The sequence below is a fragment of the Epinephelus lanceolatus genome, chromosome 17 (assembly GCF_041903045.1).
Source record: "Epinephelus lanceolatus isolate andai-2023 chromosome 17, ASM4190304v1, whole genome shotgun sequence".
NCBI classification, from domain to species: Eukaryota; Metazoa; Chordata; class Actinopteri; order Perciformes; family Serranidae; genus Epinephelus; species Epinephelus lanceolatus.
Genome location: NC_135750.1, coordinates 23,073,355 through 23,642,021, shown reverse-complemented (window position 1 = coordinate 23,642,021; position 568,667 = coordinate 23,073,355). Strand labels below are relative to the sequence as shown.

At 40.2% G+C, this 568,667-nt stretch overlaps 45 protein-coding genes across 79 annotated transcripts in view; 20 read left to right on the top strand and 25 right to left on the bottom strand.

Annotated features, from left to right (window-relative positions):
- Positions 1–43,976, bottom strand: part of mlip (muscular LMNA-interacting protein) — a 46,046-nt gene extending 2,070 nt beyond the window's left edge. The window contains exons 1-12 of one of the 3 annotated variants that reach the window (XM_033613981.2): positions 43,748–43,976; positions 33,611–33,736; positions 23,309–23,446; positions 21,346–22,959; positions 20,543–20,614; positions 18,830–18,925; positions 18,668–18,751; positions 18,516–18,572; positions 16,392–16,436; positions 15,770–15,832; positions 15,521–15,640; positions 1–447 (exon numbers count right to left, since the gene is read on the bottom strand). The exon at positions 1–447 is cut by the window's left edge and continues 2,070 nt beyond it. In XM_033613981.2, coding sequence (XP_033469872.2) covers positions 229–447; positions 15,521–15,640; positions 15,770–15,832; positions 16,392–16,436; positions 18,516–18,572; positions 18,668–18,751; positions 18,830–18,925; positions 20,543–20,614; positions 21,346–22,959; positions 23,309–23,446; positions 33,611–33,736; positions 43,748–43,777 — 2,664 coding nt within the window. In that variant the 5' untranslated portion in view covers positions 43,778–43,976 and the 3' untranslated portion in view covers positions 1–228. The remainder of the gene's footprint in view (positions 448–15,520; positions 15,641–15,769; positions 15,833–16,391; positions 16,437–18,515; positions 18,573–18,667; positions 18,752–18,829; positions 18,926–20,542; positions 20,615–21,345; positions 22,960–23,308; positions 23,447–33,610; positions 33,737–43,747) is intronic. The other 2 variants (XM_033613982.2, XM_033613983.2) reach the window with 2 other exon arrangements.
- A 3,736-nt stretch (positions 43,977–47,712) lies between these two features.
- LOC117248135 (uncharacterized) lies at positions 47,713–55,482 on the bottom strand. Its single transcript, XM_033612875.2, has 7 exons — positions 53,333–55,482; positions 51,408–51,644; positions 51,145–51,234; positions 50,907–50,984; positions 50,172–50,450; positions 49,937–50,035; positions 47,713–48,577 (listed from the first exon to the last, which is right to left on the bottom strand). Exons 1-7 carry the CDS (start codon positions 53,594–53,596, stop codon positions 48,431–48,433), a joined length of 1,194 nt encoding a protein of 397 aa, XP_033468766.1. The 5' UTR covers positions 53,597–55,482; the 3' UTR covers positions 47,713–48,430.
- Positions 55,483–55,607: 125 nt separating this feature from the next.
- lrrc1 (leucine rich repeat containing 1) lies at positions 55,608–81,559 on the bottom strand. Its single transcript, XM_033614088.2, has 14 exons — positions 80,951–81,559; positions 72,606–72,723; positions 71,874–71,952; positions 69,565–69,654; positions 66,713–66,769; positions 66,466–66,529; positions 65,440–65,514; positions 64,885–65,029; positions 64,577–64,695; positions 64,016–64,099; positions 61,602–61,717; positions 60,263–60,435; positions 59,049–59,188; positions 55,608–57,052 (listed from the first exon to the last, which is right to left on the bottom strand). Exons 1-14 carry the CDS (start codon positions 81,107–81,109, stop codon positions 56,894–56,896), a joined length of 1,578 nt encoding a protein of 525 aa, XP_033469979.1. The 5' UTR covers positions 81,110–81,559; the 3' UTR covers positions 55,608–56,893.
- A 5,155-nt stretch (positions 81,560–86,714) lies between these two features.
- On the bottom strand, positions 86,715–130,070 carry eloal (elongin A, like). Of its 2 annotated transcripts, XM_033613910.2 has the most exons (11): positions 92,095–92,246; positions 91,193–91,249; positions 90,980–91,092; positions 89,983–90,889; positions 89,791–89,896; positions 89,542–89,709; positions 89,357–89,454; positions 88,011–88,191; positions 87,718–87,829; positions 87,122–87,222; positions 86,715–86,948 (listed from the first exon to the last, which is right to left on the bottom strand). In XM_033613910.2, the coding sequence occupies exons 1-11, from the start codon at positions 92,170–92,172 to the stop codon at positions 86,887–86,889; spliced, it is 1,983 nt and encodes a 660-aa protein (XP_033469801.1). In that variant the 5' UTR covers positions 92,173–92,246; the 3' UTR covers positions 86,715–86,886. The 2 variants fall into 2 exon arrangements, with proteins under 2 accessions (XP_033469801.1, XP_078032314.1); XM_078176188.1 differs by lacking the exons at positions 90,980–91,092; positions 91,193–91,249; positions 92,095–92,246 and adding an exon at positions 129,826–130,070.
- On the top strand, positions 93,567–97,611 carry klhl31 (kelch-like family member 31). 2 transcript variants are annotated; one of them, XM_033613963.2, is made up of 3 exons: positions 93,567–93,693; positions 94,645–95,851; positions 95,947–97,611. In XM_033613963.2, the coding sequence occupies exons 2-3, from the start codon at positions 94,677–94,679 to the stop codon at positions 96,677–96,679; spliced, it is 1,908 nt and encodes a 635-aa protein (XP_033469854.1). In that variant the 5' UTR covers positions 93,567–93,693; positions 94,645–94,676; the 3' UTR covers positions 96,680–97,611. The 2 variants fall into 2 exon arrangements, with proteins under 2 accessions (XP_033469854.1, XP_078017088.1); XM_078160962.1 differs by having other exon boundaries at positions 93,581–93,693; positions 94,649–95,851.
- gclc (glutamate-cysteine ligase, catalytic subunit) lies at positions 101,908–115,302 on the top strand. Its single transcript, XM_033613611.2, has 16 exons — positions 101,908–102,375; positions 103,731–103,843; positions 106,927–107,109; positions 108,020–108,133; positions 108,897–108,955; positions 109,172–109,308; positions 109,473–109,547; positions 109,755–109,871; positions 111,266–111,404; positions 111,537–111,649; positions 111,762–111,854; positions 111,975–112,079; positions 112,201–112,282; positions 112,369–112,478; positions 114,322–114,442; positions 114,541–115,302. The coding sequence occupies exons 1-16, from the start codon at positions 102,226–102,228 to the stop codon at positions 114,720–114,722; spliced, it is 1,893 nt and encodes a 630-aa protein (XP_033469502.1). The 5' UTR covers positions 101,908–102,225; the 3' UTR covers positions 114,723–115,302.
- Positions 120,970–141,417, top strand: elovl5 (ELOVL fatty acid elongase 5). Its single transcript, XM_033613644.2, has 8 exons — positions 120,970–121,154; positions 125,901–125,965; positions 126,341–126,528; positions 132,982–133,059; positions 133,716–133,887; positions 134,454–134,578; positions 136,112–136,246; positions 137,801–141,417. Exons 2-8 carry the CDS (start codon positions 125,908–125,910, stop codon positions 137,927–137,929), a joined length of 885 nt encoding a protein of 294 aa, XP_033469535.1. The 5' UTR covers positions 120,970–121,154; positions 125,901–125,907; the 3' UTR covers positions 137,930–141,417.
- Positions 141,418–146,063: 4,646 nt separating this feature from the next.
- fbxo9 (F-box protein 9) lies at positions 146,064–161,672 on the bottom strand. Of its 4 annotated transcripts, none has more exons than XM_033613363.2 (13): positions 161,568–161,672; positions 153,473–153,544; positions 152,897–153,028; positions 152,732–152,789; positions 152,312–152,411; positions 151,164–151,291; positions 150,948–151,062; positions 150,628–150,746; positions 148,657–148,747; positions 148,479–148,574; positions 148,276–148,369; positions 146,571–146,725; positions 146,064–146,490 (listed from the first exon to the last, which is right to left on the bottom strand). In XM_033613363.2, the coding sequence occupies exons 1-13, from the start codon at positions 161,655–161,657 to the stop codon at positions 146,382–146,384; spliced, it is 1,359 nt and encodes a 452-aa protein (XP_033469254.1). In that variant the 5' UTR covers positions 161,658–161,672; the 3' UTR covers positions 146,064–146,381. The 4 variants fall into 4 exon arrangements, with proteins under 4 accessions (XP_033469254.1, XP_033469255.1, XP_033469256.1 ...); XM_033613364.2 differs by having other exon boundaries at positions 152,897–153,025; XM_033613365.2 differs by lacking the exon at positions 161,568–161,672 and adding an exon at positions 155,951–156,108.
- A 1,950-nt stretch (positions 161,673–163,622) lies between these two features.
- On the top strand, positions 163,623–178,505 carry LOC117248354 (serine/threonine-protein kinase ICK-like). 2 transcript variants are annotated; one of them, XM_033613361.2, is made up of 14 exons: positions 163,623–163,796; positions 165,752–166,017; positions 166,125–166,179; positions 168,667–168,788; positions 168,899–168,978; positions 169,069–169,201; positions 169,275–169,446; positions 170,833–171,000; positions 171,094–171,480; positions 173,461–173,669; positions 173,773–173,915; positions 177,246–177,362; positions 177,460–177,567; positions 177,686–178,505. In XM_033613361.2, the coding sequence occupies exons 2-14, from the start codon at positions 165,917–165,919 to the stop codon at positions 177,835–177,837; spliced, it is 1,947 nt and encodes a 648-aa protein (XP_033469252.1). In that variant the 5' UTR covers positions 163,623–163,796; positions 165,752–165,916; the 3' UTR covers positions 177,838–178,505. The 2 variants fall into 2 exon arrangements, with proteins under 2 accessions (XP_033469252.1, XP_033469253.1); XM_033613362.2 differs by lacking the exon at positions 163,623–163,796 and adding an exon at positions 168,113–168,145 and having other exon boundaries at positions 165,956–166,017.
- Positions 178,506–180,208: 1,703 nt separating this feature from the next.
- On the top strand, positions 180,209–182,105 carry LOC117248013 (glutathione S-transferase A1-like). The gene is made up of 7 exons (XM_033612725.2): positions 180,209–180,309; positions 180,398–180,522; positions 180,628–180,679; positions 180,933–181,065; positions 181,167–181,302; positions 181,416–181,541; positions 181,716–182,105. The coding sequence occupies exons 2-7, from the start codon at positions 180,436–180,438 to the stop codon at positions 181,851–181,853; spliced, it is 672 nt and encodes a 223-aa protein (XP_033468616.2). The 5' UTR covers positions 180,209–180,309; positions 180,398–180,435; the 3' UTR covers positions 181,854–182,105.
- A 2,956-nt stretch (positions 182,106–185,061) lies between these two features.
- On the top strand, positions 185,062–187,035 carry LOC117248028 (glutathione S-transferase A1-like). Its single transcript, XM_033612745.2, has 7 exons — positions 185,062–185,181; positions 185,266–185,388; positions 185,498–185,549; positions 185,797–185,929; positions 186,029–186,164; positions 186,277–186,402; positions 186,520–187,035. Exons 2-7 carry the CDS (start codon positions 185,302–185,304, stop codon positions 186,655–186,657), a joined length of 672 nt encoding a protein of 223 aa, XP_033468636.2. The 5' UTR covers positions 185,062–185,181; positions 185,266–185,301; the 3' UTR covers positions 186,658–187,035.
- Positions 187,036–190,916: 3,881 nt separating this feature from the next.
- On the top strand, positions 190,917–192,753 carry LOC117248774 (glutathione S-transferase 3-like). Its single transcript, XM_033614031.2, has 7 exons — positions 190,917–191,044; positions 191,135–191,255; positions 191,364–191,415; positions 191,655–191,787; positions 191,889–192,024; positions 192,138–192,263; positions 192,381–192,753. The coding sequence occupies exons 2-7, from the start codon at positions 191,169–191,171 to the stop codon at positions 192,516–192,518; spliced, it is 672 nt and encodes a 223-aa protein (XP_033469922.1). The 5' UTR covers positions 190,917–191,044; positions 191,135–191,168; the 3' UTR covers positions 192,519–192,753.
- A 75-nt stretch (positions 192,754–192,828) lies between these two features.
- Positions 192,829–195,460, bottom strand: tmem14a (transmembrane protein 14A). The gene is made up of 5 exons (XM_033614032.2): positions 195,364–195,460; positions 194,857–194,939; positions 193,700–193,801; positions 193,516–193,603; positions 192,829–193,404 (listed from the first exon to the last, which is right to left on the bottom strand). Exons 2-5 carry the CDS (start codon positions 194,930–194,932, stop codon positions 193,362–193,364), a joined length of 309 nt encoding a protein of 102 aa, XP_033469923.1. The 5' UTR covers positions 194,933–194,939; positions 195,364–195,460; the 3' UTR covers positions 192,829–193,361.
- Positions 195,461–197,378: 1,918 nt separating this feature from the next.
- agpat5 (1-acylglycerol-3-phosphate O-acyltransferase 5 (lysophosphatidic acid acyltransferase, epsilon)) lies at positions 197,379–212,806 on the bottom strand. 3 transcript variants are annotated; one of them, XM_033613811.2, is made up of 9 exons: positions 212,573–212,806; positions 211,965–212,202; positions 210,618–210,687; positions 210,416–210,531; positions 210,217–210,306; positions 208,344–208,434; positions 207,053–207,214; positions 201,810–201,933; positions 197,379–199,488 (listed from the first exon to the last, which is right to left on the bottom strand). In XM_033613811.2, the coding sequence occupies exons 2-9, from the start codon at positions 212,181–212,183 to the stop codon at positions 199,263–199,265; spliced, it is 1,098 nt and encodes a 365-aa protein (XP_033469702.1). In that variant the 5' UTR covers positions 212,184–212,202; positions 212,573–212,806; the 3' UTR covers positions 197,379–199,262. The 3 variants fall into 3 exon arrangements, with proteins under 3 accessions (XP_033469702.1, XP_033469703.1, XP_033469701.1); XM_033613812.2 differs by having other exon boundaries at positions 212,642–212,805; XM_033613810.2 differs by having other exon boundaries at positions 211,965–212,805.
- Positions 212,807–215,824: 3,018 nt separating this feature from the next.
- mcph1 (microcephalin 1) lies at positions 215,825–253,412 on the bottom strand. 3 transcript variants are annotated; one of them, XM_033613973.2, is made up of 15 exons: positions 253,322–253,412; positions 251,288–251,340; positions 251,102–251,193; positions 250,890–251,008; positions 250,650–250,734; positions 249,560–249,671; positions 249,345–249,476; positions 249,172–249,252; positions 247,321–248,454; positions 245,951–246,069; positions 242,033–242,070; positions 241,743–241,905; positions 241,571–241,648; positions 216,466–216,703; positions 215,825–216,369 (listed from the first exon to the last, which is right to left on the bottom strand). In XM_033613973.2, exons 2-15 carry the CDS (start codon positions 251,319–251,321, stop codon positions 216,308–216,310), a joined length of 2,487 nt encoding a protein of 828 aa, XP_033469864.2. In that variant the 5' UTR covers positions 251,322–251,340; positions 253,322–253,412; the 3' UTR covers positions 215,825–216,307. The 3 variants fall into 3 exon arrangements, with proteins under 3 accessions (XP_033469864.2, XP_033469865.2, XP_078016741.1); XM_033613974.2 differs by having other exon boundaries at positions 215,825–216,365; XM_078160615.1 differs by having other exon boundaries at positions 253,318–253,383.
- angpt2a (angiopoietin 2a) lies at positions 223,371–238,651 on the top strand. Its single transcript, XM_033613975.2, has 9 exons — positions 223,371–223,864; positions 227,840–227,995; positions 231,043–231,164; positions 231,285–231,523; positions 231,903–232,030; positions 232,401–232,502; positions 233,255–233,421; positions 234,892–235,022; positions 237,369–238,651. The coding sequence occupies exons 1-9, from the start codon at positions 223,595–223,597 to the stop codon at positions 237,539–237,541; spliced, it is 1,488 nt and encodes a 495-aa protein (XP_033469866.1). The 5' UTR covers positions 223,371–223,594; the 3' UTR covers positions 237,542–238,651.
- Positions 253,413–254,445: 1,033 nt separating the features above from the next.
- LOC117248669 (neuropeptide Y receptor type 4-2-like) lies at positions 254,446–261,319 on the bottom strand. Its single transcript, XM_033613880.2, has 2 exons — positions 261,095–261,319; positions 254,446–256,639 (listed from the first exon to the last, which is right to left on the bottom strand). The coding sequence occupies exon 2, from the start codon at positions 256,567–256,569 to the stop codon at positions 255,217–255,219; it is 1,353 nt and encodes a 450-aa protein (XP_033469771.1). The 5' UTR covers positions 256,570–256,639; positions 261,095–261,319; the 3' UTR covers positions 254,446–255,216.
- An 89-nt stretch (positions 261,320–261,408) lies between these two features.
- On the bottom strand, positions 261,409–264,560 carry LOC117248747 (beta-microseminoprotein). The gene is made up of 4 exons (XM_033613992.2): positions 264,481–264,560; positions 263,512–263,617; positions 263,294–263,396; positions 261,409–261,727 (listed from the first exon to the last, which is right to left on the bottom strand). Exons 1-4 carry the CDS (start codon positions 264,481–264,483, stop codon positions 261,607–261,609), a joined length of 333 nt encoding a protein of 110 aa, XP_033469883.1. The 5' UTR covers positions 264,484–264,560; the 3' UTR covers positions 261,409–261,606.
- Positions 264,561–264,767: 207 nt separating this feature from the next.
- On the bottom strand, positions 264,768–274,575 carry LOC117247866 (sphingomyelin synthase-related protein 1-like). 3 transcript variants are annotated; one of them, XM_033612463.2, is made up of 6 exons: positions 274,463–274,575; positions 269,437–270,066; positions 269,238–269,333; positions 268,977–269,094; positions 268,637–268,787; positions 264,768–266,978 (listed from the first exon to the last, which is right to left on the bottom strand). In XM_033612463.2, the coding sequence occupies exons 2-6, from the start codon at positions 270,060–270,062 to the stop codon at positions 266,674–266,676; spliced, it is 1,296 nt and encodes a 431-aa protein (XP_033468354.1). In that variant the 5' UTR covers positions 270,063–270,066; positions 274,463–274,575; the 3' UTR covers positions 264,768–266,673. The 3 variants fall into 3 exon arrangements, with proteins under 3 accessions (XP_033468354.1, XP_033468353.1, XP_033468355.1); XM_033612462.2 differs by lacking the exon at positions 274,463–274,575 and adding an exon at positions 273,984–274,266; XM_033612464.2 differs by lacking the exon at positions 274,463–274,575 and adding an exon at positions 272,498–272,671.
- Positions 274,576–275,948: 1,373 nt separating this feature from the next.
- Positions 275,949–276,925, top strand: LOC117248000 (dual specificity protein phosphatase 13A-like). The gene is made up of 3 exons (XM_033612710.2): positions 275,949–276,347; positions 276,422–276,636; positions 276,717–276,925. Exons 1-3 carry the CDS (start codon positions 276,112–276,114, stop codon positions 276,923–276,925), a joined length of 660 nt encoding a protein of 219 aa, XP_033468601.1. The 5' UTR covers positions 275,949–276,111.
- Positions 276,926–277,353: 428 nt separating this feature from the next.
- LOC117248001 (dual specificity protein phosphatase 13A) lies at positions 277,354–279,817 on the top strand. The gene is made up of 3 exons (XM_033612711.2): positions 277,354–277,489; positions 277,679–277,896; positions 278,939–279,817. The coding sequence occupies exons 1-3, from the start codon at positions 277,365–277,367 to the stop codon at positions 279,148–279,150; spliced, it is 555 nt and encodes a 184-aa protein (XP_033468602.1). The 5' UTR covers positions 277,354–277,364; the 3' UTR covers positions 279,151–279,817.
- A 341-nt stretch (positions 279,818–280,158) lies between these two features.
- Positions 280,159–285,282, top strand: dusp13a (dual specificity phosphatase 13a). Of its 4 annotated transcripts, none has more exons than XM_078176171.1 (7): positions 280,159–280,245; positions 280,476–280,601; positions 280,690–280,925; positions 282,378–282,594; positions 282,684–282,800; positions 282,874–282,962; positions 284,701–285,260. In XM_078176171.1, the coding sequence occupies exons 1-7, from the start codon at positions 280,178–280,180 to the stop codon at positions 284,928–284,930; spliced, it is 1,083 nt and encodes a 360-aa protein (XP_078032297.1). In that variant the 5' UTR covers positions 280,159–280,177; the 3' UTR covers positions 284,931–285,260. The 4 variants fall into 4 exon arrangements, with proteins under 4 accessions (XP_078032297.1, XP_033469155.2, XP_033469156.1 ...); XM_033613264.2 differs by having other exon boundaries at positions 280,160–280,245; positions 282,874–283,091; positions 284,701–285,282; XM_033613265.2 differs by having other exon boundaries at positions 280,205–280,280; positions 282,874–283,091; positions 284,701–285,270.
- A 163-nt stretch (positions 285,283–285,445) lies between these two features.
- Positions 285,446–289,208, top strand: LOC117248304 (dual specificity phosphatase 29). Of its 2 annotated transcripts, none has more exons than XM_033613267.2 (4): positions 285,446–285,607; positions 287,041–287,230; positions 287,307–287,530; positions 287,640–289,208. In XM_033613267.2, exons 2-4 carry the CDS (start codon positions 287,052–287,054, stop codon positions 287,861–287,863), a joined length of 627 nt encoding a protein of 208 aa, XP_033469158.1. In that variant the 5' UTR covers positions 285,446–285,607; positions 287,041–287,051; the 3' UTR covers positions 287,864–289,208. The 2 variants fall into 2 exon arrangements, with proteins under 2 accessions (XP_033469158.1, XP_033469157.1); XM_033613266.2 differs by having other exon boundaries at positions 285,458–285,607; positions 287,044–287,230.
- Positions 289,209–290,440: 1,232 nt separating this feature from the next.
- adka (adenosine kinase a) lies at positions 290,441–303,312 on the bottom strand. Of its 4 annotated transcripts, none has more exons than XM_033613260.2 (12): positions 303,142–303,312; positions 300,231–300,305; positions 298,971–299,024; positions 296,722–296,800; positions 296,432–296,604; positions 296,293–296,322; positions 295,568–295,676; positions 292,830–293,000; positions 292,668–292,703; positions 292,453–292,567; positions 292,282–292,368; positions 290,441–292,175 (listed from the first exon to the last, which is right to left on the bottom strand). In XM_033613260.2, the coding sequence occupies exons 1-12, from the start codon at positions 303,231–303,233 to the stop codon at positions 292,048–292,050; spliced, it is 1,149 nt and encodes a 382-aa protein (XP_033469151.1). In that variant the 5' UTR covers positions 303,234–303,312; the 3' UTR covers positions 290,441–292,047. The 4 variants fall into 4 exon arrangements, with proteins under 4 accessions (XP_033469151.1, XP_033469153.1, XP_033469152.1 ...); XM_033613262.2 differs by lacking the exon at positions 303,142–303,312 and adding an exon at positions 302,090–302,247; XM_033613261.2 differs by lacking the exon at positions 296,293–296,322 and having other exon boundaries at positions 303,142–303,311.
- Positions 303,313–304,012: 700 nt separating this feature from the next.
- On the top strand, positions 304,013–310,944 carry ap3m1 (adaptor related protein complex 3 subunit mu 1). Of its 2 annotated transcripts, none has more exons than XM_033612593.2 (9): positions 304,013–304,276; positions 304,607–304,884; positions 306,758–306,929; positions 307,075–307,212; positions 307,352–307,437; positions 307,538–307,671; positions 307,931–308,138; positions 309,527–309,671; positions 309,769–310,944. In XM_033612593.2, exons 2-9 carry the CDS (start codon positions 304,612–304,614, stop codon positions 309,867–309,869), a joined length of 1,257 nt encoding a protein of 418 aa, XP_033468484.1. In that variant the 5' UTR covers positions 304,013–304,276; positions 304,607–304,611; the 3' UTR covers positions 309,870–310,944. The 2 variants fall into 2 exon arrangements, with proteins under 2 accessions (XP_033468484.1, XP_033468485.1); XM_033612594.2 differs by having other exon boundaries at positions 304,584–304,884.
- Positions 310,945–314,897: 3,953 nt separating this feature from the next.
- LOC117248434 (vinculin-like) lies at positions 314,898–347,998 on the bottom strand. Of its 4 annotated transcripts, XM_033613513.2 has the most exons (23): positions 347,632–347,998; positions 338,704–338,774; positions 337,432–337,582; positions 336,658–336,766; positions 334,756–334,878; positions 331,967–332,127; positions 329,026–329,116; positions 328,798–328,945; positions 328,541–328,694; positions 328,085–328,260; positions 326,266–326,456; positions 325,815–325,841; positions 325,341–325,540; positions 323,701–323,829; positions 323,469–323,618; positions 323,248–323,356; positions 322,760–323,062; positions 322,557–322,681; positions 319,686–319,871; positions 318,408–318,584; positions 317,289–317,492; positions 317,106–317,210; positions 314,898–315,787 (listed from the first exon to the last, which is right to left on the bottom strand). In XM_033613513.2, the coding sequence occupies exons 1-23, from the start codon at positions 347,797–347,799 to the stop codon at positions 315,641–315,643; spliced, it is 3,405 nt and encodes a 1,134-aa protein (XP_033469404.1). In that variant the 5' UTR covers positions 347,800–347,998; the 3' UTR covers positions 314,898–315,640. The 4 variants fall into 4 exon arrangements, with proteins under 4 accessions (XP_033469404.1, XP_033469407.1, XP_078032328.1 ...); XM_033613516.2 differs by lacking the exon at positions 325,815–325,841; XM_078176202.1 differs by lacking the exon at positions 318,408–318,584 and having other exon boundaries at positions 315,504–315,787.
- A 4,260-nt stretch (positions 347,999–352,258) lies between these two features.
- On the bottom strand, positions 352,259–361,367 carry plaua (plasminogen activator, urokinase a). The gene is made up of 12 exons (XM_033613928.2): positions 361,180–361,367; positions 355,921–356,109; positions 355,180–355,284; positions 355,009–355,063; positions 354,548–354,686; positions 354,384–354,466; positions 354,251–354,298; positions 353,973–354,153; positions 353,695–353,840; positions 353,460–353,600; positions 353,225–353,373; positions 352,259–352,768 (listed from the first exon to the last, which is right to left on the bottom strand). The coding sequence occupies exons 3-12, from the start codon at positions 355,234–355,236 to the stop codon at positions 352,574–352,576; spliced, it is 1,194 nt and encodes a 397-aa protein (XP_033469819.1). The 5' UTR covers positions 355,237–355,284; positions 355,921–356,109; positions 361,180–361,367; the 3' UTR covers positions 352,259–352,573.
- Positions 361,368–362,705: 1,338 nt separating this feature from the next.
- On the top strand, positions 362,706–372,690 carry LOC117247863 (inhibitor of nuclear factor kappa-B kinase subunit alpha-like). 5 transcript variants are annotated; one of them, XM_078160588.1, is made up of 22 exons: positions 362,706–362,983; positions 363,636–363,759; positions 364,394–364,488; positions 364,600–364,717; positions 364,805–364,874; positions 364,962–365,050; positions 365,162–365,251; positions 365,355–365,479; positions 365,733–365,840; positions 365,934–366,069; positions 366,172–366,372; positions 367,050–367,152; positions 367,459–367,582; positions 367,658–367,809; positions 367,903–367,964; positions 368,051–368,160; positions 369,624–369,673; positions 369,976–370,084; positions 370,204–370,351; positions 370,456–370,505; positions 371,934–372,033; positions 372,321–372,690. In XM_078160588.1, exons 2-22 carry the CDS (start codon positions 363,655–363,657, stop codon positions 372,378–372,380), a joined length of 2,205 nt encoding a protein of 734 aa, XP_078016714.1. In that variant the 5' UTR covers positions 362,706–362,983; positions 363,636–363,654; the 3' UTR covers positions 372,381–372,690. The 5 variants fall into 5 exon arrangements, with proteins under 5 accessions (XP_078016714.1, XP_078016715.1, XP_078016713.1 ...); XM_078160589.1 differs by having other exon boundaries at positions 363,633–363,759; XM_078160587.1 differs by having other exon boundaries at positions 363,615–363,759.
- Positions 372,691–372,857: 167 nt separating this feature from the next.
- On the top strand, positions 372,858–388,332 carry erlin1 (ER lipid raft associated 1). 3 transcript variants are annotated; one of them, XM_033613495.2, is made up of 12 exons: positions 372,858–372,876; positions 377,953–378,081; positions 378,961–379,042; positions 380,333–380,379; positions 380,471–380,532; positions 380,640–380,765; positions 380,919–380,992; positions 382,868–382,926; positions 383,071–383,162; positions 383,320–383,409; positions 383,523–383,602; positions 385,176–388,332. In XM_033613495.2, exons 2-12 carry the CDS (start codon positions 377,969–377,971, stop codon positions 385,365–385,367), a joined length of 1,017 nt encoding a protein of 338 aa, XP_033469386.1. In that variant the 5' UTR covers positions 372,858–372,876; positions 377,953–377,968; the 3' UTR covers positions 385,368–388,332. The 3 variants fall into 3 exon arrangements, with proteins under 3 accessions (XP_033469386.1, XP_033469384.1, XP_033469385.1); XM_033613493.2 differs by lacking the exon at positions 372,858–372,876 and adding an exon at positions 376,431–376,576; XM_033613494.2 differs by lacking the exon at positions 372,858–372,876 and adding an exon at positions 376,508–376,652.
- A 4,644-nt stretch (positions 388,333–392,976) lies between these two features.
- spef1 (sperm flagellar 1) lies at positions 392,977–399,941 on the bottom strand. Its single transcript, XM_033613951.2, has 7 exons — positions 399,746–399,941; positions 399,433–399,544; positions 396,002–396,149; positions 395,805–395,850; positions 394,295–394,379; positions 394,097–394,202; positions 392,977–393,614 (listed from the first exon to the last, which is right to left on the bottom strand). The coding sequence occupies exons 1-7, from the start codon at positions 399,852–399,854 to the stop codon at positions 393,501–393,503; spliced, it is 720 nt and encodes a 239-aa protein (XP_033469842.1). The 5' UTR covers positions 399,855–399,941; the 3' UTR covers positions 392,977–393,500.
- Positions 399,942–400,189: 248 nt separating this feature from the next.
- Positions 400,190–412,559, bottom strand: adam8a (ADAM metallopeptidase domain 8a). The gene is made up of 25 exons (XM_033612772.2): positions 412,422–412,559; positions 412,208–412,317; positions 412,015–412,088; positions 411,812–411,890; positions 409,518–409,594; positions 408,861–409,092; positions 407,247–407,324; positions 407,038–407,106; positions 406,177–406,346; positions 405,991–406,072; positions 405,748–405,890; positions 405,480–405,657; positions 405,287–405,376; positions 404,921–405,116; positions 404,740–404,821; positions 404,461–404,641; positions 404,268–404,354; positions 403,915–403,999; positions 403,481–403,595; positions 403,157–403,355; positions 402,343–402,390; positions 402,175–402,225; positions 402,025–402,075; positions 401,844–401,924; positions 400,190–401,566 (listed from the first exon to the last, which is right to left on the bottom strand). The coding sequence occupies exons 1-25, from the start codon at positions 412,465–412,467 to the stop codon at positions 401,522–401,524; spliced, it is 2,649 nt and encodes an 882-aa protein (XP_033468663.1). The 5' UTR covers positions 412,468–412,559; the 3' UTR covers positions 400,190–401,521.
- A 2,338-nt stretch (positions 412,560–414,897) lies between these two features.
- On the top strand, positions 414,898–420,624 carry znf511 (zinc finger protein 511). Its single transcript, XM_033612768.2, has 6 exons — positions 414,898–415,175; positions 415,264–415,337; positions 419,106–419,307; positions 419,422–419,546; positions 419,962–420,231; positions 420,492–420,624. Exons 1-6 carry the CDS (start codon positions 414,996–414,998, stop codon positions 420,562–420,564), a joined length of 924 nt encoding a protein of 307 aa, XP_033468659.1. The 5' UTR covers positions 414,898–414,995; the 3' UTR covers positions 420,565–420,624.
- Positions 420,625–422,007: 1,383 nt separating this feature from the next.
- On the bottom strand, positions 422,008–423,456 carry msx3 (muscle segment homeobox 3). The gene is made up of 2 exons (XM_033612770.2): positions 422,954–423,456; positions 422,008–422,551 (listed from the first exon to the last, which is right to left on the bottom strand). Exons 1-2 carry the CDS (start codon positions 423,312–423,314, stop codon positions 422,145–422,147), a joined length of 768 nt encoding a protein of 255 aa, XP_033468661.1. The 5' UTR covers positions 423,315–423,456; the 3' UTR covers positions 422,008–422,144.
- A 32,751-nt stretch (positions 423,457–456,207) lies between these two features.
- Positions 456,208–458,280, top strand: LOC117248010 (uncharacterized). The gene is made up of 4 exons (XM_033612723.2): positions 456,208–456,316; positions 456,493–456,556; positions 456,683–456,720; positions 456,813–458,280. Exons 1-4 carry the CDS (start codon positions 456,297–456,299, stop codon positions 457,534–457,536), a joined length of 846 nt encoding a protein of 281 aa, XP_033468614.1. The 5' UTR covers positions 456,208–456,296; the 3' UTR covers positions 457,537–458,280.
- On the bottom strand, positions 458,091–460,691 carry fuom (fucose mutarotase). The gene is made up of 6 exons (XM_033613772.2): positions 460,417–460,691; positions 460,133–460,201; positions 459,984–460,054; positions 459,791–459,889; positions 459,637–459,710; positions 458,091–459,114 (listed from the first exon to the last, which is right to left on the bottom strand). Exons 1-6 carry the CDS (start codon positions 460,499–460,501, stop codon positions 459,048–459,050), a joined length of 465 nt encoding a protein of 154 aa, XP_033469663.1. The 5' UTR covers positions 460,502–460,691; the 3' UTR covers positions 458,091–459,047.
- Positions 460,692–465,802: 5,111 nt separating this feature from the next.
- On the bottom strand, positions 465,803–472,025 carry echs1 (enoyl CoA hydratase, short chain, 1, mitochondrial). Its single transcript, XM_033612661.2, has 8 exons — positions 471,852–472,025; positions 468,417–468,614; positions 468,207–468,334; positions 467,963–468,062; positions 467,745–467,849; positions 466,560–466,679; positions 466,393–466,460; positions 465,803–466,296 (listed from the first exon to the last, which is right to left on the bottom strand). The coding sequence occupies exons 1-8, from the start codon at positions 471,940–471,942 to the stop codon at positions 466,231–466,233; spliced, it is 876 nt and encodes a 291-aa protein (XP_033468552.2). The 5' UTR covers positions 471,943–472,025; the 3' UTR covers positions 465,803–466,230.
- A 1,990-nt stretch (positions 472,026–474,015) lies between these two features.
- Positions 474,016–476,433, top strand: sprn (shadow of prion protein). Its single transcript, XM_033612385.2, has 2 exons — positions 474,016–474,117; positions 474,869–476,433. The coding sequence occupies exon 2, from the start codon at positions 474,869–474,871 to the stop codon at positions 475,334–475,336; it is 468 nt and encodes a 155-aa protein (XP_033468276.1). The 5' UTR covers positions 474,016–474,117; the 3' UTR covers positions 475,337–476,433.
- Positions 476,434–476,491: 58 nt separating this feature from the next.
- On the bottom strand, positions 476,492–483,304 carry mtg1 (mitochondrial ribosome-associated GTPase 1). The gene is made up of 11 exons (XM_033612384.2): positions 483,067–483,304; positions 482,864–482,928; positions 481,448–481,552; positions 481,098–481,184; positions 480,922–480,978; positions 479,274–479,364; positions 479,128–479,189; positions 478,934–479,030; positions 478,748–478,829; positions 478,519–478,631; positions 476,492–476,774 (listed from the first exon to the last, which is right to left on the bottom strand). The coding sequence occupies exons 1-11, from the start codon at positions 483,167–483,169 to the stop codon at positions 476,677–476,679; spliced, it is 960 nt and encodes a 319-aa protein (XP_033468275.1). The 5' UTR covers positions 483,170–483,304; the 3' UTR covers positions 476,492–476,676.
- Positions 483,305–483,865: 561 nt separating this feature from the next.
- On the bottom strand, positions 483,866–489,745 carry LOC117248216 (peroxisomal N(1)-acetyl-spermine/spermidine oxidase-like). The gene is made up of 10 exons (XM_033613039.2): positions 489,511–489,745; positions 488,862–489,038; positions 488,302–488,432; positions 487,954–488,141; positions 486,425–486,606; positions 485,649–485,818; positions 485,192–485,277; positions 484,969–485,081; positions 484,660–484,814; positions 483,866–484,563 (listed from the first exon to the last, which is right to left on the bottom strand). The coding sequence occupies exons 1-10, from the start codon at positions 489,662–489,664 to the stop codon at positions 484,411–484,413; spliced, it is 1,509 nt and encodes a 502-aa protein (XP_033468930.1). The 5' UTR covers positions 489,665–489,745; the 3' UTR covers positions 483,866–484,410.
- Positions 489,746–490,893: 1,148 nt separating this feature from the next.
- On the bottom strand, positions 490,894–505,634 carry LOC117248218 (peroxisomal N(1)-acetyl-spermine/spermidine oxidase-like). The gene is made up of 10 exons (XM_033613041.2): positions 505,430–505,634; positions 496,455–496,631; positions 495,854–495,978; positions 495,508–495,695; positions 495,149–495,330; positions 493,649–493,818; positions 492,591–492,676; positions 492,367–492,479; positions 492,081–492,226; positions 490,894–491,205 (listed from the first exon to the last, which is right to left on the bottom strand). Exons 1-10 carry the CDS (start codon positions 505,581–505,583, stop codon positions 491,065–491,067), a joined length of 1,482 nt encoding a protein of 493 aa, XP_033468932.1. The 5' UTR covers positions 505,584–505,634; the 3' UTR covers positions 490,894–491,064.
- Positions 505,635–507,707: 2,073 nt separating this feature from the next.
- LOC117248217 (peroxisomal N(1)-acetyl-spermine/spermidine oxidase-like) lies at positions 507,708–520,530 on the bottom strand. Of its 3 annotated transcripts, XR_004500881.2 has the most exons (11): positions 520,074–520,530; positions 518,194–518,370; positions 517,884–518,014; positions 517,596–517,783; positions 516,215–516,396; positions 515,575–515,744; positions 513,494–513,573; positions 513,247–513,353; positions 510,921–511,075; positions 510,465–510,813; positions 507,708–509,015 (listed from the first exon to the last, which is right to left on the bottom strand). XR_004500881.2 is itself a non-coding variant. In XM_033613040.2 (10 exons), the coding sequence occupies exons 1-10, from the start codon at positions 520,225–520,227 to the stop codon at positions 510,685–510,687; spliced, it is 1,473 nt and encodes a 490-aa protein (XP_033468931.1). In that variant the 5' UTR covers positions 520,228–520,524; the 3' UTR covers positions 510,387–510,684. The 3 variants fall into 3 exon arrangements, 1 of the variants encoding a protein (XP_033468931.1); XM_033613040.2 differs by lacking the exon at positions 507,708–509,015 and having other exon boundaries at positions 510,387–510,813; positions 520,074–520,524; XR_004500882.2 differs by lacking the exon at positions 507,708–509,015 and having other exon boundaries at positions 510,677–510,813; positions 513,287–513,353; positions 520,074–520,524.
- A 3,311-nt stretch (positions 520,531–523,841) lies between these two features.
- rassf4a (Ras association domain family member 4a) lies at positions 523,842–557,904 on the bottom strand. 2 transcript variants are annotated; one of them, XM_033613558.2, is made up of 11 exons: positions 557,810–557,904; positions 549,830–549,898; positions 549,609–549,684; positions 535,457–535,563; positions 533,488–533,567; positions 531,836–532,005; positions 531,353–531,454; positions 531,227–531,278; positions 531,017–531,138; positions 527,631–527,728; positions 523,842–524,815 (listed from the first exon to the last, which is right to left on the bottom strand). In XM_033613558.2, exons 2-11 carry the CDS (start codon positions 549,880–549,882, stop codon positions 524,746–524,748), a joined length of 930 nt encoding a protein of 309 aa, XP_033469449.1. In that variant the 5' UTR covers positions 549,883–549,898; positions 557,810–557,904; the 3' UTR covers positions 523,842–524,745. The 2 variants fall into 2 exon arrangements, with proteins under 2 accessions (XP_033469449.1, XP_078016674.1); XM_078160548.1 differs by lacking the exon at positions 557,810–557,904 and adding an exon at positions 557,077–557,179.
- On the top strand, positions 538,871–540,124 carry LOC144458341 (uncharacterized). Its single transcript, XM_078160549.1, has 2 exons — positions 538,871–539,027; positions 539,439–540,124. Exons 1-2 carry the CDS (start codon positions 538,999–539,001, stop codon positions 539,842–539,844), a joined length of 435 nt encoding a protein of 144 aa, XP_078016675.1. The 5' UTR covers positions 538,871–538,998; the 3' UTR covers positions 539,845–540,124.
- On the top strand, positions 550,546–552,873 carry LOC117248453 (uncharacterized). Its single transcript, XM_033613561.2, has 4 exons — positions 550,546–550,704; positions 550,882–551,011; positions 551,103–551,186; positions 552,300–552,873. Exons 1-4 carry the CDS (start codon positions 550,575–550,577, stop codon positions 552,433–552,435), a joined length of 480 nt encoding a protein of 159 aa, XP_033469452.2. The 5' UTR covers positions 550,546–550,574; the 3' UTR covers positions 552,436–552,873.
- Positions 557,905–560,079: 2,175 nt separating the features above from the next.
- On the bottom strand, positions 560,080–566,833 carry tmem72 (transmembrane protein 72). The gene is made up of 5 exons (XM_033614030.2): positions 566,577–566,833; positions 563,628–563,694; positions 562,799–562,870; positions 562,151–562,290; positions 560,080–561,396 (listed from the first exon to the last, which is right to left on the bottom strand). The coding sequence occupies exons 1-5, from the start codon at positions 566,650–566,652 to the stop codon at positions 560,957–560,959; spliced, it is 795 nt and encodes a 264-aa protein (XP_033469921.2). The 5' UTR covers positions 566,653–566,833; the 3' UTR covers positions 560,080–560,956.
- Positions 566,834–568,667: the final 1,834 nt, after the last annotated feature.

Genomic DNA, 568,667 nt, shown 5'->3' with positions numbered 1-568,667 from the left:
GGAACTATCTGTTGCTTCCATTTTTATTATTTCTGTAAGGCTTATCGAACCTTTGTTGTCAGCTGCTGTTAACTGTTGCACATTTGGTTATAAACTCATTCACTAATTCAGGCAAGGTGCAATTAACTTGTCATTGCTTCTTTAACTGTGTAGTGGTGTTTAGTGCTGATTGTGCCTTAGCAGATAATTGTTTTAATAAAAAACAAAAGAGGGTTGAGGGTAAATGTTTTAAATATGAGTCTCAAAAGCTTCCCTCCGCCGCTGCGTTGGACCGAAACATGTTGAGGCATCTTTCACTGTGGGACTCGTCTGGTCTCCAGGTTCTGTTATCTGAAGGTCACATACTGTGAATGGACCTCGTCTTTCAGGCTTCTTCTCTTCTCTCCGTGCTTGGCCTTTTGAACTGTAAAAATCCTTGCCGACATCTTCGAGACTCTTGCTTTCCACCTGAAACAGGAACAGACACAGAGGTTTTTAGGTCCATGCATTTTCAGATAAAGACAGAGAGGAGAAAGGGACAGCAGCAGCAATTTCCAAACCATTTTACTTGGTTTTTATTTAGACTTTCTAGTTCAACTCATTTCAGCCCACAGTGAAATTGCTTGAAATTAGTTGCCCCCTGTGGCAGCTTGAGGTTTACACTGGGGTGAATATTCACTGTGCATTTATAATTGACAATTATCTTCCTGGATTGAATGCTGACTTCAGTCACCTGCTCTATGTTTACTCCTTTTATTATAACAATTTTGGTATGGCTTTTCAGCTTATCAAAGTAATTTTGATGCTTCAGGCCAATGTGTTGTCTGCTGTATTGGCTGATTTGTCAAGGACGAAAACTCTGGTCTTTAAAGGGGCCCTATGTGTGATTCAGATCCTATTATGAGACTGTCCCGATACAAGCAAGAACCACCACGGCAATGAGCTAGCCAGTGGGATAAACACATGCTATAACATGCAGGCATGGCTGAACCGACTTACCAAAACAAACCACAGAGAAGGCTAATTCTCTGCTCAGGACACCATTACTCCACCATATGTTCACATACATGCTATGTTAATGCTCTGAGTGTCATCCGGCGACCCTTTAATATCAAATATTGCATATGCCACATCCAAAATACAAATTTCTGCAGACTGTGTTGGTTCATACCAGTCAGTCTCATGTTATACTCGTTATAATGGCTCACAGCCATGAGGTGAACATCACAGGGATCGTCACACAAACACCCCAGTAGTTAACAATTATCCATAAATGATTATCCATCTTCCATAAAGTGGTCTGCTGGGGCAACAGCGTTTCCTCTGCTGACAGGAAGAGACTTAATAGACTTGTCAAGAAGGCTGCTTTATCCTGGGAGAAGGTGCTGTGACAGCTGTGGCAGATGTGGCAGCAGAATATTGTCTACTTTCAAGTAAATTTGAGAAACATGTATGCTGGTGAGGCTCTTCCTTCTGGACAAGATTAAAGCTAAAGACAGGATTTGTACAAACGTGGGGGCGGCACATAGTTTAGTTACACACAGCATTTGGGCAGCATAGAAACCTGTCTTTAAGTTGAAACTTATTTTTATTGCATGAGATGCTACAGAGCAGCACTCAGAGAAACAAGCACACTGCAGCATAGAGGCGGATCAGGATACTGGTGTCGCATACAATCACCATGATCAAGCGCAGAGCAATGTTTCTCTTCTTTTGTGTCACTATGCTTTGTTTTGTTCTGTTTTGAGGCTTAACACAACTCTGCCAAGGAAGGCTGAGCCAGCACCTCTGAAACATCTGCTCGAGCTTGCTGTGTTTATTTCTTTAATGTTAAAGGTGCCCAATGGAATTGAATTGAAAACAAACGAAAGATATATTTTAACTCACCCAAATATAGAGTGTGTGTCCTTTCCCTCCTCATGACACATCTGCAAAGCTCATTTATAAAAGTAATTCAATCCTTTGCATTCGTGTCGTCTTCCTCCCTGCATTTATTTGGTGAATTAATGCAACCTGCCAATCAGTTGAATAGTGTGAAACTACTGTTTGTGCTCACATAAAACAAAACAGAGAACCACTTAAAAAAAAAGCTCTATAGTGCTACTAGTGGTCAGAACTCCTCAGGGTAAGGATTACTTACAATGAAGAATACTATCATCTTAAATACCAGTCATTTAACATGACAAATACAGCTGAATAATTTTCCAGACGATGCTTTACAAGTGACATCATGATGTCTTTTCCACTTCCCAAAACTTCACTTTGCTCTGCAAGTGTCTGTCTCCAACCTGGTTTGACAACGGAGAGGCAAGTGACGGCTTATTATAGCTTGACTAAAAAAAAATTCTCGGCCAGCTGTGCTTGCTGAAATCTGTCCTCCTACGCTTCTAGGGTCACCCAGTGGCAGCATCTGATGTCTCTGCATCAAGTTAACCATCACTCGCATCTTCATGGTCAAACCAGCTGCTGCCAGACTGGGATTGCCCCGGTATCTGACGATTAAAATAAGGTGTATGTAAGATGTGGATTATACTCAAAGGAAGTATAAAACAAATTATTGAAGTCCCTAATAAATTAAGAGATCACATTCAATTTTGGGGGAAGTTGCTTTATTTTTTAAGTTGGGTTGCTAGAAAAAAATTATCCTGACAATGAGCGTTATTGTTGAACCCTGCAGTGATGTTGAAGAGACCCTATGAGACGCTAAGTCAGGGGGAGACAACCTCTGGCTCTTTAGACCCTCTCCTTTGGCTTATATGAATAACGTTGTTTGTTTTTTTTACATTCAGATTTTCATTTGCCATTGTTGCAGGCCTAGAGTGATTATTGCATTCTACAGTTGTAAAAATGTGCAGCCTAACATTTCATCAACTAAAATGTGCCTCATAGGTCTTTGACCTAGTGCCTTGTTCTCTAAGTTTTGCTGAATTTCGGTAGCAAGCTATGAATATTATGGACAATATTGCCCCCATGAAGGTCAAAGTTGTCTCTGGTAAGAAAAAACCACCATGGAGGAACACCACACAGGTAAAAGTTCAAAAAAGAGAATGTAGAAAAGCAGAACGCAGGTGGCGAAAAACCAAACTCCAGGTTCATTATGACATCTAAAAATAAACAACAATGCACGGACTTTATTTACTGTTGTTGACAGACTGACAAACCCATCAGCGTCAGTCCCTCCTGAACTGCTATCCACCAAGGCATGCAATGACTTTGCTTCTTTTTTCACAGACAAGATTTTAAAGATAAGACAGAAAGTCTGTAACTCCAACACAGTGGCTATTTCACCTGTGCCTCATGAGACTACTCCAGTTAATTTGGCACTTTTTCACCCATTAAATTATGCTACTTTGACAGACATAGTTAGAAACCTTAGGTCCACTACCTGCTGCCTTGACACTCTGCCTACAAGCTTTTTTAAAGATGTTTTTAACTGCATAGCATCAGATATACTACAGATAGTCAACTATTCTCTTCAGTCAGGCCTTTTTCCAACGGCCCTGAAGACTGCAGTCATTAAACCTCTCTTAAAAAAGCCTAATCTGGATGCCTCAGTAATAAATAACTACAGGCCCATATCAAACCTACCATTTTTAGGAAAGATCATTGAAAAGGTTGTTTTTCAGCAACTTAACACCTTCTTGGAGCAAAACAATATCTTTGATGCCTTTCAGTCTGGATTTCAAGCACATCACAGCACTGAGACTGCACTTGTAAAAGTTTTAAATGACATTCATCTGAGCAGTGATGCATCAAAGATTTCGGTTCTGGTATTACTGGACCTCAGTGCTGCATTCGACACAGTTGACCATAAGATACTGCTCAACAGACTAGAAAAGTTTGTGGGACTTTCTGGCACTGTGCTAAATTGGTTTAAATCTTATTTACAAGACAGGGATTTCTTTGTGTCACTTGGCATTTATGAATCTGTGCGAACAAAGATTACATGTGGAGTTCCTCAAGGGTCCATTCTTAGACCTCTTCTGTTCAATCTATATGCTCCCTCTTGCTCAGATTATGGAATATCATAACATCTCCTACCATACTTATGCAGATGACACACAACTTTACATAACAGTGTCACCAGATGACTACAGTCCCCTACATCTTCTAAATAAGTGCATTGACGAAATCAATACGTAGATGTGCCAGAATTTTCTACAACTAAACACAGAAAAAACTGAGATAGTTGTTTTTGGCCCCAAAGAACAAAGATCAGTAGTCAGTGCTCACCTTGACGCCATGACACTAAAACCTACAAATCAAGCCAGAAATCTTGGTGTAGTTCTGGACTCAGACCTAAATTTCAATAATCACATTAAGACAATTACTAAATCAGCCTACTACCACCTTAAAAACATAGCAAGAATAAAAGAATTTCTGTCTAAACCAGATACAGAAAAACTTGTTCATGCTTTCATTTTCAGCAGGCTGGACTATTGTAACGGTGTCTTTACAGGCCTGAGTAAAAAATCAATCAGACAACTGCAGCTCGTCCAGAACGCTGCTGCCAGAGTCCTCACCAACACCAAGAGAGTGGAGCACATTACACCAGTGCTTAAATCACTGCACTGGCTTCCTGTGTGTCAAAGGATAGACTTTAAAATCTTGTTACTTGTCTATAAAGCACTAAATGGTCTCGGGCCTAAATACATCTCTGATATACTTGTACGTTATGAAGCATCCAGACCCCTCAGATCATCTGGAACAGGTTTACTCAGTGTTCCCAGGATCAAAACCAAACAAGGTGAAGCAGCCTTTAGTTTCTATGCTCCCTGCCTGTGGAACAAACTTCCAGAATATCTGAGGTCGGCTGAAACCGTCAGCTCATTTAAATCAGGGCTTAAAACATTACTATTTACTGCAGCTTACCAGTGAACTAGATATGTAACTTATTGTTAGGATAATCTGTAGCTATTGTTTTTATATTTGTCTGCTGTTGCTTTTGCTTTATGTTTGCTTTTTTTAAATGCATTTTCTGCACTGTTTTTCTTGCTTTTAGCTTTTGTTTTTAATGATCTGTTGTTCCTTTAATGTTTTATCTTAACGTATTTCCCTTGTAAAGCACATTGAATTGCCTTGTGTATGAATGGTGCTATATAAATAAAATTGCCTTGCCTTGCCTTGCCTAGCAGTGGCCTGGAGTCTCTCTAACAAGGCCAGCTATGGAAGTCATATCCGAAAAAGGGAAAGCCTTGGAGGAAAATAAAGGATTTAATAATGTCTGGACAATTCATTTGCTTTCACCACCAACATTCCAAACTTAGAGTACTAAAAAAAAATTTAATAACCAACTGCAGAGTAGCCAACTTGCAGTAAATCATATTAATGAATGCTCACTAAGACCTATTTGTGATGTTGATGGGCTAACGGCAACATTTAGAGCAGAGCAATGGCAACATTTAGAGCAGAGCAATGTGAAGCTCAGATGTGAAACACTTTATTTTACAAAACGATGAAATGTTTTGTTTTATAACTGTATGAAAACTTTTTTAAAAGTGCAATGTTGTGTTACATCCAAATAATTTTCTTATTAAACTGTTGAAATTGTATCAATCCATCACATGATTAGACACTCTTTTCCTCATGACAAAATGTGCTTGAGCTGTAAAACACAGAATTCAGATCACTTTAAATGGAAAGCACAGAATTATGAATTAATTATGAAATTTTGGATTTGTCAAATTTGACCAACAAGAGGAATATAAAACAAAGCAAACGCTGTTGTGCAAAGTGAAAAGAAAGAAATAAAAAGTATAGTTAGCTGCAAAGTTCCTTTCAGGTACTTCTTTCCTAATTAATTTTTACATATCTATGTGGAGCTTATGTGTTTTGTGTCTCTCTCAAATTAACTGACTGATCCTATCTGCTTTTCTTCCCTTCAACAGCTCTTGTCAAATAATACTCACAGTGAATTTTATTCTTTACCTCTCTATAACTGACACATATTCTTTAGAGATACAGGAATATAGACAGAGATATTATATTACATCTTTTGTATTTTCAATCTGCCACTTGTAATTATGGTGATCTAAGGCTGTGGCTCTTAAGTCTTTTACTCACTGAAATGAAAAACTAAATAAAAAAATAGAAAGTGTAATTGTTGTTGTCAAAACAAATCAAACAGAAATATTTATACCATTTTTCTTGTATTTTACACTTGTGGTGAAGTTAAATCAAAGCCAGAAAAGATCTGCGGGGAGCATAATGAAGCAGCTCCACAGGATCTAAACCCAGCAGATACATATGACTCAGATATAAAATCACACATTCACTGTGAAGAGGGGTGAGATGCCGGCACAATTAGGATTAGGAGAGAAACAGAGCGGGAAAGAGGCAGGGGCGGCAGAGAGAGACATCAGCCTCACCGGTGACGACAGCAACAGGCCTGAACGGACAGCAGAGCGAGTGTGTGGGCTGTCACATTATGCAGATTGCATAATCAATAATTTCTTGGAACAGTACTGTGTTTGTATGTCAGCTGACAGTGATCACATTCAGACACTACAGCATGTCCATAAGGAGCGTGTCTCAGCTGCACACACACGACCAATACCCATGTTTGTTGTCATTAATATTAATCATTGATGAATTTGTGCTCACAAGTTAACAATTTACAGCATCTCGTCTGCTGACAGGAAGAAACGTAACAGACTGGTTAATAGGAAGGTCAGCTCTGTCCTGGGAGATAGGAGAATGATGGCTAAGCTATCATCCCCCATGTAGGACACTCTGACAGCACTGAGCAGCTCCTTTAGTGACAGGCTGCGTCACCTGCAGTGTGTGACAGAGAGATACAGGTCCTCCCTGCTGTCAGACTTCACAACCAACAGCAACATCACAACAACTTCCAGTTGTCTGCACATACCAATGGAGATAATAATCACTCATTGATACTTAACTGTGCAATATCAGCACTTCCTACCTGCCATAATGTGAATTCAGCCATCCAGTCTGTTGTTATTATATTTTGCTTTTTTGACTGTTTACTCATTTAATTAAGTTTCCTTTCTCTATCTTATCTTAAAGGTCATAATGCTCATTTTCAGATTCATACTTGTATTTTGTGTTTCTACTAGAACATGTTTACATACATTAATGTTCAGAAATATTTTTTTTTACCAACACTGTCTGCCTGAATTTATTTGTATTCACCCTCTGGCCAAAAACACTCTGTTTTAGCGCCTGTCTATTCAGGTCCCCCTCCCAAAAAAGTCCAGTCTGCTCTGAATGGTTAGCATTTCTGACTTTAATGGCACTGTTCCACTGTCACTGTCACTTATATTGCTGGACAACAGCTTTGGTCAGTGTTTACTTCCTGTTAGTTAATGTCAGTAAAATACACTGCGAAACATTTCAACAGGACATGCAGAGGTACCCATTTAGAATATTAAAGTTTCAAGCGTGAAACGGTCTGTATAGCACAACTTCGACATAAAAAAAAATCTCAAAAAAATCCTGACAGCTCGTCTAAAGGCACAGTTTCTGAATATGGACTGTGTGCACTGAGGGTTTTCATACTTTCAAAGTATTTATATAGCACCTACTGTATGTTTGCTTGATACTAAAAAAAAGACACGCAAATCTGACTTTTCCAATATGGGACCTTTAAATCAACTAGTCTCATTCCAGTTATCTAACACCAACGCTTGGGCAGTGACTTCTGTGTCAGACACCAATGAAAAAGACGTCCTTTCATGTCAGTATATGTGGCTGGGCGCAGACGGCGTCAGGGGGAAACTCAGTTGGACAATGATTTAAGTTAAGGGGGCAAAAAGTCAGAGTAGAATGGTCAGGAGGGGTGGTGGATGGATCCAACAATCACTAACTTTCACCCGAGAGGCTGGTGTTTGCTTCCCGTATGAATGTAAAGCTGAACCCTGTGATTTTTTTTCTAAACCTAACCACATTCTCTAACTGTAGCCATGTGCGTTTGTTGAAAGAGAAAAACATCAATTTGCGGTGTTGTACGTACATACGTAGTGTGTTTATTTTGACAGAGACTGTAAGTAAACTGTACATTTCCTGTGAAAACAGAAGTGTATTTTGAAGAAGCTGACTCGGCGTCATAGATTGTCAGTTTTGGTCAAATGCACCCAGGGTACCTTGCACGTCATATGTCAGTGTAGAAAGCTTATGACCAAGCTACGATATGCAAGGTCGGAGTGAGAATGTGTTGTTTAAATAGGTGTTCTCATGCTGCTAATTATAGCCACACAATTTATTTCTACCAAAGACTAGTAAAAACACCCAGCCTACATTTATTATACTGCTGGATTATTTTTAAATAACTGTGGAGTTCAGCTGATAAACGCCTCTGGAGTCAAAAGAGAGGACATTACTTTCTGGTTATGACAAGAATAAGAACAAGTGTCAGTGGCTACGGTTACATGACGGCTTCTCATTCGGAATGAAATAAATCTGAATGAAATCTTTCGGAATTAAAGTTTTTCCAGGTAGTTTACATGAGAAATATTCACTCCGAATGAGGGTTTACATGGGAAATCAGTTTAATCGCCTTTATTCAGGTCTGCGCAAGGTTTGGGGCAGGGAAGGTTTCTGATTGGATAGGGGGCGGGGCGGGGCGGATGTTACGTGTTTACATTTACCGGAAGAAAACACTGTAGTCCTCGCTCCGGATAACAAGATGCTTGACGACGCCTTTCTTAGTGCCTTTTTCGGGCGTGTTTTGCCTATATTCTTGAAGCAGCAGTATAACAACAACCTTGTTCTGCTAATGCTTCATCTGTTGAGGAGGAGAAGGGAGGTAGAAGACCGTGCTGTGGTGAATGGAAACCGGTGAGTGCAACGAGTCTGACTGCTCTGTCTCAGCCCGTTGCTATGCAGCCTGTTGCTATGCGCGCTATATATGTCATCGCACCAGAAGGGCAAGGAAACGAGCATGTGCAGAAAGACCGGAATGAACTTAAAGAGGAATGAGTGTATACATGCACACAAAATTCTTTCATTCGGAATGACAAACGGAATAAACCACCCCCTTTAATCGGATTTAATTTTCAATCGGAATGACCATTTACATGACCACTTTTAATCGGAATGGCCTTTCATTCCGATTAAAAGTGGAATTAAACTGTCCCTGTAAACGTACTGAGTGATTAGATTATACTGTATGTAGAGGTAAACAAATGACTGTAGTAAAGGAATGTTTTTGACAAACTCACATCACTTAAAGGTAGAAATCCAATAAATTGCAGTAAATTCCATTTTTTTTGGGTACAAACACAGACTTAATCAGCATATCTTTGAAAGATGCTAAAATCACATTACACTATGTGACTACCTCTAGACTGGCCATGGTCACTTCCTGGAGTGGCTACTGGCTGTCTGAACGTCTGTCAATATCAATGTGTTCATTTTGCACTTCAGTTTGTGCTCCAATTAAACTAACAGGGTTAAGTGTGATGAGCTTCAGAGGTGCTGGTAGGTGGATTTGTTTCTGGCAGACAGAACCAGACTAGCTGTTTCCTTCTGTTTCCAGTCTTTATGGATATGAATAGCACAGGAGCTCCACAGGGGACTGTTCTGGCTCCTTTCCTTTTCAACTTGTACACCACAGACTTTCAGTATGACTCTGGGTCATGCCACCTGCAGAAGTTCTCTGACGACTCTGCAGTGGTTGGATGTATAAGTGATGGACGGGAGGAGGAGTACAGAGCACTGGTGGATGATTTTGTGGAGTGGGTTGGAAGATATCACCTGTTGCTGAACATGGCCAAGACCAGGGAGATGGTGATCGACTTCAGAAGGAAGAGGACGGCTTCTCAACCCCTGTGCATATGGGGAGAGGACATCATCATGGTCGAGGACTACAACTACCTAGGTATTCACTTAGGCAACAGACTGAACTGGAAGGCCAACGCCGATGCTGTGTACAAGAAGGGGATGAGGAGACTCTATTTTCTGAGGAAGCTGACATCTTTCAGTGTATGCAGCAAGATGTTGGAGATCTTCTATCAGTCTGTTGTGGCCAATGTGCACTTTACTTTGCCCGATGCTGCTCCCCCAAGCAGCATCGGAGCCGGTGAGACTAATAGACTGAGTAAACTTATTAGGAAAGCTGGCTCTGTGATTGGCTGCAAACTGGACTCATTTGAAGCGGTGGTGGAAAGGAGGACATTGAACAAACTGTTATCAATCATTGATAATCCTGACCACCCTCTTCACCACATACTGGAGAGCTCTTTTTCCAACAGACTGATAACAGCTTCGCCACTACAAGGACCAATACAGGAAATCATTCCTCCCCCAAGCCACGGCATAACATAACACCTCACCTTTGTCTGACAGAGAGCACTCAGAGCTCTCTTCAGCCTCTCCTCTACAGCTTAACCATCTGGTTGCACTGCACTTAATTAACTGGAGCTAAAATATGTTAATGATTACCTCACTGCATAATGTTAGCTGCAATGATTCAAAAACCTGAGCTTAAACGGCAGCAGCAGGATAAACCACGCACAGTCGGCTGTGCCAAGGTAGGAAGCAAGTTTCATCACACTGAATATCAATGTTACAGCCCATGAATCCTCCACTTATTTTGTACACACCAATACAAACCATTCACAAAGCTACAAGATAGCCTTGGAAATGAGCTAGCAACGGTCTGTGCATCTCAAACAGTACTATTGTTTGTCTTTCTGAAGATAAATGGCAGCCTTTCAGAGAGAGAACAGTGTTTTTAGCATCAAACATGGCGGGAGCCTTGACGTGTTAAAAATGTCTTTAAGTGTGGAAGATTGTTAAAAGCGTGTACTTAGTGACAGGGTTATGGTTTAAGTGTTTACAGTTTCATCAGTTCATTGTACATGGAATCTTGATGACCGTGACATTTGACACCATATATTCAACAAATGTACAAGGTTCAGCCTGTATTTTTACATACAGCTCAGTATTACACAAGAAGCTTATTGAAGGAGCTTTTTACTGCCATGGTATTTCTCAGGATGTCAACACATTTCTGGTTTTTAATCATTTCACTTCCTGTCACTGTGGCTGCAAAGAAGCTGAGGAATGAAATCTGTCATGATAAAGAATTTTGTATTACAGTCCATGTCAGAGATCAGAGGTGCAGACTACGAATGACTTAGACTCAGCTCATACTCGAGGCACAAGTTTGATGACTTTAGACTTGACTTGACAAAATAAAATAAAAATTGCAATTGTGGGGCTTTAGTGCAAAGACTTGCAGACTAACTTGTTGCTTACAAAACAACGACTTAGTCCCAATCTCTGGTAAATGTCCATTACAATATTAGTGTGGAACAATAACAATACAACTCTTGCACTAGGTGCTGCAGGAAGCTGTCATTTATTCAGTGGTTCCCGCACTGCACCACTTAGTTTAAAAACATGAATCCCTTTGTACTTTTCCTGCAGTTTATATGACAAAAGAGTCGGCTGACAAACTGCCACACTTTATCTGTCCCGCTGATAGTTCTTGAAAACTATTTTCCTTTATCAGCGGTTACTGAAAGAAGCAGAGCGAAGACTATTAACCCGAGGAGTGAAGTTGTTTTATGTTATTTAAGGGTTAGGTCTTTTATTTAAAGGTCCACTGTGTAAGGTTTAGGGGGATTTAATGGCTTCTAGTAGTGAGGATTGCAGATTGCAACCAAGCAGCAACCTTCAGAGATGAAAAATGAAGCCAGTTCTTTGAACAGTTACTTGAGACTGGCTCCAGAAGCAAGTCAGTCCCCATAGACCCGTTTTGGTCTCTAACGGTAATTTCCCCCTTCATGACAACTGTACAGGGGGGGGGGGGATTTTTTCTATAACTCACCCGTTTACTTTTTATTAAGGCTTTAAGTTACGCATAATTAAGGCGGGCCACTTTGAGTGACAGGCTGTCTGCTGATAGTATCCTCAGCTTCTAGGTTCGATCAGCCCCTCATTCCTCCACAGCACCAGCCTCATGCCCAAATATGGTCACTTTTGGCTCCAAAAAGTCAAGATGGCGACGGCTGAAATGCCAAACTCGAGGCTTCATAACAGGAGTCTACAAACCAAGGGGTGACATATAGGTACATCCATTATTTTTACAGTCTATGATTGCAACCAGCTGAAACTTCTCCCTGTTTGGATTCTTTCGGTGTTCATTGTTCATGAGGTTTTTACCAGGACCTGAAGTATCCACAGAGGTCCCTTCCTCTCCAAACAAGTAGACCTGGTGATACAATCAGGTAAAAATGCTGAGTAAAGCTGTTTCACATTTAAAAAAAAAGGTGTTTTCCAACGCTGCTTGTTGTGTAGGGGTTGCTGGCTACGGTTGCTGACACAGTATGTAGAGCCAGTGCCATTTCCTGCTGTAGACTGAGTGACTAATAGACAGCTACTTGACAGAGACAGCAAACAAGCTCTAAGACATGGCTAAACACAAGTATGATGCCAAATGTATTAAACTGTGTGGACCTTGAACTAATGACTAAGACGAAATCTGGACCCCGTGGCTGCACCAGTTGGAAACCACTGCATTTAAGGAACAATGTGTCGGATTTAGTGGCATCTGTTGGCAAGGATTGCAGATTGCAAGCAGCTGAAACTCCTTCTAGGTAGATTTCCTCCAGTGTTCATCATTCAGGTGGTTTTTACTGGGAGCCAAATTATCTGCAGAGGTCTCTCTGTTTTCTATTTCTGCTAATATATCCCCCTAACTCCTACACACTAAATCTTTAAGGCTTTAAAAATTATAACTTACCTAACTTTTTAAAGGCTGCCTAGTTAAAGTAGTCTGACAAGAAGAAGTTTGGAAAGACGCCTCAACTGTGACAGCCTGTGAAGCTAAAGGACTCTGAGGAGGATTTGACGAGGCTGACTGACAAGGCTGTCTGACAAGATGGGTGAAACGTTACACTCTTCTACACTACTTTAAAAGGTCTTCCAACAAGATGGAAAGCTGGACAGAAGCAACTTTCTTAAACTCCCCAGTTAAAGTAGTTGACAAGAAGAGGTTTGGAAGCCTCACTGACAAGTTGTGAAGCCAAAGGAATCGTCCTCTCAGAGGATTTGAAGAGGCTGAGTGGCGAGACAGGCGATGTGGTGAAAAATCGACCAAGACGAGAAGAGACAACGAGGCTACATTGGATAGCTGTAGGCCACAATATAAAAGGTATCCCATTTCTTTTATTTGAAATGAAAGTAAGAGTCTAGCCCCTGAAAACATGCTGTTGATTTGATGTGACTTCAGTTAAAGAGATGGATGGTGGGAGACAGTCCACATTTTCCTGACATCACATTAATCATTTTATTGAGGACTTTATTTGTTAACAGAGGCACCAAACAGTATAATCAGTTTTATACTGAAGTGTATTGCCCAATCTGTAATTTATGATGAGAACTTTGTTGTAAGTGTTGAAGCCCCTATAAGATTTGTACATTTTGAACATTGGGCTCAAAATGAATATGACCCCAGGATAAACAAAAAGTATGCCTTGAAAAACAAATCTGAGACACTGTAAAATTAACTTGCCAGGGACTTTGAAGTTGGAAATGACCTAAGTCATTAATATTCAACAAAACTTAAATTAATTAATGTGAGAGAGTTCATAGAAGGTATGTTTTATGAAAGTTTACCAAATGATGAATCGTTTATTTAAAAAGTAATGTATCATAATCACCTAAAATGTAAAGCCTGAGATGTGCAGTTAGTAATTTTAAAAAAAAAGTTCAATTTCAAATCTTGTATTAAAACACCAATTTGAGACTGATAGAGGGTTTAATACTGTTCTCTGAAAATAACTTATTTGCTTGTATTTGGATCACAGAATTAAATGATTTAATGAGATGTTCAGAGCACACATACACACAAACACACAATGCACAAACAAAGACTCACATGGAAGTGTGAGAGGTTTAAGAGCAGGATATGTGTGGAGAGACATGATTTTGCAGTCTCGCTGTTACCTAAAATATGAGTCTAATTTTAATCCTTAAACAAGTGTGGCAATTTGGTAAAATATACATCAGTACCTTAGTGGAAAAAAAGGATAAAGGTTGGATAAAGGAAACTGATCTTAGAACTTTGCATTAATGCTCAAACGCCTTTTTTGACCTTCCAACACTGAGTTCTAACATACAAAAATAACAAAGACAGAAGGTCCATTTTTACAGTATGTTTGTAGTCACATGGATGCAGTTGCCAGGAGAAATGTTGGCATTGTACATTTTTGCAAACCACATTACAGTTTTACATGTTATTTGTATTGTATCGATGTTTCTACAGTTATTTAGTAAATGAGCTGACTTTGTCATCTGGAAGTGGAGAGGATAGTAGTGTTGCACCAAAACCTTCATTTATTTATTAATTTTAAGCAGGTCATCACTGCATCTGCCGGCAGCTTTTTGGCCACCAAATGTGGGTCTTTTTTAGTGACCCTTGGCTGTGTGTCCTGTCGGGATAATGCCACCAAAGGTGTCTGTTTTCTACCAAGACATCGTCATGTTAACTGCTGCGATACTGCCAGGACAGCAGTTGTTTTTTTTGCCAAGACATCGCTGCCATTTAACCCTTTGAAACCTGAGCGAACTGGCTTGATGTCTTTTAAAAACATGGGAAGAAGACAGTGAGTAGCGAAAGAAGAAAATGACTAAAAATGATCAAGAAATTAGTGAAAAGAGGAAATCAAAAACAAGAAAAAATAAAAATAAAAAATTTAAAAGACAGAAAGAAAGCTAAAAAACTGCTGGCATGCAGCTGGGGGCCACAGGCTGGAACTGAACCCGGGCCGCTACAGCAACAGCCTTGTACTGTACATGGGGCACCTGCTCCATCCACTAAGCCACCGACGCCTCGCCTATTATCTTTTTTTTTTTTAACATTTCTTACCTAGTTGCTCAATGCCCTTTTTCACATGTTTTTGGAAAGAAATCACACCTATTAGCTCAGGGTTCAAAGGTTTAAATACTTGCGAAAGGTGTCTGAAAGCAGCACAAGATAAGGGATGTCGCTCCAGGTTTCAAAGTGTTAAGCGGCTTTTTAGCCACCAACACTGGGTATTTTCAGCCAAAACATGACCTTTTCCAACCACAACCCAGCAGGTATTTGGCTAGACCTACCACATGTTAACCACAAAGTTGTTGAAAGATAGTTTCAACGTAAAGTTTCAAAGTATCTACTATATAATAATGTACAAATGTAACATATCTGTGGTTTGCAGAAATGTCAACAACATATTATCTTGTGAAGAAACTGGCGAGTTTAACCATATTACTAGTCCTTCTTCAGTAGGTGGAACTGGCTCAGTTATCATCATGTGAATATGCAGTATTCAGACATACAATCTTTGGAACAAACCACACATATACGGATGGACAGCAGAGAAGTGGACAATAGTTTGAGAAGTGTCTTTAGTCACTTGGACCTTTTCTCTGCTGTTGAAACTTGTCAAAGTTGGAATCCAGTTGTTTTTTAATTTAAGCTCATGAGCAGCGTGGGTGCTATCCCTTAAAATAAAAATAAAACTACTGCGTGTCACTATGTGGGTTTAAAACAAACACACTGTTATATGAGCTGATGCCACCAGCTTACCTTTCTACTGTCAGTCTGCTTGACGACAACCTGTCTAAATGGGTTAGAATGAAATTCTTCCTTGTCCTCAACTGTCAGCCTTGGAATGGCCGTCATGGGGCGAATAACCCCGGGCTTTGTCTGGAAGGGAGAATTCAGAGTTTGACAGCAGAGATGAATTCATTCCTGCTTTACAAAACAACATATGTCATCAGTTTTGAAGCACTTGGTAAAGTGGTAAACGTGATCAAATGATTATTGAGTACCAACCTTTTTAGGATTCATAAGCTTCCTTTCCACACCGGTAGATGGGTGCAAGCTGCATACAGATGCCTGAAGAAACAATGTAAGAGAAAACAGGGCAAATAAACACAAACGCTGCAGTGGTCAAACTACTATCTGAACGCACCTCCAAAGTAAGTAGTGAGCTTTTTTAGAAGCTGGTAGACTTATTCTTAAACTTTAGAGGGGCCAGGGTAGTTGTTCCCCCCTGTTTCTAGTCTTTATGCTAAGCTAGGCTAATATTATCTCATCTGACTCGCTTAAAAACAAAATATATTTTGTGCATTTTTCTCGTAATGTTGAGCTATTCCTTTAATGTTGCAGTTCTGTCTTTTCCCTCCAGAGAGCCTGTTAATGCAGGCTGTACCAAATCTGTGTAAAGACGTTTGAAGCTGTAAAATTCCTGATGGAAAATGCTCTCTTTAGGGCCCTCTGCAGCTCAAAACACAATGAAACGTTGACTTGTCACAACAGCTCAGCTCTAAAATTGAAAGTTAAATTTGTGAAACTGTCGCTGGTGGGTTGTCACTTTTTCTTATGTGGGTGGAAAAATGTTGAGAAAAATATTTTCCTTTAATTGTACAGACAAAACGATCTGACTCTCACTCACATATTTGGTTTCACGTCCCAAGGATTTTGTAAATGACGAGTCCTGCTGAAAGTAAAAGAGAAAGAAAGAAACATCTGAAACAGAACAGAAGAGTCACAAAAGCCTCATCTGTTGGGGAAAATGGAAAACTTTTAATTTGTATGTTTCTTTTGGAAATGATGAGCAGATCTCCCCTTTGATGAATAATGAACAGATGCCTTTTCATTTCATGTGCAGATTATTATACAGTCAGAATTCACTTTTATCTCACTTCCAGTTTGTATCTCCATAAAGCACTGGGCAGAGCATTCATTTCTGTGGCCTCAAGGTTGCAGTTTTACTTTTCCTATTTTTCTATTTTATCTTAATTCAATGACTTATTGTATAAGTTCTAATTTCAATTTAGCTGTTTCATGACGTTCTGCAGGCTGTTGGTGAGAGATGTTAAATTATACAAGCTGTTGTGTACTGAAGCAAGAAAATCATAATCATGTGAGCTGGCTCAGTCTAAATCAATGTGAACTACAGTACAAAGCTAACATTTACATACTATTGAAATGTATCGGCCAATTAGCTATATTATTATTGTTCCAAGTGTACAGACGTTCTTGTGAGCCACGATTAATTCTTTTTTTACTCTTCAAGAAACTCTGACACTCTGTCTACCTCAAAAACCACCAACAAAGGTGCAGAGGGTGAGGCAGGGTTTCCTACAATTAAAACATCAGCTGCCACGTTTTGATTTTCTGTTTTTGGAGCTGGACTGTTTATTATGAGTGCTGTTTGAATATGTATGCCATTATTCATTGCGGAGTGTACTCTGGGCATAGGCGGAGCAGCAAAATGTCAGAAGCAGTAAAAGTGAAATGTAATCGTGCCGGGTCTAAATGTTTGCTTTCACTCACAAACAGCTGCTCCTCTCATCCATCATCTGACTGATCTGCTCTGATTGGACTGATCAATTATCCACCCTGCAACTGAAATCTCTGCAAAATACTGCTGAGGAAAATAAAAAGATTTACACCTGCGCTGTGTCCTACAAAAACCTCCAAATTAAGAAAGGGGACAAGAATGACACGAAGACCCACACAAAGAAAATGTAAATGGAACATTTACATTTTAAAAATGCCCAAATTTAACTGTTGATATGACCACCGTTCTCTGCAGTTTCCGCAGTAAGGAGTTATTGTACCATCAGAGTACTGCAAGCCTGACTATGACCTCAATGCAAAGCATTTAGCAGCGAACCCTGAGGTAGTATAGCCTGTGATGCCTAGCAGCTAGCCTTGTCAACCTACACTTGAGACACACAGACACAAATTGAATAAGTCTACCTGTCTACCACAGCCCGTCTGATTTTCATCACAGCAACAATATGTGTTTGCCAATTCATGTCTCTTGTTATGTTATGTTATGTTATGTTATGTTATGTTATTTTATGTTATGTTATGTCATGCTTTGTACGGTGACCTTGGGTGTTTTGAAAGGTGCCTTTTTAAATATAAATGTCTTCTTCTTCTTATTATTATTATTACTATTATTAATAATAATAATAATAATAATAATAATAAAATCCGGCTTCACTATTACACGTGTTGTAATTTCCCCCTCTATACTGCTATTGATTTAGATTGATTAATCACAGAGCATGTCATTAATTTACTAATTTACTTTTTTTAATCGCCTGACAGCCCGACAGAAGAGGTGTGTATTTCAGCTTTAAGACAGTTTCTAATTTTCCTTATGTTAACCATATTTAGTATTTCAGAATTGTGATACCCTAGTTATAGGACAGTTAATTGCTTTTCTTTTTGACTTTGAACTTTTTTTTATGTGACATTGCATTTCTGTGGTGACAGATTTTATTACACCCGGTGTCATCTTTAAAAACTCATGCTGTGTGAACAAGCGTTGGTCAAACTTTTCTCTAAATCTCGTACCTGATATGTCAGGCTAAATTCCAGGTGAATGATACAGATCTGATGGGACTGAAGCAACTCTCATATCTGAGAGTGGTATTAATCCTCTCAACTATCAGCGAATGAGCCTATTTTCCAAAGATGTCAGACTATTTCTTTAAGAAACTTGAAGGAGAAATCAAGAGTTAGTGAGTGTGCCACATGCTGTTAAAGAAACACACTGTACCTGTAGACCAGCATTGGTCGATGACCTGTCGGACTGCTGTGAGCGGGATGTTTTGCTCTTAAAAGTTGCAAGAATAAACCCATTAAATCACTTTTGATGTCATAGGTCAACATTTTCACACATTTTATTCAATTGAAATGAACTGAACTCACTTCTGGAATGGAATTTGCCAATATCTCATCAATAACTGCATAAAGTTCCTCTGACTGCTGCCGGAGCTCAGCGGGCGAGCACATCTGTAGAAAACATTTGATGTTATCGGACTGTTGTAGAAAGTGTGCGGTGAAAACCAGCAGTGATGTGTGCACTGATACCTCAGCGTGGGTGTCTGCAACACTTCTGTCCAACGTATCACCTCTTTCCAACCTGTCACATGGACTCTCTTCCCTCTCTACCTGCTCGTCTATTGCCTGTGAATGCAAAGCAGAGTGGACAGATTGAACTCCCTGCCAGGACTGCTGCTTACTCTGAGTGATTGCACAGTAGGTTTAGACAACATTCCAACATCTCCAACAGATAATTTATATTCAGCCACTCTGTATTCCTCTCAGTCAGCTCTCCCTCCTGCAGCTCTAAATATACCATACTGCAGTGATCATAGGACAGTAATATGCCATGTTTTTACATCTCGTTTGGTCTGATTTGACATTTAAAAAAGGTTTTAAGACTGACATCTTACTTAGCTTTTGAATCCTTGTGAAATTAGTTTTCTGTCAAGTTTTATCTCAAAAATCCTCTATAAAACCTGATGAGTGGAGGCTTTGTTTTAGGGATGGGAATCAAGAACCAGTTCTAGTTGAGAACTGGTTCCAAACTGTCAGATTCATTTGCCTCCAAGTTTATGACAGAGGGATGTCATCTGCTGTAAAGCCCTCTGAGGCAAACTGATTTGTGATATTTGGCTTTATGAATAAAACTGAATTGAATTCATTTTACTGAAGGAGATGGTTTCAGACAGTTGCACAATGCACCACGGTGATGTCAATCTCACATCTATGCTGCTGGTAACGTGCAAAGTGATGGCAGAGAGGAAGAAATGGTCCAAAGCGTGGCTTCGTTTCACAAATAAGCTGACAACAGTGATGCTTTTCACTTCTGTAAAATAATCTCAAGTAAGGGGGTAACACCACTAATGTGCTGAAACATCTGTCTACGCAACATGAGCTTAAATTTCAGGAATGCCATGTATTTGACACTCTACGCACAAGTGCCACGGCTTTCAAGCTAAGCAACATGTCAGTTACCGAGTGTAATTATCCTGTGTCATAACAGCATTAGCTCCATGCATACGAAAACCTACATGAAGATGAATGCTGTACAAATATTCTTTCGTTTCATCGGCACACTGACTCAGAGGTAAGAAAACGATACTGAAAAACCTGTGAAGGCCTTTTTCCACACATAAAATTGATCAAGACAAATAAGCAGAATCGCTAATTGCACTGGTGTCACCAAAACCTTACCAGTTCCCATCCCTACTTACTATGGCTCTGCCCCATAAACAGCCATGACCAGAGGCAGTGTGTTTTGAGGTGGTCTGTCCGCCTGTCCCATTCTTGGGCATGCGATATCTCAGCAACGCCTCGGCGGACTCACTGATGAACTGAGTAGATTTTGGTGGAAAAGGTCACTGTGACCTTATAAAGCACATTTTTGAACATAACTCAAGAATTCATTGGCTAACTATGACAACATTTCACTCAAATGTCTCGCAGGATAAAACGATTAAGTGATGACATTTCATATCCAAAAGGTCAAAGGTCAACTCAACGTCATGAGTCAGAAACAGAGGGGGAGACATTTGGTCAGGTACTGAGTTGGTGACGCTAATTTTGGGAAACTGTGGTGATTGTATAGATTTTGTGGAAGTAATTCTAGTTAAAACAAACTTCATGAGTTTATTCCCATTTCACAATCTTCACATGATGCTCCACATAGCAATAATCACTAGAGGGCTTCATATCACTGGATGTTTAACAGGATAACAAGATGAGTTAGTGGGATTAGAGTCAATTGAGGAAGCTCACCTGCTGGTCCAACAGGAGGGTGTTTGTGGGAATTGCAGCGAGCGATTTGTAGCTTGACTTAATCTTGTGTGTCTGGAGTTCATAGAGAGCGAAAAGAAGACCATGAATATAAATTAATTCAAATGTCTGCATTTCACTAAAGATAAACTTTGTATAAATGTCTCGTGGAAGCTTGTCTTAAGTGTTTTACATGTCTTTAGGCATGCTTTATCTCACACCGCCGCAGGCTACTAATCATGCAAAACAGCCATGCTCCAGACACCCGATGGCAACAACAATACTGAAGTGTGTTTGTTTGCTCTTTTGACTGGCTGTAAATGTCAGCAAAAAGTTCAGCTACAAACAACTTTTTCAAACTGACAGGCAAGTCCCACATCGGCTGAATAAATTCAATTCTTGATGGTTAATACTCTGAATTTTATACTACTTGCGTTACATAACTTAAAGCATGTATGTCTGGCCTAGAAACCTGAGTTCAAAAAAGCTGCTGTATCGATTTGGTGATGTTGGTTTTCCTCTTGCTTCAACATATGACATTTCAGATGTGTCAGTCATTACAATCCAGCAAACAGAATGTTTGAAAACTCTGAGACGCAAGGATCTATAACAACATTAATAAATGATGTGGCAAACACAAACAGAAATCTACAAACAGCTCCACGCAGAGAACAGCACTTGATATCCTGCTATCAAATGAGCGAAATCTGTTTTTAACTACATAGCGTGGGAGAACAGTATGTCACACGGAGCATATTAAATAATAATCTCAGTTTAAACATGCATATGGCAAGCAGAGCAGCTACCTTTCTTTTTTTACCCTCCCTGTCACTGCAGTCTGATATTCCACTCCCCGGCCTTGGGGAGGGCGTGGAGCGCATGGAGAGAGAAGGGGACGGGGTGAAGTCTCTGATTGGTGGAGCAGGAGAGGGCGTAGGTGTGGGGGAGCTGGTGGGCGACGGCCATCCGGGAAAAGCAATGGGTGTGTAGCGGGAAGGAGACAGACAGTGAGCTATGTGAGCTGATGTTGTGGCACTTTTGGAATCAGGACAGCTCCTCCCTGACTCACACCTCTCTGTGGTGTTTTGTACAGGTGGTGATGCTGTGTTACGCATGATTGTGACACCCGGTAAGTGTGACTGAGAAGGCTGAAGCCGAGGAGGGCAGACAGGTGGAGATCTCAGTTGCTGAGAAAGCAATTGAAGCCTTGAGAGAGATGAATTTTCTGGGCGACCCCATTTCTGGGGCATGGAGGTTTCTTGCTCATTAGTAACTTTGGGGGACGAGGAGATGAGTTTTTTATGGTTGTTATCTGCAGGGCCCTTGAGGTGTATGCCAGTGTTGATGGGCTTCAACTCAGGGGACTTGGAGGTGGACATGTGTGTGTGTTGCAGCTTCTTGGAAGTTGCACAACAGTCTATTACTTCATGTTTTAATGGAGAAACAGAATTGAAGTTTGAGCAGAATAGAGGTGGAGCTCGGGGGAGTGTGCTGCTCTTCCTTGCCAAGGGTGAAATAACCTGCTCCCATCTAGGCACATTGCCTGAGCTAATTTGCTCCGAGCAGCTTTGCACTTGAGTTTGTGGGCTTCTACTGCTGAGCTTGTTCGACTGCACAGGTGGAGGAGATGTGACGTATTTATGAGGCTCCCTGTAAATGTGGCTCTGACTATCTATAGATGCTGATGAGGAGAACTGGGAGGAAAACTCGAGGGGGATGGAGGCCACACTGGAGGCTGCTGAGCATGCGTTACAGAAGGACAGGGTCACGGGGCTAACAGGCCAGCAGGGGGTGTAAGGCCTCTGCACAGCAGCAGACAGGACAGGGAGACGGCCTTTTCTCAAGATGGCAGTGAGGAGTGAGAGTCGGGTGAGAGGAGGCCGGTGCCGGGTAGGAGGAGGAGGGGACTGGGGACAGCCAGAGGAGGACAGGCTCTCACAGGATGAGAAACAAGGGGTTTGAACTAGACTAGAGCCAGGAGCCAGAAAGTGCCTCTTGATCTGGACGACAGAGGGAGAGAAGACGCCAGAGCGGACTGATGAGCAGGGAGAGACAGTGCGGCTGAGAGAAGTGGGAGAGGTGACAGAGCAAAGCTGCACAGCTGACCAGCCCTTCTCTCTGTCCGAGCCCTCTGAGAGGATGGACTCTCTGGATGATGCCGGGGTGGGGAACAGGTCTGCCGAGTTTGTGGGGCTTATTCTGTCTTCTGACACAGACGCCCTATTTACAAAGTAACCCGAGCTAACCTCAGTAAGTCCAGAGGTATCGTGACACTGCCGCTGGGAAATGCCCCTGTGTTTATCAACAGCTGTTTCCATAGAGGCCGTGCCGGCAGCGACGTGGTTGGGGGTATTTTCAGACTGAACACTGACTGAGGGAGACGCTTTGGTGTGAGAGAGGCTCACGTGATCCAGTGAAGGCTGAAAAACAGAAAAGTTTTTATTAAATTGAAACTAAAGTGTGATTGTTTTGTTTTCTGTGCTTGACTATAAACTCTTAAAAGCCAGCATGACCAAAATATATGCAGAGAAGAAGAAAGTCCTTTCATGCAGGCACTATCTGACACTCACACAATAAACCCATTACAAAGAAGAAACTATAAAAACTTGTGGGAATATCTGCATATTAACTTATTACAAGATTCTAATTAAACTGTCCGATTTGAAAGGCAATAAATGTCCAGCTCGGACTGTCACGTCCATTGATTTTATCTCCTGACAATGCCAAAGCTTTCTGTCATAGTTTCCACATGACTTGTGTTGTACTTACGTGACGCTTTGTCCCTGGCTGGGTTGCGTTTCCTGCTCCTCCCTCCACAGGGTCTTTGATAAAGACTTTCTCCGCTTTGAAAATCTCCTTCTCTGACATGGTCTCCCCGGTTGTCTTCTCATGGGACGCAGATAAGTTCTGACAGGAGAAAATGAGGCAAATGTTTAGGAGTAACTGAGAGAGTGAAACCTGAGAAAACCCAGCAAGTCGCTCTGAGCTCAGGGGGTGTGCTTCATTTCACCACACCACATGCCCCACACATATAATTCACATGTACCCACACATGTCCCTCTGACGTCGTGTGGAGTAAAAGCCCCATGTGCAGAGCTGAGCAACTGAGGAGAGGCTCGCCAATACACGCTAATTTAACCTTTGATCCTCCTGCTCCCAAAATAATTCAATTAAATCAAACATGGGTGAGCGTTCTCTGTGTCGCAAAACCAATAAAACAAGAGGGATTAAAGCTTGAAAGCATAATTTTCTGCCAGATTAGAGGTGCTTGAGATGGTGTTTGAACTACAAGTTAAGATATTAAGTTGTTAAGACAAACATTATTGTTGTGGAAACGGAAAATGTCCTTGACTGACCAGGGAACATCCCTAATAATTTGTCATGTACTGCCTCTAAAATATAGTGGAGTAGAGTAAGGTAGTTCAATACTTGAGGAAATATTTAACTAGTTACTTTTGACTTCTGATAACTAGGCACTGAAAAATTATGTCAGCATGTGGTAAACTAAAATTAAAGGAAAATAAATCTTTAGATTAAGTATATCTTCTTTTGTGTTCACTAATATTTTGGTACCAAAAGCATGTTAAACTGTATGAATGTAAAATCTAAAGGAAGAGTTTTAATTTTTGGGAAATAAGCCTTTCCACTGTCCTTCAGAGAGTTAGATGAGAAGATTGATACCACACTTTATACTTGTGTGATAAACATTAAACAACAGCCAACAGCTGGTTAGCTTAGCATAAAGACTTGGATCGGGGGAAAGTTTTTTAAAAAAAAAGCACTTGGCACAACTTGATCTCATCCCCATCCCTCCCTCCCAGAAGCCCCTGGCATTATTATAATGACGTCAGGGGCAGCCTTTTGCATTGTAGCTTGAAGCAATAGGGGTCAGCACTGTGTCATGCACCTTTCACAGAAAGAATTCACAAAGTGCTTTACAGTAAAATTAGAAAACAGTAGGACACATAGTATAAAACAAAGAGACATAACCACAAACATATAAGTGGCCTCATGGACTAATAGAATAGAACAGAATATATCTTTATCGTCCACCATTGGTGGAAATTTGTCTTTGGCTCACCAAACACAAAAGACAACAAAAGATAACTGTGGTTTAAAACTCATCAGTCACTTTGCTGAGTTAAGGATACTGGGATGAAGGACTTCTAAAACGTCTAAACTTCTAAAATACATTTCTGGTTGCCAAAGGGACTCCAGCACCTCCTGGAGCTCAAGAGCTGAAACTGGCCGAAGAGAGGATGGGCGCTATCTGCTAAGATACGCCTCGCTTTCTTCCTTGTCTCCTCTGTTAAGAGTTGGATCAAGGGCTTTTGAGACTAAGAAGGGTTGATGGTCAGGTTAGGGAAACAAAACCACTTGCTTGGTTAGGAAAAGATCTTGGTCAACACAATTAATGACTCAAGGGACTAACTAAGAGACTAACAACTCAGGTGAGAAAATGACTCAATGTTGACTTTTAGTTTCGCACATACAAACACTGGTCTAATGGGTGAAAGTCCTGTGCTTGTTGGACCCATCCACCTCCCCTTTACTCACTCTAAGAGGACTTTCACCCTCTGTATACAGCGTCCATTGCCCTGACCGTCTGATAATAACACAGATGGATTTACATTGAAGTTTGTTGAAAGCCCAGTGCATCTCATACAGATGCTAAAGGTGATGATGAAACTGCCTAAATAGCATATTTTGACACCCTGGTAGTGAGACCAGGCTGCTCACTGATTATCATGTTGTATCTCATTTGTTGAAACTGTGAAACCAACGGGAACCTACAGCCAGGCGCTGTTTCCAGTCTTTGTGGTAAGATAATTGTCTGCTACCTCTAACTGTAGTATGTGAATATAACAGTAGATTGTAGTTGGATTACATGGATTTTGCAAAGTTAACAAAATGTACTTTCACTCACACAAAACAAACATCTTATTGACCACGACATAAATTCAGTCTACTCTGACTCACAGGGTTGTGATTTCTTGTGCATGAACTCGAGTTAAAGAAATATTCTACAATAATATATGTGACATTTGAGTGGAACTAAAAAGGGTAACTGCTTATGACATGCATCATTACTAACATGAACTCCCACATTTATGGTAATTATGATCCTAAAAATATACACATATTTGACACCACACGATAATGACGCCCTTTAGGCTTTTTAATTAATCCACTAATTCTCTCAGCGCTGGTCTGTATCTTTACTGCAGATAAGCAGTAATCACACAAATGAAAGGCTGATAGGATGACACTTATTCCTGGGACTGGGTTTAACGTAAATGGCAGCTCATGTCAAAAATATCATCCATATTATGTGTCCAAAGCAGTTATATTTAGAGCTGAAATCAAATGCATGGAGAGTCGCTGGGAGTTTTTCATATATATATCCACTGACGTGTCTCAGGACTGCATGCATGATGAAATTATAACGACTGGGACGACAGGCTGGTGTTAAAGTTTTTAAAAACACATTAAACTGTAAATGTTTCCATAAAAACTTTCTATTAGAGTCTTGTAAATGCAAAGTGCAGCCATGCAAAAGTGATCAATTCCAGCTATTTTGGCTTGAATTCATTATTTTTACTATTTAATCACATTTGGTGCAGTTCTGGCCTCAGGCAAAGTTCTTGCTTCATCTATTCTGGTTGCTTCTCATTAGATGAACTTCTGGCATGAAACTGAACAAAATGCGTCAAAATAGTTCTATCAGGTATCTAAGAAAGGATAAAGGAAATGTATGCTGCCATTTCAGCTAAATTAGACTGAAGATCTGTGGTGCACAATAGGTTAAGTGGGAATAGAAAAGAAAACCCTCTCATATGGAGCAAGAAGATAATTAGGTAGGGAAGCTGGAGTATTGTGTTGCAGTACCTCATATTTCAAATCAATGGTCCACTCAGAATGCAAACTGATAATGACCACTTGAGGTTATACTTGTAATTTGAAATACCGCAAAGAGACACAAGTGTCATTCCTTTCTTTTGAATTTGAGATTTTTTTAGTGGGGCAGGCTGCTCTGAATCACAGTGGTAGATTAATGAGCCGCCGACCTTCTCACAGGTAGCTAATCCTTTGCATTCTGCTCTCTGGCTTCTAAATATGGAAACCGTCGCACCGCAGGGAGTATCACTAATCTCTCATGCAGTAAAACAAAAAATGTCACTCAATCTACACTGCACATAGCTGTTAACTATAACAGATTTTTTTTTTGGATTACTGTCAAATCAATTTCTTGCCATCCTGACAAACATTTAACAGAACGCCCCACAACATTAGAGCGTGTGTGCAAAATAAGACGCAGGAGTGGGAAAGCAAAAAAGAAATTGTCCTTAACTGCCACAACTCAAACTCCACATGAGTGCATCAAAGGAGAAACAGGTTTCTGTGTCGCCCAACTGCAGCAACTGAAATAAGGTTCACAAACAGATTCTGTGCAGTGTTTGTGATGTTCACAAATAGACTAACAGTGTTCTCACCTGGCTTGACTTCCTCAGAGTAAACTCAGATGAATGTCAGGCTGCTTTGTTTGCTTGTTACAAGGTAAAAAAAAGCCTTGCAAATTACATACGTAAGTACTGCAGGTGGAATAATGTGATTTACTTTACAGTGTGCAGTTCCCAGAACCTAAAGAGACTTTATCAACACGCTCCAGCATTCATACCAGCACAAAGTAACAGAGAGGTCTCACATCTGATGATGCTGAATGTATTTTCATATAAAGCAAAGAGCTCTGAAGTTGGGTATGAAATTTTAAGGATAAATAGTGTTTTAAAAGACAGTTCAACATATCAGAAAACACATTTTTTTGCTTCCTAGCTGAGAGTTAAATGAGAAGAACAATATCACTTCCATATCTGTGCAGTAGCCTACTGAATATAAAGCTGGAGCCAGAAGGCAGTTAGCTTAGAAGAGAGTCTGAAAAAAGGAGGACTTTTTTGGTACACATTTGGTAGACGACTTATCATTTGATACAGCCAGGCTAGCTGTTTCACCCTGTTTCCAGTCATTATGCCAAGCTCAGCTAGGCAACTGCTTCCCATTTATTCTACAGATGTGGGAGTGGTATCAAGCGTTACCCTGGAAATCCAGACTCAAATCTAGAAAGATTTTGAGTCTGGCCCTCACCAATACACCATTCCTACCCAAGGGGCGGCACTAACTGAGGCATTTCAAATGCCGCTGCACACAATTGGATAGCAGATAGCCAATCAGAGCAAAAAACAAGGTGACGTATTCATTGCAGTTAGCCCCATTGGTTTGCCGACCAGTGGGGCTAACTGATATATTGTGCTTTTGCCGTATCCCATTGGCAAAACGGCAAAAACATCCTTCCTGGGAGCGAAGGCTTCTAGGGCAGTCTTCTCTTCCTCTCTCAAGGAAAAAAAAAGTGTAGTTGGCTTAGCATTTCTTCCAAGGCTAAATTGAATGGACACGGTCCTTTGGCAGCTGCCATCTTGGCTGTTTACTTTTCGACCCCTACGGCACAGCGCTGTCCGCATCATGTTACGTCCACCCAGAGCCCGCCTCTGTCAGATAGACTGATCTGATTGGTCCGATGGCAATTCAGCGGGCATCTGGATTTCCAGGTTAATCAAGCGTCTTATCTAACTCTCATCAAAATTTAAATGTTTAATTCAAACAGTTTAACATGCTTAGCAACAAAATACCTGACCAAAGAGCACAAGACAGAATTTGCACAAGGTTTGTTCTTTTTCTCACATGACGACATAATTTAGTCAAGCAGCAAAAAGTAACTCAACTTTAACATTTACTAAACTACTGTATTTAAGGGAAACTGGCTATTTGCAATTAGCTCTGTATCATCGCAGTGTGTGTAGATGAACATTGTTCAGTGCTTCCTCCTGTACCGCATTTCACTTCACCTGGTGGACCTCTGCTGCTGGAAGTTGGTGAAGTTCCAGGGAAATGGGGCAAACCCCATGAAGCCATGGTGCTGAAAAAGACCTTTTCCCATGGACTTAGCAGATTTTTTATTTATTCATTTATTTATTAGCTGCATCAAATTCCCAGTACAATCACCTAAGTAACCCAGAGTCTTTAAATCAGTATGTCCTAAAAGTTGTAAAATGCACTAATAGACAAATCCAGATTTAATGTGAACTGTCATTCATGTGGAGGAGCCCAAAACCAAGCAGCTGGGAGGCGGGTTGAAGGAAACGCTGGTACGCTTGCTCTATGGGCCCATGGATGCTGAAAATCTACCCAGGAATTAAACATTTTTGGCTTTGTGCACCACTGAGCAACTTTCATAGGAATGAACGGCCCTGTATCCAGTCCTCTTTAAGCCCAGTTTAGACCAAAGATTTGCGACGAGATGAAACAGCCAGATAGCGTTTTCACCTGCTGCAACAGGTGCTCCATCTCTCCTCTGTTTCCGTCTTCATGTGTGCCAGCGTCAGATGCTGGGTTGCTACTGCTGCTGGCTGTATGTGCTTATGCCTACCTCACACAAACACATTCTCATTGACTGATTAATTGACGCTGGTTATTTATATTATTGTGGCGTGTTCATTATGAATACAGTCCATCTGATGCTAGTTTTGTTTCTGTTTTTTGCCGTTTCATCACCACAAATGTAACTGTGGCCAGTAGTTCACTATCACTACCCCTATTCATATTTCAAGAAGCTACAGATTATATTCAGCCACAAAATAAGCCTGAAAAGCTGGAAATCAGAACAGAGGTAAAAAAAAAACTTGTTGCATAGAGATGATATACCATCTCATCTAGTTGCATTGGTGTGAACTGGCAGGTTTTTAGAACATTGCAGACTGGCACATTGCAAGTAGTTGCATGTTTCAACTCGTCTCATCATGAATCTTTGGTCTGAAATGGGCTTTACACACCCTCGATACAGGGGGAAGCCAAGCACCCTTCATCTGCACACACTGCACACACTGTGATGACAACGAGCTGGTTGAAAATCTGCAACGTTTCCCTTTAAGTATTATAATTGTGAGGTGCTATTGGCCTACATTACTTAAGTATTTCTGCTTTATGCTACTGTATATTTCTACTCCCCTACATTACAGAGGGGAATATTGTACCTTTTACTTTACTTAACAGTGAGCCTATTGATACGAGTTACTTTACAGATTACATTTTTTCACATAATACATCATCATGTCATAAAATATGACACATGGTTATAGATAAAAAATGTCAATTGGTATATATTGTTCAATAATAATAATACACTATTATAATATAGTAGTATAAACCTCTAAATTGTGGTATTTCTTGCACAACAATGTAAAGCAATTTGTAACTTTGTCTTGAAGGTTTATCATAATTATTATTAAGTAAAGAATTTAAGTGTCTCTTTCTCCCAATGCTATTTCCAAAATAGCGAAATATGTCACCAAAACCAAATGTTTCTTTTGAAGTCTCTGGCACTGCTCTTTGGTAAATAAGAAAAAAAAAAACTCTCAGAGCAACAATATGAAAGAAAGATGGAGGTAGGAGTATAGATGGACAGACAACTAATATAGTGGAAATGAAGTTCAAATGAACATGACAGACAGAGATGATGCATGTATGAAAAAAATAACACATATGCTAAAACATGGGTTTACTCAGCACTTTGAGTTATGGCTCATAACATGAAGGGCTGCCACTCCTCTTGGTAATAGAGTTGAAGTGCTGACGTGATGTTGATGCTGCATGAACATCCAAAAACACATTAACCCCTTTAGCAATCAACACTGGGGGTCCAGGATGGTTGCTTTCAATAACTCCCGTTTGAACATTTGTAATTTGGGTGCACTAAAGTGGGTCCTCAATAAAGTTGAGCCCAAGAGTAGAAGAGGAAAATAGAAAGTATCTTTCAAAAGGAAAATATCGTAAATAAATATTAATGCTGTGTGTGTTTTCTGTTGGTGTTTGCCTTCTAATCAATTATTTGAATCTTTTCATGCAGTGTAAAAACACATCTTCCTCTATATAATGCACTCTGATAATGATGAACTGAGATCCTATTCACATCACAATTACTTATGAGCATCTGGTATCACTGACTGAAAATAGTATGTAAGACAGGGAACATCTGATTCGATCCCTGAGGCTGTTCAGGCATATGTTTGATATTGATATAGACGTCTTGAAATGTGATGCACTGATGTGTGCTGTGTCTGTGTGTGTCAGGCGTCTGGAATAGAAAATCATTTTGATGATGTCAATGATACTCATTTCCTTCTTTTACACTTTTAGAGGGAAAGACATGACAAGATTTCACATTGAAGGCTTCAAGCATATAATGTTAATTTTAATTGTTGCATATATATGTTCTAAAACTGAGGAATATTTACAGCTTGTGAATCTTTTTTGCCTATTTCTCCCTGAGGATGAGTCACGCTGACAAAAGGTAAACCATCTGAGAAAGACGTTGTGGTGTATTTGCTAAAATGTCGCAGGTAAGAGTGAGACTGAGTCTTCCTCAGAAGCAAAGATGCTCTTAACACCTGGTATTAACATGCGTCTCGGTGACTGAATCACAAGGGGACAGCTAAGTGCAGGCGTGAATTCCCCCTAATGTGTTCTAAATGCGTTTGGAGATCTGATCACTCAGACCACATTTGGAGGTTATCTGGGCCACAGATGGCGACATTTTATAGCAGTGTTTTAGCAGCTTATCTTACTTAAACTGTTGGTTTCTGCTGTTACACGGCGGGTTAGACAAGGTGCTTAAGGACCATATCTGAAGCCACTCTCCTCCGAGGCTGGCAAATGGTCAGTTCAACAATCCCAACAAACTCACACCAACACCAAACAATAATTGATAACCATTAGGTTACATTAGCCATGTGATGTTAATAGGTAACCCTCTTACTGTGTGTGTACAGGGAGCCCGGTCTCACTCCGAAATTGTCGAAATCCGACGCTTGGGCAATGACTTGTGGTGACAGAAACCAACAAAAAAGGCATCCTTTAACGTCAGCATGATACGCAGGTGGTTGCCGTTATAGTTAAACAGTGCACGGCGGCATCAGGGGGAAACGTGTTGGGACAAGTACAAAAGTTAAGCTGGTGAAAGTCCAAATGGGGTGGGTGGGAGTGGTGGTGTATGGGTCAAACAAACACCAACTTTCACCCAAGAGAGCGGTGTTTGTGTCCCATAAGACTCCAAACCCTGTTCTTTTTTCCTAAACCTAATCATGTGTTTTCGTTGCCTAAACCCAACCACGTGTGTTTGTTGTTGAAGTGAAAAAATAAAATAAAAAAAGGTCAATTTGTGGTGTTGTACCAACATAGTGTGTTTATTTCGAAAGAGACTGCATGTAAATGTTAAATTTCCTGTGCAAACAGAAGCGTATCTTGAAAGAAGACAATGCATGTTAACAGGCAGAACATGTTCCCAGAACATCAACAACCAAGACACCCAGGGCACCTTGCACGCTGTATGTGGACGTCATGACCAAGCGTCAATATGTGACGAGGCCAGAGTGAGAATGGGTTGATACAGGCGAACTTTCACCAACTGTTCCCAGTGCAGAGCTCACACTCCCACTGCAGGAGTTTCCGAGCGCCAGTAGGGCAGCAGGAGTGCGGGGTGCGCTTATCTCATGATAAACAGTGAGAAAGAAGGGCAGGGAGGGGCAGAGTGAAACTATGCACTACGTGCAGCTCTGCAACTACATACGATTTTAGCAATTTTAAATATTTATAGCTGTAAGTGTACAGATGGCATAAAAATCTCCCGCAGATCCAGACAACACATTTGGTCAGTGGAAATGATACATGTTTCTTTGCACATAGAGCGGGGAAGAGAGATCCAATCATTTGTGGTCACTTGAGACACATGTAGAAACTCATTCTAATGCCAGGTGTAAACAGACAGACATAAAGCTGTGCTCCTCTGTGAGCCGATCACCCAGGACACATGTTAACACTGCGTGTGCTTTAATCCTCATACTACTGACATGATGAAGCAGCCTTCTTCCATCTTAGAAACATCGCCCGCCTCCATGTGTCCATCAGCTGCAGAGACTCTCATTCATGCATTCATCACCTCCAGACTTGATCACTGCAATACTCTCCTCTAAGGCTCATCATCCAGAGCTCTCCTGAAACTACAATATATCCAGAATACAGCTGCTTGTCTTTTCACACGCTCTCACACCTGTGACCACATCAGCCTTGTCCTTCATAACCTCCACTGGCTCCTACCACCTCTACAACCTCTAAAAAAATGTTATCTTCTTCTTTCTCTCTGCATAGTTTCCCTTCTTATTGATTATTTCATTTGTTTGTTTTCTTTCTTTTGTTTTGTCATTCTTGTCCTCTGTAAAGCCTCTTTGAGTATCCAGAAAAGTACTATACGAATCCAGTGTATTATTATTATCACTAGAAACTGAGTCATTTATTTCAAACAACTATTTTCACTATTCAAAATTTGTTGCGATTCAGACAAATCTCATGCTCATGATGTTGCCCATTATTGTTATTAAGAGTTCTCTGCACACTCACACACAGATTTTGCAAGTTATTTTGGCTTTACTGTTGAAAGTGTTCAAATAAATACAGTTAGAAGTGGAATTTTTGAAGACGTGCTTTGCAAAAACAAGTATTGTAAATCAGGACTTAAAAGTTTGAAGTGTGGAACAGAGTGGCGTGTTTGACAAATACAAGAAGAAAGTGGGCAAGGTCATATGCCGCCATCATTATTAAACAGGCACAGAGCATTATAACTGGTAGCACGCAGCACGAGGCTGCGGGCTCAAAAACAAGATTACATCAATTCATGGAATAAACTGGCTGAAGATTAGTGAGGAGTCAGGCAGGCTAAGCAAGCTCATTTTCAACGTTAGAGAGTTCTCCCCAAAGTATAAAATATGAGCAAGTTGGTCCATCTGAGCACCAAGTGACCAATTAGCTAAATTAGCTACATTAATAACACAAATAAAGTCAGTATGTGTGTTCTGATTAACACATTGTCATCAAAGCAGTAAATGAAAACCAGTTGGTGATAATATCACTTTTTAATCTCCCGGGTGTGAGCTGCTGCTGCTGCTGCTGCTGCTGCTGCTGTTGTACCTTATTTGGTTTTCCTGTCAGAGCTCCAGATCTCTCCTCCTCCGTAACAATGCTTTCAATTGGTAATTTCTGCACCACTGGCACAAATGTGAAAATAGAGGGCTTAGATGGCACTCCTATTGAAATCTGTAAAAAAGAGAGGAGAGGAGCAGATCATCCACATTACAAGCTCTTCATAATCATTCCCCAGTGATCCCTCTGCAGAGCAAAAAATGCCTGTTTACTCACAGTGACTGATGAGTCAAGCATAATGAAACTTCTCCTCGATTAAAGTTTACGGCATTGTGTCAAGCTCTCAATAAAATCCATGTTTCAGCCACTCACCAATTGTCACACACTGAATTTCAGATTTAGAATATCGTATTTCTTTCTGCCTGGCAGGGCTGAGTAACTATACCCCACCACTAATGAGCCATCATCACACACAGATCAGGCAATTTAGCACCCTGCAGCTCAAAGCCTCAACACCCAGACTCAATGAGGAGTAATGAGCTGCAATTAAGTCGGCTCTGCATAAGGCACCAAACACAAGTCTTTTTATTTGTGCTGTGTTGTTAGTTTTGGTGAGAAATGTCAAATATTATTCAGAAACTCCATAAAAACAAGCCAAAGGTTTTTTTGTGTTAAACTGTTAAGGTGACTAAAACCTGAGCATCTTTAATATCTACTGGCTTTTACCACTGCAGGAACCAGACAACCTGCCCAATGTCAGCACCATGGTGATACTAAAAGTTCCAGTGATGTCACAGCATGGAAAGAAATAGCCCAGCACAACCCTCGATAAAACAATATAATGATATAAAGCATTAATTAGTGAGCTTTAGAGGTGCTGTCCGCCTCTATTTCTAGTTTTTACACCAAGATAACCAGATGCTAGTTGTAGCCAAATGGACAGAGATAAGAGAAGTATTGATCATCTGTGTCACGGGAAGAAGACGAATACGTGTGTTTACTAAAATGTTGATTTTCTTTAAGTATCTTTCATGTAAAGTTTTACATTGTACACTGATTTTACCCTACTGTTTGATTACTGCAATGAATGCAGAACTTTAACTTCTGCCTGTATAGTGTGGCATCTTGCTTCATGGCTTTGTGTGATGTGAGCTCATCATTCTGTTTCGCTCTCATTATCAGTCTGGGCACTGTGCCACCCCAAACTCTTTCAGTGGTACTCACTATGACAGACAAACTCCTTCAGTCAATCAGCATAACAAAAGACAGGGGAACATGTTCATCGCTGACGAAGCCAGTTGGAAACAAGTTTTTGTGGAATATAGACAGAAGAATGGTGAAAACTTCTTTTCCTCTGAGAAACTCTGTAAGTGCATACTCTTGTTCTTGACTCTATTTCTGCGATAATTTTACTTACCCCACCCACATTTAAGAGTACTGGTAGCAGTGGAAAAGCTAGTGCCTAGGTACCATGTCTGAAGGGTTACTTTTGGTTCCAAAGGTACCATACTGAAAGAGTTTGGTGAAAACGGGGCTTTACCTCAGCAACTGCAACGCAGTCCCTGACTGGCTGCTTTACTATAAAGTGCTTTTTTCAAAATAGCACTTTCACTGCCAAATAATTATTGGTGTCCTCTGTGAAAATGAAAAGGCTTATTTAAATCCACTTTGGTGTTGACATTATAAAACTAGAGCCCATCTTGTGCTGGGATCACACCAGCCGCAATACAGTGATCCAGGGGCGTAAGGTTGGGGGGCCTGTGGCGCCCTCCCTACTTCCTACTGCCCTACTTGCCCACCTTGCTTGGACTTCACCCATCTTTGAACTTGGCCTTCATTTTGATCTCTCTTGATCACGACGTCATCACATTTACAAAAGACAGACAGACATATAAACACCTGGCAAAATACTCAAAATGGCTTCTGTGGTAGTTCCTGCTACAGTTGGTGTCGCATGAACCACGTTGATGACACACTCTCTCAGACTCATGAGGTGAAGACAATACCAGCTGTTGCTACATTGTCACAGCTTGTCACAACCTCTGGGACAAGCAGGTCCATACTGTGAAACCACTGTTCTGTCTGCAGAGGTGACCTGTTGCATCCGGCTCTCAGCTTTTCTTAGCTGCATAGCTCAGTGGGTACAGGGCAACGTTCACGCCATCAGCAATAATGGGTCGACTTTCACTGGGGCCCCTCATGCTGGTGGAGCTGCACCACATAGAAAACACCACAACATCTCTCTGTACTGATTATCTTGAAATAATTAGAGCTGTAAAAATCTAAATTCAAGGGGAACATCTATGTTTCCAGTTATTAAGCTTACAAGTTTACTAATGTTAAATGCACTTGGGGAAAAATGCTCTGTGTTTCTGAATTAATGAAATTATTATCTCAAAATTACAAGAAAAAAACATATACAAAAAATTCTGCTCTTGTGTTTCTGAAATAACAACATAATAATCTTGCAAATTCTTGTTTTTCTGAATGAATGAAATTATTATTTTGTTAATTCAGAAAATCAGTGGATTTTTTTTTTTTTTTTTCATAAAAACGTTTCTTTCTCAGTGAACGCACACTTTGGTAGTTGAGCCACTCTATATGCTGTCCATAAATGTGAGCAGGGCTTCAATTACTAAGGTGGCAACACAATGCCCAGTGCTGTTTGTGTTCAATGAAATTTCATAGTCTGGACATGTGAAAACGTTTCCTATTTATTCTCACTACGGCAATCAAAACACACTCCTCAAAAGTACTGCGCCTGATGCTGCTTACTAATCACGCTCCCTCTCTCCACAGTGTCGACAGGTCATCTGTAAAATGTAAACTGAAGGAAAAGGGCACTGAGATTTTCTACACTAATCAGTGGCAGTTATTGTAGCACATACTTGAGATTCTATTAAAAATAGATCACACAACCCCCGCTGGTTGACGTAGATGCAGTCAAAGAATTAGTTTACTTTTCACCTTTCATCTCACAGTTTCACTGCGGTTCCACCAGCTTGCCTGGTTCTTATATAATAATATTTGGTGGGTCGAACATTTGAAGAAGATGAAAGCTCCGAGACAAAATGATCACCAAGATGTTAACAAAGCTAGATTTCACAGAGCTTCATTTTAAAATGTAAAATTGTGTGTATTGTTTGGATGACATGTTGTGGCTCCTGCTGTGACTATTTTTTAAGTTCTTACTTTGTGCATCATGTCTGATAATTACATGCTGGACTTCAAGAACGACTTGACTGCACTTGAAGGCAACTTCTGTTTCCAAAATGAGTGCTGGTATTTGCCTTACATGAGGAGAAAAAAATGTTTTATATGATTTCCTCTGTAGTCTGTGTAGCCTCATGGTTGGGTGTAAAAAAATTCTGTCACATAAACTTTTTAAAGAAAACAAAACATTAATGCCTTTAACAGCTTTTGAATCTGATTGAATGATTAGTGTTTTTTCTATGCATTATTACATACATCAAAGCCATTCATTCATTCATTCATTTTCTATAACTGCTTATCCTTTTGGGGGTCATGGGGGGGCTGGAGCATATCCCAGCTGACATTGGGTGAGAGGCAGGGTACACCTGGACAGGTTGCCAGACTATCACTGGGCTGACACATAGAAACAGACAACCATTCACACTCACATTCACACTTACGGACAATTTAGAGCCACCAGTTAACTTGCATGTCTTTGGACTGTGGGAGGAAGCTGGAGTACCGGCAGCAAACCCAAGCTAACACGGGAAGAACATGCAAACTCCACACAGCAGGGCTCCCCCATCCTTAGGTTCAAACCCACCACCCTGGGTTTGCACAATAACCCTCTTGCTGTTAGGTAACAATGCTAACCACTGCACCACTGCAGCCAGTGATTCTCAAATGGTGTGCCGTGATGCCAATCCAAGTGTGCCGTGGAATTCTGTGATAACCACACATTAATATTGCAGTATTCAACTTCCTATCCCACTTCCTGATAAAGAGCCAATCTTAGCTTTAATTTTAAAAACCTTCACAGGGAACCTATTTTTCGCAGTTAGTGCATGGGAATTACAAGTGTGCGACACATTAAAAGCCGTGATTGGCAGCCAGTTTATTTTTTGGAGCAAATTACAACAAAGCACCAGCGAAGCACCCTACCAGCGAAAGAAAAGAGACAAAATGTGCCTTGAGATTTTGGCATGCCCTATGGTGTGCTATACTTTTAAATGTCGAGAAGGACTGTGGCCATTGGAAGTTTTGAAAGCATGGCTATTCAACAAGTTCACCAGCACCTCTGCTGCCCTTCAGCTCAATTTGAACAGGCCTTTTTCATTATAACACCCAACACATCAAGATAAAAACACTGATCTCCGAGTCATTATGTATAATTTACCGAGGCATATTAGTGGGTGAGGGTTTGTTTTTGACATATTTAACATGTTCAGATAAAGTAAATGCATCAGCTACATAAATATCAGTGGAAATGTAAAATAATGCTGAGGTTCTATCTGCTGAATAAAAAGCTCACCTATTGTAGCGAGGTGCAAGCTCGCCAGTCAACATCAAAGAAAAGAGAGGAGAGAAAAGCTGCGCACTTTGATGTAACGCTGATGCAATCTTTTTGTTTAATTCTAAACATCAAGGTTTGGGCACATCGCAACCTCCTCAGGATTCATCCAACGTACATACAATAGAGGTGCTGTTATTCAACATGAGTGCCATGAGTCCATAGGGAGTTACTTTAATGGCAAGAAAAGCCTCTGAAATAAACATGTCCACATGTTGAAGAACTGGCAAAGACGAAAAAAAAACCCCATCTGAATTCAAATGAAGCAATGAGGAAAATTCGTATTTGCTGTCAAAACAACCTTTCCATTAGCCTCCAGTCTCAAATATACTGGTCTTATCTGTGTGTCCAGATGTAGCATTGAAATAACTGCAGGATCATAATGTCACTTCTGTCATAAAGATGACATTTATTCAAACCAAATATGAGGCTTTTTGAGTTCATTCAGGGTTGTTGGCCTCTCTGGGTCATTTAATTTTCCAGAGGAAGCAGAAGACAGAAACAGCTGAGAACTAACATATGCATTTACACTTTGTATCAAAGAGTTCGTACAGACAGACAGAGATATCTCGTCGTCCTGTTCAGCCTAAATGGGCTTGTATTGTTTTGCTGTCTAAATTCCTCGGCAATTTCTAGCCAATCGGCATGGATGGGCAGGTAGACAGGTAGTTGTCATCCAAGCCCTCTTTCTTTGAGGCCAATTTAGTGGTGGGGCTGGTGTCTTCTGGTGGTGGTATCGCCCTCGTGTGTGCTGTGCTCACCTGTCCACCCTCATCTTCATCATTCATGCATGTGTGTGCATGTGTGACATGGGGTGTATGGCAAGCCATTTTAACATTTAATAGCTAGACTGGATATGCATTACTGATATCTGCAACATAATTTTGCCTAGTCAAAACTCTTACTCAAAATATCTGTAATTAGATTTTGCCTAGTCAAAACTCTAATTACAGATATCTGTAATTCAGTTTTAACTAGTAAGATTCAAACTATTTTTGCCATTCATGTGTATGGGGTTTGTCATTGTAGATATCTCCAACGTAGTTGCGGATATCTGCAACTGAATTGTAGATATCTGTAATTCCAGTTTCAGATATCTATAACGTCATTTTGACTAGTCATAATTCAAGTTCAAGATATCTTTAATTATCATCAATTGAAGATATCTACATGGTCCTTTCTAGATATCTTGAATTAAGTTTCAGATAGTCAGAATGACGTTGTAGATATCTCAAACTGAATTACAGATATCTCCAATTCACATTGGAGACTACATTGGAGATATCTATAATGACAAACCTCATACACATTAATGGCAAAAATAGTTTGAATGTTACTAGTCAAAACTGAATTACAGATATCTGTAACTGTAGTTTTGACTAGTCAGAATGACGTTATAGATATCTTCAATTAAAATGCATACTAGTCACAATGACATTACGACTAGTCAAAATGATGTTGTTGATATCTATAATGGTAATTCCGGATAGTCAAACTTAGCAATTAAATGTTAAAACGGCTTGCCATATGGGGTGACTCCCATTTGGGCTACCATCCTCCCTTATTGGCCCACCTCTCCACTGGTAAACCTCAGCTTCAGTCAATTCCCCTTGCCTGTCCCCACTGAGTGTTTGAATGTGTGTTGACTGTCCCTTTTACTCATATTGCTTTTTTTATGATTAATCATTTTAAGAGATTGCTAATTAAGAATTATTGTTGGATGGATGTACATCTCCTGCCTCGTAGTATAACGGACCTGAGTGCCTTCTGAGTTATTTAAAGTAATATGAGTCCTCAGGTGAAATTCCTAGGGTGGTGTGTCAGCTCCTCATCTTTCTAGTGAGTGCCCTTAAAATCACCACCACCCTGCCACAGTACAGATTCGTTAATGGAGCAAACACAAGTTACCAAGGCCTAAAATTAACTTACTATTAATTAACTGGTTAGTATTATTAAGGTGTTTGATTGCGAAAGGACAAAAAAAAGCAGGAAAATATACAGAGCACAGCGCCACAATTAGTCAGCTTTTTGGGTTGGAAATTCTGTCACGGGGGACTCCTAATTTTACCGGCCTCCTTTCATCCACTAAAATGATATCCAATTTATCATCTACCATCTCCTTGATTCCATGTGACCACAGCATAACTCATACGATCTCAGAAGCACTCAGAGTTTCTATAAATCTTCCTTGTTGGTATAATGTGTGTACAAAATTGAAAGGGAATGGTACATGGACCTGCACTTGTATAGCGCCTCTCTAGTCTTCCAACCACTCAAAGTGCTTTTTACACTGCCAGTCACATTCACCCATCCACACACATAATTCACCGAGGCCACCGCATATGATGCCACCTGCTACTCAATTTTTAATACACTCACACACTGATGGAACAGCTATTAGGAGCAATCTTGGATTCAGTATCTTGCTCAAGGATACTTCGACACATGGACTGGAGGAGCCGGGGATCGAGCTACTGATCTTTCAATAAATGGACAGCCCGCTCTTCCTTCTGAGCCACAATTTACAAATAATTTCTACACATTTACAAACTTGCATCTCTCCAGCAGAGTTTTCGACAGGTTCAAGGGATGATGTCCGAGCACGCACTTACTGATCATCATTTGAAAAGCTAAAATCTCAGCAAGTGACACCATAAATAAAAAATCTGAGACAACTAGATATGTGCCCAAAAACATATAATAATGATTAGCCACATTTCACTGTCTCAGTACCTGTACTCTGTGCAATAACACACCAAGCCATCGGTGCGCATTTGACGGGTCCATGTCATTGGTTCGACAGCCCATTGGTTCGACATCCTATTAGTCCGACTGTCCGCGGTGCTGAACTCATAAGCCGTGAGCCTGCTCCGCCTCAAGCTGGTCACTGCGCACCATACGCCCGCCGCGACCGGCTTGAGGCGGAGCAGGCTCACGGCTTATGAGTTTGTCACTTTCTTTTTCATTTTAACCCACACCATGATCTTTTCCTGACCCTAACCAAGTGGTTTTTGTGCCTAAACCTAACCAGACCTTAACCACAGGGCATCATGATGATTTCGGAACGGACTTCGGAACAATGAGTTTAATATGGTTGGAACAATGGGATGTCGAACCAATGGGCTGTCGAACCAATGGGCAGTTCCCCATTTGACACCCTAGTCAGTGCGGTGTGTCCCGCACTGTTGCCTCTCATCAGCCCCTGTTGGCTTTTTTTGAGCTGATTCAGCATATTGAATTGTGATTGCGATGGCGGAGTGTGTCGGTGAATGAAACCACTCTGATTGGCAGTTCAGCTCAGTGCACGAGAAGAGAAACCAAAATGAGGAAAGTAAACGAAGAGCAAATGTCTAGAGGGAGTGAGACCAAAACAAAATTGTTACATAAGGTACGATTGTTCTGAGCTCTTTAGCAGAAAAGTATCATGATGGTTTGTGTTGTTGTTAACTGGCACACAGTAAATATAGTCTGCTCTTTCAACACTGGATTGTATTGCTAATGTGCTCACTGGCTAACTAGCGTTGAAACGGTCTTCTGGTTTCCCATTTTGAGTGATGAATAAAGACCGCCGCTGCCTGCTGGTATGAGAGAATTATTTCCTGGCAGGCACAGAATGTTCGTTCTAGTTGGCCGTCAGCTGTGGTCATAGCAGTGTGTTCTTGTGCAACTTTTTGGCTCAGATACAGGCAACATGAGGTCACTTAGCAGTCGACTGTCATTGCTGCTTGCTCTCTGAAGTTGGTTTGGTGTGTTTGGGCCTTAACACTGACTGGCCATTCTGCCTGTATGATAAATAGTTTTAGTTTCAATACTTTAAGTATATTTTGTTAATAATACTTATGCACTTTTAGTTAACATTTTGAATGCAGGACCTTAACTTGTAATGGAGTATTTTTACATTGTGCATCACTTATGTCAACGACCTGGGTACCTCTTCCCCCACTTTCCTTTAACCCATGCCACCCATGTTCTTTGTGACATGACACCTAGTTCCTGAGCCCGAGCAGGTTCACATACACTTCAGACAGCCAAGATATTTATCTCAGCGACACCAGTGTATCCATGATCAGCTATAAATAAAGAAACGGAACAAATGCCTCGGCTAAAGTAATCATGTGCCATCTCATGAACTTGTTTATCATGTTCTTATGTAACCTCCTTGTTTGCATGTCCTCTGTAGTCAAAGCAGAGTAAGTTTATACTGTGAAAGGTCAAACCGTGCATTTCCTACTTGCCCATCGGAGCCCTCTTGAATGTTTAATAGCTTTGAGTGTTGCCAAGGTCACACCGTCCCCATAGATCACATTTCCAGCCGCCACTGGCTCACTGTGCTACATGTTGCCTCACTGCATGCGTGCTCTCGCTCAGTTATTTCTTGTGGCATGTCGGATGCATCCCAATGACAGAATAAAAGCAGCACTAAATCATTTTCTGAAGCAGACCACCCTGTGGAGACCTTTAAAGGGGACAGTCGTAAACAGTGCACAGCCAGAAAGTGACAAACATACTTAAAGAAAACAAGGGATGTTATTTCTAATGCTTCCTCTGCAGAAGCTCAACTTTAAGGAGCACTCTATACGCTCCATAAGCTTTGCATTCATTATCCACATATTCATTCATATTGCGTTCAATGATGCTCAGTTGGGTGCCACATTGTGAGCTATTCCTCTTCAGAGCAAAAGCACAATTGCTGCTGAAAATGCTGCACTCCACAGATGTTAAAAATGCATATCTGTAGTGGCTCACGTTGTGCCACAGTAAACACATAAACAGTTGGGCGTGTCACTAAGTAAAGAGTTTAATTACAGACAAACACACCGCCCCTCCCTCCGGAGTAGATAGGGTGTGCAAATATAGCCCACTGCCAGCTGCTACTGAGAACACTGGGTTATCTTTCTCACATAATAAACAATTTTTATGACTCCAAGTCTTATACGCAAGGACAAAAACAACAAGAGAATGCACATATTTCAATCAATGCCTGTAATTTTAAAAAGCAGCATACAAAGGAAGAAAATGCCATTGGGGTTGAGTAAAGACTTCTTTTGAAAGAAGTCTCAGAATTTCTCACATACTTTAAATTTTTCTATGATGATTTTATTCATTATAACGGCATCTATATGACCTTCAGATGCTTTGTAGAAGTTAAAAAACATTATAGAAGTGAAGCATGTACTCGCATAAATGCAATTTTCACCACATATTAACACTGACAAGATGCATTTACATTTATTCTTGTGATTCTTAGTGTGGTTGGTACTTTTTTAAATTCACCCATAAGCAGTTCGGTAACTGTTTTTCATCCTTGTTTGACAGGACATAACAGGATAAGTATCAAGTAGCAGCGTCTGAGTGTATACTGTGTCTGTGTTTATGTGTGAAAGCCTGGAAGGTGGCAGTGGGTGGTAAAGGGCACAATGCTGGGGTTAATAGTGCTGATGGATTAAATCTAAAATCATCTCAAAGAGTCATTTAAAGCCAGAACATTATAGCTACAAAGGTTAGTGGAAACTAAAGGCAGGTCAGTGATATTACTCCAACCTTACAGCAAAATCCCCAAGAAGAGGTTTTTTATCTGGTACAAATGTGTTAGAAGAAGAACAATCATTCCAAACAAAACAAAAATGTTCAAACCCTCTTACCTTCCCCAGACTCTTAATCAGACCGTCCATTTCTGCTTCAAATGCCTCTCCATCCACAAGTAGTGCTGCTCATGTCCGTGCTTCAGGAAAACTTCTCTCAGCACTTAAATTGTTGATCAAAGCGGATACGGGAAGCAAGATGCACACTTTTCAGCCCGCCTCGCAAAGTTCAAAGTGTATTACTGTCGGTGCGTGTATCGCCCCACAGATTTCCTTTTATAGACACATAATAGCCACAAATAGCTTGCAGACAGCAGTCAGCCTGCTGGGCACCAGTAACCCACACTCGGAGCTTCGAACAACACAGCTCTGTTGTCCCTGGAGAGTTTTTCATGTTCAATGTCAACACCTTTTTTTTTTTAAATAAACTCTCTTTTATTGCCATGAATGAGTCAAAGTTGTGTATACCTGCCCAGCGTGGGCTTTTTTGGTGTTATATACTGCCATATTATGATGCTCAAAGCATGACAGGTATCTTGGCAGACTGAGCTTAGATCATGAATAAGCGCGGTGGAGATGACTGTATTGACTGGACAATAACAAACGACCTGTGTGTCGCCTTGGAGAACAAACTGAAGTCAAACATTTGTCTTAGTTTTCTCATGATTGTCATATTAAACATTCATGACAGATTTTTTTAGCTCAGGTCTGCTGTGGAGAGATCACACTGAAGCTGCTGAATAGAAACTGAATGAAGCCTTTTGTGTCTGAACTGGCATGTCTGACAGTTAATGTGTTTTTAATACCGAACACTACTTTTAAAATCATACCAACAATAAAACCCTTCAGATAATTTAAACTCCTACCAGCCAGCAGACTGATGTGACAAAAGTGTCTCGGCATGTTTCCAATAATGACTTATCAGGGGGGCTTGAAACAAATTCATTTACTTGCTTGTTTCGGGCTGCACTGACTTCTCTGTTCCCTTATCAGTGAGTGAAAGCAGACCTCTGGAGTGGATGCTAATCCCCTAAGTACACTACATTCTTCATTCCTGTCACAGCTGCTCTTGTCTGTTTCCATGCGGTCTCCCATGCCCCTGTGTCTCTGTGGCAGCCGCAGACACAGAAAATCACAATACGCCATGCAATGACACTGCCACATTACCTCTCTGGAGTTTTGTGATATTCCCTCAGAGAGGCTCAGGGGGACAAAAAGCATGTGACAGTGTAAATATGTAAACGCTTTTGAACATCTGATTTTAAGCAGTTTTGATAGCAGCCAAATCTTAAATTATAGCCATGAACCATTTCATGATTTTCACATAATCCTGTTGCCTCTAATTAATATTCAGTATCTGTGGAGAAAGCAGAAAGTCACATCTATTTGCTTTGATTTCTGGCATAACATGTGACTCTTAGTATTAGCTTTGAGCCTCAAGGTAATTCTCTGATACTGGAACACTAACTTTATCCATTTAGCGAACACCAGCAGCAGAGATAGCTCTAATTAGGGCAGAAATAAATTGTTAAATCACTTCATTTATATTGCTGGAGTCTAAATGTGCAGTGTTGATCATTATCATCATAATGAGATACTTGCCAAATATTAAAAGAAATCCCCCACAGAGAAACCAAACAAATTATGTAAAGTGATTTTAGATGGTCTGAGAGTGTTGCAGATAGACAATGAACACGTGGATCTACCATGGCGTGAAATAGAGTGATTCATTCGGATCAGTTAACTTAATATCAACAAATTTTCATGACTGATCTTTTAACTTTTGTCCACTGGTTGTGCATGGTATAATATTCTACACTAGATGAAGTATGGAAATGGATTTTAAGTTTATGAAAGTGTGAAGTAACTGAGACAAAAAAAGTAAGGCAATCAAAAAGTATGGGTCATCAAACACTTCTGAACTTTTCCTGTGTGTGACAGTGGCAAAGGAGGCTACAGTCTGACGGTAGCACACTTACAGAGTCCGCAAACCGACTCTTAAGGTTTGGTACACAGCAAAAGTTTGCAAATGTTAGCTGACAGATCAGTTAAAGCTGTAACTATGAGGCCAAGTATATTGAGCTGACAGTTTGCTCGCCCTGCCCCTGTTAGTTACTGTTCCTGTATGTTGGTGAAGACTCGCAGTCACCCAGGTCATGGTAATCTTAAGTGCTATATCGTAGGCAACTGGACTTGCTTGAGTTTCTTGAAGACGTTTCACCTCTCATCCAAGAGGCTTCGCTAGTGTGTCAAGAAACTCAAGCAAGTCCAGTTGCCTACGATATAACACTCAAGTTCACTGTTGCTGTGGGTGTTCAGGTCTCACACAGCACAGCAGTTTACAAATGATACCTGTGGCAGATCTCAATGTTCCTTTATCTCAGACAGAGGAATACATTCAGTTGATTCTGATGGATTCTGTTTGGCTGTGTTTCTATCGTTCATCAAACCGCTCTGAAGATGATCCCAGTGCCATTGCTTGCCAGTGTCTTTGTCACTACTGTTGTGCCATCCTCTCCATTTGTTGTTGTTGTTCTTGGTTCTTAGCTGATGTGTTCTGCAAACATAACAGAGGCTGGGGATGTTTGTGTGTGCAATGTTGAACTCAGAAGTAAGACGAATTCAAACAGCCTCCATGATCACCTTCCACTCAGTGGGGAACTCAGTGGATGTACCGGTCAGAAACAAATTGGCAGATGCTCTTAGCACCCTGGTGTCTGTAGCCAACAATGGCATTTGCACTCATGGTGTATATTCCTGGGCATTCTAGCAACGCTGAAATGGTTTTATTAAAGTATTCTGCTAAAGGTTATGTGCCCAGTGTGCATTCGGCAGCTTTATACAAAAACTGATAATAACAAGGCAGCTGAGTCTAAAAATAAAAAGCCAAGGTTGACTCACAGAGGACACAAAGCCCCGTCCTCTGTGTGATCGCCCTGTACGCAGCCCACTCACCCACCACATCTTGGTGCCCCCATGGTGCGTTTTATTCTATATTATCTGACTTTCTGGTGGTACATTTGTGAGGTTTGTCTTATAAATTTACATTTTTATTTCAGAGAATTTCAAAGATTGGCTACTGGCCCAAACCATGACCTCTTTAACGTAATTTCTAAGTGCCTGCAACCTTCACCAGTGGCATAAGGTAAATGGCCCCCCGTGCGTGCTATTATGATTAGCCTTAGTGCATGGAATTGTTCACATATCGTCTTGTCACGTGATCAAACAGAGACTCAACAGTGGACAGCATCAACATATGTATCACCCAGCAATCATCACTGCATCTGTATGTGACAAAACATACCAACAAGCATAAGAAATTATCCATTTAATTTAATCCGTTTATAGTTTATTTATAGCTTATGTAGAATAAGCATATAATTTTGTTTTTGATGCTACTGACCATTAAAAAAACGTGATACAGATGGGTTTGCCTTTTTCAATGGTATACATAGCAAAGTGAACTTTCATTTTTTATAAGTGGACTATCATTCCTAATTTTAAGCTGCCAAGACTTATGTGATATAAACACATTTATATCACACATACACATACAAGACTAAAGCTAAATTCGACTGTCATCATTAAAATCTATGCTTGGCCTCCTCAGGTCCAACTTTACATGAACACCTCTTGAGACTCGAGCCTCACAACATGAGCTCCACCAGCCAGTAATTGAGTCTGGATTGAATCTCACACACTGAATGTGTTTTCCAATAAAGTGTGTCCCCAGATTATTATCACCCTGCAGACAGTCATCACTGCGGAGCATCACTGATAAAAACAAGTCAGTGTCGATGTGGTCAAGAGCAGACATACAGCGGGATGGACACAATAACAAGAACTCTTGCAATATGCTGCAATCCAGCACAGCACCACAACAAATTACAACCTTGAATATCTGCCACCTCTCTTATGGAAGTGAGACATTTTGCAGGGCTCTTTAACTGAATTGTAGGTGTTCATGCCAGTGCACATGTCAGCATGGATTTGTCTACAAGTCAAAGAAAAGTAAAGACACTTGGAACAATATATTTGTACTTTAATGAGAAAATGAACACTGAACAATAAACTGTTTCTAATGCGAGAATGTAAAAGCTGTGAAATAAGACAAAGCAGGTGTTGACAAGCAAAATGACAGTTCTCTTTTTCTGCTCAGAAAGCAGAGTGCCTAACTCACCATCCTGAATTTAGCTTGTACAGGAGGCGTGGGACGATGTTCAGTTCAGTCTGGATCAGGACGCTGCAGGATTCAGACTCCCTGATGTGTTCCCTGTTCACTCTGCGTGACATTTTATCTCAGTACAGACTATAAAAGTTTGAGGGCTTCACATTTTCATGGGAAGAGACACTATTTACCAGCACATCCATAATTTACAGCACAGTGGTGTGAAGTAGAGGTAGCCAGCAGCGTTCGTCCTTTATTGACTGTGTTTAATATAATGACATGTAGTTCATTTGGACATCAGAGAGCCGTCTGTTCATGCTTTTACAGTCTATTTTCAATGTCGTAGCACAGTTCAACTCCGTGGTTTTTAGTAATAAAAATAAAGTTTTAAAATTCATTCTTGCAAATGACTTTAATATCACTAAATACTATTAGCAGCAATTGAATCTGACAGACAAAAAGCTTAAAAAACACATTCCAACAGTTTGTTTTACACTAATCCACCTCAGTAACATGAAAAAAAGAGCTGGGTAATAACAGTCTGTGTCCTTCATGTTTGTACCCCTACGCTGTGGTCAAGGTGGGTAGAAAGCACTGTCAAAACAGTGCATGTGTCTGTCAGGAATGTCAGAGTCATGTACCGGCTCTCTGCTGGGGATCTGTGTCAAGAACTCCACATCTTCATCTGAGGTAGAGGGATGAGTGAGGATGATCCGCGGGATCTGTCATGATGATTACCAGAGAGGGGGACAGGATTAGGAAGGAAAATAAGCTGTTGATGTGATAGAGAGTGTGTACATGATGAAATGGCAGAACAGTCACGTCATTTACTTCTCTTATGTTTGTTTCTGCAGGGAGAGGCTGAAAATCAGGTGATTTCAGAGTAAGGGTCCTGCCACACCAAACCAACACATTGCACTTGGTCAATGTCTGGCTGGTGAGCATCTATCGCCTTAGTTTTTACAACCCGGTCTCATTCTGAAGTCGTCGAAATCCACCACTTGGGCAGTCACTTGCAGCATTAGACAGCCGTCCTTTACGTCGGCATGATACGCGGCTGGTTGCCGTTATAGTTTAACAGCACTCAGTAGCGTCAGGGGGAAACACAGCTGGACAAGAACAAAAAGTCCGAGTAGGGTGGGTGGGAGTTCACGTCCCGTATGATTATAAAGCTGAACCCTGTTCTTTTTTCCTAAACCCAACCACGTGTTTTAGCGTTTTTGCGTTAGTTGTTTGAGGGGAAAAAAACATCAATTCGCAGTGTTGTACTGATGTAGTGCGTTTATTTTGAAAGAGACTTCATGTAAGCTGTTAATTTCCTGTGAAAACGGAAGTGTATTTTGAAAGGAGACAATGCATGTAACAGGCAGAACTTGACACGGTGTGCCAGAACATCAACAACCAACACACCCAGGGTCGTATCTGGACGTAGAAGGTCCATGAACAAACGTTGATATGTGACGAGGTCAGAGTGAGAATGTGTTGGTTTTTACGGTGTGTCCTGCACTGTTGGTACTAGTTGGCCCTTGACGCCTGTTTTTTGGACGATTCAGCATGTCGAATCGGCGCTGGAGATAGCAGAGCCCAGCCCTGAGTGAAATCAATTGGATTAACAGTACAGCTCTGTGCATGGGACCGAAATGGTAATGAGGAAGGCAAACAAACGGCCAGGGTCAAGAGGAAGTGAGATCAAAACAAACTTGTTATATTAAGTAAGATTATTTTTTTAGCTGAGCTCTTTATCAGAAAAAGTTTTATAATTATTTGCAGCATTTTCCACTAAAAATCATTTGTTCTCTCAACATCTGGTTGTGTTATTGATGTGCTACCTGGCTAACTTGAATCCGTCAGTCTCTGAATTTCACTTTCAGAATGACAGATACAGCCTACCGCAACCTGCTGGTATGGAGAGTTATTTCCTCTCACGAAGGCTCAGAACTTAGGTGCTCGTTGGCTGCTGGCTGTAGACTTTGCAGTGTGTTCAAGTTGGCAGCCTTGGTAGCCACTAGTTCTTTGATGATGGTTTGGTGTGTCTGGATGATACAGTAGGTGGTGTATATCCTATAGAAGGAAGTGCTTACTGTCATTGTCTGTTTTCCCCCTTGAAGTGAGTCATTTTTTATCAAGGCCTGCGCCTCCATTTGAGACAAGGTCCTGTTCAGGTCGCTCTCCAAATCAGACTGAAACACAAAAAGACAAAGAGGAAAGAAAGGCATCAGAACATTGTGGAGGCGAAATCCACATGTGACTTGAAGCACACCAATGGTGACATTTAAAAAGTATATTCTGTCTGTGCTGTGATGTGAAACCACCCACAACGCCGTTGCCGTTGCAGACAACCGCCTCAATCTTCTTGGACAAACAGTCTTCCACGCTCTCCATCTTGGGCTGTTTGTCTCTCTGGCCTCCACCGTCCTGGCTGCACAACTGTCGCCCCGTCATGTTTTGAGGATCCTGAGGGTCTTCGGGGTCACACGCCTGTCCTCGGGGTAGCAGCCTCTCTCTGAGTACTTTCATCTTGATGCAGCTCCCAGCATTCCTGAGGGCACTGACTGCCTCGTGGTGGGTCGCTGCTTGCATGTTGAGGCCATTGACCTGAAAGGGCCGAGGTCGCATTACACTTTTAGGGTCAGTGAAAGTAGGAGCAGGAGTCGGATGTGACACACAGCATAGATCATCTAAAAATAGCATGTCTCTTCGGACTACAGACACTGATGAGGATTTTCTAATCACATTTGAATCATTAAAGTATGAATTTAAAAACTGATTTTGGATTTTATGTTGCCTGTTTTCTATTTGTGAGCATCACACTGGCTTTATGGTTGAGGGAAGTCCCAGCTGAGTGTCCTCTGCTGGTCTTATGATGCCCTCCATTGGTCACAAGAGGAACACCAGCAGGAAGCACTGACATTGTGTAACGATATTCCTATAGCCAGTTTAAAGTACAGTTTAGTCAACACATTTCACACACTGGGTGGTTTATTTGATAGTTTGTAAATAGGAAATTATGAGCAGATGTTACAAACATGAGAAATATTATTCTCAGCCTACCTCCAGCAATCTATCTCCAACATGGACCCCTGCCTTTTCTGATGCGCCCCCTTTATTTACTCTGGAAATAAAAATGCCCTGAAAGGAAACAGACACATTAGCCTTACTTAAAATTGTAATTACATTGTGCTCAAAGCTTTTTCTGTTGTTAAATTTGAACGTGTATGCTGCTGCTTCTCATTATCTTCAGCCAAACAAGCACGTGTTGCAAGAGATGGAGCACTGCGGGCTCACTAACCTCATCATGGTCCTTGTAAGGCAGAGAGCCTTTCCCACCAGCAATGCTGATTCCCAAACTACCCCTCCGGCCAGACACTTTGATCTGTAACTAAGAGGAAATTGTTAGCTGGAATCTATATACAATTTAGGCCTGAGTGAAGCAACACAAACAGTAGTAGTAAAGTAGCAATAATTTGCCACAATCACTACAGTTTCCTGCAGCACACAGTGAAACCCCACAGAGATAATTAAACATTTAAGAAAGATGCAGCGTGCAGTTACTCTTAATGGCACTTGGGAGACGAAAGATTCTTGAGGGGGGGTCTTCTCTGTCCCCGAAGGAGATTTCAGCTGCCCTTTGATGGAGACCTTTATGTTGGGGACGGGGTCTCCATGGAGACTGGACCCTGCATTAAGAGCTCTGTGATGCTGAGCTTTCCTCCCGTCTTGGATTTCACCTCTCTGATGGCGAAACCGTCGTGGTAAGTTATCACTCTCTGGCAGCTGGCCTGCACCGTCCTGGTGATAAGAAATAATTTGATGCTTTTATGCTGTCTGTCTGCGAGACACATTAGTGGAGCCTCAAATTTTTCACTTTGAATTCACTCACGAGACGTTAGCAAATTGAGAGATTGTAAATGGATGACGCATTCAAGGGGAGACACTGCAGGTGGAAACTAACGTCCTCTTTTAGACTAGTGGAAAGAACACATCCAAAACACACATTTAGGTTTATTCTAGTTAAAATTTCTGCTATAGAAATGTATGCAAAAAAGTCCATATTTAATTAGATAATGCCTAATTTGCATATTTATTTATTTACCACATAAAATTTCAGAAAACTACAAAAAATACTATCTAAAATTATGTTTACTTTAGTTTCTCAAAAATCTGAAAATAAGAATTGTTCTGTTTGCATCTACATAGGGAGAGGGTCTCTGTCTATGGAGTCCACCAAGTTGAACCACCTAGTTTCTGCAGTCGCCCAAAATGATTAAACTAAACATTGGCTCTAGATAGGGCCATTTTCGTTTTTGCAGATTCACATCAGTCACCATAATTAGCAGCCACTCCATGACAAGAGTGTTGGAAACACTGATTTGTAACATGAAACTGTTTTATTTAGTGTTTTCCCCAGTGTAAATCACCGGGTCTGTTTGTTTTGGAGAGGGAGAGACCTCTGCTCCCTCCTAAATGATGAACACTGGAGGAAATCTACCCAGAAGAAGTTTCAGCTCGTTGCAATCTGCAATCCTCGCCACTAGATGTTACGAAATCCCCCTAAATCTTACACACCGTTCCTTTAATGTAAGTAATCAGCTGGGGAGGTGTCATAGTGACATAACATTATATAGTTATGAATATTTACCCTAATTTATACCTAAGTATTAATATAAACATATATGTATATAGTTAAAAGTTTTACCCTATTCACCTGTAGTGTTTTGAAGAGTAAAATTTAACAATACATATCTTTAAATACCATTTTCTCAAAATGAGTTTTTCCTCTCCTCATACATCTCAAAAATCTAAACAGCAGCACAGACTTTCCAATTTCATTCCTATCTTTGCTCATGTAGCATTCAAAACCTGATTTATCGAGTTTTATACCTAGAGCTCCTGGATTTCTGCAGGAATGTTTAAAAGGAGATTAAACAGTTGTTGGGTCTAAACTTTAGTTTAGATCTAGCACATTTTATACAGGGTGTACCTCCTGGTAATATGATAGATGTTTTTTTATGAGAATTCTGCTTTTAGTAGAACAAGTTTCCTGGGTGAATTCACAGCCCACCAGCATAAGCACTGGAGAGATGGGGTAAAAAAAACAAAAGTATTATTATCATGGAGAGAAGCACAGCATGATTACAGTGGAGAACAGATAGGCTTGATGAAAGATGGGCATCATTAATATAGGCGATGTATTCTCTCTTTTCATATTATTTCTATCTAATTGTATATATTTTCTTTCTTATTTTTTTCCTGTTACACTTGTTTGTTTGTTTGTGTAGTGTCTCCCCTTAGACAATCTTCTCAGATAGAGTTTATTGACATAAACATAATAACGAATATAGAATAATTGGAAATCTGCAGCAAAACTCCAGCTGAAGAATACCTGCTATGGAAGCAGCTGATAAATGTGTACATCCGCATATCATGAGCAGTCAGGGTAAAGAAACATGAGGTGATACCTAAACTGGAAAACAGACCTCCTCAGGTTGCTCAATTTCCTCCGCCTCCTTCTCTGCGCTGGAGCAGCGACCACACACACTGTCGCTGGCCGGGAACAGTTGAGGTCTCTCCTGCTTTGCCACCCAGCTCAAGCCTGGGATGGCCCAGTTTTGGCAACTGGTCCTGAGGGACGGGTTAGTATGAGGCTTTCTACACTCCTGGAGATAGTCAGAAGACACCAGCCGATGCTGAAAATTTAATTTCAATGTAATATCTTGAAGGAAATGAGTAGTGACAGTCATGGATCAGTGGTGAGAATGTCTGATGAGAACATGTCCCTCATGTTGAAGTGGCAGGATTGATTAAGAGCAGCATGATTTCTCTCAGCTGATCCATGGAGGAATCTCATGCTCTCCAGTTATGCAGCTCATGATCAATGTTCCTAAGGCACTAATAAAATTCATAATGCATGCCTGTGTTGTGCACCAGGGGGCACCAAAACAGTCATTACTGCAGAGTGTAAGTGCACCACTCTCACTAGTACAACTGTTTGGAGGAGCTAAAGAGCAGCCAAGATAAAAGCTGCAACTCCAAAACTTTATCTGTTTCTCTGCCTTTTCCCCAAAATTAGTCTTCTAATGCATCCTGAGGAGGAGGCAAAGAAAGAGAGAGAGAGAAGTATGTCAGGCTTGAAATGTATTGTAGTGTCACTGAAGAAGCCTCCACTTAAAGGGACATTTCACTTCAAAATATAAAACAAATATTATCTGTAGTGCTACTTATCAGTCTAGACCAGGGGTGTCAAACATGTGGCCCGTAGGCCGGAACCGGCCCGCCAAAGGGTCCAATCTGGCCCACTAGATGACTAGACTTCGAGGTGCCAGGTTTCAGAGCAAGCTAAACAATGCGTTTAATGACCAGGATAAAGTTCTGTGATATAACATGAATACTTACTGTGACCTTGTTTAAAGATACTGAACATTGTGCAAAATATTGTTAATCAGCAGCTTCAGTTCAAAAGAGTCTGTATCAGGAAATGTGCGGATAAATGCACATGTAATGACAGTGAGAGGCAGACTGAAACTGAGACATACTGCTGAAACTGAACTTATTTTTCTCAAGACATCTCAGGCTGTTCATCTGTTTTGTAAAAGGATGAATGTCTACAGAATGTACCTGTAATTCTTTACACAAGAAAAGGGAAAATATTGGAGCTGATGTTACTTATAGGTTTTAGTGCAATGGTTTTATTGGTCCAGCCCATCTGATATCAAATTGGGCTGCATGTGGCCCACAAACTAAAATGAGTTTGACACCCTGATCTAGACTGTTTTGGTGTGAGTTGCTGGGTCTTTGAGATGTCTGCCTTCTCTCTGATATAATGAAACCAGATGCCAGTCAGATTGTGGTGCTCAAAGTGCCAAAAAAAACTCAATATCTTGAGCAAGCAGGTCATGATTTCTGAAAAGAGACATTGCTGGTATTTTTTTTTTAATTCATTTATTTATTTGCTTGTGGTGCTTTGAGCAGCACAAGCCAAGAACCATCTAGTTCTATTATATTAGAGAGAAGGCAGACATCTCTACGGCCTCATGTCCAACATTCAGACATGCACCAAAACTAAATTAATAAATAGCACTAGAGGCAAGAGGAAAATATGTATTTTTGATTTTGGGGTGAACTGTTCCTGAAAGAAACTTCGGGGGCATATAAAGCACCACTACATGAGTACAAACAGTTCAGTGCCTGAAACTAAACACCACAGTTACTGATACTTCCAGCCAGTTATCAGTTTTTATGTTTTTTGAACCAGCTGATAATTCACTGGAGAGTAGCTGTAATAGTTTTAATTCAACATCAAAGACAGTATTGTCATACTCAAATGGTTATTAAAGAATGTACACCGAGATTCAAATAAATGTGAACTTGCCATTAACATTAAAATATGAACATTCATCCTCTGATATACTCAAAGCATGCCAGCGTCAGTACAACATGCAGCACGTGCGGGGTGGACGAGTCAAATATGGCACATGCTGGCAGAGCGTTACAGAAACACCATGCGCTGTTGGACAGACAAAACAAGCAATGGAGGGGTCAGGAAATGGAATATTTGGTTTGTTGCCTCAAAGCAAGCCAGTTTAAGTCAGAGATTACTTTGTCGATATATTATTTTTGGATATGGATACTAAGAAAGACCACACCAAAGCTTGTAGTTTGTTTTTAAATCTGACATTTTAAAGTCCAACTCGACTGAGACTGTCTTTGTTATTCTCTCTAAACTGAGTAAAATTAAAAGGAATAAGAAACATGTTTAGTGTTGCACTCTTTTTATTGATCAGTGGTTAAAGTCATCCAAATCTCTGGGCACAGTGCCCGCGTGAGATCCGTGTTGTGCAGTTTGATCAGAAAATAATTAAAAACAATAAAAACCAACACTTGAACCAATTTTCTCTGGTCCACTTTTTGCAATCAATTTTAAAAACAAAATAAAACAACTTATCATGTACCATGTCAAAGAGTTTGAGAAATGTTGAGAAGTGCATTAAAGTGGAACTTCTAACAACTGGATGCCATCCTCACGGTACGAACCTCACTCTCACCAAACCTCAGATGATTAATCTATACAGTACTCTTTGTTAAAGGGAAAGGAAAACTTGCTTTAAAAATATACAACTGTTTTTGGCATCTATCTGAAGAACATTGCAAAGCAGTGAAGCACAGCACATATAAATAAGACAGCATTGTTACTTCTGCATAATTAAGCTGCAGATGAGTAATTAGAGTTTGATGTGCGGTACTTAAATCCAAACTTGATTAATCTATTTATCATCCAAAAATAAATCTAGATGTTTTACATGAACAAAAAGAGGATTCAAGGCCATCCACTCACCCAATGACAATTATATGGATTGAATAAGACATCAGTGACTGCGTTTTATTTATTTCTTTGATTTTTTTATAAAAGAAAAAAGTACCAAGTTTGAAAAAGAGAGAAAAAAAAAAAAAGTTTAAAAATCTGCAACTGATTAAGAAATTTGCTATACATTTTATTTACATCTGAGCTGCCAAAAAGTATAAAAGTATCAATATTCACAAGAGACTATACAATAATCCTTAATCAGTAGGTCCAAAAACTCCTGCTCTTATGTTTGCCCAAAATGTAAAAAGTATTCACCCAGTGTTTTAAAAATAGATATAGAACAAATATATATAATACACTTAAGACGGTTTGACCATATTATAAAGACTTAAAATAGTGCAACTACCTAATGTATGTTTTTAAAAAGAGGCATTTAAAAAAGGTAATAAATCTTTAAAATATCTTTTTAAAAAGGAGCGTCTCTGTGCAGATTATTGCTGTGGACATTAATTAAAAAGAGGAAGGCACAGCGGCCCTGGTCGACTGAGTCAAACACGTTTTACACAGGACTGGAGATGGAGTAAGGTTACAGGCGTCCCAGGGTTTAGTCACAGGAGGGGTAGGCCACACTGGGGTTCGTAGGTAGAAGAAGAAAAAAAAGAGGGGGGGGGGCTGCGGGGTTGTGCAGGACAACACTGCGAGACACAGGAGGTAAAAAACATTTCTGAGGTAAAGGTCACACAGACGTGGTCACTCTGTCTGCAGCGTTATTGACCTCGTTTTTGTTGGAGTCCAGGCCTTTGGCAGCGTTCAGGTCGTTGCGGAGGTTCTCGGCTGCTTTCTTCATCGTCTTCAGCTCGCCAGGGTGAGGCGTGGCCCGTCGAAGTAGTGTTCCCTGTGTGAGGCAGAGAGCTTTAAATTAGTGGTACACTTATATTGGTCAGATGTGTTGTAAGTGGTGAGCTTAGAACAGTTCAAGGACAAGGTAGTTAAAGGGTAACTAGTATTTTTCAATCTGGACTCTAGTTCTTGTGTCTAAGTGTCTAATGGAAACACCAAGTTTAGAAATTGGTCCAGTAGAGAGGGAGAGTACTGAAGCTGGCAGCAGCCGAACAGGCTGCAATTCAACCACTCTGGGCACTCTGGCCATCAATTAATGTCCACTAAAGTGCTTGTTTTGCATCTGACAGGCTCAGATTGTTATTTCTAAGTGTCAGACAACATCATGAAATGGATCCCTACAGATAGATATAGACCTTTCTGTTAAAAAGTAAGATCCTTTTTGTTTAACTAGAAACAACCCTAAAATCACAATCGCCAAACCCACCAGACTCCATTTAAACAAAGTAATGTTATCCTGTATAGAGCCTGCATATCTTCCCACCTAACTGGGTGAATTAAAGGTTCATTTCAGTGTTATTTCATTGACGAAAACTATGACGAAAATTATTACAACCTTTTTTCTGTGACCAAAAGAAATTCAGGCTTGAATTATTTTCTGCTTCTTAACAGTGAGGTCGATAAGTCGGAGTTTACAATGAACCTGGGTTCAAATCCTAGTTACCTCAGATAGGTTATTTGTGGTGTCAATGTTTTTCAGACAATAAATAGAGAGATGTTGAGAGCTTTTCAAATGATGATCAGTAAGTGTGTGATCATAATCATCACCCCTTGAACCTGTCAAAAACTGCTGGAGATAGTTTGGAAGTGTGTAGAAACTACTTGTAGTTGTAGAAAAAGATCTCAAAATGAAATTTTTATACAACCTGTCACCTTGACTATAATTTCTGACAAATGGATTAAAGATTAACAAAAACATACAGAAAACACAATGACTAAAAGTTCACTAAAATGTCAGGAATTTTCATCTTCTAAAACTAGACTAAAACTATTGAGGATAAAAATGACTAAACTGTAACTAAAACTGATAGGCATCTTGTCTCAAGACTAAGACTGAGATCTAAATATAAAACAGCTGTCAAAATAAACACTGGTTCATTTCAACCAAACCAGAGCTGAAGATTTTTGGAACAGTGAAAATACGATAAAAGACAGCTTTTAAAAATTATTTGTTTCTGTCGACTGTAGATGAAGAGCGGTTTATGATGATGAAATTAGTGTTTATTCAAATGGAGTCTGGTGGTTTTTGGGTTGGTCATTTCAGGGATGTTTTTGGTTAGATTTAAAGGATCTAACAAAAGGTTTATCTCCGTTAGGATCCCTTCCATACTTTAAACACTTAAAATAACAATCTGAGCCTGTCAGTGACAAAAACAAGAACTTCTAGTGGACGGAAATTGACGATGCCACCATGCTCAGACTGTTTCGCCGCTGCAGCACTCTTGCTCAGTACTGGACCAATTTAAAAAATGTTGTCTCCATTAGTGACTTAGATATGAGAATATTGGAAAATAGCGTCCAGGTAGAAAATTACAGTAGTGAGTGACTCTTTAAACGTTGCCTCATAACCGAGCATCACTACAAAATTACTTCATGCAAATGTCATTTTTCTTGCAAGTAGCAAAATGCAACACAGAAATGTTAAATAAGCTTTTTTTTGCAACAAGCTGATGTTGATGTGCTGCTGATTTTATGGCAGTTTAACTTTTTAGGGGAAACAAAAGCGTATACAGTTTCTAGCTATGCTTGTGGGGAGGCTCTCTATCAGCCTATTGCTGTGGTCCCAACTAAAATATCTCAAAAACTATAAAATACATTTCAATTAAATTCTGTGCAGACACTTATGGTCTCCAGAGGATTGAGCCCACTGACTTTGATCCCGACATTTCCTTTAGTACCACCAGCAGGTTAATATCTGTGGTCTGGAGTGAAATATCACCAACTACTGGATGGACTGCTGTAAAATTTGGCCTCGAGCTTGCTGGTCTCACCTTATCATCATCGTCCTCCTCATCATCATCCAGAAAGTGAATGGCACTGATCCTGTTCACGGCTTTGTTGTCCCACGTGTCATCTGCCATCTCATTCACCAGGCTCTCCAGGGCTCCACAGCGTGCGAGATTATCAGAGCCTGGTTTTCACAATAGACAACACAATTTGTGTTACTTTAATTCATGCACACATCAGAGTTAGAGAGCACGAGCTGAAGTGAATATTTCAGCAGATTAAAATCAATATGGTTGTTACCGATTGCTTATTCACAATCTGCCAACTCAAGAAATGAAAGCTGTCACAGCCCAGCACTCATAAGAGAGAGCCTGAAACTGCCAGATCACAGTTTCAAATCCCGGCTTAGTCACAGGCTTACAGCAACACAATCTTCCCTGCCCCCAACCTCAGGCTCAGCCTCACTTATCTACCCTCCACCAGTCTTATCTACATCTCTCACACAACAGAAAGACAGCACATCACAAAAATGAATGAAAACATTTCTTTTTGAGGGGGGAACAAACATCTTTGTCAGTGCATAATGCACGAATGAGACATTTGCAGTGAATCCCGGAAGATTTAGGTGCAAAACTGTGAATGACAGCAATGGGAAATTACAATAAACTGTTGTATCAGGCGGAGATAGGGCCGGCCCTCAGCCGCATCTCTACACCCAGTGGGCGAGCTTTTAATGGCAGCAGGCCAGTCGCTGCTAAGCCTCTTTAGCTGTCCAATCCACCGCATTTCTGAAAAACATAACCAAGGAGGGCCTCAAGGGACTGGAGAGGCCCTGATCTGTCATAGGCTGTGATCCCTTACAGGACTTCATAATCAACAGATACTGCAGGGAAGGATCAGAGGACGCAGAACACACTGTGCTTCCCCGAGCACATCATGTGATAATGTCATCAAAACCGCGGGGCACTAAATACTTGGTGACAATGCAAGAACTGATGAGGAATATAACTCAAACGTCAGAATGGTGCCACCAACTCATTTCACTCTAGAAGAGCCCGACACTTAAAGAGCATGGAGACACTGATCTACTTGGATGTATACATGTACAAACAGTGAACATGGAAAGAAACACTGTTCATGAACACATTAAATCCAGTATAAGAAACAGTTCAAAACTGCCTCTAATAATACCAGCGATTCATGAAGGTTGTTCAAAACCTCAGGATTATTAAGGCTTCCACTTGATGAAAAACGTTACCTTTATTGTCCGGTTCACATGGCTGTTGAGGCAGCAGCACACAGGTGAGCACCTTCTCGCCCGTGTCAGGATCCTCGTCGGTCTGAAAGGTGAGGAGAGGCTGCGACTGGTTCTCTGACAACCATAGGGCCTTGAGTCGTAGCGTGGTCAGTGACAGCGGTAAGTGGGTGAGCCTGAAAAACAAACAGGATATAAATCACCAACTGGCTCATATCACAGAGGACATAAAGAAACCATAACACACCTGCAGGGTTACAGTTGTTTTGACAATGTGGGGGAGGGAAAACACTCTCCAGACACAGAGGTGAACGTATGTGACTAAACCAGCAGGCATTGCTGCAGCTTTCTCTGAAGACAAAGCTTTGGCTAAAACAGGCAGCGGCAGAGAAACGAAGACAAAACAACCTCTGACTGACGATGAGTAATATGGTGAAAACGTTAAGATAATCTTCGGGCATCAGAAAGTTGAAAACATATTTATCAAGTAAGATTAAAAAAATAATAATAAAAAAAAAGAAAATCATGTTTCAGTATGTGCTATACTTTTTTCCATCATTATTATTCAATCACAAAGTCTTCCAATTAGGGCTGAGGGATATTTTTTGTGTGTGTTTCTCTGTGATGATTTTATGTCACTCCTCTGAATTTGGAAGTGTGATCATCACACTCAAGACTCCCTTTCGATCAGTTTTTGGTCGGATATCAATCAGAGCTGCTCAGATCAGATCAATGGATTAGACCAGCAGCTGCTACAGAAGCGAGTGAAAGCAAACTTTCTGTTGCTGCCATTACACAGGTTGGACCTAGAATCAGACTGCAGTGCGTGGTTTCCATTGGAACGCAGCAAGTTTCATCCAAAGTAGGTTGGAAAAACGATAGACAACACTATAACTGTATGGATTAACGAATGGTTTAGTTTCACTTTCACTGCACTTAGCACTCTGCTGCTCCGTCTATGCCCAGAGTACGCTTTGCCACAAGAGAGTGAGAGAAAGAGCAAGAGAGAGACACAGCTACAAAACTACCAAACACTGAATGCTGATACTGTGGTGGTGGGCCACAAGTAAATGAATGTGTGGGAAACCCTGTGAATATAATGACTAAGTGTGTTAAAGGCACATAAAAGAACAGCTGGGACAGTATGGTAAGTTAAAAAAATTACATTATTTTACTGTAATGCAGCCCTTAAAACCAGGACAACACTTACATCATACTAAGATAACCAAACTCTAAGATGGTATCGAGTCTCATTTCACAGTAATGATAAAATGTAGACATATTACCCAGCCCTATTTCAAATCACTTGAAAAAGAAGATGTGAACATGCTGTTGAACGTACCTATTTCCAGAGACGTCAAGCACGTGCAGTTCTGTGGCTTGTGACAGCTCTGACGGTATCCTTGTCAATCTGTTTTCCCGTACGCAGAAGACATTCAGACCGTTGCAGCCGCCAATCTAAGTAAGAGAAGAGAGAACACGATTAGGCTGTATGTCAGTCACAGTACAGGTGTCCTGTGTGGCATAAAAAAATTAGGCATACATACAGGTTTTAGTTGCTGTTTTTCCCTTGCTAGTAAAAAAAATGCACATGTATAAATCTGCCTTTTAAATAAAGCCAGGACAAAAGAAACCAGAGTAAATCTGTTGTCAGCGTTTGTGCACTTTGTTCCAGAATTAGTGATCTCAATGGCAGAGCAGTTAAATGTCAATGGGATGTGGCAGAGGGAACTAAAATTAGGAACAATTAGGCCTATGTAGCCAGACAAAGCAGAGACTTGATAGGCCAGCTAGGCTGCAGCTGTAATCCATTAATCTGCTCAGACACAGACCTGAGCAGGATGCAAGTACTGTAACAGAGATTCATCATGTTAAAAAGAGCAGGTTAAGCTTCTACACAAGGTAATATGATTATTGCATTCATAGAGTCATCAGTAAACAAAGCGTAAGGAACAAACAACATATCAAACGCATCATTACATCTGCTTCCATATAAGCACGAACAAATTTCAGCCAGGAAAATGTGTTATGAGCAACCAATCAGCAATCAATGGAATCCATAAAACTGGGCCAATGGTCAAGTAGCTCTCAGAAAAGCACAAATCAATACCAATACCGGGCCATGGTTACACTGTGATTGTTAGAGATGTCATGCAACGCTGGTTTGAGAAAACGGTGACGCCATCGATTCATTATCTAGGCCAACTGTTATTTTTCTCCAAACACTGCACTCTTTGCATCATTAAAACACAGGGGCATTGTACTACGTCTGAAGAAGCCTTTCAGATGAAGCTTTAAACCAGGCGGGTCTTCACTTAAACAGACAAGAGGTTTAGAGAAGAATGTCACATAGAAACACAATGGAGACACTCAGACACAGAGCTGAGCAAACCGGAGGACTGAGCAGCAAACGTGAAACGAGAGAGCTCGACAAGTATGAGCATTGTTGATCCAAACGTGAATGAACTTTAGACGGTGTGAGCCAATGAAAATCTCAACAGCTGCATTAAACAATTACATAACAACAAACACAGTCTAATTTAACAGCATTACATCAGTGTACTCAAACAGATTAAATCTGATTAAAGGAGAAAATCACAGGTTTGGATTTAAATGTTACAATGCAGGTCAGAACTGAAGTTTCAGACCAAACTGCGCCCCCTGTTGGCCTTAAACTAACTTTAGTGACTGTTTAGATCTGAGAATATTAAACATGTCCATGTGTGCCATTTACAGGCAAACAAAGCAACGGCTTCTGCAAATTTGACCATACGGCTTACACCACAGACTGTATAAAAATCAACGCAGCCACAGTAACATCACCCTTTGATTAATAGACTTCCATTTTGAAGCCTCAAATTTGGCATTTTGCCCATTTCTATCCTGGATTTTTGGAGCTAGCAGTGACCAAATTTGGAGAAGAGGGTGGAGCTGTGGAGGAGCGAGGGGTGGATTTGATTCATGGACTGTGGTGACACTCAAAGTATCTCGCCCTTAATTATGAGTAACTTCAAGCTTTAACAAAATTTAAACAAGTGAGTTATATAAATATTCTCCTCCTGTACAGTTGTCTTGAACTGGAAGACTAACTACAGAGATCAAAACTGTTTTTTGTACCAGTCTGTTAACATATTTATTTCTGCTGTAAAGTTGGGCATTTTAACACTGGGCGTCTATGAGGACTGACTCGTTTCTGGAACCAGCCTCTAGTGGCCATTAAAGGAACTGCAGTTTTTGGCATTTCCATGTTAGTTTCATGTTCAGCCTCTGAGGTTGTCACTTGGCTTAAACGTACACCTGCAGGCAAAGAGTGTTACAACTTTATTTATTTTCAAGAATCCTCCTTATGGTAAATATGTAATTTTTAGATTTTTCATTTAATATTCTAAACCTGCAAGTTGACTTTCTAACCTGCACAAGTTTTGTAAATTGTTTTATAGATACAAACTGAATTTATTTTCTGCTTTAGTTCATTTTATCCCAGTCCTTTTTTTAGAAGGTCCTCTCTCTGCCTTGAGTCTGCGCTGGACTGGTTAGCTATCAATCTTACATTTTTAAAAACTCACATAATACTTACAACTTTTCCTTTTTTAGTTTAAGGTCATCAGTTGCCTCTCAGCATACTTTAACTTTTAGTGAAATTTTGTTTTGTTCCCAGAGGACACCCTTGAAAACCAGACAGTGTGTCTCGAGGGGTTTATCCTCAAATTAAGTTTGATTGAATATATGATACTGGTTGATATATAAAAAGCTTACCTCCTTAGGTAATGACGTTAGCTGGTTTCTGTCACAGTTGAAGTTGGAAAGTCGCTTTAATTTCCCAACGCTCCTTGGCAAACTCTGGAATTAAATCAATCAAAACAATTAGGAAGAACATAATGAGTTTTTAAATACACTAGAAACTTAATAACCACAAAAGCACAATAAGAGTATTTCGTTATCTCATTTGTCTCAATGTATTCCTGTCACATTCCAGATGTTTTAAAGGTAAGCGTTTGATTATGAGGCTGTGCTAATGTGTTCAATCAGCTCAGAAGCATAGCATAACTGGCTTATTGTATGCTTTGAGGGTTAGTGGTATAGCTTGGTATAAGGCACAAACAAATCTACACATCTATAACAATTTGATATAACTTAAGAGAATGAAAGCTATATCCTTTCATGACACCAAAGCCATTATGCCTTCTGCTGCTGTTTTCATACTGACCGTGTTTATGTATCTACACAGACACAGGTAATGAAAATGAACTGGTACTGAGCTGATGGTGTTTTCTTTAAATTTTAAAAGACTTAACAGTAATACAGTTGCAAACACACCTGTAGCTGGTTCTCTGTGAGCACAAGTTCAGTCAGGCTTTCACAGCTGCCGATGTTCTCTGGAAGATAAGTTAGCCTGTTCTGATCGGCTTTCAATATAGAAAGTTTCCTTAGTTTTCCTTTGGAGAGAAAAACAAAAAACAAAATAATTATTCAGGCACTGATTAGCAGACTGATGAAGCAGCTGCTGTGAAACTGTGGTAAATGTACGCATCCATCTTGTAAAAGTATGTCAAAACATACCCAATGCAAGGTCTACAGATAGCATGTTCATGCTAATGAAGAGCTAGGAGGGTTCACATGCTTACCAATGCTTTCTGGGAGCGCATCAATGAGGTTCTGAGACACCATCAGGTCAGTGAGCGACACCAGGCCTCCTAACTCCTCCGGAAGTCGCTCCAATTTGTTTTCTGACACATCCAGACACAACAGGCTTTTCATACTGCCCATCTCCTAAAGTTGTGAGCAGAAACTCAGGGTAAGCAAACATGTAGTGTAGGCTACAATCATATGGAGGCAAAGACAGTCTAAGAGAACAGAGTAGAATCAATGTTATCCATGCATTTACTACATTAACTGTCAGGACTCAGGCCATGACAGACATATGTGGCATCTCTATAATGTTTTCAAGAAGAGATATGTCTTACCTAGGGGTAGTTAATACAAAAGCTCATGTTCAAAATTGTATTTTCTGATTGTATTTGAACACTTACTAAGGTGTGTTGTTCAAAGCCAAATGTGTACACAGTAGTGAAAATACATTGAAATACATTTCATATGAATGTGAAATTAATGGTGGAACTCTAATTAATGCAGAGACAATAACAGACTCTTAAATACAAGAAACAAATTGATTAGCTTACCGAGGGGATTTCGACCAACTGGTTTCCGTCCAGCCACAAGTCCTTTAAGCTGACAAGACAGCCTATTGACTCTGGCTATGTGGGAGGAAGAAATATGGAGATTATGAGAGTGAGAGCCAGGAAAACAGAAGAGAAACAGACAATTGTTTGTGATAATGTACTCATTTTCCTTTAATCTAAATTACAAACACAATGCACACACTGCAAAGTGCACCGAAGCACTAAAAGTCAATTGAAATTATTGCACTTTGACTATAGTAACAATGTATTGAGTTACATTCTGTCTGTAGGCTCTATTTCATCTGATGATACGTGCCACTCTGTTAACTCTCTGGCCAATCAGACAAAGCCCTCGTCATTAGGTAATGTCTGGTTGGTCAGAATCCGCACACATGCGAGCGAGGTTTATTGGAGTAGTGCTGTCGTACTACTCAGCATTGTTGAGGGATGGTAGTGAAGACGAAGGTGCAAATGCCAGAGAGGAAGTGTTGCCTCAGAAAAAACAGCACGTCAGCCATCTGGTAATATTTTGGATACAGGAGAGACGACGTGGCACAAACACGGATACTGTGCAAGTCTGAGTCCAGATCTGAGAACACTTAGTAGCTGCTTATTTATTGCAAGTAATATCGTTATCATGATATTCCACTACATTATTGTAAATCGCATATTTTCCTTACACCCTTCTGCCCCATTTAAATGTATACACCACTGAGGAATAAATTAGAAATAAAATAAAACCCTTAAGGAGCCATTTCTTGACAGCCTGACTTTGCTTCATCTGTCAGTAAATCATTCACCCTCAGAGCCCGACCGCTCGCATAAGATTACAACTTAAAACCAAAGCTCAAAGCAGATGGCCATCCTCCCATCTGGGTGATAAGAGGTGAAAGCTATTCTCGAGGGATGCTAATCTACTTGGACGTGACAAGAAGATGGGAAAAGTTTAGTTCTGCTCTTTTTGTAAGCCATGTGGCGTTCTCCTGAGTAAACAAGGTCCCCTGAAAATAGAAAATAAGAACTTACCAAACTGTACAGTTCATTATTTCCTAGGTCAAGCTCTTCAAGTCTGTGGAGCATAGATAGTGACCTGTGGATGACACATGCAAGAGAGGTCAAAATAAAAATGCAGAGGCTTGCCGCATGTTCTATAACTCATTAACCTCTGTTAACAAGGGAACGTGGCTCATGTCCATGATGCGCACCGTTAGAAAATACAACAACATACATATAGAGATATCAACATAGTCATTGCAGTTGGCTGAACACTTACTCTGGTAGGAATGTCAGCAGATTTTCTCTGAGTTCTAGTGATACCAAATTGGAAAGGCTGAAATGGCAAAGAGAGAGATGATTATACGTTTCTGAAAATACCATGAAAACATGAACTGCAGTGTCTATACATCCTGGGAAAACATTATACATGATGCTCTGGGTGTTATAAAACAAAGAGATTGTTAATCGAAGCTAAAAATGGTTGTAAAATGTCTCCTTGCGATCAGATATCTGAGAACAGGAAGTACTTGGGAGGTGCGTCAGTCTTATCAGGGCCGTGAAATTGCGGTGGCATAAACAACCGCTGCAGACTTAAAATGAAGAGCAAGATGTCTAAATGGCTGTCACAGGCCAAAGTACAGGGTTATCTCCTTGCGGCGCTGCTTGCGTACGTCTCAGTACTGTACATGTACCCAATTAATGGAGAGTTTTATGACAACAAACAAGTACAGTACAAAGTCCATCTTGTTGATCAGAGCCCAGACTAAATAACACAGCCATGGCATGGTATTAGAGATGGGCCGAGGAGTCCACGAAAAGCCTTTCCATTCATAATGTGAGCAAATAAATGTTTTACTGAGCCAAAGGGATTAACAGAATCTAATAGGTATGTTTGAGCTGGTTCTCACAGGCTGACCCTCAAATGTGACAACATAAAACACAACAGCTACTTTCCCTTAATCTTGTTTTTTTCATTCACCACAGCAGCAGCAGCAGCAGCAGCAGACCGCCGAGCTAGAGATTAAAGACAGACAGCAGCGATGATGAAAACAACCGCCAAACTGCATCAAGTGTCTCAGGTTTCTGTGAAAGCTTCTTTTTTTTTGGCAGAAATCTTTCCCATCTCAGGAGATAAACCACTGATGTCATTTAACCCCTTCAACGTTAATCTTAACCACTTCTAAAAACCCACACCGTGTTTTCATTACCCTTCTTCCCTTGACAGTGAGCAGGCCTTAAGTCACTGCGTTATGTAAGACAGATATGGGACATATGTGGGGCACATGCCGTACCATGAGGAAAAGGGTGTTAGGAGATCTCTTGAACTCAAGCTGACTTTGTTGGAAGGAAAAGGTAACCCCGAGAGACTGAGTGCAAAATCTGTCATATATACAGATTCGTATTGTTGCTACCCTTGTCAATGTACAGCTGTTTCCATGGTTTAATAAAAAAAAAAAACATAAAAAAGAAAAGGAGAAATAGCTGTTTTAGCCAACTAGGTAGTCTACAAAATGTAGATTTCTGAAAGGGGGAGTCATTTTTTTAAGATAAATCTTTTGGTGGAGACGTCAGAATAACTTCTGTGCATGAAAAACACAGTGTTGCTAGGTAGCACATGGTTTGCAAGAGGGCAGACCACATATCAAAAGTATTACTTAAAACATTTCCAATGTAACATTTAGTTCAAGGCGGGCAATATTTTAATCCTCACTGACTTTGACTTACTGTTTTTAGGTTTGATTTAACATTTTGCAGAATATGTTACAACTACAGAACCTAACGATCACACAACACAATCACAACGGCTTTAGCCCATGCATTTATAATCCATTAACAGCATAGATCTTCATCATAAAACCCATCTAGTGGTCTGTGTCTTCCATGAAATCTAATTTAGGTCTAACAGTAGGGCTACACACTGGATGTATAGAAAAAACAGATTAACATTAAGCCTGAAAAGCCCATCTATAAGCAGCATAGTATTATATCTAAGTCTACAATCCTGACTTATAATCACTAAAGGAGCAAAAGGAATCCTTTCTTGAATCAAATTCAGGCTATCGTCCGCCAGCCATGCATCATCCCCCAGAGGTTAAGCAGCAATCCTTAATTTATAGCACCGTGGCAAGCCAAGACAAATCTCTGTTTAGTTTAGCTCCAACTGTTTCAGCAGTTGTCTAATGTTTAAAATATGCCAACCTGAGCACTGCCAATAATTATTTAAAGTGTAGTACTGGACAACATCAGCATGAGTTTCACTGTAGGTCAACGTCAGAAGAAGTGCCTTTAAAGAACATGGGTTTACTGACATCTACTTTTTTAATTCTGTCCTAAAAATACATACAAAAATAGTGTCTGACTTTTTCCAGCAGTTACATCCTAGCACTTTCAACATCAGTCAAATGTTAAGATATTATCAATGTTTCTGTAGTGATTTCATCCCTTAAAATCTACCCGTGTAAGGGTTTAAATTCATTTTCCCTAAATTCCAAACTTGCACTAAAAACATCCCTTGTGGCATTTTGACCTAAAAGCACATAGTTCTGTTATTAAATCCAATTATAACTGATCTCAACAAGAAAGGAGACCTCATAGGAATAAGAATGTTGGCCAGACATGCCGCTTCACTACAGCGGATTATTCTCACAACAAGCCCTTTGCTTTTTATGAGCAAAGACAATGCGGCGAAGAAGAGCACACTGACTGATGTGTGTGTGTGTGTGTTGGTGTGTTTTCCCCAGTGCAGTGAGATTTTAAAAGAATTTATTACAATCAGGGGAGAGACAATAGAAATCCGAGCACTCTGAAAATGTCTCTGCTCATGTTTAGTGGTTTGCGTTTTCAAAACAACTGAATATGGATCACTATTTAATAGTATCTATTGAATGCTATTAATTTAAAGGTAAAATTTATGACCATCCTAGCGAGACCATAGAAGCTAAGGCAAAGTGTGGGACAAGGAAGTGCAGACAGAGACAGGTGGGACGTGACAAAAGTGCCTTGAAGGTATCATAACTATATATGCACCTCACTCAGGCTGCCATAAAACACTGTGTGGAAATACTGAACTGGCAGAGGCTTGATTACACTCAATATGTCAAAACAAATATGAGGAGGGCATTTACTTACTTTCCAATGTTATCTGGAAGAACTTGCAATGAAATATCATTGATGGAAAGGCATGTTAGATTCCGTAGCTCTGGAAAGCTTTCAGGTAATCTGGAAAAAAAAGACAGGCAGCAAAGTGAGATGCTGGCAGAAAAGGAACGCACGCACACAAATATCTGACATTAACTTGTGGATAAATATTGGACTGGCATTTCACATCTGGCAAGAGAAGAGGATTCTAATTGGATGTTGTACTGTAAGTTAAGCAAGAGTTCACTACACTCCAGCCATAAACTCTTGATAAGTTGATATAGTTTATCTGTGCTTGTTGCTATTCATCTTTGCCCTCTGCCGTGACCTTTCCATGAAAAAAAAAACAGCTTCATAATCAAACATTTTAACTTGTATATGAACTTCAAAAAAGGAACAAAGGGAGTGAACTTCAGGATGTAAGGCTGCGATTACACGGGACAACTTGCTGAAAGCTCCTGGACAGTTTTCAGTAATAGTTTAGTTATACAACTGCTACACAAACAGTGATATCAGCAGTATGTAGGACACGGCAATAAAAGTCGCCCTCTTGAAAAAAGGATAGTGAGTGCCCGTATTTTCATTGTCTAAATGGACTCATTAGGTGTTTGTTCAAGACAAGCAGGCAACTTGCAGACTTTCTTTTGTCAAGTTTTTACTTTAAAAACCATTATCCTCTTTAATATTGCAGGCCGGCCAGATGGGACTACTTAGATGCTAGCTGTGGTCACACTTTGATCAATAGCAGCAACAACAAAATAATGCCTCTCCATTTTGGTGGCAGCTGTAAGTGTATTTTTAATTGTCTCTGAGCATCCAACATAAACGTGGGCTGGTGAGACAAATAAGGCCACTTCTGCTCAAATATTCTCCAAATCCATTATTCAGAGTAAATAGAAGCCAAATCCTATTAGATTATACTAATTTACAATGTCTGGAGATGCAGCAGGTATTGTATGTTTTTTCAGGAAGCAATCAACAACATTTGCACAACTGAAAATCAGCCTAGAACCTGCCATCAATCCCACAGTGACAAGTTCTTTAACAACAGAGCTCAGATAGATGACTAAATCATAGCTATTCATATTTTCTGATGCTGTAAAGACACAATTTTGTCAATATTTTCACTTATGATGAGTTAAAAAGCACATAAAATGCTTATTTTCCATTAAACATCATATGTGAGTACACCCATAGTTGTAACTGCACCTTTACTATCAAACTGTTAAAGACGGACTGACGAAAGAGTGGGAAATTAGGTTACTACTGTGGAAAAACAGCGTTTCTGTCCACACACTTGTGTGCACTTTAAAAGTATTGAACACCACTGCCTTTGTAATACTATTCACCGTTGCCTCCTAAACTATATACGGCAAAGCAATGTGGGTTTGCCCCTGCTGAGGTGCAAATTAGACTTTGTCTCACCCACACAATGAAAAGCATAATATGCACAATCTGTCAAGGAGAGTGTGTGGATATTCACAACAGCAGGGAATCTGCAAAAAAACTATCATGCAAATGTGCAAAGCAAACAACGGAAATAGAATCTCCTCTCCACAAGACAGATAAATCTGGATAAATTGGTCTGTTTATTAAGGGGAAGATCAATAACTATCAAGTATAAAAATCAATATGAAATGTGACATGTACGGCTTTGGCAATGTTACAATCCGTGACTGCTGAACATTTTAGGAAAGACCAATATGTCAGGGAATGCTTCATCCCCTAAATGATCATTTGCTTTTCAATTACTCACCCTGTGTTACTCTGTTTCTCGCATGCCTCCACAGTGAGAGAAGAATCCATAAACAGAGAAAATTCTTGATGAAGTCATAGAGGGTTGTGTTTAACAGTAACACTGTATCAAAACATTGGTTTACACACTTTAACACAGCTTGTGCAGTATAATCAAAGTCTCGTATTCAGCTGTATGCTGCTCAGTACTTCCCAAACACATGCATTTTTGCTAAAACCTTACTATTCAAAACACTTACACGTAAACTGAGCATATGACTGGATAAATGGGACTTGGATTATACTGCATGGGTTGTGTGAGAGTTTGTAAGCTGATGTTCTGATGTAGTTTTGCTGTTCCCCGTTTCCTCTGTTTTCTGATTCTTTGTTCACCATGGGGGCAGGCGGGACTAAAGTTTCTTCCTGAATTCAACGCAACACAGGTTGAGTAATTGATGTGCAAACTATCATTTGGGGAGTAACGTTATTCCTTTAACTATTAAATATTTCTGGTGGGTTTTTCTTTTCTTTCTGCAAAGTAATAACAACATAATCTGGGGGACTACCTTGTTAATGGATTTCCACTGAAATCTGCCACTTGGAGGGCTTTGCAGTACGAAATGCTCTCTGGAATTTCCATAATATCTGAGAAAAAAAAACAAAAAGACAATAGTTACCACACATCAAAATCAAAAATAAATATATGATAAAATCAGCAGTAATTAACACGTTAAAAAATATATATATTGTAAAGATTTGTGGCTTTAAGTGTAAGTAATAAATGACAAAAACATGAAATGGTAAATCTAATTGAGGATAAACCTGATTGTGCAATAGTTGTGTTACTCAAGTCTCACTCTTAATTACAATGCATTCAATTTTGACCAAAGCAAAAAAAATGTACTATGGTATGGTTAAAACATCTCCAATTAATTAGGACTCAACACAAACAGCACTGTGTGTTAAATGTCTGTTTGTACTTTGCTTTAACTTCTGAATTTGGTTTTGCTCTGCAGCCACAACTGTGAACAGCCCGCTCTGCTGCAGGAGAAACCGCACCAGTGTATCTAAAGAAATATGTTCGAGTTGGGAGATTCAGGCTTAATGCAAACCATGCTTTATTTTTATGTGTGTTTGTTGCATCAGCTTCACTGACGAGGAGTAAATCTGTCAATGTGATTCATTCGCTGAATTTAGTGCCGTCTTGCTCAACTGTAAACAAGTATGCTCGCACATATGAAGAAAATGTGCTATAATATTCTAGTTTACTTCAGTACATCAGCGTTTTCCCTTCTCACCATTTCGAGAGACGTCCAGTTCTACCAGCTGCATGAAGTTGGCTATTTCTGGTGGAAGTCTCTGGATCTCGTTGTCACTCAGGCCAAGTTTTCTTAGTTTCACCAGCTGGAAAAATGGCTGAAAGGTGAAATGAAACACATGTTCAGTAGAGAGCTCAAAATGGTTTCACAGTTTAGCAATGCTGGTGCATCCTGGACTGATTATATAGTTAGACTTTTGTTGAGCCAGCAACAATGCCTGGTAATTATTGTTCACCTGATGTACCAGTATCATCTCTAAAAAATTTTGATCAGCAAAAACACAATCTCATATCTTTTATGTTGGGCGAAGAACATTACTTTTGCTAAGGGTGCTTCAGTAACTCAGTCTGATAGATTACATTCTATGCAATAAATGTATTACATTTATACTCAACAAAATATGACTGTCTGTTTGGTGGCACACATGATAAACTTATAAACTTATGATCAGCATCTTAATAGTTAAGCTGTTATCCCAGTACTGATCTCATAAATCCTCAATAGAAACATCCAGTCCTCATCTGTGTGTCTTGACATTAGACATGCTATGTTATGGTAACTGCATGGCTGCTCTTAACAGATGAATAGCTGCTTGTCGCAGATGACATTTTGACATGTTAGAGCAGGAAAAGCACAAGCGTGAATAATACGACAAATGATGGCTTACTGTCACAGAGTTGAGGCTTACTGGGTCACTTTAATAGAACAGAGCCATTGTTATGATGTTGGTAAAACCTTTGTTTTTCCAGTCAAAATGTATGCTTGGTGGTTGTGATGCATCAACTTCATTTGTATTTGAATCGCAAGCAGGCTACAGCAATGACTAGTCACTGACACAATGATTGTCAGTGACTTGAGGTTTGATTGAAACCAAAAGCCAGACAGAGAGTGAGGTTTCATAGTCATAACAGATACAATGATGAGGGCCACTCTGCAACCTCAACGTGTTTTTCTTTTTCTTCCATCAGCTAACAGACAATAAAGACTTTTCATTATCCCTTTATCCCCACAAGACAAGGGGAGTACCTTGCACATGAAACTTTTTGTTGACTTTGGCTGTTATTTCCCCCCTGCACTTTCAATTCTTTGCTACATTTGTACAACCTTTGCAAACATGTCTGGTGGCCTATTGACAAAACACTTCCTGTTTCAGTGATAAGCCACTTTTTGAAGGATTACAATTAACAGGACGAGTGCCTCACTGTGAGATATTTTGATTCTTATTCAGCAGGCTTTACCGTGGATGGCTGACAACAAGGTTTTACTTTTTGAAGTCTTAGTTCTCCTACAGACCCCTCTCCTCTCTACTGTGCTCTTCTAACACTAACACACATCAACTCAATGCCGAGCCTCAGATACAACCCGTGAAATTGTCTGAAGAGGTCCCGGTCACAGGTTGCTACTGAGCAGTAGAGATCATCTTTGTTGTCAGCTTGTATGAAAGAAAGATCCACTTGGCACACTTATTTAATGAACAGAAGCAATTATCACAAGCACATACTTGACGCCCAAAACAAGAGCGGGCAGAACCTCGCCTGTGTGGTGGTAAAGCAGGTAGCTCACAATACTGCTTCAGGTTCTCTGGATCTTTTGGTATGAACAGAAAACCACCAGACTTGTGAACTTCCCCTCTGGCCTTTGTATTTCCTTGCTATTGCACGTCAGCTGGCCATTAGTGCTCCTCAATGAATAGAGCTACTAAATACATACAATTCTCATTCAATGATTCACTTTAGTGGACTATTAAATATGCTTTGTACTCTTTGATGTCAGACGCAAATTTTTAAGTGTGGCTAAATAAACAAGGTTGTTCTCTATTCTTTTGCACAGGCCTGTTGCACTTGTTGCACAAGAAATGCAGCAGTACAGCACAATGACTGTATATTCTGAGCAGACATGATTACAAAGTTGCAGGTTTCTGTTTTTCCTATAATCTTGGTATACTCTTTTATGCTGCAAAATGTGTCACCATTGGCATCCTTTGTAACCAACATAAAGTCAAGGTGCAACAGCTTTTTACAACCACCTGTTCAACCCTTAAAATGTTTTAGGTAGCATATGCTGTGGCTTTTGACACTATTAGGGGCTTTAGGAAAAATGTGTCTTCATTTTCAAGACGAAACTAGACCAGTGTTCCTCTTTGGTTCCCGTTTAGCTTGCTGTCCTGGTTTGTTGTCCGCTCAGGTAAACTTATTATCCACAGGTTGCTGGATCTCAACATGCTATGATAAACTGATGCTGTTATAAAGATTTATAATATCAGTACGGCTGGTGCAAAGACGACCCATGCAGCTCATTACTGTAAAATTAGCCTCACTTTTTCGACCAGCCTTAATGACTTCTGATGAATTCTTTATGATTGTGCCACTTCCGAACATATTTAACTCTACCTCCCTCTAACTACAGAAACCAGTGCTCAGTTTCTGCATGTTTAATGTGGGCAAGGAAGAGAAAAGCATAAAAGCTATAATCACCTGCACATCTGATCCTGGCTAATGTCAGCTAGGTGTGAATGCAGTCTGTAAGATGTGAGAATAAGAACTCATGATCAGGCTGCTCATAATATTCACACCACATCCAGATACAGATCACATTTTAATAATGTGTGCACAATAAATAAGGCCCAAGAGTCCAAAAGTCAAACTCCACCCTATTACAAATGCACGTTGTTCCAAGGTCTTAAGACAGTTCACACAGTCTCTAATCCATCATTTCAAAGCAAACAAACCTGTATTCTTACAAGGAATTAATGTCTGTATGTGTGCTTTTGCATCCTAACCACCTTAATCTCACTTTCACTTACAAAACACACTGTGGGTGCACTCTCTGTCTGCTAAGTCTCCTGATCTCAAGTGCACAACTCAAAGATGTGTCTTTTGATATCATCAAGGGAGACTTGGCTTGAACAGACTTGTTCATTTCCAGAAAATTAACCCTAACTGTAGCAGATCAGGATAATAATACATAATAATAATTTTCTATAGTTGACTACGGACATGTTTACTAGCCACTCCTTTGTGACACCGCAATCACAGCTGGAAGCAAACGCAGGTGCTCTGAATCCGTCAGTATCAAGTATTCAAAACTTTCAGCTTAAGAGAAAACAAAGGTGGCTTTGTTTTGTCCCATTACAATCCTCTTCATAACAAGAAAGACAACCAGAGGAGTAACAAAGAGCCACACATAATTATGTCTGTATCATAAGACTAGGTGCAGGTTTACTTTGAGTCTTGCATTAGCATACTGACAGCAAACCTGTTCTCCCTGTTGGTGTCATTCAGCACCACGCCTCAAACAATCACCCATGTGTGAAACACAAAAACCAAAACAGGCTGAGTCAAGAATACGTTAAACATTCTCTCAACTCCCGAGTCAATGTTTGAATCTTCAGTTTCACCTTCAGCACTGTTTGTTAAGGAACAAGAACAAACCTGAAGGTGGTTTGTGGGAAGGAAGTATGTGGATTACTGCACTGCAAGGTATCAGCAAAGTCCCTTAAATTACTAATAACAGACAAGACAGATGTTTAGCAACAAAATTCTTACATAACCTAACCAAAAAGTTAGAAAATCAGCATTAAATAGTGAGAGGCTTTTTGCAAAGCCTCAACCCTACAGCCATAAAAACAACAAGTAAAATACATGAGTACTGAGTGCTTACCGGAGTCTCAGTTACATGTAGGTTACATGTGCATATGCACACAGTATTATATGTCACAGCAAAGGTCAGAGTTTAAAGTCTCTAGACCACAACCTCATGTCAGACTCGACAACTGCTGCACCTTTATGATGCTTTATCTTTGCAAGAACATCCTCTTGTAGATCATACTGAGAGTTAGTAAGTCAGTTTAACCCCCCCAGCTTCCTGCTCTGGGATTCATGACACCGCTTCATTTACCACTTCACACATATCATAAACCCTACTGCTTCCTGTCTCAGAGTAGTTTCTTCTCTCCATCACTGCCACCACTGTGTGTGAAAGGCCTAAGCAGTCCCCAAAAAGCTACTCATGCCTGAACTAGGTGATTGTTTTGTCCAACTATGAGAACCTAAAACCCAAAGATATTCAGTATGATTTCATATAAGATTAACAAAACCAGCAAATATTCATATTTAAGTAGCTGGAAGCAATACATTTTGGGCATCTTTGCTTAAAAAAATGTCAGAAAATAGTTCCCGTTAGACGCCCAAGATGTATTTAGATCACTTGTTTTATTCAACCAATAGTCCAAACCCTAAATAAAGTCCTGCAACGGGTCAGGTACTCCAAGTTTCCTGGCAGGTAACCCCCAAAAAAGTGATTTGCAGGTGGTATTTTGTCTAAATTCTATTTCCAGGTTCGGCAAAAAATATTCTACTAAATTGTATCCTGAATTACCTTTGTTTTGAAATGTAATATCTTACTTTAACATGCATAAAAAAGACCCCAAATGATCACTTTAAATACCGAATTACCTATCTGAACAGTGCATAAGTATGTAGGATTTGCGCTTTTCAGTCAGTCCGCAGATCTTGTGTTGGGTTGCAGGACTAATTGATTATACGTGCAGGTGGCAGGGCTGGTGCAGTATCACAGTTCCAGTTCGAGAGCGGGTCTCGAAAATCAGACCCTTGCAGGACCCTGTGCTTAATATATGTAGTTTACTATCAAAGAAAAGCATCACATCCTTTCACAGAGGAAGCTGCAACAAAAGGATGCTTAGCATTTTTGCCTGAGAGATGATGATTGCATTAGTATACACCTTGCAGACAGTCAGGCCATTCAAAGCTCTTTGACACAGCCACCCACCCACACCTCTGTCTTTCAGTTTCACTGAAACTGGGAACAGTGGAAACTGTATTCATTTTTAAACTGGACAAAAAGGCAAGAGCATTTCCAGTGAGTCTCACATTCCTATTCTCCTTCTTCTCAGTTAGTTTCTTAGTCTGAAGGCTGTTTAGTAAGCTAACAGCTACTGTTTACAGACCCGAAGGATGGTATGTATCCTGAGGATCAGCTGCCGAAGGGAAACTTTGGAGAAACAAGTTACTGTTTGCTAATTTGGTCCACTGCCTTAGCACAAACAATACATAAAACAATCAAAGAGACAAAAATGTGCCGAGAGAAATGGGGCCTATCCATACACAGCAGATTTTTCTTTGTAAAACTATTGAAACTAGCTCAAGATCAACTTGCCTCATCTTGTTACTGTAGAAACACACCTTTGCTGTTTCATCTCACCATTAAGACTGCTTGTGCATGTTTTCATCTGCCTGCTGGTTCAAATGATTGACTTGAAACATGTTACTGTGTCTCTGTTACATCATTGTCACTTCAGTCATAAGTGGTCAGCGTTTATTCATTCAGCCACCTCGGAGGCAAATGTGATGAGGCCACACAGCGAGCACTGAACTGGACTGATACAAAGGTTTATCCAGTTGGACGTTTCTTGAGTTCACTCAGCAAGCATTGATGACATTAGCTACATGCCAAAGAGCGCAATAAACTCTTCCTCTTGTCGCCACCCCTCTACCCTCTAAACATACTCAGAATATTTCATAACTGAGCACAGAGATGCCTACACTGTCACGTAGTTGTGTCTGCTGTCACAATGTCGGAACACCTGCGATGAAAGGCGAAGGTGAGAGGGTTTGCTTTTCCAGTATCTAGTTTGTCAGGTGTATTGTCTACCATGGGTGTCGGTTTATGGTTTTATTGGACTGTACTTAGCAATTTAGGTCAATGATTCATTATGTCTTCATTAGAAAACACTAACACATACAAATGCATGACTGGGGCAACAACAAAACACATAATGCCATCTTTGTTTTCAGTCAGAATACCTGTTCCTGTGCTTTTCTCCAATGGACAAAGTAAGCAGTGTGACACAGCCATGGGAGGTTGCTCACATTATCTCTGTTCCATCACATTTCTATGGACATGCCAAGCCCAAAAATATACTCTCAACACTCTTTTCTTTCCTCTATGGGTCCTATGAAGTGTAGACAAAATCACTACTGAGATGAAAGCTAAATCAACAAAGCTAATTAAACTACAAAAAAGGCTGAAGAGCTACTAGTCTTATTCATGGTTCAGGATTAAGGGACGTATTCTTTAAACTACGCATTTGTGAGTGTAATAAAGACACGCCAAAGGCCAATCAGCTTTACATCTGACCCACCGTGACTTCAGTTATATGAGGTCTCCAACCTTATACCATAATCTGCCCGCTTGTCACAAACAGCTGTAAACCCAATATATTACCAAATGCACTCCCTGCGTTTGAAGGTTACATTGGGAACGCAATTTTCTCAGGCTTAAAATACACTCTCCAGAGTGGAACTGAGAGCACCTTCAACAATAAAACCGGTTTGGCTGCAAAAGTTAAAGGGAAAATGCAACAAAACCACAAAAGTCACTCATCCTTTCACTGACTGTAGCAGCTCCAAGCTGTACGTCAGGAAGACGCCACAGGTTACACTCTGGGATCTTCAGTTTCGAGCCCCGATGCAGGGAAACACTGCATGAAGCATTTGTGCCCATGGGAAAAAAAAACTGCAAATCCTTTAGCTAGTATCCCACTTAATCCAGAACACTAGGGTCACAAGTAAGAAGGCTGGGCTTGTGTATCCCCACCTCACCAAGCATGTCAGTAATTCACACAGAGTAGCCCCTGCAGTCCTCCTACACAGATTCCATCAAGGAAAAATAGAGCGGTGATTACTTCAATCATCATATGATTCACAATGTGTGCGTCTGTCTGTGAGGGGTTTTAGTCCAAGTTCTGCTTGTTGTGACTGACTTGAAAGATGACTTCATGTACCTATGAATACAGTTCCACGGTGGATAGACGGTGTTTCATTGAATACTTGGAGTCGTTTGAGTCATTGATGAAGTAAAAATACCACGTACTTGCTGGTTACAGCTTGTCCAGTGTCAGGATTTTGCTGCTTATGTCAGAATGAATTGCATATTGTTGGGTTTTAAATGGTTGGTCTGGACTAGAATTTGTTGGGCCACATCTCATGGCCTTCATCAGCTGACAGCATTTGTTTGATTTGTAGTGAAAAAAATAATTCCAGGATCAATGATGAACTTTCAACCTTTACATTACCCTTGAGTCAAACAGCTGTCTTATTTGAACAATGAATGCCTCAATCTACTTTAAAATCATTCCCACATTACTAATATTTCTCTTAATATATATCCAGAGGTGGAAGAAGTATTCAGATCATTTACTGAACTAATAGTACTCATAATACGCTGCAAAAATACTGCACTACAACTAAAGGTTCTGCATTATCCTTACTTGAGTAAAGTATTATCATCAAAATGTGCTTAAAATATGAAAAGTACAAGTAATTATTGTACAGTAAAATGCTCCCTATCACAGTTTATAATTATTATTACTGTTGCATTCATGCATATGTTGCATGTTACTGCTGAATATGTTTAAAGTTGTGCTAATTTTAACTCCTTTATATCGTGTTGGGTAGTTTAACCGGCAGCAATTCATCATATACTGTAGGATCATCATCATGGTAATCTGAAAAGGCTGTCAGAAAAAATGTAGAGGAATAAAATTATATTTGACTCTGAGGTGTGGTGGAGTAGAGGTAGGCTATATATTCGCATCAAACTAAAAACAATTAAGTAAAGTACAAGTAACTTATATTTGTATTTAAGTACAGTTCTTGAGTAAATATACTTTCCTTTCACCACGGTTCATTTACCCACCTCCACCATGGAGTAAATATTGTACTAGAGCACCATTAGTCATGCCTCTTAATGTTTATCAGGGCAGTGAGTCATAAAGATTGTGATCTTACATTTTATCAATACTGTTTAACTCCCTGAAAGAATGGGGTGTTAAATGTTCTCTGCATGCAGTCATGGCTGTGTGTCATGCAGAAAGCATCAGGGTTTAGAGACAAAGGGTCATGGGTACTTCTGGCCTCAGCACGGGATTACCTGCCCTAACAGGTTTGACATATCAAACACAATGTCAGGGCTTTGCAGCAGCCATGAATGCAGCAGGCACCTGGGGCTGAAATAAAAATGTTTTATGATCAAACCCCAGACTGTGACACATGCGTGTAGTTAACCTGTAGTGCGGGGGAAATTTCCACCTACACAGGGTGCCTGCCTTGCTGATCTTGCGTAATTATTGTCCCCAGGTCCCACCAGACTCTCACGGGATGCCTGATCATCAGCTCAGTTAGCAGCTCTGTGTCACAACCACTTTAACCGGAGGGACGCATTTCATGTTGCCAAAAATAAGCTAACGTTACCCTGCCCTTGAACCTGCCATTAACATTAGTGAGCGGAAGCGGTTTTCTGCTTACCTTGGGCAAGTCTCGGAGTTGGTTGGCATCCAGCAGCAGCTCCTCCAAACTCCGTCCGTAGCGGTAAATCTCATCGGGCACATACAACAGGGAGCAGTGGCGTTTATCGATCATCTCAACATGACGGTTGCACCGCCACAGGGGTATACAGTGAAACATCACGGGGGAGGTTAAATCTCAGACCCGTGCGATAAACAAACAGCGGGGAGGACAGGGGGATGCAACAGATTGCTTCGGCGGGACCGTCCTGGACTAAATACACCGTCAAACACAAGTGAAGCGGAACTCACAGGCAGGTAAACACCGAAACTCCAACTGAAAGTGAGTCGCGTTTCACCGAGCTAACGTTTGGCAGCTCGCGACGAACATGGGAATTATTCTCCGTCGTTGTCTCACTTTGGTTAGTTTGTAGGCACCTGTTTTTTTCTCCGCTCGGTTCCTCGTCACACGTCGACCTCCGCCGCTTCAAAACGCCCTCTTTTTACCGTATATAACCCAGGCTACATCTCCGAGTGGAAGAGGGTGGCATTCTCGGTTTTTCGTCTCGTCCCGGAGTTAATTTCCTCTCCCGTCCAGTTTCTGACCCGGAACATTCACTCCCTCATTCCAATCCTACGTCATCAGTCCTGGCTGCTCCTCCCTCCGGTCCCTCCTCTGGATAGTCCCGTCCCGCACAGGGCCGCTCTGACGGGACACAGAGGACCGGCAATAGCCCCGAGGGCCCCCCCACGGGTTGAGGGGGAGGACACCCAGATTAAAAAATGAATAAAAAAAATCTGCACCTCAAGTGTATTAAAATATTTGAAGCACAGCTGTAGTAAAATCTACTTTATAAACTTTATCTAACCCTTTTATCCAATTATTTCTACCTCAGTCAAGAGTTTTTCCTGAGTGTTTTTATTCCTCTTTAAACATGAAAAAAGATTTTTGAAGTTCATTTTTTTTAAACATACATTTTCAAGGAGTTTTTCCACATGTCTGCCCAGGTGGACAGCTTGCATTTAAGTTTTCAACCTAAGAAATATTATGCACTGACAAAACTGTTTTCACAACAGATGCTCAAATTACAGTGCAAAAACAGTTCCCAAAATGTGTCAGGTTTTCATTTGTGCATTATTATAAAAAGTTAAAGTAAAAGGACAAAGATATGTATCCAAAAACAGAAGACAGGGGAGAGAAAAAACCCACACACATACACAAAGAAAAAAATATTTAAATTAAACATAATGATACTATTCCTTAAATATATACAATGAGGATGAACTTAAACTAAATCTTAGGACATTTTTACATACAAACATATATTAATAAATTCACAAATTGATTATTTAAATGTGTTTTAATGCTGTTAAACAGTGTGTTCGCATGATTTAGTATATTCTAATACTGGTCTGTTCAGTGTAATGCAAAAGCATTTAATCTTGCTCCTGACTCCTCAGCTTCTCCCCTCTGTCTTTCCAATCCTCCCTCCTAGCCCCTCCTGAAATAAAATATTATTTCTGTTACAAAAAAAATGTAAATTACATTCTATTAACATTAATAAATTGATTTACAGCCCAAAAAAAGTCACTGAAGATGAAGTGTTTTCATGAACATCAAAGTTGCAGTAATTAAAGTTAATTGTATTTGAAATATAGCCAGCTATGCATGATGTCGACTTTAGTGGACAGATGATTCATCGCAATTTCCTCCCACAATAAAATCATTACTTGGACATTGTAACAACTGTATGATGTTACCTGATTTTACCAGATTTTGTTAACCTGCAAGAGTCTCCTATTGTAGAAGGACTGGCAAGATATTCTTGAGCTGCACATTTCTTGCAATCATGTCAGCCATCTTGATTTTAAGAGATTTGTGTTGCACTTACAAGACCTGGCCAGTAGGTGGCACTGTATAGCATGGTGCACTGGGGTTTATTGTAGTGGCTCAAATGCAGCTATAGCATCAAAATTCATTCATATACAAGAAAATGGCTTTTAAACAGCTGTCCACTGTAATGACCACTATGCGTTAGAGGGTTATGATCCAGTGGCACCAGGGTCTTCAACAATTGGTTTGCAACCCCTAGGGGGTCCTCAGCGTTACTGCAGGGAGGCCACCAAATTACTGCTTGATGACTTGTTTATGTTTTTATTCTATTTATTTTTTAACATTAAAATGTCTCAGAAAATACACATTAACATGAATCCAACACATTATTAGCAAAGATAAAGACCCATTTAATTTACAGTACACAATATTGATTATAGGCTTTCTGTTTACCATGAATGCCGGTGAAATAATTTAAGATAGCTGTGCAGCACTTTTTTATTTCCACCTTGCACTACCTATCCATCACGGCAACATGAGCTATTTAGCTAAAAGTTACATACTACTGAAACATATTGGCCAATATAGCTGTGTACGGACATGCTTGTGAGCCACCATGGAATGTTTTGTACCTTTGAGACTGACACACCGTCTACCTCAGAAACCAAAAGGTAAAGTGCAGAGGGTGAGGCTAACCCACATAGCCATGCTACAACTGTTGCTGACTCATCAGCTATGGGTGAGGGCAAACAAGAGAGGAAAATATGCAGAGATGTGCAACCCAGTTTTGTACAATACATTTAGTAGGGGGTCCCCCGCTCCATTTCTCTTTCAGCTAACAGGTACATGGCCTCAAAAACATTGAAGACCAGTGCAGTAGCACATTTGAAACTGAACACGGGGAAGACCAGGTTTGTTGCCACAGCTATCTTCTGGTCCTTAGAAGGTCACATAAACACCTGCACTCATCTACTATGGTAAAACATCCGAATGTCACTAACTTTTTTTGGTTAGGGGGACTTTTCTGTTTTATAGCAAAAATGCACAACATGACTCCGCAAAATACATAATTTTAGAAAACATCTGTTTACATTACAACATATTTATTTGAGACCATAACCGTTCATTTGCTGCTGGTTAACATAACATCAGACAAATAAAAACCAATGAGAATCTAAACTTATAATAGTGTGAGTTAAAATCAGGGATAAAATATAACATAGAATACAGAGTAAGAAATATAAATCAGACAGTCATTGCAGTAATAAACAGAACGTAAAGAGGAATGTAGTAAATGTGAATATGCATAGGTCAGTGATGAATATAAATATATGCAGCCCATACACAGGCAAGGGAAGACAAATTTGTTTATATAGCATATTTCATTTTATTTATTTTATTTATGTGATTCAAAACCATGATTACATGGTGCAGATAACATAACATAACACACAAGATTATCAATACGCTGGCACACAGCATGGCTAAAATACAACAAATGTTCCTTAAACAAAGACAGTATATCCTTCAAAAAAGCACCTAGTTTACAAATAACTTATGGCAGATCCAAGGGAACAAAACATGCTTTATGGATTACACAGGTAAAAGCACAAGAAACCTATGATGAAAACAAGCAAAAGCACACCAAATAAAACAAACAAATTCAGTGATTTATGGACAAGTAATACAATTTTGCATAGTCTTTTTTGTCCTCGTTATATCATTCTGGATCAGCTGAAGTTGTTTGACTGCTGCCTTAAACAGACCTGTGAACACCTACTGCAGTAGTCCAGCCTGCTGGAGATGAGAGTTTCTTTAGATCATGTTTTGACATCAAGTCTGAGATGTGTATTGATTTAATGTGACAATATAAAGGTGTAAACAGTTTGTAAAACAGTATAAAAGTGTCAAGTGTTGAGTACAGGAGCTTTTGTGACCTGCAGGATGAAGCTGTCCCTGAGCCTGGTGGTGCAGGGCCGGATGCGGCGGCACTGTCTGCCAGACGGCAGCAGGCCGAACAGTTTGTGGCCGGGGTGACTGAGGTCTTGATAAGCCTTGTGGCTTTCTTCAGTCTCCACTGGGTGTAGAGGTCTTCCACTGATGGCAGCTCTGTCCTGATGTGCTGGCCATTTTCACCCCCCTCAGTAGAGCCTTATGGTTGAGGGCAGTGCAACTGTCATACCAGGTGGTGATGCAGCCGGTCAGGATCTAATTTTACTACACCTGAGTATTAAGTACATCTTGCTGATAATACGTCAGTACTTTTATTTCAGATTTTGAATGCAGAACTTGTAATTGAGTATTTCTATATTGTGTACTGCTATAACATCTCAATATTTCTTCCATCACTGGAAAGTGTGTTATTTATTTACTGTAGCCCTGATCTGTGGTTAATTATTACATGGCCCTGGGTAATATGATTAAGCTCACACTAATTTAAGAATATGCACCATGTAAACACAATGTCAGCTGACATAAAGCTACATTTGGACACAAGGACCTTCTTTAAGATAGGATCTCAGATCAGGTACTAAAGCAGGACCCACATTAAATCCCTCACCATGCCTGTTGATACTGATCTAAAGTAATGTTGTGTATTCCTGAACAAAATTCAATTAAAGATATATGGTATACCACAAACCAGCTGCTGCACAGTGAACCTGAGGCTTGTGGGGCCCCTGGGTATTTGCGACAGTTTGCTCAGTTGGTAATTTATCCCTGCTAACATGAATGCCTGTAAGCCCTCAGTAGCTTTGTGTCCAATATGTGATCAGTAAAGTGTGAGTGAGTGTGAAAGTCTCTCTACATTGTCACAACACATCCTGTATGAGTCATAATTCAGCCTTCTACACACAGAGCATGACAGATGTTGCCTTCATTTAAGTTCATAAATGAAAATAAACACCATCCTCTTGTGATCCTGTCACATCCTTGATGGTGTTTTCCTCTTTCCTCTTTTCTAGGTCAGAGGTGAAGGTCAGCTCCAGCCCTCTGGTCTGAGGTCCCCTTGTGGTCAGATAGCATCACTGACCATCACCACTGACTTAGAGGGGCTTCAGCTTGGATGTAAGCCAATACCCCTCCATCTCTTTTAGACATTTAGAGTTTTAGTAACTGATAAAATTATAGTTTTTAAATTCCCAATCTGTTTTTTAAAGATTAATAAGTATGTATCTTTGTTGCCCTGTATGAACAGGTTCAAGAGAAGAGACTCTCACAACCGTCAGATCCTTTTTTTTTACCTTCAGTGCCTTCAAAAAGTCACCATTTTAAAACATATAAGCAATAAGAGACATTCACAAGCCCCTGAAAAACAGCAGCTCACCTCAAGCCAATGAATTACATGAGGATGGATTACTGATGCAATCTTAGCAGGCTGCCACAGGTGGTGCTGAAGGCTGCAGCAGTTTCTCCGCCTTCTGTCCAATATCTCAAACAGTTGTTGTCCAAAAGAACAAAAATAGACAAGGAAGGGTCCTTGAGAAGCAGCAGCCAGCAGATGCCTTCCCCCAGGAAAGACAACAACATCACAGGGATAGAGAACTGCTTTCTTTTCATTATGTGGAACAATTTGTTGACGTTTTCAGGATTGTTTGGCTCAAAAGAAGGTGGATGAGAACAAAATGTCCGTAAATGTTTTCATTTAAAAAATTCTCTTGCGAGGATGAATGTTATCAGTCGTAGCACTTACAATATTTTCATTGCTTCACTTTGATTCTTTTCAATCTACTGTTAAAAGATGTACGAGGAATATTATCAAAAATACACTGATACTAATTGAACCTGAAATTGTAGGTGTAGTAAAGAGTTTGTAGACAAATTCAAAACAGAAAAAATAAATTTCTCTATACATCCTCTAGAGGGAGCCATACCCCATTAAATAACCCACCGAAAGACATTGTTATGCTCCAACAGGCTAAAAAGACAAAACATCAAATGATATAAATTTGCTCTTTTCATCCTCCATTTAATAGTGAAGACAAGTCACAGTTACAGAGAAAAAAATATGCCTGTATATTTAGAAAAACAACGCAGACTAATCAAAGGTGAACAAAGTTAATGAATGACAGAGTGCACTTTCCCCACATCCACACACTGTAAATATCAAGATCATATAAGAGCATTCATCTGCGTCCCAGCTGCTTCTTAAACGCCTTTAAGGACTTTGCCATCATCGGAGCGACTCCTGTGTGAACAAGAGGGGGGAAAATAGGTGTATGGTGAAATAAAATGTCAGACATCAGGATAATATAAGTTAGAGCTGACTGGATAAAAAATAAATCAGGAAAAAACCCTAGGAATTATCTGAACAGGCCAGTTCGACAACATTTAATCTCTAATATTCTTTCATCAGCTCACTTGTTTTTTTGCGAGGGTCTTGTGTATTGCTCGAACTGGTGCTGCTGGACCTGCTGGGCTCATTACAACTGGGCCTCGGTCTGTTGTCCTGAACCTTGACACTGATGATTGTAAAGATAAAAGCACAGTGCATAATTCAATCAACAGAATGCATGCAAAATTAGAAAATGAATCAGTCTACATCCAGATGTCAGTGTTTTACAAGTCAGCATAACACCTCTATGTTGCAAAAGATAACAGAAGGAACTAAGGCCGTCTCTAACCGGAATAAAACCAGTTTATCCAGCATGTGGCTCCAATTCTTCTTTAGCAGGAAAAGCATGACATCTGCGGTTATCTCATGAGTGTCTGACAGGTTATGACCCTGCTAAGCTGCCGTCGTTAAGTGATCACTTTGTAGTTAAGGGTTTTTATGTGGAAGAGGAGCAGAGCACAAGGCTGACCAGTTGTTCGTGTTTTACCAAAAGCAAATGTGCAACAATGCCGCAGTATGGCTCTTATAATCTTTGGTTCTAATCTAAAACAGAAGCTCACAAGTCCTCACACATCACAAAACCAGTGTAGACATTTGTGTATATTCAGGATGCTGAACCCACCTGCACCTGAGCTGAGGCTGCTGAACAGCAGTTCCGTGAATTTCCTGCTGAATTCGCACATCTCTCGGTGGCTTGGCAACAGTGTGAATAAATGCCATCTTCACCTGCCGACCTAAAAAAAACAAAAAAAAACAAAAGGTGTCACAGTGTACAGAACATTAGGACTAAACTGTTTTTTTTTCTACAGTATAAAATGTATATAAAACATTCACTTAGCATGTTCAACTCTTCTAATAAGGATTTTGATTAGACAGTGATCAAGATTAATCTCTTACAGTCTCTACAGCACACACCTTGGGGTTTTCTAGAATGTGCCGAGACAATGCTTTTTGTGAGACTCTTGAGTTTCATTTCCCTCTCCTCAGACAGCCTGATGTACATCTCTTTCCATGATTCATACTCCTGAAGTTTGGAGTCTTTAAAGTCCCTCTGACAATGTTTCCCCCATAAGTGGTCTGTCTCTCCAATGTAGATCTGTGGAAGCAAACAACAACCATAATAACTCCTCTAATCTTTACCCAAGATCTACAAAGTCTGCAAAGCATGTAAAAAATGTATCTCAGGATAAAGTTACACACACTGAGTGGCCACTGGAGAAAAACCTGCTGATTGAAGCCATTAAAGGGTAACTGGTATTTCTCAACATGGACCTATGTCAGGTTGGGAGCCACATTTTTTAAAAACTGGTCCAGTGTTGAGCCACAGGGCTGCAGCGTAACCACTCAGCACAATAGGCATCGTCAGTGTACGTCCACTAAAGTGTTTATTTGCCACTGACAGGCTCAGATTTTTATCCTAAGTGTCAGACAACATTATGGAAAGAATCTCTACAGAGACTGGCCTTTTTGTTGAACAGTAAGATCCTTTTTTAACTGGAAACAGCCACAAAATTGCAAATGCTAAACCCACCAGACTCCATTTAAATAAACAGTGATTTTAGCTTGTACAGAGCCGGCATATTTTCACATCTAACTGAGTGAATGAAGGCAATATTTCAATGAAACCAGAGTTGGTGATTGTTGGAACAGTGGGAAGACGAAACAAAGCTGCTTTTGTGAGTTTTATTTTGTTTCTGTCGATTTTAAATGAAGTGTGTTTTACGATGATAAAATTACTGTTATTTTAAATGGAATCTGGTGGTTATGGTGATAGCAACTTCAGGACTGTTTTTGGTTAAAACAAAAAGGATCTTACTCTTTAGCAAAAAGGTTGACCACTGTAGGGATTCTTCCGTAATGTTGTCAGACACTAAGAGTAACAATCTGAGCCTGTCAGTGGCAAAAAAAAAAATTAACAGAGTTGCACTTTAACGGCCTTCAAATTTGGCACATCTCAGCATATAAAGTGTGGCAATGTTGTCGAAGGTTAATGTTCAACTAAACATTATTATAAAAGATTTGCCATTGACATTTTCCAACTTTGCACACAAGATATCTAAAAGGAAAATTTACTGATTACATTCATGCTCCCAGGGGGCTACACCCTGTAGATTTAACAACCTAATGGCTTTTCCTTTGAATGAAAATATAGTTGTAACATTGACAAACGGAGGATCAAATGCAGTGCCAGACAGGTGTACCTGATAAAGTGACCACTGAGAATGTGTCCGTGCTCAATCTATTCATATTCACATTCTTACTGGGTTGAATTCTTCAATGCGCAGCAGCTGCTCCGGTGTACACCTCTCCAACACCGGCTCGAGGATTTCAAACGGGACTCCGCCAGTTTCATAAAGCACTGAGGAAAGATCCCTGCAACCTAAATATGAATCCAACAAACTGACGGACTGATCAGCAAAAAGCTGCCCTGGGGGGCTTTACTCACAGTTAATGTTATTCTGGAGGGTGCGGATACACTGTTGGTGCAAGCTCATCATGGTTGGGAGGAAGACGGTCTTGGCTCCAGAGTACACTTGCATCTTTTTGTTCAGTCGTTGACCAGTGAAGACTCCAAAGTCCTCAGAGACGTCACAGAAATCAGACTCTTTCTCAACTATAAGACAAAAGGAGAAGATTGGCTTTTTTTAAGAATGAAAAAGCAATCTGAAAACACAGCTGTATGTGTTATAAATACCTTTCCTCTCAAAGTAGTCCACACTGAATGGTGAGTCAAATTCAGGCAGAGCAGCAGGTAAAGGGATGGTAAATGGAATCAGGTCCATTACAGACTGCTTGAACTTCTGAATATGAAGGATTGTTGGTTAACATTAATCGATCATGAGCTGCACTCTGAAAGCTAAACTTTTAAGATTATTGTCAAGCATACCTTTGTTGGAGAGGTAACATTTATAGACCTCACGGGGGATCTGAAAGGTTTAACGCCATGATCTTTTGTTGCTTCCTCTTTTACAGTCTTGATTGTTTTGGGAGGTTTCCTCACTGCAGATCTTTCTTTTCTCTTGACAACATTCACGTCATAGTTCAAGTACGATTCAAAAGACAAGGAGGGCCCCTCGGAGTCACTTTGTACATCTGTGTGCTTTATTTTGGCCTTTTTGTTTTTTGGATGCCCGTCTTTTTCAGATTCCTCTTTGTATTTTTGAGTGCCGTGCTTCTCTTTACTTGATTTTTTCCTTTTTTTGTTTTCGGCTTCTGAGCTCCTTTCTGAAGATCTGTCATCTCTGACACCTGCAAGCTTTGATGTCTCAGAGTGTTTGTCACAGGACTCAAATGAAAACGATTCTTTTGGTTTCTTATGAGACCCTTTTTCTGACACAAATCCTCCACTATCAGAGCTGCCTTTCAGTGTTTCCTTGGAGTCAGAGCTGGATTTCTGATGAGTGTCCTCTGAGTTTTTGTTTCCAAGCAAAATATGTCCTGATTTTCTGTTACTCTCATCACTTTTCTTTTTCTTGGAGACAAATGAATTGTCCGTTTGATCATCTTGGATGTGAATGTTCTTTTTCCAGATGTCATCCTGGTTTTCTTGGCAACTTTTGTCTTGATTTTCATTCTGGTGCTTGTGTCTTTTCTCTTCCTCACATTGTTTCTCTGAACCGGCTTTCCTAATCCCGGTTTTGAAGAGAGCCTCGTCTGAACAATTCTGACTCTTAGATGTCAAGCAATTATTGTTTGAATCCTCCGCTGTCAAACTTCCATTATTAGGACAGTTTTGGCCGTCCAGTTTGTCTTTAACAGACAAACTCTCTGATGTATCCCCATCCTCTGTGTGGCTGCATCAAGGAAAAAATCAAAATTAAGATGTGAACACATAACAATTACTGCACACTGTTTAAAAAACAAAAATGCCACATTTACATCACCTTGTGGATTCCTTGGGGACCAGTCTTTTCCAACCCCTAACTAGCGACTTTGCCAATTCTCCAGCCTGTTCATGTTTGCGCAAGGAGTTAACCGTTTTGCCAATTCCAGTTTCCTAATTTATATGCAGATGCATGTCAGCACAGTCAAAAAAATAAAACTTAATCAAACTCCATATGCAAATATATCAACACAAAATCTCAACAGAGACTCACAGCAAGAATGTCTAATGTGATATCCAGATCCTTGAGTTTCTGCAAAATCTTTACAACCTGGAAACAGAGCAATAAACACATTATTGTAACAGTACTGAAACATGATTTTAATGCATGTTTAGGACACAAATGTGAAGTAAACTGAGGAAAAACCTGACATGCCAAATATGGTCATCCTAGTTTGGGATCACCACAGTTGCTGATTGTGCATTCAGAGCAGGAGCTATGTATGGGAACCACACACCCACTTAGGCTGCTCCGTTTACCGTGGACTATAAATGGATGAAAGCTGCTGGCTGTTGTAAAGTCTCCCTATATAACTGAATCGTTTGTCATGTTGTGCTTGAACATTTTAATTTGATTTGAATGCATTTAAACTTAAATCTAATTTAAACATCGGGCAATTTCTAGTCAATCTATGCGTAAAAGCGACTCTTCGCCTGAAGAGGTGATGGACAGCAGCCATAAGTTGAACAACTGGAGAAGGTGCCAATTTTAGCAGCAAAGCGCCTCCCATTTAAACAACCTGACCCCACAAAGGACTGCTTAAAATGCAGCGTGGTGGGAGCGCACATGTCACTGACTGAGACAGCTCTCAATCAGCCGGTTTCCACACATTAACGCGGACACAAGACGAGCGTAAAGACGCAGGGAATATTTTACAGCTGACAGATCTGACATTGTGCATTTAGCATCATTCAATTTGTTTGTTTAGCCAATACAAATCTAAAAGTAAAAGAATTTCTTAAAAACTAATGAAACTGCAGTAATGTTCCTGGAACAATTATTGGCTGTATCACCACATAGCTACACACCGGAAACGGGAAAATACTACAAACAATTTAGCCCTGCTCTGTTTATTGTGCGCGCTCTTGCCAGAAATAAATAAAGATTGTATCTACCGAGGTAGACTCTGCTGTGTCTGCCAGCTGAAGTTTGAACCGCATGACTTTCTTCACCACATCAGAGCTGCTGGCCATCACGGTGACTCACGTGCAACCGTCTACACACACCGGGCAGCGTGCGCCCATTGATGACACTATTATAATGGGCGGAACCGATGGCAGAGATGATGTTGTTCTACGGTGTAGAAACAATTAAGCATGTGTCAATAAATATATATTATGACAGAATATATTGTGACAAAATAGGTAAAATTAAAGTAATTAAGAAAGTAAATTACCTTTCTGAAATTTCCCCCACAAGCCTTCTTGGCACATGCTGGCCCCTTTTTGGCAACTACTGTCCATTTGAAAGGACATATTGGACTGATAAAAGACATGTAAGGTGTAGTTGAGGGTATACCCACTTATTTTTCGGGGCATTTACAGTATACCCACCTATCAGCGAAAAAGCCACTGGAATAAATAGAAACCCCCACCCACTTTCTCCTCTGTATCCTACTCATCTACCACCACACCACTGGTTTAACTAAACATATATATGATTTATGATCATGACTCTTAGGACTCTGCTGATGGCATATTTCAGAATTTGTACACCTTTTCAGGTTTGAGCCAAGAAACCAATCACACAATATGAGCCGGACACAGATGGTGGGGTCACTCTTGTGTGTCTGAGCTTTTGTCCTCTGCACCAAGGCTGTAACTTTGGTTTGAGAAGTGAAGGGGGCACCATAAAACAGAGGGTCTCGGGGTCCTCCCCCACAAAAAAATGTAGTTTGAATCCCCTTTTTCTGCATTGTTACATACATGTATGGACTACAGTATCCACTACAAAATCTGGGAAATTGTTGAGTGGCTCATTAGGCTAAATTCTGCCAGAATGGTTCTAGATATGATAAATACGCTACTCCTCTGTGGCATTTTTTGGAGCATATCGGAGCAAAATCAGCAGCTTAATTCACATTCTCAGTCAGAAACTGATGGCTGGCCAAGCAGTAGCCTTTGATTTCTTTTGTGGTTGAAAAAATAAATGCGTTTTTTTTCAAACTGGAGGGCCACAAACGGGATCCCCAGTAGGAACTACAACTCACCTCACCTTTTAGCAAACACATTATTAAATGTGTTGATAATGAAGTGGTGCTCAAGTCTTGTAAGCATCGTCTGGACATCTTAGTTTCTATTTTCTGCTGATTTCCATTAGTTTTACTACAGTATTGTGGGAGTAAGATATCTATTAAAGTACTTATTCCTTGATATTAAAATAACTGCTCTTTACACCACTGAGTGCTAATGATTTTTCTAAACAATGGCCAAATGAAACTCTCTGACATCTCATCGAGAATATAGGTCAATCCCCGCAGTATGTTGACATCAACTGATTGGAGGCTATTGTGGGACACTGTATGTTGGGGGGGGGGTTGCATGGTACCTCTCCTCTGCCACATGCATTGCACAATACTTGATTGGCACTCACACCCCAAGAGGAGGAGTTAACTGCATGTCTCTTTCAGCTGGGGTGACTGCTGTTCTCTCTCTCCTGCTCCAGTAACTGGAGGCACAAGTTCCTTCTTCACCAGCCTCAACTTCATTTCTCAGGTAAGTGGAGCTTTGCTATGTTTGATCGTTTGCCATTTCAGCAATGAAGAGGCAGTTTGGTGCAGTTAATGCTTCAGTGTGTGTCACGAACTTTAAGATTGGAAAATGTGCTTTTTTTTTACTTACATGAGATTCAAAAGCAGATAAATTGCCTAGAGCTGTTGCTTTCTCTGTAACATTAGTTTTTACGCCACCATGGTGACAGTAAGCTTCAGGCTTTCAAGGATTGTGGGTGACTAACGTGATTGGTGGCTTTCTAGGGAACTTTTTTGTCTTGTAGATTGTGTAAATTGCACATGTACTCAGGACAGGCCTACAACAATTTAATAAAATAAAGAAAAGAGACAAAAAAAAATAAATGTTTGCCCTAATTTGAACTTAAACAGCCAGAGGACATGAGGCCTGCTGCTCATGTCTCAAAGTCTATAAAAGGAACGTCATGGGTGAGCCGTCCAGCGTTGCTATTCCTGGACGTACTGCTGATAAAATGTGACAGATGCAGAGAGGGACATGTTGACGCACTCACTCGCTCCAGCATCACCTGGTAGCACATGTTTTGAAAGGTGTCGGTGTCTGGTGGAGTCTAAATAAATTCTACTAACTCTGAAACCTAACGAAACTTTTCTATTTAGATACAAGAAGCTGCTATGTACAAGGATTTGGCATTATTGCTTAGCGTAGGACACAGAAAACAGCACATGGGCATGACACAAGGGCAACAAGATACACATGAAGCCATTACAAATTTAATGTTTCAGCTTTCAGTCTTGTGAATTCAGTCACTAGTCACTAATACTTTGATAAGCAGGCCAGATTAAATCTAAGCTAACTCTTTGCCGGCATAAGTTTTAACTGTCACAAGTTGCATTTGTCATAATTTATCTATTTATGACTTCTGTGCATCTTCTTGCACTTTCTGATTAAATCTAACATGTTTAATGTGTGTTTCAGGAAGGTCTGGGCTGTGTTCTGCTGCTACAGCCATGGCACCCAAAAAGAACAAGGCGACCAAAAAGAGCAAAGGGGACATAAATGAAATGACCATAATGGTGGAGGACAGCCCCATCAACAAGATCAATGGGCTCAACACCCTGTTGGAAGGAGGAAACGGCTTCAACTGCATTTCCACTGAAGTTACAGATTCAGTTTATGCCCCAAACCTTCTGGAGGGTTTGAGCACCATGAGGCAGGACAGCTTCCTCTGCGATCTAACAGTCACCACCAAGTCAAAGTCATTTGATGTCCACAAGGTTGTCATGGCCTCCTGCAGCGAGTACATTCGAAACATCTTGAAGAAGGATTCAGCCCTCCAGAAGATCGACCTTAACGACCTCTCGCCGGTCGGCCTTGCCACAGCAATTACATATGCATACTCTGGAAAGCTGACCCTGTCGTTGTACAGCATCGGTAGCACTATCGCTGCGGCCATGCTGCTGCAGATCGGCACCTTAGTGAAGATGTGCAGTGATTTCCTCATGCAGGAGCTCAGTGTGGAGAACTGCATGTATGTGGCCAACATTGCCGACGCCTACGACCTCAAAGAAACCAAGGAGGCAGCTCAGAAGTTCATGCGGGAGAACTTCATCGAGTTTTCTGAGATGGAGCAGTTCCTGAAGCTCACCTATGAGCAGATTAGCGATTTCCTCTCAGATGATTCCCTGCAGCTTCCCTCCGAGGTCACGGCCTTCCAGATTGCTATGAAGTGGCTGGACTTTGATGAGAAGAGGTTGAAGTACGCAGCAGATCTCCTGACGCTCATCCGCTTCGGCACTATCTCTGCCCAAGACCTGGTGAATCATGTCCAGAGCGCGCCCAGGATGATGCAAGACCCCGAGTGCCACCGTCTCCTTGTTGATGCCATGAATTACCATCTGCTGCCCTACCAGCAGAACATCCTCCAGTCACGCAGGACAAAGGTGCGTGGTGGCCTCAAGGTGATACTGACAGTCGGCGGGCGCCCTGCCTTGACAGAGAAATCTCTCAGCAAAGACGTTCTCTACAGAGATGTAGATAACGTGTGGAATAAGTTGACAGAAATGCCAGCAAAGAGCTTCAATCAGTGTGTGGCAGTGTTGGACGGCTTCCTGTATGTGGCAGGTGGCGAGGACCAGAATGACGCAAGGAACCAGGCGAAACATGCTGTCAGTAACTTCTGCAGGTAAGAACTGATCCTCATGTTTGATTTTTAATTATCATTGCATTTGTTTGGGTAGAGTTAGAAAATAACTGTACATCCCTGTCCCACTTTTTTAGATATGATCCCCGCTTCAACAATTGGATTCACTTGAGCAACATGATCCAGCGCCGCACACACTTCAGCCTGAACATCTTCAATGGCCTCCTGTTCGCCATCGGTGGGCGAAACAGCGATGGGGTTCAGGCCTCTGTGGAGTGCTATGTGCCTTCCTCCAACCAGTGGCAGATGAAAGCTCCCATGGAGGTGCCCCGCTGCTGTCACGCCAGCTCCCTCATCGATGGCAAGATCCTTGTATCTGGAGGTTACATCAACAATGCCTATTCCAGGGCAGTGTGTGCGTACGACCCCTCCACCGACACCTGGCAGGATAAGAGCAGTCTGAGCACACCTCGAGGCTGGCACTGTGCTGCCACCGTGGGAGACCGAGCCTACGTCATCGGTGGCAGTCAGCTGGGAGGTCGTGGGGAGAGGGTGGACGTCCTCGCTGTCGAGTCTTACAACCCCCAGAGTGGGCAGTGGAGCTACTGCACGCCTCTCCACACAGGAGTGAGCACGGCGGGCATTTCCATTTTGAACAACAAGATCTATCTCCTCGGAGGCTGGAACGAGGGCGAGAAGAAGTACAAGAAATGCATTCAGGTTTTCAACCCTGACCTCAATGAATGGACTGAGGACGATGAGTTGCCGGAAGCTACTGTCGGCATTTCATGCTGTGTCGTCACCATACCCACACGGAAAACACGAGAGTCCAGAGCCAGTTCAGTGTCTTCTGCACCAGTCAGTATATAAAGGTTTAGATGGTTATAATGTAGTTTACATGTCAAAAGGTCTCCAGCTTTTTCTGTTGCATAAATATTGGTTCTAAACTCTACCAGTAGGGGTGAAGACGATAAGGTAAATTATCAACTTTTGCTAATTTGGGAACATGTTCTTCTAGGATTTTTTTAAAACTCCATTCAGTAGAAGCAAATTGAAGCCTTTAAATGTATTTTCAGTGTTTTTAGTTTAATAATTTGTATAATTGGCATGATTAAAGTCAGAAAATGTTTATGACAGAGAGCCATAACCATTTTTTTTAAATCATTTTTAGACAGAAATTTACCTTTGGGGCCAATTCAGTTGGGATAATTTCACTAGCCCTTTTCTATAGCAAATATACTGTTAATAAAAAGTCAAATGAAAGGTATAAAATGCAAAATCACTGCTGTTGTTGAGATTAATCTGTAACATGATTGTCTTTTTTTACCCGGAGCCATAAATTGATCAACATTGTGTTGTTTGCAACACATATTTTGTGACAGTCCTGTTCATGTCAACCATAGCTACTGTGATTCTCAGATACTTGACCAGAATAACGAGCTGGAGGTGAAACAAATGTTGGTATCACCTACCAGGCGTAGGTGCTTGTGCTGAGTGTTTAAACACACTGCACAGTCAGGCTGCAGTTTCTCTACATGCGTCTCATGTGCAGCGCTCAGTGGTCTTGTGTCATAAACACTATCAGTGCAAAGAAATGGATCCTGTTGGGGAAATGTTGGAGTGGTGAGGGTTGAATGGGTTTAGGTGTGAGAACAATAAACTGTTTTGTAAGAAAAAAGACAAAGAAAAATGGAAGTTGGGAATGATGATGTCAGCCTGAGCTTTTCTGGGAGTCGTGATTTCCCTGACTGCTCATGTCTTTTCTTTCTTTTTTTGTTTTTAAATTAAAGAGATGAAATGAAGTTACTCTGAGCTACGGTCATTTATTCATAGTAGATTTCATGCAACGTTTTTATATTGTATGTTCAGTTTGTTCGTCTTTAAAGGGATGTATTTGCATGACATAAAATTGGTTCAGCTTTGGCTTTGATCACCATAAATCAACAAGTCTACATGTACACAGAATAATTTTTTGCCTTTCAACTTCCATTCTTACATATTTGCCCTTTTTAGTAGTGTATTTTTGAATTATTGAAAAGGCCAAGGTGCAGTTAATATTGAAAACAACAATATAAAGATTTAGTTTCACTAGATTTGTGTTTATTGCAGCCCTTTTTGAGCTTGAATCATGAGCATTTTTGTTTTCACATCTTTAATCCTACATCCCTGGTGTCATATGGTTGTGATTCTGTATCAGCCAAGACTCATAACTCATAAATGTGTGTTTTATCTTTACACATTTGTTAGTATTTACATAAAGACAAGTAGATAGTAGGTTAGTGTTTGTACACCAGTGCCAAATCCTGAAATCTGAAACTGTTGATACCCTGAAGCTCAGTGGCATCAAGTGATCTACCTGTAGCTCTTAAATATGATCTCACCTTTGTTGTTAAACATGATAACTGTAAAACCACAAAGACTTCAACTCTTGCTCATTTACTCTGCACTTTACGCTGTCAGAGTGAGCAAACAGGGCCTCGGGCATGTAACATGAGCCAACTGAATACATAAAAGTGCTGTAATATTATGCTGAATGTATTTAGGTGTACTCCCTCTGCAAGTTCATTGATCCCAAAGAGTGACGCATCTCACACTTCGGTTTCATCTCACACGTAACAGTCAACGTCATTCTGTCAAACATGTAGCATGTGTGAAATTTAGGCAGAGTCCTTACAGCCTTAACTGCGAAGTAGACATAAAATCAATGTTAAAGGACCCCAAATAACTATTTCTCAATCAGCTTCTTACTGTGACTGATGTGATCCTATTTGAGCACCAAATTTTCTCCTCAGGTGTGAACAGTTACTTGTTTTCACATGTATGTTTTAGTACATGCTGTTCAACTTCAAAAAGATTCCCAACAAACAGAATGGTATAACAGTAAGCCAGAAAAAAAACAAAGGAAATGAGGTGTGGTGAGAGTTAAACCACATCCTTATTTGGGGCAGATGTTAGTGCAGTTTAGTGGCATCTAATCTGTTTCATCCACCCTTGCATGTACAAAACACACACCCCATAAAAGAATGACACAGAGTGCTGTGTCATTATTACAATCACTCTTTGCCCTCTATGATGTTGCGTTTAGGTGCTTCTGATAAGCTGGTACTTCCCATGCTTTAGTTATAAACGTGACTCAGTAACTTTAAAACTGAGATTTGGAAATGATCAGACAGAGGATTAAGTGAGTAAACAGCTTTGTGATGGTAGTAAAGACAGAACTGCTTTGTGCTGACTCATCAGGAATGTTTTAAATTTTATCTTTCAGAACAGACACTGACAAGAAGTCAACTTGCCAAAAGAAACAAAACAAAAAAGAAAAAGAAGGGAAACAAATCAGCAGGATTAAACAAACTAAACTATTAACATCTTTCACACCGTGTCCTAAATAAATGAAATTGCCTTATGTTAGGAGTAGGGTTTTTTTTCACATTAGGAAATAACAGAATTTTGTAGAGTGTTGAGTGTCGTTTGTCTTTTATTGTTATTTATTATTATCCAATTTTCAACCGGGTCTGAGAGGATTATGTGCGTCACAAGAGCTGTTACAATTAGTTGATTAATTGATTGATCAGTGGACAGACAATTATGGCTGATTAAGAAAAAGCAACTTATTAAGCAAAAATGTTGAACAGTATTCAGTCTCTTAACCAGGTATTTGGTGCTGTTCTCTTTCCTTTATTAAGGTGAACTGAATTACCGGGAGCTGAACCAAGGGTAATTTTATCCAGAATTAAAAAGGAAAAGAGAAAATTAATATTATAGATCTGTCTTATAATATAGGTCTGAACTATCCAGAATAATCAGGCCATAATTGAACAAATGAAAAGGGTAAACTGAAAAACTAAGTTGGATAGAAGAAGAAGAAGAAGAAGAAGAAGACTTTATTGTCATTGTGCATTGCACAACGAAATTACGTGTAGTACCCTCGGCAAGATAACAGCACAATAAAAAAGGACAGACAGTATATAAATAGGCTATTAATATAAAAAGACGTCAGTAAGGTATAAAAACAATAAAGTGTGTGAGAGATATAGCAGCAGTATAAAAACTTCGATAAAAGAGGCAGCAGGCAGTGTAAAAACAGCAGCAAGGTGAGGTAAAGTGCAACAGTGCAGTTCAAAGTACAAAGGTCAGTTCCTCAGTTTGGGGCTGGTGTGTATGTGAGTGCAGGGGGGTTGATGGAGGCCACAGCCCTGGGGAAAAAGCTGTTCCTCAGTCTATTTGTCCTTGCTTTGAGGGCCCTGTACCTCCGTCCTGAGGGCAGGGGAGAGAACAGTCTGTGACCCGGGTGGGTGGGATCTGTGGCGATGCTGCTGGCCTTCCTCTGGAGGCGGCCAGCGTACACCGAGTCCAGGTCTGGGAGAGGACTTCCCACAATCCTCTGGGCTGTTCTTACCACCCGGGCCAAGTCCTTTCTGTCTTGTGCCATGCAGCTGCTGTACCAAACAGTCATGCCAAGACAGAGGATGCTCTCGATGGTGCTTCTGTAAAAGTTTGTCATTAGCCTGGAGGGGAGTCCGGCCTTCCTGAGCTTCCTCAGAAAGAAGAGTCTTTGCTGAGCCTTCTTTACTAAGTGTGTGGTGTTCAGAGCCCAGGTGAGGTCAGCTGTGATGTGGATTCCCAGGAACTTGATGTTGTCCACACGCTCCACTACCTCCCCCTGTATGAGTAGTGGAGCGTGTGCTGTTCTTCTGGTCGTCCTGTAGTCTACAATGACCTCTTTTGTCTTGGCGGTGTTCAGGGCCAGGTTGTTGTCTGAGCACCACCGGGCCAGGTGGTGGATCTCCTCTCTGTAGTGAGTCTCATTATTGTCTGATTTGAGGCCCACTACAGTGGTGTCGTCGGCGAATTTGACAAAGGTGTTGGAGGCATGGATGGGGGTGCAGTCGTGTGTGAAGATGGTGAAAAGGGCACACAGCCCTGCGGCGCACCTGTGTTAAGGACGAGTGTGGATGATGTATGAGCTCCTATTCTCACCGCTTGCAGCCTGTTGGTGAGAAAGTCATGGATCCATGAACACAGTGGGGTGGGCAGGCCCAGATTGCGAAGTTTGAATACCAGTTTATGGGGGATGAGTGTATTGAAGGCGGAACTGAAATCAATAAATATCATCCTAACATATGTGTTTGGCTGCTCCAGGTGAGAGATGGCTGTGTGGAGTGCTATGGAGACTGACATGACAAATTAATATTGTGAAATGGCAATATGAAAATTAAAAAATAAATGAACTTTTAAGACCTGAAATAGAAAGTAGAAAAGATCAAATTTAAATGCTAAAATTTAAAGTTTCAATTTTAGATTTGAATGTGAAATTTTAAAAAAGAGAAAAAACCTATATAATAAACCTATATAAGAAAACTGGAAAGAGAAAATGAACTATTAAGATGTGCAATTTTCTCTCTTTTAACCCCCATATTCTCCTCTTCCTTTTGCGTTTAGATAGATAGATAGATAGATAGATAGATAGATAGATAGATAGACTTTATTGATCCCAAATTGGGAAATTATTTTCCTACAGCAACAGATTATAATTGAGAGCAGTACATACACAGTAATACACATAGCACTAAAGAGAAAAATATATATCAATAGAAAAAATAAAAACCCATACTATACTACTTTATAGCTATAGAATATCTATAGAATACACAATGTGAGACTAAACTATATTACACTCTAAATATACTAAAATACAAATACTAAAATAAAACAAAAAAATCCATATTACCAAAAGTAGTGTTAAACATAAAACAAATGTGCAAATTTGTTCAAGTTATAGTTTTAAGTTTCCATTTGGCTTTCAGAATAAAGGACACAGGGGCAGTATGGTATCTGGGGAAAACATTAGCAAAAAATATTACTACTTTATGTTTATGGCAGAAATGTCTCACATTCTCTGGTGTTTTCTGCCTTGCTCTCTGTTGTCATTTCCGGTGGCCCTTGAATGTATCATCACTGCCTGCTCTGATTGACAGGGTGGTGGGAGGAGCCGAGCGGCGAAGAATGCTGAGTCATAGTGATGTCACTCCGCTCCGCCTGACGACATCACGTGTGTGAAGCCAGGAGGGTGTACATATGTGCAACACAGCGCTAACTCTGAGCAGCCGCATTATCAGCTCTCCGGTGTGCTTCACCGAGCTAACCAGACATTAGCAAGTGATGAGCAGGGGCCTGCCTCTTCTGCATGCCCTGCTAAGGTTACTGACAGGGCACGCCGCGTAACAGCACCCAGAGCCTCAGCCTCAGCCTCTCACCTCTCTGACAGCACCCTGAGGACCCGGGCTCCGCCGCTTTTGTCTGGACCGGGACTTCATGCTAGCTCCGCGCGACACACTAGCTAGCTAGCTAACGCTCAGCGTGCAAGTTCACAGAAGCCCCCGGCCGTCAGCTCACACCTCCTCCAGCCTGTCTGTGCGATGGGTTTACTGTCACAGGGGTCTCCGCTCAACTGGGAAGAAACCAAGAAGTATGCGGACCACATCAGGAAGCACGGCATCATCCAGTTCCTCAACATCTACAACAAGGTGAAGGAGAGGCAGAAAGATGTGCTTAAGTGGGGCGATGAGGTAAGACACCACCTTTTTAATGTTGATGCGTGTAACCTCTCAGTCGTGGTGGCTGTGCATGATGCAATACTGGCCTTATATTGATATAGAAAATAAATTCACTGTCTTTTACTGCAGAAAAAACAACATTTAACTCAGATACACCTGCAGCTCTCTGTATTGTGTCAGGTCCTGAGAATATTTGCATGCTCATGTGGTGCTATCATGGACATTTCCCTATTACACAGCACCTCATAGTGTCTATATATATAAACTGATTGGCAAGATAATAGGATGCAAGTGAAACAGCTCTATTTAATAACACTATTCACATTACTAGTGTCAGATTGACTCCTAGATCTTTACAAGACTAAACTGTTTGTGGTTTCCAAGCACAGCTACTTGTGGTTATATGTGTAACAGCTGCTTGTAAATATCCATTTGGAGCATTAACACTCATTCAGGTCATTTTATAATAACTCCATTTATCCAGGTAGTGCTACAGGTACATCAGGAAGATACTCCTTGTTGATTAAACATTAAAGGTACCATGTTCATATTCAGGTGCACGCTTGTGTGTTGGGTAACTATGAGGACATGTGTTAACATGATTTAATGTTCAAAAAACACACTGTTCACACACTCATACTGTCTGCCTGAATTGAGCTGTGATCACTCTCTGTCTGAGACGCTCTGTTTTTTTATCCTAATGGGTCGTTTCACTGGAGTTACATCGCCAGGCAATAGCTGGATCCATGTTTAATTCTTGTTAGCTGTTGTCTTTCACTTACACTGCAAAGCATTTGAACAAGATCTACAAAAGGACCCATTCAGTCTGTATATGTGACATAAACTCTGACTGAACACAAACTAGCACCTATACTTGCTTTATTTTTAAAAAGGCATGGAAATCTGACCTTTAACTTTAAGCCTGCTATGTAAATGCATATGTATATGTATGTTAACACACAGTATGTGGGAATGACTGCTGCACATAGTGACTTTTTCTCCCACTCTTCACTAGCTTCCCACTAGTTTTCGCCCGCCACCAGCCCTCTAAACTTCAGTGTGCTACAGCTTGAACAAAGTGTTTTGATTTGGAACAATGTGGAATGCTGTTGTTATAGATTAATCCCTCTTTCAGACAGGGGATTAAAGGGGAGCAGAGTCAAAGTCAAGGAAACATAACTGATGAATTGGAATTGATGTGATGGCGTGCCATTGTGATCTTGTGCTGTGGTCCAGCGGCGTGGATTGAAAACTCGGTTTAGAAGTTAGACGAGTGCATGTTGAGTGAATAATAAAGCCGTGGCTATATAAAAAAAAAAAAAAAGTGGTGTTTGACTGATGGTGTGTTTGTAATTATTTACTTTCAGGTGGAGTACATGTTGGTGGAATTGGATGACAAGGATGAAAAGGTTCGGCTTGTGCTGAATGGCGGAGATGTTTTGAAAACTCTCCAAGACCAGGGTGAATTTATAAACCCCAAGTAAGTAAGCTCGCCACTGAATAATCATTATACGGTGTAGCTTTTTAACGAGAAGGCCATAATTACTGAGATAATTTTGTTTTTCTTTGGTTTCCTTCCTTCCTCCAAATAATCATTTGATATTTTGTGCCTGGTGAAAGACAAAGTTTTCTGTCTGGAAGTACTCGCACTCACTAATATATTGTTAATGCTTTAATTCTCAATCTGTTTAACATTCAAGTCAACGCCACACCTCAGATACCATTAGTCTTGGCTGTGCTGCTGTTAGTTTAGTGGTTTGTTTTGGATTACACTGAGATATTGACCGGCTGATAGTGATTGAACTCTGGATAAATTAAACCTAGGCCTCATAAGTGCATCAGTGCAGGCAAGACTAGATGCAAACTAACGCACAATTACACTTGTATTTATTTTCCCATCACTCAAAGCACCAGACACCCATGTACATATTTTAATTTGGCAGATAAGATCTCTTTTCCAGAGTGTGTTGATCCTGTTTGACTCTTGCAAGACTGTAGACATCATCAGCGGAGGACGGCTTTCCAGAGCACAAGCTAAGCTAACGTCCGTCAGCTGCTGCATGATCCTTATTGACTTTCGGTGCATTTCTCTGGTCATTGCAGAGCACTTGGACAATTGCATGCACTTCTTTTTTGTTCCTAACTCCAACTGCGACACCTACATGAAGACAGATCCCTCCGGCATGTATTAGCATAGCTGCACCCAACTTCAACGTGAATGGATCTCTAGTCAGCTAGAAAAAATTGAATCGGTGTGCAGCAGAGCAAACACCTGCCTCACCGTGTTTCCCTCACACAGAATTTGCCTACAGGCCCATATGTCTGTGACTGTCAGTTTGACTTTCAAAGTTTCAGTCCATCTATCATTCATCTTTCATATTCTGCTTGATGATTGAGTCCTGCTTTTGCTCTCATGCTCAAAGCACACTACAAAAGCAGGTCTGATCTCTTTACACAACATGCTGTGGCATTTAAAAAGTTTTCTCAAGTATTAGTTTTTCCCAAGCCAGACAAGTTAGTGCCATTAAGCGCAGCTACAGCTTTTATGAGTGTGTGTCCTCTGGCTTTACTCACCTGTGACAGGTATTCTCGGCTTCAACAAGATCAGCTTAGAGGTCTCAGTAACCCTAAAGTCTTTGCATAGTTTCAATGAGTTACACCCAGTCAGTGCCGAGTGACCAATCTCCCAGCCCCTATCATGTCTCTGCTATTGGCCTCACTTTAGAGATTAGGGTTTTTATCTATGTGGTCAACAGCGGCACTCTTCCTCAGATGTTGGTATTCAGTCCAAAAGGTTAAATTTTTTTGTCTCAATAGACAGGAGAGTCTTTCCCTCTTTCCCACAGTCAATCATTAAGTGCTGTTTTACACTTTAGGCAGCTTTTATAGGTCTCCAAATACTGAGATCTACAAAATGTAAGAGACTTGTTGAGGAGTTTCAGTGTTTTATCAGTTTGCCTATGATTTCTACTGCAACATAGTTGTGTGTTTTACATGAAGTTCCCTGAAACGTCATGGCCTGGATTTACTTTGACACACTGACTACCTCTACAAGCAGAAAATATTCAGTTTTTTGCCCTTATTCCGATAAAGACAATTTATTTTACAAAGCTGTTTACATGGCAAATGAACATTAATATTCCAGTTTGCATGCAGCCGTTTACTCTGATTATTCTGCCCTCACATGTCATTTATCACGTCAAAATATGGAAAAGTAGAACAGCTGTCCCTTGTGCTAGGATTGTTTAAAGTTTCCCACTAGTGGTGGACTCGTTCGGCTATGTGAACACAGCCTCCCTCTTTCATTCCTTAAACCACCCTCTTAAAAAAAATGGGCATTACAATATTTGAGCATATCCTAAAAAAACTGTTGATATCCAAGTCTTTAATAATGTTTTAAAGTCTGTGTGTTTCTCCCTCCCACTAGAAATGTGGGCTTTTCTTTTGGGCATGCATCCCTACCCCAGCCTTGCAAACTGTTGGCGAGTTGGTTTGTGTACAACACAGAGAGCCAAACGTTAACAACCTCTGATGAGTCGCATGTGGTGAATGCGCTGTATACATGTCCAAAGAATGCCCCTAAAACCTGAATAATACTGGCATATTCCACATGTCTTAATCAAAAAATGCAACATTTGGAATTAGGTCTAATTCATAACATGCTTTTTACATGACCTCTATCAAATTTAGACTTCTGTCATATGCAAAATGATAGTGGAATATTGGTGTGCATGTAAACATCTCCATCAAGAACTGCAGGAATTTTATATCGGCAGGTGTGTGCATTTTGAAGTCCTCTCTGATTAAGAAATATCTCACAGATAAACTGATCTGAGTTCAGTTTAAAGACATAAAAATAAGGTATCACTGCACTTAAACTTTCTTAAATTTGCAAAATTGTTCTGATAATGTCTACTAAAAATATTGTAGTAGTAGCAATTTTAGTGAAGTCCTAAACAAGACTGGAAAAAAGTTTTGTCTCATCAGTGTCTGGGTGTCTTTTTCAGCATATTTGTTGAGATTGTAAAAAACCTTTTCAACCTTTTACACATAAATTCTCCACAATGTCGAGTTGCTGTAAGGGTATTTTTCCCCAGGACATCCGCCACTGATAACGATCAGAGCTGCTCCTGGGAATGCCGTTTGCATGTCGGGACTGTAGTAACATTTCTTTAAAAAGAGGAATTCTCTGCAGGCAGTGTGAATGTGTTTGCACAAGCTCCTGAGTGTTATGCTTGCTCGGTGCCCATGACGTCGGTCTGAATCTGTGGAGCCAACTTCACCCAGGGGAAATACCAGTGGCAGTGGGAATAGTAGAGTCGATGCATTCCTCATTACTGCCCCTCTGTCGCACACACCAAAGAGCACGCTCTGGAGCACAAATACGTCGCGTTCGTTTGCCGTGCCAAGATTATGGCTGACATACGATAAAGGGAGAGCGGTCGGTTTATTCAGTCGGAAAGGTCACCGTGATACCGAGATCAGGGTGTTTTCTCGATGGCCTCCTTCCTTGTTGACCTATAAAAATACAGTGGTTTAACAACGCTTTTCATATTTGTGCAGCCACCCCACACTGTGGAGACCAGAGTATGGCAGCTACATGATTGAAGGTACTCCAGGGCAGCCGTATGGCGGGACGATGTCGGAGTTCAACACTGTTGAGGACAACATGGGGAAGAGACGACGAGAGGCCTCGTCTGTCCTGAACCAGAATGAAACCCTCTGCACCATCACCTCATTTCCAAGGTACTTTGTTTTACACTGTTTGATTTGACAGCATGCACAACAAAAATGTACTTTTTAATTGTTTTAATATTTCAGAGCTGCAATGATTAGTTAATTGATCAATCTACAGAGTTAATAGGCAACAAATTTAATCACAAATTAATCATTTTCTAGCAAAAATGCAGATTTGTGCTCCTCCAATATGAGGATTTCATGCTTCTTTTGTCGTATTGTGTTGCAAACTGAATATCTTTAAGGTTTTGGACAGCTGGTCAGACAAAACAAGATATTTGACATATGTCACCTTAAATTTTAGAAATTATGATTTGCATTTTTCTCTATTTTCTGACATTTTTTGACAAAACAATTAATTGAGAAATTAATTAATTCACATGTCAATTTATATACACGATAAAACAGTGACAATTTTTTTCACAACAAGGTTGAATTTTTTGGAGCTTTCACACCACCCATAAAGGCCTCAACCAGTCACAATGTGCCGATACTTAAACGGGAGGCTCCCAGTCTGAACCTGCACAGAAAACTTTATTACTTTCAACCTTGACAAAGAGAGCGCATTCCACATCCACTCGTTCTCCTTATACGCTGCATAACTGTTTACCAGAGGGAACACAAATTCACTCAGGACATTTTTCTAAGAGGAAACTGAATAACATTGCTTACAGCAGGTTAGACTTTACAACAACTGACCTCAGACCCCCTCAGTAGGATCCCAGTAGTTATTTGCATTGTTATCGGTGAATCTATTAGTATCAAAACTTTTTATTGAACAAGTGTCGCAACTGTCGCAAATATGCATCACCGCTTGGATGAATAGTTTTGATTAAAAGTGTTCCCTCATGGTTGATAGCAATGATCGTTAGTAGCCGCCTTTATAACAGTGATGTATGTTTTGCTTCTTTTCCTTTAGGTTAGGTTGCCCAGGTTTCACCAAACCAGAGTACCCGCCGGCCCCCGTTGAAGAGGGAGTGTCAAAGTCACTGTTTTTCCCAGATGAAGCCATCAACAGACATCCGAGATTCGGGTATGCGTCCTGACGCATCATCTCACTAATTGGATTTTTGATTAGAAAATGCTTCTTTGGTCACTGTGAGCAAAGCAGCTACTAAATAATTATTCAGTAATTAATAGTAATAATTATTATTTATTTATTGTTAGAGTTAATTCATTCTGTGTTATCTGCCAATGTATCAGACAGTAATTACTGCTGATATTTTGGTATCGCGGTAGGACAGAAATGCCTAAGTAGATTTGAGCTCATTTAGAGGTGTTGACGTTACATTGCCTTAATTTTCCTGTAGGTGGCAGTAGATTTTGACAGAATTGTTGGGCAACTTATTCAATTTTATTTTCAATTACAGTTTTGGCTTCCAATGATTATGAAAACAAGATAACTGAGTTAAAACAATTTTTGTGCCACATTACGTCTTGCAGTGAAGCTCTCGCTTTGTCTTGTGTTATAAATCCAGCACGCTCTTTTCCTTTACAGCATCCCACTGAAAGCCCAAAGTCATGTTTAGGGCCATGCTCGAGCCTGTTTTTCAGTTGAATTACATATAAAGTTCAAGAAAATCCACAATTAAAATAACACTTTTTTTAAAAAAAAGTTTAATAAATGCGTAATGTTATCTTGTTAAATAATTGTCATATCAGTATTGACCAAATAATTGTGATTAGGATTTTTGCCATGATCGAGCAGCCCTCCGACACTCAAAGGTTATACTTGTGTTTTTCTATAATGAAGGGTACATTTGTGTGTAAGTGTGTATTTGTACTTCCTTTTTCAGCACCCTTACCAGAAACACACGTCACAGAAGAGGAGAGAAAGTCGTGATTAATGTGCCAAGTAAGTTTGAATGAAATGATGGACATGAATAGTACTATAGACTTCAGTTTTTATCATAAATATCATATCAAACTGTTGGTTTGAGGGACATCAGTAGCACTCCTCCTACCTTTTTCTTACATTTAGTTGGAGTCAGAAGTTTTAATTTGCCTCTCAGACTGCATGTAAAATAAATCAAAATATATGTATAAATTATAATCTTGTTTTGTGTCCCAGTCTTCAAAGACAAGTGCACCCCATCTCCATTTGTGGAGGAGTTTCCTGAGGATGATGGTGAAGCAGCGAGGGCGGCTCTGCCCGATCACATCTACATGGACGCCATGGGCTTCGGCATGGGCAACTGCTGTCTGCAGGTGAGCTGACAGAGTTGTTGTCCTCGTTGCCTTTAAACAGTCCTTTTGTTGTCAAACAGTGATGTAACAAAACGTGACCTGCACTATTTAAAGTTTTGACTTTACGATGCCAATAAGTGATTTATAAATGTACTTCAGCCTCTTTTTTTATGATGCTTCTGCAGGTGACATTCCAGGCTTGTAGCATTGATGAGGCAAGATACCTTTACGACCAACTAGCAACATTCTGCCCCATAGTGGTGAGTCAATAAATAAAGCTTCTTGTCATATAGTATCATTACCTACCAGACCTTGTCTTCAGCCTGACTACTATTATACAATTATCTACTAATATTTTGAAAATAACTATGCAATGCACAATGCTTTTCCATAATCAAAATAAATCAGAGATACAAGATTGTGTTGCTTGGTTTTTTTTTCCTGAATACTGTTTTCTCTCTTTACAGATGGCATTGAGTGCGGCCTCCCCCTTCTACAGAGGCCTTGTGTCAGATATTGATTGTCGCTGGGGAGTTATTTCTGCCTCTGTGGACGACAGGACACAGGAGGAACGCGGGCTCAAGGTGAGCAGGCGGAGCTAAAGCGCACTTCAGTTAAAACAACAAATCATTGTTGGTACTGAGCTTTAGTTTCATATTATGTCTGTCTACAACTTTTCATTATTGCCACGTGTACAAAGGACTGCACCAAATAAGTTTGAAGCTTCATGCCTAATGTTGACATTGAAATGCTGTGCAGCTTTTTTGTTTTTTTGCGAATCTATTCATTATGTTCAAACCTGGTATTTCTGCACAGTTGCAGATAAAGAGTAGTAACATTACTTTTATTTACTTTATTATTATTGTTTGGTTGCATAGGACTGTTTGCATCTCATATGATCCAAACATTTCCAATTACTCCAGGGCAATTTATTTGACAAAAGATAGATTTAGGAAAAAAAGCAATGCCTGCACAAACATTTAACCTGATGAAGATCCAGGCAGGATCGAAATGCTGTCTTGATTAAACGTTTGTGGCATGAAGTAAGTGTGCAGGCCTTACTTTTTTCCTTCATATATGCTTTTTTGTGATAGCCTTGCACCTACATGATGTGCATGTAATTAATCTCCCTCAAAAAGATGTAATCATTTCTAAAATTCACAAAACATTTTTATCCAATGAAATATTCTGCTTTAATTCAAATTTTTTGGTTTAGCCTTTCAAAAATCATGATTTCACTGGATTCAAAAACTGCTCTCCCCCTTGCCGTACACATGTTAGGGTTGGGCGAGTAGACTAATATGTTGGCTATCTGCGATTGGCTAAGTACTTTGCCGGTTGTTATTTTTAGTCAATTTTGGGGGTGTTTTTTGTCTTTTTAATTTGCTAATTTAACTGTATGTCTCAAAAAGAAATGAGTGAGTGAGAGAGACAGCAGGGAAAAACAGTGTGTAAAGCCAGTATAGTTTAACATTTTACTTGATGAATTAAGAGTTAATTTGGACCAAACCAGAGCAGGTGAATGTTGGAACAGTTTTGGTGAGTTTTGTTTTGTTTCTGTTAAGGTTGGCAGTCTAACACCGCACCATAAATTATTTTTATTCATTAAAGAAAGTTGATTTGATAATATAAAAAAGACAAACTCATTTAATCTGAATCACTTTTTTATTCAAATTGAGGATTTTGTTCGAGGATTTCCTTTTTTTTTTTTTTTTTTTTTTTCTTTTTTCCCAGACATTCGAAACTTCGTTCTCAAACCTCAACAGGAGCTTTGAATGTAAAAACATGACAAGCGGTACAGCCCTACTTTCATCGTGTCAACGCTGTCAGTCATCTACAGTGTCCCTGTAAAGGGTCAACCTTTTTTGCATGCTATTAGATTTTAAGTTACTTATTTTGTCAGGAAATTTGAATAACTTTAGCTTGTTCACAAAAGCACCTCATGATTAATGTATAAAAATGACTTTTTTCTTTGCAGCCTTTGAAAAACAACAAATACAGGATCTTCAAGTCAAGATATGACTCAATTGACAGCTACCTGTCCAGCTGTGGCGAGAAGTACAATGACATCGATCTGACGATAGACGAGGAGATCTACAAGCAGCTGCTCGACGCAGGTACAGTGTCTGAAATACTGTCATCAATAGAAATATGTCAAATAAGTACCAAAAACAGGCAGAGTGGCAGTCAGAATCCAATAATAAATGCTTGTACAGTGAAGAAATGAACAATCCACTTCCTGTGTGTAGGAATTGACAAGCTGCTGGCTCAACACATAGCACACCTCTTCATCCGAGATCCGCTCTCCGTCTTTGAGGAGAAAATTCACTTGGATGATGAAAACGAGTCAGATCACTTTGAGGTGAGGCCCTCTTTGTTTCAGTTGCTCAGAAGAAAGCCAGCCATGTGTAAAAAATCAATACAGGCTTTACTTCACTTTGAAGGTGTGTTTATTCCAACTCGTCTTCCTGCAGAACCTCCAGTCGACTAACTGGCAGACGATGAGGTTCAAACCTCCGCCTCCGAATTCAGATATTGGCTGGAGAGTCGAGTTCCGCCCCATGGAGGTAAAAACCAACTTCACTGTCGCTTCACTCAGACTTTAAGTCATAATCTGTGCTTATATTCAATGACATGACCTTTCACATACAGAACAACATGATACTAAGTTAAGTTTTATTTTTTAGGTGCAGCTAACTGACTTTGAAAATGCTGCGTACGTGGTCTTTGTTGTCCTGCTCACCAGAGTGATCCTGTCCTACAAACTGGACTTCCTGATCCCTCTGTCAAAGGTAAAAACAGCCACACAGTTCTTGTCTGTTATAAAATGATAAGAGGACTTTAATGAACAGAATAGGACATTTGGGTTTGAATTTGTGCACACAGATGCAATATTCACTTGTCTTTCATTAGGTCGATGAAAACATGAAGGTCGCACAGAAGAGAAATGCTGTCCAGGAGGGCATGTTTTACTTCCGAAAGGATATCTTCAAAGGTGGGTGAAGCGAGAAGTGCAACCTTAGGTTGATACTGAGAGCTTCAGACAGGAGTAGCTGATACATTTGTATTGTCCACCAACAGGCTGCAACCCAGGCCTCGATGGAACAGCGTCAGCTCAGAACGGCTTGGAGACTGACGGTGGTAATGAGGAGTACACGCTGATGAGCATCGACACAATCATCAACGGAAAGGTGATTATCTTACACTTGATGACAATATCTCAACAACTGTTCGATGGATTCGCATGAAAGTTTGTGCACACATTCAGGGTGCCCAGAGGATAAATCCTGCTGACTTTGGTTATCCTCTGACTTTTCCTCTCGTGTCTTTGTAGTTTTGAGTAACCTGTATTGACAACTATCAGATGGATTAACATGAAATTCATTCTGATAACTACAGTGATCTCCTGACTCTACATGTAGCCACGTTCATGTGATTTTTCAAGTCGAAAAAAATGAGGAACCTCTCTTCTGACGTTAAGGGTAGACTATACATCACATTCCTTAAAAATGTGTAGACTCATACTGATGTAATCCCTCTCAATCATCACTTAGGACCCACTAGAAGTGTGTGGTGGTGAATTTGTTCACAGAGACTCTTCCCTCTCTCTGTATTTTATTATTTCCTTCTTAATGTCTGTGTTCAGGACGTTTATGGGCGTGTAACCCCACAGCGCACAGGTGAGGTTGTGGCTTTATGAAAAGGTAGTGAGCAGGTGCCAGAGTATAAGCAGCAGGCATCCAAGAGACACAGCGCCAAAACGCAAATACAGCGAGACAAAATGCCAAACAAGTGTGAATCATGGGTTGGCCATCACTTTCACTGTCGCTAGCGAGCCTGTTTAGAAACAAAAACAGACAGTCCTGCATACGGTACCTTTAAGAATATGCCCAGTAGGTAAACTGCAGAAGTGTCAACTAACATTTGCACAATGGTTGCATGGTAACCACTACTGGTAGTTATGTATATATAAACACTGATACAACTGATTCAGCTCAGTTTAATAAGTTTGTTTACCTATCTGATTTCACTGTTAACACACAGCTACAAATATGTTACACAGCAACGGTAGCCAATTTGCGCTATCTAAATGATGTGATCTCCTTTCTTCTCATTCTGTCGACATGGCGTAAATGTTTTTAGCTTGAAACACAGCTGTTTATCCGTACAGCCTCACAGAGCCGCTAGCATGGCTGAAGACTCTTACCTCTAGATTCCACCAGACGCGCTGTAGTGCATCCCAGAAGCGATTCTCTGCCCTGCTCCGCTAAAAATATGCATCTTGTCTATTTATGACGCAGCTGCACAGAGCAAACCGTGCCAGGCAGGAAGTGGAAGAGCGATATCCAGTCAATTGAATATAAATATAAATGTAAATATAGACATCAAATAATTATGAGGGTGAGGCGTCAGTGGCTTAGTGGATAGAGCAGGCGCCCCATGTACAAGGCTGTTACCGCAGCAGCCCGGGTTCGACTCCAGCCTGTGGCCCTTTGCTGCATGTCATTCCCTCTCTCTCTCTCTCTCTCTCTCTCTCTCTCTCTCTCTCTCTCTCTCTCCCCTTTCACACTTGATTTTCCTGTCAATTAAAGGCAAAACTGCCCAAAAAAATATCTTAAAAAAAAAAAAAAATAATAATAATTATGAGAGTGAATGTGTTTTTAAACACAGCCACAAGTCTTCAAACCATGTCATTCAGAAGTGGACTTTTAATGGTATTAACTTTGTCTGGAGGCTCCAGCACAACAAAGTAGGAAATAAGAAGATAACTAAAAACAGACAAAAAAGAGAAACCATGTAATTGCCGACTTAATTACTTATGGTAGAAGCACAGATATCTTCAAAATCTGCAAGTCTACAACATCAAGCAGGCAAAACACTCTTCGTAAATGGTCCCGGTGTGGTATGACAGCAGATGACAGAGAACAAGTCACAGCTGGAACACGCTGCAGCTGCTCCTGATGGAGTCCAGGTGTTAGTCTGATGTTAAACCCTCTATCAATCACTGCTGTATTCTCCTGTTTTTATCACCAGGATGGAGTATTCCAAGGCCTTATCCCGATCCTTAACTGCTACCTGGAAAACATGGAGGTAGATGTGGACACCAGATGCACCATTTTAAACTATCTGAAGCTCATCAAGAAACGTGCCTCAGGTAAATCTGCATTAAAGGACCAGTGTTAATGTTTTCATGAGCCGGAAGCACATTTTCTTATCATGCAGCATAAACTCTGAAACCCTTGAATTTTTTAGGTGAACTGATGACCATGGCCAAGTGGATGAGGGAATTTGTTGCCAAGCACCCGCAGTATAAGCAGGACAGCGTCCTAACTGACAAGATCAACTACGACCTTTTCAAGAAGTGCGACAAGATTGCGAAAGGCAAAGAGCAGTGCCCGGAGCTCATTGGAAACCCAGTGAACAGGTTTAAATGAGAAAAATGCTGCAGAAACGCCCCATCATCTCACAAACTCGCATGTAAAGGAAGACCAAACATGTGGCTCAGAACGAAAGCGGTCCAAATTTAAGAGAATGCAAAACAGCATGTGTGTGTTGTACGAAACACACCTGCATCAAATGTATGTGTATATACTGTATCAGATTTTTATGATTACAGAATTATTTTAATAGGGTTAAGACATGCAAAAGGTTGTGTAATAGAAATCAGATGTGTATTTATTTTTCTCTGGAAATTAAGCCTCTCTGTGTGGGAATGTAAATGTAGCAAAGAGTTGTACAGTAGTCTGCTTTTAATCTTGTGCTCTGTAAATACTGTACTTCCGCTCTTTAAACAGTAACATCAAGAAACCTTTGTTTTTTTTATGCTGGGTATGAGCTTTCTTTGCTTTTGGTAGGGATCTTTGTTCTTCTTCTTTTTTTTCATTTAAAGAAATATGTTTGCTTTGCTCTGCTGACATTGTAGTGGGACCTTGAAGGTAGTGTTGCATTCAAGTGGAAAGGGTGAACCATTGTTTGCAATGTGATGCTGCTTTAAAATAAATCTGCACAACAGTATGTCATTCAGTTTTCATGTTTTATAGAGGGCTTGTCACTTGAAGGTGATGTATGTAACTCTAAAGACAGTTGTTGATTGATGAGTCTCATTCACAGGTCGTAAAATACAGTGTCAGTATTTGACGACCTGTGAATGAACCTTAGCAATCGACCGTCTTTCTCCAGTTACGTACAGCACTTAGAGTTATAGGAAGGACTTGACATTGTCTTTCCTTCATCATGTTCTGGGATGAAGTACATATAAGAAACCATAAGATGTTGAGATATGTAGATACTTTTGGGAGGATTTACAGCCCAATTCTAATCTACACACACTCACGGGTTTTGAGGCATGTTCCCACAAAGTGTGTGAGGGCTGAGGGCGGGCCCACTGTCAGTTCATCAAGTGCATGACGGTTCTCCTGCAGGCATTTTGAGCCCTTTCTGCATACTTTCTGTACGTCTGCGTGGAATTCTCCACAATTCATAGTGTTATGTTTCAACACATCTTACCAGGAAATCCCATGAAGCATTTAAAAACACAAACCCACATTATAACCCACGTAACACGTTTTGGCATTGCCAAGGTAACATGATAGGTCACCTCAGAGCGCTGTCACATTGCTATTTCCATGATTTCAAGCCCTCACCCACTCACATTTAAGCATTTACCAGGTGACAAGTAAATTGACAGTGACAAGTCCCTGGGACGGGGACATTGGAATTGGGCTACCTCTCCTTACTTCCCATCAGAGAGGTCAAAGGTCAGGGTCTGACAGAAAGCAGCACATCTTTCCACATAGTCGTACTACTGTATTACCCTTCCGTTATCCTCACAGCATCTCTTGAATAGGTTTTGTAGTAAAGAACAACACTGACAGACTGCAGCTGTGCAGAGGCACAACAGTACTCTGAGCTAAGTGCTACTGCAGCATGCTAACATGCTAATGTTAAGTATAGTATGTCCACCATTAGTGTAGTGTGTTAACATGCTAACATTTGGTAACTGGCAAGAAAAAAACTATAACTGAGACTGGATGAATGACATTAGTTCTGCAGGTATTTTGTCATAAAGTACTGGGAGACTTAAAATTTGACCTGATGATGCAGCTGTAGCTGAAAAGTCCGGGAATTATGGTTATTCATGTTCTGGAGAACATGAATGTCTGTAAAAAGTTTCAAGACTATTTAACTGATAGTCACTCTGGATCAGGTGGGCAGACCAGCATTGCCATCCCTCGAGCCACCATGGCTAAAAGCAATGGTAGAGGAACACCCACTGTTGCTGTTAGAGGGGGAAAAGGTCATTTTTAAGAGGAAAAAAAATATGTCTTCATCCATCAGAGGGTTTGGGTGCAGAAAATTCAAATTCAGGCACCCAAGCAGAAAACTAAAAAGCCGTTTCAATGAATATAATGCACTAATATGTTACAGAAGTATCGCTTTGCTTTTCAACACACTTTTTCTGTCTGAACTACTTAAAATGTCACACAGTCAATACCTGAACATTTAAATCCACAAGATGGTGGTATTGAGCCACAGCTTCACATAATGCTGAGCTGCAGTGACAGAGAGCGTTTCCTCAGTTTGACCTCCTAGACCAGATAATGATTATGGCTGTTGCAGGCCTGTGCAGAGACAAGGGACAAAGACAGTAAAACATAAAGCCCTGGAAAGCACTGTTTTTACTCACAAAATGGACATCAGAATAAGATGAGTTTCATTAGTGTGTTTAAATAGTCTTCAAACATTAGTACTGAGACAAAAACTAAAGCCTCATAGGGAATACTGGGAGAATATGGTGATATAAGAACAGAAAAGTTACCATGAAGTAGTTTGCCGTAAAGTTCACAAAAGCACAGGTGTTACTTTTTAAGGTGTAACATTAACATCAGTGACAGTGACTCAGCATGGACAACACCAGGACCCTGAAACTGCACTCAGCTAAATTAAATTCACTGTTCACACCATTGCTTTTCCTGCTGACATGTCAAAATGTCTTCTATATATTAACATAAATCATCACTGATCATTACTTTTACTGATCAGAGCTGATGTGGTGTGTACAGTGGGTTTTTTCTACAAACAGTACGCAGACAACTTCAGTCATGACAGTCCAGTAACCGGTGTGAAGCGAGGAGCAACTTGTCAATGACATGTGCCTTCTGACAATGATTTTACACGTCGTAGTCTGTTTACAGCTGCTGGGGAGGACTACTGCATAGGTGAATGAAGTTTTACAAAGCGTTGTAGCTCCAGAGGGGGCTGTACAAAGTCTGATGAATCACCCAAAGGGATGTCACTTTGTTGGTTGAGGCTTAAGATAAGTCTGAAAAATGAAAGAAATCTGGAGGTGCGGAGCTGGAAAGAAGCAAGCGAACCAGACCTCTGTAGCCTGCTCTTCCTCTGTGCATCAGCCATGCAGTGCACTGCCAGGTGAGGCAAACCAGGCAAATGTTCAGGCCCCCTTAAAAAATGTAGGAAAGAGATTCACCCAATGACACCTCACATTAGCACATTTTGCATTTGACAACTATAAACCCACTCAAACCTCCCATAAAGGCATTAAACAGTGCACTACAAGCCTCAGAGTGGGGCCCCTTCTAGCTACCATTTGTCAGTCATCACTGTTTGTGTATAGGGTGTGTACAGTATACATCATGTCCCAACATGTGAAACACCCGCTGTTTCAGAACATTGGAGTGTAGTATACTCAATAGGCGTCTTTACCTGGCTCCCACAGAGTCGAGGATCACCACTGCTCAAGGATATATCAGCTGTCGCTAACTTATCACACCTGAACCTGTGACCAAACTGACACTTTTATCAATACGACTTTCAATTACATACTATCACCAATGCCCGACTCAGAGGTTATCATCCTGGGCTATCCAGGTCATCATGATTACATGCGATTGAACTGGGAGCCTCCAGGTGTGAATGTGTCTGTGTCAGTGTGAGCAGGGTGTACGTGGAAGAAGGAGCATTTCTCATTGTGAGAATACATAAGACTATTAGTTTTATTTGTGTACCAATAATTATGAGACAGTGTAATATTCATCACCGCAGCCCAATATAACACAACACACACAGTATCATAGACCATCCAGATCATATAGTCCCTGCACCCACAGTCACTGTGAACCCTGTCCTAAATCACTGCTCACTAAACTCACAGCTTTATCTCAGGCTAACTGGTCAGGCCTGTACCAGGTTGCCAGGTTGTTTGTCAGGTTAATCGGCTGCGCAACTAGTTGTTATAAGTCATTTCGAGGGGGAGTACTCATGTTGCTTTGGACAGACGAGTCTGCTAAATACATTAAATGTCATGTAAACTATCCAAGTTTTGCTGCTCAGTGAGGGACCACAGGCTGTATAATAAAGATGGATGACATCAGTTGTTCAAAAGTGAAGCCAAAATATCTTTATCACTCCCTGGTAGTTATTATCCCGCTGATGTTTGTTCAAGTGTGCAGTTTTTCTGATAAGGTTGGTTTTAAGTAGTTATTTGATGCTATAAAATGAGGTTCAATGTCGTGACTGACAGCTGTGCATGCCAATCCGTTTGTTTGCTAGCAGTGCCTTTGATCCAGAGTATATCTAACTGGTCAGATGGCGGGAAATCAATACCATGAGAATTGCAACTGCGCAGACTCTGGCTCCAAATTACATCACCAGCACAAGATATTTTGGCCTTATTTATGTACAGTGGGAGGAAGTGGCGATGCGTCATTTATCTTTATATTCAGTCATTGCGTGGGATAGAAGGTATCGGTATGGTAAGGAGAGACTGAAAGGTGCACTGTTATCACCGTTTATACTAACCACTGTGTTGTGACTCAAAGAGACACTTTTTTTCAGTGCCTGGGTTGCTGCTGTTGTTACTTTTTTAACTGATAGTTATAATATTTAAGTTATTTTAGTGTTTAGCTTTTGGTTCATGAGATGAACACAGAAAGTTGACATTATGGGCTGATTGGCTGGGTAAGGAAAGAGGGTGTCCTAGATTCAATTTTTTTGCCCATGGCCCCCAGAGAGTCGGGGGTAGCTCTGTGTACAGCTCTTCATTAAATCATGTCTGCAACTTTGTTGTAACATTTTATCATTTCGATTTGGTTATGATAAACCCTTAACTGGTTAAAATGATGATGTCTTCACATTTTTTGGGAATGACCAAGCCTTTCTGAGGAAAATCAACCCCGGCAAAGCAGCAGGACCAGACAACATCCCTAGGCATGCCCTCAGAGCATGTGCGAACGAGCTGGCTGATGTTCTCACCCCCATCTTCAACCTTTCCCTCAGCCAGTGCACCATTCCCACCTGCTTCAAGACCACAACCATCGTCCCCCTTCCCAAGAAGAGCCCCCCCTACCTGTCTGAATGATTACAGGCCAGTAGCACTCACTCCAATCATCATGGAGTGTTTTGAGAGAGTGGTGCTGGGCCACATTCAGAACAGCATACCGGACCCCCTGGACCCCCTGCAGTACGCCTACTGGCCCAACAGGTCCACCTCAGACGCCATCGCCACTGTCCTCCATCATTCCCTCTCCCATCTGGAAAATAAAGACTCTCCCACAAATTGTCTACACTTGGTCTACACCCCTCCCTCTGTGACTGGCTCCTAGACTTTCTGACTGACAGACTCCAGCCAGCATCATTATAAACATTAGCACCCCACAGGGATGTGTCTTCAGCCCCATCCTGTACACCCTGTTAACCCATGACTGTGTCGCCTCCCACAAGGACAACATCATCCTGAAGTTTGCAGACAACACCGCAGTGATAGGACGCATCACTGGCGGCAGGTCTGGTGTCATAGTGTGAGGACAACAACCTCACCCTCAACAAGTACAAGACGAAGGAAATGATAGTGGACGTGAGGAGGGAGAGGAGACCTCATCGGTCACTGTTCATCTGGGAACTTGAAGTAGAGAGGGTGAGCAGCTTCAAATACCTGGGCGTCCACATCAGCGAGGACCTCGCCTGGACACTGGACACCACACAGCTGGTCAAGAAAGCTCAACAGCGACTGTACTTTCTGAGGAGGCTGAGGAAGTTTGGCATGTCGGCCAAAATGACCATGTTTACACATCCAGTCTGCACATGACTTTGCACATACAATGTTTGCACTACAGTTTCTTGCTGCCTTAATTATATTCCCTTTTGTGTATATATTCCCTTCATATTTTTATCTATATTGTTTACTTTTTTAATCTATTTATAATTGAGTGTGGATTTATTTTTTCTGGTATTTGTTGCAGTCAGCAAAGGAAGAACTGGTGGTGATCTGAGTTACTTGCATGGGTTGCGTGGGGTTTTCTGCCCTCACATATTGTTGGAGCTCTCCATGGGTTCCCTCAGCCCATGGGCCCCAGTGCACCCGCCCTGCCTGCACTGTCTATATTTACGCCCCTGCTCTGTGGTATTGCTACTTTTACATAAGTAGGCCTTAAAAATACTACACAACATCAATATATTTAGGCCTGTTTTTTTTCTAAATTATTGGGGAAAATGTAAAAACAAAAAACAAAACAAAACAAAAAAGTTCCGGCCGACCTTACTGTATCCTTACGCACCCCGCAGTTTTATAGTCTTTACATGTGTCGTCAAGTTAACAATTCACAGGAAGCCTAGTAAAGTACAGAAGTGCAACCTAGAGATAGCCCTGATGTCATCTTTTTGACTCTGTGTGGTTGCAACACACCGGGTCACCTCCTGGCTGTAACCCTCCTGCAGCCTGCAGGGCAATGGGCCAGTCTGCGTGTTCCTCCCACTATTTTCCACTGAGCGACAAGGCTGCACATTGTGCTCACACCGGCCGGCCAGCCAGCCAAGGTTACACAGTCGCTTTCTCTCCCCCGCCTCTCAAGGTAGGCACACAGCTGCATCTCTTCATCTGCACTCCACATTTCGCTCATGGTGAGGCTTTCTGTATTATTATATTTTTTTAAAAAAGGGAAATGGTTGCAGCGCGCATGGCGTCTGAATTTACGCGATGAGTTTGGGTGATGCTGAAGCGGTGACCTCTACTGTTACTGTAGCCTGGATGCGATCGACAGGATGCGATACGGTTTGTTTTTTAATTAATTCCTCTGTGGAAGTTTGAGTTATGAAATTAGAGGATGATGTAATGAGATAACCGCCGTCATCAGCTCAGCGCTCCCAGCTGAAGTGGACACCGGGCTGCTGTTTTATACCGTGGAGTACAGTCGGTGCGTAAAGTGCCGTTTACATTACACGTGTGACCTCGATGGAAAATTACTAGTCGGCCTATATAGTGCTAATAATGTGGTGCAAACAAGCGGCAGGACGCGGGTGTAGTGCCATAGTTAATTTGCCATGCATTCACAGTGCTGCATGAGGCTAAAATACCTACTTTACAGACACAGACCGACCAACACTGCAGCATATATGTTGGCTACTTCTGCAGCTGTGACAGATAGTTGTCAAACTTCCTGGTGTTCCTCCCCGTCAAAACTTTTCCATGTTGCCTTTCAGGAGTGGCTGTGATTTGTAGTTTTGCATGTCTGGATGATTATATGCACAAACTGTTGTTTCTGGAGAGCCATTCAAATATAAATACCATACATTGTAGTGTAATTTATCCTTGCCAATGTCTTATTATTGATCTCTGTTGAGCTGTGTATTACATGCATACACATTTAGGCAATTAAAGTAAGGTACCTGGCCACAGCAATGCAACATGCAGTATACACTAGATTTAGACTATCTATCTATCTATCTATCTATCTATCTATCTATCTGTCTAAATGCCAAAGGAAGAGAAGGATATGGGGCTAAAAAAGAGAAAGTTATACATCTTAGTAGTACATTTTCTCTCCAGTTTTCTTATATAGGTTTTTCTTTCCATCTTTTATTTTACGTTACAAATCTGAGATCAAAACTTTGAATGTTAGCATTTCGATTTCAGCTTTTCTATTTTCTATTTCAGGCGTTAAAACTCAAATTGCCATTTCACAATATCCAATTGTAATGTCAACATCAAGCTTACTTTTTCAGTACACCTTTTCATTTTAACATTCAATTACGGCCTGATTATTCTGGGTAGTTCAATATGATATTATTTATTTATTTCTCTTTGTAATTCTGGATAAACTCATCCTCAGTTCGCCTCAATTACAGGTACATCATCATCATGTAATAATCCAATATGACTGCTAATTTATTTGCAGTATCAGCCACAGTACAGTCAGATAGTTTAAAGGGAGAGCCGCCTTGACTTTGCTACCTTCTATGATGACATTTTTATATTGTTGTTTATACAGTCATATCGCCCAACCCCAACTCTTACAGTATATTAGACTGATTGAATAAATCATTATCAGCTGCAGTGATGAAACCGCTTGTTCCGACCAAAGTCCAGATGATGCATTAGTGTTTCTCAAGCTCCTCCTTTGATTGTTTAGATATATTTTGCATCACTTCCAACACTTAGCTAGCAAAGACTCACTGGCTGGCTGCTAACATGCTTTCCTGTTGTGGCTCATCATGCTCTGATTAAGGCCCTGCAGATTATCATGTTTTGGTGTGGCCTAATGCATCTCTGATAATCAGAGCCTGGATATTAGTGCGCTGAGGTTGACCAGAATAAGCCATATTTGATTCCTGTAGACAAGTGATTATAGACAAATGCAGCTATCAGTAATGTGCTTGTTTGTTGCATGCAGAGCGGAAGTTTTGACTTTACATAGGCTCCCTGTGCATAAATTCCTTGGTAAGATGGTATACATGTTGTTTACAAGGGCGTTTTCTTGAAAATACTCTCATTACGCTGTACATGTTTACGTATGTTTCCTGTGTGGCATGTTGCAACTCACATGAATATGGCCATTCACAGGCTTTAAGTGAATACGCCTCTATAGGAATTAAAATAAATGCATTGGATGCATGTAAACAAAGTCACAGGGGTGTCCCCTCAGTTCTCTTAGTCATATTTCAATATCATATGACTTCATATAAGCACTGTGAGCAGATTGAATTGAGATGCTTTAGCTAAATTTGATAGATGGACTCACGTTTCTGTCTGTTAAGTCCAAGGGTGTTCTGTTAGCCCGTAAAGCTGCTTTACCTTCACCTCAGATGTACACAAATCTGACTGGAGCCAAGCTATTGTAATCATCTGCAGGGTAAATTAGATTTGTTTATCATATTATAATAGGTTTTGTTCGGCGGTCTTTGTATGAGGATAAAGGGTGATGACATGAAGGAGGCATTATGGAAGGAAGACATACAGTATATATAGTCTACCAGCAGTAGACGCAGGTGTGAAAACCAGTGGTGCAGCAGTCTGTGACGTAACTGGACTGGATTAAATGTATAGCTCGGACACACGTCAGTGGAAATAAAGAAATTCTGCGGCTGCGAGGACGCGTTTTGTGCAAAGCCTGAAGTGATACAGCAAACAGTATAAAGGCAGGATTGTGCAAATACATCTAGGGTGATACTGAATAAAGAGTGTGTGCCTGAGTTAACAGGTTTACAGTGTGAAAATCAGCTGCAGGGGTTTGCATTTGCTCAGCAATGTGAATGATGTCACAATTTTATATGAGATTTTTCTGTAAAGGGTGGTTGTTCCAGAGCTGTAAGGTGTTGTGTGCAAAAGCTACATCAATACTAGTACAAAGTATGAGATAAAGGAGGGGTAGGAACTCGACTGTGTAACTTACATGTTTCCTGCAGTTTGACGATACATTAGAAGGGGGTGGACTTGAGAACAGACTCGCTAATAAAACTTCTTTGTATAAGAAAAATGACCCAGCTGTGAATATCCAGACATTCATACAGCTGTCTGCTTTATATCACAGGGTTGATCTGACTGTCACAAGCAGAGCAGTGGAGTCTGATATTACATGGTAAATCACATATACTGTTTATGGAAAAAGTGCTTAACTCTTACAGAGATAAACTGCAATTTTCAACTGTCCCTGACAGATCCACAGGCAGCTGTTTGAATCCATAACCAAGGACAGACCGATCAAGCAAGCAGTAATGCACCAACATAACTTGACAGCTAAGGCAAGAGAGCATGCACAAAGATTTAGAGGTGTGTTTTGTTAAAGTAAATTGTAGCAGCGCTGCCTGTGCTAGACAAGGTTATGCAATTATTAAAAACCTGGAGTACATTAGTGGTAATAAATCTACACATTTCATGACCTTCAACAATTTAAAAGCCAGAGAATCACTACACAAACATCTGGTTATCGTCCGGACGCACCTGCCTGCTGGCTGCTTGTTTTACAGACACATTTGATCTGTTCTTTGAAACCACAGCGGTGTGGAAGATCAGTTATTGGGGTGTGAGATGTATTAGAGAGTGTGAGTGGAGAGGCTGGAGCACAAACAGACATTTACAACAGACACAATAGGGCCCGCCGGTATATCCATATTATATCTAAATTGTGACTGTGTTGTCTTAGACTTTGGATATTGTAAAATCGTACATGTGGTCTTGTCCTGATTTTAAAGGCTGCATTACAGCAAGGTGATGTAATTTTCTGAACTGACCAGACTGTTCTAGCTGTTTTATTATCTGACTTTACCTACTTAGTCATTATATTCCCATTACTGATGATATTATCAATATTGAGGTATATTGTCAAAAATATTTCATTTTTTTCCATATTGTCCAGCCCTAAACATGATGGATATGTATCAAAATGGACAAGTTTTATTTATGTATGTATTTTTTAATACTGCATAGAGTTAATCAGAATTTACAGAAGACCCAAACCCAACCCAAAAAAAGAGCTTTGAAAAACTCACTGTACGCTACCTGCTCAGCTCCACATGATGGACAAAGCTGGTAAATAGTGCAGTTAGCAGATAAAGAGTCCGATATTCCCATCAAGAGTTGGTGGAGAACAAAACTGGGCTAAAAGAAGAATAAGTATTCGACTTAATAATGTTGTTCTGTGTTCGCCAGCAGCCCTGTCTCCAGAAATTACATTCACGTACAACTAATTTGAAACAGTAGGTGTGCTTTGTGGGAAATGTAAAGCTGAGGGATTTATGTTTTCTATTAACATAATGAGGAACCATCTGTCAAGCTGCAAAAATGTTGATGCTGAACATTACAGCAAAATGTTCACTGGAAACATATTTCAGTTGTGTTCAGCCGTAATAAGCAATCACGATCTTTCCCTAACCTTAACCAAAGTGCATTTGTTGCCTAAACCTAAGACATGAGTCAGCATCTGAACCCAAAGTTCTAGTGTCAAGGTCGTGCACTTTGTACACCCACAATGCCCCCCAAACACCTCTTTACTAAGTTTATGCAAAAGATGAATGCAGCGTTTCATTACCTGACAAAAAATGTGTCTAACAACATAATTCAGGCAGTGGCTACATTGCCACAACAACATAATTAAGAAAGCAGGTTAGTAACATACAAATGTCATTTATAGGAGACAGAGTTGCTGCTGGATGTATAAATAGGCAAGTGTTTGCTAATATTTTCACCATATCATCTTGAAAAGGTGCACAATATGTCAGTCGTGTGTAAGGTTAATTTTTTTGTAGTTTCCCACCTTGAAATGGCCAGAGGAAAAAAAAACAGTAGTCATGCTGCTTGAAATTATTGTTCTTTCTGTTTCCAGGTGACAAATGGAGACCTTCAATCATAAACTAAACACATACTTAGAGTCATGGATGGGCCCCAGGGGTAAGTCAAGTTGTCTTAGTTGCTGATGTAAAATCTGTTGTCGTCTCTGATGTGTGTGTCTACCAACATGTTGCACATGCTGTAAAAGCTCTGCAGAGTATTACAGTTAACAGAATAACAGAAGGTAGCAGTTGAAGTAACCATTACCTAAAGCCTTTGACCCAAGTCGTTCATTACATGCTGTACACATTGCCTGAACTTGCATAAGAAGCCAGCTGGGGTTTTTCACCTTCTTGCTACTAACCTTTCTAGGTGTTAAGCAAACATTCCTCAGCGTGCACTACCGCTGCTTTTCACTTCTCAAGTTCATGTGCTGTTACCAGTGAGGCCACCTTATCGGAGGTGAAAACCGAACTCTTTATCTCCATATTTCAGATCAGAGGGTGCGGGGATGGCTGCTGCTCGACAACTACCCACCAACCTTTGCACTCACAGTCATGTACCTTCTAATCGTGTGGATGGGGCCCAAGTACATGAAACACAGACAGCCGTACTCCTGCAGAGGCCTCCTGGTGCTTTACAATCTGGGCCTCACACTCTTGTCCTTCTACATGTTCTATGAGGTAAACAGGCTGCTCCACACTGAGACGTGTTGAAATAGGCTAATGCAATCACTGCAATGTCACACATGCAGATTATAAAGGGCAAAAAAAAGGAAACAGACCTGAACCTGAGCCACATCCTCACTAAAAAACTCTAGTGTCCAACTATGACCAATTAAAGGAATACTTTAAAGGGACAGTTTGTCTCCAAATTAAAAAAAAGTATAGTCTTCCTCTTACCTGTAGTGCTGTTTATTAATCTAGATTATTTTAGTTTGAGCTGCCAAGTGTTGGAGATAACAGCCATAGAGATGTCTGCCTTCTATCGAATATAATGGCACTATTAGATGGCACTCAATTTGTGGTGCTCAAAAAAAAAGCGCCAAAAAAATACATTTGAAAAACTCAACAGCAATGTCTCTTTCCAGAAACCATGTCTTGGTTACTCAAGAAAATCCACAAACCTTGTTGTGAGCAGTTTCATGTAGGAACTATTTTCTTTCCACTGAACTCCACCTACGAACTGTATCATCGCACAGAGGGCAGCATGCATTTTGGAAATTACACTTATTTACTTTCTTGCCAGAGTTAGAGGACAAGATTGATACCACTCTCATGTGTGTACATTAAATTTAAAGCTATAGCCATTAGCTGATTAGCTTAGTATAGCATTAAGACTGGAGGCTGGGGCAAACAGCTAGCTTAGCTCTGTCCAAAGGTAACAAAATATTTCTACCAGCACCCCTAAAGCTCACGAACACCCTTTTTATTTCTGGTGTGTGACGTTTGATGTCGCAGCCAGCTGGAAAACAAGGTTAGTAAACATTAGAAAGCGGCACGGAGGCCAGTGAAAATGTTACGGTGGTTATTTTGTTTTTTATATCTGTTACTTATTTCACTTTCTTTCTCAATCTCGGGGCCAACTAAATTTTGAACCATGCTTGAGCACTGCTTGAATGGATACGAATGGTAGTTTGTGGCAACCCGTCATTGCATCATGCAGGCAAAGGGCTAAAAATAACATGTCCACATCAGAGCCGATAAATATCTGTGACTACCACACAGCCAATTGTAACCTTTCCCCTAAAAATACAAATGACAGATCTTAGTGGGTGTTAAAGGGATTTTTGTCCAGTAGGAAAGGGCCTTAAATAAAGGGACACTTTGCTGCTTTTAAACTAGATTTGTAAGGCAAGGCAAGGCAATTTTATTTATATAGCACCATTCATACACAAGGCAATTCAATGTGCTTTACAAGAAAAATACATTAAGATAAAACATTAAAGGAACAATAGATCATTAAAAACAAAAGCTAAAAGCAAGAAAAACAGTGCAGAAAATGCATTTAAAAAGCAAACATAAAGCAAAAGCAACAGCAGACAAATATAAAAACAATAGCTACAGATTATCCCAACAATAAATTACATATCTAGTTCACTGGTAAGCTGCAGTAAATAGTTATGTTTTAAGCCCTGATTTAAATGAGTTGACAGTTTCAGCCGACCTCAGATATTCTGGAAGTTTGTTCCACAGGCGGGGAGCATAGAAACTAAAGGCTGCTTCACCTTGTTTGATTTTGATCCTGGGAACACTGAGTAAACCTGTTCCAGATGATCTGAGGGGTCTGGATGCTTCATAACGTACAAGTATATCAGAGATGTATTTAGGCCTGAGACCATTTATTGCTTTATAGACAAGTAACAAGATTTTAAAGTCTATCCTTTGACACACAGGAAGCCAGTGCAGTGATTTAAGCACTGGTGTGATGTGCTCCACTCTCTTGGTGTTGGTGAGGACTCTGGCAGCAGCGTTCTGGATGAGCTGCAGTTGTCTGATTGATTTTTTACTCAGGCCTGTAAAGACACCGTTACAATAATTCAGCCTGCTGAAAATGAAAGCATGAACAAGTTTTTCTGTATCTTGTTTAGACAGAAATTCTTTTATTCTTGCTATGTTTTTAAGGTGGTAGTAGGCTGATTTAGTAATTGTCTTAATGTGACTATTGAAATTTAGGTCTGAGTCCAGAACTACACAAGATTTCTGGCTTGATTTGTAGGTTTTAGTGTCATGGCGTCAAGGTGAGCACTGACTATTGATCTTTGTTCTTTGGGGCCAAAAACAACTATCTCAGTTTTTTCTGTGTTTAGTTGTAGAAAATTCTGGCACATCCACGTATTGATTTCATCAATGCACTTATTTAGTAGATACAGGGGACTGTAGTCATCTGGTGACACTGTTATGTAAAGTTGTGTGTCATCTGCATAAGTATGGTAGGAGATGTTATGATATTCCATAATCTGAGCAAGAGGGAGCATATAGATGTTGAACAGAAGAGGCCCAAGAATGGACCCTTGAGGAACTCCACATGTAATCTTTGTTCGCACAGATTCATAAATGCTAAGTGACACAAAGAAATCCCTGTCTTGTAAATAAAATTTAAACCAATTTAGCACAGTGCCAGAAAGTCCCACAAACTTTTCTAGTCTGTCGAGCAGTATGTTATGGTCAACTGTGTCGAATGCAGCACTGAGGTCCAGTAATACCAGAACCAAAATCTTTGATGCATCACTGCTCAGATGAATATCATTTAAAACTTTTACAAGTGCAGTCTCAGTGCTGTGATGTGCTCGAAATCCAGACTGAAAGTACGTTGTACCAACAAGGTAGATAGTATGTGTAAATGAACTATGGTGAACTTCATTTTACCAGTGGCCAGATTTCCCTGCTCCTCTCTCATCTCCATTGGATGATGTGAAACATCCAGTGGATTTTTGCTGTCTCTGGGGCTGCTGCTACAGATTGTACCAATGCATTTTTGTATGTCTGCCACCATGGACACAAAGAGTATAGAAGTGGACTCAAACTTTAATCAGTGAACTAGGCCATATGATCAAATGTAAACCAAGATTCTGTTAATGCGTTACCTATTTCTCACATAAAATGTTTTCAGAAACATACTTTAGCTTACCCTTTCACTGTAATTCCAGATTGTTTGTTACCAGCCGGCTGCCATATTGTTTCCTCTGTCATACTAGACAAGCTCCTAGTCCGCACCCACCAATGGAACTGTTTATTGGTCTGGTGTGGCGCAATGCATTCGGGTAGTTGTAGGTTTTCTACCTCCTGAGCTAAAGCAAATGCCACAGCCATTTTACTCTGTTTTCTGTGGTCATGTAGCGCCAATTTTAAAAGTATTTGGGTACTTCTGCTGCATTTTTTTCGTTTTATAAAGAGACCATCTTTCCTGCGATGAAATACTTCTTTAACAATCGTTCAATCAGGAGAGTCTTGTTCTGAGAGAAAAGAATATTTATTTACCCCATCATGATGTCATCTATTCCAGGAGGGTGGTAAAGACGTAGTAGATTAGGATCCCCCGCCTCTATGGAGTCTAGATGCTGGTGGTGGTAATGGTGGTGATGAGATGAGATGAGATGAGGAGGGAGCTGAGGATCTGGATGTTAAGAGGACTGGGCTTTGATGAGTTTGTCCTGGGCTCTGGATAAGGTGACTGGAGGTGAATGGGGTGGAGGAGGGTGCAATGATTCCACCTAAAATGAGAGCTGTCAGTTGCAGAGAAGGGAACAGATTCAAAGTTTGGCAGCAGTGATATGAATGGCTGAAGGAGATCGTGGCAAAGTTTGATTGGCTAACCAGGAGAGGAAACACCCATAGTCAGCTGATTGGTGGAAGTGGTGGGAGTGGGATAGAGAGAAAATTGTGAATGGAGAAAGCATGAAGAAAGTCTACCTGATTGAACTTACGCTGAGCTTTATATCTTGTTATACAACTATACAACCTGTTTTCTTGCCAAGCTAACATAGCTGTAGATTTATATATGTGAGAAGATACCATTCTCATACCTCACGTAACTTTCAGCCAAAATGTTGAACTGTTTCTTCAACACTTGACTCTGATCAGACTCGGGCCTGTTGGCATCTCTCACTGAAAGCTTCCATTACAGACAATGCTATCAGGGAGTGAGAGGGACACAGCTGGACGCTGACAGGCTCATTGTTTCAGCCATCAAATCCCTCATACGCCTTGGCAGACATCAGCACAGCCCCCTATTGTTTTCTGGAAAACTGCTTTTGATAAACAGCTGACAAAATATCTGAAATTGATAGATTCACTGATGTAAACAAACGTGGATTATTCTGCAAGGCGTCACTGTCTGAGCTGAATATGCAAGTTTAGGTTGTTGCAATAGTAGCCAGACTTTACTTATCACAGTGAACATGTCTGTCACTTTGTGTACCTGTGAACACGAGGAGCTCAGAACCAGACTAAGCGGTTTTGTGTACGTGTAAGTCTAAAGTGTATGTACTCTCCTCCCCATCCAGCTGGCAGAACAAGCTTCTTGTCTCTCTGTCTGCATTGCGTAAGGCCCCAGCAGACTGGTGGCTGTGTGATTCATTAAACCCTGTACTCTGACAATGCCCTGGCCATGGGGTGAACTTTTGGCAGTCCAAAATCAATGCCACCTGATGTGAATCAAAGTACAGGGCAGTTTTGTTCCTGTCAACTTTCCAGGGTGCAGGGTTCGTCCCATAATGATTGTGATTAAATGTGATTGTGATTAATTTTGTTTATTTATAGGCTGACTAATGCTGCTATAGGCTTGAAGAAAGGATCAGGGCAATATATCAACCTAGAGGGCGGCGAATGTCTGTGTGCTCATGATAATAATACTTCATTCTGTAGCTGGTTTTTAACTGGTGGCAGTTTCTTGGCTCTGAGGTTAGTTAGTGAAGCCTTTTACAGCAGCAGACAAAGACAGTGCATCTGTATTGATCTGATGAATCAGCATTAAGCCAAGCCATCTACTTACATTTGAATAATTATTATTTAAAGGGGCATAACACTGATTTTACACACACAAATTAGTTTACTTGTCACAGGAAGTACTTCTCAGCTTACAGTCTGTGTTACAATCTGGAGTTCAAGCAGGGACAGTCTAACTACGGATGTTAATATCCATGCTTTTAATTAATATAATTGCTTGTCCTAAATACATGTCTCACTGGCATGGTGTGTGATGTAATGTCTGTCTACTTTGCTGCATGTTGTAATTGTGAACAGACTGCAGATAAAAATTAGCTTCAGGCTAACTAAGGTACATGTTTCCCAACAAATAAATGGAATACGTAATTGAGTTGCCTTATTGAGAGTGTGGGATCAATTTTAGCAATCATTTTAAAATCTGCCTCTCTGCTGAAGAGAGGTGTCTTGCCTAAAACATCTGTGTGGCAATATTAGAAATTCAAATTGGAGTGCTGTCCTGATTTTTTTTTTTAAATCTGTCTCTCAATTTCCAAAGCATTATGGATAAATCATTGAAGTGCCACTTTAATATAGAAAAGTGTAGGGAACATTTGTAGTCACTGCACAGTTATGCAAAGTTAGACTAGTATTTCAAATAGAAATTCCTGTATTTGCACTTTTCTTAGTCCACCTGTCTGTAAAATGTTTGAATAACTAGATTAATTAGCTTCCAATATGCTCTGTGATAACATAAAAATGACATGAGGACCATTAATTATCATATAATGCACTATATCTTTGTTACAGGGTTAGCTCAACATGTTTTTACCTCACTCACAAAATGATTATTTAGCTATCAGTTACTCACCCTGTGTTGTGTTGAATTTATAAAGAAAATGCACGTTTTTCTTGCATGGTGAACGAAGAATCCAAAAAAGGAGAAAAGTCTTGATATACTGGTGTAAAGGGGGTCCACGTTTATTTTAAAAACATCCTTTTACGAACCCTTACACAACTCATGCAGTGTAATCCAAGTCTCATGCATCCATTCGAATGCCCAGTGCCTCCCAAACACGTGCATTTTTACGAAAACCTTATATTTAAAACACTCCCACATAAATAGTCCCACACCTGGGCCAGCATGTGCTTTTAAACTTTGCTTGATGGAATGTAAGAGTTGTGTGAGAGAGTTTGTAAAAGGATTTTTTGATCTAGTTTTGCTGTTAATAAACGCAGCCCCTTTTACTCATCAAGAATTTTCAGTTTTTGGATTCTTCGTTCACCATGGAGGCTTGCAAGAAAGTCAAAGTTTTCCTCACAAATTCAGTGTAACAGGGGTGAGTGTTTGATATTCAAATGGTCATTCTGTGAGTGAAGTATTCCTTTAAGCTGTAATTAATTCCAAGTGTTGTTGTGTTACTGAAACATACTGCATGATACGATGTTTAATGGTCCCCAGGTCATTTTATAGCATGATGTTATCACAGAGTGTATTGGAAGCTAATTTATCTGGGTCGGTCACCACAACCTGAAACAGATATGGGACCAAATGTGGTATCTGACTTGCAATATGTCTTTGCATTTGTTTGTATGTATCACATGTAGGGAAGGGAAAGTCACATTTCAAAAGTTAGTTTTTACATGTGCACTGCAGGGCCTGTGTGTGCTACATATTCAGGGAGTTAATCAAGTATGTATTTTTTCTCTCAGCTTGTTACCGCCGTGTGGCACGGTGGCTACAACTTCTACTGCCAGGACACTCACAGTGCACAGGAAGTGGATAATAAGGTGAGTCTGATTTACACTGTGCAGCCTTTTTATGTTCATTACTGGGGATTTCATTTTCATTTGGCCACAGTTTTGATGTAATTTAAGGCTATTACAAAGTAAATTATTTCCTGCTGTTTATTTATATTGTAAACCATATGTAAGGCCTGAGGGTACAAACACCAACTACTGTAGTACAGCTATAATAGATATAACAGTAGGCACAATGTGTGTTTTTTCTTTGCTCTGATTTCTATTGGTGAGTACCTTTAAATCCCAGCGGATAAGCTGCAGAGACAGGGAGTCAATTTAATCTGACTCGTGTCATCATGATGACTCTCTTCAGTTGCCCCACTGAGCTCTGCGGTCGAGGTGAAAACAAGGTTCCCGGTGAAATGTGCGTGGCGTTGCAGTTCTACTGTGATTAAATAAAACATTTTATTACTGTGTCATTGCTACTGATAGTTAAATTGCTTTATGATTCATCCCAAACTTTCAAGGGCCTTCGGGACAGATGTGCGCTTATCACCTTGTATGATAAACAGAATGTGCTGGAATTTCAAGGAACTTTTGCACTGTATTTTTTTCTGATTTGCAGTCTCTGTCTTTTCTTTGTTGTTTATCTTTAACCTTTTTTTTTTTTTTTTTTTTTTTTTTTTGGCTGCCTCTCCTCTCAGATCATAAATGTCCTGTGGTGGTACTACTTCTCCAAGCTCATCGAGTTCATGGACACCTTCTTCTTCATACTACGAAAGAATAACCACCAGATCACGTTTCTTCACATCTACCACCACGCTAGCATGCTGAATATCTGGTGGTTCGTTATGAACTGGGTACCCTGCGGCCACTGTGAGTGTTTTAACACAACTTCGCCCTCCAGTGACTCAGATCACTCCAGTAACCACATTTACCATTTGGCCCCAAAGCCAGCTAAATAATTCAAGTGCTCTAATGTTAAACCCATTAGCCCTGAAAACAGCCAGTTTCCCCCACAAAGCCTTAAAGGACACTAAGTGACACTTACTGACCTGAATGCTGCCGCTCTGTGGAACATACTTTTTGTTGCTTTTCTATTTAAGCTGTGCAGAAAACAGCACGGCAGCCTGTGAGTCGTCTGTTTCTTACACTGGAAATCTCCCTGTTAATGTGTCTTCTACTATTGATTTAGATTTAATGAGACATTTCTGATCCATAAACACATTTCATCTATCATCAGAGGCTCACTATATTATTTCTGTATTACTATACTGTTAATGGATTCTATTGATTTTACATAAACTTTGCAGTAACGGCTCCAAACAGAGCAGGCTAATGAAAAGTAATTCCCTATAAGGTCATTGCACTCCTCAATGCCTGTCAGTTATTGCTCAAGGTAGATGAATAACCTCTCGTGTCTCCCATCTGTGTTTCTTCAGCATACTTTGGCGCCTCCCTAAACAGCTTCGTCCACGTCGTTATGTATTCTTACTACGGCCTGTCAGCCATCCCAGCCATCCGGCCGTACCTTTGGTGGAAGAAGTACATCACACAGTTTCAGCTGGTGAGTTTGTCCTGTAGTTTCCTCTCTGGTGGTGGAACAAGTGTTCAGATCTTCTACTTAGGTCAAAGTACCAATAATAGATAATAAATAATAAAAGTATTGCCTGCAAAATGTCTGCAAAATGTAATCAGTCTTAAAAATCCATTGTAAAAGATACTGAGAGTCAGTGGAAAGAGGCTAAAACTGGAGTCATGTGATCATGTCTCTTGGGTCTGGTTTAAAGCCCAGCAGCTGAATTTGGATTCCGATTCTGATATATACTGGTATTGATAGTAATTGTAATATTCAAAAATGAAAAACTGATATAGTTTTAGAAATGAACATATGATAATATTGTGAAAATAATCCAGCGCCTCTGAAAGAATTTCTTTCCATTCTCACTTTGTCTCCCTCCCCCAACACCATCTGGTTGCCTTGTCACTATCCATTAAGTGTAATTGCGCTTTTTGTTCGATTCTGTACAGTTATGGTTACAGACTCTCACTCTGCCTCCCTACACTTGTATTTTGTTTGTAATTCATTTGCCAAGGACGACAAAACCCACAGTGAACAAAGCTGAAGATGGCCACGATAATCATGTAATGAAATCTGTTATCGTACCCGCTCAAGAATGTTATATTGTAGGATTATTGTTAATTTTTTACAGTTGTAGATGGTTGAGGTGGAGCAAAAACTATCCAATATACTGTTGCACAGTTAATCTGAAAAACCCCCAATAATATGAAGAATATTCTAGATATATATGTCACACAAATCTTATTAACTTAAAAGAAGTGAAAAAAGAAAAGAAGTCAGTCAGTGCAGGAAAAATACTGAATTAAACCAGTTTTCAATCAGTTTGTTTCCAAAAAATGCTCTTAAAAGGAGAGTCTGTAGCGCTGAAACGAGAAAGATTGAAGGAGGTTTCTGCATAAGGTTTATGAAAAATGAAACTGTTTTAGAAAATACCTGAAACTGAATTGAAAATAGGTTTAAATATTCTTAACATACGGTCAGATCTTTTCACTTAATCAACTAGCAGACTAGGGTGACTTTACAAAAAGGAGATTTGTGCACTAACAATGGATTTTAAAATACAGATAATGTCTTTTGCCAAAAAAATAAACATTGAAAGCAACTAGTAACTACAGCTGGGAAATAAATGTAGTTGAGTAAAAGTACAATATTTGCCTTTGAAAAACTATACTTAAGTACAGTACTTGAGTTAAGTAATTTCACCACTGTTTCTTACTGTATTTAACCATTAAGAAAAAGGTGAATTAAAATTTATTTTCAGTCTCTATCCTCTGGTTTGTATGTGATAACTGTCATATTCACTTCACACTGTTGAGCTGATGTTGCTGTTTAGATACCCGAAGTGTTCTTGGACTATTTTCTGCAGCACCCTGTTTAGCATTAAAACAGTGCTGACATTTTCACCGTCCATTAAAAGATATTTTAGGCTCTGGATCAATATGGAGTTTCTATAGGCTCTCTGTGTCACCTTCTCACTCCTGTGTGTGTCTGCATGTGCGTGTCATGTTTCATCCACAGATCCAGTTCTTTTTAACCATGTCGCAGACGATGTGCGCGGTCATATGGCCATGCGGCTTCCCCAAGGGATGGCTGTACTTCCAAATAAGTTACATGGTCACACTCATCTTCCTCTTCTCAAACTTCTACGTTCAGGTCAGTTGATTTTAACATTTTAATTGGTCAATAAATTTGTACTATTGATAGGTCTGGTGGTGTTTTGTTATTGTCAGCAAATACTATGAAAAGACCAAAACTAACAATAAATTGATCCCACTAACAAGTAGTAGGAGTAGTGTCTGTGTATCTAAAGCTTTGGTACCTTATTCCATTGTTGTACAAAAATATTTAAATCCAAAAATGTTCCTTTATTCCGATGAACACTGGCACTGTAGTTTATTTTGAGTAGATCTCAAATACACCTTCCTGCTGCTGTAAATACTCAGCAGACCAGAGGTTCTCAATCTTTTCTCAGCCGAGGACCCCTGACAAGATCGAAAATATACCAGGGACCCCCTAATGTCCTTTAAAATAAGTTGACATTGACAACAGAAAGAAATATTTGATGGATTTGTTGGATAAGAATGTAATCTATGAGCTATTTTAGATTTAAAATAAGAATATTATGCATTGAACTATGAAGCTAAATGTGTCTTATATCATGTTTATCTGATGAATCTTAAAACATGGTCTTCATGGACCCCCTGGCAGAGTGTCACAGACTCCTGGGCGTCCCTGGACCCCAGAATCACTGCACTAGAGCACCAGATGTGTATTAATCCACAGCTGAAAGTAGTCCCCAACAAATGCATTATTCACTCCTGTTCGAGTAACATTTGCTGAAAGCTACAGTGCCCAGCTGCTTTAAGAAAATTACTAAGACTTTTTTTAAAAATTAAACTTTATATTTGTGACCCATTTTTAAAGATATATATCATCAGTCAGAAATGGACAGGCTTGGAGCTAGTTTAGCTAGCCATTTTTATTCATTGTATTATAAATAAAACTGTACATTTTAGTTTTACATGGATAAAACACAATGCTGTGCTCGGTGAGCCAGTTCTGTTGCTGTTAGCAGGGAACTGAGTAACATTGGTGTTTGTAATATGTTTGATAGTCAATTGGTTAATTTTTAACGTGGGCATGAAATGAATGTGAAACTTTGTCCATTCTTAAATCAAACCTCTGTTTTCTCCGTCTACTATCCACTTTTTAGAGCACGCCATGTGAAATTACTTTTCTCTGACTCTTATTTCCATGTGCGTGTACTCACTGACTTAAGTCACAAAGCTTATCAGAATGCACAGATCTGAATGGCTGAGTAGCATCACATGAAACGATTTAATGCGTACAACTGGTCTGTGAGTTTCCTGGTCGCTAAACAAGTGCTACAAATGTTGTGCCAATAGACTATGTTGTTTATAGCCTGTCAAATACAAGAGTTTTAAGGCCATTATGATTTTAAAAATCTTATGATATTGGCCAAAGTATTTTTTTTATTTCAGTAACATCAATAAAAGCTTTTGATAAGGGGCCCTTGAATTTGTGTTTTTAAAGAACTCTGACCAAGCTCTGTGCTGATCAGGACATTACATCAAACATACTACCTTACAGTACAAACTTTAGTTATTACTTTTAATTTGAAGCCTTATTTGATTTTCAGCAATAACATGATGTGTAATAACATGTTATCTCTGCCTCTCTTTCAAGACTTACAAGAAGCACAGTGGCTCTCTAAAGAAGGAGCACCAAAACGGCTCTCCTGCATCTACAAATGGACATGCAAATGGGACGCCGTCAATGGAGCGCACCGCACACAAGAAGCTGAGGGTGGATTGACATTTGAGAAACCGCCACCCAATTCTCACTGTAGCGTGTTAGCTAATGCTGCTAGGAGGTTTAAGTATCTTCTTATCTAGAATAGTTTAGCGCTCACATGAGATGAAATAAGCCATAGCCACATATATCCAGAGACTTTCCATGTTTTTGCACACGTTCCTACTCATGGTATTTAATTATTAAATGAATATTAGTATATAAGGAGAGTATTGTAGTATGGTTGCATAATATTGCCTCCCCCAACCCTCTAGAGGAAATTCACTCCAAAGTAAAAAAAAATCTCTTTCTTGCTACCAGCAAACAAACACACACTTTGACTCATCCAGTGATGCTTTACACACAGAAGGTCCAAAGATGAAAGCTGCAGTGAGTGTGTTGGCAGCTGAAGGTTTCATCACCCTCGATGACATTTCTGTTTCGGTGACCTAAGGGACACTTAAAGTACCGTGGCACTTATGGTCCTTAATGTGTAACTAGCGCATGTTGTGTCTCGCTTTATCTCACTCCTGCCTGTGCTGTTGCATAATCCTTAAATCTGCCAAGTACTGTAATGCGTTTTTTATTGACAGGTTGCGACAGCTGATGTTTTGCTGTATATTTACAGAGCAGGGTTTCCAATTTGGAATATTTAGCCATCCAACCAAAGCATAACCAAAGCATAGTGTACCAGGATTCATATTTAAACCTGTTTTAAGACACAATGTCAGAGGGCAGTGGTGTTTTATGAGCACAATATAAACTCTACCTAACATCCCCCATGTTATAGAAATCTGTCTCCTCTCACACTGTGCTATAATATCTACTGTAGCTTAATCCAGTAAATGCAATTAGAACTTAAATTCATTTAAATGCATTAAAAAAGGCGATGACCATTAGGTCTGCAGTGTAGCTGCTTATTGGTAAATACTTAGATATCAGGTGAATACTATCATACTGTATGATTCAGTGCTAAGTATTTAAACATGTAATATTCAGATAAACTTTACTATGTAGTTGAGAATTAAAGATCATTATTGACCTGAAAACAGCAAATAATCTCACAACAGGGTCCATTTAGTAGATGCTCTAGAGCTTTTTCTCTGTCACATGATCTTCCTCAAAACATAGGCTTTGCCAAGTTGTCGTGTAAAGTCCCTAAAGGGAAACATCTACAGTGGACTACAACTGGATAAACCTTATCTCCTGAAAAAGATCATGGCTGCATCCAAAATTCCACACTTACATGCTAGTTAGTATGTTAAAACAGTATGTGAGATTTTTCAGTATGTCCAAAACCTTAGTTTGAAACCAATAGTAGCCTACATGACTTGCATACTGTTTCCAGCTTAATATTATAGTATGCAAAAACTGGACACCATACTGGCATAAATATCCCAAAATGCAATGCTGTAGTGACGACCGCGCACTTAACAGACGTTGACAGACAGCATATGTATAAGATTTCACTTTGCTAGGCACAAAATGTTAACTTAGTGAAGAAGAAGAAAAGCTCATGATGTTTGTTAGCTTGTTGTCAGTTATTGCAGGTGTCAGTAGAGCTGATGTTGGCACGTGTTACCATAGTTACACATCTCCGTCTGTCGGGGAGGCTCTCAGGAAGTGACGTGGTAATTACAGCTCTGTGCATCTGAAAAAATACTACTGTGTAAACATAGTAAACATATTGGATATGTAATAAATAGTGTATACTTTTGGACGCAGCCCATGTCATGTGGTCAAAAGCTCCAGAACAGCTACTAAATTTACCTTGTGATATAATTGTTTTGTCAAATAATACATAGGGTTTTTTAGTCTTTGCATTATTAGGGTGCCTTCTGGACCAGTTGTTTCTAATGTAGCATTTTTCATCTTCTCAGTGTGCTATCACCAGATTCATGTTGGTCAATTTCAGACTGATATGTGTCAAACTTCCTGTTCAAATCCTGTGCCTGACTCTTTACGTTTCTGTTTTTGAAAATATCAAATGTCCTGAACAGTTAACAATTAACACATACTTAATGCAACAGTGATTTTTATCCTATTAAAGGAATAGTGGGAGACGGGCTTGTATGCTTTCTTGCTGATGAGATGAGATGAGAAGATCAACCACTTTCATGTCTGCATGAAATTAAGCTTCAGCCAGCAGCTGGTGAACCATGTAATCCCACCTCATTAAGTACCGTCACTTTGTCAGTAGACATAAACAGCAAAATATGACGTGCTAGGTATCCTCCTGCGTCAGTTTTGGACATTCTGGGAAGGCGTTTCTGCTCATTACACGCATGCAGTCTTTTTCAAAATAAACTTGCACCGTACCGCTAACACCTCGGTTCAACATTTACTTCCTTAAATTTAGGCAACAAAAGCATGTGGTTAGGTTCAGGGAAAAAAGACATAATGGTTTGGCTTAAAATCAGTACGGTTGTTACTGACATAATGTAACGTCATGTCATCACATGGTGGTGTTTGATGAGTTGGGAATGAGAACAGGCTGGGTGAACTTAATTAAGCATGAGAACTGGAAACAAACAGCCAGCATGACTCTGTCCAAAGGCAACAAAATCTGCTAACCATACCTCTAAAGCTAACTTCAGATTTTATTAGCATTTGGACAGAACCAGGCAAGCTGTTTCCCCTCGTTTCCTGTCTTTATGCAAAGCCAAGCTAAACTAACTGGCTGTATGAGTGGTGTCAGTCCTCCCATTTAGTTCTTTCTTAAGCAAGAAAGCAAACAAGCATATTTCCCTTTCCCCTCTTTTATTTTAGAGTGAAAACAAAAGTCATGACATGAGCATGAATTGTTTGTTTTTTGGTGGAGAAAGAGGGTTAGTAATTCAACTATTTATTCCTTTGTGCTCCTTTTGTTTATGTTATTGTACTTTAACCTAAACCATTGCCAAGGGCCTACACAGAACATGCTGGTATTGCAAACAAAGGTACAAGGATGTTTGAATTATGAACTCTGTAAATCTGATACCCTTGCAGCTGAGCACAGCTGCGCCGCTCTACCATGCTGAATCAGTTTAATGAGGTACTGTATGGCCTTAACCACTGAATGAGCATGTTGCTCAAATGTATAGGTGACCTAGATTCATGTTCACTGCATCAGAAATGATTGTTAAATTCTAAATAATACATGCAATGGCCACATTGTGTCTGCATGATGGATCTGCAGATGTCTACCAAAAACAGAAAACCTGTTTAACATGCATGAGCCATATCTACTTAGAAATTGAATTACGTCTAGTTTCTTCCAGCTCCATGCTATCCCTGTTACGGTTCCTCCTTTGTACAAGGTGACAGCGCTGAAGGTAACAGGGTTTATAGGCCTGTTTAAGGGCTGGATTAGCATTAGATTGGTAAAGGCCAAGGAAGCATGTATGTAATTACATACATTTTATAGACTGTTAAAATAAATATATATATTTTCTGAAATTGGGGGTAAATCTGGGTTAACATGTTGTGACTCATGCTTTACTCACTCATTAAAAACAAACTGAGATTGTAAACCTACTTGTTTTCCTTCCTTGAAAATGATGTAAATGCTATAATGTAGCTTGAAGATGAACAATATCTACACAGTGACAGATTTAAGAGTTCATTGAGCCTTAAAATTATGTTTGTATTTTAGTTCTCCTTATTTACTGGTTTGTGTAAACCTTTACTAGTCATGCTAGCTGCTTGTTCGATGTTAATGTAGGATTGTCAGTCAATTTATTGCTAATTAGCAAATGTTAGCATGCTAACATGCTAAGGTGATAAACACAGTATATTATACCTGCTAATCATGAGCATGTTAGCATTGTCATTGTGAGCATGTTAGCATGCTAACACACTAAACTAAGGTGACTAACATGGTAAACAGTATACGTGCAAATCATGAGCATATAAGCATTGTCATTTTGAGGGGAGCGTATCTATGTTTCCCGGGTTCTATGTTTCCCGGGTTCTATGTTCCCCACTTAACCCTGCAAAAATGGTTCTATGTTCCCCGCTTACACAAAAAAGGTTCTATGTTTCCCGGGTTCTATGTTCCCCGCTCAACCAAGCGGGAAACATAGAACCCTTTTTGGTTGAGCAGGGAACATAGAACCCGGGAAACATACTTTTTGGGTGGTAAGCGGGGAACATAGAACCTGGGAAACATAGAACCCAGGAAACATAGGGATGACCCTATTTTGAGCGTGTTAGCATGCTTACACTAAGGTGATTAACATGGTCAAAAAATATATACATATATATATATATATATATATATATATATGTGCTAATCATGAGCATATAAGCATTGTCAATGTGAGTGCCTTAGCATGCTAACATACTAAACTAAGGTGACTAACATGGTAAACATACCTGCTAATCACCTAGACAGTAAAGATAATGCTAATCATGACCATGTTAACATTGTCATTGTGAGCATGTTAGCATGCTAACACACTTAACCAGGGGATTAACATGGTAAACATTATACCTACTAATCGCATAGACTGTAAAAGTAATGCTAATCATTTGTATGTTGGCATTGTCACTGTGAGCGCATTAGCATGCTAACACACTAAACTACAGTGATTAACATGGTAAATTTAAAACCTGCTAGTCACATAGACTGCTAATGTTAGCATCAAGGTCAAAGCACAGGGCTGTAATTCCTCTTTTGAATTTTAATTAATATGTTTTAAAAGTCCAAACTAGCTAATAAAGAAGACATAACTGCAGTTGTGCTTAGCATAGCAAAGTAATATAGACTAGCTTAGAGAAGCTTTTGAAATTAAACTATAAACAAAACTTTTACAAAAAATGTTTAAGATTTGAGAGGTAGTAAGACTCTTAAGTTAATAAAGTGATAAATCGTTATCTCATTTGCAAAATTTGTTCAAAACATCATTGTGTGTATTACTATATAACTTATTTACATAATAGTAAAATTATGCTGTGTGTTGTGGGTATGGGTTAGTAAAATCCATTCCTACTTTGGTTATATTCTCAGGTGATGATATGTCTTAATAAATATTGAGAGTTCAAATAGTAAAGTAAGATTGTTTATTCTTTTTTTTTTCTTTTTTTTCCAAATGTCGTCAGCAATAAACAAATCATACATAGTATAGGGGCTTCTGTGGAGGAAAAAGTAAGAAGAGGACAAATACTTTCCAAATTTAATAATGTTGGATTTTCAGACATTTTATCAAGCCTGTATTAAATATTAATAATTCATATAGATAGCATTTCCTATGTTGATATGTCAGTATTGTTTCATTGCTGGTTTGGTTTGTTGCTACCAGTCTTTGTAAACAACCATCTTTCACTGATGGTGGAAATGCTTTTCTTGAGCTTCTAGTCTACAGCAGATCAAATTGGCAAATTGGCAGGCAAGACTCTGGCATACTGTTTTATTATAATATCAGTGATTCAAACAAACGTCTGCCCAAAAGCTATGAATCATTATTTTAGGAATTAGTAGCATAAAACCCTTTAAAATGACACATAAACTGGTTAAATATACAAACACGGATGTGCTGTCTCCTTTGTCTGTTCACTTTATTCCTGTCTTGGCCTATTGATAAGTGCTCTCAGTGGACTGTAGAAGAAGGCGAGGATGTTGAGGCCAAACATGACAAAAGGGAAAAAACCTCCACTGCTTTCTCAGTTACACATAAATCTTATCTGAGCAGAACACAGTTTTTGTGTTTTCCTAGTGCTGATATCAGCTCCAACTCTTTGTAAGCTTTGTAATAAGGAATGTTTGGTATTCTTGGTTTTAATAGTCTAGTTTCGACTGTAAACTAAAGTAAGTGAGCCTGATATGGATCAGGTTTAGTTAATTTAGTTTGACAGAGTTGGAGCACAGGGCCAGTGAACTGCTGCTGAGCTTCCTGGGTGATAGACAGAAAGATACAAGCAACAAGAAACCAATTTTACTAAAAATGTTTTCTTAGAAAGCCGCTCCTCTCCTGACAGCTGCTTTGACTGAAGTAGTTCAGTGATTTGTGCTGTCTCTCTTCTGTCACAATGTCTAGCCAGCGACCTATGTTGAGACAGCACCTCCTTTACATACACCTATAGGTCCTTCCCACTTAAGTGGTCTGACCTCCTGTTCCTCATCAGCACTGTGTGCAGACGTGATGCTCTGGTATGCTGCGTGTCACACATAGCTCGCATTTGACAGGAGGACAGAGCAACTGTTTGTGAGCTTTGTTGGCGTGTCTGCCAGCCAGCCACTATGCAAACAATGCCTTACTCACTGATTTTTCAGAGGGCATGGCCTGAGGGAGACAGAGAGGGTGGGGTGAGGGTGTGGAGGTTTTCCCCTGAAAACAGCATTGCAGTAAGCATATGTCAGTTTACTCATTTCTGTGTAAATGATGTGTTGGACAACTCCTAACATCTCCCACGTTTCAAGTGTAAAGCAAGAGTAAATCTGTTAACAGAAATAGAGTGCAGGAAAAGGAATCCACGGTCTTGTTGTCCCTTGGGGGTTGCCAGGCAACCAGAGGAGACTAGAGGAAGTGACTACACCCAAACCAGAAATAGTCAAGCAAGCACTTAAACCCCTGTAAAACCACTTTGTGAAATCTTTACTTTTTAAACAACCCAATTGCCAGAGTGAATATAGACATATGGGCACGTCCCACTGGTATGAGGCCCCTGGGTAGATCCAGAACATGCTGGAGGGATTACATCTGGCCTGGCAACACCTTGGGTCCCCCAGGAGGAGCTGGAAAGCGTCGCTGGGGAGAGGTGTTTTGCTTGGCCTGCTGGCTCTGTGACCCAGAACCAAAAAGCAAACGGAAATACATGGATAAATACATTTCTTTACAATTCAATTTTCAGTTTTATGATGTGACAACACCATGGATAACGTGAATTAGACACAAAACCCACTTGGTTCGGAAAACATCGTGTTCTGGCTTTAGTTTTGTCACTACAAATAGAAATGCCCTGACATGTCAAATGGAACTCATAAGCTCATGTTTATGACATGGTAAGTCATGCACATGAAGTCGTGACATTGGAGATCTTCAAAAATTTCCAGTTACGAGGCTGTGAATACTACAAGAGATGGGCATTCATATAGTCTGTTTTGGTAAACATAAACTCTATTTGAACCCAGCAAAACACCCAGATTTGTGGCCTGCTCTCACCTTGGTGTCACACCATCCCCTCCTCCCCTTGATAAGACAGTTAGCCCATACGCATGTAGTCTGAACTTCAACATACCCATGAAATGTACAAATATCTGTGGTTTGCAGAAATGTAAAATGCTAGCATTTTATTCTGACAATTGGGCTGCTTTAACAGACTAAACAAACAAGATATAAAGTTGACATTAGTATGTTTTAGCAGGGCTGGTTGTCACCTTCAGACAAAGCCAAGCTTTTTCCCCTCTGTTTGCAGTGTTTATGCTAAGCTAAGCTAACCAGCTGTTGGTTCTAGCTTCATATTTAATGTACAGACATGAGTGGGTGTGACTTTAATGAGGCTTTAAGTACATAACCGGTTTAGTTACTACCGATTGCACTGTATGTAAGTGTATGATGAAAAAACAAACCATGAATCTTATATGAGGTTTAGGGCTGAGAGTACCTGTAACCTGCTTTCTCAACCTGTCTGGTTTGTCTCCTTCTCTATCAGCTCATACAAAGCAGATATAGATTTACCTGCCATTTTAATTGAGAATTTGCAGGACTATAGTTCCTTTGGAATATGTTTTGAAAAACCAACTATAGTAAAGTCCACAAGCCACAAATCATTTTGGTCTAATCCAATACAACTTTCACATTCATTATTTTTTTTCTCTGCAAATCCTGTTTGATCTGTCCGCGCTGGGTTCCCAGAAAATGTAATACGTGGATTATACCCGTGTGTGTCCTCAGCAAGACAAATGATGTACTGTAGAAGTCCGAAATCACATCTGCAATGTCTTTTCACTGAGGTTGTGTAACAGGATATCTGTAATATTACTATGATGTATCATTTTTCCTATGGCCACGAGCATACGTTATATGCTGAAGAATTGTTAGATAAATCAAGTCAATAAACAATAACCTGGGTGAGTACAAATCACTACCCTGAGGCTGATGTTTTAGTTTTGTAACATCTGCCCAATTCACTTATAAGTGCCAATACAAAAAAACACAAATCAAACCATGAGAGGGAATTCTGTTCACCACTGTTTATTTGAGGGAGAAAGTGCACCATGAGACAAACACAGTATGAACATTCACTGCTTGGAACAGGTGGGAAAGGTTGCTAATCATTTTAGCTCTCAGCACATTACCGTAATTTCTGAAATCAGAAAATAAGTATTCTATTATGTAAACCTCAAACATAAAGTGTTTGCATGTAGGAAACATGAGGGTTCATATATTAACATCGTAATCCAGCTGCAGTACTAATTAACAAGCTGAGGAGTATGCATCGTGTTACATGACGGATGAACTTTTGCTGTGGGATCATGTGCAGGTCTGCAAGCTGCTTAAAGAGGCTGCTCGGAGAAAGCAGTGTAACTCTTCACGCGTGCAAAGAAGAAGGGTGTGTACATGCTGTCCAGGTCAAACGCTGTGATAACCGTTTCCCCAGTGAGCCTGAAAACAGGATTAATGTCAATACTGTAACAAATAGGGAAATATGCTTTTTTACTGCTATTTGTACACATGACTCTTACTTGTAAGTGATGTGGCAGGAGTGGTGGATCCACACCAGCTTACTGAAACTCTGACGCCCCCCAGAGGACAGATGTAGTCCCACGTGGAAGTTGTGTTCAGCCTCCGGAGCTGGGTTCCGCCTGCAGAACCGATTCCTTTGAAACTCGGTCGCTTTCTGTTAACAGATAAAGTTTACAAGCTGAGCCACAAACTGACTGGTTACTGTTTTACTTTCTTGTTGCAAATTTTGAATTTACAGCACAGGTGAGTGTTCATGCGTTAATCGGTAACGGTGTCACTATGACACAAGGACAAAGGGTTTTTTTTTTTTTTTGATCAAACACAATCAAATAAACTCCTGCATACTGGTGAATTTTTATGCACCAGTTTGTGCCTTTACTGCATCAATTTCACAGTGTAAATGTCTTGAATCTGAAGCCCTCTGCTAGTTTGATGTTTTTACTGAGGGGGACAAATGCACATGTTCTTAATACTGAGGGGGACGTGTCCTCTGTGTCTCCTCAGAAATCTATACCTCTGCTATGGCATTACTAGTTACGGAGTAGTGGAACAAATCATATTTGAATTTTAGTAAGATTACTGTGATGAGTTGAAGACTTGTTTCTTCTTTTATCACCCCTGATGCATGTAAGGCTAAATAATATAAAAGCAGTGAATAACAGATTCTTTAAGAATTAGTTGTCTCACAAAAAAATACATATATTTATTGCCATTGCATTAACAGCACAACAGCATGATGACAATACTCATAAATTTCTGAAAGTAAAAGTGCATCAGTGGCATTGAAACAGAAAATAGTATAACTACTAAGTTACTACTCCCTGGTAGCAAGCAATGTTACGTTTAAATTTGTAACAGGCGCCAAGTTACAATATTTCTTTCCTCTAAATTTTCAGCTGATGAAGTATGGAAGCCCATTTTCTACCATTTAGTAAATAATTAATTTAGTAATTAATTTTTATTTGATCTACAGTGTTTAACTTTGATAATAAAAAAAGCCACCCAAAACCAAATCAGTATATACAGTATGTCCCCATTTCATAACTAGCTGCAGTTGGAAAACAAAAAAATGCCTGGTGGTTTTGTTTAAATTTCACATAAAACCCAATCTGCAGTGCTTTAAAGGGAAACTACACCCATTTTCAAATTTCACACCTTATTCCTATGGTCTTAGACAGTCCAAAAATATTAATTAAAATGAACAACTCTCTCCCAAATCTAAAACTACAGTGCTAAAACTTACACATTCAACACTGAGATTTGTGATGTCATAGGGTATAAAGTCTGGAGCTGCTCCATAGAATATAAATTGGGAAAGATGTTACAGATGACAGTAAGAGCACTCAGGGGAATGTTCAGAGTATATGGGTACATCTTCTTTTTCAGATCTGACAACACCACAATCGAATCAAGCTCATTTGGGTGTAAAAGAAGAAGACAAACATTATGTGGGTCGGAAAAAAAAAACAGGCTCGACTTTCCTATGACATCACAGGTTTGAAACTTAAATCTCTGGTTTCTGGCTCTGAGAGAGAGTCGCTCATGTTCACAAATACTGATTGAACTTTCCTCGGCCATGGAAATAATATAATGGAATTCTTATTTTGGGTGGTGTTCCATTTTAAAGCATGTACATGGCCACTGGCTCTTTCCTGCAGTATATGTCTTTGTCTCAACCCACAAACACCCCAAACTTATTCTCACCTCCTCCTTTTTCTTGCAGACAACAGCAAAAACTTTGGTTTGATTATCTGTCTCCTGTGACAGACGGAAATGACCGAGCAGAGCAGAATCCATTCTGTAAACATGAAACAAAATTCAACAATCATGAAAAGTGCTGCCGCTCAACCTGTGAAATTATTTATGACGTCCACTCCAACTGAGACCGTAGAACACAGAAAATGTACCTGATATTCTTGGTACGCAAGCGAGGAACAACAGACAGAGGGTCCTCAGGGGTGGTCAGCATGATGACGAAGCCGTCAGGGAAGAACCGGAGGTACCTGTGTTAGCAATGTCAACACTTAGCTGTGATATCTACAATAACTGGGAATCTAAAAATAATGATTAAAGTCAAACATCTACCTGTAGTACTCAACATGATGCCAAGCCCTGTAAAATCCATCCAGGGATTCCTCTCCTTGACGAATGTATGATGTCTTGCTGATGTAAACACCTGTGAAGATAATATGAATGGAAAGTTCAACATTCAGTAAATCATCTTCATCGGTTGTTTGGGGTTTTAATAATAGAAAACTGATTCACTGGTACATTGGCAGCCTAATAGGCTAACTTTTACAAGCAACATCTAAGTCAGTCCAATATAATTTTAATGGCAATATTTAGCCAACTTTATATTTGAGACATGTGGCTTTCATTTCTTTTTAAAAAAAATATTTTTTGGAGGGCATTTTGCTTTTAACTGATAGGTGGGAAAGAGAGAGGGAGCAACATGCAGCAAAGGGCTGCAGGCTAGAACTGAACCTGGGCCACTGTGGCAAGGACGAAGCCTTTGTGTGTGGGGCGCCTGCTCTATCCACTAAGCCACCAACACCCCACATGTGACTTTCAAACTGGTGTTTTGTGGATTTAACAATTATCCTAAAACCTGCGCCCATGATATTTTAAAACTAAATCATTGTTATATCCACATGTGGTGTATTATTTGGTTGTGCTTTTCACAACAGAGCTGGCACACTAGAAGCAGCAATTTCACACTACATTTTGTGTTATCGAGTACTGAAACCAAGCATAAGACCAGTGGTATGGCAATGAATCGGATTTTATTTTTTATTATGATTTTGACTACCTGCATTTTCAAAAAAACATCATCCAGATATATAGTGTTTTTGTGCCACATTATGAGCCTACTAATGTTGCTCCTGTTTTGTCTTTTAATTTGAAAATCAAGTGCACCCCTTCCCAGCAGATGTGCTCAACCTCTCCTCCCCAAAGTCTAAACAGAAAATTCAGCGAAAATTGAAAACAGCGAGTTGTGAGAAAGAAAGGTAAAACAAACTTTGTTCGAAGTCTGACTTTGCAAAACCAAAATGTTTCCACACCACAAACTACAATCATGTGCAACATGTGTTACGTCCTTGTGGCTACCCCACAAATTCAAAAGTTCAAGTTTGAAGTTCAAAAGTTTTTTATTGTCAATTTGCTATATATGCAGGACATACAGAAGAATAGAAATGCTGTTTCCCTCTCACCTAGTATTAATGCCATACAATTTAACAGCTAAAAGAAAGCTAAACTGGAATAATAATAATACAATAAAAACAATATAAAATAAAAATAAAAACTAAGCAGTATAACTAATAGACAAGACACCAGAAGATACTCTACACCTATGCACAATCAAGGTGATCAAGGTGCATGTTAGAGCAGCCTATGGGATGTACATGATGTACATGTAGTGCAAATGACCAACGGCAGCAGATATGAAGTAGTGCAAATGGTGAAAGTAAAGTGAAGTAAAGTGCACAGTGTAAAGACAGACAGTCAGCAGCAGTCTGTAATATAATATAATATAATATAATATAATATAATATAAAACAAAACAAAACCAGTTCGTTTATTTTCATTTATTTCATTGTTTTTCAGTTCAATTCTATTTAAAGTTAAAAGACACCCAGTCTTAAAAAGAAACATCAGAGTTAGTGTTGATTAAATGCATGATGTTCCCAGGGCCAATGAGTAATCATGTTAAATAATCATGATTTTAATATCAATCAAAATAATCGTAATTATTATTTCTGCCATAATCAAGGAGCCCTCACCAGTGATATCACATTTTAAAGTTGGCAGATCTCTGCAGTGACTGATTGAAATGGTGCAGCTGCTCTTACATAGTGACTGTAAACCTCCTCTCACTGCAGGGGGCGACAGTGTGCTTCATGTTAAGAGCAGGGATGTCTCAAAAGTGGGTTATGATTGCTGTTAAACTGTATAATTTGATGGGCTGATATGGGTTGGGAAACACAAGATATCATTACCGGTGGTCTAATAAACTATGACAGAGCATCGCAAATTTGTAAGTGACAATATAATTACCATCAAAACGGACACGAGGCCTTTGCAGAAACATCTCCCTCCAGGATTTGAAGGGCACCAGTTTGGTGCAGTTCCGTCCCCACACTCTTAGACAGGCTGAGTGCCAAATCTCAGGGTCCCTGAGGAGAAATAAAGATGAACAATTAAGATTGTATTAAACTAAAATTGTGCACACAGAATTACTTTATCGTGCAGTAACAAAGTGAGATCCCTCATTGCGTGATACCAAATCAGCAGTTTTGAGAAGCAAAACCTGGGAGAAGCACATTGCTGATAAACAAGCTGTCACACATGTGATCTGCTGTGACAGAGAAGCTGACCTTGCACAAATGTAAAACCCGCGGCAAACCAAAGAGAGCTGCTCCAGGGCTCGCATGTCCAGATCACTCGACACTACCCAACGAAATATGTACATCAGGATTTCCCGCGGCAAGGCTGCAGTCAAATAAAAATAGGAAACACATTGGTTACAGCAGATGCAAGCTGATAATGACTTCAGATGTTTTTACAACTTAAAAGAAATGACAGATTTTAACCTGAAATGTGCATCTGAGTCAAATCCAACTCAGGAGTGCAGATCTTTGGAAAGCTTTCCAGTGTGAGCTGCTGCTCGAAGTAGGCAAGTAGATCCTCGATCTCACCATCAACATCATTGTCTTCCATGCTGCAATGAAAAAACATGTTCAGTTTAAGACATGACAATATTCCTTTCCCTCACACAAGCCTGCACACTGGGTTATTCACATATCAGATATAAGAAAGGACCTATGTTTGCTGTTGGTGTGAATGGGTCAGCACCAAGCAGCAACCTCAGAGGATGAAAAATGACGCAGATGTGCCAAAAACTGCAGTTCCTCTAATGGCCACTTGGGGCTGGCTCCAAATGCGAGTCAATCCCCATAGACCCCCATGTTAAAATGTCCAATTTTACAACTTAGACAAACATGTTTACAGTCTGGTACAAGAAACAGTTTTCATCTCTTTGGCTAATTTCCTCATTCATGACAACTGTACGGGGGGTGAGTTCTTACATATCTCAACTGTTTACATTTCACTGGGGCTTAAAGTTATGCATAAATAAGGGCGGGGCCGCTTTGAGTGACAGGCTGCCAGCGAGGCATCACCACAGTCTATGAGTCAGCTCCACCCTCTAATCCAAATACAGTCACTCTGGGCTCAAACAAGTTTAGACAGCGACAGCCTAAATAGGCTTCAAAACACAAGTCCACAAACCAATTGCTGACGTCGCGATGGCTACGTCCATTATTTTATACAATCTACAGACAGCCCACATCACCAATCCTGGCTTCATGACCCTTCTGAAAACTTTCTCTTTAATGTATTAAACCTTAAGTTAACATTGCAAATGAATATTGTGGTAATTTTAGTCCTGAAAGGTGATTAAAAAATTATTTGGGTTAGGCACTGTCTGCCGTGTAGACTCTTTAATTTAAAGGCAAGGCATCAGGTACTTTTTTGGTATCCAAAAGGACAGACCTATCCCTATAATGACCATATGAATTTGAAGGAAATTAATGTATACAGTTAAAAGGTTTAAGAAAAGCAAAAAAAAAAAAAGATCAGTATTTCAAAATACAGACCTTCCACAGCATGTTAAAAGACACTGTAGACTGAAACTTTGACAATCAAGTGTGCCAATATCCAAAAATACAAAGAAGCTTACTAGTTTCCTCCAACTCGGTCTGCATCAGAAGGACGGCTGTAGTTGATTTTAAACTCAATGTCAGGCACAAGCTGCATAGCCATGCGATAGAACTTGATAGCTGCACAACAAGAAAAATGTTTAATTATACCTGAATAAGAAAATAAAAGTGAAATACTCAAGCATCGCCACTACCTGTTCTTGTTTTTCATACAATTAAAAAATTACACAATCGCTATGACATCAGAGTTTCATTAAAGGCCATTACTGATGGTTAGAAATGTCTGTATTATTTCAAAAATCGGATATATTGTAGACTTTGACACAAGCTTACTCTGTGAATCAACTGTGGCATTATATTAGTTTCTAAAGAATTTCTTTTTTGTGATCATTTCATCCTTTCACAGGTGACCTTGAACACCATGTACCCAGCATACACACCCTCATAGACAGCTCCATTCTGCTCCTCCTCAACAGCTCTCAAGAACAGCTCTGTGGCCTGAGGGAGGACAAACCACATCAGTCATTCAACAGCAGTGTACATTTAAGTGAAAGCTCTCCACAATACATCTACATCACCTAAAGAGAAATCATTTCGTAACTTACTTTCTCTTCCCTGGCGATATCTTGTGTCCTCTTCAGACCTTTCGATTGCAGCATTCGGCTGTTCAGTCCACTTATGTCAGAGCTCGGTTTGAGTTCCGACATCCACTGAGCTCTGAACGCATTGAGCTCCTGCTGCAATTCAATCAAAAAGTTATTAGGTGCCCAAAACAATGCTTCTTTGTCCTCAATCCTACTATAACAGCAGGTTGATCAGATTTCTCAATGGGAACTGTGTGAAATGACTTACATCAAACTTCTACATGGCTGCGAAAATTAAGAATATTGATGTTTTTCTTCATTTTACCTTTTTAGAAAACAAATTACAAAATTCCACCCTGCATGTGATGGGCTTATGTGACACTTTCACCTAATAAGGTTATTAACTTTCAACCAAGACAATTAACAAGAACAGAGTCAAATAAGAAAACAGCAAAACAGAACATAAAGAAATACTCTCACATCATGACTGGCTTCGGTAAAGTCCAGCTGACATTAACACAAGCATTAATTTATAAATAAGAAAAGAGAATACTGATTGCCATCTACTATGTGTCCACACTGTAGAAGAACTCTCACCTGAAGATTTGGGTCATCTGATCCTTCATCTTCATCCTCGATAGTACCTCCCATATCTGTATTATCTTCAGCCTGTACATGGAAGATGCAAAATATTATTTAAACCCATCACAGGAGCTGTTTGTTCTCAAACCTGTTAGTACTGTGGTTGTGGATTTGTTAAGCTTTTGGGTGTGCATGTTCTTCCACATGACTGGTTTCCCAGGTGACATCAACCTGTACTACAAAGTACAGAAAACTGCTGATGCCAGTGCAAAACATTCAGCTCCTCACCCAGCCACACTGACCTCCTTTTACTGTATTAAGTATTAGTACTTTGTGGAGAAGCTCTGGGGTTGTCTTTCTGTCATGGGTTTGTTCTGTGTTAAACAGATAGGTTGTAACTGCGATGTCATTCTCTGCCTCTGTTGGGTAGTTTATTCTTTGTTTAGTCTACTAGACTTCCCTTTTTTGTTATTTTGGCTGTTGGCGTTAGCCTTTTTTGAGAACCACTTTGTCACTTCAATGTCATTCCTGAAGGTAAATTGCAAAATATCTTCTGGTTCCAGCTTCTCTCACATGAGGATATGCTGCTGTTTTTTTTGTTTTATATAATTGTAAACAGAGGAAGCCCAATAAACCCCCCAGGCCATCACAGACATATTGCAGATACATCGTTATCTGTGTAAATGTTGGCTGGTAAGTAACAAGAAAATGCAGAACTAGATCTGAGTTGATATAGAAATGGTCTCCATATTGCAGAGTTTGTCTACGAGAGAGCACTGATAAGGTGATTTTTCAACTATTAAATGTCCTTTTTAACTGTATCTTGGTCACAATTATTTTAAAAAAAATCTAAGGGATCTGTCTTAAGAAAACTTAATATTTTAGAAAATGAGCTGATATCATCAGCCGATATACCACTGGACTGTGAGACAGAACAAGCAATTTAAAGACATTACTTGCGATTGCAATTTTCTCTACTTTCTAACATTTTCTCAAAGTAAATTATTCATTCATTTGGTAAAAGCAAGAGAAATATTAATCAATACAAACATTAACTGCATCCTCAAAGAGACCGTTTCCTGTTGTGCTTTAGCTTCCCCTACATTGAGCATAACAACACTCATGCAGTGTGGTTTTATCTTGTTCAAGTCAGACTGTGATGTCACACCCATCTCCACTGCTGCCTGTAACTGTACAATAAATTGCTCATGTGGCCACCACAAATCTACTCAGCCTGAAGTCCGACTTCAAACTGCGGAGGAAGCAGGAAGAGTGGTGGCAGCCTGATAGTAAGACTGCACTGCAACAAATTAAAGATATGATTCAGAGGTCTATATCCTGTTTAGGTTTATTGGTCTTAAACCGGTTATGAGGTACAGGACAGACACAGACGTAACAGTTGACATTTACAAACAATCCCTGACTTGTTTGTCTGCAGTGGAAAACAAAGGGCCTCATAACATGAAGGGATGGGCTGTGGGTGATATGCAAAGTTTACCAACTGAACCAGTAAAACCTGAGCTTACTAAAAACAAATTCATCAATTAAAAGCATTTTTGGGTAGGATAAGGTTTGCAGTCGTGCTATCTTCATGCAAAAGTAAAATACAGACTATGCCTGTCATACATTCATTCATCAGGAAACTCAAATGTTAGGTAATCCACAAACTATTTTAAATTTACCACACAGTGGTTTGTAACTCCTCCTCTTGCATGTTGTGTAAGGCCAATTGTCAGATCAGTAAATTCAAGTTAAAAAGGCTTTATTTACGCATTAAACCTGAAGTTTATACCTACTTTTAATGGCTCAATATAGCAATATAGTGCATATTTCATCCCAAGGAAAATATATTTTATTTCCTTGTTCCATACTGGATTTTTTTAATGCCAAATGTTTTTAATTATCTGTATTACACATTGTTTTTGTTGTTATTTTCACAGTTTTGTGATGCTTAGACTTACTTCACAGTACATCCCGAGGTGTACATGTGATGAACAGAAACCATTTGATTAATTCATTATTTATTTAGTGCCATGCTGCTGCAAACTGTGTAAAACACACGTGGTGTTGCTTTTGGGAAATTACGCAAACAGTGCAAGTGCATGGATTTTAATAATCTTGTGGGGAAATGTGCCCAAACTGGGAAACTTGTTCAATAAACTTGGCTGCTCCTGAAGTTAAAACCTTAATCTAGTTACAAACAACACACGACTGCTACACACCCCCATGCAGGTCCATGCTAACGTTACCTCAATGACAGATACACAGAATTAATGCAATTGCCACAGTCTCGTTACTGTATGTAATTTACAAGGACTTAAATCGATAAATTCGTATGTAACATGTCAATGTTTGGTAACAAGTCAGCCCCTGGAGAGACACGTCGCGCAACTCAACTGCAGCTACAGGAATCCAGGTGACGTTAGCTCCGTTAGCTAGCTAACATGCTAACACCTATCTGTGTGGATAACAGGTAAAAGCACGGTGACCCACCATGACAGGCTCGGCTAGGACGTCTCCTTGGTAAACTTCACAAGTGATCAACACTAGCGTTTACAGTTCACGGTCGGAGAAACGGACAACACAACGGACATATTTACGAGCTCGCAGGAACGCAGCCATTCCGCTGAGTGGCCCGGAGCTTCAGTGACACAGGAAGTCAGGAAGTGTGGCGAAGTTGGAGACGGACGGAGAGGAGCAGGTTGGTTTGTATGGAGGGTGAAACATGATTCATTCACCAATCAATAAATCAAATTTTAAAGCATCTGCAATAAGAAAATCAACGTAAATTGTAACTAATAAATGAAATAAAAAGCTGTAATAAATAATGAACTGAATAAATATACAATGAATCCACAGGTCGATATAATCGATATGGCCCAGTTCTGAGACTATAGACAACACAGTAGACATGCATGAGGGATCAACTAAAGGACAACAGTCTTATTCAAGAGATTTTTTTAATCACCCAAAATATGATCTATTTACATTAATATAAGACAGAGTGAAAAAAGAATATCTTCACATGTGAGATGCTAGAACCAACAATTTTTTGGCATCATTGCTTCATAAACTATTTGATTTATTGACTGATTATCAAAACTATCGCCTATTTTCTGTCAATCAAATAGGCCTAGGGGTTTCACCTCTGAGAAAAAGATCTAAATAGTGCATTAAAAAAGATTAGTGAAACACATTAAATATTTTCCCATTATGACAGTAGCTAAAATGGCATTGAAATCACATTTCTGCCCCAGTAGCATTTTAGTAGGCTAATGTAATACATCAGTCATGTGACAGATGTCATTCCAAAATCTGTCATCCATTCAGAGTTGACCAAACATTGGTAGGGGAAGTGTCAGTAACCTACTAACCCATCTATCAGTGCAAGTAAATGGGCATGAATAACCCATTTATAAGGCTTATTCCATTTATGATCATATTTGAAACATGTTTGCATGAGCACAGAGAAATAGGGTTATTCACGTTCCCCATACACATCCCAGTTACTTTCAGAGTATCTCAGCTAGCATGTTTGGGTTTCTTATTAACAGAATATGGTGTTTACACGCTCAAACACATGAACCAGATACTCCAAAAACCCAATCATAAATGGATTATTCATGTCCATGTAACCACACTCATTGATTCTGACAAATGAGACTGGCATGAAAACATGCTGTCAGGCTATCAAAGTTGATGCTATATAAGCTATATATAAAACACAAGCAACGCAGCCACTAAACATGCTGGGGCCCTCCAAGCAGGAACCTCTTGGTCTGAAAAATGAAGCCAACATGGAATCACAATCACACAGAAAGCATTTTAGCAGCTGGAGGCAGCTTTTTGTATTCGTTTTTAATGAGAATGAAGCATTTGCTCGCAGTTTTTGCATTGCTACATGCCTCGCGTTTCTGCGCTCTAGGCACCAGGACACTCTGAACTCCTCTAGAAAAATTACACATTGAAAAAAAACTTTAACTCAGAGCAGAAAAGTGTCCCACGTCATCTGTACTGTGGCGGTCATGACAACAAGTTTACAGCTGCTGAATAATGGAGGAGAAACTGGTGGTAGCGGTTGCTGGATACCCAGAGCTATACGGCTTGACGATAGACAGCAGGTTGTCAAACTGCACCTGAGTCATCCTGAAATATGCTTGGAAATGGACATCATGGAGGTACTCTCTGTGATCTACCCTCTTTTTTAGGGTCTCATGTACCCACAGAGATCTCCGTTTCCCTGTGCCCAACAAACTATTTGCTGACAGCCTCTCACCCTCAGCCAGAGCTACAGCAAGTACCCTCTACCTGAACATTTTAGGAACTAGATTACTGTGAAATCAAAAAATTGCCTGGCAACAATAAAAAAGATGCAGCAAGTGTGTTTTTACTAGAGCCATTCAATTTAAAGACAGGCAGTGTGCTCTGGGCCTAAAACTGCAGTTCTTTAAGTGGCCACTTGAGGCTGGCTCCAGAGGCTGATTAGTCCCGTAGACTGTATATCAAGATGGATGATGAGTCCCCACTCACTCCCAGTATGTGTTAGTAAAGCCAAAATATCCCAGATAGGGCCAATGCCATCTTGTGCAGGTGACATCATTTGGAGCCAGAGTCTGCGGTGGCAATCCCGCAGTGGAAGCGTTCATGCCTAAACACCTGTCTGACAGATTGTGAGCAGCGCCATTGAATGTGAGCACACTGACTGGCACACACAGCTGTCAATTATAGTGTCAAAGTACCATTTTACAGCATTAAATATCTCCTTAAAACCAGACTTATCAGAAAAAACAAACATTTGAACAAACATCAGTGTGATAAGAACTACCATAGACAGAAACGATCTTTGGGAAAAATGTATTCCACATGTATTGTACTTTGGGTTTTTAGTTTGGCTCATGTCCCATTCACTACCATGAAGGGGGCAGGCTTTATAACCTGTACTGCAGCCAGCCACCAGGGGGTGATCAAGATGTTTTGGCTTCACGTATGAGGAGTCAGCCATCATTATATCCCCATAGACCTCCATGTTAAAATGCCCATTTTACCAGCATAAATAAAAATGCTTACACACTGATACAAAAAATGGTTTTGGTCTCTGTAGCTAATTTCCTTGTTCATGTCACCTGTAAACAGGGGGTGAATTTTTATTTAACTTACCCATTTACATATTATATGGCATAACGTTACGCATAATTGATGCCTCTTTGAGTGACAGGCTGCTTCTCAGTCAGATCCACCCCTCGCTCCTCCTTAGCACCAGCCTCTCACCCACATATAGTCACCTCTGACTCCAAAAAACCAAGAAGGCGACAGCCGAAGTGACAAACAAGGCTTAAAAACAAGAGTCCACAAACCAGTGGGTGACGTTTTGGTAGCTATGTCAATTATTTTTACTGTCTGTGGGGCCCTCACAAAAGATGTTTTTGAAACCATCAAATAGTGTTCAGGGAATGTTCCCCTAAGGTATAATGGTTCCAGGAACATTCCCAAAAATGTATATCTGTAAAAGCTTTACAGAACCTGTATGGAACAATACTTGAATGTTCCTAGACAATCATTATTTTAAAGCTGAAGTTGAGTTTTTATTAGTGTAATTGTTATAATTGTTTATAATATTATTATTAGTAATAGGCCTAGTAGTTGGCTGCAAGTAACAATTATTTCCAATACCAATTTATCTGCCAATTATTATCCCATTCAGTTGTTTGATCTAAAATGACAGAAAATAGTACAAAATGACCACTGAAGTTTCTGTAACTCAAGGTGACATCATCAGATGGCTTGTTTTGACCAGTCAATAATCTGAAAGCAAAGTATATTCTATTTACAATAACATAAAACAGAGTAAAAGTAGCATATTTTTTACATTTGAGATGCTGGAATCAACAAATTTTTGGCATTGTTGCTTCATAAACTATTTATTGACTGATTATCAAAACTGTTGCTGATTTACAGTGCCCTCCAAAAGTATTGGAACAGTGAGGCCAATTCCTTTATTTTTGTTGTAGACTGAAAATATTTGGGTTTGACATCAAAAGATGAATATGGGACAAGAGATCAACATTTCAGCTTTTATTTCCAGGTATTTACATCTGGATCTGATACACAACTTAGAAGATAGCACCTTTTGTTTGAACCCACCCATTTTTCATGAGAGCAAAAGTATTGGAACATGTGACTGACAGGTGTGTTTTGTTGCCCAGGTGTCTCCCAATTACATTGATTATTCAAACAATAAATAGCACTGGATGTCTGAGCTCAGTTTCAGATTGGGTACGATAGGTTTTGCCTGTGCAGACTGCATTTAGAGGTGGAACCAACGTGAAAACCAGAGAGCTGTCTATGGGTGAAAAAGAAGCAATTGTGAATCTGAGAGAAGATGGACAATCAATCAGAGCCATTGCACAAACATTGGCCATAGCCAGTACAACCATTTGGAATGTCCTGAAGAAGAAAGAAACCACTGGTGTACTAAGCAACAGACGTCGAACAGGTAGACCAAGGAAAACATCAGCAGTCGATGACAGAAACATTGTGAGAGCTGTAAAGAAAGACCCTAAAACAACTGTTAGTGACATCAGCAACAACCTCCAGAGGGCAGGAGTGAAGGTGTCACAATCTACTGTTTGCACAAAACTTCATGAACAAAAGTACAGAGGCTACACCAGAAGATGCAAACCACTCATTAGCAAGAAGAATAGGAAGGCCAGGTTGGAATTTGCCAAAAGGTACAGAGATGAGCCTCAAAAATTCTGGGAAAAAGTTTTATGGACTGATGAGACAAAGATTAACTTTTTCCAAAGTGATGGAAAGGCGAAAGTTTGGAGAAAGAAAGGATCTGCTCATGATCCCAAACGTACAAGCTCATCTGTGAAACACAGTGGAGGTAATGTCATGGCTTGGGCTTGCATGGCTTCTTCTGGGACGGGCTCTTTCATCTTCATTGATGATGTAACACATGATGGCAGCAGCAAAATTAACTCAGTAGTCTACAGAAACATTTTGTCTGCTAATTTAAAGAAAGATGCAACCAAACTGATTGGGAGATCCTTCATCATGCAGCAAGATAACGACCCAAAACACACTGCCAAAACAACAAAGGAGTTCATCAGGGGCAAGAAGTGGAAGTTTTAGACTGGCCAAGTCAGTCTCCAGACTTAAACCCAATAGAGCATGCATTTTACCTGCTAAAGAGGAGACTGAAGGGAGTAACCCCCCAAAACAAACAACAACTGAAAGAGGCTGCGGTGAAAGCCTGGAAAAGCATCACAAAAGAAGAATGCAAAAGTTTGGTGATGTCAGTGGGTCACAGGCTTGATGCAGTTATTGAAAACAAAGGATTTGCAACTAAATATTAAGTCTCATTCACTTTAATCTATTTTAAGTTTATATGTTCCAATACTTTTGCTCACCTAAAAATTCTGTGTTCCATTACAAATAATGCTATCTTCTAAGTTGTGTATCAGATCCAGATGTAAATACCTGGAAATAAAAGCTGAAATGTTGATCTCTTGTCTCATATTCATCTTTTGATGTCAAACCCAAATGTTTTCAGTCTACAACAAAAGTAAACGAATTGGCCTCACTGTTCCAATACTTTTGGAGGGCACTGTATATCCTATCAATCAAATAGGCCTAGGGGTTTTACCTCTGAGAAAAAGATCTTAAAAAAAAAAAAAAAAAAAGATCAGTGAAACACATTAAATATTTTCCCATAATGGCAGTAGCTACAACAGCATTGACTTTACATTTCTGTCCCAGTAGCATTTGAGTAATCTAGTTGTAGTAATACAGCAGTCATGTGACAGGTGTTACTCCAAAATCTGTCGCCCATTATGAGTTGACCAAACATTGACAGGAGAAGTGTAAGTAACCTATTCAATACTGGCTCTGTGTTACTGCTGTCAAAACGCGTGACCCTATAGCAAATACTTTACACCATTGTTCGGTAAAAGCTATCCAAATGTGACATTTACTGCGACATTCCTAATCATAGAATGTGATGGGTCCCCAAATACAGTGTAAAAACTGCTACATATTTAACAGTCATTCATTTATTCATCCACTCATTCAACTGTCATTTAACTGCAGAATAAAATAACAGACCTACCTCTGTGTTGAGCAGCTCCTCTATCAGGATGTGGTAGCTCCATACCTGCTCCGCTTCATAAGGAGACTCATTTCTAAAACTGTTAAACATCACTGGAATTATTGTCTCCACAAACTATCGGTGAGCTATTTTAAACTTTAACCTCAGATTGCAAATGTCCAAAACAACAGTCAGCCATGAAAATCATAAAACCTGATAAACTTTCCCTGAAAAGTGATGACTGATAACTTCCCGAGGGTTGCCAGACTCGCCACAGCGAAAATGTGTCAAATTCTCTGAGTTCTGAAAGCTTTTGTGTGTTGTCCAATAGCAGAGCTGCTCAAGGCAGGTCCTCTGGCAATGTAGCAGACTAGTTTTTCAAGTGTATGGAAACAGCTGGTTTGGTCAGATACTTGGGCGTAACTCATCAACTGCCAAAGTCATAAAAACATACGTAAAATATAATTTCATGACTCGTCCAGCTTACGCTAAAATCCCAGTACACTTCCACTGTACCACATTTCAGAGAGGAATGTTGTAACCTACTTTGTCCTTCACTACATTTATTTGACAGTTACTTTGCAGATCAAGACATGCAAAACATATCATGAGCTAGTTAGGATAGAAAATACCATAGGCCCACTCATTCAGCCCTGAGTAAAATTCTCAGACACGTGAGTTAATGGCTAAGTACGACATTGCCAGTGTCTCCAAGACTGTGTTTATTGGGGGACAGATCACAAGTGTATAATGTGTCAAGGGATGAATTCTCAGTTGTTATGGCTGGAGTCATTACAGCTGCTAGAAACGTGCTCAAGGACCAATCTGGGGGAATTATTTTGCATTGTCTGCAGGCCTGGAAGTGAGATTTATGTTTAGTCTTGCCCTGCCTATTTTTGTATTTATTATTTTTTAAAATTATTATTATCACTAATAATTTTAATGTGTTTTTTGGCAGACTGGGACTGGTGCTGTACCCCTTCGTGTACAAATCTCTATTACCCTGTTTGTACTGTGTTTTTATTTTTGTTTGTTGAGATTGAATGTCTCATTTGATGCGTAGAACTGTCACGTACCAACCTAACCAAAATCAGTAACGTGAATTATAACAAAAAAGAATATACAATAGGCTCCATCCATAATAGCTCAACATCACCGTTACGATATCAAAAGACCTCTTGTAATACATCAGTTAATTACCTGTTGAAATAAAAATACATAATAATTTAACACTCTGAAAGAAGTACTTTTACCTTTGATAAGTAGGTATATTTTCCTGGTGAAAATGTTGCTATTTTTTAATTTGGGTCTTGGGGAAAGAACTTGTACTCGTGTATTTATTTGCCGTTTTACTTCTTGTGAAGTATTTGACTTGGTATGGATCTAGTTTATCCACTAATGTGTGCAGTGTATGTGTGTGTTAGAGATGGAAGTACAGTTTGGATGAAATGTTACATGCAGAAGTTATTATCTGAGCACTCCTTCCACTGCTGATGTGCATGTGTTCATTGCATACGAAATAAAATTTTGCTTCAGGGTCCATAAAAAAACAGATCATTTGTCTGCTTCAATGAAGGACTGAGATTTGAGCAGAGAAGAATAATGCGCTATAAACGAGAGTGCGCCCTGTCAGTCACTTCCGGTTTTGCTTTGCGCCGCGAAATCTTTCTCGTTTTTCTGGTGTTATTTTTTAATATCGTATTTTCAACGATTTCAGCGTTATGAATGAAACTAGCTATATCATTTGCCTCTCAAGACTGTGTATTTAGATTGCTTTTGAGTTTGGAAATCACTGTTTCGCATTTATTTTAGTATCATCTGGGCGCCACGTGGTAGGTTTCTGTCTGCATATAGGCAATATGCGGACTAAAAGAAGGGAAATGCAAAATAAATATGAAATAGCTATAAATTGTGATCATTTTGTGATGCAGACATTAAAGGTGGACAAACATTGGAGATAGTGGATGCAGGGATTTATCCTATCTCGTCTTGTGTCTTTGCCGACGGCGCAGCAGAGCTGTGATTTGTTGCAAAGAGACCGCAAACTGTTTTTACAGCCACGCGAGATTATAATGAAGCTCTGTGACGAAGGGCCTGGATGAAAATTGTATTTATGTTGTGTGTTGATCTCAGTGGATGCGGTTATCTCTCCTCTAACGGTGTCAGTCAGCTGTTGTTCCGTTAAGCCATTTGTTGAACATCGACTACGAATGCTTGGCTATGTGTTGTTGTGGATTTGACGTGAGGAGGGTGAGTGTCGTCTGCTGCTCCTCGTTTTGTTTTAAGCTGGGACACCATTCAGTCCAAACAGGCCAGTGTTTTTCTCTCTGTATACTGCTGTCAGCAGCTGGGCCACCACCAGCACCACTACACAATTACTAGCTAGCGTTAATTGCACCACATTAGCTGCCGTTAACTAAACATGGCAGACGTTAAAATGTAACTGGAACGCACGAGCTAAGTTGTAGTATTAACTCAACTCACCTGGGACCAACTTCAGTTTAAATTGTCGTTATAATAATAAATGTTTTAGTGCTTAAATTTCCGTAATGTTAGCTTTCACTTTGCCTAGTTAACGCTAACGAAATTCGGTATACATCAGCTAACGTTAGCTTGTGAACGTTAGCTACATAATAAAAACATAACATGAAAATAGCATGCTAACATGCTGCTACTGAAGGATGTAGCTGTAGACTATTTTTTCCAGGTTAATTTTACAAATAACGTTAGTAGCTTAAGTAACTATATTAATGTAAGTCAATAAACATGAGCACTGTTTTACGTTGCTTCCGTTAACATTAATAAACGACATTTCAGCCGTTAGATCTTTATTAACAATCATATTAACCTTACCTATTTAAAGGGCCACTTCGTCAATTTTCATGCTCATCTCTGTGATGTCATAAGTGACACACTTATTATACACTCATTCACTTGTCAGTTAACAGTTTTTTTTACTCAGAAAGTTTTATTACATTTTTTAAAAATGGTGAAATTGCATATTCTCCTTCTTCCACATTAAAAAATACAGACTCTATGAACATGAAAAAATTGTTCACTTTAAAAGACTAAATGCTAAACAGGATTTATGTTACCTTACTGACAGGTCCAACCTTGACTGGAAGCTTTAAGTTTTCACCTTATTCTTGTTCATGTTGCATATTGAATTACCAAACTAGTTGTGCTGTCAAAATTATCTTGCACATACACATCTGAAACTCAGATTTAGGTTGATTACAGAGACATTTTCCCCTCTTCATCAGATGAATTTGAATACAGGTGTCAATCAAGCATCAAACTCTGTACATAAATCATTCTGCACAGTGAAGCTCAAACTAAGCAAATACATTTTTGAGTGGAGGGGGGAGCTTTAATTTTCTGCAGTTTACCTAACAGGAGCGATCTGATCCTTATCCCAAATCCTTTATTTAATGTTGCGGGCAGATAAAACCGTGGTTCTTATTTAATCATCAGATGTAGCTAGGATTGGCAGGATCAGTGGAACTTGCCTGTTCGACACAAACATGCAATTGTTTTATTTTTTTCTATACTCTTTATTTGCATCCCTCCTACACCATCCCACCCCACTATTCCAACATCTCAAATAACAAAAGCAAGCAAAACAAACAAACTAAATTGTAATAAAATGGATATGACAGTAATATAAAAAAAAAATATAAATACATTCTTGCATACATACATAAGATTACCAAAACAGATAATAAAGAGGGTTAAAGTAAATGAAATAACTAAAATGCTTTTAAAAAATAGCACTAAGGAAGAAAAGACTTACAGGAAATAAAAATGTACAAGTATATAATTGTTTATATTTTGTAATGGTTTGCATCTAAGTTAATTACGTGTAGTGGTTGAGATTGAAATGTAGTGAGGTGGTCTTTGTAACACTCGATTTGCATCCCTGAGAAAAGGTCATGTGTTGTACTGATATATCAGCATATATTGTGGTCGATGCATACCAAGACATTTCAGTACAGGAATGCCAAAGATTTGTTTGAGGTATTCTCCATCATATAGTTAGTCCATATCACTGGTACTGACAAGTTTGCCAATTAATGTCTCACTTTGTAGTTGTGGTCGGTTGGTCCAGTCAAGTCCTACTTGTTATATAATGGTTTGTGTGCACTGTAATTCCCATAGCTGCATAACTAATATCATTTTTTGTCATCTATCCTTCGCCTTCTCAGCCTGAAGGAGGCAAGTCCTTGACACCATGAGTCCTCCAGCTCTGCCCGTGGTCTTCTGCTGTTGTCACAGGAAAATCTGGTTGCATTCAACAGCGGGAGGCAAATACATCTCTGTTTTCCACCTAAGTATTATCTTCCCCCGGATGCTATGGAAGGACAAGCATAATGAATAGATACACCACCATCAGACAGCTCGGGGATGGCACCTACGGCTCAGTCATCCTCGGCCGCAGTCTGGAGTCAGGAGAGCTAGTTGCCATAAAGAAGTGAGTTATCCAGATAATGGTGTGGGTTTGAAATCAGCAACTGATTTTTTGCTTTGTAATTTGATGTAATTTCCAACAAACAAGTTAATAAGAAAAATATTTTTCAGAATGAAAAGGAAATTCTACTCCTGGGAAGAATGCATGAACCTTCGTGAGGTCAAGGTGAGTTTATGTTTTTTACATTTTTAGCACAGTTTCACACATTTGAATAGCAGAGCAGAGATATGGGAAAATCAACCCAAAAGTCAACTCAAAGGGAATGTGCCTTTGTTTACTTAAATGTAGACTGTTAGCAGTTTAGAGGTGCAGGTGCATCTATGATTTGGGAGAGAATGATCCATATATGCTGATCAAATTGATGTTAAATATGATGTGCCAATATTAATGTTCTGTTATGTGTATTGGCTGCAGCTGATTCCCATCAACTTGGGTTTTCAAAGTTGGTATTGAAGCTCCACAAGCATTATTTGGATCTTTGCTTCATTCTGTAGTTTTAGCTGTGAAATATCACCACGCTGTGCTGTATTACTAACTTAAATTAAAAACAATGTTGTAGGGGAGTGAAAAAATAATATAACAGCTGAATGATGAATTTATGTAATCAGTGCTACATCCTTTCCTCCACAAGATGTGAGCCATATTTCACTGAGCCTTTCCATAAATATGTACATAAAACCATAAATATTAAAATCGAATAGTAAACATTAAATACAGCATGCAATGTCTAAAGGAAAGTTTGGTATTTTTCCATCCTGGACCCCATTTTCCCATGTTTTTGTGTCTAAGTGACTAATGGAGACAACCTTTTTCGAAGTTGGTTCAGTACTGCCAGAGAGGGCTGCAACCAGAAGTGGCAAAACAGGCTACAATGTCAATACCATCCACTAGAAGTGCTTGTTTCAGATTGTCTGTGTGTCTGACAACATTACAGAAAAAAATCCTACAGAGAAATTAAATATTTCCCATTACTTTTTGGGGATCTGGTCTGTTTGTGAGTGTGTGTAACCAAGTCTTGCTCAAGACTTGAAGAAGAGAAGGAGAAGTCTGAAATTGTGTGGACTTATTCCTCATTGTTGAAATCAGCTTAATATTCAGCCATGACATTGACTTTTAGATAACATTAAGTTAAGTTTTCTCTACATAAACACAACAAATTCTTGTTGTGGCACTCCTCTTTCCAACTCACAAATGTTTCCACCGCTGTACTCCTCCTTCTGGTAGTAATTTGCTCAGGTGTGGGTGTGGTTTCACACTGTTTCACCTCTTCATTCACTGGCACAGCGGCTTTTTAGAAGAAGAGGGTGAGTTTTGGCTTCAATATTTTCTGTTGACCGTTACTACATAACTTTCCCACAATCACGCAAGCAGAAGACATAATATTTCATCTAATTTTGCTTTAGTTGTTCAGTTGTTTGTTTAATAAATCATTATAAAATGCATCGTTAGACTTCAGCATGGACTTCATTCATCTCTCGTAAGATTTCAGCATGAGACCTCTCCTTGTGTGAGAATTGGTTACACTAAATAAACAGACTGGATCAAGCGAAAGGTAAACAAAAACATGTAATTTCTCTGTGGCGTCATTTCCATAATCTTGTCAGACACTTACAATAATCTGACCCTGTCAGCAGCAAAAACAACCACTTTCAGTGAATGTAAATTGATGGTGCACAAAGCTGTGAATGGAAACGTTGAAGCTGTTTCAATGCTGCCGGCTGCAGTCCTCTCTGTTAGTACTGGACTATTTTCATAAATTGTTGTGTTTATTAGTCACTTAGACACAAAAACATGAGAAAATAGGGTCCTGGTTATAAAGATATGGAGGTTTCCATTTAATGTTACACATGCTGTCCATATGAGCAGTGTTTTTTTGTGCCACACCCTTTGACTCTCTGTTTCTGTTTGGGTTGATTTTTCTTAATATTATTGTAGAATAGAGAAGTAACCACATGATAGCATGATGATTTGCGGGTAATGCAGTAATGATGATATGGTTAATATATACTGTACATTTTAGTCCAGTTGTTAAATGATCGAAACTTTCTGTTTTCTTTTCACACCAATTCAGTATGTTACTGTCCAAATTTCCTCACAGCTCAAAGTCACACACCAGCTCTAAGAGTTGAAGGTGATTCTTGTGTGCTGTTGGTTTTGAGCTCTAGTTCCCATCCCCTGGCCTACACTCCCCCTTTCCTAGAGCTTGACCTTAACGCAGCAAAACATGTGAAGAACACGCTGGTCCTTAGAGTCCTGTTAATTGGACCATAATTACAGCATGTCACACCATAAAATTTCAAAATCCCATTACAGCTTTCCCCCCTTACTAAAATGTAGCATGGTTAAACCTATTTCATCCCAGTGCATGGGAAAAGTATATATTTTTTCCATCCTGCTTTATATTTTCCCTTTTTAAATTGTAAGTATAAATCCCACCTTTGCAGCATTTACCCCTAAACTCCATTGTGTTCTTACAGTAGCCATGTTTTAACAAGACTGTTTTGTTTCCTAGATGTAGGACATGCTTTTGAATGTGCTGCAGTGACCTGTGTGTTTTTTCAGCATGATTAGTTTGAGCTTTTATTTCTACTATTTTTTTTTGCATATGTGCTCCACATGTTCTTACACGATCTGTTTCTTTTATTCTTTCAGTCCCTAAAGAAACTCAACCATGCTAATGTGATCAAACTCAAGGAGGTAATTCGAGAAAATGATCACTTGTACTTTATATTTGAGTACATGAAGGAAAACCTGTATCAGCTAATGAAAGACAGGTACGTATAGTTGTTACTTGTTGCTTTATTAATCCCAAATTTAAAGTTATATTTTCTAAATGCTTACAGTATCTTGACTATTTGAGTTTTCTGTTTGTTTTTTGCTGCAGGACTCGACTGTTTCCTGAATCTGCTGTAAGAAATATTATGTTTCAGATACTCCAGGGCCTTGCGTTCATTCATAAACATGGTACGTTTGCTTACGACTCCAGAATGCTAAATTAAATGATATTTTGTACCATCTGAGTCAAGACAGTCATGCAGTTTGTCTTTCTGTTAGGGTTTTTTCACAGGGACATGAAACCTGAGAATCTTCTATGCATGGGCCCAGAGCTGGTGAAAATAGCTGACTTTGGGCTTGCCCGTGAAATCCGATCTCGACCACCGTACACAGACTATGTCTCAACCAGATGGTGAGTTCCTTTAAACATATTGCATTGTGTTTTGATAGCACTGAAGTCCGACTACCCTCTCTTTCTGAACCAGGTATAGAGCGCCAGAGGTGCTCCTCAGATCCACATCCTACAGCTCACCTATAGACCAGTGGGCAGTCGGCTGCATCATGGCAGAGCTTTATACCCTCAGACCTCTTTTTCCAGGCTCCAGTGAAGTGGACACCATATTTAAGATTTGCCAAGTCTTGGGTACGCCAAAGAAGGTAAGGTTTTTCACACGTGTACAGCAGAATTACAATGAGCCCTGTAATTGTCATTCATTGCTACACCCCCTTTTTTGAAATGTGATACATCTGACAGCAGATATAGACTTTGTTTATATTTGCATGTCCATGTTGGCAGTGTAATTCCTCACTGCATAACTGTACTTGATGCATGTAAATGAGGCATTAAGCATATTTATATCTCCAAGTCTAATTTTTCTTGAAAAACAAGTGGAAAATGTATATATTATATGTAGTAGACATATGTATTGGTGCACAGTATGTTCATGTCTAGCAAATAGACTGTATAGAAAAAATATATGTAGCCACTGGGATGTCATTCATTGGTTTGTGGACTCCAATTTTAAAGCCCTAAGTATGGCATTTTGGCTGTCATCGTCTTGGATATTTGTAGCAATAAGTGGCCATATTTGGACAAAAGAGTGGAGCTAACCCTAACCCTAACACTTACACTAGCTAGATTAGCACAGTACATTAAAAGTCCATGGTTAACTGTGCTAATGCTAATTTTAAATATCAAAAACAGGCTTAAAACCATTAAAACAAAATGTACTTACTGGAAAAACTGAACATCCGACTCCTTGGACGGTCTTTTTATACAACCAAACACTTAACCCAAAATGTTACAGTTAACTTTCATGAACTGAAACACACTGAGATAGCAACAGCTATGGCTACACCCATACTTTGTGAATCTGGGGTTACACCATGGTAACATTACCTAACCAACATTGTCCGATGGTAGAGAACATGGTAGCACCCAACTGTCACTCAAAGCAGCCAGAACCTAATCATGCATAACTTTAAGCCTTAATAAAATTTAATTTGGTGAGTTTTGAAAAAAATTCACCGGCTGTACAGTCATCTTGAATAGAGAAATTAGCTATAGAGACCAAAACTGTTTTTTGCACCTGGCTGTAAACATGTTTCAAACATGTTTCTGCTGTAAAGTCAGGCATTTTAACACTGGGGTCTATGATGATTGACTCACTTTTGGAGCCAGACTCAAGTGGCCACTCAAAGAACTGCAGTGTTTGGCTTTATTTGCTTCATTTTTCAGCCCTGAAAGTTGCAGCTCGGTAATTCCTCACTGTTCAACTGCACTTGATTCATGAAACTAAGAGAACTTTTTCATCTCTGAGTCTCATTTTTGCTTGAAAATGAGAGGAAAACTTCAGTAATAAGAAATGTGTATTGTGCACAGTATATTTGTGTCTAGCAGTGCACCTATTTGTCCTGTTACAGGCCATCCCTCAATATTTCTCATCATCCTACAACTCCTACTACTGTTACAGTGAATTATAAAAACACATGCCCTTGTTAAATATGATGGTGTGTGAGATGGCCCGTGTCTTCTTCCTCTAGAATGATTGGCCGGAGGGATACCATCTGGCAAGTGCTATGAATTTCCGTTGGCCTCAGTGTGTTCCCAGTAATCTGAAGACACTGATACCAAATGCCAGTCCCGAAGCCATTCATCTGATGACAGACCTGCTCCAGTGGGATCCCAAGAAGAGACCAGCTTCTGCCCAGGTAGTGTCTGACCTACACTGTCCGACCTCCTCACAGCTGAACATACAGAATAACAGCTGATGTTGTTTTGCTCAAATCTCAATATCTTTTCAGGCTCTCAGGTACTCTTACTTCCATGTGGGCCAGGCTTTGGGCACTCCTCAGCAGATCCTAGAGCAGGGAAGACCTCAGCCAGGCCTTGTGCCGCTGCAGGCCCCTTTACAGTCACAACAGACACTGCAGCAGCAGCAGCAACCACTGCTGCTTAAGCCTGTGCCTCCCTCCCAGCCTCCACCTCCAAACCAACACTGCTCCCCCTCCAGGCCTCTCCAGCAGATCCAGCCCTCCCCTGTACCTGCAGCTGCACAGGCAGCAGTGTACCAACGGCACACAGAGCTGGTGCGAGAGCAGCAACCGAAGCACATCCTGAAGCAGGAACAGACCACAGGAACACCACAGAGCCATCTTCCTTATATCGTTGACAAGAGTCTCCAGAACAAGGTGAGGCTGGAAACATTGTGTGTGTGTGTGTGTGTGTGTGTGTGTGTGTGTGTGTATGTGTATTCACTATATATATATCTGTTACTATTTTTAGTAATATTGGAATTGCAAGTTTCCCTTCCTCAATTTTCCAGTTGATGGATCAGACTGAAGCATTTCCATATGAATTTAGCTAGTCTTTGCTTTGTATTTACAGGAATTACTTTACAACTAGAGTTAAAAAAATGGTTCCTTTACAGGGAGAGGAACAGTCAGAATATCTATATATATATATATACAGTACAGGCCAAAAGTTTGGACACACCTTCTCATTCAATGCGTTTTCTTTATTTTCATGACTATTTACATTGTAGATTCTCACTGAAGGCATCAAAACTATGAATGAACACATGTGGAGTTATGTGCTTAACAAAAAAAGGTGAAATAACTGAAAACATGTTTTATATTCTAGTTTCTTCAAAATAGCCACCCTTTGCTCTGATTACTGCTTTGCACACTCTTGGCATTCTCTCGATGAGCTTCAAGAGGTAGTCACCTGAAATGGTTTTCCAACAGTCTTGAAGGAGTTCCCAGAGGTGTTTAGCACTTGTTGGCCCCTTTGCCTTCACTCTGCGGTCCAGCTCACCCCAAACCATCTCGATTGGGTTCAGGTCCGGTGACTGTGGAGGCCAGGTCATCTGCCGCAGCACTCCATCACTCTCCTTCTTGGTCAAATAGCCCTTACACAGCCTGGAGGTGTGTTTGGGGTCATTGTCCTGTTGAAAAATAAATGATGGTCCAACTAAACGCAAACCGGATGGGATGGCATGTCGCTGCAGGATGCTGTGGTAGCCATGCTGGTTCAGTGTGCCTTCAATTTTGAATAAATCCCCAACAGTGTCACCAGCAAAACACCCCCACACCATCACACCTCCTCCTCCATGCTTCACAGTGGGAACCAGGCATGTGGAATCCATCCGTTCACCTTTTCTGCGTCTCACAAAGACACAGCGGTTGGAACCAAAGATCTCAAATTTGGACTCATCAGACCAAAGCACAGATTTCCACTGGTCTAATGTCCATTCCTTGTGTTTCTTGGCCCAAACAAATCTCTTCTGCTTGTTGCCTCTCCTTAGCAGTGGTTTCCTAGCAGCTATTTGACCATGAAGGCCTGATTCGCGCAGTCTCCTCTTAACAGTTGTTCTAGAGATGGGTCTGCTGCTAGAACTCTGTGTGGCATTCATCTGGTCTCTGATCTGAGCTGCTGTTAACTTGCGATTTCTGAGGCTGGTGACTCGGATGAACTTATCCTCAGAAGCAGAGGTGACTCTTGGTCTTCCTTTCCTGGGTCGGTCCTCATGTGTGCCAGTTTCGTTGTAGCGCTTGATGGTTTTTGCGACTCCACTTGGGGACACATTTAAAGTTTTTGCAATTTTCCGGACTGACTGACCTTCATTTCTTAAAGTAATGATGGCCACTGGTTTTTCTTTAGTTAGCTGATTGGTTCTTGCCATAATATGAATTTTAACAGTTGTCCAATAGGGCTGTCAGCTGTGTATTAACCTGACTTCTGCACAACACAACTGATGGTCCCAACCCCATTGATAAAGCAAGAAATTCCACTAATTAACCCTGATAAGGCACACCTGTGAAGTGGAAACCATTTCAGGTGACTACCTCTTGAAGCTCATCGAGAGAATGCCAAGAGTGTGCAAAGCAGTAATCAGAGCAAAGGGTGGCTATTTTGAAGAAACTAGAATATAAAACATGTTTTCAGTTATTTCACCTTTTTTTTGTTAAGTACATAACTCCACATGTGTTCATTCATAGTTTTGATGCCTTCAGTGAGAATCTACAATGTAAATAGTCATGAAAATAAAGAAAATGCATTGAATGAGAAGGTGTGTCCAAACTTTTGGCCTGTACTGTATATATATATATATATATATATATACCATAATAACTTGTTTCTTTGAACATGTGTTGTTGATGTTCCTTTAGCAATCGAGGCAGGAGTCAGAAAAAGCAAACCTACTGAGCTATCAGTTGAAACCTAAAGGAGGGCGGCGGCGTTGGGGCCACGGCACGGGACACCTCAAGAGTGAAGACTGGGACGACTACGAAGAAACTGACCTGACATCTATAAGTATTCTTGGAAAGAGTAACTTCTCTGCAGAGAAGTCGAGGCAGGGGGACGACGCACTGAGAAGGTGAGGCTAGTTCTATAGTCGAAGCTAATGTCCATACATCCCTGTTACTACAAGCAGGTGACTCACACAATCTTTGTTTCATTGAATGCCCTCTGTCTTTCAGATATGGAAATGTTCTGGATTTCAGTCGACCCAGTGGAAAGGAAGATGCACCTTTAAACCTGAACAAGAGTTCAGCCTACCAGGAGCCGTCGAGAACCGCTTCTGCCAAACAGCATTACCTGAGACAGTCCAGATATTTACCTGGTAATATTAAGTTTTCCCTTGAGTATAGTATAGATGTTTGTAGGACTGAGGGTAGTCTTTAATTGAATGTCTCTATATCATCAGTTCCTGGAGGTTTGTTCTTGTTTAAGTTTGATTCAAATTAGCTCTGGTTTGGTTCAGTACATTTGTTAAAGTGCCGCAGATCATATGAGACAAGTTGTGTGATTTTGCTCCTCCTAGACTACTGTCAAATACACCTTCTGGCTGAAAACTGTCAAGGAAGTAATTTCATGGGCAGTTTTTATAAGTTATACAGTGCAGCGTGGATGATTTTGGACTATTGCAGAAATTTAGATCTGAATAGGAGCTTAAATGCAGTCACCAGAAGTAACGTTAGGCTATAAACGAATTACACTGCAGCCACATGGCTTCAGTCTCACGACCACTCAGCTTCCAAATTGTAAGTTGATTTTTGGCCCTTCCCTGTTCTGCAAAAGCTATTCCTCTGAGTGTGACCTGATCTGACCAGTGGTCAAGGCTATGTCAGTTACCAGAATAGTTTTCCAGAGTGAGAGTATAAGCACAAGGCTGTGAAGGGTTACAGCAGTGGTTCCCAACTGGTCCAGCCACAGGGTCCAGATCTGTCCTTAGTCATTAGTTCAAGGTCCACACAGTTTAAAATATTCAACATCATATTTGCATTTGGTATTAAAAACAGTAAAAGACACCTCCTTTTTATCCTGTTTCTACCAGGTCGTCATTATTCCTAAAATGAGGCCCATTTGCAGTCAGGACTAATAATGCGCATGATCAGTTATGTCTTCTTTGGGACAACAGAGAACATAAATGAACACATAAGTCCAGTAAAGTGCAGCATGACCTGTCAGTCTCCAGAATTTGATTTGCCCACATGGGTCGGTGTAGCTTTTAAAGGACGCGTCCATCAGCACTTTTTACTGTGATTTTCAAATGGAAACTCCCACTCAGCTGTTGGGAAAAAATCAACAGCAGAATATATTTTAAAGACCACTTTAACCTAAAAAAATAATCAACATCAGTTTTAGTGTAAAATATATTTAGGTTATTTTACCACCTTACCTTGCTGTCAGACACTGGAGTTTCTGGTCTACCACTGACTTGATTGTTTATGCTGCATTCACACTGCAAGCGACACAGCAAGAGCATTACATTATCGCTGAGTCGCCATGGAAGTGTTGCTCAAGCACTTGTTACCGTAGCTACATTATCACAGGCTTGTGTGTCTGATGCTTGCAACAAACACCTTGACTGAACACAATCTGAAGTTTGTATTTGGTAATAAAAATATTAATGCTTTTGATTAGTGTTTGAGCCCCATTTTAACATCACATTTCGGTGCCCCACTGCTTCACCGCACCAACAACTTTCATTTGTAGCGCTTCATGCCCATCAGCGGTGACATGTGTCGGCTGTTGGTTTTAGCTTCATGTCACCAGCTTCCATTAAAATGAATTGTAGCCTGTTGCTGTGTCACTCATAGCGTGAACACAGCATTAGTTTGTATAATTGTGTGACTTTCGGAACCTAACTTAGTGGCATTGACAGCAGCACATAAAGTCAGGTCCATAATTATTTGGACAATGATACAGTTGTCGTCATTTTGGCTCTGTACACCACCACAATGGGTTTTAAATGAAACAATGAATACCTGCTTAAAGTGCAGACTCTCAGCTTTCATTTAAGGCTTTTTTCAAAAATGTAGTATGAACCGTGTAGGAATGACAACCATTTCTTCACACAGTCCCCCAACTTTAAGGGCTCATAAGTATTTGGACAAACTAACATAATCATCAATTAAACAGTCAGTTTTAATACTTGGTTGCAAATCCTTTACAGTCAATGACTGCCTGAAGTGTTGGACACATAGGCATCATCAGATGCTGGGTTTCTTCCCTGGTGATGCTCTGCCAGCCCTTTACTGTAGTCGTCTGCACTTCCTGCTTGTGTTTTGGGTGTATTGCCCTCAATTTTGGCTTCAGCAAGAGAAACGCATGCTCAGTTGGATTCAGGTCAGATGATATGACTTGGCCATTGCAGAACATTCTACTTCTTTGCCTTAAAAATGTCTTTGGTTGCTTTTGCAGTATGCTTCAGGTCAATGTCCAACTGCACTGTGAAGCATCGTCCAATGAGTTTTGAAGCATTTGGTTGAATCTGAGCAGATAATGTTGCCCCAAACACTTCAGCTTTCATCCTGCTGCTCTTCTCAGCAGTCACATCATTGATAAATACAAGAGAACCAGTTCCACTGGCAGCCATACATGGCCATGACATAACAGTACCTCCACCATGCTTCACTGATGAGGTGGTGTGCTTTGGATCATGAGCAGTTCCTTCCCTTCTTCCTTCTCTTGTCTTCCCATCATTCTGGTAGTTGATCTTTGTTTTATCTGTCCATAGTATGCTGTTCCACAACTGTACAGGCTTTTTAGATGGTTTTTGACAAACTCTAATCTGGCCTTCCATTTTTAAGGCTAACCAATGGTTTGCATCTTGTGATAAACCCTCTGTATTTATTCTAGTGAAGTCTTGTCTTGCTTACAAGAGCAGCAGGATGAAAGCTGAAGTGTTTGGGGCACCATTATCTGCTCAGATTCAATTAAATGCTTCAAAACTCATTGGACGATGCTTCACAGTGCAGTTGGACATTGACCTGAAGCATACTGCAAAAGCAACCAAAGACATTTTTAAGGCAAAGAAGTGGAATGTTCTGCAATGGCCAAGTCATATCATCTGACCTGAATCCAATTGAGCATGCGTTTCTCTTGCTGAAGCCAAAACTGAGGGCAAAACACCCAAAACACAAGCAGGAAGTGCAGACGACTACAGTAAAGGGCTGGCAGAGCATCACCAGGGAAGAAACCCAGCATCTGATGATGCCTATGTGTCCAACACTTCAGGCAGTCATTGACTGTAAAGGATTTGCAACCAAGTATTAAAATTGACTGTTTAATTGATGATTATGTTAGTTTGTCCAAATACTTATGAGCCCTTAAAGTCGGGGGACTGTGTGAAGAAATGGTTGTCATTCCTACACGGTTCATACTACATTTTTGAAAAAAGCCTTAAATGAAAGCTGAGAGTCTGCACTTTAAGCAGGTATTCATTGTTTCATTTAAAACCCATTGTGGTGGTGTACAGAGCCAAAATGACGACAACTGTATCATTGTCCAAATAATTATGGACCTGACTGTAGGTCTATATGTAGCAATAACATCTACAGAAACCGGACCAAAACTAAAATGCAATGTCTCTTTTTTCTCTTGGTCCTTCTGTTGTTGTTTATCTTCCTTGAAAACTCTGTCTAATAATCTCTGCTGTCTCCTTCAGGTATTAGCACAAAGAAGAACGTGGCCATAAATGCCAATAAAGACTTCAGTGGAAGCCATCTTTGGGGCAACAGCAGTATTCCATTTGGAGGGACTCTGCCGAGCAGAGGCGCTCACGGTAATCACGGCACTGTAACGCCATTGTAATTTTTGCAACTTGTTGTCACCACTTGGTTCAAATAAATGGATCTGTTTGTGTTTGTTTTAAATACCAGGTACAAATACAATCCCAGGTGGATACATGCCGTCGTTTTACAAAAAAGACATAGGTTCTGCCGGTCACAGAGGGCACCAGGGTCCTTCAGTGGACTCAACACCATCAAGTGAGGATGAATTTAAGAGCTTAGAACTTTCTGTAATATTCAGCCCTCTATATGTTGACTTTTTATGTTTTTAGTGCCCAGCCACCAACCAAAACCTGTTGTATCGATGCTCTTTTAGATTATGCAACATGGCAGTCTGGACGGAGTCAGATGAACACCTCTGCCAATTTGTCGTTGGCCAACAAGAGCACCCCTGGTCTGCTGCCTCGCCCACCAGTACAGACCATCCACGGGCGAACAGACTGGTCTGCCAAATATGGACACCGCTAGTGGCCTGAGTGGAGCTCTGGTCTGTGCTCCTAAGAACTCTTTCACCTCCAAAGAGTAGGCCTAGTTGTTTTATAATTAAGAATCTGTACATACATCTTACACAGCAATAATTCTGTTTTTCATCATGTGTACTATGGATGTTGTGAGCTGTAAAATATCTAAGTGTATGTGTATATTTAAATGCAACTGGCCAAAACTTGAGCCCAGATTTGCTCCTCAGTGTTTTGTATTTCTGTAACATAACTACTGTTCTACAAAGGTTACATCCTCCGTTTTTTATCAGACTCATCATTGAATGTTCACCAACCTGTATACATGATATGCATATTATAATTTTATGAAAACTTCACTGTGACTTGTTTTCGGCTACAGCTAATTACTTTGCCTCTGTATAGTTCAGTCATGTTTTTTACATTCCTGCTGTGTTTGTTTGATGACAGTATCCTCGTCAATCAGGTAACTATTATTTGTGCATTATAAATTTCAAATGAAATTCAAAGCCGTGCTTTAATTTCAGTAAAATTATTACAATGCAAGTGGTTGCCACACTGTATCAATCTGTTTCTCAAGTAAAATGATCCAATTTAACACGTTCTACCCCCTCGGCCAAAGTGAGTGTGATTACTGAATTGCCAGTTATTGAATATAATTAAACTTTTGACTGGGTACCAGTATGTTCAACTTGTGTCATTTGTCATTGGCCAGTTTTAGGTCTTTGAAATACATTATTATCAGTACATTTTCCATGTGTGTGTGACCGCAGCACCAGGGTGAGCACAGCAGCTCTGGTAGATGCTGGTCAGCTCGGTTAATCTGTCAGTAGTAGCTCACTGTTAATGCTATACAGTGCATCTATATTGACCTGGTAGTCTGCTTTTATAATGTAATGAAATATACATATGTCTACATTGGTACATATTATAACTGGGAGAAGAAAGATCTGTCGTCTTAGGCCCTTAATGGACAGTATTATTGCACCTGTCCTGTAGGTAATGCAGGTATAAGCATGTTGTTAGAGCACATTACACTACATTGTACTCACTGACTCCTATCAGGGGTGTACTCATCTTCATGGCTATGGAAAAGGAAACACTTCTGGCACATCAACAGTATGTTATTTCCTAATTTTTTATTTGCCACATAGCACCATCTACAGGTGTTTCAGTGAAACAGGGCCCACAGATAAGCTGCAAGAAGTGCAACACATCAGCACTTAAATAGTGTCATCCTAACCAGATCAGACAGTTCTTGTTTAAATTTTTTTTCTTTTTGTTATTATGCTCTGTTTTATTTATTTAACTGTCTCATTGTCCTGACATGTGCCATGTTGATGTGTACCTGCAAGTTGTGTCAAAAATAACACTATGACTGCTGTTTGCAGTGCTTCATCAGTAAACTTGCTTTGCCTGGGGGCCACTTCTGCAAAATGATAGGAGGGACCACTTAATAAAAAAATGTGTATTGTTTATCAGACACAGTGAATAAATGAGGCATCCAGTGGCAGCAGCCATGCACAGGACAGGTGTACGTAGGGATGTTTCCAGGATCTGATGGCCTTTGAGGGCTTAGCCTGACCTCTGTTGAGGGGCCCACAGGATCCTACTCCTAGCACTTATTTCTTTTTTTTTTTTTTTTTTGAAGAGCAAGCTCTATTTTTTAATGCACCCTGGCAGTTTATAGTCAATGTACAAAAAAATTGGCAGTGTGAAAATGGTCAACAGGCCACACAGTGCCCAGTCACAGGCTGTAAATTGAGCACCTTTGCCCAATAGCATTGCATAAATTATATCACGACAATATCTCTCTGGGGAACTAAATGTGTCCAGATAGGAAATAGAGCTGGTTCTTGACAAAATAAAAACAACTATGGTAAGCTATTTAAAAGAGGTAGTTAAATTCCAGTCTATTTTTCCTTCGAGTAAAGTAGGTTTTGGTAGGACTAACGTTAGTCAGTGATGGAAGAAGTAATCATATTTTTACTCAATTAAAAATGACAATGTCACAGTATAAATGTACTCTATCACAAGAAAAATTAATTTATTACAATGTGAATTGACAAATAAAGTTGTTGGTGAATGTGAGGCAGTATGGTGCGTACAGTTATAATTACGGCGTCACATATTGATATGCCGCGTGCCATATAGTTCACCTGTCACGTTCATAAACGTAAACTATGTTGATACATCAAACTAGTTGAAGAATGATCAACTAAAGAGAGCTACTTATTTAATTTTTTCCCATAATGCTAGCTAGTTTGTTATTTCGTCCGTTATGCCAGTTAGCTACATTTTTCCCATGATGTCTAGCGGCAATATGCTAATGAGCCATATTTCCATTGGCCAGAACCAACCAATCACAGACTCAGATGTTTCCGCCCACTTTATCTTTTATAGATCCACACTACTGTATTATAAAACAACTTAACTTCACCTTTGTCACGTACTTCACCCTGACTTCTCCACTACAGCTCAGGTATGACCACACAAACTCAGTTTTGGTAATTGTAAGTTTATGTGTATTCAGTAATATGTGATATTTACTCTCTCTTTTTCTCTTTTAGAGATTTAACAGTACACTTTAAAGTAGCCTACTATAACCATGTCTGGAAGACCTATGCTATACTACCTCAATGGGAGAGGTCGGATGGAGTCAATCCGTTGGCTTTTGACTGTTGCAGAGGTTGATGTAAGTGAAATGTATAGTGAGATTAATCTGAAGCTGTGCTGCCTTTAAGGAACCCCAAACTTGCTAAATGTGCCCTAAATCTGTCATGTAATCTCATGTTCACAGTTTGAAGAGATTTATCTGACATCTCGTGACCAGTATTTAAAACTCCTGAGTGGTAAGTTGATATTCAGAAAAACTAAATCAAACCTCTGGAGTCTCTCTGACCTGTTTCCAAGTCATCCTCCCCCAATTTCATGAGTTCTGTTAACATCTGTTATCTGTTAACTTCAACCCACTTGTGATGCAACCTGGAGTGAGACAACCATTTGAGGCAAAGGTCACCTGTGGTCATATCAACCAAGAAATTAATGTTTTGCCATCTGGGCGTGCCGCTCTGTGCATGACCTGCTGCTGTCTTTTGTCTGCAGATGGAGCTCTCATGTTTCAACAGGTTCCCATGGTGGAGATTGATGGCATGAAGCTTGTTCAGACAAAAGCAATCTTGAATTACATTGCAGAGAAGTACAATCTTCATGGGAAAGATATCAAAGACCGTGTCATGTAAGGTCCAGCTCTTTAAAAAGTCTAATTATAAGAGTGTGTTTTCTATTATAACGTGTGATTTAGTGGATGAATGTGTCACCATGAACACTTTCCCTCAGGATCAACATGTACTCAGAAGGAGCGATGGATCTCATGGAAATGATCATGAAGTTGCCCTTGAGTGCAGATAAAAAAGCAACACTGGAAACCATTGAAAGCAAAGCAAAGGAACGTTACCTTCCTGTGTTTGAAAAGGTATGAAATGGTGTGGTCTAATAACTGATTCATCTTGATTAGAAACCCTTCAAGATGGAAAATGCACCTGATGATGATTGTGCGTGATAACTAAACAAGATACTGTGTGTCAGGCGCTGACTGGGCCCATTTACCTGGTGGGAGGTAAGCTAAGCTGTGCAGACGTGCAGCTGCTTGAATGCACCCTGATGTTGGAGGAGAAATTCCCTGGAATCCTCGCTGGGTTTCCCAGCGTCAAGGTAAATGTGTCAGATTGGACACGCTGTACAGAATAAGGCTGAATATACAAAGGAACAACAGCAGCATAAAAAGATTATCTGTCCCTTTGAAATCCTAGAATATTGTTAATCATAATAAGAATACACTCTGATGACTGAATGTTGTGTTTAAGGACTCTCTGTGTTTCCCTCCAGTCTTTCCAGGGCAGGATGACACAGATTCCTGCCATCAGCAGATTCCTGCAGCCAGGCAGCAAGAGGAAGCCACAGCCAGATGAAAAATTATTGAAGACCGCCATGGAGGTGTTCAACATCACATTACCACTCCCATGAACTCTGTACATTCCTCACACCTGCAGTGTCAATGGTTCACCAGTGCATTATACAAGCACAACATGTGGATCAACTATATTAGCTGGTTTATGTGGAGATTGAGTGAAATTTTTACTAATTTTCTACTCAACTGAGAGACTCCGTAAATTGTATAATCAGAGTTAACGAACAGATAATCATGGTTAATCCTACAACCCTAGATGAAGAGCTAAACATAATGGTGTATGCTTTTGTAGTCTGTACTGAAGTTAGTGTGTGTAGCTGCAAATTGCATACAGATGAGATCAACATGCCCAGAAGATGAGAAACAATCGTGTCAGGAATGGGGTGATACCTAGAGTCTGCTGAGTTCAAGAAATGATGGTGTCACAACTGGAGAGGGAGTGATCAGCGGGCAGAACGATGGCTCTGCCGGCAAAGGCCCACTACAGGCGGGGCAGGTATACGCAACACATAAGTGACTGTGATAGAGATACAGTTGAGTCTGCTCCTGCGACCAACAGCCTACAAGCTGAATGCTGCACTATCCATTACAAATCTCTTTAGCATGAAAGAAATCTATGTAATCCTTCATAACATCACAATATATGAGTGTGTCAATGTGAGGGTTCAGCTAAATAAAAAGTTTATTTTTGAGGAACAGTTGACAAGCTGCTGTGTTTTTGTTCAGTGATTGAATTATCTCCACACCATGTACAGACAAAGAAAAGCGTTATTTTAAGCATCACATCTGTTTATTAGTGATGCTAGTATTACAAAAAAATCATATTAACTTTTAGTCTTCTTAACGTTAAAGACATAGCATGTGAGCACTCAAGAAAACACATTTTATTCTTTAAACTAAGTCCTTATGCAGTAAATTGAATATTACACATTATCATAGCCTGTCCAGGGTGTACCCCGCCTTCGCTCAATGTCATTGGGGATAGGCTCAAATCTGTTACACACACACTGGTAGCTGTATGAATCTGTTTCAGTTTCTGGTGTAAAATGATCCAAGCTAACATGCCTCAGCCAAAGTCAGTGTGATTACTGAATTGCCAGTTATTGGGTGTAATTAAACTTTTGACTGGGTACCAGTATGTTTAACATGTGTCACTGTTCATGAAACACTTCAAACTGATTGGTTGTTTGTCAGCCTTTAAAAAATATCTGGTGAATTAAGGGTGTTTGGGACAGTTGTTGAATTTCCTTCTTCTGTAAGCTTTCTCGTCATCGATTTAAAAAAAAATAGCCCAACAAATTATACATTTCTGTAATACTGAAGATGTTATCTATCCATATGAGGAGAAAGGAAAGTTTTATCATATACCAAGGAGGCATAACATACCCTTTTAAGGTAAACTGACCCCAAACCTCTTTTTTTTGTATCATTTGAGTGATTGGGACAGGACATCTTATCACTGATTTAGGCTGTCCATCCATTTTCATCTGCTTATCTGGGGTCAGGTCATGGGGTCAGGAGACCAAGCAAAGCACCCCAGACGTCCCTCTCCCCAGTAACACTTTCCAGCTCTTCCAGATGAGATATGTAGTCCCTCCAGTATGTTCTGGGTCTTCCCTGAGGCCTCCTACCAGTGGGACGTGCCCGGAACACCTCTAACGTTGGGTGCCCAGGAGGCATCCTGATCAGATGCCCAAACTACCTCAACTGACCCCGTTTGACACGAAGAAGGAACGGTTCTACTCTGAGCTCCCTCCAGTTGTACGAGCTCTTTACCCTATCTCTAAGGCTGAGCCCAGCCACCCCACGGAGGAAACTCATTTCGGCTGCTGGAATACGTGATCTCATTCTTTTGGTCACTACCCAGAGCTCATGACAATAGAAATTTAGAAGCCAGGTTGACACCTTGAGCTTTTTCTCACGCTCCACAGACCATTTCTAAACTGTTTTTGTAGTATGGCATGATGCTTTTTTCTGCTGGGGGGTCCACTGCCATTGGGGAGCAGCCTCTGTTGCCATGAGAGGGGGTACTTGGTCTGCAACAGTGTTTGAGTGGGTGATACATGTCAGGTGGTATCCACATGAATGCCAGGTTTCCCAGCAGAACAATGCATTGGAACAAAATAATAAAAGTTATTCACTTCACCTGTCAGTGGTTTTAACGTTTTGGCTGATCGGTGTATACTGGTCTAGTTTTCTGCAGCACATTACATAGTGTTAATGTTTTAATTTTAATTTCAATTTTGCACTATCCATCATAAATGTAGTTAGCGTGAAAGAAATCTCTGTATGTAGATTTTTTGGATTATCTCCACACCTGTTTTAGTTTCTGTTATAACAAAAACCATATTAACTTTAGTCCTATTAACCTTGATACTATCAGCAGCCTGCATTATTGAAGTTCTAGTGTATGCAGGAAACCCCCTGCCAATGCAAACAATAGCACCATATATCTGTTAATCTTAAATTTATGGACATGCTCATGTAATATATAGATAAATTAATTAATAAATAGTTTAAGCTTTGATCAGTGTTGTGTGATAATATGAATTCCAGTACAACACAACAACAAGCTTTGCTCTAATTAAAGAACGAATGTTGATCGAGCTTGGGCTTAAATAAGATGCAAGTTGGTGCTAGTTTTCATTGTGTTTAAGCTTTTGTATTTTGCATATAATACTTCCACTATTCAGAATGCAAGCCTTTAATAATAATGGGTTACCCCAGACTTGAAAGCTCCATTTGAACTTAACTGTGGGGCTATTTAAACCACTTTTATTTTTGTAAGATCACCCAAACAGATGAACAAGATTAGCAACAGGTAGCAATAGGAATTAATACAGTGTGGTCATAGTGGCTGCCCCACTGTACAAATCTGTTTCAGTATCTGAAGTAAAATGATCCAAGTTAATGTGTTCTACCCCATCGGCCAAAGAGATTGTGATTACTGAATTGCCAGTTATTGAATATAATTAAAACTTTGACTGAGTGCCAGTGTGTTCAACTTGTACATTTTTTGTAAAATAAAATACTTTAAATTTATCAGCTGATCGCAGGCCTTTAAAATATATTACCATGAGTCAATGTGGTAGATCTGCTACAGATGAATGTGTCCATACTAGCTTACTGATAATATCACACAGACATGAATACAGTGCATCTATATTGGTCGAATTTAATTTTTTAAGTATTTTTCCCATGATGTCTAGCGGCAACATGCTAATGAGCCATGTTTCTATTGGCCAGAACCAACCAATCGCAGTCTCAAGATGTTCCCACCCACTTTATCATTTTTTTAATCGACACTTAAATTTTATACGACATAACTTCCTTTTATTACGCACTTCATCCTGACTTCTCCACTACAGCTGAGGCGGTGCACAGGTATGACAAACAGATGTTAACTCAGTTTTGATAACGTGGCATTTGTTTGTATTCAGTGATATTTAATTTGTCTCACTTCTTTAGAGAGATTTACCGATACACCTACGAAGTACTACAATCATGTCGGGCAAAGTTGTGCTGCACTACATCAATGGGAGAGGGAAAATGGAGTCAATCCGTTGGCTTTTGGCGGCTGCAGAAGTCGAAGTAAGTGAAGGGAGGGTATGGTGATATTAATCTGAAGCTGTGCTGCCTTTAAGGAACCCCAAACTTGCTGAATGTGCCCTAAATCTGTCATGTACTCTCTTGTTCACAGTTTGATGAGGTTTTTCTGACAACTCGTGACCAGTATTTAAAACTGCTGAGTGGTAAGTTGGATTCAGGGTCTCTCTGGTCTCTGTCCAAGTCACATGATTGCTGTCTTTCCTCTTTTTCTTTCCTGTGTCCCCATTGTGTATCTGTTAACTCCACCCACTTCTGATGCAAACTGGGGTGACAAAACCATTTAAAGTAAAGGTCATGAATTGCTTTACTGAAGTTATGTCTACAAAGAAATTGTTTTACGACTTTGCTGTGCCGCTCTGTGCATGACCTGCTGCTGTCTTTTGTCTGCAGATGGAGCTCTCATGTTTCAACAGGTTCCCATGGTGGAAATTGATGGCATGAAGCTCATTCAGACAAAAGCAATCTTGAATTACATCGCAGAGAAGTACAATCTTCATGGGAAAGATATCAAAGACCGTGTCATGTAAGGTCCAGGTCTTTTAAAAGTCTAATTATAAGAGTGAGTTTTCTATTATAACGTGATTTAATGGATGAATGTGTCACCATGAACACTTTCCCTCAGGATCAACATGTACTCAGAGGGACTGATGGATCTCATGGAAATGATCATGAAGTTGCCCTTGAGTGCAGATATAGAGGCAAAAATGGAGAACATTCAGAGCAAAGCAAAGGAACGTTACCTTCCTGTGTTTGAAAAGGTACGAAATGGTGTGGTCTAATAACTGATTCATCTTGGTTAAAACCCTTCAAGGTGGAAAATGCACCTGATGATGATTGTGTGTGATAACTAAACAAAATACTGTGTGTCAGGCGCTGACTGGGCCCATTTACCTGGTGGGAGGTAAGCTAAGCTGTGCAGATGTGCAGCTGCTTGAATGCACCCTGATGTTGGAGGAGAAATTCCCTGGAATCCTCGCTGGGTTTCCCAACGTCAAGGTAAATGTGTCAAAGGAACAATATCAGCATAAAAAGATCATCTGTCCCTTTCATCATAATAAAATACACACTGATAACTGAATGTTGTGTTTAAGGACTCTCTGTGTTTCCCTCCAGTCTTTCCAGGGCAGGATGACACAGATTCCTGCCATCAGCAGATTCCTGCAGCCAGGCAGCAAGAGGAAGCCGCAGCCAGATGAGAACTTCGCGAAGACTGTGGTGGAGGTGTTCAACATCACATTACCACTCCCGTGAACTCTGTACATTCCTCACACCTGCAGTGTCAATGGTTCACCAGTGCATTGTTAGAGCACAGCACATACGACATGTGGATCAGTTATATTTGCTGATTAATTTGAGATTAATACTGCACTATGCATCATAAATGTAAGCATGAAAGAAAGCTCTGTATGTTGACTTCTTGGATGATCTCCAGGTTGTTTTTTTTCTGTCATAACAAAAATCATATTAACTTTAATCCTTTTTTTTTTTTTAAAGTTAATGACATGGCATGTGAATAGTGTAATAGTGTATGCAGGAAATCCCCTGCCAACACAAACAATAGCACCATATATTTGTTAATCTTAAGTGTATGCCCACGCTAATGTAATAAGTTAATAAATAAATTAATAACATTTGATCAGTTTTGTGTGATGATATGAACAAGCTTTGCTCTAATTAAAGAATGAATGTTGGTCGAGCTTGGGCGTAAATAAGATGCAAGTTGGTGCTAGTTTTTATTGTGTTTAAGCTTTTGTATTTTGTATATAATACTTCCAGTATTCAGAATGCAAGCCTTAAATAATAATGGGTTACCCCAGACTTTAAAGCTCCATTTGAACTTAACTGTGGGGCTATTTAAACCACTTTTATTTTTGTAAGATCACCCAAACAGATGAACAAGATTAGTAGTAAATTGTAAATCAGTTACACGCCAACAGGGAGCAGTAAAATTAATACAGTGTGGTTGTAATGGTCGCCACACTGAACGAATCTGTTTCAGTTTCTGAAGTGTACTGGGGGTTGGAGTGAGCAGGGTCCACAGATGAACTACATGCTTCACAATGCAAGTAGCGATAAACACACCAGTGCTTCAGAGAGGGTGCTGGAGATGACAGAGGTACGAGATGTAAAAGGAGTAAGGAGAAAATCCCTTCTCTTGAGTAAATTAGACTTTGGTAGAACTGACTGAGCGTACTGCAGTTACACAGGTCATACTCAGTGGTTACAGGCCACCAACCCATTTAGTTGTGAAAACTGGAATTTGGGTTTTATCGACCTGGGCAGGCAGCCATCTGCACTATGTGAGTGCAATAAAGACCAAGACAAAGAAGATGAAGAGGCTGAAGGGAGTGAGTGGGGAGATAAAGAGTGTGAAGGCCATGGTCTGTGAGATTGTGGGTGTTGTTGAACGTAACTTCAGGTGAAGTCATTGCTGTTATGTGAATGGTTTGATTCTTGTTACAATCTGCATGTTTCCTCCTTTCGAATGAGCTAACTTGGGCCAATTCTCGACCATTTTTAATTTTGAATTCTCACTTTTCTCATTAAATATGGTGTTGTGATTAATGATTATGCTAATCAGGGCATGATAACGGGCTATAATGTCTTAATACTATATAGTACTACCACTGAAATAAACTTTCTCTGGGAAGTCTGTGACCATTTTAATTCTCTTCCTTATGTTACCTGATAATGAGCTAATTATGCCACTTACACAAATTGCAAATAGCCTCTGGAGTCAGCCTCAAGTGGACACTCAAAGAACTGCAGTTTTTGGCACTTCGCGTTAGCCTCATTTTTCAACCCTGCTGGTTGCCACTTGGCAAGAATATACCAATAAGCCATGTTTCTATTGGCCAGAAACAACCAATCACAGTCCACAGATGTTTTCAACACCTTTACTACTCCAGTAAACCTCTGGAGTCCCTCTAGTCTGCTTTTTCCCCCCTACAGTTTGTGTTTATCTGTTAACTTCAAACCACTTATGACATACCTTGGGTGAGACAACCATTTGAAGGTGATGTATTGCTTATGACCTGTAGATATATCTACAAATAAATTAATGTTTTACCACTTGGCTGTGCCGCTCTGTGCATGACCTGCTGCTGTGTTTTGTCTGCAGATGGAGCTCTCATGTTTCAACAGGTTCCCATGGTGGAAACTGATGGCATGAAGCTCATTCAGACAAAAGCAATCTTGAATTACATCGCAGAGAAGTACAATTTTCATGGGAAAGATATCAAAGACCGTGTCATGTAAGGTCCAGTTCTTTAAAAAGTCTAATTATAAGAGTGTGTTTTCTATTATAACGTGTGATTGAGTGGATGAATGTGTCACCATAAACACTTTCCCTCAGGATCAACATGTACTCAAGAGAGAGTGGTGGATCTCATGGAAATGATCATGAAGTTGCCCTTGAGCGTGGCTATAGAGGCATTCAGAGCAAAGCAAAGGAACGCTACCTTCTTGTGTTTGAAAAGGTACCACTGTGCTGACCGAATGAAATGGTGTGGTCTAATAACTGATTCATCTTGGTTAAAACCCTTCAAGATGGAAAATGCACCTGATGATGACTGTGTGAGCACAGCAGCACTGGTAGATGCTGGTCAACTAGATTAATCTGCAAGAGATTAATCTGTCAGTAGTAGCTTACTGTTAATGCTACAGGCATGAATACAGTGCATCTATATTGATCTGGTATTATGTATTACATCACATAATGTAATGAAATGTATTTATGCCTGCACATGTACATACTGCGATTGAAAGAAGACAGATGTTGCAATTTCAACTAGTGTTTTTAGGCTCTTAATGAACAGTATATTCCTGCACCTGTTCTGTATGCAGGTATAAGTAATTACATTGTACTTATGTTACACTGAACAGGGGTATTCTCATCTTTATGGTGGTCTTGTGTGTGTATGTGGCCACAAGTCAAAGGGAAAAATAAGGAAACATTTATGGCACACTGACAGTGTGTCAACTTTACATTTTCTAAATAGCACCATCTACAGGTGTTCCAGTGAAACGGGGCCCACAGATAAGATTAATAAAGTCAGAAGTGATAACACATCAGTGCTTTAAATAGTATCATCCTCATCAGTATGGTATTTAAAAAGGTGCTGTAGATGACAGAAGTATGAGATGTTCATAAATTATGTAGTTTAGGATTATCAGTAAAGAGAGTGATTCAGTTTTTGATGCAATGCCTTCTATGATTACAGTACATACATTATATTAGGACAACACCGCTACAAGGTTACATGTTGCAAAATAGAGAGCTAGAGCTAATAAAATAAAATAAATCAAATTAAATTAAATTAAGAATTAAAGAGAGCAGTGAATATGTTTATCTGCTAAATTTTGTCAGTGATGGAGGAAATACTGATATTTTCTCTTAAACATGAGTAGCAATACCACAGTATAAAAACACTTTGCTCCAAGAAAAAGTTGTGCTCACAATATTTTAAGTAAAAGCACACAAGTATTAGAATTAAAATATACTTTGAGTACCAACACTGAAAGTAGGCTACTCATTATGCAAAGTGGTCCATTTTAGAATAATATAATATAATATCAGTGGATATGGTGGTAAAGATGGAAGCACTATTTCATCTACTTTACAGACTGCTGTTAGCTTAATAATATATAATACATCATCATCTATTATTCGTTTGTATGTATTTTGTATTAATAATCTGAATAAGCAAAAGTAGCATCCTTTAGTGTAGTTGAGTAGACATTTAAAGTAAAATGGAAATACTCAAATCAAGTATAACCGCTTTTTTTTACTTTACTTTAAACTTTAAACAAAATAAAAACTTCTCTATTTAAGTATCTATCTAAACTAACTACTAAACAATTACATTTTTTAAATTGATATAGTAAAAGTAAGGCAGACTGCCCCGTGCAGCGCCTCATTTGGATGTGTCTGACGCTTGGAGCTTAACTTCCCTACGTTTCTCCTACAAATGGGCCTTGAGCTTGTTTGGAGGTTCTAGCAGGGGAGCGCAGCTACTGGTACACCGATGGATGGTCGTCCGCCGAGGGGGACCTCGTCCTCATCGACCGAGCGCGGGGCTTCGGGAGGGACACACATGGAGCGGTGAGGGAGGAAGGGGACACCCGCCTAGCCAGCCAGATCAGCCGAATCAACCCTAGCGATCAATGGGGTGACAGATGTCGCAGCCAGATCGCCCTCACATCCGAAACTATACTGTGTAACGAGTCGCATATATACCGGAAAATATATCTTCCGCTCATTATTATGGTGTCGCTCATATTCAGCGACGTATAAACATCCTCCGTCAAATTCATAAACCTAAACTACGTCGTAACATCACGCTTGCGAAGAATTATCACATAAAAATAGCCAGCTTCTTAGTTTTGTCCACGGACCCAGCTAGCTTGTTTTTCTCCCTATAATGCCAGTTAGCTAGTATTTTTCCCATGATGCTTAGCAGCGATATGTTAATGAGCCATGTTTCTATTGGCCAGAGTCAACCAATCACAGCCATCAGAGGCTCTCCCCACCTTTTGTGTTCTTTTAATCGACACTACTACATTATGTAACAGTTAAACTTTTCTCACACTGCGCTCTGCAGCCTGATTTCTTCACCACAACTGGGGCGGTGCACAGGTACGACCTGAGAAACGCAGTCTGTGTAACGTTATGTGCATTTGTATTCAATAATAAGTTATATTTACTCTGTCTCTGTCTTTTTTTTAGACATTTAACGGTTCATTTCCAAAATACTATAACCATGTCGGGCAAAGTTGTGCTGTACTACCTCAATGGGAGAGGGAAAATGGAGTCAATCCGTTGGCTTTTGACTGTTGCGGAGGTTGAAGTAAGTGAAGGAAGGGTGTGGTGAAATTTGTCTGAAGTTGTGCTGCCTTTAAGGAACCCCACATTTGCTTAATGTGCTCTAAATCATCATGTACTCTGTTGTTCACAGTTTGATGAGGTTTTTCTGACAACTCGTGACCAGTATTTAAAACTGATAAGTGGTAAGTTCAGGGTCTCTCTGGCCTCTGTCCAAGTCACACGTTTTTTTCCCCCTCTTTTTTCCACAATTTAATTTGTGTATCTGTTAACTTCAACCCACTTGTGATGCACCATGGGGTGACACAACCATGTCAGGTGAAGGTCATAAATTTCTTGTAAACTTATGTCTTCAAAGAAATTAATGTTTTACCATCTGGGCGTGCCGCTCTGTGCATGACCTGGTGCTGTGTTTTGTCTGCAGATGGAGCTCTCATGTTTCAACAGGTTCCCATGGTGGAAATTGATGGCATGAAGCTCATTCAGACAAAAGCAATCTTGAATTACATCGCAGAGAAGTACAATCTTCATGGGAAAGATATCAAAGACCGTGTCATGTAAGGTCCAGTTCTTTTAAAAGTTTAATTATAAGAGTGTGTTTTCTATTATAATATGTGATTGAGTGGATGAATGTGTCACCATGAACACTTTCCCTCAGGATCAACATGTACTCAGAGGGACTGATGGATCTCATGGAAATGATCATGATGTTGCCCTTCACCCCAGATGTAAAACCAAAAATGGAGAACATTCAGCGTAAAGCAAAGGAACGTTACCTTCCTGTGTTTGAAAAGGTACAAAATGGTCTGGTCTAATAACTGATTCATCTTGGTTAGAAACCCTTAACGTTGGAAAATGCACCTGATGATGATTGTGTGTGATAACTAAACAAGATACTGTGTGTCAGGCGCTGACTGGGCCCATTTACCTGGTGGGAGGTAAGCTAAGCTGTGCAGATGTGCAGCTGCTTGAATGCACCCTGATGTTGGAGGAGAAATTCCCTGGAATCCTCGCTGGGTTTCCCAACGTCAAGGTAAATGTGTCAAAGGAACAATATCAGCATAAAAAGATCATCTGTCCCTTTCATCATAATAAAATACACACTGATAACTGAATGTTGTGTTTAAGGACTCTCTGTGTTTCCCTCCAGTCTTTCCAGGGCAGGATGACACAGATTCCTGCCATCAGCAAATTCCTGCAGCCAGGCAGCAAGAGGAAGCCACAGCCAGATGACCACTACGTGAAAACCGTCATGGAGGTGTTCAACATCACATTACCACTCCCGTGAACCCTGTTCATTCCTCACACCTGCAGTGTGAATGATTCACCAGTGCATTATACAATCACAGCATGTACGACATGTGGATCAGTCATATTTGCTGGATTATGCTGAGAGCAATGCTGCAGTATTCATCATAAATCTTTATAGCATAACAGGAATCTACGTAATCCATCCTAACAGCACAACACTGGAGTGTTTTAATGTGAAAGTTCTGCTAAATAAATTGTTTATTTTTGAGGAACATTTGAGAAGCTGCTGTGTTTTTGTTGTGTGTTTAGATTATCTCCACACCATGTACACATAAAGGAAAGCATCATTTTAAGAATTATAGCTGTTTATTTAGTTTTGCTGTTATTACAAAAAAAATCACATAAACCTTTGTTCCTCTTTAAAGTTAAAGACATGGCATACAAACAGTCAAGACAACACATTTTGTTCTTTAAACTGGGCCCTTATTCAGTAAATTAAATATTAGACATTACAAACAGTGCAGCCTGCAAAACTGAAGTTGTAGTGTATGCAGTAAACCTCTTGCCAACACAAACAGCACCCACAAAGCTCATGTACATCTGTTAATCTTACACTCATGCATATGTAAAAAAAAAAAAACAAGCACTTTTATTTATATAAGATCGCCCAAACAGATTTACTATAATAAAATAAGCAGTTAATCTTAAATCTGTAAATCTGTTAAACACCAACTGGTAGCTTTTGCAAAGTTTGTGGTCACATGAAAGTTCCAAACAAAACAGAGGACTTGTTGTTAACTGGGAATGCTGTTTCCTTTAAAACAAGGTTTGTTCATCGAGAGACAGAAAGCCCTCGCTCTGGTCAGTGTCATTTCTCCACTCACACGATGAGGTGTAGTAGCAGTCGAAACACCATCAACAAACTGTAAGAAAGAGAGAAATCAAAAATTATAAAAGCAGCAAGTGTGCAACATCATTTCACAATGTGTTTGCTTGATAAACTTTGACACATGTTGAGCAAGTCAGACTCTGACCTTAGCCCTGCCATAATGCCAGCAGGCATTAATTTCCCAGATCTCTTGTATCTCGTTCCCATCACCACTGCGAGGACCCCAGAAGCAACTGAAAGAAAGAAAATGCCACGACATGATAACAATTCTCCGACTCATGAGCTGCTGAAAATAAGCATATTAAGAGGATGAGCTTAGCCATACTCACGCAATGACACCTTGATGTCACTTGGATTATTGGAGACGTTGTATGCACCATAAGCAGAAAACAAACCAAAAACTAAACCAGCCATCAGGGACATCACGCTGCCTTCAGTGACACAGAGACAAATGATGATGATCAGGGTTAACTGACTGATAAAGTAATCATGTGACAGAGAATTCTGTTTGGCTTTTCATTGTCAGAACGTTGCTAAAGTCCGACCTTTTAAACCCAGAAAGATGCAGAGATACTCACTCTCGCTTTCATTACCAGCTGTTAAGACTATTGCAATTCCCTTATCTCTGGGTTACCCAAAAAATCAACAAGAAACTTACAGCTAGTCCAGAATGTTCTCCTCTCAGTGGCTCCTCCACTGTTCTTCATGTGTCCCATAAAAGTACTGGAGAGAGCGCTTTCTAATTTTATGCCCCTACAGTGTGGAATTAACTGCCTCTGGATATTAGAGTGGCAAACTCCAAGTACTTTTAAACGTAAATTCAAGACCTATCTTTTTAATCTGGCTTTTTAATGTGGAATAACAGTCTTGTATTTTCAGTTTTAATCGTTTTTTTTTTAAGACAAATAATATAAACAACATATAGCAACACACAACACAGTACAGTACAGGGTACCACCCACTGGCCGCCAATTCAGACTTGCCATTAACATGTTAACTGATCTCCACACATGATGTAATACATAAAACAGGCAAACACATGTGGACACACACACAAACTCAAAAGCATACCCATACACACACATGTGCATTAAATAGGAGTATGTAACAACAAGTAAGAGCATTATAGAATATTACTAATTATAATGACTGTAATAGTAATGAAAGGAAATATTCATATAAACATGATACATAATTCTTCATCAGCAAAATAACCATTGGGTTTTACCTTATTTTATCCCTCTTGTTTATTTTAATTATATTTTATTTATTTGGTTTCCTTTTTAAAATATTTTATTGTCTTATTGTTGCACATTTTCTAGTCTTGCAAAACTTTATGTATAGGTTTTGGTGTTATCCTTTAAACTGTGTCTGTGTCATCATTCATGTCATGTGAAGCACTTTGAGATGCATGTCTGTGTGAAAGGTGCTATATAACTAAAGTTGAGTTTCTTGAGGTTTCTGCCAAAATGAAAAAGCTTTCAACCTTTTCTCTTGTATCCCATAAATCCCCCGAAGAGGATGGCTGCAGCATAGCCAAATCCAACCCAGTCCACTGCCATCACAAAGCTGTAAACACAAGAACAGTACAGGGTGTCAGGTATGTCTGGTATTCATGTTGAGCCAAGACTAAATATGGCAAAGTTTACAGAAAATGGCAACCTAAATTAACTCAAATCTAAAAGTTAAGCATTCTTAAAACGTGTTAATCCCCACAGACAAGCTGCCTAGTTTATTAGAATTTAAAATCAGCAAGTTTGTCGCTTCTTAAACTTAATGGCGTATTAATACTTGTACTTTAGTACTTTAACCCATGTTATCGCAGTGTCTAATCTTCCCGTCTCTAGGTGTCGCTGTGAGACCGTTAGTGGTTAAAACATAAAACAACAGAGGAGACGTAAATACAAATAGCTCTATACACATATATTCTATAATTTTGTTATTATATTGTCATCATGCATTAATTTAATTCGTCTCGGTAGATATTACATACCTTTAGTCCAAACAAGAGAGTAACAGCACTTGAAGACGTTACTCTCAATCTGCGACTGCACTTCCTCGTTACTGCCCACAACTTGGAATACGCATGCGCAGCTTGGTTCGTGCTGCATTCGCTGACTTTTGATAAAGTTGGAAAGTAGTATTTCATAATATTAAAGAAGATTTTCATTCATTTTCAAAACTCATACGTTTTATTTCTATGGTCCAAAAAAGCCCAAAAATATTAATAGAAATAAAGAACTGCCTCTCAAAATCCAAAAGCTAGAGTGCCCTGGCTCAAACTTGTGATGTCATAGGGTATAAAATCTGAAGCTGCTCTTGGAAAAGATAATATAGAAGATATGCTTTAGTAATCCCTGAGGGGAAATTATTTTTTTTCACTTTGTTGTCATATAAACACAGAGGCCTAATATACACACCCATGCACAAACAGGTCTTATACATGCATTAAAGAGAGAGATGTCACAGTGAGGATGCTGCCCATGGAGCAAGCAATTGGGGATTGGGTGCCTTGCTTGAGGAGGCGAGCTGGCACCTCTGTAGCTACCAATACATGCTCCATATTTGGTGCGGATGGGGACTTGAGCCTGCAACCCTCCGGTTTCCTATTCAAGTTCCTATGGACTGAGCTGCTGACACCCAAGTTGACACTGAGAGTATACAGAGGAATGTTCTAGGTATAGTGGTACATTTTCTGTTTCAGCTCAGACAGCACTACAATAGAATAAAGCTCATTTTGGTATAAAGAAAGAAAACAAACATTTTATGGGTCCACAAAATCAGTTTCCTATTTATTGGAATTCTTAATTTAGGTGCTGTTCTCCTTTAAAATCAATACCGGTCAATGATTTTTTTGTTGTTGTTGTTCTGAATTTGATAGATAAATAAATAAGGCATACCGTCAGTGTATTCATACACAGTTTCACATTACCAGGCAAGTTTCTCATTTCTCCGTTTGATTTGTTTTTACTCAGTTAAATTTTGAAAGAAATTTTCTTGTTTATTTGGGAGAATATGGTTTGGTTCCAATATCAGAGAATATGGTCTAACTTTTGAATACTGGGTGTAACAATCCACAAAATATTTTTTTCAGTGAAATGACTGTCTCTTGGGTAAACACACACATTCAGAAAGCCAAAAACTTTCTGTAATTATATCTGTAGGGATTGTCAGACCCACTTTAGTGTGCAAACAGTAGCTAGAAAACATTGGTGGGAGGAAGACAAGATACTGTAGGTGTGCACGACCAACAGTGTATAAACACTGAGTTAAGAGTCACCATCTTACTTTATCAAACAAAATGTGCCCACATACAAAGTGCATAGTTGTAATCACAACCATAAACACTTTGAAATGGTTTCAGATTGGCTGGTATTTACCACTATATGCTGAGGTACAACAGAAACAGAGGCAGGTCCTGCAACATTACCGAACCTTTTAGACCTGACTTTCATGCAAAGGCCAATTTTAAGAACTTAATAATTTACACTGAGCTCATAATTCAAGTTACCACCAACTAAATTACAAATTGAACCTACAGATGGCCAGACCAATTTGAACACGGCAGCACTGGTGAGTCTCTGTGCTTATAATAAAGCTTGTAATGTGTACTCTGCTGTGTCCACTGTACTGAATGTAAATGTGGTGGTGATAAGGTACGTACATAGCTCACAGAGGGATGGCAGTAAGTGTGGTGTGGAGGTGGGTTGTCAGTAAGGGCCAAACTGAAATTTTAATCTGTCCCTGAGTCAGCTCAAGCCCTTAGACCTGCAGGGTTGACTGCAGGTTATTGCTCTTATTGTAAAGTGTGTAAATGAAAGAAATCAAATTTTTAATTTGATGTGCTATTACAAAAATTGAATCTTGGGTGTGCATGTTTAACTCGGTTACCAATCAGCATATTTCCATCAGTAAAAAACATGGCAGTAGTACTCAGATGTAGTCGTGCATCTCTAATGCATCTGTAAAGATCACATGTTCAGGACAGTGAGACAACAAAGACAAAACTTGACTCTCCCCAAAGAAAACCACTTTATTTCACTCTGACCTCCCATTTCCAGAACTTACATACATTAAAGGTTTCATTTAATAATAGTCCTCAAAAAGTGTAAATCAATGCATTCTTCGAGCAAAATAAGCCACTATGATCCGTAGACAACGTGACCACATGCTGCAGTGAGCAGCAGCTCCAGCAGAGCGCTTCCATGCAGTCACCTGGTGGGAAAGAGCCACTGTGGCCCCCCCGCCATGAGAGGGCTGAGGACCAACTCCTCCAAAGAGAAGGCACGCATTTCCAAAATCAGTTGGCATTTAAATACTGTCTACATAGAATTTTCCTGATGAGTTACAGTCTGATCTTGTCAGGATAAAAATGACTATAAAATGGCTGACAAGAGTCATTTAAGAACAAGGAAGGATTATTCAAGTGAGGTATTGGAGCGACATGTAGAAACTATGAGACTTAACTGTACCATCTACGTGAGGAAAACGTACCTCGGACTAACTCTAGACGAGACGGCTGACGTGTAAAGTGACTCGTGGAAAAATGCAATGGTTTCATTACAGTAAACAACAACGATGGACATACAGTGCATTTTACAATACAGTGACATTTATTATACAAATGGCTTTGAGTGCACAGGAACCTGTGATATACTGGTAACATGGCTTTGTCATCTTTTTGCTAGGTAGATACTTCTGTGTGAGCGATAACATGGTATTCAAAGTAATAAATGCATATAAAAGTTATGGAACTGTGGACAATAAACCATTATAAAACAAACAAAAAACATTTAGGCTAAAAAAAAAAAAGGACAAAGTTTCTTTGCTGTCATCCAGGCTGGCATCAAACAAGTATTGCTCAACTTAAAACACACATAGAACATCATGGTAAATACACCAGGTTTTGGCAATGACTGACATGTTAAGGTTAAAGCAATATTTATTGGTAGATCATCTGCACTCCTCCATACGAGCTCACTGTGGCGTCTGCCAGTGCTCTGCGACAAAGACTCAAAACTCTACGATGGATTGAATTCGTCAATATTTATCAATGTTAGTAAAATCTTGGGTGTTGGACATAAAAAAATCACTCTGTCATATATGCATAAATGAGAGTGTCTTACAGCTACATTCATTATCAGTTTATGAAACAAAGTGATGAATGTTTATGGTAAACAATGCAGCTGGTGTCATGTTTATGAGCCCCTACAGAGGACTGCATGCTATTTATTTTCTTCTACTAATGTAAAAACACCTCTTTAAATGAACAAAGTGCATAAACCTCCTGGCGTGGGCCTTGGCATCAATAACATCACAACCAATGTCAATGAGTCAGTGCACTTCAATAAATAATTAATGATCCATCATCAGTAGGCTGGTGTACTGTGTCAGCTACATACAGCAGCTCAACATGATCATTAAACGTGTTGTACGTCATTCTCAGAACTCGTATAAGAGCTTTAAAGGTGGCCAATGTTTGATGGAGAAGTGAGCATGCATGAATACTAGTTTGGCTAAATTTGATGAAGGGGGAACTATTTTAAGAGAAGTATATAGCTATTTTTTTATTTTATAGTAGATAACAAGGGGTATTTTAGAGAATTCTAATACGTTCCACCAAACCCACTCATGTTTTCTCATCATTTCAGGCTGCAAATCCAAGTAACACGTGAGAACAAGTAGCACAAAAAGTTTAACATTTCTCCAAATCTCCATTCAGCTTTCAGCTCAAGGTCAACGGTGAGCCAGACATGTGGGGTAAATCTCTGAGCCTCTTATCAGATTCTGCTCTGCATCTGGAACACACCTTGTGTGGTTGCGATGCAGGAAAACGGTGACGTCTCTTCATGTCTTTTGTGCGTCTCATTGTGGCAGCCTCTGCCCTCTTTGTTAAGGAAACGCGTTCACCCACAGCCAGCCCAGCAGTGTCCCATACACCCAGGTTCTCACGTACAGTTTCCTGCCATTCTCTGTCAGCAGTAATGGCAGTGTCAGTCCCCCCAAGATCATCACTGATGGGAGGGTTTTTGAAAGGTTCAGAGGAGAACGTTTTCCTTCCCCGGGGAACCTGCATAGTTTGTCTGCATCCTCCGACTCGTAGAAATTTGTCAGCAGCCTTTGAAAAGACAGATAACTCTCTTAGGAACTCAGCACGTCTTAGAAAAGCACAAAAGAGCAAAGGAAGGTTGCAGAAATCTGTCTGACTAACAGGCATCAGGAACTTTAGAGCAGTTACAGCACAAAAACTGCACCCAAATCACACCAGGGATTTTTGTGGTTTGATTGGTGTTGTCAGTGTCGGTGTCAGTAGATCACATCCATCTATCCTGAATTTATCAAAGGGAACAACTATTATTTCAAAACACCTCTGCTATTTCAATAGTTCTGGACATGTTCTGCAACTAATGATTACTTTCATTATCCAGTGAACCGCTGATTATTGTCTAGTAACTGTCTGGTTTATAAAACGCCTTATTTAAATGTGTTGTTTTGTCTGACAAACAGTCCAGAGCCCAAACCCACAAGAGAAGCTTCATACAATATTCAGAACATTTATATAACCGCAAACAACTATTTGCTATGTAAAGATATAGTGGAGTAATTGCGTCCTGAGCAGAGAAGGTACTCGTGGAAGCATAAATCTCACCCTTAGGTTCCCTCATTGTGAACCCATTAGTTCTGTCAGCACTGTTGCTGTTAGCACTGTTTGCTGACGGCTCAGCCGCCTCCATGTTGAGAGCCATGTGCAGGCAACCTCTAAATATCGTTAAGAGCTCCTTTAAAAAACTGAAGTTTAATGGATTATCATAACAGCTGCAGATTAATCCAGCAGCCATTTTATTGAAGCTGATGTAGAGTAAATGTCACTGGGACTTTTAACTCTACAATATCAGATGCTTTACAGGTGTTTTGAACTGTTTATTATATTAACCATTAATTAGCTTATATTAATAGTCGTTGTGACAAACTTTGCACTGTAAAGATGAACATATTTCCATAAATAATGTTTCATTTAAATTACCCTAAAACTTCAGTTAAAAGCCTAGTCCCAATTAAACGCCTGGTCTCTTTTACTAGCCGGGTGTAGCTACACATTTAGACAAATAGAGGCCTGTCTCTATTAGAAGCCTGGTCTGGTTGCTAAGCAACAAATTTTTATACAAGTTCTTTGGATGTACAAAACCTGATGATGACTGTTGACCATCCATTGGAGTGAACATTAGTTAGCTGTTTAGATCACACACTTAATATAAATATTTAACTTTTTGCTAAACTCTTGCTAAACATTGTTAGCTTGATTAATTTCATTTTATTGAAACCATGAGCACCAGAAAAGACTTAATTTATGACAAAAAAACAAGAGATGACTCCCTCCCTCTGAAGCTATAATAAGGTTATGTCCATTCCTTGGTAAGTTATTTATATTTCTTTAGTCCGTAGTATTGTTTAACAGGAAAATTGGTGTTGTGACGGTATGCTGGGTGCTGTAATCCTCGGGTGCCTAGTTTTGCCTAAAGCCTAATTTTTATACAATATTCATACTGGTTCAAATAAACAATTTGATTGTATTTCCCATCTTTGCTGAGAAAAAGTTTTGTGTAAACGGAATTAAAGGCCTGTCCCAAATATAAGCCTGTTGAGTTCAGTGATTTAAGCAAATAATAGCCCGGGCTATTAATCTAAGTTTTACTGTATGAATGGTCTTCAGAAGAGAAGGAAGGGAGGTAAAGACGCCTGAAAACTTCACTACAAGCCTCCACATTTGCTCATATGACAACAGCTGATGTTGCAGTGTAATGTTACCGTCTGATCAAGCTGTTAACTCAGACTCAAACATGCCACCACAGTGACTGTCCGCAGACTCTTATTTAACTCGCTGCACAATAAATGGAAAAATACAGATAATCACCGGATGGCACAAAGTAGCTGACCTGCGGTGACATGTAGCTTACACAAAGTAGCAAGCCAGCGTGCAGGGATGTTTATATGTTGCTTGGCCCAAGTCCAGTCCCACCTCATTTGTAGAACTACTCATGTTGATGGCGCCAAATAAACGACTAAATAAACAAATTATAATCTGTTGTCGCTTTTTAGTGTTAACTAATAAATGGCGCTTGTAGAGCTGTTGTGTAAAAGCAAACTCTTGTGTGACATTGCTACATTAAAATGATATCTAGAGTATGATCTTTATGTTTCACTCATGCTACTCGCTCCCCAGTTTGAGAACCACTGGTCTAAAGGGAACTGCACATACACAGATTTTCAGAACAAGCTAGAAACCACTACTACGGTCATTTTTTCTTAGAAGTTAAGACTCTGTGCTTAAAACTGTTGGCGTGCGGAAAACAAACATAAAAACATCACTGCAGGTTACGCTCTGATTGAATAACAGTTTCAATTTCGAGATGATTAATTGTTCCACCCACACACACTTACCGGTCCTTGATTTCGAACCGCTCGTGCAGCCACCTGCGGAAAAACAGTGGCTCTGAAGGAATTTCCTTTATGTCCACGCGGTCAAAGTGTATGTGGACTCTGGGACATTCTTTGCACAGGAATTCTGTCAAACACACAAAAAAAAAAATTAAGAGACTAAACAAAAACAGGAAACTCCTTTCAGCAAGACGGCACGTAGAGTAAGCGCCAGGCGACAATGATAGAGTGGAGCTGCTGTGACGCTGTGATGCCAGGGCCCGCTGACTGAAGAGAGTACAGACTGGTAACATAACACAGCTTGTTGGTCAACGTGGTGAACCACAGTTTGATTCCTATGAGCAGATCTCATGATGAAAGCAGGTAAAAATCTGAGTCTACATCAAGTCAAGTGTACACATAGAAAAGTCAGTCAAGTCTAATATGACATAATACTGAATATTCTTTATTTGTATAAGATTCAGTTTCTGCATCATCTAATAAATGTCCCTGAAATAAATGTTACAATGATTGGTGTGAAGTCAACATTAAACTGTCAGAGCGCCGAGTATAGAAAGAAAAGTGTCTGAGAAGGTCAGACATAAAAATGTAACCAAGTGTGAACGCTCAAGGCTACACGTGTATCCCCAGAGACCTTCAAGTTCCTGTTTCCACAACATGCAATATTATCAGGAAACCTGGCACTGCAGCCAAAAGAGGAAACCTGATCGAAGTCAGCAGCGAAACATCGCTTCACTGGCAGAGAGAGCGCCTCAATCAGCGGCTGCACAAATTCAAACTGACCTTCAGACAGAAACGCGCCACTTAAATAAACACAGACAAGTCAATGAAAGATGGTGTGTGTGGACAGACGGATGCTCAGGAGGAGAGACACAAAAATGCATGATTTATTTTTGCAGGAACACACATGAAGAAGTCTTAACATAAAAGTATCCAAGCCTCCGCTGCAGGTCGTGTTTGTTTGAGCTGAACAATGCTCCAAAACACACTTTAAAAACAACCTCCTGGAATAGAAGGAGGAAATCGACTCTTTGCTCTGTAGCGACAAACTGCCTCCTGATCCGTATCCTCTCTAGTAAAGCTGGAAATTAATCTTTAATATCTTGTTTGCAAACAAAGAGGAGCTACTAAAGAGGTGCAAGGAGCTCATTTACTGATATAAACACCTAATGGAGGGTCATTTGTTATCCAAAGCATTACAGGTGCAGTATGTTATTCTGGAACAAGGTGGCTGATTGTTGAGTCTAATTCGCAGGTCGTCAAATACTGTTGCTTTCACCATTCAGTCTGACTATCAAATAGAGGTAGTCAGTCAACTGTTTCCAGAGCTGCCTACTGTATTATTGATTTAATTAACTGCATTAAATTCTCAATCAATGCGACTCTGTTCAATATTCAAATCAACAATAAATTGATATTCAATTTATTGAATATTCAGATCAACAATAAATCAGTAATAGTGTCTGGAGACAAACAGCAGCCCAATATTTCCATTATTGGCTTTCAAAATAATGACCTTTGCAGAGGGAATTTAATTATACAAGTACTGTAACCTGAGGCTGTTTGATTTACATTATAATACTGACAAAACAGTCTTAGTTTAGAGTAGGTGAGTAAATTAACATTGCTGGAGAACAACACACAATAAGAGGCAGAAGTCTTTGCCGAGCTGCAGACATTTATCAATACCATCCAGCTCGCGACTCCAAGGAATGAGCCAAAAAACATTACAGATAGCCAATTTATTTCACCTCCCTCGGCAACAGGCATTTGAAAATGGAGTTGATGCATCACAACATCAGGTGAAGGAATTACTTTATTATTCTAATTATTTCATTTATTCGGTTATTACTGAAAAATTTGCACTTGATATTGTAGCCTTTTTTAAATGATTAACTGACTATTGAATGTTAACATGTCCAATAATCAATCAGGACATTGCTTGAAATTCTCATCAACATTTCATATTTGGGTATTCCTCACAAACTCACCCATAATTTAGAACTTTTCTCAGTTGATGTCACAAATTTTCAAAAAAATAAAATAAAAAAAAATAAAAATATTATTGCAAAATTTCTCTTAAATTCACGGGACTTCACTAAATCCTACAGCTCTACTACAAATATATATCTTTAGTTATGAATCTTTTAAATCTGGCCCTCAGAGCTAATTTTGATAATTTTTGCAATTTTATTCTGAACCTCATCAGTTGCTTATTTTTCACTGGTTGGTACTTAAATTTGTACTGAACATCCAAGTAACCCTAGGGATAATTTGTATTCATTAATCTGTATTCAAGTATTCACGTAAACAGTTGTTGCGCTGAATGTTTTACAGTAATCAAAGAGTTTTTTTTTTCCCAAAGATTATTTTTATTGGCTTTTTGTCTTTATTGACAGGACCAAAGGTGAAATGGGGAGACAGAGAGACAGTGAGACAGTGGGGACTGACATGCAGCAAAGGGCCGCAAGCCGGATTCGAACCCACGGCCGCTGCAGCGAGGCAATGCCTCTGTACATGGGGTGCCGGCACTATCCACTACGCTACTAATGCCCCAATCAAAGAGTTTTTACCCGAACAAAGAATCTTCTCATTTAAAAAAAAACTTCGTATCTCCACTAGTTCTCACTTTCTTGCAATCAAATATGGATTCTGTGCAGTATTCATACCATACCTAGAAGTTATTTGGTGTTTATTTTTTTCAAAGTAGCATTTATTTTTTTTTTGAATTTTCATCATTTCTTAGGTAGGTTTTCTTTTCTCTGTGTGATACCTGTTGAGCTTGTTTTTCCATCTGGTTCTGAAAGTTAAGCTTGTATTGACTGGATCGAATGGGTGAAGCTTTGATTACAATCGCAAAAATGATTAAAATAACCTCTGAGGGCAAAACTTCACATAAAGTTAAAATTTAAAAGTATTAAGAAAAGCAGCTTTATTTTGCAAGGTCCCATAAATTCAATAAAAAGTTTCCCCATGATCGTTAAAGAAAATCCATGACCTGTACTGCGATATCCTGGGTAAGCTGCTAGGTAATGACCTTGTTATGACTTTACAGTGAGATGTTAAATATATTTAAGTTTTATTATCTCAGCAAACTGGCAGAAACTGTGATCCAAGTCTTTAAATACAAGTCACAAACTGTACACGACCTGTACCTCAGGGTCCTAAATCGTACCATGACGGTAAGATGAAGGATTCAAACTGATGATATACCGATTTTGTCAGATGTGAAACTCAGACGCAGCCTCGAGTCACTTCCTTGTGAAATCATTAAAGTCACCTTCACCACATGGGACCAGGAAGTGCGTGATGACGAGAAGAATGCGTCTATTCTCTCTGTTCCGTTTTCTAGAAACACGTCGATGTTTATTCCTGACTGAAACGGGATGTTTTTTTTTGTTAACATTCAAACAGTGCTTGTCGAACCACCGGGAACACGGAATAATCAAAACCTCCAGAACATGGAGTCACGCTGTTTACAGGAAGACGCGGCTGTTAACAGGTAATGTTTGCTATATGAGTAATTACCGAGCGGGTGTACACAGTGCTGCAGCAATGATGATATAACGCCTGTGTGTCTGTGGATACACAGGAGGCAGATTGCTGCTGCTGTTAGCTGACAGTCTGTTGTTTTATATCTGGTGTTAAAATTCTTCTTGTATCTCTAGGGTGAAAAAAACAAATCACATATCCTGCATTAATAGCTGCTGTTTACACACAATTTTTAAAATTGTAATCAGGTCCACGTGCATTTGCAATCACGGCAGCTATTAATGGGTGCTCTCGTTATGTTCATTCTGTCAGCACGATGATTTAATTTCGATATGTAAAATAGTTTTCAATAAACATGGCACGCTCCCAGTCGAGGGAAGAGATGCAACAGATGGGCGTCATTCATTTTTATATCATTCTCGTGAGGAAAGACTTTTAGTAGCTGAAAAAACTACATTTACACTGAGCTGAGATCAACCTCCATATGTGGGCTCAAGCCCTTTGGAAAAGCTTACCTTGGAAACTTAGACTAGAAAATTCACTGCCACCTTTTAAATCATTTTTCAAGACTCACTTTTAACGTCTGACTTCTTCCTCACTTATTTTACCTGTTAACTGTGATTTCTGTTATTTTATGTGTACTTTAATCCATTATTTTTCTTTATTTTTAGCTGTTTTATTGTCTTTATTTATTGATTGTGAATTTATACCTGATTGCTCTCCTGCTGTCTTCTATTTGTCCTTGTGTGTGAAGCACTTTGGAACGATAGTTTTAAAAGCTGTTATAAATAAAGTTATTATTGTAATTGTATCCAGACACAGATCACATTTCAATGCCAGGTATAAATAGGCAGCAACTGGAATAATATGACTAATAATACGACAGCAGGAAAGGAGCAATGACTGGGCGAAACAGATTGTTTTGGAGACGACCCATCTTCTGCTCTGTGCGCTGGCCTGGCTAACTCCCCAGGAGGTGGGCTTGCCAAATATAGTCCAGCTGCATGTGTCCTGTGTGAGAGTTCATACCTTGCAGCTAATGAGGATTTTTTTTTAATATATTAAGACAAGATATTCAGGTGCAGATCATACTGTGAGACCAGGTTGAAAAGTGACTAAATACTTACAAGATATACTATGCAGGATTTCCTGAGAAGAAAAAAAAAAAAAAAAATGTATGGACTCATTCAAAAGTAATCCCTCTCAATCATTACTAACGACCCACTAGAAGTTTCTGCCTGTATTTTCTTCCGACTTTGCTGTGTTTGGGACTCTCCTGGGCTCAACGATCAGGTAAGTTCACAACTTTATAAAAAGGGTAGTGATCAGGTAGCAGCAGCATGCACCCAAGAGGAGGCTACGAAAATCAAAGTCATAGGGACGAAAAAACTCCCACAGATATAGTGAAGCAAAATCCCAAGCACCAAAGCTCGTTCCAAAACAAGAGTGAATCTAGGGCTTTCACTTTCACCTGCCAGGACTGAAGGAGAGGATGGGGGTGAGGAGCAATGGGGAGTATGTCTGTTTTCTGCTGGACAGAAAGGTGCTAGCGTTTAGCTTGCTAAAGTATCGTCTTTTCCATTGCAACTCATGTCACTTTCCTACAATAGCACAGAAGCTTGCAGTGTACGTACAAGCAGTGAAGAGAGGAGGGGCCACGATGTGTTAACAACCATTAACCGGTTGTTCCTAAATAGCATTCCTTACGTTTAACTAAGATTTCTAAACATGTCCAAGGCCAGATGCCTGCTTACCGGGCATTGATGGTGCAGGTCTTCTTTGACCAGAGGCATCCCGCGTTCCCTCATAGGCCACCGTGACGTCATACACAGCACTCAGGTGGTCCTTCATGGACTGGAGGGCGATGTGAGAGGCCTTCATTCTGGGTGTGAGTGTGTGCTTCAGGACAGCCAGTCCTGTGGAGAGGAACAAAGTATAAAGGTTATTTTAACAGCGTGAATATGAAGCACGCCACATCAGCCTGCACGATACAAGATGCTAGTCATGTAACTGCAACTTCCCAGAGTGAGTGTGTCTGGGAACCTTTGTTACCTTTCATCTCCCTGTCTCTCCTCTCAAAATAATAGCTAAACTCCCTCCAAAACACCTGACGAATAAACACGATATTAAAAACACAGTATTTTTATGTGAACGTCTGTGTTTTGGTAAATTACTGCACAGTCTGTTGTTCCTCTGTCAGCGTGGCACCACCCTCTGCTCACTAATACCTCACTAATAGCAGATAATGTCATGTGCACATGTCGGCTCTCCAGAGCGATTTATTTGGATTAATGGGGGAAGGTGATATTCAGAGCTGCGGTCCAGAGATAGGCTTAATCTCCGCAGAATGGATGCAGTTTGTGAGTCAACCTAAACACCACAGTGCCCGACAGCAGCATCACAATAATCATATTGATGCAACAAATGTATCTAGCTGTGGAAATTGTAGAGTTATATGAGAAAATTGCATTGCAGTTAAATATTATCACCTTATAAATCAGTTAATTTCACTTTCTCATGCTATAAAAATAACCAGAAGAGACATCTGTTTCAAACAGATTCTTTATGAGCAATAAATGATCCTGTTGGAAAGCAGCAAGTCCGTTCAGTCCTCAAACTGAGCTGCACCAGCTGGAAAATTTAATAAGCAGTTTTGGTGGATGCTGACCAATTATTGGCACCACACCAGTAATCCAGTGATGACAAAATTATTATAGCCGTTTTCTGTTTATAAAGCTTCATTAATTCATATTTCAATAAACAGGTATATCAAAAAATGTTCAAAAGACATAATTGGAAATGCTGTTTTTAGGCAATATTCATTTTGTACTGAACTTTGTAAAATGATTCTAATAATGAACGATATGAACTGAAAACTTGACTTTGAAATAAACAATTTCGTGGTGCTCTTTGGTCACACAGTAGCTTGCAGGGGTGATCACAGGTCACACAACAAAACTTTGTCAGCTGTTTTACAGGCTGAGTGTGCTGTGCTGAATTAGTATGCAGCAGTACAGCAGTAAATGGCTGCTATCATGCCGGTACCTTCTTTCGTAGCAAAAGCCTGACTGTCAGCGATAACATTCTTGAGCTCTGGATTATACCGAGTTCCTTCTGGGAAGATGACAAGGTACATCTGTGGGGAGAGAGAAAAACACATGAAGTCAAAGCCTCTTCAGGTTTTGGTTCTTGTTGCAACTGGCCGAAATGAAATTTCTGACACTGACGGGATTTGTTGAACACGAAAGCCAAACACTGCACTGAACTTAGGCTGTTTAGAAGAAGCCGTTTTCATCACCTTGCTCTTTTAATTCTGTTTGGATTGCAACTGAACTGAAAACTCTCTGGTGTTGTAGACTCAACCTAACACTGTATCACATCATCTTTCCCCCACTTCAGTGATGCCAGATAAAACAACATGTCTACAAAAATGACTGTTCCACATTGACATTTACAAGAAAACTATAAAAGGAGGAAAGGACATGACGTCATGACAGCATTCGAAATTTGCACTGAAGCAAGTTCTACTGGAGTTAATGGAGCGCACATGGCAAATCACAATATAACCCATCATATCTTTGCTGTTTCACCTTTGACTGAAAAATCCTTCCACCAGATTAAAAACACACATGACGTGACGTTGACTTATTGTCTCCAAACAGATCACGGCTCTGTCCGCTGGCTGCACTTAAGTCAACTCAAGCCCTCTTTGCTCAGAGAACAGCATCATCATACATGACCAATGGAGTAGGTCTGACTTGTTATCGCTCACCAGACTGCAATTATAACCAACTTTTGTATTTCCTTTGACAGTTATCATGAAGTGTTTGTACCACTGTGAAGAGTTGTGTATTTCAATTTGTGGGCTGACTTTGTGGAATGGTTTGAATATACAACTTGAGCAAAATTCAAATATAAATCAATTCAAGATGATATACAGCTCTCTACGTGGTACAGCAACGAGGAAGGGTTGGTAGGACGAACATGAGGTATTTGTTTAATTGTTGAAGTTATATCTGATCATCACTGGGTGGATGTTTGGGTTGTACATATTCTTTTTTGCGAGTTATGTTTGTGTTTCATAGTGAGTTCAATGAGTTATGGAGAAAAGGTGGGACAATATAACTGAATACTTTTTTCCACTACTCTTTGGACATGTAAATATTTAATATTGTTTATTTTTTGTTTCAGAAAATTTTGTGTATTGAGAGTTTGCTATGTTTGTTTTACTGTTTATTTTCTTTATTTTTTTAACATGTGCAAAAGAAATAACTCAAATGAATCAAGCAGGAACAAAGATGAAAGCGTGAATGTTAAAATGAGTGTTCTGATTTGTGACAACTTATTATTATGTATTAACGTTATTACGTTTCCTTTAACTTTCACCATTTCACAACAGAGCTTTCATAGTGCCCGCTCGGGTCACCAGGACCACTTCTGTCGACTCATTCATTCCCTCTCACGCACACACACAGAGACACACACACAGATGCACTAATCCCCTGCAGATAAATCCCAAAAAGTGATTAAAAACAAGCCCTTTCAACACAATAACGCACACTGCTACTGAACCCTTCTGCATTCAGCATCTGATTATCCATTTTATTTCGCTGCTGCTGGCATCATCAGATGTTTTGTTAATACAAACTCTGAGAAAATTTTCACACCAACATCCTAATTAGAGCTGGGGTAAGAAGGAACTTTTGGAGGATAAAATTTTGGAAGATTATTGCAGAAAGCCCTGCAGTGAATTTCACTGGCAAGAGCTCGAGAACAAGCCTGTGATGGTCAGAAAAATTTGGAAAATAAGGCCCTGAGCTGTCATCTTTAGGGAGACCGCAGACTGTTTGTCAGCCTTATAGAGTAAATATGCCTGTAGTCAATAGGCTGATACAGAACATGTGTAAAGTGTACCTACTGGTGTTCCACGCTGAGTCTGAGTGAGGAGCTTCTTCCTCATCGCTGCTTCATTAAACCTTGAACTTCGTTTCACGTATACCCCTCCATGCTACAACACAAAGACAATCTGATGAGAACAGCCGCAGGGAATGTGATTCAAGTTTTCACCCTTAAATCTGTTACAAAATGACATTCAAATACTCACACAGTTGCATTACCTGAGCGAAATACCATCCGTACAACGGGAGCCACTTGAGTCCATCTTTAAGGACGTACCTGACGTGGCCGAGAGCACTCTGCCTGATGGCGAGCATGTCAGCAATGATCCAGTCAGCTACAAGGAAACACATACATAGAAATTAGATATTTACTCCAATCTGCTCTATGCTGGACTGAGATATTAATACGCAAATGTGTTACCTGTGCACTGGTGATTAGACAGGTAGATCACGTTCTCTTTGTTCTTTGGTATATCTCCATATATAACAATCTAAAGAGAAAGAAAGCAGGTTAGAGATGTTACAGACTCCCTGGAGTGTCATCACTTTGCAAAATATTCTACTTAAAGACCATTTTTTTGTTTTGTTAAATATTTAACAAATTCATTAGGGATTTGTTTCCAGTTCAGACTGATTTTTCCCATTTTTATAGAACTAAACGAGCAGCTTTTTTTTTTAATTAACCCAAGAGGATTCATTAACAATGGCCCTTCTTATCCCCTTTTAATCCCTCTCTTTCTCCTTCTGTCTCTCAAATGTAAATCCGTAATAGGTATCTTAACCCACTGACTATGGTCATGTAGAAAATAACAGAAATTTGGGGTGAAATATTATGTGAAATGGAGAAAATATTTGACAAGGATCTAGAAATGGGTCCTACATCTTTGATCCTGCGCTTCCCAAGTAGAAATATAACTGCTGCAACCAGCAATAGGTTAAACAGTATTCTTACTTTTGCTGTAAGAAAAACACTGTGGAGTATTACAGTGGAGTATTGATGGGGCCTTCTGTTAAGAGTTTGTGCCAAGTTTATTTGAGCTGATTCCTCTGGAATAGCTTTGGTTTGACATACCAAAGAGGATCAGTTGTGCAAAGTCTGGCTGCCTAATCTAAAATATCTTGGACCTGATTCCTCTGCCATTATTTTACAAGGAGTTTCCTGAACCTGGATTCTTGTTACCTGTGATTTACCTGCAACACAAACTACTTCCTGGAACCCCCTACATATGTTTGATGATCTAAACTAGTTTGTATGTGTTTGTCTTATATTCTTGTGGAAAATAAGAAAATTAAATAAACATATTGTTTAAAAATGGCCCCTCCAATCTTCTCATGTGGCCTCCAATCTGTGGGACAGTGTTTTTACACATTAACATCATATTAGAGATGACAATGCACCAGCTCCCACACTGTAACTGTTGTTTTTCTGCACATTTTAATGTACCAACCGTTTAGAGGAGTGGCAACAACAGGGCAAAAGAATGCAGACCTTCTTGCCCTCCAACTAGTTTATCAAGCTCTCATTTAACAGCCTCTATGTCTGGCTCCATTGTTATTTTAAGAGTCACAGCAAATGCAGACACCTGCAGTAATGCACTGATCTAAATGGTCTGCATGCAATATTAATTGCAAGTTCAAAGCTTGCACAGCAGGTCAGATTTTATCAGGCTAGATATAAGTGGGTGAAATTCACATGGTGACCACACTATCGACCTCAGGTTTGTCTTATTACTGTAAGTTTATATGAAGTAAATGAAAGGTCACTGACCTCAACTCCTGTGTAGTTCTCAAAGAAGAACAGGACCATACTCTGGTAGATGGAGTACAACCGGTCGTCCCACTTGTGATACACCCTCGCTGGCAGGACAGCTGAAAGTAAGCGCCAAGTGCCCCATGACAGCAGATAAGCTGGAGCTGTCCCCAGCATGACCGTGGCTGGAAACCAGTACCGCAGCGAGTATGTGTGCACAACCAAGGAGAGCAGCATGGTCCCACCTCTGCCTCTACTAAAGTAGCAAAAAAAAATCCCTGAAGTAGACTGTGGGACGTACTCGGCGAGCACTATGATTAAGTTTCCCCTATCTATCCCAGTCCACACCTGGCCTACTTTCAGCACACCTGTCCTGATAAGTCAGCATAAGAAAGTGAGAAAGCTGCAGTTGGAGGGGAGTCAGGAGCTAGCTGGCTAAAGCTAATTTTAACCTTGTGTGCAAAAGGCAGCCAGCAAACTCGGCTTAAGCGCTAGCAGCGGTCCATACTGCGACATAAAAAATAATTAAAGTTATCTGGTTAGTTTTAACATCGCAGGACAGCAAAGCAGAGCACCACTTCAACCCGGACATTTACAGTACAAGTTAAGAGAAAGCGTTAGCCTACTGTTTAACGTGTTCAGCCGGAGAGGAAGTTTCACCTTACGCTACATTTGATATAAACTGTCTTCTTTACCGCGGGTACGGATGTAAAGTTCAACCCAAACGTCAGCCCGGTTGTTAAAAGACGAAATAGTTTCTTTTCCGCCTCTAGTTCTTCATCTTTATCCGGGCTAGCTGTTCAGAAACTAGCTTCTTGCAGCAAATGTCACACACGCCTCCCTACGTAATGACACCATGTAACATCGACGAAGCTGATTGGTCAGGTGACGTTGTGGAAGCCAGCCAATGGGCGGGCCGCACCACGAGTTCTATAATGCTCCATAATTAAAGGGCCATGACCCATTTTTTCCTGCACGTTTCAGCTGTTTTACACAAATTAAACAGTACATAGGAACATTTTTAAAGGTATATCAAAGTGTGTTGTCATGGTTACTATTTTTATTTCTTCTAATTATTTGACTCTAGATCACATCACATTGTATGGAGCACAAACACCCCATACAACAATAAAAACATGGCTTAAGTATAACAAATGTTACTAATAAAAGGAAGGACATCATTAAAAAAGAAAAACAAATAACTGTTGGCTTATCTGACTGTAATAACAAAATTAATTTAAACATACATGGGCGGTTTAAATAATACTTTTCTGACATTCAGGCAAAATATGATAATCATCTCCCCCACAATTATCATCATAGATCCTCTGGTTTCTATCCAGCACTTTAAATCTTCCACTGATTTTAGGAATTCTGGTGTTGTTTACTCTAAATTATAAATAGCCTGTCTGTACTTTTGGTTTTCATACAGCAGATACGTCTCCAGTTTAAGCTCTTGTTTAATTTCAACGTACATTCACTGGCCACTTTATTAAGTACACCTGTTCAACTGCTTATTAACGCAAATAGCTAATCAGCCAGTCACATGGTAGCAACTCAACGCATTTAGGCACGTAGACATGGTCAAGACGACCCGCTGAGGTTCAAACCGAGCATCAGAATGGGGAAGAAAGGTGATTTAAGTGTCTTTGAACGTGGCATGGTTGTTGGTGCCAGACGGGCTGGTCTGAGTAACTGCTGATCTACTGGGATTTTCACACACAACCATCTCTAGGGTTTACAGAGGATGGTCAGAAAAAGAGAAAATCTCCAGTGAGCAGCAGTTCTCTGGGCAAAAATGCCTTGTTGATGCCAGAGGTCAGAGGAGAATGGCCAGACTGGTTCAAGATGATAGAAAGGCAACAGTAACTCAAATAACCACTAGTTACAACCAAGGTATGCAGAAGACCATCTCTAAACCAACAGCATGTTGAACCTTGAAGCAGATGGGCTGATGAGTCTTGATTTCTGCTGTGACATTCAGATGGTAGCGTCAGAATTTGGCATAAACAACATGAAAGCATTGATCCATCCTGCCTTGTATCAACGGTTCAGGCTGGTAGTGGTGGTGTAATGGTGTGAGGGATTTTTTATCTTGGCACACTTTGGGCCCCTTAGTACCAACTGAGCATGGTTTAAACACCACAGCCTACCTGAGTATTGTTGCTGACCGTGTCCATCCCTTTATGACCCATCTTCTGATGGCTACTTCCAGCAGGATAATGCACCATGTCACAAAGCTCAAATCATCTCAGACTGGTTTCTTGAACATGACAATCTCAATCCAATAGAGCACCTTTGGGATGTGGTGGAACAGGAGATTCACATCATGGACGTGCAGCCAACAAATCAGCAGCAACTGTGTGATGCTATCATGTCAATATGGACCAAGATCTCTGAGGAATGTTTCCAGCACCTTGTTGAATCTATGCCACGAAGAATTAAGGCAGTTCTTAAGACAAAAGGGGTCCAACCTGGTACTAGCACATGATGTCATACTCCTGAGCTCACTTTGCCACTTTTGCATGAACTGATCTTCTAGCCTCTGTTCCAGACTTGGTTTCATTTGATGTTACACTTCTATGTGAGCCAGAGTTAATACAAACCACATTTGTCCACCATCTGCTTAACCTGCAAGACCCATGGTGATACACATACATCCGTATAATGCAGGCTGAGCAAAAAGTTGTACGTTATTCAACTGAGTTTAGTTACTTTATCCTCTATCAGCCTTCCTCAACAGCCAATATTTCTCTTTTTAACTGCAATACAGAGTGGATATCTTCCTGTTTTCCTATTGCAGATGATTTACATCACATGAATTCTAATTTTAGACTATTTTATGAAAAGAATTAAATCAGACAGAAATGATTTAGTAATGTTTGTGGTGAGAGTGGGGACACAGGCGTGATTGAAAGTGGACTTTCGATGCAGAAAATGCACAAATTGATGGATAAATATTCACCAGTATGCAGGAAATTAAGTGTCTGACACTCAAAATTTCCTGGCAGAGGACACTAAGCACCCTGTTAATGCATTCCCCCGATGCTGAAATGAAACCTACATTCTTTGGTGGGTAGATAACAGAGGGTGTTGCTCAGCATGCTATCAGTCATATTGTCCTCACCTGGGGTATAACACTGATACAATTCTTTGTTTTACTGGGCTTGGTCTCATGAAGTGGCTCCATGAGTTTGGTGCAAAGATAGAGAGGTAAATCACTTTTCTTTACTGTTTTTGCTTTATACTTTATGATCTTAAATACTTTGGAAATATTAACCGCCCCATATGTCAAAACTACAAATTCTCAATTAATATTTCAGTAAATTTAAAGCACAGTATTTGAGTCATCTAGTTACTTTTCATCTCTGCTTCCTAACTGTGACTGACAAGTGTGAATGCAAGCTGTAGTACAGCTGCATGTTCATTTGTCATCTGTCTCCCAGGGACACAACTGAGTGGACCCTGACAACACTTGTGACAGATTGGTCCATCAAAACACTGCGCTTTGTCCTTTTCATAATCAAGTTGTTATTGTCAAAAGGGCGCTTCATTCTTTATACAATAATGGTGGGGGAAAAATATCAGACAGTTAAATTAATCTTATCACAATTCAATTTCAATAAAGATGGAAAACTGAAAGTTACGTCACAATAAATATTTAAGTCTGGAGGGCTTCTGTGGTGTGTATACTGCTGTCAGTTGTTGAAGTGACCTCGTTTTATTGAACTGCTCTTTATTTGACAGAATATGCGATGATTTTGATGATGTTCTTGATGTTCTTTGTAAGCTGTTGGTTGTTCGAACAATGAGTTAAAAAACCCAACAAACGAGAAAAAGACTGGACGGACCCTGAGAGACGACACGTGTCATTCATATAATTGTAATAATGTAAGTGTTTTAATATAAATGTCTGACAAAAGAACAACGATAGCATCACAAAACATTTCATCTCCTTTAGAGTGTTAAACTGGCTCAGCAAGTATTTTAAAAATCACATTGTCATAAAATCTTAAGGCTTAAATCTCATCTTGTTAAAAACACAGTATTACAAAGTAGTGGTTACATGTTTACGAAGGAAAGAATCATCAAACAATAACAGATCGACAGGCAAGTCAAAGCAGTTTTCCATATTTCACAGTAACGTAGATGATTGTTGAATGGTTGATAGTCCCCTTAAGTAGCAGGTTTCCACGGTAACCAGGGTATCAAAGTCTTTGAAAACTGAATATTTGAGAGGATTTATGTAAAGCCTCTGAACACAAGCAAGATGATAAAGCTGCGCAAGAGGAACACTGCAAGGTAGAAACTGAGGATATGTAATCCAACACCGTCCAACATGAAACAACTACAACTTAATTTCACAGTTTTGACTCCAAGTCGTACTTATCGTATGACAGCCGCTTCAAATGTGTGATACTATCTGAAATAAAATCACAAAAACATAAGAGATACAATTAAAAGTGGCATGATAAAGGGATTAAGAATTTAACACAGAGATGGTCAGAAAATACCTTACCCAGCACCCACTGCTCAGACAGGATCCTGCTTCCCTCTGGTCTCCTGCCGCTGTACTTCCCAATGCAGATACCCGCCTGCCGCACTGTTTTGCACACTGTTCCTCCACAAAGCTGGATCAGCTCCACCAGACTCTGAGTGGGCGGCTGGGAGTGCTGGGATACAAAAATCGCTGGCTGGCCTTGGAACAGATCCTGCTGGTGCTCCCCAGCAGACAGGTGCCTCTGGAGACGACAGATCTGGGAGGAGAAGCTGAGAGTTAATGAATGTAGAAATTTACTGCTTGCAGAGAGGTACGATCAAGACACAGTGATGCAGAGGCTGATCAAGTTCAGCTTGTCTGGCTAGGCTCACAAGCATATGTGAGCACTTTGGGGTTGCATTTTTGATGTATGAAAGGCGCTATATAAATAAAGTTTGACTGATTGATTGATTGATATGTGGCTGAATTCTGATTTATTTTTTTAATTTTTTTTGCTATTATGTGGCACAGCTCTGATTTTTTTAAAAAGGTGTGTGGACACAGAAATCCACAGAATTTTTTCCCAACAAGATCTGGACCACTTTCATATCTGGCCCTAAATCCAAAATCACTGGCCATGCCACCGCTGTGAGAATTGAATGTGAACAGTCTTGGCAGAAAGATTGGATCTAGGAAAGTAATTGTAATAAAGGATTAGGCCCTGTAATGTGAACGTAGCCTCTGTTCAACAAAAACACCCAAAGAGCAGACAACAGCTCGACATGCTAACTTAAAATATCACCTGAAAAACTACTTTTTAAACAGACTCATGATAACATTCGCCCAGTCTCAGTTTCCTGAACTGTTGAGGGAATTAAACTGACTTCTTTTTCTTTCTTGGCTGGAGTTAGATAAGAAGACTAATACCACTTCATGCATACATATGTTGTGTACAGAACAGTATACTAAATACTGCCAGAAGCTTGTAAGCTTACTTTAGCATAAGGACTAGAAGCAGGGGGAATTCATTTGAGTCATGACAACCACAAACATGAAACTGATTCAGTACTGAAACTGGCCTGAAGGTGGCTGCTAGTGTAAAGCAGGAGCTGTGAGAATTTGGCTCTGAGGCACATGAAAAACAGACCTTAACAGAGCCACTACTAAAAGACCATATACCATTAAAGACTATTTAAATAGCAGCTTTTGTTAGTGTGAGGGAACATTTTTAAGTCATTGTTGAACATTTACTACACTAGGAATTACAATGACAAACTTCGACCAAACTATTCAGCTCTATTTGAGTTGACTTACAAGTTTGAGGCAGTCTGAGCTCTTCTATTTTTCACATTCAAAAAACTACAATTTCCATCACAACCACATGAACTACGAGAACTCCTCACTCACGTTTGAACACTGAGAGGCATTAAAGAGAGCTACAATGTTATCTTAGATCAGCCTTACACCAAACAACTTTTCAAGCAATATCAATGTCACATATTTCCAATGTTGGAATAAAATCAGGAGAGTTTTGCTACAGCTGTGGCGCACTCCTGTGATCTGGATAGTCTGGTGTAGAGTGGTCATAAAAGTCAGTCCGAGCCGTCTAAAGTCAGTCTTTTCCTCATCTTAACATACGATAAAATCAAACATGTTTAATATTATTTAAGTTCTTAGTCTTGGCTCATACAAATACTGATGCTCAATGACATGAACACTGTCAGCAAACTGTGATATACAGTAAACACGGAGGGAATGATGGTCATCTCCTACTACAATAGTGCAGCTAATCAGTGGAGGCTGGTGGCGAGCTGAGGTGACAAAATCCAAAACGTAAAGTTTGTGCGTAAATACAGTTTATCTTTATAGATTATATTGATGGCAAATTGATAAGAAAGCTGTTGACATATGACACCTCTTATCTTTTGTTTCTATGTGTTTTTGCAGACACGTAAGGAATTGTTAATATGTTGTATTTCTTAAAGGAAGTTTAGTGTAATATTTTCCTCCAGGGGCAGGGTGGGAAATAATCTCAAAAGGAATCTAGTTGTAGTCTTTCAAACTCAGTCTTTGCAAAAGCTTCTAGACTGTGACTAAAAACTCACATTATCTTCAGATGTGAGAGGGTGTTAGACTTTAGTCTTCTAAACGTCTATTCAAAGTCTCCTTGTGTATGGTAGGCATTATGCGCTGAGTTTCATTTCAGCAGCCCACATTGTTCAGAGTATAATCAGCCCTGCTTGAATAAATGAGAGAACGTGAATCTCTTTGAGGTTCTGTTTCCTTTCGGGTCTGATGAGTGATGCTCTGAGCTCTCACTACCGGCCTGCTCTGTATCCAGCAGGGGTCAGTTGTTAAACTGAAGGGGACAATCTGTTCTGTAGCTGAACGCCAGGAAACAAGCTTTAAGGCTTTTAGTCTTTTGTCAATGTTCACACAGGTTTCATTTTACTTCAAGTGATCAGGGATTGGTCAGAGGGGTCAGGGACAGGGTCAGGTTAACATTAACCTACATGGTGCACTTTAAAGAGAATGATTAAAGACTACATGTGAGGTCTGTTATGGGAGAGAAGAGGCTTTATGAACTGAAAGACGAAACAGTCCAACACAAAAAGGCATATTAAGCACATGTATGTAGACGACAAGAGTTCTGCTGCTAAGAATACACATTAAACCTCTGGAAACTCTTTTATGAGACTGTAAAAATGACTTGATCAATGTGGGGATATATATACAGAAAATGTGTGTTTTTCTCACGTGCCTCCACGGTGACAGAAGAATCCAAAAACAGGGAAAATTCTTGATGCATTGGAGTGAAAGGGGGCAGCGTTTATAAGAGGACAGTGTGCAATGACATTTATCATTTACAAGAAATGAAAACATGGTTGCACCAGATTTAGTGAAATGCTTATTTCCATCTGTAGTCCTACACGTAACAAGTAGACGCAATGAACAAAAATAAAATTACACAATGAACATGGCAGGCACAGGCTGCACAATACCATTTACAATAAGAAATATACGATAAATACGTTACACGTGGCAAAGTTAGCAGCACATGTAACCACAAGGGTAACTTATTACCTCTATGTACCTGTTGGGGTAACCTCTAATATCTATCTGAGATCAGTGCTGACAAGACTGACTGCTTAAAATCCATCAAGGGGGAAACTGTGATAACTTGTGGTATTTTTTAAAGCATCTGGAAGCCTGCCCCATTCTTAGATGGCTTTACATGAAGAAGCTAATTGAGAGAAAGCAGAGGTTCATCTTGGAACCATAATTGTAATTTCTTTGTGTTTTCAACTACTTGAGATGCCTCACCTCCCACTTTCTCATCAAGATACCAGCTCCTTTGTTTTCAATTGTGATGTCTAGACCTCTTAACCTCCCACCTGGATACAAAACCCTGCAGGATACCCCAGGTGTGAAACACACCTTAAGAGGTGTTCCTCAGGTATGAATGTTTAGGCTTTCCCATGCTCGGGGTCTTTCTTCATTCTGACCACTCGTGTGTTGATTGACCTTTTCTTTGCAAAGAAAATTAAAACCTTGTCGGCTGGCATAAGTGTCTGTTTCATTCTTCACCAGCAGCGGAGAATTTCCACAACAGAATGCTGCAGTCACCCCTAGAGGCAGACCTTAAGGCTATCAAAGCTTAACATTTTATATTTGCTGAGTAGATCGCAGTGATGATGCTGTCGTGGTTTCTTTATATACAACTTTCAGAGCTTTATTATACAGTGATCTATTTGGATTTAAAGCAGCAGCAACGTCTTATTAGCATGAGACGAAGATGATACACACAGCACAACTATATCAACACATTTAACAGCACAACTGTATCAAAACATCTGTTATCAAACTCTCACATAACTGTGCAGTAAAAAAAGTCTCATTTATCCAGTCATATGCTGAGAACTTCACAAAAACACATGCATTTTCGCTAAATGTTACTCTTTAAAACTGAACTGCAAATGAAACTTATTGATGCTCTCTTCATAGCCAGAATCCACTGACAGTACAAAACAGTAATTTTACCTCGCTTAACGCTGGAGCTGCTGGTCTATAGCTGCCTCAATCAGTTAGTTATTAGTGTGTTACTGTGTGACTTCAAATGGTTCGTTAGAATTCATGAAAGTCACTCAATAACACAATCAAACTACAGACTGAGGCAGTGATAGACCAGCAGCTCCCATGTTCAGTGAGGTAAAATTAAATTACTGTTTTTGTCAATGGAGTCTGGCTTTGAAGAGAGCTTAAACGAGTTTCACTTTTAGTTCAGTTCCCCATAATACAGGGCTGTCAGGGAGGCACTGAGCATATGACTGGATAAATCAGACTTGGATTATACTGTGCCAGTTGTGAGAGACAGTAAATGGAAGTTTTAATATAGTTTTGCTATGACTTCAATTCACCTAGACTCTTCTCCAATATTTTTGATTCTTTGCTCAACCTGAGGCAGAGTTTTCTTCACAAATTCAGCGTAACACATGGTGAGTGATTGACATACAAATGACCATTTTAAAGTATTCCTTAATGTGTCATTAAACAATTTTCACGATAAAAAACATTTACTTTCTGTGGTGTGACCAGCAGCAGTTTGCATTTGCATACATTACATTTCAAATCTATACTGCTGCATTAAATACACAGTCTTCATGATCCACATCCCTGTATTAAATATTTGTTTGTAAACTAGCTGCAAGCTAAAGCATGTTTGTTGTATTCTTTCAGTATCACAGTGCTGAATTTTTCAAATCTCCAGAGGACTGCTCATAGAGATGCCAGTGGCAACAGGCTTTCTCTGATCAACACTCCTGAAATTGCTGTAACATGAGTTACACTGTAAAGTGCCAGCAACTATTTATTCTTCAAATGGGAAATCCCACCTTCTTACTCTGACAGTCCAATCAATATCTTCGCAGCAACTAATATAACGTTTACTTTTTCTTGTTGTGCACAGTCTGCAGAGACACATACAACTTGTACAGGTTTCTAACGACCAATACAAAGAATAAAATAACAGCCCTGTTTAACAAAATACAGCATGTGCTTGGTAGTTCAGCAGAAGTCATATTGTCTGCTCGCAGCATGACAGCATGTTTAGTGTGATATATATAAATTTAATAACGGGTGCTGTTAAAGCTTGAGTGATTCAGCGGGAACACCTGAAAGAGTCAGTGTTTTTAGAATGACGGTAAGTCCTTCCTCTTTGGTAATGTGCCGTAAATATGTTGCATTTCCCTTATACAGTGACTATTACATCAGCCCACTTCCTACAATTCTGTTTCGGTATTTCTATCCAAGTACACAAGGCAAATCTACAGCTTTCCTGTCAAAAAATGAAATATGTGATTGACACTTAAGTGTAGTTAAGCCAAGGTAAAATGACTATTTAGTACAATATAAAGCTCAGTCTGTTATACAGCAGTCTGTTGGAGATGGACCAAGGTCTATGTGTTTTCAGATTTTATTGTTGGGGAGAGTAAAGAGTATAGCCACTGAATCAACAGGACACAGTCTTTGATGGAGGCACATTCCTGCAGTATATGACAAAACATCCTTCTATGCCATTACCTTTCCTGCACTCTGTTTCCCACTGTGACACGAGACCTCTCAGAAGGAGTTCAGCAAACCTTTCTCATGTTGCAATAATGCTGAAATTTGGAGAAAAGATGCCACATTTTCCATTTGTGTCCTGCAGGTCAGTCATTATAACAGGTTAAGGTTGTATGCAGCTGTATCATTATAAGCTTTTCCAGAAATCTAACCCAGGGGTGACTCAGTTTCAGTCCCATTTTCTACTCAAGAACTTTTTTTTCTTTAAGCCACATAAAACAACTTACTAACACAAGCATTTCAGGCATGTTGTCCACAAATGCTCCAGTCCTTAACAATGTCAGAGCATGCCTGAAAATGACAACGCTGCTTTAACAAATCTGGAACACATCCAAGCTTTTTTTTGATAATTTATATTAAGTCTGATATTTACGGTATTAACAGTTATGCTTGCACAGATTCACATTTAAGATTAAACGTGAAATAGTTCCTCTGTGTGGGATTGTTTTTGTCGTGCCATTTCAAGCTGGTGTGGACATGAAAATTTGGGACAGTATACAGAAAACACCCACAGCTTGCCCACGTACGCGAAAGCTGATAAAATCTCAAATCTAACTAAGGTACTTACAAAATTGTATTGTCTGATCTGAAAGCAAAAATAATTATACTTATACTGGATTATGCTTTAGTTATATTTATGACTCAGAACAAGATCTGCCAAGTACATTTCATCTGAATCTTACACAAGTATACCCTGAAGCAGAGACAAATAAAAACAGCCATGACTATTTTGTGGTCAGAGGTCATCAAGTGGCACTTTTAGTTTGTACCAATAACAGATGATATGAGACTTTATGGACCCTGAGACCCGAAGCAACATCTGGGAACTCTGGATTGTTTTATGGCATTCTGAACTTGTGAAATAAACCTAACTGATCTTAAGAAAAAGTCTAAGCAAAAAGGATGATCAGTAGATATTAATAAAGCATTTTAAAAAGAACAAAGTAGGAAAATAAGTGGAGTGAGTTATTTTTCCTGTGACTCTCCCATTCAAAGACACAAGAGTGTTTGTCGTAGGCCGGGAAACATTTTTCAATGAATGGGATGGACACTGTTACTATCACAGAGTGTGCTGGAGGAGGACAGCTGCATCCTGAGTAGCTGTTCAAGTAGAAAAGAAAAAAAAAAACACGTGGAGGATATAGTGGAACGTGTGTAGTTGTGTGCATCTGCTCGTCTGTGTTGTGAAGTGACTGCGTACTGAAAGGAATCTCCACTTCACTGCTCTTCACAGTGACTGGTCACAGTGACGGGGGAGTGGTTTCGACTCACAGTTAGCTAATCAGAGGGGCCTCGAGCAGCTCAAACAAGTGGCTGGGGGCTTGATGAAAAGCGAGCACATGCAGTCTGGCACCGGTAAACCAAAGGGAATGACACACTACCTCTAATTCCTGATGGCTTTTTCCCCTCCTACCACTGAGAGGTAATAAAAGGAATCTGCAGAACCTCAAGAGGATTGTTTACACTTGGATGCTGCTGGGGAGAGACTTCCAGTCCAAGGAGTTATACTCTTATTAACTTTATTTTTTAGCTAAATAGCTCTACTATGAAGATGCTGCATGTGGTCTTATTAGTTTTAAGTTTCTGCCTTGGTCTGGGGACGGGATATAGTGCTGGGGGTAAGAGACAATACCAGATCCAGAACGGGCCGTGCAGCTACACCTTTCTGCTGCCTGAGCAGGAAAACTGCCAAACCCAGAGGAGCAACTACAATAATCCGGTCCAAAAGGATGGGCCTGTGGACAACGACGAGTCGGCTCAGAGGCTGGAACAACTGGAGATCACCATGGAGAACAACACACAGTGGCTGCTTAAGGTAAAGTTATGTCACGCCTATTGTGTCACATCAATGCATGACAATGTGATATCAATGACTGTTGTGATTACGGTAATTTTAGAGAGGTATTTTTGTAGGAAAAGAGGATGAAGGCTATTTATAAGAGGACAAAATGTGCTGTAGAGCTACACTTCCTCTACAGGTGCCACTGGAGATATTCATACTTCCTTTCCAATTATCTGGAAAGGAAATAAGGTAGCACTTTAAAGAAACTCAAACACCTAGTACGGTGTACAAGGATAACTTGGATAAATGTTGACCAGAATTGCCATTGTAGAATGATCTAATGTGGAGCATCAGAATGAAAAGAAACTTGTTTTTTCTGACTCACAAAAATTCAAGGATAACTGCTGGTTTTGTCATCATGCAATGGGCAAATTATTCAGGCTCATGTTAAACCACAAGCTCTTTGTTAAGTGCCATACTAACATGAGTAAGGCTTGACCAATACCACATAATAAAAGAGTGATAAAACTGCTCCAACAAACATATGACATGACAAAATCATTTTAAAATGAGCAATGGCTTAGATTAGCAAGAACAATTTCATCTAAACGTGTAGTTATGTCAGAGCTGTGACATTAAAACCTCACACAACGCTACCAGCCATATTTTATTTCTGTTTAAAAAGCTTTTCTTTGAGAGTCTACTCTGATATGGCAGTTGTGTAAACGAACATAAAACGTGTGCTGGGTGTCTGTGAGACCCTTTGATTCTGTGCAAAAGGACATAATTGGTTTGATGACTGACAAAGACTCGACACAGGTGTCCACACAAGTGATGCTTGCTTCCCTTTTCAGTTTGCAGAGCCATTACTTGTGCAGGTCAAAGAAGCGAACTGCCTCTTGTCTAGCTGCCTCTCTGCTCCCGCTTCAGAGTGTGATTACTAATCAGAACTATACATGACGAGCCAGACAAGATGAAAACACCTCAAAGCTTGATCGCACAATTCCCGTCGGGTAGCATAAAGCGAGCTCTGATCTTTTCCACAGAAGAGCTGAGAGGGCACAATAGCTCAAGGGCCAAAATCCAAGCCAAGGTCCAACAACACATCTGACATAGTGACAGATTACGTATTTCTTACAAAGACAGAAGCACTGCTGATAATTAGCTGCACCTCTATCAGCATTCTTGGAGGAGGATTCCAGTACCTTTTTCTTCTGTTGGACTGATTTGCACAGCTTGCATCACAGCTCAAGTGTGAAGTTTATGGGTGTTTTTTTAACACCAGCATTCTTTACTAAAATTACCTTGACACTTTTTTTCCATAAAGAACAGAAATGATTATAAGAACTGTAAAAAATACACCCAAATCCAAACCAGACTTTGTAAACATTCAGCAGGTGCGCTACGGCCATTACTAGCTTCACGACCCAGAAATAACGTGAAATAAACAATTTAATTATTTAGCCTAATGAGCTGTGAAGTGTTGAGGAGAGGTGAGGTGTTCGACAACTTCTGTCATCACAGATAATATAAGAAAGACACATTAACTCTTATGCGAGACAGTAAAAATAAATACCGTAGCTGTAAGCCAACTTTCATTCATAACTGTATACGGGAGTCTTCAAATAATACAATTCTACTTTTGATTAAAACGTTCGTGTTGTGTTGTGAAAGGTTTTTAACTCTCAATGATCCTCAATAGGAAAAAGCAGGAGGGATAGATTGATGGATGGATGGATGGATGACATACTGTATAAGTTGATTTACAAGTGCCTCACTCATCGGAGCTTTGATTCATCAAACCTTTTTTACAGGAGTGGCTTGATGCATGCAGGAGCTTAAATAGAGTGTGAACAGGTTTCCCACACCTTCCTAAACATCAAATTCAAGGGCCCGACACAGCATAGTTTGAGACATGGATCAGGGCTAATCACTGTTTCAACACTGAGAATTTTTATGATGAGAGGCAGGCTCTACAGAGTTTTAAATCAACAATTAAAAAGTGCATTTAACATCAAAATAATGTATTGCGTACGCTGAGCGACAGAGAATTTTTATTCTTGCACAAAATATGTAACTTCGATCCAATTATGTCTATTTTTAAAATACTTTTAAGGTTTTTATTTATTCAAATTCACAAACTTCCAAGGATTTCAAGGACCCGTGGGAACCCTGGTAAATAACTTTATAAAACAAGATATTGCCAGAGAAGTCAGACTGTCCCGTAAAAGCTTAAATAACATCACGCTGCTGTCACATAAACATATTCAGGATGTCTATGTAGTCTTCCTATGATCCACAGCCATGCTTCTCTGCACTTTATTTCAAATCAGGACACAGTGGAGATTTCCATCAGTTCCAAAAGTTGCTTAATTTCTCAAATTCCTATTAACACTGCACCAGCTGATGACAATGGAGGAAAACAATTTGTTGAGGAACTCAGTCACCTCTTACTGACGCCTTGGAGGTACACTGAGTAAACAACTGATTAGATCATTGACTGTCAATGGGACATCCTGCCAACATTTCAAATGACAGCCTTCCACCTAACACACATCCCCTTTGTGTATCCAACAACATAAACAAATTGGACGTCATGAAAGGAAGACAAACAAAATCAGCGCTAATTGCAGATCGTAGTTGTATTTTTCCATTGTAAAAATGACGGTGAAATCGGCTGTTCGGAGTTGCACCGCTGACTGATGAGTAAATAACAAAGTGATTATGCAAACTTACTGTAGATGACAAAGATATTCAACGGATGCTGCTTTCCGGTTGCACACGCATATCACACTGTCATGAAGGATGTAACTCCTCACTCAACACTTCCATCCTGTTTACCAGTCGTGTGACCTGATTGCCACTCAGGAACACCATGCAGGAAATAACTTAATGATTGGTCTCAGTCTAAATCTGGCAATACTGTAAGGTAGATAAGAACGAATCTTGTAAAGATGAAACATTGACCCTTTCCCACCCTGAGGGTATGCACACTCATTGTATTATTCCTATGATTAAGAGGTTTGATATTGGCAAGGTTACATCAGAGCTGCAAATGTTTTTATTATTTTGAGTCACGATGAGATAAATAAATTAATAAACTGGCTCAAGATTCTTAGTATTTCATTACTTTGCTACGAAAACCAGCTGGTTTAATCCACACTCTGATATGTGATCTCACGTTTCAATTTCAAGAAGCTTTTAAAATATTTGACAATATATATATTGAAAACAATTGAAAATACACTGTCATGGGAGAGTCTGTTTATCTTTATCCCAATAGAGCTCTTCTTACATAATGGAACTATGGTGCTTCTTAATAAATCTCTAATATAGCACCATCAATCTATTAAGAGATAGGCTGTTAAATGCATATTCTCATGCACTTACGGTATAAAAGTGGAGAAAGCATGATGGCAACACAGATATTTCAAATTGATGACACCATCGTTGCTAGGATATTATGTGGAGACCAGTGTACCTTCTGTGATGACGTGAGTAAGACAGAAGGGAAAAGGTTGGTGTAATCAGGGAGAAAAAGAACGCAACAATAAAATATACAAAATGTCTACTACATGCTTCCCAGAGATGTTGAAAATAAGAAACTTGAACACATTGTTTTCCCTCAATTCACTTTAAGAAGCAAAGCTACACACAGTATGTCTGTTAAGAGCTAGGTAACTGTTGATATGACAAGTGGTGTTAACTGTACTCCAGTCAGTGTACAATGATCATTCAAAAGACCGAAGTCCCTGGACAGAGTCCCAGAACCAACAGGGTGAATCTGAACAAGAAAAGAGAACAAGTGACAAGAACCGAGGTTGCTCAACAAACAGAGCTGCTCTGTGCACAACATTACAGAAGAAGATTGTAGTGGGCAGCACCCAGTTTTCAGTCTGTGAACTGCCATAGTAATGTAATACAGGATTGTGCATGCACAACAAAACCACTGCTTACTGATACTGATCAGTGACTCTTAAGCTCAATTCTCTTTCTTCTGTGTTGCAGCTTGAGAACTACATACAGGACAGCATGAAGCAGGACATGGTCCAGATCCAGCAAACTGCTGTACACAACCACACAGCTACGATGATTGAAATCGGAACAAACCTGCTGAGTCAAACTGCAGAGCAAACAAGAAAACTGACCAATGTGGAGGCACAGGTGAGGCTGCACTGCTGCTACCTTACCTAAAAAGTGAACACATGCCATGCAGCAGAACACTGAGAAAGTCCAAACTGTCATAACAGTTTACATAAAAACATAATAGGCTTTTCAACAGAATAAAAATGTGCTGCAGTTTGTTTTTAATAACATGAAAACATTAATAGGTTCAAAATGACTTTTTCCATCCAAAGCTGCCAGTCTAAGTGCATGCTGCGATACACTGCATTAAATAATGTAAAAAAAAAATAAGCAGAGGGAAAAACAGGCACAACTGCGTCAGTTTATTATTGTGGCTACACGTCAATGACCTTATGTGAGCCAACTGTACAGCATTTCCTGTTATTAGCACACTCGTATTCCCACAGAAAGGGTCTATCAGTTTGTCACAATCAGACATCCGTCTGTTCAAAGGCATCAACAGCTCCATTGGAGACACATAGCTAGGATCCATGTAAACAACCTGCTTTTTGCTGAGTTCAGTTCCTCCGAACTGGGAAATTAGAGGCAAGGTCCCCAACCCCAGAGTTCAGTTCAATTCATCTGTCTGTGAAAATAGGTGGATTTTAGATGTTTCCCTTGTTCAGGTACGTCTGCTGTATTGGAGTTTTGTCCTTCTTTCCTGTCATGTTTTTTTCCATTTTGCAAATGGCTGTTTGTTCACTCTGGATGTGCAAACTGGGCTTGTGTGTCCTTGATCCACTATTGGAGGACAGTCCTTAATATCTGAATTACTTGTAAAAATTGCCTGTTGACCAGACAAACTTTTTTTAGGACTGGTATGTAGCATTTTTATACATGTTGTTTATTGCTCTTTTGCTCCACCTTCCCATATGCTACATGCTTTTTTACTTTCTTTTCTAAATTGCTGCAAGCAGTGTTGTCATTTGCATACTATATAATTAAGTAAATTGTCAATAGTAGATGAGTGTTTCATTTGAACATCAATGGGACTAAACATGGGACTAGAGCTGGCGATATGGCCTGTAAATAATATTGCAATGTTTTTTGGCTATGTCGCGATACACAATATATATCTCGATATTTAAAAATCTCATTTAAACTACTGTAGACTGGCTATGTACTATACCAATAAATAAACTGCAGTTACAATAAAGTTACATAAAGTAGCAACTGTTAGACAATAAAATCAAATGAAGTATTGTTATAATGAATTTAAATAAAATTTTGTTACAATTAAATAAATCAAAGCGGAACCACTGGTGCTTTTATTCTGAAGAACCTCGCTCATCTTGGGCCAGAAGTGATGAGGTTTTCGTTGTGTGATGCTTCCGGTGAAAATTCAGCTGTTGTTAAAGGAATAGTGCACCCAAAAATGAAAATTCAGCCATTATCTACTCACCCATATGCCGACGGAGGCTCAGGTGAAGTTTTAGAGTCCTAACATCCCTTGCGGAGATTGGCGGGGGGATCGGCTAGCACACCTAATGGCATACGGCGCCCCAGACTAACGTCCAAGAACACAAAATTAAATCCACAAAGTATCTTCATACTGCTCATCCGTAGTGATCCAAGTGTGCTGCAGCCCCGACATAAAAAGTTGTTTCGAATAACGTCATATGAACTCTGTTTTTAGCCTCACTGTAGCCTGTAGCTCTGACTGCTTCTCTGTGCTCCGCACTCACGTGTGTGCACTCAGGTTGATCAGTGATGCATGGTCTCTGAAGAGCAGCAGTCTCGTCAGTACTTGTGTCCAGATTCTCAAGTGCAGGCATCGCCAATTCCCAGTCTGAGCATCAAAGACTTTCCTCATCCGTTGGCATTGCTTTGCATTTGAAACAACTACACCACCAGGTTTCCAGTGCTCGACTCTGGTATTCTGCGGCTGGCTGAGGCTCATGAGCTGTGGCAGCTGCTTCGTCCAGTAGCCTGAGTTCCGTGCGTATACTCGGACTCAAACAAATACGGCTCAACAAAGAAAAAGAAATGCTGTTCCTCCTCAATTTCAAAGTCTGCAGACATGTTGGGCTGTCCTTTGCTAAAAGACCGTAGTGCAAATGATCTTTTAGCTACTGTGGTTACTGTTGTCTCTCCCTGTGGTGCACGTGTCACGTGATGTAAACACAGGTGAGCAAAGCTCATGCTTTCGCTGGTCTCGCACAAGCGCGCACACATGAGCGCGGAGCACTGAGAAGCAATCAGAGCTATAGGCTACAGTGAGGCTAAAAACAACTTTTTATGTCGGGGCTTCAGGACACTTGGATCATTACGGATGAGCAGTATGGAGATACTTTGTGGTTTCAATTTTGTGTCCTTGGATGTTAGTCTGGGGCGCCGTCAGCCATTAGGTGTGCTAGCCGATCCCCCCGCCGATCTCCGCAAGTGTTGTGAGGACTCTAAAACTTCACCTGAGCCTCCGTCAGCATATGGGTGAGTAGATAATGGCTGAATTTTCATTTTTGGGTGCACTATCCCTTTAAGCCCTTTCAGCGGCACCATTAAACGTGAGGATTCATTTACATTACATTTACTCTCCAGTTCACTTACTAATGATATTTGCAAGTCACAATGGTGCACCATAGTCACTACATGCAACTAAATACTCGCGGTATGGATGCCTGCAGATAGAGAAACACACGCTTCACCTGCTCACACTATCACCCGGGAGAGTGGTCTGGATGGGTGGGGCATGTGCGTGCCTTTTTTTGTGTGTCTGCGAGGAGGAGATAGCCATGTGAGGGAAGGAGATAATCAAAACCGCAAAGCAAGTCTCATGCTGGTGGTTTAAAAAAATGTGACAATAATCCATGTCATACTTCCCACGTGGAACAAGCAGTGATACATCGAGTAGAATCGATATTTCGCCCACCCCTACTTGGGGCCATGCTGTGTTTTGAGGGAAAATAAATGGCATTACTTGAGGATCTTGAGTCCTTCTTGAGGCTGATGTGAAGTACAAAGACTTTAGATCATAGTGAGTCAGTGTGGATCATTTAAAAATCTACTAATGGATAAACACACTGTTTAATAAGGTATCTTGTGGACTCAGTCGACTAAAGTGCTTCAAATTATTCTTTTGTTCTTAGGTAATTCATCATACAACTCGACTTGAGCGTCAACTTCTCGAAAATTCCTTGTCAACCAACAAGTTGGAAAAACAACTAATTGTCCAAACAAATGACATCAGCAAGCTGAATGACAAAAACAGGTGAGGACATCAAATCACGACATAAAATTACAGCTAATACTAAGTTTCAGTGTCACTGACAATTTGTGCTGATGTGCAAAGCAAAGCTCGCTACTGAACCTGTCACCTGCTTCTCCTCAGCTTTCTGGAGAAAAAGGTGGTGGAGATAGAGGAGCAGAGGCAGCTGGAGCTGAAGCTGATTCGAGATGAGAAAGAGCAGCTTCAGGCTCTGATACTGAGGCAGACGGCCATCATAGGCGAGTTGGAGCAGCAGCTGCTCAAAGTGTCCTCCAACAACACCGTACTACAGCGTCAGCAGCAGGAACTACTGGACACTGTGAACAACCTCATTCACACCATCTCTGCTGGCTCAGCTCGAGGTGAGTCTTAACCTTTATATTTATTATATTATATAAATTATTATTAGCATTTTACAACAAAACACATCCATACTTGGGAGCTGCAAGCACCATCTGCTCTCGCCCCTGAAAATCAATTTAACGCCTGCACAAATTAATTCAATCAAATGGCCCTGAAACAAATACAACCAAGTTTAATCACTGAGGCCACTGTATTTGGTTGTGCTGCACAAAAAAAGGCTACCCACCTCTAACTGCAACATGCCTCACTGTCTAAGCAGTAACACTGAAGCAATGAATGTGGCCTTTTTTTTCCTCAGCAGATGTGAACTTATCAAAGGAGGACGCTTAAATGTCATACAGTTGTGTGTCAAATTAAAAAGGCTAATTTCCTCTGCAGGGAGTAAAACTTCCATGATGCAGGACACCCCTACCTCATTCACTGACTGTGCTGCTGTCTACAAGTCAGGAAACACTCAGAGTGGAGTCTACACGCTCACCTTACCCAACACTACAATAGAAGTGAAGGTAAAGTAAGCCTGTTTCACAGAGTCAGACCAGGCGTGCACTGACCCACCCACACTTACACAACCTTGTGAATAAAACCTCTGGAAGTGCTCGGTAAACAGTATTGTGTTAGAGGGCGGGGTAGGTAAATTAAAATGTTCTCAGACTTCCATTAATGATGTGCATGCTTGAGCTGAAACTGTGATCTCCTTAGAAACTTTTCAGTGAATAAGCCTTGGACTTCTGTATCAATTGCCTGCGACTTAACATTTATTCAGACCAAACTCAAATACGACTGCATTGTCTAATTATAAATGAGCATTAATTCTTCACAGAGCATTAATTTTGAATAATAATTGCAGTAGCTCCTTTATCCTTGTGTTGTTTGAAGGCTTTCTGTGACATGGAGACAGAAGGAGGTGGGTGGACAGTACTACAAAAACGGTTTGACGGCCATGTTGACTTTCACCGTACGTGGCAGGAGTACAAAAAGGTAAAAGCTATCAACAAGAAATTCTTCCCTTAAAAAAATACAGCCTAGGCTACGGTTTTCATTCCAAATGCACACTACAGTGAGCAGATTTTGTTTTGGCCATCCACTGAGAGTGCTTCAAAGGCCCGGTGATTCTGTTCTGTTACGGGTGTCCACTACATGCAATCCAAAGATGAAGGGACATACTATAAAGACAGAGATCCTGAGTGATCGCCATCTGCTATTCATGAAAATAATCTGAATATGAAATCACTATAATTTTGCCACCTGCAAGCACCAGCTTCAATTCAATTTCTGTGAGTGCATCTGAAACTGTGCTTAAAATCTACAATCAAAAGATGATTCCCAAAAATAGACCAGGATTGCCAACGCCAAGTAGGAGACAAACGGGCCAACACTGTACCAAAAAGAATCTGAAGTCCCTACAGAGCAATCACAACAGAGGAAAGCATTCATGCCGTTTCCTTTATTCCTACCACAATGCAAGCTCAGTTAAATCTGGCATACTTTCTTCTCAATATCTCATTGTGAATATGAATATTGGTGATTGTTTTGTGTAAGAGCTGATGGTATTTTAAGTATTCTGATGAAATATTTTAGCTCCAGAGAAAAATAACTTACAGTGTAACAGCAGAGAAATGTACACAGTGTCCTCTGTCTGTTTGTTGTTATGTTAATGATAAAAATAACCCACAAGCATCCCCTGCAGGGGTTCATCAGGGTTTAATTACATTTCTGTCGTGTCTTTTCAGGGGTTTGGGGAACCTTCAGGTGAATTCTGGTTAGGAAATGAATTTGTCTCCAAGCTGACGACTCTGCAGTCCTACAAGCTGAGGATCCAGCTGAGCGACTGGGAAGGAAACTCTGGATTCTCACAATATGATCAGTTTTCTCTCGACGGTGAAGCACAAAATTACAGGTACTGACAAAATCAAAGGAACATGTGTGTCGGACACTCGGTGGCAATTACCGAATATTTCCTTTGATTTCTGCGTAAAGCCAAAATTTCACAGCTCATGTAGCTCAAGTTATTAAGGACAAAGAAGCCCATCAGCAAATAATGTGTCTCTCTGTACGACGGTGCTTTTGAAGTCTGCAATCCTGAAAACATCCCAAAAACTGTTGCCAATTTTTTAATCAAGGAGCACAGCCTCAAAACACAGAGCCTTGCAATTATTATGAGATTTACAGCTATGTTGGTGGCATCACAAAGAGAAACTAGTGCTTGAAACAAGATGCATTCTTGAGTAAATAAATAGCATCTCTGAATCACCAACTTTAGACCAACTAACATGTAGTGTAATGAATATCTATTTCATATGTGAACATCTTCCCAAAGCTAAAAGCGTAACGGCTTTAATTATCATACATTCTCATAGCCTGGACCCATATTTCTGAATCACCACCCACATCTGGGTTTTTTTAAGCAAATGAATGAGATAATGAAGTGAGACGATTCAGTCTGATTATCAGGCTAATTCTCTACAGTTGAGACCACTTTAATGGACACACTGACGGCGTTTGTGGGGATTTTCCACTGAATTCGTTCTGGTTGTTAATTCCCAACACTAATGTACAAGTAGGATTAATTCCACAGTCTTGATTGATACTTTATTCTGGCAGCGTGTCCCTGGACTGTGTCGCACATATATTTATCTTCTGAAACTCACTTAAAAAAGATCTAGCTCATGGTCATAAATGCTGACCTCCTATTTTAACTTAAAAGCAAAACACATTATAGAAATTCCTCTGCATGGTGGTTCTCTGCTGTATAAGACTATTTACTTCCTGATACAGACATACTGGCATCAGCCCAAAGAAAATGTAATAAAACTGGCCGGCGTTTGAAAAATAGGAAATACATAAAGTGTCTTGGTTTTCAAACATTCAGTCTGCACCTCTTGGCAAAAACACACCCTTCAGGAGTATTTTCTTTTCCGAACCTAAGCTGATTTCAGGAGCGGAATGGATACTTCCTTTGAATTTGACAAACAGACCTTGAAATGCTCCGATTCAACACAGTTCTTTTCAGGTCTTATGTCTACTTGACTATGACCAATTTGGTCTCCAGTTAGTTGGCTCAGTAATTCCAAATAACTCCTACAAAGACACTGCACAAATAGCACAACACGAATCCTTTGGCACAAAAATAAAAGTAGCATTACAGCGTATGAAATCACCAAGCTGCTTGTGAAAATCTCAAAGAGCAGAAATAAGTGAACAAATCTGTGATGACAACAGCACACACTTTATGCCAAACCCCAGTTTAGATCCAGTGCTGGTGAAGCTATGGCCAAAGAGCTGTATAAGCGAGTTGGTTGCCTTTTGAGGAACAGCAATCACAGACTTCCTCCTCCTCTTCCTTCATTTTTCCTTTTCCATTCTACAGGATACACCTTAAAGGCTTCAGTGGAACAGCAGGCAAAATAAGCAGCATCGGGCAGCCAGGAAGTGATTTCAGTACAAAGGATGCAGACAACGACAAATGTGTTTGCAAATGTTCACAACTGACAACAGGGGGTAAGAAACATATTTTTGTAAATAACTTGTGTTTTTAAAAAATACAACGATCACGTCAATTTGTGATGTGGAACAAATTCCCACCCACCCAAATCTTGGAACTTCCCCTAAAAATCTTCAAAGGGCATTTTAAGGGCTCCCGTACTTTTGTGGCCTGGTCAAAGAGCACAATTAGCTAAGAGTTAATCACTGATCAACTCATCAGGGAATTCAGCCCCTACAATGGCTGACATTAATAGCCTGGGAACAGAGCTTTTCCCTCTCTCCTCTTGTAGCTTAAAGGTCCTCCTCCATTCCCTTGAAAGTGACTCGGCTGCCAGAAGTTTGTCTCCCTCTGTACTGGGGTCTGCCAAGTGAGCAGGAAAGCATGAAAACTCTAACCCTCTCCCTTTTTTCCCATGAGGGGTCTCTCACTGGGGACTCCATATTGCACATTATGCACAATCGTGACTGAGTGGCACAAACCCAGTAACAAGAGTACAGCAGGATCTGCAATTACAATTACAAAGCCGCCTGTATTGAGTGAACAGAAATTTGAATGAGAGTAGTAAATATGCATGAAACCATAACAAGCAGCCACTCTGGGATGCTGCAGTCACAACAATTAACACGTTCAGCCAGTCACTGTGAACTCTGCCTGACCCAGCAATTTTGTCCAATCACCTCAACTTTACTGCAAATTTTACCTTTTAAAACAGGTAAAATCTTCTTTCATTATAGAGCTGTGTGCAGCGTATTGATTCACTCTTGCCCTGCACGTTCTTGCTGATTATCATGAGAGTTCTGCAGCAGGAGTGTGAACTCCACGCCTGAGAAAGAGTCACACATATGGTGACGGGGCTAACTGTTAGCATCAGACAGCTAACATTATTTAACAGTTATTAACGAGTTAAATGACAGAGTTGGGCTGTTTCAGTGTTGGTGCGAGATTGTTGTTGTTGTCAGATGTTAGCCGTTGCTGCTGCGTTAGCTCATGTTAACTGGCAGAGGGACCAGGAGGAGAGCAGCTCACAGAGACAGTGCTTAAGTGCTGCGTCAGCGGCAGCAACAGCTGATCATTGGCAGTCAGCTGTTGTGGGAAACACTGAATGCTCATAATCCTAGGTTCTGAATAGAAGACAACATTGCAACTATTTTTTGCAATTTTTACTTGCCCCTGCAATTTCATTGCAAAAAAAAAGTACAAAAAAGCAAAAACATCTCAACATGCATCACACGCAATTTTTTGTTTTCCAAAAAGCTGCCATTAAATCAGGCAAATCAGGCCGCAACAATCTCAACAAGAATCCGCAAAATCCTGGTGGGAATGAATAAGTATGTAGAAACATATTGGGAGCCCCATTCCTTATATTTTTTCAACTGAAAGACTACGTTTTCAAATTTTGTTAAATGCTGTTCACATATATTCATTCTGTCCCTATGGACCATGTGTGACAGCCCAGTTATTACTGCCAAAAAAGAAAAAAAACCCACTAAATCCTGAGTCTTAAACATATAAACCAAGTTATCAGTCAGTGTCCCAGCACATACTGATGAAAACTTAGTGTCACTGGGACCTAAAAACAAAAAGGGATGTGTGTCACAACAATCTCTTTGCATAAGAGCAGTAGTAATTTTACTGTCACACCCAAATTAGATGCTGCCGAATGACACCATGACACGTACAGAAGAGTGCACTTCCACTTTTTAACAAGTAGCTACACGCTATTTTATGATGCCATGACATGACATGGACTGAAGCTATGGTGCGACACAGCTGTGCATTAATGGTTCCTATTACACAGAAACTATACAACAACTACAGCTGCTACCAAGCTTTTGCAGAGCAATAAATTAAAACATGTAATTTCATGTTCATTTGATTGTGGAAATTTTAACCTTCTGTATTTGTTCAATGTGCAGCAGAAGTTACAGCTTGTTTACCTCATAGGTTTAGGTTTTGCAGGAGTGTAGGCAGTCTCCAGATGGCACAGTTTACAAAGACTGCATGCACTGTATATACAATTTAATTTATTCTAGCTTGAGTTCTAGTGTGCTATGATACTTGAACTGTCATTCACAGCTATCTTAATAAAAAAACAAACAGATTTGTAACAAATAATTGGATTGAAAGTCACAACAAGATAAACAAAAATTTGGTTTAATTCTGAAAAGGACTTAATTATTTGTAATATTTGACTATTATTCTATAAAGTAGCTGTGAAGAATTAAAGAGACAGTTTAAGCGCACCAAACAAACCGTTTTTAAAACAGGTTACCAAAACGACAGCCAACACTGTCCCTGTTTTGCATGTGATCCTCTTTGAAAACATACCCTCTAAACTTAGGTTTGCTCTGATGTTCTAGGTTGGTGGTTTGACGCCTGCGGTCCGTCCAATCTGAATGGGATGTATTACCAACAAGGCCAAAACTCAAACCGCTTCAATGGGATCAAATGGTACTACTGGAAAGGCTCGGGCTACTCACTGAAGTCTACTACAATGATGATCAGACCGGCAGACTTCTCAGGTTCCCTCTGAACTGTCACGCTCAGACTGAACAAAGTGGGAGGCAAATTCTGCTCGACAAACCGCAACAAACAACAAAACCAAAAATAAAAATTGTCAAGGGAGCCAAAGCACTTCATGAACATATTATCACACACATTGAAAGAGAATTTTGTGCATGTTTTTTTGTGTTTAGTAATTTGAATCAAATGGGTTGTTGCAAGAAATTGTGAAATACGTACAGTCAAAGTGACGCTAACAAATATCTACACTGAAAATACTGATGACTGTGGTGTGTATAGATAACTATAGGTATAGTAAATACATTCAGCTAGCTAACCAGACAGAAGAGGCCAGAGTATTAAGAACTAATTTTATTTCTTTAAAGATTTTTATGTAGTTCACCAATTTAACTATGTTGTGAACAATAGTTGCCTATGTCATTGTAAAGAAAGAGACTATGGTACAACCTGCAGATAAACAACTGGCTCAAAGTGATTTGTTTTTTCTGTTGAACGCCTAAAATGTAAATGCAGATGTAAAAACGCCACAGAAAATATTTCTCTTTAGATTACATTGTTTTTCTCCTGAGAATGTACATACATTTGTTATTTAATTTATATGTAGATTTTAAATTTGATATTTAACATTATTGTATATGATGGAGATTTGTTACATATCCTGAGTCCTAGCTAGTTAACGGTTTTATTGCACATTAACTAAGAGGAGTTCTTTTAATGTAATTCTGCAGTGCCTTCCCACATGCTCACACATGATGAAGATCTTTTTGCAGTCTTTTGGGAATGTATTCTTTTATTTATGCATTATTTCCTTTGAAGTTTCAACAAGCAAAATCTAAGAGTTGTATAAGTGAGGTTACTGAATTTCTTTCCAGTGCAAACTGGCTTTAGATTTTCTGTTTGACTGTAATGCTCTACCAGCTGTGATATACCTGAGGTTAAATATTAAACACAACCACTATGCAGAGAGCTTCAGACACAAGCCTTAACTATACGGTCTTTCTCTACAATAGTCCTGTTTTACACTACAACAGCAAACAGCCTGGTAAAACCAGATCACCCCAACTTTTTCAGCAATGTTTTATCATTTCAAGTACAAAATAAAAATTCTAAATGCTCCAAAGTTGCATTTTTCATTGTTGATTTTAAGGTCAAGAACATTTCAAATTTAGATTAGAAGAGTGGTGTGATCATAGCTAACAGTGTGAAATATGGATCAAACAGCACACTTATGGATCATTTAAGTGTGCTTTCAGACCTAGAGTTGTCTTGCTTTGGTCCAAATCAGGGACTACTTTTGTTACAAAGTTGTATGATTGCCTTGAGTTGGTTCGTATTCTCATGGCAGCATTTACAAGCGGACCAGATCAAATACGGTGTACGAGAACGCTGCTCTTGATTGGTCAGAATTTCCATGCAAGTAAAATCCAGGGAGTAAACAAAACATTGAAGAAGAGTACACTTGCACGATACATGTGACACTTTCTAACGTCACAATGGAGGGACAACTACACAGGTTGATTTTAGCGCTGGTCATTGTGTACTATATTACAGTCATTGTTCATTTTAGTCAAAACATAGTTTGAAAACGAGGCACGGCTCCAACTAGTAAACAATGTTTTGATGCATCCTCCCGAATTGTAACATGCTCATGCTTATTTAACCCAAACAATCTCGTAATGCGACTGCAGTTGGGTTCATTTGTAACCGGAGTGAGACCACGTCTTCAAGAGGTCTCGGTCCGGTTGCTTTGGTGCACTCCCCAGTGCGCTTCCTGTGCTCACAAACGCCCAAAGAAACTGCACTTAGGGGGCAAACAAACTTGAGTTTGATTATACCAAACCAAACAGGGCAAGTGTGAAAGCACCCTAAACCCAGACATTTAGGAGGTTTTTAACAGGAGCCCGATTATCTGCTCCATCTCCTTTCTAAAACAAGCAGATTAGGTGATTTAAATGGTAAAAAACAATGAATTAAACACTTTTATGTTAAAAATCAGTGTTTCTCCAACAGTGTTTGGCTCATCACAGACGGGCTGCTAACAAAAACATGAATGGCTCTATCTAGAGCCAGTGTTTGGTGTGTCTGTTTTGGGCTACTCTAGAAACATGGCCATGCAAAATGGCCGACTCCATGGATGAGGACCCGCTCCCTATGTAGATATAAACAGCTCGTTCTAAGGTAACAAAAACACAAAGATTCTTTTTTTCCAGTGAATATACACTTAAGAAAACAAACTTGTTATATAATTTTCCATTTCTGTCAGTATATCCCCCCTAAATCCTACTCACTGGACGTTTAATGACTACATCTAAAATCAGTTTCTATCATAAATACAGACAACAGCTGAAGGCAACATCACGCTCCACAGGGCACAGGAACTGAGTAAAAGAGGGAAGCATGTGGTTTGCCAGACACTGGATGCGTCTGTAAGAGTAAAGGAATGACAAACGGCCGTAGGGACATAAAAAAATAATTTGTCTGTCACAACAAAAGCCATCATGTAATTCTAGGAGGAAATGTGTTGACATTTGTCTGCATCAAGACCCCACGTCTTCCCTCGCAGTGGCAAGAGCGGACAGTGATTCATGAATGACGAGTTCAGGAAGAGGCAACGCTCACAGTTCACACAGGATGCCTCAGGAAAAACAAGCCGACTGAAAATGGATGACTGGCAATAAAAATTAGCAGGTTTCCGTCCAGCTTCCTCAGCTTTGGTTTTACGAGTCTTTATTAGTATTGAGTGTCAAAAAGGGGCACTGCAAAGATGATTTATATATAGAAAATGATTTATATACAGAAAAAGGATAAAACTGAAGAAATTTAAACCAAGTTTTTTTTATCTAAGATATATAGATTAGTGTGATTCTCTAACTTAAGCTTGGCCCTTGTCCAGGACAGCTAACAGTGCAAAACTAGAATTGCCACCTCGTGGTTGTACCACCGCCAACTAGTCATGCTGCGGTTTACATCCATGTCTGTCCAGATTCATAAAGTACTTGTAGTGAAGACTTTGACAGAATTTAATATTAGGTTTTATAAATGGTGTCTTAAAAGTGTCTTGGCGAAACGTTGATGCTTCACACACATCTTCCCCTCTGCGGCACAGAAGATCTATACAATCAGCATAGTCTCAAGGTAGACACCCAAAATTAAAGTCATGAATTCAGTACCTGACCAAATGTAACCTCTTCTGTTCCTGAGATATGATGTTGAATAATGGCCAGAAAAGTGTTTGTGCAGAATATTATGATGTCACAGTGAAGCTGAGCTTTAACCTTTGGGATATAAAACCTCATCACTTCTTTATTTTATTCTATTTGACATTTGTGTGAAAAAATGTCATAATTAGTATACGAATTCCTGAGTTGAGCCAAAAACATATTTTGTGAGGTCAAACCAACTCATTCTTGAGTCCAAGTAAATGTTTGAGCCAAATTTGATAAAATCCCCTTAAGGCATTCCTAAGACATTGCGTGTACTAGAATGAAATGTATGCATGGACAGCCCAAAAACACAGTGCCTCCGGCCACCACTGTCACAGAGCCATACAATAAATAAATAAACAAATAAATTCCATATATTTAATTCACAGGCTTCTTCTTTAATTGTCACATTTAGAATGGAAAACCTAGGCAAATGTATAAACTACCAAACATACCATCGGTACACTGAATGTCATTTAATATAGTTTTTTAAAGATTATGTTGAAGGGATTTCATTGCCTTTATTATAAACAGCTAGAGAGTGACAGGAAAAGGGAGAGAGAGATAGAGGATGCAGCAAAGGGCCGCAGGTCAGATTCAATCCCAGGCCACTACTAAGTAATCAGCCTATATGGGGCACAGGCTCTATGCAATATTAATGAGTGTCACCCAGTGAAAACTTTTATAGGGCCATTAAAGTTAAAATAAAACATAATGAGCTTTACAGGAAAGTTTAAAGCTCATTTGGGTTTAGGGTGGTGTGGCGGGCACTTTTCATAGTACTATTAAACTAGTACTGGCAACATAAGAATAGAATTAATAGTCTTAGTACTCACCTGTGCTGCAGGAAACTGCTCTGAAAGTTCATATGGTTCCTCTGGAATCCACTGCCTTTGCTCCAAACACCAGAGGATCTACTCAGGATAAGTAAAAATAAAAGTGTCAAACTTCATCATCATCCTAAATAACTTCATCTTATGGCATAGAAAAAAATATAAACATGCATACCCATTCAAAAGACAGGATCCAGCAGCCACGAGCTATGCCCAACAGAATATTGAGAGTCCGCCGGTCACTCCCAGACAACACGTGAGTTGTGCTCTCACAAACACGGTCAACGATTGAAAAGCCACCAAGTGTCGTCACCACCTGAGCCACCGTGTGCTGCTTCCTACAAAAGTTGAGAAGAGCAGAGAGCATCCAAACAATTACACAACAATCTTTTTTTTCCAGCTTGTTCACCAATGCATAAAAAGTGTTGGAAGCAATCTACTCTTAAGACAAAGGTTTGTACTCACTCAGTGGGCATGCTTGTCATGACCAGTGTTCTCATAGTCTGTAACAAAAAGAAACGACAGGGACAAAGATCAGTATTGGACAGTTCAACTAACATTATGTGAAGTAAATGTAACTGTAAAGAAATTAGACAAAAGCTGTAAGAGCAAAAACAAAGACTGAAATCAATTACACCATTACAGTCTGTGTTTATTGCTTTCACACCTGTTTTATTTTTGGGGAGTAGTTCTAATAATCACAGTGCTCTCTGAGAACTTAATGTGACAAACAATTTGATGTTAAGTGAAGCAGCTACAGAGCACAGATTTGGCTTGACTTGTTTCTTGGCTTGTGTTTATAGGAGACAAAAATCACAGAAAACAGAAGTGAAATCTGTGAACTCTATGTGGAACAAAGCTACACTTTAATGTAGCCAATAATACAATATCTATAAATAAGAAATGTCCCAAAGGCACTGGGAAATATAATACATATATGGGTGTTTTTGGGTGTAAGTATTGTGAGCTGGTCTGTTGAATGATAAGGCACTGAACAGGTAAAAAAGTATCATTATTCAACAGCCAGACAGACTGTGCACTTTCAATAACCCTGCCGGATGTATAGTTGCATAGAGACCAAAAAGGAAATCAAACACCAAGGCCATGAGTGGAGAAAAACACATTCGGAGCCACTGAAACAGAACTGTAAATTTGTAATCTGACGTCTGTGGTCCATCCAGCCTCGTACTTTGGCCGCAATACAGCAAGCCATCATCGACACAAACACCTGAGCAGCAGTTACAAACAGGACCACCGGGCCCTTTCCTGCCACACTCTGATATCTGGTCCCCCAGCTGGAAGTCAGGGGTTAAGGCCTGCAGCGCACATGGTGCCAAAACGGTCCACCAGTGCCTCCCACACCACTCACACATCACACTATCCCTGATAAGCGAGTTGTGAACTCATTGAGTTGGTTACCATCGCCCCATGACTGCTACTCCTCTGTTGTCCTGACAGAAATTTTGTTCAAAGGAAAAGTTTTGATATTTCAGTTTTCTTCTTCTAACACTACAGCACTGCCAACAAGTGACAAGAAAAACAGCTCATTTCAAGGTCTTTCAAACTCAATCAAACAACTCAAAACATGGGCAGCTATTCTAAAGGTTCCTCAAAGGGGACTTTGGCTTATCTTATGCAGTGAACATGTTCTGGCAGCAGCACAACAAAACAGGCATTGAAGAATGAGCCGCACATAATGAGCCTCTGACAAAGAGCTGGTGTGAACTGCAGCATGGCCTCTAAGCACCAGCGCTCCCAGCACAAATGAAGGAAATTCTTCACTGAATGAGTCGGTCTCCGTGATGGCTGCTACTGTGCAAAATGAAAATAGCGCTATCCAGAAAATCAGAGAGAGATATGAGGATCCTGGGTCTCTGCGAAGATTGAGATCAACTGAAGCCGTGAGAGCCAATTACAAAGAGCAATGAGAGTGAAAATACCAGATAACCACTTGTCAAGTGAAGAGCACCTCACATACACATGGACTGAGAGACAGGGTGCCTGCAGCTTACGGTGAGCTGGATTTAAGACTCTTTTAATGCCACTCGGAGTGAAATTAAAGACCAATTTTACCATAACCAAAACTGAAGAAACAAAAACATGAACTGACATCAGTTACTTAGGATTAGGGACAATTTTGTTGATTCTCATCGAGCCAAGTTTCAAAAACTGTTTGTAAAATCCTTCATCCAACTGCTACACATACAGACAACATATAGACTGATTTAGGACTTTTCATTACAAATTAAGGCCTTATTTTTTTAGATTAATGAACTAAATTCCTTTTAAGATGTTTTAAGAATCCACGGGAACCCTGACTTATATCACTTAACTTATTCTGACTCTTGAATGTAAGAGTCTTACGCTGAAGAGGACCAAGGTTCATCAGATTTTTAGACCCTGCAGTTGATAATCTTACAGAAATCATGAGGTTGAGAAGACAGATGAAATGTGAGATTCTTAAAGCATTTTGGGGAAACTTTAGAGCATTTATTGTAGAAAAAGATTTCCGCACACTTACATCTATGAAGTGTCTCACTTTATTGCTGAGCGTTCGGTCTATTCGACCCTCATCAGAGCATACGTACATACAAGAGATGTATGCTCTGATGAAGGTCATACGTACAAGAGATGTATGCTCTGATGAAGGTTGAATAGACCGAAAGCTCAGCAATAAAGTGAGACGCTGCATAGATCTAAGTGTGCGGGAATCTTTTTCTACCAATCTGGACTCATTGATGTCTTCAGCACCTTGACTGAGCCGGGTGAAGCGGTTGCTATTCCGCATTAGTGCATTTATTGTAGGATTGACAGTTTTGAGGTGGTAAGAAATGAGTCGACAATGATAAGGAATGACACGCAACAAAGATCCTTAGCTCCAACTGGGAGACATCAGGAGATAGTGTGGTTCTTCGTGGGCCCCGAAAGATGATTTTCAAAGAACTGTCTTTGATAGAAAATTGACAATTAAATGCGGTAGGAATCACCAGGAGAGATAAGTGTCACAAAGGTCCCCCGTTCAATTCATAGCAAAGACTTCTGAGATATATGGTGTGTTTGCCAGACCACTAGACCAACGACAACAGCACATTTGCACTGTATCCGAGCAACATTTAATTTATCAATTTCTACCATCTGCACTTTCAAAGAATGATGATTAAGTGTGACCTCTAAATGTTCACCGATACTGCCTTACATCTGATCATGAATCTTTCATCAGGGCCTTGACACAAGTAAGAGAACTACAAACACCTCTGTAATCAGGCTGCAATAAACCCAACCCATAACACGAGATCGAAGGAAGAGATGACATCATGTTTGGCTTTTTTTCAGCGACAGCTTGTTGAGGTTACCAGCGTAACGAAAACAGAGCCCAGGTGCATTTCACAAGCAAGGAAGTTGTACGCTACTGTCACAGAGGCAAAACACAGGAAACCCTCAGGACCAGACAGAACCTCTTAGCTAGATGCGTCAAACGCCTACAGCTATGGAAGTGTGTGACCTGATGGGGGAAATACTTAAAAGGAACGACACACGCACACCACTGATGTTTCGTTTACATCCTAAACTTCCTATATTTCATAAAACTATGTCATATTCTGCAGCTGCAACAGAATTGGGCAGATAAAAGAGCACATACTTGAGTAAATAAGAGGAGCTTGAAGAACAAAGAAAATGCATCTAACTCAACACTGTGTTTACCTTTTCTGTGATTCTGTGATAAAAATAAATATGGCACTGTGCAAAGTTAATTTAGCTAAAATTAGAAAAACTGTCATATCAAAATGTGACCTGTCTCAAAGTCTGGAACTAAAGTACCATGAACAAAGGAAGTAATCTTTTAAATGAGCAAATGGGACATCTGTAATTAAAACTGGGCAATCCCATGTCACAGCAGTATCTTTAAGGGCTGGGCGATATGGAGAATAGTCAAATATCAAAATATTTTTGACCAAATACCTTGATATTGAGACAATATTTTTGAGTTGACAACTTTTTACAAAACATTCAGTGAGATTTATGATAAAAAAATCATCAGTAATGTGGATATAATAACTAAGAGTGTAAAAGCAAATAACAGAACGGGTAGAACAATCTGGTAAGTTCAAAAAGTGACGTCACTTTACTGTAATGCTCCCTTAAAAAGCAGGAAAAGACATCACTTATAATACAAAAAACAAATATTGCTCTACTTTAATGAATCAGTAAGCCTCCTGTTGTGACTTAATACTTGCATCCTGTCGTTTGCAGTCCCACAACTCTGTCGGAAATGTCCCATCAATGTGTTTTTTGGGGAAAACGTTCTGATTCAGTGAAAATGTCTTCAAATTCAGTCACCATAATTAACATTAAAAATTAAAAATAATCACAATGTCCTCTTACCTTTGTTTTGTTAACCATGTTCTGTAGACTCAAGCTGACTTGCTTATTGTGATTTTCTTCTTTGTCCTCAGGGGGAACCTCCGTTAAACCAGCTGCGACTGTACGTACATTTCCTCTACCTACATTTGAAAACAAGAAAAACAATTGAAAACAGCGGGGGGGGATGTCACTCAATCTATCACACAACAGGCACTGTTTTGTGTGTGTGTGTGTGTGTGTGTGTGTGTGTGTGTGTGTGTGACTTTGTGTTTTTCATCTCTAATCTTGCCATTGACACCTGGCTGGGATCTGCAACATTTAAATTGTCAGTTGCATTACTTTCTACCTCCTCACTACTACAAGTAACATTATTATTTACTTTATTTCATTATTTTAACGGATAAAGTTAAGTAAGATTTAGATTCAAATATTCTCAAGGCTTACATAATGTTCAGGAGAAACACCTTTTCAATAAAATACTAAATATACTCAGCTTCAAATGTGTGAGGAAATAGAACCAAAAATTTGAAACACAGTATTGATAACTGCTACTATGCCCAATCTTGCAGGTTTTTTGATTCACGGCTTTACATTAAATCCAATTTATCAGTGTTTCCTGATACTGTAACATTTGTTTACATCAGTATAGTTTAAAACTCAACAGTAAAGAAAGCTTAGATTTCAATTATGATCTGTTGAGAACCATTAAATGCTGATTTTCCATCTCTAAATCTGTCCAGTTTCAAAGCTACTTCTGTTCAGGACCTTGGGGAGTCAGGCCTGTGCATACGTTGGGCAAGATGTAAGGTACACACCTTGGACATGTCGCCAGTCTATCACAAACTGACAAACAAATGTACATATATGAGTAAATAGAGCTTCCAATTCATCTTACTCATGTCTTTGTATTGTGGGAGAAAACCAGAAACCAAAGGATATGCAGAGACATGGAGAGAACACATCTCTCTCTATACACATATACAGTATATATGTATACACATATGTGCATGCATATAAATTAAATCTCTTAATCACGGCGTCGGTCTTCAAAAGACAAACACATACAAATCATTACAAGAATTCTCATATGAAAAGGCTGCATTTATTTCCATTGAGGTTATTTCTTAATACTTCTCTTTATACGTGACATCAATAAAAAAAACATTTACCATCAGAAAACTGAAAAATTCACTAATCCAAGATTAAAGTGTTCCCCTTAAAGAATAATTATGTTGCACCATGTGAGTCAGGGAGTACAGTCACATTCACAAACCTCCACCACTGTGAGAGTTCAAACACCTTGAGTAATATTTCATTCTGCTCAGGTCATAATGATGAAGACTTTAGAGGGAAAGTCCTTTCAATATACACTTTCTAGCCCTACTACTCACTTTCCGAGGAATGAGAGAGCACATTGACATCAGAGTTTTTCTGTGGCTCTGTGTCCGGCTCTGTTAACACTGTTGGTTGTACTGGTGTAGATTTTCTTCTTGGCTTCACCGCATCACTCTTAGTTGTGCTCGTAAATGGCAAAGTGCTTTGTCTTCGCCTTCTAGCAACGAGCGTGACATCGGCACTTGGACCTTCCAATGAAGGCAGAGATTCTTTAACATCCTGTTGTGGATGACTTTGAGGCTCACTGCTTGCATCGGACTGCTGATTTTTCTCCAGTTTCCTCTTCTTTTTACTGATAGTTTCAGACCCAACGCTTTCACTTCTTCTTTGCTTTCTCTTCTGAGGCACAGAGTCCAACTCAAAAGGAATCTGAATGTCTGTCTCTACAGGGAGGTTGGGCAAAGGTCTTTTTGATCCTTTGTGGTGGTTAGCTGGGGAGAAATAGTCCTCAAACACATTATCATTATCTCCATTCACAGTATCTGAGGTAGCACTTTTACAGTCAGTGGACAGAGTGAAAGATCGGGCTAAGGCAGAAAGTGACGGTCTGGCTCGTTTGGGTAGTTTCTGTAATGGGGTGGCAGTTTGTTTTGACAGTTCAACTGCAGCATCACCTATTTTGGGTGAAGACGAGAGGCAACTAGACGAGTCTGCAGCATCTAAACAAAAATGGGTCTTAGTCTCTGTAGAGGATGTAGCAGCTTTATTTTTTCCCTTTCCCTTTTCAGATTTGTTAGGTGATGGATGAGATGATTTCATCTGTGATCGCCTTTTTTCTTTTTGACAGTTCTTGCTTTTGTCATATCTCCTATCCTTGCAAGGACTTTCTAATAAACCAACAGATTGGAGTTTCTCTGCTGGCGTTTTTCTGACTGAGGTCCTTCTTGACTTTTTTTGTCCAGTCCCTTTTGTGTCCTCTTCATCCTTGAAGTCAGGACATTTCACAGGACTTGAAATCCGCCTTGGCACATCACGGCAGGGCAAGAGCCATGGCTTTGTGGAGCTCTTCCTGTGGCGCTGTTCAAGATGGTCATGGTCAGTCACATCAACTTGTGTTCTTCCTTCTTCCTTGTCAGGTGAGTAAGCAGGTTCAGCCGCAGACGCACTGGAATCATCATCCGACTGGTCATCTATGTAAGAAAAAAAGAAATATTAAGAGTTTTGCACATCATTTAGCCACTTTCTGTTCATTGTTTTTGTTTGCTAGTGTATGTGGAGCAGCTCTAAATGACCTCCACTATATAAAAACACAGGCAGCTGCTCCCACTTCACATTGTTCTTTATGTCACGAACTGCAGAGAGTCAAAGGTAACAAGAGGCTGGTGAGGAGCTGCTCACATAGCAAGCTAAAGAGATCACACACAAGGACACTTGGTGCTGTCATACCATGTCTTAAAGTGTTTTTAATATCATTTCTTTACTGTTTTCAAATATTCACTTCCTTATTTTATGAGCTTGAGCAAAAACAAATACATAGAATGATTATAAATGACACAGGATCAAAGATTCAACTTTGAGAAGCATTTGCCCAAGTACAAGAACAAGTGCTATCTTGGATTTTAACACGTGGGTTCATCTGGCTTTGTTTCTTAATGTGCCAGCTAACCCTAGAAAAATGCATGTAATGTATATTTTAATTACTCAGAAATATATGTAGCCACTTTAAACACATACAAGACATGTTTATATCATATAACTATTGCAATACAAATTAAATATGGTATCAGGAACTCTCCAACACTTCCCTTCAAAAGGAAATTTAGAAACTGATCCTGGGAGGTTGAGAAAAAAATACACTAACATTTTTAATTGATCGATAACAAGAAGATAACAACAAATTTTCTTACATATTAATTTGAGGATGGTTGGTGTGCTCCCAAGAGAGGGCTTCAGTCCAGTGGGTGAGCGGGATTCAATCATTTGTGAAGCTGGAAGACAGTGATGTAAATGTGAATTTCTAAGTGTTTAAATATTTTAAAGTCCTCGTCAGTTCATCAGCCTGTAAAAGTGCGACACATACCTGTGGGTGAGAGGTTTTCCCGTTTCTCCTTCATGTCTCTCAAACGCTGTGCCATATAATCTGATCTTTTCAATGCAGGGCTATAAACTATTCCATTCTCTTCATCGATAATGATGGGCGATACATCTGTAACTGTGGGTAAAACAAATCAAAGGATGAAGCTTGTCATTTCACAACTGTATTGAAAAGTTTCTAATGGTGTAAAAATGTCTTACCAAGAGGTTGTACTGGAGCGAGGTCTTTCATCATCTTGTCTAATTTCTTCCTCATGCGTCTGTCGTTTTCAGGTGTCCTCTCTGGAGAATCTTTTGGCTGCATGCAGCGATGCTATGTGAATCAAACACAAAAATGGTTTGAATAGAAAGTAAATAAATGCAGGCTGAATAATTTCAAAAGTAAAAATCATTTAAATTAAATTGTTATGTTCTCATGCTGCCTAGAAAAGCTGAACCCCCCCCCCCCGCTTTCTCACTCAGTTTATGCAACATAGAACAAGGACATAAAAACATTCAGAGCAACTTTGCTGAATTAATCACAGAGTCGTTATGATTAGTAGAGAGGAGCCAGAATAACAGCTTACAATTACAAGCTGTTTGTACATACCAGGGATGCAACTAATGATTATTTTCATTGTCAATTCATCTGTCAATCATTTATATAATATTCACATTTAAGAAACTGATCTTCTTGCACGTTACTGGACCCAAGAGCCAAATATTTCTTGTGCACATTTATGACTGTATGCTCAAGGACCTTTCATGGTTATTGTTATGTGCAATTTCTGAAAAACCTTTTTTATAACTACTCTGATGTATACTGCTATGACTGCTGAGTCCTCACTCCTCTTAACTGGCTGGTAAGGGCTACAAGTGATCAAGAGCAACTTCAGATTGGAACCTTCTTTCGCCAGGGACAGCATACATGGATGTCACGTAGATTTTTGTTGGTATTTTCATATTGAAAGTGAAATTCTACACTGCTTGTGTCTAGGAGTTGCTCCTGTCAAGCTTTGGAGGCCAAGGTAAGACAAGTTTAGTTTGTATTTATTCCACTGTTGTCATGCATACACGCAGCCTGCCCTGCACTCCCTGACTCCCCACACACCTGGCAGAGCTCTGCATTCAAATGAGTGCACTTTTCTAGCTCTCTATGGGTCAGTATAACAGTGAAGTATAAAAACAAGTAGAACAAAATTGAGGGAAGCATTGACCCTTGTATCATGTCATAAGAATAGACGTCAGTCAGTGACCCCAAATCAGATCAATGTATGGCTGGACAAACAAAGGTCCAACACACACTACTCACTTTCTTGTTCTTCAACACTGGATTGCTTTCATCATTTAAGGCTGGAAACAACTCTTCATCCACACGCACACCATCATCGTGACATCTGGACATTGTCATTTCACCAAAAATAAGCCACATGAACAGATTCAAATAATGACTGACAACATCTTGTAACACTTCATGACAATACAATTTTTCAAAAAAAATCATGAAATTGTTGAAGTTTAAAAAGGACACAACTCTCAGTGTTATTCTTACCTGCCTACCCAGAGAACAGACACAAGCTTCACAGCACTTTTCTTGGCTTTTCGCCATGTAGCAGGGTGACCATTGTTAAAGACCACATGTGTGACTTGTTTATTGAATGTTTTTGATACCTGTGAAAGAAAAGGCAAATTACATATATCTACTGTCTGTAAATAAAGTAAATGGTATAGAGTATAGTGCAAATGTGTGCCATGCGTTCTCACCTGAGCTCCCATTTCCTGCAGCTGCTGAATAAATGGTTTTGAATAGTTTGCTGTTTTGTCTGATGACCACACATCAACATAGGCAACAACATCTGCAGACACAATGAACAGAGTCATTAACATATACCATGAGCCATGAAGTTCAGCTTAGGATAACTGCAGTAAAACTACGATGATGTGCAATACCTTTGAGGACTGAAGTGTTGTTGCCTGTGGTCATTACTGGTCTTTAGCTTCACCTAAAAAAACAAACAACAACAAAAAAAATCAATGAAGACATTCTTTGAGCTGGTAAATCAGCTTTCACAATGCACATAAATTTTACTTGCTGTGACCCCCTTAGTCCATCATGCTCATTAAACCAATCGGTTTAACCATGCAAAAAACGCTCAGTCAATCAGTGTCAAGAACAGGGAGGGAATTATTTCCATTATAGTCATTCTACTAATACTGAATAATTTGTCTTACGAATGGAAAAAGTAATGACAATAGCCAAAATCTATCACGTCATGAAGATACAGGATGGCGAAAAAACAAGCAACTGGTCACACTTGTGAATAGGGTTGCAACAAACTAATGTTTTCATTGCTGATTATTTTCTCGATTAATTGATTAGTTGTTTGGAAAATGATGAAAATGAATATGATTCCCAACAGCCCATGATGACATCCAAAAATGTTGTCCACAACCCAAAGATATTCAGTTTACTGCAAGTAAAGAAAACCCAAAATATTTACATTAAAGAAGGTGGAGTCAGAGAATTAACATTTTTATTTCTTTTCTTCTTTCTAACATACTCTTGATGAAGGTTCAAAATGTTAGAATAACCAATAATATTGTGATGCAGAGCAAAAGCAGTATGTGGGAGACTTTTTTTTTCCCCATAAAAAATAACTCAAACCAATTAATCAATTATCAAATTAGTTGGTGATTAATTTAATAGCTGACAACTAATTGGTGTTTACCTTTTATTTATTCATTTATCTATTACCATCAGTTCTGTGTATGTATGTTGAAACTATGTGTATATACATGTGAGTATGTATATAGTTTGACAGAGCAAACATATCTGTCATGATTTGATAAGAATATAAAGATGAGATTATTTTTTGAATAAGGTGAAGATATATGAATTTCTATTTTCTGAGTATTTTTGTAATTATTTATATTGTGCTGGAAGACAGATATTATTGGTATTTAATTTAATATGTTAGAGTAGGTCTTGGAGAATACATTATTGTACAGCTTTATACTGATGGGGAGCTACATAATTGACTATCATCAATATATGACAAAGGGGATGGGAATAAATAAGTTTGTACCTTGTCCCACTCCTTTTTGGACATGTAAATCAGATCACTATAAGTTGTTTTTTAGTTTTCATGCTTCCTTTAGTAACCTGTTCTGTTTCTTTATGTCTGTCTACCACTGTGTGCCTATTTTGTTTATTGCTATTTGCATGTTCAAAATAAACTGCTACTGACTAACTGACTAACTTAACTAAGTAACATGTAACAGTAATTGTTTCAAAACCATGTAAAGAACCTACCGATCTGTCAGAATCAGAAATATTGAACTTGGGGGGAAAGTGGGAAATGCTATGCTCCTTCCTCATGTTTCAACTTGTAATAACGTTGCTAGAAATTCTAGTCTTTGTGAACTCCTGCCAGTAAAGAAGTTAGTTTTTCCTGTGGGGGGTTACGCAACATTTCTGCCAAACTCGAAAACACATTACCTCTGTATTGGGGTCTGTTGTAAATCCAATGACCGAAACGCGTAACGTTATAGTAGTGTTAACATTAGCTATCTGAACAACCGGACGTTAGCTACGTTACTGGTAAACCGAGGGTTTTTATCAAACGTATAGGTCAATTTCTTTACTAATATATGACGTAATGTATGACCTAAAGTATTTAAAGCACAACTTTGTGAGTAACACACATATCTTACCTAACATAAAAATACCTATTAGCTAGCTAACAACGCTAAAGTGGATGCTATGGTACTGTTTCCGTTAGTTTACGCTACGTTTTGTTGCTAAGTTAGCGAGCTAACAACTAACTTAGTTACTTTAGCATTTCACTGGTTGGGCTAACTTGGGGTACAACTTCCGTAATATGCTGGCACACGTATGACACACATGTCCGAGTAATAACAGTAATTTACATAAACATGAATACAGTTATCAGACAGTGTTTTTAACAATTGCCACGCACTTACTTTAAGCGGCAGTGAGGTTTAAATTGCGTAGTTTCCAAGAACACTTAACTACAGTGTGTGCATGGTTCGCGCGTGCAGTTTGTGATGCAATGCATTCTGGGACAAGGGTCATGATTGGTTGCTAGGTAACAAACGTCATTCCAACCCAGAAGTGATGGCGAAGGGAACATGGAAGGGCCCTTACTACTTTGAACCTCAAAGGAGAGGAAATGAAGCTTTTAGAAGTGTCATTGCTATTTTTTCTGTCTCCCTTGACAGACAACCATATACTTATTTAAAATTGACTTGATTTACGGTAGAAAGAAAAAAGTGGTGGGAAAGATTTCCATTTTTGGCATAGTTTTAAATTCTGACCAAACTCACTCAGTTCCTTCAGTGTGTTTAGAGTGACTCAGAGATCAATCAAAGGCTCAGCCTGTAGCCTATTTTTCATGTGCACCAACCTCCTGTCACAAAAACCTCAGTCAAATCCATGGAAATGTTTTTCAGCTGACATTTCACATGAAAATTACAGAGCTGGGGTAGGAGTATCTCAACTGCTTCCCTCACTGACACGGAGCAAGCTCAAGCAGACAAAGACTGTCCTGGAATGAGGCTGAACTTGTTGAGGATGGTACTAGGCAGACATTTTCCAATGACCTTTTCAAATTAGGTAGGTAGTAGGTGTCCAGATGCAATTCATGTTTTAAAACTACATGGTATTAAGTTGATGTTACCCATCAAACACAGCCTGGAGTTCTCAGGTCATCCTTCACCACAAAATATTTCAGAAGTGTATGTTTTTACTACTTACACAGTGCTGGACCGAGCCCATTCAGCACCCTGGGCATATGATCCTAGTCCTCATCTCTTTTTTGTCTTTTTGCTAATAGAATTTACAGCATATGATAGTCCCACTGATTTGATTATTATTCCAGGCACATATACATGACTACACTATCCTACAGTCTTACATGTACATGCACAAGCTGTACACAGATTAAACAGATAGACAATAGTGTGTAATTTATATGTGTACAGGTCTGAAGTGAAAGATATCTAAGAACTACATGCATCTCCATAACCATCCTTCCCCACGTCAACTTGTGACACAATTAAATATCCATCAAAAGCCATTTGATGTTATTTCTGTATTTATTAAACTCATCTAAAGCAAATTTATAAATTAACAAAGTTCTAAACTTACATTTTACCTCAATGAGTCACATTAATCACAAATAATACACCTCATGTTTTTCTTCACTGTAGAAGCTCACACACCAATTTCACATCAGCACAAATGCCATAAATACAAAAGAAGTAATAAAATGTAAGAAATACAACAGCAGCACTTCAAAAACCAGCACACAGGAAAGTCTCTTAATAGTTTGTTGGTCCAACACAGGCCTTGAGAACAGCTTAAGTCTCTGAAACTCAACTGGAAGAATGAACACCTTTATTCAAAAAGATGTTTCCTCATGTGGTGTTTGGATGATCATGGTGGGCGGTAGCTTTCTAAAGTCACAGTTTAAGTGAGATCCAACGGGGCATACATTTGATCACTTCCTGTTAGTATACAATGGTAAAATATACTGATTTTCTTGTATACTTACTGCAAAAAAAACAGTATAGTATGTAGTACATAATGTACACAATTAAGCATCCAATAGGGATACAGCCACAGACAAGCTTGAAATGACACATTCTTTGAAACAGATTTTTTTTTTACGTTACCACACTCCTCACTGCAGAATAAGATATACCAACATTGTACACTTCACTTCAAACCATACACAAAAATGTTGCACCTAATACCACAGTCAAAACTATTGCACAACAGAAGTTAGTCTTACAACTGTACAGTTTATGTGACTTTATTCTACTTAAGCAGTATCCTTTCTAATATCAACAGAGAGTCAAACAGAGTTGCTCCTGCAGTTGAGAGGCACAGAGGTCCGGGACACTTCCATGTGCACAGTGGACATGGGGAAACGCTCACACTCCTCCTCTAGCGGGCTACAGCGGCAGTGCAGGAGCACCTCTCTCACTTCCTGCCGAAAGTTGGAGTTGAGGAAGCCGTAGATGATGGGGTTGATGCAGGTGGAGGACATGGCCAGCAGGTGGCAGAGGGAGAACAGCAGGTTGTGGTGGCAGATAGGCAGAGCCTCCTGGTTCCAGTCTGACACCACGTTGAAGATGGTGAGCGGCAGCCAGCAAAGAGCAAAGGCTGTTATGAGTGCGACCAGCATGATGTTGATTCGACGGCTGTGGCTCATGCACTGGCTCTCCGGGGTCCTGGCACGGTCCAGCATGTCTTTGCGGTGGCGAAGGCGCACAAAAACCCTGACATAACAGAGCAGGACCAACAACAGTGGACCACAGTACTGGAACAGCAGGAGCCATGTGGTGTAAGCCAGCCTGTGCTGCTGGGAGGGCCAGTGCTCGAGACAGGCCTCCATATGTGGAGAGGTGGGGACATAAGAAAAAAGGGTGCGGTATGAATTTGGAAGTGAGGATGAGTTTTTGTATGTGTAGGAAACAGGTTGAGGTGGAGATGCATTGAGATAAGCCTGAGGAGAGGCTTGATGATGGAGCGGGGACTCGGGCAGAATCACATTGGCATAGGGCTCACTTGTGAGCAGCTGGAAGGCCAAGAAAGGGGAGGAGGTGAAGCAGGCCAGAATCCAAATGAGACCGACGACCATGTAGGCCTGAGGAATGCTCGGTTTCCACCCAGAGGGGTTAATGATGAGCTGATGTCTTTCCAGAGCAATGAACACCAGAGACAACACAGACACAGTCACAGACATGCACTGGATGAACGGCACCAGCCGGCATAACAGTGACCCAAAAACCCAGTGGTCCATTAGTGTGTATATGACAGTGAAGGGGAGGCAGAAGACACACACCAGGATGTCAGAGAATGACAGGTTGCAGATGAAAATGCCGGTGACATTGACTTTTTCTCTGCGTCGGGCAATGATGCAGATGAGGCCGATGTTCCCCATCAGCCCCAGCACCATTGTCATGCTGTACCACACGACCAGACACGCTGTGAGGAGGGAAGACATAGGGCACTGCTCATCGTGCCCAAGAACAGCGAGGTCTGAGAGGAGCTGGGTCGTATTCCCCAGCCACTCCTGCACAGAATCACGAGTAATTCTTCCCTCCTCCCATGGCAGGGAATGTGGAGAGGTGGAGCTGTTGAAGGGCAAAGGCAGAGCTGTCGCTGACGGAGAACGCTGGCTCTCGTTCCCACTCAGGGACATCTCACCAGGGCTTCAGTGTCACCAGCCCCCAGGATCAAACAGTCCATCCCAGCCCCCTTGAAACTTGCATCTGACACAAAGAGAAAGGAAGCACAGACAGAGACAGAAAAATACAGTAATCAGTTGCCAAGCAATCACTCTTATGGGTCAAAGTTTCTGTTCATGTGATACTGATGTTCTGAGAGGAGCAGAGAGTGAGGGAAAGGTGAGAAATAGATCCGAGGGCTGAGGGGGAGTAAAGCTCAGGAAAGATGCTACATGTGAGGACTTTTTCTATTTAAGTCACTGTGAGGAACTGCACAATTTAAACCTCACTGCTGAGGCATATTAATAAGCTGCTGTTAGGTTCAAGAAAGCATTATCATTAAAATATGCCCTTATGTTCTATATTTAGCCGTGCTGGTTGCATGGAGGTTGTGATGGCAATGTCCGTTTGTCTGAACAGCTGTGTAAAGGGACAGTTCACCACCAAATTAAAAATACACATTTTCTCACCTGTAGCGCTACTTATCGATCTTTATTGTTTTTTGTGTGTGTGTGAGCAGCTGAGTGTTGGAGATACCAGCCGTAGAGAAGTCTGTCCTCTCTAGAATACAATGCAACTAGATGGCACTCAGCTTGTGGTGCTCAAAGCGCATAAAAAAATAATACTGAAAAACCGAACAGCAATGTGTCTCTTTCCAGAAATAATGACTAGATTCCTCAGGATAATCCACAGGCCTTGTTGTGAGCAATTTCATGTAGGAACTATTTTCTTTCTACCAAACTACACCCACCAACCACATCACCAGCGGAAGGAGGCGTGCATCGACTGCTAGCTCACCTAGCAACACTGAGCTAGCTAATGTTGCAGCTCCGCTCAGGTCCCCAGGAAGTGTGCCAGAATTTGAAGCCTATTTGACATAGTGACCAAACTGTGTAACTTCCAGGTCCTTCACATTAGGGGTGTGCCATATCATCTTGTTCACAATAATACTGGTATCATTTCTAATATCATACAAAAAATTCATATCGTCATACTAGCGATATTTCTACTTGTTGACATATTGACATCATACTGATACGCACAGCAACAAGCATGGCTGAAAGCGAAATTATGAAAGACTGCGGGGTGGTTCCAAAAAGAGGAGCAGCTTCAGTGGTGTGGAATTAACTGTGGTGTCATTAGGCCTGGGAGTCCTGAATGTTTTAGCCACAGCCTACTGACACTCTTTGAGCGAGTTACCACTCAGAGGGAACTCTGACAGCAGTGTCTCTCCCTCCTCTCTTGCCGCGCGCACACAGGAGTCAGTGTCGTCAAGTGATTTTGTCTTTTTTTGTGTTTTTTTGTTCTGTGTAATTTATGGAAGATTTTATTTTGTTGAACTACTAATATTGTACATGTAATCTGAAACTCACTCTGAGTTGCTGTTGTTCACAAACTAAAGACATGAGAGAGAAAGACATGTTTAGTTTTTACAGTTTATTTTACTATTTAAAGGCAAACTGTTAGGCTAACATGTAAAACTTTGTCACCTATTTTATTACTTTTCTATGCTCTGAAAATTTTAATGGAATATGTATTTCTTTAATGCTAATTTGTCATATTGTCAAGAATATTGTTACAGCAAAAATACATTGAAATATTGTGATATTATTTTAGGGCCATATCGCACCCTTCCCCCTACTTCATGTGATGCCATTGGTCCAATTTGGTTTTGATTTTTTTTTTAGCATCACAACCCCCATGAAATAATCCATTTTGCTATCACAATTTGATCCATTCAGCCTAATAACATTTCAAAAGTATAGAAGAGCTGCATAATTAATTAATTAATTTTATCCCCATTCAAGTTATTGGAAGGCTGAACCAGAGGAAGCAGTCTTGGTTGGTGGAAGTTAGCCGCTCGGTCGATGAATTCTCTGGTGTGTTTGCTCCATGGGCCCATTGATGTGGAAGATGTGGGTAATTTAACACCAGGAAAGTCAACCTTTTTGGCTTCATGCACCACTGAGCAGCTTTCATAGGAATGAACAGGACCCTCCTCCAACACTGCATCCAGTTTTCTTTATACATCCATGGCTCAGCCAAGAAGGACACCATGAAAGTTTACATTTCGTTGTTACAAACACAAGCTACTCATACAGGAGAAGAAACTGATACGGCTGGCAGGTTTAGTTCGGTAGAAAGAAAATAGTTCCTACATGAAACTGCTCACAACAATTTCTGTTGATTATCTTGCGTGATGATGGTTATGATTTCTAGAAAGAGACATTGGTGTTGAGTTTTTCAGATGTATGTTTCTGATGCTTTGAGCACCACAAGCCGAGTGCCTTCTAGTTCCAGTATATTAGAGAGAAGACAGACATCTCTGCTGCCGATATCTAACATAAAACAGTCTTTGATTTTGACTGAACTGTTCCTTTAATGGGTCGTCATAAAATCTTATTTCATCAGTTATTCATGGTTCCTGGTGGATGATTTGTTGTGACTTTGGTGAGCCCCTGATCTCTCCTTTAGTGCCATCATGAGGTCAACATTTTAATTTCATTTCAGTGTGTCCACTTTGGTTTATGACCAAATAGCTACAGAACTAATGACATTCCCATCAGTGCTGCAGCTGCACAGAGTAGGTCCAGATCTCGGTCTTAACAAGCACTCTTTCTCTTCTTCTTTACCCATCTTAAGATCTCTGTCTTGTCAGTTCTCCTCCCTCTAATCAGGTTTCCACACTGAACATGAAAGCAAAATGACAATAAAATTACTATCCATATATCTGAGCACAGGCTTCTATTTTTCAAGCACACAATAACGTAGTAAGTGAAAGGGCATGACATTGTCAGGATCCTAAAAATGGACTGTAGCTGTCCCCCCTGAAACCTCTGCCATGTGCTGTGAAAACCAGCATCGCAAAGAAAATGAGCCTGTCATTTTCCATTAACGGTGCACACACTTTGCTATCAGTCACTTCACACTGCATCATTACTAACCTACTCTGTCAGTGTGTTGAGCGAGCTGCAGGCAGGGTGGCACAGCATTGATCATGCTTTGTTCAAAGAGAAAAGACAAGTGTAATGTCACCAGTAAGAAGATGTGACAAACGGCTGTAACCAAGTGAAGGAGCCGTATACATCACCAGGAGAAAAAACAAGAAATGTCTCATTAAAAGCGAAAAGTGAACCTCTAATGTTGCAGTGATGTGGCACTGTAAGATGCACATCCAGCAAGTAGGTGTGTTTTTGTGATTATTCCCTTTCCAGAGCAAATCCTCTGCAGGATAAGGAGCACTGTGACCTGGCACCGCTCTGTCCATCATATTCTTCTTTTCTCCCTCAGTGAAGTGTCTCCCATCTCTGAGGAAATAGTGCTCTCTGACAGTGAAATGAGACTGGCTGACTGTCATTTTCCTGGAAAAAGACTTATTCTCTTGTATATTTCTCAGAGAAATACCGTGCAGAATGCATTTATTGATTAACCTACATTCTCGTTCTCTCATTTTTTTTCTGCAGTGGCTTTTGATAAAACATTTGTCACGCTGCATGACAATGTAATTTATTCTCTGTCTGACAAAGATTCTCTGTAGCAATATCATGCCATGCACAATTGCATTTCATAAAAGTTCCTCGTAATGCATAGTAAAAAATATTTTCTGGAAACTTTGTGGCTTCGTCTAGAATTTAATGGTCTGTAGTTACAGTATGAGCCATGCTGGAGGGCGCGACAAAGAGGATTTGCTTGTAATGAAATAGACAATTATACTATAAATAAATGAGTGTGAAAATGGAAATGACATGGAGACAGCTTGCACATAGTGCCTGACAAACAAAGAGAAAAAACAAACCTCTAAATTCCCCCCTGTGCAGTCACAGATTAAAATCTATTCATGTAAAATGTGTATCATAAAAGATGCTTCCTTTATCACAAGCGTGCTTTAAAATAATATTTTTATTGCAGATTTTTAACAAGACTATCAGTGAATATACCACTTACTGGTATCCATGGCTGAATTCATTTTGCACACAGTCAGCCAGTGGGACTATTCAGAATCAATTTTCTCTCCTGCTGCATTTGGAGGAGCAAAATAAGAGGAGCTGTGCTCAGCCTGAGATGATGACCCGAGCCTCATTATTCTCTGCGAGTAGTGTCAAGGTTTGTGGGTGATATACCTCCCAAGATTATCATTATCATCATTATTATCACTATGAGTACTAAGAGATGGGATGTCCTCTTGATACATCAATGCATGTACATGTTTTTTCCCTGGTTTCCTGATGTTTGTTTTTTCCAGTTTTCCTGAGGAAATTGGATGCACGTTCACAGAAATACCTTCTGTAGACTGCTGTTGATCCAGTGCATTATTTAAAAACATTTGCAATTGTAGATACAGTATATCTGAATATCTGTGGACACTAAGCTACAAGCTGAGTGTGAAGAGACAACACAACATTAATTTTACAACTGATTAACTAAAGAAAGACTTTCCCTGACAAAGATAATTATATTGTGTTATAGATCATTATTATGTATAAGAAATAAAGCACTCACATGGTGGGTTGGTTGAGCCAAGAGTCCCTTTGATGCCAAGACGACAGAGGAAACGATGCTCTGAACAGGTGTGAATCCACAGAGATGAGAGTTGGAGCAGGAGCTGAACATCACAACCGCCAGAGTGTTTTCTGTCAGAGACAGCGGGCGAGGGGAGAACTGCTATTATTGGGCTGTTAGAGCCCTTTGGGTGCCAGAGACCCTCTGAGCACTGAGCTCTGCTGTCACACTGTGGTGGTTTTATTCAATTACATCCTGAAATGACACCTGCTGTTACAGAGACACAGAGCAGGCAAGAAGAGACAGAGCTGGAGCAGGTTTTTAGGTTTTATCTTTATTGCCGGTGAACTTAAAAGGTGAAAAGCAAGACAAGAGAGCATGGTTGATGTGTCTGTGTTTACTGGTAAATTACTGTATGCACACACCATAAAGCTGTTGATATATGAAAAATAAAGTATTGCCAGTTTGGACTTCAGTCATCCCTAAGATGTAGAGGTCACTTTATAGCACATTTAGAGAGGGTTACACTCTTGTGTTTTGTCGGACTTCTTCACCACCTTGGCAGAGCAGACCTCCTTATTCACCACCAGCTCACACTCCTCAGGAATGTCTACTGTGTTTGCATCAGGGATCCTGAGAGACAAAGACAAAGATTATTATTAATATGAAAAGAAAAGGCAAATAATCATATTAAAATGGTTTAACACAAGTTAGGGACTGTACACAAATTATTAGAGATGGGAGGGGGGCAGTGGTGTAGAGTGCGGCTTGGACCACATATCTCTGTCTGAAACATGCATCCTATTTTTTTCACACTATTGTTGTTACCATGATTACAGCTTGTTTGTGTACCGTGACTAAACATGTGGCACCTTGTTAATGAACATCAAGAGGCATTGTTTTAAATGTGCTTGTATAGGTAGGTTGTTTTGAAACACACATTACACTGCACACACAGTTTGCATTAAGATCAACATCATCAGCAGTTACAAATAATACATTTTGAGTCTCACTATTGGAGTGTTCATCTCTCCACAAACTCTTGTTGCACTGTAACCACCGTTAACTGAATTATTTATATAATCCAATTATCCAGGAGTTATCATGGAGGGAGGTGATAGCATTGCCATCCTCCTCTGCTCAATCCGTCTTCCAGCAATGCTAAAGTTCTCTTCACTGCTGCTGGAAAGGCCAGGTTATATAACATAATGACACCTTTTGTTTGACGTCCTCCACTGTTAGCTAGCTAACATGAACATACATAAATATTTATCACCTAAAATACTGTAAATAACAAAACAACCCCCAGCCCTGGCCGAGACGTGGCCCAGCTTCCCAGGCTTAACCTGACCCGAACATCATTGTAAATATTTATCTGAATCTGGCCCGACCCGTCAGGTCCTGTTGGGCTCAGGTTGGGTTTTTACATTCTACAGTGGTGTAGTGCTACTGGAGTGCATCCAAATAACACTCCAACATTTTAGAGCTTGAAAATCCAATCATTTTCTAAAGTATATGTCTTGAAAGAGATCCAATAAACACCAATAGGATTAACATTTAAGGTGTGTTGATTGATTCACAACATCAACTCATGCATTTAGTAACATGCAAGAAAACAACCCACCTTAACTGGTAGCTGTCGGTAGCTTTTGAGTCAGAGAGTGAATTAAAATACATTTTCTTAGTCTATACCTAAATGAAAGATGGTAAAGATGAAAAGGCAACTAACTTTTTTGGAACAGTCAGTCAAACAACAATAAAACTAGGCCTAAGCCCACCTCGGGGCTATGTAAACTCACCATAGGAACAGTTACATAACCTTTGAAACAAGCCACATGCATGCACATAATAGGTGCTCTTGGCTAAAAGGAGGGGAATCTTCATGTTGTGTGATAGCAGGGCATGGTATTTCATTATTCTTTTTCATTTCAAAACTATATTTCATTTCAGACTTCCTTTGAAACAGATCGGTCATAGAGGTGCACTATCCAACAATACTCAGAGCTTTATTTTTAATCAAGTGTGACCCAGATGTCAATTTGGTGAAACACAAAATACACGTACATCTTTTCAGTTTAATCATAATCGATATATGATGGACAAGATTCAGCCCCCTCCCTATCCCAGTAATTTTCATAATAGAGCACTATTTTGAAAAAATAAGCTGTGATGTAATAAATCAATGCATGAAAGTCTTACTTGCTACAGCAGCTCAAGCCATCCTCCGTACAAGAGCACGCCATGCAGTCTCTGTCCCATTCAGAGCCAAACCCATGCTGCTTTCCATCTTTGTCCACACAAGCTACATGTAAAGAAATAAAACCACAATTCAGTCACTGATCAAGCTCTGATAAATTTGTAATCACAAGTGTATCAGTGGGTGCATAGGTGTGGTTTTGACGACTTTTAGGTCTCACCTTTTGGAGGGTTATTCAGATCTTTCAGCTCTAACCTCTCAAAGAAGCAGTCAGAGTGACACAGGACTACCAGTCCCAGCAGACAAATGAACACATGGAGAGAAGGCTGGAGGAGTACAGGAAAGCCATCTGTAAACATGCTGCACTCTTTTATAGTCTACGTGGTGTCGTTACGCACTCATTTATCACCCTTTTAAGATCTCCTAAACACTGAAAGGAGATGGGTGGCTTTTATTTATGCCTTGTAATGGTTACACAAACAGCTAATCCATTCAAATGAAAGAGACTAAAAACCCTTTAAGAAAGAAAAAACGTTTCACTGTCAGTATCAGAAGGTTTTAGCATTGAACTTATTTGCATGTAATGATTTGTCATCTTATACCAAAGGGCACTTTTATGTATACATTTAAATGCAAAAGACGTTTTATTTGCAACATACAGTGGGTAAAAATAGAATTTAAGTAATTTATTCTGCAGATGATAGATTTGTATGGATTCACAGTTTGCATTAAGCAAAAATAATGAGTCTTTTAAACCACGTATAATTATTTGCATCTTATCTGCAGTATTTACATTTTGTGTTATAACCTTAATCATTATGTGAATTAATTATTTGCTAATGTACCAGTTCTGTTTTTGGTTTTTTGCTAATGTACCAGTTCTGTTTTTGGTTTTATACACTGATTCATGTTTTAATACCAGTAAAACCACAACCACAAATATGACTAATAACACTGATATTATTATTAATAATAATAAATGGTGCAGTAGGCCCTACAATTGAATATTGCAGGAATTTGAAGATAGTTGTAAAGCCAATCTGACAGCAATGATGTCTTTAAAGTCTAATTTATCATCCCATACCTACATTTATATTACATTTTCTTATAAAAACTATAACAAAAACCTTTTTTCCCCAAGTTACTACATGTTCATAGTTTCTCTAATTAAAAAGTGTAACATACGTACCATCTTCAGATGTGATGTAACCCGGTCAACAGGAAGCTGATCTGTGTAAGGACTCTCCAATAGAGGCTTTATATCAGGGTGTGTCCTCCTGCATATCAGTATTGATAATATTTGAACAGCAATGTGACTTTTGTCAAATATTTGTTTTAAGGTGGGGAAGAAAAGCAAGTATATAGGTTGTGTTGATATTGAAGGCACACCCCTCTAAATCATGATAATTTCACCCATGATTGATACTGAATGTTCTTTTTTTTTTTTTACTAACTCACAATAATCTGGACTTCTAGTAATATTTGTAACTGACTTTATTCAACAAATGCAAAAAGAAACATATTAGTAACAAAAGCAGCCAAGGAAACAGTCAGTCAGAATATAAAAAACAGTTTTCCTGTAAACGTTTATTGCTGAGCCAAAAGGCAGAGAGAGATTACTTGCATTGCAAATAAAGCCATAAATTGTAAACAATTATTTAAAAGATATAGTTTGGATCAACTATGACGAAGTAAACAATATACTTTTGAAGCATTGTTATCCAAACAGCCAGTTTTTGTACTGTGCAACAGAGAAAAATTCTGGACAATAAAGCTTTAACAAAATCCACCTCCATTCACTTCTCTACTTGTTGCATGATTAAAAATCTGTTAAAAAAAACAAACAAACAAACAAAAAACACTATCAAATTAGGACAAAGAAATAATTATAGTGAGGGCTGATTGGCAACACTGAACATTACAATAAATGTTGAGATATTTGGTTTAACTGTGAATGTAGTGGTGAGATTATAAAACACAACAAAGCTGTAGAGTTCAATTTATAAAGTGTAAATTAAAAAAAAATGGTGACTGAAACAGAACTCTGTCAGTAGAGAACAGGAAGTGTCTTTCCTGTTGCACATCAAAAGAAACTTTGGTAGTAGGTACCAAACAGGTGTCAAATCTCTTTGCAGCAAAACAATATATAAACTGTGCCCATGACGACTCCCAAAACTACAGTATGAACCTGCATACAGCCTCATCAGTTTCCTACTGTAGACCCGAACCACCTGTGAACCTTAAACACCCCCAATGTGGAACATGAACGATCAAAGTGACAATCAAAGGCAAATAAATCTCAGAGAAAACGATTCGCACCTGCATCCCTATAATGAACCGCATTTCTTTGTTTTACATTGAGCTGTGCAATTAAATATAAAGAAATGGGAAATACACTTATTCGCTCTCTCATCTAACTCTTACATGGAAACATTCTCAAGTCTGTGTGCTAAATATGATTTTATCGCCAGCGGCTGATTAGCTTAGCTTAGCATAAAAACAGCAAACAGAGGGAAACAGCTAGCCAGGCTTTGTCCAAAGAAAAAAAAAACTCCCCCTTTTGTACAAATGAAATACAAATAAACCTGAGGTTACATGCTTAAACAAAAGTTAATCACTGAGCTTTTGAGATGCTGGTACTGTCAGTAAATGTTTTACCTTCAAAAAGAGCCATGCTAGCTGTTTCCCCCCAGTTACCAGTCTTTACGATACGCTATGGTAATTATCTGCTCGCTGTGGCTTCATATCATAGAGTTTGGCATTTTGGTTGTCACTATCTTTTTTTTTTTTTGGAGCCAAAAGTGACCATGTTGGTAAAGAGGGTGGAGCTGTGGTGGAGCAAGGGCTGGATCTGACTGAGAATTCAAGGACACTGCTGTGGCAGCAAAGTATCATAACCTCACCCAAATGGGACCATAACTTACAAAACAAACATCATGCTGTACTTGAAACTAACCTTTGAGACCAAAGACTCATCAGGAGAATGTTTACGGAGGTAATAAATCAAGTGAAGTAGGCTCATTTCCCTGTCGACTTGTATACAATCGGACTTTTTTTGCAACCAGTGGAGTCGCCCTCTAGTGGCCATTAGAAAGAACACAAGTTTAAGGCACTTCCTCTTTGGCTTCACCCTTCAGTTTCATATTTAACAGACATAGATGAGAGTGGGAACAATCTTTACATCTAACCTTCAGCAAAAAAGCAAATAACTATATTTCAAAATAAAAATCCTCCATTTGTACAAATGAGGGAAAAAACCTCCCACGTAATGAACTTATAACCTCTGAAAGATAAGAAGCAGCATCTCAGGTAAAAGTTTCTCATTCAGGCTTTAATATTACAGTCCATGCACATTGCAGCTGCAGATCTTAGAAAGCGTACTCTATCCAATCAGAGTTTTCATGAAGGCAGGTTTGTTGAAGGGCCAGTGATACTGGTTGGGAACAGGTCCATTCACATTGCACTCAAAGAAGGAGAACATGGGGAACCAAATGCGTGCCCTCCGACTATGCTGGTAGGCACGAGTGTTGGCTAAGGTGTGGTAGTAGAGGAAGAGGCGAGTGGTGATGTAGAAGGCGATGAAAACGTCGATAGAGTAGTGCTCATGAGCCGCCAGGATAAAGAAGATCCCGAACAGGTTTAACACCCAGGAGATAGTGTGAATGAGATTCCAGGATCGTGGAGTGTCTGCAATTGAAGAGATCATTAAAGAAAATATATAGATTTCTTTCTTTTTTTCCCTATTGTGAACAAATACCATGAAAAGACCAAAACCAACTTAGTACAATTAAAGTGCCCAACATATCCAGAGCCTGATACAGTTTATTTCTCAGAGACACAGAGCTCCAATGTCGATCAAAAACACATCAGTGAGCCACCTTGTTGAAATGGACGACATGTTCCTTCATTACAATGAACATGTTTAGTTTGAGTTGATTGTCCTGTGGCTGTAAATACTCCTTAGTATGCCAAATGTGTGTTAATCCGCATTAGAAAATAGTCCCCAACAAATACAAAATTCACTCTTGTTTGAGTAACATTTGCTGAAAACTACAATGCCCAGCTGTTGATGGAAATAACTTGAAACTAGAATTATTGCTTTGCGGTTGTATGCCTCCACAAACAAGTCAAGTTGACCTTACAATTTACACTCATGTCTGTGGATGTTTTACCACATCTTCCCCTCGGCAGCACAGAAGATCTATACAGTCAGCACAGTTTCAAGGAGGACACCCAAAATTAGTCACCAAATCAGCATCTGACTAAATGTCTCCCCTTCTGATTCTAACTTATAATATTGATTCATTATTCAAGAGAAGTGTTTTTGCAGAACATTATAATGTCACAGTTGACCTTTGACCTTTTGGACATAAAATTTTATCACTTCATCATTTAATCCTATTAAACATTTGTGTGAAAATGTGGCATAACTAGCATATTTATTCTTGAGTTATGGCTAACACATGATTGGTGAGGTCACCTTTGACCTTTGACCACTGAATTCTGACTATTTTATCTGTGAGTCCAAGTAAACATATGTGCTAAACATGTCCCTCAAGCCGTTCTAGAGACATTGGTGGAAAACATAATGCCTCTGGCTCCATTTATCGCTGGCATAGAGATATAAAAAGGATTTCTTCAAAGGAACTAATGGGCTTGGGGCTGAAAACCACAGACAGAAGAGGGAAGTCAGAAGGTACTGAGAAATGTACCACAGCATTTATGGTTTTGATCTTGTCATCGATTTGTTGATCGTATATAAATTTAAAATATAATATATAATAAAATCAGCTTTATCATTTACAGGGACAGTTCTCCCCAAACACAAATACAAATTCCTCTTACCTGTAGTGCTATTTATCAACTTAGATTGTTTTGGTGTGAGCTGCAGAGTGTTGGAGATATCAGACATAGAGATATCTGCCTTCTCTTACATGTAACAGAACTAGATGGCACTCAGCTTGTGGTGCTCAAAGCGCCAAAAAATATATTTGGAAACCTCAACAGCAATGTCTCTTTCCAGAAATTATGACCTGGTTATGCAAGCTAATCCACAGGCCTTGATGTGAGCAGTTTCATACACAGTGGGAACTTTTTTCTTTCTACTGAACTACACCCATTGACCATTGAGCTCACCTTGCACCACTGAGCTAACATTACAGCTCAGCCGAGGAGGACGGCAATTTGATGCACAATCCGGACTGATAAATAGCACATCAGTTAAGAGGAAAAATATGTATTTTTAATTTCAGGGTGAACTGTCCCTTTAACAAGAGTCACACATACTCTAAAGTTGTCCGTTCTGTAGTTAAAAGCCAAAAAAAAAAAAAAATAGTGACACTCACATTCAGTCACAAAGAAGTTGAGCATTGTAATGACAACAGTGTGTCCACTGAACATGTAGTCTCCACATGTTTGGACACCGGTCAGAGTCATCCCAAACCCACTCCAGATCAGTAGCGCCCTTTGTATCTTTCCCCACGTATCACCGTATGACTGAGGAAGAAAACACACCAGTTATATCAGTCATGCTGTGTGAAACTCAGCAGCAGCTGTTCGGCGCTTATCATAGTGGGAATGCTGAGTCAAGAATAAACTGCAACACTGCCAATGGCAACAAGAATTACTGGCCACACCAAACCAAACTTTATCTAATCTGCACATAATGTCATGAGCGCTTCCCACCTTACTGGCACACTTCAGGTGCTGCCCAGGCACAGAGAGCGAGGTGACAAACATGGTGCAACAACGAAGCAAAAACACAGTCCCCATCAAAGAACACAGCCGTCTGAAGAGAATGGACCTGAAATAGAGACATTCATAATTCATTCCTTGGCCAATATCTTTATATTTGCATTTTTAACACCTCGTGTTTTAGTGGTGATGTGCTCTATTTGCACATGTTACTAGAACACAGTGTGTCAGTGAGCTAGAACAGTGGATTACCTGTGTTTGTGGAGGAGCAGGATCAACAAGAACATGTAACACAGGATGAGGCCACAGGCTTCAGCCATTGCAAAAGCCCAAGGGATTCTGGGAACACTGTCAGAGTACAAGAATGTGTGTCAGCATGCAGATTAGATATGAGTGCAGGGGAGTGTGAACATGAACTATGGAGTCTGCTCAACATGCACTGGATCCATACCTGTCCAGGAATATGTCAGGCAGTGGTGGGTACGTCCTCATGTCCGGGACACGCTCATGTACGATGACCATGACAAAAGATGTGAATCCAAATACTAAAAAGACGTATATGGAGCTCATGACTGTCTTCCACACCTCTGGGTCCAGTCTGCCAGCCAAGTGCTGCTGCCTGTACCTCCCGTTGGAGTGTGTATGACACACTGCAGCTCCTAAGCCGCATCCAGATCTGTCACTGTTCCTCAGCCGCAGCTCTGTCCCATTACACAAGTGATCACCTCCATTATACCTCCTGTCAGCTCCGTCACAGCTCCAATCACCCCCTACGGTACCCAACAAGAGCCCAGCTGGGAGACTGTCTGAAGGCTGGAGACCCAGCTCCTCCAGCTGAGCTTGGTTCTGTCTCTGAAGCCTGCGGAGGGCTATGGTAAGCCTCTTGATGTCTCCCAGCACAGTGAGGCCCAGTGGAGGCCCGCGCAGATCGGCCTCAGTCAGAGCCAGCAGGCTGAGGCCATCCAGGCGGTGCTGGGCACACAATAACTCCACATACTCTCCAAAACCTTCTTCCTGCAGCCACTGGGCCACCTGCTTACAGCTCCAGGCACTCACACTGTCCTTTGGCGGTGCCATGCCACTGCAGATACAGACATTCAGTGTTAGTAATGGGCTTAATGAAGATGAAAACAACCATTGGTAATTAGCACTTCCTTCTCCACTGTGTTTTCACCTCTTGATTTCATTACTGTTTTTGTCACAGTCAGTCCTGTTGTTTGAATGCAAAACTGCCTGACACTTATCCATCTAATTAGGCTGCTGTTTAATTTGCATACTTTTGATCACAACCACTTGCCCTACATTGTAAGGCCCTGTTTACACCTGGTATTATTTTGGGTGATTGCATCATAAGTGGACAGTACAGGTGTGAATGCACCCAGTGTGTCTTATATGCATCTTGAAAGCCAATCGCTTAGACAACATTCAGAGGTGATCTGGGACACATATGGACACTTTCTTTTATTTTAAATGAGCCAGACATAAAAAATGGCAAACAAAACCCCAAATTTTCCCTGCATCCAATGTGACATCTTCAAATGTTTTGTTTCATCAAAAAATAAGTTTACGGTGATACAAAACAGAGAAAAAACATATCAAATCCTCAAACTGCAGCAGCAGGATCTACCACACTTCTGGCATTATTCACTTGAAAAAGAATTCAAATGACTGACTGATTATCTAGATACCTTGGTTTAATTTTCTGTCAGTCAACTAATCAGTTAAATGACAAATTGTTTCAGCTCCAAAATTACCTAGACCAAGGGCCATTTTTGGCCAAAAAAGAAAAACAAAATCAGAAAAATATTTGGGCCTTATATTAAAGGTAACACAGCCTTTTAAGTTGAATTTAGCCTATCAACATTCTTAATAGATCTAAATGAGCATCCCTCATTTGCTTTAGCATAAGGAAGTTACTCTGCAGTGGGCTATTTATGATTATTTGTTTCTTTAACTTTGCAGAGTTGCAGATTAAAGCAAATTAATCTGTCAGATTAAGTTGGATTTGGAATTCACAGCTAGCCTAGCAAGGAGGACTCAAGACTGCTGCAGCCATTGCTAGTGATGTTTGTAGAGGAAAAGGCACCGGGCCACAGATGCCTAACGCACATTTTAGTTGATGAAATGTTAAAATATTTGTTTTAATCAGTGTATAGGCTACACGTTTTACCATTGAAGATTAAGAATCAATTTAGGCCTACAAAAATAAATTAAAATAAAAAATGATGGTTATTCATTTCCATATTTTTTTTTTTGTCAAAGCTACTTGGAGCCATAAGAGCAGGGCTAAAGAGTCACATGCAGCGTCAGGAGCCAAAGGTTGCCTACCCCTGACCTAGACAGTCCGAGCCACTCTGTGTGTCCTCAAGATCAATCTACTGTGTACAAGTACACCACTAAACAACAGCAAATTTCTACAAAGGATTTGAATTATTTTGTTCACAGGTTGCAACTAATGAGTATTTTCATTACTGATTGGACTGACAGTTATTTTTCTAACTAATTGAATGGCAACCATTTAGTACGTCAAATGTCAAAATGCCCATCAAAATTTCAAATCCAAACCAGCCTTTCATCCAAAAGATATCAAACCTACAATATTAGAGCTGAAAGGATTAGTCCATTGATTGACTGTAGTCAGTCATTAGGAAATTTGCCTTGCAAGTATGTTGATACTCAAGTACTCATTTTAGTTTGTTATTTTTTCAGCAAAAACTCCAGTCTCTTGTTCAAGCTTCTAAATTGTGAGGATTTTCTGCTTTTCTATTTTATGTCCTGTTAAACTGTGTTTCTTTGGGTTCTGGACTGTTAGTCAGACAAAATATGTAAATTGAAGACATCGCTCTGGGAACATTTTTTACAATTTTCTTACATTTCATACACTGATTGACAGATAATGAAAACAAATTTTAGTTGCCATCTTAAATGATATAAAAAAGAGAAGCAGCAATTCCTCACATTACCTGAAGCACTATAATACAGTCACTAATACACACTGTGGAAGAATGCATGTGGCAGATATGTTACACTATGACTGATTGGGAGGTCATTGTACAGGTGATCTGCTGTGCAGCAGCTTGTATGTGCTCTTACTCCACATGAGCCAGCACCTACAAACTGCCGGCTGCTCAGTTCTGTTCCATCACCTGTGTTCAGGTCCGTACAGCAGAGCAGTAGTGTACAGTGTAGTTCTGCACACTGACACTCTGATCCACATAAAACAGGCCTGTGTTGTGTTTTTATGTAAATGTGTTTTAATGCGTCCTGTCTGGATGTTATGATTTGTTTAATGTTCCCTTTTCTGTAGCAGATTTGCACATGCAAATCAAAGACAAATTTCTGCCCTTTGCATGCAAAAAATAGACAGTGAAGTGTCTTCTTTTCTATTCTGCGTTTTACAGTATGTGTCAAACCAAAGCAAACAAACAGAATTCAACCTGACTTGAGTGTGAACATCCTCTCTGTTCCACAGCTGTCATTTCATGATAATAAAAAAGCAGTGAGTCACTAACCATCCACAAAACAAGCAGGGTAAGTAAGCTCCTCTCCCACAGACAGACTGATGAAACTCTCCTCTTTGCTCTGTCTTTTTCTTGTCTTTGCTCTTTGACCCACTGATAAGCTCACCACAACGCTGCTCGCCCTCGCCTCCCAACTGCTCCAAAGGTCTGCAGGGCTCAATCAACACGACTGTTGACTACTAAACGTGAGAGATAGTCTACGTGCTGACTGGACGGCAGATACAGACTTGAAATTACCAAGTCAGCAGCTTTCGGTTATCAGCAATGAATGACCATTTCAACCAGTGTGAAAAATAAAGATCCTGTAAGTGATTACAATGAAAAAACTTCCTTAAAATAATTACTTGACCTCAAAATAATTAGTTGGTATCTCAAAAAAATGAGAAACTTTCTCAAAAATAACGATTTAGTATTGTTAGTGTACTGAAATACCAACTCATTATTTTGAGAAAGTTTCTTATCATAATGAGTTACAGGATCTTTTTAATTCATCACACTGGTGGAGATAGACTTATAGAAATCCATGGGACAGCACCAGGTCTGTAGGGAGATAATAAACTTACTAAAGAATACTAGTATGCTGAGAAATCAATAAATGCTCATACATGAAGGCACAATTGCATTATTTTTGCCCAACAGTCCTAAATCCTAAATATTCAGTTTACTGGAATGTAAAACAAGAAAAGCAGCTAATCCTCACTATAGCTGAAACAGTTATTAGATTAATAAGTAAGGAGATGAACAAAAATATATCCATATATTCTCATCATCCATTAATTTATTTGAGCAAAACATGATATATTTTTACAGTTTTATCTTTTTTAATTTGAGAATTTGCTGCTTTTTGTTGTCTTACATTGTAGGAAACTGAATATCTAAATACACCACCTTGGGCCAGGAAACTGGTGAAATTTTTTGCACTTTTTTCTGACTTAAAAAACAACAAACTACAATTTAATAAAGTCAATAACTGTTAGTTGCAACCCTAATCCTCATACTACAAAATCTGATACCATCTAAGAAAAATCAATGAATGGTTTAAGCTCTATTCAAAATGTTGTCAGTGTGTTGACACAAGATCAAAAATATCAGCTGAAAATTTCAACAGTATCATATTATCATACAGATTAAACATCATGTTCTAGTCTTAAAAGGCTGTGACACAGTGAAACAGGTTTTCCTGTACATTACATGAATTCATTTAAGTCTCACAATCAATGAGAGTTTCCCACATTATCCAATCTCGTAAGGAGACTCACAGTCACACCTAATATGACATCACATCACTGACATCAACATCCTCTTTCAACAATAGCAGGAGGTCAGATTTTGCCAATAACCTCCCAGTCACCATCGCACCTATCAAAGCTTGCTGATAATGCAGATCTATGGTGTCAGACTGCCAGTGAAGGATCATACACAACAGTCAGCTGATGAATATTAAATATTTACATGTCTGAAACCTAAAGCACCTCACCTGGGTAGCTGCTGCTCCATTCCCTCAGAGAGAAATAAGTTATTTTTAACTGGCCTCGAGATTTTACTGGCAACATCCTGCAGCTTCTCTGCCCGAGGCTTTACTTGGGGGATTCATAAGTGCCATGTCAGCTTGTTTGGCTGGCTTACAGTGAGTCAGTGAGCTGTGACACACAGCTGTGAGAGAGAAAGCCCTTCAGTGTGTGTGTGTGAGAGAGAGACACTTGGACAATGGGCTCATAGTCTGTCCACCACAGGACCACAAAGCAACGCCACACTGCTACATTTCAGCACGAGGTCAACTGAGAGCAATTAAATCATATTTTATGGCAGCATGGAACAAATTAAACAGTGTTTTCCTCACATAAACAAAAGTAGAAGGGTGTGTGTTGAAATGAGAACAAAACAGTCACATGAAGTACATTTAGTAGTGTCAAACTTACTTTACAGACAATATTAAACAGTTGCTGCCTCTCTTACCATAAGTCCACTGTCACTGTGCTGGCAGAAGGTAGAGATCAGATGTGTGTCTGGAGTATTTCATGGCCAACATGCTTCTGTGACAACTAGGCAACACCAACCAGGAAGAGACAACAATAAACAACAGTATTAAAGAAGAGCTGGTGGGCTCCTGCAGGGCTGCTTGTAAAAGCACACTGACATCTGCTGGCCGTGTTCAGGTAAAACTAGGATCTGTTTACAGGCTCCCTATATATATATAAAAAAAATTGAATTTCATGCAGTATTTGGTTTAGACCTGACAGCACAGGCACAGGCAGGGGAGCGTATCAATGTCACCAAGGTCCTGTGTTCACCAGCTTGATATCATCTTACTGTGACACACTGAAGGTCCAGTGTGTAGGATTTAGGGGCACAGTTGGCAGGTGTTTTCTTTACCTCAGAATGAGCTGTTTATATCTACATAGGGAGTGAGTCCTCCTCTATGGAGATCCCCATGCTGCACTGCCATGTTTCTACAGTAGCCCAGATCAGACAAACCAAGCACTTGCTCTAGATAGGTCCATTTACTTTTTAATGTTCTTGCATGGGCCCTTTTCAGGCCCCCAGGAAGTGTGCAAGGCTTTAAACCCAACTTTTGGTAATGCTATTGAGCCCAAAAAGACTTTTCCCCATAGACTTAGATTGTGAAATCTGTAATACAATGATTTGACCATCACAACCTCCGGGAAATAACTCATTGCATTATCAAGATTTGATCTGTTCAGCCCATTAACATTTGGACAGTCTAGAGGACTTCATTAAATTGATTTACCCCATTTAAGTTAGTAGACAGCTAAGATGGAGGTAGCCCACCTGGCTGATGCTGATGCTGATGCAGATGCAGATGCGATCATCTTGGTACGCAGCAGTTAGATGTTTTTGGCTTCATGCGTCACTCAGCAACTTTTATAGGAAAGAACTGGATCTTGACTTCAGTGCTGACTCCAGTTCTCTTTATGCATCCACAGTCCTCTTCTATGGAGTCTGCTGTGTTGTTCTACAGTAAAACAGAATGGACAAATCAAACACTGGGTCTAGATAGGACCATTCGCGTGTTCATGTACACCATAGTTCTCCTACGTGTCTGGCACACGGGAGAAGTTTCAGCTTACTAGATGCCACTAAATCCTCCACACTGGACTTTTAATAAGAAGATTCCACAATGTTTTTGCCCATGCTCAAATGATCAATGTATGTTTCCTTTGGGGGAATATGGGGATTCTCTGTAAGATAATTGAGAAAATTATGAACATCAAACATTTAATTTTATGCACTTCTGGTGATTTTTTTGCATCAGTTCATGGTGTGAATGTCACAATAAAAGTCCTCTGCTACTTTCACGCTTTTGTTGGAGGGGACAGATACACATGACTTAAATATTGGAGGGGGCATGTCCCTGAAATCTACACCTGTGAACATGGGGAAAACCCCAACAAGCAGTGGATATCAAAGCAGTAATGTGAATATAAACACATCTCCATGAGTGAGAGTTTGACTGAGTCTGTGCCAATCTGCACCACCTGTTATTGACAGTCAGAGGCTGCAGCAGCCACAGCAAAGTCAACAGGCAGCAGCGTGATTTGGTTTTAGGGGAATAACAGAGTAGTTTATGCCCTATAAACTTAGAAATGACAGACATGAAACCAGTCTCTGAGGTGAGGTGTGATACACAAGACTCTGCGCAGACAGTCGTCAGGGACACAGACCCAGGAGAGGAGGAAAAGTGCACATGTGCCACAGAGGATTCAAAAAGGACGAGGGAGAAGATCCCATCTCTCCAGGAGCTGGAAGAGGTTTTATATTCAGCTACAAGCTCCTGTCGCCACGGAGATGAGGTGTGGCCCAACCTGTATCTGGGGGACATGTGAGTATCCTGTGGTTAATTTACGTTCATCTACATGTGTCTGAATTGTGTATCAAATGTGGTATATGTCTCAGGTTTATGTCTCATGACAAGCTCGGGCTGTGGCAGCTGGGCATCACTCACGTACTGAACGCATCGCATGGGAAACTGTGCTGTAAGGGCAGTGATGACTTTTATGGAACCACGGTGAAATACTACGGCGTCCCAGCCAACGACCTGCCAACATTTGACCTTTCACCTTTTTTCTACCCTGCTGCTGAGTTCATCCACCAGGCTTTGACATCAGGAGGTACTGTACACGTGTTTTTAGAGGTGACAAAACAGCTACTGTTGGGTATTTTCAGTGTCTTTGTGTCTTATCATGTCCAGGAAAGGTGTTTGTGCACTGTGCTGTGGGCGTGAGTCGCTCAGCTGCGTTGGTCCTAGCCTACCTGATGATTGATCACCACCTCAGTCTTTTGTCCTCTGTACGCTGCGTGCAACAGAAACGCTGGATTTTCCCAAACAGAGGCTTCCTGCGACAGCTTATAGCCCTGGACAGAAAACTGCAGGACAAAAGGATGAATGAGTCAAAGTAAAACAAAGGGAGGAGATACTCTACGCAATAAATCCATTGAACTGTCCTCGCTTAGTCTGCAGATGTCAATGTCCTCATTCACACCATGCAAGACTGTCTCCATTTGTACCATGTACTGTATGTATACACTATACACTTCGGCTGTGTTCAGCCCTCCCCTCCCTTCTTGTCCTCTCCCTATGTGACCTCAATGGTGACAGAGACCGTCCCTGTCTTTTCCCGCTGGACCTTTGCATCAGTGAACAGACCAATCAATGCAACAGCAACATTAAATAACTCTCCATCCAGTCAGAGAGAACTCACTGTACACAGAGAGCTAATTTTGGAGGAGAGCGGCATTCAAACCACCACCTGCCCTCGTCTCTCACTGAGCTGCAGACTCTGGAGGTGAAGGGACGGTGGACACAGTCTGTTGGACGAGCACTCTGTGTTTGAGGAGAATGTCAGGGAGCAGCCAGCCACAGGACCTGGTGCTCATTAAAGAACTAGAGCTCATCTTGGATTCCTGCACACTGGAGCTCACACCAGTGGATGAAGTCTGGCCCAACCTGTACATAGGAAACGTGTGAGTGTCTTGTGTTTGTAGTCTGTTGCAGAGACCTTCATGAGCTCTGCACGACAAAAACTGATCAGTTTTAACAGCTTGTTAAAGTACAGAACCTGCATATCTGCATCTTAACATCATTCCATGATTCTGTTTCACATATTTCTTCTTTATTCCTGTCGTTCATCTCTTTGTGTGTGTGTTTTCCAGGGCCGTGGCACAGAATAGAAAGACATTACATAAGCTTGGCGTCACACATGTCCTGAATGCAGCACACTCCAAGCAGGGCAGCATTGGTGACCAGAGTTTTTATGGGAACACCTGTGTCTACTTTGGCATCCCAGCAGAAGATTCAGAGCGCTTTGACCTCAGTCAGTACGTCAAACCTGCAGCTGACTTCATACATAAAGCCCTGAAGAACAAAGATGGTACGATATATGAATGTGTGGGGGTAGATTTTATTTTTCAGCACATGGGGGTCAGGGGAACCTTCCTCAAAAAATTTTCTGCATCAGTTTTCTGAAAATGTCATGCTACTTCCTGATTCAACCGAACATAGTTGCTTTTATGGATGCATACTGTCACCACTTACTTCACTGGAGGCATTGTTGCATTACTGAGTCACATTCTAACAGTTCATCCAAATATAAGTCCTCTCCTACTTTCACGTTTTTATCAGGCAGACCCTCCAAGATGTTGCGATCACAACAATTAACACAAATTCAGCCAATTCCAGGGAATTCTGTGAGACATTGCAATTTCTTCCACTCTTCACAAATTTGACTATTTAAAAAGGGTGAAATCTCATTTCATTGTGGAGCTGCATGCAGCGTATTGATTCACTCAGTGCCTCCTTGCCCTGTCCTCTCTGTCTCTCTGTTTATTGTGAGACTACTACTGCAGGAATGTGATCTCAACACTTGGGAAAAGTCACACAAAGAGGGCTGAATGTTAGCATCACACTGCTAATGTTACCCAATGGTTATTAATGGATTTAACGACAGAGATGAGCCATTCAATGTCAGTGTGAGATTGTTGGTACTATTTAATGGCTCTACGTCAGATTGCAGCTCCTGCTTCTGTGTTACCTCATGCTAATGTGAAAAGAGAGCAGCTCACGGAGACAGTCCTTCACAGTTGTGTCCGATGACTGCAACAGCTGATTGTCGGCTATCAGCTGCTGCCCCACCCACCCCCGGTTCCCCTACGTTCACAAATGGACTGTTATTCTGTGGGAAACATTAAATTCTCATAATTAAAGGTTCCATTTCTAAGACAGCATCACAACTTTGACTTTCGCCCACAATGTCAATGCACGAAAACAGCCTTAAACATTGCGACATGTACAACAATTTATTTAGAAAAGCTGTGTGTGTGTGTGTGTGGAGGGGGAGGGGGGGATTTAAGTTTATATATTAGCTGTTTAACATTTTCTCTATTTCCTTTCTCCTTCTCTGTCCTGCTCTATAGGCAAAGTGCTGGTGCACTGCATCATGGGTGTGAGTCGATCGGCCACTTTGGTCCTGGCTTATCTGATGCTGCGGCAGCGTCTTCCTCTGAGAGACGCTCTGAGACATGTCGCCCAAAAACGAGCCATTTATCCCAACAGGAACTTCCTGTCACTCCTCCTCAAGCTGGATGAACAGCTGACACTCAGACGGAGATTGTGTCCTCTTCTCTGACAACCCTCCACCTCTTTTTTCACCCCCCCCAAACTCCTTCGTCACATTAGCCATTCGTCACCTCAAGACCTCTCTCTCTATTTCCACGTGTCACACTCCACTCTCATCAGTATATCTTTAAAGAGTCAGAATGAGTATGATGTAGCTAGAGGTGTGAGTTTGATGGTGACCATTTAAATTCCATCGTTTTTTATTAGGTTGTCTACTTTTTATGCACAAGTTTACCTTCTGCAATGGTCATGTGTTGTGAAATATTGTAAATATGTTTCTCTGCGGTTTTTCATATTCAAAATGTATTCAAATGCTACCTGTCGGTGGTGTCAGGCGTGTCCACAGGCTCTGTAAATACAGCTTCATGACTTGTTGTGAATATACAATAAAGATGTTTTATTGTATTTAATGGAAGTATCCTGACTGGATGGATATAAAATGAGTGTTACGAAATAAATATTAAAGACAAAAATATGTTTAAAATATGTTTTAAACTATTATCAATACACCTTTTGACCAAACAGAGCAATAAGATGTCTTGTCATTCTTTAATAATTCCTTTAACCAGAGAGTTTGTTTAAGACGTGTCTTGTCTGATCAAAAACACTTATTCATGTACTGTATACTCAAAGCCATAATTTCTTCCTGTTACAAAATGCAATAAACATAACCTACATTTCTGATTCATGGTAAATAATTCAGCATGATGTAAATCCAACAAATGCAGTGAAAGTTAACACGTCACTGTTGAATGTTATTTACAGCCTGGATCGTATTACTTACAGAAGCAGAGCAGCTGGCGTTACTCTCCAACATAGCGGTGTGTTACATAACAGTCATGGAAACTGAGCAAGTGAGCTAATGTCAGAGGTCACAGGATAATGCCACATTGTTGTCCATAAGAATGTGAACACAGGCATGTAGTCAGAATGGATTAAATGTGTTTTAAAGAGCTCGAACTGCTGATAAATTTATTAGGTAGGATGTTTTTCACTAATGAGTGTATGATTACAGAGTTATAAAAGGAAACAGTCATATGCTGGAGTGTGTGAACAGAGAAGTAAGAGCGAGCACAGCAGGAGAAGAGCTGTGCCTTGAAGTGAGGTGAGTTCATACAGGAGGATTCAGAGTGGAAACAGGTTAGTTTGCTCAGTCTGTCCTCTCTGGCTTTACCACTGAAGATTAATGTATGCATTAGCTCTCTAAGAAAAGGTCATAGTGGGAGGTATATCGTTAGGAGAAGCAGCAGTGGCCGGTGAGCTCATATATAATTTAACAAAGTAAATGCCTATGTGCTTCTTGTGTGTGTGTGTGTGTGTGTGTGTGTGTGTCAGTATGTCTCTTAGGGATCCACCATATGAACCTCCTTCTGTCGCAGAGCTGCAGGAGTTCCTCCTGGAAGACAGGCGACCTACAGGACATGTCAATCAAGTCTGGCCTAACCTTTTCATAGGCAACGAGTAGGTTCACACACACTGTCATGTACATACGTATACACCCTTTACTCACACAGAAGTGAATGTGTGTGTATGTATGTGTGTGTTTCAGGGTGGCGGCTCGTGACAAGGCCGCTCTGCACAGTCTGGGCATAACCCACATTGTAAACGCTGCTCACCAACCCCCTGGCACTGCCTCCTTTTTCTATGTCAACACCGGCCCTCGTTTCTACAGAGATATGACAGTGGATTATTATGGGGTGGAGGCTGATGATGCAATAGAGTTCGTCCTTAGTCCTTTCTTTTACCCAACAGCACGATACATCCGAGCCGCACTGGGCATGGGAGGCAAGTCAGTCACACTTACATCTTAGTGTGTGTGTGAGTGGAGTTACACTCAGTGGCCACTTTATTAGGAACACCTGTACAATATAATACAATCCTATGCAACTGTCATGCCATAAGGTTTAATTTTATGATGCCTATGATGATGATTTTTTTTAATCATTTCAGTCATTATTGCTGATAATGTACTGAACTGTATTATACTGAGAGGTTTTAATAATATTCTGCCTCTCTAATGAACCTATATAAGGAGGATAAAAAAATAATAATAATACATTTATCATAGAAATTGCACGTTTATGACCATGGATGGGTTACTGAACATTCTTACCAGGCAAAGGCCTTGAGGCTTCAAAGGGTCAGGGACCCCCTTGGCCTTCACTTCCAAAATGTCACTCCAAGAGATGCATGCAGCTCAGACGAAGACTAAAAATGACCACAGACATAAAACAACTGTAGAGAGATGCAGAACAGCTGCAAAGAGACACGAAGAGACTCATAACAACTAAAAACGGGCAAAACAACCATAACCACAAAGAGACACAAAACAATTACAAAGAGAATCAAAATGGTGACAAAAAGACACAGCATGACAACAAAGAGGCACAAACCTACAGAGAAATGCATTATGACTACAAAGAGACAGAAAATGACAACAAAAAGACTCAAAATGACCACAAAGAGACACAAAATGACCACAAAGAGGCACAAAACAGCTACAGAGACACAAAACAACTAGAAAGAGACACAAAATGACTACAAAGAGACAAAATATGGCCATAGAGAGGCACAAAACAACTATAATAAGACACAAAATTAACACAAAGAGACACACAGTGACAACAAAGAGACACAAAACAACTATAATAAGACACAAAACTACAGAGAGATCCGTTATAACTGCAAAGAGACACAAAATTACTACAAAGAGACACAATATGGCCATAGAGAGGCACAAAACAACTAAAGAGACACAAAACAACTACAAAAAGACACAAAACCATGGAGAGATGCATTAACTGCAAAGAGACACAAAATTATTACAAAGAGACACAATATGGCCCAAGGCACAAAACAACTAAAGAGACACAAAACAACTACAAAAAGACACAAAACCGTGGAGAGATGCATTAACTGCAAAGTGACACAAAACAGTTACAAAGAGACTCAACATGACCACAAAGAGACACAAAAACACAGAGTAGCATTACCACTATGAAAAGATGCAAAACAACAGCACAAGTCTGTGTGTCTTGCTGCTATGTCATTGAGGTTATAATCAGCCCACATTTATGACAATGTCAACACAGACTGAGGGGTTTAAGTTTTGTTAAGATAAATGTTATGGCACTGTTGATGTATTGGACTGCATTTGATTGTGCAGGTGTACCTAATAAAGTGAGTATTTTGCTGCATATCTGGTGCTGATGGTAACAGTGAATGTCCTTGTCCCAGGACGGGTATTTGTCCACTGTCTGATGGGTGTGAGTCGCTCTGCAACATTGGTGCTGGCCTACCTGATGATTGTTGAGGGCCTGAGGCTGCAGGAGGCAGTGGCCGCGGTAAAGCCTCACAGAGACATCTGTCCCAACCCAGGCTTCCTGTTTCAGCTCCGCAGCCTCGACATGAGCCTGGAGAGGGAGCGGAGGAGGCGCCGACAGGCCCAAACACTGTAAAGACACACAAAGACACACACAAAGCCATAACATATGCACACACACATATGCACACAGACACACACACATCTTTATTGCTACACAGAGGTCACTCCCAGGAGGAAACACCATCTCTGACAGAGCTGAGGCAAATCCTCTGGACCAACAGGAAGCCAGTGGCACCCGTCAATCAAGTCTGGGCGAACCTGTACATTGGAGATGAGTGAGTAGAAAAATCACCAGCAGCTTGAAATGTTGTAAAAAGATCTGTCAATGAGTGTAGTGTGTGTCTGCAGGTCTGTGGCCCGAGACAAAAACACACTTTCGTCTCTGGGTGTAACTCACATACTGAATGCTGCAGCGGGTCGACACCGGATCAACACAGGTCAGCAGTTCTACAGTGACCTCGAAGTGGAATATCATGGCGTTGAAGCTGCAGACCATCCGGAGTTCAACCTCCGACCTTTTTTCAGCTCTGCTGCACAGTTCATAGACAGTGCTCTGAAGAAAAATGGTCAGTGTGCAAATACGACGGCGGGAGCTTAGTCATAATATGAACAAGCAGAGTTCCTGCTTCAAATGTGGGTCTACTAACATATTTAAACATGTTAGGGAATCACAGAGAAGCCCATGCACAACTGATGTTAAACCATTCATTACTAAGCATCTTTCATTCTCTCTATATTGAATGTTATCTATTGAGAGCTTTTATCTGCACGGATTAGTGAGAGCAATCACAACACCTACTACCTTAACTCTACTCATCTTTATTTGAAAGGTCCAGTGTGTGGGATTTAGGGGCATCAGTTGGTGGATATAGTAATATTCATAACTATGTTTTCATTAGTTTATAACACCTGAAAAAAAATTGCAATTGCAATTTTCGTTACCTTAGAATCAGCTGTTGATATCTACATACGGAGCAGGTACTTTTCTGTGGAGTCAGCCATGTTAATTCTGCAGTACAGTGGACAAATTAAACACTGGCTCAAGATAGGGCCATTTTTGTTTTCCCGTTTTTGCATTGACCACCATAGTTCTACATGCTTGGCACATGGGAAAGGTTTCAATTCTGCATCCTCACCACTAGATGACACTTAATCCTACACACTGGACCTTTAAAGACATTAGATCGTCTTTCTTTAAAAAAACTAAATAAATAAAATTCTGCTCCCTCATGCACTCCTGTTGATTTAACATATTTTCTGCCAACTGGTTTTTTAAATCTCAAATTTATGGAAAAACCAAATGAAAATACAAGCAAATGAATAATCACATAAGAAATAAATAGGAATTTCAAATGAAAACCAGCAAAAAACATTTTGACATGGAATGGTAGGAGATGCACTGGTGTAAATATTATAAAAATAGCCTAATTAATGATGGTTGAAATCCATTCAGCTGCTTCAGTTTCAGATGATCATCACACTGTCATGGTTTACTGGGACACTGGAACAGAGCCATCTTAAAAGGGACGGCTTGCCCTCAAACCAAAAATACATATTTTTCCTCTCACCTGTGGTACTGTTTTTTTCAGTCTAGATTGTTTTGAGCAATGTCTCTCTCCAGAAATCATGACCCAGTTACTACAGATAATCCACAGACCTTGTTGTGAGCAGCTTCATGTAGGAACTATTTTCTTTCTACTGAACTACACCCAGCAACTGTATCACTGTGCAGAAAAAAAGTGTGCATCTGATCATGGACGAGAGGTTTGTGCTTGTGACAGTGTGGGATGTAAACATTAATGTCGCCCTCTTCTGCTGAGCTTGTAATGTAAGCTCGCTCAGTGGTGCTGTATGAGCTAGCATTAGATGCAGGCTTCCTTCTGCACAGAGACTTTGGCTCTTTGAGCACCATGAGCCGAGCGCCATCTAGTTGAATTATATTCCAGAGAAGGCAAACATCTCTACAGCTGATATTTCCAACACACAGCAACTCACACCAAAACAATCCAGACTGATAAATAGCACTACAGGTATTCATTTAGATTTTTGGGTGAACTGATCCTTAAATGTTGTTAGTAACACCTGTGTTTTTCCTACTTTGACAAGTCTGATGACAAATGTGACAAAATATTTTGTTTAAGTGTTTTCAAATACTCCAATCCATGTATTTTCCAGGGAAGGTGTTTGTGCATTGTGCCATGGGTGTCAGCCGCTCTGGAGCGCTGGTTCTCGCCTATCTGGTGCTCTGCCAGGGCCTGTCGTTAGCGGAGGCCATCATCGCTGTACGTCTGAACAGAGACATTGGACCCAACTCTGGATTTCTGGAGCAGCTGAGACAGCTGGAGCTGAGCCTCAGTCCTCAGAGTAGACAGACCACAGAGGAGGACCATGCTGACACATCATGACAGAGCATGACGCTTTCACACTTGTCAGGCACCTGCTCTGTTTGAATCCACATTTTCTGTATAACAATCAAACCTGATGAATAGAAATATGTGTCATTTGTCACAAGAAGTCTCAGTCTCTGGCCCAATGTAACACCTGAATGCTTTGAATTTTATGTCCCCAGAAATAACTCTCCCCACACCTGTCCACACATTGGTGACATTCTTATAATGACGGCAATGCAACATGCCACTCTGACTGAACTTCTTTTCGTTTCCTGGCTTTGTTTCTCATGACACAGTGTCTCTCTTTACCGTACAGGCTAAAGCAAAGTAATCACAGTCACATTTGAGGACTCAGATTACATTATGGAGGCTGTAAGAAAAGATCTGTGTGTGTTTGTGTGTGTCTGTGTATGTGTGTTTGTCACGTTGTTGAAGTCAGGTGCTGTAGCCCTGCTGCCTAAAAATATCATCTTAAACACAGAGCCCGAGAGAGCAACTGCCATTCCAGATCTGTATTACTGCCTTCATGCTTACTGTGGAGGGAGGTCTCTGTTGACACACACACACACACACACACACACACACACACACACACACACAGTTCCCACATGTCTACTAAGGAAAAGTTGAGGTGCTGCTCTGTGATCCTGCTCAGGAACAGATTCAAAGCTTTACACAGTTAGAAGAAAGAGGTAAGTCATTTCTTTCTACCACAGAACTTTATTATGACAATCAGTCTGTAGTGTGAACAAACACTGAACAAACCATCAGTGTATTTTTCCTCATTACTGTAAACAGCTCATATCATGAGTGGATAAGACACCTGAAGTGATCATACCAAGCTTTAGTTCATCCTGGAACATCACAACACTGTTGTAGTCTAAACCACTTAACCTGAGAATGATGTGTGTTATATTAAGAGTTTACAGAGCATTAAAAGGAGCATGGGAGTGCAGCAGATACAAAACAGGTGTAGAATGAAAGAAGTGGAGGACCTAAATATCATTGTAATTGGGCATAATGTTAGCAATTTATTAGTTGAAAAATGAGCAGTAAACTGAGAGAAAGAAAAGAAAAAACAAATTATATATACCTTGAATTTTCTTTTATAAATTTCACAACAGATTTCTGAAAAAGTAAAATACATTTTGACAATTTTTATTTTGTTTTATCAACTGGTTCCCCATCTTCATGTGCTATCTATTTTATTTATTACTCAGATCAATTATCATTTAAGTGGCAGGACTACACTGATGTGGCAAAGCGTTCAGCAGTAACTCTCACTGTCTGTCACTTGAACTTGTTCATCATGGCGACAAAGACTCGACATCTGCTCATGGAAATCTTGAGTCATGTCAAACAGCTGAGTGAAGTTTCACCCGAAGAAAAACCTCAGAGCTTCACATAAGGGACAACAGAAGTGTTGAATGGAAATGCATGTGTGATACCAAATTAGTCAATCATATTTAATTCCCTTTTCAAAAACAGAATTTCTCATTGATTTACGATTACATATCTAAAAACAATTAATTTTAAATCACGTGCATAAAGAATGCTTTGTTTCATTATTTAGTTATGTTTAAATCACTAAATCAATTAATCTATGTAGGCCTGAAAATTAATTTATTCAGGAATTATTTTAAAATGGCAGATAAGTCAATGAAGTACATGATAAACACTGACTCCCTACACCCTCAATACATCTGCCATAGGTCGGGGACATACAGTATAGGCTTGCAATCTTTATTATCAGCCAATTGGACAATTATTTTCTTGATTTATTGCTTGATTATTTGATCTATAAAATGTCTGAAAATAATGATTACGGCTTGAAATAATTTCTCAAAGCTTATGTTGACTACAAGTGCCCTTTTTGTCCAACTAAAAGCCAAAGAAATCCAGTTTACTGTCACAGAAAAATGAAGAAAACCAGCATGTGTTAACATTTAAGGTGTTATAGTCTGTCGATGTATCAGTTATCGAAACAGTTGCTGATTGATTTATTGTTGTTTGACTGATTAATTAATTAATTGACTAACTGTCCCAGCTTTAAGACTGTATCTCAAGATATCACCAGTGTATAAGGGTTAATATTACATCTAAACAGTATGTGTTTTCTGGGCAGCAGAGGTGAGCATGTCTTCCTGTGTGGCAAAGTCCAGAAGCAAGAACCCGTACGCAGCAGTGCAGGTGGACCCGGACAGTGACTACATCACACCGGGAACATTAGACCTGGAGCAGCTGTTCTGGTCCGGCACCGGGGCTCAGTACGCCCATGTCAACCAGGTCTGGCCCAATATCTACATCGGGGATGAGTGAGTAAATGAACACAGATGGTTTCATGGTTGAAATGACAGCTTTGCACTGAGTCTGTGTGTCACATGGAAACAGGAAAACAGCTCTGGAGCGGCCTGGCCTGAGGGAGCTGGGTATTACACATGTCCTCAATGCAGCGGAGGGAAAGTTTAATAATGTACTGACTGGTGCTGATTACTACACGGACATGGACATCCAGTACTTTGGTGTGGAGGCTGATGACAAACCCACCTTCAACATCTCCCAGTACTTCTGCCCTGCAACCCAATTCATCCACGAGGCCCTCAGTCAACCGCAGAGTGAGTCCTGGAGGAAATTAAACCTTTAATTAAGCTCATCCACTGGATGACAAGCTTGTTATGCTTCGCTGTGTTTCTAATGAATCCATTTATCTTCATTTTGTTCTAGACAAGGTGCTGGTGCACTGTGTGATGGGTCGGAGCAGATCAGCGACTCTGGTCTTGGCATACTTGATGATGAAATGCAGCTTAACTGTGGTGGATGCTGTTGAACATGTGAAACAGCGCCGCTGCATTCTGCCCAATCACGGCTTCCTAAAGCAGCTCAGAGCACTAGACATCATGTTACAAGAGGAGAGGCTGAGGCAAAAAAGAGAGATGCAACAACAATAGTTAACAATAGATAGATAATATCTCTGTTTACCACTTTGATTGTCCTCTGAATCCATCTCAGGTATATGAAAATGTTCTTTTTGTTTCTTTAACGACTGTGTCATTAAACTCTGTTTTGTTTTTCACAACTGTGTCAGGTGTACAAGTACACCAGTGTGAAAACTGTTAAGTGTGTGTACAGGTTTGAACATGGAGGAGGTAGCAGAAGGTTTTGATGCATAGAATATTAGCTGTAATCTCAGAGACAGCTGCATGAAGTGCCGGTGCAAATGCACCAGCTTCTGTGTTAGTTTCTTCGCTAGCTTGATGGCTAAGCTCCTCCGGCTCGTCGAATTTGGCTTTCTTCTGTGCAACATGTTGTCCGACTGCCTCAGAAAGCAGTTATTAACACTCACCACATGTTTAGGAATTGTTCAAGTCAAGGAAATAGTCTGTTTGTAGGTTATAATGTAGAAAGATAGTGTAATGGCACACAAGCTCAATTGAACATGACCTCTCTTTAAGCCGCCATCTTGAGAACCCTTGATGCATAGAACAAAAGTTTAGAGTTGTAGCTGCTAGTCAAGAGGTTTCCACTTATATTATCGTGAAACTTACAGATCTACTGTATACTACTGGAACTAAGAAGCCTCAGATTTATCACTTCTGTTGCCTCAGCATTTTCTTGTACTACAGATTTGAATGTTGAAATGAGTTTTGCTCAGAGATCTATAAGGAATACTATCTACATCTCTTACTAAGAATTATCTTTGATTTAAAGGGGACCTATTATGCTTGTCCTTATTTCCTGTCTGGCTCCAGATCGTTCTGGATGCTGTTTTTTTCTACTTTCAAGACAAGACAGCTACACTGCTGCATGCTAACATCAGTGAAACATGTATTTTTATTAACGATATTGTTAAATCCTCCTGATTTCAGATCATATTCCTGCTGGAACATGTCCAGTTGTGAAGTTTTCGACTTGGAAGCTTTTATTGGTGGTTTTTCATGGTAAAAATTGGTGCTATACTGTAACCAGAGCGATAGATAAGAACAAAAGTCAAAGTAACTTTAACTTAAGTTTTAACTTAAAGCTAGTTTAAACAAGTTTTTTGTGTTCTTATCTATCGCTCTGACTGTGACCAATCAGAAAGAGGGGGCTTAAAGAGACAGGCACTAAAATGGAGTGATTCAGATGAGTACAGGTGTTCCAGCACAGATGATATGAGGACAATAAAGTATTTTTTGACCATAAAGGCACGTAAACATGTTCTTGTAGAGACCAAAAATACAAGCATGAACCTAAAAATCAGCATACTATGGGACCTTTAAAAAAACATAAAAAAAGAGATCTGATTTAAAGAAATTCTGAGGGTTAAAGCCAAGTGGTAACCTCTGGGACTGAAAAAACATACACCAATGCAGACATGCGAAAAATTCCACTTCCTCTACTGGCCACTTTAAGCTGGTTCCCAAAGCCAGTCTCCATATGCACTCATGCTAAAATGCTTTACAGCAGAAATAAACATGTTCACAACCTTTCTTTCAAATCTGTGAAAACTGTGCAGGGCAGTGTCAGAAATTAGCAAGGGCCACGGGCCATTTGGCCCGCAATTTATCCAAGAATGCCCCCAAAAGCCATGTTCCGGGGGCCAAAATTGCCCCCAAGTTTTCGAAACAACTATATGTATTTATATTTTTAACGGTATTACAATCTGACATTAAAGTATAATTTTATTTTCATTAAATTAATTTACCGTCACGTCTACAACTTTTTTTCCAGATATAATCAACGAGATTGCACTGATTACGTGAGAGTAATCTGACAGAGAAGGGGAGGGGGCTTTGCTGTACCATAAGTATAAATTAACCATTTCTTGGGTGATCTGTGTCTACACAATGACAAATTAATGAAAAATTAAGGTAGAATGAATGTTAAATTTTAAATTAACTTACTTCCAGGATTGCATCTAAGGAATTTATAGTAATTTGGCCTTTTTAACAGTAATAGTAACTGTAATGTGGTGAAACATTAGTACTGCTATCAGTAGATTAATGGTTAAATCATCACATTTAAACTGGTTGAATTATAGTAAATCTGAGTGATATTTTGCAACCATAACTTTATGTAACCCATTATTTATTTCATTTATAGTGGTTTCTACTGAAGAGCGAAGACACTATCTTAGTTGGTTTTGCTTTTCATGTGCTTATTGTTAGAACATAATTACAATTTTTTGATGGCCCCCAAACATTTTGAAAATGCCCCCATTTTTTAGACCGTGGGGGCCATAATTGCCCCCAAAATATTTTGTTAATTTCATACCCTGGTGCAGGGGGTGATTTTTTACATCACTCATCTGTTTACATTTTATTGAGGCATAGATGCTTTGAGTGACAGGTTGTCTAAGGAGTCACCATAGTCAAAGAATCAGATCCACCCCTCGCTGCTCCACAGCTCCACCCTGTTATCCAAATATGGTCACCTCTGGTTCCACAAATCCAAGATAGCGACTGGGTGATGTCACATCATTTTTATAGTCAATGGTTAAAACATCTAAAAATGTTAGTAAATACCATGGGAGAAAGACGGAGTAATACGATCATTGTTGTAGGTTTTATTTGTGAATTTTAGGCCTCACAGTCTAGCTCAGAGATGGGCAACTTGACCGCGAGTGAGACCAGGAATAAATTATCAAATAAGGCTTTTTGGTGTATCTAAGCATGTAAAAAGAAACCACCTATTTAATGGAGGGACAATACTATCAGGTATGCAAGTGTCACAACAACTCTTGGTAGTATTCAGAAAACGTACATCTTGCTTGAGTACATCTATATTCAGTATAATGGCATTCAAGTATTCAGTGTTGTTCACACCACATGACACAGACTGAGAGTTGATACAGTATGAAATGTTTAGCTCCATATCACAAGTGTGACTTGAGCATGAATTGAGCCTATGTTTTCCTCATTTCTTTTATATTCCATTTAAATGTGATTTAGCAGAGCGGATGGACCTGAAGTTGGGCTTCATACTATACATACTATATTGCAAGAGGTCAACATAAACTGACAAAGAACAGGAGCTACTGATGCAGGTGAAAAACAAACAGCAGGAGCAAGGGCAGTTTTAATACCCACTGAACAGTCAAATGTGATATCTTTTTACCTCACATGCATTTGCATGCAAGATGTGCGTCCACCCCCGCAAGCCACCAGTTGCCCATCACTGCTCTAGCTTGCAAGTTTCCCTGCAGAGATGACTGCAGGTTCACATTAACACCTGTAGGCTTCTGCAAACTTTGTAATATTTACAAAGACAGGAAGGAACAAAAGGCACTCAATAGAAGCACCTGCCCAAAAAACAGCATGAGGAAAGACACACTTGCACAATAGTGATGTTGGCATTAACGTCTTGATAGCACTGACACAGTGAAGCTGACATCCCACAGTCATCACGAACTTACTGGGCAGAGGCTTTTTCACATTTAAAAAGAGTGTGCGTAAAAGAAAAACATTTGGTTTCATAACTGGCCTGTTAAATTAAACAAGTATAAACTCATAATCAGGAATAATTAATCTCTAAAAAAGTCTTAAAACAAACCACTACTACATATTTCTATGCCGTATCCAAACCTCCACTGTCAGCGACATTCTTTTCATCAGTCCTCTGTGTATAACGTGTCCTCCAGTTGCGGAATTAACTTCTTGTGCTTCAATTCTGCCTCCGTGGGGAAGAAATACACTTGTGAGATGTCAACACATGGGTTTGTAGTTTGCAGAGTCTGATGGGCATCAGTGCCGCCAGATGTTGGCTGTAGTGTCCATGAAAACAAGATTTCCCATTTAGATCCTTTGTGTAAAGCAAAATGCTCACATCCCGTGATGTTATGAAATATAAACATATCTCTCTTGTCTGCATGATCCTCTGGCAGCCCCAAGTGGAAGACAAAGGCAGGCACACCTCAGGAGGTACCAAACTAGCTATTGGAAGGAAATTATGTGTGCATGAATTAAAAACAACACGGACGGTTGGCTGATTTAAAAAAAAAAAAAAAAAAAAAAAAAAAAAGAGCTAAGAGAATAAAGGGTATGATTTGTTAAAAAAAAAAAAACACTAGAGGAAATTATGGGTCAAAGTTGTGTCTGGCAGGGTGAACATGAGGTCTATGGCTGAAATTATTGAAATTATGGCTGACTTCAAGTTATGGCTTGAAGTCAGGTTTCTCTGGGAAGGTGCAACCGGCTCGTCTGATGATGACGTTGGCGGCATAGTGTGCTGCCTTCACGCACTGTTCCAGAGGTCTCTCTTGGACCAGCTCAGATAGGAAACCTGCACGGCAGAGGGGGAAAACTTTAATAGAAATCCACGGAAAACACAGGAAGACAAAAAGCAACCTAGAAATGTAACAAATGAAAACACGGGGAAAAAAACGTACCTCCTACAAAGGCATCGCCCGCACCATTTGTGTCGACAATATCCTTGGGGTCAATCTTCAGTACAGGGAATGTCTTGATCTTGTCACCTTAACAAACATGAGAGGAACGATTATACGTCTGCAGTATATTTCTAACAGTGGATAGGAGACTGAGGGTAAGTAAGCTCTTACCTTGGGCCATAACGGTGTCATCCTTTCCGTGGGTCAACACGACAACCCTCTGTCTCTTTGTGTTGACTTTGGGCAAAGCCTGGGTTTTCTTGGCAATTTCCTTTAAGTCCTTGGTCTACAGACAAAACACACAGTGTCATCACTAGTTGCATCAAATACGAGAAAAACAGTGCTAATCATGTTCAAATGCTAATAGAGACCATCAGTCCACTCACCTCAAAGTCTAGCGCTTTAGCAAATGCAGCTGCCTCCTAAAGAACAAAGAGAGATTCTCTTACAGACACATGTGTACATCAACATCTGGAGGATATAAAGCACTGCACATGCAGCCAGTATGTAACAGCATCTGAAGAACGTTTAGTGAAAGTCTGGCTTACTGTCTCATTGCCGAACAGCATATCGACGTAGGGCAAAACCTGCATGAGGTTATCCTTGAAGAACTGGCAGATGAAGGGCGCGGAGAGGTTCAGGCAAAACAGCTTGTTATTTTCAGACGCGTGCTTCGCCACTTTCAGCATGGACTCCAAAGAGACAGTCAGGAAGAAACCCTGGAAGCAAACAATGACATTGGGTCAAGAGTGATCTGCTAATAATATCTTGACAGGCCCTAATGAATCACATGAAGTAGGGTCTTGAACAGAGACTGCACCAGTATATCCATAATTCCCCTGTGGTACTGCTGGTGGTTACCCACTAGTGCAAAGGTGACATGACAGTACATGAGTTGGATATCAGACATAAATGGCCAGGGGGTGGAGGAAGTATTGAGATGCTTTACTGAAGTAAAAGTACTAAAATAACACTGTGAAAATACTTCACTACAAATAAAAGTCCTGTATTCAAAACCTTACTAAAAAAAACTGTGAGTATTAATAGCAAAATGTACCAGAAAGAACTCACTGTGCAGTAAAATGTTTCTAGTTAGTGTTCAAGTATTATACAGTACAGGCCAAAAGTTTGGACACACCTTCTCATTCAATGCGTTTTCTTTATTTTCATGACTATTTACATTGTAGATTCTCACTGAAAGCATCAAAACTATGAATGAACACATGTGGAGTTATGTACTTAACAAAAAAAGGTGAAATAACTGAAAACATATTTTATATTCTAGTTTCTTCAAAATAGCCACCCTTTGCTCTGATTACTGCTTTGCACACTCTTGGCATTCTCTCGATGAGCTTCAAGAGGTAGTCACCTGAAATGGTTTCCACTTCACAGGTGTGCCTTATCAGGGTTAATTAGTGGAATTTCTTGCTTTATCAATGGGGTTGGGACCATCAGTTGTGTTGTGCAGAAGTCAGGTTAATACACAGCCGACAGCCCTATTGGACAACTGTTAAAATTCATATTATGGCAAGAACCAATCAGCTAACTAAAGAAAAACGAGTGGCCATCATTACTTTAAGAAATGAAGGTCAGTCAGTCCGGAAAATTGCAAAAACTTTAAATGTGTCCCCAAGTGGAGTCGCAAAAACCATCAAGCGCTACAACAATACTGGCACACATGAGGACCGACCCAGGAAAGGAAGACCAAGAGTCACCTCTGCTTCTGAGGATAAGTTCATCCGAGTCACCAGCCTCAGAAATCGCAAGTTAACAGCAGCTCAGATCAGAGACCAGATGAATGCCACACAGAGTTCTAGCAGCAGACCCATCTCTAGAACAACTGTTAAGAGGAGACTGCGCCAATCAGGCCTTCATGGTCAAATAGCTGCTAGGAAACCACTGCTAAGGAGAGGCAACAAGCAGAAGAGATTTGTTTGGGCCAAGAAACACAAGGAATGGACATTAGACCAGTGGAAATCTGTGCTTTGGTCTGATGAGTCCAAATTTGAGATCTTTGGTTCCAACCACCGTGTCTTTGTGAGACGCAGAAAAGGTGAACGGATGGGTTCCACATGCCTGGTTCCCACTGTGAAGCATGGAGGAGGAGGTGTGATGGTGTTTTGCTGGTGACACTGTTGGGGATTTATTCAAAATTGAAGGCACACTGAACCAGCATGGCTACCACAGCATCCTGCAGCGACATGCCATCCCATCCAGTTTGCGTTTAGTTGGACGATCATTTATTTTTCAACAGGACAATGACCCCAAACACACCTCCAGGCTGTGTAAGGGCTATTTGACCAAGAAGGAGAGTGATGGAGTGCTGCGGCAGATGACCTGGCCTCCACAGTCACCGGACCTGAACCCAGTCGAGATGGTTTGGGGTGAGCTGGACCGCAGAGTGAAGGCAAAGGGGCCAACAAGTGCTAAACACCTCTGGGAACTCCTTAAAGACTGTTGGAAAACCATTTCAGGTGACTACCTCTTGAAGCTCATGGAGAGAATGCCAAGAGTGTGCAAAGCAGTAATCAGAGCAAAGGGTGGCTATTTTGAAGAAACTAGAATATAAAACATGTTTTCAGTTATTTCACCTTTTTTTGTTAAGTACATAACTCCACGTGTTCATTCATAGTTTTGATGCCTTCAGTGAGAATCTACAATGTAAATAGTCATGAAAATAAAGAAAACGCATTGAATGAGAAGGTGTGTCCAAACTTTTGGCCTGTACTGTACATGTTTTTGGATTAATGTTGCAGCTGCTCATTTAAACTCCTTTATACACAGCTGGGTAATTTAATCTACAGCAATGAATCCTACACCATAAAATCGCCACATGTCTGTAGTGTGGCTGTCCTGTGAGATTCACGTGTCTCTGGAAAGTGAATAAAACAGTCCTGCTGTTCATCACCACTGTACTGGAAGAAGGAAATAATGGTAGTGAGCAAGCTTTAGAAGTGACGTATTTTCTATTTAAGTAAGTGCTGTGCGGTGGATCTAGAATGTGCTGATGTGAAGAGTGGTAGGGATTTGGAAAAGTAGGCTAACTGTTAAATCAGCATTTAAAGTGTAGAGAACAGGATTTGGTGTGGCGGCGAATGGGTGTTTAGTTGTGTAAGCAGCCCACTCCCCGCTGGCCCATTCATCAGGCAAAAGCAGTCAACCTTGGGGAAACACTGCAGCTACCTAAAATCTGTTTGCAAGTACAGTACTTGAATAAATGTACTTAGTTCCATTCCACCACTGTAAATGGCACAACACACCATATAGTTATTTGGTAACTACTTACAGCAATATAGTAGACTTTAGCTTTTTCCACCAGCTTCCAGTTTTCTTCAAGGTCTAGATGCTTCTCTTTCTTATAACAGTTAGCAGCAGCTAGGTTAGCCACCAGAGACCTGAGCGGAGGACACAAACAAAGAGATGAGGAGTTGTAGACAGACTTCCAACGCATTTAAATTAATTTAAATTAAATTTAAATTAATTGAATTTTTTTAGTAATGTTTGACCCCATTTCGATTACTTTATTTAAGCAGTTTAAAATGAATAGGCCTATATCATTATACACTCATTCATTTTTAAACATGCACTTCCCAGGCAATTGTGGGTAAACAAACTGTTAGCACTAGCTAACTTTATTTGTTTGTTAGACGTTCAAGTCACAAACTAGTTGTATGTGGCAATAGATCAGATGGAGAGATATGGGTACTTTGTAGAATCTCTACTTGGTTAACCTGTTACACAACAGCTTTCAGCATTTTCCTGTTTCTCTTCTTATGAAACAGTGTGCCTCCATCCCCCAAAAGGGGGCGTGGCCTTTTCCATGAGGCAATGCTGGTCCAGGTCTGTGTGTATCAGGTGTGGTACTACTGACATTTCAAGTTATGCAGCACACCACTACACATTAAATTAGTAAAACAACTAACTAATTTTCTACAAGATTAGACATGTTTTCAGGATTTTTATGAACATATTTCAATTAGCAAAACAGTGCACATTCAAAACTTTCCAAACCTTTCTGTTAATTCCAAACAATTTCCAGGCCTGCAAAACAGTTTTGCTAATTTTATAATTTTTTCATGACCGTGGGAACTCTGTATAGACATATTATAATGAATCAAATGTGCTTGTTGTTATTACTATTATTACCCACCTGTTATCTCCAGTGATACAAGCAGCACATGTCCCTGTGGGCTCCTCATCTTGTTCGTAGTAGTGAGCATCGATGTGCGCCTCCTCAGCCTTCTTCTTTAGGATCTCTCCGAACTTGTCTCTGCCAATGCAGCCGAAGAACGTGCCCACATTATGGGGTTCTTGGATCATCCACTACAGACAGTGACAACAGCTCTGATCAGCATCCTGTCGATTAACTCTACTCACAGTGAGAATTCACAGGGGATTGATGTGGTGACAAAACAGGAAGTTTGTGTGTGGATGACTGACCTGAGCAATCTTAACAGAGTTCTGTGTGGCTCCTCCAGCATGGTACTCAACATTGAACTTCTTCACTAGCTCCTCAAATCTACACACACAGACAAACATGCAATTTACACAATGCAAAAATACAATGTTGTGCACTTAGCTTAGCGAAGCATAAAGACTGAAAACAGGGGCAGACTGCCAATCTTGCTCTGTCCAAATTTACCAAACGCGATATACCATATTGATTAGTGAGCTTTAGAGGTGCAAGTAGGAGGATGTTTTTGAACGTCTGACAGACCCAGGCAAGCCGTTTCCAAATGTTGCACTAAACTAAGTGTCTCTTGGCTGTAGCTTCGTATCTAATGGACAGACATGAGAGTGGTATCGATCCAGACATTATCACATTTAAATCATTAATTGCATATGAACAGCTTAACATTAAAAACTTCACTGCTCTTTCAGTGCTGATCATTAGCTGTTGTGCATTACATTGCACAGTTCTTGTTTTTATTGCATCCACGCCTGTGGTGTGTGGTGTGATGCATGTGGTTTGACAGCCAGGAAACTCATCTTGTGTTGGAGTGTACTCACTGCAGAAGGCATACCTCTTCCAGGTAAATACAACACATGCATGGCTGATCACCGATTGTGCCATGCGAACCATTTACGCCTGTTACATAACACAATGACTGATGCAGCGCTTTGATGTTCAGCTTGGAGCTAGAACATCTCTAATTTGCCGTGTTATTTAGTCTAAATTAAGCAGTCATGCATCAGCTTCCACACACATATATTTGTTTGTGTGGTTTATGTGAGTGTTAAAGACCATGCACACAAATATATTGTTGGCAAGTGTAACAGGCCGACTGCTGGTAAAGGTCCTGAGACTAAGCCAGAGGTTGCAGAGGGGGAGACATCTGGGACATGGAGAGAGAAGTGGGGTGGGGGTGAAACTCTGTTGTATTAGCTCACTTTTCTTTATGGCTTACAGTCTGTTGCATCACTTAAGTCGTTTCCCCTGGGGGAAGTCTCCAACGGATGAGCACCCTAGCCCGCAGCATGAAAACAAGGAAGTAAAACAAGAAGAGCGGGGTGGTATGAGCAAGACCAAGATCAATGGATCACATATGCATAACAAGTGACCAGTGGCTCCCACCCTCCATTCATTGAGCTCCTGACATTGCTGACTCTGAAATTGGGAATCGTGGGTACAAATCTTCCCAAGCACAAATAACCCTGCATTCATGTGGTGTCGGAATAATCAGAAAAATTTGCTCCCGACTGGGCAAATTCATGTGGAACTCCTTGAAGTCGGTGAGAATTTTGGTTCACGAGTTGCAAAGTTGAGCTGTATAAACATGGCGGATGAAAGTAAATGTTTCATTGATGGCAATAAAGTTTTCATTAATTCACACATTGCATGTCAATCTTTTGCTCATGTTATTTGTAATATGGTATGAGCTCGTAACTGTTGGTTGCTGTCCACATTGAATGACCTAGATTAGTTAGAAAAGTCATGCATTCATGTCATGGTGTGGCAACAAGTCTGGGACAAAATCGCCTTGTACTATAGAGCTTCAAACTGTTAACGTGTTGTTAAAATGCCCAGAGCAATAAAATACAACTCATCTTCTTTGTTTCCATAATGTGAGATAATAAGACACACCCAAGTCAGAAGAACAACTTCCCAACTCGGGAAATGGATCAATCGGAGGAGCATGTGAATGCAGCATAATTCATATACTAGGAGAGATGTAACTGTAGCGGTTGCATAAAAGTTGGTTCTTTTTTTAATTGAAACATCTGTCTGTATCAAAGGTGTAAACCTAAGATTATAATAAGCACTATTGCCAATGTAAAATAATTATTACTGAAGAAATATGTGTCATGACTAACTGTGAGGAGTCAAAATACATCAGTTTAATCTTGTCTCCCTCTCACACAGCCACGCACGACCTTCTTATCGCCTCCTGTTAAATGTTTGCTTTCTGGCTCTTGTCTCAGAGGACCTGGGAGGTGAAGTGTCCTGGTTTGCTATTGGCTCAGACTGTCTCTCTGTGCTGAATCTGCTGCTCTGCCATTGGTCTTTTACAAAGATACGGAGGTCAACTGTGGTGATTTCTGGTGTATGCCTGTTTTGACTGGCCCACTCCAAAACGAAGAGGAGCAAACTCTGTATGGATCCAGACATGTTAATTTTACCTCCATGTACAGACTACAAACCACAAGCTATACTGACAAAGAGGTGATGCAACACGAAAGATACTAACAGTGCTTTGTGTTTGTCCTCAGCCAGGATCTGGTCATTGGGTTTCAGGGTGTACCTGCAAATAATTAAAGGAGAGAAAAAGAAGCATTACTTTCTCCAAGTCATCAGTAAACAGTAACAGCAGAGTTTGTGCTCCATCAAACCCTGCCGCTTTTACCCTTATAAAAAACAGCCTCTGTTTAATTCAATGCATAAACTCCACAAATACGTGTATGAACAAAAAAACATACAATAAGCAACTGGATTATGTTCATGTGGCTACTGGCTAAGCATTACAGACACAATAGTGGTGCTGCCAGTGGGTTGTTCCCTGCTATGGAAAATGTGATTATTGAAATCATTAAGTCACAGGCTGAGGCTTTGCAAAACTGTTTAAGCATCTTTGTTACAGCCTTTCACCACTCAGTCCAAACCAACCATGTTCCTCAATAAAGCCAAACAGAATCTACTTTCCTTGAAACACTAAGGTGGTCTGGGGATTAAGGCACAGCTTTAGTCCTACTTTATTCTATGTGCCTAAATTAGGACTGCGTTTGGCTGGTTAAGCTCTAATCGTGGAGTTTACGCAAGGGGGTTTGAGAGTGGACTCTGAGCTGGAACCCAATAGAGCCCTTTGCCCTGGTCAACGCAGCGTGACAGAGCTCGGGCAAACCAGAAAGCTGCTGCTCTGACTGTGCTGATGGCTCCTGCTATTTCAAAGAGTACACAGTAAATAAATGCATAAGTAAGTAGGTCAATAAGTAAATAAGGGCGTAAGCTAATGGGTAAGTAAATAAGAAGGTAGGTAAATGAGTAAATAAGACAGTTGGTTAATAAGTGGATTAAAAAGGAAGTACATAGAAAGTAAGTAAATAATAAGAAAGTAAGTACCTAAGAAAGTTAGCTAATAAGAATTTATAAAAGGAAATACATAAGAAAGTAAATAAATAATAAGGAAGTCTGTGCTCTGCTCTCTTGTATAATCCTTATCTTGTATCTCAATTGATCAAATTACATCATGCAGCCTCAGTCTCTTATGGTCAGCCTGTCACTGGAGTGACCTCACTGACACTGAACATCTATATTTCATTTGTTCTGGTTGTGACTGTATTTTATTTTTACAGCAGCAAAAGGATGGACTCGGGCTCCACATCCTTTGACAAACAAGAGTTAATTCAACATTGGAATAAAAAGGAATCCAAATATTAGTTAGCACCACAACCACAGATGACAGCCCGTTCTTCAGGTGACATAAAAATGTTTTCTTGTTGCTTTAACTTACTTGTCCAAGAAGTCTTTGTCCACCACAGCACAGATGTCCAGTAAGGGGTTTCCCATCCCAAAGAGTGTATTAGGGCTGAAACATAAAGACAAAGTGTTAAAACAAAAAAGCTTGACATGGCTTGGCTTTAACAAGACAGCACAGAGAGCCATCTGCCTTCTTGGCAGGCAAGTTAGATTTAACACTTTTTAGAGACACTCTAAATGAAATTTAAGACCAATTTTAAATTTTTTAAAACAAAAGCAGGTTAGGGACAATTTTGCCCTGAGCTTTCTGTACTTTTTGTGTTTCTCACTCTGTGTGTGGGATTCCACCACCCAGATTCCCATCATACAGAGTTTGATTTTTTGAATAAATACAAAAAGCCTCCAATGAATAGCCTTGTACAAACTTCGGCCAGTGACAGCTAGCTAGCAGACAGCGGATTCTCTGCTCTGACTATCCTAGCAAGAGAACAGAATACGAGTGTTGCTGGCTGCATGAGGTTAATGTGACACGCATTCTATAAATCATTTTTTAAAAAGAGTACACCATAAATCCTACTTCCCGTGTGTAAGCATTTGGATCTTTTCAAAGGTTGATTTAAGACATTTAATATCAAGTGAGGCCCTTTTTTATGGTTAACTAATTTGATGCATTTTTAACTTTTTGAGGATCTACAGTAACCCTGACTGCAGAGTCTGTGTTGTCTTGTCCTGTGTCTTTTTTCCCCCCTGAAGCTGCTCTTCATAGTAAAACCATATTTGAAATCAGTTACAGCTTTAGACTGGCAGGTTGATTCATTAAAAGAGCAGATAGCCCTTCTTTTCGGCTCAGTGTGGAAAGGCAACTTTCATTTACCACACAAGCATGGTGGGTTTTTATTGCAGTGATGACTGATAATTTGCAAAACCAACAGTTTTGTTTCCATATGACTTCAACCACATGACTTTCAACCTTCCACTTTCACAAGCAGAGACGCAGAAAAAGCACATGTCTGAGAAACAAAGTTTGGAAACATGCATGACTCATGAACAAACAAATTAAATATATGGTGGTGTAGTGGTGAGGACCCAGCCAGTCCTGCGTGTAACCATGTTATGACATTAACAGCAAGACAACATCAGGACAGCTGTAAGCTGCGTGTGTCTCTGTATTTGTACAGTCTGTTCTGTCCTGTGGCAAACAACTGAACACAGGGCTTCAATTTCATAGCAAACCACAGTCTTGTGATGCCCAAAAACATCATTTTAAAAGAGCACATCATCACTCCCTTTGTGTCAACGCCTAACAGTCCCACTGGAAATCATCTTACACGTCAGTAACCATTAGCCGGGGGGTTAGTCTGCAGCTTTTGTTTTTCTATAAACAGTAACTGATGTACGTGCAATACTGCAAAAGCACCAAGAGATTGTGGCAGCGTGTTCATATTGTGTTCTCAGATCTGTCTTGTAGTCGCCTACATGCTAGTCCTTGATATCACCCGTCTTGTCAGTGTTTCTGGGAAAACCCCAGATGGAGCAAGTCTCTGAACACAGCCCCTGACATATGCCATCTTCACATGAACACGTGCTTAGAAAATTTTCCCATCAAGCCTTTCTTTCTAACACTTGCCTGAGGACAAGCTTTGCTGCACAAAGAAGCAACATGGAAGACTGAATTGTAGAGAGCCGTATTTACACAGATGGGTTTCTGTCACTGCAAGACAGAAAAGCATCATCTACCCAGCAGATACCACACCCTTACTATCATCTCCTACACCACATACATCTCCCAGTATACAGCCAGGTTATTACTGGGCTTGTGCAGCCAATTACACTGAACCACCACAAACCAGGCCAGCCTTTAGCTCCAATATTCCTACATCAACGTGCTCTTACCTTGCAGACGACATGCTGGCTCTCTCTATGTGTACCTGCTAGACACTAGAAGACTTGTTGAGCAACCTAAAACCGACTCGGAAAGACCTAAGCATTCAAAAACTTCACAGTTTAGGCTCAGTGTGCGGGCAGATCGATTTTCCCCTGCAACCACAGCTCCTCCTACTCGGGACTGAGTGATTGGAGGCACCCGGGGGAGGAAGGGCCACAACACTCAGGCTCTGTCTGGTGATTGGCTTGTCTTGCCGACTCTCACCTCAATCCTCTCACTCGTTTGTTGCTTAATTACATCGTGAGAAGCATGCAGATGATAGCAGCTCTTGAGATACAAGATATGACAACAGAGGGTATCCGTTGAGTTAATTAGGGGGAGTCGCCGAGTGAGTGAGTCAGATTTACACAAGGGAAAAAAAGCATCACAACACTGCATGTTCACGGCCATGTGACCACCTCACAATGTTTTGGGAGCTGGTACAGAGTGGCTCAGGCAAGCTTTCTCTGCAGCAACCACTGCTACACCAAGCAGCGAAACAATCCTTGGCACTGTATGAACGCAGTGTCCTGATCGGTCCAAGTATTTCTTTCGGCAGCGTTTCAACACGCGGGGGGGAGTTGGTGGTCACGTTGATCTTAGATTACATTTGGCACACTAGCTTGAGCTAACGGAGGTTGTAAGACAACAGCAGTGTCTACACGCTCGCGGGCAGACGTTACACCTAACGTTAGCTAGCTAGCTAACGGTTAGCCATGTAGCGGCATGTTGAGACACCAGCATCAAAGGACTTTACACCGGTCCTTATCAACTGAAGACTTCTTATCAACACTGTGGTGCTTTATATATATATATTTTAACAATATCAAGAAACCCACATTTTCTACCTCACTCACATTTCATGCACACAATTATAAAGTATTCATGCTAACGTTGTTAACTGAAAATTTGCGCTCATCTTAGCATTCACACATATCAGAGGAGGCTCGTGGCTCCTCGCGCCGCAGAGAGGCGGTCTGTTAGCATTTCATTTATTTATTTATTTAAAACTTAAGGTCACCTTAAATTGGCAGGGGTCTTTTTGGTCGGAGACTCTGTCTTCTCCTCCTCTGAAAGTTTTTGTTTCTTTGCTTTAGGTTCTTCAGAAGCCATGGCTAATCGGGCACGTTGCTATCACCTTAACGGGTGTGAAAAAGCGGTTACGCTGCTTACAGTGAAATGGACCTTTGGGACCGGAATGAAGCCTCGCAGGCAGCTGTTTCCGCCCCCAGAGTATGTGACATGTTCACTGAGATCCACCAATCAGACGCCTTACATTTAGGTCTTTGGACAAACTCATGAAACTTCTCATATAAAGTCTTTAAAGTTGTACTAATCGTTATTTTTACACGAACAAAAGGTCAAATGAACATGTAAGCAAATATGCAGCTTTTCAACTAACATTAGATCATTACAAGACATTAGAGAACTACACAGAATTAATTAATAAAATAATTAAATAGTCACCAATTGATAATAAAAAGTTGAGGTAACATAAGAGACAACTGTTTTTAAGGAAATAAAACCTCTAAAACCCCACCCTACCATACAGTAGAATAACAAAGTGAGTATAACCAGCTGGTGAACACAGTAGCGACTAAACTTAATATATACATATTTTTTGTCTGATAATGACATGCCATGCAGACTGTCTTTGCTCTGCTTACATGGTTATAATTTCACTTTGTGAATAGTAGCAGATCTCTCTGGTGGATCTCAATTTAAGACTTACAGTGCATTACTGTACTAAGAATTATTAAGCAAAGTATTTTAATGTGAAGCTGAAATAGTCAATCACTTGTTTCACCATGCATGCACACCTGCAAGGCGACACTCAGGGCAAGAAACTCCCAAGTGCTCCCATACAGATCTTGGTGTTAGCTGCCCGCAAACTGTGCCTGATTAAAAAGTCCGAAACTTTGCTCTGACAGTGTCTGTCAGGTTGACTCAAAAGTTTATTTGTATTTAAACAATCCAGAATTAATTGTAATGTTTTACTAATCGTGTCTGAGCATTGTTATTTTGCGTTAAAGATTAGTACTCGTGACTAGTTTGTGTTTACGTGTGAGTAGATGTGCAGGCGTCTCCTCAGTAACTCGGACTAGTCTGCCATACTGGCACCAAGTATCCTTGGCACAGGCACCCGGAGTTAGCAGGTAAAACTTTTAAGCAATCTCAGAAACTTTGTTTACATGATCCGCTGTTTAAAGCTGCCATGTTGCTGCTGCACTGTCACTCTGAAGTTTATTTTTGTTTAACATTAAGGATGGTAAAAATGTCGGAAGTTTCCAATCTCTGTTCGCTAGCCAGCCGGTTAAGTTACCTGTGGTTGAAGTTATTTTAACACAGAGTGACAGTAGGTAAACGTTGACACCAAGTGACACTGCTTTATATTAATATTTGCATTGTTTTGATTTGGGTGCAATCAAATATTTGATCAACTATCTGCCCCCACACTAACAGCAACAACCCCCTCACTGTTGCAGCTGAGATGATCCACAGTCTGTTCCTGATCAGTCACTCTGGAGACATCTTCCTGGAGAAACACTGGAAGAGTGTCATCAGCAGGAGTGTGTGTGATTACTTTTTCGAGGCTAAGGAGAAGGCGGTGGACCCGGAGGATGTTCCCCCAGTCCTCCAGACCCCACACCACTATCTCATCAGCATATACAGGGGCAAGCTCTTCTTCCTGTCTGTCATCCAGACTGAGGTCCCTCCACTGTTTGTCATCGAGTTCCTCCACAGAGTGGCAGACACTTTTCAGGTGGGATTAAATTTTGAGTTGAAATTGACAAATAAATGCCAGAATTTAAAAGTCAGACAGATGTTTATGGGTATTGTCTTGCAGTGGTGGATTTAGGCTTGGGGAGGGGAATAAAGGGGGCATCAGGGCAGAGAAAGTTTTCTAGCATGTAGGGCAGTCTATTTGGCATTGCATCATGTTTTCTCAATTTTAAGGCCACTAGAGAGGGCTACATCAGCCCTGGGGGTCAATTGTGGCCCCCTGACTGGTTTTAAATGGCCAGTGGTATGTCTTTTTAAAACATTCAGGCAGGACATGATGTCAAGCACAGCTCACATCCCAGCTACATCAGCTGATTTTAAACAGCCTTATCAACTGATGGAGCAGCTGACTGATGGATGAGAGTCAGCTAATAGATCACTAGATTGCTCTCTATGCAACTAATTGGCGAATCTCATTCAGGGTGCCCTACTTAAACTGCTTTGCAACCCGCCTCCACCCCAGCACCTCCTTTTCATGCTGTGTCTGACTTATCAATGTCATTTCTGTTTGTCATTGATGCTGCTCTGTTCTGTTCCCGGGGGTCTTTGCTGCTGCTCTCCCTGCCTTAGGCTTTCCATGTGGGCACGAGAAAGGGCAGAGAGGTTTGCTCTGTCTGCCTCAGGCTTTCCTCTCTTGCAAGTGGAAGGGCAGAGAGGTGTGTTCTCTCCACCTTAGGCTTTCTGTGTGGGCCCAAGGAAAGGCAGAGAGGCCCCAGAACAGAGCCACACCACCAAATATAATAATTCAAATGGAAATAAACTTAAGTGTTCCTGACTGGAATGCCATAGGTGGGCTGTTACACAATGTAGTTAGTTCACTTGCATTTTTTCTGTTCACCTCACAATGGTAGACTATCATATGCAGCAGGTGGAATCATTGTGTTTTCATAAACAGACGGTAAACTAGCAAGCCAACACTTACCATCAACAGACATCTCCTGCTAGGTAGCAGACATGACCACAGCAAAAAAGCATAAAGTTGACAGCAAGGGCCACGCTTTTGGGAAGTTGAGTACTCTTCGCTGAAAGATGAAAGTACCGTTTGTCTCACGTATGTGATTTTTTTTTAACTGACCCATATGATGTGAGAAGTAACTGGTCTCCAGGTATTTTCACATTATCTAATCTAGTCAAAATATAAACGTAAAATAAATCTGACAGGATAAGGGCATGATGAAGACTTTGGCACCAGCTTTATTCACAGAGCCTTCACTCTATGCTAAACAGCCTCGCCCTGCATTAAAAAGAACACTGGTAAAATGACCCAAGAGCTAGTAGAATAATGGCCAAGCATCAGGGGGAAGAAAAAAAAGGTCAAAAAAGAAGCCCTAAAGCATAGAACAGACAGCAAATTGTGTAAAGTTACTAAAATTATCAGGAGAACTCATATTCAAATGAAATAATCTGGAAAAAAGAATCCAAATAGACTGTTTTACATAAACTTCCTGCCATTGTTGCGTTCACTATTTGGGTTAATTGTACAATTTATCAGTTGTTCTATAGAGTTGTATTTTTTTTTGCATTGAATATAGTATGAAATGTATGTTACTTAGTCAAAGGTCGGCAGTTTACTCAATGATTGGAGAAGGGATCCCTTAAGGAGAAAGGTTGGGAACCGCTGATCTACACAGACAGAAATATTGTAATCTAACTTTTCAGTTTCAATTGAAATTAACTGGTAACTTGCCCAACACTGGTAAAAGTAAAGCATCTGGATTTCTTGTATATTCACTACAGAAACAATACACACAAAAAATATATATTGTACACAATGGGATTCACATAGGATCTTAAATTTTTTTTAAAAATTGAGGTTGTTGACAAGACAGTTTTTTCTTTGCATTCGTCGACAGGACTACTTTGGAGAGTGCTCAGAAAGCATTATCAAGGACAATGTGGTGACGGTGTACGAGCTGTTGGAGGAGATGCTGGACAACGGCTTCCCACTAGCAACAGAGTCCAACGTGCTCAAAGAGATGATCAGGCCTCCTACCATCCTGCGATCAGTTGTCAACACGCTCACAGGTAAACAGAGGTCACCCTGACTCTGGTGATAAAGGTCAGTCTAACCTGTCCCCAGCGTCTGTCTACTAAAAACCAAATTTCATAGCATCTACAATGTTTATATGTACATTTATATTTTTGCCCTTCTTGTGTGTGTGTTTTCCAGGAGGTAGTAACGTTGGAGACACATTACCAACCGGTCAATTGTCCAATATCCCATGGAGGCGCGCTGGTGTTAAATACACCAATAATGAGGCATATTTCGATGTGATTGAGGAAATAGATGCCATCGTGGACAAATCAGGTACAAACTTGTGTGATCACCACAATTGAAGAGTGTGTCCATGACAGTTAGAAGTGTTTACTTTTCCTGGAAGATTATATAATTAGGTGTGATCACATTTTAAACATGCTTGCATTTCTTTAAATCTCTTCTTATGCAGGTACAACAGTATTTGCAGAGATCCAGGGTGTGATTGAAGCCTGTGTGAGGCTCACTGGGATGCCTGACCTGACTTTGTCTTTCATGGTGGGTTCACGTCCTCTCAGTTCTGTGTTTTTTATTTATGTGCTTAAGTATAAAATTCACTCGCCATTGTTGTTGTTGTTGTTGTTGTTGTTGTTGACAGAATCCTCGTCTTCTCGATGATGTGAGTTTCCACCCGTGTGTACGGTTTAAGCGCTGGGAGTCGGAGCGTGCCCTCTCTTTCATCCCGCCAGATGGAAACTTCACCCTCATGAACTACCATGTCAGCTCTCAAAAGTAGGCACATGCACATCTGTATGTGTTAAATTAAATTTAAAAAAATGTATTTAGGTGCGTGATTTGGTAGTCAGCATCTAATAGCAACAATAAAATCTTTGTGATGCAGAGGAGTGGATCAAAATTCTTGTTTAATTTCCCCAGTAAGGATTCACAATCCACACTGTGTTTACTTGTAAACAAAAGCTGGTTGCTGTCTGCCTGCTGAACCCAGCTGTTTATTGTCATCGCGTTCAATTATGTCTCTGTCCCTCCTCAGCCTCGTGGCCATTCCAGTTTATGTGAAACAGAGCATCAGTTTCTTTGAGTCGGGACCTTGTGGTCGCCTGGACATCACGATCGGACCCAAACAGACCATGGGAAAGACAGTGGAGGGCTTGATGGTCACCATCCACATGCCTAAAGCTGTGCTCAGTGCCAACCTCACAGCCACACAGGGAAACTACACCTACGACCTCGCTACCAAGGTAACCAGTCATTTACAAAGCTGTCCTAAGCAGCAGCACAGTAGGTCTGTGTTAAATGAGAACGGCCTCCTCTTTTAAATGTGGGCCCTTTTGTCCGGTCAGTGTCCATCATACTTCTCAGTTTTTGTCAATATTGTCAAATGCTTCACTACAAAGCTACTTACATTTTACCTGCCTACCCCTAAATTAATAGCCAAAGTAACATCAAAGGGATAGTTTAGATCTTGTGAAGTGGGGTGGTATGAGATACTTAAACATAGTAAATGTGTTACCTGTAGTAAATGGTGGTTGGCGTGCCCCCAGATTGGAGAAGCAGAAGCAGGCAGGAGTACCGCCATGGAAGCTAAACAATTTACTGCTGTGGATGGCCGGTAGCAGCAACATGTATTTTAGCTAACTTAAAAAAAAGATTCCACCAAGAAAATAAATCAGTGTAAGTTTAATCATACTTTATATTTTCACCACTTGACCTTGCCATTAGACAACCCATGGAGAACTGAACCTGTTATCTATGTAGGGTTTCTCACACATTAATTATTATTATTATTTTTTTTTATGGCGGCCTGCCACGATCAAAACATCTGCTGCCACAAATAGATTTTCTATTTTTAGAGCTGGACCATGCATTAGGAGCACTGTTAAAATATTTATACTGTTTGGTCATTCATAGCACCACACTGTCTGAGTACAGATTGTGCAGCAGAGTGTCAGGTGCATTAAAGGTGAAACTTAACTGTTCATTCTGCTGGGTCTAAACTGGGTCTAATTCGCCTCTGCAGCAGCCGCTTCTCTCCAACGATGTGATCTGATCAGCTCTGAACAAATCAGTAGATCAATTATCCACCCCACAACTCAGGAAAAAAATAACTCATGGAGAGCTCCGCTTGTGCTGCATTCATGGACCCAAAAAACTTCCAAATTTAGAGAGGGGACACTCTCTAAAAAAGAATGTTTCTTAGTATCAACAGCTTGAGCTCCCTGTCAGAAAAGGCTGTCTTACACCACACTTAAACAGATTTTTTTTTTCTGTAACAAAAATATGTTTTGCTGCTGCCCCCTCTACAGCAGTACATTGCTTAGCTTCCGTGCCGGTATTCCTGTCTGTTTTTCCAAACTCGGTCTGTGCTAACTGCCATCCCCTGTAGGGAATACACTGACTATGAATAAGTACCTAATACAACCTCACTTCAAAAAACTACAAACTATCCCTTTAAAACTGCTCTTTAAAGCCAGGAGATTTTTAAAATAACATTATAGAATAGTTTTTTTTGTTGCTCTGCGATGAAGCAACTGATGTGATCTTGGTCAGAACTGGTGGTGTTACGGAGAAAATAGATAAAGCGTTTTGTTTTATTGTCCTTATGTGGAGCATGTCTGTGTTTTGATAGGTGCTGGTTTGGGACATTGGGAAACTGAACCCCCAGAAGCTTCCCAACTTGCGAGGCAGTCTAAGTCTGCAGGCAGGAGCTCCCAAACCTGAAGAAAACCCCCCACTCAACATCGACCTGAAGATCCAGCAGCTGGCCATATCAGGTAACCCTTGCTCCATGACCTTTTAATCTTTTAACTGGGCCAAGTTCAAAGTCCATTTTGAGTCTTTGCTCACTATGCTTCTCTCCCCTCTGTGCAGGTCTGAAGGTGAGTCGTCTCGACATGTACGGAGAGAAGTACAAGCCATTTAAAGGGGTCAAATATTTGACCAAAGCGGGGAAATTCCAAGTGCGGACCTGAGTAATGACTGTCAGAGGTCAGAGGTCAGAGGTCAACAACCCAGTGTGCCAAATAGGCGTCAAAGTTATCAGTGCTCCAAAAATGTCTTACATATCCTCTGGCTCATTGTCATTAATGAGTTATTTATTATGTGTTTAGCATTACAAATGACCGGATGGTATGTGTGGCCTGTAAAGGGAAGCCTTAATAATCAATGTGACCTTGTTGAAGTGCTATTAGTTTCTATCCAGTTTAAATGTGTTGCATTATATGAACCATTCCTCTTTCTTTTGTACTGTTTCTGTTTTTCTTTTGTCTTTTAACACCTTCTGAGTGTTGCCTAAGGGGAATATTTCGATTCAAAAAGGGACACTCGCAGCTTACCGCCTTGCTCCTCACAACTTAAACACACCTGTACAATCATACCTACATGTTGCCTGAACTTAAGCAGCCATTCCTTTTGAAGACATTTTTACACAATTACAGTAGCACCAAGTTTTATACCTATATATATGTTTATTTTTGAAGAATCTTACGTGTCTACTTTATGAGTAGCTGCAGTGTCTTAAGTCACTGTCTTTAGAGCAGGTATTTTTGCACGCATTCACTCCTTAATGTGGCCTTGTAAGGTAGGTTACAGTGCTTTGCATAGCACACTACAGCACACACTGCATGGCTGGGAGGCCTGAGGGAAAGTATATTTTCTTTACATCCAAGGTACATTTGACTAAGGGAGTACAACTATCTGCAGAGCCTCGAAACGAGCCAGTGATTCAGGCAGTCTGTTGGGAACAGTCGTGTAAAAAGCACTCAGAAATCTACAAAAGCCTCACACAATCTTGAATGCAACTTATTTTCTCAGCACAAGATTTGCACAATCAGTTGTCCACGTGGAAAATACTACTTTAAGCTCTTGTATGAAGTTGAATCTGTATGTCAGTGTTTAAGATGTCTCATAAAAGCTTTAAAATGACGTGTTCACGTGTGCTCTTTCTGCCATGCTAACAGTGTGGCTAACTTTGGTTTATTATGACATTCCCGATGGCCTTAGTCAGTATGTCAGTGTTTAAGATGTCTCATAAAAGCTTTAAAATGACGTGTTCACGTGTGCTCTTTCTGCCATGCTAACAGTGTGGCTAACTTTGGTTTATTATGACATTCCCGATGGCCTTAGTTTTACCTTGTGTTCATTTGCAAATGCTCGCATGCTAACACTAAACTAAGATAATAAACATGGTGAACATCAACTTCAGCATGCTAGCACTCACTGCAGGCATGTTAGCATGTGGACATTAGCATATACCTTAAACCATCTCTGTGGAGACATGTATAGCTGCAGGCTCATTCCATTTGTAGCGTACACGACACGCCCCTACAAACCACGCCCACCACATGTACAAGACAAACCTACCAATGCGACAGCTATCTGAACACTGCTACAATCCCAAACTGTAGTGAATAAATGAGACTTAATGTAGCTATAATCCACGTAATAATACATGAAGACATGATTCACTTTCTAAGTAACAAGATGTAACCCTTCCTATTACCCTTACTCTAACCACCTCTCTATTAATGTAGCTAGCTAATAGCTCAGCAACTTCACAATTTTGTTGGGACTTCCTCTTCCAGGCCATGGAGTGAAGGGTGCTGATCATGGACTGAAGTGCAGATATGGCTTGTCATGTAGGTGAAGGTCGGGTTATGTAGCTGCTCCAGCTGCAGTTACACCCACTTGTCTCTGTGCCTCGTACTGCCTCAGCATGGCTGTACATTTGTTGTAACACACTGCACTATTGGAATACTGTTAGTTAAAAGGACTCAATATCAAAATACATCTTTTTTTCTCCTCCTCAGGAAGTGCACCAGGCTTTGAAGCCAATTTTCATATTGGCCAATCAGTGGAAATACAACTTCTGAAACGGTCACATGATGCCATGGGGCCCAAAAATGCTTTTTCCAATTGACTTACATTGTGAAAGGGACATCTGTAAATAACTGGATCATTTGTTTTTTTACAGTCACAACTCTTGGGAAATGACTCAAGTCACTGTCGGGTTCAATCGATTCGGTCCAGTTACATTTCGTAAGCCTAGAAAATCATTTCTATCACCATTTACTTTAATGGGGTGCTCAACCAGAAATTTGCCGCTCAGCTTGAAGTCTTGAGGCGCTTGCTCTATTGGCCCAATGACGCACAAGATCAGGGTAATTATATACCCAGGAAGTCAAACTTTTTTGGCTTCCTGCACCACTGAGCAACTTTCATAGGAATTAACGAAGCCCTGCCTTCAAGGGTGTAGCGAGTTGTCTTTATACTTGCATGTCCTCCCATCCATGAGAAGATCCACGCTACAGTCTACATCAGTGGTTCCCCACAGGGTCCAGATATTAGTCATTAGTTTAAGGTCCACACAGTCAAATTTATTCAGCCTCATACTTGCATTTGGCCATGTTGTTGAACTAGTTTGTTGTCTCTGTTAAGTAGCCTATTTAGTCACTCTACAGCAGGAAATGGCACTTCAAGTGTTTTTTTACAAACTTGACACGTTCGCAAGTCACTTGCAGTCTTTTCAGAATGGACCCACAACCCACTTTTGGACCGCAACCCACCAGTTGGGAACCACACATGATAAAGAGCACTACAGGCAAGAGGTGAATATGTATTTTTGATTTTCAAGTGAACTATCCCCTTAAGTCTTGCTCCCCAATCACACTCACTCATCTTATGTTATGATACCAGTGACGTGTGAGAGCAAATTAAGAGGCTGACTCCATTCAACATTATTATAGTCTTTTATTCTTCCAAGGCACAGCAGATGTGTTGGCAGGGCGAGAAGCTATCAGAATACATTCAGGGTGTGAATGAACACATCAAGTACACACAGAAGTACACCCTGTCGCTCTCAGTGAGGGGTCAGTGACTGCTACATGCTCAGTAGGCTCAAATAAAGATGTAAATGCGGCTAACATTTAGAGCTCTGTCCCTGTAACCATCGAGGGCACGGCTCACTAATACTGATTAAGTGAAGAGGTTTCACACATACACACACACACACACACACACACACATACACATTCTCCATTTAATAGTTAAATTTGCCCGGCCATTGTAAAAATGTGTCATAAAACTCAATGAATTACTGTGTAGGGAATGAAAATATGTTTTCAATGATTTGATTGAATTTACCAATCACAAATCTTTAAACTGCTGTGTATTTTTTCCAGACAAAACTCTACTCCTATAACAAAAACGACACTGACATCAATGCCTGGTATCACTTAAAAAGGTTGTTTTTGTTTCCAAACCACCGGGGTTGTCTTATATGAAGATGATGCTTCAGAGCATTCAGAGTGGGATGAGTGAGCTCACACATGGAGAGAAGTCTACAATCAGGAGGTTGAACAGCTGTCTGACGTCATTGGTTCTGATGAATTTTGAATAAAATATCCAAACAGCTCAACTGTTACAGAGATAGTGCAAAAACAAAGCACTACAATTAGTTAAAAAAGAGAAAACATTTTTTTTTTTTTTTTGCTAAAAACAAAAAACATAAAAATACCAGACCTCAAAAAGTACCTCAGTGACTCTAAAGAAAATGGTCTGTCTCATTTGTAATAACCTGGATTTTAAAGAGACAGTTCACCCCAAAAAGAAAAATACATATTTTTCCTCTTACCTGTTAGATTATTTTGGTGTGAGTTGCAGAGTGTTGGAGATATCGACTGTAGAGATGTCCGCTGTCTCCAAAATAAAATAGCACTAGATGGCACTCGGCTTGTGGTGCTCAAAGCGCCAAAAATGCATTTGAAAAACTCAACAGCAATGTCTCTTTCCAGAAATCATGACCCAGTTACTCAAGATAATCCACAGACCTTGTTGTGAGCAGTTTAATGCAGGAACTATTTTCTATCTTATTTTGAGTTTCAAACACTTCATTCCTGTATGCAAAGATGCACCAATTTGTGTCTTTTCTGCATCAATGTATGGTGAAAATATTCTCCAGCTTGTTCTCATTCCCAGCATGTTGAATGCCGATGCCTTGTCACATCCTTCAGCTTGTGATGCCTTCGCCAAAGGCACCCTTTAGCGTCTATATTATGATCCCCAGGCTTTCAGTTGACCCCAATGTATACTCTCCCCGGCAATATTACACAATGAGAGCAAGGAGTGAAAATGGGTTGGTACTTCCTTCCTTCTATCCAGCATAGTTGCTTCATCTTCTTCCTGTTTTATAGCAGATTGCAACCATTGTTTTAAGGTTGTATATTGCCACCACTATGCGTTGAGTTTGAGCAGTTTGTCGAAGTAAAAGTCCTGTTACTTTCATGTTTTTACTAGGGGGGGACAAAGTCACATCATCTAAATATTGATGGGGATGTGTCTTCTGCATCCCCTCAAAATCCATGCCTGTGCATGCATCTACTCATGGATGAGAGGCTCGTGCTCATGGCAGCGAGAGATCTAAACATTAATGGCATTCTCCTCAGCTGAGCTGTAATGTTAGCCAGGTCAGTGATGCTAGGTGAGCTAGCAAAATGCACGGTGTTGGTGGGTTTAGTTTAGGAGAAAGAAAATAGTCCCTACATGAAACTGCTCACAACAAGGTCTGTGGATTATCTTGAGTAAGCAGGTCATGATTTCTGGAAAGAGACATTGCTGTTGAGTTTTTCAAATGTATTTTTTGGTGCTTTGAGCACCACAAGCTGAGTGCCATATAGTTCCATTATATGTAAGAGAAGGCAGACATCTCTACGGCCGATATCTCCAGCACTCAACAACTCACACCAAAAACAATCTAGACTGATAAATAGCACTACAGGTAAGAGGAAAAATATGTATTTTTGATTTCGGGGTGAACTGTCCCTTTAAGTGTTAAGATGAAACATACAGTACCATAAAACAAATCCTTTGGCATTGCTCACTGTTAAAAGAAATAACTCAATACACCCATTAAGAACGTCTCAACTTAAACCTTAACGTCTATCACTCATACTGCAACTGTCACATGAAAACCTCTTTTCTATTAAGAATCGACCTTCCCGCAATCAACATTATTCATTATTTATTGACAAGCGTACATTTCTTTTTAAATTATACAATCACTTCTGAAACTATATCTTTTGCCTATAAGTATAACACTTTAAATCCAGAAGACCTTCTGGTTCTTCAGACATCACCAGACAACAGTGATGATGTATCACCTTTGAATTCATAGATCTTCATTTAAGAACAGTGTTAAAAGTAAACATGAAGAGAGGAGAGCTCGTTGGCCCACACAAGACTCCACACTTTAGTGTCAAACTCAGTGTATAAAGCTCGTAGCTGAGTGTTGTCCATAAAACAAATTATTACTGTATATACAATAGACAATAAGAAACTCTCACTGAAAAAAAGAAAAGAATTCAAAGTAAATGTTCTCTAGGAGATAAGTATCTTAATGTCATAATTTTCCTTTAGAAAATAGAAAAAATTTTCATGCAAAAAATATATACCTGGGATTTGGATAAACTCTTGTAACACAACATACCAAAAATATATATTAAAAACTGTCTCCGTAAGCCTATGTGATTCCACAGTTACAGATAAGGAGAGCTGGAGAGCAAAGCTAAACTCACTCCGATAAACGAAACCTGCTTGGTACCAAATCTGATGGTTCCTGGTACACGCCACATCACGATCAGTCTCCTCTGTGAAGAAGTGCACATGTTTGCACTTCGCTACTTTTACCCCAGGTGTGTGCTATCGGTGCAAAGTTAAGATTGTTGCTAGATTCAAGGACCAGGTTTGTTTATTGGTACCAGGGGGTTTTGCGCACCCAGCGAAGGGTGCATCCTGCATCTGTGCGGATCTTGATGGAGGCTGCTTCTGCTTCCCTGACGGTCTCCTTCACCGACTGCATTAGATTCTGGGCGTTATGGACCAACATCTCTGTGGCCTGGTAGAGGTAAACAATTGGAAATAAAGCAGTCAGGAGTAAAATAAAAACAGAGATGGGACAAAATTAAAATGAAGTTATCAGTGGTGGAAGAAGTATATAAATCATTTACAATTTAAAGAAAAAATACTGCATCACAAGTAAAAGTCCTTCACTCAAAATCATACTTGAGTAAAAGTACTAATATTAGCAAATGTTCCTAAGGTATCTTAAGTCAACAAGAAAAGTCCCTTGTAACTGATATATTATGATTATGGAGCCCGTTTCTGCCAGTGTGATAAAAAAGAGCCTGTAAGTCATGATAGTTAGAGACTTTATTGAAATAATGAGTCTGTATGTAAAAATAATGAGAACAATTCTTAAAAAATGGTTAAGTATTGTTTCTTTTTTTATCATTTAAAGATATTAAGTTACTGAGATAAGTAAGTCATTATTTTGAATTTCTTATTTTAAGAAACAAAGTCATTATTTTGAGATACTAACTCATTTGAGAAAGCTAACTAACTTTTTTTTCTAGAATGTTTCTCATTATTTTGAAATATTAGCTCATTATTTTGAATAGGTTTCTTTTTATTTTAGGATACTAACTCATAATTTGAGAAAGCTTTTCATTATGTGGGAAAACTAACTAATTATTCTAAGAAAAAAAAATAGCATTTTGAGATACTAGCTTGTTCTTTCAGAAATTTTCTCATTATTTTGAGATACTGAGCCATTATTTTCAAATATTAACTTGTTTTTTGAGAAAGTTTTCATTATTTAGGGAAACTAATTCATTATTTTGAGATACTATTTTAGGATACTAACTTATTTTTTGAAATTTCCTTACAGTACTTTGAAGTATGTTGAAATACTATGCCATTATTTGAGAAAGTTTTTTGAAGCTTCTTTGCAATACTTTGAAGTACTTTGAAATACTACCTCATTATTTTCATTTTCTCATTATTTCAAGTAACAAAGTTATTATTTTGAGATACTAACTTGTTATGGAGGTCCATTTCTCAGTATTTTGACATTCTGACTCATTATTTTGACTATGGTTCTCATTATTTGGGGAAACTAACTAGTTATTTTCATAACGTTTCTCATTATGTTGGGATACTAAGTCATTATTTCTATCATAATGTCTTACAGATCTTGCCTTTTTATCCTACTAGAGTAAATGAACTTCCACATTATTATGTATTATGTAAAAGCAGCATTTTACTGTTATAGCTGGTTGATGTTATGCTCATTTTAACTTCCTTGTATGCTGTTAGCTAGTTAAGTTCAGCTTAGGCTGCTTCCCTGTGAGTTATATACAGTTTTGCTAGATTACCTGCTCTGACTCTTCTTCACTGATGTTTGTTCGTCCCAGCATAGTGGCTTTGACGGTCGAGAGGATCTTCAGCTGCGTACTGATGGTGGGGATCCGTTCACACACCTTTGGAACGAGAAAAATGTGAATTATTTTCTGTACAAGACCCAGAGGACAGTTCAGTATGTGTCTGCATGCCCTTACCTGCAGCAGGTTAGTTCTGATGCGTCTGTCGGTGCACTGCTTGGCCACTTCTTTAGCCAGTCTCGTCACCTCATCTGAGGCCTTGGCGATGTCCTTGGCACATTGAATCAGCGCTCGTTTGTTCCCGCTCCCGCCACGCACCAGCCGAGACATTTCTGCCATCAGCAGGGCCATCCGCTTGGCTGCTGCTATAATGTCATTACCCTGCGAAGTGGGGGGTGAGGGGCGGAGGAGGAAGCAGTGAGAGCTGTGAGCAGGACACCGGAGAAGGGCATGGCTTTGGATAAGAGATGAGAATGCAATGGAAACATAGCGTGTGAGTCATGTTTCCACATTTTAAAAGAATACTGGTGCTTTGTATAAATTAATTTTAAGTACAAAAGCAAAACAGGTGCTAAAAATACAAGCAGAAAGCTGCATGCAGTGTCAGTGCATGTTAGCACATACTCTTCAACCTTCATGTGAGAGAAGATAATGCTGTAATTTACATCACTAGTTTTGGAGGAAAACAGTGTTGAGGTTCCACTGCCCCCCCTCATCTTACAGTCAATGTGAGGTTAGTACCCATGATGTGGAGCGATCAGTAGGCACCCTGTGACTAAGAAGCAGATGCAGGTGATTATACCAGGCAAGCAGGCAGTCTAATGTCAACACTACATCACCCAGAAGTCTTTGGGAAACTGTCATCCTTGGCTTCACTGGCTTGTGAAGCCAGTACCAGTTTATCCAGGTGGTGCAACAAACAAACTTGGCATTCCAACAATCCTCAACCTTTAGTTCAAACTTTTAGTGTGACATCAGCATAACATTGTGTCAACCATGTCTGAGTGTGATGCAGCAACAGCCACAGCTACTTGGAGGTTTCCATGGTAGTGGCAGATGCAGAGCTCACTGTTTGCATGGCCACAGTGACCAGTAGTCCGAAGGGTGTGACATTTCTCCCGAGGGGCTTCCCTTGTGTGGTGTATCTATCTGTATGCATGCGTGGATGTTTGTGTGCTGGGGGTCAAACAGCTGCATGATCCCTCCCAGCAGCTCAAACAACTGGGAGCCATTTACCAGCACTATCTGACCCACGTCTGGTTGTGTGTGCACTCATGAGCATGTGCGTGCGCAGACCTTGCTGGACCACTTGCGCGCCTCCTGGTGGAGAGACTGGGCCGCTGCCAGAATGGGTTGATTGACAGGCTGGTTGGAGGGCATCATCAGCAGCTCTGGCTCATAGTCATCCTCACCATCAGTAAACTCATCTTCATCATCTACCTCTCTCTCCTCTACTGCCTCCTCATCCTCAGGCTGGGTGGGGCGGGGTGAGGGGATTGTTGGTGGCGGATCAATGGGGATGGGAAGGGAAGGGAGGGAGGCAAAGAAAGGGGAGGAAAAAAGGAGGAATGTGGAGGAGAAGGGGAAGGAGAAAGCCAAGGATTGCAGGAGGGAAGGAAGCATGGGAGAAGGAGGCATTTAGTACAGTATGAGAGGCACTGGATGGAAGAACAGAGGACAGGAGATTTACAGGAGGGAGGAGGAACGAGTACAAGCACTGTGAAGGAGCAGGGACAGGGAGGTGGAACAGCACGCACAAGCAAAGATGGGGGAAAAAAAGAAGAAAGAGGAGCTGGTTTGGGCAGGTAGCAGGTGGATGACATGCCTTACTCTGAGACAGTGGCTGTGTTGACAATGTGTTGTAAATCTTTTGCCTAATCAAACAAAGTCTACTTGAGGCCAAAAACAGTGGTTGGCATCCCTTTAGTGTATTTAGTGTATAAGACGACAGATATTTTGTGCCTGATGTATAGATCTAAACAGGTGTCAGGAAAGCTAGAGAGGGGAGAACGGTTACGAGCTTCACACAGACAGCGAGAGGGCATTATTCCTGAATAATCAAGGGTCATTTATACAGAATAAATGCTCCTATACACAGTTCCTCCACACAAAAACACTTGGACACACACATACAGAACACAGACATTCACAAGGATAAGAGTGCAAAGAATACAACTGCAAATATTGTGCACTTGCTCTCATGAGGTTGGATTGTCTCTCCACAAATGATTGTTTTTCTCATATTTTCTTAGTGCATGTAAGTGTATATATGTAAGCCAGTAACAACCTGACATGCCAACACCTCGAACAGATGACAGTTTCCAGTTTCCCCTCTGAAATTGGAATCCAGCCACTGATATCCACATTTCAGCATCAACATGATTTCAGGAAAAACTTCAGGATATTCACAGAATACGAGAAGGCACTTCACCATCAGACAAGTGTATTATGACCAGCAAAGCACTAACATGATACTGTACGGTATGTGTGCTACTGACTTTTACTGACTCTGAAATTAAACTCATTCGATGTGGTGACTATGCAAACTCTCTGTGTGTGTTTGTGTGAACTAACCTTGCTCGACCACTTGCGTGCCTCATCGTGCAGCTGCCTGGCCGCCACCATCATGGGCTCGCTGAGCACCTCTCCAGCCTTCTGCTCTGGGAACTCTTCATCCTTCTCCTCCGGAGGAGGGGGCCGAGGTGGGGGCACCTCGCCCTCTGGTAAGGGGGGCTTGGGTGGCGCCTGCTCATCACTAACCTGGAAAAAATTCACATAGACCAACATATGTTACCTTTACATGTGCAGTCCATGAACAAAGGAGGGTGTGGTTTTTGGATGGTGGAAAAAAGTCTGCACACTGGGGCTTTAAAGAGTAAATTAACACCAGGCTGAAAAGCAGAGTTTTGCTGCCCTCTCTGGGGGAAAGTTTCAGGTCTGTTTCATCTCTGATCACATGACAATGTGCTCTGTTGCACCTGTGACAACACCCAACAGTGATGTCTTATTGTACTTGAGTACAGCTGTACAGAAGGTAAACCACTGGAAGTCAGAAAAGATAGGATGTCCGGTGAATGTTGAGTTGCTTTTTAAACATTTGATACCAATTTGGTTTTGGTGTAGTCTCCCAGGTAAGGCTGCCACTAACGATTATTTTCATTGTCGACTAATCTGTCGATTATTTCTTCGATTAATCGACTAATCATTTCATCGAAAAATGTGTTAAAATGTTGAAAAATGTCAGTCTGTCTTGCCCAAATCCCAAAATTACGTCATCTAATGTCTTGTTTCATACATACATACAAGGGTTTTAGTTCACTGTCACGGGAAAGTGTGTAAAGCTGCCAATATCTGAACGTAAAAAGCTGCAGTAAGAGTATTTTGGGGTACTTTTATAGTGCTTTTCTATGAAAAATGACTCAAACTGATTAGTTGACTACTAAAATAGTCACTGATTATTTTAATAGTCGATTAGTCATCGATTAGTCGACTAATCATGGCAGCCCTACTCCCAGGCCACTGGTTCTCAAACTATGGTACGTGTACAATTGCTGGTATGCAAGCTCCCTCTAGAGGTATGCGGAGGAATATCTGAAATATATACATTTTAAAATTTTAAATATATTGTATATATACTGCAATCAAAATATTACAATATTGCAAATGAAAATACTTGGAGCCCATGAGACCCCTGGCATGTAATTTTAAATAAGTTTTGCCTTTCCTGTGATATTTTGTTTCCATATCTGCCTGCTAAGTAGTCACGTTCACAAACATAACACACACATTTGTCCATGATTAGTTAAGGGCTAATCTGTGGTGGCAAAATAGAGATTTGGGGTAAAATGAATGGTTTAAAAACACTGCAACTGTCACTCCAAACAGGAGCTATGAGTAAGAGAAGTGCGGATAAGGAGGAGAATACTTCCTGCAGGCCTGCTGAAACTGAAGTGAATGACAATCAACCAAGTGCATGAGCTAGTGGCTACTTAGGCAGAGCCAGTGAGCCAGTGTCTCCATAGCACCCAACAGGGAATGGCCCTTCCGGTGCAGGAGAGTTGTGTAGAAGAGATTAAGTGCCAGTTCTAGTGTTACTCCTTTGTACAACGTGGCTGCTGCTGACAACAGTCAATGATAATGAACTATCTGGAGCTGAATATGGCAGGTTTATGCTACTGTACTTTAACGTCAATCATAGTGATGGTACTTGGAGAGGCTAATATATTCTGAGTTGGTGCACACTGTTAAAAGTTTGAGAACTTCTGTCCTAGGCTATATTGTTTGTCCCAATATCACCTGTTTAGCATTACATCCAATTGCTTAAATTGAATTATTTCCAGACTGACAGTATGTGATACCCTTCGTCACTTATATTAAAGTAAACCCCCCGATTAACTGGTTTTAAAAGTATTTCTTTATAACATTAATATTAAGAACTAGTTTTAAACTTTGTGTGGTTGTGGTTTGATCAGATTTAAATCAAAGAGGCCATACACCCCAACAACAAGCCAAATGCTGCTAAATCTTGATTGGTACACCGGAGTATGTGACTTCACCTATTTCCAATGGAGCCCCGCCCACTCCAACCCAGCAAGAACAGCACAAAAATAGAAATCTCTCTCATGAAATGACCTAAACAATTTTAAATATGTCTAATTACAGCATTATTTTGGTAGTATAAGGGTAGAATGGCATCTAAATGTAGCCAGTACCTTGTGTCTGGCGTTGTATTTGATTTCTAATTAGACTATGATCTTGTACAATGGTGTCTAATTATGTATTAGGATCTCATATTTGGTTTCTAATTAGAGTTAGAATAATAGAATCTAAATATAGCATATTTTGTGTCTACTGTGGCATAATATGCGAGTTCCTATTACAGCATAATTTGCACGTATGGTGTTTAATTAGGGTATAACTGTGTTCGTTTACTATCTAATGAAGAATATATTATTTTATGCTTTGCTCTAATTTGATACAAAGTACATCTTATTATGTCTTATTAGTGTACCGTAAAATTAAGTGCGATTGAAAATAGTGCACTGATGTGGGACCCAATTACTCACTGTAAGAAGCTGACTGAGAAAACAGGTATTCATGGCCTTTACAGGGGGTTTAACACTTGGTAAAACAGGCCTGCAGTATGAGGTATTTGTTTACATTTCATTCAGTCTTAACCCTTCATGAATCTGCACTCAGCAACATCCAGCTCCACATTTATAATTACACCCGAGGGCTGCCCACTCTAACCAGCTTTCTGCCGTGGGACACTGAGCAGCTCCACTGGAGCAGGTGACAGTTTGGGGTCACTGCTACCAAAGATAAATGAAAAATGACCCATCTGTATTAATGCGTTCATTGTTAGTAGGTAATGGTAGGAAAGTGTAGAGTCATTTGAAGGTTAGCTGTGGATAATAAGAAGTATGTGTGTTTGAATGTGCCTACATGGAGCTGGTCCAGGTCGGGTGGTGGAGGAGGGAAGTCAGGCTCCTGAGGTTGGAAGGCTTCTCTCACTTTTCCGACTGAAGCCAGGATCCTCAGACACGAGTCCAAATAGGCCTTTTGCAGAGCTGTGGAGGAGAGGGTGCAGCCTGTGTGACTAAACCTGCGCGTACAGTATCTTGAACATGTGTTTGTATATCCTGTACCTTTATCTTGTATGTTTCCAGCCACTGCTTTGGCGTCCATCACCATGGGTGAGATGGTGTGGGAGAGGATGTCTGACGCATGTTTCACCGTGTCTCTGAACCGTGGATCTTCAGAGTTCTCCACTTCCCTCTTAGCCACCAACAGGACCCGATTAGCTCTTCTTGCTATGCTTGTTGCCCCGGCAACAAGCATTTGGGGCTGAACATTCGCCATGGCAACTCGGCACTTGTCGATGTCTTTCTTTATGGCCTCCTCAGAAGCATCCAGCAGAGATTTGGTATCGATGGCCTCGTCCACCAGACCTGAGGCCACGGACACACAAACACACACACACACACACACACACACACACACACGGAAATCAAACTCTAAATCTAATTTTTAGTTTGTTAATGTAGTTTAGGCTGTTTGTTGCATCCTGCTGTAACACTGCAACTACTTCAAAATGCAACATAGTCGATAATTTAAATGTTAAGAAAATCCTCACCAGTGAGTCTCTCCACATTGTCGATCCACTGGTTCTTCATGGTGTCAAAGTGCTCGTACGCTGCTTTATTTCCAGGATTCTTCAGCAAGATCCGAGCAGCACAGGTCACCTGAACATCAACAAACATGTCAGTGTGTGTATGAAGCACTCGCTGACTGCTGCATGTTTTAACCAGTGTGTGCAATCATGCAAATCAGAGTCACCAAAACAAACATCATCACCTGTGGCGTGAGCTCCCTGGCATGTTTCACAGCAGCATGTATCCCCTCCACTGTGCTCTTATTGGCTGTTCCCACGGCAGCAGCCTTCTCTGCGGTCGCCCCCAGCCGACCTGCGTGGGTCTCAAAGTTCCCTGCACGCTCTTCAAAAACCTACAACAAACATTCACACTGGTTTGGTCAGAGCGCAGACGTGATCATCTGGATGGAGCAGACTCAGCACAGAGTCACTGACCTCCTCTCTGTTGGGGGCATCAGGAGGAGCAGTTGCAGCCACGGCCAGCAGTTTGATCGGGGTCGTGGTGTCACTGAAAACATCAGACACTTCCTGGGTCATCACCTCCTGCATGTGCTGCCTCAGGTCCTAGGAGAAGCCCACAGAGTTGGATCAGTCCACTAGGTGGAGCTCTGCACCAACAGGAAAGACTCAGATGCACAAGATGTTTTTTATCAATGCACCAGTGTCTACAGGTTTCAGACACTTAATGTATTGCTCTTTAAATACTTTTCAAGATAATTTAACCAAATTTAAGACTCATTTTTGGACAAATCATCTTTTATTTAAGCATTGCAGGTAGTAAGTATATAGGTAAGTGCATATGTGGTCCCTTGCAGAGGTAGGCTTCATGTAGGAATAGAGTTATCAGAGTGCGTTAGATTAATCTACATTTTGCCAACAGGTAAGTGCAAGTATAAAGTAAAAGACAGTATTATGTTTAAGGTTTAAGGATTTGGAACATCAGAAAAGTGAACTACTGTGCAAAAGAGACAAACTAATTTTGACAAAAATAAATGAATATGAAATTAAATACTTTTTTTGTGGCGATAGAGCCCTCACAAATTCAAATGTAAGATTACTGAATTACTTTTAAGACCTAATATTTATAAATTGAATTTAAGACAATTTAAAGGAACAGTGTGTAAGATTTAAGGAGATTTAGTGTCTCGCCGTGGGGTTTGCAGATTGAAACCAGGTGAAAACTCCTCGTGGTTAAAATTCTATCAGTGTTCATTTTGCAGGTGGCTTTTATCATGAGTGGAATTATCCCCAGAGTGAGACCTGGTTATTAAAACTGCTAAAAACACAGAATAAAGTAGTTTCAAATTACAAATCAGTGTTTCTCTGACGCTGTTTGGCCTGTCACAGACAGCTGTAAGCCCAGCACCTGCTAATGTGTGCTCACCTATGTTATCTGATAACTTAAGATCCAGACGCTTTTACGTCAGGAGGTTTTTATCGTGAGCTGAATTATCCATAGAGGTCTCTTCCTCTCCAAATGGCCCCGGTGATTTGAACCGGTAAAACGCTGAGTAAAGTAGTTTCACGTAAAAAAAAAAAAAAAAAAAAATCAGTGTTTTTCTGAAGCTGCACGCCATACAGGGGCTTCTAACTCTGGTGGCTGACATGAAAATGTTAAAACATTAATGGACCAATCTAGAACCAGTGTTTGGTTTGTCTGATCTGCGCTACTGAAGAAACAAGGCGGTGCAACATAGGGATCTCAATAGATGAGGACTCACTACCTATGTAGATATAAATGGCTCATTCTAAGGTGATGAAACACAACAAGCAATTATACACTAAAGAAAACATACTCATTGCGTTATTTTCCATTTCCATATCACCCTAAATCTGACACACTGGACCTTTAAGGCTCTTTAAGGATCTGCAGACACCCTGTGCACCATTCCATCAAATGGAAATATTCTCGATGTCTTGTGCATCACTTTATTCACATTTCTCCAAAATTTAGCCTATTCTCTCCGTTATATTTGGAAACTTTGTGATTTTCGGCTGCACAGAAAACCTTTGTAATGACAGTGGATTAATTCATTCATAAATGAATGTGTGTGCTTGTGAGACTGCTGAGCTACCTTGAGGCTGTCCTGTAGCTGTGCAGCTGTAGCTCGTGCATGAGGAGCCTCAGCCTCGCCCCTGCCGGCCATGTCTGCCAACGATGCCATTAGAGCTTCTGTTCGGTCACAGCGTCCAATCATATCCTGCCGATACGGGCCTAACAGGCCTCCTGCCAACCTCTTCCCTTCTCCGACCATTCCTCTGATTGCTGCCTGACCTGGGGTGAGACACAGGGCACAAATCATTCTGCCATCATAGGTGCTTATTAAGAAGTGGAGCATCAATTGCAGCAGTGTTTTGTTTGTATTTGTTGGTAACATAGTCTAATAATTACTAGGAATGCCCAGGGTGAGAAATGACTACCTTTTCTTGTGAATTAGAGAAATAGTTTGTGTATATGTTGACCTCATAAGGTTTCTAGGAAGTCACTATGTGATTAATATCATAGTGTTTGGTTATATCCTCTATGACAGTGTATCGTGGGCAGGTACCTGTGTTCCACTGCAGTATCTCACACTCTGCTCCCATAGGGAAGCATGGGAGGAAATAGGAAACAATCAAAAGACAAAACAGGGATACAGCAACAGGCATCAAACAAAGCATTAAAACAGTACAGTGCTTCCTAAATGACTAAGTAAGTGAAGTTAGTCATTCAGTGAGTCACTGTGGGCATTTAAGGAAATGGCATCAGTCACCAGCACAGTCATATCTGTACCACATTCAAAAACGTTCAAAATGACACACTTCACATCCTCCGCTTAGACCACAAACACCTCACATTTTCCAAAACTGCTAATCACAAAGAGACGTAGGTGCTGCCTTAACAATTTTCATACACCCTCCATCCTCCACGCAGGCTGACAAAAGACATGTAAGGTCAGAGTGTTTATTTCTGAACTGCTACATCATCCCTCCCTCGAGCCATCATCCAACCCTGCTCACCTACTCCTCTGTCGTCCACCCCCGGGTTGTTCACCCAGCGGAGGGCCTGCTCCATCTTGCCCTCCAAAGTGACGGCAGGTTTGGCCGGTCTCATGTTGGCCACAGCCCGGTTTGTTTTGGACTGCAGGGTCAGCAGCGCCGCCCCGATCTGCTTTGCCAATGCACGAGCCTCCGGGCTGTCACCTTTACCCCTGAGACAAAGTCAGACAGACATGATTTGAGGGGGAAACAAAAAGGTGTGATGTAGTGTTGAAATTCTCCGTTACATGCCACCCAGTGTCTCACCATATCCCCGTTAGACACCACCTTAAAGGGAAATACTGTCAAAGGCTGATGCCACTTTTTCATCTGTTTTGTCAACATTAGTTTTTGTCTTGTGTCGCCAAAAATGAAGATAAAATGTTTTCATTACTGCTTTGTACTGAGAGCATATGTGTTTCCACAGACACAAAAGCTCAACTTCTGATCCAGGACAATTACTCTTATAGAACAGTTCACGAAAAATATCATGAGTTTCATTCATCCAGAAGAATGAAATATTACTTCTAGAGCTGTACAGACTGTACCTATTTTTAATTTATTTATTTTCTACATTTTTTTAAACGTTTTTTTTTAAGTTTCTATTGAGGTTTTCTAAGGAAGCTTTGAATATTACAAATTTTATGATGTCATCGACCTAAAAAACCCGATCCCCAAACAATATCCTCAATAGGAATAAAGACATTAATGGATAAATGAGTTAGTCTTTATTAAATCAATTTTCTTTGATGAATAAATGCAATTTATGGTGCTGTTAAACTGCTGTCCAGTGAAAATGCTGTTTTTGAAAGGCCAAAATGCCAACAAATATTGAAGCAGAACATTTCATTACATAAAAACAAGTTGTAAATTTTGGAAATAATCACATCTTTCATTTTTCAAAGATTAGATTTTTGGACTTCACTTTGGACTTTGCTTGAGAGTTATTGTGGATCACACGAATCTGAGACAATCAGGCACCGCTGTGATCTAATTTCTACAAATGGTATAAAGAGACATGCCAAAACCCTTTTTTTTAAAATGGCAGCACAGCATTCAAATGTTGATTTAAAATTCCAGTGTCTAAATGATGAATGATGCTGCAAAGCTTCAAACTGTTTCTGTGTGTAGTATTTCTTTGAGGCTGTGTGTCAGTCCTTATAAAACCACACAGTGTTTACCAATGAAAACAGCCAATTATTATTCCTAGACATGAAAATGTACGATGATGCCTAAAATCTTCCTGTGTATAAGCGCAGTCACATTTTTCTCCTTTAAAAGTTCAGCTCCACAGTTTTTATGTTAATACCAGCCAGGCCGTTTGACTTACTTTGTCATATCTCTGGTTTCCTTTTATGGTCAACACGTGCAGTGGAAGTGGAGTAGAGAAAATATATTCTCAATGGTGACTCATCTTGCTGTGATTCACTGCACCACAGCACCATTCAGTAAATGAACTGTTTCTTACCCAACAAACTGGCCGTCTACAATTCATTAATGAAAGTCAGAGGCATGATCCTTATATTGAGCTGTATTTCCCTTTAAGGTTGACTCAAATCATTACTGACCCTCCACATAAATACCATAGCCCCATCTGTCCCCCACTAGATTCAAAGAGAAACCTTATTGTAGGACTGATCCCCAGGGTTGACAGGCAACAACATATTTTCCAGGTGGGTAAAATATGCCACCTACTGATGGCATGAGGTTGCAGTTTGAGCCTAGAAGAAGAGGGTCTAAGAATTACATGAAGTCACAAAACATCATTAGGCCTGCATGTGTCAGAGGAAGAAAAGCGTACTGTTTGCGTAGCTCCACGAGTCTGGCAGTGAGGCCTGCAATCTCACTGATGGAGCGCAGGATGTCGTCCCTCTCTTTGGGGTCTTCACATAGATCGGCAATTCGTTTGGCCTCTGCTAGTAGCGCTCTGATGTTCTCCTCCCCCTCAGGACCACCGTTAGGATCGGCCAGCCAGGCCTAAAAAAATGCACATACATGGCTTTTGTTCTCATCTGATGAACTAAACAACATAGATCTGTATCTTCAATGATGGGAAAAAGTCACTAAACACTGCGAATTCTAAATATTCAGCTGTTGCTCTTACTCACATTGCCTTATAACTTAAATCATTCACTAAAAATTACAAGCAAATAGAGGAAAAGAGACAGAAATAGTCTGAATCTAATACAGAGAGGAGGTATCATTCACTGGGGAGAGGGTTAACATGGATTACAGTCTTTTTCTTGTTTTATCTGACCTGCGCAGCATCCAGCCTCCTGGCAATGGCCTGCTTGGCATTGATTAGAGCCTCCAGTCTGCGGGCAGCACCGTCCACTTTGCCAAATAACAAGTCTAAGCCCTGTGAGCACTGGCCTGCACGCTGCACACACCCTGGGGTCGGGCCCTGGCCTCTGCCATTAAAGAAAAACACACACTTGATGTCAACACACTTCACATGAACACGGCTGAGTAAAGAAAACAGTTTACTCACATTCTCTCTTACAAACACACTACCTGGCTCGTAGATCTGCAATCTGGTCGGTCATTTGTCCCAGAGCCTTGGCGGTTGCCAGTATATCTTTCCTCTCCTTCCCAGCACACAGCTCTCCCACCTTACCGGCTTCATCCAGTATCACGCGCAGGGCGACCTCACCGGGGTCTCCTGGCGACACCACACCTCAGGGTCACATTGTGAGATAACCTCTAAATTGTTTTAGCAGAAAGTATTAAAAATGCACTTACCTGGTTGTCCATGAGGGTCTTTGAGCCAGCTTTTAGCTTGTGCCATCTTTGACTCAATCAAAGCCAGACATCTCTTCAAAGCCTCCATGTCCTGAAGGAAAGAGGAAACAAGGCATTGTGTATAGCTCTATCAAAACTGCAGTGGGTATTAAATAACCAGTGCTTTACATAATGGTGTACTGTAAATAAAGAGTTATAGTGATGACTTTAGTAGTTTTTATTCAACAATAATGTGCTAAAATGGCCTCTATTTAAACTCTATAATGGGTTGCAAGTTTGTGAGCCCACATTAAACAGACAGTTCACCCCCAAATCAAAAATACAGATCTTTCCTCTCACCTTTCATTCTATTTATCAACCTAGACTGTTTTGGTGTGAGTTATCGGCTGTAAAGATGTCTGCCCTCCCTCCAATATAATGGAACTAGATGGCACTCCGCTTGTGGTGCTCAAAGCGCCAAAAATTCATTTGAAAAACCCAACAGCAATGTCTCTTTCCAGGAATCATGACCCAGTTAGTCAAAATAATCCACAAACCTTGTTGTGAGCAGTTTCTTGTGGGAACTATTTTCTTTCTACTGAACTACACCTGCCAACTGCATTACCACAAGAAGGAAGTGTGCATCTACTCATGGACGAGAGGCTCGTGCTCATGACAGCACAAGATGTTAACATTAATGGCATCCTCCTAAGCTAAACTGTGATGTTAAGTTGCTCAGTGGTGCTAGGTGAGCTAGCAGAAGATGCATGCTTCCTTCTTTGCGGTGATACGATTGGCAGGAGGTGAAGGGAAAATTTGTTTTTCATTTTAGGGTGAACTGTCCCTTTAAAGGAAGAGGATGGTGTCATTTTATGTTTTTCTTCCTGTCAACAAAGCCACTAGAAAAACTAAAACCAACTATGTGTTAGTCTGTCTCTTTCAAACTCCCCTAGCCTGCCTGCGCCACTCAACCCAAAACCCATTCATTCCTACCGAAGATGTAAAATGGGCCACAAACACACACTTAAAAAAAACTAAAACAGATGGGCACTGTAATTTTTATCAATCACTCTTTAAAAAATGAATAAATAGTGCTTTCATTGGGGACTACTTTCAGTTGCGGATTAATCAAGTGAAAACTGGTAGAAAAGATTTCCACAAACTGCACAAATATAAGTGCACAGAATTCTTCTCCACCAGCTTGAACTTATTGATGTTTCCAGCACCTTGCTAAGACTAAGCTGGGTGGAGCGATGGTCGTCCTGTATTAGTAGTGGATTAAAACACATTTGCGGTGTCAGTCAGTATTTACAGTAGCAGAGTGTGTTTATAGGATTGATTTAACATAAATTACCGCGCTGGTATTCAGCTGCCGTGTTTATACTTTATCAGACTTTGGCTACACAAGTAATACTTGTTAGTAGGAACATTTCACTGCTGGTTTTGATCTTGTTGTGCACTTTGTTGACAATAAGAGAAATACAGCATGTAACCAAAGTTTTTCCTTTAAAGTAAATGATCCAAGAAATGTGCAATTATTTATTATTTACAAAAATTTAGCTGCATACTTAGTTAGATAGTTAGTCATTAATACACGGCTACTGGGTGAAAGGCGTTGCAGCCAAATGTTATCTACTTTATTGTGAGCTCAATCTGGCAACCAAAAAGTTACATTTATTTATATTCTTAATCTGTAAGCATGAATAAATTATTTATTTACCATAATTAAAGTCATACATAACAACACAAGTCTTTATGGTTGTATTGTAAAGTGAAATCTATGTATTCAGAAATTCTGTACGGGCCAACTAATTAACTTATATATTATTAAAAATAATATTAAAATGATTTATTTAAGGGGGGATCACCATCTCTCTTTTTAAAATGTCACAAGCTCTTTTATTGCTTCATAACAGGTGGAGGAAAAAAAGGCCTTTTTCCAGCTCAGAGGAGAATGAACCACTTAAGTGGAAGTGTTCAATACAGTCCATCTATTATGGATGTGTCTGGACACCAACCAGCTTATTTCTATAATTCATGACCTGAGTGGAGGACAGTCATCGTGTGCCAGCGGTTCCCCCACACACTGACAGTAAGTGCTTATCACAGCTCATACACAAGAGTATGCGGTATGTCCACAGCAAACACACACACACACAAAAACACACAAACAGACAGATCATTGTCTGAGGTAGCTGTGTGCCGAGAAACATGCAGGGTTACAGGTTAGACTAGTGAAACAGATCTTTGCCAGTTAATGATCTCGTGGCACAACTGATGTGCCCAAAAAACATTGACAAGAGAGTATATCCTGCCCTAAGACAGCACCTTATTGTGCTACTTACAGCTCTATCAATCAGGAAACATCAGCAGCACGAGAAGTAAAAACAGTGACTGAACATGAGTTGAATATATTTAGCGTTTAACTGTCATCTGTTTCAAGCCATTTGACTCAAATGGACATCTACAGACAAACAGATGCACGTTTAACAATGTAGATCACGTCAGGTTACAGTCGGTGGACTAAAACACATGACACACTTACTGTTAAATACCAGCATGACAGATATGTAAGCATGAGGACATATTTCCTGCACTCTCTCACAAACACACTTGCATGCTGGAAACTGCAGAGGGGGAGAGAAACAGGCTTACCTTCTACAGGGAGGAAAAGAATGGAGGAGGAAGGTAAAGAAAGAAAAGAAAAAGAAAAACCAGGAGTTATACTACCGAGCAAAAGAAAAAGTGGAGACAGAAAGTAAAGAGTGAATTTTTTTTTTTGTTGAGAGATGCTCTCTGCAGCAGGGTGGGAAAGTGTGTGGCTATGTGTGTGCAAACAGGCACTCCAAAGCAAAAGTGATCATCTGATTTAGGTATGTGGGGATTTTTTAAGTTGTTTTTGGGGGGGGTTAAGGTATAAAATGAAGAAAATCAGGGGTCAAATGTGCAGCACAGGTCATACCTTATTGGCCCAGGCGTCTTCATCCCACGTGGTGAGCTGTAAGACTCTTATGATCTCGTTGATTTCAGCGCTCATCTTTTCAAAGGTAAACCGTCTGTTCCTCTCTGCCTCCTCAAGGCCGGCACCTCGACTGCTCTTTGTTGCCACAAAAATCTTTATAGCTGAGGACAGAAACATGAGTAGTTATGATTACAGACATACAGGAGCATATATCCATCACAAATGAGGCAACTATTTATTTAAAAAAAACAAACTAATAGTAGTGTAGTACAAAAAATTGCTATAGCGAAACCCCAAAAGAGAGTTTTCACCAGAAATGTCTAAATATCCGACAAACAGAAACTATGATCAGAGTAATGTGAAACTTGCTATAATCACTTAAAGGGGACCCATCACACTAATTTTCAGGCTCATACCTGTATTTTAGGCTTCTACTAAAACATGTTTACACATTTTAATGATCAAAAAACACTCTCACTCTCACTTTCTCACACTGTCTGTGCTGAAACACCTGTGTTCATCCTCTGTCTGATACACTTCATTTTAGCGCCTGTCTTGTTAAGCCTCCCTCCCAAAAAAAGCCCAGTCTGCTCTGATTGGTCAGCATTTGTGAGTCCTCCGCATCTGAGTGTCTCCATACCCTCAATTCAGCCAAAAAATGACTGTAACAGAGTATGGCGGCACTTTATACCGTAAAAAAAGTCACCAAGAAATGCTTATAAACCAAAATCTTACGACACAAAATTGTGGAGAAATTAACAACATCGAGAACCAAGATGACATGTTTCCTGATGTTAGCATTTAGTTGCATGTAACAGTTGTTGTATGTAGTAGTATCTATTGTAAACACCTGCAGTAGCGTGCCTGGAGCAGATGGCTCTAAAAAAAAAATCTGTCACCAGCTGATGTCAGCTTTTCTCAAAAGTAAAAAACAAATAATTGGAAACAGAGTATTTAGAGCGGTCTGAGGCTTAAGGTTTAAACAAACAGTACGAAGTAACATTATCATTCATTTGATATCTTGTTTCTGGCCACTTTACAAGTGCAATTTTAATATTCACTCTCTTTTTAACTCTGTTTTTGGTCTCCACCATCTCCTGAGGGAACTACCTATGTCTTTTGCTGCTAGATGCTTATGCATTATGTTCACCATTTAGTCACTAACTTGGGATGTCTTAATATTAGGTTCCATTGATTCGTACTGTGCCCAAGTACAATCCCTCCCCCATCTCCTGCTGCTCACCTTTCACATCAGTAATGTTGTCCCGTACCCAAGTGCATACATCATCTGTAAGATATTTGTTGATGTTGTCCCTACAGTGTGGCAAAGAGCAGCCATCACAAGATCCCCCGACCTTCACACTATGCCTGCTATGGTTTATATTTTGGACACAACATCAAAAACCACCCTTGTGCCTGCCTTCCTACTGTATTACCTATGACTGTGCCCCCCCTGATACAACAGCCCCCCAATTTAAAGCTGTATATTTGTCTTTTTAGGACAACCGGCCTATATGAAGACAATAAATAACATATAATAACATATACAGATACATAGTCTATGCACATCAGGTGATTAGTAACTTTAACCGTAAAATAAGAAACAAAAGTATATCAGTGTGTGACTCTCCATAATAACATAACTATATACACTCCAACAGGATAATGGAATTCCTGTGTCCCTAATGTGAAAGCCTCCTGTCCACCAAAGCATTTTTTATAGCTAAAAATGCCAGGCGCTCCTCAGGAAATACCCAGCTGGGAGCCAGTGAGAGCGCTTTGGAGGTGTGGCATTTTTTCAGCTGAGATGGTTGCGTCTGGTTGCTATGATATGGAATATCCGCAGAAGTAAACATGTCGGCACAAAGTAGAGTACCGGCTCTGGATGAGGGGAAAGCTGAAGCATGCAGGGAGAGAGGACAGACCACTAGTCTGTTTGGGCTCATGAGAGGAAACAAAATATATATGCAGCATATTAACAGATTTCTTCTCCATTGTTGTCGTTCAGCATTTGTACATTTAAGATGTGACGGTTTGTCTCTCTCCCACTGTGACTGAGCGACCGAAGTGACCACGACGAGCGCAGCGTACACCCAATCGGCAGCGTTCAGGGCAGAATTTAGGCTCAGCATTTGTAGCATGGCGTAAATACGTAGTGTTCCCATTGCAAAGCATTGCAAAAATGTCCTGTGACCCTTTGGTGGACATGGCGCCTTAGTCTATATGGTGCTGCATGAAGCGCACAATGGGTTTGTCAGAGCTTTTTTAAAAATGACGCTGATAAGGGCAATGAAAGTGAATCAGAACAGTACGGCTGTGGGCCACAAAACCAAAACGATAAGCTGAAAGATGCTAAAACGCTCCACAGAGCTGAGGAGTCAGAGGATAATGATCTGAGAGTTCATCACCACCACTGATGTCTTTCACAAGTACAACCAGTTTTTAATCTGAAAATACTGATTAATGCAACTTTAATTTGTAAAGTAGCTCGATATCTTGTCAGACCAAACTTTGTGTCCAAACTTCTTTGACATTACAGCCACACTTAATGTGTGTGTTTGACTGTGCAGCTGTAACAGTGTTTCTCTTCTTTGCTGGTGCAGTGTACAGTATGAGAGACGCCAGCAGAGCAGCTAGTGGGCGAATTGTGCGTAGTCAGTCTGACATCCCCAGCAACTAATGACTGTAATTATCAGCGTTGCTATAACAACTGTTGGATGCTCAGTGACCTGTGCTGTCATTTGCACACACACAGACACACACAGACACACACAGTCCCACATACACACCTGATATAAGAACAGGCAGCAGCTCTTTGATGGTGTTCATGGAGTTTATTAGCATCTGTCTGTGTTCTTGGTGCGTCAGCTCCTGCTGCCTCTCCTCAATCATCTTTGACATTTTGGTCATCCCTGGAAGAAACATGGGGAAGTTAGAGGTTACCAAAACCAACCAGCAGGTAGAGCGCAGCAAATGTTTGTGACTTTGGGTTTGTTAGCATTAGCATCACAGTTTAACTACGCTCGAACAATCAGAAGCCGAGGGCATCCTCCGGCGTATTCACCAACTGAGTAGCTCCGACACATCCAAACAAATCATCACTTCACGAACGACTGATCTCGCACAATGACAGCATCAGTCAAGTGTGAGAAAACCTTGGCATCAGATTTCCCCCGGCTCATTATGCCACAGTGCTCTGACAACAAGACTGACCTTTTACCTCAGATGATAAATAGCCTGTTTATGGTCCTGCTCTCCTGCCTGATCCTCAATCACAGCATCTTAGTGTCAGAGGAGCAGTCAGGAGTTCATTTAGGTTTTCATCATGACAGATGGACCTTTAACGAACAGAAGAGTCTAAAACAAAAGGTTAATTGCACTGTTTGAAAATGTCTTAGTAGCGGCCCTTGTAAAACACTTCCACAGGTGTCAAACAGTGTCATGCACTTGTGATGAGACAACTTATTACAGACACAGTTTACTAGACGTGTAAGAATTTTGAAGTGAAAATAGACACATCTTTTTGCTTTAACTTAACATTATGAAATAAATACTGATTACACAATGTAATGGTTATAGTATGACACCATCTGCATTTAGATTAGTTCACTATAAGCCTCGCTTTCACCGTGTAATCCTGTCTGGCAATGGGTCCGATCTCCTGGGAAAACTTGAAGACTTGATTTATAGCACTAAGTGAGTACGTCAACTATTGCGCAATCCAAAACTGGAAGAGGATAGTGTTTTTGTTTTCCCCGGCAGCTATGCGTAGCTATCCCCAGTTACCAGCAAGTATAAATGTAAGTTCTTTGCAGTTATTATCCCCGGTCGTGGAAAAGGAGAGTGGAACGACCAAATTAACTGTGGAAACTCTACCCAGCAAAAATAAAAGAGCCCTGTTGTTAGGCTCTGGGGAAAACTGCCAATAAGGTTGCCTTTGTGACAGTGGCGCCACCACTTATACAACTTATACATAATATTTATAATGTATAATATTTATATATACAATATTTCTATGTATATATAATACACAATAATACCAGGGGAAGGGAGTGGGGTTGTTAAAAATTGTCTGTTTCCACTTTAATAAAGATTCAGTTGCTCATAGGTGCATTGTATCATGTATTCTGAGGCCATTCATTGTGCACTTAGATTGTTAGCAGTGAAAACATACACATTTTCTGAGATACTTCATATGAAGGCTGAAAAAATTCTCATGATTTGATCCCTTGTAACAAGGAATGTGCACGATTAGTCGTCCAAACGATTAAACGGCGGCTGCTGCTGCTAGCGGTGCTAGCCACACACTGCCCAAATTGACATTGTTCACCTGGAGATGCTGTGACCCCGCCCGGTCTGAGAAGATAATGCAGCTCATCACGACAATGACTTCACAAGATATGCTTCCACTTAACTGTGTTGAAGGTAAAGGCTTCAGGAAGTTAATGGAATATGTTGAGCCTGAATACACTGTGCTATTAACTATTAAATAAAGGCATAAATGCCAAGGAATAATCTTTAAATATTCTTTTTTAACGTACAATGTATATTTTCAAATGCATTTTGGATGGGGGCTCTTCGAATGTGTGTTTCTCAGATTTATTCGCGTGAAACTTCACCCCTAAAGTGACATTTTAAGAACTTGAGAGCAGCTTTCAAGTTTTAATTTTAAAAAGAAATCTCCTGCTGACCTGGTCCCAGGTTCTTGGTGTAAGTGATGAGGTCCTCCATGGTCTCCACCACCTCAGCCACTGTCAGATACTCTAGGATACCTTTGCACACACGAATTATCTTACGCACCTAAGACACAACACAAACATAATCACAAACAGATATTCAGACGTAAAACCACAGCTCATAATAATGATGAGAGACAAACTTCTTTATAGTGAGAACAAAATTCAATGTGTGCCTGAGCTTTTTTTAGATGGCGTTGAAGATACCCTGTTCTTTGTGGTGTGTGTGTGTGTGTGTGTGTGTGGGAGTGTTTGTTTGTGTTGGTGTGTGCACGGTCTTGTGATGTGCGTCTTGTGACTGTGAGAAGCTGCTCTTTCAAAAATGAGGCTAGTGATGAGACACGGTGAGCATTATCACGTGCCCAATGAGATTCCACTTATGGAGCTGCCATCAGACACACACACACACACACACACACACACACACATACACATCATGCACGCTGCTACATACCATATCCTCACACACATATACACTGTGCCAGCCACACACACACAAACACACACCCTGAGTTATGACAGAGGGAAGTCATTTGATCTCGGTGATTAGATCTGGCTGCATTCGAGACTCCATTACAGACTTGCTCTAAGCTGAGTTCCTCCTTCCTCTGTGCAGCTATATAAAGCTTTATTTCCCTGAAAGATACCACACCTCTGAAGTAAGAGTGTTTCTCAGGTCATGGATATAAGGAGCCAAACACACACACACACATACATACACGCACACACCTCTGCCTCATCAAAAGTAAGGAGCAGGTCGGACGTTCCAGACAGTATCCCTCTGGATCCATCGATCAGGTAGTCTCGTGCAGGAACAGAGTATGGATCTGCCTTTAGCATCTGAGACGCCTGGACGAGCTTGGAGCTCGAGTTCTCCACCCTGAAAATACACGAGCACGGCTTGAGACGAGCAGCACAGTTACCAATCACAGGAATTTATCGCCTTGTAAATCAAATAGATCAGATCTCATGTCTAGAAAAGAAAACCATCTGCCACTCGCTTAAAAGAGCTGCTCTCCTGGTAACAAGAGACGGCCATAACGTGCACACATGGGGAAGTGCGCCACATTTGAAGACATTTTTCTGTTCTGAAAGTCCGTCTCATCCATAAAAAGAGCAATGACACAGCTCTGAATGCCCTGTAGTTAAATCTGAGTTTGTTGTGTTGGAGATAAGGTTACCTTTAATACTTTAAAATTCACCAAGAATGGTAAAATTTTGGGGCTTTCCCTTTTCAGCTTGCCCATTTTGAAGAGATCAATGATCAGCTTAACCTGAAGATGGATTTTAAGAGCACTTGAATAAAGCCCTCCTCTCTCTGACCCCATTGGTCAGGGTATCGATGGCTGCTGGTTCATCTATATTTAGGCTGGTTCACATTCCCACACGCCCCATTCTAAGCCCTGTGAGTGAGATTTATGGTGTAGTCCCCTGCGTGTGTGTGCCAGTGGGCCTGAGAGAGAGCAGTGTGTGTGTGGATCTGCTGGAACTTTTCCTTTAAACTGAAAAATTAATTGGACACTGAAAACACCAGAGATAGGAAATCATGGCGAGAACAAACTGGAAACTGATGATATCTAACACACAGTAAAAGCATAAAATGCAACACATTCAAGCGTGCAAACACCGCCAGATGTCCAAGTCCCAGGATTGCTGAGTAGCAGCTCTCAGCCAGCACCCAGAGTTCATGTCAGCTCTTTGGATGCAAGCTGGAAAACAACAAACAGCCTCTCAGCAGTCTGGATGCAGGGAGCCGGACAGCCGCCCGGGCTCGTCCTCAGAAGTGGCTCTTTGTTGCAGCTGGGAACGCAGCCATGTTTCCTGACATTAAATCGTCTGGAATCCTCTTTTTAACAAGTTCTCTGTCTACTGAGATAAAAATGGATCATTTCCATAATTTTGTCACTGGGTATTTCTGTGGGTGCGAGACGAACAGAAGGAGCTAAACAAAGAAACAAGAGCAGTGCTTTTTCTTACATGCTGCTCCAGAAACAGACTTACTTAATGAACGCAGGAGGCATATCTCTCTTCATCACCTGGTCCTCGGTGGTTTGAACAGTCTCCTTCCCCACCTGCAACACACACACAGGTGGACCATTTATTTTATTATCATTAGCTGCAGCAGCACAGGAAATACTATTCAAATAAGAGAGCACTATTAATAGCCTGAAGGGTGAACGGGTGTGCATCAATTCAGACCCATTTCAACAGTGCGTGCATGTCAAATCTTTCAAGCTTCGAGGGGAGGTAGCTCGAGCTCTGGTCACCTCGGACGTGTGTTATTCTACATGAGGGCAGATCGGGGGAGAGACACTTGTGCTGCTCTGCTGTGGGTCTATAGAGTCATCAGTGCAACATCAGCGATGCGGAAAATGTTGGATAGCGTTTCCACATTAAATCAGACACTAATGATATTCAGGGCCCTGGGAAATGTAAAAGTATATACTTTATTTTCACTGAGCAAATCGAACTCGACAGTCGCAACTATGAGTATTGATTTTTCTATTAGAGTTGCTTGATTTTTTCCTCCACCTGTACCCCACAGTGTTTTCTTTCCAAATGTGGTTTAAACTAAAAAATGTTTTCATGCCCTCAAATATATTGCAGCACATTAGGGTCCTTAATGAATTCTTCTGTAGATTCGGTTGCACACGATTCATATTCTCACTCCGCAAATACGTAAACTGTGTAATGAATATTAATATTTTGTAGTCACACATTTCAATGTCACTGACAAAAGAGCTGCAAAAATTAACCGATTGCCAGCAACTTATTTGATAATTGAGTAATAAGCTTTTTTAATAAAAGGTCAAAATTCTCTGATTTCATCTCCTAAAATGTGAATGTCTGAATATTTTCTTGTTTCTTTACCCCTCCATGAAAATAAAGTGATAATCTTTGGGTTGTGGACAAGACATTTAAGGATGTAATCTTGTGCATTTTTCACCATTTTCTGACATTTTATAGACCAAATTACATGTCAATTGATCAAGAAAACAATCAGATTAATCAACAATGAAAATAATCGTTGCTGTGCAAGATATGGTATCGAAACATTTCCCCTTCCTATTCTGTCTATTGCAAAGAAACAGTATCACTTCCACATTTGGGTGATTCCAATATGAATTACAAATTTTGTCACAGAAATTACATAACTCACTCGAATACAGACACAGTGGGGAACACATCCGTACGCGCGCACACACACACACACACACACACACTTAAACACACACCTTAACACACAGATACACAGTGGGATGACATTGCTCTCTTCTTCCGCAGATGTTGGTGATGCAGCTGGCTGAATGACTCTGAAACACTGGCTCTCACACACAAAACACATCCTACAACACAAGCATGCACCCACACACATACACTTGAGATGCAATTACAGCGAGATGATGACATCAGTCTCTTGCTGCTGCGTCGATGAAAGTCCGTTAATAGACTTTCTGGCTCCAGAGACTCAGGAGGCGGCCATCACGCACCGCCTTCAAACAGCACTGATTCACCTACACAATGCTGAACCTCTTTGCAATTATAGACATTCATGCTGCTGCTTCCTAAGACATAGCAGGGAAATCGATTTCAGTCAGTGTCATGGTTCTTTATTTTGTGCTGGTAATGTGTCAATAATTACTGTCTCATCAGTGTTTTTATCTTCGTGTAACTAAAATATGCAATAAAAAGTAACTCTTACTTTGAAAGGACCAGTCAAGATCACAGTCAAGGCACAAACTTGATCTAAACACCAGCAAACCTTATATCTGTAATTCTCTAGGTACAACAAAGACCCTGACAGCAAGTAATCAGAGTACTGAGAGAATGAACTTTCACACATAAATAAGATGCATGATCATTCTACCCTCATCAAAGTATACTTTGCATCCTACTATAGTCGCCTTCCCCATTTTTCAATTCACTTAGAGCTAATCTGTATGATGTCTGATTGATCACCAACTGCAAAAATACATTTAAAGGCTTTAAAGTATCTCAGTAAATTTCCTCGTTTCAAAATGCAGGGAGATTCCAAACTCTAAACTGTGAGGAATGCAGCTCTACAAGTAGAGTGCACACTGATGAAACCCTCCGGACCAACTCAGCAAGCCACATCAGGTGACTGATCAAAGAGCTGTGTGAGCACCAGAGTTTCCTGTAAGCAGCAGAGCTTGGCATCGACTGCATCAATACATAATTAATGAGAAGTTAAGTGGTTTCCTGGACACACGCTGACAGTGTGATGTGTGTGTACAGCGTGAAAGGTGTGACTGCTTCAGCGCGAAACAGACAGCTGCCAATCAAAGCTGACACAAAACAATTAGTGTTATCTCAGACCCACAGGCATCAGCACTGATGTGGGTCCAGCTCTCATACTCTGTCTTTATCAGCTCATTGTATGGATTTCACATAACAGTCCAGTCCATGATGATGATTTATAGTGTGTGTGACAAATATCTTAAGTCTCAAAATTGCTTCTGCCAGCAGCCAAAAAAGTCAAGGATACAGAATTCATGCTGTTGAAGCTGGAGTACGGGACTTTTACATATAAATGAACATCTGTTACAGTCAAGCTCTTGCCAAACAAGTTTGCACATTGTTGATGAAGCCTACAGCTGCCAGGGAAAGCTCTCTGTATTTCTAGGTACACCAGGCTTTTGTGTCAGGTGCCTGTGGTGACTTTCCTGCACAGGTGCACCAGAAGTTATGTGTTTTACGTCAACAAGTCAAAGCTAAAGGGAGGAGAGACTAATTTATTGTCTTTTTCTGATTGGCAATGCTTTTTTGTTTTGTTTTCTCAATGATTCATCTATTTGTGCGTGATTCTAAATTATATACCTCTGATACTGTGTGTGCTAACAGTTTGAAATTTAGATAAAAAAACAAAAAATGGAAGCTGGGAGAGATGGAGTAGATGCTCCAGATAAAAAGGGAACTTGGCAATCAGAGAAAGTATTCAAGTCAAAAAAAGACTTGAAAAGAGCGCTCTTGGGGGTGGTGGAGAAGTGGTTCTAAGCAGGCGTCAATGGTGTTTATGGTTTTACTCTCACTGCCAGAGAAGGGAGACACAAATTCACAGCTTTAAGAAATTGAGAAAAGCTAAATCTGTGCATATGAGAAACTACACTCAAAGTTAATGTTTGGTTTCTTAAAGCTGCAAAATGTTTTTATTTGGCCACTTCTGACAGAATTGTCAACTCCTTGTGTCTTCAGTCAGACATTGCATCCACTCCAACTGATTTCCGTGGGGGAGGGGGATTTGATTTTCCCTGACCAATCACTAGCATCCAACATATCTGCTTGAATCCAATGTTTAAGTTTTGCAGAGGTTTTAGATTAAAGTAAAAAAAAACAAAACACTAGGATGTTTGGCAATACTAAGAAGACACTTCGATTTATAGCAGCCTCAATAGCAGCGTTTATTTGATCTATATTAGACACCAATCTTGTTATTGCTCCTCATTGTTTCGGCGCACTGCTTGACAACAGCTTGATAATGGTGTAAGTCCCGCCCACTGGCACATATTGGCTAATTGTTAGTCCCTGTGCAGCACTCATGGGATTGTTTTTTGTTTTAACCAAGAAACCAGCTGTCACAATGCCAGACAAATCAGTCACCTCGATGAAGAGGGCAGAATCCAAGGTCTTGATGCAGGCATTAACAAAAAAAAAATCACACACATTCGACATATCATGGCCTTGTAAAGATATTAAAGCTAACATGTTGGCAAACAGTTGCCATTTAACACATCCAGAAGACATGAAGCAACTTTATTATTCATTTGGAGTCATGGTTGTGCCCATCTGATGAATGTTACTCCCATAGTCACTCTCTTTTTTAGCTCTGTTTTGGTCTCCACCCACTCCCAAGGGAAATATATGGTTCCTTAGCTGCTTAATGCTCCAGTATGTATGACCAGTTAGTTGCTGCTTTGTCTTTCTGCTGTTTGGTGCTGAGCAGATACTCAGTATGTCTAAAAACAGCTGCCTGCTACTGCTGAAAACAAAGCTGACAAGCGCTGTGAGAGTGAACAAAAACATAAAAAATGAGACTCAAGGTCGTAAAACCAACACAAAGAATTGAAAGACGCTCAAATAATTGACAATGGTTAGTGCAGCTTTAAAGACAAAGTTATTTATTTGATTGAAAATCACATGACGATGGAATTAATCGACATTCTGTCAATCGAAAGCAAAATGTGTCACTAACCATTTTAGCTCTTGATAAAACAATAAAAACTGATATAATTCTGTCATACAATACAAGCCAGGAGTAGATTTAAGGCAGACTGAGACACAGCCGGAAACTAAGACTCACCCTGGGCCTGCCAATGAACAAGAAGAGATGGCTCATATTTACATGATAGAGCAGGCTGAGGACAGTTGGTGTGTGTGTGTGTGTGTGTGTGTGTGTGTGTGTACAGTATAGGGGGTTGGAGGTGGGAGGGTGGACTACAAAGCTTGGCAGAGTCTGGTCTGAAGACGCCAGAGACACTTTCCCTCCCTCACATGGTGCCGGCGTCTGACTGAAAGTGGCTATTTCTCCTCATCTCTCCATCCCTCCTCTTCTTCCCTCATTCTGCATCACACTGTGTGACGACAGTTTCAGTCGATAGTCTCCCTCCCTGCATCCCTCCTGTCCCTCTCTATCTCTCTCCAGTGTGTGGTTACTTCACTCAACAGTAAATCTATTTATTCCTTCCCCCCCCCCTCCCCCAGACATACTCAGGATCTCTGTTGACTCCTTCAGGAGCAGATACTTCACAAACACCACTGAGGCAGCTCCCCGTCATCAGCACAACTTCAGCAAGCTCACACTTTCAACCAAACACATCAACAGCATCCTTCAGATCTTTAGTCGAATCAGCGTCAGCCCACGCACAACCTCTGACAGATTGAGACTGACACCATCTTATGTGTGTGTCTAAGTGTCTCAGTGACCTAGATTTTAAGTACCCCCCACAGCCAGCCCACCCTGGACGGGGTTAACAGTGTAATTGTATCAGTGTGCAGTGGGACTCTTGTGGCGATGGAAGCATGTATAGTGTGTTATATCTTAGCTCGAACTGCGCAAGTGTAGCAATGAATCAGCTTTCTAAAATAAAGCATATGTGCTCAGAAGTGTGTGTGTTTGAGCTTTAGGTGTCTTTTACATCCAATTAAGTTTATCTGCCCAGCAACCAGCCAACACTGACTTTACAAGCTCTGTTGTCAAGCACCCTCTGTGCTCTCTCTCAACACCTTCTTGTCTGCCACTTCTTAGCTCTCACCCCTCCATCAGTGAGGCACACAGCTACTCATCATTTCTTCTTCAACTGCACATGCAGGCATTTAGCTGTGTTGTTATCCAGAGTGTCTGAGAGTACAGAATACAACAGCAACAGCATTGTACATTTATGCAAACTCTGAACACGTAACGTTTGTAGGCTTTTAACTGTATGTTGTGACTGTGCTGTAGTTAATGTGTGGTTAGATTTAGGCACAAAAAAACTCTTGGTTTGGGTTCGAAAAACATTATGCTTGGCTATACCTGAATTTGTCACCGCGAACATCAGATATGTTACCCAGTGTGACTCCGGATATGTTGCAAACACTTGCTGGATATGTTTCAAATTGCCATTAAAAAACACACGCTCTCTTCGCTACAAACACAGCTGAACACGTCCTGAACTCTAGTCAAAAAACAAATGCTTTTGCCGCTACAAACGCCACTGGATATGATGCGAACACCGCTGGACATGTCCCGAACTGTCATTAAAAATTACCCGCTTTTGTTGCTACAAACACAACTGGATATGAGCTTAATTGTTGTTAAAAACATACGCTTTTGTCACTAAAAACTCCTCTGAACGTGTCCCAAAATCTCATTAAAAAACACCTGCTTTTGATAAACACAGCTGAACACGTCCTGAACTCCTGTGGAAAGATACAAGCTTTTGCTGCTACAAACACAGCTGGATATGTTGCAAACACTCACTGGATATGTCCCGAATTATCATTAAAAAAATACCCACTTTCATCACTTTTAACACAGCTAAACATGTCCAGAACTTTTGTTGAAAAACACATGCATTTGCAGCTACAAACACCCCTGGATATGTTGCGAACACTCTTTGGATATGCCCCAAACTGTTATTAAACACACACATTTGTCGCTACAAACACCGCTGGACGTGTCCTGAAATGTTTTTGAAAACCACCCACTTTTGTCAACACAAACACTGGAGGACATGACCCAAGCCCTTGTTAAAAAATACACACTTTGGTCGCTACAAACACCAAAGGACATGTCATAAACTGTTGTTGAAAAACATCCGCTTTACTTGCTACAAACACCACTAGATATGACCCGAACACCTGCTTTTGCTGCCACAAACACCGCTGGATATGTCCCAAACTCCCATTAAAAAACATCCACGTTTGTCACTACAAACACAGCTGAACATGTCCCAAACTGTTGTTAAAAAACACCTGCCTCTGCTGGTCTGGACAGTGGTCTGCTGGTCAGCATCTGTCTCACCTAGGTGTCAAACCATCTACCACCCCCTCCTCCTCCTGATGAGAAACTCAGCTCATATGCAATCTGAACTACGTCATACGTATGAAATGTACAAATGTAACATATCTGTGGTTTGCAGAAACATACAATGCCAACATTTTAATCTGGTGACTGGGCTGTCTGAGAAGAGGTAAGGGCTTTTTTTTACTTTTTACTGGATACAACTTTTCCTCTATTGGGTTAACACTTTTACTCCTCCATTCTAACAGCACTCCCCCTGTCTGACACCTTCCAGTGTCACTGTGTCCTCCACCCTTATCTCTCCCTGTAGCCTCGCATCTCCATCATCTGAGACCCAGCGACATGCCTGAGGCTGCTATTAGCCTCCTTCTGCTCAATGTCCAGATGGATCAACTGAAAGGATCAACGAGGACGAGCGGAGAAAGTGAGAGAGATGGAGAGGTGTGCCCGGTAGCAATGGGATATCAAGGACTCGGTGCAGCTGGATGGTATCGCATAAAAGGGGAACTTTTCATTAAGACCGGCCGCTGTGTCTGAGTTCACACTCAATAGTCCTTTTCATTATCAGTTAATGAGATATTTATCTAAATGATCTTGTGCGTCCTTGCGCAGGGAAGCAACCTAATGTGTAAACTATCCAATACATTGACATCGGTGAGAACAATAAAAGCCTTTTTCACTGTTAATTATTACAAAGGAACAACTGACAAAACACCATAAAACTATTTTTCATAGACTATTCAATCACATAGTTTACTTGTGTTGCCTCCAAACCTGTGCAGATCATGAAGCGGATAGACCACACTCTGAGTAAGAGAAAAACTAAGTTTGTCCGCAGTTTGTACTCAAAGATTTTGCAGGGTGGCTTTTTATATCATAACATGTCATAAATTGAAGTTACATGGCTTGATTTAATCTTTTTTTTCAGCCTTAGAATGACACACCAATAGAAAACAATGTAATATAGTCTAGTCATGCATTAAAGTGAAGGTAGAGCATGCAAATTATTAATGAGTTTCCTATTATGTATTTGCATAATCCAGATCTTACTTTAAAATCCTTTGGACTATTCTCACACATGCTGAGTAATATCACAAAATGCATTTAGCCAACACATATTTTTGTATTTAGTCAGTAGTTTAGTTTATAGAGGAGAAATCATGGCCCCCTGCATTCTGGTATCATTTTAAATTAACAGTTTCCAACTGTATGTCAAAAAGCCAGTCCGGAAGACAAGCACAGAGGAGCCAAGGTCAGAGGAGCAGCACTAAGGTGATGTTGTCAGCAAAAGCCTCAACATACTATAAAAACTTAGATAAAGTTGAGAGCAAAATACAACTGCCAAGGTGACCAACAAAGACGTAGACAAAGCCTGCTTAAATCTTGACCAAGAGTTGCCACAATAACCTGTATCAAAAGTTTGTGCGGCACTGAGCGTGGCCCCCCACACTGTGTGATACAAATTCTTGTCATACACAACAATTAAAGTGTAAACAAGTGAATGTTTCCTCCTGTCTGCTGCTGATTTCTCCTGAGAGAGTGAAGCCCGGTCACCCCTGCATCAATAACAGCGACCCTGGATCAGCATTAATAGTGTGGCCCATATTGATTTTTCCACTCAGTGCATACAGAGGGCACATCATCATCTGACTGGAGCTTGCCTTTTCCTGTGCAAAATGAGCATTTGGGTAAAACAGAGTGGAGTCAGATGAGTTCTAGAAAGAGAGATAAGGGAGGAAAGTGTTGGAGTAATGAAGGGAGGAGGTGGGAGTCTAATAAATGACCACAGGGTGTATATATTCTCCATGGAGGTTATTACTATGACTGGGCTTGAATTCATTGTTCTATAAACTGCAAATGCTGCAACTGAGTTTAATGAAGCCTCTGGCTCAAGTGACATTTCCTTCTTTACTGATCACACACTGTGTGTTTGTGTGCGCGTGTGTGTCTGAGGGAAACAGCATCCTGTTAATTCAATCAGCACTCGTTTCTTCCGCCCCACAAACTTCAGCGGCCATCTGATTACCCACCGGGGCAAAGTTTGACATGTTGTGTTGCTGTGCACAGACGCGCACAGGAAGAAAAAAACTACTGCAGGAGCTCGTGAAACACGCATGAGCGTCAGCTGGGTGTGTGGCAGTTTTTATATCATTTTAATGGCGAGCAAAGATCAAGATGGGATTGCAATAAATCTATTAGGAAGCCATATAGAAGAAGAAATGACTGCTCAATGTGCAGAGCTGGACAGTTTGATGACCTACTATTGTAATCATTTATGATTGATTAAATAAAAGCTGACCAGTCACTGCACCAGTCTGACTCCACAAATGTCGATGTGAAAGTTTGGATGATAAATGCCACTGGATGCACACACTGAATTGACGCCCTGGTTCAAACTCAGGACTCACCCGCACAAGGTTGCTGACTGCCGCCTGCACCGCGGCCACCGGTACCGTCAGATCTGGGATGGCTTTACCGTCCACCTCCCCCTCCTCGTGCATGATGACCAGGTGGGAGATCTGCTGGGCCACCGGCTCCAGGATACTCTCGATGGTCTTGGTGTGAAACACCGGCATCGTGAACGACTTTCACCGCAGCCCCGACAGAAGAAAAGGCAGCTGGTCGCTCCAGCACTGAAGATCCCCCCCTCTGTCTCCTCTCCTCTCCTCTCCTCTCCTCACCGACACCGACAGGAGGACAAACCCCGAGTTGTCAGTCCAGCTCCTGAGACGAAACCCTCATGCGTCTCCACTCCCGGTGTGCACCGTCTCCTCTGGTGTGCACCTCGGTGAAGGCTGCGCTCAGACGGTCGGTGTCCTCCGGTGGGAGCGACCCAAATCGTGACAGAAGGAATCACCGCCCTCCGCCCAATCACAGCCAAGGAATACAGCTGCCAAGCGGGTTGGTGTTGGTGCGCACTGACGCTTTCCCTGCATGCACACGCACGCATAAATACACACACACAATTCAAGTGAAAGCGCTTCCCAAATTACGTCATGCATGCCAGTGGCCCCAAAAAGGAAAGTGTTGGGGTAACTTAATGGGACTGTGATTCCACGATATGCCATGCGAGGTGTGTGCAGATGAGAGGGCGAACATCTACAACAGGGGGAGGTTGTAAACATAAATAAATGAGCTGCTGTGTGCAGCCTGGTAAAGGTCAGCTCCACATCCATGAGGACACTGAAGATGAGACCAGGAGCTGCACCACATGATGAATACACTGGTGCTGTATTTATATGAAGCAAGTTCAAACCTTCATCTGACATCTGATCTATGTTCATTAAAAGGTGGGTCAGGAGTTCATGTCTCAGGGCCTAAATGTCCAGGTCTAAATAAAGACAGGATTCAACTTGCTCCCAGCTGCAGCTAAGAGAAGGAGTCTGTCCAGCAGGAGGAGGCTCACAGATCCTGCACCGTGACACCCACACAACTTCTTGACACAGAGGATCCTGAATGAGCAGCTGCCCCACTGGTTTAACACCCACCTGACAGGTTGCACTTGAAATTTTGTTTGCATTAACGTGGAAAAATCTGATTTAACTTTAACTTATGGGTGTGTGATTGCTGGTAGGGTTGTTCCTGTTTCTCAGATCTGAATCTGAGTTGGGGAAACTGGAGACCCCAGCAGCAAGAACAGTGGTATTTATACCCCTGAGACCCGGTGTCGACCAAGAGAGCCAAGTGTGTGTGTGTGTGTGTGTGTGTGTGTGTGTGTGTGTGTGTGTGTGTGTGTGAGAGAGGAAGACAAGTGGCTGCTATCCCAACCAGGGAGACTGGACACTCTAGTCCATCTGGTTAGAACAGACCCTGTTACTCCTCTCCTCTCCTCTCCTCTCCTCTCCTCTCCTCTCCTCTCCTCTCCTCTCTTCTCCTCTCCTCGTCCTTAGGAATTGTCCTTAAAGAGGTGTAAGCTTCGTACTTGCTGCATCTCAAACCCATATATGGATGGAGGCAGAGTAGAGGAGCAGTAAAGTAAACTGCTCTGTGTGAGTAATCGAGGGGGAATAGGATGAACTGTGATTGGCTCCAGTAGCACTGCTGCGAACTATCTGTGTATGTGGACTTGTCCAAACAGACTTTGATAGAAAGCATTGCCGCAGGTTGCTTGGAGAGGTTTTGAAGTATGCGTTCAATAATGACGTGATGACCTGCTAGACTGTGGTTGTTCAGTGCAACAAAATGCTCTTAAATGATTACACCACTTTTTTTATTTCTTTCATCTCTGTGTTGCTGTTTTATCTGTGTTTGCATTGATTGATTGTTTGTAATGATTGGAGCAGTGGTACTCAGCATTCCTGTGACATGTTTCTTTTTCTTTTGGGAGTGGGGTGTGGGCGTTGGAGGTACGGGGTACTAGACTGAGAGATGTGAGTCAGCGGACGACTGGAGATGTAAACACTCGCTGCTCCACACTGAGACTTTCCTGGGGATCATAAGATGTCTGACAAGAGGTGACGCTCGTTCTTCTCCACAGAACCATGTTTAGAAGAACCACTTTGATTTGCACCATGCTGCATATGGATATAAACAATAGTTTCTTAATGAGTCCATGAAGACGAAAAGTGTAGAATGGGGCTTTGCCTTTATTAGAACTGATTCTGGATAGAAACTATGTGCAGCCAGTGTTTGTACACCAAAAGTCAGTGTTTGATTTTGGTAATTGATTATATTCTGACAATACAGTAAAACAGCAATGATTCTGCGTCCTGATAGCTTGCTGGGAAGTGTGTGTGCCATTGGGGTTGTATCCTTATCACAGTGGCCTGGATCTGAGTCTGGCTCAGGGCCCTTTGCTTCAGGTCTCTCCACTTTCATATCTAGCACACTATCACAATAAAGCATTAATAAACAGCAATGATTGTGACAATATGAACTGCTCTTTGGATTTTTAGTGCCGCTAGCAGCATGGCACTAGGGAAAGCAATGTAAGGTTGGTCCATCACTTTGGTCCAAATATTATAACTATTAAGGATTACCATGAAGTTTTGCACAGACAGTCATGGTCCCCAGGGGATGAAACCTATGACCTAAGTGATCGCCTGACTTTTCTCCTCTTGCCACCATGAGGTTGACATTTGTGGTTTTGAGAGAAACATTTCAACATCTGTTAGATCAATTGCCATAAAGTTGGGTACAGTTACTTTTAGTAATTTTTTGTTTGGAATTCATTTTTAATTTCTCTTTTTGGGATAGTAGGACCTGATAAGTAGGCCTATACAAAACTAAGCATTGTCTTTGAACAGGAAGTAGTTTGGGGGAAAAAAAGATGTCCTCATATGGGGACAATGGGTTTATTTTTAACAGTCACAGGTGTGTAATAAATTATAACAGTTTATTCAATGCCTGGACATTGATGCACAAAAACAAAATCACAAACTGTTTAATGTGTTGTAACTTTTATGGGTTAGAGGTCACTGTTCAAGTCTAAAACTGTTCAAAAGTGTTCATTTCAATGCCTGAACATGATTGTGCAAAACAAAATTGCAGATAATGCAATATATTTAAAATAATTGTTCATTTTGTAACTCTGTATCTAAGTTTCCCTGCTCTGTACTCCATGAAATGCTGGATAATACAGTAATAAAGTCCTAGTGTCCTCAAACAAGTATTTCCTAATTAACAGCATTTAAGCTTGACACTCTTGCCGAAATTGGCCAACTTTGTATGCCATATGAAACTACACTTAATATTTAGCACAGACAATTAAGTTTCAACCACAGAATTTGATCAGGTTTTGTACTTTGTCCACTTTTGTGTCGAGATCAGCTGCAGACTGAACATAAAGTGTCCATAAATGAGGACAGCAGGTCTAAGTTAAGCAGAATGAAGGTGCAGGAAACCCAAAAAATGAGGTCCTCATATGGCCTCAGTGCCCTCAGCTGTAGGCCCACTTTTTACCTTGTGCTAACTAGCAAAATATGGTGAATACAGTAAACCTTATACCTGCTAAACATCAGCATGTTTCTGATCATTCACCACGTTAAACCTTATTTTCTATTCATCTCTCTTCTTTTGTCTTTTTTCACCCTGTTCTTGACCCAATCATCTGCTTTATTTTTATCGTTTGCTGAAGGTTTTTATGCTGAAATACTTTTTGTTAAAACCACACTGATCTGTAATCCTGTGCATATCAATTAAAAAAAACTTTTTAAAAAAGGCATCTCTGCTGCACTGATGAACACTGCTGTTCAATTCTGACCTGAAGTCTCCCTCGACATAAATTTGTTTGTAGGGGAGCTTCACTGGAAACTTTAAACAATGGTGAGAATTATTTGCAGCGTCCATAAAATGCAAATGTTGAGTGGAAGTCAAGTCAGGCTAGGAAAAAACTAGATTGCTTTCTTCTGTGTCATCAACAGCTTGACTCATCAGTCGTCCAAGCTCAACAATGTCTTTTTTGTTCCAGCTACAGTATATAAAGATAAATCTGCCGTAGTCTGTTGGATAGAATTGATTTCATTTATTTAACTTTATGCTTTTTAACAATCATAAAATAGTGCTAACAATTTTTTTTTTTATATTAGAACACATGTCTTATATTTAGTATGTTTAATTTGGCGGATAAAGTCTTGCTTCACTAATTTGCATCACCAAACTGCTGCACTCACTGTCTCTACAAAGTGTAACAAGTGGATTAAACCTGCAGCTGTTGTCAGTACTGACTCACATTGGATGTCATTGATGTTTACATTAAAATACTTGTGATATTCAGTATGTTTGAGAGTAGCAGGCTGCATGTAACTGTTTACCGCACAGTGCCCTCCAGTGTTTGACTTAAGGAAATTTTCACTGAAGGACAGACTGTACTGAATTGAACTCACATAAACTGAGTACCACACCCTGTTGTTTTAGATTACAAAATGTCTGCAGTTCTTGTATCTAAAATGTATTTCACTTGTTAGACACACATATACGTCCTGTAAGAGATGCTCAGGGACCACAATGAGCCAGCAGGAGCCATTTTTACTTGTGTTGAATGCAGAAGGGAAACAGAAACATTTATGGCTTGGAAATTGATGAACACAATGACAATGTAGTACAAATATTTTATTAAAAAAATACTCAACAGCAGGGCCAGCCTTCTACAACAGGAAATGGTTCTTAAATTAAATTAGATAAATAAACTTCTTTTCTAATAGCTTGTTTAAAAATCCACACTCTTAGTATGAAAAGCTCATGCACAAATAATACAAAAGTATCACACACTATATACAGCAAAACATATTTAAAAAAAATACTTAGAACTGTTTCTGTAAATCTTCACTGTGCAAAAGTATCTTAACTGTATATTAACAGCGACACACATCAGCTACAAATTTTCCTTTAAGATGACATTTTGCCACAGCTTCACTTTGTGGGATACATGAACCCTTGGGTGATTTTGGAGAGTCCTGTTTTTGCTGCGATCCACTTGTTGTAGTTGGTGACTTTTGTGTAAACCCCTGGTTTGTTCTTTGCGGCGCAGCCCTCACCCCAGCTCACCACGCCGAACAGGAACATTCGACCTGATGCCTCACACACCAACGGACCACCAGAGTCACCCTGTGAGAGGAGGAGGCAACAGTCAGTCAGCGCTCACAGCATGAATAAAAATCTGGTTATGTAGTATATTATTAAAAAGGCTCATATGGATACTGACTATCAGAAAAGGTCAGCCATCTCTTTATTTTGATGTATCATAAAGTAAAATTAATTTGTGAGACATTTCTGTCTTAACATTTAATATCCTCTGCAGATAATTCAGCTCCTGGAAGAAAACCTCCTTAACAATGAACACTTTCCCCTATATCTTACACACTGTTCCTTTTATTCTGCTAAAGCTTGAAATATGTGGCAAATTTGGATGTAAGATTACAATTTCCTCTAAGTTCTGTTCTTTTGGGGCTGCTGTGAGACATGTGAAGTGGCAAGACGTTAAAATAAGTGAGGCCCCCAAACCAACTCCTGCTTAGGGCACCAAAAAAGTCTGTTCACTCATATGCTGTGTTCTTTGCTCACCTTGCAGGCATCAGTGCTCCAGTCAGGGCTCCCAGCACAGAACATGTTCTTGGTAATTTGATCTCCATAGTACGTTTTACTTTTACAGTCAGTCTGGGAGAGCAGATTCACCTCAGCTTCTTTCAGGTACTGTGAGTAATACCACGCCGCTGCAGACAACACAGTTATAAAGAATCAGTGAAATGACTCAGAGATCAGTCATGAATCTGAAGGTCAGAGGTTCTGCAGCACTCACTGAATCTCTCCCTCCCAAATCCTGCGATGCTGCACTGAAACCCTGCAGGAAGTTCAGTGTGAAATGGAGGAAGACACACCGTCCGAGCAGACGCTGACCTCACCGCACATCCTCCATTTCTGCTTCTGATCTTCACCAGTGCTGAAATGCAAAGACAAACACATCTGAGTCCTGCAGACAGACTCTTCATCTTTCTCACTCATACACATGATACACACAGAACAGCATTGCACACCTATGTCGTTGTTTAAGTTGGACTCATTGAATCTTTGGTGGATGATCACTTTTTCCACAGTGAACGTCTGCTCCCTGTCCTCATTCGTCTCATTGATGGCATTCTTCCCCAGGTATACAGACAGACGCTGGAAGTTAGTCCCCTCACTGAGCAAAAACAAAGCGTAAGTGTGTAAACATACACATACCCACATGAGTCACATTACCATTATAGTATGACAATTGTAGTGGAGTAAAATGATAGTGCGTTGTGTTTTCCTTGTGTGTGTTTTGTCTCACCCTTCAGGGAAGCAGTGTGCGGCTGTGAGAACCCAGCACGGCGAGATGAGAGAGCCGCCACAGAGGAAACCGCGGCGTTGATGAAAGAGAGCAGCCACCCAAGGGTTTGACTCTATAGGTGTGAAAGACCCACCCACAATCTTATACATCCTCCGCTCAGACCGCTCACCACAGGTCAGCTCTGCAGGGACACACAGGACAGGCGTAAGTCAGTGATAATGACAAGAATTCACAAGATGATACTGAGCAAAATGTGCATTTAAACAACAAAGCTATACCTGTGTCCACAGCTGGAGCAGGTTTGGGATTCACTGTTGGTGTAGAACCTGTACGGGAGCAGAGATCATTAGAAAGATCCAAATCAAACATATAACACTTTGATGATTTTTAAATTTTCCAGTCAAACCTTACATCTGGGAATGTTGCAGAATTCTCTCACAATCCTCCCTGCTCTTCGGACACGGCACCATGGCATCAAGCTCTGGTCAGGATTCCTAGCATTCAAGTGATATAACATTAAACACACGATACCACAACTTAACATATAAATCCCATATTGGTGACTTAAAGTATACCTGCAGTAATTATGGTCACCAAGTCCCTTTGAAGCTCCTGAAGGATTTGTAAACCTGCTCCAGATGAGACATCTGCCACCGCGTGCCGACTCGGACACAAGTCCCCTGTAACTGCTCCCATCTCCAGACCTACACATCTCTGAGGATCACATTGCAAAGAGAGATGAGAACATTTCGTGTCTCTCACAAGATGCAACAAATGCAGAATATTAAAGGAGCGGTGTGAAGGATTCAGTGGCATCTGGTGGTGTGGTTGCACATTGCTACCCCTCTGCTCTGACCCTCCTTTTCCAAGCCAGTAGAGAAACCTACTGTGGCATTTAGGTAGCATAAAAACTTTAATGGCCCTCTTTAGAGCCAGTTTGGTTTTAGCTACTGTAGAAACATAGCAGTGCGACTTGGCGAGCTCAGTAGAAGGGGACCTGCTGCCTATCTAGATGAAAGGCTTATTGTTGTCTTACCTATGTTAGTGGCTCTTGGTGACCAGTTCTTTTTGAACCGTCTCTGTGAAAAAGCCTGAAAGAAGCACAGACAAACTCAGTTGAGACATTATGAACCCTCCGCAAAAACCCCTCAGACCCCCCTCGGCATGACTATTAAAGCTGAAGTTACTTCCTGTAATTACTGCTTACCACATCAACGCTGCACGCTGCTACAATGGCGAGGATGACTAACAGGTTCATCTTCATTTCTGGTTTCGCTTCTCCTTATTTGGGATATTTTTGTCTGGTAGTGGACTGAAAAAAGAAACAAAATTACAGAAATGGAACAAACTTGAAGACTGTATTTAAAGCTCCTGTGCCCTTTTATGAAGTTTATCTTGGAGCACGTGACCGGACAGAAACAAGTGCAACTACTGAATGGACATGTGCTTATAATTGTCTGGGTTTCACAGAGTGTTATGTGTCCGGTGATTGCATGCGTACATTCATTACAGAGGGAAAACCGTTGGGAAAGTTTTAATGAAAGATAGAGCACGCTCACTGTGTGCGCTCTGTACTTTAAACACAGTCTCTATCTGTACAGTCAGTGTAATATCAGTTTAAGTTAGTCAATTGTTTTCACATTCATTTGCAATGCTTACAGTTCAAACACTGAATTTCTAGATATTTCTAAGACACAGTATCAACTTGATAGTAACAAAAGAAAATGTTTGTATGGATAAAACCTTTCTTTTGATTGTCAGACACTTTCACGTTTTGCCTCGTGTGTTGTATTGTGTCCTCTTTCCAGGTCCAGTATCACAACTCCAATTTAAGAGTTGAGGTATATAAATAAATCTGAATTTACTTTAACTGATTTCATTCATACAATAAAGTAAAACAATGTCTTATATTTTGGCTGCATGTCACAGTTTAAGAAGCTTTGTTTACCTTTCTGTCCAAACTTGTAATCCTGATGAAACTCTTTGTTATGTCTTCCAGCTTAGATGACTGTTATCTCCTTTCTGTTCCCTCTGATATGCACCTGTGTTCTGGTAGGACTAGCATTCACGCTGTTACCGGCTCTGGTGTTGCAGTGCTGATCCTCCCTGCGTTACCTCCTATTTAAAAACACACAGGCTACAAGTGGGAGGAGTTAGGGAGGAGATGAAAACATCACTGGGGCTCAATTGCTGATCAGCAAATTCTTGACCAAAGATTCTGTCACATCCTGTGACACACACACACACACACACACACACACACACACAAACACGTAACGCCCCCTCCTTCCCCTCAAACCACAACGGTACTGTTCAAAATTATACATCCAAAATTGGTCATGTGTACAATGTCAACTGCTGCAGCTATGAATGCGGAAGAGCACAAACGTAGAATGACAGGTTTGAGATCCATCAGTGTTATTAATTAACTAAATTTTGTTAATTTCTTTTTACCCTAAACAGAAGTTTGGTTTGCAGACACTACAACACATGCATGTAAGACATAAACAGAGGTGATCCTAGATTACTGGCGGCCCCAGGCAAAGACGCCCACCAAGGCCCTGCCCACTAAGGGGGGCAGCGATGATGTACTGTAGAGCACCTTCATCAGGGGCCACTTGTCCCAAATTTTTCGCCCCTGGACAAAAATACTGTGTCATAGGCACAACATGATGTCTTAATATACAACTGTGGTCTCTTTTAAAATCTAAGCACACTCAAGTGGTCTTCGTCTCAATCTATAATAATAACTTCATATGATAATAACTTCATTTGTACGGCACTTTTTAAAACAGAGATTACAAAGTGCTTTGAGGATACTAACAACAACAGAAAGCCAAACGATAAGGGCAAAAAAAAGGAAGAAAAGGAAAAGGAAAGTTGAAACAAGAAGACAAAAGATGCAGAAATGCAAAATATCAAAACAAATAGATGCAAATAAAAGCAATACAAGTTATACCAAAAAAGGAAAATAAAGAGATGACATTACATAAAAGCAAGTCTAAAAAAAAAACGATAAAAACTGGTGTTTAATTCCCAGTTCTCCCATGTTCACTCTCCCCTGAAGAAGCTGTGAAAAAACAGTACAAATACAAACATTTTCCCGCACTATAGAGCAATTACAGGGGTATTCAGTATTGATGCAATGCTCTATTGAATTGATTGAACTGGTATGGCTGCATCATCATAGTAAAGAAAACTTTCTTGATGTCATTTGTGTCAATCCCAGATAATCCAGACTGAATTAGATCAACGGGATGAGATATTTCCTCTTTAACATTAGTGGTGGAAGTACTGCAAGTAGTTGCATTTTTAATCATCACAATGGAGCTCAGGGAATTATCATCATTCATCATCCATTTAGTAGTTATGAATTACGTAATTTTGTTTTGTCTGGATTGTCATGGTCTAGTTTCCGGTCTAGTTTAAAGTTTATACAAAATACAACCAGATTAAGTATAACTGTTCTATTTTTGGAGTAATATTTCTAATTCATCTTACATTACTGACCCCTGCCAAAGGTCTACCTTAATTTGATTTAATTTAATTTAATTTAATTTATCTTATTTTATTTTATTTTGTGATCTTTTTTATTTGTTTTTTTCTCCTCTAATTTTATGTATTCATATTATGTGTGATTCTTCCTTGTGTTATCTGATGATTTACCCATACAGTACTTACTCAAGCTTTACTTAGTTGTTGTTTTTAATGTTATTGTTTAATGCTGTCACATATGCAGCACCCTGTGACATTGTTAAATAAATGCTTTATAGTTATTCTTAAACATATATCAAGACACTCATCATTTATGTGTTGTAACATGTATAAAACATTAATAAATGAAAACTAAGGCAACTGAAGGTGTTGATTTTAAGCTATACTGTAAAAGATGAAGTGATCTCACTTCTTCAATAAGTAAACCATGCCGTGCATCTATTCTGATGTGGACATCCTCTTGAATCATCCGCCAGTGACTACAACTGCAACATTCATCAAAACTCCCTAACAGTGCATGATACTGTGTTTTTTTTTTCTTTTACCAGAATAGTGACTTTAATCAACTTCTTGATTTTAATGTGGTTCAGATGACAGAGCAGCTGTTTTTCAATAAAACATTCTTTGCACATCTTATTCTAATACTGTAACACAAATTCCCCTGAAAGAATAGGCATTGTTATAGATTTTGCATGGGGATTTTTAAACTAAAATCTCCCTCCCACTATAAATGTTTCATCATTAAGCACTCTGACGCCTGTGTTACTCATATTTCCTCTTCTTTGATGGTAACAATAGCCAGAAATGACACCTTTACACAGGCGTTTCTGGACCGGAAGCTGTTAAGGGATGGTATAAACGCGTACAACATGCCTGAAGTCAGGAAGCATTCTAGATAGCAAACATTAATGAATTCATTTGTTGACTCCATGTCGCTTTCTCTGATAAACAATTCACACAGGTGTTTAACCAAAAGAAGAAGTAAGTAATGCAGAAATTACCCAACCCAGGGAAACCCAGGATATTTGTGGCTAGCCAGTTGCAACCTGGAGTGTTTGATTTTGACTCAAGTCGTCTGTCGAGTCTAGACACCAGTCACCCTCCACACACTCCCTCCCCTAAAGGCTCAAAACTCACCTATTTGAGTTGCACTACACCGCTCAGTTACAACATTACAAACACTGACAGGTGAAGTAAATTAAGTTGATCATCTCAATATGATGCAAAGTTCTGCTGGGAAATCTTGTGTTCTGGCAATCATATGGATGCCATGCACCGCCTAGCCAAACATCACTGAAGATCAAGTACCCAATGGCACGCCTCAATGACAGGACAATGTGCCATGCCACACTGTAAAAACTGCTCAGGAATGGCCCGAGGAACCTCAGCTCAAGGCATCAACTTGGCCTCCAAATTCCCCGGAGCACAGTGTGATTGAGCATCCGGGGGACTTGATGTTACCCCAACTCACAACCCACAGGACTCCATATAAGGATCTGCTGCCAACGCCCTGATGCCACACAACACAGAGCACCCCCAGAGGACCTGTGTCCATGCCACAGGTCAGAGCCGGTTCCAATCGAAGGAGGACCCTCTGTGGACTGGCACATGCCATGGATGCTTGATGAGGTTGGGATCTGGGAAATTTAGTGGCCAGGTTAACACCTCACGCTCTTTGTCATGGGCCATTCCTGAGCAGTTTTTTTTCGGTGTGGTATCACACATTGTCCTGTTTGGGGGGCCACTGCCATTGGGGAATGTTCTTGCCATGAGGGGCTGTATTCGGTCTGTCACGGTGTTTGGTCCGGTGGTGTGTGTCAAATGGCATCCACATGACAGCCTGTTGTCAGTGGCTTTAATGTTGAGGCTGATTGGTGTAGAGGTGTAGATGATACTGTGTCAGGTTCCTTACAGGCCTCAGGCATGAGCTACCTGTGAACCAATATAACCAATATATGAACAATATAAAACAGGATACATCTGTTTATACTACTCACAGTAGTTTTTGATATGACAAGCCTAATAGAAATACAGTTTAAAACCACTGAAGTACAATTACCACTGTTCTATTCATCTATAACATGAGAGTCACAGCCTGCACAGTAACGTGCAGGACATGCTTCTATATATTTTTTTCTAAACAGTGGGCTTTTGAATGAAACACAGTGACATCAGTGCGGACAAAAAGAGGAAGGAGAGAATGAGAAAGAGCAGTCTGCAGAAACAGTGTGATTCACATATTACTTTTTTAGCCTGATAAGACCAGATATTTAAATACACTTCATAGAATTGGCCACAAAAAGTGCCTCATTTTCTGATTATTAGAACTTGGAAAAAAAACATGAGCAAAACAAGTCTCCAACTCAAACCCTACCAGTCGGGACAAAGACCTGGTAAAACAGGCACTAATGATTTTCAGGCTCCATTCTCACGTACATGACGCTGACACTCTAGTGATAGGAATTTTTAGATCACATGAGCTTTCAGCTTCTCTATTTAATCATAAGACACCTGTCTGCTTCCCCTTTTCAGTGTAGTCTACTGAGAAAAAGAAGAATTCCTTTAAATAAAACTGAAAATTGTGAGGCCAAACGGTTTCGAGAAGCAACTATTAGGGCTGGTGTGCATGCGTAGATGTCAACTGTTTAATTTCCATTCAGTTTCAATATGAATTCACCTGGACTTCATCCAGACAAACAGAACTAACTTTTTATTTGTGGAAAAAAGCAAGGTGATATCAGATGCAATAGATAGATAATAGAATCAATGTGGTTGAACATTTGCTAAGCAAAGAACCAATTTTGTTAATAAGTCTTTAACTTGATCACTGTCCTCACAAACCCTATTTTACAGAGGGGAGCAAACGCAATAAAAGCATAGATCAGTTGCAGATTGTTAGCAACGGTTACTCACAACAGCACTGGGCCTTATTGCATCAGCCCTTCATCACCGCTTTGACCATGTTGTCACATTTCCTGACTGATTACGCATTTCTCACGGTCTGCTGTGAGCTCACCTTTTGTTTAATAGGTTGAGAAATTAGGATTTCTCCCTGATAAGTAAACCACTGGGACCAGTGGTGTGGTAGTTGATAAGGTGTGGGTACTACTGTGAAGATGGACATGTTACCAGGGAGGAAGTGGGTATACTCTCCTTTATATTGCAATGGCCTTTTGGCTGATAGGTGGGTATCTGTAACTAGCCACAAATTGAGGTGGGTATACTCTGTATACCTGCGTATACCCTCCACTACACCATCGCCTGGAACCTTAAACCACTTGACACAGAATCTAAAAAAATGAAAGATTTTTTTTTTTTTAATATTAATGAGCTCATCAGAATTTTTTAAATGCTTGGGAGAAAGTACCTTTTCAAAATTATTTCTGTTTAATAATTGTAAGACTGGGACCAACACTCAAGGATCTTAAATTTATTGAATGTTATAAGTATTTTGGAATCTGACTGGAGAACAGACTCACTTTGAAGAACCATGCAAAACACCTGATGAGCAAACAGAAGATCAAATGTGGATTTTTTTAAGACAAACATGTCCTATTTTTCTCTGGTAGACCATTTTAACCTACAATTATGTTTGCACTTGATTATGTTATATTGTTTATTGTGTATCTATGCCTCGCCCTCCACCTTATAGCATCTTGGCTGTGATCACAGTGCGTTACACTTAAGCACAAGTGATAAAGTCTTGACTCACCATTGCATCATACATGAAAAGGTGGGATGTTCTTCTATAGCCAACAGAGGGAGGTTGCATTGTACATTATTTATCTGTGAGACAGTACTGGAATAAAAAACTGCCTCATTACCTACCTAAAAAAAATAGCTAAAAAAAAAAGCCTTCTCACCCCTTGAAGGTGCAAAATGGTTTTGCCTGCACCGCACTAGAAGTTGTCTCTAAGGGTGCTTTCACCCCTGCCCTGTTTGGTTTTGTTCAGTCAATCTTAACTCTGTTTGCCCCCTAAGTGTAGTTCGTTTGGGCAGGTGTGAACACAGCAATCACACCCAGGTGCGCTGCAAAATAACCAGACCGAGACCTTCTTGAAGAGGCAGTCTCAGTCTGGTTACAAATTAACTCTGGTGCAGTTCGTTTGTGGGGAGACATGTTCCAACCTCGATCCGAACCAACTGCAGTCACCTTACACATTGTTTGGGTTAAACATGAGCATGTTACAGTCCTGGAGGATTATTAATGTGCACCTCCTCCTGTACTGCCTTAATATGCACATTCAGCACATCCAATGCATCAAAACATTGTTTTCTAGTTGGAGCCACGCCTCGTTTTCAAACTGTATGGTTTGACTAAAATGAACAATGACAGCAATATAGTCCACGATGACCAGCGCTAAAATCAACCTGCGTAGTTGTCCCTCCATTGTGACATTAGGAAGTGTCGCATTTATCTTGCAAGTGTACTCTTCTTCAACGTTTTGTTTACTTCCTGGATTTTAATGCATGAAAATTCTCACCAATCGAGAGCAGCTTTATCTGATCCGCTTGTAAATGCTTCCGTGAAAACACAAACCGACTCTAGGCAAGTATGTTACAAAATTAGTCCCTGATTTGGACCAAATCAAGACAACTGAACTGAAAGTACCCTAAACTGGGGGCTGAGGCACCAGTGTACACTGCCATGCCTTTCACTAAGAAAGGGAAATTTGGGTTCCATAAAGACAAAAGGATGAATGAAAGGAAAGGTAAAGACAGCAAACTGACTTAAAAAAGTCAAATGGTGTGTGAGAGAGACATGGATCAACAGAGAAAGGGTGTGGAGCCCACAGAGGCCCCATGCAGAGGGCCCATAATTTGATGCTACGCCTCTGCATAGGTCTTTCTGAAAAATGAGGTCTTGATCTTAATGTGAGTTAACGCAGGACAGGAACTGTAGTGTACTGTAATGACTTTCGGATCATGAGTGAAGCTGTGCAAATGGCACCATCTAGTGAACAAATGAAGCCCCTGTCAAAGTTGTGCAAATATTCATTCTTAGCTGATGGTGGCTACTGGTGGGCAGCCAGCAGCTAAAAACACACACAAAAGAGGAGAAAAACAATGAGTAGGCTTATCTGACTTACTGTCGATATAAAATCCAGTGGTTTACACTTTGTCAGCTTGTTTGGGTGTGGGTGTGATGGGAAATCCCCGGCAGAGGGAGTAGTCCTGCAGAAAGCCTCATGTGTGCTGTCCGCTGCGCTTACACCAGACGCGCATGCGCAGAAGCAACGTCTGCCTGTCAGTCTACACTTTCACTTTACGCAGGAAGATATCGAGCCGCTTTCCGCCCAAAACTTCAACAAAAACACAACAGAAACTTCAACATTAAAGCCGCGTTTGATAGACTGTAAAGGGTGAAGGTAAAATTTCGCCGGCTCAGCCTTCGTGCTCATTCACAGAATAAGAAAACCAACCGTAAACAACACGGTTAGCTAACTCCGGAGCAACAATGTTCTGACATCTAAAGTAAGCTAACAGTCATCTGTCGGCTCTGACCTCCTGGACAGGTGAGTACATCATGTTTGTGGAGTGAGTTGCTTTGAGTAGACTTTTTGTTCAACATAGTCAGCCTGTCTTTGGCTTATTTGACTTGAACTGAACTTAACAATTCAGTAATAACAATCCAATAACAACAGCAGGCTCTTAACTCAGGGTTTACTGGGACAGCTAATGCTACTGTTTGAGCAAGGTGCAACATAAAGAGCAATAACTGTCACTAAAGATTAAATTAAACTGGTCCCCCATGGGAAAATGAGGTCAGTGTACAACTAAAAATCTGTGTGAGCTACACTGGAGTCACAGAAAAAACAAAGTACAATAATACTAAAAGCAGCTAGAAAAAAATAGAATATATTAAAAATGGCTTCAATATGTGGCTGATATTTAGCATGATAAGTAAAGTTTGAAGTGGTTTACTAACATTTATGATAATTTCTAATTAAGAAAAAATATAGTACATATTAATAAGTAAGTAGTAACAAACTGTTTCCTCTGCAGATGTAGAGGCAGATGTGTAAATGCATTAATAAAATGTTATAAGAACAGAAGCCCTGATGGAGATCTACAGTATAGTCCATAATGTTTCTTGACAGTTACAGATTTTGTATTTTGCCTCTTTTTACCTAAGGTCCCCAAAAGACTCCCTCTGTTGCCCAGCAGATCCAGGTGACCTGACACTATGGAGCGGGCAGCACTCAAACAGAGCCAGCTGTGTGGCTCTTGGGAAATGAAGGAAAGACTCGGGATGGGAGGCTTTGGACACGTCTACCTGTATCAGCACCTTGTAAGTTCTGCCATCTACCTGTATGCTAATGTAGCATACCAGACACACAGGTTCCATCGAATCACAGCCACACCTGGGAGTTTGTCATGGTTGCTCTGTTGCTGTGATGGTGCCTGATGCCTCCTACTACAGCTGTCATTATTAGTCATGCTTCTACCATTATTACACACATATGTTTATTATTGTCACATACATATACTAACATATATTTAAATCTACTTACAACATATGCTACCAGAATTACTGTTATTATTATTATAATACTATTACTAAAAGTAATGTTATTACAACTATTGTCATTACTGCGTGCCCTGCATCTCTCTCTGTCTCTCTTTATATATCTTTTTTTCATATGGATTACTGTACATTTATTATGTTGATCTGTTCTGTACACACGACATGTATTGTACGTCTGTCCGTCCTGGAAAAAGGATCCCTCCTCAGTTGCTCTCCCTGAGGTTTCTACCATTTTTTCCCCATTAAAGGGTTGTTTTTTGGGTGTGAGGGTCCAGGGACAGAGGGATTTTGTATGCTGTAAAGCCCTTTGAGGCAAATTGTGATTTGTGATATTGGGCTTTTTTAAATAAAATTGAAAATTGAATTGAATTTTAATTCCTGTTTGTGTTTGGAGCAGGAGTCTGGGGAGAAGATTGCAGTGAAACTTTGCCGCCTGGAGCTGAACTCCAAGAACAAAGACCGCTGGGGCAGAGAGATTCAGATCATGAAGAAGTGAGTGTAAATCACCCACTTGTGTTCACAAAGAAGCTCATTAACAAACTTTACCATACATGTGTTTCTTGTCAAACCATTACAGCATATTTGTCTCTCTTCCTGTTATAGGCTGAATCATGTGAACGTTGTTCAGGCCAGAGAGGTTCCAGAAGAGTTAAGCTCCATTGCTTTAAATGACTTGCCTCTGTTGGCGATGGAGTACTGCTCAAGAGGAGACCTACGCAAGGTACAAAGTGGGTATTTTGTAAAGACCCCAAACACTTTGTTGTCTTATCAAACAGTGCACTGTTAACCTTTATACATCCTTATTTAGGTGTTGAATAAACCAGAAAATTGTTGTGGGCTGAAGGAGAGTGAAGTCCTCTCACTGCTCAGTGACATTGGTAAGGTTTTCCTCACTTTAACACTGTTATCACATGTGGATGCATAAATGTGCATGGATTATAAAAATATTTTTTTTACATACACAGGTTCTGGTATCCAATATCTCCATGAGAATAAGATCATTCACAGAGATCTAAAGCCAGAGAACATAGTTCTGCAGGACGTGGGTGGGAAGGTGAACTTTTTTCTTTCGTACATGCATGCAGCCTGTGACATCTTCAGTTTCATATATAATATGCTTTCCTGTGCCTTTCACTCATTATTATGAAACTATGTTTTCCTCCAGCTTGTCCATAAAATCATAGATCTGGGTTATGCAAAAGACCTAGATCAGGGCAGTCTCTGTACATCCTTTGTTGGAACTCTCCAGTATCTGGTAAGTGTTGCATCAGTAATGCATTCCTCTGCAAGCAATGTTGTTTTATTTAATAGATGACAACAATCATCCCCGTTTTATAAATCCATCTGTATGTGTCCAGGCTCCAGAGCTGTTTGAGAGCAAACCCTACACTGTAACTGTGGACTACTGGAGCTTTGGGACAGTCATCTTTGAATGTACATGTGGCTTTCGCCCTTTTTTACACCACATGCAGCCCGTACAGTGGTGAGTCAACATCGCAGCAATGCAACTTGTCTGTATTGGGAAGAACCTTGGCATGCACATGACCTTGAAACACACATTTGGGGAAGTAAGCGCTCCATGAATTCCCTATGTATCAAATTTATATTGTAAAACATGCACATGCAGTCTTATTATCCACAATAACTTGATGAATGTCTACACAGTATCAATGCAGTGGGTCTAGTTGTAAATTTGGCTTGATTTTTGGTTCTTTCTGGGTTGCTTGTTTTTGTAGGACAAGTAAAGTCAAGAACAAAGGTCCCAAAGACATCATGGCAGTAGAGGACATGAATGGAGAAGTCAGATTCTCCACACATCTCCCATATCCAAACAATCTCAGCAGGTAGGAACAAAAAGATATTTTTTTAAACTGACCAGTCAAGCATCCCTTGTTCTAACTTGCATCTAATCTGTGTGTGTATGTGTGTGCTCATAGGCCGCTGCTGGAACCAGTCGAGTCTCTTCTGCAGATGCTGTTACTCTGGGACGCTGGGGCGCGTGGTGGAGGGCTGGATCCTGACACAAACAAGCCCTGCTGCTATACAGCTCTGCAGAACATTCTCAACATGAAGGTTAACTATATTAACCTTGCCTGTATTTCACTTAAACCAGATTTTATTGAGTGCATTTATGGTTTTATATTTCCCACCTGAGGCAGGCTTTTCCTTCCTCAGGTGATTCATGTATTGGACATGACATCAGCCCAGCTGCACTCTTTGGTTTTGGGTGCTGAGGAGAGCTTACACTCCCTGCAGCTTCGTCTGGAGACTCACACTCAGACACACATCTCCCCGCTGAGTCAAGAGCTGCTGCTGGAGACGGGAATCTCCCTCGACCCACGCAGACCGCCCGCACACTGTCTACCAGATGGATTGGTATGTGACACACATACATAAAAAAAAAAAAAATCAAATGCCAAACAGACCCAGCCACAAGTACATATGCAGCAGACGACCTACTGCTGTGTTTTGCCCTCATATTTCAACAGTGCAGTTAACATTTAGTTTCCAGTGGGTCTTTTGTAGGGGGGTCATGACTGCGATTCTAAATCAACCAGTAATTACCAGTAGCCTTCAGCTGCACTTTGCCAGAAATCGTGGCCACTGCCAGGGTCAGAGATGACGGAAAAACAACAGAACTGGAAAATCCTCCTGCTTCCCTGAAGTTACCAGTGTGGCAAACTTTTTGCCTTCCCTTTGAGTCAAAACAAACACGTCATGGACAGAAAAACAAGTTTGTAGGCTTGTGAGGTGAATGTAAACCAAGGATCTACAAGTAAAGTGAAGTGCCCTTCTGCCATCTAGTGGACCTTTGTCTTTGTGTTTAACAGTTTGTTCTCAAGTGACAAGTGAAATAAGTTATTGTTATATGTTAAATAAAGTATTGAAGTGTGACTGTATGGCTTCAGTGTGGTAATGCTACATTCTCTCCAACAAAATATGGCGGTTATATTACACTTGATACCATGTAGCCTAACTAAGGTTTTTTGTTTCCAACCTTTCTGGCTCCTCTGGAAGAAAATGTTCCAGTTATATTTATTCTCTGCTTTCAGCGAGGCTGGGACACTTCCATAGTCTTCCTGTTCGACAAGAGCCTGACCAAGTACTCTGGCCCACTGACTGCCAGACCTCTGCCAGACAGTGTCAACTTTATAGGTGAGATATATAACTGTATACTGAGTTGTAAAATGATGTCCTAAAAATTACTCTTCAATCTCTGTGTCTGCTGCTGCTCTCTGGAAGGTGTCCTTTGGCGTTGGACGAAGTTGAAAGAATGAAGTGTTAGAAAAGAAAAATGTTATTAATTGGATAAAGTGAATAAAAGTAATCGACATCATGAATGATTTATAGCTCCTTCTCAGTTCACAGTTTACATGTTTTAACCCCCAAAATACTTTGAAAGTTGTACCAAGTCTTTGCACTGGTCGTCCAAGTTAATGTGGTAATCGTGTGTTGTCTCAGTGAGGGAGACGAAGACACAGCTGCCACTGTCTGCACTGAGGAAGGTGTGGGGAGAAGCAGTCAGCTACATCTGCGGACTGAAAGAGGACTACATTCGCCTGTACCAGGGACAGAGGGCCGCCATGTAGGTGCACAAACACACACATACACATACACCCACACACTGAACCATCCTGACCTTGTGTTTGTGTATGTGTAGGCTGAGCCTGCTGCGCTACAACACCAACTTAACGCGGTACAAGAACCTGCTGTTCTCCCAGTCGCAGCAGCTCCAAGCCAAGCTGGCTTTTTTTAAGACCAGCATCCAGCATGACCTTGAGCAGTACACCAAGCAGAGACACATCGGTATCTGTGAGTGGATGTTAATCTCCTGCGCTCATACATAATTTAAAGTCATTTACTCAAGCCTTTAGTGAACTGTCTGCTGTTGTGTGTTTTTTGAAGCTTCAGAAAAGATGTTGAAGACCTGGCAGGAAAATGAAGAGAAGGCTGATGACTTTACAAAGGTGGAACAGCTTGTACTCACCTGCAGTTTTAAACTTACTCATAGTTATTTAAAGACACTACATGCTAATGGTGTTTTCTGCCATAGGTTGCAGATGTAGGTTATCTGGATGAAGAGATAGTGGCTCTACATTCTGAGATCGTGGAATTGCAGAGGAGTCCATTTGCAAGGAGACAAGGGGATGTAATGGAACAGCTGTCAGTATCTATATTACTTCTACACTAAGAAAGGATCGCATCTTTCAAGTCTGTCTTAAAACAATAGTAAGGTGCCCTTGTTCAAAACACAAAGACTTTGGAACAGCTTGTAATTTCAGGAGATATTTACTCGATTTGATCAGGTCAGATTGCTAAACCCTCATTTAACTTCAGATGAACTTCAGAATGTATTTTATAATGGAAGAAGGACTGTGTTTTGTCCTCCAAAGCTTCCACTGGATGCCTGTTAAGAAGGGCTCTTATAATGGCCAGTATAAACAGAAGGAATGATTATAGCAAGCAAAAACTGGTAGATGCTAGATTGTAGACACCGGATGACAACACAAGCATACAGCGCAGATGTCAATACTTGGGCTTCAACACAATTCAACAGACAGTTATTTTTAACCCTGCTACAATGCAACATTGTAGTGAATAAATATGATGCCAGACTTAGTAGTTATCTACTTTATAATTCATTATACGTGAAGGTATAACTCACCTTATAAGTAATAAGATGTAACCCTTCATAGCCAGTGAACTAGCTACCTAAGCTGGTCACATGCTAATTTAAAGTCTGCATAAATTAAAATAATAGGTTTCTTTCTAAACAGATTGTACAATTTAGAAAGTAGTTGCTGAAAACGTTAAAAGACTGAACTATACGGTGTGGAGTCAGACCGTTAAACTGATCGAGGATTTTTTGACAGGCCTGAAATCACGGCTCAAAGATGCACTGGAGTCATCCTTAACATAACCCCTTCCCTACTACATAAAAACTAATGTCAGAGCACGTAGCATCAGTGTCGTTAGGTTCATTTCCTGTGTGTGAGTGGCGAGTTTGCTACGTTTAACACGCTCTCTTAGCTCTTTCAGTGTAATAAATACATGGATATAGAACTCTGTTCAATGCAAAGTCATATAAACACAATCAAAACAGCTGTTACCAATATACCTTTCAGTCTTTCGGTCGAGTCAGTTACCCTGCCTGCTTGCAGTCACTGCTTACTGCTGTGGGTGTTAGCTGCTGTTAGCTGCTGAATGAGAATCTGCAGCTGCGCAGCGGCTCAGTGCCTTCAGCAGACATGTCCCCAGCTTTTCAGAACTCAGATTATAGCTTATTTTTTCATGATTTTGAAACCTTACTTTACAAACCTGCCAATTTTAATCATTGAAATTTGACTGGGTGGTTAGTAACATTTTTCTGTGGTGTGACAAACTCAGAACACATTTATTTTTGCTTTAAGCTAACTTTTAAGTGTTGATGCCTGCGCAGTATGGCTGTTTTGTTTGCTGACATGTTTGGTGACTGCATTCTAGCATTTACCCCAAAAACTCTTTCAATGTAAACATGGGCATCTGGCTATTGTGTGTTTTAAGACAGACTTGAGAAAATGTGAACCTATCATTCAAAAATAACTGTGCTATACAAAACTTAACTCACTCTCTTTGCTTTTTTTCAGTGAAGCAAAGGCTATTGAACTCTACAAGCAACTGAAAGCTAAATGCAAAAGTTAGTACAAATCTTTACACATTTTAAAAAGTAGACATGGGTTATCGGGGCTCCTGCTTTACAGTGGCATCTGATATTGCTTGTTGCTATGGATACAAATCAGTTATATAACAAATAGATAAATTGGCCGACAAAATGTGCAGAAGGATTCACTGAACAAATGTGTCGCAGGGGTCACTGTTGTTTAATTAATTCCTCAGCATGGGTGTTAATGGTAATATCAGAATGGTATGTCATATCCGTTTACACGACTGTGTCAGATGATAGTACACAGATGATCAGAGGAGGATGTGTTTGTACAGGTCCTGACCCTCCACATGGCTACAGCGACAGCCAAGACATGGTGAAGATGATACTCCAAACAGTTCAGAACCAGGACAGAGTGCTGAAAGACTTGTACACTCACCTGAGGTACTTTAGGTGCACACACATAACCATGCAAAGTTCAGCACAATTGAGGTATCATATTACAGTGCCCTGTGTGTCTTCTGTGGTTTTCCCCATCTTTCGCTTTCTTTTTTCCTCCGTAGTACAATTCTGGTGTGTAAGCGACGCATCGTTGATTTGTTTCCTAAGTTGGAGAGAGCGGTAGAGAACATAAAAACAGCAGAGGCAGCAGTGATGCAGATGCAAATGAAGAGACAGAAAGAGTTCTGGTACCTCCTAAGGATTGCCTGTGTGAGTTTACAACAGACGGCTCAACAGAAAGTATTCTCAGTGATTATTAAATGTATAAAGTCAAATCGTACTGTAGCTAATACAGTGTGTGGTTGCGTGTGTAGGCCCAGAGCAACTCTCCATCACAGTCACTTGTGCAACGACCCACTGACAGGTAAGATCTGTACAAGTCACGAGTTTTCACATTACAATTCTATCCCTAAAAAACACTGTTAAAGAGAGTGGCCACTCTAAACATCATGTGTCTGTTTCCTCTTACTTTATCTGCATTTTATAAGATTAGTTTAAATCTACACCATGCATAAGAACCTGAATGAAACCAGCTGGTGGAGTTTGTACAAACCCCAAAGCTGCCACTAGAGGTCACCCTATACCCCTCAGAGCCTAGTAGCTTGTAGAAGAAACAGGACTCATAATCTCCTCAATTCCTATGTACAACAATAATACAATAATATGGAGCCCCAGAGTCCTGAAATAATCCAGGGTGTCTGCAGGTCCTCAAAAAGTCTGACTGTCTTATATTCAATTTTAATAAATACTTGGCCTTAAAGTCATTAAATAGTCTTAAATATGAATTTGTGAGGTCTTAATTGACACAAACATTTGATCCACTTTTATTTATCTATCTTTTAATATATTTTTTTTGTCAAAATGAGTCAAGCTCTCCTGTGTCAAATCCACATTTCTGATGTTAGAAATCTTTAAACCTCCCACTGAAACTAATACTTGCACTTAGCTGTTGGCAAAATGTAAATTAACCTAACTTACTCTCATAACTATATTCCTACATATGATGTACCTTCAGCAGTGATGCAGGCGCTTAACCGGTCCGTTGTGGTGAAGAGGGAAATTAGCCAGAAAGCGAAGCTCTCAATTTACCGGTCAATCTACGTTCCAACCCTCACCTATGGTCACGAGCTCTGGGTAGTGACCGAAAGAATGAGATCACGAGTACAAGCGGACGAAATGAGTTTCCTCCGCAGGGTGGCTGGGCTCAGCCTTAGGGATAGGGTGAGGAGCTCAGACATCCGGGAGGGACTCGGAGTAGAGCCGCTGCTCCTCCACATCGAGAGGAGCCAGTTGAGGTGGTTCGGGCATCTGGTAAGGATGCCTTCCGGACGCCTCCCTTGGGAGGTGTTTCGGGCATGTCCAACCGGGAGGAGACCTCGGGGCCGCCCCAGAACACGCTGGAGGGACTACATCACCCGGCTGGCCTGGGAACGCCTCGGGGTTCCCGCGGAAGAGCTGACAGAAGTGGCAGGGGAGAGGACTGTCTGGGCTTCTTTGCTGAGGCTGCTGCCCCCGCGACCCGGACCTGGATAAGTGGAGGACGACGACGACGACGACGACGATGATGTACCTCTGCACGGGACCCTGTATATACTACTCTGTAGTTTCCTGCAATGCTTCCTGTAGACCCCCTGTAATCTTTATATATATATATATATATATATATATATATATATATACATATATATATACATATTTTATTCTGCAAAACCCTGGCAGTCATTGGGTCAGAGGTGGTACGCCCTAGAAAGCACCCTCATATTTTTAATTTAGAGTCTTTTGTCTGTTTCAGTGAAACTGTTCACCAGTTACTGGATGAGAATGAGCGTTATCTGAGTCAACTAACTTCCCTGCTGCAAGACGCCACCCAGGAGATGGAGCAAAGTGTTATGGTATGTATACAGGAGTAAAGGAGTGTGTTCATGCATGAAAAAGATCCCTAAAGCAACTCACTGATGATTGCTGACTGACTTAAATGATGGAAATATTATCAGTCACCACATACTGTTTTTATGTCCACTCTTCTTCCTGCTTAAAACTATACATTCAGTCTTTACTAGTTCATACTGTTTCACCTAATCAATGTCAAGTTGTAAGATGGGAGAATGGCATGATAGTTGATGGTAGATTGAGATTGCTATGTTAAGTAGTATAATATTAATATGCTGACTCTCTCTAGGATCAGGACTGGAGCTGGACTCAGTACGGAGCAGTGAAAGCCCAAGCTCAGAAGCTGTAGAGACTGACCAAAGACTCTGTTATGAGTCAAAGACAATTTACTGTAAACAAGTGCCTTATCAGAGTTACACTATCTGAAAGCTTTGTGATTCCATACCGTGTCTTTAACATACATGTAATGCTGTAAGACAACATGTGAAACAGCACGATATGGTAAGCTATTCATGTTTTAACTTAAATGTATATTATTGACTTCTAGCTGTAACCAAGACCTATTTATATTTCTGATAGTATTGATTAGAGTAAAACATTGCTGCTGAGAAACTATGCATGGTGGAATGTGAATAAATTTTATAAATGTGTGGCACATATACCATGTTTTGTCTTTTCTTTGCAAGTGTTACTGTCGAAGGAATTAAGTTTGTGGTTATTTACATTCACACAGTGGACCAGACAACTGCCTGCACACACACAGGAAATTGCTTGTTTATAAGACCCTGGGTTCAAAAGTCTTCTGGCAGCTGCTGAAATCCAAACAGCACGGAGGCAAAACAACAGTAAGTTGCATGAAATAATATAATCGAAAGCGACAAGAATCAAGTAACAGACACAATAAGACGAAGTGCGTTTAGTCAGGACATGTCACTGATTTCAACAGCATATTATCTTTAATCTTTTTTAAAATATTTGTGAAAGGAGGAAGAACTTAAGTGCTTGATCTTGTTGGGTGGAATATTTCTTTATAATATAAAGTTTCTGAAGTATGCAATGCTGCATCTCCATGTTTTGTTTTACTCATACACTGGCCTTCGTCGTCAAGTAAACATAGTTTAAGGTGTAGTTCTCACACTTAAACCATTATCTGGGCAATCCAGGCAAGCATTTTATAATTAAGTGAATATACTGGTAAATAGTGCATCGTCTATTCACAATCTGAGGTAAATACCAGACTGAAATAACACCACAATAATTTAATCCCTAAATGTTAATCATCCTGATAGTAAAAATGTATATTTATTAAACAGTCTATTGCAAGTATTTTTAGATATGCTTCCTTTATAAGTGTCCATAAAAAACACATTTCAGTGGAAAATATTGTTGGTTTTACCTCCTTTTATGTATCTTATGGTTGCATTTACTTCCTTTTAATTTCACACAAATTGTGCATAAAGGTGATAAAATATGATACTTTCGAGCAGTATTGTATTTGTAGTGATGGGTTTATTTATATTTGCTGCTTATTTCAATTAAATATGATAAATAATGTACAGTATGCCCACTATTTAGTTTTATGCCTGCTGTTTTAAGTTTGCAGCTGTTAATCTGTGTGCCACGCAGTCAGTTTGCAAATTTAGTTTTTCGTAACATTTTACTGTGTTTATTTTCATTTTATTTGATTGTTCGGTAAGAGATAAAATACAGCAATTCTAAAGATATAATATATACACACAGAGCAGAGGCATTCATGTACCTATCGCACTTAACACCCATACACAGTATAGTGAGCTGTGTGACACTGGGGCGGAGCATGCGCAGAACTCTTGAATTCTACGGCTCTGAGCATGCGTAAACGTTGGAAAACATCCGAAGACTGCGAACGGTTGGTTCAGCCAATAGAAACGTTGCTTATTAACATATTGTCGCTAAGCATCATGGGAAAACGGATAACTGCTCACCTTGGACGAAGAAGTCGCCGTCACGCCCTGTCGATTGAAACGTTTACGTCTTTTGCGTGTAGTACGTATACGAAACGAAGTAAACGTAGTCATGAAATGTTTCACTCAGACACCGTGATAGTGAACAGGATTTATTTTCTCCTCTATATATACGTGTCGACAATGAAGAAAATTTTGGATGTGAGGGCGATCTGGCTGCGACATCTGTCACCCCATTGATCGCTAGGGTTGATTCGGCTGATCTGGCTGGCTAGGCGGGTGTCCCCTTCCTCCCTCACCGCTCCATGTGTGTCCCTCCCGAAGCCCCGCGCTCGGTCGATGAGGACGAGGTCCCCCTCGGCGGACGACCATCCATCGGTGTACCAGTAGCTGCGCTCCCCTGCTAGAACCTCCAAACAAGCTCAAGGCCCATTTGTAGGAGAAACGTAGGGAAGTTAAGCTCCAAGCGTCAGACACATCCAAATGAGGCGCTGCACGTGGCAGTCTGCCTTACTTTTACTATATCAATTTAAAAAATGTAATTGTTTAGATAGATAAAGAATAGAGACGTTTATATTATTATTAGATATTATAAATTGAAACATTTTTATGATGCCCCCTGCCCAAGGCTTGACCCTCCCGAGCTACAAAACGCGCTATCTAGCTAAATAAAACAAACTAAAGTCCCAACCCAGTAATGGATTATGTAAAGTCGTGTAGCCTTTCCTTTTGGCCTATTATTTTCATCTCAGGATGTCTTCCTCCAGCAAGCTTGCTAAAAATGCTAAGCAATGCTAATGCTTGCTATATAGCTAGCGAATGTTGCTAGCAAGCTGTTCAAACTACAATATTATACTACTGCTAAATGTATACAAACAATAAAAGTCACATATGACTAACGTTACATACTAGATAAATTAAACTAAATAATATTTTGAGGCAGGATGTCCCTTAACAAATTAATATAAATTCATGGATCACTGTTTTCCAGTGACAACAATTGGATCAGTTTAAATTGGTTCTGGTGGACTAAATCTCCATAATGCAACAGATGTAAAGTCACCGTTCATTGGAGCTCGGCCATTCCATACATACATAATGTGTTGAGAGTAGACTTAGTGCCATATATAGGTTAGGAAATAAATTAAGGGGGTGGGGGGGATCTTACTCCACCTTACCTTACAATTTTGAGGCACATGTAGGCCTACTTTACTTGAGTATTTTTCATTTCATACTATATTTATTTGACAACATTAGTCACGATTGTTACAATTAGTTACCTTTTCAGATTCAGATTATTAATACAAAATATAAATCATTGATGATGTATTTACTACGTATTAAGCTTACTGCAATGTATAAAGTAGTTGAAATAGTAGCTCCACCTTACTTATCCAGTTATATAGTGTATCATTCTATAATGAACCACTCTGCATAATGAGTAGCCTACTTTCAGTTTTGGTACTCTAATATTTCTGTACTTTTACTTAAATAAGATTTTAAATGCAGGGCTTTTTCTTGTGACAGATTATACTGTGGTATTACTACCTATACTTAACATTCATGTGACCAGAAACTTTGCAAGAGCTACCAGTGGGTGTGTAGTGGATTTAAGATTAACTACTAATCTTGTTTATGTAAATCTATTTGGGTGATCTTAAATAAATAAAACTGCTTCTTATTTTTTATTTTTTTTTAAGCATGAGCGTATTCATGAATGTGAGATTAACAGATGTATGTGAGCTTTCTGGGTGCTATTGTTTGTGCTAGCAGGGGGTTTACTGCATACACTACGACTTAAGTTTTGCAGGCTGCTTATTTTATTGACGTGAATAATCTCTGATATTCAAAGTACTCAAAGATGAGAGTTTAACTGCTGACATGCCATGTATTTAACTTTAAGAAAAGACTTAAAGTTGATTTAAAAAGACAAAAGTATTAGATACATCTGAATGAGGTGGTGCACATGGCAGTCTGCCTTACTTTTTCAATTTTATTTTAACTAATCTTAATGGTGCGATGTGACACATAATGTGACTAATGTGTACATAATATTCCATAGCTCCCTTTTAAGTACCATAGTTATGGAGATGACTCTGTTTAAACCACTGATGTGTTTTTTTTACCAGTAGTAGTTCATGTGGCATCTTTAATTTTTACTTAGCCTTGTATTTAAGCCCACATAGTAATTTTATATATATAATGTGAAACAGATCCAGACTGAACAATTCCCCATTTACCATCAGATGTTGTCCCATTATCCCATAGACATTCATTTAGGTTTACATCTTGTGAAATACTCACATGCATCATGTAGTCATACATAATCTTTGGAATCTGTGTTTCCCTGTTGAAAATGAGCACAAGGCAGAATTAAAGCTCTTGGACATCATTGCTATCTGATTATCTGACTGACTGATTTTATTTTATTTGCACTAAACAAACAGTTGGACCACTGCCATAATAGCGCTAATATTTCTGACAGCACCTGAAGGCAGCATAATGTAACAAGTAAAGGCGAGAGTGAAACCTGTGGGAGGCGGGGTGAGGGGGATGGGACGTTGAATGATAAGACCAGAGGTGGATACGGTTCGACACAGTGGTAATTTCATTTATCATTAACCAGTCATTTCTACTACCGCTCGCTTACTGATAATTGTATTTCAGCGTCGTGCCAGGTGAGTTAACTCGTTTGCTTTGCGCTAGCAGCCTAGCACGCTAATGTTAGCATTAAGCTAACCAGAAACGGGCAGAGTGGCACACTTCCGAATCCTAGCTCGCTAGCTAACCCGGCTAGCTAGGTTAACGTTACCCAAGCGAATGGTGTGTCAGCGTTTGCTGTTGGTGAATTTAATTTAATAAGTCGTCCAGTATGAGGGTTATACTGAAGGACACGTAGTTATGGTACGAACACGTCGCTTCATGCGTTGACAAAGAGTTTCCGTACATGTACGTTAATTCTACAAGCTAGTCGTGTAGCGTTAGCGTTTTCATTCTGTCTAACGTACTCGTGAAGTGCACTTTCTAATTGAAGCAGTCAACGATAACGCACTGCTCAGCATGACATAACGCATTCACTGTAGGGTTAAAACTTGCTGTCACATACACATAAACCATAAGAGTGCTGCAGAAGCCCGTAAAGGTTTAAGGGAACTATTTTGAATGACTATAGGTTGCGTTCAATTAACGTTGTTGGCTAGGGTGCACCTGTGTTAAAGCCAGGATACATACAACTCCTAACTGAGCCTCAGTCTGGTGAAGATAATTGACACAGTCACCTAAATATGCCAAGGTGTATGTACAGTATCACAACCTTTGTAGCCTATGTGAAATGTTTTATTTTTACTTTATCAAACAAACCACATAGTTAACAATCCAGCAACCATTTCAGAGCAGAGCATTTACAAAATTTTGTTTTGCAAATGATGATGCAGTAAAGAGCTCCATATTTTACATCTACTTCTGTAATACCTGAGTTACAGTGTCTTTCTGCAGTTGCACTCCATGCTAACTTTGCCAAAGCTCAGTACAAATGCTTTAAACTGCATTTTCTGCCTCTTTTAGATTATTGAGAGGAGTATATGCAATATTTTGTGATGTTTTGTCCACTCCATTTGCAGGTAGATACAGTTTTAGACTCACCTTTCAATATAATGCGATGCAGTTTGACAGCTCCACAAACTACAGTCTCAAAGACCATAAAGTTTTTGACCATAAAGTTGCTAAACACCTCTCCCTCCAAAACAGTTTCATCGGAGCCGACCATTAAAACCTTCATGAAGGTAGGCTTTACTGTAGGGCTGTCGGTGAGATGGCTTTAGTTTTAGCTAGGTTTACCTAACCACAAGTTTGTAGGATTGAATGTGCTGCTGCTGACAATTAACAACGAAGGTCTCTCCACAGGCTTAAATGTACCCTGATACATGGTGTTGTATAAATATTTCAGTATGTTTACCCTTCTTTTTCTGCCTGCTGTAGGTGAGCACTAGTGAGGATGACGATGCCGCATGTAGGGGCAGTATTTGGAGCAATAGCAGGAGTGATGGCCATCTTGTTGCACTCCTCGATTCATAAGATTGAGGAAGGACACCTTGCCGTGTACTACAGGTATCGGAACACTGACCCATAATATCCCTGCATGACAGAAATAACAAATGTATGTGAAGAATGTGGATGGTGTGTTATCTTTCGTAAGAGGCCTGTGACCTGACCTGATAATGATGCAAATACATTTTGAGGTGCGCATTTTCCAAACCTGTTCGACCAAAGAGAGGAAAAGGAGAGGACATCATTACACAGCATGGTCATACAAGTTCTGTCAAGTCAAGGTCGAGTCGGGGTGTTTATTGTCATATGCACAATTAAAACAAGTTTCCATGTACAATGAATTTTTTTCCTTGCCTTCCACTCTGAATGTTGTTTAACAATTAAACACAAGTTATAGAAGGTGAAAAATATAAATACACGAATGTGAAATAAGGCTAAAGATATAAGGAAGAATAAAGAAAACAAATCTATACAAATATACACACAGTGTTTGACGAAAGGAGCAAGCAAAGACATCTGCAACGCGTGGCACCATCTAGACATGAAGCGTGTCTGTGCCAGTGTTTGTACAAAATGAAATGCAACACAGACTGATCCACAACAGTGATTAAGAATAAGCTTTACTGGTCCCTGCAGGGAAGTTAAACCATGGGGGAAATTAAATGGAGGAGCACATCGCACTACAGTCTAAAATATGGGACACGATGTAGATATTAAATTGTAATTGATGACTATGTTCATGAGTTGGACAAAATAACAACACTCTGTGATATCATGCAACATTATTCAACAAAAACATAATTACACCCTAGTAAATGACTGTTATACTTTAATAAACACGTTTCAGTCCTTTTCTTTTGTCCACCCTCCTTAAATATAATCAGCAGGTAATCTGATGTTGGGTTGTCAGACCAAATAATTTGTTTGTATTTGTTTCAGGGGTGGGGCGTTGCTGACTTCTCCCAATGGTCCTGGATACCACATTATGCTGCCTTTCATTACCACCTACAGATCAGTGCAGGTAAACTTACCTTTCAGCTCTGAAGCTTGGCCTCTTAGCAGAGACATGTGCAATCTAAGAGTCAGCCAGAAGTTGCTGATACGTGAAAACTAGAATGGGATCTTCTATAAATACATCAACTGCAGCATGCAAACAGTTGCCATTCAACCATGGCTGCAGTGGCTTTATTTTGCACCAAGCTTATGCACTGATAGTTTTACCACTAAATATGCTTAGCAAAAAATCATTTGAATTTGTCATAAGATGTTCTCTGTTTTAATGAAGACGCAATATTTGGTATGAAAAACTAAATATAATCAAATAAAAATATCGGACCTTTTTTACAGGGCTTATGCCACTGAGAGATATTTTTGACCAATTACTGTTATTTGAAGGTTGTAGCCTTTACTTGTTAATTTTTTTGGATTGTCATTAGCTGTGACCAACACCACAGCACGTTTTTTTTTTAACTTTTAACTTCTGAAATTCATAGATCATGTATCACCTTTTGTTTGTGTGAAAGGTGAAATTCCTTAAATGTGAAAGGCAAAATATTTTTTAAAACTCGTAGTAGCCACAACCTGTATACGAGATTGAACATTAACAGTAAAGTTTTTTTAAAACAATCTTAACTCAGTGTCCACTTACTAGCTTTTTCCTGAGCTTTCAACTGCATCTTATGATTTAATTTAACGGTATATTATGCTTGGTTACTGTTTGTAAAAAGTATCGCCAATGAAAGTGAAAGTCCACTTGGCGTTTCACCCAGCTATTTTTAAAGTGCTGTGTCAGTGATTTTCATAGCTTCGTAGCTTCTACCCATAAACGTCCTGGGCACATTAGAAAATACGGGCAGAGGGCAGGCTCTTTGCAGATAAATACACCACCACACACTTCTAGTGGTGTAGTAATGATTGTGAGGCATTACTTTTGTATGAGTTTATACATTGTTTTGAGTAAAATCCTGCATAGTATACTTTAAACGTAACTTGAATTAAGGTTATTATGTCAAATTTACTATTTCTAAGGGCAAGAAGGAACTTTTACAGGTATCAGGTTCAAGTTAATGTGATGAATGTATTATATATATTGTGTGCATTATTGAAACAGTTTAATTTGAAATAAGAAAGCACTACTTTATCTGCGTAGTAGGTTTTTTTTTTTTTTTTTAAACTAGGAACATACAACTTGGAAAAATGATCATGTCACATGTTAGGTCCAGATACATGTTCATGAAAGGACCTGCATAGTAGGAGAACAATCTTTATTATCATCAGATCATAAGAAAATCATTGGGTTTTTGTGTTTCAGACTACTCTCCAAACTGATGAGATCAAGAATGTGCCTTGTGGAACAAGGTAAGAATGAGTTTTATTGATGTATCTATTAAGGAATTCATCCATTCATAAAACTGATTGTGTTTGTAACAGATATTTCCTTCCTTCACAGTGGCGGTGTGATGATCTACTTTGACAGAATAGAAGTTGTTAACATGCTGGTCCCTACAGCAGGTACAACATGTTCTGATTTCCTTTATTGCTAAAGTTCCGTGTGAAACGTAAATCCTGCCAGCTGCCCGGCCTCACAACAGCTGTTGCCTTTGTTTATGTATTTGCAGTGGTGGAAATTGTGAGGAACTACACGGCTGATTATGACAAAACTCTAATTTTCAACAAGATTCACCATGAACTCAACCAGTTCTGCAGTGTACACACACTACAAGAGGTCTACATTGAGTTGTTTGGTGAGTTTGCTTTCATAACAAAAAAGGCAGTGTTGTTTCATTTTAATGCGATACATAGACGGCAACTTGTGCTGCATGTTCATTCTTAAAATTCCTAAAAAGTGTCACACAGCATGCTGTGTATTCAAATGATGGCTGTTTTTTGTTTCACAGACATTATAGATGAAAACCTGAAGACTGCTTTGCAGAAAGATCTTAATGCTATGGCACCTGGACTTACAATACAGGTATTTAAGCACATACAGGCATGACTTGAGGTGCATAGTAAATAGAAAGACTTGGATTCAAGTTACAGTGACAGCCAGAAGAATCTGGCTTGCTCAAGGTGGCAGTGTACTAGTTACAAAATGTAAATACAAATCATGTTTGCAAAGGCTTTTGAAGACTGAAGCTGGATTTGTAGTTGTGCATACTGGGGTTATGATGAAGCCACAGAGCCTAAGCATGTATAAGCTGTAGTTTAGCTGTAGCTAGAGATACCACTTGTCCTTGCAAGAACTGTGATTGGTCAGCTCAGGGGGCTTGTGTTCTCTTCAACAAGTGTCTGATGCTGGTGCAAATTGTTCAAAGTGAAGACAGCATTAAGGAAGTCGAAGAAAGACTCAGCAGTCTCTCTTTATCAGTATCACACATCGAGCAAAGCTGTTCATACTGCAAACCATCTACTCAATTTAATGCCAGCTCTCTGTCACGGTGAATGAAAGAAAGTAAACAGCAATTGTACATCGTAGTATTTGCAGTAGCCTCCTAATTTGACAAGGCGAAATATAAGTTACCTGAATCTAACTCCAGTTATACTGTGTGTGAGCAGCTCACATGAATGAATGTGAAACACAGTTACTCCAGGCAATATACTATTGCGAAAGCACAATACATCCATACAGTATTGTGTTGGTGCTATCAAATGGTGAAATATAATATTGAATAATAAATCAAAACCTACAGCAAAGGCACAGTATGTGTAGTGGAACTGACATTAACCCCCTGCGGCAACTATAAATCCAGCTTGAGCTGTGAGCCAATAACAATTTACTCTCTGTAACTGTTTAATGACACTGGTTAAAATTGAAACATGTGGCCCGAAAGACATCATTGAAAGGATAGTTTGAAGTGAGGTTGTATGAGTTACTTATCTATAATCAGTGTATTACACACAGCAGATGTCAGTCAGCACGCCCTCAGTTTGGAGTTGCAGGCTGGGGTGCAACACGGAAGTTAAGCAATATACTGCTTTGGATGGGGGTCAGCAGCAAAAGGTATTTTAGCCACCTCAAAAAGTCCCATTCACTGTGTGTACGCTATATTGAGAATATTTTCACTGAAGCCTTTATCTCTCTCTTCAGACCATGACTCTGTTGAGTTTAACAGTAATTTAGTAATGTCACTGAACACAGGAGCAGCTGATCTACTGCTGCCTCCATCAGTTATTTTATTTGTTAGTGTGTGATTTCGGAGTTTAAGGGGTTGGTTTGGATTCACCAAAGTCCCACAATAATCCAGATAAACTAAGTGATTGAGGTAGCATTAAACCAGGAGCTCCTGTGTTCAGCCAGCCAAAATTACTGTTTTTGTTGATGGAGTCTGATAGCTTCAACAAGAACACAAATAGGGAATTGAAGACGCTAACGGAGTGGCTGTCTGACGGAAAGTTTAAGAGGCAAAAATATTCTTAAAATAGTGTACACATAAAGTGTTTGAGAATTTTTCAGGTGGGTAAAAAACATTTTCCTGCTGCCCCTGTCCGCAGCAGTACATTGCTTAGCTTCCGCAGCAGGAGTATCGAAGTGGAACTTCCGCTTCTCCAAACTGTGAGTGTGCAGACAGACATCTACTGTAGCTAATGCACTGAATATGGATAAGTATGTCATACAAGCCCACTTCAAAGAATCCAAAGTGTCCCTTTAAGACAATGACCATCACATCATCACATGATTTCCACTCAAATTCTGAACAGATACCAATAGACTAATTTTAACTTAAAAAGCCTAACTAGCCTGATAACCAGCTCTCTGTAAAATGTATTGGCAGATTGATTGTGAGCAAAGGGTCAATTTCCTTTTCTCTTTGTCCCCCCTCTGCACTGTTTCAACATCCTGATGAAGGCAGTCCGTGTTACCAAGCCAAAGATCCCTGAATCTATCAGGAGGAACTTTGAACTCATGTGAGTTTGTAAATCTTTACTAACCAAGTTTTAGTGCATGTTTTAAATTCTCGCCTGTTACCCACCCACTCAGTTCAAATGAGACCACACAAGAAAAAGATATTTGCAAGAACTGTTTTTTGTGTATGTGTGTTGTATATGCAGGGAAGCGGAGAAGACTCGTCTTTTAATAACAGCTCAGACTCAGAGGGTGGTGGAAAAGGAAGCCGAGACTGAAAGGAAGAGGGCCATTATTGGTAAATGTGATGGTGTTTTACAGTAAATCCACCAAACTAGGTTTGCATTTGCATTAGTTTTAGCTGTTTCCCTTTTTCAGTCACTAACGTTTTAACAAACTATCCTCCTCCACCTTGTGCACAGCTGTTAAAGCTCGTATGTTTTTCTGTCACACAGAGGCTCAGAAAGTGGCCCAGGTAGCAGAGATTCAGTTCCAACAGAAGGTGATGGAGAAAGAGACGGAGAAGAGGATCTCTGAAATAGAGGGTCAGCCTCGCTGCTTTTGTTTCCTTCTGTGAGATGGATATGTGTGTTCCCATATGCGGCAGGGACTGGTCTGTTTTGTGTCTGTCTCATTCAACACTGTCTCTTTGTTTCAGATGCTGCCTTCATGGCGAGGGAGAAGGCTCGGGCTGATGCAGAATATTACACTGCTGCCAAGTTCGCTGAAGCAAACATGGTACGAAATGCTGGTGACACAATTTAACACATAAACACGCATACAGTATCTAATCTAATTGCCTTGTCTACAAACTACAGTATAATTATTGTTATAGTACAACAGTAATAATAATCTAACTTTAATAACACAATTTCAGCAGGTGTCAGATTTACACAGCCAGCACATGTATTCTGTCTGTGGTGGTAGAGGCAGAGCTGTGGCTGAAATCATTCTCTCATCAGAGTTGTTGGTGCAAATGGACTTGCTGTAATGACGTTAGTCATCTTAGACCAGCTGATCAATATCAAACTTTAAGCTAACTTTGATTAGGTGCAGACCATACTTGGGGAAAACGTGTTCAGCTGGTGAAGATCGAACTAAACTGGTGACTCCCTGAAATCCAGACAGTTGAGTTATTTTATATGCTTTTTTTGTCTTCACTAATGGTGCTTTGGTATCTGATGTAGGTCCTCTGTAGGTGCTTGTGAAGCAAATAGACTCCACATATAAACATCAGTTTGCCACGTGCGTCCATGTTTCCCCCCAGCAGATGTACTGGGATGCGTTTAGATCGTAACTCCATGTTGGAATTATGGACTTTTGACTTGTGATGAACTGCAGCAGCTTTTTTTTTTTCGGCATCCACATGTGACTGACTGCGTTGTTTCCCTTCACTTTCCCCAACCTTTTTGGGGGGTGACATAACAATGAGCTGCTTCGATTAATTACCTACTGTATTATGCATAATGTTACTCACTGTCGTGCATGTTCACACCTCAGAAGAGCTAGCTCAAATATCAGCTCACACATTAAAATAAACTAGTTTCATAGTTTGAATTTCAAACTATTTACCAAGACTGGTCAGATGCTTCAATTCGATGTGCCGTTTCAGATTTTTTGCCGTCATGGCTGATGTTTAAGACCTGGCGGCATAACAATTTGCATAAAAATGTGATCTTGTTAGGGGTAGACTCTGTATTGATTTGTTCATAAAACTCTATCTTAAACTCAAATGAACTGGCTTCAGCAGAACTGGTAGCTGCATTGTCTGACGTGCTGTAATTGCACCAGCGAACAGGAGAGAAACATACACAGCAAGTGTCATGTTGGCATGCCGGGTGCTGTAAGTCCTCAGATGCCCTAACATGAGCGTCATTATCTGCTCCGAGAGTTCATAAGTTGCAAACTGCATTCACTCCCTGTTAACCAAAATATGAGCATGTTCAATGAATGTGCTTGTTGAGTGCGTTCATGCATTACTCTGATGTCATGATCAATTAAGCTTTGTCCCTTCCAACCGTGAAGCGACTCGTCTTATCATCTCTGCGTCGGAGTGTGTGGCTGTTGTTGTGTGCTGTAGCGCCTCAGGTCTTTTCTCTGAATGTTGATGTTATCAGCCTCCTCCACACTACTGAATTTACTCCTTTTTTGGAACCACATCCTCCTCAGCTGAGCCAGCAGCAATGTTACATTCACGTTTAGCCGTGCTGTACATCATCAGGTCACATTAAGATTCATAGCAGTAGTGTCATGAACAGTGACAGTAATCTAATCATGAACACACTGTTGTCTTTCTTTTGAATCTTTACAGTTGAAGTTAACCCCAGAGTACCTGGAGCTGATGAAGTACCAGGCCATAGCAGCTAACAGTAAGATCTACTTTGGCCAGGACATTCCGAACATGTTTGTAGAGGGAACCACCAGCCCCCCTAAGTCTGGGCGCTCCGCTCATCTGTCCAATACTCAACCAGACTTGGTTAGAGGGAAGCCAGAGGGACAGTGAGCCCACATCTCTGCCTCTGCACAGGACAGGGGAACCTGATGGGGACTGTCTGTGAGTTGGAGAGCACTGAACTGAAGATGAAGGGTGGGATAGCTTTGCGGCTAGTTTGGTGAATAATGCACTTCACTCTTAAATCTAAATGGCAAAGAAAGAGTGGGGAAAATTAAAGGACAAGCAGAAGTGAGAGCGGGGAAAGGCAAGATAAAAGGGAAAGTTTTTTTTACCTTCCACTCTTTGGGGGAATATGAGTTTTAGGAATGAGAATGATGCCATAGTTAAAAATCAAAAGCATAATAAATGCTTATGCCTGGGAAGGCGACTGCAAGTAGTCGCCTTAATTTACATGTGCTTGCAACCAGTGCGTTGTTTAACTTTGCTGTCGGATCTGCAGTAATTTTGTTTGTTGAATGCAAGAGGAGTGATTTTTGAGAATTAATTTCTAGTTGAGCTGAACTGGAATCTAACAGGTGACACTAATTAATTAAAAGCGGTATGGTTTGTGTAAGTGTGTAACGTGGGTAGGTCATCTCCGTGCCATCTTCTCTTCCACTAAATCACTAGTTCTCTCTCAACATGAGTCAGTGTGAGGACTGTTTAGTCACACCTCATATCAAATGCTGCTTGTGGATGAACTAAACATAGTTATGACAGGTTACATAGTAGTGAGCATTACACATTGGTCGTTCACAACATTTCCAGCTGGCTGAAATCATCAATCATTACAAAGGAGTTGTGATTTTTTTATTTTTTTTTTAAAGGATAACGTCCTTGAGACAAGTGGCCTGTTAAATTTTCACCTGAGATTGCATAAAGTTAAACACAAACCTACAGACACTGGAGTCTCTGACGTTGGAGGGCTGTCTTTGTGATCACAGTTTCTATAGTTAATATAAAGTAGTGTCAGGTTGGTGGTAGTGTAGATTATTTTTAGCGTGGTGATAGTTTGCTGTTAGTAGTTGTGGGTGCGAGTGCAGCTGCCTCAGGAAGACTTGAGATGCTGCAGAGACCTGCTGTGGCATTTACTGTGAGAAAAAAAGGTTCTAGTGCTGCCAATAGAAAATCTGATTTTCTCCTCTTAAAGTGAATTTAAGTTATTTAATATGGGAGTGTAACAGTAAAGCAGTATAATGATAGTGCCACAGGGGGAAGTCATGATTTGGATTCCTTGTCAAGAAGTCAGCACATCTTTCTTTCTTCCATCTGGTTTTGATTATTAGGCCCATGCATGTGGAAGTGTGTAGTGGCTTGATTCAGATGATCAGTAGTGCCTGCGATTGTCTGCCAACTCTGTTACACAGCTTATTTGGATGTGGTGAAATGTAAATTCTCAGGAAATTTGCCTTTTCATTTGATTAAAACAGCTGCTCAGTAGAGTGCTGCAGGGATGACTCCTAAAACCCAGGAAGAGATAGCATTTAGCACCCAGTTCCCTTGTCCTGAAGTCAATAGGTTTTTTTTCGTGGTGGTGGTGGTGGTTGGATCAAATGCCTGAAACAAGGTCTGTGGTTAATTCAAACTAACATGGTTTCACATTTTGTTCTATGACATGAAATACATCAGTAAACAGCTGTTACATGTCTTAAAAAATGGATTCGTTAGCATGTGACTAAATAAGACTACAGAACGTCATCACACCAAACACGGCTTTACAGCCTTGCGGTGGTAGTGATGATGAGGTCATAGCCTAACTTAAGCTTTTTACTTCTGGTGATTGCATTTATGCTTCAAAAATCATAAAACCGTGTTCATTTATGAGGATTATCTTGCTGCACAAGACATGTGAGTATCATAAACGGTTGTTTGCCACAGAGCTTATTTCATACAATAATCCAATTGAAAAATCCCAGTAGCTTTGTGACAAGGGAACCAGGGCGATTCTAACTTCCAGGCTGGCCTACAAATAAACATCCCTGCAGCACCCTGTTGAACAGAGCGTATGCCCTTAAAAGTCAATCAAAAATTGTGCCAGAAAAAATAAAAGTTCTTAATTAAATCTGGTGACACACAAATGGAAACAGTGAAAAGAAAATAACTATTTGACTAAAAAATAAGCAAAGCAATGATTTAATTTCACTAGAATGAAACTTTGTGTCTTCTGGAAATACTTAAGGTGACATTTTTAGTGCGCCGTAACCATTGTGATGCACCATCTATCTACAGTGGGTGTCTGTGACATTGAATATTATGAGCATGTCGGTCTGTCAGAATAATATGAAGTTCCTTTCCACAGTCAATGTTTACATTTTTCTGTAATTAAAGAATTGATCGACGGCAAAGTTTTCAGTCTGGCAACACACAGCTCCTAAATACAGCGGTGACTTACTGTTAAGTGAGAATTTTGTTTAACCTTTGATGAGTTTTGTGTGATGATATGAATTCCAGTACAACACAACAACAAGCTTTGCTCTGATTAAAGAATGAATGTTGATCGAGCTTGGGCTTAAATAAGATGCAAGTTGGTGCTAGTTTTTATTGTGTTTAAGCTTTTGTATTTTGTTCGGCTCTACTATATGATACTTCCACTATTCAGAATGCAAGCCTTAAATAATAATGGGTCACCCCAGACTTAAAGATTCAGTGATTCTAATAAACTTAAAAGCTCCATTTGAACTTAACTGTGAGACTATTTAAGAGCTTGTTTGTACATACTGAACTGTATGGCCTCATCATAGACTCTAGCTGAGAAAGACAGAATAAGCAGTGGACACTATGAGTGTTTGGAAGATGTCGTGACGTTTACTTGACCTATGAATGACAGTGAAAGGCTGCACTCGGCATTTGCTTTGGTGGTGGGCTCAAATAAAGATGCAAAGAGGGGTATGAATCACTCATGAAAATGATTTTTTTGTCGATATTTTGTACAATCTGTGAAATTTAAACATTGTCTCCTTGTTTTAAAAGGTTTATATGCAAAAATGTTTTCAAGTTTTGACAATGTTCTTATGTAAAATAAAACCTATTTTGGTATCTCTCTTCTCCAGCTGTGTTGCTTTGTGTGGACATTGTGCAGTACACTTGGTTGCCAACAGGGGGAGTCCTAACATCATGTTAAATACTAAATGCTCTGGTATCATTTCTGAGCCTGATTTTTACCAGGTGGTGATTGAGTGACAAATAAGATGAATTTAACATAGTAAAAAAAAGAATAAACAAAGATATGGGCTCAAATAAGGGAAGGTGTGTGAATGTGTAAAAAAATACCTGTAGTTGTAGAAATACACTGAATGTCAGGATTTATGTACACAAAGAATGAGGAAAAGCACTATTAGTATCTGAGCACAAATTTAAAGGTCAAGTGTAGATTTAGGACAATATTTTAGCAGAACTGGGACAAAAAAAGTATGTTTCCTTGTGTATTTTCACTACTACCTTAGAATGAGCTGTTTACATCTACGTAGGGAGCCATGTTGAACCGCCATGTTTTTTCTACTAAAACAGAATGGACAGACCAAACATTGGCTCTAGACAGAGCCATTTGTGTTTTTGCATTAGCCACTGTAGCAGATTTTAGACAGCATGTTGGCATCGTGGAAGCAAAAGAAGTGTGACGGGCATGACGTGTAACACCTTGGCATCAGCCTCTAGTGTGACACATAACATAGACAACCGCAGCGCTTGATAAACAATAACAATGACATTAACATGGCAATAAAAATCACCGTCCCTGTTATATCGCGGCTGATCTTGACCTCTGCTCAGAGGGTAAGGAGCTCCTGAACCTCATTGTTTTCCCAATGTGCGCAGTTTCAGCTGCTATTCTTCTTTGAGTTAGCTGCTAACTGCTAACAGCTATTTTTTAAAATCTCCCGCGGCGGGTCACATGCATGACACATCACACCCATCCTGATGGCTGTCCTTTTTATACAGAGCTAGTTTCAGTGCTGTTACTACCTATGATGTCGCTTTAAAGGCCAGAAAACTTTGGCCTCCCATTCTGTGATTGAACCTTTTAGACAGAAAATCGAGGTAGCATAATCGCAGTGTAAAAGGGACTGGTGTTTTTATCGGTTTAAACCAGTCTGTTTTGTTTTGGAGAGTAAGAGACCTCTGCTGATAATTAATCTCCTGGTAAAAATGAATGAATGTCTGGATCTTAAGTTATCAGAGAAAAAAGTACTGCAAGTACCGGACTAATGGCCCATCTCAGACATGCAGAACAGCGTAGAAGAAAGACTAACAGGTAACATAAAACTACATTAGTCTGTTTTTACCAGTTTCAATCACCTGGTCCATTTTAGGAGAGAAAGAGTCCTCGGCAGATAATTTGGCTCCCAGTTAAAACCTCTTAAACAATGAACACTGAAGGAATTCTAACCAGGAGAAGTTTCAGCTGGTTGCAATCTGCAATCCTCACCACTAGATGCCACTAAACCCTCATAAATCTTACACACTGTTCCTTTAAAGAAGAAAACTCTGTGAAAGTTCCGATTCCCTGTGGGACACTTTAACCTCGCATGCAGTCATACTGAAGTTACAAGTTTGGATTTTGACCCTGGTTTTGACAACTGTTTTCTTTACATTTACAAACTTAAATCCCGGTTCTGGTTTAGAAGTTTTTCACAAGTTTTGAAATTGTGATTAATTATTATTTTTTCTTCTGAACGTTGCTTCACAAAATCAGAATCTTATTTGAGCCTATACAGATTCACTGTCATTTAGATTAAACGAAATATTGTGGTCAAAAAAGTAAGACTTCACACAATGTGCATATGTTGGCGAGTCACTTATTTAGACGGCGGGGTGACTGTGGTGACACGAGGATGATTCAGTGAACATTAACTGAATATACATACACAATCTATCACAGTCCCTGTTGTTCTAACCCACATAATGTGTTGTAAACATCACAAATAAAGACGTGTTTGTCTGTTGAGTCTGTAAAATAGTCCACCCAAGAGACAGACTCCAAACCTCAAGTCCTGCCCTCAGTGAGGCCAGTCAGCTGTTCACAAAGGCTTTCCAGGAAGCATTCAAAGTGCGTGTGACCACTGTCGGAATGACCAGATGAGGGATAGCTTCCTCTTATGAACTCTCCGTCCTTTTACAGATCCTTTCACAGCCAAACTTTCAGTCTTTGCTCTCTGAAGGAGGGTGTTTAGTTACAGTCTGACCCCAGATTTCCCTGATGTCAGAATTTGTGAGAAATACGATCATAAAGCATGTTTGTGGGTGAAAATAAACTTCGCTCATCCTCATCTTGTTTATTTTGGATGGGTTTCTTTTGTGGATGTCTGGGCTCATTTTAATGGGTGGTCTGATTTAGTGTCAGGGGTGCACAACCAGCGAGTTTAAAGCCCTCCCCCTCCCAGGAAGTGGTGTCAAGGTCAGGGTTTCTGCTTCCTGGATGAGCCAGCACTTCTCTTTCCTTCCTTTTGTCCCTGATCATTAGATCCTGCAGGTTCCATCTGGCCTTGACTCCGGCCTGGATCTGTCCCTCCCCCGAGACTCAAGGGTGTGGCCCCTCATCTCTGCGTGTCGGCCTGTAAATCTTCTCCCCAAACAGCAGAATATGATTCATCAGCTGCAGTCAGCGCCATCATCAGTAGCTGCTCTGTTCTGCAGTTTTCTCTCACATTCCTATCCTGTGTGTGTGTGTTGGTGCAAAACACACACTCATACAAAGAGCAATAGCTTTGCTATTTCTCAGCACTTTTCTCCGCACTCCTCTATGTTATCTTTGGTGACTCTCAGGATGGATATTGTAGTCATTACTCGAGTCAGCTACAAAATCTAAAGCTGATTCTGTGTTGCATATGTGTCACTAATGAATGTTTTCATCAACTTATTAGTGCTTTGTTCTTGATTAACCTCCTGTTGGGAATTATCAGTCAGACTTTAAAGGGGCACTCCATTGATTTTACACATAAAGGTCAGCTTACTCATCATAATGAGTATTACTCAGCCAGTGAAACAATTATATTTAGTCTTCTGTGGCTCTGAAGGGAGCTTTATTCTGACAAAGTAACTCTGATGATGTCATCAGGGTTAACTCTGGCTACATTCAGACTGCAGGCATATCTGATGTTTCTCTAAATCAGACCACACTGTTACCTGCAAGTTATCAGATTGGATTTGTGTGTCCAGACATCACCAACCTATCTGTATGGGTTGCCATGGTAACGATGTAGGCATCAGCATCTACAATAATGGTGACAAGGCTTTCCAGTGCGGAGGCACGATAAATTGAGGTTCATTATTTTCACCCTCAAATCGCGGTTATTTATTTCAATTTATTTTGGTGTCTCTCCATGGACTGTTGGCGCTCTGCTAGCAGCAGCATGTATTCTGCTCACTCTGGATTTGACACTTTGAAATCCGATTTGACCAGCCAGATCAGCCGGACTGACATGCATCTGTAGAAATTCATCTCCAAATGTGTTTTGGATCCGTCTTGCAAAAATTTCATGGGTTTCCTGTGTTTTTTTTTCTTGTACAGATTTTATAAAATCAATCTGGATACAATCTGTATATGGCAGTCTGAACAAGGCCCTTGAGTTTAGGCCTGGTTATGCCATGTAAAACGGGTACCTTTTGTGATCATTTTTGCAGGGGCACATACCACTTTTCAACTTTGGTGAACACAGAAAACTAAATTTGTACTGTTAACCAACAGAAAGCTGCATCCACAGTGCTGACCTGTGAGGGGAGAGCTGGAGAGTCCAAAATGAATGAAGCTATTGTAGCCAGTTGTGTAGTGGAGGGTATATGCAGGTATATACAGGTATATGCGGTATACCCTCCTCTTTTTCTGGCTGCTGACAGCATACCCACATATCAGCCAAAAAGCCATTTGAATATTTAGAGGAGTATAAGCACCTCCTCCACCCAGTAATACACCCACCTCTTCAGCTAACACTACACCACTGATTGTAGCTGATTAGCTGTTAGTCTCCATCCAGTTTCATTTAACACACTCTACTGAAGTTTAAAGTGCTTCACAAAAGAGAACAGTTTGAAGACAGTTATAAGACAGGAGTCCATGGTACAAATATGTCTTTTGAATAAACTAAGTGATGTTATTATTTGTACCTCAGTGTTATACAGCTGTAAGCTTGATAAAGGTGATTGATTAGGTGATGCAGAGGTGATCAACAGGACAGAACTCAGTTACAGCAGCAGGCAGCTGGAGAAGATGAGCAGCTCCTGATACAGCTCAGCAGGTCGCCTATCTCTTATTATTCTACACCTGCAGAGGGGGATTAAGATAAAAGACAACACAATATGGAGCGACCCGCCCAGCCCCATCTCACTGGTATGACCTAATACTCAGAAAGGGAAGTTAACTTTATATTTGAGCGGAACAAAGGCGGTGTGTGTACCAGCTGCGCTTAACTATATTTGGTCATCTGTCAGCGTCGTTGTGCATGCATTCTGAAACTAGAAAATGATGACATTCATTACTGCATTTACATAGGAACAAGAGTTGCAAAGAAAATGAATGATGTCATTTTAGAATTGAAAGGAAGTGACAGTCACAGTGTATAAACCTTACACCTCATATATAACGTAATTTGGTTATTTCCAATGCTTCAGATCTCTGATACTGCTGATTTGCTAGATTCTGCTCATGATTGAAAACACAGTTTGGAAAGTTACAGAGGTTAGCTGATTTATTGAGCACTTGGAGGTCAGAGGTCATAGGCTGTGTAAAGGCACAGAAGGTCAGAGACGACTGTGGATACATAAACACATGAAAATCACATTCTCCTCCTCACAAAGAAGCAACTATCTGTATTAAACAACTCAAATTCTCATAAATCATTTACCATAGAATCTGAATAGATACGATTTAAACACAGAGACATTTACAAACATATTTGTATCATAGAGAGTTGTTGCACTGCCCTTGTTAAAGCATGATTTTAAAAATATTTCAATGCCAAATTAGATAAATTACCAAACATACTTTACTTAGAAAACAGCAAAGTATTAAGACATAACACGTGTAATCCCACTTGTGCATTCAACAGGTGTAATGTATTTTAGCAGGTAGGACAATAATCTCAGAATCTATACATTAAAAGATCTTTTGCCTTGACTAAAGCTTTTAAGAAGTTAAGCATTTATTAGAGTTGAAGTGACAGGGTGAGAACGCAGAGGTACTATCACAAAGTCTCTGTGTATATGTTTGTATCAGCGTGTGTTGCCTTTTGCTTTGTATGTCTCCAGATGCCGCGTCAGATCTTCAATACGCATATCCTTCAGGTGAACCAGATGCTCCAACCTGTTCACCTTCATCTGCAGGATCTACACACACAGAGATGCAGCAGGATGTGGTTAATTAGGTAAGGTTACTTTCTAAACCTGTGAATTATCTCATTGATGAAAACATCCTGGTGAGGTAAAAGAAGTTTGCACGTTTGTTCTTTCTTAACGTGCAGATGTGGCCACGGGAGGAGAAGGAAAAAAAGTTATATCCGCTGAGCAGATACTGACTCACCAACCACTGCTGACACAGCTCATGACGCATATGTATCACACACACACCTAAATGCCTCTTTCTCACTTACACACACACACACACACACACACGCCCACACACACACACACACACACACACTGCAACAATATTACATGTATGACAGAGCTGTTGCCCTACAGGGCATCAAAACGGAAAAAAAAACTTTGTTTGCTGATGTTCAGCCAGTCAGCTGAGTGTTTCCAGGATTCAAGCATGTATGTGTGTGTGTGTGTGTGTGTGTGTGTGTGTGTGTGTGTGTGTGTGATACCTCCACGGTCTCCTGCAAAGCCATGACCGCTTGTTCTTTTTCCTGCAGGAATAGCCGTAAAGAAGGGTCCATGTTTGAGTAAAACTGTGCTGCGTGCTGTGGTTTTCTATACAATAAAAAACAACAACAACATATAATTATTGTAAACACTGCTTCTGAGTCACTGTAGTAACATTAAAAGTAACATTTTGGTCATACCCGTGCTTTAGTCTGCTCTTTTCATCTTTTATCAACCCCTCTCCCGCCAGATGAGCCACAAGTTTCGCTTCAGCCTGAGGAATTTCTGAGGACAAAAAAACAAAGCTATTTACATTTCTTCAAATTCAATGGGAGCGCATGATGACTAGAAACTCTGGTGCTGTTAGAAACCTGCAGGGATTCATCCAATAAATCTTACGGACACAGAGGAGGGGTGGATAGACGATGACCGTAAGCAGACAGAGGGAGAAACAGGAAAGTAAGATTAAAAGACAGAGAAAGAGAAAAATGAGGAGGCCTTTAAGTCCTGCAGTGCTGAGCTCAGGCCGGCGATAAAGGCCATCTGGTGATGTTGGGAGCTGATATGTGGACCTGAGCTGTGTCTGATAGCGGATGGGGTGTAGATGGAGGAGGAAAGAGCACAGGGAGGAGGCGCTGGCCTGAGGTCAGCCTAACAGGGTTGTTTCAGGGACGGATGAGGTGTGGGAAACGGAAGGGAGACACGTCGCCGATTCACTCGCTAAAGGTCGTGGCATTCTCTAATCAGTGCTGTCTGATGCTGTTAAACGTAGGTATGTTTGTGTCTGTGTGGTCGCCACTATCTGTGGGAGAGATTAGTGCTAACTGCGAGATGTTAGCAGGACACACACTGACAATATCAGGGCAGGAAGCAGAGAAGATCCTGGAAATAATGTAATTTCAGAGGCAGAATCAGCCCTAACAGCATCAACAGTGTCCTCTCAGACAGAAAAAACACATCAGTTTGTCCTAAATATGCTGATTTTGTGATTGTCAGCTGACCAGTAGATACAACATTATTAAAAATAGTCTAAAATTACACATCCACTTCCCTCCCTGTGACAAACTTCCAAACAAACTTTAGACTCAGTAGTCAAAGTTAGACGGACTGTGTCAGCTAATACGCTTCCCAAATGACACTTACATAAGGACATATCATGCTCAAGACATAAGGTCAAGACACAGTCATCACATTCTTGATAATTCAGCAGTCTATGGTTGATTTACCTATTTCCCTGACTTACCCTGCATTCATGTGATGTCGGAAAAATTGGAAAAATAAGTTCCCCGCTGGAACAATTCACGTCAATTCACATATATGCAGAAACATGGTGGACAAAAGTAAATCTTTGATCAATAGTAATAAATTTACTAATTCACATTTTGTGTGTCAATTTATTGCTCATATGTAATTACAACCGTTAGTTGCTGTCTGTGTTGAGTGACCTAGATTAGTTAGAAAAGTTGTTTATTAGCATGAACACAACAAGTCGGAGCAACAATTTCACAGCTCAGAAAGTGGGGCCATCCAAGGGACACATGAATGCAGCATTAATCACACTAACTGCTTGTTGCAGCTTCTGCAGAAATCTCTATTTCCTGTGAAGTAGGGTCAAATATGACGACAGACATGTCAGCCTAAAGATAACATTTCACAAATTTGTGGAGTAAGGATAGGGTTTGTGTAAATGCAGTGACAGAATAACTCTACCTGTGTGAGGTATTTCCTGGTTTCTGGTGTCGTAGTATTCCAAATCCTGGGTTCAAAAGAAAGTTTTGTTAAAAATGTGGTTATTTTCCTGGAAGACAGAGGGCTATTTAGTTTGTCATTAGCATTTAAACAGACAAAAAGGGACCTATAGTATGTATGTCTCTAAGCGCACACATGCTTAAACATACAGTACACACCAGTATATTCTCTGTGGTGTGCTCCAGTTTTTTGTCTATCTTCTCCCTGAGGGCGCTCAGCACAGGCTCTATCACTCTGGCAGTGCTCAGTACAATCCTCTTCACTGTCTCCTCGGGCACGTGGAAGTTCAGCTTGGAAAACACCTTCCTGCCCACAGTAAAAAAAATCCAGATGTTTGTAATAAAGCTATTAAATAACTAAGAATACAACCAAACCGGTTACAATAGGAGCAGCAGGTTGAAAGTTTTAACTGATGATGATGATAAACACCATAGGGGCCAATGTGTTTCCAGTGAAGACCCATAAATCTGTAGCTGGCTATGAGCCATATCAGTGGCTTGGGAGAGGATGAGTGGGTGTGTGTTGGGTTGGTTCTCACGACCAGATGCAGAGGCCTGTGGTCGTGCCTAACAAAGGTTCTGACTCTGTGTTTGTAGCAGAGTTATTGAACAGTTCAAGCATTCACTGCTGATTAAGATATATTAATTGGGATTGTAACTGTATGTCTGTTTTAGTGGTGAACAAGTAAACCACATGTAATTAAACTAGTAGTTCAACTACATTTTGCAGTAACTTGCAGTAACATTCATACTTGCAAACGATTAAGTAGTTAAATTACCTTTTTGCCATTTTTTGTGTAGTTATCTAGGGGAGCACGGGGCACAACCTAACGCGGGGTGAATTCTAACATGGACTTTTTAAGTGGTTACACAGGGTCACACCAGATGCTGGGTTTCTTCCCTGGTGATGCTCTGCCAGCCCTTTACTGTAGCCGTCTGCACTTCCTGCTTGTGTTTTGGGTGTTTTGCCCTCAGTTTTGGCTTCAGCAAGAGAAACGCATGCTCAATTGGATTCAGGTCAGATGATATGACTTGACCATTACAGAACATTCCTTTTGTTTGTCTTAAAAATGTCTTTGGTTGCTTTTGCAGTATGCTTCAGGTCATTGTCCAACTGCACTGTGAAGCATCGTCTAATGAGTTTTGAAGCATTTGGTTGAATCTGAGCAGATGATGTAGCCCCAAACACTTCAGCTTTCATCCTGCTGCTCTTGTCAGCAGTCACATCATCAATAAATACAAGAGAACCAGTTCCACTGGCAGCCATACATGGCCATGACATAACAGTACCTCCACCATGCTTCACTGATGACGTGGTGTGCGTTGGATCATGAGCAGTTCCTTCCCTTCTTCCTTCTCTTGTCTTCCCATCATTCTGGTAGTTGATCTTTGTTTTATCTGTCCATAGTATGCTGTTCCACAACTGTACAGGCTTTTTAGATGGTTTTTGACAAACTCTAATCTGGCCTTCCATTTTTAAGGCTAACCAATGGTTTGCATCTTGTGATAAACCCTCTGTATTTATTCTAGTGAAGTCTTCTCTTGCTGACAAGAGCAGCAGGATGAAAGCTTAAGTGTTTGGGGCACCATTATCTGCTCAGATTCAACTAAATGCTTCAAAACTCATTGGATGATGCTTCACAGTGCAGTTGGACAATGACCTGAAGCATACTGCAAAAGCCACCAAAGACATTTTTAAGGCAAAGAAGTGGAATGTTCTGTAATGGTCAAGTCATATCATCTGACCTGAATCCAATTGAGCATGCATTTCTCTTGCTGAAGCCAAAACTGAGGGCAAAACACCCAAAACACAAGCAGGAAGTGCAGACGGCTGCAGTAAAGGGCCGGTAGAGCTTCACCAGGGAAGAAGCCCAGCATCTGGTGATGTCTATGTGTCCAACACTTCAGGCAGTCATTGACTGCAAAGGATTTGCAACCAAGTATTAAAACTGACTGTTTAATTGATGATTATGTTAGTTTGTCCAAATACTTATGAGCCCTTAAAGTTGGGGGACTGTGTGAAGAAATGGTTGTAATTCCTACACGGTTCATACTACATTTTTGAAAAAAGCCTTAAATGAAAGCTGAGAGTCTGCACTTTAAGCAGGTATTCATTGTTTCATTTAAAACCCACTGTGGTGGTGTACAGAGCCAAAATGACGACAACTGTATCATTGTCCAAATAATTATGGACCTGACTGTATGTAAGTCACCGAATCCAACCATGTATCATCGTAATAACTGTCCTGTTGCCTAAAACATAGCACCGTCTTTTATGTAACCAACTCCCAGCAAGTGTTAGCTCGGCTTGATAAAACTTCCACACAGTGGAAACCCTCCTATAGCACATTTTCTCTATTTTTACACTTCAAACTTCTGTTCAGTTTGAACTAATGTCCTTAATTAAATAAGTTATACTTAGTATTTTAATTCATCAGGTAATTTATTGACCCACAGTTTCACAATCTTGTCAGTATTCATACATTCAATACTCATATTTTGACATGTGAACTAGGTTACCCAATCTATTTACATATATGGGTCCAACCATTGAGTATCGATGATAGACTGACAGATGGATGGATACCTGTCCTTCCCCTGATGCAGATGGAGACCTACAGTATACAGATAGAACTGTATTGAATTAATCAAGTTAAACAGACTTTTCCAGCAAGTGTTATGACTAACTGTCTGCCTGTTACAATTAACCCCACCCATGGGACATGTAGTAACATTTCACTTCCACCATTTCTCACTGCAATTGTAGAAGATATGTAAGTTCTAGAAAAAACAACAACCGTTTATTTGTAGCAGAGATGTGCATGTTGTTAGAATAAAACAACAAAATAATGTATCTCAAATAGTTTTAATGACATTCAGCCCAAACTAAAATGTGTAAGGCTGTGCCCTGGATTACCCATGAAACTACAAACAATTTTGGGCCATAGCAGGAATTATTCTTTTTATTTTTATTCTACCATTGCATCTCTACTGTTATTAAACTCCCTTTGACCACAATTTGTCATTACGATTGATTACTACCATTCATTATTACATGTTCAGAGAAGATGTTGCATGCTATTTTAGAAGTAACCTGGCTAACTGAGTCATCCTGCCTGGTACAATACCCTCACCTGGACTCTAGTTTCAACGACATTCCTGCACGTTCTCATGAATACTGGTGTTTATTTATATGTTTTATATATAGTGGGTTTTTATATGACTCGTTAACAAGTAGGCACTTTTTTTAAGTAGTTTGAACTACTTTTTCTTTGTAGCTTTTAAACTTTGCTGTAGTTCAGCTTCTTCCAGTGTGAACTCAATTTGCAAATGCTTTCAAAGAAGCTTCCCAACACTGCTTTTTCTTGAGTGTGTGTTTGTGTAAGAATGTTCTAGGGAGATGTGGACATACTGACCAAGTCAGATTGTGAAATCTTTCCAGCTCAGAGGCAACATGCCCCTCATGCACTCGCTTTCTATGCTATTCAACAGCCTATTATCTGGAAGTCTCCACTTCATGGGTGCAGCCTCCTTTATTAGATCACATGCAATTTAAATAAACAAATGTATAAAAAATGATTGTATCTTGCCTGTTGAGAAGGTTCCAGTTACTGAGCTTCTGCTGTGTGGAGTTAGCAGGAATATAGTTGTGCAGGTCAACAAGCTTTGGGAAGAAATATTTGACAACCTCAGCAGCCATCACTACAGAGGGTTCACCAGAGAGACACAGTCAGGTCATGTAAATAAAAATAAATAAACACACATTTGAGATGATAAACTATGTAAACAGCCAAACAAGATTATTGTGGCTGGGGACAGTATTACATGACACATTTCTTTTTCTTTGTTTAGTTAACTACGTCCCTGTCGGCTGTTAGCAAAGCTGAAAGCTAGGTTAACTACCTCCGTCACTGAAGTCTCTCGTGATGTGTCTCTTGGGCCGGGACAGAGATATTTTGTCTATCCATGCGTATAAGTCCTGAAGTTCTTCTTCGTTCAGTTCTTGGTTCATTATTCTTAAAGCGACATCGGTTTCTGGACAGTTTTCAAAGCTAATGAACTAGCTTGTTAGCTTCCCTTGACAACAGTTTGTTTGAGGCGTTGCTAGGCAACCGCGCACGGCAACAAAGATGATGGCGTCTGCATGTGTAATAAAAGGAGGAGAATAATGAGTGAAACATTGATTTTAATGATTCTCTTTTATTGTAAGCTCCATTTTACAGACAAAAGAAGTTCTCAATAAATAGGAAGGGGTTCTAAATAAATTTTCAGTTCAAAGTTTGCAGGAAAAATCAAGGCAGAATCCTCACTGTAAGAGACTGTTCGTTACTTATGGGGGGGGAGGGGTGGTTGATGGTAGGGTTATATTAACTTTAAATGGCTGTATTTTGGATTTATTTAACTAATAATTTTTAAAGAAAATATGCCTTGGGTTTGGAAGGCGTGTTTAGAAGGTTATCTTGCAAACACACAGAAGGCATGTTTTCTTTAAAAATCGAAATAAAATACGCGAAAACAATCCGCCTTCGTTTGGAAGGCATGCTTCCTTTAAAAATTGCCAAAATGTCACCATTTATCATAGCCAGAAACTGTAAAAACCCAAATTATCATTGGATTTTCAAATATCCAACTGTCCTTGAACACGTCAAAAAACAAATCTAAGCTTAAAATAGTCATATTTCATCAAAATCGCTTTATTCTATATGTCTCATGTAAAATTTAATTAAAAAATGTGTACGACAAGAGTAAAAAACTGAGGCGTTTTTTCAACTCCAGGTTTCAAAGTCTAACTTTTAACTTTCAAACATCTAAGAGCAAATTTTAAAAAATCTTATAACTAATTTTTGGTGGAGGGAGGGTCATACATTTTCCGCCAGTCACTCAGGGAGGCTCAAGGACAAATATTTGTAGCCTCAGGGAGGGTAAAAAAACCTCCTTTGATAAGTAAAGAACAGTCACTAAGGAAAGACCACAATCATTGGCGTTATGAGTGAAAGTCTGCTGCATAGAATATGCAATATAAAATCTCTTGAACAATTACAATCAACATGTATCAAGTCAACACTTAAAACAAAACAGCATCATGTAATAATTCAGTCTCACAAAATCAAGCATACCTAGGTTAGTATAAAAAAAGTCACAACTGCTGTCATCCTTAATTAAAACAATCTATAAAGTGCCCACGTTGGTGCCACATTTTAAAATCCCTTAACAACATTATTTCTTAGAAAAGCAGTACCAAAACCCATGTGAGGGAATCGTAACATTTAGTAAAACAGTTACAGCATCGATAGTGCAATTGCCTCTTAAAGTCTTCACATATCCAAGGATCAAGGCAGAGAGACATTTCCCTTAAAAAGAAAAAAAAAACATGATCGTGGCAGCGTAGCCATTTGTCATTTAGAAAGCACAGAAGTTGAGTCTGTCAATCACAGCTTCAGGTTGTCATCAACATACTGAAGGCTTACATAAGCAAGACACAGACGGCGGTAATCCTCAGGGAGACCATAACTGACAGAAAAGCTCTGTCACTTATTGTTGCTGATCCATCAGTGGATCTTGTTTCCACTTTAAAGCAGACGAGCGTCTCCTGAGAGGATTTCTTGGTCCTTCTTAGGTGGGACAGTGTCCTCTGTTAGAGGATCTCAGTGTTTACATGAAGCTGAATTGTTCCCTCTGTCATCTGGGCCTGGTGGGGGGCATCAGGGCGGATCTCCCTGCAAGCTAGAAAAACAAATGCTGTTAAAAAACACACAACTGATAAGCTTTATTTAGTTAGGGTATTCAGCAGTGGCCCGGAGAAGTTTATGTGCTCGCTAACTCGCAAACACTGAGCCACTGCTTGTTCATTACACTGCTATGTTGGGACAATGTCCAAAACCACAGACGTCTTTATAAACGTGAATGCCTTGAATGACATTAGGAATGTCTGAATACCAACTGCCAGGCTTTGGAGGATTTAGGAAAGTGTGGTTGACTCTGCTGCTGACTGAATACTTACCAGCTGAGTGTGTGGCAGTGGAGACTGGACTGCGGAGGGCTTCGGCTTCGCTGGAGGCATCGGAGGCTTTGGCTTTGTGATCTTAAGAGAGCAGATGTTCACATTTCAGACGTGGCAAAGACCAGTTAAATGTGTGATTGCAAACATATGAAAACTGTAGGTAGAAAGTAATGTCACTTACAGGTTTTGTTGTAAGTGGTGGCAGAGGTCTGGATGGAGGTAGAGGCTTAGTCTAACAACAAGAGACAAAAAAACAACCATTAACACTCACTTTAACAAAGCAAATAGTGTCCTTAAAAAGAAAATGAGACATATCTGTATGCAGTTTTACCTCAGTGTAGACTGGCTTGCTTGAAACAGGCTGCATGAACGGCCTCATAACCTAAAGACAAACATTTATTTAGTGGTCGAAGCACTAGACATCTAAACAATAACATCAGCAACACTACAAATAAACAACTCTACATTGAAATGAAGACAAAACAGTAGCTCAGATTACCTGCTGAATCACTGAAGGCTGCGGTAGAGCTGACACTTTCTTAGGTGGCTGTAAGGGATGAAAGCAGAGATGAGAGAAGCTTGATTAGTCTTTTTAACCATAATCTTTTCTGGGTTTTGCAGCTTGATTACAATAATGGCTTCATTATGAATTTAGGAAAGCATCACCAGAGCTCATTGGTTGTCAGTGTGTGGCTCAGGGACACTAAAGCCTCATTTCCACCAAACAGGCTGCTTCAGTCTTGGTCTCGATTATTTTTGCGCTTTCAGTCGAAAGTTGTGAATGGTATCAACAGAACAGATCCATTCAGTCCTGTTTTTTGTAACCCCTTTATTGAGGTACCTAGCACACTGATGTGATACTAAAAGGTGGAGCTAGAAACACAGCAGTCCATTGATCAAGAAACAATCCTCACGCTGTACAAGGACTCAACCACAAACCCAAATATTCCGCTGACTGTGAAAGAGACTGTAACACTCCAGCCTGTTCTTTTTGGAAGAGGAAATGCAACAAGAGCTGGGAGAAGCAGTGACGCTGCAATCATCTGCTAACAACCCTGCCTATATTTAGATTTTCAGATCAAGGGTTTACGAGATATGTACTGGTTTTGAGGGGACTAAACCAAAAGTGTTTGGTGGAAATGTGGCTTTAAGCAGGAAAATGTTTGCTGCTTTTGTAGCTTCAAATTTAGGTCAGTCACCCAAAACTAATCACCACAATGACATGATTTCACAGTTGCCACAGATTCAAATATCATGTCTGATATAGACAAAAAAAGCTTAGACATACAGTGTTTATCTATCACTACGCTTACCTCTGGAGCGGCTCTGCTGGGCCTCACTGCTCCAGTGTATGGTCTGACGGTAGGAGAGGACAGAGGTTTACAGGCCTGAGTGGCTGAAGACTCCACAAATGTAGGCTGGCTGATGTGTGTGGATCCAATACGAGGGCTGCCTCGAGCACCACTTGTCCGAAACAACGGGTTGGTTTGTCCTGAGGTAGATTGGAAGCGTCTACAAAGAAACACAAACAGAAGTTGAAATTAAAGATGGACAAGACGGACAGTGTTCGTCTATGTGGCTGAGTGTACAAACTAATCAAACAGAGATTTAAAGAAAGGAAAACATTTTTTCTGTACCTCTTTTTGGGTCGCCGTTTTTTGGTGAAACACATCAAACTCCCGATAACCAAGACGGACAGCAGGAGTAAGCCAACACCCACGGGCACAATTATCATTATATTCGGACCTGTCTCTGCACACACAAACAAACACACACATTGATTGTGACAATATTCCCTTATATTGCTCAAGGATAAGGACGTAAGAAAGTACGTCACCCGCTCAGGAAACAGAATGCACTGTAACATCATTACTGCATTTGTGCTGACTGACTGGGGAATTACATTAAGTCAGTGTTCATCAGAACAGAGCACTGTTGTTTCAGAGTCCATGAGAAATCTATTTCAAGTATTAAATCTTGGTGACAAGCAGAGCAGACGTGAAACAGACACAAACAGCCGGGTATGAAGCATGGCCATTAAAGGTCAAGCATATTAAGAGTTGTACAATACCTTCGGGGAGTTCTGAGTGCTCCACATCGCAGTAAGGTGGGGCCCAACCGGGGTCGCAGTGACACTTATTCTCATGGTTACAAACCTGCCAGAGGTCACACTCACAGTCAGTTTGGATATCAGTAGAAGGAAACATGTAAGTATTGTGATATAACGTTTTGTGATACTGTATCACTTCTCAGAGCACTATTGATTTTACATAAATAGTTCACATGATATGTGACAGTGGTTAATCTTGTGTTTAAACCCCCAACCGCATAATTGCCATTTGACTCTCCCACTCTGATGTAACAACATAGGGCTTGCCATGGGCAGATCATGAGACAACGCACTGAGGTTAACATATTTCTCACCCCGTGGTTGTTGCATTTGGCTGAGCAGTCATTTGTTCCATACACTTTGATGTTTTTGACATCTTGACACCGTTGATTGTAGCACACCTGAAAGGCATTGACACAGTTCACAGATCTGGAGTCCACGGAAGTTTGGTTGACGCTAACAGCTAACAGCTAACAGCTAACAGCTAACAGCAAACAGTTGTCTTACCATGTTGTGGCCACACTTGGTACCAGTAGGCACCATGCCCAGATCTGGAGGGTAGTTGTCTTCAGGGTTCATCGTTGCCTCATTGCATATGTCTCCAGTTCCTACTTTGTAGAACGACTTCCTGGAAGTCACTGGAAACTCCCAGCCACCGGTGCAGAAAAGCGTCCCACAGGATTGTTCTCTGTAAGCAAAAATCAAAAGGCAATGATCCCAAAAACCAACAAAACCACAATGTTAATATACACGATTATAGGGCTGTTTTGGCTTTTGATTACGTACCGGTTTGAACATTTTGGGCTAAACAAAGCCCTTCTACAGTTTCCTTGCCTGGCAAAACAAGCTTCTGGAGCCAGCTCAGCATCTTAACAGAATCATAACAAAGACAGATGCAGACGTAAGCTTTGTGATGCATCAGAATTGATGAGCAACCACACCAAACTGTACTTCACTGGGGTTTTACCTGGTCCCCAAAGTCTCTTGCAGTGATCCTGCCGTGACGGACATTGTCCGTTGTAGCAGTATCCTTTTCCACGGTTGCAGGACAGGCCATTCTGGGTGTAGGCGTCAGTCGGACAGGTGGCAGAGAAGCCAGTGCAGTATTCTGCCAGGTCACACTCTCCTGTCTTCGGTCGGCAGACGCTGCCTGTCGCTTTCAGCTGCAGAGCGGAGAGAGACACAGATGGCGATGTACCGACTACTGAAATAACACTCACACATAACGAGCCAGAAGGCAGAGTCAGACAGTGTCTGGCTATATGGTAACACAATTAGTACCGGTGTGACTTCGCTCATCTACAGTAGAGCGGACATAGTGAGTATTACTTACTTGGCAGTTGTGGCAGCACTGCCCCTCTGCACACTGGGCTCCAGCGTTAAGTTTGCACGTCGTGGCATTGCAGCAGGGATTCTTGCACTCCTATGAGACAGAAAGAGGAGTGCAGAATATTACAATCACCTTTCTTCTGCTTTGGTTGTGTGATAATGCGTCTGCAACCTGTGTGAGCATGGCGTGCACAAACCTCTACAGTGCCACAGTCACACTCCTCTCCAGGCTCCAGGAAGGCATTTCCACACACTGGCCCTCCATAGATGCGATTAGTCGAGGGCGTATCCAGCAGACAGGCAGGGTTGACCTCCTCCAAGAACCTGCTGAGCTGCTGCTGACTGCAGCTGCTGAACAGCTCTGGATACACAAGGCTAGCAAAGAGATCACAAAAACAAAGAAAAAATTAATTAAGTGTAAAAAATTTGGAGGGAGTTTATGTGCAAGTAAGAAACGGAGATTACCCAACACTTTCAGCCATGATGCAGCCTCTTTTGGATGTTAAGGTGCCACAGACACAGTTTTCAGAGTCATGGGACAAGCCCAGGTTGTGACCCATTTCATGTGCAATAGTAGAGGCCACTCCTATTGCATTAGGGTTATGGTCCTGTGTGTGCAGTAGACAGAATAAATTAATATCATGCAACTCCCATATTTCATTTTAATTTCTATATTGTTACATTTGATTAAAAATATATATATCTTACCTCGTTGACGGCTCCAGAGTTAGACGTGCACATTGCATTGGTGTTGGCCAAGCCGACAGTAGAACCGTCAAAATCCACACCTCTGAGTGAAGACAAGAAAAAATGTTTAGATGCCAGCTCTAACAGCTCAACACATCATCTTGGCATCACCTTTTTAGTGGGGAGTTAAAAACATCTGCGTCTTACGTGATGAACTGTGCATTGTCGTGCTTGGTCTTCGGCAGCAGGTTCCGCTGACGCCACTCGAGGAAGCGACTGAGGGTGACCTCAGGGTTGCTGCTGACCTGTATCTGATCTCTGTATGACCAGATATCCAGACCGACCAGCATCACGCGAACACCCACGGGGCGATACAGCTGAAACAGAGCGACATGTTAGCACAAACTGGAAAGTGGAAATTAACCTGAAACTGCATGAATTGCCAAGCAAATAGGTCAAGTCAAATTTCTGAATGCGAAGGAGTCAAACACATGACGCTACAAATGACAGAACCAAAGGTTGTCTTTAATGCTGTCACAGGAAATCACTGTTGGGTCTACTGCCATCTGATGAGGCACTCAGTTGGCCCTACTCTCTCAGAGTATGCAGTAAGGAGTGTGTGATATGTGTGAAACATATCAGCTTTGGTGTGAAGATTCACAGTTAAAGTTAGATCTTCACAGTGAGAGAACTTTCCCTTCCTTTTATTGGTCAGATTCCAGTCAGTTGAGAGCAGATAGTAGCAGGACAGATTTCTGTATTAAATTCAGAGTGAAAATGAAGGCTGAAGACGTGCCGCACACGTTGGTTTGCTACATTGTAAGAAATAAGCTTAAAGTCTTATCAGCCGCCAATGAAAATGCACTTAATTACTAAATTACTGGTAAAAGTAGAAGGAGTGCTTTATTAGTCCAAAAAGAAATTGCACACAATTATACAAAATTAAGCTTTTCGCTCATTTGAACTTTAGTACACTTACAATCTTGGCTTATTTTTTCCTGAGATCAGTGCTTTTTTGTGCTGAGCAAAAGCATTTCAGGGTTGTATCATTTTAAGAAACAAACATACCTTGTCCACGTGGTTTGCTATTTCAAGTGCTCTGGCCTCTATTGTCCTCTTGCTGCCAAACTTCTTATACTAAAAAGAAATAATTACTTAAATTAGAAATACAATCAACAGCATCGCAGATATAAAATATAATCAAGGGAAATTCATTATCATTAATACGCTACTTTTCCAACAGGCTCAGTCAGAGAAAAGAAAACATGGTGACAAACCTCTGTGTGGTCGACCACCACAACCAGCTCCACTGTCTTGGGTTTTCCTGTGCGGTCTTTGGTTTGGGCTCGGCTTTTCTGAATAACACAAAAGATGAAAGATATTACTGAATGTGTGTGTTATCGTTGGACACAGGTTTTGTATAATGAAACTTTTTTTTTTTTTTTTTTTACACAGCACCTTTCAAAACAATTATAAAAGGGCTTCATGAAAGACGGTAACACTTCGATAGTCCGCCCACAGTTTACAGAGTGTTTGTAACATTTCAACAGCTTATTAGTTGAGATTAAACAATTAAACTGTTTTGCTTTGTCTGCAGATGTTTGAAAGATTATCTGTAGAGTATATATGACAGTTCAGGATATGGAGCATATGATGTCTTCAAACAGGCTGCATCAGATCCTGTCATTCTGCATGAGTTGGAGTTAACAGAGGAAGAGAGGAACCTGCTGATGCATAACATCACAGGCGACTCACTCCACAGGCAGCCAGTCGTTAAACTTGCCAGCTTGGAAGAAAGGTGCAGCGGGAAGGCCAATGTCAAGTGTTTGCTGAGATGTTCTGGACCCAGTGTAGGAAGTTGTAGACTCTTCTTTAGGAGCCAAACAGGAGCAGCATTCCATGAATCCACACTACTCATATCTGGAGCAGGGCTGGAGCTTTCTGGATAGGTTCCAGTACTAGATTACACCCCTTCCCCCTCTGATTGATACGGGAATGAGACAGAGGGATAACTCGCACAAGGCTGTGCATGAGCACCTTGGGATGAGCCATAATGGAAGCCAGGGTGCACCTCCATGTTAGAGGAACTGTCCTCATGAGGATCATGCTGGCTCCTGCCTCCTCGCACTCAACCTGTGCTGCATAGGTTGAGTGACAAGTTCCGGTTCAGCTAAATCATTCTGACAATATGTTGGTACATTCATGGTTCAAGTATTTCCCAAGGTGCTCATGCACATCCTTGCCATGTGAGTTATCCTGCTGTCTCATTCCCATATCAATCGGAGGGGGAAGGGGTGTAATCTAGTCCTGGAACCCATCCAGAGAGCTCCAGCCCATCTCCAGATATGCCCAGTGTGGATTCATGGAATGCTGCTCCTGTTTGGCTCCCATGAGTCTTCGAGTTCCTGCAATGGGTCCAAAATATCTCAGCCCACAGTTGACATTGGCCTTCCCGCTCTACCGTTCTTTCAAGCAGGCGAGTTTAACCACTGGCTGCCTGTGGAGTGAGTCGCCTTTTGATGTTATCTAACCCTCATTTTATTGATGTCCTGTCTACTTTCCCCTTTGTTCAGTCTGTTTGTTGTATAATGATTTGTTATATTGAACTGAATGCTAATGTGAAGTGCAACAACTTTGCAATTATTTAATTAAATCAACTCATTGTTTGCCTCTTATATTGTTAGATTTTTTAACTATCAAGATGGAAGTGTGTTTTTTTAAACAAAAAGCTGATAAAAGAACTGTGTATCCACTTCATATCCCTGTTCTTTTTTTCTAGTGTTGCATAAAATTGTGAAATGTAAGAATCTAGCACAAAGTATTGGATATCAGCTGCAGGCTTGGTAACCCTGGTGTATTTCTGTACGTGTCCACACGCTGTGTGTCTTTACCAGGCTGCCGAGCTGGAACAGTCCAGACGGACGAGCTCCGTGATCATAGAAAGTGGTTGTGTTTCCATGGGAACAGGAGCTCCTCTTCCTCCTCAGGTGTTTGTAGTTGTAAACAGCATGAAGGCCCTCATCACCGTCAGCTTCTGAGCTCTGTCTGTCTTCCTCCTGTCCCGCCTCGCCGCTGGCCAGAGGTTCGATAAGGTACATTTGGTCCTGGAGACGCACAAACCCCCTGAAGAGCAAAACAGGAATTTCAGAGTGGACACAGGAGAAGACGTCAGGATGTCTAACTCTAAAACAGATCTCAACTGAACTGATTACAAGACCTGTCTTTGTTTATCATGCTTTAAAGTTTGCACAGATACAGTCGTGTCCTATATAGCAGACAGAAGGCAGCTTTGCATGGCCTTTGTTGATTAGGTTATAGGTTTTCAGACACAGAGCTACATGCAGTCTTAATGGTCTTCGTGATGGAGGAAATGGATGCTAAGAGACTGATCCTCTCTTTGGATTGCACACACAGGTCATGAGTCACAGCGGGAAACCCACAGTCTTTTATCACCACGGGCTAAATTAAATCTGGCACGTTGAGAAACAATAACTTTTTTGTAATTAGAGAAAGAGGATGAAAAAGAATTGACATCCAGCATTACTCACTTTATTCCTGAGCACAGTCCCATGCTGGCAGACGAGTCCTCGACTCCCACAATGTGCCCATGATAGTAGCAGTGAACCTGAACAGACATCCATTATTCGTCACAGACTCAAAGGAGAGATTTCAGCCCACAATTACTTTGATTCTTAAGCACAGTGCAAAAACAGTAACGGCCTAATTTGCAGAAGTTAATGTTGTACTGGATGTGTCATGGTCAGATGAAAACCTTATATGTCAATTCCTCTTCCACCTCTGATTCAAGGATTGCAGTGGGTGGTGTCACCTCTCATATTGAGGAACTTCATGGTTGAGAAACTTAAGTTTAAGTATGTCATTTTAGATTTTGAAATCAGAAATTACCAGCAAGTATTGCATAAAATTTCGATTAAAATGATGTTTTTAGATGACAGTGTTGAAGGTGAGGTTTAACTGCTTGCATGTGTTTTGGTATTTGTGTTGCACAGCATCTAAAAACAGAGTTTCAGATAGTGGTATCTTGTGAAACTAGATAACCAAAGGCATCCGTTGGTACCAACCACGTTGACAGAGCTTGACAGAAAAGTGTGCTAAATCAGCCCGTTCTCACTTCAAACTTGTCAAATACCGCTACTTTATCAGTGATTTCGACATCAGAGATCGACGCAGAGGGGCACCTTTAGTGGCGGTATGATATGCACCGGGTGTGTCAGTTTTAGAGGCAGTGGCAACAACTAAAATCGCCAACCATGTTGGCATAGCTTGTCAGGAAGGAGGCTAAATCAGCATGTTCTCATTCTAAACTTGTCAAATACCTCTGCTTCGTTAATGGATCACAGCATGAGACAAGGATGTAGAAAGACACCCTTCACGGTGGTGCGGTATGCTCTGGTCAGCGGCAGTTTGTAACACCACTGGCAACTACCATTATATAAAGAGCGACAAAGTCTGTATAGGGTGGGTGGGAGTGGAGGCGGACAGGTCAAACATACTCCGGACTTTCACCCAGGAGTTCAGTTCCCATGTGAATCTAAGCCAAACCATGATGCTTTTTTCTAAACGTAACCATATGCTTTTGTAGCCTAAACCTAAGGAAATCAACTTAAAAACAAAATATTTTACCTACTTAATAAGTTTAATTTGAAAAAGACTGTATGCATGTAACGAACAGAAACATGTCCTTGAAAACAAAAGCGTATTTTGAAAAGATAATGTATGTGACAGGCGTTACAATTGACATGCCATCTATGAATGTCCAAAACAGATGCAGGAGCGTACCTAGCGCATCATATTTTCACACGTATGTCCACTAACAAAGCGGCAGTATTTGACAAGTTGGGATGAGAATGTGTTGGCTAAGTAATGCTCCAAAGTCACCTTAAATTTTGGGAAGGGAACAACTGGCATGGCCATTTTCAAAGGGGTCCCTTGAACTCCCAGCTCAAGATAACTGAATGAATGGGGACCCGTAAGTCTCCCATAAACTTGAGAAGGCTTGTTTCCAGTAAACGTTCTGTTCCTTGAAGCTGCATGTTTGTCTTTTTCAGGAAAAGAACATCCAGTCTATCTGAAGAACAATGAATCACCTCACACATGCAGATACTTAACACATTGAAACAGGATTGTGGACCTCAGAATGGTAATTGTACCAGCACTGGCATAGTTTTCAACTAGCCTGGACACTTCAACAATCAAATTCCTGAAATTCAGTAATGTCTTTGTTTCAATGCGCCACTCCAAGATTTCCAGTGGCCCCACCTGGTCACCCCTATAAAAGCTTTCAGGGGGTGCCACTGTTTAAAAAATTATCTGGTAAGAATATAAAACTTGTTGTATTTTGGAACGACTGTGCATACTTGCAGGAAGACCTGCATTTTACCGGCACTGTTTCTTATCTTAAAAGTCCAGAGCTGACTTCCTTTAGACTGATGATAAAATGATAATACTTGTGTTTTACAGAAAAGAGCAAACACAGGAGAGCAAGTGCATTAAAACCACTGAAACTGGGCGGGCAGGTGACACAGGATATCCTGTACTTCATTCGTTCACGCGTATACAGTTAGAAATTCATTGGTAATGTTACACTAGCCTGGTTCCAGATCTCTGAATCGCCCACATCTTTGGTTTATTCAGTGATTAAAAAAATGAAGTGGAGCAAAATGGCACTGCTGTCTGATTACCAGACTACTATACTCTATGACAATATCATTTTTATAACACAGGCATCTGTTTCTGATACACCTCATTATAATGCAAGCTAATTATGAATACAGAGATCAGATAATTGTTGGAGAAATACTAGAGAAAGGATGCAACATACCCTAAGATCTGGAGTAGTTGTGACTTGGGTGCCCTGATCAGAATAGTGTGTCACATAGAAGTTTTTCCCGACAAGATCCCTGCAAAGAGCACAGTTTTTTTTTTATGTCAATAATATTGACACAGTGAGACAGAGAGTAGAGTATGTGATGATCCGGCACAGTCAGAAAAAATACACTACAAAAAAAAAAAAATGTTTCTCACTTGTTCTTTTCCAGGTGCAGTGTGTAGTTTTGCCCTGCAATCGTCAAAGAGTACTGGAGTACATCAGGGAATGTCTACACACACACACACACACACACACACACACACACACACACACAAAGAGGAGACTTTAATGCATTGTTCATAAAGTTGAAAATGATTTTAAAAGATGGTACAGTGAGGTGTGTATTACCTGATGTGTAGCAGCATCATTGATGAGAGATGAATCCTTCAGCCTCTGAGGTATCACAGTTTGGTACTTCTTCACATGAGGTAGAGTCCTCACACTGCCCGCAATTATTCCTGCAAGTATCAGAGATGCTTCATGAGACAAAGAAGGAAAGAAAGAAAGAAAGAAAGAAAGAAAGAAAGAAAGTAAGAAAGAAAGAAAGAAAGAAAACTCGTACCCCATGAGGAGAAGAAAATCCATATCAAATATCCAGTATCTGGCATGTTGCTCTACCGAACCGACTCTGTCATTGTGTGCTTGGCAGTCTGAAGGAAATAGGCTCCTCAGCTCTCCGCCCCTCTCTGCTGTGTAATATCCTGAAAATTACCATTTGAGGTTGACAAACCACATGAGTCACAACTCGAGCCTGTAAAAAAAGTTAAACGTTGTTCTTTACAAAATGAGAATGAATTGTGTTGAGGTGCTGAGTGCGCCAGCATTGTTTTACGTGGGATTACACACAGTGTTAAACTGCGCTCAGACAATGTGTGAAAGTTAATTTAGCAGTTTATTGAAACATTAAAGTCGGCTCAGCCCTCAGTTTCGTTCTCTCATTGTTATAAAGATGTTAGGATCCTCTAGGCCCATTTGAAACTTTTTCTGCCTCTCAGACATTGTTTTCCCCCATCACACATATTTCTATGAAATCTAGAATAACACTGAAGTAGTACAGATGCATGTGGACAGATTTTACTGGGGAGATTAATAGTATGAAATTATGGGAACCTCCTTATTTTTTTAAAAAACGCCCAGTACCTAGTATATCAAACAGCCTCCTCCACATGAGCAGACAGCAAACCCAGCAAAGCCCTTTGCTGGCCTTTGTCGACATCTACTGGTGTGATGGCGGAGCTGGTGTTTTCATATTGTAAAGAAAGAGTCCTGCTTAACAGTTTTTTGCCCTTTGGGGACTGTTCTATACTTGGTGGTTGGGGTGTGACTTGACTCAATATCAACCTGAGCCCGACGGGTCCCGAAAAGCCCAACACATCGAAAATGTGCACTTATTAGCTGGACTGGGCTGTGGGGAAAAATAAATAAATAAAAAATGAAATAAAATAGATAAATAATATTAAAAGTGAGCACTCTGTACTTATTTATTTAAATGTCAGTCCAATATATATTATAGATTGATTGATTGAATGATTGATTGATAAAGTGTTTCTCAATTCCAAGTACGCCAAGTTCGGACTTGCGCACTTGGGAGTTCAGACTTGGCAAGTTCGGCTCGGGAGTACAAACTCCCAAGGATGGCTGCCATTGCCACTGGTCTGTGAGAAATGCATTCTGGGATACCTGGCTATCAAAAGTCCACACAAGTCACCTCCCAATGCATCCCCAATGGAACGGGCAGAGCAAGTTCATTTGGACTGTACTTGGCTGGATGCGGACTTTGAATTGGAGCAGTACTTGGGCTGCGACTGATGACGTTTCACAAGTCTGCAAGAACACGAGTACAGGCAAGAACGCAGACTGAGAAACGCCTATAATCTCTCCTTTCTTTTGCTGTAGCCTGGTGGTTTTTGACCAATGACCGGCCACGTGAAAAAACAGAGGAAGTTGGGTGAGAGAACTGTCAGTGTCAGTTCTCGCCCTGTAGGCAGTGAGAAGGAGAGGGAGCAGCCAGGCACCGTGCCAGGCTCTGTCCTTCCTCTCGGCTGGAGCAGGGAGCTTTTCTGCTGGGGTGATACAGTGTGGAGAGTCGGTGATCCACCAAGCTGGTTCACTTTCCGCCGGAGACACGAGTGGTTTGTGCCACCACACAGCCAGTGTGTCCTGGGCATTAGAAGTCAACTAGTGCTTTTGGCGGGGTCAGGCTTAGTCTGGCAGTTCAGTATTATATGTGGTGATCTCAGATGAGCCAAGTTTGACCTTTAGCTCATACGGGTCAGTTCAGGTTGAATTTTTTTTGGCCTGTTGAGAAATCTAGCATGATTTATTTATTTATTTATTTTTTCAATTTTAACTGTCCCAAGAGCCACAGATACTTTTACTTGAGTCACTCTGAATGACTGGTGGAAAATGCATGGCCATCCCTCCACCATAGTTAAGTTATATGATTTTGAAATTTGAAATTCCAACAATAATTTCTTTTGATTTATTTGACATGCATACCCCATTTTGTACCACCCCATCCCCCCTCATAAGTAACAAACAGTCCCTAACAATACCTGGGGGGAAAAATGGCAAGGAAGGAGAGGGGGATAGATGGATGGATGAATGAAGGAATGGGAGACAGGAAAAAAATGGATTTTATTCTTTAATTTTTTTTAAGTTGTGAGAAAGACGTGTTTTTCTTCAAGGGTAATGTACGGTCCTTTAAAACAAAACCAAATTAAACTGGTGTATTTACAAAGAAATAATTCTCAAAATTCTGACTGCCTGCTTTTTAATCAACATTTTTTTCTACTTTTACTTTCAATACTTACATACATTTAACATCACAAAATTGCTTTTGATGCTTAAGTACAGTAATTATTAGATACATTAAGACTTTTACTCAAATAATATAAACAAAGGGGGACTTTAACTTCCACCAAATCCTTTTTCTGGAAAGAAATCTGTACTTTCACTCATGCATGCCTTTCAGGTACCTCATCCATCACTATAAATATACATAATAGCCTGGCCAGTAGGTGGCGGCAGAGCACCGACCAGCACTATTTGATGACGTCGTCATTCCGCGACAGCTCCAATCAAAACAGACAACTGTTGGCGGCAGTTAAACTTCTTACATGAAAACCTGGACAACATGTCGCAGACAGACTGGGTCCGACTCCTCACAGAGGGACACCTGTTAGTTAAAAGCTGTGATGAAGATACTCCGTCAGGAAACACACAGGAGCCGAGGCAGGGTGAGGAAGATGAGGGAAACCTGTTCAGCTTCACCCCGCAGCTCATCCACCTGCACAAGGACCACGAGCTGTTTGAGGTGACAACATGAAGCGCCTGGATAAAGTAACATTACTTTACTGTTACATTAATTAACCTAACATACAGCATGTGGATATTATTCACAGGACGGAGACATTCACAGACACATGTACCTGCAGGACCTCTACATCTCAGAGACTGAGGACAAACCAACACTCAGGTATGGACACACATCAGCTGACGTCATATCAGTTAACAAAATACAGCTTTAGAAAGGTGAGTAATGTAATCCTGTGTGTGGCTGTGGTACAGACTTCTGCATTCACTTAAGTAACTTGTGCCAGTGACAGTATATTAGGTCAGATAATGTTCCTCAGTAAAAGGCAAATCACTTTAAAAGTTTGCACATGCATGTGTTGGGGAGTAGTTACTTACATGTAATTAAACTAGTAATTTAACTACATTTATATAACTAGCTACATTAGCTTGCTGCTAGTTCAATTGTAGTCATATTTACATAGTTATTAAAGTAGTTAAATTACTTTTTGCCATCATTTCTTGTGCAGTTAATGACTGAAACTCCAAATATTTGGGGCCATAAAGAGCAAGACTTATTTTTATTTTTCTTAAAACAAACAAACATCAGCAAATGTTCAGAGAAGTTGTTTGGGTGTTATTTTAGAAGTTACCTGGCCAACAGAGATGTTGTGCTTTGTGCATCATCCCAACCTGGACTCTAGCTTCTGAAGGCAGGTGTGTGACTGACATTGTGTACAGAACGAAATACAACCCCTGGCAAAAATTATGGAATCACCAGTCTTGGAGGATGTTCATTCAGTTGTTTAATGTTGTAGAAAAAAAGCAGATCACAGACATGACACAAAACTAAAGTCATTTCAAATGGCAACTTTCTGGCTTTAAGAAACACTAAAAGAAATCAAGAAAAAAAATTGTGGTAGTCAGTAACAGTTACTTTTTTAGACCAAGCAGAGGGAAAGAATTATGGAATCACTCAATTCCGAGGAAAAAATTATGGAATCATGAAAAACAAACAAAAGAACACTTCAACACACCACTAGTACTTTGTTGCACCACCTCTGGCTTTTATAACAGCTTGCAGTCTCTGAGGCATGGACTTAATGAGTGACAAACAGTACTCTTCATCAATCTGGCTCCAACTTTCTCTGATTGCTGTTGCCAGATCAGCTTTGCAGGTTGGAGCCTTGTCATGGACCATTTTCTTCAACTTCCACCACAGATTTTCAATTGGATTGAGATCCGGACTATTTGCAGGCCATGACATTGACCTTATGTGTCTTTCTACAAGGAATGTTTTCACAGTTTTTGCTCTATGGCAAGATGCATTATCATCTTGAAAAATGATTTCATCATCCCCAAACATCCTTTCAATTGATGGGATAAGAAAAGTGTCCAAAATGTCAATGTAAACTTGTGCATTTATTGAAGATGTAATGACACCCATCTCCCCAGTGCCTTTACCTGACATGCAACCCCATATCATCAATGACTGTGGAAATTTGCATGTTTTCTTCAGGCAGTCGTCTTCATAAATCTCATTGGAACGGCACCAAACAAAAGTTCCAGCATCATCACCTTGCCCAATACAGATTCGCGATTCATCACTGAATATGACTTTCATCCAGTCCACGATTGCTTTTCCTTAGCCCATTGTAACCTTGTTTTTTTCTGTTTAGGTGTTAATGATGGCTTTTGTTTAGCTTTTCTGTATGTAAATCCCATTTCCTTTAGGCGATTTCTTACAGTTCGGTCACAGACGTTGACTCCAGTTTCCTCCCATTTGTTCCTCATTTGTTTTGCTGTGCATTTTCTGTTTTCAAGACATATTGCTTTAAGTTTTCTGTCTTGGTGCTTTGATGTCTTCCTTGGTCTACCAGTATGCTTGCCTTTAACAACCTTCCCATGTTGTTTGTACTTGATCCAGATTTTAGACACAGCTGACTGTGAACAGCCATCATCTTTTGCAACATTGCTTGATGATTTACCCTCTTTAAGGAGTTTGATAATCCTCTCCTTTGTTTCAATTGACATCTCTTGTGTTGGAGCCATGATTCATGTCAATCCACTTGGTGCAACAGCTCTCCAAGGTGTGATCACTCCTTTTTAACTGCAGACTAACGAGCAGATCTAATCTGATGCAGGTGTTAGTTTTGGGAAAGAAAATTTACAGGGTGATTCCATAATTTTTTCCTCAGAATTGAGTGATTCCATAATTTTTTCCCTCTGCTTGGTCTAAGAAAGTAACTGTTACTGACTACCACAATTTTTTTTCTTGATTTCTTTTAGTGTTTCTTAAAGCCAGGAAGTTGCCATTTGAAATGACTTTAGTTTTGTGTCATGTCTGTGATCTGCTTTTTTTCTACAAAATTAAACAACTGAATGAACATCTTCCAAGACTGGTGATTCCATAATTTTTGCCAGGGGTTGTATTACCTGTGAACCACTAGGGTTTTTTTTTCCAATACAGTCAATTCAGTGGCACTTTTTTTTTTACTGGCACGTGATTTTTTTTTTCTTTTTATCTCGTTATGATTTTGTATCACATTAAGGATGCACAATATTGGATTTTTTTCTGGTGATATCCTGCAATATATCCACTTCTTTTCCCCACCTCATTTTTAGTGATTATCAGGTCTCTTCTGTAGTGGAGTTAACATCATATTATGCATGCATACTCTTGTCATGATGGCACACTGGCAGATGGAGATATTAAATACAATGCTTTTCAATGTATGTTGTAATATTAAGTTCACTTTAAAGGCCGATACCTATGACGTGCCGATATTATCGTGCATCCCTTTATCATATGTAGGCTACATTGTCACTTTGATTTTTTTTTTTCTGTCTGTCTTCTTTTTCTTTACTTAGTAGTTTGAACTACTTTGTCTAAGTAGCCTTAGCTAACCAAACTACATTTCTCTAAAGTTCTAAAGGACAGGTGTGGAGTAGCAGGCTTTAAACTCCGTGTGAGTGTGAACCCTTACAGAGTTAGGAGGATCTTCAACAAACATCACATCCCTGTGCACTTCAAACCCAGCAATACACTGAGGCAGAGGCTTGTCCAAACGGAGGACAAAACACCTAGACAAAAGCTGTCCGTTAGAACAGAAGATGCTTCTTGGATGAGTGCTGAAATGTCTCCAAGAAACTCAAGGACGTCCAGTTGCCTACAATATAGCACTTAAGATTACCATGTCCTGGATGACTGAGAATCTTCACTAACATCCTCCCTAGGAGCTTAGCTGTAGGTCTTCCAGTGTGAATTACTTGGTAGCTTGCAATGCTACACTTTAAAAAGGAGCCCCCCAACACTGCAGACATGGTTTACTAACAAACAAACACCTAAAAAAGTGGTTAAACAAAAATACAACAAAACAACAGTTAGCTTTAGCTGGCTAAGTGATAGATTGAACTGAGCTCATCAAGATGTTTTAATTCAATGAAACAGTTTCACAAAAATTGGATTATGCATTGAAATTAATTTAAATCATCCTCCCCAAGTTAGCATCACGCTGTCACTACTGAGGTTGTGAGCTAAAGAAATGTTATGATGTTTGACAAATATGTCACCTGAACCATTTTGGGTATGACTAATTTGTGTCAGGTGGTTGGCACATTTTTTTTATACAAACTTAACTGATTTGTTGATTTTTTTTAAAAAAAGTTTTGTTTTATTGGGACAATTGTTCATTCACAAATTGAAAATCTGTGTTTTCTATGTAATATTATTCAATTAATATAAGGAATGTTATATATAGTTAGAAACGGTCATTCTGAAGAAGCACTTACATCTATATTTGATCAGTTATCTCCAGAAGTAGGGAAAATGAACAACCAAACAGCAAACTGGCCCCAGGAATGATCATTTCTTTCCTCTTTAACTGCAGCCCATTGTAATGTCAGTGTGGGTCAGGCTGTCAGTCACCTTCCTCCTCTTGTCTTTTCTCAGTGTGTCCGAGTTCGCCTGTCACATTTCTGGCTGCAGTGCAGTCTTCAGCACTTTGGAGGAGTATGAGCACCACTACAACTCCCTACACAGAAACGTGTGCTGCACCTGCCGTCGCTCCCTGCCAAGTGCCCGGCTACTGGACATTCACATTCAGGAGTGGCACGACTCTCTCTTCACTATCCTTGCCGAGAGGCAAGACATGGTAAGGCAGAGTCTCAGGTTGTGTCCTTTGCTGTAACTTCTATTTTTTAACAGTCTTTGAAGATGAATATTAAGTCTTTAAAGGTTTTCCTGACGCTTCCTTTACATTTTTCAGTACCAGTGTTTGGTGGAGGGCTGTGGACAGAAGTTCAGGACAAGTAAACACAGGAAGGACCACCTGATAAGAATTCACAAGTATCCTCCAGACTTCAGATTTGACAAAACCAAAAAGGATAGAGGGTGAGACTGCATATTTTGTCCAGCAGATGGCAGCAAAACCTCAGTAGAGGCATGGTTTAGATCTGAGAGAGTCCATGTTTGTTTTAGTAAACATGATTTAAGCCTCTGAAATTAAACTTTCTCATGGTTGATGCAATGTTTCTATTTTTACTTGGCTATTTAATTGTCTTCTGTTAACATGACAAGGCAAGTTAGACACTATGATTACTTTGCTGGTTAATTAAAACCATTGTATAACTTTTGGTAAACTTTCCTGTAAAAGCTCAGCTACAGTGTAAATGAATTTAAATGCTTATTTTTGTGTTATTTTTCTGATGCAGCAAACAGTAAACTGGCTTAAATGAGTGCTCAATCATATCATCAGTAAATAACCCTGTATGTGCATTTCTAATATAATCATCATCTTTGTTAATAGAACCCGGCAGACGAAGAGACAGCCGCAGAAAGACACAGCCATGGAGGTTGTGGATGACGTGTGTGAGTCTGAGGGTGTGTGTGAGGTGATGTGTGATGTCCCGTCTGACCAGCCCGAGCAGGGAGAATCCATGGAGACGCATGTGTCCGAGGAAGAACATGATCGCATGGCGAAGTCTGTCTCTGCTGAGGAGCCTGTGGATCTTTCTGCTGCAGCTCACAGCACAGAGAACACAAGCACAGAGCCACTAAAACCACAATACACCTACAGGTTAGTCTTAAACAAGTTAAACAATGTAGCCCGCTACTATAAGAGACAAAGTCAGCCATGTTTAGGATGTTTTAACGTTAAACTTAAGCAATTATGTAGTTTAGTCTGGGTAAAGCAAACTGTAGGATTTTTTTAATCATTTACATGCAATATTATATAGTTAAAATGTGTGTGATTTGATCTTTCCATTATCCAGTTTTTCTTATTTAGACAATTAACATTCTGAGATACGAAGCAACAGCCGTGTTCTTGTCTCTCAGGGTCCCCACAACTGTGTGCTTTGGTCACGGCTCCGTCCGAGGCTTCAGAGGGCGACGGGGAAGGAGGAAATGAAAGCAGTGTCTTGTAAAAGAATTTATTTGCTATCATATGTGTCCTTGACTTAAAATAAAATGTTTTTAGAAGAAGAAAAAAATGTGATGTCTGTAGATGTTTGTCAAGGCAGTGTTCAAACAACAAGTGATAAGGATGTTTTTGGAGAGAAAAATAAGACGGATATCAGAAATAACAATAGATCTTTAATAATTGTACAAAACATCTTTTCACACATCAGATATAAAATACACTGTGATGACTGACGCGAGTCAACCAGTCACGTTTAGCGTTTTGAGTGTTTGCAAAAATAGCTGATGACTTTTATTTACATTTAGTAATGAAACTGGACTTTTAAGAGCTCTTTGAACATCTGTGCAAAAAAGTTCTCCTCTTGAGGTAATGTAAAAAGATAATACAATTTTTTTTAGATGACAAAAGTAAAGCAGATTTATCTCATAGCTGATTCGTATTTTTGAAACCAAGAATGATTAAAAAGTTAGAAACAGAAGCTGTGTGGTTTAGATATGGTAGAAAGATCTCGTAGTTAAAATGAAAAAAGTCACTGTGCAATATGTCAGCTCCACATTAAAATGCCAAAGGTAAACATATTTTGGAAGATAAAACTTCTAAACATTTTTATGGGCATTTGATTTTATTACAGCAGTGATGAAAAGGCACTAATGAGCACTTCATAGTCTGTTCATGATGGTACTTGTTACTGAATATAAGCTATTACAAATAACCCACATATATTGTAACTATACATGGTTATACTTTTGGACTAATTGTGTGTGTGTGTGTGTGTGTGTGGGTGGGTGGGTTTTATTTATTTTTTTTTTAAAGTTCCTCTATATAGCCTCTGATCATAATTTTACATACCAATCAGACTCGTTTGGTAACTTTTCCTTTCCATTTTTAGCTTAAAAAATAAGTCTGTGAGCTATAATATCAAGTTTTAAAATATCGGTGCTCTGACTGAATGTGGATGGATTAAATGTTGATGGTCTTCAGTGTTTCCTAACCACAGATTTCAAACTGTCCCTTAAAGGTGAGAAATATTCAAAGGCCTCTGGAATGGAAATAAAACATTCACTTGGTCACTTTAGTGAGTCATCACGAGTTATTGCTTTAAACCCAAAGCTACAGGCCTTTAAATAATCATGTATTTTCTTAAAACTTTAGAATAACGTTTACTAAAATACTTACTGAAATTGAAAAGCTCACAATACACATTAAATCTGGAAATTAAGTCCAAAAAAAGTCAAATTTAAAATTCAAAAATAAGGATTTTAGTGATTAAGCTGCAAAAATGAGAATGCACAGATAGTTTACTGTGAAATAAATCTAATTATTATTAATGGAAAATTGATGACAAAAGCCAAATACTTGTTTCTGTCCCCGTGCTCCTTGAATGAAGCGACTATTTCAAAATTAAAACAGATTTTTATAGCCTACGAACATATTTGCGTGGAAAAAAATTGCATAAGATCTCATGAGACATGTTGACTCATAACATTGTTTCAGTCTTGGTTATTTGCTGAATGAAGGCATTTTAAAAAGGCAGCTGTCCCAACGGTGCAGTTCAAAGTTAGCGAGGGTTAAGACAAGTAGTACATCCCATAAGGTCCACTGAATAGTCCCGGCACGGGAAAGGCAGGCCGCGGCCCGTTCAGGGCCCCGTAGAGGGACGGTGCGCCCATGGGTGCGCTCAGGGGGAAGGGAAAGGCGAAGGCCGGCAGCAGCGGCTTCGCGGCCAGCTTGAACTTCTCCAGCTCGGCCTCCTGCAGTCTCTTGGCCTTGGCCCTGCGGTTCTGAAACCAGATCTTGACCTGGGTCTCTGTGAGGCTGAGGGAGCTGGAGAACTCCGCTCTCTCTGCGATGGAGAGGTACTGTTTCTGACGGAACTTCCTCTCCAAAGAGAGAAGCTGAGAGGTTGTAAATGGAGTTCTGGGTTTCCTGTTGTTCTTGTGTTTCCGTAGATTGCAGGCGGACGGGCTGGGAAGTCCTGGAAGCATATTTAGAGAGTCAGATAACTGGAATAGAAAATATGTGATCGATATTACTCACCGATCTACTCATCTGTTTCCATTTAACATCATGCACGGATAAAAGTAAAGCCAAATTAAAGAAATATCAAAGATTATTTAGGCAGTCTGAGCTGTTATTGGCAGCATTTTAAAGTTTAAAAATCCATCTCCATCATCTCAAGATTTCTTTAAGGATAAAACCAACAAGGGAAGATGGCTTTTAACATCTGTAAAAGACCTATTCATTATTTTGCAAGGTTCTCCAAATAGTACAAAAATACATCCATAGCCAGGCTTTCATTTGGAGACAGTTAAACTGTTGCAAAGTTGAAAAATAGCTGTGGCTTAAAATTAAGAAAGAAAGAGTATCCTACACTCACTTGGAGGGGATGCGTAAGGAGTCTGATACCAGGTGCTCGTCTCCTTGTCGCTGAGGTCCACCGCCTCTCCTCTGGATCGATAAAGTCCCCTCGGTGACGCACACTCGGTCTCCTCTGTCCGGACGCATCCAGACCCAGGCTCCGGGGAGTGGAGGCTCCTGTCCGGCGTCCTGTCTGATATGAGCGACTCCACACTGAAAGGCAGCTCTAAACTTTTGCTTTTACACCTTCTGACAGATGACAGGTCCAGCTCGTCAGTTCCCATCCCGCCAGCGACTCGGTCCTCTGGTGAGGTCTCCCCCGAAGCAGCCGAGGGCGGTGATCCCTGCGCAGGATTCATTACGCACGACTGAGGTGCCATACAACCAATTTTCCTGCCGCTCTCTCCGTTGCTGTTTTTTGCTTCTCCCTTCTTTTACTCGAGGAAATTTGTGTTATTGCCCAGGGTCCCCCAGTGTGGCGCAGCTGCGTGGTAGACTTGAGTTTTTACGCACGGACTTGCCTCTCCTTCAGTGAAGTGCCATAAGTTCCTCTCTCATCTTTCCGCCTGCCTATCAGTCTGTCGATGTTCCCACGTGACTCTGTTAAAGCGGTTTCTGATAGGTCAGGCTTGTAATGACAGCGTTGCGGTCCATTTGACATATGTAAACCTCCGATCAGGGGCGTGGCGCTAAGTTCGGAGTCCCCAAAAGTGAAATACCCAACGCCCCCCTCCATGCTCCCTTGTCCCCCTCTCCATTCATACAGGGATTTTCTCTTATTGCCCCTCTCCAGCTGTGGGCTCCTACATCAGCACCATCCTCCTCCACAGTGCTGATGCACCGGGATCAATGGGTTTAATTTGGGCACACTTAAACATCACAGGATGACATCAGTTACTGCATGGATGTATTCCAGTAGACAAACTTATTTGCCCAGTCTTAATACTGCCTGAAACATTTATTTTATAGTCTCATATCAATAATATGAATAATATTAAACATTTATTTGTTATTTTCATTATCAAAACCTTTATGTCATGACATGTTAATCATATGTCGACCATACCTTACCATAACCTTCTCAAACTCTTTATTAAATACCTGACTCTGTTTATAAAGATGCTCGAATCAATATTTATATCAGTGGATCAAACTGTAGTGTCAAAAGTGTTTCATGTGTTAAAGAACTCACAGAGAATTATCACCTGACTAGTTCCCCTCGTGGGGACCACGTTTAACAACAGCAAAACTTTATCATAACATCAATTTACAAACTCTCACAAGACCCACGCAGTATAATCCAAGCCTCATTTATCTAGCCGTATATGCTCGGTACTTCCCATACACATGCATTTTCGGCTTACATGAGATTGTTTGTAGTGACGGATTTTAAATCATAATGATTAATGAAACTGCATGTGTATGGCAAGACCTGAGCACACAACCGAGTATGACACTTGGATTATATTACTTGAGTTGCATGAGAGATTGTAAACAGATTTGTTATAGTTCTGCTGTTGTTAAACAGGGTCCCAGTTTACTTCAGTTCATAGAGAATATTCGCTTTTCTTGGATTCTACCATGGAGGCATGCAAGAAAAACAATGATAGTAAAAACAAAAACAGTAACTAACATGCAGATTTGCGGGTGAAGTATTCCTTTAAGCCCCAAAAACCCACTGTGGTCTACCTGCCCAGCACCCAATGTTAGCAACTAGCTGGTGAACATAGTGGAACATTTAGCAGCTGAAGGGGCAGATATTTTCCTCGGGAGTTGGAGCAGACCAAAATAAAGCTAAAAGGCGACTGAATATTCACATTCATCAGGTGAACAAAAGCATCACTCAAAATGAATACTTATGTTGCTTTGTGTCATCTGAAAGTGTAAATAAACAACTAATTCCTAATGTGTTCACAGTATCAGCTTTATAAGATGATTATATGTTCATAAATGTTGTTTAAGGCTTGCCCCCAAGTGGTGAAAAAAATCGGTGGATGAGGGTTTAATGAAAGAGTTTACAAAAGTTTTCTAGTGTGAAATCTTTTCATTGTGTTGCCAAAATTATAGTGCCGTTATTGTTGTAGGACCTCGTCTGAAAAGTTGTGCTTGAGAATATGTTGCAGTAGTTTATGTTTCATTAAAGCAGTAAGACAGGCTGTGCTTCACAGTACTTTTTATACTCTTAAGAGTTATTATCACCATAAATTTCCATCCTGTGTCCTGTAATCCAATTATCTATGGCTGTGTATTGCCCATATTTCAACCTATTGTGTTCATTGTCTGTAATCCCTTTGAGAGACAGTAAAACCCCAACTAATGTTGCAGAGGCCCGTCGAAGAGGCCCGTCCAAATTGGCCTGGTTTTGCAGCTCTTCAAATCAAGTCAAATCATTTTCAGTGAAACCCAATATGTTAGAGTTCTTCTCTCTTATGGGAACTGTTGCAGTGCCTGCAGCAGCAGCAGCAGCAGCAGCACACTGACTGTCTGTCTGTAGGACAATTGGTTAAATGGAATTAACTGTTGCTCTCCCCGAGGTACATTTCTGCTTTGATCCTGCTGCGCCTGGCGCCTGTCTGCTCTCTCTCCCCCTCTCCCTCTCTGTGTGACAGTGATAGATCGCTGGGTAACCATACAAGCTTTCAATGACTGTAATTTAGCGCCCAACAACATTACATTCTCCTCTACTTACTGTGAATATTACCACTCTCGCTCTGCTCCTGTTTGAGAAGGGATGTAGGGCTGACTGTAATGTTTTGTTTCTCTTCCATTGTTTCATAATGAGTGAGTAAATTATATTTCCTACTTCTCTCTAAGTAGCACGCACATGCCAGAAGAGTCAACAATGAGTGTTTTGGTTTGAGAAAGTAAAACCTATATATAGGGCAGTAGCTGCACTGCAGTTTTTTTTCTATAGCAAAGTATCACTGTCATTACAATTGCTTTTCAATACATAAAAACAACATGATGTTATTTATTTTACATTTTTACGCCAGTTCATCCCGCAGATAAATGAAAACATTGACCTGGTGACAGCACAAGCTGATTAGTCACCAAAGTCATTAGCGTTAAACTTTTGAACAACATGGATATCTGTACCACATTTCATTTCAATCTATCCAATAGTGGATGAAAACTTTGCGAGAATCATAAATGTCAACCTGCACTAAAGGAAGTCAGTGGGTTATTGAAAGGAGCAGTGCATGTGATTTAGTGGCATCTAGTGGTGAGGATTGCAGATTGCAACCAGTTGAAACTTCTCCCATGTGCTAAGCGTGAACTTCCGGTTAGGTGCTCTGATCAATTGATTTAAACTGAAAAAAAAAACCCACTAAAGAAAGCAATGTCACGTTAGAAGTCTTTCTCCTACATTGTTCGGCTCATCGTGGACGGGCTGCGAACTATGGTGGCCGATGTGCAAACGCAAATAGCCCTATCTAGAGTCAGTGTTTGGTTTGTCTGTTCTGGGCTACTGTAGAAACATGGCAGTGCAACATGGCGGACTCTGTGGACAAGGACCTGCTCCATGTAGATATAAACCAACCCAGTCCCGGGGCGTCGGTGGCTTGGTGGTAGAGCAGGCGCCCCCAAGTACAAGGCTGCTGCCGCAGCGGCCCAGGTTTGAATCCAGCCTGTGGCCCTTTGCTGCATGTCACTCCCTCTCTCTCTCCCTCTTTCACACTTGTCTGTCCTATCAATTAAAGGCTTAAAAATGCCCAAAAAATATCTTTAACAAAAAAAAAAAAAAAAAAAACCCCAACCCGGTCCCATTCTGAAGTCGTCAGCTACCGCTGGTTGGGCAATAACTTCCGTGTTACATGCTGATGAAAAAAAGCTGTGATTTCACATCAGCATGATAAGTGGCCAGGTGCTGTTAGTGTGTAATGGCACCTGACAGTGTCAGGGGGAAACGCGGCTGGACAACAACGAAAGTGAAGGGGGCAAAATGTCCAAATAGGATGGGTAGAAGGGGTTAACAATCACAAACTTTCACCTGGGATGCTGGTGTTCACTTCCCATATAAATGTGAGACCAAACCCTGTTGTTTTTTTTCTAAACCTAACCACATGTGTGTGTTGGCTAAAGGTAACCTCATGTGTTTGTTGGAGGAAAACAGATTGTCAGATTGTGGTGTTGTACCGATATAATATGTGTATTTTGAAAGAGGCAGTATGCAAACAGTACATTTCCTGTGAAAACATAAGTGTATTTTGAAAAGACTCAATGCATGTGACAGGCTAAAGTTGACACGGCGTCCTAGAGTGTCAGCAACAGATGCACCCAGGCTACCTTGCACATCATATATCAATGTGGAAAGTCCACGACCAAGCAACGATATATGATGAGGTTGGCATGAGAAAGTTTTATAAGATGATGACAACACAATTGTTATTTTCAGGTGATTACACACTAAAGAAAACATACTTATTGCACTCCAGTTCTGCCAGTATATCCCCCTAGATCCTGCACACTGGACCTTTAAGTCTTTAGGATTCATCCTCTGGCCAGCATGACTCTGAAAAAACTGAATGGCATTCCATCCAATAGATATATAGATATATTTCAGTCTTTAAATGTGGTGGAGCGACAGACCTATCTATCTGTCTGTCTCTTGTACACACACATTAACACACACCTTTGTGAACCCTGCTGCTTTGCCAAAGTGGAGAACCGTTTAAGGAGGTAATTGCGGTTTCCAAAAGAGTTTTTCTTTCGAACCAAACATGTTGAAGCATGCTTTATATATTTCATTTTTTAAAAAAAATCTTTCTCTTTCATGAAAGTTGGCACAGCTTACAGCTATGCTAAGCAAACTTTGAGGAGGGGGGGCGGAGTCATGTGGGATAAACATTTATGAAACACACAGCGGGGAACTTTGTGGTGAAAGTGTATCGTCTTTAAAAGAGACGGGAGGCCTGCCCAGTGAAGCATAACAGAACATTATCCTGTGTCTGAGTGGACCTGCCAACAATGGTATGTCAAAATGTCAATGGATGTGAGATCACAAACTTTCCTTTCCACACTGACATTTACAATCACTCACATTCTATGAATTCTCCTCACCCTCACAGACAGAATGAAGTGCTGATCTCTGTATGCACAAGTATCATATTTGCGATTCGGCTCATTTCATGCAGAGATGTGACCAAGTCAGCTCTGCGCGTGTCCTCAAATCATTCTCTCAAGTCTCATATTCAAATGTAAATATCATTAGTGTCCAGTCACAACTCGAGTCGCAGTCCTTCCGTGACCACTTTATTATCGGAAATAAAACATATCTTGACATTTTAATGGTATATCATGTTGTGAAAAGAATCAAAGCTTTTCTGTGTCATCCTCATTTTATACACCATCCAAGGAAAATCCTTGTACAACTGGGATTGCAGTCTGACTTGAGTTCAGGTCACTGCAGAGCCTCATCTAGTTTGCATATCATGACACCATCACTGAGGAATATTAACTCTCTTTTTCTGTGACTGGTTAATTTCCTGCCTTCACATGATGACCGTGTCACAAGGCAAAATGGGGACATAGTGAGGACTTTAATATGAGCAAAGCTAATTCGAACATGCTTCCATGAGACTTACTATAGATTTTCAGGACTATTTATTCTTATAAAGCACCAATTATCGCTTATATACCATGCTTGCAGCCTTCACACTATAAATTGGCATGATTGATATGACTGTTACATTAATTACTGGAATAATAAAGTCAAGCATACAAGCTCACTTGGCTCCAGCTCAGCTTCACTCAGGCCCAGTCATGCCAATCATGCCTCAGAGGATGTGGAAGGCCCGAGGTCTTCCCAGTGATGTCTCTCCTTATCTGATCTGAGCTCGAAGGGAACTGCAACAACACGTCAGCTTTGATTAGCTGTTTCATCTTTCCCACTGTCAGCACATCGTGTCATGTGAGCTGCCACTCAAGGTCAGGTCTCACTTGACAACTGCGAAAAAGGTCAATCATATTACCTGCTCACCACCGTGACACACTTACATTTTCTCCTCCAACCTGCCTTCTCAGGGGGTCACGAAGTAAAATGTGACAGGAGTTACTGAGAAATACTTAAGGCGTCACCATGCTTCAATGAAAAATGCTTTTCTGATCTTTGGGCTTCTCTCTCAAGCTTTCTTTTTTCAGTCTTCACACAATTGCCGTCACTTTTGTGTGTACAAGGGCAGGAATGCCTTTCAGGAAAGACTCAAAAAAATGCACCATTAAACCTCATGTGATCATCAGTCAGTTAGCCTGACAGCGATGCATTCACATACAGAACTAAAATGAAAAAAGACATACCAAAAACAAGATGCCAGTCATTCAACTTTGGTGCTGAGGCTGTGGACCCACGCAAAATAATTAAAGTCCATTAGCCTCTTCTAGCCTTCACTTTTATCTGGCTTGCTTTGTGGTGGGAAATCTGGAGGATGAAGTCAGTTGTAATGATGACTGCATCCACCCAGGGAAAATCGGTCAAGTTGTGGGAAAAGTTTGTATTGATCATATCCAACATGTCTCCATGTTCTGATGATACCCTCTGCCTGCAGGTTTATCCAGACCTTTCATGTAGTCAGTTCCTCTATTTCCAATTTGTACAGTATGGGTTTATTACTTCCTGCCCTCCATCTCAATTTTGTGTGTCATAATAGTCACATGATTGCAAATAAGCTATATGGGCATTACTGGGCTGTAGTTTTAAGGCAGGATCAAACTATGCAATATTTGCCCCAAATTCCCAAAACAATATAAGCCTCAGTTACGATAAGCTGTTGCTCTATATTGTGTTGTGTGTCATAACAAGATGACCAAGATTGAGGTGTGCTAAAATGAAAACAACCATGTCTGAAGAAAAAAAAAGCCCTCTTTCATAAAGACAATTGAGACACAATAATTGTACGTACTGGAATAATGGGGTCTTCTTTCAGACAGTCTGCCCTTGAATGAATTCATGGTGTTGCACTTGTTTATAAAGCAATTATCTGATCAAGAATGGTGCAAATTCAGACAATTGAAACACAAATTACAGTTTTGCCACAGCCATTAACTCCAATTTTAAGTTTTCAACAGCCTAAGCTGATGTTGTCTGCTTGAAGCATTTATTATGAAGATATCTCAGTAATTTCCTTCTTTCAAATGACATATTAGGGACTCACATGGCAGATGATGCTTGAAACCTTTGTAATTACGTGATGGGATGTTGATTGGTTAAGTGCTTTCCATTTATCCTTTATATGTTAGCATGACTCGGCTGCCGGGGGAAAGCGTTGACAGGCGTGCAGCGAGCGGGTTATTATGCCTCTGTGTGTTTTGTATGTAGGATATTGGGTTTGGTGACAGGAAGGCGCGTTCCACATGGCGTCTGACAGAGACGAGCTGAGTGGTTGGCTGACGGGGACTCAGCAGTGAGTCTTGCACGCGGTGCCAGGTGCTAACAGGCAAACACAGAGATATTGTTGCTGTATTGTTGCGGTTTGGTTACGTAGGGGGACAAAGGGAACCGGACACCCTCTCTGGACTTGGAGCGAGCCGGGGGTGAGCTCAGTGACAGTGCTGACAGCAGGGGGGGACCTCAGATGGTAGCCTGCACACAGCAATGATAACGACGATGATGATGATGTTGGAGAGTGACCCACTAACAGAGGCTAGGGATGTCAAATTATCATAGGCCCTTTATTGTCTGGCCATGACGGCAGATGTAGGCGTCGTTAGTTTGAGGGTGATGACAGCAGAAGAGCAGGGGACATCACAGGACTAATGGAGGCAAGGGAAACCTGACACACTCACTCACATAAACACTCACACACTCGGTAACCCATGCAGTGTCTGAGCCTTGAAATATAGAGAAGCTAAACTGTAAACTACTGAACAACTCTGAGTGTAATAAGAGCAGCATTCCAGTGGTTTACAGTGGGACACAGAGGACTGGGATGGCCTTGCACTGTTTGTAGCTATTTTGTGGTCAGATGAACTAGTAGAGAATTTTACCACGACATATAATACTGTATCGTCTTCACTCTCTGTTTCTTATCTGTCTTAGTTCCCCAGTTTCCCCCCACAGACTGCAGATTTACAGTGAATTAGATCTCACAAATGTCTCTGCCACAGCATCAGTTTCCCACTTTGCCTCTCAATGAATTGCAGAATGAGGTCAGACCGCAGCACACTGGGAGACTGTACTGAGCACAGTTTGATGTAGGCCCACTGGAAGCTGAGAAAGGCGCACTGATTTGTGTCAAGCTGTTTGTGACAGCTGTTACCGATTGACTATTTGCAAATTAGGTTAAACATTTCCCAACAATATGACAATTGACTTCCCCGAAACCGCTCAAGTGATGGCAGCTGCACTGCAACATGCTGTGACAATTTAACTGTGACAAATCACACAGCAGCACCTGTTGGGAGATGACTGGTCCACTGAGACACAAAGAAGTCAACTCATCATGCATGCTTTTTAATTTTACTACACCTCTTTGAGTTAAGAAGCTAATAAGTGTAACAATATGTTCTGGCACAATATATTGGAATACTACAGCGTGACACTATCTAATCAGGAGCTGAAAAACATTGTTACAATGTTAAGTTAGCCTGAAAGGTTATGACTACATAAAGGTATGCATTTTAGTTTGCATATGTTAAATATGCTTTAATACCATGAAGTTTGCTGTCTGCTTTAACTTTGTTAAAGAAATTGTGAATGTGTCAAACTGTGCATGATATATTGTACCAGACAGTCAGCTGACTACTAATCCCACTAATTGTTACTGAAAAGAAAACAAAATAACTTCAAGGAATATTTTGGATTTTAGCTAAATACAAAGACTGGAAACCTGGAAAAACAGCTAGCCTGGTTCAGTGCCATGCCATTGTTCAATGACCCATTACTCCGAAGACCCTATGTTTAGCAAAATGTCCCAGTTGACCAAAAGCTGATTTGTCCAACAACCCGTTATCCTGAAAACAAATACCCATTACTGTTAAGGTCCATTACTCTAAAAATACAAACTCTCCGGGCCGTCGGTGGCTTAGTGGTAGAGCAGGCGCCCCATGTACAAGGCTGTGGGCCTGTGGCCCTTTGCTGCATGTCATCCCCCCTTCTCTCTCTCCCCCTTTCACACTTACTTGTCCTGTCCATTAAAGGCAAAATGCCCCAAAAATATCTTTAAAAAAAAAACAAAAAACAAAAACAAACTCTCCATGTCATTAGAAAGGATCATGGCCTGCAATCAGTTGGCCCTGCTGCAATATTTTTTTTCCTACTGTGGACCTGATATACCCTGATATTCTTACCCTAACCAGTCTTTTTCCAAATGTCTACACCCAACCAATCCTAGCGATTAAGGCAATGAGTAATAGTCAGTCAGAGGCAGAGTGGGGAAGGTCATACCGTCGCCCTCATAGGAAAAAGTTGGTACCCAGAAAAGGTCCAATGATCTGTTTGAGAACGTGTTTTTTTCAGAGCAATGGCAGTTTGTTTTCAGGATAACAGGCTTTCTGACAACTGGGCTTTTTGATCCAATGGGACATTTTTCACCATGCCTACCATAATGTGTCATTTTTATACTTTCATTTTTCTACAGAATAAACAAACAATATATATTGTGTTGAGCTTCAGAGGGCTGGTAGGGGGATTTTGTTGCCTTTAGACCAGGCGGGCTTAAAGTGTTGATGACTGAGTGCCAATCTAGCCTGCAAATGATTAAGAGCCCCAAAACACCAAAACAGCTAACTTTCATGGACAGCGCAGTTTGATGCAGTCTCCTAGTGGTTTATTAAATGTAAGTCATAGAGTGCTCCAGGGATATTTTTTGTAGGCTGATATGGAAGTTAGTGTCACCCTGGTTCCCTTGTCAAAAAGCCAATGGGATTTTTCCACTGGATTTTGGATTATTGCAGAAAGTAAGTTCTGGGGCAAACAAACGTTTATGATGCTAACAAGTTTTGTTCGGCAAGATAATCTTCACAAATTAGCACCACTTTTATGATTTTTGAAGCATAAATGCAGTCGCCTGACGTTAAAAAGTAACGTTAGGCTACAACCAAACTACACTACTGGTGCATGACTTGAAGTCCCCATCACAACGAGGCTGTTAAGCTGTGTTCGGCATGATGACATTCTCTAGACTCATTTAACCACTTGCTAGTAACCCCTTTTTTAAAGACATAAAAAGGCTTCAAAATTCACAAGTTGGGTATTTACTAATGTATTTCATGTTGTAGAACAAAACGTGAAAGTCTCTTAAGCTTGTGTGAATCACCTTATCTTAGTCATCTCACCAAAAGGACTCATTCCTGCACAACACTATTGAAAGTGAAAGTACTGAATTGGACTGCAGTTTAAAATATAATGCATGCATTTTATGTCATGTTTGCAGGCCGCACAGAATGTTTCTAAAGGCCGCTGCTGTCGTGCGGGTCACACTTTGAGCAACAATAGTTGGGCAAAGCCAAGCTAGCTGTTTCCCCTGTTTTCAGTCTTTGCTCTAATCTAAGCTGAAACCTGCTGGCTGTAGCTTTAGTTCATCAGTGCATGCGAGTGCTTTTGATCTTATCTCAAGACAGAAAGCAAAAACATATTTCTCAAAATATCAAACTACTCCTTTAATGGATGGCAGATAAAGGCACCATGTTCTAATGCTTTCTAATTCTTTGTAAATCTCAATCCAAATAAGATATTAAGTACAAGATGTCTTATTCTATTATCCACCAGAGCAAAACTGTGGGCCAAAAACAATTCATTTGACATTTATGAGAACTTGCTGTGCATTTTCAGTCTTTGTTAGAGCATAATACTCCTCCTTCTCAGAACAAATGACTTAATGATGAGAGACTGACTTGTTTTAAAGCAGTATCACACAGTTTAAGCGAGGACTTGTCTGTATTTCTAATACATATTTACTCAAAGCTTGTGACTCACGCCGACTTCAAAAGATGTTCTAGGCATGTCGATGATGTCAATAAATTACAGTCATTAATTATACCCATGGCTCTGATAATGTTGACCACAGAGGAGCCAAAACTGGAACAAATTAGGGTCACATGACTTGCTTGGGGGCATTTTGTGCTAGCTCTTGATGGTGGGAACATCCCTTTGCATCCGCTAACCCTCGCACAGATGTCTCAGGCCATCACACTCCCACTTCTTTAACTTTAAATACTTTAACTGTCTATTAATCTCACATGTGAGGACTGATTCTGCATAAAAAATATTGTTTAATTAAAGTATATTTAGGGTTTCTGTGAGAATGTGAGTGTGCGCCTGTGATCTCAGTGCAGTGACAACCTGAACAAATACGCTGAGTTGATTCTTCTGAGATTACAATAGATTCCACGTCGTCTCATGAAGCTCTGAAAGAGATGGGAGGGCACTGCAGAGGCCTCTGAATAAACAACCATTAAATTCTCCCTGCGCCTGTATGAGGAGAACCTTCAGATTCGGGGCTGTGCTTTAAACAAACCAAAACGGGAGACCACAAAGACACAGAGTCAAATGTAGGGAAAGAGAAAATTGTTTGAATGAGGACGCCCATTTTACCTTTACTACTTAATCTTTTTTAGATTGGATGCTTGGAAAAAGAGGCAGATTAGTGGACAGCCAGATAAAGCGAGTACGATGGGTGGAGGGAGAGAAGAGGGGGATAAAGGAGAAGATGAAAGCTTTGTTGTGCTGATGCTTAATGAGCTGGAAAACACAATTGAACTTCTCTGACTGTGGAAATTGCTGTGAGGGCATCGTAAATTAGCGCCAGTGTGGGAGCTAGCCTGCTGACAGAAAAGGGGCTTTGTGTGGTGAAGGCTTCTTCACAGGCCTGCAGCCACTGGGATCCTCACAGCAGTGTCATGGCTCGATCCGTCGCACGACATGGAGCTCGGCGGTTACTCTTAAACATGGACAAGCTGGGAACTGTGTGGCGTTTGCTGATGTGATTCTCAATCTTACCTGTTGATTTGTGTTAAAAAATCAAGGTAACATTATAAGATGTGCCAAAAACCTTATTTCCCTCCATCCTCCTGACCTACAGGTTTTTATATTTCTCTGTGTCCTGCTACCTGATTCTTATTCCATAAACAGGCAGGCCAGACAAACAACAGACAGACGAAGATGCAACATTGTGCATAAGGGAGAACGGGAGCAAAGAGGAGATGGGTCTCACTCTTTTCTGATATTTAGTAAACTCCAAAGGGTGACTCTTCATTCTGGCTTTGCAGGCTTGGCACATGCCTTCTGTTACTAAGTGGCTTCATATTGAAAGGCTCTGCGGCCACTATTCTCTCTCCCACTGGGTGCCAGCCTCTCTGCCCTGGCAGCTGCTGGGCTTTAGAATAGACCCATAGTTTCCCCTCTGCAGGTGAGCTGCACAGCCAAAACAGGGCCCCTCAAAGGCCCTTTCAGAGCCTCAATAGGAAACTGACTTGGGGAGAGAGGAACGGGCACACAATGGCCGCCTTCTCTAGACACAGAGAAGATGGAGATGAGCTATTGGGGTGCTGCTTTAGTGTTGCTTATAGCCATGTCGAGGAGAGGTGATGAGAGAAGAGAGGAGAGGATGAGTTCCCCCTGTTAAGTTTTCTGAAGGCGTGGTTCTTTCTCCTCCGTAATTCTCTGCCACTGCAGAGCAGGGGTGTCCTGTCATCCTGCATATCTGGTGTAATTGCTGTGCCTTTGAAACCTGATGAAACAAAATGTTTTTCCTTGTCCTGGGGTGACAGGGGTGACACTCAGCTCCTATCCATATCTCCCCTCTTTCCACCCCTCCCATCTCAGACCGCTGCAACTCGGCAAAACTCTCCCCATACAGGCAGGAAGGAATGCACCTCCCTCTGTTCCCTCTCACCTCCTTTTCATAGTTTGCTTTTTAACTTTTATTAGCAACAGCTTTAACTGACATATGAAGAGTTGGCAACAGAGAGACACTGCGAGGGAGGGGATGAGAGATGGAGAGGGGGTTTAAAAGTGTGGAGATAGAAAGGAGCGATGAAAGAACAGAAAAGAGGTTTTTCCTTTCTCTTTGTCAGTGATTGCAGCATGTCCACATCCTGTCAATCTAAAACAAAAAAACAGGAATACAATTAATCATATTCTGAGAAAATGCTTCCATATCTAATGGTTTCTTAAGGTTCATTTAAGCGATCTGAGACCATAGCAGTCCATATGCTTACTCTGTGATTTGATCACATAGACTGCAAACCTTAGGGTCAAACTCAAAATGTCTTTCCTGTTATGTAGCAGCAAATTGTGTCTTCAAAGCTATTTTTTTTATCTCACAGACTGTCTGCCTGGACTGATACAATGTTTGCTCAGGGCGAGACATTTAAAGCCAACACTTCCACGGACTGTGTCCTGCTGTGTGCCTTCATTGGAACATATGTCCGTTCATTCCTGCACAGGTTTTGCCCCAAACATTTGATTATTCGGTGCAGAAGGTTGAAATCTTTAAGATTACAAAAAAATGCTTGAAAGATACAAAGTGCTGCTGAATACAGGTTCAATTTAACATTATGACTTTTACGTCTAAAGTTTTGTTAGGAAAACGCTATGTGACAGAATCCCAGTGTAACGTCTGGAGTGCTGAGGTCTAAATATATAATAGTAAACTAAACTTGTATAAAAATTTGTCACTTTTACTGACTGCAACAACATCGAGATGGCTGGCCTTTCATCTCATGAGTCTGTGTGTGTGTGTGTGTGTGTGTCCTCATGGCAAAATGTTATGCTGGTGACACCAATTATAGTGGAAACTACCACATAAGCAGTTTTGAGTATTTTGTCAAGTGTTTATATGTCTGTCTGTGGACAGATTTTGTCAACGTGATAACCTTATGCAGTCATGGAACTTTACAGGTGTGAAAAGATCAAAATGAAGCTCAAGTTTGAAGATGTGTGGATCCGAGCAAGGGGGCCGTAATTAGGAGGCTAGGAAGTAGGGAAGGGGCCACTGGTCCCCTGATTTCACACCCCTGATCACCGTTTGCTTTGAGTCGTGGATTGCTGTATCGTGGCTGGTGTGATCCTGTCTTTTCTAGTTCATTTGAATTTTGAGCACAAGACTCTCAAGCATAGTAAAATGCAGTCTGATTATTTGTTGACTTTGTAAAATGCAGCTGCCTTGTAGCATTAGCTTGCCAATCCAGTGAGACAACACTGGCACCACAAATGAATTTTCCCAGCAAAAGAAACAGAACTCCAAACATGACCCCACTGTTCTCTTTGTTGCTGAAAGCTATGTCTACAAATTTCATCAAGAGTCTCATTAATACTCTCAGAGGCACAACTTTTACCAAACACAGATTTTGGGGGGAATTTCTTGATGCCTGTTGCACGTTAGCAAGCATTTGGAGATCAGAGAAGGAAAGTGTGATGCAACAGCTAGATAGGAGTGCTTAGAGGCCATGTTTTTGTTTCTGTCGTGCACAATTTGTGAAAATACTGGATTTAAATGTTGATTTCAAGCAAAGACGTTGTCATCCAGGGAAGTCAGCTGACACCTGTGCGATCACAAAAATACATGCTGAGGTCACTTATGAGGCTATAAAGTGTTAGTGGCTGTTTGTCTAACAATGTTCCACGAGTTAAAAATTTATACAGCATCATATCAAACTTTATTTTGGCATTAATCTCCTTTCTGTCCAGAAATGTATGGAGAGCAAAATCTGATATAACCATTGCCTCAATAAGGTGTTTTAAAGCTGGCTACATGGGTTGTGTTTTAATTAATCAGAACAAATTATGTGTTTGAATTTGTTGGACATTTTTGAAGAGTGGCAGACCAATCTCAGGATGAAATCTTAATACATAAAGATAAATATTTCTTCTGAAACTTTTGTGATTTTGTTCTGGTAAAACACTAAAACCCCCGTGACTTAATAGCATGAGCACGAGGTTAAATCTTTTCCATGTGTTTAGGAATACTTAAGTCAAATTTCCATCAAAGTAATGATGGTAATTTTAATTTCTGCCCGTATTACCCGCCCCTGCTTCAAAATACGGAAATATTTCTACTGCATATTCTTTTGTTATTGTTTAAATTCACATGAGATTTTAAACACACAGTCGTCTGAGAGATTACGGAGCCTTTAGCTAATATAATTAAGTTGGGTAAGAAGATGCTATCAGTCCCTGTCTCATTTTTCCTCTCTTTTCTTTCCCTCTCCCTCCATCCTTCTCCTCCTCTAATCAGTTCCACTCTGTTATTGCTGGCCCCGGGCTGTTTACCTCTCTGCTAAACTGCTTTCACAAGCATGACACCAAAGCCTCCTCAAATGTCTATTAGACCCGTTAGACCCGCAGTCACTGTGAGGCTGACCTTACGGCGGTTGTTTCCATCATTATGGAATCAGTGCTCGCTGATCTGACATTTCTCTCACCTTCTTAAACCAGGAATAGTTTTTCCCCTCTGATGTTAGTCGACCACTTTTGAAAGGTTAAGTGGTGAATAGGGGCTCTCATGGCAGCGCAGAGGGCTGAGCAGACAGACAGACTGTGACCGCAGCCCTGCAGAACCTTAAACGCTATGAAATCCAGGACAGACAGTTCAACACAAGTTCCGAGGACAGACATGCTCATGAATGCACCACGCTTCATGTACTATTTGCTCTGAGGTTTTGAGAAGAAAGAAGCATTTCCTGCAGTCAGGCCAGCTGGGAGTGATTTAGTGACATTAGTAAAATCCCGCTCTGGCAAGCGTCTTTCCTCGGGGATAAGTTCATAGGGCTATATAAACCATAATGTAACAGTAACCCTCTTTACTGAGGCTCATCTTGTGTTGGCTTGTTTGGAGAGGACACAGTGGGCATCATTATTGTGTTAGTTTAATTTGCAAAGATTGCTGTGACTTTTGAGTTTAACCTCTGTCTGTCTCTTTGCTGACATGTATTAATAGATCCTGAAACACAGTACAATGCAATGCTTACATACAATATTCAGTACAGTGCCCTCCACTCAGTGGGCTATGTTTGTATTATTGCACAGAAATCACACTTTTGCTCATGTGAGCTGTGAAAAAGCTCCTGCTGTGTGCCTGCAGGCTAGTATAGCATGTCTGTAAGTATTAACTGGTCTGTGCACCCCTCAGCACCTTGTTTGAGTACTTTATCTCTGACTTTCATCACATCTCATAACTAATGATGAAGAGACCAGGGGAGAAGAGATTAAAAATGACTCTCAGGCCTTATGTCTTCCACTAGACACACAATCAAAATTCTCTCCTCCCGAACCAGCTGCTGAATAAAATGTAAATCTAAAAAACACACCTGACACTCTCGTACATTATCAACTTCTTGAAGTTATGCTATGTTGTCACGTTGCACTTTATGAGAGCTTGTAAATGCATGCCTAAGTATCCAAATAATTAGAGCAATGAGTCACTGATTATGTCATCAAAAAGCAATCTGAGCTTAGTGAGAAATTTAAAACCAGAAATCAATTTAAACAAGTGTGTGATTTTTATTAGGCTCTTCCCAAGTAACATGAAGAACTAAAGTAATGAAACTTGCATTATAATTAAATTCTATAATCTCCACTGTTTAGTTTAACCTCAGCAATCTTATTCTTATAATCTCATCTCATCTCATCTCATCTCATCTCATCTCATCTCATAATCTCTAAATAGTGCAGAAGATCTGTAAACAGACCATTCTCATTCCCAGGGCGTACACTGTAAGATACCGCCACTTTGTTACAACTCTCGGTGTGTGATATCAACCCCAAAGGCAGACACACCTTTATAAGACACACTGGGCTTTCAGCTAAATCCAATGTAAACCAGTCTGCTGTAATACTTAATGCTGAGAGCGACTGATGTTATATAAAGAGTGAGAGTCCATGTGGGGTTAACCTGTTCTCATTTTGAAATGAAATTCAAATGCCACCATTTTGTTGGTGATTTCATTGTCAGACATAAATGCAAAAACACGTCTTTTGCAGCAGTATGCGTATAAATACGAGGTGTTTTACCAATGTTGTAAGTTTATTTTTAAAAAATAGTGCATTTAACAAGCAGAAACTGTACATTTCCTATGAAAATAGAAGTGTATTTTGAAAAGACACAATGCCTGGAACAAGCATAACTCGACACGGCTTCCTGGACAACACATTCTCACTCTGACCTTGTCACATATCGACTTTTGGTCATAGATCTTCGAGGTCCGGATACGACGTGAAAGGTACCCTGGTTGGTTGGTTGGTAACGTTCCGGGATGCCGTGTCAGGTTCTGCCTGTTATAGGAATTGTCTTCTTTTAGAATACACTTCCGTTTTCACAGGAAATTTACAGTTAACATACAGTCTCTTTCAAAATAAAAACACTGTGTCAGTACAATAATACAAATTGACATTTTTATTCCTCCAACAACTAACGCATGTGGTTGGGTTTAGGCAACAGAAGCACGTAGTTAGGTTCAGGTAAAAAGAACAGGGTTTGGCTTTATGATCTTAAGGGATGCAAACGTCGCCTTCCCGGGTGAAGGTCAGTGTTTGTTGGACCCATCCACCACCCCTCCTGGAGTTTCGGTACCTTAACTTTCGTTCTTGTCCCGTCACGAGCGCAATTAAACCATAACGGCGACCGGCCGGCCGTGTATCATGCTGACGTTAAGGGGCGGCTTTTTTCGTCAGCGTCTGTCGCTCCAATTCACCGCGCCAGATTTTGACGACTTCAGAGTAAGACTGAATTGTCCTGGAATGTCAACAACAGACATAATACCTTGCACGTCATATGTAGCCGTGAAAGTCCACTGACAAAAAGAATATCTAATGAGCTGGGATGAAAACGAGTTGGTAGAGCAGTAGAGAGAAGCAGTAGATGGGTCAAACAAACACGGACTTTCAGCCAGGAGACCACAGTTCAACCATAAGTCAATGCTGTTTTGACATAACATTACACAATTTACACATGGTCGTCGTGCACTGATGCCGCTCAGATGACATATTTATGTGAGGCTACCTTACAAGTGTACTTATTTTAACCCAAATTATGATCATTATTCTGAAACTAACTGTAACCGTTTCACAACACTTACCACGTGTTACAATGTGTTTCAGCTGTGTGGCATGTGTGGCACCATAAAACAACGAGGGGTGAGACAATTCATTGGTATTTTGATGACCTGGGATGAGAATGGGTTGGTATAAACATCACTGCTGCATGTCTCCTTTTATGGCGTCTGTTTTTCCTTCTACTTCCACTTCATTTTTATGTCTTTCTTATCTTGCTGTTTGACTGTACAGTATCTGTATAGTTTTCATCCAAGCCATCTAAACATGTCCAACAGAAACAATCTGCTCACTAGAGACATATGTAACAGTGGTGCTTATTTTATACATTGGGCTGGTGGGATTCAGAGGAACTCAGGAGAGAATCAACATTACTGTTATTTTAGTTTAGTTTGACAGTAAACCAATAAGCAATGCATTCAATAGACTTATTTTTAGCTCTGTCCTTTAACGCAAATTAGATACAGCAGCGAGACCACAGCAACAAGTTATCATATATCACTGGTGGTAAGCCCTTTCCCTTTCATGCTGCGTCTGTCTTTGCTCCCCTGTTGTCTGCGTTCTGCAGGTATGTAATTATGGTTTGAAAAGGTTGGAGCCAGACTTTCCACTGGGCACAGCGTGGGAACAAAGCAGGCTCTGGGAGGTGAGGTCAGGGAGCGCAGCGGCTGCATGGCAGCCACGGAGACAGACATCTAGAGACAGTCATCATCCTCAAGTCTGTTAGTGGGGTCGATTCAGAGGTCTGACTCACATCCTCTGACTGTGCCCAGGATAGTTTACGTGGCACTAAATGATGTGTAATGACCAACTTTGCAATCTGACATGAATAGAGGTTGTTTAGTGGCTATAGTTGATGAAACGATTACACGTTACAGGATTCCTCAAATCCGATTACAATTTGTCATTTTGATGCACTGCAGTTACTGAACATGAGAACACGTAGAAATAATACAAATGGTCAAACAGACAATTTAATTATATTAAATACTGGAAATAGCACTCCTTGATAAATGGAGGCATTTTATAAAATTATTGAGACACCTTTTCTTAAAATAAATGTTGATACATCGTTTGATGTAGTTATCTAATATAATAACAAAAATAATATCTGGAATTAAGATAGAGACATTTCAACTCTAATTTTGTTTTTCATTTTATTTGTTTATTTGACAGTAACAATGCAAAGCTTCTTAGCTGCAGTAGAGTTAGCTATAAGCTAATTCAGTGGTGTGGGTTTAATTTCAGCATTCAAACACTTAATTTCCTGCTAAATTTTCTGCACTAATTTGTGCATTTGTGGCATTAATTTATGGTGTAAATGTATTTATTTATATTTAGAAAAAAATCTGTTAAATCTTCTACTACTTTTATGTTTTTATTGGGCGGAAAAATGCAATTTCTTTTAAATATTGAGAGGCACGTTTCCCTTGCATCCACCCGAAATCTACACCCATGAGCTAATTTACATCTGGAGTCAGAGAATAAACAGAGAATAACATCTCTGTTGAAAAAATTAAAATTGCATGATAAAGTCACAATTACAAGACAGTAGTTTGTTTCTTCGCTTCCCTAACAACTACATCAGCAACAAGATTTCACAGTATTAAGTGTTTAGAATTTATGAATGATGGGTACATGATTGGGTTAATTTTAGCCATGATTTCATCTTGAATTTAAAATCAATCAAGCTGCAGCACTTTCTTATATAACCTGGAACAGAGGTCCAAAATATTCCCAACATTTGCCTCACATTTGCTCTTAAGCAGCACTGAAACATACCTAAATAAAGTTTGAAAACTTCACATACAGACCATACTGACTGGAAACACATCAAACACATCTTTTTATCCGTATCTCTAATGATGAGTCAATGTCCACTTCCTGTCCTCGTCTTGACATCGGGACAGCTTGATAATAATTTCTTTGTGTTTTAAACTTAACACACAGTTGTCTTAACATTATGAGTGGTGGTACTTATCATTGTCCCTCTGTTAAGGAAACTCTTCGACAGTATGTTGATGCTGGGAATTGCTTTTATGATGACACATCAGATTTTCAAGTTGCTGGAAAACTTACATTAGATTAGATTTTTCAGGAATTTAAGATTTTAAAACAATTTTGTTCTTCTATGGTGGAAAACAGCATTGTTCTAATGCCACGTCTGTATATGAGAGCAACCCTTGAAGCAGTGCTCCGATTAGTCGTGGATAAATGATGAAGACCAAAGATTAAGTAATCTTTTTAAATTAATCCCCTGGGTTTCACATTCTTTGTCACCAGGGTGCCTGTAATTATCCTTTCAGTGTGTAACAAAGAAGCTATTGGTATTCAAAGTATGAAGATGCACAAAAAGGAGGCATAACTGACATGCAAATAACTTTTATTAATCTTTACATATTCTCATAGGCTGATCTTGTTTCTTCTCAACATAAAGGAGTGTATGAACCTCAGAATACCAGAGTACTGCCAACAGATTGTATCTATCTGTAGTGAGCAAAAACTAAAAGCAGAGAGGAGAGTAAAAAGTTTCATCTGCCGACATAACTGCACAGAGCGGGCACATGTTTCTTTAATAAGGATGAAAGCGCGGCGCTCTTGTAACCGGATCTCTCTGTAGCAGGCAGCTTTCCATCAAGGAACAGCAGGATCCTCTCTTTAACTCAGGAGCATCAGGACAGATGGGACTGTGACACGCAAACTCAAACACACACAGACACAAATTTGGAGCGTGACCGACAGTGAGAGGATTTCTATGATCTTACAGATACAATGTGCTGTGAATACCAAGGGAAGGGGCAGCAGTGAAGAACATCTGTAACACCTGTACTCACTGTTAACACCTGCACTGAGTGTTGCTCCTCTCTGTCATCATGACAGTGTTTCGCAGGATGTGCTCCCCACTGAGTGCATTGAGCTGACGGCTCTGATGAATTCTGTGATGCTGGGGGTCAGAGGTTAAAGGTTAGGGGTACTCCAGCTGGCAGCCAGGGCCGCAGTGGACTCCAGTGAGGAGGCATTCAGTGGCTGGAGCAGGAGGGGGAGAGGGGGAGGATGAGGAGGGGAGGAGGCTGATGTTGTTCCTCTTTATATATTGTTCAATGTACTCCACCCTTCTTTTCCCCTTCTGGCATAAATCACTTTTCTCAGATGTTAGAAGTAGCTGAAAAATGTACGTAGCATTGTATAGACCTCTGTGTCTCTTAAAGTAAAAGGGCTATAATCAAGATTTTTATGTTGACAGTGGATGACATTAGTATGTGAACAGTTGTGTAGAGCTTTATACCAAGTTCAGGCTCATTGTTCTTGTTTTCTGGCCTGCAACTTTACGATTTTGGTTCATTCTCACTGCTCATAGGCCCCGTTTACATGTGGTGTAACATGCGCCAGTGAGGGTACCATAAGTGGACAGCTCTCAGTCTGTCTGTTTACATCGGATACCTGTGATCAGATCTTGCTTTCCTGCTCTGTATGCAAAGAAACGCTTATGCCATTTCTGTTTGCAAAGATCAAATGCATTGTTGTTTTTAACTAGTGAGAGGCAGCAATGCACCTCCCATGCCTAGTTTGCCTGAAATTAAAAGAAAAAGAAGAGCAGGGCAGTGTGCATGATGCAAGAGTGTTTGATCAAGCTAAGAATGACAACCTTCTCCCGCTGGTGCGATATAATCCATAGCTGTTGGCATGCAAATGTGTAAATACTTCTGCCTACATAGAGGACGTCAGCTGAGGACACAGTCCTTCAATATGGCCCAGGACACACGAAAAGGATGTGGCCATTTGCGGCCAAGACAACTGGCTACCCCCCGGGGCTGAAAAATGAAGCCAACACAGAAATGACAACGACTACTTGAGGCTGGCTCCAGAAGCCAGTCAATCCTCATAGACCCCCATGTTACAATGCCCAACTCTACAACATGTTTAAAGCCTGGTACAAATATGGTTTGGCCTCTATAGCTAATTTCCCCCTTCATGAGAACTGTGCAGGGGTTGAATTTTTATATAACTCACTGGTTTACATTTTACAAAGTTCTAAAGTTATGCATAATTGAGAGCAGGTTGCTTTGAGTGACAGGCTGTCTGCCAATAGTGCCCTCGGCTTCTCAGTAAGATCCACCCCTCGCTCCTTCACAGCCAGCCTCTCGCTAAAATATGGTAACTTCTGGCTCCAGAAGATCAAGATGGTGACAGCTGTAATGCAGAACTTGAGGCTTCAAAACAGGAGTCCACAAACCAATGGGTGACATTACGGTAGCTATGTGTCCATGGGCCTAGACCAGCTCCGAATATGGTCTGAACGACTGCATCTTAGAATGCATTGAGGATGCATTTGGTGCCTTTACACCTGTTGTTAGAGCTGTCCACTTGTGATCCGATCACCTAAGATGCAAGGTAATACCAGGTGTAAACAGAGCCATAGCGTCATTTTCGTCAACAGCAGGCAGCTGTTTTCAGCTATGATGCTCTAAAAATCCCTAGCAGCTACAACCAAATTTCTCTCAGGAGATCAGGGAGTGTAAAAACAGTGAATATTGTACTTATATTCATCAGGTGACCAGAAACCCAGCTTCAGATGAATGTTAATATTGGTATGTATTAGTTGCAGTGTTAGTCAGGACGGCCTAAACTGAGACCAAGTCATGACCAAGACCAGACCAGTGTAAGTCTCACACTGCAGGACACAATTACAATAAAATGTGGAACATGCTAACCATAGGCAGTCCTCAAGGTGATATGAAAGATCCACATTCCCATAAAAAAACCCCCACAGAAAACAAATAGATTCTTCTTCACTCGCCTCTTTTAGTGCCATTTATGCTTATGTGTGCATGTAAGTGTGCCATGAGAAAAGGCATTGCAGAGGTGAATGTATTTTGGGAATTTTTATTTGTTTTTTTATGTGCAAACAGGTACAAACAAACACTAAGGAGCTAAAAGTATTTTAACCATGTTTATTTAACACCCCTGTTTTGCACAGGCGATTTAGTGATATCCCTGCAGCTGTGGTCTTGACTGGTTTTGAAATATAATCCCAAGTCCTCTTTGTCTGAGACCGAGATCAAGTAAAAATGTGGTCAAGATGAGGCCGACTGATTGCTGGATGTGTGAATAGACGATAGACCATATCAACTTCAAATGTGATAATATGTCAGTGTTGTGTTTACAGTTTGTTTCAGATGGTCCCGAGTGGCCAAAAAATTCAGTCACTGCAGGTCTAAAGATTTGGGAGGAAAAACGAGCAGCTGATAAAACCCTACCTGTGAAACTCCTGTGAGTGCATGTCAGTAGTGAAGTCTCTGCAGTTCCCTGTTTTATCCTGCAGAGGGCAGGTCTCTTAATTAATGAGCCACATGTGCCAAGTGTTGGCATGATGTGTGTTTCATCTAACAGTGTTTTCCAAAACATTAGTTCTCCTCGAGTGGAAAATGTGTTTAATGAGAAGCGTCCAAAACACAGTAAATAGCCATTAAAGTTACTTTAACAGCTCCCACATGTTTACTGGGTTTATGAGGGATGTGATTGAGGCAGGATGAGGGTGTACGGTATGTTTGTGTGTGTGTGTGTGTGTGTGTGTGTGTGTGTGTGAGAGAGAGAGAGAGAGAGAGGGACCACCTGAGCTTTCCCTCTCATTATTGTGTCTATAATATAATATTTCCATGGTTGATACACTGTCAAAACAGTGTAATGGCTCCATGTCGGCTCAAGCAGCTAACGTCGCTAATGGCCTTCTTTCACACCGATAGTCTCAGATCAGCTTTTCAGATTAGCTTCCCTGGAGACAAAGGTCAACCATATACCTGTGCGTCTCCTCTCAGACAGACAAAGAGCTTCCCAGTCTTCTGTCATCAGTTACATAACATTTCTGTCTGTCTGTGTGTAGCTGTGCAGCTCCTGGTCTGCCTCCCCTCGTCTGCCTCGGCTGTCATCAGAGCTATTGTTGCTTGAAAACTGTCTCAGGCATTACCTGTGGAGCCAGATAGTCAGGTGGCTCCAGGCCCCAGACTGACTGGCTCATCTCTCCCCTCATTTCACCCCCTTATGGTCCCACCTGTTCATTGAGAAGACATTTTATTAAGCACTGAAATATATTAAAGGCAGCGTCAAAAGCTGAAGTGCCTGCATGCAACTGTTGAGCAGATGGCTTCACTAATTCATTCTGCAGCCGCTTCATAAGTCTGACAGCTTCAAAAAACCGTCATCACAACATTTCATGTTCGCCTCCACTCTTCCATGGAGGTCCTTCCCCCAGCCCTGTAATTGGTGCGGTTAAACTCCACCGTGAGATGTCTAATGTGTGTTTAATGGGTGTTGGTGAAGCATCAATTACGTTAATTGTAGATCATTGAGTTAATTTTAGTTATTTAGAAAACCCCAGCTTTCCTAAATGTTGTGAGTGTGGGGGGAAATGACGGAAGACTGTGAGTAAAGACAGAGGGGTGGTTAGCCTCAAATATAGCCCTGCGCTCCGGGACGACCTTTATGGGATTTACTGATAGTAATGACGGTGATGATGAGGTTTTGGCGCTGATGATTGTTTTAGTGTGGAGGGGTGACTTTTCCCTTTCGTACGGGGCGTACAATATGTTTATTATTACAGCTCAAACATTATGTGTTGAGGTTTAGCGTGGAGTCTGATGTCTCCCGCCGATTGTTTTCTATTTGTTCCTTTACCGGTAGAGAATTCTTGATGAAGACGCCACTTTAAGTCAAGTAGAAACATGATGGCTGCATTCCTCTCAGTCTTAGCAGTAATGAGCTGTTATTGGTTTGAGACAGAGCCAGGACATCAGATCCTGCAATTAAAGTTACAATTTGAAGAAAGTGCTGTCATCAGTGGAAATGACATATTAATCTATGATATCTGACTACATGTTGTGCACGTGTGTAAGTAAATACTGTGCACACGTGCATGCATGCTCATACACACACTCATGCACCTCATCACAGAAACATTAAAATGAAGCCGAGATCATTTATTTTAAAATGGGAATTTAGTCAAATATTCATTTTAGTGGTTTCCCTCATAAATTGCTGCAAGCTGCAACATTTGGAGCATGTTTTCTATCACAGATTTACAGGCATAAATCACGACTTAATGCCGCATTTAAATAGTTACAGACAGGCAATTTATTCTTGGCTCCCTCCTCGCATTTTGTGCAATAACATTGTGTGACTGTGTGTGTGTGTGTGTGTGTGTGTGTGTTTCACAGTTTATTGGCAGCGATCATTACCTGCTGACAACTCCCACTCGTTCAGGTCTTTATTGTTGCCCTTTAATTTTCTAAAAGGCTTGTCATTCAAATGATACATGTGCACATCGCACCAGCACACACACCCAGCCAACAGCAGGATACAAGCAGAAGTATGCAGTGTGGTTGGAAGAGGGAAACATATTTTGCACTTGGTGGATCAAACCAAACCTCTGATGGCTTCTAGAGGTGTCGGGGCACAATCTGTACACACCACATATAAAGATTCAATTATTCTCACATCACCTGACCGCAGCCAATTTAAAAGAAAAGGATCTGGGGAGCTGTTAGGAGCTCATTGAGAAATATTCCACCATCTCTAGTGCTTGTTTTGCCTCCAGGCTGGATAATTAAGCTATATAAACTTCTTCCCCACCAAAGGTAGGTAAATACAAACTTGTAATGACACATGGGCCATATATCATTCTAGTGGGATACAGTGACATATAAATATAGATATGATTTCTAATGTATGATCATGTCAAAGTTGTATTGATATTAAAATTTTAATTAGCGACTTTTTTCTTGAGCCTGGAGACAAATGTATTGCAGCCTATGTGTAAAAGTCGGCAAAATGAAACAAGGGTTTGGCATTTTGGGAAACATACCTACTTGCTCTCTTGCCAAGAGTTACATGAGAACAGGTCATACATGTGGCCAGTTAGCTTAGCTTAGCTTAGCTTAGCATAAAGACTGAAAACAGGTGGGAAACAGCTAGCCTGGCTCTGTCCAAAGATTAAAAAAAATAATGATAGTAATCTGCCCTACCAGCAACTCAGGGCCCTGACACCAAGCCAATGGTTGGCTGTTGGTGAGCTTCTATAGCCCTAGTTTTTGCACTGTGTTCAGCATTATTAGCACTCGTCGGCCCTTGTTGGCTTTTTTTGGCCTGTTGAATCCATGTCAGAGACAATGAGCCTGTCGCTGAATGGACTCGCCCCGATAGACAAATCAGCTCAGTGCAAGAAGAGAAATAGAAGTGAGGAATTTAAACAAATGGCTAAAGTGAAGAGGGTGTGGAATGAAACTAAATTGCTTTATGAGGTAAGATTATGAAGACTTTCTTTGTGCTCATTCATTCACAATTCTCTCCATCCCACTCTCACTGCTTCCTCTAATTAACTGACTGCGGGTGTTCACTCCTTTACTTATCCAATCAAACTTTGCCACGATCTCTCTCAGCCAATCAGGATGCCACTGCAAAATTTTAAATACACCCTCTCTTCTGCTGCTGTCAGCCATCATTTTAGGCAGAATCTTCATGCCCTCCTCTACCCCGTCGTTCACCTCCAGCCATCGTACCCAGAGTCCAGGACAAGCTCAACAAAGGCTCATTCCTCTACTCATCCAGATCATCAGCACTTCTCCATCTTCCTCTCATCTCATCCTCACCACCTCTACCACCACAAGCATCTAGACCCGGGGGGGCGTTCCCTATTCAACTGTGGATTCATCACCCTCCTTAAATCGTACCATCTCTATGGGGTCTAATCGCCACAGACTTTTCACATTCGCATTCCTATGTGCACGTTAATGAATATTCTTTTTACTATAAAAACGTGTCTCCCGATTGGAATGTTTTTATCCATTCAGCTATTTATCAGAAATGGTTCTTAAGTGTTTGTTTTATTGTTTGCTGGCACACAGTAAATATGATTTGTTCTTTCAACATTGGGTTGTGTTGTTATGTTCACACCAGGCGCGAGTAAAACAATTTGCCTTAGTGAATTACATGTTAAGCCAATGTAAAGATGTGACTAGATGCAAATGACTGCAGCAGTCAGCCTTCATCACCACTTGTTCTTTGATGTCGGTTTGGTTTGTCTTGGCCTTTTAAGGTAAATTTCGGTTTATTTCAACCTGTCTCCTATTGTCCTAAATTTGTTTCAAGTGACTAGTGACATAAAAATAATAGTTAGCATGTTAGCCGTTAGTAGCATCAGACCTGTTAAAACGTAAGTGAACGGTCATACTTCAAGTGCAAAGTTAGTCCACTAAACAAGCTTTTTTTTCCACAAAGACCGCCTCATATCGTTAGGATAAATGTCAGAGAACGTATAGAAAACGACATTTAAACGTGTTGTCTTACCTTACCGGTGTGCTGCCATATTTGTTTATCCCTCTAGCTCTGCTTTCCAAAGCACGGCCAAAATATTGCGAGAACAAGCAGCAATCTCGTAGCGTGCCTGAACAAGCAGCAACAGCTGGAAGGCAGAACCGGACAGTAGCCTGAAAAGTTCATTCATTTATTTTATGAAAGATTTATAGAATAATGGCTGACTTTTTTGCCAGACTTCGACTTTGTGGAGGAGGAATTTGATTTTGCAGAGTTTGATGGCCGCCCTTATTTATTTGGGCCAGAATACACTGACGAAGAGCTTCGTGAAATTGAAGAATGGAGGAGGAGAGAGAGAGAGAGAGAGAGAGAGGCGCAACAGGTAGAGGACGAGAGGGGAGGAAAGGCTGCTGCAAGGCTGCGTAGCTCTGGAGATTGGTGGTGTAACGTTACCTGTGAATGCTGTGCCCCAGTGACAACAGAAGAGGAATGCCTCTGTTGCAAGGAATGGGACCGGTTGCAGCCTTATTTTCAAGGTCTGGATGTGACCGAGGACGAGACACCTCCACCTGGAGCAGTATCCAGCTGGGCTTTATCTACAGCTCGCTAGATATATTTCGGCTGCGCTTTGGAAAGCAGAGCTAGAGGGATAAACAAACATGGCAGCACACCGGTAAGGTAAGACAACACGTTTACATGTCGTTTTCTATATGTTCTCTGACATTTATCCTAACGATATGAGGCGGTCTTTGTGGAAAAAAAGCTTGTTTAGTGGACTAACTTTGCACTTGAAAGATTGCCCGTTCACTTATGTTTTAACAGGTCTGGCGCTACTATGCGCCCCGGCTGTATCTAGGCTAACGGCTAACATGCTAACTATTATTTTTATGTCACTAGTCACTTGAAACAAATTTAGGACGATAGGAGACAGGTTGAAATAAACTGAAATTTCCCTTTAACAGTGGCAAACTACTATTCCTTTAAAATGTTTCAGTATTAAAACCAGATGCCTCTGAATGCATTTAATTTAAAGTTCACACATTGGTATATTGTCTATACCGCTCCTGTTTCACACAGACTTACCAGTGTTGCTCTGAAAAACTAACTTTTCTACTAACAGCACCACTGCTTTTAACTTTCCGACACTTCATCACATTAGTGAAGTGACTGAGACACAATTCACTGTGATGGAGAGCAACTCGTGCTGAGCTGCAGCGCTCAGCCAACCAGAGACTGGTTAAACCACAGAGGAGTGTGTTTTTCTGTAAGCCAGTAGGACCATCAGAAGTTCAGGGAGCAGAGCCCTGTGGTCAGTCTGTGTTGGTAGCTGCCGTCGGCCGGTGGGCTTCACATGAAAGAGGTTTCAGTGATGTGTGCAGGACACAGGGGGTGGATTGGTAGAAGCTTCAGCACACTTTATCCATCAAACCTCACTTTCAAGGCTTGGTGCAGCGGGATGTCTTCTCCCAGGGTTGTGGTTTCTGGGAAACCGACAGAGCATTTTCATAATGGCTCACATTATACTCCTCAATGTCAGTTTAACAGCCAGCGTGCAGTGAGTTTGTCACCAGCTATAATCTGGTAGTGATCTTATTTAAAGGTTTAGATTGACATTTTGTGAAATACACTGCTGAGAGTGAGATGAGAAGATTGATACCACTCTTGAATGGTATGTTCTTATCATCTAACTCTCAGCGAAAAAAGCGAAAAGCATATTTCCCAAAGTGAACATGATTTTGGATGACATACTATACTATGACTTTTTTTCATGATTTTGGGCAACATACTATACTGTGACATTTTTTCATGATTTTGGGCGACATACTATACTGTGACAATTTTTCATGATTTTGGACGACATGCTATACTATGACAATTTTTCATAATTTTGGACGACATACTATACTATGACTTTTTTCATGATTTTGGACAACATGCTATACTATGACTTTTTTCATGATTTTGGACGACATACTATACTGTGACGTTTTGTCATGCTTTTGGACAACTATGATGTTTTTCATGATTTTGGACGACATACTATATACTATGACGTTTTGTCATGCTTTTGGACGACTATGACGTTTTTTCATGATGTTGATTGACATACTTTGACGTTTTTTCGTGATTTTGGACAACATACTATACATTGACGTTTTTTCGTGATTTTGGACAACATACTATGCTATGACAATTTTTCATGATTTTGGACGACATGCTATACTGTGACAATTTTTCATGATTTTGGATGACATGCTATACTGTGAAGATTTTTCATAATTTTGGACGACATGACATTTTTTCATGCTTTTGGACGACAAACTGAAACATGAACATGAAAAGCATGAAAAAACGTCATAGTATAGCATGTTGTCCAAAGTCATGGAAAAAGGATACTATGACCTTTTTCCATGACTTTGGACAACATGCTATACTATGACGTTTTTTCATGCTTTTGGACAACTATGACGTTTTTTCATGATTTGGGACAACATACTACACTATGACGTTTTTTCACGATTTTGGATGACATAGTATACTCAGACGTTATTTTCATGATTTTGGACAACATACTTTATACTATGACGTTTTTTCAGGATTTGGGACGACATACTCTACTATGATGTTTTTTCAGGATTTGGGACGACATACTCTACTATGATGTTTTTTCAGGATTTTGGACGACATACTCTACTATGATGTTTTTTCAGGATTTTGGACAACATACTACACTAAGACATTATTTTCATGATTTTGGATGACATACTATACTATGAAGTGTGGAGTCTGAACACAAGCAGAATCAAACGTTTTAAAGATGTCTGATATTTCCTTGCCTAGGGAGAGCCTTTTTCAGGGGGGGGGTAGAAGACAGTAGACCACTCACTGACCCGGGAGTGGGGCTAGTCCACAGGACTTGTACATATGGATCTGATCGAGAGGGCAGATAACCAGCAGACACAGTGGAGCCATCCCTTCAACAGAACAGGAAGTGTGTGGCGTGTCTGTCTGCTCCTGTTGTACTATACAGTGTGTGTGTATGTGCTGAATCCTGTTGTCATGAGACGTTATTAACCCATATGTTAACTTAATGACTCTCCTACTGTTGTATGAACAGCGAAAGAAGAGTTCTCACAGTCCTAATGGTCTCCTAAGAAGTAAACTCTCCCATGAGCTACATCACAGCAGATTGATGGAGGGGCCGCCAGATGCTGAAACACTGATCTGAAATTAAATCACATTCTTTAAGGGTGTATATGTAATGTTACATTAGTTTAAATCAGGTTATGGCTGTGTTTTGCAACTTCCAGATGTTTATTGTAATTTCAAAGTTTTCTGTCTTGGCCACGTATAAGAAAAAATGGATTTGTAAAGTGAGTTGTAATTATCATTCTGTACATCAATCACAAAGCTGTTTATCCTGAAACAGTGAGCGTTACAGTGTGATAGGATCTTGGCATGGACGTAGATGAGAGATGACACATTCAACAGTTGCTTCAGTAAGCGTTGTGGCTGGCAATAAGATCACAGACTGATCATCTGCCTCCAATCTGTCCTCCTTCAGTGGGTGTGTATGTGAAGGGTAATTAGTTGTTTTAAATGATTGAAGCTGTTCGCAGGAGGGAGTCTGTCTGAGAGAGTTCCTGTGAAAGTAAGCCAAGCACGGGAGAATGTGCTTTGCTGCTTCATGGTAATATTACACATATACAAGACCGGACTTTTCATACAACTCTTAATGATATACATTTCTATGCGCACTGCCCCTTCTGAATAAATAATATGCTAATGATCAGTCAGCATATTCATAAATCACAAGTCACTGTATGTAATAAACAGTAAAGCAGAAGTTGTTTGATCTTTTTGTGTTGTTAATGAAGAATGACCCACATTAAGCCTCCAAATCATGACTAATAGTCAGGTCAAAACTCCTGCAATAATAGACAACAGGAACTTAAGAAGGTTATTGCTATATTTATAACCTTCATTTAATCAGGTAAATCACATTGGGATTGAGACATTATTCTTAAGGAATGGGAAGTTTATTCATATAGCACATTTCAGTAACAAGATAATTCAAAGTGCTCTACGCAGAAGATCAAAAACACTGAGACAAAATGCAAATTAAACATAAAAGGAAATTTAAATACAATTAAAAACAGTCCTTAAAGGCCCAGTGTGTAAGACTTAGGGGAGATTTAGTGGCATCTAGGGGTGAGGACTGCAAATTGCAAACAGCTGAAACTTCTAATTAGAATTCCTTCAGTGTTCATTGTTTCAGAGGTTTTTACCAGGAGCAGAATTATCCTCAGAGATCTCTCCCCCTCCAGAACATAGTAATAAACACCTGTAAAACACTGAGTAAAGCAGTAACATGTTACAAATCAGTGTTTCTCTGATGCTGTTAGGCACATTGCAGATAGCCCGCTTGTCCAGCACCTGCAAATGTGTGCTCACCTATTCTCTCTGATAACTTAATATGTGCTCACCTTTTTTTGGGCCAGAAAAAAACAGGTGAGATGTTCAGAAGGTTCTCAGTGGGTGCTAAATTATCTGCAGAGGTCTCTTCCTCTCTTAAACAAATGGGCCTGGTGATTAAAACCGGTAAAAACACTGCTCTTGGTGCTCAGGGGCTGCTAACTACAATGGCTGATGTGAAAATGTGAATGATCCCATCAAGAGCCAATGTTTGGTTTGTCCATTCTGGGCTACAGTAGAAGCATGGGTTAGAGTTAGCGTTAGGCGATAACCGTAGATGAGGACCCCCTCCCTGTGTAAATATAAACAGCTCTTTCTATGGTAACAAAAACACAACATTTTTTATGTGCAGGTGATTATACACTGAAGAAAACATGGTTATTATATTGTATTTCATTTCTGACAAAATTTCCCCCCTAAATCATACACACTGAGACAGAGAGAATAGATATTCAAAACAAGCTAAAATAGAATTGGACAGGCATAAAATACATGAACAGAGGTTACAGTGCAGTGTTAGAAATAAGTAAATTATTTGATTTAATAAAAGGCAGCTGCAAACTGAAAAATCTGTAGCCTTGAACTAAGAGAGTACACCATACAGCCTCTCATTCTCATTTAAATTGTACAATAATGGGAAGGTCAACATGGGACCACTGTTGTTTTCCCCGAGTCCGCAACATTCAGTGCCCCCTGCCCCCACCCCTTTTTAATGCGCCCTATGTGGGCTTTTTTGTAAATTTATCATCTTGTGTCTCTGTCTTGCTGCAAAGACCAATCACCCTCCGGGGACGAATAAAGTTGCAAGTTGAACCCAACGATCCTTGCTCTGCTAAATGGCGGAAAGCAATTTTTATTGTATCTAATAAATAATAATAAATGTTATTTGGACTGCACTGCGGCTACATTGAGTCCAAATAGGAACAACCCCCTTAAGGAGATTAGAAAAACTATTAGTGCAAGATAAAGTTTGTCCCATGACAAAATATCTCAACCTCAGCTTTTAGGCCAGAGGGTATTATAACCATGTGATTACTGATTGCTGACAAGAAGATTAATGTAGTTGTAAGACCGGTAACAAGTGTATGAGATCAGTATAAGATTAAATTGTTTTTGCAGGCAAGAAAACAGATGTTTAAAGATCATTTTTTGGGCTATTTGCCTTTATTATAGGACAGTTTGAGAATGACAGGACAGCAGAGAGAAGGGGGATAACACACAGTAAAGGGCCACAGGTTGGAAACGAACCCAAGCCACTGCAAGGACTCAGTTTACATGAGCTAGAGGTTGCCCCTGAAACAAGTTACATTTTAATCACAACAATAGGCTAAAAATCTTATTCAGGACAGATACAAATGCAGTACATTTACACCTATTAGACCTGATGACAGCATGAGGAGTTTAGCTGTAATCAGCCGTTGGCACAGAGACACGATTGCCTTGCTGAAGGCAATGAATTACTTACAGCTGACGTTCTTGTATTCAGACGATACAAAGGTCAAGAAAATATAACTGGTTTATTAGTGGAACTTTGGTCCTTTATCTCCAACAGAACGTGAAGTGAAAATCTCCTGTTCAGATCCAAAACGTCGAGATGAGAGCAAACATGTTAAGGTAAGAAAACAGATCTCTTCTTTCTGACTCTGATTACCGAGGTCGTTAACTTGATTTTAATGTTTAACAGTGTGTGGACAGCATGGTTAGTTTCTTTGTCTGGACGAGGATCTGTCGTGTAATGTCTGTAACACATGTAAAATCTGAGCATTAATCCAGATTCCCTTCACTCATAGGTTTTCTCTGGTAGTCTGTGCGTCTCTGATACTCGGTATCACAGCGAAGCCATACAAACCATGGGTATGTATTGCTCCTGGCTGTCCGCAATATTACTCTCCAGCTCTAAATCATATATATGATAAATTATTCCTGGTGAATTTAAAATGACAAATGTTTATATGTATGTAACATTTGTGCTTTCTTCAGAATAAACTCACAGATGAAGCCTTCCAGGATACTGTTGTGTAAGTTGTAATTTCCTTAAACTAAACCTAAAGTGAATACTTGTCTCTTGGATTGAGGGAATGCAGACTGACATGCATGATATCTATCTCAGATCCATAGATGACAAAGGAAGGATGTCCTGGGGAGTTGAAGTGGAGCCTCCACAGGACATGGACGAGACTGACTATGACATTGACCCTAGCATGATGATTTGGAAGAGCATGGCAGGCACAGGACGGGACAAACAGCCCCTGAGGGCTGAAGAAGACTTGGATGAGCTGCACCATCCTTCAATGGCGGATCTTCTCAAAGTTCAAATCCAAAACCTGGATACTCTCCCTGCTGCCGACATCCAGGCACAGCCCTGGCAGGAAGATGCTGACGTGAAGTCCAATCAGGAACCAGAGGAGGACAAAGATGACATCGACCACCCTGGTTTTAGTGAGGTGGCGCTGAACGAGCCTGAGCAAGACTGGGATGAAGTCTACCACAAAGCGAGGGAGCAGCTGGATGGATATCTGGCTCCACTACGGGCTGAATACAAAGCTGAAGCAGAGAGCCTCATTTCACACTCTGAACCAGAGAAGGATGAGGACGCGCTGTATCACCACGATGACCAGGGTTCACCTGTGCAGATGGAGCCACTGAGACCTGAGGTCTTGGCTGAAAGTAAGGCGAGACTTCACCTTCAACCAGAGGAAGACATGGACGACGTGTACCACCGAGATCTCCCAGAGCTCATCCCTGACCATGAGGCTGCCGCTCCTGTTTATTTGCCGTCTGAGAGGAAACACAGCGAGCCAGAGGAAGACCTGGACCATCTCTACCACCCATAACCCTTCAACAGCTCAACCTGTGTTAATGCTTATCATTTCAAATCAGACACAAACATAACCTGATACTAGGGGTGGGAGAAAAAAAACGATACGGCACAGTATCGCGATATTTTTTTGTGTGGCAATATCGCATCGTATCGATTTTTAATTATATAAATTGTTAATTTTACAAATACAAATTAAACTTTGGGTAGCCTACTAAAATAATATAATCAACTTCTTCTTCAGTCCAATAGATAACGTTTTGCTGCTGCAAAAAATGGCTGAAGTGAGATGAACAGACATCATCTTATTAGATAATACAGATGTTAACAAAGTTTTTCTTTGGGGACATAATTTACAATTGAAAAGGGTAATACATCGCAATATATTTTATTGCAATACTCAGCAGATCACAACATATTTAAAATTGCAATAATATAATTCCCACCCCCAGCTGATACACAGGTTAATAAATCACAAGTGTCATTTGAGTTCATCAAACTGTGAACACATCTAAATCTTAGTGTCACTCAAATGTGTCTTGATGATAAATATACTTTAAACACTGATCAAAGACTTTGTGTGTTTTATTTATTGAAATGTATGTACAAAACAGATGTTAGTTACAAAAGCAATAAAGTATTTCTGCTCCATGTAAACTGGAGAATAATCAGGTCATATTTACAGTATTAAAGGTTCAGTGTGTAGGATTTAGGAGGATATACTGTCAGAAATGGAAGATAATAAAATGGAAAATAAGTATTTTTTCTTTTGTGTATAACCACCTGAAAATAACAATTGTTGTGTTTTTGTTAGCTCTGAATGAGCTGTTTTTATCTGCACAGGAAGCAGATCCTTGTCCTTGTCCATAGAGATCACCATGTTGCTCCGCTGTGTTTCTACACTAGCCCAGAACTGACACTCGACTGACTGATTTGTAATGGTAAATTGCTTTACTCTGTGTTTTTACCAGTTGAAATGACTGGGTGTGTTTGTTTTGGAGGGTAAGAGACCTCTGCAGATATTTCAGCTCCCAGTAAAAACCTCCTAAATGTCTGGATCATAAGTCATCAGAGAAAAAAGGTGAGCACACATTAGCAGGTGTCTCCACACATGCCAAACAGTGTCTGAGAAATGTTAATTTGTGACGGGAAACTGTTTTATTCAGTGTTTTTACCAGTTTAAAAAATCACCTGATCTGTTTGTTTTGGAGATGAGGAGACCTGTGCAGATGATTCTGCTCCCGGGAAAAACATCCGGAACAATTAACACTGAAGGAATTCTAAGTTGGGGTTCACGTCTGACACACAATTGAGGTTTCAGCTGGTTGCAATCTGCAATCCTCGCTAAATGCTACTAAATCCTACACACAGCACCTTTTATTTAACATGAAAAACACTAAATTATATTTTCAACTCACAGCTTCTGGTGGAAACTGAATACCATTGAAAATTGATTGTATGGAAAAATATTAGTACAGCTGTGACTAAAATCATTAGATTTTAATTACTTTAATGTGTGTGTGTGTGTCATTGTAGCAGCTCAGCAGGAATGACCCCCTTCTTCAGTATCAGGTTACCATACAGAGCTGTTTCCCTGCGTAGACAGAGCAGAGGACAGTATTTAAATTCACCAGCTTCATTTAAAAGACATGTTTGAAATAATGAGACTTTCGTAGAGCATTCTGTATTTTTTCTTAAAGGTCTAGTGTGTAGGATTCAATGGCATCTAGCAGTGAGGTTGCAGACCGCAACCAAGTGAAACTTCTCATGTGTGCCAAGCATGTAGGAAAACTACTGAGCCCGACACGAAACCCTGAATGGCCCTATCGAGAGCCAGTGTTTGGTTTGTCTGTTCTGGGCTACTTTAGAAACATGGTGGTGCAACATGCTGGACTCCGTGGACAAGGGCCTGTTCCCTATGTAGATATAAACAGCCTATTTAAACAACATAAACATAAACATAAATAAACATGCTTATTATATTTCATTTCTGCTGACAGATGCCCCAAAATCCTACACACTGGACCAAAGAGACACATGCTGCTGTGCTCATTTAGCAGACACAGAATGAAACATGCAGCTACAATAACCAGATGAAGACAGAGTAAATACACACCCTGTTGCCACAACAGCGTAGGCTTTCTTGGCACGTTCATAGAAAGCAAACCTCTCCACCTTTTCAAGAGGAGCCTACATGCAACAGAAATCAACACAAATTAGTCAAAAATCAAAGGAAGTTATTTAATGTTACTCACTGAAATCTGGTTTACCTGAGACCCAGCCTGACCCAGGAGCTGTGTGTAGGTGTCCCACACAGGGACAGGTAAACGTCTCTGTTTGTCACTGTCCACCAGATCCATGACTGTGGCCTGTGGAAACATAAGCAGATTCAACAAATGATTTTTTTTTTTTTACCCAAGACATCACTCAGTGGTTTTAACTTTCGCTTTATGGGTCCTGTACCGGAGAAGGGACGTAGGTATCCAAGGGCAACAGCTTCAAAATGGCCTCCAAAAGCTGTGGGATTCCCAAACCTACATAAAGGTAAGACACAGATATAAATACATCTATTCAAAAAACATTTTCATTCACAGATAGATGTGTTTACATACCATCAGCTCTTATCTCTTTAGGACCACAAGCACAAATGGAAGATGCTGGAAAGTTTGCATCAGCAAGAACTGGAAAAAAAAAGAAAAACACCGAATGAACTACATCTTATATTTGTGCCCTTTCCAGCTATGCAGGTTAATGATCCTGTGAGTCTGCTCTGTCACTATTTACACTGCTGTTGACTTGAACTTAGCCTACTACCCTACAGTGACTGTACACACGTTACAGGCTAACACTGCTAGCATAGCCCACAAGAAATAAAGTATGTTATTAAGTATCATACCCAGTTCATCCCCGTGGCCCATTTTAGCGAGAGCATACAGCAGCTCAGGTGAAATAACAGAGGGGATTCCTCTCAGCACGACCATACTGGCAGCCTTCAACAAGGGAAAGAGCGAAACGAGAGGAGTCACTCCAGCTTACTTCCGGTTTCGTTTACATCCGCCAGACGTGCTAACCGACTAAAATAACGTACTAATAAAATAACAAAAGCAGTTTAGCGCGTTGCTAGTCACACATGTGTGTCGCGGTGGTATCCCCTGTTGGTCGTCAAGGCAAATATTACACTATTTTATGTTTCGGTTTACCAAACTGAAACGTTTGCGGACAACTTAACTATCTTGTTATTTACATCCCTGGTCTTTGTAGACGCGAGGACCAGGATATGCGTCATGTGATCAGGGACTCTAATTTGATTGGTTGGAGGTGGAGTACCTTTCACAAACTTGAAATCTAAATATTATAAGTTCAAAACATCATCAAACACATTATTTATCTTAGTTTTTGACATAAATAAATAAATAAATAGCGATATCATTATCTATTTTAATTATGTTAATAACATGTAGGCCTAAATAGCATTGTGAAAAAGGCAGTTGTGCACCACAAATGTTCGCCTACATGCAATATGAAATGTATGGCTAATATTTATGTTATACTTTTAATTAGTTATTCCCAAAAATGTGCAGTGACTTTTGCAGCTAAGGGACTGGGGCCTGTTGGACAAAGCACCTTAAGTTAAGATTTTCCTTAAAGTTCCAGATAAGGTTTACTTGGGAAAAAAAACAACATAAAAACCTCCAAAACAAACCAAATAAAACTGTTGCACAAAACATCCTCACGTCTTCTCCTTAATGTTTCCTTAAAATGTCTACTTAAGGATTAAGGTTTTTCTTCTTATCTTGGTGTTATAGGCTACTTAAGGAACTGCTTAAAGTTTGTTAAGCAAAGAACCTTAGGCAAAGTCAGACCAAAAACATAAAGTACCTCTGGCTCCATCTTAACCACAAAATGGTTGAGTTTAATATAAATGGGAACAATGAAGGCATCCTGAGAAGAGTGTTTCGTGACTGAGAGAACCTGATGGACACACTTAATGGTGAGCAAATGATTTTGTACTTTAAATTCTACCAGAAGTCAATTCATGATTGTGACTGTCTGGGGTTGGATCACTCAACTTTCAAAAGCTGTGCTCCAGCCCCTTTACAAAAATGATGCTCTGTAGTTTTATGCAACAAGATCTTTACAGTCAGTTATTGGAGAGGTATTTAATGCAAGCCTTAAGTGTCACACTTAAGAAGCAAAGTTAAGGTGCTTTGTGCAACTGGCCTCTGTTCTTGATAGAACAGAGGCTTTGATTCTTGATTGATAAATAAAAATATTTATTTATTTTTCACCCTCTCTAAAGCTACAAATATTTTTCCTTGAGCCTTTCTGAGTGACCCCCCCCCCCCCCCCCCAAGAAAAAAAAAAAGAAAAAAAATAGGGATTTAAAAAACTTACCCTTTGATGTTTAAAAGTTAAAAATCCAGTTGAAAAATGACGCATTTTTTTCGCTTACACTGTGCATGCTGGGTAGTTCAAGCATGGGTTTTATTTGGGATTTATTTTTGCCAAATAAGTGCTTTTTGATGAAATATCTTTATTTGAGCTTCAGATGCTTTTATATATATTTTCTTCTGACAAAAGCAATCATTGCACATGATGTAATCAAGGCCCACTGGAAATTTGAAAATCCAATGATTATTTCTGTTTTTACAGTTTCTGCCTATGATGAATGGTGTAATTTTGGTGAGTCTTAGATTTTTTTAACAGGCATTTTTTCTTTAAAAATCACCTGTAAAATAAATACAAAAGACAGCCATTTAGATTTGTATGCCCCACCCCTACACCAAAATAAAACCTCCCTCCCCAGTGCTTAAAAAACATTTGACATACCTCCCCTTTTTGTACCACCCCTCCCTCCTCATATAACTAACGAACAGTCCCTAAGTACAAGTTATCTAATGACATTGCTACAGCCTGTCTCTTCTCGTTATAAAATAGGGTAAAGTGCCATTAGTCCTCAGACCTCAGGGTCGGTTAATCTTCGGTCTGTGTTGTTCCTGACAGCCTTGGGTGGGCATAATTCAAAGCAGACATCGGTGAATGTGTTATTCCGACACGGTCTCTGGTGCCAAGAATGTGAGATAATGAAAATATTTGTCAGATGAAAACCACTCCACCCGGCCTGTTTCATCTGAGCCAGAGAAACTCTCAGCTGGATGGCAGAAAAATGCTGAGGAATCCTTTCCATGACCGCAGATCCTGGCTCTGTGAGAAAAAAAAAAAAAATCTGCATATAAAAACAGGCTATCATAAAAATCAAGTTACGGCATTGAGCACTGCAGGCTTGTGGCTTATATAGTGACTTTACAACCCTTATACAGCTGCTGTTGATAATGAACAGGGGAAACGTGTTGGTACTTTATTGAGTGTTTTTAATCTGCAAATATTAGATATCTAGCCTATATATGCTCGTAATATTTCTTCATTCCAGACCTACAATGTCTGACTTTATCCCTGTAATATTCACCTATAAGACATGAGATGTTTTGTGGATAATGCCAAACTCTGACATAGTTTTGTGCTAATCGTGCAGGACAAAGTGAGCCCACATCACATTAAATCTTATAAGTTTTTAAGTAGGTTCCTATGGAAACGGGTAAGTAGCCTATTTGCTTTCTTTTCTTTAAAGCAGTTTTTGGTCACCTTTGCTTCAAGTTGTGCAAATAATTTTTAGAGTGCATGCATTTATCTATGAAAATATAAAAGTGAAAAACATAAAACCAGATAAAGTCACCAACAGGACTGAGGCAGTACAGTTTAGGAATATGAGAGTGATTTTTGGAGAGGGATGGGAGTCTGCTGCTGTGCAGGAGAAAAGGCCCTTGCAGGAGCCAGGCCTGTCTGCCGGACTGAAAGCCCTTTTCTCCCTCTCCGGACCCATGCTGCTCCCTCTTTATTTCGCCTTCTTTAAATGAGTTTATCACGCTATGAGGGTCTGCGCTGCCAAAATGTAACGTTTTGCCCCCTTTGTCTGTGTAGAGAGCCTCAATTGAGTCTACATTTATTATTTTGACCTTTCGGTAGCCTCAAAGAGAGGAGCTTCTTTTCGGGCCCTTCTCTGCAGACTTTTGTGCTTCCCCGCAGAGAGAGGAGACGAGTTTTTTTTCTCTCTCCTCCCTTTTTAAAGTTTTGTTCCAGCGGGCTGACAAGAAAGCGAGCTCCAGGGGAATATTGAATGAAAATAAAAATCAATTAGGCCATGGCCTTGTGGAGATATGGGGCGCCGCCGTGTGAAGATCAGAGAGAGAGAAAGGTGCCTGGCGATGATTGGAGCGGCCAAAGAAAGCGCACACTAACCAAATTTGTTCTGGTGTTTTCTTTGAAGTCAAAATCATCGTTTTATGTGCTCCCGAATATTTTCAGCCAATAGATGATGCGCAAGAATTTACATAGAGGATCTGTAAGGCTTTTTATAGGCTATCTCATAAGCATTGTTTGTCTTTTTTGCTGCTGGGAGTATAATATTTCTAAAATCCTTGGAGTTAAATCTATCAGAAATAATCATATTCACTGACACATTATCAAAAGATTTTGATCCTAAGTCCTTAAAGTTGAAACCATTGACGCCTGTGCTGTGATACAGGAATCAAACAAGCCCATTTTCCTTTGGTGGACTGATGGAAACATGTTCAAATCTTATTTCACAGGGCTGACAGGTGAGCTTTTAGAATGTTTTTCTGCGTGGCTGACTTCTCCCTTTCTCTTTTTAACAGTATTGTAATTACTTGACATTATAACTGTCACTTTACACGCATTTGGACCAAATTAAGGGCTCATCTGCGAACAGCTCGGTGCCCGTCCGTCCCACTGAATTTATAGTCTGTCCAGTGTCTGATCCTGTGAAGCAGCATAACAGCCCCACCTGGTGGTGTGAAGGACACATTTATTGAGTCCTGAGTGAACTGAACTCACTAGAGTCAAGTTTTCAGCTTGAGATTTGGGAGACACTAGTTACTGAATTGTATATTTCAAAGAGACATTAGGAATCAGCCTCTGAAACCAGGACTTAAACTGTTAATTACCGTAAAACTTCAATTAGTAGCCCAGGATGTTATTTGTTTAAGTTACTTACCTCAGCAGGCCTATATTTGGCACAGGCCTTTAATTCATTTTACAGAAAACTGTTGCTCAGCAAAGAGAAAATACGATCAGATTGTTTGTAGAAAATTAGGCTTTGAATAAAATAGCCTACCATTTATGTGTTATGTTGTGACACTTGTTTCATGGCACCTGAGGATTACAGCACCCAGCACACTGCCACAACACAACTTTTCCCTGTTAAAATTATATTCATAACTTGGATTAAGTTTTATGAAAAACCCCTTTAATTCTTGTGATTGTTGGACCCTTATGGACTAAAGGAATATACCTTACTGGGTAATCGAGGAGCAGACACATTCTGACTTTATGACAGCTTCAGAGGAAGGGAGTCACCACTTGTTTTCATCATGCTGATAAACCTGAATGAATTACAGTCATCTCTGATGCTCATGGTCTCAGTAAAATGAACTGTACTGAGCTAACGATGTGTTGCATCTCCATACTGACAAAATTTTGAATATTTATATTTGTATCAGTGATCTTCACAGTGAACTAACGTTAGCTCAAGAGGGTAGTCAACAATCTGGTTTTATACATCTAAAGAACTTCTATAATAAATGAACTGCTTGGCAACCAGACCAGGCGTCTAATAAAGACAGGCCTTTCTTTGTCAAAAAGTGTAGCTACACCAGGCTAGTAAAAGGGACTGGGCGTTTAATTGAAGTTTTACGGTATATGCAATCACTCTGCATCACCTAAAATTGTAAATGTATAGTTAAAAACACTCAAAAACTTGCCTGACTTTCTAAGGACCCATAATAAAATTTCAATTACCATTCTCAGTGTGTAACATGAGTATTGCTTCATCTAAAAAAATGTAGCACAATTTAAAAGTAATAGTGGGGCATAACAAAGGTAAGGAAACTTTGGAATTAATGACCCTACATTTTAAATCACACGGTCACATCAAACATATCAGATTTAAAGTCTATTCAAATGTAATTAAAGCCAGCAGGCAAACATGGAGGGAGAGAGTGCTACCCTATGTCAACAGCTTCAGGAAATAAAGTTGCCATTACGTTACATTTTGTTTAACAACTATATCCCATGACTTTTCCCAAACCTTTCAAGGGTTTTAGTAATTCCATGACATCCCCAGGAAAACAAGATTGTGGAGTCCAGTTTCAGGTTTTCCATGACCGTGGGAACCCTGGAACAAATACAGCAGACCAGTCTCTCCATTTGTGTTCATGTCTCAGTCACAGTGCTGAAAACCACACTGAAGATTTATTTGTAAAATGTACAGAGAAATAAGCTGCCTACAAAATGCAGACAAACATTTAGTAGTGACAATGAAAAGGCAAAGTCAGTACGAGTCATCAGGACTGATTCCTCCTGTAACACACTGGCAAAGTCATCAAACAGTACTCACAGTCAAACCCCACCGCACTCCTGCACCCATTTGATTGTGATACCAAACCTCAGCAGGCAGAGCTTCACTGTGATAAAATAGCAATGTGCAATCACTCAGTTCCAAACCCTAATTCAAACATCTTGTATGTTTCACTACAATCAGGATTTTATAGTCTTCAGCTTATTGCAGATAAGGAAATAACCGGCTGATATCAAGGACGTTGTGTTCTTGGCTGAGCTCTTGGTTTGCTCTTTTTTAATTGTCCTGGAAACTGGCTTTTCTCTTCTCCACAAATGCTGTCATGCCTTCTTTACGATCATTCTGCAGGGAAACACAGACACACACATCATGACTGAACTGTCAAAATCAGAGTCGCACCCCTCCATCACTCACTCTCAGATGGGCTCTTGTACTCACTGTTGCAAAGGTACAGTGGAATAAGCGCTTTTCCAAACGATTACCCTCAGCCAACGTCAGCTCAAAGGCTGCAATCACACGGAAGAACAAGTCAGACACTAAATCAGGTTTAGCAGGTTTAAGGATATTGGACATTTTTTAAAATTAACTGAACAAACTTTACACACCTGCGTTAACAGCCTCTTTAGCCATAGCAGAGACCAGTTTGGAGTTGGCAGCAATTTTCTCCCCACATTTAACAGCTTCAGACACCAGCTGGTCAACCGGATAAATTTTACTCACCAAACCTGGAAAACACAAAAAGCTACTGAAGCAAGTATGATACATATATGAAGAGTGGTTATTTTATTAGGTACACTGATGGTGTAATGTAAGAGGCTCATATCCTAACTTTAGTAAAGTGCATGTCTGCCCTGTAACATGTTTAATATCTCTGTTACCCAGTGGTGGAAGAAGTATTCAGACCCTTTCTGTGAGCCAAAGTACAAATACAATAATCTAAAGAGTCCTTTATTCAGCAAAATGTATTCAACATATTAGAAGTAAAATGACTTATTCTAGAGATAAGTGCCCTCTGTGACTGACATATTATTATAGACTACATCATTAGATTGTCAGTGATGTTGATGTTTTAAAGGAACTGCCGTAGGTGGTTTAACGTCTTTATATAAAAAGTTAAATAGTTTAGTCCAGTGGTTCCCAACACTGGGGTCGGGCCCCCTCCAGTGAGTCACAAGATGAATCTGAGGGGTCATGATATGATTAATGGGGCAGCAAAGGAGAAACAACAAAGTTCTACTTCACAAATTTATTTTCCGTTTTTGGACATTTTTTGTAATCTTAGCTTTTTTGGAGCATTGGATAATTTTACCTCTTTGGACCTCAAATTATTTAAATGAAATCATAAGAGAAGTTAACAGGGGAAATGTCTGTTTGGTGGAACTGCCAACAACTAATGGCAATCTAAGATCTGACAAATGGCACCAAGGAGACAAAAGTCAAGTTTCATTCTTCACAATGCATTGTATTTTATAAGCATGACATATATGTTTTATGTGAAATCTTAATCTGCAAAGTAACACAGTAATTAAACCAGTTGAATAAGTGCAGTGGAGTAATATGCACAACATTTCCCTCTTGCCTGTGGTGGAGTATAAATGAAATGGAAATTCTCAAGTCAAGTACAGGTGAGAGGCTCTGTACAAAAATACACCACCACACTTGAGTGGGTCATAATGAGGTCATAAATATTGTTCCGTACTGATCGATTAGTTGGAGAGAAGGCAGAATCAGTCGATCAAGATTTTCTTTGCTTGACTACAGTCCTTATTACTTTCCAACACTGCTGTTACCTGACTGCTTGGCGTCTTGCGCAGTTATTCTGTCTCCTGTAAGTACCATCTCCATCGCCAGGGATTTGCCCACCGCACGGGTCAGGCGCTGGGTGCCACCCGCCCCTGCAGGTAGACAGGCGTCATTTACAGCTGCTCCAACAGCAAGAATCTGGTAACTTTAGTATAAGGAAGTTAAATCTGAACAGGAAGGAAAGTCAATACTAATGAGTCTTTACCAGGAATGGTCCCGAGCAGGATCTCAGGCTGGCCGAACTGTGCCTTCTCTCCGGCGTAGATGATGTCACACATCATTGCCAGCTCACAGCCTCCACCCAGCTGAAAAAGAAGAACGTGTACAGTGACTTGTCTTACTGACGTTGTTTCATACCCCATTTACAGTTTATGCATCCTGAAGAGGCTCAAGGACCTTTCACTCAATTAAAACATTAATAATAGAAATAAAATGTAAAACACACTCACAGCAAATCCGTTGACAGCTGCAATCACAGGCTTCTTCACTGTGGACACTCTGTTCCAGTGACCCAGGAAGTTTCCCCCATAACACTCCTGGAAAGTTCGATTCTGCATCTCTTTAATGTCTGCTCCCGCTGAAAGACACAAAAGTCGAGCTGTTATTTCAGCTCCTCATAGGAGGAAAAATGCAAAAACAAGCACAGAGAACATGCTTACCAGCAAAGGCTCTGTCGCTGCCAGTGATGACGATAGCGCCTATGTTGCTGTCTTCCTCAAAGGCATCCAGGGCTGATCCCACCTCCTTCATCAGCCCGTCACACAAAGCGTTGAGAGCCTTGGGTCGGTTCAACTGGATGAAACCCACATCTTTGTTCTCACCTCGCTTTTCCACCAAGATATACTCATACTGACCTCCTGCAGGAAGAGAGAACCAACACCGATGGTCAGATAAGTCTATTGTGTATTTAGTATCACTGGTTTCTGCAGGACCAGTTTCACAACTGTGCTGGAAAAACCAGCAAGAATGATATGACCTAAAGTTAATTATTCTTATATCACTTTTGTTTTCAGGACTTCCCAGCTGTGTGTAACAATAATGCGAGCCTTGCCCAGGAGTGATGATCACCCTCCTAGCTACTGGAGCCAGCAGTAGTGAAAGTGCCTCTGACATTTTATCAACATTAGAGAACATATTTAAGATCTTTGGAAATTAAATCTTATTGAAGAAACTGAATTCGATCCTTTTTTAGTCCTGTAAAGACCTACTGTACACGGGTTGTCACCAACTCCTTAACTGGGAGCGGCGTAGACTTTCAACAGGTGATGCTGGGTCACCGAAATGGTCTGAGTCCTGGTTAATCATTCAAGAAAAGGTGAAGGATCGACTCTGATGGCCTTGTGCTGAGGTCTTACAGAGACCTTGGAGGCCCCTGATACACCTTTAAGAGTGTGGTTGGTGCTGGCATACAGCTGTTATGTATGGTAGGGCTTTAAGAGAAAATCCACCCCAAAAACAGAATTCACTCGCGTTACTTCAATTGTTTTGGACATTTTACGTGTCAAACTGTTGACATCATAGTAACATTTAATTAAATGGTCAATCTTGCTTTCTTTTACAGATTTTTTTAGAAAACAAACTTAAAACACATCAAAATTGAACGACCATTTCAACGTTTTATCATCTGTGCACCACACTATTTCAGAACTTCATGGAAAATACGCTGCCCACTACCCTCGTCTCATCGACGGCTCCTGCACTGAGCAAGTCAGGAGCACAAAGTTTCTTAGTGAGCACACTGCTGATGACCTCAGGTGGTCACGCATCAACACCTCCCACACTAAGAGAGCACGACGTCTCCACCACCTCTACCGTCTTAGGAGAGCCACCCTCCCCGCACTTATCCTGTTCACCTCCTACACAGAAACAATCAGGTGTGTCCTGACCAGCTGCATCACTGGTAAGGGATCTGTAACAACTCAGACCACAAGTCTCTACTTGGGATGTGTGCCATTAACTAACTAGTTGATTAAATGCTGCTACCCTTAATTGTCGGCCCCAAAAATACTTGTCATTTAGATTTATTATTAGAATTATTTTTATTGTATGCTATTACATTTACCCAATTAAAATGATGTTGTAATAATCAGGCAAAAAAAGCGTTTAACAATTTTTAACGGCTCTTTTTTTCAGTCAACATTTGACCTTATAGATAATACTGTGCTTAGTTTTGACTATTCCCTGAGTGCTTTCCTACTTTTAGACTAGTTGGCTAGTTAAGTTGCAACTATGATTTAAACACCAAGGAAATGAGTCGTAAGAACATTCCTAGTCTTTACAGAGGATGGTGCTCCATCGACGACATTTTTACTAAACACTGAACAAACGGTGTCTAAAAGACCTCTCCTGTAGCTTACCTCATGTTAATGCTCACCATCATAACCTGTATGACTACCTGCAACATTCATACATAAATATCCTCAGGGATCAGATAACTACTACTTTTGCACAGCTTACTTTATATTTGCGACTTCTACAACTCTCATGTAGTTGTCCTGTATATTGCACACTATTGCACAGTGTGTTTGTCCTCTGCTTTGTTTGCACATTATGTGTGGCCTGAATGTTTGCTTTTAGAGCTCGGTGATATGGAAAAAAATCAAATATTACGGTTTTAATGACCAAATATGATTGACATTGTGACAATATTGTATGGTTGACTACTGGTGCTGTCACAAAATATTCACACAATGAGACTGTCGATAAATAATCATCAGTAATGTGGATATAATGATTAAGTGCATAAGGGCAAATAATTGAACAGCTAGAACAGTCTGGTAAGTTCAGAAAATCACATCACGTTACTGTAATGCAGCCTTTAAAACTAGGAAAACACAACACTTATGATATCCAAAATCTAAGATAATATCTAGTCTCATATCACAAATTTGATATGATATCACAGTTATCTCTGGTCTCCCCACTGCACTCCTTAACAGGCTTCAAATCAGTCATAACTCTGCTACCTGGATCATTACCCACACCCAATCATCTGACTACATCATCTCCACTCTCATCCAGCTACACAGCCCCCCTGATCAGTACCTGATTGATTACAAAAACCTTCTGCTCATCTTAAAAGCCCTCCACAACCTAGCCCCCACTTATCTGTCTGACGTTCTCCAGGAGTAAAACCCCTCTCGCTCTCTACGCTCTTTCTCTGCTGGTTTCCTCACCATTCCCACCTCACACCCTAGCACCATGGGTGCCAGGGCCAAGCCTCTGGAACTCCCTACCTCCACACATGCAACAGTCCAGCAGCATAACATCCTTCAAATCCAATCTCAAATCCCACTTATTCAAACCAGCTTGCACCTTATGTGTACTCTGAATGTTTGCTTCACTCCTGCTGTATGTTAATCTGTCATTCTTTTGTGTACTGTACTGCGATATATCCAGATGGATGGCAGTAAAGTCTCTCTTATCTGCCAGAGGGTCTTAAAAGTGTTAATTATTGCACATCTGTCCACACATCTGCACAGTCACCCTGACTGCTGCCACACTGTTATTCAGCCACATCTCTGGAGCAGCTTCAGGATGTGTCTCTAGACTAAAATCAACAATGAAATGTTAACTGATGCCATCAAATTGTCCTTGTTGTATTTAGGAATTTTAATATGGGTGTTTCTTATCCAGCTTTTGGTGATGTAGTTTTAAATTCTTTAGTTGTCTTTTGTTTTCTAACATCTTAAGACAATACTGGAAATAGGTGTTTTCATTTTAACACCATATTCTTTAGATATTTGGTCTGTAATCCATAAATAAATCATATCAAACACCTAAAAATCACAAATAAATTCTAGGCTGTACAATAATAGTAACACCTGTAAATTCCATTTTAGGGTGGAATTTCCCTTTACACAGTTCAGGTCCTCATGTCAACAACGTGCTCAGAGATTATCCTCCATTAAAGACGCTCAAACGTTACATGGTGCAAACAACACCACACACAGCTGAATTAAAACAAGTTATGTGGCAGTCTGCTTCACATGTGTAGCACATTCAGTGACGCAGGTTTCTTGACATTGTGGCTGCAGGGCCACTGTGCTCGTGCAGCTGCAGTAACCTGACCCCGGACATGTTTTTAGACACACCTGAGCTGTAGAGGCGGGCAGCGGACAGCAGGGCCGGGGCTGCTCTGGAGGACTTCAGGAGGGAAGCAGCACTTCTGCAGAGGAAAGCCATAACTGCGACGACGGTAGGCTGTTGTCAAATGAACTTGCTCCAAGATCGCTAAGGCTACTTCCGCCTGCTTCTTCTTCGTTGGTGTTTTTTCCATGAAGTAGCATGTTTCACAAACTCACATCACTGCCCCCTGCTGTCTGTTGTTGTAACTACCCCCACCGCCCTCCTCTGAGCTTATTGATCAGTCCTCTCACTTTCAATAAAATTAAATACAGTGTTCTGTATTCATGCAAATACTGTGTTATTATAGCATTTTTAATTCTTCTTATTGTTTACTCCAGGGTCACATATAAAACAATAACAATTAGTTGATATAATTTATTAATTATACCATTTTCATAAAGGGTGCCACACAGTATTAGCCTATTGTCTCATATCCTCCTGAGACTTTTGTTTGGTATGCATTTTTAATTTCTCCTAGCTATTTGGGATCAGTAGGACCCAATAAGTATAAAAAACTATACAATGTCAATGTCCCAGTGTCCTCAGATGAGTACTTCCTAATTAACAGTGTCTTAGCTTGTTACTGTGACTTAAATCAGTCACATTTATATTCCATATCAAACTACAAACATTATTAATCATAAATAAACAATTTTCAAACATAAAATGTGATCAGGTTTTCAACCTAGTTCACTTTTGTGTCAGGATTGACTGCAGACTGACTTGGCAGAGATGGCTGCCATCTTGTTTTCACATGGATTAGTGTATTGTGCAAATTATCCTTCCGCAAGTTCACTGACAGAAATCTTGTGATGACTTTTACTCCCTCAAGATGGTCATGGTTGATCGTCTTCTCTGCGCTCTGCCAGGGCCACTAGATGGGACAAAAAAGTGTCCATGAATGGGGACAACAAGTCTGAGTTAAGTAGAATGAAGTACAACCCAAAATGAGATGTCCTCATATGAGGATGCAGGGTCTCAGGAGTTACATACGTCCTGGTGAAATAAAATAAAAATGTATATATTATTATTATCATCTGATCTTAATAGCATTATCTTATAATATCTGGTAAAGTGTTCAATACAAATGAAAATGTATATCATATATTATTTTTATTTATTTATTTTTTACATAAAAAAATATTTTAAAGGATAAACAGATACACATATTGGTTAAAATGGGCAGGAGCCTACATTGGTGCAGATTACGAGTGGGACGCAGGGGACACATTCCCCTAAATATTTTGTGTTTGTAATATCATTTTCTGGGTCGTGTGCAATGCTACTCCTCATTGTATGTCATATTCAATATAACATTGGTTATAAGGAGCAGTCTGTTTTTTTCCACCATTTTAGTTTTTTTTTAGTAACTCTTGTACTTATCATACTCCTATTGTTACTCTGTTAGGCACCGGTTTTTGCTTTTGCTTCTTCAAACACCACTATCTTGTATATTTGCCAGATATTTAATACTCTACTGTTATAAAGCTGGGCCAAGTGAGTGACCCTGATCCGGGGAACCCACTGGTTGTGTGGTTGGTATTGATTGTGAGTGATTAAAATTGTGGTTATTGTACTTTGTGTAATTTGAAGCATTCTCTGGCACAAGAATTTCCTTTGATATAAATAAAGTTCTATTGAACCGAATTGAAATTAAAATAATATTAAAAATATGAAAGTAGCAGAGGACTTTTATTTTGACTAGACTGATGCTGCAGAAAAGGTACACATCGGTGCATAAAAAACACCATAACATAGGAAATTAAGTGTTTGATGCTGAAAATTTTCTGTCAGAGGGCCTCTAAATCTCAGCCTCATAGGTGCCTCCCTAGTGTGAAAATAAGACCTAAGCCCTTATTCGTTTATGAAAAGATCACATAATAATAATAATGATAATAATAATAATAATAATAATAATAATAATAATAATATATTAGGTTAGGGATTTTAATCAACAGCAAGCTTCCCTTTTCCATTTCCATTCAAACATAGAATACGTGTAGAAATAATCCAGTGAACACCTTAGAAAAAGAAAAACTAATATCAAAGGCTCCCCATCCAAGAAGCTTTTGATTAGATTCATAAAGCAGCATCTCTTCAGATGTGCCTGTGAGCGCGCGGCGCGTTCTGGTGTTCTTCTGCGTGAACGAGCCTGCATCGTCCGTGACAACCCCTTCTCCTCTTTCCAACGAGTGCCAAAACACAAGGAAGGATAAAACACACGGAAATAAGGTAAGCACCGAACATCAGGATATACTGGTTACACGGGGACGTGGGTGTGTATGGCGACAATGTGTTTCTTTATAAACGGTGGTGTGATTCCTTCAGGCTACAGCACAGAAGCGTTCAGGCTGATTTATGATAATAGGGACATCATGCATGCATGCATCTACAAATCGTTTTATTATATCACTGCACGGATAATAGTGAAAATGTATTGTACATTTCTACTCAGTGATACAGTTCCTTGTTAGAGCTCAGTAATACATTTCAAATGATTGCCTATTAGGTACTGACAATGCCATATTTATTTATTTTTTCTTATTCATCCTAAGACAGAATGTTTTTTTTATTTCAAGTGTATGAAGGCTGAAAGCCAGCAGCAATGTTCTCTGGTGAGCATGTTTATTTTTATACTGACCTACTTTAATGGAGAGGGGCAATCTGCAACACAGAAATGTCTTTATGAAGACAACAACACTGAACACCACACGGACATCTCATATTTGTCCACCAGCAGTGTGAAAATACTTAGTCAGTGCTGCTGGTATATTATGTTACACCAGTTTAGGGTGATGTTGTGATTATTCATACAGAATTGACCAGTAAATAGAAAGCACTGACTGTCCTGCAACCTCAAATCAAAAGATGTCTGTGTGTTTAACGCCTACATACTCAAGACAGATGGGTGATTTCTCCATTTCACACATTAAAGGTGCAGATATTCCTCAGGTTTGCTACATTATGTATTCCTCCTGCACAGATGTCAGGGATGAACCAGGTGCTTGCAACATGCTGGACTTGCCTCCTGCTCTCTGCTTTCCTGTGTGAGCCGGTGTTGTCCAAGGGCGGTCGTGGAGGGTCCCGGGGTTCCTCTCGGGGCACCCACTCCCGCAGCTCCACAGCGGGGAGTTACCGGGGAGCAGGCTCCTACGGTGGGACCCGCTCCCGCTTCAGGGCCGCAGGGCGCTCGTCTCCAGTGAGGGTGGCAGCGGCGGCAGCAGCAGGGGCAGCGGTGGCCTTAACAGCGGAGAAATGGTACGCCTCTGCCTACCGCCGCAGCAACGCTGACAGCTCAGACGAAGAGCTGGATTACTACAACAGGACCAATTACTTTGATGCACTCATGTCAGGCTCAACTCAAAATGGATCTTCTCTCTCTCAGCTGGTTTCTATCATTATTGCAACATTTTACCCAAACTATGGACTCTTGGTGGACACTATACTGTAGATGCTCAGCTTATTTTTTAGGATGAATTCCTGAATCAGTCTATGACTGAGCTTCTGCTCTGGATCTGACTGTAATGTGCAGGACTGGCTGGACCTGCAGTGGAATGACCAGTTAGAGGTGCAACACAGTGGGGGAAGGACAATTACAAAAACATCACTGTACTGTATGATTTTACACTTCTAATCTACACCAAGAGACAAATGTACATAACCAGCAGAGTATTTAATGAGACATTTCATCTCTGTCAGTGTCAAATCTACATGTGTGTGACAGAAACTGGGGCCGCCTTTGCTTCCTTAAAGCTTGATTCCTGATCTAATTCTGAAAATCAGAAAATGAATAACCTTTGTAAGTGTACTGCCAATCTCAACTGTATCTTAAAAATCTTTATTTTCATAATATGCACAAAAAGGTGCAAAGTAAATGACCAGCATGAGTACAACTGAGCCAAATAATTTGTATGTATTAAGCAAACTTGGGGCTAAATATAAAGCCTGCTAACACTTTAAGACATTCCAAAAAATTTTCTCGGAGTCAAAGCACCAAGTTTGCACCAGCATGATTGAAAATACAACATCCCCCAGCAATTTTTATAATCTTCAATTCAACTTTTTGTTTTGAGACAGAAAAAAATTACAATTTGTGGAAGTTTTTCACTCCATTCTTTCTGCAGAACTGAATTCACCACTGGATTTAAAGATCTATGTATTAAGGCAGTCCCATCTGCAGCCATAAAGATGATTCTCTACCATCAGACAAGGCAAATGAGAGTATTGTTTGTTGTAAAAGCTAAAGTGCATTCCCACAATCATCTTGAATCTCTGTGCAATCCATACCCTTTTATAATACCTGAAATTAAGCCACGTCATGTCTGCGAGGGACACTAGAAAACAAGCTGCTGCTCTCAGTTATTCATGTCTCTGATGGGCTGTCCATCGTCCAAGGAGATTTTTTTTTACCTGCAGTAGACACTCAGGAGCAACAGACTGTTCCATATCAATAAGTGCACTCTCTTACATTGTACAACACATATGTGCATAATAAATTAAGAGTTTGTTATCACTGTCTTTATGCTAATAAATATCCTGTTTACACCATGTCAGATTTCTGCCTCATGTATTCCAAAGGCAACGCTAAAAAAATGTGGTATCTGAGTCCAGTTTGATTCTTTTATTTACAAATGATACAGTGCTTTCTTACATAACATTTATAAACAAAACAGACTGCATCATGTCCCTGAAATGAGGACAGAGATGGACTTCCCTTGGTGATGCTTTTGTGGGGCAGCGCTGGTAAAACCTAGAAACACTCCCCGGTTATCTTCGTTAAAATGTCTGAGGTCAGTCCAGCATTACTTGTCCCAGCTCTCCTTTCCTGAAGGCTCTGATGAAATTGTAAGCTGCTGCTGTGTAGTTTGGGACAGTGATGGTGATGTTCCCTGAGGGAGATGAGGAACATTTTCATATTGGGACTTTACAATGTTTCTATGATGGTGACATAGAAATAGAATGAGGGTAGAGCGGACATTGAACTGTTTGCGAGAGAGAGTACAAAAGAAAATGGCGACTGTTGTTCGATGCTATGGTGACAACACGCCAGTGGGACTGTAAAGTGTGTCACACAGTTTGAGAACTCTGTTTGTGCCTATTATTACACCTATTTTTCAATCCATATTTCTCTCTTTAACTTAACTAAAATTAATGCTAAATTAGAACTCATCGTCAAACACACTCAATTCAAACTTAGAAACAAAATAAAACTCACCAAAACTGTCTCAGTCAGTGTTGTTAGTCACCTAATTCTTTCATCATTTACTGTTCCAACAATCACCAACTCTGGTTTGGTCAAAATAAAACCTTAATTCACAGAGTTAGATGTGAAAATATGCAGATCTGCTGTCTGCTGAGCAGCAGCTCCCACTCGTTCTTTGGAGGCAGCTACAGAACATCATGTTTTAACAAACATGCAATTAATGGCAACAAAAGAAACAGGGAAATAACAGTTAGGGTAATATTCTAAAAATTAACGGATTGCTTATTTGAACTGTAACATTACTACTCCATTGCTTGTTGCAAGTTTGCAACTTGGCGCAAGTCAGTTGTGTACACAAGTTTATACTGAAGTCAGCCCACTAGAGCAGTTGCAATTCCAACAGTGGCTGCTGCTCTGACCATCCTGCTACACTGGCTAAATCTAAACGTCCGTCCTCAGGACTTACCGACTGAGCTCTCGCGGACTTCTGTTGTACGTACTGTGACAATATCACCGTCATCACAAGTCTGCGAGGGCTAGGCAAGCTACTAATATACAGCCTTTGAGACTTTTACTCACTGCCATGGAAACATTCAAGCAACCATTACAATCATTGTAACTGCTGCCATATTTTGTCTGCTCATCTGTCCCTGCAGATAACAAGATATAAATTCCGTCTACATGGTTGTTTTGTGAGTGAACGAACATACAGACTGCAGACATTTAAATACAGAGATGTTTGTGAATAAGGACCGAGCTATGACTAAATAAATCAGATAGGCCTGTTAGTTACATCACAAGATCTACTTTTGTTCTTTTTCAGCCACTTTTCCAGCCTGTATATCTGGCATTACACTGTGCAACCTGTAGGATAGGCTGCAATAAGACAATGCATTTTGATTCCCCTCTATAGCCCATATTTCTACATATTTCTGTATCATGATGTTGAATATTATTTCTGGCCTACACGATTCAAGTATTGCTTCAATAGGCTACAGTAACTGTTCTACAGACACATAAGTTTTGTTTTTTTTGTTGGCTATTGGAAAATAAACTACCATGTCACGTCTGTATTGCAATGAATTGTGGGCAGTTGAATCAGTGAAGTCTTTACCCCAAGCAGACTCTCTGGAAGTCTGCAGAAAGGCTACTTTATGACCACTTGTGGACTGGTTGAATTGTGGATTTGGACAGCCCCAGACTTCCCGGGAACGCGCCCACAAAGTCTGCAAGTGCGGTGAAGTCCAGACATTTGGATTCAGCCGCTGATACAAGTGGGAATGTCAGCCCTACTCTCAGTCTATTCCATTTTATTATGGATGGTAATCAATCTGACAAACTGGCTTGAAAGCAAATAAGTGAACTAATATAATAACTGATCAGTAATACTGTGTGTAGCAGGACTATCTGTAGGAATAGCACTTTCTTACCAACTCCAGTAATGGCTTTGACCCGTTGTGTCATTCCAAGTTTTACAGCAATACGTTTGAGGACATGCTGAATGTCATCGCTTGGCTCTTGGAGGTCGTATTTCTCTACGTAACTGCGCACACACACACACACACACACACACACACACACACACAGGTACAGTAAACAATCACAGCCATGTGATAAAAGTACGACACTGACCATGTAAAAATATTCTTTCTACCATACCTGAACTTCTCAAGCCTGTTCAGGGAATACAGTAAGTAGTCAGCGATTATGTCTTCACCCACTAAATGGTCCAGAATAGTTCCTGGAGAGGGAAAGAAAAAAATATTAAAATACTTGTTGAAGACACTGGAAAAACCTGATGATGTTTCCACACTGTGTTTCCTGAATGACAGTAGTTGTACTCACCACATAACGCCAGCTTCATGCCCGTTTCAACACTCTCAATCTTCGGAGGCAAGACTCCTGGCGTGTCCAACAGGTGCATTATGGGTCGCTCACACACCTGAGGACAAGGACAGCTACAAATACTGCGCAGATGTGCACACACAATGAACCCATGAACACATATACACAAAGACAAACATGTCCTCTACACTCACCTGTATTTTAGTCAGGACTGCTTTAGTTATACCTGGCTCTCCGCCTACTCGAGATGCACGACCTGAAATATAAAAGCACCGAATATTTATCACTGAGGAGGTGATCAAACTGAATCACTGTCCAACAGCTGCTTTATTACACATACCTTTTTTCAAGTTTGTTCTTCTCAGTGAGTTAATAAGAGATGACTTCCCAACGTTGGGTACTCCAATCACCATCAGGCAGTAATTTGTATTCTGAAAGATTTACATGACAAATTTTTTTTTGGCAATTTATAAAGCTATTTATAAAGCTAAATGTGCTCAAGAACATGAATTAAAAACAACATATTTAAAATGCTTAATTTCAATGACAAGTTACTTTTGGATATCACCGTGCCAGTCATGAAACATCATCAGGTAGAGACACATGTATTTTATCACTGAGCTGACGTTGTCTGGAGTATAGTGACACAAAATAGATCATTTTTTGAGCCAGACAGGTGATGTGGGAGACAACCTTAAAAGCTCCAAAGCATGTGGTGAGGAAATATGACCATGAATACATTAAAGGTATACTAGGCAAGATTAAAACAATTCTCATACAAAAGTAATCCCTCACAATCATCACTTGCAGCATGACAGTGTGTGGCAGTGTCTGTATCTAAAGAGAGCGTGCCGTCTGCCTTTATTTTCTACTTATTTTGGTTTATTTGAGACATTTCTGGTCATCAACCTTTGAGTAGTGGACTCTATAAAAATGTAGCAACCACCCGCCTCTCTCCTCTGCTATGTGGATGCGAGCTGCAGGTTGAGCCACACACACTCAGAGTTGAGAAATGGACAGGATGAATTCACACAAAATCCATCAACGCAGCACATTCCTGCAGGGTTGTGCCGAGGTGTGTGTGTGTTTACTTGTGCTTTAGAATGTAACCGCCGTGAAACAATACATTTTTATTTCTCTGATTCACTGCTTTGTCCTCCCTAACTTCCTATGAATTTATTCTCTAGCTCGCTTGACCACCGCTGCTCTCTTAGTATCGTTGAGCCAAAGAGAAGGGGCCAAGTTTGAATGTCGTGTTTACAAACTGTAAGTAAAAAGTCCTGCACAGCATGCCTTTAAATTTGGATTCACAGAGTAAGGCAGTGATGCTGAGCTGACAGCACAGTGTGTTGAATGTGGTGAAATCCTGTCACATGAGGCGCTTAAACCATCAAAGCTCCAGAGACACTTCAACACAAAGCAGCCGGGATGTGCTGGAAAGTCACAAGAATATTTCCTAAGGAAAATGTACGAGCTTCAGGCACAATGAAACGTCATTAACATTAACAGCTGACAGTTGCATAACACATATTTACTGCCCAGTTTGTTTTTCCTCCTTATTTTGTCATGTTGTGTTTCTCTCATGTATTTGGGAAGGTGGTCCTTGGAAATTTTATAACAGCCAAGAAGTGGGCCTTAAGTTACAAAAGCTTGACAACCCCTGGGTTAGAGTACGGCCAACCTATTGGCTTCTAACACCTTAAAAGCTGAAAAACATACAAATATAATTGACATAAAAGTGTAAATAAATGGTTCCATGTGGTTTCAGCTCCACTAAGGCGACAGAAAAAACTTACAGTATTTTGGTTAGCATTGATCATAGCTCTGTGGGGCTATGTCCTTTTATTTATGTTTTATACTTCTTCTATCATATGTAGCTTATTGCCCCGGCAGCTGTAAAATGCCTATTGGGCTACAATTTTTAACTTGTTTCTCTCAAAGCTGAAAGTAGATGAAATATATTATCAAACTGCCTTCAGTAATCATACCTCAACTCTGTTAAAGCGTGGTTGGCTCTCAATCATTTCCACCACCGTTGGCACCAACTGCAGAAAAATGACAAGCAGCAGTAATTTGCACATTCATGCTCATACTTGTTATGTTAGATGAACTGAGGACACGTCTGCACACAGTCAAACGTTAAGTATCCAGAGAAGATTTTTACCTTTTTGATGTTGTCATCTCTCTGCTTTAAACAGTCTGTGAAGAGAACATTCCTCACCCTGTTTTTTTCTAACGTCTTCAGGATTCTCTGCAGGGCAAATGTAAAGTAACAGTTTAAAATAATTTAAAACAAGACTACAAGAGTTTAAGAGAACAAGAACAGGACATGCAATTTAAAACCTGGAAAAGAAAAAGCTATTTTTAAAAGCATTAAAGGCAGTAGTTACATATATATATACACACAGAATAACACTGTAAAACAAGCAGGACATATTATTAGCTGCAGCAAGAAAGGAAGAGTTTAGTGCGTACACGTGATGACATGCAACAAATAATAGCAAGACTTTTGACCTGCTTGTTGGACAGATCAGCGAGGTCCATCTTGTTGAGGACCAGCAGATGAGGTCTGACATCTAGAGTCTCCTGAAACACAGGGTTTCTTCCCGAAAAGGGGATGTCCTTAATGTTAAAGAAAAATCAAACAGTTCTCATTTCATCTCTGCATTAAAATGAGGTAAAGTGCTCAGATTTTTAACTGTAGTGGGGAAGAGATAGCTGTAATTCAGTGATCTTTGTGGTGGCTGTTACTTCTAATCTACAAGTGCTTTCTTTCTGGCTGTACCAAGGTCTGGACTTAATCACAAAGGTAAATGTTTCTTTGCTGTTAGAGCTCCTATACTCCTGAATTCTGTGAGGTTGATGGCACTTTTTTATTTTATATATTTTAGAAATGTGTTTTAGCCTGATTCATTTAAAAAAGGTCTTAAAAAGTTGTCATATGTGGAGAGGAGATTTACCACCTCTAGCGTACAGGATCGAGATGATCGAGATCTCTACGCTTGTTCACAGAGAACATGATATTTTGGCTGAGCCCGTCATCCACTTTTGGAATAATATATATATGATTTAAGAAGGAACTCCTTAAAATTATTTCCAATGAGGTGTTTCTCTACAAAGAGAAAAAACTTCTTCACACTTTGTGCAGTAAAAGCATGGCACAGGCTTCCAGAGGATGTAGTGAGGGCTCCTTCAGTGAACTCTATTAAAAACAGATTGGATTAATTCTGGTCAACAAAGGATATTTTTTATCATTTCAAACTGATTTGTGATTATTTACAAACCAGCTCTTAAAGGGAGAGGGAAGCAACATAAAACCAGATGCTTTTTATAAAATAAAGTTATTTGTGAATAAAGTTAGGATTAAAGTTACAAACAAAATGTGAGGCAAACTAACTACAAAGTAAAAAGAGCTAGTGGGTGCTGTTCAACTCAAGAAATATAAATAACCAAATCGGACTTTTGAAAACAAGACTTACTAATCTTATCCAAACAAAATCAAAAGTGTAGTATCCTAAATTATTTAGTGGACAACTGGAAACACAAATTAAACTTGTTTGTTTGTTTTGTTATATGGCATCTTTGCTGTAGTTGGTGAGTCTGGTGTCAAGAATTAATATCATCTACCAGAAAATGTTGATTAAATTCCATTAAATTAAATAAATTAAAAGTCGTAATTATAACGCTCACAGTGCCTCACTTTATATTTAGATTCATTAGTTTATTCTACATTTCTTCTCCGGCTGTGTGCTTTGTAAAGAAATGTGTAACCTTGTTTTGAACAGTGTTAAATAAATAAAACAGCAGGCATCTTCTGGCACTACCAATGATAACATGATAAAATAACCAGAATTCCTTCACATATAAATAACAAAAAGACACTTTGCATTGTTATATTCTACCAACAGTGCAGTAGAGAATAAAGGATATTCTGGCATCATGGATCTCTATGATACAGTCCACACTCTTCAGGCTGGCTCTCATCTGCTTCAGTCCTGCACGCAGTCAGGTGAAAACTGTTATAGTAACTTATATTACACACGGAATTACCTGCTTTACACAAATACGAACATTTATATTCGTGGTGCATACACCTGATATACTCTAGAGATGACTTAAAGCAAAGCTGTCACCTTTAGCCATGTGTCCGGGGAACCAGTGAGCCACTTCCCGTCCTCCAAAGTCGAACACGGTCCTGAACTTGCTGACATTACGGAGCGCCTCGTGCAGTTTCATGGCGGCTGCTCGTCTATATGTGACCGTGTTTTGTGTGTACGGAATTATTATTATTATTATGCCCCAGCTAGCTACAAAGTATCTGGCTAAAGTTCAGCATCTTGCTGCGGTGGCTCGGACGTGTTGGTCATGATGTGCCTCTGTGTTTACATGCCGACTAGCATCTCTAGTCAAACAGCTTCGTTCGTTCCGGTGTGAGACCACTTCCTCTACGTTTTCTTTTTTTGCAGTTTTTCGCTAATGGGAGAGTTACTGCCACTTACCGGATAAAAACCATACAACCATACTGTGTAGTATGCCAGAAAAAAATTAGTACGTCCCAATACACGTTACTATAGCAAATACAGTGTGCCAAAAATACCAGTATGTTCCATTACATCTGGTCGGATTTTGCAGAATGCAAGCCAGCATGCTTTTCTGGCTATTCTGACCAGTGGGTTAAAGTAGTAAAATAACAACAACAGAGCTCTCAGGTTGACCTCCATCTCGGGTGAGCTCGGTGAATAATAATAATAATAATAATAATGATGGTAATAATAATAATAATAACAATACTACTAATAATAATAATAATAATAACAATAATAATAATAATAAAAACAATAAAATAATGATTATTTTGAATATTTAAATAAGTGAGACTGAACTTTATACAATGTTTTGCACATACATGTAGGAATCAATTAACTCAATGACTTAAGACAGAACTGTAAAAATAGTTTATTGAGAAATGTCTTATTTATCAATAGAATCTGATGGTTGATTACAATCAATGGACAGAGAATAATCAGATCAGCAAAGCAGAAAGTTGAAAACAGCATGGAGTTCAATCACTATTATAACAAGACAATGAAAATCTTATAACTGCATTGATTTTTTTTCAGTTGAAAAGCAATATATATGGGTATTTAATAGTGTTGTTGACTGATTCAGGTCCAAACTTGACATTTGAGTGCAAAGTTTTGAGTGCCAAGTGGGCAGCTTTCGTCATCAACCAAGCCCACCTTTGCCACCCTCTCACCAACCGCCCAAAAAAAGAAAGAACTGTGCACTGAACAGCATAAGGTCAGCAGTATCACACGTCACTGGCTGGGGCACTTTATACATTGCACTGACCGCATTAAATAAACAGCAGCTCTCACACCATCCTCCAAATCAACTCTGAGATCATAGTATGAATAAGATAAAAATTTTGGCTATAAATCTGATAAATCTCTTTTCATCACAGCAGTGCAGTTCTTTTAAAGCTTTGATCTGAGCGGCTCAGGTGCACGCATGGAAGAGTAGTGAGAGATGAGTCTGTCAGCCTCTCTCCACCCAGTGAGAAGAGCTCCATGGACGGTGGAGTAGTAGTATGGATGAGTAGCCTCTCCAGCAAACAGCACCTGCAGGGGCTGAGACAGATCAAAGGTTACAGTACAGAGTCTTACACCTTGGTTAATTATTTCTGAGTTGGTGTGTGTTTGTGTTTGGAAATGTACAGTAGGTACCTGTGACTGTGATCCCTTTGTAGGCAGGGGCTCCCTCATGTTCTCCAGGTCCTGCGCTGAACAGCCTATTCCTGGGTGAGAGTACGATCCACATGTCCAGGGGTCATGAAACCACTGGGAGTGCAGGACTCTCCTCGGGGTGATGGTAGGATTTCCTAAATACACAGAGTTAGTCTGAGAGTGCTGACAAAGATCTAAAATGACCAGGGCTCAGAAACATTTTTAGAAAATATTAACATCCTGCTGAGGATGATTCACTCTGAATGGAGGAGAAGTGTATCCGGATGCTCGTGACTTATTTAGACTGACCTGTAAATCTGTGGATGAGTTGTGTGATGGTGTGTGTGACCTCCTGTTCAGACAGTGTCTCCATATACTCTGACTCATGCCCAGCAATCCAGCCACACAGAACATGGCCATACCTGAAAGGTAAACCAAAAACATTACTACCTTCCTAATCAATGTATTCACCAGTTATTTTCCATTAAATACAACATGAACAAGGCAAGCAGCAGCATTTGTGGTTGCTGACCTCTCAGTGGGTTTCAGCACAGTGAAGCCAAACAACTTCTTCATCCAGGACCTCTGCACATCTGGCACCTGGTCCACCATGACATCCTGAATCATGACAAGAGATGACACAGATCAGTTCAAATGACCCTGTCTGTTTGATTTTTTTTTGCTAACTAATTGCAGAACCATAAAACATTTTTGGGATGCATGTGGGTGGAGAATAAGACCAAATAGTATGGTCGTGGACCGCACCAGAGACTCCAACTTGAGCCAAACCAGCCTCAAACTCAGACCCTTGATCTCTTTCAACAAGCCTTGGTGATTCCTCATCCTTTGATTGCTTTAAAAATAATTGAAATACTCTTTGCAAAGGCTTTATCCACATCAAAATTTATTATTTAGTATTGTTTTTTTTAAATTAAATTTCAAGTGTAACTTAATCCAGAGTGTATTACACCTTTACATACATGTCTTACCTCATCTTCCCACACCAGGTAGATGACCTCACAGTCAGCATCCCACCACGGTGAATCAAACTCCACAAATATTTTATTATTTGTTCCAAAACCAAGTCTCCGGACAGAGTGTAGCTTGTGCAGAGGGAGAGGAGGACGAAACAGGGTTGAATGGTGCTTCTTCAGGTATCCTGAACAAACAGAGCAAACCAGAACAAGTTATGTTATGCTATGTTATGCAGTATAGGGCTGCAACTACCCATTATTTTTATTGTCTATTAATCTGTTGATTATTATTTTCTCGAATAATCTTTGTCAGAAAATGGTAAAAAATTTCTAACAGCATTTCTCAAAGCTCAAGATTACATCATCAAATGTCTTATTTTGTCCACAACCCAAAGATATTCAGTAAACTGTGATCGATGAGTAAAGAAACCAGAAAATATTCACTATTAAGATGCTGGAGATTTTGATTTTTTTTACTCAAAGCAATATATCGAATATCAAATTAGTTGGTGATTAGTTGACCACTAATCGATTAATGCATTAATGGTTGCAACTCTAGTTCAGTACTGAATAGCTTGTTCTCTGATTAAAACTACATCAGAAATGCACATTTCATAAACACATCAAAAACAGCAGAAAACAGTACATCATGTTTAACTGCGACTAATGTGCAGAATTAAAGAGATATTACACTTGAGACTGAAGTTAGTGACAGGATTTAGTAATTAAAATGTTTATATTAGAAACAGTAACTAAAATGTTTAGGTATTTGAATACACGTTTGATTCTACCTAGAGGTATTGTGACAATCACGTGATCAGCGGCAACCTTCTCCCCATCATCACACTCGATCATCACAGGGCTCTCTCTCTTCTCTGTGTTGTTCCAGTGGACACAGTGAACAGGCTGATTGTAGGTCACCAAATCACTGGGGAGCTCCGACATCAAGTTCTTGATCAGACCTTCATAGCCACTGCATAAGAAAGAAAATGATGTTTCAGTCAGTTAGACATGGGGTGTCGGTAGCCTAGTGGATAGTGCCGGCACCCCATGTACAGAGGCATAGCCTCGCTGCAGCGAAATATCAAAATAATCTTAAAAAAAAAAAAAAAAGTCAGTTAGACATGCACATGTATGCTGAAACAACCAGTTAATTAACTGTCTGAGTGATGTACTGCCAATATGCTGAATTCTTACAGTGTCTTCCCTGTCTGTGTCAGGTAAAACTACTGGGGCCCCCTCCTGGAGCCAGTTGTCATCCAGAGGGTCCACCACTCGCAGGGGTAGGCATTGAGATTGGGGGCATTGTCACCAGGAGAAAGGCAAAGGTGGGGACGTAGGCGTGCTGACCCCTGGCATCCAACTGGTTCTAGGGACATGGAACATCATCTCTCTAGTGGCAGAAACCAGAGCTGGAACAGGAGGTGGAACAGTACCGACTAGGGGTACTGGGCTCCTAAGTATAGCACTGGCTCTGGAACCAAACTCCTGGAGGGGCTAGACTTTTCAGGAGTCGCCCAGGGTGAGAGGTGCCATGTGGGTGTGAGGACACTCACAAGCCTCTGGCTGAGCATCGCTGTCTCGGAGTTCTACTGGGGGAACATAAAGGTTGCCTTTATACAACCGCAAGCTGCTGGGATGAAGTATGACTGCTGTTTGTGCTTATGCACCAAACAGCAGTTTGGAGTACTGCTGGGGGACTCCAACGTTTACATGTGCAACAATGGAGAAACCTGGAGGAGGGTGATTGAGAGGGCCTGCCTGGCCTGAACCTGATTGGTGTCTCCTTATTGGACTTCTGTGCCAGTCACACAATGTCTGAGCGTAAGGTGATTCAAGTGTACTATAAGAGGGAGGGAGCTTGGAGAAGATCGGCTGGTCTGTCCTGTCCAAAAGAGCCTGCTGAGGTGGTTCAGCCATCTGATCAGGATGCCTGGACGCTTCCTTTTGGAGGTTTTCCGGGCATGTCTAACTTTAAGAAGGCCCTTGGGTAGACTCAAAACACATTGGAGGGATTATATATTTCATCTGGGCTGGGAGCACCTGGAAATTCTCCAGGAGGAGCTGGAAAATGTTGCTGGGGTGAGGGATGTGTGGACTACCTTGCCTAGCCTGCTGCCACCACAACCCAGCCCCAAAGAAGTGGACGATGGATGGATGGGCCTTTATTCTATGTCATGATTAAAAAATACTTGGAGCGTCCTTTGGTTGACGATCAGATAAGCTATTGCAGAATCTTTACTCATGAAATTACTAACATGTATATGTAGGAAATGACAACTTAATGAAACTGATTATAGAAATAATTGTTAGTACGAACCCTGGAAATGTACAGTCCAGTCCAGGAAGAGTCTTGTATAGGCCAAAGGCACCCAGACCCACCTCATCCATGCTGTGAGTCCCGTTAACACAGCACTCCACCTTCAGCATGGTACTGATCATACACAGTCGCAGAGAACTGGTGGCTGCATCAACATCTTTCCACTTCTCTGCTGCTCGTTGTCGAGCCTGCGCAACACAACAAGCAACAAAACAAACTCCTTATTCCTGCAAGATGCAATTTATTATCAACAACATCTGAGCTGGAGCGTCACAAATATTGGTAGCTCACAAACACACTGCCACTATGATAATAAACATATTATTACAGTCACGGAGAGAAACGTACCTCAGAACGTATGAAATCTCCCACACAGGCATGGGGTTCTCCTCCTTGACTCTCAAATTCTGAACTTTCATCAATTAACTCCATAAACAACTCCTGAGCAGGATAGATGTCCTTGGCATTCAGCTTCCGACCTGCACACGACCCACAGAATACTAATTAGGAAAATATCATCACACCCTACAGTAAATAATCAATGGCACTGGCTATACATGTCTTAAATTGTAATTCCAGTATTAGTTTAAGGAAACAAAGCAACACTACAAAGCAAACACCTTAAAAGGAACTGACAGTTAGGAATAACACACAGGAGTAAAATACCTGATCTACCAGACTAGTTTGTGGCTTGTGTACAAGACTGCTGTGTAAACATCCGTCTGAAATCAACCAACTCTTTCTACAAGGGTCAGACACAATAACGTGAATATGAATATCCATCTTTTACTTATAGTGTGAGAAAGGCTGCTTCAGCTCTGTGGTACACTTTCATATTATCTCCGCATTAATTTGAACTAGAGGTCAGTGGTCAGTCTTAAACTATGATTTTTAAAACATCTGGCAACCTGAACTGCTGAAGACATTGGGAACCCAGGGTGGATGTCCTTCGACGTCCATGGCCTGGTTCTCTGGGGTGAGGGCCTCCGGATCCAGCAGCCCGTACTTGCGGGCCAGACAAAACACTGGGTTCTCCTCAGACGGTCCATGGATCCAGTTTGCCCCTACCTCAACAATATTATCACCTGCAGATGAAAAACATTGTGCAGTGGCAGAAAATAAAGTTATTTATTGTTTTTTTTAAGTCCCCTAACATAAATTTCGTTGCTGTTCGTTTATAACAGGGTAATATAATGTATAACCCTTGCGTAATCAGCTCTTGTATTATCAGATAGTCACATGTTTTACAGCGGACATCTGGTCTCAAGACAGAACAATACTTTAAAAAAAATTAGGTGAGACAATGTTTGGATCTGTAAGATATAGCTTAGTGTGTCCACAGGAGGATAGCATAGATTACAATAGTAGTTGCAAGACAATAAAAAGTGCCGTATGGTTCAGAGACACTGCAAAACGTATTGAGGGGTAACGGGAAAGCCATCAAAGAAATGACACTGTGACCTCAGAGGCTTCCCAAGAAAATGTATTTTTGTGATTTGGTAAAACCGATTATTATTAAGATAAACTGCAGTCAAAGTTGTAAACAGCTGCTCTCACCCAGTCTAGCGGTTTTTATTCTTCCCCCGCTCCTTGCAGTCGCTTCAAGTATCCTCACATGATGAAACCCAGCGGTAACGAGCCGCTGTGCCGCCGCTATACCTGCTATCCCACATCCTATAATAACTATTTTAGCGTTCACATTCACAACCATACTTGCTTAACCATTACGGGCAAACGGTCCCTTGGCTTCCTGAATTAAAAAGATTTCCAAAGCCCCCCCAAAAAAAAGTCTTTTCCGGTTAAGAGTTTCAAAATAAAAGTCGTGTTTATTAGAGTAATATATAAATTAATGCATGTGGCAGAGCAAAATGGGATTTTCAAGTGAAGACTATCCCTGATTGTCTTACTTATAATCTTCTAAAAATCCACTTATAAAACGGTAAATGTCCACCTTCTTTAAAATCATAGCAGTGGCCCCTGATTGTGTGCCTTCTCACTGGAGTCATAGGGACAGCATACAAGTAGTGTGATTTATGGAAGCCTGTTCAATTATCGTGTAATCCTACAATAGCATTTTATTTTTTTCACATATGTATGTGCTGTTTGAGTAAAATTTTAAATTAAAATGCAATAATCCAATTACATTTTCATGTTCACATACTGCCCCGGCCAACATTTGTATGTGGAGCCCACCTGGGTAGTAAGTGAGCTGAAAAATGGGTCCTACATGGGATTGTCCACAGGTTCCATAATGGCCTTATGCCAGTGGCCCACATGGGATTTTACCCAAGTGGGCATCAGATAAGATATCCATTTAAGGCCCATACCCACTTGGTACCCAGGTAGCCGTGGCATAACCCATGTGTGGCCCACTTGGGTAAAACCACCGCTTCACTGAACTGAGCTGTTTCACTGATTTTGGTACAGTTAGATCACTTTAAGTTAGGATTCAAGTCACTTTTTTACACTTCATATAAGTATGTTAACCCAGATTGGTGGAAACCTTGGCATGATTAAATAGTATCATATCTGAAAATCTTTTTAAAATGACCACATATTGAGCATTTCAAATTAATTTAGTACCACTTTCCCATTGTGAGAGTATTCAACAAATAAATATATCTGAGTTGTGAGTCTGGTGTCATTTAATTACACCTAGCTACAAAAATAAAGCCTGCATTTCCAAACATGACATCACTGTCAAATGTTAGTGTTTTCATTAGGCTAACATGGCACTAACAGCATATACATTTTGTAAACTTGCAAACTTTGCACTTCTGGAAAAAAATGAATACCCTTTGACACATCAAAATCATTACATCATCAGTTTTGAAAAAGAAAAACAAACATAAAAATGTTATGTTAAAATGGTGATGTTGTAACATAATTTGGTATTATTACATTTTTAATCAAGTTAAGTTTTATTACATTTTCAGGCAATATCATATTTTCAGGAAATTATTTCAGTATTGAGTGCTACAGAACTTTTGTCAAATACAGTATGCAGTAGTAATCCCCAAGACTTTGTTGTGCAAAATCGGTGGAGTTCCCTCTTTTAAATCCATTAAATGAAATGTACAAGATTGTTAAATTTTGGGGATTAAAAACATTTTAAAATTTTAGATCTGGACTGATGGAGGAGTACTGAGAGATGAGTCTGTCAGCCTCTCTCCACCCAGTGAGAAGAGCTCCGTGGACGGTGGAGTAGTAGTCTGGATGAGTAGCTTCTCCAGCAAACAGCACCTGCAGGGGCTGAAACACACCCAGGCAGTTAGAACTGTGAGCAAATGACCCTTTGCCAAGCCCCGCCCCTTTGTGATGTCCCGCTAAGCTGAAGCTAGTATTGAGCCCTCCCTGAAGAAATATTATCATAATTTTGGAAAAAACGAAAAAGTGATTCCAGAGAGAAGCAGACAGTCTGTGTTTGAAGGATATATCCAGGATGTCAAACTGACTCAGCAGCAACAACAGGTTAAAAAGACAAAGATAGTTAGAAGCTAAAGCCGAACTATAGGCTACAGATCACAGTGTAAAAGTGAACCACCACATCACTGCTGATCGCCACAGAAGACAATGAATATAAAGGGAAACTTTGCAGATATTCATCCAGCTACATGTCATTGCACTGTGTGCAGATGATGAACAGTGTTTGGCTTCCCCTGTGATGCTGGCGAAAGTCGGGCAGGGATCTCCGGGGGAAGCCAAACACCATTCGTCTGTGCACAATGTGATGACACACAGCTGGTTGAATATAAGTTTCCCTGCTTCCCTTCACTGGTTCCTGTACAGCAGGGTCGGTCTTTATTCAGCCTTATAATCACTAGTAAGCAAACGTAAGCAAAGCAAATGTGTGTATCTTCTTCAGTAGGCTGTACCTTGAGTAGCTAACTAGTTAGCCAGCCTTACACCTTTCAGGGTTTGGTTTTGGAACAGGGAAGAGATCTCCTACCAACCTCTCCGGGTAATCAGTATCATTAATACACATACCACAGGCACAACGTCTAGCTCAAAATCCACGAACCAGTCTGCATGTAAGGGGCAGGACTTTGCAAAGGGTCATATTTTGTGAGTTAGCGTAAATGTACTCTGTACGTGTATGTGTAAATAAAACATGTTTTTCTGTGCACCTGTGATGGTGATCCCAGGGGCTCCCTCATGTTCTCCAGGTCCTGCGCTGAACAGCCTATTCCTGGGTGAGAGTACGATCCACATGTCCAGGGGTCATGAAACCACTGGGAGCGCAGGACTCTCCTCGGGGTGATGGTAGGATTTCCTAAATACACAGAGTTAGTCTGCGAGTGCTGACAAAGATCTAAAATGACCAGGGCTCAGAAACATTTTTAGAAAATATAAAGATCCTGCTGAGGAAGTGATTCACTCTGAATGGAGGAGAAGTGTATCCGGATGCTCGACCTGTAAATCTGCGGATGAGTTGTGTGATGGTGTGTGTGACCTCCTGTTCAGACAGTGTCTCCATATACTCTGACTCATGCCCAGCAATCCAGCCACACAGAACATGGCCATACCTGAAAGGTAAACCAAAAAACATTACTACCTTCCTAATCAATGTATTCACCAGTTATTTTCCATTAAATACAACATGAACAAGGCAAGCAGCAGCATTTGTGGTTGCTGACCTCTCAGTGGGTTTCAGCACAGTGAAGCCAAACAACTTCTTCATCCAGGACCTCTGCACATCTGGCACCTGGTCCACCATGACATCCTGAATCATGACAAGAGATAAAACAGATAAAATGAAATGAACAGAATCTCTGTATTATGAATGCTGATTAGACTAATTCAGGCCAGCATAAGAAGTTTCATTCTGAAAAAATAATTTAAAATACTTTCCCTATATTTTCAAACTGTACAATGGCAACAAGACGGTGAAAATCAAGGAGCTTGCATGTGTCATTCCAGTCATTAGGGTCAGCCTCATTCTGATACTGTGGCTTTTAAAAACATGCTTAAGTCTTTCTATGTGCACTTATACTTACCAGAGCTTGAAGTCATAAATGAGGAAATTTCAGGGGAGCAACAAAAATCACTGGACGACCCCATCACAGTGGAAGAAATTCAAACTCAAGGCTCCAGATCAGATGGTTTTCCAGGCCAAATTTTTAAAGACATGTGAACGAGCTCTCACCACTCTTGTTAGACATGTAGGGTTCATCTCTTAAAATGGGCTCTCTACCTCTAACACTATTATGCCTTGATCTTGATCTCATGAGATGCCGAGAAGGTGTTTGATAGGGTGAAATGGTCTTTCTTAATTAGTACTGTGGAGGCTTTTGCCTTTGGGGAGAGATTCATCTGCTGGGTTAGGTTACTGTGTTCAAACCTGTGGGCAGCGGTTCAGACAAATGGCATGTCAGCTCAATTTGACTTGCACAGAGGAACAAGACAGGGATGTCCTCTGTCTCCACTCCTCTTTGCGCTAATCCTAGAGCCCCTGGTGTAAGCTATTCACCAGGATCCCTTATTCCCAGGCCATCAGATTGGCCAGGTTTCACAAGAGTCAATGCTATATGCAGATTATATTTTAATGTTTGTAAAACAGCCTGATTAGTCGATGCCTACTTTTCCATCAAGTGGAGTCTTTCTTAAGGGTTTCAGGATATGACATAAATTGGATGAAGCCAGAGGCCCTCCCTCTGACATCCTATGGTATTATCTTTATTCATACATGTCTCACCTCATCCTCCCACACCAGGTAGATGACCTCACAGTCCGCATCCCACCACGGTGAATCAAACTCCAGAAAAATTTTATTGTTTGTTCCAAAACCTAGTCTCTGGATGGAGTGCAGCTTGTGTAGAGGGAGGGGAGGATGGAACAGGTCTGAATGGTGCTTCTTTAGGTATCCTGAACAAACAGAGCAAACCAGAACAAGTCGCGTTACGTTCAGTACTGAATATTATTATGTTGCTAAAGACTCAAAGCAAAAAGCCTCTTGTCACTCATGCATGTTGCTGATCTGTCTCAGGGAGCACTGATTAGCATCATTATTTTATTGTGGTACTATTCTTTAATTTTGTTGTTGCCTTTTTGGTTTTATGTCTACAGATGAGGAAGTTTATGAGAATAAAAAATTAATGTTTATGTGGAATGCAAAACCATATTTTGGTACCATATAAAGATGAGGAAATTTCAATCAATATTCGTGGACATGAGCTAATCAGGATCTCAAGATGCAGCCAAGGAAAGGAAAGGGTTCGGTTTGGGGACCTCACAATTGCAATGCTGCTTTTTGCTAATGATGTGGTTCTGTTGGCTTCATCACACTGTGACCTCCAGCAGGCACTGGGGTGGTTTGCAGCTGAGTGTGAAGCAGGTGGGATGAGTCAGCACCTCCAAATCTGAGGTCATGGTTCTCTGCCAGAAAATGGTGGATTGCACCCTCTTGGCTGGGAGAGTTACTGCCTCAGGTGAAGGATTTCTAGCATCTCGGGATCTTGTTCACGAGTGAGGGTTAAAAGGAGCATGAGATGGATAGGTGGTTTGGTGCCTCGTCCGTGAGGAGGGAGCTGAGCAGGATTTACTGGTCCATCTACATCCCAACCCTCACCTATGGTCAAGAGTTATAGGTAGTGACTGAAAGAATGAGATCATGGATACAAGCAGCTGAAAAGGGTCCCCTTAGAAGGGTGGCTGGGCTCAGCCTTAGAGATAGGGTGAGGAGCACAGACATCCAGAGGGAGTTTGGAGTAGAGCCGCTGCTCCTTTGCATTGAAAAGGGTCAGTTGAGGTGGTTCGGGCATTTGATCAGAATGCCTCGTGGGCACCTCCTGTTAGAGGTCTTCCAGGCACGTCCCTCTGGTAGGAGACCCAGAGACAGACCCAGAATACACTGGAGGGATATCTCATCTGGCCTGGGAACGCCTTGGGGTCCCCCAGGAGGAGAGAAATGCCTGGGGGGCTTTAATTGGCCGGCTGCCAACCCGGCCCTGGATAAGCAGATGAAAATGGATGGGCAAGCTACTCTCTCTCAAAGCTAGAAACCAGAGAACCAGAGTCATAGGATATAAAGTCTGGAGCTGCTCCATAGACTCACAAATGTGAGTTTTAGCACTCTAGGTTTTGGATTTGGGAGAGGGTCATTCACGTTTACTAATATATTTAGACTGCATTAGACCACAAGAATAAGTTTTGAAAGTGTGCGCAGTTCTCCGTTAATGAACATGTTTGATTCTACCTAGAGGAACTGTGACAATAGCATGATCAGCAGCAACCTTCTCCCCATCATCACACTCGATCATCACAGGGCTCTCTCTCTTCTCTGTGTTGTTCCAGTGGACACAGTGAACAGGCTGATTGTAGGTCACTAAACCACTGGGGAGCTCCGACATCAGGTTTTTGATAAGACCTTCAAAGCCACTGCATAAGAAAGAAAATGATGTTTAAGTCAGTGAGACACGTATTTGTGTCCTAAAACCACCAGTCATTAAAAATACTGAATCAGTAGGTTAGGTAGGAAATAATGACTTAATGAAATTGATTATAGAAGTAATTGTTAGTTGCTGCACTATATATAAGCAATGTTGGAGTACGAACCCTAGCAATGTACAGTCCATCCCAGGAAACGTCTTGTATAGGCCAAAGGCATCCAGACCCACCTCATCCATGCTGTGAGCCCCGTTAATACAACACTCCTGCTTTAACATGTTACTGATCATACACAGTCGCAGAGATCTGGTGGCTGCTTCAACATCTTTCCACTCTTCTGCTGCTCGTTGTTGAACCTGCACAAGACAACAAGCAACAACACAAACTCTTAATTCTTGCAAGATGCAATTTATTATCAACAACATCTGAGCTGGAGCGTCACAAATATTGGTAGCTTGCAAACACACTGCCAGTGTTATTGTTATTATTATTATAGTCACTGAGAGAAACGTGCCTTTGAACGTATGAAATCTCCCACACAGGCCTGGGGTTCTCCTCCTTGACTTTCAAATTCTGCACACATTAACCTAATGAAGAGCTCCTGAGCAGGATAGATGTCCTCAGCATTCAGTTTCTGACCTGCACACGACCCACAGAATACTAATTAGGAAAATATTATCTTGTTACACTCACATGCAACAGTAAATGTTCACTGACACCTGCTATATGTGCCATGAAATATAAAAATTTCAGTTGGGTTTACTCTGCTCAAATACTGGTGGTCCATAAGAGAAGGCATGTCAAAGCCTTGTTCTTTAGAATTACAGCACCATAATGCAGTTTACTCATTTTCTTAATCTGTATTATTCAATTTTTTTTTTTACTATTGTCCTTGTACGTTGTCATTCATATGCATAGGTGGATTTCTACAAAGCACACACTTAAAAAGGAACTCAAGCCTAGGAATAACACACAGTATTAAAATACCTGATCTACCAGACTAGTCTGTGGCTTGTGTACCAGACTGCTGTACAAACATAATTTGAAATCAACCAAAAACTCTGTTTGCAAGGGTAGGAAAAAATGACATGACTGTCAATATTCATCTGAGCAACCTGAACTGCTGAAGACATTTGGAACCTTGGGGGGATATCCTTCGACGTCCGTAGCCTGGTTCTCTGGATTGAGGGCCTCTGGATCCAGCAGCCCGTACTTGCGGGCCAGACAAAACACTGGGTTCTCCTCAGACGGTCCATGGATCCAGTTTGCCCCTACCTCAACAATATTATCACCTGCAGATGGAAAACATTGTGCAGTGGCAGAAAAGAAAGTATCATTATTAAAATGGGATATGACTGGTTATTTTAGAGAAACAACATTTGCTAAGTCATCTCTTGCATTTATCAGTTAGTCACATGATTTACAGCAGACACAGCTAGTTCTGGTCTCAAACAAACAATACATTTTTGAAATTAGGTGCGACGGTACTGTAAGATCTGTCTCAGTACAGAATCCCATTTTCCACAGAAACACAGGTTGAATAGTAGCTGTAGAACGATACAAGGTTGTAACAAATACATCATATTATAATACATCAGCCTTGCTCTATAGATCACAGGGAATGTCAAAAAGGGGAAACGTGGGACTGAGAACAGAGGGCCCGCATGTGCAGAGAACCCACAAAGATACTTGAATAAATAGCCGTAGATGCAGAAAGGGCCCTTATTGCTGGTGTACAGGGTCCAGAATTATGTTCTACGCTCCTGCCTGAAAGAGACTGGCATAGAATTTAATAAAAAATAGATAGTGGGTGCCAAGATGGCGGCTATTCATTCCAATGGAGTTGCTTGCCTACACCATGGGTCCGTCCCAAGTCTCTTAAATTACTGCTAGTGCTACTGCTAGCCGACTTCGCTAGCTGTTTAGCCCCTCCCACCTAGGAAAAAATGTGAGGAGCTAGCGCTAGGAGCGATGAGCGAGCATTGTCGGTTTAAGACATAGACATATATACGTAGACGCCGCATCGACAGCCTGAGCGCGTCTTCGCCGGCCGCCATCTTGGATGGGTCTCGCTTCGCCTCCACAGTGCATTCACTTCTATTGAGGAAGGAGCTGTATGCACAAGTAAAATAGAATAACTCACTGAATTTTCAACTGATTTTCACGCGGTTTGGTTTGTTACAAACGGCACACATATAGTTATGATACAGGATGCTTTCGTACATTAAAAATGCGGGATTTCATGCTTTAATACTTTCTGCAGATAGCAACAGCATGTTATTTAGGTCACAACACAGTTATTTTATTCACCTCAACCCCAGAGTGGGATATATATATATATATAGCCTATAGGCTATAGATAGATATAGATATACACACACATATATATACACTGTATAAACACAATATACACAATACAAAACATAGTATAGCATATTAATAAATTTATTAATATATTTTAATAAAGAAAAAGCTCTATTGTTGATTGAGTTTATTTCTCACACACACCCACTCCCTTTTATACCCACAGCCATCAGACTTAATAATTCTTTGTTAAATAGATGATCTTACAGACTTCTTTGAAATTTTCTTTTCGGGGATTAGTAAAGTTATTCTTATTACACTGACTGCTGTGATCCCTCAAAAGTAGTAAAAAACATTTTCAGTATTTACATAAACACTGAAATTAATTTTGGTATTGGTATTATAACTATGAAAATGGGACTGTGGTCAAGATAATTTGAAAAAAGATACAGAAGGATGAGCAGCAGGGGATATTTGCAGCACAGCTGGTGGAAAAGTGAATATGTGCACAAAGGTGTGCTAGGCAAGGCAAGGCAAGGCAAGTTTATTTGTATAGCACAATTCAACACAAGGTAATTCAAAGTGCTTTACAGAGACATTAAAAGCAACAAGACACAATTTAAAACAATAAAAACAGTCGATTGAAAAGGGAAATAGAAATTGAGAATGATAGTGATAATAATAAAATACAGTAACATAAAATAAAAACAGGCTCAATACATTGAACCGTCAGGATAAAAAAAGAAGTAAAATTAAAGCTGCAAGCAGCGTTTGGCGGGACCTTGCACTCTGCCACAAACATCAGAAAATCCTTACAGAGCTGAACGTTTTGATGTTTGAATGCTTTCTGTAGCTGTAGGTATGGATAAGTGATGTCACGATATGCAAATTAGATGAGTTAATTTATTCCCATCAGATTCCTCGTCCTTTATTTTGAGGAAGAGACAACAAAAACAACACAAAACAAAATAAATTTACTGTGTAAATATGTTCAAAATGTTGTTTTACTGAGATGTATGAAATCCAATATGGCCGTCGCCTAGTGACGTTACAATATGCAAATTAGATGAGTTAATTTAATGCCATGACAAACTTTGGGTCATGATGAATAGTTTTCTCATTTACAGTATGCCTTTATCTCTCACCACTTTCAAGCCACAGCCTTTTGAAATGTTGAAATGAAAATGGAATATTTTCCTCAATAAACTCTGGCACCTAAAGGGTTAAAATGGAGATTGTGCCCCTGTCATGTCTGCATGTAAGATTTAGACACACACACACATCATGTTTCTGTGAGTTTGTGTGTGACAGCGGTTGCCATGGTGATGAAGTAAGTGCACCTGGCAGAAGAGCAGAGAGAGAGTGACAGAACACAGAGAGACCTGTTTTAGTGGAGATTTAACTCCTCAAAGAAGTTCTTCCCATTCCCAAACCGCTGGTCCAGTCATCAAAATAATGTGATCATGAGAGAGATAAAGTTATACAGAAGATCTGTTTAGCAGCAGTTGAACTGGTATGTGTGCGTCTTTAAAGCCGATACAATAAACGGTGTAGGAGGAGATGTGTTTTTTTTTTAAGAGCACGTTTGAGGGAAAATCTTACTTTGAAAGGGCAAATAGCTCACTTCCTGTTGGACTTAGGTCATGGGTGTTAGCGTGTTATTTGTAGGTCGAACACTCCAGTTTTGGTTTGATCTTGATACGACATTCCTACAGGCTGCAGTGGCCAGTTTAGTGCACCTATGTGGCGCTAGAGAGCCCATTTTGGCACTGTAGGGGTTAATAATGTGTGTGTTCTGTTTCAAATGAAGTTTCTGCTGCTGTAATCTGTCCTTTAAAGATTGTCAGACACACAGACCAGAGAGCCCTGTGGCTGTGTCTGTGTGTGTGTGTGTGCAGCCGTTGTCATGGCGATTAATGACTTGCCTGTACCTGTGGCAGACACAGACACGTCAGGAGAGCAGATCACCAAAGGCTGTTTATAAAGGGATTTAACTCCTCGAACAAATGCTTCGCATACCCAAACCGTTGGTCCAAGCAAGAAAATAAAGTGATTTTGAGAGACAGCCACGTCTCGTGAACGCGCGTGTCGAGTTTTATATTTCTCGAGTCAAAAATGTGGTCAGGGGAGCGAGTTTAAAATGTGTTGCACCCCAGCTGTTTCCAGAAATTTCTCCTCTGAGTTTACATGGGAGTGAATGAGAAAAAAATCAGCGCTCCCTTCGCTTTGGAGCCACTCAGCAAAAATATGTACGTGTGAGAGATTCCATGTCAACATATCTGTGAGCTGGACAAATTTTCCTACGTTTTGTGGTATAAATTGTGTCTGTACAGTGAAAATTGTGGCCATGGCAGCGAGTTAAAGACAAAAGTTTTAGACGATTTTTAGAGCCCTCTCCACTCTAGCTCACAGCAATCCGTGCAATACACACCCATTGTAAAGTGAGAATTTCTCCACTTTTGCTCATGGTACTTTGAGAGGCACAGATGAAAAACGGTAAAAGATATGAAAAAGATGAAAACATGAGTGAATAGATGAGACCTGTGGCAACATTTGAGAGTTGGAATGGAGTCTGTAACACAAAGTATGGAGACGCTGTAAATGCTAGAAAAAGCCCTAAGATTGGTCTCTTTCTCCCCCCTGCTGCCATTCATTTCCTATGGGACAGCTTTCGAAGATCGCCAGGACGTTTTTCTGACATCTCACCTTATGGAGGCCATAAAATCCAAACTAAGCGAGTAATGAAAAAGTTACGAATAACTTTTGATTAGAACGAGTTGATCTGTCATCTGTGCAAGTTTGAAGCCGATTGGATAAGCGGTGTATGAGAAGAAGATTTTTTAGGAAAGGCAGTTTTAAGGCAAAATCTTACTTTGAAAGGGCAAATATCTCACTTCCTGTTGGATTTAGGTCAGGGGTGTCAGCGCGTGATTTTTAGGTCTTCATGAGACGAACACGCCACTTTTGGTTTCATGTTTCTACGACATTCCTACAGGCCGTGGCGGCCATTTTTGTGTGCCTAGGTGGCGCTAGAGAGCCCATTTTGGCACTAAATGTCATGATTTTCTAAAATTTTTCACCGGTTCTGATGTGCGTGCCAATTTTGGTGAGTTTTTGAGCAGCCTTCGGCGAGGACTGGTCTGTGAGAATGAACGCAGCAAAAAGTATAGGGAGGGTCCTTGCCTATGGCGAGGACTGCTTAGTGAGTAGTCCACTGCTGTTGGGCCCGGTCACTAATAAACGCACGCAGCAAAAACAAGAGGGTCTCTAGCCTCTAGGCTCGGTCCCTAATAATAATAAACGCAGCAAAAACAATAGTGTCCTCGCCTTCGGCGAGGACTGGTCTGTAGGAATAAACGCAGCAAAAAGTATAGGGAGGGTCCTCGCCTTTGGCGAGGACTGCTTTGTGAGTAGTCCACTACTGTTGGAGTCAGTCCACAATAAACGCACGCAGTGCCCTTGCCTTCGGCGATAATTAATAATTAATATCACCTACAAGCTATTAAACATTATTCCACTCACATGACATGCAGGACAGTTAATGATGGGTAATTGTGTATGTGTGTGTGTGTGTGTGGTGTTATATAAACACGTGTGGTTCTGGACATGAGCAGCTGCACATTTAACAGCCACACATCACCGACAGTCCGCTGAACAACGCAACAGATTGTGAATGAAATAAACTTAATTACAACATGACAGTCATTAATGTTACTCTTCGTAGTCACGTACACGTGTGAATTACAGCGTTTCATTGCAAAGAATGCATGTAACGGGTACACTTGCGCTGTTTCTCTGCCATCTCGTTCAAATGAGCCAGGTGTAGGGGGCGGGTATTTATACGTCATGGCCTCAAGCTGAAAAAGACTTCCTGTTAGGAACCTCTCGACCATCCTAGCTCGTAGCTGCTTAAAGCTTGCTGCTAGCTCCTAGCGCTAGCGATTTTTGGTTGGTGTCAGATAATAGGCCTGGGCTGGATCCAACTTCCATAATTTCTGTTGCACCTTTAACAGATCACTGTTTGATTAAACTTAATTTTATGTCCACAAACAAATGCTTTAAAAAGGGTTATTGGAAATTTAATTCAAACCTCCTGAAAAGTGAGCGTTTCTGCCAAGAAATTACTACAATGATCAATAATATAACCACAGATTCAAACCTTTTAACCTATAGAAGCAAATGGGAATATTTAAAATACAAAGTACGCCAGATTTCTATTTCAAATAGCAAAATATTAAGCAGGGAAAGTAAGGAAAAAGAGATGGAAATCATTACAGAAATAAACAGTATGTAATAAATCATCTCTAAATGAGAACAGCAAACAAAAACTTATACTCTTACAATCGTCATTGGATAACATCTATCTTTCTAAAGCCAAAGGAGCATATATTAGATCAAGAGCGAAATGGATAGAAGAGGGAGAGAGGAGTTCTGCATACTTTTGTAGACTGGAAAAAAGAAGACAAGAACGAAATGCAATAAGAACACTACTGATAGATAATCAAGAATGTACTGACCCAGACTTAATTTCTAAGGAAATCTTTAAATTTTACAATGAGCTGTACTCCTCTTCTTATTCACCCTCAGATGCTGATGCTTTCTTTGAGCATATTAAAAAGTGGATCCCCAGAATTGATAAGTATTTCAAAAGCATGTGCGAGGCTGAGATAAGTATGGATGAAGTGGAAAAAGCCATAAGATGCTTAACATTAGACAAGTCCTCGGGCTCAGATGGTCTAACAAGCAACTTCTATAGACATTTCTGGGTACATCTTAAAGATCTCTTTTTTTATGTTAAAAGAAATATCTGAATCTCATATTCTTCCAACTACTATGAAACAGGGATTGATCACTCTCATCCCTAAACCTGGTAAAGATTCCAAATTAATTGACAACCTTAGACCTATAACCTTGCTCAATACTGATTACAAACTATTAACACATATTTATGCAAACAGACTGAAATCTGGTATTACACAAATTATCTCAGATACACAATCTGGTTTTATTAAAGGACGATCAATTCATAATAATATACGGCTTGTGCTTGACTTGCTGGAATACAACCATCTAATTGAAGATGAAGGTTTTATTTTGTTCTTAGATTTTTTTTAAAGCGTTCGACACAGTCGAACATAAGTTTATTTTTAGCACCTTAGAACTATTTGGTTTTGGAGAAAACTTCATTAACATGATTAAACTAATTTATAAGGATACTAACAGTACAGTCATACTACCACAAGGAACATGTCCAAGATTCTCAGTTAATAGAGGAATTAAGCAAGGCTGTCCCATTTCTCCCTTATTATTTATCACAGCAGCGGAAATGCTTTCTATTCTTATAAAAAAAACAGATTTTGAAAATTTGATGGTGTTAGGCAAACAACTGGCAATTAGCCAACTGGCTGATGACACAACCATATTCATGAAAAATACTGAACAAATCCCCAAAGTCCTCAATACAATTAATTTCTTTTCCAAGGCATCTGGACTAAAATTAAACCTTAAAAAATGTGAATTATTACCAATACATAGTTCCCCTCTAACAACAATTCATAATATCCCTGTTAAATCAACCGTTAAATACTTAGGCATACACATTACTAAGGACATTAACACTCTAGATAACCTCAACATTTGGAATACTCTAGATAAATGTAAATCATATTTAAATATGTGGTCTCAAAGAGACATCTCTATTATTGGTCGAATTTTCCTCACAAAAATGGAATGTCTCTCAAGATTCATTTACCCAGCCTATTCGTTATCACTCTCTAAAAGTGCAATAAAGACTATAAACCAAGCAAACTTCAATTATATATGGAATAGGAAAACACACTACATCAGAAAAGGAATTATGGTTAAAGGATACGAGAAGGGAGGTCTTAAAGCCATCGATATAGACTGTATTAATGGCACCATTAAAATTAATTGGCTAAGATCCTTGTTAAGAGATGAAAATAGCCAATGGTTCCACATCCCAAACCATATTTTTATGAGCTTAGGAGGAATTAACTTTCTCCTTAGATGTGATTTTGATCTGAAAAAGATCCCCATCAAATTATTTGCCTTCCATCAACAGGTTTTGCTATACTGGAAAATGATTTTCAAGCATAATTTTAGTCCCCATAACACCCCATTATGGAATTGTAGGTATGTCTTACTTAGAAATAAATCCATTTTTTACCAAAATTGGTTAGAGAAAGGAATATGGTCTGTAATGCATCTGTTAGACAACACTGGAAATATTATACCCTTTGCAGAATTTTGCTCCAAATTTAATCTTAATGACAGAAGGCAATACAATAATATAATCAAAGCAATTCCTCAATCTATGATTATAATGTCTAATAACTTACTTCAAAGTAGTATTAACCCAAATCTTCCTTCGCTTTTGGTGAATGGTCATAATCTCAATAGCTTTAAGTTGCCTAACGTCACAGTCCGGCAAACCTTTATTAAAGAATTATATCCATTCTCAACAAACAGAAACTCAATTCTACAATTATTCTCTAAAAAGGAAGCTGAGAATGTAAGGACCAAATTCTTTAAGTATCCAATTGCACCAAAAATGAAGGAAGTTCACTTTAAAATTCTTAATGGAATATACCCCTCTGCTGAATTTTTACGATGTCGTTTTGGTTTTGAGCATAACAATTGCTCATTCTGTGATGATGAAATTGAAACCACAGAACATTTATTTTATGATTGCAAGTTTATTCATGTCTTTTGGGAAGATTTACATGACTGGTTATTCCCCAGATTTGTCAATTTCTCTAATTTAACAAAAGAGAATATTTTATATGACAAGATCCAACACATGATCTGGGAATTAATACAATCATCATCCTTGCAAAATTTTTTATACATAAGAACAAATTCATGAAAACAAAACCCCAAATCTATGTTTTTCATAAGGAGTTGTGTCATTATTTCTCATCTTTAAAATGCATGGAGAAAAAAACGGCTGTGAAGCTTCGTGATTTAGTAGAGGAGCTTAACCTCACAGAGTTCCCCTAGCTCTCTCCCCTTTATTTCCTATTTCTTTACTTAATAATTTTTGTTGTTGTTGTTGTTGTTTTAATTTGTTTATGTATTTATTTTCTTCACTCTCAGTAATTGGGTAAACTTTTACTGTGACATTTTGACTATTTGTACTGTTAAAACCCATATTGAGGCTTGTCTGTAGCCTATTTGGTTGTATAACACTGTTCTATGCCAAATTGTATTCCGGTTCAAGCGAGGAGCTAGCAGTAGCGCTATAAAAATAAGAGACTTGGGACGCACCCCATATGTGCATTCGCCAAAAAAGATTTCTAGCTTCCGGGTTTACTTCCCCAGTATTCGGCCCACTGAATATGCGCAGTAGTGTTTCTCCTGCCGGTCCTGCCCACATTGTGATTATGTCACAGATTTTTAAGTCGCTTTTCTCTGCTTGAGGAAAGTTTTACGTAAAAAAACACCCCATTGCTAAAAAATTCAGAATATAAAGATTCATTATTGACCTGGTTTACAGTTTAAGGTGTTCTGTCAACAGTTTTACAGATGTCTCTTTTTTCATGGTGTTCTATGGGGACAATGCTTTCTGAGCCGCAGGGGAATTTCTGCTATAGTACAGCGAGTGACTAGGCTGAGCAGCTTTCCTATTGGGGCCTGGGGATTGGAAAGGTGGTTAAAAACCTGCTGTGGAATTTAAGACTCCAGAAGAAAATGTATTTAAGTGATTAGGTAAAACTGACTGAAAGAGAAAGTGCAGTAGTTGTAGTTGCTGTACATTGTTACTCACCGAGTCTACCAGTTTTTATTCTTCCTCCACTTCTTGCAGTTGCTTCAAGTATCCGGACGTGTCGAAATCCAGCATTGACAAGTCGGTGTGCCGCTGCTATACCTGATATTCCACATCCTATTATAAATATTCTAGCGTTCACACTCATAGCCATAGATAGGTTTGTACTAAAGCATACAGTTTACTATGCTGACAGCTGAAAACACTGTAGCAAGGTAGACTGAGTGATTGCACCTCAGATGATTGAAGCACTCCCTGGAGTGCAGGACTAACCTTGAGGTGATGGGAGGGTTTATGAGTCCACGAGTGCTGACAGAGATCATTCCAAAAATGACCAAGGCTCAAAAACACGTTTGGAAAATAAAATGTGATCCGGTGATCGAATTCAAAATTATGCCCAATTCAGTCAAAATTCTAACTTTTATAACAGAAAATGTGATACGGTAAATTCAGTATCTCATTTTGATTTAGAGAATCAAAAAATTTACTTGCAATTTTAACACCACACATAAAAGTTATTACTTAATTTTTAATCTCAAAAATGTTAATTACATTGAGTGATTATGGTTTTGTTAGTCCTCACAGTCCACACATGCCAAAAATGTGCTTCTGCAGTGTTACCCAACTAAGTTAACAAGTAACTGGATCAATATTTGCCTGGAACATCCTGAACCATTAGCCCACGGGACATCTTGGGGGGGACATTTAGACTTCCTGTCTAAAATGTTTACTTGGCTACAAACTGCAGACTAACAAAACTTCACAAGTTGCATTACTGGTTCAAAATGGTTCCAAAATTAAAGTTGTTCACACATTACCAAGCCGTCATCTAGACGTCCATGGTAGGCACACTAAGTAAATACACTTTCTGCAATGCAATTAAGAAGCAGAAAAGTGCACTTAGATGTCTTAGTAGAGTGCAGATCTCCACTCTGCAGAGATCAAGTCTTTTAATTCTAGCAAATGTGGCACAGCAAGTTTCAGGAGCGTTCCAGAAGCTCATAAAAATAACTGTGTTGTCTGTTCTGATGAAGGATTAATGTGTTATTAATAACTAAAACACAGCCACAAATCTTTGATCCAAGCATGGCATTTATAACTGGACTTTGAATGGTATTAACTCTGTTTGTGTGCTGTATTTGCCACTGTGTCTCTTGTCTGCATGCTGCGTACAGTCTGACACCTGGTTGCTACCTTTGTAAAAATCCTTGACCTCACCTGAGTGCTGTGTGGGTATACGTCCCAAACACAGAAAATAAGAAGAAACTAGAATTACTGCCTTGTGGTTGTTTACCTCAGTGAACCCGTCAAGTTGCAGTTACAGTTTACATCCATGTCTGTACCATGGATATTTCATACACATTCTCCCACTGGCAGTACAGAAGATCTTTACAGTCAGTACAGTTTCAAGGTTGACACCCAAGATCAGTGTCACCAACTTAGTATTTGTTTCTGAGTTATGAGGTTAAGTAATGGCCAGAAAAGTATTTTTGCTGAATATTATGATGTCAAAGTCATGTTGACCTTTGACCTTTTGGATGAAAAATGTAATGACTTCATCTTTTTTTTTCCATTTTATCCTGTTAGACATTTGTGTGAAATTTTGTCATAATTAGCATATGATATTTTGGGCTTTGGCTAAAAACATGTTTTTTGAGGTCACAGTGACCTTGACCTTTAACCACCAAATCTAATTAGTTCATTCTTGAGTCCAAGTGGACGTTTGTGCCAGATTTGAGGTCATTTCCTGAAGGCCTTCTTGGGATATTCGTTTATGAAATGAGACGGATGCAAGGTCCTAGTGACCTTTGACTTTTGACCAACAAATTCTTATCAGTTCATCCTTGACTCACAGTGGACACTTCAGTGGAATGAGATGGACACAAGGTCATAGTAACTTTTGACCATCAAATTCTAATCAGTTCATCCTTGTGTTAAAGTTGATGTTTGTGCCAAATTTAAAAACAGTTCCCTCAAAGGGTTTCTTCAGATATCAAAAATGAGATAGATGCGGTCAGAGTAACCTTGACCTTTGACCTATGACCACCAAAATCTAATCAGTCCATCTTTACGTCCAAATGGCCATTTGTGCCAAATCTGAAGAGTGGAGGAGGTCATGTAATATTTTAACATTGATCATAACATTTTAAAAGAGACAGCTTTGTTAACAGCGGTGGTTTGTGTAGCCATTGTAAACATCCCAACATGTGGATGGAGAATTCTTCTCACTATATTACTGATTAGCTCTGTTCCACCATTATTTAAACTTCTTTCAAGGTTCAAGGTTCAAGGTTCATTTATTTTCATTCCTGCATGGGGTACATGAGAGAACGAAATTAGGTGCTCAAGGCCCAGTGAGAGCACAATAAATAAAAAGAGGGGCAAAGTTAAGTTAAATACGTAAGTTAAAAACACATAGTTAAACGATAAATAAGGAAGTCACAGTCAATTTATGCAGTATAGTCAGCTCAGCTTGTGGGCTATGTATTATTCAGAAGTCTGACTGTCTCAGGAAAAAAACTGGATCTGAGGCATGAGGTCCTTGCTTTAATACTGCTCAGTCTTCTGTCTGAGGGCAGTGGGGTGAACAAGTCATGTTCAGAGTGTGTTGGGTCCTCGTTGATGTTAGAGGCCCTGCTCCTGCAGCGGCTGACATAAATGTCTCTGATGGGTGCAAATTTGCAGCCGGTGATCCTCTCAGTGGATTTCACCACCCGCTGCAGAGCTTTCTTGTTTGCTGCAGTGCAGTTGCCATACCATACAGTAACGGCCTGGGTCAGGACACTCTCCACTGCACATCTGTAGAAGGCAACAAGGGCGGGGGACCCAAGGCCAGCATGCTTTCATTTCCTTAGAAAGTAAAGGCATTGGTGGGCCTTCTTGACCACACAGGCAGACAGGTGTTGGCAGACCAGGTGAAGTTGTCTGTAATGTGTAGTCCCAGATACTTGAAGCTGGGGACCACCTGTACAGCTTCACCTGCAATATGGAGGGCGGAGTAGGGGGGTGGCTGCTCCTCCTGAAGTCGATAATCAGCTCTTTGGTCTTCGCCACATTTATGCGAGGTTTGCTCTGCACCAGACCTCCAGTTGCTGCACCTCCTGCCTGTACTCTGTCTCATCATTATGGGATATTAGTCCCACAACCGCGGTGTCATCTGCGAACTTGACAATATGACAGCTCGGGTACCCTGCCGAGCAGTGGTATGTCAGCAGCGTGTACAGCAGGGGGCTCAATACACAGCCCTGGGGGGAACCAGTGTTGAGGGTGGTGGGTGAGGACGTGCTGCAGTGGATCCTAACAGTCTGCGTCCTGTTAGTCAGGAAATCCAGTACCCACGGTTTCTTGCTTGAATTACATTACACTGCCTTCATGATCTCCAGTGGTACTGCTATGTTTCGTCCAACATCATCCCAACCAAATCCCAAGAGGTCTAGACGGTGGTGGTGGTGGTAAAGGTGGTGAAGATGAGATGTCAGGAAGATGGAGAAGTGTTGATGATCTGGATGAGTAGAGGAATGAGCCTTTGCTTGAGCTTGTCCTGGACTCTGGATATAATGACTGGAGGTGAACAGGGTGGAGGGCACTGATAGCAGCAGAAGAGAGAGCAGATTTAAAATTTTGCAGTGGCATCTTGATTGGCTGATGGAGATCGTGGCAAAGTTTCATTGGATAACTAGAAGAGTGAATACCCATAGTCAGCTGATAAGAGGAAGCAGTGGGGGTGGGATGGAGAGAATTGTGAATGGATGAGCACAAAGAAAGTCTTCCTGATTACAGCACATAAAATCCCAAATCTGAAAACTGTAATTATAAAACCATACACTGTAGATGTATTTGTAAATACAGTCTATGTACAAAACATGAAACAAATGTCATATCTTGAGCTGAGTTTAGAGAGCACCAAAATCATCTACCCACTCTCAGGCAAATCAAATGTGATTAAAACAGCTGCTGTAAAACTTAAGTAGTTCAACATTTTGGGAAACATGCTTATTCTCTTTCTGTCTGTGTGAGTTTTCATGTTTTGCTTTCACCCACAGAGACTATGAACAAAACAGGATCTTGTCTTGCCAAAATATATAGGCTATAGCAGAGCTTCTAAACTATGGAACAATCTCCCATCTGAGATAAGAAACAGTAAAATCTATCACACCTTCAAACAAAAGCTCAGGACCTGTTTTTTGGACAATCAGACATGTGAACATAAACAACACAGTACGTTGCTCACCATCACCACAACATATTGTTATTTTTGGATAAATTGCTGCTAACTTGCTTTATGTCTTTGCCCACTGCCAGACAACCAACTCTGCATGGGTATGTATGCTGTATCTATTTTGGCTTACGCGTCAGTGCATTTGACCGTACATAATGACTGTTGTGTTTTATCTATTTTTACTTCCATTGCTACTCTGCATGTCTGAGTGTAATGCCAATCTGTGTGTTGGTGCTTGGTGTTTCTTGCATGTCTGTTTGTGCTATCATGCAGTTTGTTGTTGTTGTGTCATTGTATTGTACTGGTGCTCTGCTGTTACTTGCTGCTTTGCATAGCCTCTGTTCTATCTTGACAATTACTTAATTACACATTAATAACACCCCCCTCGATAACTAAACCTCCATCACCACCATTAACACGCACGCACGCACGCGTGCACACACACACACACACACACACACACACACACACACACACACACACACACCAGTTCTGTTAACAAGGCATGTAAGTGTTGAATAAAAAGCCTTGAATATCTTAAGTATGTTACATATCACCCATGGTTATGTTACAACTATTAGTTGACTATTAGACTGTAGGGTGAGTGGTAACATTTCATCTCTTGTGTTTGAGACCAAACTATGCATTTTCTGTTTATGTTACATGGACAACAGCTACACCATTTAATAGCAGTTACATGTGGCATGTTACCCTGCATGAAAGTCACAAGGTAAAATAAGGCAAAGGAGACACTTTATTGAATGAGAATCACTGTTGACTCAGATGAAAAAGAACATTTTATGGAGACTGAATCACCTTTGCCTTCAACACTTGCTTGCGTAACATCGTCTGCAGCTTTTGTCATTTTCTGATGTTGTCTAATCTCAGATTCACTCTGGTCACATACAGTATGCAGTCGTACTCCCCAAAACCTGGAAACAGATGTGCGAAATCTTTGGAGGTCTTTTTTTCAGTATTACTGCATTATGTTTTGGGGATTAAAAAACAGTTTTTATGTGTTCCTCTTTTAAATTTTTTAATCTGGACTGATGGAGTAGTGAGAGATGAGTCTGTCAGCCTCTCTCCACCCAGTGAGAAGAGCTCCATGGACAGTGGAATAGTAGTATGGATGAGTAGCCTCTCCAGCGAATAACACCTGCAGGGGCTGAAACACACCTGAGCAGTTAGAACTGGGAGCAAAAGTCATATTTTGTGGGTTAGTGTATATGGACTCTGTACGTGTGTGTGAGTAAGCAACACCCATCTTTGTACCTGTGACTGTGATCCCTTCATAGGCAGGGGCTCCATCATGTTCTCCAGGTCCTGCACTACACAGCCTACTGCTGGGTAAATGTACGATCCGCATGTCCAGGGGTCATGAAACCACTGGGAGCGGAGGATTCTCGTTGGGGTGATGGTAGGATTTCCTAAACACACACACACACACACACACACACACAAGTAGAAAAAGTAAAAATCCCACAGAATGCTCACACTGCTTAAAGAAAAGTTGATCCAGCCAATAATACACATAGGCGTGAGCCAAGCAAGCCAGTTACTCACCATCAAGCTAAGAATTTCTTTATACAGTGCAACTTGTCATCTGTGTGATAACGATAAAGCTTTGGGTCTTGAATTTTGAATCTAGTATTGGCTTTAAGTTTAAGTTTAGAACCAGTTCAATCACTTTAACAATGTTATGGATCAATTATTCAAACAAGTAAACTGAACATGAATTACAGGAAAACTTTTGTCTCAGATCCTCTAGCACATCAAGATCAAAGCAAAAGTGACAACTCTTTAAGTCTTCAGCCATACTTGTGGCCCTCCACGCTGCAAAACGCACTGCATATATTGCCAAGAATTGAGATACTTCTCTGTTAATCCCATGGGTGAGTCAAAACATATACAGTTTGACCAGAAGGTGGCACTACAGGACAGGCCACATTGGCTGTGTTTCATTTGTAAATCAACTTCCCCTCGATCACTTGGCCTCCGGTCTGGGTATTGCGCATACACACTTTCAGCCCAAACTATCATGTTATGATGAGTTATAGGCTTAGCGTGATACTTCTTTTTAGAAATCATCATAAACATCTTCTGCAGATAACTGCACTATAATTGCAGCATCTGGTAATTAGCTGCATCAGTTTCTGATTTAAAATTTCTGTCTGTCATCATTATTATATTCATCTTCTGAGTCATTCTGTAACTGGAGGTACATTTCATGTCCATTGACAATAATGATATATTTTTTTAAACAATTCCTTAAAAAAAAAAAAAATCATATCTTACCGATCAAAGGAAAGCATATTATAAAATCAGACAAACATCTAATGCCCACTGTGTTTCATGTAGCTTCAAATGGACTGTTTTTGCAATGTCAGTTTTTCACTTGGTTGCATCTTGGCCTCAAAATGATGAACAGAAAAACACTCAAGTTAGCATTATCTATCTAATAGTTCTAAATCATCATAAAAATGCAGTTTTTTTAAACTGTGTTACTAACAGTACAAAAAAATGGTTTGTCCAACAAACCATGTAACCAGCACAGGCCCCCAGGAAGTGCTCTGGCACTGAAGCCAATATTTGTTATGTCCAAATATTGGAATGACATCTTCCAAGATCATCATATGACGTCACTGGGCCCCGAAAGACTATTCCCCCATAGATCTTACATTATGAAATAGACGTCTGCAAATCGGTAAATACATTTTTTTGAGCGTCACACCTCCCACAAAATGATTCCCCTCGAGGGCAAGAGCAGAGGAGAAGTCAATGGTGGCATGCAAAACGAATGAAACACTACCACTGTTCCCTAAATCAGAAGACTGTTACTGCAGTTACACAAGTACAATCGCGTGAAATATTTGCACTGGCAGGCTCCATTGTACAGCGGTTGGTTTTGTCTTTGACTCAGCTTGCCAGGCTCAACTCTGTGTCTGTCCTCTCCCTAAGTTGTACTTTGTCAGCTTACGGCCATGTCATGGGGAAGTTACAGTGCAACATAACCAACTTTACAGTGTGAACATCATTTATGTCAACACTGTAGTAGTACTTACAAATGGGAATCTTGTACAGTTTTGAAAATCTGACTGAGTTGGAAAGATAATCAGATAATGATACACTAATTTAATGTCAATTTATCAAGCATCCAGTATTTTAAACTTGCACATGATGGATTAAAATCATACAACTATAGCTGAATCTGTTAATCCGTTAAGTACCAGCAACACCTCTTTCTAATCCTGTGAGAGTGTGAAGTTTTCTTCATTTCTTTCTTTACCTGTTTACCTGGATGGGAATTAATGTGTTTTCCCAAACTGTCCCATTTAACGTTTGACCTAATTGTTGTCAGTTATGGTCGTACAATCCTTTTTTTATTTTTCAATGTGTGCATTCATCTGAGGTATCTTTTTATTTTGTCATCAGGCTTTTTTTCCTGATCTATTCTACCTCTTAAATGTGATTCGTTGTGCTGCATTTCCTCTTTGTAATGCAGTTTATACCTCTACATTTAAGAAGAAAGTAAAAAAGTAATGTATTACTATTGTCATCCTTATTAGTGATTAGGAGGCAGCTACAGGTTGAGAACCACCTGTGAATGTACGGATGAGCTCCGCGACTGAAAGTCTGACCTCCTGCTCAGAAAGTGTCTCCATATACTTCGACTCGTGCCCAGCGATCCAGCCGCAGAGAACGTGGCTATAAATGAGAGTTTAACAATAATTAGCAAGATGAGTCACATGGCTGCATTACTCTCTGAATTTATGAGTCACTCAGGGAGCTTTAAATAGGGAAGAATGAGCATCAGACACTGCTCAGCTGCCTAACATGTTACTGACCTTTCAGCACGTTTGATCACAGTGAACGCTGACAACTTCCTTATCCAGGAATTGTTGGACACCTGGTCCAAAATGTCCTCCTAAAGAGACAAAGGATGTAAAACAAAAATTGATTATCAGGGTTATTTGCTGATGAAAATTGGGCAAACAAATGTTTTTACTGCTGTTTTTAAAGAAAAAATATTACCAGAGGAAGTTTTTTGTGCACTAGCATGTACTTTGATGAGGAGAAGAAAGGACTGATAAAGTATCCCATAGATGCATGTTAGTATTAGGTGTAAATGCCTATCCATTATGTGTAACAGGGCTTTTCCCAGCAGGTAGTTGCCATAGGTCTGTTTATTAGGATCATAAAATCATAGTGGAAGTTCAGTTTAAGGTTTTGCCGGCAAATAAAACTTCTTAATGTGCTACTGAAGAAGCCTATTAAATTAAAATTATTAATTAAATTACACATATTCTGTCCAAACACATTGTCACTACCAAATACCAACGCTTGGTCAGTGATCAGTCAAGACATGATGTGCTAGACACCCCTCCTACGTCAGTTTTGGATGTTCAGGGATGGTATGTCAATTTAATCAATCAATCAATCAATCAATCAATTATATTTATAAAGCCCAATATCACAAATCACAATTTGCCTCACAGGGCTTTACAGCATACGACATCCCTCTGTCCTTAGGACCCTCGCAATGGATAAGGAAAAACTCCCCCCAAAAAATCTTTCATGGGGGGAAAAAAATTACACTTCTTAGCTGCATCCTCTCTTTTCAAAATACATTTTCGGGGTTTCCTTCACAAGAAATGTACAGTTTCTGCTTGTTAAATACAAGCAATCGTTTTCAAAATAAACTTAGAACATAGGTAAAACTAGAATTACTGCCTCTCAGTTGTATGCCTCTGCAAACTAGTGAAGTTACAGTCAACAGTTTACATCCACATCTGTGAAAACATGGATGCCTCACACACATCTTCCTCTCAACAGCACAGAAGATCTATAAAATCAGCAAAACATATGACAAGAACATATTTTATGAGGTCACAGTGATGTTCGACCTTTGACCCCCATATTCTAATCAGGTTATTGTTGAGTCCAAGTGGATGTCTGCACCAGATTTGAAGAAATTTCCTCAAGGCCTTCTTGAGATATCACTTTTACGAGAATGGGACAGATGCAAGGTCACAGTGACCTTGACCTTTGATCACAAAACTCTAATCAGTTCATACTTGACTCAAAGTGAAAGTTTGTACCAAATTTGAAGAAATTCTGTCATGGTGGTTTTGAGTTCATGAGAATGAGACAGACGAGGTCGCAGTAACCTTGACCTTTGACCACCAAAATCTCATCAGTTCACCCTTGAGTTTAAGTGAATGTCTGTACCCAATTTTGAAGAAATTCTTTCTGATGGCATCCTTGAGACATTGTGTTCATGAGAAGGGAATGGACGGACAGACAGCCCACCAACATAATCCCTCTGGCCACAGCTGATGCTGGCATGGAGACATAAAAACTTCTGTTTCAGGTGTACTTCCTTAGGTTCAGGGAACAAAATAACGTGTTAAGATTTAGGGAACAAAATAACGTGTTTAGGTTTAGGGAACAAAATAACGTGTTAAGATTTTGGGAACAAAGTAACATGTTTAGGTTTAGGGAACAAAATAACATGTCTAGGTTTAGGCAACAAAAGAATGTAGTTAGGTTTAAAATAAGTACATTTGCTACCGACGTAATACAACATCACATGACATATGTCTATGCTACACATACTAGCACACTACATCGTTATTAAAATAACTCTATTGGCCTTTGGTCAAGGGCTCCCAGGTGAAAGTCCAGTGTTTAACCCACCTGCCCTTTGTGGACTTTCTCGCTTTTTGTGCTATGGTAGTTGCCTGAATTATTGAGAAATGCCGCCACACGGTGCATCTCATACTGTTGCTTAAGGGTGCTTCTGTGCATTGGTGTCTGACACCTGACCAAGAGTCCATATTTGATGAGTCGAGAGTGAGCCCAGATTAGACACTGGTTCTGTGCATGCTTGTAAATGTATTTTATGGTTCAAGGATGTGCTACAGACCTCATCTTCCCACACCAGGAAGATTATCTCACAGTCAGCATCCCACCACCGAGATTCAAACTCTACAAATATTTTGTTGCATGTTCCAAATCCCAGTCTCTGGATGGAGTTCAGCTTGTGTGCAGGTAGAGGAGGAGAGAACAGGGTTGAATGGTGCTTCTTAAGGTATCCTAAGAAACAAACAAACAAGAAGTTAATGCTTAGGGTTAGGTGGTGGGTGAGATATTTTTCCATACCACTAAACCTGAGGTTACCCCTCCCACTTTTATGTGATTTTATTATATTGCAGGATTGTGTGATGGATTTCGATATAACTTTTTTGTCTCAGTGTGATGAATTAACTTGATTTGTCAAATATTTAATTAGATGAAAAAGCCAATTAGATTATTTAATTAATTTGTGATTACAGATTTTTCCAAAAAATATTACATATCACAGTCTGTATTGATACTATACTGTAAAACTGTAAATACCATAATAGAGGATTTTATCCATATTGACAACCCCCACTGTAAAGCCAAAATAATGTTGCCAAAAAAAGCATAGCCCTGCAACTAATTAACTCATTGACAGAAGTCAAATGTCTCATTTACACTCATCATACACTGAACAATAGTATAGTAAGTGTGCAGAGGTCTACCTAGAGGCACTGTGACAATAACATGATCAGCAGCGATCCTCTCCCCATCATTACACTCAGCCGTAACAGTGCTGTCTCCGCTCTCTGTGTTATCCCAGTGGACACAGTGAACAGGCCGATTGTAGGTCACTAAACCACTGGGGAGCTCCGACATCAAGTTCTGGATTAGGCCTTCGTAGCCACTGCAAGAGAAAGGCAATGAATAAAAGTTACCGACATGCGTATGTGCGACACTTTAATGGACTTAGATATTGGTTTATCTCAAAAAGGCTCAGTCTCAGCACTCCAAGGGGATCAGGTCTTGGGGAGCAAATTGTCCCTTTGCTAAATCCCATCACTTTGTTGTTAGCCTCTGCTACTCCGTCAAGCTGTCAGCGAGCATGGAGCCTGCACCATAACAGTCACTAACTGTACTCCCAGGAGGAAAGTGAACCACCACATTATCTGGTGACTGAGGCAGAGGACAGGGAAATTAAGGGATAAGACTATGCTGTAAAGCAGGGTAGAAGTGCTAACTTAGTAAGGCAATGTATAACATTTAACGTACATCTCCTTTCAACCTCTCCCGGTAACAAATTTCACTAACCCACCTCTTATTCTGGCCATTTAAAGTATACCCACTTATCAGCCAAAAAGCCATTGGAATATATAAGAAAGAATACCCACTTCCTCCTTGGTAACATACCAATCTACCTAGTAGTACACCCACCTCATCAAATACCACTTCACCACAGCTAATAATACCATATAATAACAATGTCCTCCGTTAAATTCTAGCTAAGGAGTTTTGTTGCATGTCACACACCCCTCTCTTTCCCCCATCACATAAAGGCAAAAATGCCCCAAAAACAATCTCAAATGAATAAAAACAGTGAACTGAGTAAAAAGAGGAGCTGAGTGGAGATCGATATTGGTAACACGACTTATTTAGAGGGCTGAAACTCATTATCTAACCCAAAAAGGGTGAACATTCTTCATGAGTTGGGGGTAAAGGGTTCTCATTTATCCAGTCATGTGCTAAGAACTTTCCAAACACGTGCCTTTTTGTCAAACCAGTATAACTGAAGCACACCCTGGGCACCCCTCAGAACGTGCTTGGGAAGTACTGAACATAGGACTGGATAAAAGAGACTTGGATTATACTGCAGGACCCCTGCTTGCTTTAGTTCATAAAAATGTTCATCTTTTTTGGATTTTCTTTTCACTGTGGAGGCAAACGGGAAAACCAAATTAAAAAACAAATTCAAGGTGACATGCGGTGAGTTACTGATATACAGATGGCCATTTTGTGAGTGAAGTATTCCTTTAATAAATGTTAATAAATGTTTCTAACATTTATTTAGTGTGTATGATTATGTTTATGGGACAGTGTAGAACAAACTCTGGGAATGTGCAGTCGAGTCCAGTTAGAGCTTTGTAGATGTTATATCCTGCCAGGTCTATCTCGTCCATGGTGGGAGCTGCACTGGCACAGCACTCCTCCTTCAACATGGCACTGATGGCACACAGTAGCAGCTTCCTGGTGCTTTCATCCTTATTGGCCCACCTCTCTGCTGCTCGCTGTTGTGCCTGCACATAGCACCAAACACCCAAACTTCAGTTTATCATTAAGAAATTCTCAGATCTCAACAGTAGGGAATATAATTTTGGTCACTGAGAGAAAATATACCTCTGATCGAACAAAATGTCCTACGCTGGCCCAGGGCTTTTCTCCTTGATTTCGAAACTGGAAAGTATCCTCCAATAGCTCATCAAACATCTCCAGAGCAGGTTTCATGTCTTCAGCACTGAGCTTCTGACCTGCACATCACCCACAGAACACAATAACAGAAATCACTTTTTTTTGCACAAAGTAAACAATAGCCAGACTACTGGACACAGAATGTTTGTCATGAGGACACAGCTAATGCACACAAAGCCAGATAACTTGAATGTGTTAAAACAGGCTGGTGACATGTTGCATTTCACCATCTGGTGACCTGAACTGCTGAACCAGTTGGGAACCCAGGGAAGGCGTTCATCGAGGTCCATGGCCTGATTCTCTTGGGTGAGGGCCTCTGGATCCAGGAGGCCATAGTCACGTGCCAGACAAAACACCGGGTTCTCCTCAGATGGACCGTGGATATAACTTGCACCTATTTCTGTAATGTTGTTACCTGTTAAGAAAAAACAGGATTGTGTAGTTACAGAGAAAATAAATATGACTGATAACATGTTTTCCTCCTTTCATTATATAATTATTAATTATGTAAAATTACATCTCAAGAGACTTTTACTTGTTTTAAAAGAGCTACACAACAATGTTGTAACTAGGAGTAAAAAAATGTGAAAACTAACTGAAACAATACTGGGTATGTACAAAACTAAAATAAAACACACTTTTAATGTCTTAAGTTTTAGCTGAGCTGCAACAAGCATGACAAGGCACTGGTGCATGTTCACTGAGACTGTGATGTCTACATGACTGTGAGTCAAGTGCCTTCACAAAGTGTTGTGACTGTATTGTAACACCTATTCTAAACTTAAATCCCACCCCTGACAATTAACCCTTAATTTAAAACTTAAAAACAAAAGAAAAACTAACAAAAACTAAACTGGAACAAGCAAATCCACTCCGAAAACTAACTAAAATTGAGTTTAAAAGAAAATCAAGAACAAAATAATGAAATGAAAATGAAAAATGAATGAAAAATACAAAACTATAATACACAATTACACAACTATCATAATCATGAGTGTGATGATGTGTTCCCATTGTAGATCAGCTGTAACCAAGCCCTACACACAGCTGAATTTCCGGTTTTTGTTTTCAGGCTTTATGCCTTCATTTCACCACAAACTTTCTAAATATGTAGGGTAGACTGGGGAGGGTTGTAACAGTTACAGTTTGACCAATTAGAAAGGAGCTGTGGTGATGTCATCGATGTGCTGTAGATACAACTGTTTCACTTGTATCACCTTAAGTGTCAGGTTCTCTACTTTAATTTGATGTGTTGCTTTCATGATAGCTAGCACGCACATGCTGAAAAATGTTAGCTTTGTAATGGCTGCCGGTACGGGTAGGGTTGTAACACCTTCTGCATTGTGTGCATGGAACATTTTGCAAACTCAAAGTCAAAATTAGTGTGGGTCAAGTGTGTTGATTGTACGTTCTGGGCCCATGAAGCCTGCACCCCAGGGAAAGGTGTCTACGTTTGCCACAACTGTGAGTCTGATTGAAACAACTGTAGCCTACATATTTAGGTTCTTATAGACCACACACACACACACACACACACACACACACACACAAACACGGTCCACAATCACACATTTGTTATTGTGCTAAATTTTTGTCACTTTAAACTGTTCACTCTGTTAAAACTGTTTATTCTTTATTCTTCATTAAGGTTTGTTGCATAAATTGGATAGTGTGTGTCTTATTTAATCACAATACCTATTGTTACATCCATCCCCAGCTAGTGTTACAACCTACCACGTTAGTGGGGAGGGTTGTAACAACATCACTCTTTGTATATGACATTAACTCCCATAACTCTGTGATTGTGTAGTACTCTCCAAGTGATTTTATTTGTAGTAGACCTATATGGCAACCGTGTATCAAAGTTTGAGAGATCTAGCTCAAACAACCAACCCCGTTCTCCCCTATTTCATATTGTGGATCAACCTTCACCCCTCTGACACAAGCACTGGAGTTTAAATACATGATCATTTAAATAGAGATAAAGAAGAGAACAGATCAGCAGATGATGTATTAGCTGTACATACAAGGCTTTGGTTTGTTGTAACTTATGAAATTATTATTATTGAATTTTCTAAAAGACTCCCTGATAACAACAGCTCACATAAAGTTGCTCACCCAATCTTTCGGTTTTTATTCTTCCTCCGCTCCTTGCAGTCGCTTCAAGTATCCTCACATGATGAAACCCAGCGTTAACGAGCCGCTGTGCCGCCGCTATACCTGCTATCCCGCATCCTATAATAACTATCTCTGGGTCTGCGCTTGTAGCCATATTCGCTTTGCACCGGACACAAAATCACAACCGTAGCCTACATATTTAGATATGAATCCCGTTGTCTGCTTCCGTATACGTAGGCCTACTGTGAATTCCGCCTCCCGTTGTGCGTGTTGTTAATTTGGGGTTGACAGCTCTATGAAGCCCCGGTGCAGGAGGCGGAGCTGTGCAGCTGCATGCCCAAAGCTTGTCTGTTCAGGTCAGCTCAGGTGAACCAGGTGCTGCACAGACATGCTTTCAGACATATCTGATGAAACATGTATGCCTCACTTCCATGCTCGTTGGAACACAGAGGTCTCCATTACTGTAAACAGTGCCAGTGTGGAGACACCTGACAGGGGTGCACAGAGGGGTGTGTGCGCTGGACGTGGCCAACAGGCTGTTTTCATGGACCATTCAAATATTTCGTCATCCGTTTTTGTCGTGGCCTGCCTGTTTAATTCTGTCAGGGAATAATCATACTCTTATATCATGAACAAAAATGCATAACCTATAATGAGGCTCATAAACTTATTGCAGGGGTGTGAAACTCATTTTAGTTTAGGGGCCACATACAGCCCAGAGCCTGACCAGTAAAACCACTGCATAATAACCTATAAATAACAACCCCTTAAAATTTTCTCCTGTTTTTTAGTGTAAACACATACACTCTGAAAATATTTGTCCATTTATTAAACAAATATATAGAACTGTATACTGGTCAGGGTGGAAAAGCCTCTGAGGCAGCATTTTGAAGTATCTACTCACTATTTAAATTGCTCCTGAAACCTCTCAGCCTTCACAAGTGCATCAACATTAGGTGTGCTAAGTCATCGAGTGGGCCAGACTGAACCCTTACAAACACAAGTTGTGAAGGTGGAGGTGAGTGCACACATGTCATGTCTAACTTAAAGTCTTTTGAGTAGAATGGATGTACCACTGAGACTTCACCCAACTCATTGAAATGGATCTAAAAAGAAACATGATGGACATCCTCAGATAGTATTAAGCTCACAACTAATAAAGCAGGACAAGGACCTAAATATAAGTAAATCAGGTTTTGAGATGTGATTGGAAAAGCAAAACAGGAGCACTTGCCTTTACCTTTGAGAATATGTGTCATTGTGGTTACTACATAGAAAATGGCAACAAGTAAAAACTCTCAGGTCAGACTGGTAAAATACACAGCTGATATTTCATGAGCAAATCACACACAATTGGCAATGTGTAGCACATTTCAAGCATACTGAATGTCATCCTCCACACAGATGTGGACTGACCCTAATTTTACAGTAGCTTGCCCAAGCCTCCAGACTTCAATCTGGTTTTGGAATTGCTGCTCAACAAAATACTGAAACATATTACATTTACATTACACTCTCCAGTATGTATCAGTTTGGAAAAGCTTATAATATACAGTTGTAGCCTCTCACATGTGGATTGATCTTAGCAATTTCTGAGGCTGCAATTGTTTTGTAAATATTCGTGTGAGTGAGATCATGTGCCCACATGTGACCAATGTTCCTCTTTACCAATTTTGCGTTTGCAGTTTTTTCGTACCAGTACATCTCCATACAATGAAAAACTGGTGCCCTGGCTGCTCACCAATTAACATGCGCAATTTATACACAGGATACAGTCACTATCACCTGGTGTTACAGTATACATGTATAAAAAACATAAATAAGTGGGCCTAGACTTGAATTTGACTTGAGTGTGTGTGCATTGTTGCTTCGATATTGCTTACCCAATAATAGCAGTGAAAATAAGCGATGGCCTGTAGGAGTGTTGCCTCTGATAATGGTTTGTGCTCTTCTACTGCCCCTGGGATCATATGTCTCATTCAGTATGCTGATTGCTTTCTATTATTTTAGATGCCTCCAGAGTCATGTAAAATCAATAACAGATAAAATTACACTTTTAAACCTTTTTCTTGTGTAGAACTTATCTAAGCAAGGGTAAAAAGTGCTTCAAATTGTGCATAAAAATAAAACAACAAGATTACAATAATTAAAAACAATGTTAGAAGCTAAGACACAATAAAAGGCAATGAAATGAATAAGTTATAAATCACAAAAGTACAAATTAGGCATTCAGAGCTGGAGCTTTCCCATAGAAATATGTTTTAAGCAATGATTTAAAATGAGTAATGTGCTAGCAAGCCTAATCTCCTCCTCCTAGGGGCCCTGATGGCAAAAGCCAAGTCACCTTTAGAGGTCAGCAATAATCATGTTTATCCTAATTATAAGCAATGACAATCACATTTTGTTTTGAACCAAAATATTCACCATGACTGAAAAAGACAAAAATAAACATTATATTGTTATTGTACCCAACTTAAAAACCCAGAGATTTGATTTGATATGAGTAAAGCAGATTTAGGAAGTGCTTATTCACTGGACCTGGGACCCTGCCATTCCTGTGGGCAGACCTGCCTTTAGGAACATGTTTAATCAGGCACCAGTTGAAATTGCTATACCTTCTTGTAGACACATGTCAACCCTCAGTAATGAAGCCAACTTGAGGCTGACTCCAGAAGCCAGTCAATCCCCATAGACCTCAATGTTATAATGCTTAACTTTACAGCAGAAATAATCATCTTTACAGCCTGGCACAAAAGCAGTTTTGGTCTCTTTTGCTAATGTTCCCCTTCATGACAGCTGTACAGGGGGTGAACTTTTATATAATTCAGCTGTTAAGATTTTATTACGGCTTCAAGTTAAGATTAAGGGCAGGCCGTTTTGTATGAGAGGCTGTCTGACAATAGTATACTCCGCTTCTTAGTCACATCCACCCCTCACTCCTCCTGCTCCAGCCTCTCACCCAAGTATGGCCACCTTTGGCTCTAAAAAAACATGCTGGCGATGGCCAAAATGCTGAACTCGAGGCTTCGAGTCCACAAACCAATAGTAGTCACAGTAACTATGTCCATTATTTTCAGTCTATGAGACACACACGTCAAATGTCTTAAGAGGTATCTTTAAGGTTTTTCAACCTGGACCCTACATTCTCATGTTTTTGTGTCTAGGTGCCTGATGGGGACAGCAGTTTTTAAAACTGGTCCAATATTGAGTGAGAGCAGGCAGCTGCGAAATAGGCTGCAATGTAATCGTTCGGGGCAGTATCGGAAGTAAGTAAGTGCTTGCTTCTGCCACAGACAGGCTCAGATTGTTAGTATAATGTCTGGGATCAGGGAGGGGATCGTGCACTATTGTCACGAAGACAATAGTGCACCGATCCCTTGCTCTGGACCTGTTTAAATAATTATTGTTCCCATTATTCACTTAAACACAAAAACATGAGAAATTGGGTCTTGGTTGAAAAATACCAGTTTCCCTTTAAGGCATTTATGAAAAAAACAGCCTTTGTTGTACCTATTTCTGTCAGTTGGTGTTCACAGTAAAAAGCAGACTGTGACAGCAAACCTGGTGCCCCTGTGCTAATAATAATAATACAATTTATACAATGACAACATGAGAAATTTCACAGTCTCTGGGGCCGATGCACCAGGAATTTAGGCTACAGCTGGCCTTTTTTTTTACCTTTTTACATATGATACGTTTTCTGTCCGAGTCCCTGGCACAGTCACAAGTGTTGCGAAATCATGAAAAACCCCTCGGACACACTCAACAAAAAATTGTGAGCTTTTTATTTTTTTGGCATTTACTTCACTTGTGTTGCATAAGCCTATGCACAACAGATGTGTGTGTGTGTGTCTCAACAATTAATCAAATTGTTTTTATCATTTGATTAATCAAATAGCAATGTCGGTCAATGTTGGTCCACAAAATACTACATCAGTCTTGCTGTTTGTGAAACTGTGGGAAAACGGAACAGCCCTCGTCTCTCAGGATACCCTCATTGTGTAATGTTGATAGGTCTAGAGAGACACACACACACAGTCATACATACACACACCCATGCACACAAAGCTCATGGGAACTAGCTGGCAAAGAGGGTCACTCAGAAGAACAATGCTAATCTGTGCTCCAGTCACCATGGAAGTACAGGAAATAATAAAGACAGCTGTGTGGGAAGTCCGAGCTGGGTATTATGTTTGGTGTCAGCAGAGATTCAACAGCATTTATAAAGGCCACAATAAAACAGATTTATTACATAAAAAGGTCCAAGTCAGAGAAAACATTACCAAAATCAGCTTGTATAAATATCCAAACTTGCAGTAAGAATTTTTGTAGAAAATACAAGTATGTTAACAGCAGAGATATCAAAGCAGTGATACACTTCATTGTAATAACATTAACAAAACAGATTATACAAACTGTTAAGATATGTAATTCTAATAGTAGAAGCACATTGGTGTTTGATATGGTTCTATTGCAGCCTTAACTTTTACCCATTTACCTTTGCCTCTACATTCACTACAGCATTGGCAATGTTCCCATAATTAATCAACAATCAAACAATCATTAGTGTTGAACCCACCCTTCCCCTCTCACACAGTCACACCCACCCACCCACACACACACACACACACACACACACACACAGAGGTTACATTAGTGCATACAAGAACACTCATACTCTGTCACTGGTGTGAGCTCTGCCTTCGAGCTGGTGTTGAATCATAGATTTCAGAGCGCTGTACCTGCAGAGGTGACAAAACACACACAATTAAAGACTCCATCTCTGAGACACTCTTCAGTCCCTCCATACATGCACCACAATCCTGAAATGATCTAGACATTACTCAAAGGTGTTGTATATACAGTTAAGGTCAAAATTATTAGCCCCCCTTATGAAATCAAATAAAACCCTTATCCTTCCAATGACATGGGCCATAACCTTTAGTGTTTATAGTTTGTGTGTGTCCGCAAGAACAAAGACAACATCTGCATAAGGTCAAATGAACATTTTTATTGGTTTACTGAACTGAAACAAGAAAAAAGCAAAAAATGCAATGGTCAAAATTATTAGCCCTCTGACAACTAATAGTCAATAGTGTAGCCTTTCTGATCCAAAACTGACAACAACCTCTTCTGGTAGTTTCTAACTAAGTTGGCACATGTCTCCTGAGGGATTTTAGCCCATTCTTCCTTGGCAAATTGTTCAAGATCATGCAAATTGCTTGGTCTCCGAGCATGGACCCGAACCTTGAGCTCCCTCCACAGATTCTCGATAGGATTGAGATCAGGGCTCTGAGAGGGCCACTCCAGAACCTTGATTTTGGTGTCTTTCAAAAAGTTTTTGACTAACTTTGATGTATGCTTCGGGTCATTGTCTTGCTGGAAGACCCAGCAACGACCTAACCCTAGACTGGCTGCAGATGTCTTGATGTTAGCCTTCAAAATACCCACATAATCCTCTTTTTTCATGGTCCCATGCACCCGAACAAGGTTTCCTGTCCCTGAAGTAGCAAAACAGCCCCACAGCATTATGTTGCCACCACTGTGCTTCACTGTGGGGACAGTATTTTTAGGGTTGAAGGCCTCGCCCTTCCTTCGCCAAACAAAAGCAGCATCCATATGCCCAAACAGCTCAAGTTTGGTTTCATCAGACCAAAGGACAGACTTCCAAAACTCACCCTTATGTTTCAGATTGTCTCTGGCAAAATTCAGTCGGGTTTAATGTGCCGCTGTGAGAGCAATGGGGTTTTTCTTGCACGATGACCACGAAGTCCACCACGATGAAGAACCCTCACAACAGTCTTGCGTGAAACATCAAGTCCAGAGGAAGCCAGTTCAGCAACAATCATCTTTGCAGAGGTCTGGGGATTCTTGTTGACATCTCTGATTATTTTTCGCTGCAAAGTTTTGGAAATCTTGCGTTTTCTACCACAGCCAGGTTTATTTTTAACAGACTCTGTTTCTTTGTGCTTTGCAATGATGCAACGCACAGCTGTTCTAGAAACCATGAAACGCTTGGAAATGGCAGTATATCCTTCCCCCTGAAGATGAAGATCCACTATCTTCTGTCTGAGGTCCAGACTGATTTCTTTGCTTTTTGGCATGATGATATTGCTTCTTACGAAGATTATAGAGCAACCCTGGAGTATCCCTTTCATTCAAGTGGTCAAGTGATACTAACTCTGCTTCTTGAAGTCACTTAAATAAGGTTCAGTGCTAATTGATTGCTCAGGTGTGTTTTCAAACCTAATTGACTGCTCAGGTGTGGTTTCAAACCCAGTTAATTTGTTTTGAAAGCACAAAATCACATGGGGGCTAATAATTTTGACCATTGCATTTTTTGCTTTTTTCTTGTTTCAGTTCAGCAAACCAATAAAAATGTTCATTTGACCTTATGCAGATGTTGTCTTTGTTCTTACAGACACACACAAACTATAAACACTTAAGGTTATGGCCCATGTCATTGGAAGGATAAGGGTTTTATTTGATTTCATAAGGGGGCTAATAATTTTGACCTTAACTGTAAGAACACATCGATCAGTTTGACGGACATTAAACCGATTCTACCCTGCCAGCTCCCTAGCACAAAGTCTGTGTCATGTTTGATCGAGTCCATGTGTGAATAGAGTCGGTGAATGTCTGGAGAATTCCCATCAAGAAAACAAAAACCTGAGAGTGAAGAAGAAGGGTCATTTACACGAAGAGGGCAAAAAAATGTCTAACTAGAGAGATGATGAGATCTGTGAAATTCTGTTGGTAAGCGACAAAGCCAAAATTATCAAGACAAATTCAAAGAGACTCTGTTGTTAATGACCAAATCACAAACCCGCTAAGTGGCTGAGGTGTAATCTGCGTAATGTCCTGCCACTACACACTCCACCCAGGTGCCACCCCTCACCAAAACTAAACAACATATTTCCAGAAGGTGAGAAGCCTACTGACGCGGACAATTTCCTGTTGTGGGCTACATATGTAAAAGAGTTGATATGACACAAAAGGCACAAGTGCTCAAATACACACACTGATACATTTCGTTACATGGATATAAATGCACCCCAAGCACTTTAAAAAAAAAATCTAAGCAGGGACTTGAAACGTAAACCTTAAAAATCTGGTCATGAATATAAAGTTTCATTTTTAAAAAGCAATAAGTAAATGTTTTAAAACAAAGCAAACATTACTCAAACAGGGGTAAACAGTGAATTTGTGGGGGACTATTTTAATTGGTGGATAAGACACATTAATAAGCAGGAAGGTGTGTATGGGGATTGGCTATAAAAATAAGCCACAGTGCCTGTGTTTATTGTAATGAAAGAACAAGACACTTAGTGTAACAGTGTGGCTAACTGGTGTGGTTTTGGATGACCGTGTTAATGGCCCAGAGGAGTAAGCTGTCACAGGCAATACTTATTAGTCACAAAAATTCACTGCTACGTGCTGACGTGCTTGGTCACAGATAATGGCTTCCCCTTATGAAATAGAAATGTCATTAAGGACGGCTTTGTCTGGAACTAGTTTCGTAACTTTGTTTGCTGGGAAGACAGACTCTTGACTTACTTTTTGGTCAGCTTGTTTATTTCACGTTCCTCTTCCTCTTTAAGTTTCTCTACGAAGCTGTCTAAAACAGGAATCTCAAACTTTATGTACTGGGCAACCTGAGGAGAAAAAGATTCATATCAGCACATATCATCAGCATGAGGGAGCTATAACGTGTCCTTGATTTTAAGATTCCACCCTCACCCATACTTTAAGTGCACAGGCACATTTCTCTGTCCAGATAAAAATATAAACAATAAAGATAAAATAATATAGTAGCTTTAAGTAGAGGGTAAATCTCAAAAAGAAGATCAGTTCACTTTAATAACAAAAAACACAACAAACAACAAAAAAAATTTTTAACGTGTAAAAAAGCAACATAAACACCAGACTATCGATGCATCCGAAATTGCAGGTTATACACTACATACCCAATATATGAATTATCGTTCAAAATAATTTTGTGTGAATAAACAGCAGTATGTATCTTTTTAGATCCACTGAGCTGTAATAACCAAGTCACTTCCTGGGAGCCTCCTTGTGGCTTGGAAATGCATAAGATTGGTAAACCGTGCCAACCTCAGCTCTACTGGCAATTTAAAAAATGAACTGTGGTAAACTTCCCTCCATCTTACCAGTGCCCAGTTTTCATTGCTCATCCGTAAACTCAACAGTACAGGCACAAAGAGTATAGAAGCACATTCTCTCTTTAAAATGCAGATCAAACTCTGATCAAACAGTAAAACTAGGCAGTGCTGATCAAATATGAATCAAGATTCTGTTACTGTGTTGTCTATTTCTCTTCTAAAATGTCTTCAGAACACATTTTAGTGCACTGTTTGGCTGTTATACGAGAATTTGTGAACAAGAAGGGGGCGCCATACTGTTTCCTGTACTGTGAAAATGGATGCTGAAAACACTCAGATCAAATGGTAAAACTAAGCATTTCTTGCCTAAAATGTAGTTAGTTTAGTGTACTGTCTACCTGTAATACAAGACTGTTTGTTATTAAATGGCTGCCATATCTTTCTTGTATCAAAACGGCTAGTCCACATCACAGGGGCATTATGTCCGGTGCAGCACAGTGCACTCTAGAATTTGTAGGCGTTCTACCTCTTGAGCAAAAGCGAATATTTCAAAAGTATTTGTGTCTCTCTACTGCATAGACAGCCTAGTTTTGTCACAATCCCTGTCTCTCAGTCCTCTCCTGCCACTCTGCTGCAGTGTTTTTCCACTCCCCCTCCCTCTGCTTCACTCTACCTGCCAGCCGCGCCCACCTCATCAGCCCAACTCTGCTCACCTGCCTACACAGCTGCAGCTCATCAACCAGCCCTGCATATAAGCCTCTCCAGCACCTTCACTCACTGCCAGATTGTTCTTTAGCATTATGCGAGACTCTCCAGCGTTCTTCTCCTGCCTGATCTCCCGGTGCCAACTCTGCCTGTCCCCGACCTGCTCTCCTCGTCTGCCTCCCGGTAAACTCACCTGCCTTCTGTCCCCGACCTCGTGCTTTGCTTCAGCGTCTCTGGTTTCTGCCTGCTCGTCTGGTCTCGACTCCTCCGCCCGGCCTCGTCTACCCTCCTGCCTGCTCCTCAACGGTGCTTCTGCCTTCGCTGACGGCTCTTCTAGCTACGACCCCCCCCACCGACTCCCGACCTCGCCTCAGCTCACTCCTCGTCGGCTTCTCAGCACGATCAGCCGGCGCTTCAGCCTACGGTGCGTCTGCCTCGCCACCTTTGGCTGCCGTAAGCTTGATCTCTTTCCCTCATCTGAGCCTCAGAGACTGTGTGAGGGCAACTTGCCCGAAGAACGAACTTTATTCTGTGTTTATTCTGTCTGCTGCATTCCCTGTTTGCTGTGGTGCTAATAAAAGTCATTACCAACTGTTCCTGCGAGCCTGGTACTGCATTTGGGTCCACAAACACACCCGTTTCAAGTTTAATGAAAAGACCAACTTTCCAGGAGTGAAATACTTATTTTAACACTTAAATTGAAGTGTTATTGATGTTACAGAGCTGCTGCGATCGCTGTCCATTATAACTGTTGTTGTCACTACCGCATTGCATTTTGGTATATTTAGGCCTTGATCACACCGAAAGCATTTTAGCAGCTGGGAGTGGCTTTTTGTTGTTGTTGTTTTAATGAGAATGAAGCTTTTTGCTCAAGGTTTTTGTGATGTGACATGCCTCTTGTTTCTGCGCTCTAGACGCCTAGTGTATTTGCTGGAGCACTATGAACTCCTTGAGTTGAAAAAACTTCAACTTAGAGCAGAAAAATGCCCCACATCATCTTTGCTTTTTCCCTGCATGTGTCCAATCGGATGATTAAAGAGGCGGGCCATCTGTGGTGGTCACGACAACAAGTTTACAGTTGGTAAACAATGGAGGAGAAACAGGTGGTAGCACGTGCTGGATATCCAGGTCTATACGGCCTGATGATAGACAGAAGGTTGTCAAACTGCCCCTGAGTCATCCTAAAATATGCCTGCAAATGGCCATCATCGAGGGGAAGCTCCTGGACCAACTGGTGGTGCTCCCCCTGATCCACCCTCTTTTTTTTTTTTTTTTTTTAGAGTTTCGTGTTCCCATGCAGATCTCCGTTTCCTTGTGCCCAACAAACTATTTGCTGACAGCCTCTCACCCTCAACCAGAGCTACAGCAAGTACCCTCTGCCTCAACATTTTAGGAACTAGCTACTATTTACTGTGAAATAAATAAAATTAAGAAATTCACAGTAGGTTGATTACACAGAAAGTTAAGGATGAGCAAGCGTTTTTTTCCAAGCGGCATTCAATTAAAATAACTAATAATTAAAAAATCTCACACACTGTTTTAGTGCACTAAATAGCATGTTAGCCTGACACTTTTCTATACTGCAGTCTATATTTTCAGTATTCCAATGAGTTCATCTACGGTAAAATTATGTCTAAAAAAAATATTACTGTTGAATATTTTAAATGTAATCTTTTAAGACAGGTCAAAGCAGATATTAGCTGGATATTCCCAAAGATGGACAAATAAAAACAAAACTATGGCTACATACCACCAGAGGTAAGTCAGATATGTTTTAGTTATTTAGATGAACTGGCCCTTTAACTTATATTTCTGACTTTATGTGTACTGTATGAAAGTGATTCTAATTATAGACAATCCCAAAAGGTTTTCCAGCTACGTGTTTTATTTATTCATCGGTGCAGTCACAACATGCAGTCGGCCATCTTAGCCCATTGTTACATCAGTCCCAAAACAGGATACCTTTCCTCAGCTTGCTAAATTTAACCTGGCTGTCTGTCATTGGTCCATTGTGTCATTGTGTGTCTGTGTTGAAAACTATACACAAAAAATGAAAAAGTGGTCATTTATTGAGAACATGAGAGAACAGAGTTGTGGGAGGCGTCGCAGACTCACATCATGTGTAACTTCCTCTCCCAGGTCGGCCTCCGTGATCAAGATCTTAGAGATTTTCTCACAAGGTCCGTAAAGCACACGAGCCACCAGCGGGTATTCACCATCCCTCAGTCGGGCCCTCTCTACAAGGCCACAGAAAAAGAAAACAAATGACCATAAACACACACACAAATTTCCATTGACAAACCCACAAGGAAAATTATGACTTACCACCAGACTCGTGTACCATATAAAGAACAAACTCTTCAGATTTATTCTCCACCTTAAAAAGACACAAATGGATTATTTCAAGTTTTACTAAAACACTTGAGATGTTACAATTGTCTTACAGCTTACCCTAAACTTGTGTAGCAGCAGGTTGAGCACCTGTGTGGTCGTCATGGAGCTGTTGACTCGCACGTTAGTGACTGAACCATACGCTGGAGTAAATACAGACGTCTGAAGACAAGAGAAACACATACACAGAAATAACTTAAAAGACACAAATTATGAGGAACTCTGCTTCATCAACAGTGGAGTAGGGATTCCTGGACACGAACACCTTGGACATTTTGAACAGGAAGGAAATCCCTCAGTCTGAAGCTGGAATCTGTTCAATGAAAACACACACACGCATACTGTATTCAGGAGAAACTGCATGCTGTGTAACCTTGTGTTCTGTGGAACATCAATGAAATCAGCTCACAGCAGGCTATTGTGAAATTCAGCCCAACTACAGGCACACCAGCACAGGAAACTCCTGCCCCTCTGCAGCTGGAGATGTGTCAGCAATGGGATACATTACTGCCTTTGCTTGTATGTATGTTCTGTTTAGTGTACCTTATGGTTGTAGAAGTGTCCGTTGATTGAGAACCTGTGTGTGCGCAAGCGCTGCAGATCTCTGGCAGTGTGTGTCCTTGACCTCCTCTGAACCTGCATGAAGGAGGCGTCACTCCTGGTCCTCAGCAGCTGAGGAGAATCCTCCTCCTCCTGAGCGCCTATGTCACCACCTCAGGGTAAAAAAAACACACCTCTCATTATACATGCATCAGTTGTGCATGTTTTTATATACATCAGCAGAACAAATAAATCGAATACTGGTTAAAATAAGCCATAGAATATTTTTCCATTGCCAGTAGACCAGTGTGCCTTTGATTTTTTTTTTTTACTTTATTTTTTTTCCGGTGTGTCACGTTTGACATCATAGACAAGTCAGAAAAAAGTTTAGTGAACAATAGAAAGCAGCATGGAGGCCAGTGAAAATCTTATGGTGGTGACTTTTATATCTCTTTCTTATTTAGTCTTTCTCTCAAAGTTGGTGCAGACTGAATTTTGAGCGATGCCTGAGAGCTGCTTGGACGGAGACGTATTGGATTTTGTGGCAGCACGTCATTACATTGCCCCAGTAAAGGGATAACAATTAGCACGTCCACCCGGTTGTTGCATTTTCATCACTGCCACTTGGAGCCAATCTGAGTTGAGACCGATACATACTTGCACCTACTGCAGAGGCATTTGTCCCGGGAGTTGTAACCTCTCCCATTAAGTACAAAAGCCAGATTTAAGTGGGTATTCATGTTTTTTGTTTTGTCCAGTTGGAAAGGGTCTTTATAGACTAAATGAATAAATGACCTCACACTTTTGTCCTGTGTTATTGGTAGATGCCACTCTACGAAAAATGGAAGGCGTCCTGGGGGGATGGGTGGGTCGAATTAGAAACAAATCATTGGGTAGATACACTGAAAGTCATGCCTTTTTTCCCCCTTAAAGCTCCTTGATACTCTCATTAGTCAAAGCAGTGTTGATTCTCCTTACCTATTTCATTTCATTTATAAAATTGGACCAAACTTTGAGGCTAGTTTTATAGCCAGCGCAGCCAATATTTCATATGTTGTTAAAACAATTTTGACATTTTTCTGTATCCAACAAAAATACATGCCTTCCTCCATCACTTATCATTAGACATTACAGTAGAAAGTGCCAAACTCTGTTTAAATCAATAATTAAATAAATAAGTGGCCCACTTTTCATCTTTTGCATGGTATTCATTCAGTCATGAGATGTTGACCCACAAACTTTCAGAATTTTAAATCTTCTAAGACAGAATTAGGATCACCATGCGAAAAAACTTCATCATGAAACCCAGACAAATGATCATGATTCGCAGGGGGAGTAAATTAAATGTTTAAAAAAAAAAAACTGATTATCTGTGATTAAGAAGGACCTCTGGACACTGCCTAAAAAGGCTAATGTCAGGCCCGTGGCTAAGTATTCTAACCCCAGTTATTTATAGTGTTGGTGATCTGATCAAGGTGGCATCTCATGATAATCTGTGCTCAACATGTGAGCCAGCTTTTCCATTGAAACTGCTGAATGAGGCGCTTGTTGAGCTTTAATCTGTTTCAACATGTGCTTGTAATCTACATTAATCCAGCAGGTGTGTGTGTGTGTGTGAGTGTGTGTGGCAATGACTGCACGTGTATGTTACTCACTAGCTGGTGCGGTGTCTCTGCCCAGGGAGTTATTATTAGACTCCGCTGAGAGCTGCTTTGTCACAGCAGATCTATCGTTTCTGTAGAGAGACAGAGGAACAATGTGATTATGTTTGTTAACATTGCTAACACCTGTTTATAATGAACAATATTTAAAATGCATCCAGGTGTTTTGCAAAACAAGATTTAGCTGATCTTGACTCAGTAAGGTCTGCCTGCTAGCTTTTTTCCAGAACTTTAACTACATCTGGATGAAGACTAAGATGTGGTTGATATCCGGGAAAAAGCTAGCAGCTGGAGCTTTATTTGAAACACCAGTTCAGCGTTTTGGAAAGTATGCTTATTTGCATTCTTGCCAAAATTTTGACAAGCAGATTGATACCATTTTCATACGTGCCATTTAAATATGAAGCTACAGACAGGAGACAGTTAGCTCAGAGACTAGAAACAAGGGGAAACAGCTAGTTCATTAATTAATACATTATTTCTTGTTTGTTTGTTTGTTTGTTGCTTGGAGCCAAAAGCGGCGGACATTTTTATGTGCACCATTGAAATTGCAACCATTGTAGCGGGCTAACTTCTGTGTAAACTAATGTGGCAAGTTACAAACTCACTGAAGCAGTTTTGCAGTAACAACCAAGTGAGCAGTGAAGTAGTGACGTTCTCAAATAACCAATCCGTAACTTCTAAAATATCACAATAACTGTTATTTCCCTGTTTTACCCTGTCTCTGCACGTTGGTTGAAACACGTAGCCTAAGCTAAAACTGTAGCTGCATGCGAAGAGCGAGTGAGAGCTGCTGCTTTAGCGGGCAGCTGAGAGGCAGAGGCCGCAGGGATAAACAGTGTGCAGATCAGCATATTTTCACATCTAACTCTGAATCAAAGGTTTCTTTCCACCACAAAGAGATGCTGATTGTTGAAACAGTGGAATAACTACTTAGATGCCTAACAAGTCAAGTCGAGTTTGAATGAAGTGTGTTTTAACATTAGTTAACAAAGCAATAAAGCTAACAGTAGTCTTGTAAAGTAAATTTGGATTAGTGTACTGTTGTATTTTTTTTGTTTAGGTATACGGACAGGCCAAAACACCACTCTCAAACTTGTGAGTGTGACACACTTTACAGCCCAACTGTGTGTGTTGTCACCAGAACAACTAACAACAACTGCTATTTTCTTTTGTACTAGTCAAATGACCATAACAAACAGTGCAATGTCCCCTCTCCTTTCATTCTTCTTCTATGGTTTTACCTTTGGACAGAGCCAAGCTGGCTGTTTGTCCCTGCTTACAGTCTTCATGCTAAGCTAAACTTAAATGCATCTAGGTGTTTGCTAAGATCACTCATCATTTTTGTCTAACTACTGTTTCCAAGGTCAATTTTATTTTCAGTATAGATCAGTCTGCCATCTGCATAATTTCACTGATCAGTTTATTAATCATTTTTCCCATAAATGTCTCAATATAGTAAAGACGATGGATTTAAACTGCTTGTTTTTACATGACAGTCAAAACCCCAAATATATTCACTTTATTATCATATGCATAGATTTGAGAAGTTGGAACAAGTTAAAGTTTTGGATATTCAAAATATATTGCCAATACAAAGATAAAAATAATGTGAATAGTCTTTTTATGCCATTCCTTAATATCTTATTTTGTTTTATGTATTCATATGACCTTCTCCGTTAGGCTACATGGTGTAATATGTACATTTCCCCTTTGGCGATCAGTCTTCTCTCTTATTTTATCTTTTCTAAACTCTAACATATGGCTAGATCTTTAGTACAGCAGCATTATCTATTTTACAGGGAGAGGAGTTTTCCTCTCCTTCAGTACATAATACAGGGTGGGGATGCAGGTGAACGAGGTCAGCATGTACAGTTTGAATATCTCTGCTATTGTGTGAGAGGTCTCTGCTGACAGGCAGTTTAACACATGAATCCATGTCAGTCTGCACGGGTTGTCATACCGGTTGAGACGGAATCTTTCGTTGTCGTCGTACATCTGCAGTCTGATAGGTCGGCGCAGACCCCAGTAGATGTTCAGCAGCCCCTCGAGGATGAGCTCTCCATCCTCCTGCACACGTGCAAAAACACACACACACACACGACAATAAAACAATAATCATCAACTCTCGTGGTCAGAGGGGGGATATCCTCTTGGCTACCTGCCACAGTGGCTCAATATCAGGTGTACGTGCAGAAACAGTCGCTCACAGCTTCAGGGTGAACCCTCACATCTTGGAGAAACCCATCAAGTTCAACCCACCCTCTTTTACACAGTACAAGGGTGAAGTCACGTCTGAGATGGCAGCAATAATGAGAACACAGACATGGCTGCTTTGGGTCACGTACACGCAGGGGGGAAGGCGTTTTGATTTCACAGAACTGAAACTAAATTTAGAAAAAATAAGGTCACATTTATCTCTCTATTCTGAGTGTGGATTAAAACAGTGTCCTCCTGTTTATATTTTTCACTTGGCTTTTGAATGGAAAACTAAAAATAACATTGGAAAAAGGTCTCAGGGGTGTAAAACACATTTTAGTTCATGGGCCACATACAGCCCTGTTTGATTCCAACTGGGCCAAACCAAAACCATTGCATCATACGTCACCTATAAGTCACAATGCTTCCAAATGTTTCATTTTCTTTTAGTTTAAAGAAGTACAAGTACATTCTGAAAAGGATCATCCTTTTACAAAACACATGATTAACAGACAGTTTTTCCACATTCATTCATTCAGTCAACCACTCACTGTAATCACATGCATTTCTCCATACAGTTCCACTCCTGCGTAGCAATGCTGCGTCACCATATAAAATAAAAGAAGAGCAATATTGTTTTGTTTTTTTTTAGATAAAAGTCTGATACAGATTCCAGATGTGTACTGCGGCTGCTGATTAACAAAACTTTGCACAATATTCAATATCTTTAAACATGACCACAATAAATACAAATTGCTTTTTCAGAGAACTGTGGTCTGGTTCGGCCTCTGAAGCTGCATGCGCCTAAACATCTTAGACTTTGCAATTGTGTTAAAACTTGGTGTGGCAGATCAAGTTTTGGCCTGAATGGTTAAGCCTGTGATCATTTTGTTTGTTGTTCAATATTAAAAAAGATCCAGAAATAAACCCATTGTAACACACTTACTGTGACTGTTGTAATCACAGACTCAGTTGCTTTCATCTCAAACAGCGTGTTTTATCATCACAATATCTTCTTTGATACCCCAGAAAACAATGCAGATCTTTTAACCGAGATTCCGATGATGTCAACTCCTTCTGATCAATTTTACTCAATCAGTTTTACTTTTATTTCTTACTGTTACCCAGTAGCGCTTTTAGTGAAACCTCAAGTAATTCGAGGTAATAGATTAGAACTAGAATAGAACTGTAAACACATGCATACATGTATTGTATCTATACATCAGAGAGACGCATTATAAAAGGGATGACTTTTATAATATTGAAAACTTTTAAGATCTAATTACAGAGTTTAGACGGTAAATCATAATCATGTTAATTAGGCTCCTGTATCAGAAAACATACTGTACTTAAAGATATACGTATACACATACTGTACAGTATATGGGACTTACTGGTCTTGCACCGGGCCTTTGTTAAAACAGGAAGAGTCAATGGAAGCGAGAGTTCACGCTCATGACAGATAAATGGGGAATTATTTGCGAACAATTTGTCTCAAGGAAAAGGAACCAAATGTCCAAAAGTACAAAAAAGGTACAAAAAGGGTTGGTGTGTGTGAAACTTTTCTGTCATTTTAAAACAACTTGTCTGACAGAGAAACAAAATCAAGACGCATCTTGAAACTAGGGCTCGTAAATATATATGTAAATATATCGATTTTGTGTTATGAGTCTAGATATTGGCTCAGATTTTGGAGATCGTAATATAACAAGTGTTGTCTTTTTCTGGTTTTGAAAGACTGCATTACAGTAAAGTGATGTCATTATCTGAAAACTGTTTTAGCTGTTGTAAAATTTGCCCATAAAGTGCCACAGGAATGAGTCCCAAAACCCAGAAATGAGTTAGTATTTCATCAGTCCTGGTTCCCTCATTTTGATGTCAATGGGTTTTTGTTTAGACATTTGAAATAAGGTTGGTGGTTCACACAGGCTTAAGGGACTTCCACACTTTGTTTTAGGTCATAAAATACATCAGTTAATACCCTAATGAATTCTGAAGGTTTTATGTGCCTATGAAAGTGTGGTTTCAAAAAAGTGGCTTAATGGGACCACAGAATGTTATCTCACTGAACACAGCTGAACAGCGTTGCTGTGGTGCTGATGTTATCAGGTGATCATGGTGTAATTAGTTTTTTGCTTAACATTAGCTTTTTACTTCTGGCGATTGCATTTAGGGTGTAACAGTCATGAAAGTGGTGCTCATTTGTGAACATTATCTTGCTGAACAATACCTGTACGTATCATAAACTTTTGTTTGCCACAGAGCTTGTTTTTGGCAATAATCCAAAACCCAAATAAAAAATCCTGTTGGCTTTTTGACGAGGGAACCAGGGCAATCCTAACTTCCGCGTTGGCCTACAGAAGAATGTCATACCTGGAGCACTTTATACCCACTTAATCATTATATCCACATTACTGATGATTATTTAGCAAAAATCCCATTGTGTAAATATTTCCTGATAGCACCAATGTTCAACTCTACGTTATCGCCAGCCTTACTAGAAACCTAAGAACTCTGATCAAAAAATATGGCTATAGTTAAAAACTGTTCAAGTTATATTAAGGCACAAAGCTGTTAATGAGGCCAATAAGCCTATTCCTGTCGTCTGGGAGCATGTGACCACTCACACACTGATGTCTGCATTAAAGCAGTTGACATGAGGATCTCAGACTGCTTTAAGAACCACGTGAACAGTTGGTGTTTACACACAAAAAGCTTATGGAGCCGAACCAATTCTTAATGCTGAGGCCTCTATATGTAGGCCTTTCATGTTTATTTACTGTAACTGGTTTAAGTTGCATGGATAAATTGTGTCTGACATAGTTATTTCTGACAACTATGTTATAGTTGTACAATAATGTGATTAAAAGAAGGCTTGTCAGTGAGAAATGAAAAAAAGAAAAATGCTGGGGAGGAAATCAGTCAGTTTTTAGTTGGGTCATCATATTAATACTGAAATATCAGAGAAAAAAAAACAGTTTCAGAGGTAAGACACATTGTTCCCAGGGACTTCATTGTTACTGGAATATAAACATTCAGAGCAGCTGCACCACTGAACCTTGCTGACCCGCCACTCCTAAGCTTCCTGAGTAGGCATGAACACACCCTCAAACACACACACACGCACACGCGCACACACACACGCACACACACACACAGATGCGAGTAAGGTCAGTAGAGCTATTTTTGGAAGTAACAGCTAATCGCTCTGCTTCAGCGTGCCTCTATAAAGGCTGGATACACACTCCGCTCCAGTCATACTCAACTGAACGGACTAACGGACTAGACAACACTGTTTCGCTCTGCATGTCAACACAACAAGTCAAGCACCAAAGGTGAGAATGCTTCTACTTTTTGTTCTTCATTATCAGCTAATACTTATCACAGAGGGCTTACAATTTAGCCGCTTTTATGAGTAGATTTTAACATTATATTACATATTTCACTTTGTTACGAACCAGATTTAGAAAATTAAGAACATAAACTAAGAAATAATTTTTAAATCTTAATTGTAGATATCAAACTAGGGAAGAAGGTATGAACAGTTGAAGAGACAGCAGGCAAAACCACAAATGCAGATACATGACCACTGTAAAGATTTTTTCAGCAGCACAGTGACAGACCTTGATTAAAAACAAAGTGAAATCACAACTCTAGATTTGTTCTGTTGATAAAAATTTGGACTTATTATGTCATTGAAGACAAAGTCACTGTCTAACTATTTGATTTTTCCTCTCCCGCTGCAGCATGAAACGCAGGCGGCTGTTGCCTTCCCTGCCTCTCTTGCCGACCATCACTGAGACACTCGAGGACTTGCCTGTCCACCCCTCATCCTCCCAGTCTACCCAGAGCTCCCCGTCTCTGGAGGACTACATGAGCAGTATCCAGGCTCTTGCTTGCCCTGCTGAGACCCCGAGCTGTGGCCCCGTCCGACTCCAGAGGTCCCCCAGGCTGCGGCAGTTCTCAAAGGCTCAGATGAAGCTCTCTGCGTCAGCCTCACTTCCTCGTGGCTCTCCCCGCACACTAAGGACTTCCAGACATTACAGTCTGGGTCTAAACAGCACAGAGGATTTTTCTCTCAAGATGAGCAGAGAAAAAGACTGCAGGGGCAAAGACCCCGTGGACTGGCTGTTTGGACAGATACGGACTTAAAGAGAGACGCTGAAGTGGGACGCCCTGAAAGCACTTTGGTGGAATATCTCAACATCAAACACGGCTGGAAGAACCTGTTCTGTTGATCAAGATTAAAACAGAGTGTGTGATGGGACTTATTATGACGTGTGAACAAAGACAAAATGTTCACATGGCTCTGGAGAAAAGTGAAGATCTATTTATTTCTATGCACTGAGGACTGAGGTCTACATGTTTACACTGATGTTTTGTAAAGATGTATAAGTTAAAGTGTCTAATAAATTACTAAAATAATCCTGAACATTGTTATTCTCTGCTGTTTACTACACAAAAGAGCTGAATATCAACACATCTCAAATCCACATGCAAACGGAGCCGAAATCCTTAGTGATTGTGATTAATCAGAGATAAAATTATTTGCAGCAGTTTCAGTAATTGTTTAATCCTTCTGGTCATTTGTCAAGCAAAGCAAAAATGAAAAATAAATTTCCAGTTTCAGCTTTTAAAATGTGAGAATCTGCTGCTCTGCATCTGTTTTCTGACGTAAACTGAATCTCTTTTAGTCTCCGATTGTTGGTTGGACAAAACTAAACACCTGAAGACATTAACCTGGGCTCTGGGAACAGAGACATTTTAAAGACTAAATGACATTAACTGATAATAAAAAGTAATCACTGGAATGCTGCTGCCAGGGTTGCATCCATGGATGTACTGTATAAAAAGGTGGTAAAATGTAACTTAGTACAGTTACTCACATACTGTACTCAAGTACACGTTTGAAGTAGGCTACTAGAGTATTTTCATTTTATTCTCCTACTTCAACTTTACTTTATTTCAGAAGGAAATGTTGTACTGTCTCCACTCCAATACATTTATTTGGCTATTTAAATCAATAGCTAATTTTCAGACAATAGGTTACATGCAAACCACATTATTAGCCAGTCCTGGAAAGTAACTAATTACATACAGTCAAGTAATTTATTCAAGTATTCATGGTAGGCCTACTTGTATTTTACTTGAGTATTTCCATTTTTTGCTACTTTATACTTCTACTTAATTTATTGGGATTCACTGAACCTCAAACATTATTTGTACAACTGTAGGCTGGACATGGGAAGGCTTCCCATTTAAGTACAGTGTCCTAAAATGGCTGCTGTTGCTTGACCTGTCATACCTCAGTGTGACATCTTGCCCCTGGACCCAGGTTGAAATTTGATTTGATTGGATATTACTGTGACATGTGACCCCCTGGAAGGTCACCAAGCCAACTTATTTTATGAGACTAATTTCACTGACTGGCTATCATTTTTCCCTTTTCGGGAATGGTGCCCCATGAGGAGATTTAATGTAAATAAAGTGACATTATTTAATAAAACTAATCATTGTTATTAATATTTTTTTTTCTCTGATGGCCATTTTGATAATTTCAACCATCAGTTCTCGACAACTGGTTACAAGGTCTGGCCCCAACAAATACAGCCAATAGTGGCATTTATTCATAATTGTGCAATAATATTATCAGCAATACCAAAAATCTTTGATTCCATTCTTAGCCTTAGCCAAAAGTCTTTACATTCACATCATTAGTCTACCATAGCAGTCGACACCCAGCTGTACTTCCAAACAAGTACATGTGGTGAGAATTTATGTATTCATAAAAGGTACAGCAATTTGAGAGACATTGTTTGACTGATAACTGCCACCTGAAGCCATCATAGTGTAACACTTAAGACTTTGCTCTTTGCTGTTAGCTTTTCAAATTACACTACTCTGCAGGAATTTGCAAGGGTTTGGTCCAACAATCTAGTCAAACTGTCAGAATTTGCTGGTAACACTGTTGTTCCTTTCCTCCTTTGTAATTCATCACAGCGTGCCACTGGTCCTGTGAAACAAAGAGCTTGTGTGAGAAAGAACTGACTGTAACTGCTGTTCACTTCAGTCTAAGTAAGAGTTAAAGCATAGGAGCTACAGAGTGCTACCAGCCCTGTGAGGTTGTGTCGTTGCTGCTACTGCTCAAGTTACAGTTGACTTGAATTGAGATGGATTCTGAACCAGGATGTTTACGTTATACAAGACACTGTATAATAGTCACACAGGTGGGACGTCACTAACTGTATATACGACTCAACCGTAACCCATTAGAACCACTGTGAAATACATAAACATTAAACACTGTGTAATGGGTAAAGTGAGTGATTTAGGACACATTTAAATGCAGTTTTCTTCGGCTTATGAACCTTGACACATTGTCTCATGACACACTGGGAAACCATCTATTTAGCCCCAACACAACCACAATATGTTAAGTGCACAATGGTAGTGTTGTTTAATGGCCTTAAACTAATAAGGCGAAATCAGCTTTATAAATTTCAGTCACATAAACTCAAAACACAAAAATTGTTGACTTAAATAAAAAATATGTCAATTTATTGTGTCAAGTAAACATTTAAATTTTTATGTCATTTTGACAATCTGGGGAATTTGTGTACACTTTACATTAAAATTTTGTGTCATGGATGGATTGGGGTTTACAGTGTACTTTGAACCACAAATGCCAGACAATGTGTGACCTGTTACGAGGTCTGGTCCCAACACATTTCGAGGCACATATTGTACTTTTTAATACTACCTTTTACTTACTAGTTACTTTTCAGATTTAAAATATAATTACAAAATAAATAACAATATATTAAATTAGACTGATGAGACAAGAATATACTGATCCCCTGGAGGATGTTCACTACAACTACTCAGCCTTAAACAAAGTAAGTGAAATAAGTTCCACATATTAAAGCATCAACCACCATAATCCAGTAATATGATAAATATTATTCTGAAATAGGCCAATTTGCACAGTGAGTCCTTTTACCTTTGACATGAGTTATTCTTCTACCACTGTTATCTCTACTTACAGATCAGAACCTCAACAACTGTGTATAAAGTGCTTTAAAATGACCTCTTTTGACCTGCTGGGCTGAAATAAAATGCTCCTTACATATTAAAGCATCAGTAATAATTATCCAATATTAGCATTAGACAGGGGAAGGTGCCCTCCTTAAGAACAAAGTAATTTTACTGTGATAAAAAAAAACCTGATATAATTTTAGCATGTACAGGATGATGATGCATAAACAAACACACTCTTGGGAGAAATAAATTGGTAGAGTAGCCATTTTTGTTGTTATAGCCCAAAAATGAAAATCTTGTAAAGAGGCAAGTAGCCCCCGAGCTACAAAACAATCTATCTAACTGAATAAAACCAACTAAAATCCCAACTTTGACCAATTAATGGATTATCTACAAACCTTTAAGCCTTTCCTTCAGACTAATTGTTTTTATTTCAGGATGTCTTACTCCAGCAGGCTTGCTAAAAATGTTTGCTAATTTCAGATAGCTAGCAATGTTAATGCTTGCTAGCTATCTAGCTAATAGCTCTAGTAAGCTGTTGAAACTACAATACTATACTATTACTATATGTGAATATAAACTAAGCTATATAAAGTCTCACATGACTATATACTAGATAATATAACTAAATAATATTTCAAGGCAGGACGCCCTTGAGGGTTTTCACCCTTTTTCTAAGGGAGGCGTCAAGCCCCAAAGGGTCTAACTTGACATTTTTACTTTACAGGAGACAAATCTTTTTTTCCTTCCTTATTAATTGAACTACTTTCCCCACAAATCCCCCATCATCATCATATACATCAAAGCTTTTTATGTACAATTTAATATAAACATGTAGTTCACCATTTTCAAGTGACAACAAATTAGATCAGTTTACCCTAAAATGGTTCTGGTTTTTGTAAGAATGCAGCAATACAGATGAAATGTCATCATTCACTAGAGCATAGCCATTCAGTACTGTGCATGTGTTGAGAGTAGATTTAGTGCCATATATTGGTTAGGAGTGGAATTAAGTGGGTGGAGGCATCTCACCCCATTTTACCCTATATTATGTAATAACACTCACACGGGGCATTTTAATGAGTACTTATTCACACTATTGCAATCTGCTTATAATACTTAAGTAAGATTATAAATGAGACTTGTAAATGAAGAATTTCTGGTGTAGTGTTGCTACTTCTACTTTAAATAATCTGAACATTAACCACCACTAAAGTCAATTACTACAGTGTGCCTCACATCTAAAAAAAATCCCAGCATTCCTCTGCCATCTAGTGGTACTCAATGGTGCTACAGTGGTGGCATTTTAAACCAAACAATATCTGATGCAGCCACAAGAGGGAGCTGCATATCCATAGACTGGTAATTAGGTTAACAGCAGACAGACATGCACAGGCAAATACATTCAGCCCCTCCTGTGTTAAACTGAGCCCAGTGTTGACTTGGATCAGACTGAAATCTTTTACTATCATCTGAACAAATCACCTGGAGGTTAAAACATTTCTTTAATGGGAAGATCATGGTTTACAGCCCTTTTGACACAGATCCACCATGCTGAAGTTCTCTTGAGGGAGACAGTTATTCAGGCAATGCTGTGGCCCTGCGTTCTGAGCAGAGAGAGCAGAACATAACTTCAACAATCAGCATCACATACAGCTAACACAGCTAATACAGTTGTATTCATGTTAGAGCTTGTTTTCTCATCAAAATTTTGGTTCAGTTGAGCTCACCGTGGATGGCACCGGGCTTTCATGTCAACATGACATTTCCACCCACAACATGACTAACACTCATCACCTGACCACACCTGCAGAGCGTGACAATGATGTAATTTTAAAACACTTACAAATCAACGTATTTTTTTTCCACACAGAACCTGTTTACATCAGTCTGAATAATCAACCGAAATGAACGAATAGTCAGACATGTCACGATATGATCACAGTTAAAGTCTGTCTGGAATGACATTGCATGTCTACAGCTGTTTTTCATTAAAATTCATGGTCACTGTATTTCCTAAATCACGTTAGGGGTTTCCACATTTTGGTCTTAGGCCAGCATCCAACCCAAGAATGTCGCTGCTGAGTAACGTTTGTAATGAGTCAGTCATGAGTAACCTTTGGCCTCAACTCCATCACCTCTAACAATGTCACTATATCATGGTAAATGGAAATGCCCTTTTATAGGGCGTCTCTGGTCTTTCCACCACTCAAAGTGCTGTTACTTGTCACATTCACCCATTCACAATCACATTCACACACTGGTGGCCGAGGCGACTATACAAGGAGCCACCTGCTACTCAGTTTAACACACACACACACACACACACACACACACACACACCAGTGGCACAGCCATCAGTGGCAACTGGGGGTTCAGCATCTTGCCCAAGGATACGTCCGGCCAATCTTCGGATTAGCTCAACCTCCTAAGCCAAAGCTGCCCTCATGATAGGTATGAATTATTAATTAATTATTATAATAAAGAACTTACATAAAGGAACACCCATTTCTCATCATATGTCATACTGTGACACAGAGTACTGTATACATCATAACAGTCAGCATGCTGTCACAGTGTATTTTGTACCCTAACAATACAGTAACAAGAAAGTTCATTGGCTAGCTGCTCTGAAGCTTTTGGTCATATCACATGTACTCTCGCAGTGGATGCTTTTGGATATTCAAATTCACCATTCAGTTCCCTCATATAGTATCTCTTGATGGTATCACACAATCTTAAAACCGATTTTTGAACTTCTTCAATGAACAACAACTGAACAGACTTTGCGGTGAGATTGTTTTTTCAGCTGCTGTTTTCAAGATCAAGAATGAACTTTCAATCTCAAAAAAAGCTTCTGTAGCTATAAATCATGATTTTAGCTCTCATGGTTTCATGTCTTAGTTTCATTTCTCATAGCATATGTTTTAGTAAAGACAGTGATGTCCGAATGTTTGTCCAAATTTAACTTTTGCCACTGCTCCTGCACTAATATTGACAGGGCTGAGTCGGTAAAGATGAACAGAGCCTTCAAACAGGAGACTAAAACAACAAAAGGGAAAACTACTCTATGTACCTGCAGCTTATTATTTAGTATAAGAGACAGAGATTAAAGACTTAACATCAACAAAGTGGTTCTTGTAAGCTACTATAAGCAGAATTTATTGATGACACATAGTGTGTAGGTTGGTTTTTAATGACATTGATCATTCTTACAGACTACAAACCAGCAGGCTAAATTTGTTCCTTCCTGTGTCTGAAAGTATTGTGGCTAATTTATGCTTTCCACAATTTCTTCCAGTGACAAAACACTGCAAGAAATTGCCTCCAGTCTCAGTTCTTCCACTTGGTGCCTTGATGTTTTACCCACTGACTTCCTTAAAACTGTACTAAGCAGCCTGGTAAAACAACTTACTCTCATAGTTAATGTTCAGTCTTGATACCACTGTACTGAACAACTATCAGCCTGTTTCAAACTTACTGTATTTAAGTAAAGTTATTGAAAAAGTTGTCTACCACCAAACTGGCAACTTTTTGAAGCTGAACAATTGCTTTGATAACTCTTAGTCAGGTTTTTGGCCCCATCACAGCACTGAGATTGCACTCATAAATGACATGCACCTGAATACTGACTCAGTCAAAGTCTCTGTTTTAGTGCTGTTGGATTTAGTGGTACTTTTGACTTTTGACTTGAGTGGACACACAAGACTAGAAATATGGGTCAGACTCTATGGAACTGTCCTTAAATGGTTCATTTCCTCATGACAGGAAGTACTTGATTAGTAAATATAAGTCAGAGCAGATGGCCGTGACATGTGGGGTCCCACAGGGATCCATTTTTGGACCCCTTTTGTTTAATCTCTATATGCTTCCATTAGGCCAAATCATGTAAAATACTAACGTAGCCTATCATCATTATGTAGATGACACACAAATAGACATATCGTTTTTAACCAGGTGATTATGGACCTGTAGAATGTCTGTGTCAGAGATAAGACCGACATAATTGTCTTTGGGCCACATAAAGAAAGACAGGCCACATAAAGAAAGACAAAGTGTCAACTCTCACCTTGAGGCCTTCTCTCTTATAACTAAGAGTCTTACAACTTTGGCGTTATCCTGGACTCAGATTTAAATTTCCATAGCCACATCAAATCCATAACGTCATCTGCCTACTACCATTTAAAAATCCTTGCTAGAGTCAAAGGAATAATGTCAAAACATGACCTTGAAAGGCTCACCCACGCCTTTATTTCCAGTAGATTAGATCACTGCAATCATCTGTTTGTAGGCCTTTCAAAACAAGCTTTTGGGAAACTTCAGCTTATTCAGAATGCTGCTGCTAAGGTCCTGACAAAGACTAGGAAATATGACCACATTACTCCAGTCCCAAAAAGCTAAGTCTTTACACTGGTTACATGTCACCAAGAGAATTGATTTAAAAATCTTGCTGCTTGCATATAAATCACTCTGTGGCTCAGCGCCCAAATATATATCTGAAATGCATGTGACAACCTTCTAGGACCCTGGGGCCGGCCTGTTGACCATCCCAAGAGTCAGAACAAAACAGGATAAAGCAGCGTTTTGTTATCATGCAGCACAAACCTGGAATAGCCTCCCAGATAATGTTAGACAAGCACTGACTCTGACCACTTTTAAGTCAAAGCTAAAATTGCTATTTTTAAAGGCGATTTTTAAAAAAATGTTAAGCATTTAGTAATTAGTTTTACATATATATTTTTTCTCTGTACTCTTTTATTGTAAATCTGTATCCTTTATTATGTTCTATATTTGATAACTCTGTAAAGTACTTTGAATTGCCCTGGTGTATGAAATGTGCTATACAAACAAAGCTGCCTTCTTGTGCCTTACCATTAATCTCTGATAAAAAAAAAAAAGTATTTTAGTTAAAACAATATTTAAAGGAATATCTGGTAATTGATTAAAGGTGCTATAGCTACTTGACATTCAGAGTATCTATGTTTCAGTCTGACCTGGTATATTCTACACACGGCTTTCAAAATGGAGATGGCAGAGTTCACAGCTTGCAACTAATAGTGCTAACAGCTTGAACAGCGCTAACAAGGGCAACAGTGCTGACAGAGCTAGCCATATTATCTTGAGTAGTAGGAGAGACCAAAGGATGGGAGCTTTGCTTTTGCAAAACCTGCTGTATGAGTGCTGTGAAGAGCAGTGGCGATAAGCTCGCCAGTGGGACACACTCAGAGGGACTCACATGCAGTCAGATTACAACACACAGAGAAGAAGTGTGACTTCATTCTCTGCTCAGGACGCCGTTACTCCACTATATCTTTACATAGCAAATAGCTTTCTACTGCTATATTAATGGTCTGAATGTCACGTATAGCACCTCTAAATTCAGGCAACATAATCAAAACAATGTGGCTAAAAGGCTGCTATGATGTTTTTGATTACCAACAAAGCAAACAGAAAGTTAAGCTACATATCAGTGAATCATTTTCACTTTAAGGTGAGTCACTGTCCTGTTTTGGCTGAGATCCTTTGTTCCCCTTTTATCTTTTTTCCACATTCTCACCGAACTGGAGCCTTGCACAGTCTTTGTGATAACACAAAAAGCAACAAATAATGTGGAATCATTACAGCTATCACACTTACATACAATAAAAGTTAGATATATTTAGGCTATTCTATAAATCTGGACTGTATCTATTTAGCTATTAGAGAAGCAACACGTTTTGGTTGAATTACTTAGCTTTCATTTTCAGCAAAGTTCTCCAAGGAGGTGAAGCTTCTAGTTGTGCACAGGTGTGTTGAATGCTGGCAATGATTACACTGAGATTGGTTACTTTCACCTTATGTATGCTCTGATAAAGGTCTGATAGACCAAAAGCTCAACAATAAAGTGAAACACTGCATAGATGTAAGTGTGTGAAAATCTTTTCTACCAGTCCGGACTTATTGATGTTTCCAGCACCTTGCCAAGTCCAGGCTGGGTGGAGGGATGGTTGTTCTGCATCATTTTCAGCAAGATCCCACATTAAAGCTTCGGAAGAACCATTACAAGTTCCGGTGATGTAATGCGATGTGTTGAGTCATTCTCCATAATGAGTTTGGTTTAATATCTGCTCATCAAATGTCAGTGTTCAGTAAATACAACCATTTAAAAGGTTCAACCTCTTGTATCTTAATTTTTGGTTAATATTATGTCGATGTTGCGATATCATTGGTCCCTCTACTACACATGTGTATGTTTCATGTACACGTTGTGTCTGCGACTGTGGGGGGATTTTCCCAGAATGAGTGAGTCTGGCTGGTGGGACAAAAAAGAGGGACAGATTGTGACCACCCTGCCCTGCACCATACACACACACACACACACACACACACACACACACTGGCTTTCTCTCAAAAACCTGCTGGTTAACACAAAGGGGAACTCCTGACCATAAAACCCATAGAATAGCTATCAAACAAATAACCAAAAACACCACAACAGCAAAACGTTAACTGTGGAAATACTTTGCTCAGTGGTTAGTGTATATGACTGAAACCTGGCACTCCTTCCATTTTCATTTTGAGGGAAAAGGGATTTTTTTTGTGGTTTCTCATGTTGCAATAAACCCAGGAATGCCAGGTCTGTGCTCAGAGCTGCTGGCACATTGGAAGCTGAACTGGTCTCAGGTTTTTTGTCCCCATTATCTTAAAATGAAAGTGCTGGTTGAACTGGTTCCAGTTTGGTTTGTGCGCAACCCATTTTACAACATGTCCTACAATCAAGCTCGCCCACACACATACCACCCAACACTTGTCAATAACTCGCCCTGTTTACCTTTTTTTTTATTTCCGTTAGCACTGGCTTCTGTCAGGTGATCTGTCTGCGGCTGAACATTTCTTACCTCACGAGTCCTCAGCTGGAAGTTTTTCCCTTCGTGGTAGCAGTTGTAGGTCCTCAACAGAGATAAGATGTCAGGCCTGAAATTAACACAACACCATGAAGGGTAGATTAGCACTCACAGCTCTCACACAATGCAAGCAGTGATGAAATTTAATGCATGTAATCACCATTGAGATTTCACTTCACTCTGTGTAATTAAGTAAGTGAACTACAACGACTTACTTTGGGATAAGTTTCTCTTCACTGAGCTTCACGTAGGTCTGATGCTCACCCATCCTGACTGGAGCCCAGCTGTAGTAGAAATAAAGATTGAATTAGGTCTATAACACTGTGTATTGCCATGTCTAATAATGTAAATGATGATGTGCATGTACATATGATCTTAATTATCCCCAGAGAGAGAATATTTTTGAGCATGTGCTTCTGAAAAGATGATTGACAATCACATAGAAATAAAACAAACAATAAATATTTCTTTTTGATTCAGCCTTTAAAATCCAGTCCTAAAAGCAGGGACAGGGAATTAGGAGAAATCACATGCTCTTTGTTGACACAGAGCCAACAGAGTAACATGTCGCGGCAAAGCTCGGAGCCTGGAAAACACTGTGTCTTCTGTCTCATTCAAGGATAACTTCTGCTACTGTGGCAGGCTTCTTCTTAACAGTTAGCATCATAATAATGACAATAAACATGAATTAGTCATCTCTGTGACACAGTTTCTAAAGAAAATGACCAGTCTGCAACACCAGTTTCATTTTTGTCTAATATGTTGAATGCACAGTAAAAACAGGAGGACACCAATTAATCACGGTGTCCTTGTGGGTGTCAGGTCTTTTCTGACAGGACAGAGGAATGTTGTCCCTGATCTCGGCATCCTGATTCCTGTGTCCTTACACTTTAGAGGGAGAGTGCCATAGGGAATTTCCTGGTTTGGAAAGCCCAGTCCTGAGTATGCGGGGGGAGGAGCATGGGTATAAAACGGCAACATGTGGCTCAGGGGCTCAGTGTCAACGTTCACCTCGTCTCCAGTATGAAGCTTTATCTTCACTCAGCCTGTCAGCTCGCCTTCCTGAGCCTCTGCTGCATACTGATCGCAGGTAAGAATCACCCATGCATATGATCTCTGTATTCTTCCATAAAATGAGGATATAGTAAAAGCAGGGACTGTTGTTTTTTTGGGGCAAAGGTGTCTGAGCATGTGAACAGCAACTCAATCTCTGCTCGTGTTGCTCCGTATTGAATTAACCTGTAATCCTGTTACTGTGTCCCTGCAGTGAGAGAGTCAGACAGCACGTTTGTCCCGGGAAGATGTTTGTGTCTGGGCACACAACCAGGTGTCAGGGGGCAACTGAAAGACCTCGCAGTCTACCCAAAGAGCCCCAGCTGTGACAAAGTCGCAGTGATGTGAGTAATAACCAGATCATGCAGACACACACATTCATTAACACACACATGTCCAGATGAGTAAATATGTGGGTTTATGTGTGTTTTTCAGAGTGACACTAAGGAGTGACAATACTCCAGTGTGTCTGAATCCAGATGCACCCATGGGCAAACAGCTGATTCGCTGCTGGAAGAGGTGAGAACCTTGATCTATGATTCTTTTAGCAAACCAGTACACACACTCACTAAGGGCATGCATGGCAACTGTGTCCTGCCTCTGTAGGGTTTTATAAGGGATACTACAGCTTCGGCAACCCTCGGAGTACCATGTAATCAATCACTTACTAGGGTTAATTTGCACACGACAACAGCAATATGCTCTATCTTTTTACACTACTGCAGAATGTTTAAGCCGTGTGTTGTAACTGGTAACGGAACAGTCCCACCTGTCTTCACATTTCCCGTAAATCACCGCCAACAGTATCTTATTGTTGCCAGGCCAGTTCTTGTAGTAACAAAGCACCTAGCTGAGCAGTTTTTACTCCTTTCCTCTACATGTTTTGCTTCTTGTGAGACAGAAAAGAGTGACAGTTCGTGCCTCTAACAGTGGTAATCGACTAATTTTGTATTAGAGCTATATTTCCATGCTTTCCTTTCTCTCAGTGTGTATAATGGATTCTTCAGCCCAGTTGCCAGAATAAAATGTTGGCATTGTGTGTTTCTGCAAACTATGGATATGTTACATTTGTGCAATTCATGCGTATCATATTAACACCGATAAATAGACATAGTTCAGATTACATATATTTAAGTTTCTCATCGGGGGGAGGAGGGGGCGGCGGATGGCGTAAGACCTTGTTGAGCCAGTAGCAAACCACTGTTCAAGACCAACAAACAACAAAGCGTGTATTTTTATTGACATGTCAGGATATTTCCAGCCGTGCTTGTTGCAACAATATATGGTATTTTAACAAAATAAGATGTTTTTCTAACCCCAAGCAAGTGGTGTTTGTGCTTAAATGTAACCACAGTTTAACCACAGCGTTCAACTTTAAAACTGAAATGTAAAGAAACATAATGTTTCACCATATCCGCCACATACAAAATGCACAATTGTAACACACCCCTGGTTTGTAGGGACGCAAAATGCCAACATGTATTCTGGCCATTGGTTTGGATTCTTCCATAAAAGCAGTTCATGCCACAACAAATGCACATTACATTGTATCTGACTTGACTCTAATACACACAGGAGTATCAATACGCAGCCCTTCCTCCAGGCTAAAGTTTGTACTGTTGTGTTTTCTAGAGCTCACAAGTTGAGTCGTGATGTGAGGCTGTGCCTGAAGAGGAGGAGGAGGAGGGGCAGAGGAGGTCAGCGCCAGCGCTCTCGACAGAGGAGCCAGGGGCACAACAGGAGAGCTTCATCCTCTAACTCCCAATAGTCAGCGAGTCTGACAGATGATATAAAGCTACTGCATGGAGAGAAATCTGTTCATGCTGATTCTTGCCACACTGTGGATGCCCAGGCCACCAGAGGCCGTTAAAAACCAACACCCTACCACTTTTCATTCCCTGAACGTCAAACGGCTGAGATATCAAGCTCCCCTAAACTGTTGTCTGAGCTGTAAATCTCTTTGCAGGCCACAGCAGGGGGCTTTATTTTTTCTGTGCAAATGATTGATGTAGCGTTGAAAACTAAGCCCTGGAGGCTTGTCATAAATGTCAACAGTTTTAACTTTTACACACTGTTAAATGGTCAATATATTGTTTATGTGTAGTTCTGTGGATGCAGCTGGAAAAGCTAACTGAAGACACTAAGCCGATTATTTATTTTTATATCAATGTGAGTATTGTTTTTGTAAATAAATATAACAGATCAACTGTGTGGCCTTGTGTGCTATTTGTTGTTAAAACTCCTGTTGTTATCTTTAGAGCTGAATGATGGGAATGACGATTACTTGCTTGACAGGATATGAGAGGTCACCTAACCCGCAGTCCCAGCTTTAGTTAATAAACTACAGGATGTGAGTCAGCGGCAGGCACAGAGCAAACACGTCTCCCTTAAACATCTGCACAAACATCTCAAAGCTATAATAAGACCTAACTGTGGGTTGTATTGTATTTTAAATATATAAAAATCTCTTTACATGATAAATCGGCAGAGGTGACCACTTGATGTAAGAGCATTTGCTGAGGGTGTTTTAGAAAACCTTAACTGTGCCTATCACAAGTAACTGTTTAAAACCTTTATGGGCCACTGTTAGTGTTGCACAACTAAGATGTTCAGGTGATCAGGGCGTGAACTGGTGAGAGTGATTGCTTTATGATGTCTGGTAAACATGCTTCACACCAGCTCTGTGATTTCTTGTAAATCATGTGACAGATTAGACCTCGATAGATCTCAAAGAGAGAACACACCCACACACACACGTAATACTTTTTCCTACTTTTGCCGTGCACCCACATAAACCTTGGTAATGGAAAGTTAATACCTAAGGCGTGTACAAACTTGTTTTATTTTTCACCTAAAACACCTATTGGAATTGATATGGGATTCTGCAGATCTGATATGTGATCTGTTATCACTTCATGTTGAGAGCACAAAGTGGTAATATGGAAAGTGAAAGTAAACTGCTGACAAGGTAACCTTTGTCCAGGGCTGGGCAGGATAATTTAAGGGACCTTTCCTGTTGTCATGCTGTTCCTTTGAAGTCAGGTTGTTTATTGTTAGGATGAGACAGGATACCAATAGAAAGGATCTGTTAACAGCTGTCAAGATAACTTTCTTGTAACTGTTACTGGCAAGTGACCAACAGAAGCCCCTTAATATCCAACCGACTATAAGTAGGCCTACCCTTCGTACTTTAATTTATACAGAAACTGCACCTTTTACACCACTGCATTTATGTGACAGCTGTAGTGACTTTGCAGACTGAGATGTTAGACACCAAATCTAGACCATCTTCTTATTACAAGTGCTGTGTAGTTCTATAATAAACTCAACAGCATATCAGTAATTTCAAATATTCCTCTTCTCAAACAAAGAAAACATTGAAATGTTCTTTAAAAGGTCCAGTGTGTAAGATTTTGCGACATCTAGTGGTGAGGTTGTAGAACTTAAACTTCTCCCGTGTACAAATCGTGTAGGGAGAACTACGGAAGCCAACATGAAAACTTCATGTGAAAAAAATGTGAATAGCCCCAAGGCCAGCCCTAGGCATGGGCACAGGGGGGCAATGCCCTCCCAAATGCTCAGCCTGCCCCACTAACACCAAACACAGGCGTTTGTTGCCACTAATAATTCTCACTTTGAACCGTTAATTGTCACGAATGAAAACAGCAGTGTTGTATTCTTTTTATCTTCAGTAAACGCAATGGAGGCAAGACGAGACCAGTCAGAGAGGGTTTACAAGAAACTACGTGGAAACACTAGTGTCTTATTGGTTGACAGGTCTGTCTATTCTTGGACGTACAAGCCGGTGTGTCAAAGACTTTTTTCCGAGCCCGCACTACAACACAGAGAGACAAACTGCCAAAATGGGTTTGTTCACAAAAAGAAGAAAATACCTTTGTGTATTACATTTGCCAAATTAACAAGAGTGGACAGATCCTTAAGAATTTGTTGTAGATAGTGTTTCAGAGTGATTATAAAGCTTTCCCAAATTCAACATCTCACAAAACTCTGCGATTTTGCGAAGGGAGTCTGGTACTGTCTCCCCTGGTGACAAAGGAGTGTATTGCAGTTACTGTACTCCTTAGATTGTTGCCCAAACACATCGAATCAACTAAGGTCCTTTGTCAGAAGTCACGTTGCATAATGTTATAGTGTAGATCCAAAACAAACTAAAACACTACATGACACATTCATTTAAATCCTTGAAAACTCCACATGCGAACGGACTTTCTATCTCAGTGGAGATAGAAAAAACAAAAAAAAGAAAAAATAGTTATTAATATTAAACGCAATTTCTGCTGATAGAGAATCCTTCACAATGGCCCTAAATGCATCAGTAATAATAACACATAAACAGTTACAAATACTAGACTACACTAAACACTGAGAGTAACTATTCTGTTGCATATCAATACATGTTAAGTGTATTATGATGATAATAATCTGAATACTTCATCCATCACTGTTAAAATCTCATTTAAGATTTACATTTTTTTTAAATTATTAGACACTATTAATTAACAAAACTTCCCAAATGTTAACATGAGCTACTAGCTAAGAAAGAGTTTTACCGAACTTATTAACAGAACAAATGGAACAGCAACACTCACAGGTAAACTGTATTCTTATTTACTGTGTGAAAAAACTAAACATGTGTCAACTAGAAGTCGTCATCAGCGTAATCAAAAGGCAAAAATGGTAAATAATATAAACAGGTGAGGTTCAAACACCAGTCAGGGAAGAGAATATGTAACTGCACAACAGGGTCTATCTGTGAATGAACCGCCCGGAAACATCCTCTCGTAATGAAGGAGGTGTGACCGCAATATAATCAGAAACAACAATGACTTATCACAAGCTGAAAGGTAATGAAAATATAAAACTCAATGCCCAAGATCAGAAACACATTGCTATATATATACACAATATATATATATATATATATATATATATATATACATACACACATAAATATATATATAAAGAGCCAGACTCAGCTCAGATACAGACAATCCAGACTAATAAATAAAGATGCACGTAAATACAAAAAACCCTAACACCTTCCCACAAACTTCACACCTTTTCTGCAGCAGTTGAAACACAACCTCCTGTAATTAAATGTAACCACATGACTGAGAGGGCAAATCATAAAATACGTAGTTGCAGATGTTGCAGTTGTAGATTGATAATCAACTTTTAGTGTGTTTTTATAGTAGTGTTTGTTTCTCATGTCCATGTGTAATGGTATTGCACTAATAATAGATTGTGTTTGTGGTATTTCAGTAAAAGCTGAATGTATAAGGTAACATGATTTTGAGTATTTTCAACTACATTATATGTCTGAGATTTGGTCTGGCAACTGTGAGTTTTTGGTTTTCTGCTTAAGGAAGTCTGAAAAATTGGCAGTTACGAAAACATACTGAAAGATTCAGCAGATTATAGGGGTAGAAAGTGAAATGAAACGCCTCATTAAACATGGCAGAACATCTTATCTTCTATCTTTTCTGATGAAAGCTTGCTGTTTGCTAAGGACTGACAAGGTGAGTTAAACACCCTCACGAACGGTATCTAAAATACCTATCACTGTAGCCACAATCATGATGCTGGTGTTATGATGCTGCCACCTAGTGACTAAAGCATTTGGCACACTGAACTTCAACCTGATCTGTAAAGTGTACTGTCTATTCAAAAGTGCTACTGTCTGAATAATTGGCTGGGACTCAATGCTTTCTAAAATGATCCATTTAGTTGTAGAGCATCATTTGGTCACATGATAAAGAAGGTTAATCAATTAAAGTACTGGTGTGTGATTTATTTCATACAAATGCAGCTCCACTTTGATACACTCAATTTTGATATATTACTCAACCAGTCATAATAAATCTAACCTGGTTCATTAAACTGTCAACAGCTGTTATTCTTAAAAGCAGATCTTCCCAGAGAATAAGCTCTGGTACACAGGAAGTGATTCTTTTGCATATCCTGCAGCTGAAACAGAAGTTTCTTAGGTGAAAAAAATAGAAGAAGACAAAAAAAAAATGCTTGCATGAGCAGCGGCAGTCACCACAAAAACCAGGAAACAGACTGCCCAGTACTGACCACAGCACTGCCTGACTGGGAAGTGAGGTGAAAATTCAGCTAAACAATGAACACTGTGAACAAAAGAGAGATTTCTGTCACACAGCTGCTCCTCTAATGGACTTGTTAATCTTTGTGAGGATGGGAAATAAAATGTTAATGCCTGAGCTTGTAGCAGCACCTATCAGCCCTCCATCCTCCCTTTCATGACCTCTGTCCACCTCCACTTTCATCCAAGGAAAGTGCTGACAAAGTGGGAACATAATGGGATGGTCAGTCTATCTCTTATGCGTATTTATACACAATAATGGCCATATAAATATTCCATTACCTTAAAGATTCCAGTCTGTCATCATTATTATGAATTATTCATCCACTGCACATGGCTGCACAGGAGATGGACCAAAAGCTTAGAGCTGTGTGAAGAAAACAGAGGTCACTCTGATGGGTGATGCTCAGATTTGGGTGAATTTACATAAGCTTTCTCTTCTCTTCCCCTTCTTCTTTGTGACTAAATTACGCACCACCTCTGCGTGAAAGCTCCCTCGGTGGACAAAGAGCCTTCATTGCAGGTCTGCTAATTGGTTTGATCATCGCGAGATTCGTATCCAATTATCGCACCTATTCTGGCAGCTGCGCCCGGAGACTCCCATTCCCATGCGTAAAATGTCCAGGGCACCTCCAAGTAACGCACATACACAACCTTTACACAGACGTTTATATTTAAGGACAAACGCTGAAAGAGAAAGAGATTAACTGGCAGATCACTTGCTGAAGATTGATTTATTGATCTGTTTCTACTGCAGCAGGCGAGCGTGTAGTTTTGTAGTAGCGTCAGATGAAAGCAGACGAAAATGAAAGTTTTTCACACCAGCCACTGCATTAATTTCCCTTAATGCAATAAATGAATTTATACCGTTAGTAACCTGCATCCAACTTTAAAACATTTCCTGCCTTCAGAACATTATGTTGTTTTCAGGGTTAAACAGATTGATCACATCAGTAAAGTTCCTTCCCTCTGTTAGTGTGAAATGATCCTGCAGTATATTTGATCAGTTTCTCACCATAGCAGACTGCGTCCTCCGTCCTCTTCCGTATATCCACCAGCTATGTATCCCGTTTATCGTCTTCATGCCTCCCTGGCCGTGCGGTATTCAGAGCTGGAAGATAAAACTGACAACACGATGATCCAATAGAAGGCTGCACTCTTACGGCTCAGCCAATCAGCGTTCAGCGTGGGCGGGGCGAAGAGAGTCAGGGTTTCATACCTCTCTCCTCTTGATAAAGGCATCTTGAGGGCTTTACCTCAGCCTCATCAGTCTCAGCCATCAGTTTAAACTGTTATCTTGTTTTTTCCTTCAGTTTTTTGACTTATAATCAGCTAGAAAACTCAGGTTAGAGGTTACATTGAATTTTGTGTGTTTTAATGCAAAAATACACAATTAGGTTTATTTGATATAATGTCTATTTTGGATGCATTTCCCTCCTGTGCATTGTGTGAGTATAGAAAATGTTTTGAATGGACATGCTTGTCTTGTGTTTTGAAATATGATTCTAGTTATTGGATGTAAATGTCTTCTTCCCCTGTATGGACAATATAGAGCTGCAATGATTAGTCTATGAATCGATTAGTCAATTGAAAAGAGATTGATTGCCAACTATTTTGATAATCGATTAATCTTTTCAGTCATTTTTAATATTAAAAATGTCAAAAATGTGCTCTTTCCAGCCTCCTAAAAGTTACAATTTGCTGTTTTTCTTTGCCATTTGTGATCGTAAATTTAGAGTCTTTGGGTGCTGGAATGTTGGTTGGACAAAAGCAGCAATGTCACCTTGGGCTCTGTGAAATTTTCACAATTTTTGACATTTTACAGACTAAACGATCAATTGCCAAATTGTGAAATGATTGGCAGATTAATCCATGATGAAAATAGTCATTAGTTGCAGCTCTAATGGATAAAAAGGTGCAGGATTTGATTGGCCCTTCTCCCCAGCTGACACACGACTGACCTTCAATGTTAAACTTATGTCACTTGTTAATGTTTCAACATTAAAACAACGTTGAAACAACTTTTAATTCTAATAGTTGTACAAAGGTTAACAAAATCAACATTAAAATGTCAGAAAGATTGTTTCAACTGTGAAAACAACATTTGAAGTTTATGAAACAACACTGAATCAACATCTATCTCAAAATCTATATTGATTTTTACTTTTCAAAATTAAATCATAATTCAACAGTGATTCAACCATGGTGAATGGCATTGATTTGACATTGAATAAACATTAGAATGCCAGCTGGGCTTTGTTGTTTTATAATATGTGTGTGCTACGTTATGTGGTTTGACAGATTCAAATCAAAGCCATTGCATAAACAATGATACAATGAACCAGTTATCTTCATTATTTTTTTCTGTCTTTACATATGCAGTGATAAGAAAACTGAACTCTGTCTACCTCTACAGTACCTATCCTGTTTTTTCCAGCTCAGCACTGAAGGAAGAAGTCTCCGTGACCTGTAAAGATTTATTTCCCCCATCCTGTTTTTGCGCCTGGATCTGCCATCTAGGAAACTATTGTAGGGTGGAAACAAAAACTGTAGGAAGTCTCCCTCTCTCTGTCTGAATAGGATTTATGATTTAACGTGCAAAGAGGAAGTAAGTTCTTCCAGCAGCTGAATAACTTCCCCTAAAGAGAACAGCTCAGTCTAAAGGATGTGGCAGACTCGATGGAAGCAGACTGGAAATACTGACGCTCTCTTCCTCTCCAGTGTTGGGTCACTCAGTTCCTAATTGACCAGAGATCATTGTGAAGATGATAATACAGCCCTGATTATCTGCCTCAGCAAACTCTGGACAAAGACTTTCTGTTCTCCCCACAAAACACCAGAACATCTCATCCCTCCTGACTGCACTCACATGTCATGGCTTTGATATATTGTGAAAAAGAGACCTGTTTAAAATGCTGAAAGAATGTATGACACTGTGTAGCTGCTGGGCATGTAATCTGTGTCAGAAATAGAGAATAGCCCAGTTCTTTAACCAGCAATGCGTTTTCACGCGTCTGCTGCCTGCTGGCCCCCATTCTCAGTGAGGTGCTTTCTGATGAATGAGCCTCTCTGCTTTTATTGATTCTCTCCTTAGCTTTGATGCTGTGGAGAGATTGCCTCTTAAGGCTACATCGAGTTATATATCTACAATTCAGTGAACAAAGGACTGAGGAATACAATGTGTGTACAGTGTGTGTGTGTGTGTGTGTGTGTGTGTGTGTGTGTGTTGACAGAACAAAACAGTATTGATTTATGACCTGAACAAAAGAGGAACGTCTGCATGGAGAATTGTATCATTTTTAGTGTGATAAAACAAAACAAAAACAAATACAGGCTTTTCATACCCGCTTTTGTATCACAAATATGCTAATTTCAGAGTGATATATAGAGTCTGATTCACACACCCTGTTCATAGCATCAATGTGCAGCGTACGACATTATCAGTGCATGAATAATACTTGTAATTATGTTTGGTTTGGTGTGATGTTTGGGTGAAACGTGGGTCTATGGCTATGGTGGCGCTCTGGTGGGTGATCTGATGGTTTTCTCATCACCATAATAACGTGAGCACTCCTCCCAGAGCTCCGTCTCCATGGTCACCGCTTGCACATGACAAACACACAATAAGGAGACTTGAATGTGACTAACACACGCACCTGCACAGGCTCTAACGCTCGCTACTCCCTTTCACATTTTCTCTGACGCTGAGTGAATATAACAGTTGATCTAATTTATTACCTCATGAATAATGCATGCTGCAGTAACTGGATTGGATTGCTTTAACGTCTTCTCTTCAATCCATGCTGGCTTTGCAAAAATCAGACTAAAAGCCACCCACGTGCTCGTGTAGGTACAAATGGTTTAATTTCTTTGAATTTGTGCATCTGCAGATCAAAGTGCTTAAAAAATTAAATGTTTGAAGTAAAAAATATACAAATTAGTGGAACATTTAATAAAAAAATCTAATAATCTTCATATTTTAGTTATCTAATTACATAAATTACACACTGAACACTCCAAAATGCTCAAAAGCAATTTTAAAATGTTATTTTCAGCTAACAGTGTAGCACCAGCTCATTGCACTCAGTCAGTATGAATACAATACACATGCTTTCCTTTGTGTGATATCAGGAAGGAGCTCAATCTGAGAGCAGAGGGACGTTCAGTCAGTAATCATAGGCGCAGTGTCTGAGGTGGTGTCTGGCTCTGGCTCACTGTAGCCCTCCATCTCCTCCATCTCTCTCTCCACAGGCTCCTCCCTATTTCTCAAGCTTATCAGTCTCCTCTCTTTCCACCTCCTCCTCTCCCTGTCTGTGCCTTTAGGTGCTGTTGTCTGCTCCAGCTCCAGCATGGCCTGGACGCTCTCTCCCCTCTCTCCCGGGCCGAGGCAGTGGTCTCTGGATGTTAGAGCCAGTCCCCCACCTCTCCTTCCCATTGTCATGTGGAAGAATGAGGCGGTGCTGTTTGAGGCTGTCCCTTCTGTCACGCAGACAGTGGTTGGGCCTTGGTCGCTGTGGCTCTCCTGCGGCCTTTTGGGCGATTTGATCTTTGTTTTCTTGCTTAGTATGAAGTTGAAAACGGCCGTCACCAGAAGCATGATCCCTGCAAACAGAAAATATATTTGTTTCTTTCCAGAGAAGACATTTCGACATTTTACAGTAGGAAATGTCTGAATTCCATTTAGCTGCTTCAGTTTCAGGGTCCTCATATTGTACATGTTGGCTCACTGTCACACTGACATGACTTACTGGGGCACTTAAATCAAGGTTAATGTTATTAAATCTACACAGCCCTGTCTCCCAGAATATTTTGGAAAAATATGTCTTGAGGGAAATGTAATGCTGAAAACCTGCCTATCAAATCACAAATATGTTGATACTGAACGTATTAGCAAAATGTTCAGTGATATATTTTGGCTGTTTTCTGCCAAAACTATCCACACTTAGTGACGACAGCATTCTTTTTTACTCTCCTTCTTTATTAACATTTAAAATCAATCCAAAATCACAATCTTTCCCTAACCTTAACCTTTTGTTGCACAAACTACAGACAGGAGTCTGGATGCAACCCCAAGTTCCTGGTATCAAGGTCTCTGAAGCCTTGACATGAATTCAATGCTTTGTTTCCTGAAAGAAACATTGTCTCTGAACATAATCCACGCAGCAATTACGTTGCCACAACAACATAATAAAAAAGCAGTAATTTCTAGGAGACAAGGCTGCAGCTACACGTGCGTGTTTCCTACTCTGTAACAAGTGAAAATGTCTGCTGCTAAAAAGCCTCATTATGTAGCTAACGGTGCAATAAACTACTGTAATTACCAGTGTAAGCATGGCACTTGCCAGGGTTATGTTACCTGGGATAACTGCATGCCACACCAACACAGGGTGCAGGAAGCAGACCACTGACATAATGGAGTAATAGAGGAACTTATGGAAGCCTCCGATGCGAGCCATCTTCCCCCACAACACAAACAGCTGCCAGTCTGGAGGACAGCTACAGAGAAAGAAAGATCAGGAGAAGAGGACTGAGGCAACGAGGACGGAAAAGTCACATTCTTACAATTTTAGATTCTTTTGACAGTAAATATGTGAATGCTGATATGGCAGACATATAGTATGTTGCAGTATTTCTGGCAAGCTCATGAATGGCGTTTTCTTTTATCTCAGAGGTGACAAATATAACGGGGTCAAAGTTCAGTGCCAAATGTTAACAAAATAGTGTGTCCCGGTTGGATGCATACTGCAGGCAACAGTATGTACTTTGTAAGGGCAGGTGCAGTACTTACTAAAAGCGGAAAAGTATGCAATCCAGAACACAGCTATGATGACATAAACTAATAAAACTGACAATCCATGTTCAGATTTAGGAGTTTTTCACCTGCTTTGCACACTTTATAGTTGGTTAAATCACCTTAGAGAATTTCACTTGATGTCTTTTTCCTCTCTGCAGTCATGCTATCTATGCAAAACATAGATGATGCAAATGAAGGTTGTGTACTCACGGCAGACACATGATCAGAAGCATGTCCAGGAAATAGGCCAGCTCAAACATCATGATGCCAATAGATGAAACCCTGGGAGGAGAAATGTGTTCAGAGCCAGATGATACTGATACAGTGACAGTGATGACATCAGTAAACAAATTCTCAACTAGATCTAAATATGTCATTTTATGTGTATTATGCCTAGCATTTTCTAAACTGATGCTTCAAGTGAGGAGATATCATCTTCATATGCTGTAAAGGACTTGGCATTTGTGTTTTTTTTTGTTTTTGTTTTTACTGTTTGTTGCTACAGTATAGGCCCTGTCTCTGTTGTGCGTTTTAATAGTCTGATAACCCCCCAATCCAGTCATCCAGAAAAATGCAGACTAACCATCATCAAACGCTGCCCTCTCTTTAAAGAGTTATCGCTGAGTTGTGTGTTTCTCTGTGTGTGTGAGTGCAGCATTCATCTGCATTTGTGTGTACTGAAAGAATAAACAGTTGTGCATTTCTGGTCTCCCCTGGGAGATGTTTTCCTGCGGCTCTGTGGGAGTTTGGCTGCGATCCACAGAGATAATACCCTCTGCACCTCGCTTCATCCCTCTGACTCCTTCCCAGCATCTCTGTGTGTATTCACTGTTTGTGTGGTTATATAAGCAGGTACAGTGTTGTAATTGTTTTTACAAGCCGTAAAGTCACACATTTTTTGCCATATTAAAATCCAGGCGGTGTATTTGTAACTCGGGAATGCCACCAGTTTGGTCTCAAGAAAGCCAGAGTCAGTGCTGTGGTAGGTTTAAATTCATACAGTGTATTATGAGGTGTACTGCAAATCCTAAGCACTTACACCAGGTAGATGCCGAGGCTGTTGAATTCTCCCTGTTGTAGGGTCTCCGCTCCCACAGCACACAGCACTGAAAAAGAAACAGGAAGATAATGCCCCTTTTTTAAATTCAGAGAGTTAATGGTGAACAGGTTCTGTCCACCAGATGTCAGACTAAGTTCATGATTTTCTCCTTATAGTTGCAGGCAGAGTTGCACCAGCAGGTCAATTGGTTTAAACCTGGGTGTTTAAATGTCACTGTTTTAATTTCCACTGCGATGCATCTTTGTGTTCTGCTGCTTCTGCTCTTCTCTCTCATTGTTTTAATGTTACTTTGTCATATTGCTTTCAAGGTAGTCTTTACTGTGTTCTTGCAGCCATGATGTTTGAAGCAGTTGTGACTAATTTGTGCCCTGGCTGAAAACCATTTCTCCCCTCGTCAGACTTTTAGGACTGACTTGAGTTGTCCTGAAGTGATCCAGCTTGAACTCATAGTCCAAGCCCCAGCGGGCAGAACTGAAATGATAATATATAGCCTACGTTATGTGAAGATATTTGAAGAGCACTTAATGTTGGTAATTGTTGCAATAGTTTCCGTTATGGTCACAAAATGTTGATAATCGCTTACTCATGCTTGTAATTACCATATCACTGCTGGCGGCTGGGCAATTTTATATGAGTGCACTTAATACATCACAGATCCTCTGCCGGGGAATCACAACATTTTAAAAAGACTTGCCACTTGTAGGTGAAGAGGTAATCAGATGTCATGGTATGTTGATAGGCCTTCCGTGACATCTTTGGCTTATGTGTAAATTAATGTACAGATTTATTGTAAAAACTTTGTCTGCATGATCAACCTTAGCAGGATGCTGAATCTCCTCTACAGACGTCCTTAACCTCAGTCTTCACTGCGCCAAAAGAATTTTTTCTGAAGAGAACAATAAAGTGATTTTATTTGATTTTATACTTCTGCTACCACTACATTCCTAGTATTTTAAAGGAATGGTTCAACATTTAGGGAAATACTTATTCGCTTTTTTCTCAAAAATTGGATGAGCAGATTGGAATCAGTCCTCTTCTCTAACTCTCTGCAAGAAACCCAAAATGTCAAACTATTTCTTTGTTGTGAAGATTCCCAAATCTGTGTGATGACGCTAAAAAAACACTTGAACACACATGGAAAGATATAAAATCAGATGACAACAAAGTCTTTAAAACTATAAAGAAAAGCCTGTTTAGTGGATCAATCTTTTCCCTGTGAGGTATAAAAGGTGGTTGAGTGGTGATCGCCACTAAACACATGGAAACAATTTCTCTGGCTTACCAGAAATTCAGAGATAGAATCTGCACCAAAGGGGAAATCAGGGGAATGTGTCTGAATAGTTTCTGTTAGTTTATAGAGTGTGAGAGGAATTAGCGCTGCATATAGACCAGCTGGATATTAACATGTATGTGCTCCTGGCACGTATATCTGCCTACAGAACACACACAGTGGCAGACAGGCAAACACAGGCATGTAGACGTGAACACACAGACAGAGAGACAAAGGCACATGTAGACACACCATAAACATATACACATACAGAGAAAGCACAGAAAGCTCATATAGGTGTGAATGTATACCAGCTTGTGATCATGCAAGCCCTGTAAGCCAGCTGGATGCAGAGGCCTGGTTTTGGTGTGATTTGAGGCACATGTCTCTCAGTAAATGTTCAGTGTCTGCAGCTGTTTGGATTTAAGTGGAGGGGGTCCCATATTTTTTGATGGAAGCAGCAACCAGAGAGCTATTTCTCCCATGATGATTTAATGTGGCTGAGAAAGCTGCGTGCAATCTGTCCCTGTGTGCCTGAAGAAAACAGAGGAGGAACCATAATAGTGAGGTTATGTATGATCAAGTATATTTTCATATGCTCTATATATCATGGTGTGGTGTTCTTGGAGGTCAAGAGTACAGTTGGCCAACATCACCACCTGACCTCCTAACTATCTGAGCTCATGAAATCCTTAAAGGGCCACTTCAACCTTAAGTTAAAAACAAATATTTTTCCTCTTACCTGGAGCTGTTTATCAGTCTAGATTGTTTTGGTGTGAGTTTCAGAGTGTTGGAGGTATTGGCCGTGGAGATGTCTGCCTTCTCTCAAATATAATGGGACTAGATGGCACTCAGCTTGTGGTGCTCAAAGCGCCAAAAAATACATCTGAAAAACTAAACAGCAATGTCTCTTGCCAGAAATCATGATGTGGTTACTCAAGATAATCTACCGACCTTGAACTATTTTCTTTCTACTGATCTGCACCCACCAACCCTATCACTGTGCAGAAGCCATGGGTGAGAGGCTTGTACTCAGCATGAGATGTAAACATTAATGGTGTAATGTTAGCTAGCTCAATAGCGCTAGGTGAGCTAGCAGCACACCTTCCTCTGCGCAGTGGTATGGTTGGTGAGTGTAGTTCTGTCGAAAGAAAATAGTTCCTACATGAAACTGCTCACAGTAACATCTGTGGATTATCTTGAGTAACCGGGTCATGATTTCTGGAAAGAGACATTGCTGTTTAGTTTTTCAAATGTATTTTTTTGGTGCTTTGAGCACCACAAGCTGTGTCATCTAGTTTCATTAGATTTGAGGCAAGACAGACATTACTACACCCGATATTGTCAACCCTTGGCAACTCACACCAACACAATCTAGATTGATAAATAGCACGAAAGGTAAGAGGAAAAATATCTGTTTTTGATTTTGGGGTGAACTGTCCCTTTAAGGATTTTATAACCCCAAACATTGCCCTTATTTGTATTTTTAAAATAGCATGACTGCGGAACGTATCAGAGAGAGGACATGGACTCTGTTATGCATCTGTTAGTGTATCCAAAGATCAAAATGATGCCCATACTGAAACAATAAGAGATACACAAGAGTCAGATTTTAATCTTGTTATAGATTTCTGTTTGTTTTTATATTCATATCTTACCTGTTGCTGTGGAAACACCAAGGATCCTACAGGCGCACTCCACCACAATCCACCAAACACTCTCTGAGTTCCCCATGACCTCAAATACTTCACTGTATAAAAATGCAACCTTCACACTTTTCACACACTATCTGAAATAGTTGGTGGCCTTGTAGTTACTAAAGTAGCATTCTAGATGCATAGTTGTCCGTTAGCTAGATGGATGATCATTGGTCAAAAGAAAAAGCCAAGTTTGTTGGGTAATCCATGAGTGCCATGATGTGACGCTCAGAAAGGTTTGCAAGTCAGTGCCCCTGTTGCTCCAATAACTGCTAATCAGCCACACACACACACACACACACACACACACACACACTAACAATGCCACTCTCAGCTGGTTTAGCATTCCACCCTGTACGTCAAGGTGAAAACTGTTCAGCTTGGGGTCATTTGTTCAGTGAGACACATTTACTATTAGAGCTAGTTAAACATTATTTTTTTAAAGAATGAATACAAAACTAACTTTCTCGCACACATACACATTCTTAGAATTAGCAGTAATTTGTGTGCACCCTTGAACCGCAGAGGAGATCGGTGACCCCGCTCTCCAACCAAAGAATTACTTGTCCCCTACACATCTTCCTCTTGTTTTCCTCTGTGTAATTTAACTTTGTTGTGAGGATTTGTGTGATTCAGTTCCTTCAAAAGATCAGAAACATGTTTCATTTCCAAGGCCAAAGTCACACAGCATCCATTTATTAGAACACTGTGTCAACAAGTGTGAGAATTGACGAAATAGGCTGCAGCTTGCATCAGTAAACAAAAAGCAATGTTAGAAAATATTATAAACAAGTTCCACTTAGTTTGCAGTTTAATGCAACACTGACTCTAGTCTCACCATGCGATGGATATGTGATAAAACACCACAAGAACCAACAGAGACCCTTTGACACACTTACACATGTGTAAATGTAAGCCAGCATAATCAGTTGACGCAGGTTTGGCTGAGGTGTAAGCTTGTTCGGGCACAGCAGAGGCCTACTGGAACAAGCATTAAGAGTCACGGAGCTCACGCACACACCCCCTGACTCCTCGTAGGGGCCAAAGTAAGCTACATAAATCTCCTTAAATCTCCAACAAAGACACTTTTGTGTATTTGTTCCACTTGTTTCCGGCTTAGCATCCAGGTTATTTGTGGCATTTATGGTATAGAATAGTGAGAGTGTCTGAGCAGTGCTGCAGAAACTGCAGATGTAAGACATGTAATGCCAAATGTAATATGCAATGGATAATGTACAGCAAGCGGGTCATTACTGCTAAATGAACCCCAACAGAGTGATGCCAGACCTCGAAGTGAACCAGAGTGGTCTTGAGGAGTGTTTCAAGGGTGATGAAGGGGGTTCATTTTGCAATAATGACCTGCCTGCTGTACATTACCCTGCTAGTTACATAGCTACTTACTAAAGAAATAAATATTTTGGCACAAAATTTCGATTTAAAAATGATTTTACTGCTTCCGCTACGTGTCTATGATCAGAACTGCTTCCACAATGTTGGTCTGTTATCTATTGCAACGGTCTATTATTCATGAATAACAGACCGTAGAATGCCATAATTGACCAATTGGAATCAAGTATTCAACTAAGCCGTGTAATAATATAATTTAACGGATATTATTTATATGTCAACTATTTTGGTCCAGACTAAAATAGCTTAACCAATACTAGACAAATTGCCACAAAATTTTTAACAGACAGTCATGGCACCGCAGGATGAAACCTGCTGACATTGGTGATCCTAAGACTTTTTATCCTGTGCCACCACGAGGTCGACATTTGTTTTTAGTGAAATGTTTCCACATCTACTGGATTGCCATGAAATTTGGTACACACATTCATGCCCCCCTCAGGATGAATTGTAGTAATTTTGGTGCTGGCTTAACTTTTGTTGGTGTCATCGTCGAGTCAAAATTTTGATTGTTTTTGACCAAATACCTGCAAAACATTCTCTGACTCACCAGTTAACACAAACATGGTGAACACCATGTTAGCATTGTCACTACAAACACAGCAGCATTATTGATGGTTTATTATGAATTTGATTGCTTAATCA

Coding starts and splice junctions, on each gene's coding strand:
- LOC117248135 (XM_033612875.2), bottom strand. CDS start 53,596: ATGACTGTCACTACTCATTTCCTTCAAGATATTACATTGAAATTAAAT. Junction 51,645..53,332: donor AAATTGAGCAACCTGAGGAG/GTCTGTTTTCCA, acceptor TCTTATCACCAG/GACGGTGCAGGCCAGCTGCC. Junction 50,985..51,144: donor CTTACAAGGACCATGATGAG/GTTAGTGAGCCC, acceptor GTTTCCTTTCAG/GGCATTTTTATTTCCAGAGT.
- lrrc1 (XM_033614088.2), bottom strand. CDS start 81,109: ATGTTTCACTGTATACCCCTGTGGCGGTGCAACCGTCATGTTGAGATG. Junction 65,030..65,439: donor AGTTGGTCGAAATCCCCTCG/GTAAGCTAATCA, acceptor TCACAACTTTAG/GAGATGGGCAGTATGAAAAG. Junction 60,436..61,601: donor CTTGACGTCTCTGGAAATAG/GTACGTTCAACA, acceptor TTTGTTTTTCAG/GCTCACCCACTTACCGCTGT.
- eloal (XM_033613910.2), bottom strand. CDS start 92,172: ATGGCCAGCAGCTCTGATGTGGTGAAGAAAGTCATGCGGTTCAAACTT. Junction 89,897..89,982: donor ATGTTACCTCTCCAACAAAG/GTATGCTTGACA, acceptor CTTCATATTCAG/AAGTTCAAGCAGTCTGTAAT. Junction 87,830..88,010: donor ACATTCTAGAAAACCCCAAG/GTGTGTGCTGTA, acceptor TGTTTTTTTTAG/GTCGGCAGGTGAAGATGGCA.
- klhl31 (XM_033613963.2), top strand. CDS start 94,677: ATGGCACCCAAAAAGAACAAGGCGACCAAAAAGAGCAAAGGGGACATA. Junction 95,852..95,946: donor GCTGTCAGTAACTTCTGCAG/GTAAGAACTGAT, acceptor CCACTTTTTTAG/ATATGATCCCCGCTTCAACA.
- gclc (XM_033613611.2), top strand. CDS start 102,226: ATGGGTTTACTGTCACAGGGGTCTCCGCTCAACTGGGAAGAAACCAAG. Junction 111,855..111,974: donor TCGAGTTCCGCCCCATGGAG/GTAAAAACCAAC, acceptor TTTATTTTTTAG/GTGCAGCTAACTGACTTTGA. Junction 112,080..112,200: donor TCCTGATCCCTCTGTCAAAG/GTAAAAACAGCC, acceptor GTCTTTCATTAG/GTCGATGAAAACATGAAGGT.
- elovl5 (XM_033613644.2), top strand. CDS start 125,908: ATGGAGACCTTCAATCATAAACTAAACACATACTTAGAGTCATGGATG. Junction 125,966..126,340: donor GTCATGGATGGGCCCCAGGG/GTAAGTCAAGTT, acceptor TCCATATTTCAG/ATCAGAGGGTGCGGGGATGG. Junction 134,579..136,111: donor ACATCACACAGTTTCAGCTG/GTGAGTTTGTCC, acceptor TTTCATCCACAG/ATCCAGTTCTTTTTAACCAT.
- fbxo9 (XM_033613363.2), bottom strand. CDS start 161,657: ATGTTTAACAGTTTTAGAAATGAGTCTCCTTATGAAGCGGAGCAGGTA. Junction 152,790..152,896: donor ATATCGCCAGGGAAGAGAAA/GTAAGTTACGAA, acceptor GTCCTCCCTCAG/GCCACAGAGCTGTTCTTGAG. Junction 146,726..148,275: donor TCTGCAAGAAAAAGGAGGAG/GTGAGAATAAGT, acceptor ATCTGTTAACAG/AAAGCGACCGAGTTTCAAAG.
- LOC117248354 (XM_033613361.2), top strand. CDS start 165,917: ATGAATAGATACACCACCATCAGACAGCTCGGGGATGGCACCTACGGC. Junction 171,001..171,093: donor AGAGACCAGCTTCTGCCCAG/GTAGTGTCTGAC, acceptor ATATCTTTTCAG/GCTCTCAGGTACTCTTACTT. Junction 171,481..173,460: donor ACAAGAGTCTCCAGAACAAG/GTGAGGCTGGAA, acceptor ATGTTCCTTTAG/CAATCGAGGCAGGAGTCAGA.
- LOC117248013 (XM_033612725.2), top strand. CDS start 180,436: ATGTCTGGAAGACCTATGCTATACTACCTCAATGGGAGAGGTCGGATG. Junction 180,680..180,932: donor GTATTTAAAACTCCTGAGTG/GTAAGTTGATAT, acceptor TTTTGTCTGCAG/ATGGAGCTCTCATGTTTCAA. Junction 181,066..181,166: donor GATATCAAAGACCGTGTCAT/GTAAGGTCCAGC, acceptor ACTTTCCCTCAG/GATCAACATGTACTCAGAAG.
- LOC117248028 (XM_033612745.2), top strand. CDS start 185,302: ATGTCGGGCAAAGTTGTGCTGCACTACATCAATGGGAGAGGGAAAATG. Junction 185,550..185,796: donor GTATTTAAAACTGCTGAGTG/GTAAGTTGGATT, acceptor TTTTGTCTGCAG/ATGGAGCTCTCATGTTTCAA. Junction 186,165..186,276: donor ACCTTCCTGTGTTTGAAAAG/GTACGAAATGGT, acceptor ACTGTGTGTCAG/GCGCTGACTGGGCCCATTTA.
- LOC117248774 (XM_033614031.2), top strand. CDS start 191,169: ATGTCGGGCAAAGTTGTGCTGTACTACCTCAATGGGAGAGGGAAAATG. Junction 191,416..191,654: donor GTATTTAAAACTGATAAGTG/GTAAGTTCAGGG, acceptor TTTTGTCTGCAG/ATGGAGCTCTCATGTTTCAA. Junction 192,025..192,137: donor ACCTTCCTGTGTTTGAAAAG/GTACAAAATGGT, acceptor ACTGTGTGTCAG/GCGCTGACTGGGCCCATTTA.
- tmem14a (XM_033614032.2), bottom strand. CDS start 194,932: ATGGCAGTGGACTGGGTTGGATTTGGCTATGCTGCAGCCATCCTCTTC. Junction 193,802..194,856: donor TATGGGATACAAGAGAAAAG/GTTGAAAGCTTT, acceptor GTGTCACTGAAG/GCAGCGTGATGTCCCTGATG. Junction 193,604..193,699: donor TGACATCAAGGTGTCATTGC/GTGAGTATGGCT, acceptor TCTTTCTTTCAG/TTGCTTCTGGGGTCCTCGCA.
- agpat5 (XM_033613811.2), bottom strand. CDS start 212,183: ATGCTGCTCTCCTTGGTTGTGCACACATACTCGCTGCGGTACTGGTTT. Junction 210,307..210,415: donor ACGGATGGTATTTCGCTCAG/GTAATGCAACTG, acceptor TTTGTGTTGTAG/CATGGAGGGGTATACGTGAA. Junction 199,489..201,809: donor CGGTTCGAAATCAAGGACCG/GTAAGTGTGTGT, acceptor GTCTTTTCAAAG/GCTGCTGACAAATTTCTACG.
- angpt2a (XM_033613975.2), top strand. CDS start 223,595: ATGAAGATGCTGCATGTGGTCTTATTAGTTTTAAGTTTCTGCCTTGGT. Junction 232,503..233,254: donor CGTGGCAGGAGTACAAAAAG/GTAAAAGCTATC, acceptor GTGTCTTTTCAG/GGGTTTGGGGAACCTTCAGG. Junction 233,422..234,891: donor GGTGAAGCACAAAATTACAG/GTACTGACAAAA, acceptor TCCATTCTACAG/GATACACCTTAAAGGCTTCA.
- mcph1 (XM_033613973.2), bottom strand. CDS start 251,321: ATGACCACAGGCAACAACACTTCAGTCCTCAAAG. Junction 251,009..251,101: donor TGCAGGAAATGGGAGCTCAG/GTGAGAACGCAT, acceptor TTTCTTTCACAG/GTATCAAAAACATTCAATAA. Junction 216,370..216,465: donor GTCTGAGCAGTGGGTGCTGG/GTAAGGTATTTT, acceptor ATTTTATTTCAG/ATAGTATCACACATTTGAAG.
- LOC117248669 (XM_033613880.2), bottom strand. CDS start 256,569: ATGTCCCTGAGTGGGAACGAGAGCCAGCGTTCTCCGTCAGCGACAGCT.
- LOC117248747 (XM_033613992.2), bottom strand. Junction 263,397..263,511: donor TCTGAATAACCCTCCAAAAG/GTGAGACCTAAA, acceptor CTTTACATGTAG/CTTGTGTGGACAAAGATGGA. Junction 261,728..263,293: donor GGCTTGAGCTGCTGTAGCAA/GTAAGACTTTCA, acceptor TTTGTCTCTCAG/GATCCCTGATGCAAACACAG.
- LOC117247866 (XM_033612462.2), bottom strand. CDS start 274,003: ATGGAGCAGCAGCTACCCAG. Junction 270,067..273,983: donor ATGGAGCAGCAGCTACCCAG/GTGAGGTGCTTT, acceptor CTGTATCTGCAG/TGGCATGGCACCGCCAAAGG. Junction 266,979..268,636: donor CAACTTCTTTGTGACTGAAT/GTGAGTGTCACT, acceptor CTTCAATTGCAG/ACACTCCACGATCCTGGAAT.
- LOC117248000 (XM_033612710.2), top strand. CDS start 276,112: ATGACAGACATGAAACCAGTCTCTGAGGTGAGGTGTGATACACAAGAC. Junction 276,348..276,421: donor AACCTGTATCTGGGGGACAT/GTGAGTATCCTG, acceptor TATATGTCTCAG/GTTTATGTCTCATGACAAGC. Junction 276,637..276,716: donor CCAGGCTTTGACATCAGGAG/GTACTGTACACG, acceptor TATCATGTCCAG/GAAAGGTGTTTGTGCACTGT.
- LOC117248001 (XM_033612711.2), top strand. CDS start 277,365: ATGTCAGGGAGCAGCCAGCCACAGGACCTGGTGCTCATTAAAGAACTA. Junction 277,490..277,678: donor AACCTGTACATAGGAAACGT/GTGAGTGTCTTG, acceptor TGTGTTTTCCAG/GGCCGTGGCACAGAATAGAA. Junction 277,897..278,938: donor AGCCCTGAAGAACAAAGATG/GTACGATATATG, acceptor CCTGCTCTATAG/GCAAAGTGCTGGTGCACTGC.
- dusp13a (XM_033613264.2), top strand. CDS start 280,178: ATGCTGGAGTGTGTGAACAGAGAAGTAAGAGCGAGCACAGCAGGAGAA. Junction 280,246..280,475: donor GAGCTGTGCCTTGAAGTGAG/GTGAGTTCATAC, acceptor TGTGTGTGTCAG/TATGTCTCTTAGGGATCCAC. Junction 280,926..282,377: donor AGCCGCACTGGGCATGGGAG/GCAAGTCAGTCA, acceptor TCCTTGTCCCAG/GACGGGTATTTGTCCACTGT.
- LOC117248304 (XM_033613267.2), top strand. CDS start 287,052: ATGTCTTCCTGTGTGGCAAAGTCCAGAAGCAAGAACCCGTACGCAGCA. Junction 287,231..287,306: donor AATATCTACATCGGGGATGA/GTGAGTAAATGA, acceptor ACATGGAAACAG/GAAAACAGCTCTGGAGCGGC. Junction 287,531..287,639: donor GGCCCTCAGTCAACCGCAGA/GTGAGTCCTGGA, acceptor ATTTTGTTCTAG/ACAAGGTGCTGGTGCACTGT.
- adka (XM_033613260.2), bottom strand. CDS start 303,233: ATGGCTTCTGAAGAACCTAAAGCAAAGAAACAAAAACTTTCAGAGGAG. Junction 296,801..298,970: donor GAGGACAAACACAAAGCACT/GTTAGTATCTTT, acceptor CTGTGTGTGTAG/ATTTGAGGAGCTAGTGAAGA. Junction 292,369..292,452: donor TGACACCGTTATGGCCCAAG/GTAAGAGCTTAC, acceptor ATGTTTGTTAAG/GTGACAAGATCAAGACATTC.
- ap3m1 (XM_033612593.2), top strand. CDS start 304,612: ATGATCCACAGTCTGTTCCTGATCAGTCACTCTGGAGACATCTTCCTG. Junction 307,438..307,537: donor ACCTGACTTTGTCTTTCATG/GTGGGTTCACGT, acceptor TGTTGTTGACAG/AATCCTCGTCTTCTCGATGA. Junction 308,139..309,526: donor CCTACGACCTCGCTACCAAG/GTAACCAGTCAT, acceptor GTGTTTTGATAG/GTGCTGGTTTGGGACATTGG.
- LOC117248434 (XM_033613513.2), bottom strand. CDS start 347,799: ATGCCGGTGTTTCACACCAAGACCATCGAGAGTATCCTGGAGCCGGTG. Junction 336,767..337,431: donor TTACTTTTGATGAGGCAGAG/GTGTGTGCGTGT, acceptor GTTGTGTCTTAG/GTGCGTAAGATAATTCGTGT. Junction 325,541..325,814: donor GATACTGCAGTGGAACACAG/GTACCTGCCCAC, acceptor GTCTCACCCCAG/GTCAGGCAGCAATCAGAGGA.
- plaua (XM_033613928.2), bottom strand. CDS start 355,236: ATGAAGATGAACCTGTTAGTCATCCTCGCCATTGTAGCAGCGTGCAGC. Junction 354,687..355,008: donor ACCAAGAGCCACTAACATAG/GTAAGACAACAA, acceptor TGTGATCCTCAG/AGATGTGTAGGTCTGGAGAT. Junction 353,374..353,459: donor ATTTGGGAGGGAGAGATTCA/GTGAGTGCTGCA, acceptor TGTTGTCTGCAG/CGGCGTGGTATTACTCACAG.
- LOC117247863 (XM_078160588.1), top strand. CDS start 363,655: ATGGAGCGGGCAGCACTCAAACAGAGCCAGCTGTGTGGCTCTTGGGAA. Junction 365,480..365,732: donor CACATGCAGCCCGTACAGTG/GTGAGTCAACAT, acceptor TTGTTTTTGTAG/GACAAGTAAAGTCAAGAACA. Junction 369,674..369,975: donor ACTGAAAGCTAAATGCAAAA/GTTAGTACAAAT, acceptor GTGTTTGTACAG/GTCCTGACCCTCCACATGGC.
- erlin1 (XM_033613495.2), top strand. CDS start 377,969: ATGACGATGCCGCATGTAGGGGCAGTATTTGGAGCAATAGCAGGAGTG. Junction 379,043..380,332: donor CCACCTACAGATCAGTGCAG/GTAAACTTACCT, acceptor TTTGTGTTTCAG/ACTACTCTCCAAACTGATGA. Junction 380,533..380,639: donor CATGCTGGTCCCTACAGCAG/GTACAACATGTT, acceptor ATGTATTTGCAG/TGGTGGAAATTGTGAGGAAC.
- spef1 (XM_033613951.2), bottom strand. CDS start 399,854: ATGAACCAAGAACTGAACGAAGAAGAACTTCAGGACTTATACGCATGG. Junction 395,851..396,001: donor ACACCACAGAGAATATACTG/GTGTGTACTGTA, acceptor TTTTGAACCCAG/GATTTGGAATACTACGACAC. Junction 394,203..394,294: donor AAGAGCAGACTAAAGCACGG/GTATGACCAAAA, acceptor TTTATTGTATAG/AAAACCACAGCACGCAGCAC.
- adam8a (XM_033612772.2), bottom strand. CDS start 412,467: ATGCCAGATACTGGATATTTGATATGGATTTTCTTCTCCTCATGGG. Junction 405,658..405,747: donor ATCATGGCTGAAAGTGTTGG/GTAATCTCCGTT, acceptor TCTCTTTGCTAG/CCTTGTGTATCCAGAGCTGT. Junction 402,226..402,342: donor AGCCTTCAGTGATTCAGCAG/GTAATCTGAGCT, acceptor GTTTGTCTTTAG/GTTATGAGGCCGTTCATGCA.
- znf511 (XM_033612768.2), top strand. CDS start 414,996: ATGTCGCAGACAGACTGGGTCCGACTCCTCACAGAGGGACACCTGTTA. Junction 415,338..419,105: donor GAGGACAAACCAACACTCAG/GTATGGACACAC, acceptor GTCTTTTCTCAG/TGTGTCCGAGTTCGCCTGTC. Junction 419,547..419,961: donor AAAACCAAAAAGGATAGAGG/GTGAGACTGCAT, acceptor CTTTGTTAATAG/AACCCGGCAGACGAAGAGAC.
- msx3 (XM_033612770.2), bottom strand. CDS start 423,314: ATGGCACCTCAGTCGTGCGTAATGAATCCTGCGCAGGGATCACCGCCC. Junction 422,552..422,953: donor TCCTTACGCATCCCCTCCAA/GTGAGTGTAGGA, acceptor ATATGCTTCCAG/GACTTCCCAGCCCGTCCGCC.
- LOC117248010 (XM_033612723.2), top strand. CDS start 456,297: ATGAGAGCAAACATGTTAAG. Junction 456,317..456,492: donor ATGAGAGCAAACATGTTAAG/GTAAGAAAACAG, acceptor CTTCACTCATAG/GTTTTCTCTGGTAGTCTGTG. Junction 456,557..456,682: donor CGAAGCCATACAAACCATGG/GTATGTATTGCT, acceptor TGCTTTCTTCAG/AATAAACTCACAGATGAAGC.
- fuom (XM_033613772.2), bottom strand. CDS start 460,501: ATGGTCGTGCTGAGAGGAATCCCCTCTGTTATTTCACCTGAGCTGCTG. Junction 460,202..460,416: donor GGGCCACGGGGATGAACTGG/GTATGATACTTA, acceptor TTTTTTTTCCAG/TTCTTGCTGATGCAAACTTT. Junction 459,711..459,790: donor TGGGTCAGGCTGGGTCTCAG/GTAAACCAGATT, acceptor TGTTGCATGTAG/GCTCCTCTTGAAAAGGTGGA.
- echs1 (XM_033612661.2), bottom strand. CDS start 471,942: ATGGCTTTCCTCTGCAGAAGTGCTGCTTCCCTCCTGAAGTCCTCCAGA. Junction 468,063..468,206: donor CAGCTGTCAACGGATTTGCT/GTGAGTGTGTTT, acceptor CTTCTTTTTCAG/CTGGGTGGAGGCTGTGAGCT. Junction 466,680..467,744: donor GCAAGACGCCAAGCAGTCAG/GTAACAGCAGTG, acceptor TGTGTTTTCCAG/GTTTGGTGAGTAAAATTTAT.
- sprn (XM_033612385.2), top strand. CDS start 474,869: ATGTCAGGGATGAACCAGGTGCTTGCAACATGCTGGACTTGCCTCCTG.
- mtg1 (XM_033612384.2), bottom strand. CDS start 483,169: ATGAAACTGCACGAGGCGCTCCGTAATGTCAGCAAGTTCAGGACCGTG. Junction 479,190..479,273: donor AAGAACAAACTTGAAAAAAG/GTATGTGTAATA, acceptor TTTATATTTCAG/GTCGTGCATCTCGAGTAGGC. Junction 479,031..479,127: donor CAGTCCTGACTAAAATACAG/GTGAGTGTAGAG, acceptor CCTTGTCCTCAG/GTGTGTGAGCGACCCATAAT.
- LOC117248216 (XM_033613039.2), bottom strand. CDS start 489,664: ATGGTTGTGAATGTGAACGCTAAAATAGTTATTATAGGATGTGGGATA. Junction 485,278..485,648: donor ACCTGGTGTGGGAAGATGAG/GTAAGACATGTA, acceptor GTCATGATTCAG/GATGTCATGGTGGACCAGGT. Junction 485,082..485,191: donor GTGCTGAAACCCACTGAGAG/GTCAGCAACCAC, acceptor TTTACCTTTCAG/GTATGGCCATGTTCTGTGTG.
- LOC117248218 (XM_033613041.2), bottom strand. CDS start 505,583: ATGGCTATGAGTGTGAACGCTAGAATATTTATAATAGGATGTGGAATA. Junction 493,819..495,148: donor TATTGTCACAGTTCCTCTAG/GTAGAATCAAAC, acceptor CTGTTTGTTCAG/GATACCTAAAGAAGCACCAT. Junction 492,480..492,590: donor GTGCTGAAACCCACTGAGAG/GTCAGCAACCAC, acceptor TTTACCTTTCAG/GTATGGCCATGTTCTGTGTG.
- LOC117248217 (XM_033613040.2), bottom strand. CDS start 520,227: ATGGCTACAAGCGCAGACCCAGAGATAGTTATTATAGGATGCGGGATA. Junction 518,371..520,073: donor AATAAAAACCGAAAGATTGG/GTGAGCAACTTT, acceptor TTTTCTTAACAG/GTAACAACATTACAGAAATA. Junction 515,745..516,214: donor TATTGTCACAGTGCCTCTAG/GTAGACCTCTGC, acceptor TTTGTTTCTTAG/GATACCTTAAGAAGCACCAT.
- LOC144458341 (XM_078160549.1), top strand. CDS start 538,999: ATGTCAACACAACAAGTCAAGCACCAAAG. Junction 539,028..539,438: donor CAACAAGTCAAGCACCAAAG/GTGAGAATGCTT, acceptor CTCCCGCTGCAG/CATGAAACGCAGGCGGCTGT.
- rassf4a (XM_033613558.2), bottom strand. CDS start 549,882: ATGGGTGAGCATCAGACCTACGTGAAGCTCAGTGAAGAGAAACTTATC. Junction 533,568..535,456: donor GAAAGATTCCGTCTCAACCG/GTATGACAACCC, acceptor GTCTCTCTACAG/AAACGATAGATCTGCTGTGA. Junction 531,139..531,226: donor TATGGTACACGAGTCTGGTG/GTAAGTCATAAT, acceptor GTGGCCTTGTAG/AGAGGGCCCGACTGAGGGAT.
- LOC117248453 (XM_033613561.2), top strand. CDS start 550,575: ATGGGTATAAAACGGCAACATGTGGCTCAGGGGCTCAGTGTCAACGTT. Junction 550,705..550,881: donor CTGCTGCATACTGATCGCAG/GTAAGAATCACC, acceptor GTGTCCCTGCAG/TGAGAGAGTCAGACAGCACG. Junction 551,012..551,102: donor TGTGACAAAGTCGCAGTGAT/GTGAGTAATAAC, acceptor TGTGTTTTTCAG/AGTGACACTAAGGAGTGACA.
- tmem72 (XM_033614030.2), bottom strand. CDS start 566,652: ATGGGGAACTCAGAGAGTGTTTGGTGGATTGTGGTGGAGTGCGCCTGT. Junction 563,695..566,576: donor TGGTGTTTCCACAGCAACAG/GTAAGATATGAA, acceptor TTTCTTTTTCAG/TGCTGTGTGCTGTGGGAGCG. Junction 562,291..562,798: donor CTTCTGATCATGTGTCTGCC/GTGAGTACACAA, acceptor CTTTCTCTGTAG/CTGTCCTCCAGACTGGCAGC.